General features: G+C 40.4%; 7 protein-coding genes and 2 long non-coding RNA genes across 53 annotated transcripts; 4 read left to right on the top strand and 5 right to left on the bottom strand.

The window, feature by feature from the left end:
- Positions 1-73,420: 73,420 nt before the first annotated feature.
- LOC130151845 (uncharacterized) lies at positions 73,421-77,358 on the bottom strand. Its single transcript, XR_008822743.1, has 2 exons — positions 75,408-77,358; positions 73,421-73,985 (listed from the first exon to the last, which is right to left on the bottom strand). It is a non-coding gene; the product is annotated as an uncharacterized LOC130151845 (long non-coding RNA).
- Positions 77,359-77,879: 521 nt separating this feature from the next.
- UBE3D (ubiquitin protein ligase E3D) lies at positions 77,880-162,430 on the bottom strand. Of its 5 annotated transcripts, XR_008822567.1 has the most exons (11): positions 162,296-162,430; positions 161,574-161,773; positions 159,561-159,651; positions 151,920-152,151; positions 145,999-146,068; positions 143,453-143,522; positions 142,495-142,603; positions 137,202-137,371; positions 112,759-112,897; positions 88,398-88,641; positions 77,880-79,564 (listed from the first exon to the last, which is right to left on the bottom strand). XR_008822567.1 is itself a non-coding variant. In XM_056343560.1 (10 exons), exons 1-10 carry the CDS (start codon positions 162,355-162,357, stop codon positions 79,544-79,546), a joined length of 1,164 nt encoding a protein of 387 aa, XP_056199535.1. In that variant the 5' UTR covers positions 162,358-162,430; the 3' UTR covers positions 77,880-79,543. The 5 variants fall into 5 exon arrangements, 4 of the variants coding, with proteins under 4 accessions (XP_056199535.1, XP_056199534.1, XP_056199537.1 ...); XM_056343560.1 differs by lacking the exon at positions 88,398-88,641; XM_056343559.1 differs by lacking the exons at positions 77,880-79,564; positions 88,398-88,641 and adding an exon at positions 106,756-108,582.
- Positions 162,431-166,348: 3,918 nt separating this feature from the next.
- DOP1A (DOP1 leucine zipper like protein A) lies at positions 166,349-234,494 on the top strand. Of its 11 annotated transcripts, XM_056343868.1 has the most exons (40): positions 174,069-174,085; positions 177,941-177,988; positions 178,341-178,531; positions 179,825-180,006; positions 182,190-182,360; positions 183,979-184,168; positions 184,743-184,841; positions 185,996-186,095; positions 188,821-188,930; positions 191,076-191,184; positions 192,802-192,922; positions 193,659-193,778; positions 196,443-196,557; positions 197,000-197,029; positions 197,416-197,649; positions 200,747-201,371; positions 204,430-204,704; positions 205,377-205,529; positions 209,465-209,565; positions 210,832-211,091; positions 211,740-213,747; positions 213,856-213,967; positions 214,922-215,101; positions 217,386-217,511; positions 217,853-217,987; positions 218,960-219,015; positions 219,511-219,615; positions 220,336-220,402; positions 220,725-220,869; positions 221,101-221,180; positions 221,725-221,834; positions 222,007-222,156; positions 223,457-223,518; positions 223,992-224,144; positions 225,385-225,521; positions 226,872-226,927; positions 227,804-227,968; positions 229,560-229,689; positions 231,710-231,769; positions 233,901-234,494. In XM_056343868.1, the coding sequence occupies exons 3-40, from the start codon at positions 178,394-178,396 to the stop codon at positions 234,204-234,206; spliced, it is 7,476 nt and encodes a 2,491-aa protein (XP_056199843.1). In that variant the 5' UTR covers positions 174,069-174,085; positions 177,941-177,988; positions 178,341-178,393; the 3' UTR covers positions 234,207-234,494. The 11 variants fall into 11 exon arrangements, 9 of the variants coding, with proteins under 9 accessions (XP_056199842.1, XP_056199849.1, XP_056199850.1 ...); XM_056343867.1 differs by lacking the exons at positions 174,069-174,085; positions 177,941-177,988 and adding an exon at positions 166,349-166,447; XM_056343869.1 differs by lacking the exons at positions 174,069-174,085; positions 177,941-177,988 and adding an exon at positions 166,484-166,505.
- PGM3 (phosphoglucomutase 3) lies at positions 234,486-247,308 on the bottom strand. 2 transcript variants are annotated; one of them, XM_056343877.1, is made up of 13 exons: positions 247,177-247,308; positions 244,906-245,111; positions 244,090-244,274; positions 243,499-243,566; positions 243,062-243,195; positions 242,709-242,904; positions 240,094-240,251; positions 239,035-239,118; positions 238,253-238,351; positions 237,799-237,915; positions 236,918-237,040; positions 235,929-236,102; positions 234,486-235,499 (listed from the first exon to the last, which is right to left on the bottom strand). In XM_056343877.1, exons 1-13 carry the CDS (start codon positions 247,274-247,276, stop codon positions 235,413-235,415), a joined length of 1,731 nt encoding a protein of 576 aa, XP_056199852.1. In that variant the 5' UTR covers positions 247,277-247,308; the 3' UTR covers positions 234,486-235,412. The 2 variants fall into 2 exon arrangements, with proteins under 2 accessions (XP_056199852.1, XP_056199854.1); XM_056343879.1 differs by lacking the exon at positions 247,177-247,308 and adding an exon at positions 245,372-245,394.
- Positions 247,241-250,664, top strand: RWDD2A (RWD domain containing 2A). The gene is made up of 2 exons (XM_056343880.1): positions 247,241-247,373; positions 249,138-250,664. Exons 1-2 carry the CDS (start codon positions 247,356-247,358, stop codon positions 249,813-249,815), a joined length of 696 nt encoding a protein of 231 aa, XP_056199855.1. The 5' UTR covers positions 247,241-247,355; the 3' UTR covers positions 249,816-250,664.
- A 2,283-nt stretch (positions 250,665-252,947) lies between these two features.
- ME1 (malic enzyme 1) lies at positions 252,948-438,230 on the bottom strand. The gene is made up of 14 exons (XM_056343876.1): positions 437,852-438,230; positions 390,433-390,566; positions 383,794-383,943; positions 358,511-358,586; positions 357,133-357,294; positions 332,939-333,042; positions 293,142-293,251; positions 283,344-283,441; positions 281,493-281,606; positions 268,127-268,232; positions 265,544-265,686; positions 262,876-263,049; positions 255,543-255,641; positions 252,948-253,307 (listed from the first exon to the last, which is right to left on the bottom strand). The coding sequence occupies exons 1-14, from the start codon at positions 437,951-437,953 to the stop codon at positions 253,149-253,151; spliced, it is 1,731 nt and encodes a 576-aa protein (XP_056199851.1). The 5' UTR covers positions 437,954-438,230; the 3' UTR covers positions 252,948-253,148.
- A 1,355-nt stretch (positions 438,231-439,585) lies between these two features.
- Positions 439,586-440,680, top strand: LOC130151517 (uncharacterized). The gene is made up of 2 exons (XR_008822603.1): positions 439,586-439,674; positions 440,076-440,680. It is a non-coding gene; the product is annotated as an uncharacterized LOC130151517 (long non-coding RNA).
- Positions 440,681-476,840: 36,160 nt separating this feature from the next.
- On the top strand, positions 476,841-488,956 carry PRSS35 (serine protease 35). The gene is made up of 2 exons (XM_056344238.1): positions 476,841-476,998; positions 482,937-488,956. Exon 2 carries the CDS (start codon positions 482,953-482,955, stop codon positions 484,192-484,194), a length of 1,242 nt encoding a protein of 413 aa, XP_056200213.1. The 5' UTR covers positions 476,841-476,998; positions 482,937-482,952; the 3' UTR covers positions 484,195-488,956.
- A 15,704-nt stretch (positions 488,957-504,660) lies between these two features.
- SNAP91 (synaptosome associated protein 91) lies at positions 504,661-575,877 on the bottom strand. Of its 30 annotated transcripts, none has more exons than XM_056342645.1 (30): positions 575,853-575,877; positions 574,514-574,678; positions 554,729-554,871; positions 553,568-553,643; positions 551,709-551,811; positions 550,072-550,165; positions 548,710-548,821; positions 547,194-547,300; positions 545,786-545,827; positions 542,064-542,134; positions 540,594-540,621; positions 539,094-539,203; positions 537,833-537,933; positions 532,831-532,845; positions 532,515-532,685; positions 526,274-526,381; positions 525,501-525,758; positions 525,216-525,293; positions 525,037-525,108; positions 524,473-524,556; positions 523,509-523,592; positions 517,148-517,285; positions 515,712-515,861; positions 514,346-514,376; positions 513,003-513,114; positions 512,086-512,109; positions 509,865-509,948; positions 509,690-509,794; positions 507,375-507,475; positions 505,954-506,082 (listed from the first exon to the last, which is right to left on the bottom strand). In XM_056342645.1, exons 2-29 carry the CDS (start codon positions 574,641-574,643, stop codon positions 507,383-507,385), a joined length of 2,724 nt encoding a protein of 907 aa, XP_056198620.1. In that variant the 5' UTR covers positions 574,644-574,678; positions 575,853-575,877; the 3' UTR covers positions 505,954-506,082; positions 507,375-507,382. The 30 variants fall into 30 exon arrangements, 28 of the variants coding, with proteins under 28 accessions (XP_056198617.1, XP_056198624.1, XP_056198631.1 ...); XM_056342644.1 differs by lacking the exon at positions 575,853-575,877 and adding an exon at positions 575,591-575,737; XM_056342647.1 differs by lacking the exon at positions 575,853-575,877 and adding an exon at positions 575,288-575,511 and having other exon boundaries at positions 515,712-515,846.
- Positions 575,878-576,716: the final 839 nt, after the last annotated feature.

The raw sequence follows: 576,716 nt of genomic DNA, 5'->3' as shown, positions 1-576,716 counted from the left end.
AACGAAAATACGAAACTACAGGCTGTCAAAACAGGAGACTGGGAATGCATAACCCTAAATCAGTTCTCTTTGGCTGATAAGTGGAACAGCAGGATTTCTGCCCTTTTTTTTTTTTTTTTTTTTTTTTTTTTTTTACACGACTCATAGCTGTGTGCAGTGATTTAAATGCAGAGCTAATGCTACCTCTGCCAGGATGTAAAGTGATGGAGATGGATAGCAGAATGATGGAGTGTTGATTCACTGAAGTTTTTTACAATCCTGAACATCCAGCAAACTGGTCCTATTGAGTAATGGTACCAAACATTCTTCAATCCATATTCATTTAATTGTAAAGTTGACAGTTCTGTTTGCATGCACTGTAGTGCAAAGCCAGAATATACACTACAAGCCAAAAACCCCTGCTGTCTTACGTGGAGCAGAATGGAGAAACAAAATTCCAGATTCCTACTGGCATTACATCTCTTGTTTTCAGTGGTGACTGAGTTTGAGCATTGGCTTAAAAACACTGAACTCACAGACATTACTTTAGCTTTCTATTCAATGTTATAAACTCAACAAAACTGATCTCATGCAACATCTGCACACTCTTAACATTAAAAAGCAACAATAGCTAAAGGGCTTTTTTTCTTCATCACCTCTCACTGAACTCACAGTGTCAAGTTAGAAACAGGACTGGTAGCAAATAACAGTCATTGTCACATACAGTAAAAAATATGTAACATACAGCACAGAAATGATGTTTCTGCTCCATAATTCTGTATGTATATACAGCAATGAGTGTTGCTTCAGCCCATCCCAAGGGTGATACACAAGCTTTGGCTGAATACATGGTGACAGTCCCTGCAATTTAATTTCTTTGGCTGCGAATCAGATTTCTGACAAGAATTAGGGATTCTCTCATAAACAGAGACTATAGGAACAGCTTTACTCAGCCAGAAAAAGTCCACCAGGTGCAGTGTCTTGTATCTAAGAAGTGGGCAAAGGCAAATGCCTGCAATATGAGAGTACAACAAAAAAGCAGCACATGCAGTATGTTCCCTCAGCCCCCACCTCCAACTGCTTGAAGCTCCGGAACTTTCAGACCAGTTGTATTTGGTGTATCTCTTTCTCGGTCTAGTTCCACTTTCAGTGGAATATCTTATACCTCTCCTACTGCTTGATTAACACAGAACCAACTCATTGGTATGTCTTGCTCCCAGCTCCCACTAGCTTCATCTGATGCCTCCTCATTCCTTACAGGGACAGAAAACAATCAATCTATCCTTATCCATGCATGCTGCACCAAGCCTCTTGCATTTTCATAGACCTCTGTCATATTGCCCTTCAGCTGTCTGTTTTCCATGTTGACAAGTCTTGCTCACTTAGCTGCTCTTGACACAGCAGCTGTGTTGATCACCCTCCTCTCAACCCCTTCCAGTTCTACCGCACCCCTCTGGAGCTGGCAGGGATCAGAACAGCACGTAGCACTGAAGACATACATGAGCTACGGAGATACGCTAGTGGCACGGTGCTGTTCCCCCTCCTTTGTCCCCTCTCTAACCTAGCTGTGATTTAGAACATGTTTTGAAGTCTTCCATCCTGTGGTTCTCCCCCTAGTTGTGTTCCCCTAATCACAGCATGCAGAACAGTGAGCATTTCCACTTGAAGCTTCAGCGCTTCTTCCTGAAGCACAAACACCGTCAGCCCTTTGGTAAGGTAGCTGGGGCAAGGGCTCTGTCTTACCCTTTCTCAGGGCAGCACACGTTCAGTCTCAGGTCATGCTACTGCCCTATAAATAATATTTCCACACTTCAGCATCTTAACAGTACACAGGACTAACAAATCATGAAGCATCCACTTCACCACTTCACAAAGCCATTCCTGCATTCACTGCTCAAAATGCACTATGATAAAAAAGATGTTACAGCTGCTTTCTGAAAACTTGTCATGGCATTGGTGTTCAAAGCTTCAGAGAGTAATTCAGGCCCGCTGCTCAGGGCTGCCTGAAGTGGATTTGGTATTTAGGGCCATATAGCAGTTAAGTGTCTCTGGCAGTGCAAAGCTACCTCCCTCCCCGGACTGCACCTGGGTCCAGCAGTCTGAGCTGCTCACTCTTCTCGGCTATGCACTGTGTGTCCAGGTCCACATCAGGCCCCCAGGAAGAGATGCAAACTCACCCTTAGCCACGCAAAGTGGCTTCCTCCACCAAGACCATTGCATTTCCTTGGCTGCAGTGGGGAGTTTGAGCAAGCCAAGCCCTGAGCTCTTATGAGCAGCGGTGCCCTGTTGTCATCCTGCCATAACCTGCCTGTAAAGCATTTTAAATAAAAAATGAATGATGGTGTTAGTGCTCTGCATGAGCAATTCTGTGGACTCAGCGCTCTAATAAATCACCTGTGTGCAGGGTGAGGGCGATGCTCAGGAAGTGGAGGGAGGTTTGTGGGTTGCAGAGAGGAGGAGGTTTTCTGAGGTATTAAAGAGCACAAAATCCCTCTCTGGGAATGAAACGGGGGGAGGGGGGCAAGGGGGAAAACAGGAAGAATAATTATAGGCTCTACATCTCTTTGATAAAGGAGGAGACTTTCAATATTTCAACCATACTTGCGTTAATTAGAAGCATAATGGTAGCAGAGAATTGAAGCAGGTTTGTAACTAACCAGTCAATGTAAGCATCATAGCATGAAATCACGCTACAAGGCCAAAAATGTGTTTTGCTAACCATCCATTAAATCTTAATCTCAAGTTTTGCAAGCCATTAAAATTGCAGAGAAACTTTCCACTACAGCCAAGTAAATCAGGAGCGATGCAGCTTCTGTGCTTGCAGAAAAAACCCTAGGAGAGGCAATCCGCTCAGACATGAGCATAAGCTTCTCTTCACTTTCCAAGTCTCACATTTGTATTTTTATTTTAATATGAATATAACCCTTATAAAAATATTGGACTGGAAGAGTCAGAAACAAAATTCAGAAGTAATTAAATGCCGGTTTCAGCTCTGCAGGATCTATTTATTAACTCCTCTCTACAGGTCTTTTGACCTGAGTTGAAGTAACAATGCCTCAGCCTGAAGCAACTCAATTTTCCAGCTTTTCTAAACCTTGCTTTCCTTTCTGAGATTACTGATGTTACCTTAGTGCCAGACAGCTGCCAAAAAATGTAATGTTGGTTCTCACCAGCTCTTGAGTCAAGGGGAAGTATTCTGGCCTTTGGCTAAAAATTCAGCCACTGAGATAATGATTAATCTCTGTCTTTGCTTTTGTGGAGAATCAGCAGAATTGGGCATCAGCAGCTTACAAGTGGTACTGGATGAATCATTCTCAGAGAACAAGATTATTTCTTTTAAAAGGTACCTAATGCCTACATTTGGATGTGCGTGCGTGGCTCAGTTTTTCCAAGCTCTGAACATCCAGCAGCTTCTGCAGAACTGGGGGGTCTAACTTTTTAGGCACCCATTTTTGAAAGCTTTTGCCAAGAATCTGTTTCACACCCACCTCCATCGCCTTCAGTTAGCAAAGTGTGAGAACCTGACATGTAAATGACAACGGAGCAGAGCTATGGCTGAAGTCGCTCCTGTAATTTACTGACATTTCTGGGACAGTGAAACTAAAAATGTCTGAACATTCAGAAGAAGAGCTTTTGTTTCATAAACTATTAGTTCCCCTTGTTCTGCTTATGCAATTGTCATCATTTATTCTGATTCCCAACGCAGCAGTTTGGGGTGTCATACGGATACCAGGAATGGTGAAGCTTACACAGGCTGCCCTTTTCCCTGCTCTTAAAATAAAAAGAAACACGTGTTGGCTGCAGCCCCTCCGGTGCTTGCCTCCCCAAACCAAGCAGTCATTTCTCTTGACGCCATGCTGACAAGGCCACCAGCTTTTTGCAGTGTGCCTGTCGCAGCAGAGAGAGAAGCTGAAGAGCAGGGGGCCTGAGCAGGTCCCCTCTGCCAGCAGCCTCTCCCCCTTGCTGCTTGCATTACTCACGGGTCTTGCTGCAGTGATTCATCCAAATCATCTGTCACTGCATCCACTGCTGCACACTGAAATAAGCTGATCTCTCTGTAGGGTTCAGGTCCCATGATCTTACAAAGTTAACTGAAGGAAAGAAAACCCAGACTCCAAACTACAGCTGTGAACTGCTCTCCCAAAATCCAATTGTACAGCCTTGCATGTAAATGCAAAAAAGTTCCATGACTTCCATGCAAAATGAGAATATTGTAGGAAATGCTTTTAGAAACATATGACTTGCAGAAGAAAAGGGGAAAAAGAACCCAAAGATGTAATTTATATTTTAAATCTTACTTATACTACAGGCACAGTGAAATAGGTGGGAAAATTGTCATGGGAGGTACCATTTTGTTTGGAGAAGGCAAGTGTTTTACCATTTACCTTCCCAAACATGAAAATCATGTAGTTACAGGTACTGTGCAGGAATACATTTTCCTGTCCTTTGAGTTTATCCTGGTGATGCTAAGCAGGGAAGCTATTTGTTCCTTTTTCTTAAGTGCCAGGGTCTGTTTCTGTTAACACTCTCTAGTTTAAAAGCCTGGACTGCTGACTTTGCAGAGCCTTTCAGCTCCTCATATTCTTTGCAATTTCTATTGACGATGCTATCTGCTTTACCCTGGACTAGTACATTTTATTCAAGGCCTGTCCTCCCCCTGCACATAAACTGTCTCCCTCCCTCGCTGAAACAGACATCCCACCACCCAGTTCCCAGCCTCTCACAGCACGTCCACCCCATGCCTGCGACATGACAGGGGTGAGGAGGGCTGTCCTGGGCATCCATAGCATCACAACAGCCCAGCCTCAGCCTAGGGTGCAATGCTCGCGCTGGACCCTGGGTGAGGAGTGGGACGGGATGCCCACAGTAAGCCCCACATCCATGGCCACCTGGCTGATAGCCCCCCTGGCCACAAGCCAGGCGCTCTAATGCTGTCTTACCTATCAGCTTCACCAGCCACAGTCACAGCCTTTTGCCCTTCAGCCCATGATCAGGGACTACACGCGAAGCCCAAACTCAAGAAACTAGAGCAAAACAGGATCTCCTACTGGAGATGCTTTACCGCAGCTTCAACTTGCAACGTGTAGTTTAAAATAAGAGAGAACTCAACATTTCTCTCTTTGTCCCAATCACTAGAACACGAGCATTGTGGAAACTAAAAATATTCCCAAATGTGCTTCAAGCCCAAAGTAAATCAGAGGCGGGTTGGCCTGTGGGCTAGAGCTGGCGCCGCACCAGCTCTGCCTGCGCCATGGATTCCCCCTGAGACCTCACGCCTTCCCACTCACGTCACACGGCTGCAGAAGCAGCTCTTGCCTTTCTTAAAAATAGCTTAGTCTTTTAACTGTCTGTGACCATGGAACTTAATTATCCTAAACGTGTTTGATTGTGGGTTGGGAAACGGCTATTCATTAAGCGTTGGATGCACCTTTTAGCCCATGCTCACAACTAAAGTTCGTAATTTAGCATGCATCCCTGCTCCCACTGACAAAAATCTCATAGATTTATTAGCAGGTTTGGATCCTTTTTGAAGGGGGTCAGAAATTGGAACTCTCTCAGTTTGTATGAGAGAGTTCCAATAAAGGTGCAGTATATGAAACTCTTAAGGCAGTCTGCCTGTCATGCCACAAGGACTGATAAATATAGTTGACTTCAAATTGAAGAATTTGGGCTATTTCATTTTGTGTACCATGCCACATTCACACGTGCATAACCAACACCCCAGAAAACCTGCAAAGGCTTTATAAAAGCATGTCCCCAGCTACATCTGGGAGGCTGGGGTGGGGAGTAATTGAGGCGTAGGATCACTGGAGAAGAGGAAGCAGGATATGGGATCTGGGTTAGGAGTCTACAGGGATAGAGTGATACACTTTTATTTATATTACAGAAACGCACGGCCGTTATTGTTGCTCTATCACGGAGTGAGGGGGTAGCTTGCAGACAGCCTCCGGGAATGCACGTGAGAATAACGGGGGAGTGTGTATATTTAGAAAGTGACCTGGAAATACATAATTCGTGGTTTCTGTTGTGCTGAAAGTGAATTGAACCAATATAAATGCTTGTCCTTTCTTCCTTACTGCAAACCAAGTAAATGTCTGGCTCATAGGGGCTGTTTTGCAGATCTGTGTATAGCAATTAAAAGCTCTGGACTTATTACTTGCTTGTGCAAACCACCTGAACAGCCTTGAGACAAGGAGTTTGTAGCTGAGTTGTGAAATTTCACACCCGTTGCCCTTTTTGCCAAAGTAGTACTAGTTAAAGCCCCCTAACTGGGTCCTAACACCCTGCCTTTGATGAAGGGTGTCAAAGATGTGCCCTGCTCCAGAGAATGGCTGCATCCTGGATGAAAGCCTGCTCCAGGAGTTCCTCAGTTGACACTGGCTGATCAGTCGACATCTGAGGAACGTGCTTATCAGATTACATACACAACACTTTATTTGCAAATTATGTTTAAAGATGCAAAATAATGAGTTTATTCTTGCCATGGAAAATTGTTGGATATGTAATTGGAACATTGGAAACATTACCTGAAGGAAAAACAGAACACAAATAAAAAAGCATGAGGAAATAAAAGAGTAAAAGAAAAAAGTAGGGTATGCTATTAAAAATCGGCCAATTGACGCTTCATCTTCTACCTTCCCCTTGTTAAAGGTGTCTGCTTTTTTTTTTGGCGCGTGAGGGGAGGCAGACAGCAGATGCAGATCCAGGGGCTTTCATGCCCTTTCCTCTCCCTTCCTAGTCTGGAATACCATGTACTAGTTATCCCTTCCTTTTGAATGCTTACCTTCTTGGTCCCTCTGAGCCAGTACAAGAGCACTACATAGTGAAAGGAGAGCAGGTTCCCACCCAGTAGATTTAACCTTGGCGCATCTTCACTGTTTGCTTGGGTTTTCCTGCTGCAGCTTTTGAAAAACATTGTGCAAGACCTTCAAAATCACAAAATGTGAGAAACAAGCAATTTATGACCATGTTAGCAGGCTCAAAATATTATTGCCAAAATAATAGTGTCTGTTGCATACATTTATATGAAGCGTAGATTTTTCCAATCTGAAAACTTTTTATTTATTCACTAGGTTAGCAATGATGGAAATTCAGAAGTTATGATCAAAATCTGCATTTCAAGTTTAATACACAGGTAGTTATATTGAAGATAAAGTGATCTGTGATAAAAAATTGAGTGAATTTATAAGGAATAAATCATGCCAGAAATCTGACTGTTGTGCTTGATGGAATTATGAAAATAAATGGAAAATAGGAATAAGGTAGATGGGTTATTTTGATTTTGCAAAACATATGAAAAAGTGGTATGAAATCTACAAAAAGATTACATCAGGATTGGCTAGAAGATGAACAAATGGTTTGTGAAGAGATTAAAGAACTACAACAAGGGATAACAGTTTTTCTGATAAAACGTCAGAGGCTGTGTGATGAGAAACAGAAAAAAATACTGTTGAGTATGACAATATTTCCAAGAAATCATGAGCCCTTTAAAATTCTAGATTTTTATGCTCTTTGGGGAGAAAAATCAAAGAAAATCTCAGGAGACACCTTTGAATCCATAAGCTTAATAATCACATTTCAAATCCAACAGGATCAGGGCTGGCTTTAACAAAAATGTAGGAGTTTAAAACTAATCAGAAAGTCAGTTTAATTTCCTGGTCACTCAGACACCTCTGTAAATAATACCAATTGCAAAGAACTTCTGCTGGTGATCCAGAAAATGCATTACATGTATAGGCAGCACTAAGATGAGAGGGTAGAAAAAGCATGCAATGCTGAGATGATAGTATAATGAGGATTGGAAAGATAAGAGCTTAAAAATTTACCAAATTCAATATACCTGGGGAAATAAAAATTGGTTGCTTAAAGCAAGCAAGATAAAAAATTATAAAGCATACACAGAGCTAAAGGAGCAGTGAAATAAAGCAGGAAGAAGGACTGGTGCAAGCTGGGGCCGTGCACACAGGTACACACAGCTTGGGGTGGGCTGGGGCTGGGAGCACAGGCTGTCCCGTTCTGAAACTCAGTATTTGAATGGTATCCACAAGCATTATGAAGCCCTGGAAAGAGCAACAGAAGGAAGAATTTCAAAAGATTAAATAAAAGCTACATGAAAGGAGCCAAAACCTAAGGTGGTGTCCACTGAATAGCAGAGGATCTCCACTTCCATCCGCCAACCACCTAACCCAGTTTACATCTTCAAGGAATAACCTCCCTTTTCCCATTTCTTTAGGACTTTTATGTCCAGATTAGAAATACTTCCCTTATATCACGTGAGAAGGGTTTTAATGCTTTTACTTGCCTTTCTTGCCCAAAACGAGTGCATGCAGAAAAACAAAACAGTAACATGGATGAGAAAAAATTGACTAAGTCTTCCCAAAATTCAATACAGCGTTCATCTGAGAAGAGGGCAAGGTTCTCACTCTATTTTTAATTCAGTTGGGAACACCTGCTCACCCTTAATTATGATACTGATAAAAACAGACAAGCATGACCCGTTGAACACAATTGGCCCTATAGTATTTTCTAGGTCCTGCAATTAGTAATATGTCAAACAATGGGATATTGGTGCATGAAGAGGAGATGCAAACAATATTTCCACACAGTAGGTGACTGCCTACAGGCTGATTTGATTTACTGAATTGAGAGGATGACACTTGTCAAAACTTGTTCACAATTAGAATAACTTCTACCCAGATCATCAGAAAAATGTCCTGTTCAAGATAAAGAATGCCCCTAAGGCATGAATATAAAAATAATGGATATTATCTGCTAGCATGCTGTCATGAAGTTTGGAGTTAAGTTAGGGACTTATCATCACTAGGAAGGAGCATTCAGTTGTCGGAAAGAGGCAACAGGGTATTTTACATTCATAACTGCATGGATGTGACCAGAGTGAAGACTTTTGGCAGGGGCAGGAGAGGAGGAGGCTGGGAAGACTGAAGCAGCACAAAACTGCCTGAAAGGTCAGATCATCTGGACAGGATACCTGGTGCACGTAGGACTCAGTGGGTTCTTACCAATTCAAAGCCATCTTGAAAGGATAAGGGTTTTTTGTTTGTTTGTTTGGGGTTTTTTGGTTTTTTGTTTGTTGTTTGTTTGTGGGGTTTTTTTGTCAGTTCTGCTCACCTTAATATCCATTTAGCCACCCCTTTCATACAGAAAGAGAGGCCATAATTAGTGTGTTAAGTATACTACAGCAGCTCTGTAAAGATGCTGATTGGTGTCTATGAACACCAAAATACTTGCTGGAAGAATAGTATGCCATGTTTTCATCTCCCACATATCAATACTTACAAAGGCTCAAACTGTTTTTCTCAAATCCCATTTCAGTTCCCAAATGCAAACACCTTCCGTAACGTGTAATAAGCCCAAGAGCAGGGGGACCTTTGGCTTACCCCAGTGACCACTGTCCCTCTGAATGTTGTATCTCAGCGTCACCAGCTGCTGCAGCCGACCACAGACACAATTTGCACTTCTGCATGTCACGAATCAGCTCCAGAGACAAGCTGATGTCTTTTCATGCCTTTTTGCCCTCCACTGGCAAAAGACATGACCTTAAGTAATCAGCCTCATACTGCCCTCACCAAACTAACCCAGCTACCAAATCACCTCCTCTGCTCCCTGTCACATGGTAAACTGCTGGTCATTCTCTGCAGAAATTAGGAAAGTTATAGATAGAGCAAGGAAGGTACCTTCACCTATGGTAAGTGTCATGAATCTCACTTGAGACCTACTTGAAGGTGTAAGCAGCACTTGGGTGGGACATGAGGGTGATTTTTTTCCATTCTGTGTAAGACATGAGAAGACAGCTTTCCAGAAGTGGCTGTTCACTTTCCCTTGGAAATATACATGTGTCTTCAGCTAAAGCAGAAAGTGGTGCTTGGATGAATAAAGGGGAGATTGAGCTGTCCTGAATCATATACCGCATGTGTAAGTTGCACAGATATTTCTCAGCCAGACATTTTAAATATCTCAGTGTTCAAATGAATAGTGTAGTTACTCATCAGCCTTTCTTGAAGAGAGTGAGATGAGCTGTGCAATAACTTCAAGGCCTCAAATGCCCATTAGCAAAGGACATGGGTATAGCAATGGGTTTGCCACTTCTTTTTCAAGTAAATAAAACCCCTCGATACAGTTTTGGAAAATTCTCAAAGTAAGCCTATTAATAAAAATAATCACTAGGGAATAGACTTGGAAAGTAAAGCTGTGTTTTTGCTACCAAATGCAGCATGCCGTTTTCCAACTCTTGATGCCCTCTGGCATGGTGTGGCTTATGTATATATTGTCACCTCCAAACCAGGTGGGAGCATCTGACCTTCCTATGGGAATGATCCATGGACCATGCTGACACCCCAAACATGCAACGTGACATTATATACTGTGTGTAAGAGGGAAATATAATGTAAGAATTACCTGTAACAGAATATTTTTCTGATTTTCTTTAGATTGTATAAATACAATTACCAGCAAAAAAGTTAAACTACATTAATTCCTCAGTGACGAATGGCATATTTCTATGCTAAAACACTGCCTGATCCCTTTATTTATTCTTCCTCAAGTCTTCATAAATTTCTTTTAGGTCAAACAGCTCCTAAGGTTCCAGTACTAATATATAGGAGTTCAATAATTAAATTATCTACAGGATGATTCATACAAATCAAACATTTATAAATCCTACCCTTAATGCCAATACATGTAACAAGACCTTACATGTTTTATGGCGATATAGAGTTGTAGATATGTGCGTAGATATGATGACAGCATTCACAACATGACAGAGAACCTAAGTCTAATATTTTATAGGTCCAAGGGATGCATTAAATAATCTTGGCTTATTTCTCAAGCAGCTGTTAATAAGAAGTATTTAACTTGTTAATTAAAAATTTGCTACTAATTACAGATGCAGCTTCCTACCCAGCATGACTGAAATGGCAACTGATAATTAATTATTTGAATGTGAAAACAACTGCCATGGCCATTCAGGAACACAGAAGGGTGCAATGCCATTACTGCTGATGCTTCTGCAGTTTGCCTTGGTGGCAAAGGTGAATGACTCTGTGCTTCTTGGCAAATTACCCATCCCCTGCACCTGCCTGGGTAACTCAAAAAACTATTTCAAATATGCAACACCACTCCCCCCTTTTTAAAGAAAACACAACACAAGACAATGTTTTCTTGTTCAATTTTAAAGAAATTGCATATGGGTGAATCTTCTACTAGTTTATTGCGTACTGGAGCAAAGGAGTGCTCTTCAGACTCCGTCTAAGTGATAGGAATAGGAGACGCCACTGGAAAAGAACAGACTAATGAATAAATACTTTGCAGTAATCAAAATATAAAGTGTATTTCACATGAGATCACATTGTCATCCATGAAGTCTGCTGTATGGTGAGCTGTTGGGTTTGTTGTTTTTTTTTATTTTTAAACAACAACAAAACCAGAGAAGACTTAAAGACCAAAACTGTCGGTCTTTTAGATGTTATCAAAGATGGGGGGAAGGTTCCTTTGGATATAAAGAGAAACAGCTAAGATGCATGGAAGCTTCTGTTATTCATGTCATTTGTGACAGGTTCTGTTTCTGAACAAGACAAAAACCCACAAAAAGAGAAGAACAGAAAAATCAACATCAGAGACAGAAAAACACATCTCAGTATTGGATGGTTTCTCTTACCAGAGGAAGTCTCACTGCTGGAGGAAGACAAGCATGGGACTCAGCCTGTCATCCCTTCTGATCCTACTCTGATCTGGCTCAGACACATCTCTTAAACAGGCTTCAGGAGGGAGGGGAGACCCCATGACATGGCTGACCAAGCAACCACGATGTCTCTTCTGACTCCTTTTGAGTTCAGCTCAGGCAGGATGAGTTTCCTCTTTGGTTTTGATTCACTGGTGAACACCAGTGGTGGGTTGACCCTGGCTGGAGTCCAGGTGCCCACCAAAGCTGCTTTATCACTCCCCCTCCTCAAGTGGACAGGAGAATAAAAATATGACAAAAGACGTGGGTCAAGATAAAGGCAGGGAGACATCACTCAGCAATTACCATCACAGGCAAACAGACTCAACTTGGAGAAATGAGTTTAATTAATAACCAATTAAATCAGAGCAGGGTAATGAGCAACAAAAACACCTTCCTCCAACCCCTCCCTTCTTCCCAGACTTAACTTCACTCCAGATTTTTCTACCTCCTTTCCCTCCAACAGCGCAGGGGGACAGGGAACGGGCAACGGGGGCTGGGGTCAGTCCATCACACATTGTCTCTGCTGCTCCTTCCCCCTCAGGGGCAGGGTCCTCACACTCTGCCCTGCTCCAGCCTGGGGTCCCTCCCATGGGGACAGTCCCCTATGAACCTCTCCATGGGAGTCCTTCCCACGGGCTGCAGCTCTTCAGGAACTGCTCCAGCGTGGGTCCCTCCCAGGGGGTGCCGTCCTTGATCACACTGCTCCAGCGAGGGTCCTTTCCACGGGCCCACAGGTCCTGCCAGCAAACCTGCTCCAGCAAACCTGCTCCTCTCTCTCCAGGGGCCACAGGTCCCGCAGGACCCTGCCCCGGTGTGGGCTTCCCACGGGGTCACAGCCTCGCTGGGGCATCCCCCTCCTCTGGCGTGGGGTCCTCCACGGGCTGCAGGTGGAAATCTGCTCCACCATGGATCTCCACGGGCTGCAGGTGGAAATCTGCTCCACCATGGATCTCCACGGGCTGCAGGGCACAGCCTGCCTCACCGTGGGCTGCACCACGGGCTGCAGGGGAATCTCTGCTCCAGCGCCTGGAGCAGCTGCTCCCCCTCCTTCTGCACTGGCCTGGGGGTCTGCAGAGCTGCTGCTCTCACATAGTCTCACTGCTCTCCCACGGCTGCTGTTGTGCAGCAGGTTTTTCCCCTTTGTAAATATGTTATCCCAGAGGCGCTACCACCATCACTGATGGGCTTGGCCTTGGTCAGTGGTGAGTCTGTCTTGGAGCCAGCTGGCATTGGCTTCATCGGACATGGGGGAAGCTTCTAGCATCTTCTCACAGAAGCCACCCCTGTAGCACCCTGCTACCAAAACCTGGCCATGCAAACCAAATACAGCACTGCATTTATTCATTTCTGGCTCCACACTCCCATTTATCAGGCACAACTTTAGCACAGTTCCCAAGTTCTGTGAAGGTGGTTTTCTTCTTTGGATTCATTAGTTCTTATTTATTTAACTTTTGCTGAAATGTAGAAAGCATTTTATGAAATGGGCAGAGCTACTTTCAACAACTCAAGCAAGTGCAGGTTTCCATCCAGCCAATGACCCAAACTGAATATTCACAAGAAAGCAAATTTTACCTAGAAACCTGCTCGTGGCTTGGAGGACTGCTGCTTACCAAAGAAACACAACTGTGGGCAGCCAAAAATCTCAGGCTTTTCTGGTTGTTCCAGGATCAATGGCTTTTGTTTGTTCCTTTGGGGTGGCCACCCTCTTTGCTTTTCTCTGGCATCTGACAGGGCACTCTTGAGAAGTTCCATTCTGAGGTACGGAGTTTGCTGGGTTAAAGGAACACTGTAAAACCTCAGAATCTTTAAGAATCTTGTTTTGCAGATAGGCTTACTAGATTTCAGTGAGGAGAGTAAATAATCATAGAAAATTATAAGAGACATCACATATTCTGAGATGGCACAGATGGAGTATATCATTAAGTTATACAGCATCATAACCAGCCAGATGGGTACCCCTACTAAAAGTGCAGCTCTCAAGAGGCAAGTAAAGGCACAGTCATAAGATGGACCCTCATACAAAGAGGACATTGTGTGGTCCCCAAAAAATTGTCTTTTGGCAAATGACTTTTCATCACTGAATGGCTATTTTGCTTGATACTGTTCACTTTAATTGGTTGAAGCTGTTACTGTAGTACTGTTAAGGGAATTTTTATCTTTAAAAGGTGGTGATGAGTCACCTGGTCGATTTAGCACAAATGGGAATTCACTGCAGGCTTTCTGAATGGGTAATGTCTTCCTAAACTCAGAGCTCAATTAAGCAACTAAAGAGTTATTTCCTTTAGGAGAGCTTAGGCACAGGTGGAAGTAAGAAACATGGCTTGGGTAGGAAATTCCAGCCCAGAAATGGTATTGCTGATCCGGAGTTTAACAGAGAATTCTGATCAGTTGGGAGTAATTTGTTTTTATATGCTGAATGAAAAGAAAGTTTCAACATAATCTTCAGAGGCAAGCTCCATCTAGCAGCGCATAGGCTTGGACACCCAGCCTAGCCACTGGTCTAGGCACAGAGGGAGCTGCCTGCAGGGTCTTCAGGACTGTCTAAAAGTCCCACCTGGAGAGCTCCTACCTGTTACTGGGTTACACTGCTGTGAAGGAGATTGGGAATTTGGACACTCATCCTGCCTCACATTGGTCCATTGTCCCAAACCAACCCATGGCCTCCTCTGCATGGACAAGTAGCTGGGAACACGCAGGGAATCAAGCCAGGCACTCTGCTGTGGTGGCACCTGTAGGACAGGGAAATTAATCCTTCTGCATGAGACAAGAAAACAGCTCTAACAGTGCTCCTTGATTCCTTTCCTTGTTTTCAACCTTCTGACATTTCACCAGCATTCAGCTTAAAAGCAAAGCCAGTGTCATACTGCATTAGCTCTTCTTGCACCAGCAGCCACAGCCTCCCAGCTCTGCAGCACGGGTGTGCAGGCTCTCCTGGGAGCAGCTCTCACCGAGTCCTCACCCCAGTCACTGCTGCCTTTGGACAACTCAGAGCAGGGGAGGTGACACAAGAAGTTTCATGTCTTCTGTGCTAACAAATGCAGAGGCATGGGAGTGCTTGTAATGCACTCTCTTTAATTAAGCTAAATCTTTTTAAAATATTTTTTGAAGCATAGGGCTTTTATCTTCTAAATGAGCTGTGTTAAGGCTGTGGATGCCTGCATGAAATGTTTTGAGGACCACTGGATTTTAATCACATTTCGAAAGAGATATTTATGCAACATTTTCTCACCAGTTTTTGGAAGTTTTGTCACATGTGCTAGCTTTAAGGATTCACATACAAAATTAAATTTCTTTTGCTTCTTATTTTCTTTGTTTATGTTGCTTAGATGGAAACATACTGTCTATAAAATGTATTGACTGCTGCTATTTACAAGCAGGGCACAGAGAACTTATGGAAGAATCTCTTCTGGAGGTGCAAGAAGGGAACTGGCAGTTGGTTTACCAGACTAGCGGAAAAGTACCTTGCAGCTGAGAGGCCAACCTTAAAAAGCTGTCCCTGTTCTGCCAAAAAGTAGGCTGGATGTCAAAAGAGGCAAAGACCAGGACTGGAAAAGCAATTAATCCTTGACAGTTACCTTTCAGGAATAGCATATTCCCTGATGTCACTACTTTTGCATTTGGGTTGGTTTCTAAAAAGATTCACTATTATTATCATACATTATCACTCTTGGAAAATGCTAACACACAGTCTCACAAGAGCTGCAGAACATGTGCCTGGTTCCATTTTGAAGAGACTCTGGGCGGCCACAAAGTGAATCTTAGACTGAGGGACAACTTTGATGCCACTAACCTTGGGAAGGGGGAATTGCGTTCCCACAGCATTCATTAGGTGTAATGGAAGTGGAAACATTGGTCAGAAAGAATGAAAAGACTAAAATAGCATGTGAGAATAGGGGGGTTATTTTTACACTCCAGTGCGCATGGAGTGCCCATTAATTTTAATAGGAGCTTTGCACTGCAATTATTAATGGAAGAACGTGCCCTGTTGTATTCTTTTATGGGACTCTGGCCATATTCAGTGACATTGCAAAGGCAGACTAAAAGTACTGTCGACATAGGGGGAATGGAGAAAGGAAGAGATGTGACTGTAGCAAAGAGATCTCTCTAATTTAAAACAGGAATACTTAAGAAATGGGACTAGGATTGAGGTCAGATGTGAGGAAGTCAATGACAAGACATTAACCATTAGGAGAGGTCAGGAAAGGGGACTCTACTGCTACAAGTCAGCGTGGAGAACCCCAGCAACTTTTCTAGATACACCAGAGTAATACAACGGAAGAGATCAACCAGCTATTGAAACACTGACAGATTTCAGGCTGCTGCCAACCTGAATAGCTGGTTGTGTTCATTTGACCTTAAGGCTGCTGGAAGTGTTCAGAAACCTCCAAGTGGAAGATTAATGGGTGCACTGAGATGCAGTGCACCGATATTGCGATGGATGCTGCGTGGCACAAACCAGGTCCCTACATAGGTCTGCTGAGAGGGTCAGCAGAGTTGCAGGCGGCCAAACTCTGCCCTCCTCTGAAGCCAGGAGATGCTCTCGGCCATCACATTAGGAACCTGTCTCACACTGCCTTTGCTACATGTCCTGTGTATTACTACACAGCTAATGTTTCTGGAGTACCATGATGGCACAATCAGGGACTCTGAGCTTATAGACCTACATACAAGAAACCAGTCCCAAAAATCCAAAGATGTTAAATGAGTATAGACAAGGCAGCGTGAAGCACAAGTGAGACAACACATCAGGCTGTAGTAAAACCCCACTGCTAACCTAACTGTTGTCAATTGCCTTTCCTACCTGTTATGAAATATCAACACTTACATAGTTAGAATCTTGTTTTTACTTTGTGGAGTTATTTTTCATTAAATTAAATGCTTACAAACATCAGTTTAGTTTTCCTTCATTACAGACATTTTCCTTGCTATAACAAAGACCTAAAGGAACATGAAAAGTAAATTATTTCTAAAATCCTGGCCCTTTTATGCCCATTAACATTGGCTTTTCTGAATCAGAGAGCAGAAGTTAAGATTTATTGAGGGACATCTGGTTAATTAAATGTCTGTTTCCTATGGCGTGCTAAAGGAATCATAATGCAGAAAGTCAACATTGATAGAGTAATTAAAGTGCACCTAAAGAGCAGAACTAACCTTGTAGTTCACTGTAATTAGAAACAAAATGGGAACAATATGTTTAGAGAATTACCTCCTTTATTAGGTTGCCATCGACAGAAACCTGTTTATGTATTTGAAATCTCATTTTGCAAGCTTCCATTTTACTTTTACCCATCTGTGCAACTCAATACCTCAGCATGGATGGCTATCTCAGGAGTAACCAGAGCTCGGTTCTGTTTTCAAGACATATGCTAGTTCAGGGGCACTGCAGTTACTTGGGAATGCGGCATCTCTTTCTAGGTTTTTGGTATGTTTTCTTTTCCAGCATTGGCTGCAGAAGATTTAGACAGTTAACAAGAGTATTGCAGTCATTGGTAAATGCCTGCTAGCAAGTGTAAAGCTAGCATATCCCCAAAATATACAGTGGCTTTCCCCCTGAGTTTCTATCAGGTTGTGCTTGCAAAGCCTCAGCTGCTTTTTCTGAACAGCAAATTTCCTAGTGCATCTGGGTGTGAGAGGGAAGGAGGAGACCTGGGGTGGTAGGGAAGAAATAAGGTCAAGCTGGTCAGGAAATTTTCTGTGGTGTGATAAAGCAATCGTACCCCTAAATTAAACAGAGACAGGAGATCTGTACAGACCATTGAGTCTTGGCCCTATTCAGTTTGCAGAGGTGGAGGTGGCTATCTAACTCTTTCATGTCAGGTCTCATCACCCAGCTGAGCCCTCCACTTAGCACAGAGTCCTCGCTCACCTTCTCCCTTGGCTGACACCTTCCCGCTAGCCCAGGGCACCAAATCCTCTTCCAGGGAGGCAATCTGAGCCCTTATTTTCAGTATAGCTGACCTGAAGGATACAATGAAAAGCATCAGCTGAGATCCACCAAAGCACAAGGATTGACTGAAGCAAAATTGGTCTAAGCCCTCTGATTCATAGAGGACTTGTAACGTGCAAGAAATGGCCAGTGGTTAAACCATGTTTCAAAGCTTTGGTTTAGGGAACTGCTGTTGAAAGTGGGGGGAGGGGAAATCACCTACATCTAAAATCCATGAAGCAGACTCAAGAAAAACTGTGAGCTACATTTATTTTCTTTTCATCAATGAAGATAAATTTATTAAAGATGTTTTCTTTGAGCCTTCTACTCAGGCTACCTAATGTCATAATTCTCTTTGGTTCATCAGGCTGCTTACAAAAGGAGCAATTGCAGTGTCTAATATTATGGCTTTAAGGAATGAAGAGCAGGATTGACTATATTTATATATACAAACTGCATTTATATTCCAATGAATGGGAAGAATTTTCTTTTATTTATGAAGAACATGATTATTACAAGCAAGGCAGAGCTTTGCATGGGCACATGGTGTACAGCAACCTGGAAGAGTGGGTGTGATCAGGACTGGCACGGGACTGCTGGCAAGGCCCCCATGGGGTGTGACGTACAGCCTGTGTACTGCAGGCGCAACGGTGACTGCAGGGGAGGAACACCCAGAGCATCAACTTCTGAGCTCTGACCTGCATCTGGAAGATGCTGAATGAGGCAAATACACAAACCTCTCAATAGGCCAGACTCACCTAACTCCAGTGCCTGCCTGAACAAAGAAAAACCCTCCAGCTGAAGGTAGGCAAAGTGGAGGCATTTTCCCTGCCCTAGCTACTGCCACCATGGCATGTTTTCTTACCAGAGCTCCAAGGATTCAGACACCATGTTTTGCTTCAGGAGAGCATCCACACCTTTAATTTTACCCTTTAAATTTACCTAAATTCTCCACCACTCTCCCACCGGGCCTCTTGTGTCAGCTTGTCAGGGCCCTGAACCCGTGTGAACCAAAAGTTTTGTTATGTGAACTAACACCATGTGATTAATTTTATATTACTAGTCTTAGCTCATTTTTCCAGGTTGACTCTTTCCTTGATACGTACCAGCTTCAGGTTTACCATGGTCTCTCTTTCCTGATAAAAGTTTCGCAACTTATGAGCTATTCCTTATTTTTAACAACTATTATGATGTAATTCAAAACAAACAAACAACAAACAGCACAGTATTTTGTCCTATAACAGAAGAAATCTGTAAGTTTGCTCACAACTGCCCTTAGGTTTGCAGGGTCCGTACGCACAAGCTATGTTATGGCCACATGCTCTTTAGCCATGCACGCGCCGTCTTTTCCTATTCCCCATTTTCACGTTGCAAAGCTCCTCTGTTACCTTTGGAGGCAATTGTCCTGGTTGCTCACCCTAAATCAAGCTCCAAGTCAGCCCACAATACCAGCTTAAAAGAGCTCTTTTAAATAAATTAGTTTCACGATAACTTTCTTTGTAAACCATTAGCATTCCCATTTCAGGTAGAAGATAATATATGCAACACATTAATGGTCTTTACAGAACCTTTGTGTTTCTTTTTAAACAGAACAGACCTGAGAATACATCTAGTTTCCCCCCAACTCTTGCATTCTAATAACTTACTTAGCACACTATTACCATATTGTACATTACTTTTATATTACCTTTTTTTGCAATTTTGTTTTCAAAATTGCCTTTCTGCCCTTTTCTCATTTCTCAGAGATGTTTTGCACTCTGCTAGGAATTTATTCAAGTAAACATTAAGACTGATCCAAGCACCTTTCCCCCCACCCTCTTTTCTCTTTAGCAAGTATAAGAAAAAGTATATGAAACCAATAAGGTTTACTCTTAATCTTTCAAATCTTTTCAAGCATAGCAGAATTTCTCACCACTTCACAAACCATCACAAAACCAGTAGTTTATAAGTTTCTCTGGCCCCGGACTCCACCCTGTCCTAATGCTGCTCCCCATTTACATCCCAAATTTTACATCTTCTGCAAAGCTGTTGTGATAATATACACACAATATGAAAGGAGACTCTTTAACAGCTCCCTCATATCTAATCTCTTTCAGAATATTGCCAGCAGCTCTATGCCTCTGCCCTTCTCCATGGCAGAGTGCTATGAACAAACCATAGGGGTGGGAGAAACCGTGAATCTATACAGCAGGTCTAAGAACGAGCTGCTGTCCTGAATAGCTTCTGGCTGGTCACACACGAGTATTAGGGAGAGAGCTCCAAGCCAAAGCGATAAAACAAAATCCTTATTCACTGCAATTCTGTTTGTTATTAACCAACTAAAACATCAATTCCAGTTCTCAGATCTGCTTAGGTTATTTTGTGCTTACGTGACAGGGCAGCTTGAAGCATCGGGATCTGGAGCTCTTGGATGATTTCTCCCATACAGAGCAGCTCTCCCCACAGGGTGCAGTCCTAATTTAAAGACTTGGAGTGGCACAAAATCCATCACGTACTTAAGGACATTTGACCACTCAGCTACATTCCTGCACCTCATTTCTCATCTGAGGTTATCTAGGTGATGTTTCTACCTATTCTATGCCTTGTCTTGCTAACTTAAAGAGACTTCTGTCATAAAAAGTCTTTCCAGGGAACGAGGAATCAAGTTGCACCATGCTGGGTGACCACCAGCTTACAGTCACCCCTGCCTCCTCCATTGTTGGCTCTTCTTGAATGGCCAGCAGTACTTTGGCATGCGAGTACTGCTCACTTCTCTGCCCTACAGCTATAGTCAACTGCAGATTTATTAGGCTTCAAAGCAAGTCCTTAACCAGGAGACTGGCTCTGTCCGATTATCAATCCACCCTGGGAAGGCAGACTCATTTCCACCTTTGTGATGATTTTTTTTTTTTTTTCTCCTTGAAAATCTGGGATAATACTCACCTTAAAGTCAGATGAGTTTGGTCTGAGGTTCCAGAACTATTTTCTGGCTTTTTAATGATGGTCTAATATAAATGCATATACATTTTACTTATAGCTGTTTGCTTACTCTAACCAACAGGCTAACTTATGATTGCTCACATCTGCTTCTCCAAATCTGTCCTTGTTCTTCCAGATGTGCGATGCTTCAAATACCCATAGAGTTTGAAAAGTTGTCTCACTCAGGATACACAGGAAGCATCTGGATGAAGGCATAGGTTCAGTCCTCCTTATAGGTCAAGTGCTTCAGCTGCTTAGGTGTTTTGCAAAAGGCAGACAAGGATCTTGCCGTAATCATGTCTACAAGTAACATATGTGAATCGTAAGCAAACTCCCAAATCAGGGGTGATCCAGGCGACTTCGGCTCCATTTTGATATTCATCAGGTGATTTCATCAATAGTTTTTTTAAAAAAACCCAAATGTTTCCAACTTGTTTAACTTCACAGTTCTATTTTCGTTGGGGGGGATGTTCTGTCTTCATTCTTTCCCTGTTTTCTTTTCCTATTAACAAATGCCCGTTTTCTAATTTGCTTTTTTTCCCAGTTTCCCTGAACTTCTGAAAACTTTCTCAAGGTTGAGGAGCAGTTGCAAGAGTGCCAAAATGGCAGTTAATTCCATCTTTAGTTTTTCTCTTTCTTTCTCTAAAATTTTCAAAAGTGAAAGAAATCTTGAAAAGTTAAGAAGTGAAAAAGTAAGAAAAAAAGAGGAAAATCCTTCTGAATCAAATTCATTTTATTGCACTCAATGAAAAAAATGTGCATGAAATTGGGAGTTGTGTAGGCTGAGATGGAGAGAAATTTAAAAATATGTTGATTTTAAAATATTTGGTGAAAATTATCACCTGGAAATAATTTAAACAACAAAAACTATTCCAAAACTTTTCACCAAGCTGTATTTTTCTCTTTGAATGAACTTCCAATGCTCTAGAAGGAACTGTTTCCCAGTAGAAGGCATAAACAGAAACAAATATTCTGAACTTATCCCTGAATTGCTCATTTTAATTTGAATTTTGTGAAAAGAAGATCCAAAGGGAACAAAAAAAAATCATAAAAACATCCATTTGGGAAAAAGGAAGGAAAAAAAAAAAAAAAGAAGGGAAATAAGTGTGTATGCATGGCTACCACACCTCTGTCTTGAAGCTTCTGTACTTCATACGTCTCAGAGTTTACTTGTCCTTCCATGCCACTCAAATTATTAGTTTTAAAGGCAAGTCTACTTCTAAATGAATAATCTTGTATTCCAACCACCTGCTAAAGTATATGTCAAAACAGGTCCAAGTATAAGTCTAGGGCACGAGAGTCAGTAGGTGAAGACTGGATTTTGTAGTAGATGGAAGATTCTCCTTGCACAGAGTGCTAGCTACAACATATCATCCAGTAACCCCTGTGCCGAGACAGTAAACAACATTATAGACCCTACTGCAAAATTAGAATATCGGTTCTGATACAACTGACAGATACTCAACAAAGAGATTGTGTTGATTTAAATCAACTTAGGGAGAAAAAAAGCACCACAACGTCATAAGTAAATATTATTCCATTTACAAATCCCAGTGTTTCAGCTTTCTAGGAAGGGATTACACGAATCAAGAGTATTATGAGAAAAATACAGTGGTGTGACTGTAACAATGAGTTGAACTGAAATCTCTTGAATGTGGAAGGTAAGCAGACTGCCTGATAAATTGTTGCTCCAGCGTAAGAGAGGAGTGAGAAGAAAAGCAAGTAAATCCAGGAGCTCAGTGTGTAGTTTTAAAGACTTGCAAGCTAAGAACACACTTTGTATGTTTTAAAAATCTTTTGTAACCTGTGAAATACATTCACCCATATAATTTATCTGAAAGAGATCTAGCCATATATGTGTTGCGTTTTGCAGTAATCACAGAGCAAGATGGAAGCCTTGCTGTCTGGTGACCTTTATATATATATATATGGCATATGGTGGCAGCATCTTGTGTTCTTTGTAATTCTGGGTACATCGTTTGCACTCTGAGCCTGAGGCGCTGTGTACAGACTGGCTGCTCTGCCTAATCTCATGCCAGCAAAATTCCCACTGAGTGCCATTGTGCCCATGAAAACCCCGTATGACTGCTCACCAGGCCAGGAGTGCCCTTCAGATCCAGTGAAAGTCTTTCAGTCAGCTTCATGAATCCAAATGAATCCCAATGAAAATGATCCCATATTCACACGACTACGCGCTAAGGGCAAAACCAATTGGCGTAGCACCAGCTGATAGATTACTGTTTCTCACTTGACCATAAACCTCTCTTTCCTTCCCTCCTACTCCCAGAATATAGAAATATCTTCATAATTTATCTAAATTGAATTAAGCAAACTAGTAAGTTAATTAATTGATATATTTTGACAGGGATATATTGATATATTTTGAAGGGACCTCTGTGATTATGTATTTTGGGCTTCATAATGAGGATGTGGAACGCAATCCAGTTATTCCTGGGTCACTATTATCAATGTCATGTGGCCAGGCCAGCACAAGTCTTCTGGAGGGGCACAGAGGCTTGTTTAAAGACTTCAGGCCACAGCAACCCACAGCAGCTAAGGACACTATGTACCTATAGTTGACTACACGTTAAAAACAAGCATCTTGTTTCTACTTGGAGTTTGTGCTGATTTTGCTCAAGACACTTGTGAAATCTTTGACTGCCAAACTGAAGGGATACCAAACCCATTTCTGCTGGCGTGCATCATTTTAGGCTATGATGAGGTGGCCTCCTAAACAAAAAGAACGAGCAAAGAGCTGTGTAGTTACTGAAGACAAAAATTAACATTTATCTACCCTAAATTAGAGGGACAAATTAGTACGACCATTGTAATAGCTTGCATGAAGCCAACCTCACATTCACTGCTATATTTTAAGAGGAAAAATCATTCCTCCTATTTTGTACATACCACTATTTGTTGAATATTAAAATATTTAGATGTTAAATTCCTATTCCCCCCCAAGGCATTATACTGTAATATATATGCAAAATATGAAAACAAAAATAGATTTGCCTACACATCAGCATTTTGAACACTCATTAAAGCCAGGACAAACAAAACATCATGTTCCAGTCCTCTCTATATCATCTGTCATTTGGATACGCTAGGTATAATGAGGCAGAACCTTAATGTTTGTGAGGAAAAAAAGTTAGTTTATACCTTTCATTTACAACAAACATGATACAAATCCCATAGACAGGTTAGAAAACAGCAGACCCCAGGCCTGGATGATAAGGACATAGATCCAGAACATAGATGCTCCCAAGAAGTTACTTTTTCCATATACTCACCAGCACTTTCTAGTGCTTCTGCCACTGCTCTTGGTCCATCTCTTTACTCTGTTATGTTTGCTCATCTTGGCTTCAGACCAAGAGACTGAGGGTCTATTGCTCCTTAAGGGCTAACCTGAACGTATTTGTGTGTATACTCCAGTGCCAGAAAAATGTAATTTATTGTACCAGTATTTTTCAGTGCTACGCAGTGAATCTATTAATCTACTGTAACCACAGGCACAATCACCAGTCAGTGACCAGATTTAGTAAGAGTGCGGCTTTGGGACATACAGTGTTATTAGGTGTATCTGGACAGCACACACCAGCAAAGACAAAGTGTGGTTCAAGGAGCAGAATGCTCCTCAAGAGCATGGACATTTTGTTTTCACATACATTCAAATAGCTTTTGCTATGCATGTTTCCTAGAAAATACAGGGGGTCGTTCCCTTCGTAATTAACAACTTTAGTAAATAATGATAGTAGTGCTGGGCTCCCCACTACAAGAGAGCCATGGAACTACTGGAGAGAATCCAACAAAGGGTCACAAAGGGGCTGGAGCACATCTCCTACGAGGAAAGGCAAAGAGAGCTGGGACTGTTTTGCCTGCAGAAGAGAAGTCTCAGGTGTGGGGTGAGGATCTCAGCAATATATATACATACTTGAGGGGCGGGTACAAAGAGCCAGGCTCTTTGCAGTGTCTTTCAGTAGCAGTAGTGTCCCATGACAGAACCAGAGGCAACGGGCACAAACTGAAACAAAAGAAGTTCCCTCTGAACATCAGAAAACACTTTTTCACTGTGAAGTTAACCAAGCACTGGCAGGTTGCCCCAGGAGGTTGTGGAGTCTCCAACCCTGGAGATATTCAAAAGCCACCTGAACATGGTCCTGGGCAGCTGTATTCAGGTGACCCTGGGTGTCACCCCTGTGGTGAGCAGAGGGGCTGGACCAGATGACTTCCAGAGGTCCCTTTCAATCTCAACCATTCTGCGATTCTGTGATTTTAATTTAAATAATGTAGCCTTTTAATGAGAACAATAGATTAAATATATTAATGAAAGTAGAATTCACCAGTCACTTTATTTCTCAAGTGTCTCAGGTATTTTGGTTAATGACAGGTGGAAAAAAACTTAAAAAGCAGTAACACAATGTATACTGACATCATTTCAGGTTGCTGAGTTTGAGGAAGTTTCTGATGGGACGAAATGGGATCAGATGATAAAATATTCTGGAAACCCTGTTTCTAACCTAAACTACATATTTTGTGAGACCAGGCATCATGACAAATAATCAATTCACTGCTGTCCTCATCTTTTCCAAAGTAATTCCCAGAAGAGTTCTGTTATGAAAAAGTACTCTGTTGGAAATATGTGACATCTTCCATTTATTTTGTGTTAGAATAAACTACATAAAGAAAGAAAAAAAAAAGGAGTATAAAACATTCACAAAAAAAATGAGGGTTTGTTGTTGGTTTTTTTTAAGAAAAAATGAGCAATGCTGGAACATAAGTTTCAACTGCAAAAGCAACCAACTAAAGAAAACTGTCTGCAGATTATTATGGTAATTCACAGCAAATCAGTTTTAAAATATGTAATTAAATCACCTTTTCTTGCTTTTCAGAGGTACCTGGCATTCTTTATGTGAGGTACTTTACTTTTTTGATTCCTTTATTGTGTTGTAAGAGTGAAATTTTTTAACACTGCCCCTTGATATCAGGAAAAATTAGAACAGGATAATTAGCCTTATAAAAAGTTCAGGTCAGTAATAAATGCATTGGAAATTTTTATATCTTTCTTTTCTTTCTTCACCAAGATCTTAAGCAGCTTTTAAGTCCTCCTGTAGTTTGGCTGTTTTTCCCCATCTCGTCTTTTTGAGAGATGGAATCTGCTCTGAAAGCTGAATGCCATCTGAAATGTTCAGCCACATATTACCAGTTTTCCAAATAGATGTGTGCCATTGAGGCATTCCCCACACAAGATGCCAGGCAGATGTGTATAAAGCTGGGAGTCAAGGGTATGTAACTACCACTCTGATTTGTAACCTTTTCTTCATGCTTCATTCCTGTAAAACTTGAAACAAGGTACAAGTCACCAGAAAAAATTACCTCTGTCTTCTCAGATATTTACCATTCTCCAAGTGCCATCAGCAGATGGTATTTAACTCAAGACAGAATAATTTTTAACATGCAGGCATTACAATATAATGATACAAGCATAAAACCAACCAGTTTCTCATAAGCACCATACAAAGTGACAGTCCTGCGTTGATGAGCATACAACTCCAGAGGTGGCCAAGGATGATATTCATATGTGTCAGAGATGCACCATGAGCATGAGGGGCAGCTGCGCTTGGCAGGTGCACTGCCATTTCCCTGGGGATATAGGCAGAGACGCAGTAAGATTTCTTCTTGACTTTTGAATTTTTTGAGAATCTATGCCCTAAACAAAATCAAGATGGACTGTAAAGAACAAATCCCCTGAAGCCACCATGCACCCATCTCATCCATAGTGAGACTCTGGGAAAGCTCCAGCCCCCAAGGGCGCTTTGCAGCTCAAGCCCAGCTAAGCAGCACTCACTGAAATGACTTTTTTCTGGTTTTCACCCAGAAAGTACCCCACCGAACTCCATGCTGCCATCATCAGCCTTCACAGGAGTTTATTCCCCATACCAGTGACACCAGTCTTTCTTTCACTCCTGTAAAAATTCAAGATGATCCTCAGAGCAGCAGGAGCTCCACTTTGCCAAGGGAGGCAGCTGGTGTCACCACCAGGACCACAGTTTTGGGGATGACAGCATGGGAGGTTGGTGTCACTTACTGTTACCAGCAATTAAAGAATACAGAATTACTACCTTTAAGCAACATGCCATGAAAAAGCAAATTAAATGCAAGTCCCTTCATATTCCAGATGTTTTCAAATGTTTATTGAAATAAGAACCCTACTTTTCCCAAGGCACCATCTTTCCCTTAGCATCATTTATTTTCTGTCACGTAAGGCTCAGTGAATTTGGTGTGTGGCTGATACTTCTACTGCCTGCCTCGACCATCCAGCAGTTTTATCAGCATATCTCCTGATGGCCAGAAAATGCTTAAACCTGATCATTGTTTTAAAAAACATGGAAACATATCAATTAGTATTAACTTTTGCCCAGGAAACCAATCAGCAAGGACAGTCGCCATATTCCAGTTGATTTCTACGCTGATGTCCTCGGGTTAGGAGTGATAAAGGGAGTCCTTGTCCTCGTGGAGTTCACCTACAGCCAGCGAACAAGTGGGGGGGTAGGAGGGTGGCTCATTGATATTGCCAGTAACAGAGGTGAGGCAAGAAAGTGAGGGTACGGGAGGTCTTCACAGTCAGTTGCACAGCTGACTCGGCTCACACACCAAATAATAATTATTACCTACACAGTTCCCGAACCATTTTTTGTGCAGGATAGGAGCCACGGGCAGAAGGCAGAGTAGGGCTGGCTGGCTGTGCAGTGCTGGCTGGCTGTGCACATGCCAAGTTCTGAAGATGTTCTCAGATGTGGAAGTCACCCCCGTGACGGCACTCCTCAGGCAGCTTTCATTAGAAAGGGCTCATTTGCACTGCGTGGCCCCTACTCACAGGAGTCACAACAACCAGAAATAGACTGTAGTTAGCGCAGAAAATAAAATGCCAACATCTGATTAGCGTAACAAGGCCACTGAAACACTCAGGCTAATTAGAACAAATTCTAGATGGCAATAAAGATATGCTGTCAAATAGTAAGGAAAAGCACTCGAGTTTAAAATAAACTTGTTTCTCCTTTTCTAAACTCTGAAAGAGGCAACAAGATTTGCAAAGGCTTTAACTTGTGATTATGCAAAAAAAGGGTCTACCATGATACATCTCGGGAAACTTCAGATATAATTTCCTTCTCGTGTTATCCACATGCTCCTCCACAGATTAATGGGGCCTAATACAAATAAGAATCAGGCCCTTGGTCACCTTTTTACTGTGCAGTGCCTCAGTATCCCCCTTGCAGAACCAGGTAAAATGCACCACTTAACAAAGTCCCGGGGCACAGCACCGAGTCATTCAGCGACTTTTATAATGATACAATTTTAGGTCAGAGACCTGATACAGCTTTAAATCTGAAAATTGAAAACCTCTGTTAATAGGATAGGGTTTCTTATTCCAGCCATTTAAGGCTACATCCACAAAGACTTTCATCCTATAATTAGAATTTGTTCTTTAGGAACTGCAAATATAACAGACTGGGTCACACAAAGGGCAAATCTGTAGTCTGCTTGGGATAAAGCTGAACATGAGCTTGTTTATGCCAGGCTGCAGAATGAATGGAACACAATATGACAAAACAACCATGCTGTTCCCACTTGGCAAGAACCAGACAACAAAGTTACTGCAGATCTTGTGATGGTGGAGTTGGCAATATAGTTCATTTTAATAAATTGTAATACATTAGACATTTAATCTGTATAGAACAAGTCAGAATTCCTTCCAGTGAGCTATGTCATATCATTCTAACTCCCAAGAACAGGCAGTAGCAAATATTATATACATATACACATATATATATGCATGTGTATATCTACATCCAGACTAGAGAAGCAGCAGTCAGCAGAAAGTTGGGATGTCACTTGTGTATATAGAAGCTTTCCTCCTGTAGAGGAATTGTGGAGGAATGAAGGCAGGTTAATTAACACTGATAACATACAGCTGTGGGCTGGCTTCAGGGGCGGTGGGCTGGCTGATGTGGATAATGTGCAGCTGTGGCTGGTTCCTGCTAAGTGGTTAAATAGCTCTAAGGGGTAGGGAAGGGGAGTGCTGGATGAAGAGAGGCCCAGAAGAAGCAGTGAGAGGAGAGACAAGGAGAAGGATGCAGCAGAGGCAAGGTGGACTGGCCTGAAGAGGATGAAGAAACAGCACAGACAGTAGGTGAACAGTTGAAACCTTGTGGGGGATTGGTGGCTGTGCTGGGGCAAGGCGTGGGAACTACTTGCTGAAGTTAACCTGGTGTGGGATGGTAAAAGCCTTGTTGCAGGTGGCTGGTTTTGAGAGTACTGTGACATCCTTCCATTCTTCCTCCTTGGTCATCATTCCAGCTTTCTGTCAAATCCTACTTCTATACCAGTTATTTAAGTATGTAAGCTGTGATTTGTACGTAAATACATATAGATGCTTTAATCCTTTGGATTGTAGCTGTTGCTTCCACTGCTAAATACACAGAAAATCATGTCATTCAAGGCTATTGTTTACTTATTATTAATATAAAATGTTCACAAAAGTTTCTGGCTCTTACTAGTACTTAATATATGACATAAAATTTTTGTATTCAGACTGATATCATGCAGTTCATGTATAAATTTAAACCCTGTACATGTATTGGATCAGTTATTTGTTGACAGAGACCACGTCACTTCTTAGACAAAGTATTGAGTTTGGAAGCAGCCATGAAGTGCATGTAACAGGGACTGCCTCTGCCATAGGACATCAACGAATACACTAGACAGTCTCGCTGAGGCTGGAGGAAGTCAGACCTTCCAACCCACCTAAATGAGGCAGGTGAAAAGCTCCAGCAAGACAGGAGCAAAGGAGAGAAAGGTGTTGGCCGTGGAAAAAAACCGTGCTTTTCATCTTTGATAGGAGCAAGGATGGGAAATGAAGACAGGGCAGCTTGAGTTTTATGATACTTCACATAAACCTTGTTTGAAAATCAACTGTCGCTGATACCATTTCTGCTGGTGTCTAGTTAAAGCATTAGGAGCGGAGACAAGCATTGATGGAAACATTGGAGCTACCTGTTTTGATTTCTTGGAGATAAATTTGTGACACTGAATTTTAGAAGCAATTTAAAAAAAAAGGGAGAAACATTAATACAATGCATTTTGAAAGCACTATGCCATGTTGCATTTAGTCTTAAAACATTACATGAATGCATACATACCATCTTCTGCTATCAGAAATTCAGCTGTATTTCCTATGGAAAATTACTACAAAAAATCCTCCTCCCTCAACGGGAGAAATGCCTGATCCAACACTTCAGTATCAAGAGAGGGAAATTTTCCACGAGGTAATTTTGTGATAAGCAAAAAAAAAAATATTAATGAGACAAAGTGATTTCTGTCAATCATGAAAAATAAAATCTGGGTTAGTAAAAAGCTGGGCATAAAGAGACAATCTTAGAGGTTTTGTTTCTTTATTAGGTATTAACTTTTAAATTGGCATTGAAGCTTCTAATCCTGTAATACTTCTTGAGATTGCCTCCCTTTGTTTATTGTAATCTGTGTGATAATAAAGGTTGAGGAATTTGGGACTTGAAACATTAAGCTTAGACTTGAGATGCAAGATCTCTGCTTAGACGTATCCTTCCAAAGCACATCCCACAGACCTCTCCAGCACCCACTGCCTTGGCCCAGCAGCTGGCTTTGTGTGAGACATATGTTGCTGACCAGCTACCAGACAAGGGCATGGTGAAGGTCTCACCTGGGCCACTCCGCAGCTGGGCTACAAAAAAGCCCTGGACATGCACCTGGCTAGTACAGTAGACAGCCTTTTGCATGGGAAGCAAGAAGAAGGAGACACGTGGGTGGACACTGTGCTCTTCATGAAAGATTTGACAGGTCAGGAGAGCCTGCAACTGTCAGGAGCTATCTGTAGGGTGTCACAGATGCTGGTGTGGGTCCTCACACCTTGTTGAAAAAGCTCTGTAATTCCCCAGAGCCCCAGCGGGATGACAAGGCACGAGCAGAACTGCTCAGGGAGGAACATGATAGAAATGACTACATAACATAGTGTTTAATTTTCTTTTTTTTTAATAGAAAGGCTATTATAAAACATGTTTTGTACCTCATTGAGAGTTCCAACTCTATATCTGAATTTCAGCTTGGTTTTCTGCTCAATTAGAGCTTTTAAAGTCATCTCGACATTTGAGAAGTTAAGATAATTTACAGAATACATAAGTTTGAGTTCAGTAGATAAAAGAAGCTGTTTTTTCTTTGTGAGCCTTGTGGATTTGATACTAAAAAAAGGCAGTGTGTCCTACTCAAATACTCCCTATTACAATGCCAGATGGGAATCTGGCACTAGAAACTTGATCTGGCAATAGGCAGGAGTCCTGATTTGTAATGTGAAAGGCTAAATAATACTCAGAAATAACTGTCAATCACTGATAGAGATGGAACCATTTTAATAAAATGAAGTCTAAGTAGCACATCTGAATAATTTATTGTGGTAGCATAATCTGCAGATTTCAGCTGTGATTACAATATAAGACTCTATTAAAGACTAAAAAGTACAGAGAATAAAGCTCAGAATAAATCAGAATCATAAAGCCCTGTCAGCAAGAGGAGAGAAAAAGTTCTTAATAGTAACCGACCCAAGCTGTGTGCTGCAGAAGTCATCTCAGGAGCTGCTGGGAATTTGGTCCATGAATTTGGATGACAAGTCAGACCTCTAACTAGCGTATCTTTTTTTTTTTTTCAGAAAGATGTTGAAATTCCTTGTGATGCTAATGCAAAGTGTGAGCATCAGTGTTTCTGATAATCCAAGCATTTAGGAATATAGCTTTCAATCTGGCTTCCACAAATATCAGCACTTGGATGTTGCCACAAAAAGCCTGGATATTTCTGAGGAAAGTCAGCATCTCTACAGATTGTTGGGGTTTTGGCAGACAAGACTAACACAGTAAGCCCTACTCCTAGAAAATCTCCGTATTAGATTAATTTGATACTAAATAAAATAATGAAACAGTAGCTTTGTAAATGCAGCATAGTCAGTGAATTGGACTCAACACCTTTTGCTGTAGCAAGAGAGTTATAACTCTCCTCCGAGCTTTGCATTTTCACCTCAGCAACTACTTTATGGGATGAGCCCTAACTTTCCCTGAAATGCTGTTTACAAATTGGAGACCTCTGTATAACACATAGGGGTTTTGAAGGCACAACTGCTTTCAAGTCCACCTCCAAAATATAACTCTGGAGACAGCAGTTGTCTGTCTCCTATCACACAATGGAGTCTCAGTCAATAATGGTGGCTTCTGGGCAGTTTATGATGGATATAAATAAAGAAACTGGAGCTTGCCACGCAGGCTCTGAGAAGCCCAGGCCTGAAGGAAAAGCGAAAAAGGCAGGGGGTCCAGATTAAAACCTGATGCATAGAAACGCAGGAGTGATGTTTGCACAGATGTTTCCCAGTGGAACCTGTCTTCTGTCTCTCCCTGTTAAGGTTGTGATGAATGACATGGAAGGAACGAGGACTGTGCTTGCGATTCAGCAAGGAGAGGATGTAAACTTACTTTAAAATTAAAGCTAAACCCAAAAATGTGCTTTCCTCAGCAAAAAGTGAAAACTAGATTAAACCTCCCACTGAGAACAGCTCTAAGTAGAGGGAAGGGAGCTGTAAACAAAAGGCTTCTTGCAATTATATTTGTGTCTTCTGGCCATTGTTGAATCTCCAAAGATTTCTGAGAAAATAGAAGGGAAAGAAACAGATCGTGAGATAGGTGAAGACAGCTGAAAAAAAAATGCAGGCAAATTTGGCTACCTAAGTTCAAATTGCCTTACTGGGTTTCTTAACCAGCCATATTCACTAAGCATATGAAGATATGGGCAAAAAAAAAACCCAACAACAAAAAACCCCTAAGAAAATAACCCTGCTGTAATTCACAGCAATAGAAAAGTACATGTAAAAATAACGCATGCAAGTAAAAAGCTGAACTTCAGAGTTGCTCCCTACACTTTAGGAAGCGTGCTTTCCTACCATGAGCTGTTAAAAATCTCAGCCTTAATGCTGGTTGTCCTGTTCCCACCACCCTCTGCTCCATGGTGAACATACCAAAGCTTTCTGTGCTGAAATCTGTGGCAGAAGCATCAGCTTTGTGTTTTCCATATTCTAAGGACATAATGTGCTGCGGGGGTAGATCAGTGGTCCGTCCCACCCAGTCCATAGCCTCAGCAGTGGCAATAGCAGAGGCCATTTATGGGAGCCTCACACGAGCCTCAACACTCTCTCATACTTTTTGTTTTATTAGATTCCTGCACATTCCTGCTAGCATCTGTTTATACGCTTGCTTACCATAAATGTGTTTAATCCCTTTTTCAACCCGCTGACATGTCCTCAAGCACGTCCGGTGGTGCCAAGGTCCAGAAGCTCACCACCTGCTTCCACAGCAGCCTTCCTTGCATCTGTTTTAAACCGTTCTGCTTGTTCCAGTCGGCACCCGTTTGGGATATTTGATGACTGCTGATACCACATGCAGCACACCTGGGGTCTCCATGCTTCTGAAAAAAACCCAGTCAAATCTCCCTTGTGCCTTCTCCTCCTCTAGCAACGGAGGTGACTCCCCAGGAGGTACGGCTGGTTTAGAAATACGGTTTTCATTAATCAAATGCTATTTGTCAAAACTGGGAATGATTACATAGTAACGAGAGTCCTTGGAAAGCACAGCATATGAAGTGGCATTTACCAACAATAATTATTATATTTCTATCACTGTGCTTAGGTAAAGAAAACAGCTGTGACAATAGTTGGCAAACCAAGTCCTCATGATATGTTCCATTCCAGCAGCAAGCTTGTTTTGTGCTTGTTTTGGTTAGTTCCCTCACCCTTGCCTGCACAGCACAAGAAAAACCTGCTCCAGCGTGTAGCAGTTTATAATTTATCTATCAAAGGTATTTATAGAGCACTAGTCACCGGAGTATTCAGGCTCTAGCCCCACTGGTGTGTCAGAAAAGAGGGAATGAGGCTTTTTACAAGGCACTTCTTAAGCATTTTTCTCTGGCAAAAGGCTTGGTGAAGCTGCTTGTATAGACCTTCCTTTGAAAAGTTGAAGGTTTTAGGAAAATATTACTAAAGGAAAAGTTGCAGCCTGAATGCAAAAACAGTGAAGAATAGGACATATCCTAAGCTGTACAAAAATATTCTGTTTGAAGTAAAAATGTAAATAAAGTTCCAGAAATGAAGAAATGTTTTCATATACTGAGAAGGTTATTTCATATGAAGTCAGTTATTACAGTTCCGTCCCTGACCAAAGCACCAAGGTCATACATGTTGAAAAGTCATCCTCATCAATCAAAATCATGTTTTCATCAGCAACACTGGTTGTGAGAGGGGGTTTCCTACAACCATGATGCAGGAGAAGGTTACGGGGAATAAAATCTAGTGAGGGACATGAAGAGCCTTTAGGATCTCCCCCTCTGACCAGTGCCTTTTGCCTGTCATCTCAGTATTCACCTCTTCTGAAAGAGCTGGAAAAGCAACAAGCACGCCATGCCATGCAGGCTGCAGAAATTCTGGGTTTAGACTTCTCATCTCCAGCCACAACAAAACAAATGAAGAAATGGGTGTCTCAGTATCTTATGGTTTTAATATATGCACAGCTCAAGGCTGCTCTGAGTTTGAACTGACACTAGCAAAAATGTCTCAGGAGTCAAAGTCTAACCCAGACACAAGGTCGATGCTGTACATCAGCTCCATTAACGCTCAGAAATATCACATGCAAGACAGCTGTTAGCTAGACTGCAAGGGCTCTGTCTACGCACAGCAGAGCTGAAGCACGGTCTTGGTACAGGGTGAAGAACTGCAGCCTGTCAGCCCCATGTTACTCATCCTAGCGCATCAAGCCCATCTAAACAGCTGGAGATGTTGCAAACAGCCTCCTCCTATCTCCCTTCTGTCACTGGAGGGAATTGTCAAGGAGTCTTCCTGGCGGCATTTTAAAAGCAGTTGAGATCAAGTATGCATTTAAGAATAAACATATTTGAAACAACAAGCTCTCAAAAATTAGAACCCATCTGTTTCTGTAGAACAGAAATTCAAATACTACTCATAGGCACTTTAACTCAGTGCTTGTGAGAAAAAAAAAAAAAAAAAAAAGATGAAGCTATTTGCTGATTTCCTTGACAATGTTCATGTGACATGTCCCTCTCTGGGACTAAAAAACTGGCTGCTTCTCATGGCTATGGAGCACCAAGTGGCTCATTGCAAGGCAGGCTCTACTACAACCACTAGGCAGGAAAGGGCAAAGGGTTTGAAGGCTGGAGGTAGAGGGATATTAGAGGGGAGAGACCCAAACACCCTACAAGTCACGGTGGGTAAAGACAGTACAAAAAGCTGTAATGGGATGGAATAAAACAAACTGCCTACAGGGAAAAACTGGAGCTCCTGTAGAGAAAAGGATATTCTCTAAATTAGGAGACCCTTTTCTAGTGACCAGGAGTGGGCACCACAGCATCCTTCCTCAGCCTTGCTGGATGAAGGAAGCAGAGTTTTACCTCCCACAGGTGAGAAGTGGGAGGTGGAAGTGCCCAGCGCGGGCACTACATAACAGAGGGCAGGGAAAGAGAGATGCTGTCTGTCCCACGGAGCCAGCTGGGAGGCGCACAGCAGGCAGCTCGGCAATCCCAGTGACTTCAGTTCATCAAAGGCTTTTTACCTATCATCACTACAGAAGTCCATGTTTTTTTCCGTTGTAGTGAATAGGTGATGAAAGTCGGTGTTATCTGCATTTGTAAACCCACCGTCTGCAGTCAGGAGCATCTGCCCCTTCATGGATGCCTGCTGCCCTGCGGACGGTAGCATGGCCATCAGGGTAACCTTACCGTTGGTCAGACAGGGTCTGGGAAGCTTCTCATACCAAATCAGACTGGCGTTTCTTTCCTTCATAGCCCGACAAGGAGGGACGTCCTTAGTGGGGGCCCCAGCTCAGGTCAGCAGAGACCGAAGCTCCTGGGTTTGCTCTCGCCTGCCCCTCTCTTGGCTGCCCAGCTCCCGGCGATGCTGGTGGCAGCAGCAGCACGCTGGTGCTCAAGGACCATCTGTTATTAATTTGATGTGATGCCAAGGCTTTCCAGAAGAGCACCAGTGAAAGAAAGGAACAGCAATTTAACAACCTGTATCTCAGCTAAGTATAAATGAATTTTCATGAGCAGAAGTGGAAAGAAAAAAGCATTATCTACCCCAAGCACTTGTCTTCAGCTGAAAATCTCAAAAGCCTGACACAAACAATAGAGGGTCTTAGACTTTCTTTTAAAAAGGCTCCAGGAATTTTATAATAGCACATAATACTCACGTTAAATATAGAGTTACTACTGGTTTTCTTATAAAAAGAGAAGCATACCACAAGTAGTACTCGATCTGAAAAAAAACCGGAATATTTAAACTGCATGTTCCAAAGAACTGTCTTTTGTAATTATCTTTCTGTTTAGTTACTAGAAAGCAAAATATGAACAAATGCTATGCTGGGCATTATTTTTGGTCAAACCACTTCCTATGGTTTCCTTTGCTTTCTTGCAAGCATTTTATGGGAAAAAAAAACAACCCACCAAAACCACCCAACCCTGAATTAGAAAAACTCCCACAAGAAACCATTGCATCAGCTCTTGAAAAAATCAGAAAGAACCAAGAAGGGCACTAGTTATCCCAAGATTAAAATAAATGAGTTATGAGAAAGAGTTAGAAAAACATGTTCATAAGTAGGGATTTAATAGAACTGACCAAAACCATAAATAATGGAGATAACAGAAGCTTCTTTTTCAGCTTCAGTGCATAACATTGGATAAGGAGAACACAAATGGAAGTTAAAGAAAAATAAATTTAAATTAAGCATTAGAAAAATCACTTTTCATCTCTCATAGCAGTAAGCAGGTTAAATGACCTTCTGCTCAAATCTGTGAGGTGGTGCCCTTGGGATTACTCAGGAAGGAGACTGGACTAGAAAGTGTTGCAAAACTAGCAAACTGCACCAAATGAAATAGCTGTTACTTGCTGGTTCCCACGTGTTCTGCTTTTACAAATATTTCTGCTTTAAATATCATCTACTTATGCTGGTAAATCTAAAATTCTGCACTGTGACTCTTCAAACTCGTAAAAATATTAAGTATTTATGAGATCAAGAAAGTGACAAGTTTCTGTAAGGACCTGAGATCTAAGTAACTTTATATTTAGGATGCAGCATCTAAGCATCGTTCTGATGTTTTAGATGCATGAGAAAACAAACACTGCTGATCTCTGAACACATAACAAGTGTAATCATGCTAATGAACAGGAATCATAACCGAACGTAAATGCTGAGAAACAGACCCGTCATGTATCCTGTATTACATTTGCACTAAAAGGGACACTTTCTTCAAGCTGAAAACACTACATGAAAAGCTCTTCTGTACTGTCAGTGTTACATGAGAGCCTGGAAAGATCTCTTTAGTGCACTAGGAATCAACCACAATCTGCATGGAGCAGGTCTGTCTTCACTTAGGTTTCCTGGAGAGAAGTTCTTCACAGCGGTTGTGAAGGACCAAAGGCAAAGCTAATTTTATTTAGTCCTTCCACTTTCTTCCTCTCATATTCATTTAAGCTTGGAATCAGAAAGCTGCTCTGGCTTGTGACTTCAACGAGGCACACGAGAAGGCGCATTTGCAGCCCTGCTGAAATGACGTCTGAGCTACTACCCCACAGCCCAGTAAAATCAATGCGTGCCTTGGGTTTTGGATCAGAGCAATTTCTCAAGCAAAAGCTGGTGTGGGGGGGGGTTTTCTACTTTTCCCTTATTATATTGCAGTAACCATGGCCTAGCATTTGAAGTGGAACAAAAGGACCTGAGCAACTGGGGAAGGAGTAAGTAGACCAGAACTGACTTAGAAATTGAGAAGGAAAATAAGTTTCACTCTTGTCTTTAGCGCTCAATCTGAGTTCATGCTGGTGTGGTCCACAGCCCACCAGCTCCAGACTGCAAGCCCAGAACAGTCCCTTGATGCTGCCCTGATGATGTAGTAGAAGTACACAGGCCTCTGGGGGAGAGGAACATCCCTGGCAGGAGGGCATGGGAGCAGCACACTGCCTATTGCAAAGTGTTTTTAAAAGAGGGAAAAGCTAATCTTCATGGAGTTTAGTGTGAAGGATGGGAAAGGTACCTCAAAAGTACATGGGAATAGGAAGTCTGCAGTTGAATCCCAATTATACAAATGTCTCTGGCATTGCAGCAGGGGTTTGGATCACAGTTTGCTGAAAGGGAACCACAGAAACACAAACACCTATTTCCCAAATACACACAATCCTCATTGTGCAGCTAAAGTAGTCTGAAAGCTGGAACGGTGATAAAGGTCCTTAGTGGATAACCTACATCATCAGGGATTACTAGAAATAGTGTTACTGTAGTACTGGCATGCCACAGCCATGACTTAGAAGTTCATCATGAAGTTTTGTTTACAAATGGTAACTGAAAAAGCGGTCCATAGGTCAGAATATTTGCTGTGCATAGGCCAAAGCACTCATGTGCACTCTAAATGAACGTAAGAATAGAAAGATATCCCACATTTGGGTTACAGAAAGACTTTCTTCATTAATTTGTAATTTCTATAGTAACACAGCTTTCCACTAGAGTAAGAGTGTTGAATTTTGACCGTGTAGCAAAAATGGATAGGAGCTGCTTATATAAAACTTTTGCTTATTAGCAGAATCTAAAGAATTAACCAACCCACTGGTGTAATACACCATCGCAAGAAAAAAATCCATAGCATACAGTAAACACACTTTTAATAACTTTGGTTTTTAGAACAGTTTTTTCTCAAAGCTACCTTATGTATTAGGTCTTAAAAATGAAACATGTTGAGACTGACTCATAAACCCCAAGAAATCTTAGTTAGAGATTGACGAGAAATGTGTCTTTCACAAAATGGGGGATGTTCCATTTTAATAACACTGAAAAGATTACTTATCTAACCTGCTTTGAATTAACTGCATCTTCTTTAGGCAGAGAATGAGAATTTTGTGATGAGGGAAAACAATTATAGAAGCTGCTCCACCAGGAGAGGCTCCCTTGTCCTTCTCTCCTCTTCTCCCCACCAGTTCCATCCAGGCATCTTGATGCTCTTCACAAAGATTACACAAGCCACTTTCCCTTATGAGTCATGTCTAGATGTTGCAGAAACTAAAATAAGTTGTCCTTTAGTCATGAAAGCTCACATGCACTAATGAGATTAAAGCACGGCAATGATTTGATAGCATGCATCAACATGAACCACTCCTCAAAACAGAAAGTGAATAAATACTGTCTGATAGATGAAATTTGGCTGTTATAATGCAATTCTCCAAGCAGAGTAATTTTAAATGTGGAAAATTTTTAAGACTTTCCAGGTGTTTCAACGGGGTGTCTTGTTTTTATCTTTTTTTTTTTTTTTTTTTCTGGGACTGTTTTATACATGCTATAAAAGAGATGGTTGTGTTCAAACTATTTTCCTCTCTCTCACATTATGGCAGTTGTAGACACAGGTAAGTAGGAGTATAGGTAAGAAACGGAGAGGTGACGGTGGCAAACAGAAAAGCTCATATTATGAACATCGGCAAACACAACCTAAACTTTAATCTTCCATTGTTTTCTTCACAATGACCTTAAAAAGTTTGCAATATATTCAGTCAAAGTCATCAGACTGACTTAGGAAAAAGCAAGATTTGTAGAGCAAGTTTTAATCAGCCGTCTCCCAAACAAGAGACAGAATTGTACTTGGGTTTTTGGTCATCTTACATTCCTTTCTAATTGCACATCACAAAAAGCTGCTTTTTCAACAAACTTCTATCCACAGCCTTGATTTAATTATGTAAATAATAAATGGTTGTGAAGCAGAGTTATTCTGTTCTTCCTTTGATCCCCTATTGGGAGTGTCTTTATTTAAAGTACTTTGATCACATATGTGAAAATACATTCAGGACACACAGCATTTAAAAGAGGATAGTCCCATTGTATTTTCCTGAAACAGTCAAGATATCATATATTATATTTTTTGTGCCATATGAAAAGTTCTTTAGATCCATTTATCGAAGGCAACTCAGTTTCTGCAGTTAGGAAAGGGTAAGGTATCCGGATCAAGGTGCTGGCTCAGCACTTATTCAGACTCTTTGAATGACACCCCAGAGATGCCTTCGTCCTTCCACACTGCAGAAACATTGATGAATTTGCACTGCTGATGATTTGCACCCCTTATCACTCTCTGGGATCAATGTGTAAAGGAGGAGAAGCACTGATCCGTGGGCATGGCCTTGCACAGCAAGGAAGTATGGCAGGGCAGGTCGTCCTCCCTGTCCTGCACTCCTCACAAACTTATTCCACTAATGCTGTGTTTAAAGGGAAATCGTGCACTGCTCTTCTATGTGCCTTGCGTGGTGCGTCATTCTGTTTCAGGCCTTTTGAAAGTCCTTCTTTAAGAACTGGCACTCTCCTATCTTACATAGGAAAATTTTTGTTTAAAGACTGACGTGAGCAGTCCACGAAATTTCTCATTGTTTCAAACTTTTTTGTGATTTTCTAAAGAAAGAATTACTGGCCCATAATTGCCAAAGCCATTACTATTGGGTGGGGTTTTTTTGTTTGGGCTTTCTTTTTAAATGAATAAGCATTCAGCATTTGCAGTCCCCTGGGGTGTAATATTAAAGTCTCTACCAACTTGCTAGGAAGACTCTTAAAGCCTGGATTAGCACAGCCTAGAAAATGGACAGAAAGCATATGTCAGGTTCAACGGTTTGACAAGCACATCTTCTCTTGTTATCTTCAGTCTCTAACAGTGAGTCAGTTCTTCTTTCCATAAGGAAAATGTCTGGGCGAGCTTCTTTCTGGCATGTTCCGGTGAAAACAGTGGTAGGGAAATTGCCTTGCTCCTGTGCTGTGTTCATAGCACCTTTGATGTCCCACTTGCTCTCAGACTCTCCAGCTGATCTCATCATTCTTCCGTTTCTGCTTCTAGTTTTCAGAAAAACACTGTCCACTGAGCTAAACAGGAGACACCATAGCAAACTGTCCACACAGCTCTTAAGACCCGCAGTTTTGCTATTACACCAAGGTGCTTAGGAAACAACCCCATGCTCTGCACAGACAGTATAGTTAGTACTCCATGCTACTGCATGTAAACTATTTGAGAGGAAGTTAAGGACATTTTATGCTTTCACTGTTAAAGCTTAAAAAAATGTTCATGTCCACGTTAAGGGACATAATGTCCCACTGAAAGGAACATCTGAATTGATTTTGCCTTGAATTTTGCAGTCATGGGAATGTTATTTTTAGCAGTTTAAGTCTTCGGAGATGAAATGGGGTAAAAGGTACTTCTCGTTAGCTCAGAGGCTGCTACCAGTCTTGCCTGCTGGTTTGACGCCAGTGTCAGTAGGGAAGGCTTGCTGCTTTCTGCCTTCTCAGTGATCACTCGCTGCAGCTCCACCAGCTGCGGTGCCTCTGATCAAATCCAACAAGAGTGGAAGGCACAGTCCTGCCCTCATGTTTGCCCTGCTCCCTCCCGTTTCACAGTTTCCAAGCTCATTTTCACTGTTAAACCACTTTGGACCAATTGCAATAAAGACTATTTCAGTGTTCCCTGGCCTGGCTCAGTGTCAGGCTCATCTGCTCTGGGTCAGATTCCAAAATTCCTCATTCAGACAGGAACACCCGTGACCTGAAACAGTTGCCCTGCCTTCTGCGGCGCAGGATGGGCACCTCCAAGGGTTCGCCTTGACCTGACCGGCTTGCCTGGCAGTCACGTGCTGCATTTCCCACCACACCATGTACCTGCCTGGGCACTGCTCTCCCTCCCTCTCCAGCAGGAGCAAAAGGCATCTCCCTCCCTGCTTTGCCACAGAGGCCACAGGTCTTGTTCCCCACAGCGGCTGCTGCTGCCCCTTCTGCTGCAGGAGGGCAGGAGCTGCAGAACTGGAACGGAACCCCCCGGACTTGCTCTTAGACCTGCTCCCGAAGAGCGAGAGTGCAGATTCGTTTCACAAACAATTCTTAGGAAAGGGAAGGAAAGCAATCTCTTCCTGCCCCCACTCCTCATCCATCACCACATTTATCCAGATTTTATTACAACTTGTCCCCAAACAGAGAGGGAGAAGGGCAGTGCGTCTTCAGAGTCAGCTGCGCCCTCAGCACAGTCATCATTTGCGCTGGAATGGTGGAAAGACTGAAAAGACCATTAGTTTGTACCTTTACCAATACACCTTCAGGAATTTTAGTATTTTAAAATTACAAGTTTAAATGAGAAACATCAAATATATATCTTGAAAGATGCTTACTATTGTTTTCTTTATTCATCTGTATGAAAATACTATAAACACTTTGCTGATGCCTTTTTTAATTTTTTCCTGAAAAATGAATAGATCTCTTCCTGTTTGTTCACAGCAATAAAGAAATTACATACATATACATAATGAGCAGTGATTTAAATATAGAAGCATATGGATACATGAAGGAAAATATTCCCATATGTGCCTATTTCTGTATTTCAGTGGGTGTTTAGGTTACTCTCATAGCATTACATTAGAACGAGAGAACATGTATAGAATTTTGTCAATTCTAATGCAGTTATTTGACTTGTATAATGGTACATAATTATGTAATTGGGGTAAATATACTTAGTACTTGCAATATGCAACTATCTGGCAAAATGCTATTCAGAAAGGCGCTGGCATTTGCAGACCAGTTGAAATGAAGCAATCACAGAAGTTCTTTGTCCCATTTCTCACATGAAATTCCCATTTGCTTACTGCACTGCACCTTCACCCTTGCCCTTGCTGGCTTGTTTATGCTCATGTTTACCTCTCTTTTGTATCCACTGGCATCTTCATATGTGTTTCATTACTAATTGTTTTCCTCTGTCAGTAAGTAAGACATTAGAAATTTGATGGCATTTCTGATCTCATCTAACCATGCACCACTTCTTATCTAACCGTGCACAGTGAGCCTTTCATTTTCCAAGGGTTTTCATTAATTTTCTGGGTGACCACCCAGCATGAGATGTGAGACCAAAGCCAGCACAGACTTGTTCCCTTGATCTCAGTTCAATAAAGAACAAAAATTGCCCTTTCACTACAAATATATTACATTGGGTGCAGATGTCAAGGCACTGGGGGGCTGCAGGGGTGGCCCCCGTGAGAAATGGCCGGGGGCTGCCCTGTGCTGGGCACAGACATTTCCAGCCAGAGGAAGGAGCAGCACAGGGCAGCGTTTATGTACAGACTGCAACCCCCTCATTCCCCACCCCTCTGCACTGCTTGAGGGTTAGAAGATCGGGAGCGAAGCAGTGAAGCTGAGCATGAAAAAGAGGGGTAGAAAGGTGCTAATTTAATGTTTTTCATTTTGTTTCTCACTAATCTATTTTAATTGGCAATAAATTAAAACTAATTTTCCCTCAGTCAAGTCGGTTTTGCCCAAAACAGTATTTGGTAGGCAATCTCCCATCTCTATCTCAACCCACGAGCTCTCTTGTTCATGTTTTTTTCCTGTTTTCTTCCTCCATCCCGCTGGAGGGGGTGAAGTGAGCAGCTGGGTGGGATTTTGGCTGTTAGCCATGGCTAAGCCTCTGCAACAAGGTTTTGTTCTGATGTTTGTGTTCTTAATCTCTCAGATCTAAGAAACTTTCCATCAAGCCCAGAATTTCAGAAACAAGACTCATGCCCTGCCTGCCCTCTGCTCTCCTCATATTCCAGTTCAGTCAAACATTTCAGCAATCCATTTAGATGCATTTTAAGCTTTAACACAGTTGTTATTAAGCAAAGCATTTCAGCGGGTTTGGGCATTAGTAATTAGAAACCTTCATTTTCACAGCTGAAATACTGACTGATTCAGTTCTCTTTCTGCCAGTTGCTGGAAGGTCTCCAGAAGCACGCCACATTATTCTTACTTAGCTTTTTCCTCAGAGCACTAAACTAGCCCGCATTTCTAACTAATGCTAGCACTTTTTATCCCAGCATGTTCCTTCTGATCCAAATATCGCAAAAAATTCAGACTTATATAAGACAGAGCCCTTTCTTTTCCCATCACACAGACATGTTGAACAATTAAAAGCTGCAAGTCCAAAAAGTATGCGCATTCCAAATTCACATCTGAAATACATCTTCTATTTTCAGGCAAAAAAAGGAGACAATTTAAAGCACATTACAAAAGAGAGAATAAGGGACGAGCTAGGCTCCTTAATAGCTGCTATCAGCTGTTATGACACATGAATTTGATGATATATTTTGAGATATTTGGGGTATGAGGGCTAGTTTGGCACTCGGGGTGTACACAGTGTAACTTCCCCACTTTTCCTCCATATCCTACCTAGGCAGATGCCGGGAGACACACACAGGGCAGACACAGGGCACTTGGAGGACATCATTATCGACCTTACTGTACTCCCAGACCTTCTCCAGGTGTCTCCAAAGCAAGGAGGAAGGTAGGCACTCAGACACACACACACACACAGAGGAGAAATCTACAGTGAGACATAATTAACCATTGAACAGCTGCTAATGGGAACCGTTTATTGGAAGATTTAATACTAGTTTTCATGAGCAAGAAATGCTACTGCTGCGCTTCCAGGAACTGCTGCTGTTCTTGGGGATCCAGGCTCTCACATCTCCAGCTTGGGGCCCTTAATTCTAAAAGTGTAGGTTTTAATTCAATACAGTACTCTGCAATTAATTAGGACTCTCATTAAGGGAAATAAGTCTTTGCTATGTAACAAAATTCTGAAAGGAGCTTGCCATGTGACAGGTGGTGACTTAAAGGGAATGTGATCACTCTTGCTCTGAAACTCAGAAAGTTGCTTTTTAACACTGCAAGCACACAAGGAGAGCTAAAATTCGTATTTCTTGATCTGTTTCTGCCATGGTCAATCCTGTACCTGCAGATTTTTGCAATGTGATAGATGAATTTGTTCAGTATTTTCCTAACTCAGAAGCCACAGTGTCCTTTTAAAGTCTGGAGATACTCTTGAAAAGGATGTCATTACCAAATCTGACAGGTTCCTGCAGCAAGCATGCAATGAGTACATTTTAATACATTGTTAATTCAACTTTGTCAAATACAAGTCATCATTAGGCAGAGGAACATGAAGCAAGAAAGTAACTGTCGTTTTAAATCAGCTTCATATTGTAGTTATAGATTTCTAATATACATTTAATTACACTGATTACAAGCCCTTATAAATTATCAGCTAAGTCTTTGGGAATATGACTCCCTTTATTTCACCCTGCTTTAATTTATTGTTCCTAAATAGAGGACAATTATCATTTGCAGCCAGCTGCTCCTCAAACACACTAGAGAAAAGGGATTTGTTTCTGAAGCTCTTTCTCAGTTGTTTCTCCTTTCATATTTTTTTACACAAACACATTTCATGTGCTTTCTTTTTAAGGCCAACACACAGTCCTGTTTTATGGCCTCCCAGGACCAGCCATCACAAGCTTCTGAGTTTAGAAGGACTTTCAGTGGACGCCAGGGATGTGCCCATGAGGATGCAGGTGGCCAGTCATGCCCCAGACTCCATTTGGACAACTGAGTTGAAGTCTGCCCAGGATGGTAGCAGGAGTAGGCAGCAGAATGGTAGCTGGAGTAGGCAGCAGGATGGTAGCTGGAGTAGGCAGCAGAATGGTAGCTGGAGTAGGCACCAGAATGGTAGCAGGAGTAGGCAGCAGAATGGTAGCAGGAGTAGGCAGCAGGATGGTAGCTGGAGTAGGCACCAGAATGGTAGCAGGAGTAGGCAGCAGAATGATAGCTGGAGTAGGCAGCAGGATGGTAGCTGGAGTAGGCAGCAGGATGGTAGCAGGAGTAGGCAGCAGAATGGTAGCTGGAGTAGGCAGCAGGATGGTAGCTGGAGTAGGCAGCAGAATGGTAGCTGGAGTAGGCAGCAGGATGGTAGCAGGAGTAGGCAGCAGGATGGTAGCTGGAGTAGGCAGCAGAATGGTAGCTGGAGTAGGCAGCAGGATGGTAGCAGGAGTAGGCAGCAGAATGGTAGCTGGAGTAGGCAGCAGAATGGTAGCTGGAGTAGGCAGCAGGATGGTAGCTGGAGTAGGCAGCAGAATGGTAGCTGGAGTAGGCAGCAGAATGGTAGCTGGAGTAGGCAGCAGGATGGTAGCTGGAGTAGGCAGCAGGATGGTAGCTGGAGTAGGCAGCAGGATGGTAGCTGGAGTAGGCAGCAGGATGGTAGCTGGAGTAGGCAGCAGGATGGTAGCTGGAGTAGGCAGCAGGATGGTAGCTGGCGTGTGGGTCCCTGTCCCAGAACCTGTGAGCCCCTTGCACCCACCCAGCCAAGCAGGAGCGGGGCCCGCAGCTGAGACAAGGGAAGTGTGAACAGGAATTAAATAAAGTGGCAATGCGTCAGAGGGAGTAAAAAGGGAGTTATTTATTTTTCTTTGTTATTAGTCAGTCTTCTGGTCTGTTCTGTTGTAACACAACACCCAATAATAGCATATACATATATATCGTAGTGGTTGACCTTGGCTGGATGCCAGGTGCCCACCAAGCCGCTCTATCACTCCCCTCCTCATCAGAACAGGGTGGGGAGAAAATAAGATCGAAAAACCCTTTGGGATCAATATAAAGGCAGTTATAGGAGAAATTTAGACCCAGAGTCCCAAAGATGCGAAGTGTAAATGCAGGAAGCTCCTCTCCACAGTTTCAGGTGACATGAGAATATCGTGGCCTTACCTGGGCCAAGAGCTGGGCATGGTGCAAACAGGCTGAGTGTGGTGAGCTGCAGATGACAGGGCAATGCAAACCATGCCATAAGCCTTTGGTGGGCCATGGACCGACACCTGACAGTAAAGCATGCCCAAAACCATCGCAGAGGTGTAGCAGGGTGTCATTGTGGCGAGCCAGTGCTGACGCGTGGCTGTAATGACCCTCAGGGCTGGTGACAAGGGCAGCACTGTCACACAGATGTCCAACACTGCATAACATCTGAGCTGTCACCATCACGCGCTGGAGCCAAGCCAAAGCCCAAAGCTCACCACTGGGACCAGCTGGAATGAGCATCACTAAATCACTGGAGAGATGGGAAGGGCAGGTCTCAGTTGGTGGGGGTGTCCAAGTGCATGAAAAGCCGTTTCTGGCAGAGCCTGACCCTTGCTTGGCCCGCTAAATTAGATCGAGCTTTGCAGCATCATGTTGTCTGGTGTTCCTATTCCTCCCCTTGGCATTAGGTAAAGCATGTCATAAAGATTTGCAAACTTGGAATATTCATTAGAAAAAGATGAATATTTTATCTTTGTCCTAGTAACAACCCTAACAGAAAAAGCTACTAAAAATTGCTTATTACAATTCTAAACTTAAATCAGCATAAAGGAGCAGAAAGCAAGCTGAAATAGCTGTAGGTAAAACCTGATTTAGGCAAAACAGGGCCGTGGTACAAAGAACACAGCTATCAGCCCCCTCAGGGTAACAGGAAATGCTTTTCGTGAAGTTCTGTTGACACAAACAGGACTACTGTGAGTGAACTAAGGAGAAGCCGTAAGGAATCAAGTTTAATGTAGCATTATAAATTTCAGTGCTCTGTAAGAATTAGAGGTAGGTAACAGACAGCTGGACTGTGACAAGAGTCTGTACAGCTCTTGTTAAAGACGTCTTTGGTAGAGGACAGATAAAAGAGCACTGTAAAATACCGCCCTTTCAGCAATGGATTAAAATCCGTGGTTGCTTTTGGGCAGAACATTGTTGCTTCCTTTTGCTTGCAATTGACCTTGGTCAGCTAACCAATGGACACTTGATTGAATTTATTCCGTTGTTAAATGCATAGGAAATTGTGCAGACAACCCAAATGGACTTTATTAGCAGCCTTAATGATTCAGCTCTGTATCAAGGAGAAGAGAGGAAGGTACAAGGCATAATTTTCTCACAAATATTCAAGATAATCATGCAGCAGAAAGCTGGGCTGTCTTTCCCTTTAATTTTTAATGACGCCCCCCTTCCCCACTTTTGCAATGGGATATCTGAAACAAGAGGTAGTACAGCTACTCCTACAGGAAAAAAACTAACCATTTCAAGATTTTTTTAATCTCAGGCTCATACCTCTGGGACCATGGTTCTGTGATCACTAGTGCTTATTAGTGTGCTCCACAGTACGAATATGATCCGAAGCAGGAACTTATTCCAGCTTGATGCAATCGGGAGCGCTGGCTGCAGAGGACGGCTGAAACCTGACCTTGTGTAGAGCTTCTCAGTACAAAGTTAGCCCACCTAACTCCTCTGGATCCAATCTGAAACCACAGGGTGCATTCATACCATGCCAACCTGCTGGATCATTTTGGGTCCAGTATCCAGAGTCCCGCAGCCAGACTTACCGTGCCGTGCAACCACCGCCTTGGACCCAAAGTCCAAGCAAGTGCCCTTGGCAGTCCCAGAAACGTTAATTCACTCATGCCTGAACTCTGTAAAGAGGGTGTTGTCCATTGACTCCAGGCTAATTATATCAACACTAACCAAGGCTTAGTTAAAAGTTTAAAAGGTTTCTGATTTATTAACACTAAAACAACCATGATTTCTGATGTACGTTATGCGGTATCAGTATTGCACGCAGCCCTCCTGTCTGTAAGCAACAACAGCAGGGACTTAACAGCTTGGACAGAGACACGAGTCGTGATGTCTCCTGCATCCTCACGCTGTGACCCCCAGGCTGGAGGCACCGACGCACTGAACTACACAGCTCAGGTTGAGGTCTTGCAAGTCTCCACTGTGGTTTCGTCGTACGCTTGCTTGTGCATGCTTTTACACGTGGCAGTGTGCTGATGCAGGGCCAGTGGCAACAACGGCATCCACTGCAGTTACCCAAGTCTAAACCAGAACTTTCAATGATTAGTTAAAATGTTTTAGACCATTCCTGCTTTCAGTGCCTTTCATTAACTTCTGCTTTTGGATTGGTAGTGTGTATCGGAACCGTCCTTGGCCTTTACATCACTGGATGATGCAAGTTTGCTTGAGGGATCTATTCCATTATACTTGTACACATCTGGGAAGAAATTCAGTTAGCACAATGCCTCAGAAATCACATGTATTTTCCTATAGCCCTAATTTGCTCATTTTGAGAGCAATATAGAGACATAACTGCTGCATAACACCCATGCCCGTGTGATTTTCATCACTCTCCTGCAGGTGATCTAAGCTGCGCAGCAAGCATTTTGCAGCTCTTTAACAACAAAGACAAGCCGGTTCTTTACATTTACCTTACTTTTCTCGTTGGCTTCCTTCAGTAGGCTTCTTCCTGGCTCCAGGGACAGCAGAGATCACTAACACAAATCTAATATTAGAAACGTCTTCAGAAGAGCAGCATTCATGGGAGTGTTCCTCACATGCCTGGTCCCCGCCAGCAGCAGGCAGCAGCATCAAGGGCATGGCGCTGGCCCACCTGCAGCCGTGTGCCAGGGACACAAATGCCCTGGCATTCACTCCCTGCTTGCAATAACTGTATCCCTTGCAAGTAATCTGGAAGAAGGAAAGGTGTGTAATAACCTTTACATGATTACTTTCAGTCACTGGTATCTTAAGGGTAGATTAAAATTATTCTCAGGGTTGAGAATAATATTTCTATATTGTTGCAAGGCCTAAGGAGCTACAGCAGCTTGAAAATAAGCTAGATATTACTTTTTCTTGAGTATTGGGCTCATCCGGAAGACGGTAAACAAGTCTGATGATGATAGGAAGCTGCAGTTTGCTACACAGCCATGGAATTGTATGGTTCTTACAGAGGGTATTTTGAGCAGTAACTTTACCAGCCCTCTCATCTCACAGTACAGGGCCAGGTACATTTAGAATTTTGCAGGTTTAATATCCAGCCCCACAAATAACTGAGAGGAAACTTATGCTCCTGTCTACAGGCATCTCACTACTGCCAAGATCTAGAGAACTGCATTTTCAAGTAAGACCATTTGTTAATGAAATGTAAAAATAGCTAAAAATCAGTTTCTCTCACCTCTTGTTTCACAGCAGAAAAACAGCTTACAGTTCTGTAATACCTACCTAATGCCATGACAAAACCAGTGTGCAGATGTAGCAAGGTTATTTTTTGGTCTATCCAGTCTTCTGCAAGCCATTATCTTCCGTCAACACCCTTCTTAACTTCTTAGCAGCATAACATTCTCTTTGCAGCTTGTTCAGCTTAACTTCCAATGCTTAAATATGACTTGATAAAAATAATTATTTCAGAAACCACACAATAACATTTCAAATAGGTAAACAGTTTGACTTAAGGTGGAATGGCTAATAAAATTATATATAGTACTGTCTGGTAACCAAAACCAAATAGAGAAAAGAGTAATTTCCTCAGGTGCTGGTCGGCACCAAATACTGCTGCTTCCAGAGGAGGCTGGCAAGGATGGAGAACAAAAGCCTTCCCTTCTAATGCACCAATTTAAACCCAGACTGCCAAGGATTTTCCATAGAGACCACCTCGATACCTCTGATTAAGACAGTGGAGGCTGGGGAAGGAGGGGGGGTGGGGGGTGGGTGGGAATCTGACCTCAAGTGCCACTTTCAAATTAAAATTGACATATAACTTACAAAAATAATGGGATCTGAGTTGCTGTTAGGAGTACTACCTCCAGTTAGTGAAAGGATACTGCCTGAAAAGTCATTTTCTAAAAAACATATGCTAGGACTGGCAGGGAGTCCGAAAGAAAGTGGTGTAATGACAGTGGCCAGTTCAGTGGAGAAGGAGAGGCTAATTCCTCCCTTCCCACCCCCTGTTTAATTTGAAGAAGGCAGGAATGATAGACAGATTCAAAGGACTAAGACAGAATTGGAGCATCCTCAAGGAAGACTCAATGGCCAATAAAGCTACTGTCCCATAAGCAACATCCAGCATAAGACTGGAGGAGTAAAGGTGAAAAAACCCCAGTAATATGTTTCAAGCTTACATAAGCTGAGAGGAGAAGCCTCCATGAGACTGAAACCTGCACCTTCCTTATATCCATCTACATGCACCAGGAACAGATATATTAATCTCAGTTCACTGTATTTTTCTGTCAGATACATAAAGCATGGGGCAAATAGTGCCTCCTTTTCATAAATCAGGTATCACCCAATAGCATAGGCAGAGCCTTGAAATACAGTGGAATGCCTTTGATTTCCAAAAATCTCTATTACAGTTGCAATAAAATTACAGAAAGGAGAGGCAGAACTGCCTGTATGCAAAAGAGTGCCCAGCAAAACTGGAAGTTTTAAACATGTATTTCTAAAATGCAGAGCAATAAACCCATGCTCACATTATCATCACCGCTCAGGCATTTAAAGATTTGCTAGACACATTCACCACGCCTGCAACCTTTTCTTTTTTTCCGTAGTGCAACATCATTAAATGAACAGCAGGACAACATTTCCAAAATGGACACATAACAACATGGGGAAATATGTTTCTCTAGATTCTCAGGCTGTTATTTCCAGCATAAATACTGTTCATCTTTGGTTTCTTATCTGTATTTTTAAGAGGATGGATAGGAAGACAACACACACAATGGGTGTAGAGGAATGAAGGCAGGTTAATTAACACTGATAACATACAGCTGTGGGCTGGCTTCAGGGGCGGTGGGCTGGCTGATGTGGATAACGTGCAGCTGTGGCTGGTTCCTGCTAAGTGGTTAAATAGCTCTAAGGGGTAGGGAAGGGGAGCACTGGATGAAGAGAGACCCAGAAGAAGCAGAGGGTGAGGGTGCCTGGGTGAAGAAGGGGACCTGGACGAGGAGCCTGGAGAAGGAAGAAGTGGATGCAGCAGAGGCAAGAGGCAGGGTGGACTGGCCTGAAGAGGATGAAGAAACAGCACAGACAGTAGGTGAACTTTTGAAGCTTTGTAGAGGATTGGTGGCTGTGCTGGGGCAAGGTGTGGGGACTACTTGCTGAAGTTAACCTGGTGTGTGATGGTAAAAGCCTTGTTGCATCTAGCCAGTTTTGCTAGTGTTGTGACAAATTGGTATCTTCTGGTTTGCATATGCTAAAACTGTGATATAAGAAGGACAATATAAAAATTATACCAGTACTGGAGCACAGTACTGATGGAGGCTGAGGGATTCTTTCAGTCCAAGCCACAGCTTTGGAAAAGGCTGCAGAGTAAACCAGGGGCATTGCCTGAAAGACTAGAAGACTTGCAAAGGAGGAGCAAGCTGGTGGAGGATATTGACATTGCTGATGGCTCTTATGAAGTTTGCTCCCCAGCCAGGGTGAGGAACCTGGTGGATGTTGGCCCAATGTTGAGTAGGGTCTTGGAGCTGGATCAGCCCCAAAGTGCTCTCCAACCTGTGCAACACTGTAGGTCTAGGATTATGTTCACTAACTGGTGTGTTGTTACCGTCTTGCCAGATTGTGGGGAGGAGAGGCAGGGTAAGCTTTGTGCCCTGGAACGGGCTGGTGGGTAGTTGTAGGCAGAGAGGCTCCTTTAATCCTGCCAGCATAACTGGGCAGTGCCCTCTTCACCTGAGGCCAGAATGCATTTTTCATGTGCTTGTTCTGCCCGTCAGGCCATATGTTTCTGGCCAGTGCACTGGACAGATGCCTCTGCCAGACATACTGACTTGCACGGATGTAAACATAATGTCAGCTGCAGAAGGGTGGCTGTTTTCATCCCCTTTGTGCTGCTATTACTGTCACGAAGAGCACTCCCTAGGAAAGGGACTCTCCCTCTGCCACCTTCTAGGCTGGGAGCCACGCCTGGCACCTCAGTGGTACCACAAACACCATGTTCCTGAAGCACAGCAGATTCTAACAGGATTTCGGAGAGCTTCACAGGGGACAAATCACACTTCTGTTTTACAAACAGCATGCAGAGATATGGGGAAATGGCAGTCACATACCAGATCCCAGTTTCTAATTCACAGTTTTATCCCATTGTCCTGGTTTCAGCTGGGATGGAGTTAATTACCTTCTCAGGAGCTGGTGCGGTGCTGTGTTTTGGCTTTGATGTGAGACTTGTCAGTTCCTCAGGCCCCACTAGCAAAAAGGCTGGAGGGGCACAAGGGATTGGGAGGGGACGCAGCCAGGACAGCTGACCCGAACTATCCAAAGGGATATTCCGTGCCATGGGTCGCCATGCCAGGTATATATACCCGGGGGGTTGGCCGGGGCAGGTGGGTCATTGCTGGGGACTGGCCGGGCATCAGTCAGCTGGCAGTGAGCAGTTGTACCGTGCGCCACGTGTTCTCTTCTGCCTTTCCCTCTGGATGTCATTCTTTCCATTCCCCTTTTCATTATAACTGTTATGGTCATCACTGTTACTATTGTTCTTTCATTTTTATTCTTTTTCAATTATTAAATTGTTCTCACCTCAACCCTTGAGTTTTACATCTCCTTCCAACTCTCATCCCCACCCCTCTGGGTGGCCGTGTGGTGCTTAGTTACCAGCCAGGGTTAAACCACAACACCTATTCACTTTCTCTAACCAGCTATTGCTTTCAGTCTGCACTAAGAGCAAAGCCACCAGCCCTTAAGGTCCCAGATCCCCAGCAAAATATAATCTGCAGCCCAGAGATGCCCTCAGGCTTTAAACTATACAAGCTGAGCTCCTGACTCACCTGCTGGGAAACCTGCCAGTAATTGATCTGCAACACTTCATCTTGTGGTGAGATTCATCATCAGCTTGGGATATTACTGAATTCCTAATGATATTAAAGACTTTATATTACTAGTACTGCATATTTAAAAAAAATATCTTTAACTTTCAGAAAGATCACTGCTGCTAGAAAGAACATGATCATAACTGCCACAGGAAGGGAAATGAAGATGAGGATTAGCCAGCAGATAGTGTCTGCAGGTAGTTTCTATGGATGAGGAGGGGAAATGGGGTCACTTTAATTCTAGAAGCAATTTGGTTGCTGAAGCTTGTCTTCATTTACATTTAAGTGGTTATTGTATCCTGCTTATGCACTGATGTCTGTTGTTTAACTTTAGGCTCTCAGTAGTCCATAGACAGCCTTTATGCTTTTTTAATCAAAGACTGGAACATCTTCCCTGTATTCCTTCTCCTATAACTTAAGCTTCACTGTTGCATATCAGTTCAGGAGACCTTTTTTCTGCTGACTGGATTTTTTCCAGTCTTTCTGCCACATCTTTTTTTAGCTTCTCAAGAAAATGGCCGGCTTTCTTTTTAAAGGGTCCTGAAGTCCTTCATGGGAGCCCAACAAACAGGGAGTTACTCTCTCCTTGGCAGTACAAAAACATTAAACAATTTCCTCGGTATTCTACAGGATGAAGGTCCTGAAACAAATATGAGGTTTTCCTTAACAGCCTTACAAGCCTAACATCAATGCTTTCTGTGGAACAGATCTATATAATCCCCAGGCCTCAAAAAGATTTTGTAATTACACCAAATCTTTTGTGAGAAACTCAGGAAAATTTTAGTGCATCACTGAGCAGTTAACATCTGTGATTTCCTACTGAGTTCTGAGGTTTAAATCAATTAGCAGTAATCGGGACTGTTTACAGTGGCCTTTCATGTGGAACAAGCATATGCTGGAATTCTAAACTAAATATTCAAGCTCCTGCACCAAGTGACCATACTGCAAATTTTAAAAAATATTTTGACCCTATGCTGTGCTGTTAGCTTAGTCAGTAACTTGTTGTTCTAAGCAGAAGCTATTTCTGGTCTCTTAAATAAAAGTGAAATCATAAGGTTTGGAGAAAGAAGAGATTTTATTTTATGTTCTCCATTTTTCAACATATAACTGTTTATGCTGCACTAAAATCACACGAACCTGAATTAATTAAATGTAACAAAACAGCTAATTTTGCATGGAGTGGTCTTGAAAATTACCTTAATAGGCAGGAGGAAATAAACCTACCACATCAAATTACACTCAGAAGTGCTATATGTAGTTTTCATAAGGGATCAAAGCCACTGATAACAGTAGTTAGTTGTGCAAAATTATACTGTGCTGTTTTAAATAAACCTGCTGATCTTTCAGTATGGAGAAGGCATCAAACCAAGAAGCTAGCTGAGCATTTGCTGTGGCATTTCACTGGCCACCTGGAGGCAAATTCCCAGTTAGTCCCTAGCTAGTGCACCATGAGGAGGGAAGGAGCAGTACACTCCCAAACTTTCCATGGTTTGGGAGCTTTCTAAACATTAAATAAGAAATTGGGTTGATTTATTAAGAGTCTGCAAGTTCTTCATGTCTTTCAGTGGATTTACCAGTACTAGCGCTTCTGAAAATTGTCCTCATGGATGAGACTGAAAGTAAGTGCCAACCCATTGCAGATGCCTCAGCACCTGCAGAGGAAGAGAGATGCTGTTTATCCCTGTTTAGTAAATGGGAACAAGGAACTACTGAGAAGTCTTGACACAGAAGCTGACACACATGATTTGTGCTAGTGATGTTGAGAAGCTCTTTCACCTTTTCACAGGAGGGAAAGCTAGAAGGTGGCTGTTGATGTAAAAATGACTATTGTATATTAGAACTGAAGCAGAAAGGATTAGTACAAATGCTTATTTCCATACTGTTATATTGCCAGGGAAATATATAAAAAGATAATAGTTATTGGAGAAAGCCAGTTCAACAAAGAAATGCTTTTAAAAAATTGAAAGTTGAATGGAGACACAATTATATTTTGTTTAGGTCAATAGGCACTTTCACTCAAGAGGGCAATTATTGAATAGCAAACAAGAAGATGCAAAGCCATCATTACTCTGTAATCAACAAAGCCTGGAGCTGGTTTAGCAACTATAACCTGAGAACACCACAATCAGCCATTTGCCAGTGATTTTTTTTTTAAGCTAGATAAATGTTTACATAAAGAAAAGCAGGGAAGGGTGGAAGTGCATGTAACTTCTTTGTGAATATACATCTGAATTTTTCAAAGAGTGCTTCCTGTTAACATTGTTCTCTTGGCAAGTCTCCTTCCCTGGGACCAGGAGTGTACGTGGGGGCCTGGAAAGCCACCAATCCCCACAATGCTTTTGCAAAAGGGGCAGGGCCACCACACCTTTCTCCTGCTGTTTTGCTACCCAAGACATTTTCACAGCTTTGTGACACAGTCATGTTGACTCCTGTTTAAAGACAGGAGCCTGCTAGCTGCCTTTCCCCCAGATCTTCAGCCGCATGGCCACTTGAACTCAGCCCTTCCTCAGCTGGATACTATTTGTCCTGTTTCTCCCCCTCCTCTTCAGCCCTCTGCACCCACTGGCCATCCCACCAGCGCCCTTGCCTCTGCACCCTGCTTTGGGCTTCTCTGCCCTTGGCATTTTACAGTCTGAGCACACACAGCTGCAAAGGGTTTGTCCTGTTGAGTATAATGTCTTCAAGGCAAAGAGTTATCCTGGAAGGTAAATGCCAAAAATACTGTTACTCCAACAGTAATGGACTGTCCTCACAGAATCACAGAGTAGTTGAGGTTGGAAGGGATCTCTGGAGGTCATCTCTTCCTAGGGCTAGTTGCCCAGACTGTGTCCAGACAGCTTCTGAATATCTCTACAAAGTCCCTGGGCAACCTGTGCCAGTGCTTGATTACCCTCACAGTAAAGTATTTCCTGATGTTCAGAGAGAAAATTCTGCATTTCAGTTTGCCCATCACCTCTTGTCTTGTCGCTGCTGAAAAGAGCCTGGCTCTGTCCTCTTTGCACTTTTCCTGGAGGTATTTGTATACACTGGTACAATTCCCCCGAGCCTTCTCTTCTTCAGGCTCACTATTCCCAGCTCCAGTGAGATGCTCTGGTCCCTTCATCATCTTCGTGGCTCTTTGGTGGATTCTCTCCAGGAGTTTTATGTCTCTCTTTTGCTGGGGAGCCCAGAACTGGACATGCACTGCAGGTATGGTCTCACCAGTGCTGAGTTCAACTTAGTCATCAATGACCTGGATGGAGGGAGAGAGCGCACCCTCAGCAGGTTTGCTGATGGTACAGAGCTGGGAGGAGTGGCTGACACACCAGGAGGCTGCGCTGCCATTCAGTGACACCTGGGCAGGCTGGAGAGCTGGGAGGAGAGGAACCTAATGAAGCTCAACAAAGGCAAGTGTAAGGTCCTGCACCTGGGGAGGGACAACCCCATGCACCAGCACAGGCCAGGGGTGACCTGCTGGAAGGCAGCTCTGCGGAGAAGGGCCTGGGGGTTCTGGGGGACAGCAAGCTGCCCATGAGCCAGCTGTGTGTCCCGGTGGCCAAGAAGGGCAATGGGATCATCCTGGGGGGCATTGGGAGGAGCATGGCCAGCAGGGAGTTGATCTTTCTCCTTTAATCACAGAATGGTCAGGGTTAGAAGAGACCTCTGGAGATCATCCATTCCAAGCCAGCGCCCCTCCTAATGCAGCCCAGAACATCGTTACCCTTCTTGGCCGCAGGGGCATACAGCTGGCTCATGGGCAACTCGCTGTCACCAGAACTCCCAGACTCTTCTCTGCCAGGCTGCTTTCCAGCTGGGCAGCCCCAGCCCATCCTGGTGCACGGGGTTGTTTCTCCCCAGGGGCAGGACCTGGCACTTCCCTGTGCTGAACTTCATGAGGTTCCTGTCATCTCATTTCTCTAGCCTGTCCAAGTCCCTCTAAATGGCAGCACAAACACCTGGCATATCAGCCACTCCCCCAAGTTTTGTGTCATCTTCATCCCCCTGACCCACCTCACCTGCAGGGGAAGCCCATGACCACAGCCAGAGTTGGGGGCCAGCCCGGAGCCCCGCTCCCAGGTCTGCCACGGGGAGCAGCCACGTGCCCATGAACCTGTCCCTCTGCTACTTGGGCTCTCTCCAAGGAGCACTCCTAGTGCAGAGGTGGCTGGAGGAGATTGTCCTCCAGAAGGCCGTACCCCCGGCCCACCGATGACCTGATACAGACTATTTATTTCACCCTGTGTAACTTGAACCATTTAAATCCTGCCTGCGCTGCGCAGCATGTGAATGAGGTCTGTTTGTGCAATTATCTTTCTGTAACCTAATTCTGCAGAACGTGGTTCTCATCTACATCGTGTCTCCTTTCCACTGCTCTGACATTGCAAAAAGGGACAGGCAGTTAAAGCCACTTCAGGAATCTTTGACCCAGCAAATACAGCAAAGCAAAGGAAAATAGGCTTACAGCCTTCCAGAAGTCCGACTGCATGTATTTTCTTTAACTGCAGCAGCCGTTCCTTGTTCTTTCTTCCTGTGCATTACCTGTGTGGGTTTGGCGCTTTTTTCATCCTAGCTGATCTTGTATCACCCTCCACGAGCTTTCTGAATGTAAGGCAGGTGATGCAAATTTAGAAATTCATCTGCCAAAATTTGTCACAGTCCAATTCTTTCACTATGGTTTCTATTTCAAACCCAAAACACCTCTAATTTGAGGAGGTGAGTAGTCTGTAATGATTAGGGTGATGACAGAGCAGGACAACTGATGTATTTTTTGTCCTGCCATCTCATCCCATTCTGATTCAAGAGAAGTGTTCAAATTGCCTTTAAATATATAATCTGATATTCAGGCTTCACTGTCTTTACATTAATATAGTGATATTGCGATGCTTTACTATAATTTCTAAGTCTTTCTTATCCATTGAACAACATGGGCCTCATATTAAACAGTTTCAAGTGTATTTGAGAGACAAAAGGTGACAGAACGGGCAATTACCTCATTTCTCATTAAAGATGACTTAGTACCCCAGGGACCCATATTAGAATAAATATTCTATCTCCTGTTTATTAACCTTTGTTCTTTAAAATAGTGAATGAGTGCTGATAAAGCTATCATTATTGTGACTGCCTCAGGAGCTGATGATGTTTTCCCAGCTCCTAATATGGTTTGGAGTCACCTTACCAAAAATAAACAGAACTTGACTCTATTATGCTCCACGCTGTCTGTATTTCTAACATACTTTAAACCTAAATATACGGGCAGTATCAGGTGATGTGTCACTATCTAATATGAATGAAACCTACTATGTAACTCTTGCAGAGTCTTATATATGCTAAGCTATAGTAAAGCAAGTGCAGAAATATGCAGAGTCCCTACATTTCCTTGGCCAATGTTTATTTTGGAGGGTGAGCTCTTTTTGGTAAGGAACATAAACACTCTTATGTTGTATAAGAACTGTCATCTGTCCTGCTTCCAACTGTAGCCAGAGCAAGCTGCTTCAAAAAGAAGTTTCCAAAATTCTAAATTTGGCTTTTTTAGAGCAACTTACTTGCTCAAACCAAAGACAAATGTCCTGAAGCAGAAGAGTTTATAAGGCTTCAATAACTGATAATTTTAGATCTGGTGATTTCCCCTTAATGCCAGAGTTAATGAAGTATTATTGTTTCAACTGCAGAACCTTGAAAGAAACAGAACAAACAATAAGGAAATAGAATAAGCACTGATTTAATAACAAAACAGGACCGTGCCTTGATGGAGAATAGGCAGCTGCAGCCAAGAAAAGTGGTGGAATATCTGGGTGCTACCATGTCATTTTGGACAAACATGGTAGGAATAAGTCCAGTAAGTATAAGAAACAAGATAACTGTAATCAAGAGGACTAAACTCTCAATGGGATCAGTCAACATCTTCAGAGCAAAGTAACTTGGTAGCATTTCTTATCCTTGTGCATATTAATATTTTTGGGCTCAGTGTCCAGACAACAAAAAGATGCTCTATCACATTGGCCTTTGCATAAAATTTCAAAATATTTCTTTTTCCAATCCAAAAATGCAACAAATTGGATGGCCTGTAAGGATTTCAAAGCTACCAAAGAGATTTAGGGCTGAGCTCAACCATGCTGCTATGGATGCCTGTCATGGGCACAGGAAGAAGTGCTTTAGTCATTGCCTGTCTAATAAGCTGTGACCATGGACAGCAGACATGGGCTGAAAGCTGGATGCTCTGAATCACTCATTAAGTTTCTAAACGGCGCATGGGGGGACGGACATAATATGATTATCAAACGCACAGCCTCTACCAGCACTAATGGATCTGGGCAACAGCAAATTTTCACTGGCGTTAAAAAACCTCTGGAGAAAAAACCCAGCATTTATATACCCTCTTTATTTTTTGCTATAAAGATCCCCAAGAATGATGACAACTATTTTTGATAAGAACTGGAAGACATACCTAAAAGTCAGCTACACTGATTGCTTTGTTACCTTTTAACTTCTCTGCCTGATGGTCACGCTGACAGGTTTGACACTTTATTAAGTGGGGATTGGTAGCAATATCTTCTTGGGTAGACTCTTGACACCTACCTCATCTTATTATTTTCCTGTGCATCTCCTCCAAGGGCTGATTCATTTCAGTAGCATTTCTCACAAGCAGAACCCATTGGAGCACAAATTGACAGATGAGAATATGAAGACTTCCAGTTATCCAGCTCAGTACTCATAAGTGGTACAGGGAGCCATGCCAGAGGCAGCTAACCAGGACACTTGCTGAAGTCCCTCAAAACCGTACGTGTTACTGAGTGAATTTCAAAGGGAACACTCAGCCTTCCTAGTTTACTTACTCACTGAAAATGATACAATGTGAATCGAAACACAATCCCCCATTTCTCTGCTTGAGAGACCTGGCCAATTCTCTTGGACTGCAGAATATCTGTCTTACTGTATATGACAGGTATACAACAGAAATGAGCTCAGTATGATTTCAAATGAAAAAAAAAAAAATACAGTAGGAAATACATAACAAGAGAAGAGAGTCCATATCCTATCTTTCTTAGATGAGCATCCCACCTATGGGCTAAATAGGTGAATGTCTTCTGCTTAGTGAATTGTAGCAATATTCTATGTAGTCAGCCACCAGAGCTGGCATGGAGAAAAGGGTAGGATTCCACGGCTGGTGCAGCAGAGCCCCACCTGTTACTGAACCATGAGATGATATTGCTGAGCCAGCCCTGCATGTGGAAAGACTCCTGTCTCAGGTACCCCATGTCCTGGTGATGAGTCTGTCACACAGCGAAGGTCAGGTCCTTTCAGGCAAAGGTGCAATCTGAATCTATGCCTTCTACAGCCCAGGTAAGAGCTCTGCCCACTTGGTCAGCATTTAAAACGGACTTGCACTGCTCTAGTCCTGTTGAAGAGGAAGTCTAATATTCACCACTCTTCCTTTTTTCTCCCCCCAAAGAGTGTTACACTTAACTCTGGGGTTCAGAGTCATTAAGAGGCAGGAGCCTGTCTCCCGTGCACCTCCTGGCTGCTTGCATTCTTCCCCTCCCGGGGGTGCAGCCCCGTGGGGCTGTGCACAGCATGGGCTCCATAATTCTGCTGGGCTGCTCTGCCAGTCCCACATGCCACAGCATCTCACCTTCATTTGTCAAGCTCGCTTTCAGCATGCCCTCAGCCTTACTTGTGGTTGCTAGGAAGTGCTGCTTTTTTGCTTGGGAAAACAAAAAAAGGAATGCAAAAAGAACTGGGTAAATACTTAGGGGCATGCGTTATTACATCTATGCCTTTGTTGCCTTGCTTAAGAGATGGCAGCAGTAATTCCCTTTGCTGCTTTATGACTTACAAGTGGGAGTATGGTGCTAACAAATGTTCTGACACGATTGCTGGTGAAGTACTTGCATCCCCAGCAAACCAGGAGCTGCTCATGAACAAAGAAAGAAATGGAGAAAGACAAGCTCGTCCTTAACATACAGGTCTGCTTTTTCAGAGAGGAACAAAACCACACCATGACTCAAGTGCACCAGTGGCAAATTCCCTCAAGGCTGCTGAGATTCTGGTGTGCTCACCAGCATCCTACCCTGCTAAGAGCCTCCGTAGGGATCCCTCAGTGAGGGAAGAGGTGACTTCCCCTCCTCGTCCCTAGGAGACCACTTTTAGGGCTGTGGCAGCCTTCAGCAAGAAACATCTTGTTTTTAACCAAGTACTTTAACTCCAGTAAGGTTAAAGCAAAATCCAAACTGGGGTGGTTATTTACAGCATCCAAAATAGACACCACAGTAACAAAGGTCGTTTAAGGCATATGAAAGAGGGCTATGCTTATCCTGCCTACAAGAGAAAGTATAAAAGGTCCTTTTTATTCAGTATCTCACCCATTTGCTGCAGGTGCTTTCCTGCCTGACATGTCAGGGATGTGGTCTCCCTCTGCATTATGTGTTGCAGGCTGCACTTGCCAAGAAAAAAACATTTCCTCTACACCATCATCTCTAACTAATCTCCTTTCCAGGGGCTCTCAGTAGATTTAGTTTTTCCTCTTGAAACTTTCTTTCTTTCCATCTTGAAACTTGCTTCCTTCTAACTTACTCAGCAGATGATCTTGACACTTCTCCAGTTAAATTAAGAAAGTCTCACTTCTCTGGAGATGCAAATGTCACTTTGTCAGACCAGCTGTCATCCCCTGTACTTTACTAGCCAACAAGCACCTTCATGACTGAGTGCCGCTTTACCTGCTGAACCTCTCCTTCCCTGCTATGGTGACTCAATTACTTTTAATGTGAAGGTGTTTCCAGGCACCGAAGTTTGTATTTAAAATGAGCTAGAATATGCATAAACACCCTTGGCACAAACATCTAATGTAACAAGTGAACACAGTCATTATCATCCCTTGAATGAGATGGTAAGACTGGGCTTAAGGCAGCTGAAGGAGACAGAGAGGAAAACCTTTCTTCCAAATAAGCCATGAAAATATCACAAAGCATTGACAACAGAACAGCCTTTGGCACCTACAACAGATATGTTCCTGGAAAATGTCATATTTTCAACCCACGGTAACTCTCTATGGAATGAAAGGCAAATCCAGTACAAGTAACAATTCAAGGGAAAAGTCCAAGCTATTTTGCACATACATTTGAATAAGGGTCAATTTTATTTTGAGCCTACTCTTGGGATGACCCGTTTCCGTTAAGGCTTTCTATATGTTTCTGGATGGGATGACAAGCAAATGACAATGGAGCTGACAGCTCTATTAGCTGCAGAAACAGGATGGGTGAAAGCTGCGTTGTATCACCTCTGGATAATGAGCTGGATTTCTGAATGCAGCCTAGATTCTTGCAGGACAAGCCCCAGTGTGACAGGGTTAGTGGTAGATGAAGCAACGCCAGCCTGAGGACTTCTTTTATATCCAGGGCCTTTACTAACGTAGCTACTATATATAGCGTAGAGAAGGCAGGGGAAGTCCTGAATAAGAGCTCTATGCTCAGCAGAAAGCACATTTCGGTTACCTGCAAAGGGCTTGCCGGACAAGCCTCTGAGCAACATGCTGCGGGTGTAATCAACCCAGTGTTTTCCCCGGCAGCACTCCACCCCAGCACAGCTACAGGTCAGGCTGGTGATTCCTCACCTTTCCCTTTCCACTTGCACCACAGCTCAGGGGACTGGAGTCAGTGGCTGTAGGGGTGCAGACAGAGGGGTTCTCTCTGTTTCTGCTCCAGGACCTTTCTGCTCTCTCAAGAAAGGCAAGGCAGGATTCCCCAGGAGGAGCCAGGCGGGGTTCCTACACCGTGGTATGCTGCAGGGATGGGGGCAGCTCTGTGTATAAAGGCGTTAGTGTGTCATGATCAAATGCATCGAAGTCAGAGGTGGTGTTTGCCTGCAGCCGGGAAGCTCCCCGTTTGGGAATTCCTGGTATTCCTGCATTCAAACCAATGCTGGTTTTCCTCTATTAAAACATACACTGGAATCCTAACAAGCTATCCAGACACGGGCTGTTGCTAGGCACGCCTAAAACATCGGCAGTTGCTCTTTTTTGTCTCATCTTGCTTGGTTAGCTGTTGTAGAAATCTGCTTCTTCCAAGATTTTCCAGAGAAATACTTAACTGTGGAGAAATTTCTTCCCTTCTCTTCCCTTTCTTTGCCTGTGAAAAAAACCCTTTAAACAAGAAGGATTTTATAAAAGAGAAAGAAAAAAAAAAATGTAAAAGCACACAAAACCCCTGAACGACAACATTTCTGTTTCTATTCTGAAGTGGTATTAAAAACATGATTTACTGGAAAAATACGTGAAAAATATCCAAGAGAACTAACATATTCCAAGAGTTCTTTAGACTATTATCTTTGTGGAAAAAAACCATTTTTGGTGGAAAGGCATTAAACCTCTTTTATATAGGTATTTAATAAATGGCAAAAGTCAAGAAGGGAACAGAAAAAAGGCTTGCTATTATGTGGAAGCATAGAGACAGACACACAATAGGCATGGGGACAATATTTTTTGCCATATTCCTAACTCAGATTCTTGTCAGTACTGCAAGAGAGAGAAAATCCTTCTAGAATTCTTTACATTCTTTCATATAAAATCTCTCAGCACCCATTTTCTCCCTGCATTAACACAACTCACAGCACATTCAAACAAAACAAAAAACCCCCAGTTGTTTCCATTTTTTAGTTTATAACTTGAGTCCAGAAGAGCAGAAGGGCCTCCATTTGTGACATGGCGAAAATAAATGTAATGGGAAAGTGGGAGGTGCAAATGGTTACCTTTCAACTATTCCTTCATTGGCTGTACTAAATATACTTCTCAAGCATACCTTCAGATGGAGAATACTGGAATTGCTGTAGCTCTGCAGCGAAACAAGAGGGGGGAAAAATGCATGTTGATTTGAGAAAAGCAGATATGGAAGGTGATCCATGGGACTAAAGAGTGACAAATTCAGAAACTGCCAGACATTAATGAGATGTATTGATCTAATTAGCCAATGTAACATCATTTATCATGCTAACCACAAGAGACATGCACATAAAAGCTAGTGTTTGAAGGTCACGCTCATCCATAACATACCTACCGTGCTACACAAATGTCCAGCTGTAGAGATCTGTTTTACCTGGGATCTGTTTTAGACTGGGAAAGAAGTTATTGAAAGACAGTTTTGAAAAGCCTCCGTATGAATAACACAGCGCTATACGTTGCAATCGGGTCCATTCATCCTCTTAATAATCCGGGGGTTCTGGATTCACAGTGTTTAGTGGATTTAAATATTGGAGGAAAACAATAAAGACTTACTTAAATGGTAGTATCTCTAACAAGGTTGGAACGTGTCAGGACATTTTATTGTTTTGTAAGGGCAGGTTCACACCTGCCAGTCTTTTCTCCCAACTGCCTCTGCCTGTTCGTTATTCAGGGAAGGACTTAAACAATGATAAGGCTCCGAAAGAATTCTCAGTAGGAAAAAGCTTCTTAAGGGCTCATTTACAGTCTCAGCTAAACAGGAGTAAGACTCAAGTACCCTGACGAGTGAAAAGAGTTCCTGGTGATACATGCCAGTGTAAATGAGAGCTTAATTTGGCCCTAAATGAGAAACTCTGTCAGCTGGGGGCTCAGATATCCTACAGAATTCAGTGCTGCCCCTCTGACACTGGGCATTTCTCTAATTGGAATTTCCTTACCTTAGTGTGAAATTATTATTTTTAATTAAGTATTTAATGCCATTTTCTTTTTCATCTTTTCACTTCTAAAGCTTGTGAAAAGTGTTTTACGAGTCGTATTTGTTTCAGGTTTTAAGCAGTGCATGGAGCTGTTATCTTTCCTAAGCATCTATTTCTTTAATTGAAACTCCTATTCTAAAAAAGGCATAATAGCACTCATATCTATTAATTCCCCCACCCACCTTCCAACCAGGAAGAATGAGAAAGGTGCATACACCTTCCATACCCACTGCGTGCTGTTCTGGAAGCACAACTTGCCCTTTGATCGCATGAACCCTCGATCAGGGGAATCTCAGATTGCAACAAAACAAAACTTTGCAAACAAAGCAAAAGCCCTCCTGCGTTTCAGGGAGTAGGAAAGACTTCGGCACTAACACCTACACAAGTGACAATCAGCACGAGGTCAAACTCGGCTGCAATGACTTCTGCTTGTGCTCATTTTGGATGCCTCAGAGTTCAACAAGCATGTTGGAAATTAGAGCCCAATCACAACTTTTTCAGTAAGTCTGGTTTTGCTATATTTAAACTTCCTTTACAGTGGCTGCACAGGAGAGCCAGGCTGAAGGATGCTTTCTGCTATAGAAAGAAGCAGGGCTGGTTTATACTGTTTTGGCTCTGTTTTGTGCAGAAGACAGAGAGCTGAAGTCTTAATATAGGTCTTCTGTTTCTTCTCTCTTTGTCTGCCTCACCCCTACTTGTTACCTTTCGACGCTTTCTTCAGGGTAATTTAAATTATTATTTATTTTTTTTTAAGTTAACACAGTACTAAAGGACCATTTCTAGCACAAAATGGCAAAAGTGATTGCCCAGGGAAGCTGGTGTTACTTTCAGAGGTTAGAGGGCTACATTCCTACTGACATAAGAGATACAGGTTGCACAGTCAGGAGTATTTGCATGGTGCATTAATAGCATCAAAGGAAAAAGCCTGGTTAATAGTTTTTTAGTGAGAATGCAGGCACTTAGCAGGGCCCATTGGAAGAGTTCAGCCTTTAGCTTTCTAGGTTGTTTAATGTAATATTTCCTTTAGGACCCTGCCTTACTCTTCAGATGATGTTTCTCTTGCAGGGTACTCAAGCAGCAAGGGAACATCAGCAAATATGTGAAATTTTATCTGCTATTATCTACACTAGGGACAGGGCATTTATTTGCCCACTAACTTTCCTGTATTACATATACTTCCTAAAGACCTGTGGGATGTTCAGCCCAGATAATACAATGAAACTCAGATTATACAAAAACAGCACATACTTGAGAAGTCACCTCTTGCTCTCCAGTCAGTGACAACAAGGATAGACAGCATCCCTCCTAGGTCTTAGCAGCTGCCTGTAAAAAAAGGGACACCCCTGACAATTTATCTGAGCATCTGGAGTGCAGCACTTTCGAAAAGGGGTCTCCTAGAATCCCTTAAAAAGACAGGATTATTCTGCCTTCTGCAAGGCAAGCATTAGATCTGGATGGCAGAGGTGGAATTACATCTTTCAGACTAATCCTTGCTCCTTTATCCAAGGCAGGAAATTCCAAACTTGTCATCATAGCAACACGCACACTGCATAACCCATTTAACTTTTTGCTTTTCAAACAGATGGATTAAAACAAAAGAAGCAGTGCACATTTTAAGAAGTCTGGACACTATATTTATATATATTTATATGTATACTCATATATATATTATATATATATAATATATATACTCAATGAGGGTATAAACAAGCTGTTGCAGTTTAATAGAAGCAGAATTTCCCAGACTAGCATGAACTAATGGATAATTTGCTAAAACAGATCTGCAGTCTCCTTTTGCCATAGGAGCCCAGCTATTGTGCTGATTTCAACAAAAGAATGATTGCAACTACAATAAACACCCTGGAATCTTGAAAAATATGGGAAGATATCAGTTGCTGTCAAACAGTGCAGAAACAACACAGTAGTGAAACTAATAAATAAATACAAACAGGTTTAAGGCGTCCTCTTTAGCAACACTATCCTATGGGTTAAAGATGTGAAGATTTAGCTTTTAACCGTTCTGGCATACAAGGAACCCATCCTCTCCCCTGTGTAAATGCTTCAGTTCTTGTTCCTGGCTACATAAATCACAGGCAGGGTAAATGTATTATGAGTGAAGAGAAGGAAATAATATGATCTCCTAGCAGTCACTGGGAGCAACAGCTTTTCACATATGTGCCAAAATGCCACACAACTATTAGTATGGAACAAGATACACCTTCTTTTACAGTGTATAGTAAATCCATATTTTATCTATTAAATCCTTGACTGCTTGTCCCCAAACTCACAGTCTTTAACATGTTTCTCCTCATAACCTCTTTCAAGACTAGACTCTGCTTTTCTCCCATTTTATAATCGCAGATGGTAGACATAGCTAGAGACAGGTACAGATGCACAAGAAAGAACTGGGTGGCCACATCCCAGAGCGCCAGCCACAAAGCCCCAGGTTATACTGGGCAAAAGCCATAGCACTGAGAGATGAAAGAAGTCGCTGCTCTGATATAACATGACAGTGAAGAAGGGCCGACAGAGTCCATAGATGCTTCTGACATGTTACAACTCCCTTGGGACAGTGGATACACCTGAAAGTGGGAGACAAACAGATAATACAACATTGATCACGTTGTCCACATTTTGTGATCACAAATCAGTTTTCTGTTGACAAGGCTCATTTTTCATGGCAGCATCTTTGTCTCCAAGCCTTTGCCAAACAGTTATAACTTCATCAGTGCATTTGGGAATACATTTAACAAAATTGCCTTTTGCAGAAGTGAGATAGCACCAAAGCAATGCAGTTCTGAAAAACAACACTGAGAGAAGGAGAAAAGCTATCTGGAAAAACTAGTGAAGATGGCCCTCAATTCCCTAATAAAACACCCCTGTGCATCGTTGCTTGCCTATTATTCTCTTTATGAATTACAGTAAAATGAAATTACCAGTTTTGCAATGTGTGCAACACCATTTCATTAGAAGGTAAGAAGTCAAAATTGCACTTTATTATCAACAAACTATGTCCGTATTACGACTACTCATATGAGACCTTTAATCTTGAATTCCTCAAGAAATCAGATGCACAAGACATTATTATTTGAAGTAGCGAGCCCAGTCCCTGAAGCTTTATAGGAGGCTGTGTCTAAACACACGACAAGCTGAGAACTCCTTAATGCTTTCCTCCAAATAATCAAAAGCCTTTCCATACACATCATCAAAAACTTAAACCCATGCTTAGATTATGTGGCAAAAAACTTCAAGGCAAAAAATACCAAATGTAGATTTCCTTTTGCGCATACTGTATCATCTTCGATTAGAGGATCATATTAAATTAATAACTAATAATAATCTGGGATCTCTTCTGCACCTGTACATATGGCATTCCTGTGCAACTGTTGTGCGTGCATTAGGGCAATAAAGACCATGGTATGTTTTAATATACAAAACACATTGCTCATCAGAGACTCCTGCAGACACTCCGTCCATCCATCCTTGCCCTCAAAGCCAGGCCACTTCTATTAGTGGCCTTCTGTTTGAGCAACACTAGCTTGACATGAATTGTTACGTGAAACAGACTTAAGCAAGACAAAGCCCTTCTAGTTGGTGGTGGTAGGCAGAGGAATGCAGAACGTCATGGTGAGAGACCAGCCAGCCTTTGGCTGATTGACATAGCTTGCATTTCAGAAACGTTACTAGTGACATGGTGAAGATCATGTCACGTATACTCAATAGATCACATTTTTAAACACAGCTTGATGGCAAAAAAGTTCCTTCCAAGTAAGTTTCAATAAAATACATCAATGACTTAGCACTTGCTGTCTGTGCTGCTGTCTCATGGAGCTTTGATTCAAGTCCATGATCCCAAAGTCCTCTCTTCCAGATATCTGAAAACTTGGGCTCGGGATACCTATCGCACTTTCACAAAAGAAAACCTTATCACAGGGGCATCTCCAATTACGGAGGGACCTCACACAGAAACTCGGGACCATGGCAAACCCAAACACCTTCCCCTCCAAGGCACGCTTCTCTCACTCGCCTCTGCTAACAGATACACTAAGCAGGGTGCATGTTTAAAACAAGAAAACAACCACCCCCTGCTCACCCCATGAGATCGACACAGCAGGCACACTGCACCCCTCTTCTGCAGAGAGGAAGGTAAGGCACACCTGAGAGGCGCTGCCTGTGTTACAGAACACGCAGAGCTGCTCCAACACTGCAGCGAGGACAGACTCACGCCACACAGAATGCTGGGTCTTGTGGGTAACTGGCTAGCTGAAAAGGGTCTCATAGACATAGTCCAGCTGGCCGGACAAAAATGCACATCACTCTCAGCTTATCTGAAGTAAAGCAAAATACACTGTCTTTGGCTGTCCTTGTTACACAATATCAGGAAGATTTTGGTGGGAAAAGAATGTTGCAGGTGGGAACAGATAACTACAGAAGAGAAACTAGGGGCGGGCTCGATATTTAGGCAACTAACCAATAATGAGCTTAACTTTTGTAATTGTATGAGCTAATTATAACAAGGCATAAAAGGTGACTGTAAGGCACAATAAACGAAGTCTGCTGATCACTCATATTGAGTGACTGTGTCTTCCCTCCGTCGCAACAGGGTCTGAAGAGTTCATAGTTCAAAAAAGCTTATATAGGATATAGTGCATTATTGTTACGAGCCTGGGATATAAATAAATCGCACATAGAAGAGCTAAAGCACAGGTCTGTCACAGGTCTGTCAAAAGGCTCTTTGAACGTTTATGCACTCAGGCAGGGAAAGTATGGGTCCACCAAGTCCCATCTGTAGCCACAAAGCTATCAAGGCTAAACCACCAAGCACTCAACCTCAGAGCAGCACCAATTTCCATCAACAACTACTGGAATTTGACCAGTCTTGCTCCCACCACCATACTTTGGTCTCAATTTATTATCAGGCTGCGTTTGGCATTCCCAGCAGAAGGGATGGAATATAACGCTGCGTTTCTTAAAGGAGCATTTGGTTACCGGAATGATAGTCTCTTTGTACCAAACATTAAAATTCCAGACTGCGGGGGGGGGGGGGGGGGGGGAACTAGAAAAAAAAAAAATTTGAATGGACCAGCAAGAGAGCGCTAAATAAGAACAAGACAATCTGCAATTTAACAGCTGAAACATATAATACAGCAACACCTGTCTACCACAGGCGGGGGACTCCATTCACTGGAGGTGAATGTATGGTCAGGAACATGTATGGTCTGGTGAGTGTCGATGACAGCTGAAGGGCTGATTCTGCTTGGTAGATCAGGACCGGCACAGGGCTTGGGATGACAGCATTGAGATCCTGACTTCTGCTGAGGTCTGATTTCAACCCTCAAGGTTCAGCCTCCCAGCGGAAACCAGGAAGAGAAGTAACTGCCCAGAGAGAATAGTAGTTCCGCCTATGAGCCAATCTTACTAAACATTTGCACTAGTGACCACAGCACAGTGACATGGTCCACTAGAAATGTTTTAAGAACATTTGCTGATGTGAAAGTCAGAAGCATCATAAATAAAGCAGGATCAGAAAACTAAGGAAAGAATCAAACATACAAAGCACAATGTGTGTATGTGTATATGTACACATAGCCACAAAGCATAAGTACATGTGAAATACTTACGAAATAATTAGATTTTTCTGCCAGAGAATAGTGGCGTTCTTTGGGTCTCCACGGTTGGAAATGGAAGGGAAGAAGAGCTGGGGTGTCTGCTATGAACCACCAGTGTGCCGCAGACATGAAAAAAAGAGAAGCACTCACTAATGTGTGAAGTGAGGTGTTCCAAAAAGAAATAAGGAACCATCAGTGTCACTTTGATAAGATGCACACCTTGTGCACAATGGGCTCGCTCCTGCACAAGGGAGATTAATTCAAAGTGGGACTGACACAGAGTTTGGTAGAACACAAAGTCTATCTTTGGGAAAGAAACCACTAATAAAATGAACACCGAGGAGATGGAACTGTTCCCTAAACATGGAATGAGGTTTAAGAATCCAGGAAGAAATCTAACTACCTACATGAAGGAATGCTGTTGGCACAAAAACAAATGGGTGTAAATTAGCCTGGGATACACTTAACCCAGAAATCAGAAGATTCCCATCAGAAGAGTAAGGCTTTGGGTCAGTTTTCCAGTAAGGACAGTAGGACAAAAAAATCCCCAACTGATTAAATTTAGGGTGGATCAGGATATGAAGAGAGTCACATGAGAGGGAACCACGTGGAAGTGTGCCAGCTGTACAGGAGATGATATCTAAGTGATGGGAAAAGTCTTGCAGGTTCTGAACTCCAGCTTTTTTGAAAATGCTTTAAAATTATGTTCTATGGCCAAAACAAAAATTATTAATACTAACAATGGAACATTTGTCTAGTAGAGTAAGAGACAAAAATCCACTTTACAATGTGAAATGATACACAACAAAACAAATAGCCCACGTGAAGTCTTTTTTACTTATTAGTCTTCTGGCAACTATAACAACAAATTGCCGCTCGTTTCCACTTCAAACGAAAGTTTTCTAAATTTGGTGAAAGCTAATCTACTCTTGTGCAGATGGTGACTCTTGCTGAGCAAGTGTCAAAATATAGAAGAGGAAGGTACAGATTGTAACGCAGACCCTAGTAAATCCACGGGTAATTAGAAATATTAGTTAAAAAAATCAGCATTGCTATATGACAAGATGTTCTTTTGAGTTCATGAGACCATCGAAAAAACCCAATGAGCTAGGAAATATGTTTTCATTTGCAAATTATGACACCAATTCCAAAATCCCCAACCCACCAAAATGTTTCTTCATATGCCTGCAGCAATCTAAAAAGCACTTCTAAAGACAGGAAAAAACGTCCATCAGGCACGCTGTTAATATCTTTTCCCTCTAAGCATCTTACAGAGCCCTTTGTCACGCTGTGCTCCCTGTCTTCGGCTGGGCTCGCTCATGTCTTGTTTACTTACCTACACAGAGAACTGCCAGAGCTGTGTTTGCTGTATCGGAACAGACACCGCTCTTTGTACTCTTGAGATAAGAGGTTGCAACAGTCAAGCCGTGTTTGTGCATCTCAGCCACAAAATATGATCTTAATAATTACTGTGAATCAACTAAAACGACAACTTGTATCTTCTTCTCAATAGCCATTAATTTAAAAGGCACTCTTAATTTAGTGCATTTTCATTTTGCTTCAAGTTTAAGGATATTTATTCCAATAAATTTGCAAACCCCTTTTCAGCAACAAAGCAGAAACTGTAAATTGTCCCACACCTCTGTTTTCTTTTAAAGCTCAAACAAAGGACTGTTCTTGCTCTTCTCTTATTAGGTCCACATAAATCAAAGCCTGGTAAAGGGCAAGTCTAATAATCTGAGCAAACAGCCCGCGTGAACTATACAACCGGATCGTTACATGTCATGCTTCCCATTACTCACAGACAGAAACTTTTGACAAAGTTTACAAAGAAGTTGAGAGCAGAGCCACTGCATCATGAATATACTCAATAAGCCTATTAATCTAGGACTGTATCAGGCAGAGCTGATAGAGCACTGACGGAATTTCTTTCTCCCCTCTTCTTGTTTTGCAGCCAATGTCCTTCTGCTGCATTTTCACTCTTGCGCTGCACTGAGCCCTCCTGATATGGTGATACAATGACAACTGACTCCGTGGCTGTCACAGAATCACAATGTGGTCAGGGTGGGAAGGGACCTCTGGGGATCATCTCCTCCAGCCCCCTGCTAAAGCAGCTTCACCTGGAGCAGGTGGCACAGAGTCGCATCCAGGCAGGTTTTGAACGTCTGCGGAGAAGGAGACCCCACAGCCTCTCTGGGCAGCCTGTCCCAGTGCTCTGCCACCATCAAGGTAAAGAAGTTCTTCCTTATATTCAGGTGGAGCTTCCTGTGTCACCGTTTGTGTCCGTTGCCCCTTGTCCTGTCACTGGGCACCACTGCAAGGAGCCTCGCCCCGTCCTCTGGACACACTTGCCCAGACGTGGTGTGAGGCCTTTCTGAGACATACCCAGCCCTATTTCTACACGCGTGCCAACTCAGTTCTATATTCTGAAGTGGGACTGAGAGGGGAAGACAAGAGACGTCACCTCCCTCCTGTCCACACTGCACGTTGTTGGCTGATGTAAACTGGCAATGGCTCCACTGAAGTCAGGACGGCTACAGCAGCTCTATCGTACTCGCGGTCCGTCCCTCATCCACGTGACTTGGTTTATGGCCACACAGGGACTTTTCTCCCAGCTGCACTGCTGAGCAAACAACCTTGTCGCCGACAGGAGACCCATGACCCTTATGATACAGTCATAGTTTTAAAAGTGAGGAAACACGTGTAGTAACAGACAAGATGGCCAGCCAGCTGGGGTTGTAATTAGCTGGTATCAATAATGAAGGTGTAAAGTCTGTTTCACAAGCCCCTAGCTGGTGGAGCTGCCAGTGACACAAACACATGGCAGAGCCCTCTGCAGGTCTGCCTTCCTGCCCGCACTACAGAAAACCCGGTTATGGCAAAAAACCCCCAACCAAACCAAACCAAACCAAACAAACAACAAAAAAACCCCACAAAAACTTTGCAATCTTAAGGAAATGATTAAAAGCATGTATGTTAAAATGACACTTTATATTTTGAAATAAAGTTTTCTGTTGTTTACATGGTAAATTAACACACATTTATGTCATCCCTGAACACAAGCGGGTGGAAGCAGCATCTATCACTAAGGACACAGCACACAGACCTGCACAATCCACGTGTTAAGACAATCGGATGGCAATGAAGCATGTACCACTGGACACGATACAGCAGTGACACAACAACATTACTGCCAGGTTCAAGAGAACAACATCTGAAAGTACTGAACCACAGAACCGCGGGATATGAACACAGCAATTGCTGTCCACAGTAAGAAAAATGCCATGTTTCAATCAGATACTGGAAGATACACATGTTGCTGCTGAGCTGTTAGCAGGTGAACCTGCAAAATTCCTGCTATTCTGTGAACATTGCCTAATGCTCCTCAGCATCTGCTAGAAGGCAATTCAGCCTGCTCCGAAAGAATAAACCAAAGTAGTCTAGTAAAGACAGAGTTGCTCGATGTTTCTATAATTTGTCCATCTGCAGATTTTTTGCAGTGCTTCTACAACAGTGATACTCTGGTAGCCAGAAAACCTGTGGAGGAAAACCGAAAGGAATGAGGCTGATGAGCTAATGCAGTACCTCAGACCAGTTACCTGTCATTTATAACGGAGCACAGTTGGCTAGGAGAGAAATGAAAGGACGCGAAGTCTAAAATTGAAACCACAAAGTGGTGTTCTGGGAGAATGAAAATGAAGGCAGCAAAACAGAAAGAAAATTACTGAAAAGCATTTGCATTTAAACCCAGAATGCTTGAGTGCAGAAAGATCTATTATAAATTTTAATTAAAGTTGCTCCTTATACAGACAAGTTTCTCTACACAGAAAAGTAAAATGGAGGTAAGCTAGAACTCGGCCTTTGACTCACAGGGCAATACCAGTACAGGTCCCTGATCAAGCCTTTTGTTATTATTGTTCAGTTTATTCTGCCATGCTCTAGTGGGGATTTAGACAAAGCTAGAGAGCCACCCTAATTTTGGAATTAAAATTAATCCCATTGGGACTCAATTTGGTACACCAATTTAACTAACCCAGTTAAATGGTCAAACCTGTTTAAAAGAAGTAACAAGTCCTACACTAGTATATTCCCCCTGTGACCCGTTAATGACAGAAACAATATTGTTGCTAATGGAGGGAACAGTACTGGTCTGACAGATAGGCATGTTTTCTGCACCACAGCGATAGCCATCTTTATAACCCAATAGCACATTAAAATTAAAGCTGACATTTTTAATATCTTCTTGTTGCCATACACTATTTGGAAACTGCATATTAGGAAAGGATGCACATCTATCTCAGTTAATGTGAGTGGGGGACTTCTTAACGTCATTGCTGATTTATTATTATTACTTTAAGACTAACAGCATGCTTGGCACTACAGAAAGCAAAAATTAAGACACTTTCTGCAGTGAAAAATGCAGACTTAACAGATAAAAAGTGCTGGGGAGAGAGGGCAAGCGATAAGAATGACAAAAAATTTCCTAAGAACACAGCTTCTAGGCTAAGTCCTGTCTTGCTGCGTGCTTTTCCATCTGCACGGAGATACTGCCTGCACACTTCAAAACCAACACGCTTTCTGTTATGGATGTATCCAAACACGGCATTTAGACTAGACTAAAATGTGCCACTAACTCTGGATGCTAAGAAAATAACACAGTAAATAATTGTACTAATTGTACTTAAACAACTTTTCAAAATGCTGATGTCAACAACCAAATGGCATCATGCTATTCAACAGACAGAGAAATGGAGGCAAGGTGTCACGGTCCACTCAGCGGACTCGTGATGGGTCGTTTACTATGATCTCAAAGTGCAAAAATCAAGGCGACCGCGCCAAGGGGTTACGCTTTAATCAAGCAGCACCACTTTATTGTTTGCCCATAAAGCGGCGTGCGATAGGTAGAAAGACAGAAAGTGAAGAAAAAATAAAGTAAAAAGGAAAGAGGATTATAGCTACCACCACGGGTCCAAGGCGTCCCTGTGGTCCCAGGTCCAGGCAGCGTCCCGCCGGTCCTTCCGATCGTCGTGATCCTTGGTGGCGATCTCCTAAAATTCAGTTGCTAAAGAGTCCTCTTTTATGCCGAGCAATACACGTTGCTCCTCCTCTGGCCCATGGATTGTTGTCAGTCTCTGCCTTCTTGAGCAAGATTATCACGCATGTTCTGGTTCGTCGTAACGACAACAGTTGTTGTGCGACCTTATCGTAGTTGTTCCTTCCAGGGCCGGGTATCAGGGAGCGGCACAGTACTCCTCGTACCGTGCAGTTCTCCTTCAGGGTCACTGGGTCTCGGTGTCCATGAGGAGCACATTCCATCTCCAGGTCTCTGTTAGCAATGTTGAGACAATATCGTTCTCTTTAGACCGACTCTTACACAAGGGCAGTGATAGGCAAAGGTCAAGGAAGGAGCCTTGATAGGAACTCAACACATTTTCTTAAGCCAAGTCCACTGTTCATGAGAGCCCATGGTTAACTGCTAAGATCGCCCTGAAAAAATGGCCCAGTTTTGCTTTTATAAAGCAGCTAGAATGCAAGAAAGTGTCGTGTGAAGCTGTCCCATTTCAAGTCCACTACTGGCTAAGTAGAAAAGATCACATAAGAAATAGGAGGGGAAAAAAAAGCCACAAGTGTTATCTGCAGAAACAGGAATTCTGAATAATGTATTGCCTGGTATCTGGGAAAGTATCAAAAATATATTTTTTTCCTGAACACGGCCTAAGAAATCTATTTTTAAATGGAAACGTGTCCGAGGCATTTATATATTATCATATGTGGTCTGATATTTTCCAGATAATGTCAATGGTTAAATGTTAATGGAGGTCTCAGAGCTGGAACCAAGAAAGGGGGAACATGACACTGTCCTGCCGAGATGCATCAGAAAGTTTTATTCTTTTTCTTTTGGGGACTTTGCAACTTCTGCTTCCAATCGTGGTGGGTTGACCCCAGCCAGCAGCTAAACACCCACTCAGCTGCTCACTCACACTCTCCCTCCCCATTCCTCCACCAGCATGACGGGGTAAAGAACAGGAAGATCAAAAGAAAATTTGCGGGTCAAGACAAAGACAGTTTAATAAGTGAAGCAAAGAGAAAGAAAAAAGGGAAACAAAACCAAGTGATGCAAACGCAGCAACTCACCACCTCCGACAAGCAGACCAATGCCTAGCTGTTCTGTGCGCAACCATGACCTCGACCCCATTACCCCTTTCTTCCTCCACAGTTTTTACTGCTGTGCATGATGTCCCTTCGGGGGGGGACACAGCTGTCCCCACTGCGTCCCCCCACCTCCTCTCTTCTTGCCCATGCTCAGTCTACTCACTGGGGGGAGGTGGGGGCAGAGCAGGAAATCAAAGAGAAGGTCCAGGTATAGTCAAAACATTGGTGTGCTACCAGCACTGCGGGAGCCACAAACCCAAACCACAGCACCATACGGGCTGCTATGAAGAATATGTTAACTCCACCCCAGCAAGACCCAGTTCACCAACATATAGGGTAAAAAAGAACAAGGAAAATCTTTAAACATACGTAGCCAGAGGGCAAGCTCCTAAAAAGTTTAATGTTTTAAGTGTACACGCTGGGCTTAGCCCTCTCTCAGGTTTTTTCCTCAACCATTAGCTCCCACAGATGAGCAGCAGACCAGGCAGTATGGGAGTGATCTGTCTTTCATCTTCAGAAGGGTTTTTTTCCCCAAAAAATACTCCCAGTGAAATGTCTGCATTCATCATCTGGATGATGATCTGTCTGCACTGGAGCATCTCCCTTCTGAGGGAAGCCTGAGAGAGCTGGGGCTGGAGAGGAGAAGACTGGGAGGGGATCTGGTCAATGTCTACAGATACCTTAAGGGCGAGTGTCCAGAGGACGGGGCCAGGCCCCTTGCAGTGGTGCCCAGAGACAGGACAAGGGACAACGGGCACAAACGGTGACACAGGAAGCTCCACCTGAATATAAGGAAGAACTTCATTTTGATGGTGGCAGAGCACTGGGACAGGCTGCCCAGAGAGGCTGTGGGTCTCCTTCTCTGCAGACATTCAAAACCTGCCTGGATGCATTTCTGTGCAACCTGCTCCAGGTGAAGCTGCTTTATCAGGGGGCTGGAGGAGATGATCCCCAGAGGTCCATTCCCACCCTGACCCTGCTGTGATACTGTGATCATTCTGGAACCAAGTATGTTACCAGAGATAGATCAACTCTTTCTGGCCACAATACCAAAGGCGGCATGACATGACAGAGACTGAACCTCAAAAGCATAAATATTCTCTGACATAAGATGGCTCCATACATGCAAAACCTTAACAGGGGTAATTTAAATAGGTCGGAATAGATTTTAAAGATGGAGTATTTCTATGTGACATGAATGTCTTCCATCTGCAAATTGCTCAGGCATATTCTGGGAAGCTGAAACTGTCACAGAAATTAAGCAGAACAAACAGTAAACTGATTTAAAAAATATATTTTGTTCATAAAATGAGTAAACATTGGTGCATAGACAAAATACCTTAAAGCTAGATAATTTCGTCCCTGAATACAAAACTCCGAATACTTTTGTTCTTCCTTCAATACTGAAAACTACAATAATAACAGAAAAATACGATGATAACCAGACTGGGAGCTAGGAGGCCTCAGCTCCTTGTCTTTGGATGTGTAAAACCCAGATAAGGTGCCCAACACTTCGCAGGGTCAAGTCCTACATTATGATCATTTCATGAGTAAAGGACATGTTAACTTTGCTTGAAATCCAGGAACTTTCAGAGAAATCATCTAACAGTAATATTCCCTCCAGAGTCCATCCTCCTAAAAATAGTTTTCCAACAAAGTAGGATCTTTTTTTTTTTTAAGAGGGGCTTTGAAAAAGCCAGCCTACATAAACAGGCTCTCTTGTCTTTTTTGTTTGTTTATTTGTTGGTTTGGGGTTTTTTTTCTGTTTGAATACCTTTTTATACCCATTTTGAGAACTCAAGAATTGTCACGCTAGGTCAGCCGAACCATTCCAGTACCTGACTGATTTGCCAAGAGCAAGTTTGAGGAAAACTGCAGATAATGGAGGCAGATACGGGATAAGAACCTGGAGGGATCAGGGGTCCAAAAGAGATGGTTGATACTAAAGGATCACTTCCTTCTAGCTCAAAAGCAGTCAATTCCAATGAGCAGGAACTGAAAAAAAAATGCCAGGAGACATCTTACCTGTTCCTTAGCCTATGCATGTATACCATCCTGTTCTCCTGGACAAGGGAAGGCAAAAATTGCTGATAACTAAGTGAGTAATCCACTCCAAAGCCAAAAATGTTAACAACTTTTGTATTCCATGGAAATGTGCTGTCATTCCTGTGGAAGGCAACTGAGCATCCATAACAGACAATGATGATTCAGAGTAGCTGTATTGACTTGCTACAAGTATCTTTCACCTCCGGCAGTTTCTGCAAGGCCAGCCTTCACACACATGTTCTTTTTTGAATTTGAAGGAATAATTATTCCAAGTAAGCATAAAACCTTGATTTTCTAAAACATTACCAATTTTTAAAAATTCAAATGAGGTATAGGAATACATGAACTGTCTTCCCTCTCTCCCAAGAAGGAAGATAAACCTTAATGTGGAAACAATATACATGATAAACATATATATTTGACAGAAACTAGAATTTACATTTTAAAGTTGGACCTCTAACTTTACCAGAGCAAAGAAAGTAAAGACCTTATGTTAGCATCCAGGACGTTAAATATTTTAAAACCTTTCTCTCCTACCAGCTGTGAATTTTCCTACTGACATATAGGCCACTATCAAACACTGTCTGATACAGGTAGTACTAAGATACATAGATAATTTCTTTTTAGCAATCAAGAGATCGTAACAGTCATTCCAGCTGGATGTGACAGGAGTGACAGGTAAGTCACTCTTAGAATGACATCTAAGAACGTACTGGATGCAAAAGTTAATTCTCTCTGTCTTTGGCTTTGAAACACGTCCAGATATGAAGAGTAACACATTTTGTTTCGTATTGACAGTGGATTTTTTTCCTAGAAGTCACGTCATTGGAAGTCATCTCAATGTTTCTGCTGAAGATGAATTTCAGAATAGTCTTCAACGCAGGTATCCACATTCTTCACATCTTCAAAAAGGCAACCTGTAAAAGGAAGCAAGAATAACACTGTGATTAGTCTCAACACTGTGGGTAAACCAAAGATGTTTCATTGTATTAACTGAAATTACATATTATAATCATCTTTTTATTTTATAAAAATAACACACTAACATAATGAAAGAGCAGAGGCTATATTTGAAAGCAGTGTTACTGTCCCATCACTTTTCTAATATGTGTCTCCTAAAATTCCCAAGCTTACTCTTTTTGCTCAAGCACTACACTGCACTTGTTGCTGAACTACATAGCAAACTCTTTTTTTTCCCCCAGAATAACCAAGCACGAGGTGTTCATCTTGTCTAACTTAAAAGGCTATTTGATAGAATTTTGAAACTAGACCAGATTAAATCTTGGATATATTCCCTGTTTTGTCCAAGTATTAGCTTGTTTGAACAGTGCTGTTGCTGTAAGTGAAATCCTGATTCCAAAGTCAGGACTAAAACTCCTGATGGAAAGTCCAAAGTCGTAAAGAAAAAATGCCTTACATTTTAAAGTGACCAGGAACCAAAATCCTACCCTAGGGGAGAAGACAAATACTTGTATAAGATCAGAACATTGCAAATGACACTCTTCTTCTTTTTAGTGCACTAAGTGGACTGTCATGTCGACAGCTATTCAGAGGGAAGGTGAGCCATCTAATACAAGAGACCTATAGGATTTCTGCTGTCCCAACTCAGTTGTTCTTGGTCACATGCATGCAGCAGTTTCTTGCGTATGGTTTTGGTTTTGTTTAGCCTTCTTCAGAACCTGCAGGATACTAACTCAGAAAGTTAAGTTAGCCGACTAGAAACATAATCACATGTCCAGATTTTCATCTGCCAAGAAGATTGCCTCAGATATTCGATGGAGAACTTTGCTGATCACAAGGACAGAAAGAAAGATGGACAGATGCCACCACAGAAGGACAAAAAAAACCCAACCCCTGAACAACCACAAAAAAACCCAAAAAACCCAGAACAGTGTTCCAAAAAATATAGCCTGTATCTCCTACCCCACAAAAAACACACAAGAAAAACCCCCACATTTGAGACATACATTTCCCCTTTTTTTTCTCTCCAAGACCTTTCAACGTTCACTTAAGTGAAGATTCAAATTACTATCAACTACCACTTTGGATTTTCAGAGCTGACCTTCAATCACCAATCTACTTGATACCATGACTAAAGAATGCATGAAGAATGATCAACCAGAAGGAATTGAATTAAAGCATAAAATACCACCAAGTGTTCAGAACAGAGGGCAAAATAGAGTAAAGACATTTATTTGGATCCTATGCCCAAGGAATTTATAAGAGAGAGTTACATGTCTGCTATAGAGGATGCAAAAAATTAAGCAAGTTTTAACATATCTAAGAGACTTCTCAGAAAAACATTCATGCAAAGGATTCATATCTAAAATAACATGACTACGAGGCATGAATGGTTAAGAATAGCAATTCTTGGTTAAAGATGAAAAGAAACCCACTAACAGCTATTAGAAAGTTGCCATGTTGCTACATGGAAGGGTTTGTACAGACAAGACAACTGAGATCCCCAAAAGCTTCCACATTTCTGAATCATTCCTTTCTTCTTCCAAACTGGAACTAAAATTCAGAAACAATAATTTTCATGTAGAACATAATTTTTCAGAATCGTCTATCAGCAAACCTGCCCAGCAAATAGCTGGCTGGCCAGGGTGGAAGTCTGCCTGCTTGCCCATGAAAATCTCATCACACTGACATATTCCCACTAAGTGTTTTCATTCAGCTCAGTCAGCATTTTCCAACAAATTGGAAAAAGCTGTTACATCAAAAACATTTCTGTCAGCTCAAGCAAGGGGTGTTGCAAAAGCTAGAGACTACTCATCATGTAGGGAAATTTATCCACTAGGCCAAAGACTCCTACCCTGAAAGACATAAAATGAAAGGAAAATCAATACAACTGTCACCTTTCTCATTATTTAGTTGCTCAGATGAATAGAGACGCATAATTAATAGCAAATGTAAAAGATTACCTGTGGGAAGAGTCACAAGTTACAAGTAACAGAGGCTAGGGGTGAAATCCTGGCACCAATTAAGTCAAAGACAAAAGTCACATTGACTTTAACAAGGTGAGAAATTTGTCCTTACATTGCAAGGATAAAAAAGAAAAAAATCAAGAAAAGCGATAACCATCTCAATAGACAAGATTCAAAATTTTAAGCATATTTTTCTACCCAAGATTGCAGGCTCCTTTGACACACAGTTTTGAGGTATCATTAGAGTGGATATATTTGTTTAATTTGACTACTTGCTGTATTTTATAAATTTTCACTCCTTTGAGAGGATTATTTGCAACATAATGTTTCCCTAGACTGCCAGGCTCCCCTACTGACCAATAAATTGAAAAACATCAAAAAGAATCATTTATTATTTTCTGTATTTATATTTACTAACAATGTGAAATGAAAAGAGCACGTTAGATCATCCCTGCAGTTGACATAGCTAACAAAAAAAGGGATAACACATGGAAATCATAAACTGCTTAAAAAATACCTGCAACACATGAAGATATTTGAGATCAAAACCAACTGAAACTAAACCACTTAAGTTCCACCTTATCTGAAGTTCAATATGAAGAATATAAAATATTTCTTTATTGTAACTGTAGATGCTCTTGAATCTCTAAACAGCAGCAAACTATATGTTCTACATAATAAATGAATTATCATAGGTTGGGAAAGTGTTTTCCATGTATTAGAATACTTTCTCTGCAAGATAGACAACTACTGGCCTATTCCAGGTCTACTAGCAATTTTTTCGGCAAAGTCTGCAAATGCAGTATTTCACTGTTACTAGCACATTTTGAAAGAAAAATAATGTGCTGAACAGCTATCTGATCTATGAACTAAGGTTTATCACTAAATTCAGAATAAAAGTCAGTTTTGTAATCAGTTTGTTCACAGATTTTTAATTGACCTTACCTCAGCACGCTGTCCCCTTCTTAAATCACTCAGCATAGCTATCCATCATTAAGAACTGATTTTTATATTCTATTATCCTTACTTCTATAATGGGAGACATTGTTTTGTCATTTTCTTTCAATTATTTCTGAAGACAATAATGATATCCTATCTCATAGTATCAAGTGCATCTCAGCACTCCACCCCATTATTTTCCATGGAGCCAGAAGCTGCTAAGACCTGTGGATAATGAATGAACATAAACTCCACATTTTCAAGCATTTTAAGAGATATCAAAACAGAGGGAGCAGCAGAGCCCCGCAGACGTACAAAGGATATAGCTTACAAAATAATTTTTCTTTAAAAAATAAAGCAGAAAAAAACTTTGTTAAATGCTTTTGCAGCCAGGGCAAGTTAAGAAACCCAGGTTGTGATGTTCAATTCTAGAAGCTGTGCTCTCTTAGCTTTCCCAGGAAAATGCAAAATGTCAAACTGTTACGCATACTCCAAACTACATGAGAATGGTACTAAGGAGTGAGTAAAGCATCCTGACAGTGAGTGTACTTAATGTGGTCAAACTTTGCAACAGGTTGGCCAGACAAGCGATGCAATCTCCTTCTGTCCTTTGCATATTCCAAACCTGACCAGAGACAGCCTGGGGCAGCTGGCTCTGGCTGACCCTGCTTGAGTGGTGAGGTTGGACTGGGCAGTCTTCAGAGGTGCCCTCCAGCCTCAGTCATTCTGTGACTCAGTGATAATTTTGTACATACACACACACAAGCAAGTTAAGCGGCAGCACTATGCTGGTGGAAACTCTTTTACTATAAGCTACAAAACCAGAGGCTGACAATATTCTTTCCTCAGCAGGGAGAAGGCAGTTATGGTTTCAGTCTTTCTGAAACTTTCCAATAACATTTTATTTTATAGAGTGTTGGTTTATATTGGACATAAGGAAGAATGTTTTTATGATGAGGGTGGTGAGACATTGGTACAGATTGCCCCGAGAAGCTGGGAATGCCCCATCGTTCGAAGTGCTCAAGGCCAGGCTGGATGGGGCTTCGAGCATCCTGGTCTAGTGGAAGGTGTCCCTGCCCATGGCAGGGGGTTGGACCAGATGATTTTAAAGGTTCCTTCCGACCCAAACCATTCTGTAACTTTGTGTGTGTGTGTGGTTTCATCAAACTGTGCATCAAAGCATTCTATTGACTTTATACAACAAAAATCTCAAGACAACAGTGGGTAAAGGGAATTTCCTACTGTATTAAGCATCCATTCACAGAGTCAAAGACTGACGATTAACAGGTGAAAGAAAAAAGTTGTAATTTCAGAAAGTATTTTGAAAGCTATGAAGACCTAATGAACTAGGGAGATAAAAGAAGGTGGTTCCAGATGGCAGAAGCTGCTGGAAAGAAATCTCTTCTACCCAAGCAGTAACACTTGGTGAGCGGGTGGAGTGGATGACTGCTCTAAGAGAAGCAGAAGCATGACTGTAGGCAGTTAAACAATATATTTTATAAAGAAATGCAATCTGCAAATCCAGTGCATACAATCTGTCTTGTGGAGCTGACAACAGACAGAGGAAACAGCACTAAGAGAAAATCATTTTCTTGCCTAAAAAAAAAAAGTGAAGGAAAAGCAGTTCAATCTTTCAATCATCTGCAAGAAACAGAAAAGAAGCCAGATCCTTAATCTCAACAAAAGCTGAAAACCACTGTATGCCAGAAGATGCATTCCCATGCTCTAACACAAACTTTTAAACTGTTCTTATGTTTGAATTCTCTTTAAAGGAGACAACGTGAATCACGCATAAATAAATATCTCTGTGTTATGTCTGAGGACACAGAATTTCTAATACCTATGTCTCTCCCAAGAGCTAAACAAAAGCAGGTAGAAGACACACTACAGAATTTCTCTTCAGTATTGGAGAGGGAATTGTACTTGCCTTTACTCCTGCATAATAGAAAGGAAAAGAGTGGGCTGAAAGTAGTTACTTATGCTTCGGTTTGAGCAGAAGAAAATGAACCTATTAAACCTACGAACATTTCCTGAAATATGACTGTTCTAGTTTTGCTTTTCCATTGCACAACAAAGAACAAAACTCCACCACCAGGCTCAAAACTGAGGCTTAAATGCATAAGAGACATTTTACTGTTGTCTTCTTTGAACATTAGACCAATTTTTAGACAGTATCACACACAGTTCATAATGCCACATTGTGTTCTAGAACACAACTTACATGGCTATCTTAAATTATATCTACTGCAAGCGGACAATCTGTACAGATACCCGCGCTTTAATCCCGCACGTGTGCTGGTATGAAATCGGGCATGATTGAATGACTGCAGAGGAGGTGCTGATTATACACCAATGAGGCTACAGCCTACAATCAGCGTCAAATGCTGTCTTCATTTCCACCAAGGCTGACAAGTAATCAAGCAATGCCACGCCATCCATGTGCGCAGGAAGATAGTAACCTCCCCAAAAAGACATGGTCAGCTGTGGGCAGACCTCTGCTCCTAGATCCAGCTGTAGTGGTGCATGACATTAACTTCACAGGCTCAATGGTTTCCCTCTGCAACAAGTTACTGTTCCTTTCTCCCCACAAAATGGCATTTCAAAATTTCTACCTAGCATCTGGTGAAATCAGACTGGTATGCTAAACTCTAGTCAGCGCTAACCAGATTGATTTATCCAAGAAACAAGACAGGGAGGGTTTGCACAAACAATTCTCCTGGCAGATCACAGGGAAGAGACTAAGCTCTGGTGGAAACAAGAGTGAAAAGCTGAGAATAGTCAGTCTTTTTCTCCACACATACAGCTGGGTTTGGAAGATAACATATACTCAAAGCATCAGACCAATGTCTAATTCACATACAGATTTGTATGGCACAAAAGCTATGGCTAGTGTTAAGTGTTGTGGTTTAATTCCTAATAATTACAGCTAGTACAAGCGCTTGGGTGGTTGCAATTAATAGTGCAGTCAAGATGCCCTGTACATAGAATACATCTCTACCTTGAAAAAAGAACCAGAGAAAGTAATATAAACATGTTTGTGTGAGTATAACTAAGCCTACACGTAACTCCTCCTCTGTATTTACCAATGCACTGGTACAACTACAGTGACAATGTGCATAAACACATAGAGAAGGCCATAAAAACGTGCCTGACATTTCTTACCTCTGTAAAATAAAGACAGATCAAGGAGTGGCAGCATTCAAGCATCTGCACCACACCTAGGTCCCAGCTCTATGAACAACTGAATTCTCTGCTCAGAGTTTGGTGTTCCCACAGCTGCTGACAAGGACCAGAGGAGCCAAAGGACTACTTCCTTCTCTGAGGTGCAACAGTGGTGCTCTTCCCATTCCTGCACCACCACCACCAGAAGCAGCGATGCCTTACAGTTGTTACCATTACCCTGTGGATTAGCATCTATTGGCAATGGCTGCTTACGAACAGCCACATTAAAACTTCAGAGTTCGCCTGCTTACCCATACCACACAGTTTACATATTCACACTCACCTAACAGTCAGGGACCAAGTCCGCTGGTGCACAAATAACCTGTGCCAGAATTACTTTTTGGCACCAGTGTGAATGAACGGACACAAAGCAGATGGCATTAGATGAGCAGAGACGTGAGAGAACATTAACTGCTATATTTATGCTCACTCCCACTGAATCCACAGACCCATAAAAAAGCATCTGTCTTTTCCAGACTTAATGCTACCAAGCTGTTGCATATCTCTGAGGCTGCTTCTGGTAAGTACAAAGGCATTTTTAGAAGAAATTGGAGAGGAAGGCAGCATATTCACTACTAGAAGAGTGAGAGGAGCCAGAGATGTCCCTACCGTGACAGTGCGGGATTTCCTTGTCTTAAGATGGCCTCCTGGTAGTCTGCAAACTGCCTGGCTGTACTCCAGCTGCAAAGTTGCCCTCTGTTACACTGATACTTAATTCTTTTTCCTACACTCCAGGTTCTTGGGAGGATAGCTGAACATGATGCCACTGTATGCCTGTTTCCCCTATGCCACAGAGGTCATCTAAGTAGACTTGGCTGCTCTAATATCCCCTCCACAGACAATCAATGGCTGCCACTTATCGCAACATGCCAAAAACAATTGTTTCAGGTTCTCTCAGAAAGGGAAAGCTTCCCAACATGCTTTAAAGGCCATGCAGTGAGAAGCCTGGCTTTGAGTACACATCAGAATATGAAAAGTGTTCTACATCATTACCCTTGCTTGGCATTTTTGGACTAAGTGAAATGAGAAACCACCAGCCTGTGCTCACAGCAGCAGAACTTCACACCACTAGGCTAGTAAGTCTTAAATACTTTACTATGGAAAACAATTTCAAACAAAAATGTCACTAGAGGAATACAAGTCCATTGAAAAGGTCACTAAAACAATATTACAGTACTACAGGTTGACTGAGCAGATACTGCTGGACAAGCCAAGTTTCAAATATTTAGTCAAATAAGGAGCTAAAATTTAGGGTCAGTATAAAAGCCTTCATGATTATCACTACCATGCTTGAATTGCAATGGAGACAGAAACTAAAATATATCCAGAATACTCTCCGAGCCAAACACGGCAGCACTGTGCTGCAGGGGACTATGTTGGTGACAGCAATAATGAAGTCAACAGAAGCACATGTTGTGGAACTGTGCTACCCTGACAAGCTGAAACCCTGCAAATTGGGTTGAAGAATAAGTGTTTGTGGAACGGCAGCTTTGCAATCTGACCCACTAACCCCTACAAGGCTCAGATTTGGGTGTGGAAGAGAGGACATTTTGTGAAGGACTCCACAGGAGGTCAAGGCCATTCTTTAGCATATGTCACTGCAAGGAATTTCCCATCTCAAAGAGAAGCTGTTTCAAGCAGCTTGAAAGTCTTAACGAAAACCTATTTTTGGTCAGTGCTATACTACCACAGAAGCAGAGGAATGCTGCTGGCAACAAAAGCTGGGGAGAACTTGGCTTCAGTAGCCCTATCACCTAAACAACCAAATTCCCCAAGCACTTCTAGGAGAAGGCTGGGGGAAGGCAAGTCCTCTCCTGTACAACGTGAAAGGCACGGCGGATCTGTGGGCTTTCCAGTCTTCATTGCAGGAAGAAACTCATTAGAATGTCACTCTGACAAATCACTTTCTTCTTCTGTCCAAGCTAGGGAAGATATAAAATATAACCAAAACAACCAAGAAGAAAGTTAAGTAGATTCCTTTCATTTAATTGCTAGTGGAATTAATTGTAACCAAAGCAAGGATTTATTTTTTTTAAATATGATTTTTCATTCTGGTAATGTCCCTTCAGGATTGACGAAATAAACCCATCTATGAATCAGCATGCATTCTTTCAACTAATCCTTCCTAAAAGTATTAATTTCTTATAAGAACGAAGCTGGATTTGAAATGTGACAGAGATAAATGAGAAAAAGCAAAAGATTTCCTCTGAAGTCCCAGGCTGTGCACGTGCACTGCAAGCTATCTCTTTGCTAACACAACAGTTGCATGCCGAAGCTTTTTCAAGCTTTAGAGGGAAAACTATAAGCAGCTGCAAAAACAGTAGAAAATAAACTTCTTCATGTTGTCATTTTATATGAAGACAATAGTTGTTTGGTTTTTTTTTAAATTTTAGATCAAGTAGTTCTTTGCGTGAAAAAAGGAAAACTTTTTGGGTTGGTTTTTTTCAGGTTAAGTTGAGAATGCTATTATTCTTTTGATTCTTTACATCTAGATATGAGAAATCCCAAACTTCATGGCTTTATTTTGTCTTTTGCCAAGCCTTCCTCATTATACTACTTTTATTTCCATTGCAGACATTACTTCTTGTAAAGTAAAAAAAAAAAAAAAAAAAAAAAAGGTACTCATCATTAAGACAGGCACAGAAACAGGAGTATTATTTACCTTTGTTAGTCTTAATACAGTTTCTCTCTTGAATGCAGACCACAGTGGGGGATGAAACTTGGTACTCATGTTGCATTGCAATTACTGATCCAAAGCAAACGAGGCTGCAAAACCCATGGAATTTAGGATTTTCTTAACACCAGATGATGTTTGGGTTTTACTGTAGTAATTACCATGATGAACTTCACACTAATCAGGCAATCCGAGCAGCACATATTTTTCTGCATCAAGTGGTTTTAAAGTGCTGTAGAAAAGACATTTGTTTAAGCACATACTTGTAAGGGCAGTTGGGAGACACGTGTTAACCTAAAACAAACAAGGCACTGCAAGCTGCTGTGTCAATTTACAGCACACTAGCTACATCCTAAAGCTAGAGATGTGAAGAAATTAATCCCTGGCACACCAAACCTGAACATACGATGCAGCTCCTAAAAACTTTTTAGCCTCCCCGAAAGGTGTTGCACAAGGCTGAATTGGAGAAGGTTACGTTTGCTACCCTTTCGAAGACCTGCACTTCAACGCACAGCTCGCCATTTCACACCTTCACACACAGAGCCTGCTGTCACAGCAGGATTTGCTCTGGGCCAATTTCCTGAAAGTCATGTCAGTCTAAGGCTCTGTTGTATTTTTGTAGTTCTCCTTCCATGAGATTTCTTTGCATTCTTGGAAATCTGTTTCAACTTGACCAGCGTCTACAATACCCAAGCATTTCCCCAGAAAGGGAAAGGAGCGAACACTGTTGCTGCTTAGCATCCCACAACTGCACCTCTTGTAGTATTTCAGCAATGAGGAAAAGAATAAAAAAAACAACACCCCTGAACAAGGCACTCTGCATAGTCTGATGCCTTTTAGAAGAAAGGTCTAGATAGAGAGATACATGGATTTACTTTTTGACCACAAAGCAAATAAATTGTAGCTAATTCCATAGGGAATAAATAGGCTCAACTAAGCAGCAACATAATTTCTCTTCATCAGTATCATCAAATCACCACTCTCAAAAGCAAGCTGATAAGGTATGGTGTATGTCAGGTGTGAGATCGGAGATCAGTCAGCACACTATACAGTTACTTCTTTGATGAGATGCTGGCTTTCCCAGGTCTGTGAAGTTCTGGTCATGTGCATGGCTGTGGCTCTCAATTAGATTTTCTTTGACAGTATTCTCTGCAATGTATTTTATGAAGCATCCTATCTCAGCAAAATACCCTCTTACTGTATTCCAATTCTACTATGACTTGAAGACAGGGAAGTGCTAATAAATGTGAAAGAGAAGCACTGGTTTTAGGTCTTTACTACACAGTAACATGCTCAGCTGGATTCTAAGCTGGCAAATGTTTCCTTCCTTCCTCTCCTCCTGTCCCTTTTGCCATGAAGTACTGTAGCAAACTCTAAAATAGGAAGGCAACTTCCAAGTGCTCCATCATCCAAATCAAGAAAATGAACAATATAGTCTTCTATTACCAGCTTGTTTTTCCAGCTCAAATGTTCCCTTCATCATAAACTATTATTTTCTCTATTATTCCCTAATATTGAACCATTCACCATGTTAACTCAGATCTTCCTTCTCCTATTTTTAACAACTTCCCCTGACATTTTTCTCCTCATACCAACCAATCCTTCTCCCCTAAACCCACACAATACACCTTCAGTCAGGATTTACTTCCAGCCCGTGCTATGGCTCATACTACTACAGTAGGAGACATGTCCCCATGCAGTCTTGCTCACACTGTTTCCCTAGGAAAAGCAACATTACTACAAAAATAATTATTTATTGTTGCCCAGCTGCAGCACCAGGCAAAATCTGCAAGCCAGAATCCCCTTCGGTGCCTGGCTGGAGAATGCCTGTTTCTTGCTTGTGTTTCTTGTCTTCTTTCTCCCTCCCATTAATAGGAGAAAAAATAGCAGGCTAAGATTATTTTAATTTTAGAAGCAATACGGTGGAAAGCTAAAGAGAACAAGGAACTGGAAGCATAAGGAGGACAAAGTAGTATCTCTTGCTAAAAACTGAAGTTTAGACAAGCATCCACACTAAATAAAAGAGCTATGTAATTGGTGTGGTGCGTTATCAAGGCTATCATACAAGCAACTACAAAACTTGGGTTTCCCTCATGCTCTCCACAACTCTCAGTGTAATAGCAATACTGCAAAAATTATCTGCAGGAATCATCACTGGCAAGACACCAGAGCCATTAGATATTAGTGTTGTAGGTCAATGCATTTTTTAATTGTAACTTAATGAAAATAATTTTTTCTTCGTCCAAATTTAGCTACCTGTTTAAAAAGTCTGTTTGAGACCACTCGTAAGGCAACTTTCTCATCTCTTACACCAAGATGCTATAGCAAACCCAACAGATAGGTAAAACTGACAGGAGAAACTATGGAGCAGCACCAGAGGGCACCTGCTCTGTCTTCCATCTGACTGTCAGGAAAAGCTGTATTAAAAACTGATGTGGTAAAGTGCTTTAAACAAAGAAAGAAGCCAAGCACTTCTGGTTAATACTCTATCTGCTCATGGTCTGGTGGGTGAAGTTCCACTTTATTTTTGCTTTCATCTTCAAACTGTGTTTCAGTTATATCCAAAACCAAAATCAGCAAAAAACTGGAAGTTAAGAAATGGTCTATAATCTTAATTTCCTGCAATGTTTAGAGCTAGCAATGCACAGAAACCAGTACACAGACGTAAACTGGGTTTAGAGAGTCTCCCTCAGCAAATGGCACATGAGCAGAGCACACTGTGATGTCATGCTGGAACTGCTGCAATATCTTGCCAGATATTCAATGTTGCCACAGTGTAAGACATGGCCATCTCCTGTGTGCACATCCATTTCTGAATACACCAAACACAAACACCACCTGAAGTGCCACTTGAAATACCAAGAAGATGCGGGGAGGGGGCAGAGGGAGCATGACACAGAATGGATGCATCAGAGAACAACAGAAATAAATGATATCTTTTAATGAGAGGTATTTGGTTATGTGCTTACATTTACATGCAATTAAAACGGTCCAAACAGTCGATCTACCGTAACTCAAAAGAACAAGGTAGAGTACATTAACGGAGAATGTGGCACTTTTAAGTAACACTTTGAAACTAGTTTGAACAGGTGTCTTCATTGGGTTATCTTTTGAAAACTTTATGGAAAAAAGCAAGTTTGAAAAATTAGCTGCTTAAATTCTCTCTTCGCTTCCTGGCAGTTAAAACTGGAATGAGAATAAATACCTCCCTGCGTGAGGTATGAGGATTAATTTGTTTGTGTATATAAATGGGTATTTAAGTATCAACTACTATTTTATTTTTAACACCTTATTGGGACTACTGCATTCCTACCCGAGTTCAGCTTTTGGCAAGAGATTAGGATGGGGTTAAAATGGGAACAGGTGTTTGGAAGATGATATGGCTGTAATAAAAGCACTAACCAAGAAGATGAAGGGAAAAATAATTTAAATACGGCATTCCTTTGTATCCTGTGAAATAGAGAGACACCCCAAAAAGAAAAAAACAAAATCACAACAACTAAGGGATATTTAGGAAGATGTCTTTGCCGGCTGTGATTCATTCCCAGGGGGACACAATCTGAGAAGGGCTGTCCTTTGGGCCGGGTCATCCTGCTCTTGTACAATCTCATGATGCCTGTTAAAAGGCCAGGCATTCAATACACAACAGTTTCACTGCATAATGCTGGCTGGGTAATAGAACATTTTCAAAGCCTCAAAAGGATGTAGGAGTTTAAGGTCACTATCAGTGAGATCTGAATCATTACTAGGTCAAACTGATTTTTATTTCTAGGAACCGTGCACATTCTTTTTTGCCAGCTGCGGCAAGAAGAAAAGCTGAAACCATCCATTTCAAGGTTCAAACACATGAAAACAGATGTTTTCTTGGTAAAAAGAAGAGTTGCTGACCTTGAAGCTTCATAATATTCATACATACATACAATATTCACCATTTTTAGAATATCTTTCCCCCAACAACAGGTTAATTGAAGATAAAAGCTTTCAAGTGCTTTTTGAAAGCAGACTGTGCTCAAAACCCAGTCCTGCAAGCTAAACCTGTTCACATCAAGACGTACTATTATCTTCATACAACAGTAAAAGCAAATAAAGCAATGATTTTTAAAAGCAAAATTTTATGGCGAGGCGGGGAGGGGCAGGGAAGGTGTTTCAAGATGTGTGGTGTTTATTACTACTTTGTTTATTGCCATACTCCATGATAGTTTCTTGTAAGAGTAGCACATAATGTACAAAACAAATGTAATTTAACTACGGAGATACTAGGAAAATTCTCCACGTGCAGCATGCATTTTCAGCTGTGGGAACTCCCAGTATGGTTGACCCTCAAAACTCAAAAGTTAGACTGAGGATATTGTCAGAAACTGAAGTAGTTTTCTAGACTATATCAAAGTCCCATATCACTTTCACCATGAAAAAGCTTTCCTGTTGCCCGTGGAACAACTGACTGAAGAATGCAGTAATGTAATTTCGGCATGCTAGATGTTTATTTTGCTGGTATTAAATGATTTTTGCATTTTAAGAAGGTTTAATACAATTATCTTTGACTTCAGTATGTTTAAGGTGCATCCCTTCCAAGTATTTCTTGTCAGTAGTCACCCATGAGAGAATTAGTCTATTAAATTAGTAAGTCAGTAAGGAAGGCTTTAAAATGACTGACGACAGAGGATTATCTCTTCGAAAACAATACTGAAGAAAACAATCTTGACCTGAGACAAATTCACATGTCCTTTTGATTCTAATGACTTCATCAACAAGAACATGATTATTCAGAAGCTGAACTTGGTCCCATATCATTGATTCTGCACACACATTTGAACAGCTCAGAGTGGCTCAATTTAACTCCATTGTCCAAAGGAGGCAATTATTCATGTGGTGAAGTGCTTATGGGAATCAAATCTAGATTCATAAATGTCTTATGGAATCCTGCCCCTGACAGGCATCGGACTACTCTAAATACTTATTCTCTGTCAGGACAGAATTGGAAAATTTTGATGAATGCATCAGTTAATGATCATTCTTGAAGTCACTGGAAGACAACAAATTGGTTTTCCAAAAGGAAGGGTTGTACAAGGAACCAATGTGATTTTAAGATGGAATTTGACTAATTGATGATACGTGACATGTTATCTGCAATAGCAGGGGACTAAATTTAATGAAACACGAGTTCCATGTGGTCCTAGCTACAGACCATTCCAGTTACTGCAAGTCTATGGGATAAAAACTGATCACAAAAGCTGACTACATCTGACTACATAAAATCCACAGCTAAACTCTTTCTTAAAGAGTCTTTTCATCAAAGTCCCATCTCAGCCTGTCAACAGAGCAGCAACAGTGGGAAATGCAAGTTAACACTTTGCAAGCAGAGGTCAGACGGACCCTACACTGTCTGGCACCAGGACACTAACCTCCACTGCAGGGGCAGGACTGACCTTTTGAGACGATGACCTTTTACATACCCTAGAATCACCAAAAGGTTCTGAGTTTCAGAACTCTGATGTCCTTCCCCTCAATAAACCACCACTGTCAAAAACGGGAAAAAAATGCATAAGTGTTCAATAAATCAAAACCAAATCCGTCACTCCGGCCTTTTTTACTCGTCAAATGAAAAGCCAGAGATTCTACAAAGACCCTAGTAGCCTTCACTAACGTATTTCCCCTGAGGAGTATGCATTTCTTTGGTGGCCGTTTAAGCAATAAGCAAATGCCCTTGCAAACTTCTCCCCCTGCTGTGTCGGCACAGCTGCATAGTCACTGGATAAGGCAAAAGGAGCAGAGGGAAGAGACAAGGTGACATGAACAAGAGGCCCAGGAGAGATGAAAGGGCCACCTTAAACCAGATCAAATAGTTTGCTGCTGAATATAAAAATACCACCCTCCATACCACAGCAATGTACAGGCCATAAAAATAGTAAAAATAAAGCTATAGTCAATGTCATGTGAAGGAACACTGAACGGACATGGTATTAAAATGTCTGGAAATACACTCTGAAAGCAGCAAGTCCTGTAGTCAGCTGGTCATGTCATTCGGCCTTACCCAAGGAAGTCACACAAGCAATACAGAAGGCACTTTTCTCTATTATATTATACTCTGTTACTTTTGGAAGTTATTTTCATGTCTGATTTATCATGGAAAATATAGGTAAATGATCCCGTTTGTCTTCCCCGACCTCCAAGTGACACTGCCTAGAAAGACCTTTGCTTTCTCCAGAGATGTCCGTTATTTCTTCTAAACTGTGAGGAAGAGTTCACAACCTTCAACATGTGAAAGGTAAAAAAAAAAAAAAAGCAAACAAACAGCAAAACCTCAGGCATTTACATACATTTAATAATCAAAGCCACCAAGCCCATCTCTCAAGAAAACCCTCAGAGGGTTGGGTTATTAAAGCTGAGTACGGGTTCACCTATGCAACGGTGCAGCCTCTCTTTTTCCATCACCCTTATTTATCGACTTCATTTCAAGTAAGAACATAAGAGCTCTGAAACTGAGGACTGTGTGTCCATCATCTACCACAACACACACTTGCACTGTGACGGAACCAAAGGCCTCAACAAGACAGAAATTCCTGCAAGCTGTCTCCTTGCACTGACAATTTATGCAGCTCACAAACTGCTCCTTCAGTATTCATCTCCTGCAGCCTCTCTTTCCTGTCCACTTTTGCTGTGCTTTGATTTAAATTTGAAAATAATCTCCATGGATCGTGCACCCTGCTTTTAATTTTTCAGCCAAGTGCTGTGCACAGCTTTTGTCTGTAATAGTAACAGATTGCCCAAGGACACACACAATGAGTCATGGAAAGAGTCAGGATTTCCTGGCTCTTTATCTGATGCTGAGACAAGGCCTCTCATGTTTCCAATTTTCAGGGGCTAGCAGGTGGGAGGGGAAGAGAAGAGATAGGAAGGGAAAAAAGATGGAGAGAGACTTTTTTAGATAAGCAAAACAGACAACTAGAAAAAAACGTGCACAAGCTCTTTCCCTGCTCAGTTTCAGATGACTGATGCAACAGTAATTGCAAAGTCTGCTGAACAGCTTAAATCTGGTTTTAAAAAATGGAATGAATAAAACAGAGGAAAAATTAACGGGCAGCAAAAAGACACAAAATTTGATGTTTCTTAAAGCAGAAACAAAATAACCAGTTCACTCAACAAGCTTTGAAACAAGAGAAAGGAATTTACATGCTTTCAGGGCAAGGGGATTTGGGAAGCTTGCTCCCAAATGGGACAGCAGGTAGCAGCATTAGCATATGCCCACCCCAGAACTGTGAAAAAATCTGTGGGCTGTGAACATGCAAGTAGGTGACATGAATCAACCCTCAGTGGAACACACTTCAAAAACAGTCTGTGTGTTACACTAGCCTATTTCACTTAGGAAGCTGGTTCCCTCAAGACCACCTATAATTAGCAAGAGGTGAGGAACATTCAAGAGACAAATATAGATCATGCAGAGGTGATGAATCAGCAGCCTGAAAATAATTAATATCCATCCTAATAATGCTACCTACTCCAAAAGACTGTGCAACAGTTTACGAGACCCATAATGTCACAAAGGAATAGGAAAATAATTTTTCACCCCCACAAAAGTAGGCCACCCATCATATTCTGAAGAGGGATCCAAGCGAAAAAAGACAAATGGATTTTGAGACAAGTTGTACTCATTTGTCACTGCAAAACACCGTTCACACGTGGGCTTTGGCAGCACTCTGGCTAACTGTCTGAAATGAGACCCATTTCAAAATAAAATAGATATTAAAACACTGGTGCCATAAAAGACTTTAACTACAATTACACATCTATGCCCACATGTATGGGATATTTAGGGACTGCTTGTCTCAGGGGTCTGGGATAATGAGATTATTTAGAGATGACTGCCTCAGGATACAACTAACTCAGAGTTCATGCATTTCATTACTATCTGTATTACAGCAACAGCAAAGAGTCTTGCTGTATTCATGACAAATAACTGTACTCCCAACCATACCCTACTTGAAGAGATCTAAAGCAACATCTCGCAGGTACAGTCAGCCCGATATTGTGGGAATGGAGATGGCTTCTTTGGGTCCCTCTAATTAAATGATTAACTGCAACGACAACTGTCACCATGAACAGCAAACTGTTTTAGCAGAGGATGAGAACAATGTGAGCCAGGAGGTGGTTCTTTTCAGATTCTCAATGGAAGGCAAGCAGTAAGTAACACAGCATTAGCCTGTACGCTGCCAGGGGCCCTGCTGACAAAAGACACTGAAAGCCCGAGGTACTCAATGCACATTTTGCCTCAGTCTTTACTGGTACGACCAGCCTGCAGGAATCCCAGGCCCCTGAGACCTATGGGAAGAAGAAAACTTACCCTTGATGAAGGACGACCAGGTTACAAAACACTTAAAAGTGGACATACATCTGCATCAGGAAAGCTGTTTTGCTAGAAAGTTGAGGGAGGTGATTCTCCACCTCAACTCAGCACCAGTAAGGTCACATCTGGAGTGTTGGGTCCAGGTCTGGGCTCCCTAGTATGAGAATGATGTAGATTTCCTGGAGCAAGGGCTAACAAAGGGCCATGAAGATGACTAAGGGACTGGAACATCCTTCATATGAGGAGAGGCTGAGAGCTGGGACTATTCAGCCTGGAGAAGGAAAGGTCCAGGGGAAACATATCAATGCGTATAAATACCTGAGGGGAGGGAGCGAAGATGAAAGAGCCAGTCTCTTCCCAGCAGTGCCCACTAACAGGACAAGAGCCAATGAGCACAAATTAAAGAGCGTGAAATTCCTTCTGAACACAAGAAAATACTTTTTCACTGTGAGGATGGTAGAACACTGGCACAGGTTGCCCGAGGAGGCTGTGGAGTCTCCATCCTCAGAGATATTTAAAAGCCAAATGGACACGGTCCAGGCAACTTGCTCTAGCTGACTGCTTTACTCAGCAGCGGGTTGGACCAGATGATATCAAGAGGTCACTTCCAACCTCAGTGACTCTGTAAATATATTTGTTACACACAGTTTTTGAAGTGAACAAGCTCATTTACAAAGACTGGTCATTAAGGCATTCTTCAAGACAAACTGGTTTTGTAAAACCTCCAGACAAGACTTTTTCCACTCTGCCCTTTTTTTGGTGGATTTAGATGCGGTGCAAATTTCACTTTCCCTCTTCAGTTTGCTCCCTAAGCTTCCTTTTCTATGCCAACTTCTTTCATTCACTTGAAAGATATTTGAGTCAAATACTGGACAGAAAAGACATCTGAATTAAATATTATCTTGCAGTTTTGGTTGACTCACCTTCTTCCCTTCTCCTCCCCTTCTCCTTTACACCCTTTTTATATTACAATAAAGTATGAATCTGTCCTTCAGCTAGTAGTTCCATGCAATCCATATTATCCTCTTCAAAATCCTTTTTTTCCGCTTTTTTTTCTTTGGCTATTTTTTAGCCATTGAATACTTTCCAGTTGCAGATGAAAATAACAGTTAAGTTTTATTATTATGAGACCTTTTCTTGTACTGATAAAAATCTTATTATTCAAAACAAAGCTAGCACGGTTTCTTTAACAATGAGATTTTCATGTACATTTTTTATCTTCTTTTTAGAAACATTAATGACCTTCAAGGAGAATCAATTTTCCGGTTTCTTTCTTTCTATTCTTTTTCTTATTTTTTTAAATCCAATTTTACCATCAAGGACAAGCACACATGAAAAAATTATACACTGGATTCATAGCTCCCTTGAGGTATCATTCTGGACTACTGAAGTATAATTATTACAGTGCATTGGTCTGCTCTAAGACTTCCAAAATCTTCTTTAAAACTCCTTCCTTAGAGCAAGACCACTAAAAAATACATTGTTAAAACCTAATTACCTGCATCGTAAAAAAAAATAAATAGCACTTCACAAAATTCAATGAATGAAAAATAGCGTAAGTTAGTAGAAATGTAGACAGACGATAATCAAGAGCATAGAAATATGTAAGACCCAAAGTTGAGGATCATAGCGTGACCTGAAGGTTTGAATGAAATAACCTGAAGTTGCTCAAAATGTAATCAGCTTTATAAGACAAACATCAAGAAGTAGCAAAGACTGAAACCAGATACACAACATTTCTGCATGAAAACTTTTAAGTCTACTGTACTGAGTTAGTGAAAAAAAGAAAACTGAAAAAATGTTTGCCTCAGACTCCAAAAAAACAATCATTGTCCTGGACTTCTCACACTAAACCCCTTACTGCTTGACAGACAATTTGAACATATATATTTTTGTTTACTTTGAATACTGGCCACATTTCACTCATTTTGTATCCTGAATTTAAACATTTTTATACAAAATCCTATTGTACTGCATAGACAAATAAACTCAAAAAAGACTAATTACAAAAGGGATTTTGATCCCCAAAACTGTTATATCCCTTAGTAAGCCATATTAGATGAGTATGTTGTTTGCATGTGCAAGGATTACTTTTATAATGTTACTGATCCTACCTACGTTTCATTATTTTAAATCATTACTTTTCCTTTAGCTAACTTCTAAAAATAGGTTTTCTAGTCGTTAAATCTCAGACATCATTCCAAATACCCCATCTTTCACATTACTTATATTTTATGCACAGTCATAGATACACATCTGCTACGTATTACGCAAAGTCCAAGTAAAGAAAAAAAATGCTTTGCACTTTCCCTTTCTTTCATTTCTCTGGCTGATCTCTTTCTGACTGTGAAACATAAGGAAAGCCTGTTTAAAAGACAGACAGGCTGAAAGACAGAAGGAAAGAAAATCACAGACCTTGAACACCCGGAGTAAAAATTAAATTAGTTAACTGCTAGAAGCATGAAGCGTGAATGAAACAGAGAACCTTCCCATTATGAGGAACATTTATTCAGTGTTAATTAAATTCTTTTATTCAAAATCTATACTTACCCAAGCATAAAAATATTACATCATATCAACAACTGCAGAGTGTAAGCAAGTACTACACTATAAGCATCTTTTTCCCCATCTAGTGGAGGGAAGTCTTGAAATCATTTATACTGTCTGAAATCTTCAGAGACATGACAAAAAATAACATAAAACCCTCTGCATGAACCAGCAGCCAGTTATTAATTCACTTTCTTAGAAACAGCTATCAGAGACTAGCTCTAAGCATTTGCTTGCAAAGTTCACATGCAATAGCGTTAATAAGGAACTTTCCAAGAGTCTGCAATAATTAATTCTCTACAATATATCCAGCTGGCTGGTTTGTTCATTTGCAGTCCAGTTCTGTACCGCTGAAGCCAAAGAGAGTTTTGACATTAACTTCAATAGGTCCAGGTCCTCGCCTACAATGTTGAGTTTTCAATACAAACGCTCCAGGTGCATTTCTGCAATATGACACAAACTAACTAAAGCAAAGCTGCAACTACTAAGGGACCATCTCTAATATTTTTAAGCTTACAAGATGAGAAACAGGCTCCTAAATCTTCTGGTGGACACGCTAAATAGATTGCCTGACTTTCAAAACTGCTCAGTATTTGTTCACCCAAATGAGAACTGCAGGTAATAATGGCAATTTTGATTGGGTTAGCCAAAAATGGAATGGCAAGTCACTTCTGCATGAACAGAGAAGATTGTGAGACTACGACAATGTCTTCACATGAAATTCTTTCTTCTGTGACTTGCATCTTCTTTGAGAGGATTACTTATAAAAAAAATGTTATGGATTGTTTCGAGAATTATTTTGGAAGATTTTATCAGGCACTCAGCTGTTTTGTAAATTACCTGAAATAGGTTGGGAAAAGAGTATAATCCAGCAACAACATTTTGAGGTGTTGCACCTTAATAAGTAACAGTACTTTAACCAGTATCATCAGTACTGTTGAAGAAGAGCCACACTTGACTTCTGCATTGCTTTGTATTAGGAATGCATGCTTTGCCTTGGCAGGAAAGGCTGACATAAAATGATTAGCTAGTAAGCGTCACCAGAGTTTTCTTCAGCTTCTGAGCTACGCTTAAAAATATGTAAACAGCATCTCACTTCTGACAGTTCATTTTAACTGAACCCCAGGAGCACAGTAATTTCCAGATGGCATTGGAGCTCTGCTTCATCTAAATCTGGTGTTGCAGATACAACCTTGTTGAATGCTAGAGTCCTCAGAAGATGGTCCGAAACCCAGGCAAATGGGGGTCCTCCTAGGAAAGGTCAGAGCAGCAGTATGCTGCTGGAGCAGTGAGGTATTCTCAAGTTCCAATTGTCCAATATCATCAGCACTTGAGCAGAGAAAACTTTATCTGAAATTCATCTTTACTTACATGGTTAAACTTCAGTCCCTGAGGATTTATTAGCTACATGGGATGTCACATGGATTTAATTTTATTTGCTTTTGAATTTCTTCTCAAAGAATTCCAGGTCGAATTTTTTAAACTGAAAAAAAAATCGTAACCTTGTTCACTGGTACCAAGTTTAAGTCCAGATTTTAGAAAGAACACTACAAGAGAGGGCAAACCCAGGTCAAAAATAAAGAGTAGAAGAGGTGAGTAAAAGCATACAGAAGAGAATACAGTAAGTTTTACAGACAGTATTTAGTCACATTCTAAATATCACCTTAAACTAGAAATAACAGTCACTTAATGGAACATATCCCCAGGATAACCATGCAGAATAGACAGGTCTGATTAACTAGTCACTAGCTACTGCTCTATAAAAATACAGCTGAAAATGCATTTCCTTTCTGTGGAAGCAGAGCAAGCAACCTCAAATATGAAGGTTTCTGTGTGTTCAGAAGAATTTTTCATTTAATAAGAATTAAAGTTGATTCTACTTTGTTACAAAGAAGGATATAAAGCCCTGTTGTACCCCTCCTAGCCTCAGTTTTTCTACCTTACCTGAAAAGAGGCAAATACAATTAGATACCTGTAAGTACTAAAAGTTAGTTTTTTAGTTTTTAACCAGTGAAAAGAAGTAAGAGAATTACAGGGCTGTCTGCTCATAAATGGTATGGAAACAAAGTAAATTGGTATCTAATAGAAATGAGAAAGTAACATGGAAACTCATCAGTGCAGAAAAGCCAAAGTGGTCAACAAAGAGGAAAACAAGGCAGTCCTAGAATTTAATTTCTGAAAAGCTGGCAGATGATGAATGGAATAGCCTTTGTTTGAAAATTGAAATAGAGAGTAAGCAACAGGCTCTCTGATGAGTTAAAAAATAAATGCATTAGCTAGTCACCCCCCATTACACAATGATAGACTTTTTTTTTGAGTGGGTTTATGAAAACAAAAAAAATGCCATTAAGAAAAACTTGTATCTAAAACTGAATTATGCAGGCAGATAGTTATTGATAAGAACCAGAACTAGGGTCGGTGGTACTAGTCACGGAAAGTGAGAACATCTGAACAGTACGTTTAGTCATTTTCAGGGCCATATTTAGGAATGCCAGGCATTCTGGAAGAACTCAGAAGTGGACTGATTAGCCAGTATCTTCACTTGTACAAGTTTTCAGGTGAGATCCTTTTTCATGTAGCCAAGGTGCTTAATACTAATTTTTTTCCTCTATTTTCCTTATAAAATTCAAGCTCACTAAAAGCAACAGAAGGAATATGGCTCCCTGATCTGTTCCATCAATTCACAATGTCACAGCTCACAAAAGTAATGAAGACTGGGAACTGGCATTTTAAAATAGTCTCTTTCTCTATACACTATGCTTTTATAGTTTACGTTAGTGATATGGGAATATCTTTTTTTTTCCATAAAGCAGAATCACTTCCTATTTTACTCGTCAAACTGCTGGGAGACAAATAAAGAAACGTTAACCAGAACGCCTGGCAAAAGTCCAAACAGCAATTACATTCTGCCCACCCAACACTCCCTGTGATCTCACTCAGCTACGGCATCTTCAGATTGCTGCAAGTTTTTCTACATGTTGTCAAATGGTTGTCACGTTTCACCTCAAGGCACAACAGCTTTAGGTTGTGTTAATGCTTACATGCTGTTCTGCCCTTCTCTTTCTTCTTCCTGTACGACTATTCCAAACCTTATTTTAGGAGCACTATGAAATGCATATGCTGAGATACCTCCTCACACACCCCTAGTACAAATGAGCATTTGCCCAACGGATCTTTTTTACTGGTCAAAGCAGCAAGCAGCTTAAGAGATGATGGAAATAATTTCTTTATGGTCAGTCAGAACTGTGCTGGTGTATGTCAGTGGGAACAGTAACAGCCTACTGGAAGAGCAGCTGGTCCATCTTCTTTCTTATACTTCCCTTCAGGTCCTTCCCTGCCCCTGGACAGACAGTGATCTGACCTGTTTCCCCACGTGATGTTTCTGCCCATTCTAGCTTTCCTAAAATCCAAACCTAAAGTTCTCTTACTTAACAAGCAAGACCTTTCAAGCACTACAATTTGTCATCAGCTACCACCCCCAGATCAAAGACCTATGATTGAAGCACAGAGATTTAGAGCACACTGCTCTCTTTACTGACATCACAACTGAATGATGGACTTCTGCTTCCGAGGCAAGGCAAACTGTATGTTTCTCATACAGGCACTACAGACTTCTTCACCAAAAGATTCATTCCAGACTAATTTTCAACTGACAATAAAAGGAGAACTTAACAACCCTCTTTCTTTTCTTCCACCATGTACTTTATCATAGTCAAGTCATCGATTCAATTATTAAGCTCCAGCTTTGCAGACTTCTGTACATTTGACCATCTGTCTCCTTGAAGACATCATTACCGTTTCCAACCCTAACACACAACACTATTGAGCTGCTCTGAGCATCTTGGCAAGCTGCCTGTCTGCTAATACAATGCTAGAATTCAGTGACATACTCATTCAGGATCCCTCAAAATTTTGTTATCTGTGATAAGAACATACCTAATCCAGGCTACAGCGGAAATCCAACAGGGTTGAACCCATGTATTTTTAAAACACCTGTAGACCTGCTAAGAAGGACCCTTATAAATACATCTTTTTTTCTGCAGAGCTTTCTGGACTTCCTAAGTAGCTTCAGAGCTTCCACCCAGACTCTTAATGCAAATGAATAGCACCATAGCTTTCCATAACAACACCCATTCACAAAGCACGCAGCATAAAAACATGAAACTTTAAGGAAAAATTTCCATTATAGAATCTCGCTATCTAATGACTCCGTGTTATTTTCAAAGCAACAGTTGTCTATCTAGCTCTATGCAGCTGATAACCAGGTTTCTGTACCTTGTTGGCTAGGAACATGAAACTTGCTCCTCACATAAATCAATCCATTAATTATAACCTGGACAGAGTTTAGACTAAATTACAGAAACCAAAGTTTAGGAGGGAAGCAGCCCTAAAGAGATATATTACCTATAAACCATGTTGAACATGTACAGCATTATTTGGTTGTGCACAGGGCTAAGTATTTCTTTTGAGCAAAGTCTGTTTCTCAGTCACAAAGGCAGCAGCCTCAGTTAATAAACAGAAATGGATGTTCTACAAGTGTATTAGGCCTCCCGTAAGACTCTTCTTTATGTATATATTTGAGTACATAAAGTATGGGTATTTGCCTGGTCTCCTTCCATAACACACTCACAGTATGGTGCCTGTTGATAAAAAACTCTCAGTTTCTCTTTAACAGTGCATTATGGACACAAGCAGCGGATAATCAAAATGTAACAGATACACTTTTAGATTCTGGAACTATTTGGGAAAAGAAGAATGTTCACAATCGAAGCAAACAGAAATTAAAATGAGTGATATCAATCAGGCATTTTCACTGCTAATTAGCTCTGTCTTCACCCCTTTCAAGCAGCTGGTAACATGAGGTATATCACACTATCTAAAATGGATTTCTGCAATCAAAAGTATATTCACACCTAAACAGAAAATTACTTTATTAGTTTGCATGGCAAGCTCTTGGTAGCAAGGGGAGCTACAGGGGTGGCTTCTGTGAGAAGCTGCTAGAAGCTTCCCCCATGTCCGATGAAGCCAATGCCAGCTGGCTCCAAGACAGACTCACCACTGACCAAGACCAAGCCCATCAGTGATGGTGGTAGTGCTTCTGGGATAACATATTTACAAAGGGGAAAAACCTGCTGCACAACAGCAGCCGTGGGAGAGCAGTGAGACTATGTGAGAGCAGCAGCTCTGCAGACCCCCAGGCCAGTGCAGAAGGAGGGGGAGCAGCTGCTCCAGGCACCAGAGCAGAGATTCCCCTGCAGCCCGTGGTGCAGCCCACGGTGAGGCAGGCTGTGCCCTGCAGCCCGTGGAGATCCATGGTGGAGCAGATTTCCACCTGCAGCCCGTGGAGATCCATGGTGGAGCAGATTTCCACCTGCAGCCCGTGGAGATCCATGGTGGAGCAGATTTCCACCTGCAGCCTGTGCAGGACCCCACGCCAGAGCAGGGGGATGCCCCAGCGAGGCTGTGACCCCGTGGGAAGCCCACACCGGGGCAGGGTCCTGCGGGACCTGTGGCCCCTGGAGAGAGAGGAGCAGGTTTGCTGGAGCAGGTTTGCTGGCAGGACCTGTGGGCCCGTGGAAAGGACCCTCGCTGGAGCAGTGTGATCAAGGACGGCACCCCCTGGGAGGGACCCACGCTGGAGCAGTTCCTGAAGAGCTGCAGCCCGTGGGAAGGACTCCCATGGAGAGGTTCATGGGGGACTGTCCCCATGGGAGGGACCCCAGGCTGGAGCAGGGCAGAGTGTGAGGACCCTGCCCCTGAGGGGGAAGGAGCAGCAGAGACAATGTGTGATGGACTGACCCCAGCCCCCGTTGCCCGTTCCCTGTCCCCCTGCACTGTTGGAGGGAAAGGAGGTAGAAAAATCTGGAGTGAAGTTAAGTCTGGGAAGAAGGGAGGGGTTGGAGGAAGGTGTTTTTGTTGCTCATTACCCTGCTCTGATTTAATTGGTTATTAATTAAACTCATTTCTCCAAGTCGAGTCTGTTTTGCCCATGACAGTAATCGCTGAGGGATCTCCCTGTCCTTATCTTGATCCACAAAGTTTTCATTATATTTCCACTCCCCTGTCCAGCTGAGGAGGGGAGTGATAAAGTGGCTTTGGTGTGCACCTGGCATCCTGTCAGTGTCAGCCCACCACAATGACATGTTTGAGTACATTTTCGAAGAAAACTGCTTTGAAATCTATTACCAGATGCTGATGTTATAGGTGGCTGTTGCCAGATTCCAGGCAGAGGAAATTGCATGTAAATGACATGGTTCCTCTGGCAGATCTTCCCTCTCAAGCAGGAGGGGACTGTTTTTCCAGGGGTGGCATTTGCCTGTGTGCTACATGTATGCTGCTTCTCACGGGAAGCTCATGGGGTTTTTTTTTGTAATTATATCTACTTCTGTTTAGGGTATGCCCACCCTAAACATTCATTCTCTCTGATTTCTTCTCTATTGGAGAACTGTCTTGGAAGAAAAGAAGCATTTAGCTCTTCTGAGAAACTGAAGACAAATTGTGAATCTCAGTTTAGAGCCACTGCTGTCAATGTCCTGACTGGCCATCACTGAGCACTGAAGTGATCACAGAATTTTGTGCTTTTACAAGTAAGCTCAGCCTGCATTTTTCCATTCATAGCTTCATTTTAGGTTTACATGTGATTGACCTTGTTCTGTTTCAGGCCAATATAAGTAGGCAGCTCCTTTCTGTTAGAGGAAGTGTTGCCATGCCACATATCAGATAAGTGAGGTACCACCTTCCCATCAGCATCTCCAAAACAGCACCTGATATTGCAAAACCATCGACTACAAATGAGAGCCTGTGTTGCAGATATGGATGAGTCCTATATGGTTCACATAAGGAGGTACAGGACACTGCTCAATATACTCCTGCATTTGCAGAGCCAAACAGTTCTCAGCTAGGAAACATTATATTTTAATAGAGTTTATGCAGGATCAGTAGTATGAAATATTTTTGGTATGGTTCAACAAAGACTTAACAATACTAATCACAGTTCAATTAAAAAAAATGTTCCGTTACAGCTTGAGGCTCCAAGAGGGCTCAATGATCTTAAAGGTCTTTTCCAACCTAATAAATTCTATGATTCTATGATTCTGTAAGTGGATAGGCTCAGTGTTTAAGAAATACAACTGAACACTCTAGAGATACTTTTAAAAGACAGCTTATAGTGAACACCAAGTCAGATAGCCTGAGTGGCATAATAAAGAACAACTTAATATAGGACAATTAAGTAGCAAACAAGAAAAATAAACCCATTATCTCTTAATTGAACTTAGAAAACTCTTATCATTCTGCAAAGAAGTATTTAGATTTGTCTTTGAAACACTCCCTTAATATCACTTGCTCTTGTCAGCATTTGTTCAATTTCACCCCACCCCCAATTATTTTGCAGTGTTTCAACAGAATTATTATGGCTTTTAGTAAAATGCAGACAAACACAACAAAAATCCCAAAATATACATGCATTATAACTTCTTTTATTTTAAACTCAATGAAATATTTGTATCCATATTTTACAAAACTTCACCTGCTTTCCTATATAGGGTTTAAGTACTTATTTCCTATATAAAGTAGTTTGAAATCAAACTTAAAAGCTTCCACGTAATCATCACAATAAACCAGAAAATTAAGCTATCCTATGTCATCCTGGAAGCCTATCCAAGTTAGTCAAAACTAGAAAAAGCATACAGAAGCACTTTTATACTAATCTGCAAAACTCAAAACACCTTTAGTTTGGGGGAAATAGGAGCAGCCAAAAGAGGCTGACACTAACTACACTTAGTTTCTCCTCACTGTAGTTCACTGTAGTTTACGTTTTGTAAAACCGGTTAGTTAAGGGAAGCAAAAATTGTACTTCAACAAGAGACTGCAATGGAGTTGCAGTGGTTTCTCCATATTACTGTCGATGTTCATTCAGAGGTTTCAGAGATATAAGCAGTCAGCAAGCTTCAGAGAAATATTAAAAAACACCCTGACTGTCAAAAATAAGCCTACGGTATTTAGGTACTCATCCACTGTCTGCAAAATGTTACAGAATATACATATTCAAATCTATAATTCATTTTGTGGGAGATCCTCAGTAAGCAAGTAGTAAAATTGTAATTTTAAAAAAAAATGTTTTAAAATATAGTAAGCTATTTTACTGCATAAATGGACTTATTTATTTTTCCTTTCTGGGACAGTTTAACAAAAGACACAGTAGCTTTTAAAGCCATTCCTTCCCTTTTAATATTTTCATTTCTTAAATCACTATTTCCAAAATAGTTTTGAACCAGAGTAGCTCCTTGTCTTGTCTTTGCTGCTGTTTAACAGTGCTCCAAAGGAGTGCAGTCCAATTTAAAAGAATCTGTGCAACTTCTCCAGCTCCAAATGCCCAGAATGGAACAAAAGAAGGAGCTGAGCAGATTTTTCTAAATTTTACTCAGCTGTTTGCTTCAAAAAGGATTGTCAGAAAACACAGATGCATCTGCAAGCATCCTATATCTTCAGCTAACCTCTTTGTGCAATAAGCAAGTTTGGAAGTGCTTTACATGTATATACACACCCATAAAAAATAGAAGTATCAATACTAAAACCCATGAATATCAAAGCACACTTTAGTTCAGACCATGTGTAGACCTGAGATAACAGTAATTTTGTGTTTTGCCTTCCATGAGTCCTTTGAGTACTTCTGCTACTCATATACTAGAGTCATTAAACTAAAATTAATACTATAGTTATTCATTCTTACGTTTTCTGAGCAACTTGCCACTTTATATCTCTAAACCTGTTGCTTTTAGGAAGTTTTCTGCACTCTATTAAAACAGAACTCGTCAGGCTGTTCTATGAGAAAATTTTTTTCCCCTCCTTTTTCTGGAAGCAAAGTAACTGGAAATGAGTTTTTCCTTTAGAGACATCTCTAGGAATGCTTACTGCAACAACAGAATGAACACTTCCTGTTTTTTCTTAACAAAAGCAGACAGTGTGATTATAAGTTATATACCAGTGGCATTGGGTGCAGCACCGAAGAATATCAAGGGCTATTTCAAACAAAATTTTGAAACTGTTCAGCAGTTCTTAATCACAATCTTCTTTCAATTTCATGCAACTCTAAAGTACGAATAAAATCATGATCTATTTCACCCTGAGAACTCTTGTTACAGTCTGTGGCATTATGAGTAGTGCCTTCAAATGGCAAGTAAAATGCCTGGTTTCTCACAATAACAGCGGTGAGAGAGGGTGTGCTGAACAGCCCCATATATCATCATAAGAACTCAATATCCAGGATATTTTCCGTTCACTGTGCTTGAATTCAGAGAAAGATGAGATAAGGTTAGCAAAACACAGCAGAGATTACTTGTCACTTTAAAGCATCTCCCTGTTGTTAACTGTTTTGTGTTGTAGGCTCTAAAATACCAACACATCTTCCCAGACTGTGACGAGGAGTAGTAGCTGAATAGTTCAGTGATAAAGTACATGATAACTAAAGTGGGTGCTAGCTCCAAGTGCTTGCAAGTATTAAGAATAATACACAAAGTCAAGCCCAACTGTTCCTAAAGCAAAGGGCTGACAGCTCAGGTGGGTGGAGCCAGAAAAATCAAGAGTGTAGTAAGATAACACAGCTTTCTGTGAAGTGTAAGGGACCTGGAGAGAGAGCAGGACAGAGCTCAGAGCACAAGCAAGCTAAAAAGTATTTTAATCTTTTCCAGTAGTGAACTCCCTTCTCCCTTCTTACTGCTTTCTGCGCTGCTCCAGGATAAATATCAAGTGCCTATTCCCTTGCTCTGAGACATCCTTAGTATTGGTGAGGGATTACAAGCCTGGGAAGGTGCAAGTCAGGGCTGCAAACCCATGTTCTCCAGTAAACCCAGGAACAGCCATCAACCAGCAATAGTTAGTTTATTCACTTTGGTCCCTCAGTTTCCAGGCTCAAGCTTCCCAAGATTTAACTCTCTACAGCCCACCAGAACAATGCCAATGTAACTGCACAGGTAAAATGAGAGATGAGCCAAAGCCAATCTAGTACCTAGGATCAACAGCCTGAGGAGCTCAAAAGCTGGCTGCAGTGAGCACCTTAAACTCAGCAGAGAGCTATGTAACATAGTCTGCTGCTGCTCCTCTCTACCAGGCTCCTCCAGTGACATAAATCACATTGAAAGATCTTCACAGGGTCAAAATGGAACTGAGAAGTGATTTCAAATATTGTGTTACTAAGCAGTAGCACACCATTGGAAAATGAAATGTAATTTATGTCTCAGCACAGATATGGAGTCTGCTAAGCTAGTCCCAGACAGCACTTCTAGAGCACAAAGCAGAACAGAGCTTATTACAGAGGTGATTAGCAACTAAGCACATTTCCTTCGTGTGCTTTTTACAACCTAAACATCATCCAATACATAGGTATACCAACTAAAAATCTGGCTTGTCAACACCGCCATAGTGTAATATAATAGGGAAAGAGGGTAAATACAGCCTCAGCACAGGGGTGTGGGTGAGAGAATTTTTGGTTGTCTAATTACAAACAATTGGATTTTTTAAAGCTATACTGACATAGTATCGGGAGTTAAACTGTAACTTCTAGATCACTACATATACAGATGCCCGTTAAAAGCATTTTCAAATACTGTATCAAAACATAAAGAAAAGCACCAGTGGAAACTATGGGTCCATTTCTCTCTACACCACGTGTCCTACAGTGGGAACACCTACAAAAGTTGAAAACTCTGCCACTTTCTGGGGTTGTTTCCTTCTAACTCCCCCAGCATCCAGATGCCTGTGAGAGCCTGGCCTCTTGTTGAACCAGACTGCCACACGTGGACAACAGGAAACTGTGACTATTTTTAGTTCAAATACAAGGATTATTGTAATATAGAATTAAAATGTTGGGGTTTTTTCTAGACTACTGCCAGGTCTAGGACTACTGCAAAGTAAAACAAAACTAGGTTTTTTTCATTTTGCCATTAGTCCTTTAAGACACATGAAATATCAGTTTTCAGTTAGTGCCCTTTTATTATTCCCTGTTTGATTCACAACTTTCACCATTTTGGATGCAGAGGGATCTTTATGCCCAGTGAACAGCACAATTTAATATCATTATTCAAACTCTTCACAGATCTTGACTTTTTCCAAGAAAAATATAGAAAACCTAGGACATGTAACTCTAGTATTTACTGTACAGAAAGTGAACATGAGTACAAAGAAGCAAGCCAGAAAAAAAACCTGATAAGGCTGACAGCCCATTGTAATGCCTCAGTGAAAAGCTTGGGCAAACTTCATTTCTGCTTCATGGATTCACAAACTGAAATCCAAACAAGATTCACAAGGATAAAAAGAAGTAAAACAGTATTTTCCTGGACAGTGTTTGCCCTCCAGGACAAACACTTGGTGATGCTGACTGTCTGTCAAAAAGAGTGAAAGCTGGAGACAAAGCTTATCAAAACAGCCATTTTCCTCTCCTCCCATTTGGCAAAATAGAACATTATCTTAGCAGAGTGGGTTTCAGAACTTCGGCTTTTCAAAATAATTTTTGCCTTTTGTGCTGCTGTGAAAGCACAGACACTGGCCATCAGCTTAAAACACAGCACCTTCAGCCTGAATTCATATTTGCAACCAAGACTGGACATCGTCCCATCACCTACTTTGGCACACAGGTGGGCAAACTAAGATCTGAGCAGGCCAGTGCTGGAAGACGCTGTCCCCTACAGTACTTCAGCAAAGCACTGTGAATTTGCTTTCAGCTGTTCCACTGAAATTTGAGTTCGAAAAGCCATGGTCAGAAGGTCTCCAGGGGATGCATGGGGCCCTCCAACCCCACAGTGACATAACCCTACCCTGACTTGCTTCCATGGTGGGCCTCTAGGGCATCAGTTCAACTCCAGACAGCCTCACGAAGCTAAAATGACCCAGGAGCAATCAAGCACAATCATGGAGTCTGGCAAGCAAAAAAGCAAAGTCTGGTGTTTTGTGTACTCTGAGGTAAAAACCCTTCCTGAATTTACTGATTCATTTCTGCACCACTGGACAGTCACTTATCACTTCCTATCTCTACCCAGCTACACAAATCAAAGGAAATCCTAAAGGCACAACCTGGGACCGACTACGCACAGAAACAAGACGGGACACAGCCTCAGCATACAAGAAGGGACTCCCTGTTTAATCTATCGTGGGTAAAGCAGAGAAGACTTTACCACAGATTACCGGCAATGTAACAGACAAATAATATATCCCCCTGGATTACACAACCAAAATGTTCACTTCTTAACAGGAAATGTGGAATATTCAACTGCATGGATAACTAGTACTGGCCAATCTTTGAAATGTGCAATTTTCTCAATCTCACTCTGCTGGCATCCAGGAGATTCTTCAATTTTATGGCCTGTGAATGTACAAGCCAATAACAATTCTGACCTTGGATACTAAATACAATGTTGAAATGACTAATGGCTGCTGACACAGCCAGTATTTCGCTGTACACAGATCCCCTAGTTCACCATACACAGATCCCCTGTCACCAAGCTCACAAGACGCAAAGTGAGCAGACAATGCCGGTACATACTTATTTCCTAACATCTAGACAAGTTTTAGCTGTACATCAGTGTAACTCTATTAAAATCGATTAATTGATTTGGTTCATGACCATGTTCTTTCTGGCTCCACAATTCTACAATAAGATTATTTTTCAGTAAACATAACTCTGGAATACTAACTAAATGTGCCTTAACTACAAACTGGGAGTATGGACAAATAGAAGCTACCAGATTTCATGCTATAAACTGTTTAGGACACTCACTCCCACTAAGATGATGATTCTTCTATAGCTGCCAAGACAAACACAAATTCAGGGATGTTTACTGCTCAACAGCTGGTTACTTTAGTTTTGCATCAATACATAACTGATGGACTATGTAACTACAAGAGAAGACAAAAGCATCATAAAAAGGTTGAATTGATATGCCGTATCATCATGGATTGAGATGTCTGTGTGTTTCATTTGCTAAAATCGTATGTTTTCAGACACATGATAAATACAAAACACAATTTAACATGCCTGCAACAACATTTTCTTACGAAAATTTCTATGGCTGTGAAGAACTTCAAAAGTAACATACAGAGAACACTGGACAAAACTGTGAATGCTTCACTCAATTTCTGAGATATTTTTTTTTTAAAGTCAGCAAGATTCTATATAATGATCCTAGCTACTCCAGCCTAAATTTGATGAAATTTCTTTAACCATCTAACTTAATTTGAACGGTGATTCACTGTTTAAAAATCCAGTAACATTTCCTGCCTTGGTCTTCATTTAATACAAATGAAAGAAACAGCACTACCAGAAGTTCCCCATTGCTATATTTAATATAATGGAGAGTCATACGACTATAGAAGACAAACCTTTACTCTGAAAGGGTTTATGGGCCCCAGGGATCTCTCTTTTTTTTCTAGAAGTAATACTTTTATATTGAAATAGCAGACGTTACTCACCTGAAAAGAGTTCATGCATCGAAGCGAAGGTGGCAGAGAGCTGGTGCTCAAACTCAGTATCAACAGTAATTCCAAACATGTTTCTGATGGAAACTTTAAAGGATGAACTCCAATATCACCTTCCCATGCATCAGCAAGGCTATAAAGGGAAAAAAATATTTCATTTTCTAAAAATGTATTGAAAACTGAAGTTCCAAATAAGTATTAAGAACATCTCCTAGTATTGCGATAAAAGATTTTCCCTGTAGAAGTCTGTTAAGTGTTTTACCAGAAATACAAAGTGAGTTTACAGTACCTTAGTCGTACCACCAACCTTACAAAAGGATACATAATGTGAAAGGAAAACCTAGCATACATTAAAGCAATCCACTCATGTTTCTAATTTAAAGTTTAATTGTTTCTGAAACAAATTTCATCTGCCACTGACAATTTCCCATCATATAGTGGTCTATATAGAGAGTATTCTACATAGAACACAATGTCTCCAGTTTCAATGCTGTTTCTAGAAAGAAAAATATCTTTTCACTTCAGAAAAGACAGGAGGTCAGGCGTGATTTTCAAAATTGATGTTTATGATGCACTCACTGGAACCTTATTACAGTTTATACCAAGCGAAAACGCAATCCCAGATCATTTTATACAGCTTTCTTCTTTAGATGTATTAAAATAAATAGTATTTCCAGAGCTAGTCATAAAAAAAAACATTTTGAAAGCACACTTGGATAAACTGTTCCTGCTACCACATGCTGAAGAACACAATTAGTTCAACAAGATTAGCTCAAAACACAAGAACGTTCCACTTTCTATTGTTCAGGCTTGTTTCTTTCTTAATGCACATACTGTCAGACTGATCAGTGATCCAGTTAGTTTAATAATTTTACCTGAGCAGCTAGTATCAGATACTCCAGAGCAAGACAGACACCAATTATTCTCAGCTGATCTGAGAGCATCACTTTAGAAGACGATGCTTGCTACACTTCCATGTCCAAAGCTTCATGATTTCATAATTTTGTGGCCAGTTTATTTGAGGAAAAGACTGCATAAAGACATCTAGACTAATTATATTGCATTTCTTGTTTATTAATGGTTCAGTTATTAGTATTTCCTGAAACAATCCCAGTGTATTCCCTTATTACAAACAAACCATGTGTGTCCTAGCACTTACTGCTCCAGGAACACTCAAGTCAGGAATTAGTCTTTATGGCATTTAACACAAGTGGTTGTGGGAAGTTACTGCTTTATTGGATCATTTCTTTTGTTCTTCTTTACCCCTGTTACTCTTGGGAGTATTTTTCCATTGTGGAGGAAGGAGAAAAACATCTATGCATAAAAGAAAAGCAAACCAAAACAAAACAGCCACCCACCCACCCCTGTTTTTTCACCTTAGTTTCACAGAACCTTTCTGTATAAGGAGAGTTGTCTCACTTCCAGCTGCTATCGAAAGAGGTAGACTGGCTGCCAGTGCTCCCCATAAACTGAGCCCCCACAGAGGACAACTCAGCCCATCAGCTCAGTGCTTCCTCCCAGACCAATCCCAAATGCCTACAGTCTGAGCTGGCTGAGACTTCTGTGGCCAGGCAAACAAAAACTGTGGTTTGCTCTGCTGATCTTAAAAAACAGAACAACTCAATTTGACATTAAGATAGGGCAAATTGTCAGAAGGAGTTTTTGGGAGGGCTGAGGAAGAAGACAGGAAGGAAACCAGTAGGACTCAGATGTGTACATGGTAACTTTAGATGTAGACAGAATTTAGCATGCATGTGCTCTGTTCCCCTGCTCTTCAATACCTTTACTCAGCAATGAATTCTTGCTTCTAAACTTCCCTTGAGAGAAAGCAGGCTGGGCCAAGCCTGGCCCTTTTGTGAGTAAAGGCAAGAGCCAGCATAATTCCCAGACAGCATAGCTTGCTATGCTGGCTGAAAGGAATAAGGGGGAGGTAAAACAGATTAGCTGAAGAAAGGTGAGGTTAACAAGAGAAATAATGCTATTTCAAGTTCCTCCTTCTGCAAACATTCAACTTTTCCACATTGCAAAGAAGTTTTGAGATTCTGGACTTCCTAGTTTGACAAAAAAACCAATAATTATGACCCTCAGTATCAATAAAATTCATAAATTCTACACAGATTCTCTAAGTCATCACAGGGCGCAAGACTGCATCTGCTTTATGACAGGTAAAATCTCACCACTACATATTGACCTTGACAGTGTTTGAGGGAGATATGACTCAGCTTTAGAAACCAGGGTTTAAAACAATGAGATGTAGTAAAACATACTCAGTAAAATGGTCCAAACTAGGAGCATGCTCTAAGTTAAGAAAAGGGCATGTCAGAGTGAATTTGTTCACAGGACATTAAATCCACCTCTGTAAATCATTATCATCCAGTTTTGCCTGCCAGTGTTCTCACCAACAGGAAAACCCAAATAGTTCTAAGCATCCTGTCTGTCACTCCATCCTTTCCTCTTTTCGTTATGCTCTCCTTCCCTAGAACTCTTCAACTTCTTAGCCTATTTCAACCAAATTTTCTTAAGATCTCAAATACATCAGGTTTGGGGAAGTTTCGTGTTTTCCTGAAAATCAAGTGTCTGAGCAGTGAGGAGAAATCCACATTAGTCACTCCACAGTGAAAAGCTGCTGATGGAGCTCAGCCACATATATACTGGTTAATCAAGTGATACTTACCTGGGAAAATATTAGCATAAGCTCAACTATATGACATTTCTTTCTAGCAAAACCAACTACTATAAGCTAAGTAAACATGTTCTTCACAGCCTACCATACTCCCTAATGAGTGAGCCAAACTGAGACTCAGTGCTTTTACTTAAGTGCACTCGATTTTGTGTGTTCAGGACAACTGGAAAATAAAACCTCTTAAGTTTTGGGGCAGGAACAAAGGTTGGTGATAATGGAACGGATCCCCAGTAATACCAAGAGTCAGAGCTCTTCCCAGTGTTTACCAAACTTGAGATGCAGCTTCTGCAGATCAAAGCAACACCTCAAACTCGCCCCTTCTGCTCCATCTACAAGTTCCTTTCATCCACGAAAACACAACAAACAGACATGAAATTAAATGATATAATCAAAACCTTGACATAACTTTCATTTTGAGAAAGACAGAACTGCATATGATGAATGTTAATCAAACTGTTCAATATATTTCTGGCATACATTTCAGAACTGAAGTAGGATAGAAAGTGAACACAGAATTCTACTCAAGGGACAAGACACTTGGCTACTGTGTTAGATGCTGATATGAAATAACTATGTGCTATGTGCTGAACTGTCAGAATGTAGCATTCAGAACCAGTAAGAAACAAAGATGAAAGGCTGAAGCTATTTTCCCCCTTGTATTTTTTAATGCTTTCTCTAAGGAAGGGGTTATTTGAAGGAGAAATTTAGGGCATGGTATGATTGTCACATTCCGATAACCAGTCAAAGAAATACAGCTAGGAAAGTAAAATTCGTACAGTGATACGTGAAAGACGTTTTAGAAACTGAAGTGGTATTTTCAAAGCTGTTTAGCCGATAAGAGTGGGAAATCCAGGGAAATTTGGATTTCTTTAAAAAAAAAAAAAAATCAGCAGCTGTTATCTGAAATTCAACCAATTAATTCTGAAAGCAGAGATGAGCAAAACTTGAAAACAACTACTCAGGTAAGACTAAAGATAGAACAATTACTTCTCCAGTAGAAGTAATTGATCATGATGTTTTCAGATAAGCACATTTGATTCATCATGCATCAGAGAACGGTATTTCTCCACTGCTCGTTATGGAATTGATCCCAATGAATTGCTAAATGCCTACATAGTTCAGAGTAACATTTGAAAACTGTGTCTTTAAAATACAAGGTTTAAGGCACCAAAATCATGAAATACATTTATTTCCTAATTCCTTGATATAAGTACTAGCAAACAGACAGAGTCATCCATCAGGTTATGGAACCCACCCATAATGTCCTAAGTCTTCATGAAAAACACAATACTCACAGCATGTCAGTGAAGCAAGAGAAACCTTTGTATTTCAAAACCAGGAAAAAATGATAAGGATTCTCACAAGATTTTCAAAAACTGGACCAGACTTCTCACTAGACTGCATTTCTTTCAAAAGAAGGCCTCTTCCATCAGTGCCATTTATGGCTAGTAATCACCCTCCATTATACAAGAGATTCACTTCAAAATGCAACTGTCACAGCAACAGGCAAAATAAGTCTGCTTTTCAAGCGGAACAGGTAAGCCCTTTTTTCCTTTCCAAAGCATCCCCACCACCACCTCTGATTTACCAGACTACTTCTATAAATACATGAACTTAGGGTAGTCTACACAGCTGAAAACTGTAAAATGAAAAAGCTCTTACTCAGAGGACTACTGACTGTTCCTACCAAGGCACTGAATTAACTTGACTTGATTAGTTATGATCTACGTAAATGCGCTCTGCATTTAGGGCTGCAAATGCTGTGAAATCCTTGAAGGAGATTACTACGTTATTAGCTATGGCTTCAGTGTTTCGCTGAATCAAGGCCGTGCTGAAGAATCCAATATAAAAGCTGACAGAAACTCAGCCCTGAGTCTCAGAGTTCACTGAGTGTTGTTAAGGCTGCCTTTCCACGAGCTACAGCTCTGATATAAATGACAGATGACTTTACTTAACCAAAGGACAAACCTGCTAAATTAAACAACTATTTGTAAAAATTATTTAATCTAAAAACATTTCTAAATTATGGTTGATGATGTGTCTATATACTTAATATACCGGGAGGCTAAGTTATTTATACTTTTAATTATCCTTGCAGTGATCTAAAAATGACATAAAAATCAATGCATGCTCATTAGCTACCTAACTCTTGCCAAAATTTAAATAATATGGAACACTAAGAAGTACAGTGCTTACACAGCCTACAGCAAATTCCTTTGGAAAAAACAATACAAAACAAAACCCAACTTTCTTTACAGAATCACTGCTTCCCTTCTAAAACAAACATCTGCAGTCTTGTTCTAATGTTGCTTATTATACATCCTCAGTAGCTGGGAATGTTGTGTGGGTTTTGAGCAAATCTTCCCTGGGATCTATACTACTTGCGTGGTTTCCTAAACGAATGTGTATTTAATGTCTCATAAGAGACAACAAAGGGAAGAACAGAAATTTAAGCCACTGGTGTCCTTGCAATGAAGTGAGTAAGAGAAGAGCAACGTATCAAGGGAAGTAAGAAGACAGACGCTAATGATCTAGGGATTCACATGAGGAGGGGCTTTTTCAGATTTATTGCAATGGACTGCAGTGGCCCACAACAGAAGCTCCATTTCTAAGTTTTAAACCTTAATTTTTTTCAGTTCATCACTATAGAAACAGGATGAAGTTTTATTTAACTGAACTTCTATACTTTAAGTAGTCTTAAGTACTCTCTCCTATAAAGCATTCTTATAAGAAATTTACAGATATATCATCCTTATAATAAAGTTACATCATATATCTATTATATAGTACGTAGACTTCAATAGAGTATACAGAATTATATATTAATCATATATATTCATATTATTACACAATTATGTGTATTTCTATAAATTAATATAAACAGATATAATAGCTGTATACAGAAGCATGTGACCATTATTAACAGTCTTCTGTCTTTTTTTTTAATGCATATTTTGAATGGAAAAAACTATGCAATTCTGGAGTCAGGTCAAAAAGAAGTTTTCTAGAAATCCGCTACAAAAACAATTCAGCAGGCTTAAAAATACCTTATTCTACAAAATGTAAGTCCTTCTTGAATTTCAGTGTGACACCATTTGAAAAGGACAAGTTATTTAATACTAACAGGAAAGGCTTATAATGAAAATTCAAATTTAACCTCAACAGAGTACTGTCTGCCCATTGCCATAATATTTTTCAGAAGGGCTGACATAAGAAGTATCAAATGTTCTTGTAATGTTTCAAAGGGCCTTTGAAGTAAAATTATGCTATTTGTTCCAATGAATGCTTCTGTGATTTAAAATAGATACTCCACACACCGTTTTCTCATTTCTAACTCCAATATGTAGCATAGATTGGACAACTCCTGCTAAAAAGTACATTAAAAGACAGTGGATTCAATTATTCTGTGTGCATTAGAAAACTGCATATGAATCGCAACTACACTGTTTTTATTTCTGAATTTTAAATTATTTTACTACTTCTTGACATGTTTTGATTATTTTGAACTATTTAAGGGAAGTCAGAGAAGAAGTAAAAGCTGCCTATCTCAACCTGTAAAGTACAGGCCAAATTCTCTTTCTTTTGTTTCACACTAACCAACATTTTTATTAGACTCAACTGTCCTATATTAACTTAAATGTAACTACACTGGTTTTGGTACAGTTATTAAAAAATGCTACTAGCACGAATAAAAGCCTGTGAATAGCCCACAGAATTCAAATATTTTTTTTTGAAAGTGGTAAAGGGCAAAACAGAAAACCAAACAACAGTGTCAGTATATTGTGCCAAGGCAGACAAGGTTGTTTACAAGTAGATTATTCCTCTGAAGCACAGAAAGCTATCCTGACATAATGCATCATTTTGCATGGAAATAAATCTCGAGATTTTAATCCTGTCCAGGAGTATCTTTGCCTTGGAGCATATGATTTCAAAAGTAATACTCAACATACTTCTCCGGACTATAGATTTTTGGGTGTTCACCAACTGCTTTTCCACATTGCCTTCCCTCCTCCAGCTGGCTGCTATGCAATTTCAAAAGTATTAATTTTAAATTGCAAACCCTATCACCCATAAAGTATTTTCATTCCACTGCAAAACAGCACAAACTGTACAGTCTCTGCAGAAGACAAAACAGAATTTCAGCTGCAAGAATCACTGAAATAAAGCTTAAACATCCCATGGAAGGATTAGCAGGTGCTCATCTATTCTGCAACCTTTTATTTGAAGAGTCATAATATCTAAAAGGAACGTATGAAAAGCTAAATCAAGTGACAATGTCTAAAGCGGATTTACGTTCGATGGGACACCTAGATGTGTGGGACCACAAACACTTGCAAATGTACTAAACTTAAAATTCATAACAGTACTCAAACCATGCACAGATGGTCAGTGGGTATAACTATCATCTTTATTTAGTTTCAGCACCAGGTAAGCAAAAATAGGCTGACTGTAGAATGAAGAGAAAAAGGAATTTTAATTTTGCAGGAACTGACCTTGGACATAAAATCCCAAGCCTGCCAGGTACTTCCCAGGAAATGTTCTACCAGTAAAAGCACAGCGCGTAGAGTGGCAGCGACAGCTCCATCCACAGAGCCAACCCGTAACAGCAACTGCCTATGGGGAGAGAAATCCTTTCTTCATTCATCTGCCAGATTAAGAGTTTGTGGCAAAAGCTGAAGCTGTAAAAGCAGAAAACTGCAGCAAATCTTCATCAGTTACAATGAAGTTCTGCTTTAGAGCATCTGACCGAGGAATACAAGCTCATGGAGAAAACAGCTCCTGCTGGGCTTCTGATGCTCAAATATATAGACATAATACAAAGAAAACATGGCAGACAGAATTCAACAGGTTCACGATGTGTTTCCTTGAAACTACTTTTTACAATTCCCTATGTTATTTTAGCCGAGCTGGGTGCAAGAGCAGAACTCACATATTAATTTATAAGTTCTACAAAACCAAGAAAAGCATAGGAGCTTGGCTCTTGCTGGGCATTGCCTAAAGTCTGCTGTGACCGTTCTTGAACATCCAAACTGTGCAGAATTGCTGGTGCAGCTCCAAAGTACAATGTAATTGCAGACTTCTCAGCAGCAAAGCAACATGGTCCCACTAAAAGAAGTGAATTACTCTCATAAAAACTGCATGGCCAATGCTTTAGAATGTGCTTCTTCACTTTAACCGCTGTGTTAAGGCTTTAAGCTGCAGTTTTTGAATGTCTTACTGCATCCCAGGTGGAAAGAATTCAAGTAATTTTTTGAAAACAATAAAGATTGGATTGTTGTAGCCAGATCACTGCTGATAATTCACCATATTGGAGGACGGCACTGCTGATGGTCATCACCATCTAGACTGGCAACAGTTCTTCACTCTAGACTGCAGTTTTCTTGGATTTGCCTACAACTCAGAATGAATGGATAGCTTTGCCTGCTCCTCAAAATACTTTTCTTCACCTTTAGCACCTCTTGATTCCTTCCTGGATACATCTTACTCTACATTAGAGCAGATGGCTCATAATTTCCGTAATGTATGGCAATAACTGTAGACTACTGTGCTTGGGATGGATGCAGAGGACAGAGAGCACTGTGCTATTGACCTATGGCTAAAAGCCTGACTGGTGCAATCTCACTTACAAGGAGTATCAAATGTGAGCAGCAGCACCACTGACCTAAAAAGCCTCCCTTCCCAGCATGTATCAACCCAGTACTCAAATTCTGAGGTTACATCTCTCTTTTTTTTTTTTTTTAATTTCTATTATTTATTTAACCTTCCAACACTTCAAGTATGTAGAAAAAAGAAGGGCCACTGCCCTGGCAAATGGGAGTAAGCAGCCTCTAATAACACTCATTTCCTAAAGGGCAGAAGTGCACAGTAGGGCTGTAGAAGAAAAAACTACTATGTAGAAGCTCCTTCACAGCAACCGCTGACGTCAATATGGCTACTCTACAGTAAACGCACAGTAATTCTAAACAGTGCACCCTTGAAAGATTTGTGTAGGTTCAAGGATACATTTCCAACTGTTCATGGGACTAGCGATGTCTGGTGGACCAGCTGCCTTCCTCAGCAGATTGTTCTTGTAACCATTGTTTTCAACCTACAGTTTTTTGTCATTGGGGGATTAACAAGGATGCCCTCCTCTATACAGCCACCTGTTTTACAGAAATTGTGTGAACAGTATCATTCCGACTGTTTATCTCCAAAATTGTCCAATGTATTTAAAAGTCAGGGGCAAGAGAAGGAGGGTGGGGGTAACCGGTGAGGCAGACAGAAAGTAGTTACACACATTTCATTTCCCCAGAGAAAGAGAACATTATTTGCCTCAGTGTACTTTTTCCGTAAACCAACCTCAAGAACTTACAGAACCTTATCAAAGGACAACTCTGCTTGTTACCTCTATTCACCTTCCTACTTGTATGCACAGTAGCCAGCATCTCCTGTACTTAGCCTACCTTCCCACCTGGAGACTGAGACAACAGGCTGCCTCCAGGCATCATGACACCAAGCAGAAGCCCCAAAGAAAACGCAAAATGACTCTGCTCTCACCTGGGCTACACTTCCACAAAACTTTCCTACAGGAATGATTTTACAGACACTTTCCTCACTCCTTTCCCTCCCACAGGTTGGAAACTCCAATCAAAATATGTGAGGAAGACTCAGGAGGAAGACATTTATCAATACGGGCATGTCCTGAGTTTTGAGTGCCCAGTTGCTATCAATAGCACTACTCTCCTGAGGTTTCTTTACAATTCATCCTGAAACTATAACCTTAATTTAAAAATGATCCAAAAGAGATGTTATATTGCAGAACATAAAACATATGGTGTCAAGTAACCTATCACAAATACAAGGATGCTTTACCTCAACAGAAAACTTGCCCATGTACAAATGCTACATTCAGCATCTGAGAATTACTTCACACCATGTAAAATGTGAAAAATTGATAAACAGGCAATCAAAAAGCCCAAATACATCATTCAAAACAGTGGCATGGCAGATCAAATACAAAAAAAAAAATCTGAACTAGTTCAGAATGAAAGATTGCAAAAACCTCACCAGTGGTCTGCCTGGAGTCGTTAAGGGTCAGATGATTGCCACGGTGCTTAAGAAATAAAAGACTTGTCTCATTTGAAACGGCATTCAATTCGCTTCCATTCACCCCTTCAGTTCTCAGATGAGCAAATTATTCAAAGAGCAAATGCATAAGAGAAGTTTAAAGCTGCAGACAGTAGAGAACTTAGCTTTCAAATAGAAGCAAAACTTCTCATAATGAAAATAGGGGCAGTGAACCAAGCTGCACCACCTTAGCAAGGAATTTTATTAGTTATCTATTTCAAAAGGAACAAGTATCAGTGTCCAAGATTTAAAGACCACAAGTACCATTCTCGAACTCTTATAATAATTCTAAGCAGCACAAACACAAATTCAAGAATTATTTTATTTCAGCTTCTAATTTCAGCTGCGATTGACTTGTTTCCAGTTTCATCTGTTTGAAGTTCTCCTCTTCTCACCAAGACATTACTGAAGTCAGTCCAAAAATACGTGGGTCACTTGTCCAAAACAGCTACCAGATGATTTCTAAATTGGTAAATCTGATTAAAATATCTACAGAGTAGCAGCAACTGTGTCGTGTGCCCAGTTTCAATACCCATTATTGACAAATTCTAGAATCTCACAGATGCTGCAGAAAAAAAAATATTCAAGAGAAAAAAGGTAATGGTTTGGGGCTTCATCAGTGTCCTGGTTTCAGCTGGGATAGAGTGAATTTTTTTCTTAGTAGCTGGTACAATGCTGTGCTTTGGATTTAGTATGAAAATAATGTTGATAACACACTAATGTTTTAATTGTTGCTAAGTAATGCTTACTCTAAGTCAAGGACTTTTCAAGTTTCCCATGCTCTGCCAGTGAGCAGGTACACAAGAAGCCAGGAGGGAGCACAGCCAGGACAGCTGACCCAAACTGGCCAAAGGGATATTCCATGCACTAGAATGTCATGCTCAGTATATAGATGGCTAATTTCTTGAGAGAAACAAAGAACATTTTAAAGTTTCTGGATATACAGATTGCTCAGATTTACAGAAGTGGAAATGTCTAAAGCAACTCTGTTACTTTGAAAATCTGTAACTTAAAACTTCCTACCAACCACACTATAGCCTCTTGTAAAATATTTTTCCTAAAAATATTAGTTTCAATTTTTATAATTTAATTAAATGGTCTAATTTTATATGAGATTTTTAATTTCCAAGCCCTTAGAAACACTTTAATTTCCTAGTTACTGAAAGAAAACAAGAGGGAGTTAAACACAAAGTACCTCATGAAATACATTCCATTTAATTCTCCTCCTATAGCTTCCTAGGAGAAGGCAGTAGGGGGACACTAAACTGAGGTCCCAACAGAGGTATACATGAGTAAAAATTACCTCACAGAGAAAGAACAGAGATTTGGGTGCTGAAGAATGAGGTAAAGAAATCAGCTTAATTGTACAGGAGAATTAATCCTCCTGTAAAGAATGAGACAGATCTTTTTCATCTTCTGTTTTTTTCTTCAGTGTCACAAGTAGTTTCCTTCTAACAATGATAAAAGTCTTCCCCTGCTGGTTCCTAGTACAGTGAAATGGCCTTAAAATTCAAGAGGTGCTGTCACTCCATTTTTCTTTTTATATTAGCGGTTAATAGTAACTTTGGCTTTGCAGTAAAGGGATACAGAGGAAAGATCCTTCATCCTTCTCTTCATGATTTCAGTTCTACGTTTATCAAATTCTCTTCATTTTAAAGTGCTCTGGACTGTCTGAAGAGCAGCTTTGCTCTGCATGGCTAAACATAGAGAAGTTTTTGTCTTTAACAAGGGCTTAGATAAATAATCCCAAGTCCCAGTGGGTCTTGTTAAAGCAACATCATAAATTTTTTATACTTCCTTATGAGTTTGGAAAAAAATATGTCTACGTATCAGTCTGAGCTCATGCTGACTAATGTGGCCTTAGGGAAGGGACTGCTGAAATTCAAGCGTCTAGCCATTAGAAATGAATTTATAGATCCAATTATGATAAATCAGCACAGGTTTATTAAGTAATGATTAATTTAAAAAATAATTAGTAGTTACAGCTGTAAATAGAAGACATGCAGAACCAATGCTTAAATGCTGTAAAGCCGGTGTAACCTGTTGTTTCCATGCACTGTGAGCACGCAAGGAGGTATTAGCATCACTCAGTTTTAGGTATTCAGTGACCTGATTGATGAGCAGGGATGAGATAGCTGATGAAGATACTGGTCCCAGCTGTTGACCCCGCCTGGAGATCTGAACTGCTCATCACTCATTTCCTAAACTGCCACCGTTCACAGTGCAGTGTCTTTAAACAATCCAAAACTGGCAACAATTTACCTTCAACCATATGCTCTAAACTGCAGCAGTTGAGGACTTGACTGTCAAGTGGCTCAGATGTCTGTGCTGCAAAAGGAGAGCAAACAGTTGGTACAGCTAAGACCATAACCAAAAAGCAGGGTTGGCTTAAACAAGACAGCTTAAGTTCCTCATCTAGGCAGCACAGGGAGAGCAGCAGTGAGGTGGTATCCTCCATGGGCGGGCAGCAAACGCAGTAAGCAGTGTCACATCCCCTTGTCTTGTTACCAGTGGTCATACTGCAGTCCCCAGTAAAGGCCCTAACCACAAACCAAGGGAGCATGGCATTAGGCACTATGTCGAAAATACGGCCCATAACCACAGAGCTCACAGCTCATCTATCACTTACTAGGACAGAGCTGCAGGTTGAACCTTCTAGGCAAATGATGTGAACTGTACTCACATTAGATGCCAGTATCTTCCCACCAGCTCTCTCCAACAGCCTACCTCTCATTGCTCCTCACCACTGCTGTCGGATCAACCAGCAGCCTCAATGCCAGCACCTAGTACCAGAGGGATGGTGTCTTTGATACACTGTGCTGTCCTAACAGTACCGAAATAGGTGTGCGTTCAGGGTCCTAGACTGGCAACAAATAGTAACACTTACTTCCTCATCATAATCAAGTAGACAAGCAGAAAAGAAAAATTATTTTAAAAAAAGATCAAATTAAATCAAAGTTGAATGAACCAATCGTTTGTATGACCAGCGATGGCACAGTGCTGCTCTTGCCCTGTACTTACAGCCCTGGGTTCCCCGGCCACAGCATAAAGCACTTCCCTGGATGTTCTCATGCAGGTTATTCCTACCAGCTGTGCCACATGAAGATTTGCATATGCTTCATAAACCTTAATTCCCTTTTTAAGACCTATTATACCTAGCAGGAGGCCATTTCTGAAGTTGAAATGGATTTTCAGAACAATATAAAGATGAAAATGTTTTCTGGCCTCTGATTTTTAAACCTCTGGGTAAAACTAAATCACTTCCACAGTGCTGTTGATATTCCATATAGAAGTATTCACAAATACCAGGCACTCCAGAACATTATGCTTGAATCCAAAGGGAGAAGTTATCCTGCTGTACAAATAAAAGCTGTAATCACTGTTCACAAAAAGCTCTCTGCTTGCCGCTTTAAAGTTTTCTTTTTTCTGGTGTACTGACTTCAGAAGAGAAGGAAATTCAGTATTTCAAGATGTAAATACATGAACCTGCAGCAAAGTAAGGAATACCATGAATTACAGAACTGGTTGATCCTGAGAATTCACTGACAGCAAAATTTATTATTTCCACCCAATCAATCCAAACTATCATCAAACAAAAGCCTAATTACTAAAGTTAGAACTTCACATATGCCATATCTTCCCTTTCCCACTGAAGCTGTAATTTTCCTGGAACAGTTTATTTTTATCATCGTTGTCTGTCTTCACTGATATGATTGTCCCAAAATTTGTACAAATGCTTACTCTCTGCAGTTATAACACAACACTGACATTAAAATATCAGGTGTGGCTACAAGTCAAATCCAACAAGCAATTAAATCCTAAAAAAACCCCAACAAACAAAAAACTCCAAAAAACAGCAGTCAAGAACACAGCCTCCTTTCCTAAAAATAACATTAAAGTTAATTCAAAAGCATAAACTGGCACAGCAATGTTTTTGACGTAGGTCACACGTGTCCAAACTACCTTATTTTACTACATCCCACAGCCCACTTTGAAACCTCACAGTAGACTCATTGCCAATCTGGAAAGATCAACTTTCCACTAGCCCCTTTTCCCTGTCCTCAGCCAGTATGTGTCCTCACATGTCTGTCAGGTTTCCTCTGTGCATGGAAATATTCCTCCACAAATCACCACTCCATCCTTCACAAAACTGTCCCTAGTTTTAACACCTCCTCTCCTCAGAACTAATTCCCAAGTTTTCCCTTTCAAGTGCTCTGAAGCTTCCCCCTTCTGTCACGGCAGAGATTTAACGGTGTCTGTACAACCCACGCTTACATCGATGGAGCCCTCCACAGCACTTGTGCAGCTCCTGCAGTCCTGCTGCTGACACAAAGCAGAGCTGGAGGAATCACACACGCCATCAGCCACCCTTCCGAGACAGCACTGTGGGGGCTGCACTGCGCACACACGTGTACCTTGATACAGTCAGATCAGTGAATCCAGGTTATTTTCGCTCTTTAATTTAGTTTTATGAGCTTTCATAAAATTTATGGATCAAGAAGCACGGAAACCTAGTCTCAGCTTAGCAGCACGAGGAACAGGAAGTGGAGACATACAGCCTGGGAGCTCAGTCCTGGACATGAGCAAGAGCAACAGAAGAAAACAGGAAGAGAGAGGGGATCTAGACTGAAGATTAAATCTAGATTTAGCCAAGTTAAGTCAATGCTGATGCAGGAGCTGATGTTACAGACAGACTAAAACCCAGCTTTGATGAAAGGAAGTAAAGTAAGCATGGAAAGACTGAGACACAGACACGAGCTCAATGAGAAGAGAAGCCTTTGAGTAGATGACCTTGTTCAAAGCCAAGGTACAGCAGCTGAAAGTAAGACAGCTGCAGATAAAGTACTATAAATCCTCTGCAAATAAAGTTAATTAGAACGGACTTTAGATGTAGGAGAACGACCACAAGTAAAGAAATAATGCCATAATCGGTAATTACTAAACTCTTGAATAGCAGCTCAATCAAGACCGTGGTACCAGTGCAGCTCTCCATGTACATGCAATCTGGTCACTGAAGAGCTTCCAGACAGCAAAAGGAATATGTTGAAGGTGAACTTCAAAGTCTTTTGGCAGGTCCATGACAGAGTTGGAAAACTGAACTACAAGGCATCTCCCATCCAGAAAGCTCATCTCCCTGAAAAAACAGCAACTGTGTCGAAGCATTCCTTTTTGCAATTCTGTTACACTTGATCTTAAAAGCAATTCTGTTTCTTGACAACATTATTCCTACTAGAAGGCTCTGCAGGAACCTCACTGCTCTGATATTAGAAAGCTTCAAATCTCCAGTCTAAACTTTTTCATAATCAACTATATCTGTACGTTCTCTCCAATTTCTACTGAAGGCAATCAGTGAACATTACCGTTATCTGGTATGCACTACTACCCTATGTTCTTGAAGCAATCTGCTGACTTATACTTTCATCAGACCTAACTGGTGACACAAGAAACTCATCTGGACAACTGTGTTAAATTCACCGGTCCTATGTGTAAAGGAGAGCAGCAGAGATGCCAAAAATGTCTGCAGAATTGCTATGTTGGGGGGCAAAAAACAGCTTCTCAGTAATCAATTTCTTCATGCACTAGCCAGTGAGTTTCATCAGTTTCAGAAAAACAAAATATAGTTTTCAATAACATCTCTCAGCTCAGCTCAGAGTTTGTATTTCTTAATCATCATGACATGCTTGAAAAATTAGAGACCTTTATAATATTAATGACAAGCAGCCACTTCTGTTTGAAATATGACAGCTGAAGAGCAGTTTGCAACACTAATATGCAAACAGCTGAAAACAGAAAGTAGAGACTATCAACGGATAGATTTTTTAGGTACAACTACAACCAGTAACCCTTACATTTGTTAAGAATATTGGATTCAAAATGCATGAAATCATTAAATATCTGATGGCTCTTCTTAGAGTCCCTTTAAGTCCCTCTTTCAGAAGATGATTCTTTACATTACCAGCATTAATTCCAGCTAGTCAAAACTATGCTGGATTCTCTCCCCAACCCCCCTGCCCCACTTAAAAGCTACTCCCCAGCTTCTAGAGGAGGAAGTTTAAAATCTGGGGGGAAAAAAGTGTAAAAAACACTTAGAATGCTTCAGCAGTGTTTTCCGTAGGCCACACAATTATTTCCATCACAAGACACCAACTTCAGACAAAAATGAATGAACACATGACATCGCTCAGCTACATTGCTTTGTGAAAGACACACAATAGTCGGGAAGCCAGTCAACAAGGAAAAAGAAATACACATGAAAGTGCAAATACCTCAACAATATTCAATAGTTCCATATTAAAATAAAACAGTTTTGGAGGGTTCAGAAAAATCATTGTCTACAGGGGAACAAAAACTGTGATTAGTTTAAAACACAACTTCTAACCAGTTCTGCTACTGATACTATGCAGCTGCTCGGTACCAGCTGAAAAGCCCCAGCTGCAGCACTGGAGACACGGACATCCTGACACACACGCCTGCAGTCATTTCCTTGAAGAGCCATCTTCAATGAGACATGGTAAAATTTTGCTTTCTCCAGGAAAGCCAGCGAAATCAGGGCCCACAGAAGCACTCGAGTTACTCCTGCACTCCTGCCTCCAGGCCTATGGAGAGCTCTGTAATATCAGAATCCAGTCAGTGTCACTGTGAAGTAAGGAAAAATTTGAAGGCTTAACAGGTATTATGGTAATGCATACACTCTGGGAAGAACACAAACCAAATTTAATAACTCTTTTAACCACACACAGAAGGAAAATGGGCATGGTCAATCAAATAGCTCACTTCTGAGTAGATCTAATAGTCCTGCCTTCAGTAACTATTTGACTGAAATTCTAAAATTCTGCAAAAATTTATATTCCTGGAACACCACCTTCCACCTTTGCCGTCAGATCTCCTCTTCTTCCTCAAACACTCATATTCACACAGGTACCACTTGTTACACCTATTAGTTGTACAAGTTACTTCATCTATAGCTTAAGGCTAGTACGCAGAGGAGCCAGCATGAGGACTGCCTGTTCTGTTTTGATGCTTAACAGCATTCAAAATAAGCAACCAACAACAATATCCTATTGTTGTCACACACAAATGGAAATATCCTGAACAACTTCACAAATTAGCCTTCCTTGGTCTCAAGTCATACACTCCCAATCTTCTTTAGCCTTACTGATTTAAAAAGTATTGCAAGTTAAATTAGCAGCCTAAATAATTTTGTTAATCTAAGTACTGTTAGTTTACACAGCCTGTCATGGAGAAACACAATAGAAACAACAAATGCTAAGTAATTTAAAACAGACCAAGATCCTAGAATTTAGTACATCAAGTTTTGAGGTTTAAATAGTTCTTGTCAGCATTCTGTCCAGCAGGCTTTTATAAGTTTTATTTTTTCACTCTTGGCTCGTTATCGGATTCCTGCCCACTCAAATGGATCCCGCATTTAAAAGACATTACAGGAGTTGAGTACTTACAGTCCCCGAGTGAACCTAACAGTCTCTCTAAGTCTGTGAGAAATGAAGTGTAAGCCTTTAAGTGAAAAGCTGCTATAGCTTGACATACTATTATGAATTTATCCCCAGCGGATCACTATTGCATTTAGGCTATCTGGCTTTCAAAACAGCAGTTTTACAAGGAAAGCAAAATGGGTATTTTAAATAGATATATATGTGTTATAGTAAGACCTGAACAGATGTGACATTGCTGACCCTCCAGCAAACCAGCCAGTAACTAACACCTAAATGTAATCAACAAGAATGCTGCATGCTGTAATCCCAATGCGAAGTTTAGGATCCCCATGTTCATCTTCCAGTAGGAAATCAGAATTGTTTACTAAAGCCCCAATCCCAAATCTGGAGGCAACTCACTGAAACTAGCAGGAGATCAGTTTAGAAGAGGTCAAAAGAGTACTACGCAGCAGTAGTGAACTTCTGGAACTTGCTGTTACAAGAGATTGTGGAGGCAGACACCACCAGTAAGATCAAAAAAAAAAAAATATTACTCAAATTGCTGGTCAGAAGACACACGAACAGATAGTAAACAGGCACAGCTGTACCCTCCAATATCGTTAATACACCTAATTGAGCTGAGCAGTACAAAGAAGTGCTGGAGCTCACATACATGCTCTGTTCTAAAGAACACATCTGGATGTCAGAGGGAGGATACTGGGCTAGACTGTACACTGCTATGGCCCAGAACGGCGTTTCTTACATTATTATCATCCTATAAAAGGTGAATTAACTACCTGGCAATGCAGCTCTTTTACACTACACTTTTAAAATTAGTTTCAGATAGTCTACCTGCTTTTACTTCACAATTTTTTCCCATTCAGCTTGACATTGCTTTCATTTCCAATCCTGAGATTCCCAAAAGAGCTTAGCTAGAGCAATATGCACCACAGAGACACGAGAACTATCAAAATGGTGCTTACCTGAATTAAAGTGTTCTATAAATAAATACAAAGAATAATATGGAAAAAAATATACAAGCCTGAATTATTTTTTTCATTCTACCATATTACAGAATTGCAAATCCTAATTCAAAAGCGTATTAAATGTGACAGAACTTAATAGCATACTTATCTATTTTTTCTAAAAAATTAGAACATAAGAAGTAGCTAAGCAATACCACTTACAGTCATTTTCTTATTTTTACATTGCCAATTAGTATGTACAAAGCATTTAACACTTCTAATGCAGAGTACAACAGCAGTACCCTGCAAGAGGAGTAGTGACACACATCAGCATCTTTCACGCAATGTAAGAAGAAAGGCAGGCTATTCATCAGATTATTATCAAATGGCTAAGCGATTTGGGATTGCAAAATCCCTTTTTAAAAAAAACAGTCAGAATCCTACCTCTTCCAACTTCAACGTGGTGTCAACTCTTTTAACTTGCTTCCATGAAAGAATTCAAGAAAGGAAGAGAAAAAAAAAATCTGGAACAAAACGATCTTTCACGATCAATTTATAATCATACCCACTCATTTAATCATTCCAGAAGTTTATTATACTACAGAAATCACCTTAAAGAAAGCACAGAACAGTGAAACATTGGTCACTCCTCAGTCAGTCAACTCTTGGTCTGTGCACTCCCATGTGTTTTCTACAGGCAAGAGTTACTGAAACACTATGAAAAGGCATTCTATTTCAGACGTACAAAAAATCAGTGAAACAGGACACAGTTTGGTGCTTTGATGAGATGTGAATTACTCTAGAGTTACATACAGAATAAAAGCCATTCTTGGGACAAATAAACAACATTCTGGAAAATATCAGTAACAGCTTCATAAACAGCTCGCTATACACTGACTGTAATAAATTCACTGGGACTCAAAACCTCCCGGTTTTCAGCCACAAACTGAATTTGCTAGCTTATTCTGTCCCTCTAAAGCTAATAAAACAAACAATTTCTGCATCATTTTTCAACTCTCAAATGATAAGCAGCAGATTCTTACATAGGAGAAGGCTCCTGCAAAACCTGTAAACCATTCAGAGAGACTCTAGATGCATATGAGAAATAAAAAGCTACCAATGACTTTTTGACAAAGCTTTGCCTAGCACACACATAAAGGGAAAAGTGTAATCTCCTTTAACTGTACCTTCACATATATTTTCTGAGATCAAGTTATGGTTGAATTGCCATGTAACTGTATTTTCAATTTTCTTCATACATTTTTATGACAATCTCACTTCAGCAGTATTTACCATTATCAGTCCCAGCAGTCAGGGTTGTTTGCGTAAGGTGTTATTTGCCAAGAACCTGATAACTTGAAAGGAAGACCTCTTCTGTCTGCACAGCAGATTCAGAGGTGGAGAAAAGTGGAGGGAATCAACTTAATCACATACACATCTTCCATAAATATCTAAGTAAGAACGGAGCAGAAAATGCATGGGCCATCCTTCTGTAATGGGACTCAACGACACCCATAACATACTTTTTTCATAGGTGACAAAAAGAAATGACAGCATATATTTTCAACTAATTTGTTGTAGAACGATTGCTCACAAACCTCCCGCAAGGGTTGGAAGCCTAACTGCAGACAACCCCATCCAGAACTCGTGCTATCACACACCTAAGTGTTTCCAGCCCTCTTTAACAGCTGAAGGAGTAAGATACAAATCAACACAAAACTTAAAGGCTACCTTCAGGAAGATCAGAGGAATAGGGCTCTGCAAGGAGAAATGCCAAAAGCTACACTATAAATAGCATGTCTGGATATACCTAGCCATGTCTTAACTTCACAATAACTTAAAAGCTACTGAATGTTCTTAAGCAATGCAGTCTAACATACAGAGAATACCCAGCACGCAACTGTTACTAATTCATTGCCAAAACAAAGGTATATGGAGAGAGGCTCCTCATGACATGTTCTTAGTTAGGTCCTACTCCACATCTCAGTTGCTCTCCCAGATACTGGAACAAAAGAGATGCTTCTTTCATTTACAGACAACACGAAGCTGGGAAGGGCCATCAGAACACCACATGTTGGAAATCACAATGGCCACAGCCAACAGAGAAGGTTCTGAACAAAATTAGGATGTAATTTGACAAAGGCCAACTGCACAAAACCAGAGGAAGGCTGCTTATTAGACTGCAATCTACCGGAAAGGATCTGCTGGTCAACACGGATCAGCAAATGGAACATGAATCGGCGTGTTGTCAATAAAACAGTAGATGCCATGCAAGGGGTAATCACCTTCTCAGAAACGTTCAGCCTAACTCAGAACACATTTTTGTTACAGCAGGATCGGCCACCTCCAAACAGCTATAGCTCCAAACAGGTTAATTATCACTGCAGCTGGTAACACTCAGCAGCCAGTAACGAACCGTGAACATTTATCCTACTCAAATGTTTGTTTCCTTTGCATTGTTAACATTTAGAGTAATCCTGAATGTAAGGTATGGTGAAGGACAGGCCAGTGATTTACTGGAGGAGAGTTTCGCTGCTCGCTGAAGCATGGTGGTGTTCACAGAACATAATTCCTAGTTTAAGGGGAAAAAACACTTCCGTATCTGAGCAACAGAAATAAGCATTATTTTAATTATGAAGAATTGCAAAACTGTGCCCTGAATAAAGATGGAATAAAATGAGTTTTGGAGTGAGACTGTACATTTCTCCTGACATCCTAGAAGTCTGGAAAAGAAAGATCACATATAAAAGCTACTACGGGCCCTCCAAGAGAAATACTCAACTGCATCCAAAGGAATCTAGACCGAAGGGTTACTTCAAACAGCGGGTGCCTGAATGTGAATTTAGGCAATCCCAGCTAGGCTCTCTCTAGCAGAGGCAGCTTGCCAGGGGAGAGTTTCACAAAGCCCAAGACCTTAACTGGTACGATGGAACCATGTATTTATCTGACAGTAAGTAGACTTATGCTTGTGTAAGTAAACTAAGTACAGATTTTCTTTCATTTCTTCACCCCCGTTTTACAAATGTGTGATTATGTTATTATGTTTAGATATTACAAATAAACACTTTTATTTCTAGATTACCTTAATCTGTCTTAACCTATGGCCCAGCTACTAAGCACAGACTCCAGTGTCCAAAGGTAAGAAAGGCGCTTCCCTCCCATCACACAGATCAGATTCTGCCACTTCAGGAATCAGACAGGACCTGAGTGTACCCAGTGACTCGCAACAATTGAAAAGGCTCTCTGACATGTAACAGGGTATTAGAGTGCACGCTTATCCCTTGCAACCGTTGGGGTCTAGGTCACAAGCAGACCTGTTGACTGCTTCCTGCACACGAGGTATCCTTGCTTACTCCCCACTTGCAGGGAGAAGACCATGGGCTCTCAAACCTTTGCATTATTTCAAAGGCAGGTGTGTGTGCAGAAACAAGCAAGGTAAGTATTATAATTATTGTTGAAATGTGGGCATCTAAAGCATTTGGAACTTGTGCTACTCAAGAAGTCAGACACGTCGTTCAGAATCCTTGAAATAATATTTGAGATCTAAACTCAAACACATTGCATTAAACAAGCTACGCTGGTTTTGATATTTTTGGTTCTGCTGTGTTTACATTCCTGTAATACAGAAAGACTTCAGACTTACTGCACAGATCCAAGCAGTACTTCAACCCAGCTAAGAGATGAGTTAGTGAAAACATACTGAAGTGCTAATGTCCTTTTTACTGTTCTTTACTAGAAATATATAAATGGGAAAACAATTCTAAACCAATAGTTACTTCAGTTTCTGAACCTTAAAAAGAACCCTCTGTTCTTTCTCTTCCATTGTTGCATTTGTCCAGGGACTGCACAGGGAAGATGTCAATTACTGTCAGAGGAGAATTAAAACCTTCTGCTCACTGCAAAATCCTAAAGATAAATAGAAAGTAATCTTCACAAACAAGTGATTCGTAACAAGTCTGTCTGGGGAACTGGAAAGAACTGACTATAATCTCAGTAAAATTCCGCCGCTGAGAACTCTATTCAAGAAAAGCATTTATGAATGCTAGGTAAGTGACTAAGTAGATATGACTTCTAGCTAAATAACACGTCAAATATATAACTCATAACTCAATGTGTGTTAATGTAATTACATGTTCTCAGTGATAAAGAACTGAAACTTGAAAGACAAAACTGTAAGTTACACTTCTGTAAGAGTTCCCTTACCACTTCTGTAAGTGCTAAGGGAAGTATTCATTTTAGAACAGGTAGTGATTCTTGCAATATCTCCCACTCTAAGAATAAGTTTAAATGATAGTGTTTTAAGATGTGTTTTGGATCACTAAATAACATTTAGATCACAAAGGTTTCCCAATGCCAGCTTCTGAAGCTACTATATTAGTAAAGGTAATTGTCCTCTTCCATGAATAATGTTAATTATGCATTATGACCTTTTCTCTGACTACTAGAATTTTGCATTCTCTCATGTCAAGAGTTAATTTCAGTTATTCAGTATTGGATCTGTTTGAAAAATGAAAGGATACACTTGGCAACATTCAGGATAAACGCTATGATGAATCACATGTTCTTGTAAGGTGTGTTTTTCTCCTACAAAAATATTTAAATTCATACGTACATGGTTGCTTGTCTGAGACAACATTTTTGCTGTACTTTTATGAGGTCTTGGGCTATAAATTAGCTGCATACGAACTGAATCTGGAGGGAATGTCTTCTAAATTTTAAATACATCCGTACATAGTTAGATCTGTCATCTAGTTTCCAAGTGTTTAAAGGAAAAACAACAAAACCAAACAACTGTTTAAGTGTGACCTGTACAAAACCAATGCTTTCTTTTCTATCACTGCAGAAACAAAAGCAGAAAATTATGCTAAAATCAGATTCCATCACCTGCAAACATTGGACCCACTGCTTAATCAATATTCTCTTATCTTTGTTCTCCAGCAGATGAAGGCTTTAACATGTTAGGCAGTGTATGCTTTTCATAATGTAGACTGCAAAGCTTGCTGAAATCAAATGCTTCCTTTATGAGAGCTCCAGTTGACTTGGGCACATCCAAGAAAAACATTTATATGGCATTATATTCAACCACCTTCCTTGCCTCTTCTCTCTTCCCTTCTCTCAAGGCCCTGTTTCTTTTTGAACTAATGCCACCACTGGGCTGAAAGCAAGTTAAAGCTAAACACAGAAAGGCTAGATAACTCAATGAACTTGCTGAATCATATCAAAAAAGGACTTTCCTTTTGAGGATATGCTACATGCTGAGAGTAAGCTATACTGATACAACATTACTTATGTTATTCTGCTAGGCTACATGCACAAGTATATTTTAACAGAGACATTGTTAGATGCATTGTCCATGTATACAAAGATGATTATTATGCTAATTTACTGAGACCCACCAGACAACACCTGTAGTGCTGAAGATAACTTGGCTTAAACAGACAAATTCCAGTCCTGTGAACAGCTCTTTCTCTTGCAAAACAAAGCATAATTTTAAGGCAAAAAAGGTCAAGACTGAAGCTGGAACAGGGAGGTAGGATTTGCTGAACTATTAACTAGCCACCTCTACCCTCTTGGCTTCAGCTGTACCAGAGGTCCAAATTCTTTACTGTGCGAGTGCAGAGAGGGTTATTCCCATAAATAACTTGACAGATGAGATCAGATTTTCACACAAAACCCAGAAATTGAAGGCGAAGAGGAAGATCTAGTTAAACTTGCACAACATTCAGGAATCAGCCCATGCTCCTTACCTCCCCTCAATTTTTCCTCCTCCCTGAATTATATCACCTGGAGCTACAGCTGCAGGGTGGCATGGTCTGAGACTATATGGGCAGAACTCACCCATTGTCCATGGGATTCCTAGCACCACCATCCTTCCAGCTTCTGCCAAGAGCTGGAAAAATGGCCAAGCTCTGAAAGTTAACACAGGGGCGGGGGGGGAATGCACAAACGCAAAAGCAATTACTCTCCTGTGTAATGGAGACAACTTCCATTTGTATTACATACCTAAGTTATCTACAAGTGCCCCTAGAAACAACGTAACTCTTTAGTGCAAAAACTTAACAACTAGATTTTCTCCAAATACCAAATATGATTCCACTATTCCTCTGGTGCAGAGAGAGGGAGGGAGGGAGAGAGAGAGAAATTGTATGCCATTTGAACAGACTGTCCAAAGAACCTCAAAAAAATATTGCTGGTCTGAAATGCAATACAAATCAAAGATCAGAACCTGAGGTCAGAAAAGGCTGTACTTACTCCTTATTCCTGCTTTTAATGCATGGCTGGTAAAGGACTTTGACAGCATTCCAGGTCCCCACTGGTCCAGAGCTAGGCATGAAAATATCTCCAAACAGTGTAAAAACACTGTGGGAAGAGGAACTTCCTGAAGACTCCACTAGCAATGTGTCAGAATTTAAAAGCCACATCTAGAAATGAAGAAATAATTTATTTTACTGTAGTTTACATCAATTTCAATTTGTTCCTTTACTCTGATCCTAAATCAACTGATACTAAAGCCGTATTCTCACAAAGTTTCTAATAAAGTGTTAAAAAACATAAGTTCATGGTTGATTATTCACACAGTCTGCAGTTTCTAGTAGAGAAAACAGGTTAATACAATAAACTGATGTCTGATTTATCACAGTCACTCACTCTTAAGAACATTATTTCTGTGAAGCTGCCTCTTTTTGTGGCTGCAGCACATACCCTTTGCTAGTAACAAAAGAAACAGTCCCATGTTGTCTGTTTCACTACCAAATGGATTATTTCTCTAATTTCATAGGTTTTTAAGAATCAGTCGAGCATATAATGTTGAAAAACTGAGGGGTAAAGACAGGGAACTGAAAGATTGCCCACTGGAAGTGCCAGAAATTAAAGTTTTTTAGAAAAAGCATGACAGTTATGACTGGATAGAGCTAAGACATGCAAGGAAAAAGACAGCAATTAATGTGGTCTAAAAGGAAGACTGGGATTTAGAAACAGTTGTAACAGACCTTTACTTGGAAAATAAATCTTTATCAAACTTGCTAATGGGACTGGCGCTCTTCAGCACTACATGTTCACAGGAATTCACAGGATATTTACTGGAGAGAGTTTTGAGAAAACTGAACTTTTTGCATCACATTATGGATCTAATTAAATCTTTGTGATTGTGCATCAGTATTCCAACTTGGATTCGGGGCTTTCATGCTAAGCACTGCACGAAAAAGTCAGGCTTTTCTTCTAATCACAGCCTGCAGAATGAAGTGATCCAAGTTACCAATGGAAATCAATTTTTACAAGTCCTGAGCCCATATGAAATGTTTATATATGAAAAATTTAACAGAGAAAACAGGATTTATGCAGTGCTGCTCACTAGAGTAATCTTCTGCTTCTCATGACCTAATCAGCTTCAAGTAAAACGTGATGTTAGGTAGCAGACATACGATGATATCCCCTGTAGGGGGAGAAAACCATTGTTAACAGGACACACAGTATATGTCATAATTGAATGTGACAGTCACAATTTATCAGAGCCCAAGGCTCAGAACATTACAATGGAAGCTTCATAAAAGAGGAATGAGATATATTGATAAAGATGTCTTGGGAGGAGATGGGAGGAGGAGAATCACTTTAGCATATGCACATAAATGATGACAAGCAACTGCACTTGGCTTAGGAAGTGGCTGTTCATCAGTTTCGCTCTGGTAACTCACTGTACACACCCATAGCCGAAACTGCAAAATATATCTCATTAGTCAGGACCACTGCACACGATGCTTTAAGCCAAGTGTTGAAGAGATGTTGAAGAAAATGGGGAAAAAAGAGAAGTGTCTTGTACATACAGGCCACTGCCAACACGCTTAGCTTTAACTAAACAGAGTTCCATCCTTTTGAAATTATTAACACTTCCCTGTGAAGAAGCCCCCTGGGATGCTTTTCAGAAAGGGGAATATCCTTCAAACTACTCTAGGAAACAATGCAGCAACAGCTGTCTGCTCCTTTCAGAATCCTTCTGCAGCTTGCTTTAGAGAAAGCGATCAAACCATTTCATTTGCATGGTCCATCTGAAATGTACTTCCTTCTACCACAAGCGTTGATATGTGGCGTCTCACAATAACATTCTACCGCTTGTTCAGAGTATGTCTTTGTCTCAACAGCAATACAACAGATCTGTATTAATAATTTAGTACACAATACAGAAAAAGCAAATGAATCTTTGTGGGTGGAAAGACACTTGGCCATGAAAAAATCAACTTCTGAAACTACATTTGCTTCTTCAGGCAATCATTTTCTTCTTCTCCTCTTGCATGAATTATTTTTTGATCTTGCTTTTGGTCTGAATGAACAATCACCCACCAAGATTTGGTGAGTTGACTCAAAGCAGTTTAGACATGAGACTTCTGGCTAATGTAGTTTCAAATTTTGATCTGTGCTTTCAACTAAGTTACTCAAAATGTAATCTTTCCTTCCTCCCTACCACTCTGTACAGCAGAGCCTGCACAACCAAATCCCTTTCATGTTAACTCCAGTAATAAAAGAATCTCTACAGAAAGATAGAAATATAAAGTTTAGAATCCATTCATAGTGTGGATTGATGACATTTTCTGAAATGACAGCAGCAGGAGAAAGCGTTTGGGTTTTTTGTTGGTGGTTTTCTAGTTGTGTTGGTTTGGGTTTTAGATCATCTTGTCAATAGGTTTCAAAGACGTTCTTATGAGAAAAGCTGAAATCTCAGTTACACTTCGTGATATTTGATTCAAACAGGTGAAATACTATGATTTACATTATGTGATCAGTTTCCTAAAACCTCAACCTGTGTCTGCAGCATCAATTTGTAGACAATCAGACATCAATTCAAATTTAACATGGCTAAAGAAAGCTGTTCTTCCTTGTTAGTTCTTTCTTAGCTATTGCAAACATTACCATTACTTAAATCATCACACAGGTCAATAATGCAAACATCTTTCATTACAGCTTCCTTGTCCTCACATTCAGGCTGTTAGATAAAGATGAGGTTTCCTCATATTACACAAAGAATAAAGCTAAGAGACCTGGGTAGTTAAGTCTCAACAGGTACTCATTATCTCACATCTTGATGACTGCAACATCCCCCTCTCCAACTGTGACAAACGCAAACTTGTTCTGCTCATGCCCTCCAAGACATGATTCAAGAACCAGTATCTGATTGACAGGTGTCTCTCATTTTGTTACGTATTTATTTTCCTGGGATATATTCCCACTCCCTCTCCATTCATTCCTGAAATACAAGCTGCCTTACTTTCAAAGCACTTTACAGCTTAATCTCACTCCAAAAAACCACCTTTTATTCAGTACTGCAAAACTGGAATGAGTATTCAAACACTCCAAACTATCGCACACCTTTTTTTGCCATATTTTCAGATACGTTTCTTTTGGGGTTTTATCAGGTTCATCACGTTCATAGGATAAATTCCCTATATTAATCCAGAAATCTACTTATTTACCTCTTTCAAACCTATCCTTTTTCATAAGTACAGAAAAAAAATTACTTCTATTAAGATGTTGCTATGCTGACCAATAATGTACCATTTTGCTTGTGTTCTCCTATATCACTATTCGCTTGCTGTCCTCACCTTATTCTCAGCTTGTAAGTCATGCAACTTCAAGGTAGGGAACCCTTCAACAGTGGAGCACAGCAAGGAGGCAAGTTATTCATCTTTTAGAGAATGTGAAAAGGGCAATGACACAGTTAGGACAAATACAAAAATCTGTATATGCCATCTTTTTTTTTCCTGGGAGACTTATTTATTGTCATCCTTTAAATAATAATTATAAAAAACCCCACAACATAAGCAGTATACAGCTTTCAGGAACTTGGTTATCACCAACTTAAACAACAGAAACTCAGTTATGATATCTGCAAATAACATAACTGGTAATGTCAAGTGATATACACAGAGGAAATAAGTATATGTAATATTTGTATGTTAAAAAGAAATCTAAAAAGACTTGTGAGAGACCTTAACCTTAATTACCTTACACACAGCCTAAGCTGTGTGTATTCATGTATGTAGGCACAACTGTGAAATAGGATCTTGGGCTTATTGTCAAAACAAGTGGGATAGCTGGTCCATGATGCATCAGTGTGTACTCACAGCCTCAAGCACCTACATTTTTTACTGTTTAGCTGTTTGCAACATTAATATAAACAATGCTCACATTACACTTGTGTCCACAAGGCCTCTGAGTCCTAAGATTTAACCCATGACTCCAGAACAACTGTTGGTGTGTATACAGTACCTAGAACCTCACCCTGGGCGTGAGTAAGGGCTTTCAGAGGTTAAACACACAAAAAAATACTAAAACCTCACTTATAAAAAGGAAGGATGCCAATCAGAAGCCAAACCCTATGCTAATTCAGCCTGCTCCTCTAATCAATACATTGGCAAAAATGCAACTCAGATTTAGGAGTAATGGCAATCTGCTAAATAAGGTGATTTTTCTGTTAGAAAATAACCTGTTCATTCTATATAAGCTACTAGACTTAAGCATCAGAATTTTAGGTGACTTGGAAAAACATATGCTACAAGGGAAAAATCACAATTTTTAATGACTCCTCAATTAGATTACAAATACTGACAATTATGAGTCTGCTCATGAGACCTTACTTTATCATCACAGAAGTATTTCTCAGTGGTTGCATAGATGTTATCTTGGCACTAAGATTTATTTAAAAGCAACATACATACACTTACCTCAGAATCTGGATGTTTGGAAATCACAGAACTTGGACAATGTGTATGTAGGTTTTATTTATTAATATATTTATTTAATTAGATTGCCTCCCTCAACAAAGTGCATCTATAAGTTTATCCAGGGCAGGAATCCACAATCATGTATTCCTTTATCTTTGTGTCTATGAATTACTCACACAAACTGCAAAATTACAAACTCCTTGCCTGTATCTAGTTTGTGAATAAAAGGTTATACCAAGTGCATAGTATTAAGATAATTCCAGACCCAAATTCCTATCCATCTTAACAGTTTGAGGAATTTAGCTGTCACTATTTAAATATCAAGTTTAACAGCATTAGAACATTAAGTATAATAGGCAATTTTATTTTTGTTTACACTTCACTTTGCAATGCAATGTACTGACTACATTAGAAGTCTCTGCTGACTTAAGACAATATTTGTGAAAGATGCTATACAATTTGATGAACTTCTGGTGATTAATGACAAGAAGCAGTGGACCAAGAAGATGAGATACATATTATAAAGTAAAAACTTGAGTTTTCCATAATTTCTGAATACAAAACACAGTGTTATTTCTGTGCTACTTGTGATGCACCTGTAGTACTTTCACTTCTATATTAATAGAGACAATTTCCATATGTACATCTACTTAAAATTAAAAACAGCGATAAATTTCTTACTTGAACAGAATTCTTCAGAACTACTTCAAGAATTCGAATTTCTTAATTTTCTTTAAATGTACAATCATGAGCAGCATAAACAATACATTTTAGGAACTGGGATTCATAGGTTGAACTTCTTCAGCAGGATAAAGATAAAAAAAACATCTTACCAGAATATAGCTTTTTCCGTTGTCCCCTTTTACAGCGAATCTAAACGTGCTTTTAGCAGAGGACAATTCCACAAGACACTGAGCAACCATGCTCTGTATGAATTGAGACCTGTTTAAGAAATAGCCGCGTATTATATGTTTTCATAACGACTGCATGCACCAACTCACTCATATCGATGCAGTACAAGTATATGAGTATCACCATACTGTTAATTCCACTACAGTCCTACAATCACTTTCTACTGAGAGATGGGACTTCTTTATCTTTCTCTTTCTCAAAACTAGAGGACTTTATATTTCCTGCCATATGAATTTTTTAATAGATCAGCAGTCTAAATTGTGCCACATCACTTACTTTGACCAACGCCAATTGTCAAATGCTGAATAAAAGCTTTTGTCTGTATACTTTACACATCTGAACACAAAGTTCAGAATGATGCACGTTTCAAATACAAATCACAAAAGAAAAGAACTGTGACTAACAGATAGTACAGGACACAAGATAGCTATATCAAGTTCTGTTTCATCTTAGTCTTAACATCAAATTGAATTTCTTGAAAATTCAAAAATGTCATTTCCAGTTAAATATTTCAAGCTTTACTTGATTTAACTTTATATAATATAACCTTCCATTTTCTTCATCAGTCACTAGACATAATGCAAACTTAAATAGTTCAAAATCAATAAATTTTGGCTTATCACCTGAATAGTGAGACATTGCAACAACTTATATAAACTCTCTCTCCTGCATCACACACAAACACACACAGAGAGAAGCAAACAAAATCATACATGACTGAATTCAGACTACAATACCTTTACAAAGCTTAATTCTGTGACAGCACTTTGTTACTTTATGTAATTTTTCAAGAAATTAAAATGTTAACTGCATTTCTAGCATCCTTCCTAAAACATAAATGTGAACAAATCATCTGATTTTTTTATTTTTATTTTTTACCTTGGTGTTGGGGTGAAACTTCCCTCAGATGGTCGAATAATCACCTCAGTGACATAATATTTAACGGTATCTAAAACGACAAAAACTTTTTTTGAGTACAACAGAACAACCGACTTGTTAAGAATAGAGTGTAAGTCACCGTATCACTAAATAAACTTCTGTTCAGTGTTCGATCAAGAGGTGGTCAAATTCTGCTTTGGTTTGTCGGAGGAAAAGCCTCCAGTAACAGAAAACATACATTGCCAGAAGAAAACTGCTCTGAGCTAATTACATGATCAGCAGTTTGTCTTCTATATTGATCTTTGTTTAATGCTAGAAACAATCACCTTGAAACAAAGCAAGTAAGAGCTGAAGCCAAACCTGAAAGATGAATTGAAAGAACTTTCCTAAAGCACTGAGATCAGCATAGCTTACATAAGTGTTTTAGTACCCTCTGCTGCTCAGTACTGCTGCGGTGAATCACAAGAGACAGTTTTAATAACAGCACACACAGGAGAATAATTTTGGTCTTTGTTCAAAGAGCAGAATAGAACTCCTTTCCAAAAGTCACATTACCTCAACACTAATACTGCGTATCTTCTGAGTCTCAGTGTAGCTGTTCCCCAAAAGCTCCACTAAGACAGCCTTTAACACTAAATGGACGTGTTTGAGTACAGAATTTAACCCCCATCAATAAAGTCAGGTCAAAGATGATAATATTGAAATTCTGGATCTACGCTACAGACACTGCCTAGCCAGGGGCCCAGAAGAACAGGTTAAGCATAGAGAGCAATAAATTCATCCTACTAAGCCTTAGAATGTGAACAACAGTAGATTGATCAGTTCCATAAATTTCAAGGGTGCAAGGGATTGTCTCCTCTGATCTCTGTCCACACACACCATTAAAACTGGATGAAAGCAAGCATTTCCGGAAGATACTTAATATGTTTTAAAGATTCCAAAATCCTGGTAATCCCACCCGTTCTCCAGATAAGTACTACATGGTTTTAATTATCCTCACTGCTAGGAAATTATATTTTTACTTCTAAGTTAAATTTTAGTCTGCTACGTGTTGTGCCTAGTCCTGGAAGACAGGAAGAAAAGAAGCCAGCTCAGTCACTCCAGCTCCCCAGCTGCTACCCTGAGTAAGGAAGTGGTGCTACTGCTGCAAGAGCATTGGGAATTAAGATGTTTGCTTGCAGAGAAATAGAAAGTGGGATTTCCCAAGAAAAAAAATCACCCAAGTATACGGGGATAGAGTTGGGGGAAAGAATAGTCGACCTGGGAATTTAAAAGCCAAATCTGGCCTCCACAGCTACACCACTCTAATCTAGCTTTATCTTCAGGGCACTGATACCTGCTCCTGAGGAAGCACCAAAGCATGACAGTCAAGTCTGCTCTCTAGTGTTTTTTCACAGAGATGGTTGTGTCTAGACTTACACCATACATCCCTGATTAGGTTTTTTGTCTGTTCTTTGAACTCTATGTAAATTTCCTACAGTACTGTAAACAATGGATATGCTATATAACTTCAGCCATGTACAGAGTCCAAACCAAATCCCTGCACATCCACACAGCATTTGTTTTTTCCCATACCCCCACTGAGCACATCAATTACTGGTTGCTACAACCGTCTGAAGGTTTAGCTATTAAGGCACCCATTATTCATGACGATCTCTGAAGTCCTTTTACAACCACTGCTTTCCCAAAGTCACGACTTGCTTTGTGGGCTTTCAAACACCTTACCTTAAATGCGATTTTATTAAAGCCTGTACTGTTCAGATCCCTGTACAGGACAATCAGAACCTTCTGTAACAGAAGATCTTCTGTCTTGCATCTCCTCATGACTTATTTCTTATGCAGGCTTTGCTTTTTATGAAAAGTTGTTATATTCTCCAGATCTCTGAACTAAGGCAGGCTCACACTGACTGATGCAGAGGGAGAATGAAAGAATGAACACCACTAGTAACAGTCTTATCATTGATTCTCTCCTGTTAATAACTGCATTTTAAAAACCACCAGAGACTCATCTTTACACTACTTCAGGTAAACCCTGCTGATTCAATATAATGACAGTTTTTACATCAATAATCTCATTATCGGATGATGATGAAAGAGAACCTATTTCTTGGACAAGGCTTCCTTCACATGAAACCAGACTGGCTGCTATCAATCATATCTTTAGCTTCTAGTTCTGTGTTGCTGAAGCTCTGAATTAACCTTTCCATTATTCTGTAGGACTGACAGCAAAATAAACAACCTATAGTTTATCAGGCCTCATTTTTTACTGGGATTCCTAGTAAACTGGAATCATGCACTGAGTCTTCCAAAGCTTTGGAATAAACCAAATACACTACAGAAACATGGAAGAAGAAAATCCCTGTCATAAGCCACTTTCAAGGTCTAACAGTGGAAGTAACAATCTCAGCTGTTCCAGAAAGGAATGAGACAAACACACAGGAATCAGCCCTGCACCTTACTGATAAACTACTTTCCTCCAGAGTTTTTAAACTCCAGTGCTCAATGGCTGATGCAGTGGAGTCTAGTTTGGTTTGTACATCCCATACCTGATGATACTGTTTCTCCCACCATTGTCTTGCAGCGCTTACAAATTACTCTGGTATTTTCCTTTGATTTCTGTAGGACAAAGAAATGTCATTTAAATGTCACTTAGTTATTCTGAAAAAAAGAATATATAATTTTAGCACATTCTCCAGAGCAGATAGTGAACTTTGTATACTTGTTTCTGTTCTCTTTATGTTTACAAACACACATATTTGCATTCACTGCTTGAGCTTTCTACACTTTGACTTGCTTGTAAGTTTCATACTAGTTGTAATGTCTGGCAATATCTGCTGACCACACAGCACAAACTGAATAGCTAACAGGAGAATCTTGTAATATTGAGTGACTAGATAATAAAATGACAAGGTAAATTCGATTTTGATAAGGGCAAAATAATGCACATGAAAAGAAGTGTTCCAAAATACATGCATAAAATATGCTGCAACGTAACTACCATCACTCGGTACAAAGTTCTAGCCACTGTGGACAGTTTTATAAGGAACACCAGTCCAACATTCAACAGAGAACAGAAAATGTCCACAGAGTATTCTGAATTACTAGAGAACAGCTGAAGAACACAACATAGCACGATATTCCAGAAAGGTACAGTGGATTCTGTTATTGAACAACCCCACTCTCTCAACTCAAGCAGAAACAGAAAAAGTATTGACAAAGAATAAATATCAGAGGTGCAAAACAATTTCCATACATAGCAAGAAAACACATGTAATGGGAGAAAGCATGAAAGACAAAAACCTGAGGAGTATCATTGAGGTATATAAAAGCATGGATGTTTAGGAAAAGCTGAAGAAGAAAAAAACATTTACTCTCATAGCTCACGCTACGAAATTATAACCTAGTTTGTATCAAATAAAAGGAAGGTGTTTGTCACATAGTGCATAATATAGTTTGGTACTCACTAGAGGCAAGTACTTTTCAGATTAAAAGTATACATAAGTTCAAAAAGTCTTCAGAAACTCAGGGGATGCAATGTTCATCAAAGGCTTATTAAAACCAAAAATGTGGACAACATCTAGTTCAAGAAGTCTCTACGCTGGCCAAAACATCACTCAATACCTGCCTTACTCTTATGTATCCATTACTGCCCATTGAAAAAGATCTCATTTCTGGATGAATCTGTGACATGCCCTAGTCACACTCCTACTAATTCCAGTGTTAATATGTAAATTCAGTATTCGTATCAAGATGTAAGTAAGCACAACTCCTACTTTAATCCAACGTCTAAATTCCAGAACTGGTTCTGTGTGGGCTGATTAACCTGGGCGTAGCACGGTACAACTCTGTTCCGGAAGCAGTATGTATATACAACCACTACGATGCTCCTGAGTTAATAAACCCTTATGGAGCTAGAAATCCTGAGAATGCAATGAGAAGACATCTAAACTGGATTTTTACATGTAGTCTGTGTATAATCACCTTTAAAATTGTTTATATAACATACAGTACATAAAAATACCCATGTGTAATTAAACAACTACTGGTTTATTGGCTTGGTTTATAAGTCCAAACTAGTCACTATCAACTTGCATATTGTAGCACATGCCTAAAAAATTAGTATTTCAATTTAACATAAATTAAACTGGTTGAGGGGGGAAATCTCCAAATTTATCTTTTTCTGCAACCTTTGTAAAAGATGGCAACAGTTCCCATGGATTCCAACTGGAGTGAACACACACGCACTCTCTAGAGGGCATAGTTTTCTTCATATTGCTTAGTATTCATATTTTAAAGTGTGTACGGTGATGACTTGTCGGACTGATGTCCAGAACAAAAAGTGGTGATCTGTGGCCTATCACATCACAAAATTCTTAAAACAAAATAAAAACAAACAAACAAACAAAAAGAGCAGCATGAAGTAAATCCAGTGGCCCTAGCTATCTCAGGTACACTTTTTGTCTTACAAATAAGTTTTGAGGTATGTCCATTACAGTCTGTCTTCAGAACCTGGAGTGTGGACTCTCAAGACTACGCAGATTTCCAAGCACAATTATTCTAATAAAAAATTGAATAATGAATTGTTAATTGAGTTATTTTAATTCAGGTGCCTTAAAGGACATGTAGTCTGTCATTAGATTGGTGATGAAAGAGATTATAGATAAGTCAAACAGACACTGGGCCAATTTTTCCAGTTACTCTATGGAAGAGTGTAAGTACTTCCTGCTGCAATGACAGGAAAGGAGTAAACAAGGGAGGTAAAGGAGTTATACACACCAGCCTGGATAATTAGGCAAGTTGTGCTTAGTCTAACAATCTGCACTAAAATATAACCAAATGCCAGATGATATATCCAGAAACAGCAGGAACAACAAAGGCAGTGATGATAAAATAAAGGAATACATAGTAGAAGACAGCAAAAATCGAACTAATTTAGATGATGGTAGCTAATCAAACCAGAATTACTAGTGAGATGCTACAAAAGAAAGGGCAAACATGATCTCTGAATGCATGAGCAACTGAATAGTTGATACGGATAAACAAAAAACCAGAATATCTTCAGAATTAGTGAGATGATTACTGAAAAAATGGATCTATAAAGTATGCTGAAATTTTGGAAAATGCTTTGGAAAACTACTACAAAAATAATTTCCAGAAAATAAATACACCTTAGAGATAAAAAGAGATACAGAGTTGCAATTCTTAGTGTGCATAATTTAATAGAAGGCAGCAAAGAGGATGATTAACCACTGAAAGAGATTACCAAGGAATGTGATAAAGCTTCCATCACTTGAAGTATTAAATCAATATTGGACATCTTTCTCAAAGCTATAGCTCAGACAGAACTGATGGATTTGATGCTGGAAATACCTAACAGACTTCTCTGATCTGTACAATGCAAATAATACAGTGAACAGAAAGGACCACTCTGGCTCCACAAAAACCATAAAAGCATCCCACATCAAATCTGAACTTATGATCACAAAGTCCTGCTTGCTCCTCACAAACCAGGAATCAAACTAAAAGCCCCAGGGAGCGCCCAACAGCCTTTGCTAAAGCTTCAGAGAGCTATGTTGGAAGTACAGTCCCCTCATTATGGAGATCAGAAAAACATCTGGCTCATATATATGCAATCATCCCCTTTCCCATTTCCTACCTTTCTAGTCCTCTCAAACATACACAGTAAAATCACTTGCTTAACGTGAAAAGCAAGAGTAAGTAGAGAGGGTTTTGTGAAAACCGGTATTTGAGGTCGGTACAAATATTGCACAGCACAAGTATGTAATGTACAGTACTTCCTTGAAAGGTAAAACTTGAATGTTTTTTTCTGACTACAGTTACAGGTGCTAACTGAGAATTGTGCAGTACAGTACCTAAAAAACACGGCTAAATCGTATTATGCTTCAACAGAAAAAGCAAGTTTTAGCTAGACTAATTAAAACAATATATCTATTTGACAACTTGCAGCTGCTGGCAATTTGTGGATGGAGGTGGATCACCAGCCTAATATTTTCTGTTTCTACTCCTAAGGATCCCTGATACGGTGTCAGGGAAAATATTTTCCCCCAAGAGATACTATTAGGATGCTGCAAGACCATGTGACATTTAAAAACTATGTTACACTGGAAGACTAATAGATGTGAAAAATGTATTTGCAATGGATGGATGCTGTCTTGGTCCCACTGGAGGCTGGAAAAGATTAAGCATCTCTGGTACGTTTCTGCTACTATTTTGGTCATGGGCAAACACTTCCGAAAGAACTGCAATGCAATTAAAAAAGAACTTTCATACTGGGGCAGACTGCAACAATATTCTCTGAAATGAGAACACTTATTCCAATAGCAATCTATCTTGCCTCTAACTTTCTATTACTCGTATTATGGAAGAATTTTCTGTTTCATTATGAGGGTTTTTTTCCTTATTAGTCCAGTTTCTGCTGGATCTTACAGTTTTGCTCATTTGCTTGGCAACCAAGTGATGCTGGAAATAATCAAATGCAGAAATAAGAATTCATTGCAAGCGTGAACGATGTAGAAAGAAGGATTTGACACAAACAAGGAAACAATTCTAAACTTCAATGCAAGTTTAAGGAAGAAAACATGAAAATTCATCCACTAAACTACTATTGTATGCCTCTGACAGCAAATAGCCTCCCTCCTCATTCAAAAAATCTGCTGTTATCCTGATTTGACCCACATCTCAGTAACGTCTTTGCCCCACATCCTTTTACCATGTTTCTGCCTCAACACCATCTCTCTTCTCACGAACGTTCTCTTTGATTGATTGAAGAAGGGTGCTGGGTGGACTGCTCCCCTGTCTTTGGGCTGCAAAGCGAACTCCATGCACCCTGCCTCTTCCCGTCTTTGTTCCCACTGTTCTAAGATCTCTTTTGAGGCTATTGAAATATAAGATAATTCATTTTGGGAAGCTCTGGCAGAAGCACTGCCCTCTTGGAAATTTGGAATCTTTTGCTCAGCCTCCTTCTTAAGGATACTTAGAAGAAATAACTCCAATTGCCACAGAGTTAATCCAAATTAATCTGCTTCTCTCACGCTGATATCCTTTCAGGGTATCAGTTCTTATTTTCCCCTCCCCATATTCTGCTTCTCAAAGAACAATGGAACAAGAAACCAGTGGGACCACAGATGCAAGACTTGCAAATAAGAACTGTAGGACAGAACTATTCCCCAAGCAGATGGCTCACTTGGATGCATTGCACCAGCAACCGTTGAACTGTGAGAATCCCAGTGATTTAACTGTGGATAATACAAATCCCTAATGACGATAAGCAGCAGCAGCAGACAGGAATCAGGGTCTCTGGTGTTACTTCTCAGCAGATTAGAAGTTTCATGTTGGGAATCTGTACACAGCAAGTCATCAGCTGTTACAGATACAAGTTGCCAAGGCAGCAATCGTTGCCATAATTGCAGGATTTCAGTAATTAGGTTTAATATATGGTATTGGAAGCAAAGATGGTATCTGTAGGCCCAACCTTTGTCAGCACAAATACAGACAAGCAGCAGATTAACAGAAAAGGCTTTATGGAAATGGCTCTGATGACCTAAATTCCTGGATCTTCCTCTGGTAGAAGAAAATATTATTGCTTGAACTTTTATACAAGTGCTAGACTTCTAAGATAAGTAAAGCACTGAATTTTCTTTCTTCATGGGTTCTATCCCACCATTGAGACAGTATCCCTAAAAATTTTTCTTTTTTCCTGGCAACAACAATTTTTGATGTTTCTAAGCCAAATGATAGCCTTCTTCCTAGAGACTCAGCTGGTGGATATATCCTCTCCTGGAACAACTCAGAAACATCAATATGAACAGTTGTAACTTGAGGTGGCAGGTCCCTTTCACTAGACAAAGCAGTCAAACAAACTCAATTTCCTTAACTGTATTCTAAGAGTATAAAACACTTAAATCCAGCCACAAAACACATTCTGATTTTTCCAAGTCTTTCTGAAGCTACAAAAAAAGAGGAAAGAAAAAAAAAATCACACCTTCCTTTGATCATATTTAAGGCTATGCATCCAGTCATAGTTTGAGAAGAAAAAGCATTGTTAGTCCAGTTTCCTCCTCATTCTTCACTCTACTACCCTTTGACAAACACCTAACCCATTACAGTTATTACCTTACTAAATGCTGATGTTCTTCACTCAGGACATTTTTGGTGGAAATATTTGAGTTTAAAACTACACAATTAAACAGTTTCTAATTCAATTTATAGAAAGACGTTCTTGCGTAACTAGGTCAATATCAAGACTATGGTGCATGCTTTAGAAAATGTAAATCATAGTTTAGAGTATTTTCTGGCTTCTGTACAACTGAAGGTCAACAACTTTCTATGACCTTCAAAACAGCTCTGTAATACACACAAGTTAAATAAACTGGTGACAAAAAAGTGTTTTACAACTAAAAAAGTGCAAATACATTCACTTAAGAATTATTCAAACAAAATACTTTACCAAGTTGGAACCACTCTGAGAAGCATGGTGTCCACCCACTGAGCAGCACATGGGAGATTCAGACACATGTGATTCCTTTCCTGAATTCAACAGAAAAAAAGTGTCTCCAAGAAAACAGTCATCATGCTGAGGGTGCAAAGTGCTTCTGGCAAAGGGGTTAGGGTGACAACACCACTCTTCAATTAAAGCACTCCAATTTTCACTTGGTAGAGGAAGAACTCTGAGAAATTTCCTAAGAGGGAAGAAGAAAAATATATTTCAATATGTTACATTCTTTTCAAAGACACTAGAAGAGAGCTTAGATGCCTTACAAACAGCAGGGGCAAGTATGGCATTTTCTCAAAAGGAAGTGCTTGACTCTCCTTTCAGTCAAAGGCACTTTCTTTGGGTGAATTCTGAGAAAGCAATAGCTGAGTGTTTCCTGCCAAGTTTGTGATGAAGCATTTCCCAAGGGTGAATCTCCAATGATTGTAAGGCAGAACTTGGCATAATCCTCTCTTGAAATGAATCGCACAGCAAAAATAAAACAGTTCTACCCAGTCATGAAAAATGTAACAATGGGCATTTTGCAGTTATACTTATTATTACTTTTTGTAAAGTTCCCTTGTACCAAGTGTTGATATAAAAACAGAAACAGACTGATGCCACAGCAAGTGAAAACATGTCCTTTGAAGCCCTTCAAAGTCAGATACCAGACTGACAAATCTAAATCCTGAGAAAAATACCACAGTATATCTTACTTTTTTTTAAAAAAAGGGATAATGCAAATTTAATTTAGATTCAGATTAAACTTTCAGAAGTCACATACAAAAAATTCCAAATCTTTCTCCTGGGCAGTTCTATCAACCAAGGAGGCTGCTCCAGCCAATTCCAGACTTTGCTTCCATTATCAGTTGTATTAGGTTCATGTGGACAGGCTTTGGTAGAGCAGGGACTACAGAGATGGCTCCTGTGAGAAGCTGCTAGAAGCTTCCCCCGTGTCTGATGGAGCCAATGCCAGCTGGCTCCAAGACAGACCTGCCGCTGGCCAAGGCCGAGCCCATCACTGATGGTGACAGCGCCTCTGGGATAACATATTTAAGGAGGAGGGAAAAAACCTGCCTACAGCAGGAGCTAGGAGTGAGAACACGTGAGAGCAGCAGCTCTGCAGACCCCCAGGCCAGTGCAGAAGGAGGGGGAGCAGCTGCTCCAGGCACCAGAGCAGAGATTCCCCTGCAGCCCGTGGTGCAGCCCACGGTGAGGCAGGCTGTGCCCTGCAGCCCGTGGAGATCCATGGTGGAGCAGATTTCCACCTGCAGCCCGTGGAGGACCCCACGCCAGAGCAGGGGGATGCCCCAGAGAGGCTGTGACCCCGTGGGAAGCCCACACTGGAGCAGGATCCTGGCAGGACCTGTGGAGCCATGGAGAGAGGAGGCCACAATGAAGCAGTTTTGCTGGCAGGACTTGTGACCCTGTGGAAGGGACCCACACTGGAGCAGTTTGTGAAAAGCTGCAGTGCATGGGAAGGACTTATGCTGGAAAAGTTCGTGGAGAACTGTCTCCCATGGGAGAGACCCCAGGCTGGAGCAGGGCAGAGTGTGAGGACCCTCCCCCTGAGGGGGAAGGAGCATCAGAGACAGCATGTGATGGACTGACCCCAGCCCCATTCCCCATGGCCCTGTGCTGCTGCAGTGGGAGGAAGCAAAGAAAACCAGGAGTGAAATTAAACCCAGGAAGAAGAGAGGGGTAGGGGAAAATTGTTTTTAAGTGTTGCGTTTATTTCCCATTATCCTACTCTGATTTGAATTATAATAAACTAAACTAATTTCTCCAAGTTAAGTCTGTTTTGCCTGTGACAGTAATTGGTGAGCGATCTCCCTGTCCTCATCTCAACCCATGAGCCTTTCGTTATATTTTCTCCCCCCTCTCCAGCTGAGAAGGGGACTGACAGAGCAGCTTTGGTGGGCACCTGGCATCCAGCCAGGGTCAACCCACCACATCAGTGTTGCTCTTAATTTATTTTCTTTGGCTACATACAGTGCCAGAGGATTTTATTAGCCATTATTTGGAATCACTGCTTTAAGTCATAAAATATACTCTTAAAGCTATAATATATATGTGTGGCTATATAAATACCAGCTTGGTCATTATGAGTGAGCGGTCAATGCTTTCCCGCCTACAGTTCCTATAGCTAGTCTGTGGTGCCATCACATGTGGTTTTCTTAAGAATGTAAAAGTATTGATGGATACTGTCACTTTCTTTAATCCGTGTTTTCTAGAAAACTATTGCACTGGGCAGAAATTCAGCCCCTTTATCAAAACAACAGGCAATGGCTTTAACGGTATGCACCCCTCCAACAATTTTTCCTAGATGCACTGCTTGTTGCAGAGCTGCACTTTCTGCTGTGTTTGTTTAATTTTTTGCCTAGTTTCCTTGAATGCTCTCCTTTTATTCCCTTATTTTCTCTGCTGTTGCCTGAAACCATTACATAGAGCTCCCTGATTCTACTACTTACTTAAAATTTGCCAATACAACTTTGCTTATGGTGCTACTTTGTAAATAAACACACAGCTGCCAAGTCAAGTTACACATTCTCCCTTTCTTGCAGTTTACAGAGTATACTTTTCTGAAGATGCCAGTTCTTCCTATTATAGTTTCTGGTGCCTTTTGTGTTGTTGGGTAGGTGAAAGTACAATCTTCCATAAAAACTCCTTTCTTTTTGGATCGACAATACATTTTAAACTGTGCTTGCCCCACCTGCAGGTGAAACTTGGAATAACTCTTCCTCCGACCCAGCTTTATCATAACGCAGATCAACTCTTGGCCTAACCCATCACTGTCCTCACATCCTGTGGTCTTACAAATTGCCTGAGATATAACCACAATTCTGCCGTGGTGGGACATTAATACCGGTGTTGGCCTAATGATTAGTTTTAGCCTTGTCCAGTTAGTTCTAATGCCTGGACTCAGGCTGAAAAAAAGAAGTCTTTATTCCTGTGCATTGTTCTTCACACTACAGCAACAAAAAATTGTATTGCTCAGCAATGTTTTTTCAAGTGGTACATACAGGGGGAAAAAAAAAAGACAGAGGTTATCTTAAGCTTCAGACTAGTGCTGTACAGTCTAATTAAATTACCCTTTCTTTACCCTTACAGTCTAGAGCATCAAGATCTTGAATTCTTGTCCAACAAAACCAGTTGTTCCAGCCAGTAGGAATTTCCTAAACAGACTCCTCCTAACTTTGAGCTATACAGAAAATATAGGATTTCCACTATATTTTAGGCTCTTGCCATTCATAGGTGGAAAGCCATATTCTGGATTACTGGAAGTGAGAAAGTGTAATACTCATTAAAACGTAGTTTTCTAGAAAGAAAAAAAAAAAAAAGGAAAGGAAAAGATACTTGAAGTTTCCTGGGTGCTGACAAACTTGAGGCTGCTAAATGCAGTGATAAAACCCAGCTAACAGGAGGACTTATCTCCCCAAACTTGCTAATAACAACTGACTTTCCACTTTAGGCTGCCTTCACAGTCAGAGAGCAACACACACTTCTTAGGTTGGGACCTTTAAGAGAAACTTCCTCCTTCTGAAAGTGTCTAATATAGTCAGGGTGAATATCCTTCTGGAGGCAGTTCTCTGTCTCCAAACAGGAAGCCAAGGTAATTAACTTAGTTTTAAAAAGCTAGAAGTTAAGCAACAATCTAAGAATTCTCCCATAAGGATGCAATTCTTAGGTGGGCTTCCATGCTACAGTAAGTATTTGACCATAAAGATCCTTCTAAGGCTGGACTAAAAAAAATAATCTCTAACACAATTATTAACCAATACCCAAGGTCCCAGTAATATCATCATATCTACAGAAAATTCCAAAAACTGGAAGTAAAATGAACTTTAGACTTTTAAATACAAAGGCTTAAGTATAACACTTCTGTTCCGTTAGAGAAAAAGAGAAAGAAAAAGGATCCAACTGAATTTCTTTAACAGCAGTCTTCCTTATTTACTTACTAAAAAATCTTGGACAGCCAAGCTTGACGGTTAGTTGTCATGCTTAAGGCTATGTATGTAGGAAAAGTGTAATCAGAAGATCTCCCTTGCCATCACCTTTTCCATAGAATACTTACATAATACAAATTCTTAACATTTGGACTAAGGAAAACATTTATTCCTTAACAGTCAGCTTATGCAGTTTATTTTTCAAAACATTCAGTCTTGTATTGGGTTTGCATGGCAAGGTTTTGGTAGCAGGGGGGCTTACTGAGGTGGCTCCTGTGAGAAGCTGCTAGATGCTTCCCCTATGACTGATGAAGCCAAAGCCAGTCGGCTCCAAGACAAACCTGCTGCTGGCCAAGGCCATGCCCATCAGCAAAGTTGGTAGCACCTCTGAGATAACATATTTAAGAAGAGGGAAAAAACCCAACTGCATGACAAATTGCAGCGGTGGGAGAGCAGTGAGAATATGTGAGAGCAACAACTGTGCAGACACCAAGGTAAATGAAGAAAGAGGGGGAAGAGGTACCTCAGGCACCAGAGCAGAGATTCCCCTGCAGCCCGTGGTGCAGCCCACGGTGAGGCAGGCTGTGCCCTGCAGCCCGTGGAGATCCATGGTGGAGCAGATTTCCACCTGCAGCCTCTGGAGATCCATGGTGGAGCAGATTTCCACCTGCAGCCCATGGAGATCCATGGTGGAGCAGATTTCCACCTGCAGCCCGTGGAGGACCCCACGCCAGAGCAGGGGGATGCCCCAGCGAGGCTGTGACCCCGTGGGAAGCCCACACCGGGGCAGGGTCCTGCGGGACCTGTGGCCCCTGGAGAGAGAGGAGCAGGTTTGCTGGAGCAGGTTTGCTGGCAGGACCTGTGGACCCGTGGAAAGGACCCTCGCTGGAGCAGTGTGATCAAGGACGGCACCCCCTGGGAGGGACCCACGCTGGAGCAGTTCCTGAAGAGCTGCAGCCCGTGGGAAGGACTCCCATGGAGAGGTTCATAGGGGACTGTCCCCATGGGAGGGACCCCAGGCTGGAGCAGGGCAGAGTGTGAGGACCCTGCCCCTGAGGGGGAAGGAGCAGCAGAGACAATGATGAACTGACCACAGCCCCCATTCCCCATGTCCCCCTGCACTGCTGGAGGGGAAGGAAGTAGAGAAAATCAAGAGTGAAGTTAAACAGAGGAAGAAGGGAGGGCTGGGGGGGAAACTGTTTTTAAGATTTAGGTTTTATTTCCCATTATCCTACTCTTATTTGATTGGTTATAAATTAAATTATTTTTTCTCCAAGTTGTGTCTGTTTTGCCTGTGACAGTAATTGGCGAGTGATCTCTTCCTGTCCTTATTGTGACCCACGAGCCTTTCATTATATTCTCTCCCCTATCCAGCTGAGAAGGAGAGTGATAGATGGCCTTTGGTAGGCACCTGGTGTCCAACCAGAGTCAACCCACCACAAGCCTTCAAGAATTTCTTCATGACAGAAATAAAGCCTTAAAGAATTATTTTATATATGAGCTATACTCAGCCTAACTGGAAGGAGAGCAAGAAAAAAGAAAGTATCCCAAATTCTTTGCAGATCTTAAATCAAGGAAGAAAAAAATATCTAATCGCTTCTTCTGATGTCGGTAATGTGGGGGTAATGGAGAAGCAACAAAGAGGATAACCCTAACCTTTGAAGTGCTATCAGATTCATGAAAATAAACAGACTAAGTCAGGGGATTTCAGAAAATGTATGGAGTCCATTTTGTTGCAATAAGGAAGGATCACTTACAATTAAACCATTCCCAACATATTTCTCTAATCTAGTCTTTAAAAGGACGGCTTCCTATGCAGTCCCTAACAGTAAAAAATAAGCTTTAGAATAGTTCTGTTTGGGGGGTTTTTGGGGTTTTTATGGTTTGTTTGGTTGTTTTTTTTTTAAATTGTAACCTAAATTCTTCTTGCTTCAACTGAAGACTACTGCCACCTTCTTTGCAGCAACTTCTTACATATTGGAAGAGCCTTAAATCTTCACAGCCTTATCTAAATTAAATCCCTTTTACTTCAATTTCTTCCCAAAGGTATCATTCTCTAGATCTCAGATTTTTCTTATTACAGACCTTTCCTAGTAATTCACACTTTACTAAGTTCGCCCTCACACAGTTCTGTAATTTCCCTTTGACCCCAACACCTGTGCTGCCATTGTCACAGTCACTCTCCCTGCAGAGACCAACTCACTAATTCCGTAGCTACACGTACTGACTACACTACTGTCTTCCATTTGGAAGTGCTGGACCAGAATGTGTTGAATACACTGGCAGCCCAAATCTTCTACCCTTGTCTTAATATTTTTTTTAGTGATACCATTTGAGGGGCTCAGAGGTTCCCTGCAAGGAGAAATGCAAAATGAAGAGCCATGAACATGGCCTTCTTTTTTCTTTCTCAAAAATTCTGACTGCGTCATATTATAGGATGCAGAACCAAAAGATGTAAACTCTGTGCATATGAATTTGATGTGCTGAAATTCAGAGAACGCCCACTCAGAGATAAAAATATAAAAGTGCAGTATGTTTTGAAAGCAAGTGTTACTAACCGGGAATTAGAAGTTTCATTACAAAATAAGAGGTATTACTAGACTTTCTGGTGAGACATTTCAGAAGAGAGCCAGGAAATCCTCATTCAGTTAGATTCAAGCCAGACATAAATCCCTATGTATGACAAGAAAGTAACGAGAGTTCATAGAATACACCACACTTGTATTACAATTTTAAGTATTAGGAGTGACATAGATTACAAAAAGTTGCAAGTGCATCTCTAACAATTCTTACAGATACAGCCACAGCTATCAAAATCATTCATCAGCCAGAAAATGTGAAAACAAAGCAGCTTTTTATTAAAATTCTCATTCACTCTGCAGACTTTGTAAGGAACAGAGATAAGGCCAAGTACACAGCTAAGAAACACCTCCTGTGTTTCCCAAATTGAGCATCCCTGAACTATGTGGAGGCTGGCTTTGTTTAGCAGATAGAAGGGAGCTGTGGTAAACACTCTCTTTCCAAGGAGCCACAGCAACATGACTGAAGGCAATTTACAAGAGACTGAGCAGAACTGAAGTGGACCCCCGATGTGCAGAGGGAGAAAGAAGTCTCAAATTTTCAGTTTTATTCCCTTCAACATAGCAAAGATGCCAGCCACTAACAGAATATAAGTATTTTTTAAATCAATGAAAACTATGAACACTTGCAATATTTCCAGGCCAAAATGTTTTATCTTTTTATTTGTATGGCAAAACCAGAAGCTATTATGATGAGTGCAAAGAGATTCCGTATGAGCAAAATGCACAGATCTCAAAGCAGAAATTTTGCACATAGGGAAGTCCAGCTACAAAAGGAAATGTCTTGCTCAAAACATAGCAGACCAGCAGGAAAGGAATCCAGATTTCCCAGCTACCAGGGCAATGCACCAAATTCCCTTTGTAAGGTACTTTTACTTTCTAGCCAGAAGGAAATCAAGAAGTAAATGAATGAAGAGTGAAAAACTGTTTCAGGTAATTTTGGTTTTAGTCATTCGTAGTGCTTCAAAATTGTTCTCATCTATAATTTTTTTAAAAATACCTTTTAGCTGTCTCTCTAAGTACACAAAACAACACGAATACCCATCACTATGGCGTTTATTGCTTTAAATACAAGACGCTGCAGCACTCACCGGTCTTTTACTATGATGTCACCACAGGACTGACAGTAAAAGACATAATTCTTCTGGGGTTTCAAGCTTTCCCTCAAAGTAAAAACGACATCTGTAAATAGAAGAAAACAGAGTAATCTTCAAAATTGTATAACGTTTTCAGTCACTTGTACAGAAAAATCCTGCCAAATGCCTCAAACCAAAAAAAAAAATCTAACAAAGTGAAATGCTGACATTTTAAACACAACTTTAATTTATTTACCTGTAGAAGCAAGTACCTAGATTTAGGAAAAACTTGCCATCTCCACCTCATGCCCCATATTGCTCAGTAGGGACTGTACATGTGAGTAATTATTTTAAAGGTGCAAACCCTCTCCACAGGGGAAGCCAAGATATTGATATCATTATGGAGATTGTATCAATTACAATCCAATGCCATTTTTCTGTATTGATATTTCTGCTAATCAGCATCTCTGCGATATGAGGGTACATCCCAACATGCAACACGAAACAGTCAAGGGGCGCGGGTGGGGCAGGCACGGACAGGACTAGTTTTAAATTTTCATGCAGGTAAGACAGCAGCCTCTGCGGTACCACCCAAGGAACAGATAGTGAGTAACACCCTCTGCAGGCCAGCAAAGCAAAAATGGTCTCACAAAAGCCAGCTCAGACAACTTTTCCAAATTAAAAAAAAAGCTATAAAAGTCTCTACAAATTATCAAATAACACTAGGTGGAAGAAAAGTAAAACTGTAAGCCTAGCTGTATGCAGCCTATGTTTTGCATTGTCCACTTTCTCAAACTTAAACAATCAAAGTATATTCTCAGCACTGGCATTCAGTATTTAAGATTTAGGTTGCAACCACAAACAAAAAGTACTTCAAAAGGTTCCAGAATTTCATAGGAGAGACTTCCAGTTTTGCACGCCAATATACAACATTAAAGGCTAACGAAGGTTACCCAATATATACATCAATGGCCATCTGGTTCACATAGATGTTCTTCATTGGTATGACTTCAAAGGTAAATTTTTTAAAACTTCATCCCTGATCTTTTGAAGTATGTCTCATTAATAAACACACACTAAATAATTTTTGTATAACTGAATTGTCAAAGCACATGTATAAATACAGATTCATATACAGAAGCAACCTCAGAATACCATACAATCACCAGAGTACTCCAGTGTGTTTCTGGTGCTGAAGCCATTCTTGTACATCACGTACTTTATTGGTCATTTCTACTTTAAAACCACAAAATGACAATTTTGTGTTATTTAATACATCTTTCTGTGTTACATCCTATTAAATGAATCTAAACATACTGACCTTGCATACTAGAATGAAAAGCAAGCACCAGCTATACTACCAGGCTTCCTACTTATGCGATCACACCCTAGACCTGCATTAGCATCATGGAAACGAAGAAGGTAACTTCGCGGATGTTACCTGCAACACTAACCTCTGCAAACCGAGGCTGTGAGAACAGTAAGCCCCAACACAAAAATCACAATCCTTTAGGATTAAGTGGTCGGTGACAACCTTAGCACCCTAGCCTGGATGAATCGCATTACTTCATCTTCAGCTACCAAACATGAAATAGGAAGGAAAGAAAAGTATTTTGAAGCCATGTGGGAAAACACAGGGGAAGAACTGAGAGCGGTTCTCAAACTCCTACACAAAACACTTATTTAGCAACAGTGTTTCCCCTCTAGTATGTCACGTTTTGAACTTCTGATTTTTAAAGCCGACAAATCTATTAAATGTTATTAGCTCCTGTTTAAATCTTTAACTCAGAGCTAAAGAGAGCCTTTTAGGAAAAGCAACAGCATATGCACAATGCAAACCACGAACTCCAATTGGCCTGGGCCTGGTTTCGGGTTTTTTTTGCGCTGCAGAACCTACACTTCTGAGCCTGTTCGCACGTCCACTGAAAGCAGTAAGGTTTCCCGTAACCTGAAGCAGAGCAGCCTATTTTTTAAGCGACGTGCCGCGCCGCCCCCCCACCCACCGCCTAGGGCCCGCCCGGGCCTTACCGGCGCGGGGCGGCGGGCGGCGCAGGCCCGTGCGCAGGTGCAGGCCGCCGCCGGGGAGCCGCTGCAGGCCGCGGCAGGAGGACGGGGCCAGCCTGACCCCTGCCGGCAGCGCCGCCGCCTCGCAGCTCCCGCCACTTCTCACTTCCAGCCGTTCCGCGGCCACCGAAACGTCCACCGGCGAGCTGGGCCGTTCCGCCTCGCTGCGGACGCAAAGTACCGGGTTTACCTCAGGCTGGAGGCGTCAGGACGGGCCGGCCGAAGCGGGCGCCGGAGCTGGGCTACGCCTCGCCCGACGCAACGCGAACTCGGCGGCAGGCGGGGGGGACGCGACGGGAAGGCGGCGTGAGGGGGGCGCGGCGCCCGGCCGGCAGCGCGCAGCCAGGGGGACCGAGCCCGGGGGCGGCCCGCAGCTCCCCCGCGGCCCGAGCCGCGCCGGGGAACCCACCCACTACACAGGGGTCGCCCGCGGAGCAATCGAGAGAAATAAACGACCGCTCTCAGGAAGCATTTATTTGCACCGTAACTCTGGCTCTTCCGAGTCGCGTAAGAAGGGAAGGGAAGGGCAAGGGGAGGCGCGGTGACATACCCCGAGCTCTCCCCTCCGCCCGCTCCCAGGCTAAAGACGCTAAAAGCCCGACCCGCCGCCCCAGCGCTTCCCCCCGCCGGCCCCGGCCGCTCCGCACGGGTCGAGCGGCGGAAGGCAGGCAGCACCCCCGCACTACCGGATAACCAGCAACGCGCTCTGCGTCCCCCGCCTGATCTCCAGCAGAAACCCCCCCGCCATGCCGGCAGGGGAACGGCGCCGCCCGCCCGCGCAGGGAGCGGCCGCTCTTCCGCCGCCCGCCCGCCACAGCGCCCCCTACCGCTGGCGCCGGCGCCGTCCGGGTGGCCGCGGCGGGAAACCGCGCCGGGTCGGCCGCCAGCCGCCCGCCACCTGCTCCGCGGGGTCGGGCCTCGGTCCCCTCCGGTCCCGGAGCCCTGAGGTCGAGGCCTGCACCGTCCGCCCGGGCAGCCGCCCCAGGACCCGGCTGGTCACACGGGGTTTTCTTAATGCCCAGTGTGAACCCCTTCGTGTGTCAACATCTGCCCGTCGTCTCCTGCCCTCCTAACCACGCCACCGCTGTGAGGAGAGCCTGGGTCCATCTTCTAGGGCACCTCCCCGCAGGCACTGGGGGCTGTGGCAGGTTCCCCCTGCGGAGCCATCTCACCTCACAGTGCTCCAGCACCAACCGTCCTGGTGGCATCCAGCATCTTGGCGCTGTTTATGGACACCTTCCCTGCAAGGGACGTGGGGGGAAGACAGGCACTGTCTCCTAGATGTGGTCTATCAAGCCCCAAGTAACGAGAGATAATCTGTCTCCTGGATCTGCACCAGGATGCTGTTGGCCCTTGTTGCTGCCAGGGCCAGGTCAGCTTGCAGCCCACCAGGGCCCCAGGCCCTTCCTCGCAGAGCTGCTCCCCAGCCGGGCACTCCTGCTCTCTACTGGTCCCCAGGGCTCATCCTTCCCAGGGGCACCAGTCCCCCACGATAACTAGGCAGTGTGAGATACAGGCTTCATTGGGTTCTATCAAAAGACTTTATCCACTGCCTTATCCTGAGCGGGTGGTCTGTAACATGTCTAAACCGAGGTGCCGCCCTCACTGGCTTCTCTTTTGACGATGACATGCATGCTCTGATCCAGCCCAATCAAGAGCTCCACATACCCAAGATGCTCTTTCACAGAGAGGGCAGGATCAGTGGCGCTCATGCAGATAAGCAGTTGGGGGTAGCAGGCTGAAGGACGGGCAAGCCTTGGCAATGTGCTTGCAACAAGTTCGATCCAAGCCTCTAGCAAGCATAAAACCCAGAGAGCAAGTCAGGCTGGCAGATGGGGTTCTCCATCCCTCCCAGCAGGGAGTCACCCACTACTCTTTTTATCTACCACTTTCTCATGGTGGTGCTGCTGCAGTTCTGGCTTGGTCAGCTGTGTGACTGTCCCCTAGCTCACGGGCACTGTCACCACTGCGTGCTTCATCCAGCACGCCACCCTCACAGTATGGAAGAGGCTGTCAATGGTCTGTATTTGACCACACCAAGGAAAGAAGCTTTTGCTTTGGAAAAACCTAGTCTTTTGCAATGTTAAGTGTTTACATTTGATGACAGTGACAAGACCTTCTGCAATTGCAGAGAGTTATTTGAAAACATGATCTGCAAAGCTACAGAGGCAGATCTGCACATGTTAATTTTATAGCAATTTACTGTCTAAGACATGATTACTTTGAAGTAATCTTAGTCCTGGGAGATGGCAAAACCAAGTAGATGCCTTAGGAGAGTCCCAAAGAAGTAGATGGCGTAGAGTTAGATTCTGCGAGAAAAATACGGCAGACAATAGTTGGCTGAACTGCCTCAGACAAGTATTTTTCCTTACAAAGCTTGAATTTGCTCAAGTATTCTAAGATGCAGACTATATTATCTACATGCCATCCTGAGGGTGGTGTTTGGGGATTTTTTTGTTGTTTGCTTTTTTAAGAAGGAAAAATATTTAGTCCACATGGTGGCTTTCATTTCCAATTACTTCACAAACCAATGTACGTAAGGCAGGTTAAATTGTTCTGAGCAAGTAGGTCACACATCAAAGAGAATCCATGTAATTATAGGAGAATTGACTCCTAGTATTATTAGTAAAAGGACCTTGCGCCCTGATTTTACAAAGGCTTACACAAGGCTACAAAGTTATGAATAATCTTAAGTATTTGCAGGGTGTGAGCTTCATTTATTCAAAATTGTCTATTATAGGTTTCTCACCATTTCTGCAATGAAATAACTACACAAAAATTAAGGTTATTACCCTACAGAGCAAGTACACCGATCATAAGTGATGCATCTAGCTCGTGTTTTGACACCAACGTCATTAAAAGGAGACACTATTTAGGAATTGCTCCTTAGCGTGGTCACTTCCCGGTACTTCCCCTGCACCTCTGTTGCATTAGGGATGCTGAAGGGTACATGCCTGCCTATTTCCTTCAGTGTTCACTTACAAATGTGTTTGCCATCAATATTAATAATGTGTCCTTGAACCTATGGAAAGTGACCGAGTCCCCAGCCTCTGGCAGCAGTATGTTCTAGAAGTTCACAATTGGCTTTGCAGAAAGGCATTTTCTTTACATGTCGCAAAAATGATCTTCCAGTGTTTTCATGAGGTGCCTCCTCATTCTCATACGGCAGGATTTGGTTAACAACTTTGTATCTCTCGTGATTTTGTACATCTCCGCCAATCCTTTCCCCCGCCTCCTCTCTCTCCATGCTGAGCAGTCCCAGCTGTTACTGCTCTGGCTGTGAGGCAGCACCATCCCTGCTCTGTGCCCTCCCCAACTCCTCTACATCCTTCTCGAGTTGTGCAGACAAGAACTGATGCACTAATCAACCTGAGGCTGCACCAGCCTTTTATACAGAAGCCAAACAACTACCTTTATCTTGTTCGCAATACTCTTCCCAATAACGCACGATGTTTGGCGGGGGGTGGTGTGTGGTTTTGATTGCCACTGCACATAAGGTTGATGAGACAATTTCAGAGCACTCTTTCAGAGCTCCGAGTTGTAACTGCCGCTACTAAATTCAGCAAAGGGGAAGCTTAGAAATCTAACCCCTTCACAGTGCAGGAGCATGTGAAAGCATGTAGTTACTGAAAGCACCATTACCTCTGTGAAGATCACTTTTAAACAGCTCCAAAAGCACCACCAACTCCAGTCGTGAATTAAATCTCCAATGCATTTCTAAGTATCTTCAAAGAAAAATAAGTGTAAATGCACCATCTTAATTGGAAATACACAGCCTGTAGAGTCATATTGAATGCCTCAGAAAGCCAGTGGGAATTGTCAGCTTTCCAAAAAGTAACTGTTTCTCATCTACTGAATCCTGGAGTATTTAATGAGCAAAGGAATTGCATTTCCTTTATTGTAATGCTGGCTGTTAACATAAGTCACTGAGCAGAAGATTAAAAAATATTATGAGATTTTCCCCCAGCAGTATTTTAGAAACATTTACTCGTCTTTCAAAGTCTGCAAGATGTATTATATAAACCGAATGCACTTTTTTTTTTTGCAGTTACTTAAGTCATCTATAACCGTAATAACTGTTTGTTATTATGAAGCCTGCTTAAATTTGAGAACTGTAACGATGACTTTGAAACTAAGAGTGCAGTTCAAGAACTGCACCCTTCATACCGTGGAACCGGCCGCTTGAAAATCCCTCTTGCAGTAAAAAATTCCTTTCACCGTTGTCCACATGCGCACTTCACACACCTTTCTGTGTAACAAGGCCTCCAGCATACTAACCGCAAGGTTTAGAAAAAATCTGAATACAACCACTACAAACACAATAGTATTTTCTAAAGTTCCACTTGCATCCTGCTTTTACCTGCGCTGTATTCGGTGAACTATGTATGAGGCAAACCAAACACAAACACATACACATAAGCCCCTTATTTGCACCAGCGCGTGTGTGCCCACCGACACGGTTTCCCGCGTGTGCCGCGACGCAACCAGCAGCAGCGAGGCCCAGGTGACGGCCGCCCGCGGCCCGCACGCAGCGCCGCCTCTCGCTCCGCACAACGCGCAGGTGAGGCCGCGCAGCCGCCTCCCGCGCCGGGCCCCCGCTGCCTCCCGCTACCGGCGGAGGGCGGCCCCGCCGGGCGCTGCGCGCTCCCGCAGCCGCACACCCCCGCCCGGCGCAGGAGCGCGCCTCCCGCCCGCTGCGCCTTTCCGGCCGCGGCCCGCCAGGGGGCGCGGAGCGGCGGCGCGGGGCGGGCGAGGCGCGCCGCAGTGCATGCCGGGAGCTGTCAGGGCGGTGCGGGGGTGACGGTGGCGGTCGGGCGCTTCCGGCTCGGGTCGCTCAGGTAACGCCGATCGCCCCGACGACCCCTCCTCTCCCTCCTCCGCCTCCCCCCGCCGCGGGTAGGCTGCGGGGCCTGGCGGCCGCCGCTCCCCTCCTCCCTCCCCGGCGCCGCGCCTGTGTTGGGGAGGGCGCCGCAGCCGAGCGGGGTCCGTGCCGGGAGCCGAGCCGGCCCTGTCCCCTCCCCTCCCCTCCCCTGCCCGTGCCGGGCCGCGGGCACCGCCGAGGAGGGCGAGGGCCGAACCGGGCCCGGGCTGGCTGTGGGGGCGGGGGACAGGTACCGAGGACCTGGGGAGAGCGGTTAGCCTGTTAATTGCCCTGCGTCAATTAGCCTGTGGCACCTGGCTCGGCGACTGCCGCTCCGTGGCCACCCTGCGCTCGCCGGTGCTGTCCCTCGCAGCGCACGGCGGCCCGGGTGGGTGCCCAGGTTGCCTTCCCCCCCCTCCCCGCCCCGGCACCTACCGCGGGCGCTGCTGGCCGGGCCTGGTTTCGCCCTTCTGGAGGGGCTTCCTCGGGGACCTCGTCCCGGCTGGGAGCAGGCTCGGCGTTCGGCTGCCACGGCAGTCCTGCTTTGACCTTGAGCGCAGGAGGGCTGTGGGCCTCTTTTGGGTCAGGTTCCTGGTGGCTGCCTTGCCTGCTTGGGTTGTTGCATGTGATGTTTGGAAGGATACGTGGGGCATATGGCTGTAGTTTGTGTAGTGCAGCGTTAAATTTCATCTGTTGATTCAGGGGTGGCCTTAAATCTTGTGACGCCCACTTGTAAAGCATAAATACGTGAGAATTTCTGGTGTTAAATGTTTTTTAGAAATAGCATTTGCATACCTGTAATAATAACCAGAAAAGCCTAAACAGTTTATCTCTTTAAGTATCCTAAAATATGCTGGCTGTGGGGTACAGGTTTTGATGAGCTTGTTCTGGGTGACTCAGTCCTTGTTTTTTCATTGCTGATTAGCAAGGACCCTTTCACTACGGGATCTTCTTTCTATATGCAGTAATGGTGAATTGTTACGGCTCTCAGGTTAACAGCGTAATGTGATACCTGAATTCCAATTATAGGAATGGGAAGGCTCTATCTAAACGGTAGTGGGCTAGATGCTTGCAGGTAAGAAGAGGGCATAATATAAGGTTGAAGATCATGGTCTTTCGTTTTTGTTGCCAAGCCTTGGTCTATCTGTGTTACATACTTAGGCTGGTCTGGCTGTCAGATTTGCTTCTTTGTTGGTTTTTTTTTTTTGTTGTTGTTTTGTTTTGGTTTGTTTTTTTTTTTTCTTTTTTTTTAAATATTGGTAACTTCAAAACCAGGCTGAAATACAGTAGACCATTTGCAGGTCTAATAGTAGTGTGATGTCTAAATATTGTGGTTATCCAAAATGTATAGTCATTTTTAATATGACATGGAGGAATGTCATGTGGAGGAATGTCAGTCTGAAAGCAGTCAGAACGTTAGCAGTATAATTCCCAGGTTTGTTTTAACTGAAATGAGAATAGGCACTTCTGGAATCTAAGCAACCTGTATATGACAGATGGGGAAGCAGAGACTGAATTTCGAACTTACTGAATGTCTCACTTTCCGGGCTTGTTGGTAGCACCTGTGACAGTGGATGTCTAAACAACATCTTGCTAAGACAAGTTATCCTATGTCTTCAGTTACTGGAATGGCTGTGCATTCGAGTGGATAGTTATGTTCACAAGTTAGGCCATTTTTATACCAGTAGTGCAAAAATACTGGTACACTGACCACTGGAAATACTCATCACGGGCACAGCAAGCTACAGGGGTAAGAATGCAGACGGTCTGGTGGGCTCAGCCTATATTCTTCTGCCATTGTTCTCCATTTGAATAAGGGGAGGATGCTTCCACCTGCTCTCTGCTGGCTTAGTTTGCTTGACTGGAGTTACTGCAGTCCACCTTTAGTGTATTCTTGCCTAGCTGGGAATGATTGCTTAGCTGGGCTGACTGAAAATGCTTGTCACTGTTCTACTTTTTTTCTTTTTTATTTTGGTGTTTACATTGTATTCAATATGTAGTGTGTAGAAGAGAACCAAGAAGAGGTATGAAGCATGTTGTAAAAAAAAAAAAAAAACTATTTTGGAAGTTGTTGAGAAAAATAGGAGATAGAAAAGAGATTAAACTAAATGATACCTCCTAAAGCGTGAAATGGAAAAATGGAAGTAATTTATTGGTATGCACATAAGTTGTCTTTCAGATTAATAATCATGTTGCCCTGACTTGTAGCTGAAAAGAAGTTGAATGATAAATAGAAACAGTAAGTGTTGCATTTCCCTCTGAGAGCTTGGGGAGAAGAAACACTGCAGGATGAACAATTTCATCCCAGTAACTGAAACAAGAAATGCGAAGAAAGCACCAAAGAGACTCAGTAAATGATTTCACTAGTCATCACATCCCTATTTTTATCAGAAACTTGTACTTCAATATAAGCATAAAAAATTATATAAAGCTGAGCAATGGTGCTTTGCTGAATTTGGTTTCTAGGATCACTTGCAAAAATGAAAGGGGATTTAACTTTATGTTTATGTTTTTTTCTGGCTTACTTCTGAGGATAAGGAGTGTGAACAAGTTTTGGTCCAGCCACCGTTTTCTAAACAGTCAGAAAATGATTCTGCTTTATAAATTCCTTTGAAATCTCTGCAGAATATGTGAAATTGGATGCATTGCAGAATATGACCACAATTTAGATAATGCATATACATTAAAATCAGAATAAAATGATATTAATTAATTAATTAATTTTAAATTTCAACCAGCAATATCTTAGGACCCTAGGGTATAATAACAAAGGAAGTTGGACAAAGTGTTGCCCAAATGCATTGTATTAAATGCTTACCTGAGTAAGGTGATGATAAGGATATGAAAACTTCTGACATGTTTTTGTGAAAAGAAGTATCAGGGTTGTTTGGAGAGAGAACATTAAACTCTTTTGAAGCTACATATTATCACAGCAATGGGTATGGATGAATAAAAGGTTAATCTAAATTTTCAGTGTTAAAGTTATTGTAGAAAAATAATAAAAGTATAAATGATCAAGTCACCATTTATTTTTATTTTTTGCGTTAAGTTGGTAGATTCTGTGTTAAACTGTGTACTGGAATATTTAAAGAGATGTCACAATGTGAAGGCACAGTGTTACCCTGCAAGCAAGGCTCCTCTCTCAGTAGAGTGCTGCAGGCATTTGTGTAAGACAGTGAAACTGATATAGGTCCTGTTTTTGTCTACCAAGCCGAAAAGAATCCGGAAGTTGGCAAACTCTCCTTTAAACTTTGATTTGTACTATAGGTTGTTTTAAACGTAGTACTACTGGTTAGAGATTTTCTTAATTGTTAAGTTTGCTATAGCTTGCATGTTTGTTTGTTTAACAAACATGTTGACAGTAAAAAATAAGCAAGAAGAAAAAGAATACCTCAAGATAAGTTTTCCATCAGTAAATGCTTGTTAAAGATCAGAAGAGCTGGCTAGTTAAAAAGGAATTCTTTTCAGGGAGGGTATAGTAACCGTTTGAAGGTATGAGGTTGAAATGTAAAAGTGAAAATAACCTGTAGTTTATTTCAGGAAACTTGTCTTGTTATTGTGCTCAGACAGGTGGAGAGAATGTAACTATTTGAAATTATGTACTTACTTATCTGTCATTCCTCAACAGAGAGGACAGTAGCCCCAAAGCCTAGTCAAGCCTGTGAGACTTGGACAGTTCCACTGTGGACAGGAAAAGCACAAAGCTCACCGTGCTGACAGGTGGCACCAGAGCCATGGGGAAGGTGCAGTTGCACTGACATGGAACATACTCATTTTCTCTTTGGTAATGATTTTTCCAACCCACCAAACTTGTGTGCTTACTGTGGATTTAGCTATGTCAGATAAATACCTTCCATATTCTGTTTGGAGTTATTCAAGCAGCCTTATTTCTAGTATGCAGTCTTAGGATCTTTTTATGGAGGTGGGGCAACTGGTAACTGTGCTATGTTGCCTGTTTCATTGTGCATAACTGAAAAAGGCCCTACCAACCCAGGTGCAAGCTTACCTTATTCAGCAGGGCAACAGTCTGTTTTGCTCCAGGGAACAGTATGTGATACAATATATACAATGTTATAGTTAATTTCTGAGTAAGGATTTTGTGTTTCTGTTAGGCTCTGCATTGTCAAGGTGACTTATTGACTCCAGGAGGTTACATTTTTCACGTATTTAAAAAAATATAAAAATCTTAAATGTCATATTCTGCATTTGGGATTGTTGGGATGTCAGCCTGGAGACTGAAATGAAGATTATTGAAAAAAATGCCTTTACCCCAGTTGTTTACATTTCTTTGATGGATGCATTGCTGCTGTAATTTAAATTGGCTATAAAGATGGTAGCTCTGAACTGAGATGAAATGAAGTTTAAGGAGGAAACCTTCTGCAAACATGTCAAAAAAGTGCAGGTTAAATTCTAGGTATTCTTTTTGTTTTTCTCTCTCCTTCAAACGTGTAATTGAATAAGAGGTAAACGGCGATCAGTTCTAGATCTAGGTTGAAATATTAGTTGTTGAAATACAGTGGTCAACAAGGGGGAGAAGGGGACGAAGTAAGTGAGCATTGAAGGATAACTACAAATTCAAGGAAGAATTTCCCCATTTCTCTCTATGTTGTGTTATTCTGACTTAATCATCATTTTTTCTAAGTCATCTCTTTTTCTAAAAGACATTAGATATTTTGCATATTTAAAATAAGCATGGATGTCTGTAGTTTTGTTCATTTTAGATGTAAAATGCATGCTGATTAAGTTATAGTAGATAGATAATTCAGGAATCCTTTTTTTGCTAGAAAGGAAAAAACCATGGGAAAATAATATTTTAGGAAGAAGAAAATATTTTCAGTTCATGGTTGACCTGAATTATAATCAAGAAGATGCAAATCATCGCCTTTCATTTACTGAGTGATGGAAGTTCAGATCTGTGAAATCTGAATGTTTGATTTGATCTCAAGAAGGATGTGGTATTTTAAAAGTAGAACATTTAAGATTCCAGTGTTTATGTAGTGCAAGAGGACTTAACTGTGGAAGACAGTCGATGTTATGCTGTCATGCATATATATACAGACAACATATCACATTGTCACTGGAGCATCTGTTGTATGCCACTACAATGCTTTCATTGGCTAATATCTATTTATTTTGCTTTATTCATATTTTCTGGAATTAATTTTTAACTATTAGATGTGGTTAAAATACTTATTTGGCATTAAGTCAAAGTTTATTTTAACAGAGGAAACCTTTTATTGCTTTATTACAGCAGCACTTGGAGATCCCTGTAGTGAACAGGGCAGCTTTTCTCTTCATACTTTGCCACAAATGGTAAGAAGATCCAGAGTAGCATGTAGGCAAGAGTGCACAAGGGCTGGAAGAGAAGGGATCAGTAGTGTTCTGTTGGTGGGTCTGGAATCAAAATTTCAGTCTGGTATATCAAACTGTTTTGCAGTTCACCTGCAATATATTGAATAGCTGCAATAAAATAGAAGTGAGTAGAGAGGTTAAAATGCCACTCTAACTTTGTTTTTAAGAGGCAATTGAAAGAGACTTGTATTTACCAACAAAAGTAAGATGTCTTTGGTCACTTTCTTCTCCCTCTGATAAACAGATAGACATGATTTGATACTTACTTCTGAAAAAATATGTTCTATAGCAAATACATTCACTTGGAGATTGTTCATAATTACAAATTTGTTTTCTTAAACAGTGAACAGAGAAGTTGATTACTAAGAAGGCTTCTTGTAGATTGCTTATGAATTTTTAAGCTTGTTACTTGTTCTTTCTGAACTCATGTCTGGTATGTCAGGCTTCGAAATACCATAAAAAAGCAATAGAAGAAAGAACATTTCACATACCTTATGTATTTCCATTAGTCTATGTTCAGTGGTAGATTTAGAGTTTTATTCCAGTCATCTTTCTTTTGTGACTTCCTGTACCTGCAGAGGAAGTGTACTTAGTTTCTTTTTACTGACAATTTGGTTTTTGTGTAATAATAAACACAAATAATTAACATGTTTTGCAGATTCTAAAACCAGAAGGAGGGAGCTCATCCAGTTGGGTGCCTACTCTGACCTCTGTAGTTCAAGCCATAGGTTTTCTCTATTTAATTCTTGTTCGATGAGAATCACTCTCAGGAAAACATCTTGTGTTGATTTAGCAGTGATTGCCAGTGTGGGTAACACACAGATTGTTGTGCTAATTTAATTTAATTTTGTCATGGAAAGGAATTTGAACACCTAAAGCAGTGTTGGTTTTCTGTGGAAAAATGTAATAACCTGTTTCCATTTGTGAATTTTGCCTGGCTGGAAAAGTGTACTGGGAAATTTTAAATCACAATATTAGATCTTATTAAGTGCTTGATACTGTTGCAGGATACTAACGACATCTTGGCTAATTACAGTTAATTATATAGTCAGGGTTTTTTTTTTTTGCTTTGTTTATTTGGGTAATATGTGGGGATTTTGCATCTTTCATTACTGTATGGAACAGCAATTGGCCAAAATGAGAAGCTCAAACACTTCTTATTTTTCAGAAGACATTAGAGATGCCTCTTTAAAACAGTCTGAGATGAGGACTCTGTAGAAAGTCAATTTAGAAATAATTAGCTGCAATTGGAAAATCTTCATCTTTGGTGATAGAAGAATATGTTTCCAACATTTGGTTTTTATCTTCAGAGCCTAGCCTGGGATTTGCAGTATTTATTTTGCCATTCATGCTTTTAAATGCTTCTGAGAGAAAGCAAAGCATAACAAATTACCAAATGACAAGGGTTCTGTTTGTATTAAGTCTATTTAAATAAAAATGTGTTTCTGCAGTTACCAGCTTGGTATATGGGCAGTGTACACAGCTTAAAAAGCAATAGCTCAGTATTGTGAAATTTTAGATTTTTCTCATCTGCTTTTTTATTATCTATTAGTTCTTTTACTTTATGTCCCGTAGCCACACTTGAAACAGTAAACAATTTTAGAAAAAGCCTTGAAATATTGCAAAGCTGAAACTCAGGAATTCAAAGGGAGCAAGTTTATGAGCTCAGGTTCTTCTAGTACTTGGGACAAATCTTGAGAATGTTTTAAGTGACATGACATACACAGATTTGTGCTCCACAGTGATCAGCCCCTTGACCTCTACCAAAGTGACCATTGCAGTGTTGCAGATTGGTGTGAAGCAGACAAATAGAGCAGTTCTGTGAGGCTTGAAAAATGTAAGAGCAGAACAGTAGCAAATCAAACCTGAAGAGGAGCTTTAGGGTACAACAGATACTGGAGAGCTTTATGAATTAGTGGGAAGTCTTAGAACATTGTGATTAAATTGAGACAGAATCTAAATGAAAGCAGCTTTTATTGAGTAAATGTTGATAAAGCTGCTGTTCTTCTCAATCAAGTTTCTTTAGGTGAAAACCACTTAGAGCCTATTAAACAGGTTAGTAGTTTGTTGATGTGAGGCAGAAGGCTGTTAGGCATGCGAGCTGTGAAGGATGAGCACTTGCTGTGGAAAACACAGCTGTAGCAGTATCATCTTAATACGACTCAGAGGAAAACCAGGACTCCCTCACTGATGAAAGGAACCGAAGGCTGGTCTGTAAACACACTATGCACAACTCCCAGCAAAAGGAGATCCACAGCCCCAGGTAACTGCTTTCCTTGTCAAAGTCATGCTCAAAGACTACAGACATCTAGGAATATACAGAATTGTGCAGTGTCTGGTTTTTAATCCCCACAAGAAGGTGAAGTAGAAGGTATTAAGTGTCAAGACCTACTTCTGCAATCACTTATGATTTAAAGGTGGTTTTATGAAATAGTTTGAAAGTGTATAGCACTGCTTAGGTAGTTTTCTTCTCATGGATAATAAGTCTTCTGCTCAGACACCCCCTTTTACTTTTTGTCATCCATTAGGAGGAGGTATGGCCATCTAACAGGTCAGTGATTACCTATGTCCAAACTCATGAGAGTGACTGAATCTTCAGTCTGAGAAGCTTGTCAGATCTCATTAGGAATGCCAAAAGGGGGGAACCAGCAAAAGCAAAAGAATGGTGCTCTTAATACCTTGTTCAAAACGATAAATAAAGACCATTAAAAGGGAAGTCGGCCCTAATGCTAAATGGTGATTGTAGAATGGCAAGATAAAAGTTTTATGCTTTGGGATGTTTGATGGTGTGGCAGAAACTGCTATTTTTCAATGATTTTAGTCTATTGAATTTTATTATTTATCTCATTTTTAAAAGTAGTAAATTCTGAAAGGTTAAGGGTGTGATACTTACAAGGAGGTAGACATTACTAAGCTTTAACATTGTATTGAAATACCAGTGCTGTAAAATTAAGTATTCTTAGATCTGCGGTTTTATTTTCGATGAAGAGAACAGAAAAGTATCAGTAAGAATGCATGACAGAAATAAGAAAATATTACTTTGGAGTATCTTCAGGCTAAGCAAAAAGTAAATCTTGTAGGACAAGTATAGTTTTACACGAGAGCTAATAAAAATGGATATTCCTGTAGTTTCAGTGGTCTTGGACTACAAATAGTGCCAAGTTTATAAAAATAATACATAAGATTTACATAGTATCTTCTCTGCATCCAGGACTTATTATGGCTACTGATATGGCTTGGAAGATATATTGTTTAAAATAGAGGCTCTTTATTGTGGGAAAAATTCTTTCTCTCCCTGTAACCTTGAACTATATAAACCCTTTTCTTTTTAAGAAAGAAAAATGAGACCATAACCATAGAGTAGTAAGAAAACAGTGTTTTTTTCTTCTCTATACAAAACTTCAAAATTACAAAATTAGCTAATAACATATGGATAAATGTAAACGTCAATTACATGACTAAAGTAAATGCATTAGTATAAGCTGTGTGCAATAGACTTGTCTAAAAGTATAGGTTATTCAGTCAAAGTTGTTTTATGTTTCTAAAATGAATATTATGATCAGTTAGCAAGTCTGAAAAAAAGCTGCCTGTTTAACCCCATGTTCCTGCTGATTTTGTCTAACCTTTGATAATCCTGAATCAGTCCACTCTCAACTTTCAGGTTTTTCAAGCACTTGAGGAAGACAGAGCCCTGTTTTCCACTCAGCCAGAAGCGGTTACATTTATGCTTTATTACAAACCTTTTGCACTCTTGTGTGGATAAAAAAAGAATGTTGATGCTTTCTTCACTCAGAAAGCATTATTTGCTGTGTCAAGTTCTTTCTCCATCCTTTGTGCCTGAAAAATGAGAGTTGTGCTGGTTTTGTATGTTGGTCCTTTCTTCTTTTTTAGTGTTAATACTTTATTTTACTTTTGGAGTTCAGACGTTGGCAGTTGTGCATCTGTCTCTTTGAGAAATCTCTTGGCATTCTACAGCTTTTTCAAAGCAAACCTGATCTTTTTCTGGACTTAATCCAAAGAAAGATAGTTATTATAAAATAAACCAACATGAAATAGTTTTTTTAGATAAAAAGTAAGATGTAAGTGCTTTACACCAGTGGGGTATTGTGAAATCTGTCAGTTTGGCACTCAGGATATGTTTTTGAAGTAATGGTTTGCATTTCTGTCCTGCCTTGGAGACAATCTGTCATTATTAGTCTGCAGTTAGAATCAGGAGTGCAAAAGGTTTGTAATTCTTGGCCTTTTTATTCACTTCTGCTGTCCCAGTTCTTTTTCTTCCTTTTGCCTGTCCCTTCTTTTTCTTTTCTTGCAACTTCCCTTACAGTGCTGAGAAACCAGGAGGCGAGCAATATAAGGAGAAAGATAGTAACAAGGATAAAGAAATTGTTAATGTGGAATTTTTGTTGTTCTGTAGAAGAAAAGATAAATGTGATGACAACAGAAGAGGGGCTTGTCTGGCACTGTATATGTGCTTCTGCGTGAAAGGTTAGGGTGAGAGGGTTCTCAAAGGTCCCTCTCTGCAACCCAGAGTGGCAGTGTACTGTTTCTGACTGAAGTAACACTTTTTTTTAAGGTTCTTCTAGCACTTAAAACAAAAGCAAGTTTGGGAGAATTAAAGCTTATCTTCAGAAGCACCTGTTAATTAAAGGAACACAAGGAAGGGAGCAAATATCTGCCAGGGTACTTTGCGATAAATGACGAGATCACAGTCATGAAATTTTGAGCCTGGTTTACTACTGTCTTAATGTGGAGATGCTGGAGTATAGCTTTTTTCATTTTACCTTGTGGAGTACTGAAAAGGTGACAGTACTAGTAGTGACATAGTTGGTAGGTTTGAGGGTTGTTTCAAGAACATGGCAAGGAGTTGGCTTTCAGGTAGCTAACCAGTCCTACCTAGGCTTTTATGTTGTTCATTCAGTGGTAACTCCTTATGAGAACTGTCGACAAAGTTATTAAATAGCAGCTTCATAACCATTTTGAGGGGAACACTAAAGGGAGGGATAGTTGTAGTACAAATCAAATGAAAATTTTTATGTCTCCATATAAAACATTTTAAATTGATCATATAAACACTTTGCTGCCTTTTATCATATGTTTTTGATGCATCTTGCACAACTGGAGTGTGTTTATTACATGAAGTATTACAAATTGAATTGAGTTTTCTGATTGGTCTAAAAACACTTAAACTTCTTCCGAAGTAGAATTTAAAGATGAGTGTTTTTATTGTCTCCATCAACTTTAGAACCACCAGAAATCAGAATGTCACTTCTTATTTCTGTTAATTCTTCTGCTCTATTATTTCACAGGGATTTTTCATTTCAGAGTCCTGCTATTTTGTCATATTGCTGCTTACTGGGAATAGGGGCCAATGAGGCATTTTCTCCAGTCCTTTCTGAAAGGGCTCACTGAAGCTGCTGTTTTCAGCATGACTCTGTTTATCATACCTAGTAGACAGTCTGATGAATACAGCTTCTTTATACCTGTTCTGTGGTTTGTTTGTGGGTTTTGGTCTACCATGCTTCAGCCTGTGCTTCTGCATGCAATTTTCTTCCCATTTCCCTTTAATTAAGACAGAAGAGATCAGCATCTGCTGGGTATGAGGTTTCTTCTGAAGCTGAGTATCAGAGACAGCTCCCAAAAGACCCCAATTAAAAGGGGCACAAAACCTGCCCTTTTCACAAACATGCTACAATAGAATTTCCCGTTATGAGTTGTAATTGTTTGGGGTTAAAGTAGCTTTAAAGTCATATTTCTTTTTAATAGTGATTGAATTTCATGAAATAAATAGTGTGTGGCCTATAAACGTATGAGGTGGTGTTTCTGGAACTAGAATACCTTAATTGCTCTGTGTAAACTACCATGTGATGAAAATGTAGAGAGTAAATTGCAAAAGCCTCTGATTACAGAACAATAGTAAACATATACTTTTGTTGTGCATTGATGATGAGAATATAAAAACAAAGTAGAGTTGCATCACTGAATTAGAATTCTAGGTCTTGTAAAAGCAAGTGTTGATGCATGACAGTACTACTGAATAATGTGTGACTATTGTATGTGTCCTTCATTCTTGTCTTTTGCCTGGAAGTGATTCAGTAAGATCAATATTCTCTGTTTTCAGAAGGGCTGATTTGTGGAAGGGTGGGTTTTTCTGGTGATGGACCCAGAGGTGAGGAAAAAAAAATGAATCCCTTTGTTGCATTGTTTAGAATAAAAAGCTTTTTGGGAGGGGCAGAACATTAATTTCCTAGGGGTTTTTGTTTGTTTTGTGTGGTGTTGGGTTGTGGTTTGTTTTTGTTTTTTCTTAAACAGAACTAGATTGCAAATATACTCTTTTAGACATGTGTTAAATATTTGTGTGCAATATGTTAGCTTTTGTTTAGAAATTGCTGTAAACTAATTTCAGTTTGATATTTTGTAATGCCTTTGAGGAAAATGTAGTGCTCTTTATAGAAAAGTATTTTAAGAATCTGTATCTGGAAACAATGGTTTCAGGGGGTTTTATTTTTTATTTTGAACAGGTAATGCCTGTACATGAATTGCAAGCTACTCTCTAGTGGGACACCGTGGGAGGATGAACACGGAGGAGCTGGAGCTACTGACTGATTCCAAGTACAGAAACTATGTAGCAGCTGTTGACAAAGCACTGAAGAACTTTGAATATTCCAGTGAATGGGCAGATTTAATATCGGCACTTGGAAAGCTGAACAAGGTATGCCTGACAGGTCTCTTAAGATTCAGGACCTGGCAAAGGGTATTGGTGTAAAAATGCAGAAGTGCAAGGTTCTAGCGGTCTAATATTCTTGCAAATATTCTAGCAGTCTGAGCCAAATATTGCCTGTATGCAAGGAGCAAACAAATCAAACAAATGCTTTTCTAAGACTTACAGTTGAACCCTTTATAATTGTAAGTAAAAGGAAAAGTTATTTACATTTCTAGGGGAAATAAATGCAACATCTTTTTCATTACAAACATTTAATTCTAAAGTCATTCAGTGTTTCTGAAGTAGTGTGAAAAATAGCTGGTATAAATATCATATTTATATTCATAATATCACAATATATATCACGTTTATATTCATAAATATTTTTACAAAGCACAAGTTACAAGATGGGCTGAAATCATTCACTGACCAGAGAATGTTATTGTTCTGATTTGTTTTAACAGTTAATAAGCTGAATGTGTAATATCATCATGATCTTTAATAGCAGTTTACAAATGAATACCGATCCTGATATCCATAAAAAAAATCATGTTCTAATCAGTCCTGTATATTTCTAGGGATCTCCATCGAGTTCCCTTTACACACACACTCCCCAATATGAAGTTTTGCAGAATTTAGCATAGAAAGTCACGGATCTGATGCATTTAAATTCTACCCTTTAAACGAGGAAAATCAAGAATGACGGTAAAGTGGGCAATGCCAGTGGCATAATTTCTTTGTGTAAACTCCCATTTGTTTCAGTTTCACTGATTGTGGTAATACTTGCTGCATGTGTATACATAGTGAAGGCTATGGTACTGGGAAAGAAAAATCTGAAGATGTAAATGCAATTCTGTGTCCAGTTCTGAAGTGATTATATAGTTTCAGGCAGTGGTAAAGTTTTGTATGTTGTCTGCTCCATAACAGTTTCTTAAAGTTATCCCAGACTCGCCACCCACAGTTTAATAGTCCTCTTTGGGATGCTGGCAGTTGATTTTAACAGAGATAGTAATTTTTATCCTTAACAGGATGAGTAAAATGAAATGGACAAGCTGTAAGTAAGGAGATGATTGCAAGTGAAGTTTTGAATGCCTTCGCAATTCCATCTATAGCGAGTGTACAAGTGAAAGGCATTGCAAAGAAAAAGCTCCACAGTACCTCTTAAAAACTGAGGGTTTTTCTTGTGTTGTAACCTAGGTCTGTGTTGTGACTTACTGACCATGTTAAAGATCTCATGTATAAAACGTGCATTTGATGTTTAACTTGTGTTGTGCTGTTTTTCTTAACACGTTGATTTATCAGGTACTACAGAACAATGCAAAATACCAGGTGGTACCGAAAAAACTTACTATAGGCAAGCGCTTAGCACAATGTCTTCATCCAGCTTTGCCAGGAGGAGTTCATCGAAAGGCACTTGAAACATACGAGATCATTTTCAAAATCATTGGACCCAAGCGTTTGGCCAAAGATCTTTTCCTCTACAGGTACAGTGGTTTAAACAACACCATTCCAAATGCATAGTTGAGATGCTTTTGGTTTCCTACATTTTATATTAATAATATTGCTTTATTATATAGTAAGAAACAGTCTGTTTCTTCCCTCTTGTTACTGACGATTGTGTAGTACTCTTCTCCCAGATATTGTATATCAGAAGATAAACAGATCACCTGAACTTTTGTTAGAAACCAACTTTAGTGCTAGAAAACCTGGAATTTATTCTTTATTCATTGAAATTAACAAAACTTTGTGTATGTATGTTCAGTAATTGAAGTGTTAATGGTTATTTCAATGTATTCGCATTATATTTTTCTACTTTTTAAGTAGATTGGAAAAGAATTTGAGTGTATTTTATTGCAAGAAGCTTTCTTTTCCAAGCTATCAAATCAACAGAACAGAAAGATTGTCTTTTTTATTAGAATGGGGGGCAAGTACAAAATTTTTCTCGCTGTCAGTCTCTAGAACTAGTGACAATGAAAAGGAAGGATAGCCTTGAAAAGTGTAGTGAAAATAAAATGATTCCTAAACTTCCAATAGGTTTTTGGTTGGGTGGGCAAGACATTAAGCTATTTATTATATAATGCATAGAGGGATGTGTGCATATCTGTATACATGCAGTCACACATGGTTCTTTATCCTTGGAGATTAAAATTTTGTCAGTTTGAGAAATAGTGGAATAGAATTCTGTTTAGGAAGCAAAGGTGTGTATTAATGATTGGAAATAAATTGTATGCCTTAACATCAGGTATTCTATCTTGCATTGTCAAGATGTTTATTTATAGTTGCATTTGGTGAGAGAGGGAAGTGTTTCAGTTCTGTTTTCACATGTTTTTAAAGATACTGTGAACTCATAGCTTCTGTTCTGGACTTGTTCAGTGATTCAGTAGTTGCAATATCTTGTTAACACTAAGTTCTAGGGTAGTGGAAAATGCTACCTTGTGTAATGTAACTATAAACCATTGTTGTGGATGCTTGGAAAAGACTGACATTCACAGTAAGGCATTATCAAAGTTTCCAGTATTTTACATGAAAGCAGAATGACAGTGTCTGAACATCAAATCTTAAAGGATGAGTAACAGCCTTACAAAGACAGACTGTGGAGTAGTGTGCTGGTTACTGAACAAAAAGACATTTTCTGCAGAAAAAAAGAAACCAATTGACAATGGCAAAACAGTAGTTGTTCTAGATAGATAAAGGCAAATACAGTTTTTGCAAACACTTTGGTACTTTGGGAGGATTTTTTCCCCCCTCTCTAACATGGACAACATTGTATCCACAAAGATTTCTTTTTTGTTGTTGTTGTTGTAATTTGTAGCTGTATATTTTAAGGCCTTTGTCTCAAACTTACCTTTTTTACTGTTCTTTCATTTTCTTCTTCATGTGTTGAGGCTCTTCTGACCTGAGTCATCAGTGATTTTGAAACTTGCAGTTGTGTCCACATACCTTTGATTTTTGGTGCTATTTGTAATGATTTATGATATATATTAGCAATAGCAAAAATGTTTTTAGTGTGTAGGCAACTTAACTGGTCACATTTCTAACTTTCATGAGCTTAAGTTCATAGTAAACTTGAAAGATTCTTCCAATATTTTTAATCCTGTAAATGCTAAATCATGAACAGTGAATTTATTTTTAGTTTGAGAATCTGTTTTCAGACTGAATTTCTGAAGTAAATATATACTTTATTGCTACCTAACAGTGTAAATGCCTTAAAAGTTATCTTTAGGTTACTTGCTAAACTAAAACATTATTTTTCTTTTTTACTGGAAAGTATTTCTTTAACTGTCCTCAAATGTTCTCATCCATTCTTATTTTTTCTCAGTAAGTGCAAAGAGAATGTATTGTTAAACACATTTTCCATTTTTATGTAGTTCAGCATGGGCAACATTAACATTTTGTCTTGCAGAGGTGCTTCTGGTTTATCATATTTGTTTTATTGGTGAAAGTCATCTCTGGGCCTTCAGTGCTTGCTGTCACAATACTAATAAAGCTCGTAATATTAACCTTGGCATGCCAACCTGCCAGTCTGAGAGGCAGTCATATTGTGTAGTGGTCTATGACTCTGCAAAATTCTAAGATAAAAACCTGATACTTATAACTACATTGGACATGCCTGTAGTTATCTCACATGAGAAGCTTCCTAAAAAACCATAAATTTTATTTTTCACAGTTCTGGATTATTTCCACTCCTTGCCAATGCTGCTATGTCTGTCAAGCCAACATTGTTGAGTCTGTATGAGATTTATTATCTCCCTTTGGGGAAAACTTTGAAACCAGGACTGCAAGGACTGTTAACTGGGATTCTGCCTGGGTTAGAAGAGGGGTCAGAGTATTATGAAAGGTAAGGATAGATATGTTAATGAGGTGATATGCTTGATTTGTGTTTTTTTTCCTGTGACTTTTCGTTAAATGCTTATAAGTAGATATTTTATTTGTTTTGATAGGTGGTATTCAATTTCATCCAGTCGTATTAATTGAAATGGAAAAGTATGGTAGAAGATTAATTTAACCGTTAGTTGTTCCTGTTATTGAAACGTAATTGACTTGAAGTAGCCTTAGTGTTATATGTTGGTCTCTGCTCCAAGTAACAAGTGATATGACAGGAGGAAATGGCCTCAAGTTGTGCCAGGGGAGGCTTATATTGGATATTAGGAAAAATGTTTTCACCAAAAGTTGTCAAGCATTGGAACAGGCTGCCCTTGGAAGTGGTGGAGTCACCATCCCTGGAGGTATTTAAAAGATGAGTAGGTGGGGCACTTAGGGACGTGGTTGAGTGGTGGACTTGGCATTGCTAGGTTAACGGTTGGACCCAGGAATTAAAGATCTTTTCCAACCTAAATGATTCTATGATTCTTGTTATGGATTGAGATATGTAACATCTTAGGAACATGCTGCTTGTTTCTTTTCTGTGGGTTTCCTCTAAGGCAGTACTGCTATATTACCCTTCTAATAATACATACTGTCTAAAATACATACTGCAACGGAGTTTAATATAACAAACAAAGCTTCCATCATTAAGATTTATTCGTTGTGATATCTAAATTGTCATTAAACCACCTATGTAAGAGACACCAATAATCCACCTATCTTTATAGGTTGTTGTTACTCTGTTTCTAGGAGGGGGTCCTGGGAGGTTGTAGCTTTTTTTTTTTATCCAGCAAGACTAAACCCCACTTGAGTTATATTGCCTGTGGTGTATGGGGTGCTGAGGTAGAATCTTAACATATTAAAGGATGAAGTTACACTTCAAGGCTTTGAGTTCTTGGAATTATTTATGTACTTACATATTCTTGATATTTCCAGCTTCAGAAGCTAGAATTTTCGTGACTTGTAGGTGAAGAACAATGTAATGCTGTCTTTTTCTATTTCTGCATAGGTAGATACCCACAGTGTAGTTGGCATCACTACAACAGGGAACAAGGGGTACTCGGCTTGCCTTCGGGGGCCTACCATAGGGTGTAGAGGTGCTGCCGCGTGAGTGGGAAGAAATGAGGACAGGGAAGGGATTGCTTGTGCTCAAAGAATTGTGATATTTTTATGCCTTGTTATTGCCAGAAGTGCAGTGCTCAGTGCAAGGAATGAGAGGACAAAAGCCATTTGCTTGATTCTTTTGTTCAGTAGCTATGCTTTCCTGCTGTCTTTCTGAAACCTCTGCCTGTAGCAAGCATGGCTTTAAGTAGCAGATAAGGAAGTTATTTGGCTCTTTGTACAGAAGGAGCATATAAGGAGAAGCTGTGGGCAGGCAAGAGCATTTTGCAAGCCAGGTTGGCCCACAGGCCCACTGGTTGGATCACTTTGTTCAGGCTGCATTTTAAGGTTCAGTGTATAACGGGGGGCTTCTCTTGGTCTCTCAAAAAAAAATTTTGACCTTCCTGTAACAATGTGTATTTATTAAAATTGTAGGCCGGGGCAAGGGCTGTGATACATGTCTTAATTCAGCTGACTTGATTTTACTGCAGAACAAACACGCTGTTGGAGAAGGTTGCCTCGGCTGTGGATCAGTCGGCGTTCTACAGCGCTCTCTGGGGCAGCCTCCTCACAAGCCCTGCAGTTCGCTTGCCTGGGATCACCTATGTCCTCTCCCATTTGAATAGGAAGCTTTCAATGGAGGATCAACTCTACATAATTGGCAGTGACATTGAATTAATGGTAATGTTTCAGTTGTAATTGCAACAATGAAGACATTGCTGTTACTTATTTATATAATAATATACTTCCAGGGGATTAAAATGTATTCTCTATCTTTGAACGTAGACTTTGAAGAGATAAAAATGCCCGTTTATTTATTATAGCCTCAGTTCAGCTGATGGTTTTGTGCATAAGTATTGCAAAGCTCAGTTAGTTTCAGAACTTCTCTAGGTTTTGTATAAAACTCCATTCATGACACTTTTCAGTTAAAAGTGATTGAATTTTGTTGTATTTTTTTTTTTTAAATGAGTTATTTTTGTCTCTTAAACTTAAGATATTAATTGGTAATATAAAAAAACCAAAAGCTTAATGTTTGTATAGGTCAGGGAATCTTTATTGATTATATGTTTCATCAGTGGTAAAACTTTATTTTCAAATTTTTTCTTGTTGCATTATTCAGAATTCTAAAATAATTTCATTTTTGTACATATCACTATTTATAAGCTGTTCTTATTTTGTGAGTTTTCTTTTATATCTATCTTCTTAAAATAATACAGTAAGTAACTATTTTGGTGGTGGTCTGCTGTTACTTTAGGTGGAAGCAGTAAGCACATCGGTGCAAGACACCAGTGTTTTAGTACAGAGGAGCACGCTGGACCTTATCCTTTTTTGTTTTCCTTTCCACATGAGCCAGGTAGGTTATTAACATAAGAGAGATTCATTGTCAAACTCCTAAATCTACTCCACTTCTTAAGTCAGTAGCAGTATTCAGTCTGTCTTTGTTAATGATTTTCTCCAAGCTTGAAGCAGAGTCATATGTAATAATTTGATAGCTTTGGCTGTTCTCATGTTTTGTGATCTCTGCCCTTCTGCTTTTTAACTTGATGTGTTAAAACTTTGAAGTTAACGTTAACTTCTGGATATGCAAACTCAATATAAATTATGATGTTTAGCTGACACAGAAGCTTTTAATTTGCTCTAATTTCATGAGAAAACAAATAATCTGTTCATGTGCAAGTTTCCAATTCTCAGTGTTCAAAAGCAGCAAAAGTTAATCCCCTTAGCATAACTGATTCAGAACACTAGAGAATTGAAAATGATTATTGGTTTTGGGTGAGTAGTTAGCCCTAGCAGTATGGGGAGACAGACCTTACAACTTCTAGGTATTTTTTTCTGGACTGCATTTATTCTTAGTTTTTAAATGATCTATGATTTTAAATTATCTAAAATATGTTTTTAAATGATCTATGATTAATTTTATCCTGGAGGAAAGTGCAGGTTTTCCGTAATTTCTAACAAATTGAGAATCAGTCCTGTAAGAATTTATGGAAAACCTGCACTTTCCTGTAAAGAATTGTGTTCTTGCTTGTGGAAGTGGTTTGTTCACATATATCGGTTACTATAGGAAAATTTGGAGTGTCTCTTATGTGCTAGAATAGTGAAAATATCAATACAGCATTTATTTTTTTTTAATAATAAGACTTATGGAAACATTAAAGTAGTAGAAGATTGAAAGGTATTTAAAATTCTTAAGTTATTTTTTAAAATTTATTTTTATATACTGGATTTTAGTTGAATTTGCTTCCAAGGCTTTTGCCTAATAAAGTGAAATGTAACAAAACTGAGCTGTTAATGGAGACAAGTATTTTTGCTGTTCGTGAAGGGTGCATACTATTACAAAGTGTCTATTCCAAATAGTCATGTTTTTGTTTCCTAAGAACAAAATTATGGTTTTTTGTAGTATTCCAAATTCAGAACATTAATATAACTATGTTTTAGTGCACATTAAGCTTCTAGCATAGCAAAATTACTTTTTATAGATAAATATAATCATGTTTCCAACTTCAGGCAACACGTCCAGACATGATCAGGATTTTGTCAGCAGCCCTTCATGTAGTACTGCGCAGGGATATGTCACTCAACCGAAGGCTTTACGCATGGCTTCTAGGTGGGTTTGTATCTCATTTCATTGTTCACTAGAAGTGGAGGAAGGATCATATGTTCATGAGCAGTATTTTGCTATATGACAGAGAAAGTTTCTTGGAAAAATGAAATCTTTAATTTGTATCATAAGGAAGAAAGACACTATCTCCATGAACAGAAAAGATGAAGAATGTGGTGCCAGAACTCTTTCCTGTTATATAAATTATTGGTACATTTTCATATAGCAGCAATTATGGGCCACATTAAGGGCAAGCATGGTGCACTGAGCCCATGTAAATAGATACTGAAAGGCAACTTCTGTCTACCTAAAAACATAAAATGGAAAAAATGGAGAACAGGCACTATAGAGTGTAAATGACAGTTGGAACGCAACCGTGTAGAAGGGATGAAAATAAAAGAATGCTGAAAAAACATTTATATTGCATTGATGGAGCAGACTTTAAGCTTCATTAGATAGTTGCATGGTTGAATTAACAAATCGCCAATCACTTACGTTCTCCGTGCAAGTAGAACATTATTTCAAAACATTGACAAAACCAATCATTGACAGGATGCACACTTTTACTTCTGCCAAATGGCAGAATATCAATACAATACCCATTTAACTTTTTATATGAAACCAGTGTGTAAACAGAAGAGGGTAGCAGAAAATAATAGCTATTTGGAAGACCTAACTATTTAGGGAATCTTTAAAAACCCAGAAATTAACAAATTTTAGAAAACATTTATTCTTATCCAGCATGTTAATTTAAGATAATGAAGCCTGTTGTCATATGAAAATGGTGTGTTACTCTTTAAAACCACTTTCAGCCCACTTTGAGAGAAGTCAGGATTTCTGACATGGGAGTTCCTAAAATTGTCACAGAAACTGGAGACAATGAAGTGTTTTCTGTACTTGAGGGGAAGTCTGTTTTATGGTCTGCTGTTACCTTTTTTGTTTGACTTCCCAGCTCACCAGCAAGCACATATGTGCTTCTCAGTCTACCCAGAAACCTCGGCAGCAGCTCTTGCATTTTTCCCACCTGATAGTTAAGACATCAGAGGGAGGTAGCCTGTGGGTGATTGGGGAGCGAGGAAATAGTCAAGGGGCATGAGAGAGAAATGAAGTTACAAAGGGAGGGAGGAAGTCAGAAACAGTGTTTTGCATGATGGGATTAGTTTTGTTCCTGTTGAAGTTGCAGGGGTTTAGAAAATAAATATGAAAAAATCCCAGCTTCTTTAGTTAATCATTTCTCAAGACACTGACTTGTGAATTACTTGTCTCTTGAAGAAAGTGAAATGCACTGTCATGTTCCATACCTACATTTTCCAGTTTAAGGAAAAAATAATTTCCAAATCAAACACTGCACTGATGTTTCATCAAAATTTGGTTAATTAGATATATGGGTTTGCTGTCATTGAAAAAGATATTTTATATGTTTAAAATATGTTGCTGTTTTAGTTGTTGAACTTTCTTCTACAGCTATTTCATGAGCATAGTCTCCACTGAAAGATAATATAACTTCAGAAGATAGTTTAACAGTGACTGTTCCTGGTCCGGTTTTGTGAACATCTAGTACCTCCATCTGCTCTATATTTGGACAGATCTTATGGCAATATAGCTTTTTTGCTTGTTTTTCTTTAGACACTGTGCTGGTTTTATACTGTTTTATACTGATACTCTACTCCTAATAGAAAACATTAGGGGAAGGTGGGATCAGTTACGTTGAAAAACTCTGAAGTCTCATGTTCTGTACAATGTTAGTTAATTAGTGTTAACTATTCGTTCCTATTCTTTTATAACTGTGAGTGGTCTATTAACATTCTCAAGGAATAAATATCACATTACATATCTTTAAATCTAGTTTAGCTTAACCATTCTTAACAGTGGTTATTTTAAGTTGCTGCTAAAGGCTATGTATCTTCTCAGGCTTTCCTTCTATTTTTGTCACTTTGGGACAAAAACTGTGGAAACTACTGCTGTGGAACAGGGTGATACCCTGACCGACTTCTTGATTGATTTTATTTTTATTTTTTTATTTATTTATTTTCTTAAGCCTATTTTTTTGTAGAATAAAATATTTACTTGGTAAAACAAAAGATACAAACTTAGGAAACAAAGATCTGTCTCTGTGTAATTTTGAGTAATAAAACTGATTTTTTGTAATATGACTGATAGTCTAAGTGCCTTAGCATGTCTGTGTTTTGTGATAAATATATACAATACATAATTTTATTAAATTTTAATATAATTGTTCTTAATTACTCTTAAATAAAATTCAATATTTATATTATTATTTAAACAATAGTTATAGTATTAATGTAATATTGTGTGTCTGTATAAAATAAATTTTTATACTAGTAAATATTAATATTAAATATGTTTATATTTAAAATACTGAAGTTTGTGTTCTCATAATAATAATAATATTGAAATGTTTTTTGTGGGACAGACTATGTGGCTTGTGCAGTGTCTGTGAACGTTTGTTTCTTTTGTACAAGTAGTAATTTTGTTAATAATGTTGCATAAAAGTACAGTTTGTAATTTGCATGCAAACTGCTTGCATGGAATTATCATTTAGTTTCCTGTATTAAACTCTATAAAATCATCTTTCTCTTGCCAACATTACTTGGACTTCATCTTGGTAAGTTGTCAGTGCTAGTGTGTTGATTTCAAGTTTAAAGAAATTGGAAAAATATTCTATTAAGGGACAAATACTTAATTCATCTTGTTGTTTATCTGCTTGAAGGTTTTGATAACAATGGTGCCCCTATAGGGCCCAGAAGTACAAGGCACAGCAATCCTGAGGAGCATGCCACTTACTATTTCAACACCTTCTCTAAGGAGATGTTAGTCCAGGTAGCTGTATGATGTTTTATTGCTGCATGTATCTTCATAAATGGATGCTGATCAACGTTGTATCTTTCTTTTGACTTGCCATTTTGACATGACTGTGTAATTTCTCTGGTTTTGTGGTATTGTGTCCTGCTCATTTAAAACCTTCTCAGTGGAAAAATGAAGAACTGGGATAATGTGTTTCTTTAGGATAACAGTGTGATCAGGACAAATATTAGATTTCTCTCTCTCCTCTTCCACAATGAATGTAGCATACATGGAAGATATTTGATTATAAGCCCAGCACACTGGAGCCTGTTCTTTCACAAAGTGGCACTGGAGAATTTTCTTCTACTTCTGTAGATACGGAAACTTCTCTGTGTTTTGGGAGTTGCAGAAATTTGATCAGATAGTACTCAGAAGGTCTGAGTAAGAAGGGTCTTCCTCCTTTCTAGGCAAGGGGAATGTTTTTTCTGCTGTCCATTGGCAGTCAGGAATAGTTGAGCATAGTGGCAGTCATGCTGTTTGACCCTTAAAAGCCTTGCAAAGTGAGTTGTGAGATCCCCTGGCCTCAAGAACTGTGCTCCTTCTGTCACAGTAATTAAAGTATACAGATGTCTTTCAGGATGCTGTGAGTCTGATCTTGAGGTCAGGAAGACATTTTGTCATTAAGGCAAATTGATAAGGTCATGATTTTTCTGATACTCAGTGAGAATTGTGGGGCTCTATATGAGAATGAGCATGGGGACACCAATGTTAGTAGCTAACACAAGAATATTTAGCTCGTTACAACTTAAAGCTGATATCCAGCACAGAGCTCGCACTTTCAGTTTTATCTGAAGATAATGAGATCTACTGTTCTACTGATGAGGAAGAGACCCCAGAATTCCAGTGCAGCAAGGACCTTGTTGGAACTCTCACCCTTCTCTTGTCACCCTTCTGCCTCCCACAGCAGATTATTCAGAAATTATCCAAGTGTAGCGGTGAGGCCTGAATGAGATAGTTTCGCATGTACCTTCTATACAAAATGCGCTGAGCTTTTATTAATAAATGCCTATAATGTTGCTAGGTTGTGGTGGCCTTCATAAATCTATCCATCTTTCTAGCTTAATCAGTGTCATTAAAGCTTTTCTGTCTGAAAAAATTAACAGTGTAGAGTTGATAGTTAATTTGATTTTTTTGTTTGTTTTTGATTGTTTTGGTAGCAGGCACTACAGCTACAGTAGAATGGAGAATGGCCATTTTTTATAATGGGAATAATTCACATGTGTGTTTATTTTAAAGGTTTTTATGGACATTAAAATCCGTGGCTTGCTTTACATAATACAAATTGAACACGCCTTCAAAAACCATTTGCTGCTTTTGAAAGACTTTAAAAGCATTGCTCCTTTTTGCCTTCTTCCCTAGCAGTCTTTGTGTGTTCCTTTATCCAGTCCACCCTCATCTTATTCACTGATACAGTGTACTGAAAATTCTGACCTTCTAAAGGCACATTCAAGTACAGAAGATTTTCCTTTTAGGATACTGGCTGATAATACTTGGTTTATAGAGGACAGCAAGGTTGAACCTGTTTTCCTGCCTTTTTTAATTTCCCATCTCTCCTTTCTTTGTCCTCCTTCTTTAGAAGCTGTAAAAGAAACAAACTAGTTTTGATTCAGTGAAGCCAGTCACAGAGAGAAAACTAAGCAAAATCTGTGGTGGTTTTGTTGGCTTTTTAAAATTCTGCAGCTCATTCCCTGAACTGCTTCAGTATAGAAACTCAAGTTTCCCCATTTGTTTTGAAGTTGTCATTGCTATCTAGTCAACTTTGACTAAGTTTTCCACCACAATAGGTGAGTATATCCTAGATGGACAGTTTATTATTTATTAAGCCCTTAATAGATGCATGCCTTACCTTCTCAAACAGTTTCTACATCACTTCTCTTTTATTCTTACGGCATTTTGAATTGGTGTCTGTTTATAATATTTTATTTTGACTTTAAGTATATACAAGTTCTTTTCCACAGAAATCTTCTCATAGGTAAAGTTGAGAGAATACTTAAGCATGGAGCTGCAGTGAGATGAAATAGTGGTGTCCACTGCTGAGAATTTCCCCTTTATACACAGCTTTTATTGCATCTTTCTTTCAAAACCTGTTTCTGGTTTCTGATAAGCTTTTGCTCTTTGTAGGCCATGGTTGGAATATTACAAGTTAACGGGCATGGAGAAGAAAGCACATTGATGCAAGACTTAAAGCCTTTTCGAATTCTTATCAGTTTGCTGGATAAGCCTGAATTAGGTAAATTTTGTATCACTTCGTATTACTTCTAGTCTTTTAACTTGTTTTACATGGCTTCGCTTGGCTTTCTCTCTTGCTGGTCAAATTGAAAAAGCTGTATTCATAGTACTGGCAAGTTAGCTAGATTTCTTAGATCTTCCCAGTTGTATGTATGCTTTGTATTTGATTTGATGTATTCATTAGACTTTCAATACAGGAAATAGTATGTTGAAGTCGGAGAGAACTGACTGCATGTTGGAAGAAATGCAGATTGGATCTTTTCTATTTCTTTAATCAAATAGTGACTCTCACTGTTTTAAATCTCAGCTGTTGCTTTTGCTCTTTCTTCTAATATACACACAGAAATAAAAGATATTAACAAGACAACATTCCCCCACCCAACCACCACACCCCCAAAGAATTTATGCAGAGGAAGCAAGTATTTTTTTGAGTTTCTGGGCGGTTTGCCTGTTTGGGTTTTTTTTTTTGTTTGTTTCAGGGTTTGGGTTTTTTTTGGAGGTGGGTTTTTTTGGTGTTTTAATTTTCCTTTCCCCTGTTTAAAGTGTTTAAATGCACTTTTTAGTAGGTGAGTGCAGAGGACTGTGGGACAAAAATAGATGAGACAAAAGTATTTACAACAATTAAGTGTTGGATATTTTGCCTTTTTTCTTTTGGAATGACAGTTTTGGAGGTGACTGAAAAAATCAAAATAATTTTTGAAGTCTATCCTGAGGTTTGGGGACAGGATAATAAGAGCATAAAAATTCAATAATTAAACAGCACAACTTGGAAGGAAGCGGTTAAGACAACCACAAAGAAAAAATATCTGACGAACTTGTCATCTTCCTGGTATTTTGTGATTTCTGGGAGTCAGTTTAAATTTTCAGAGGCAATGTGTACATTAAGATTTCATGAAGTAAGCAGAGTTATGAGGATTCTTTGAGCAAACTGAAGGCAGCTCAATAAGGCTAGGAGAAAGCATGAGAAAGTAAAGGATATTTCAAGCAGGATTACTTAGTGAACAACTTTCAAAATAAGTTGTTGATTTTTTTCCTCAAACTTGAGATTTAGCTCAAATCTGAAGAAGCACTATTTCAAAAAGTATCCTGCAGACTGTATCTGGAACTAAAGAAAAGCTGCCTCAAATTAAAAGGAATGAAGATGCTCAAAATATTTTACCTTATATTTGCATTTAAATATTTGAGCTTATTTTTTGTGTGGTAACAGCATGAGCTAGCTTGATCAGGAATCCATGTAAGGACATTTACATGTTGCTAAACTAATAATCTGTCAGAAAGGATGTGTTGGATTGAGCGTGGGCTACACTGATGTGACTGTAGTTTTTGCACTGGGTGTTTTTGTATCCACAATTGTGTCATTGTACACACACTGTATGGGAAAAGAACTCCACTTGTGCTTTGTATACTCCTAGGCATTACAAATGCCCATGTATTTCTGGAATACAAAAGAACCTTCTGAAATTGAGGTAGTTTATGAAATTAAATAGAAAGAATGTCATGGTTTCAGTGACCAAAGCTCTTTTTCAGTTGACCACGTAATGATTTGGATAGTTTTCAGATGTGGACTGTTAGCAGTGCTGTAATACATAAAACTGTGATTGCTGGTATTTCTCCCTAGGCCCTGCCATCTTAGAGGATGTACTGATTGAAGTGTTTCGAACATTATATACACAGTGCAAAGCAGAACTGGAGCTTCAGGCAGAACCTTCTTTCAACAAAGATCACACACAGCTAAGCAGGTGAATAAAGAATATACAGTATTTTGTATTACATAATACATCTTTTTGTTGCTGAAACCATGACTGAAGCCTCTGGGACTGTGACCTGGTTTCTTCCATGGTACAGAATCCATTGACATTAATTGCAATTTCTGTGTTCAGTGCAAAGGTCTGAAAGGCTACAGCTTTTTTTTTTTTTTAGTAAATACTTAGCATACATTTTATTATTCATCCATGACAAAAATACTTGCTTAATACAGCTGGAAATCAGTATGTCAGTGGTTTAGATTAGTTGTGGCTTTCTTTACATCTGTATTACAATAAAAAAAAAAAAAAGTGGACGGAGCTTTCTTTTAGGGTAAAAATGAAGAGTGCTATAAGGCAGCCAGAGAGGGGGATAGAAAGAGTTTCAAGATTTGAATTGAGTATCTTAAAAGGTGGAGGAAGTTCAAAGCTTGGGGTGGGTGGCAGGGGGGAAGGGAACAGTTGTAGGAATGGTCATGGGGAAAACAAATCTATAAAAAATGTGGTTAGAAGATAAATACTAAAGAAAGGTTAGAGAAGAAACCTAGCAACTGTGAAAAGACACTATGAGGAGCCTACCAATATACTGATCCCTAGAGCAACAACCACTGTGGGGGTGAGGGGAGGAGAATTTGTCAGTGTTAACTGGCAGTGGATAAACTCAGTGATGTGTAGTTACATAACTCAGAAATTAAGTGTAAAAATGTAAAACGTTCTTTTTATTTTCCTTCAGCAAACTGAGAGAAAACAAGAAAACAGCAGAATTGATTAAAACTGCCAATCTTCTCTTTAATTCCTTTGAGCCTTACTATATGTGGGATTACATCGCTCGTTGGTTTGAAGAATGTTGTAGGTAGGTTATAATACTTAATGTCTGTATGTGTGAAATTGAAGTTGGCTTTTGTTTTATAAGCTCTTTTACTTCAAAGAAGTTAGTCTGATGTGGTCGTTTTATCTCTAAGTCTTTTTCTTCCCTATCCCTTTTAACTTTGATGTTTTGGCCAATTTCAGTCAGGTGTGATTGGTGGCTTCAGCAATGTGAGTTCTCACAAACTCAGTGTCTGGCTAAAATCAAGAATCAGAATTAGCACCTCCGCTGAAGGGAAGAGTCCAGAGTGATTTCAAAGCTAGTTTGTTTTGTTCTGTCTGGTACAGGATTACTCACTGGGTATCTAGAAAACCCATCAGCTTTACCAAGAGTGTCTTGTAGAATGTGTTATCTTTTGCCATGCTGTTTTAGGGAAGAAAACGTATGGAGACCTGTACATGGCAAGGAGAAAATCTTGTAAAACTTCTGTAGAATTTTTTTTTTCCATTCCTTATGGAATCATTGTCTGTGAGCCAACAGTGTGCTGTCATAAGTAAAGAAAACTGTCTTGAGCGATATTAGGGAGAGCATGGTCAGCAGGTGAGAGGAAGTTATTTTTCCCTTCACTTAGAGTTTCTAAGGTCATGTGTGGAATGTTGTGTCCCGGTTGGGGCATCCTGCCTGAGGAGGAGTTTTGGGAAAAAGGCTCTGGTAGAGGACTATTAATATGGTTGGGGTCATAGGTCATTGAATGGAGGTTGGGGTAGGTGAGTTTGGTTTAGCCTGAAAAAGAGGAGACCTGAATAGCAGCCTATGGCTTCCTGAAGGGCATTTACAAAGTTGGTACAGCCATACTTGTAGTAATGACTGCTGGTAAAACAAGGGACAGCAACACGTCTTGGCTCATGGGTTCAGGTTGGACTTCCAGAAAAGCTTTGCTAGGAACATGGTGTAGCAGTGGAATAAGTTACCCCAGGAAGGCTGTGGAGCTTCCTTGGGAGATTGCCAGGACTCTGCTAGACAAAACTGTGGATGAATATATCTAGTGTTGTTAGCAGTCCTGCTCAACATGGAGGTTGGACTAGATGAAATCCCTTCCAATATGCCTGTGACTTAATTTTTGTGTATTGGACTGAATTGCTAAAGGGAAAAAAAGAGCAACAACCAACAAGCTGCTTTACATATAAGTAGATTCTACTGTAAGTATATGTAAGGATACCAGATTACCTTATTAATATCTGGGGAATGTTTTTTCATTTGGTTTTGGGTTTTTCTTCACATGGCCTGCTGTGTTATCTCAGTTATTGCTTTCTGCTAAAAAAGATACAACATTAAATGAAAGCATAACCACTTGATTTTAAGCCATGAATGTGTAAGGTATCTTTATATCATCTACTCTGATTGGTAAATCACAGTTATTACTTTTTAACCTATTTAGATATTCCTCTGAATTTGACTTAGGCTTTTTCTTATGATTTTCCCCCACTAAAAATTAAAAATGGAATTTCTTGTATCTAGTGTTTTCTCCTGTCTTAAGTATTGCTCCCTGCTGTTGAGCCTTCTTTCAAAGCTATTTTTGTTAAGGGGCTCTGAGTTGAAGTCAAGTCATCCTTTGTGAGGTATTACAATTAAACAAATATGTGAGTAATCGATGAAATGGTAGATCTCTCTGGGTAGGGGCACAGAATGTGAAAAGAATTTGTATTATGACTTACGCAAAGGGACCATTTTGCTTAGTAAAACAGGCTGCCAGTTTTATGAAGAGAGCTATCTGTTGTTGGAGAGATACAGTAACCCAATGGAGGTGTGGGTTAAGTAGAGAGCTACTTTTCAAACGTAGCTTACTAACACAGTGCAATTTAAATGTAATTTTTTAAATCTTTTTGTAATCTTTTGGTAAATACTGTCACTGTTTCAGACTTGGTTTCTGTAATGCTTCTATTTCAAATAAATCCTTTTTTCAGTCCTGCCATGTATGTTCACAACCCCTTCCAAAACAGAGGGAAAGGAGTAGCATAGCTATTGCTGAAAATGTGACACTGCTCTCACCACTACCCCCAGCAGAATAAATGAATTGGAGAAACAAAATACTATTCCTTTTTTCATATCATTTGCTTATAATGTTGTTGGATTGCTACATAATTTCACGAGGGATTTACATTCCATTTTACTTCACTTAGCAATAAAACCCATCAGATTATAAATTCTTGTCAATAGTAAAACAATGCAGTCAACTGAAGTTGAAGTGGACATTTAGAAGAGCTTGTTTTGTTTTCCTCTTGCACAGCTTTAAAGCTTCATGGGCCTTTTATTTCACTTTTGGTTGTCTTTATCGCAAGTGCTATATTTTAGGTTTAGATTTCTTCAAAATTATTGTGCTTCCAGTAACACTATTCCTTAATTCTGTTATTGGTGCCAATGCTCATACCAGCAAATATTGCTGTATGTGGTAGAGTCACAAATGCAATTTTCTGTAGCCTGAATTTCCCTATTTTATGAATGAAGACTGGTTTACAGTGAAAGGCTGGTAGCTGCTTTGTCTGAAAGTCTGCAATGGGGCTAAATGAGCTACTCAAGCAATCTCTCGTTTTACTGTTACTTGTTTATAGGGATTATCGCTGATGTGTACATCTTTGCATTAAGTTACAGAAATATGGTCAATGTAAAGGTGAGGGAAAAGTATCGTGAAACCCTATTTGAATTTTGCAGGAGGACATTGCATGCCAGACTTCAAACTGGGCCTGGAGGTGGTAGTGAGCAATCTGAGTTACCCCTGACAAATTTCTGCTTGTTAGTGGATTTTTTGTTGGATATAGTTTCTTTGGTAAGAATTGCTTTATTTGTTGCTAATACTGGGATTCTGTATGTTCATAGTCCACAGAAATACTATATCTGCTTTGTTAATTGTTTTTTCCTGAAAGTATATTGCATTAATTGGAGGACACCTTTAGAAGTTTTGGTTTCATTGTATGATTCTTGATAGACTGATTGGATGTAAACAAAGTGGGTTTTATGATGCTTACACCTGAAAATTTTTGTCCATCCTCTATTTCTTTTCTCTAAAACTACACAGTATTCATTACTAATACAGTCTTTTCTAGTTTGGTATGCTGGCTTAGATATGTAGCTTTCTTTGAAGGCTCTTTTAAATGTCATGATAAGATGTATCATCTTTTACTGTTGGCATTGCTTAATGTAGCAAAGACTGTTCGAACTGTTTTTTCTATACCTGTCTTTCCTCAATTCTTTGCTTTCTCATTTCAAAGCCTACTAGAAGTATGAGAGTGCTGTGTCAGGTATGGCAATCAGCCTGTTTTCTCTTTAGTTCTTAATAACTTGTTTATCTTTCATTCTTAAAATTTTATGTGAAGGTTATTAAAATAATAGTAGTAGTATTCTTTAGCCTTGTTATGTTGTGTAATGTGTGTGTTTGTATAATGAACAATTCTGAAAATACATAAATATATTCGTTGTTTACCCAACTGTAAAGTTAATTTTGTAAATTTTTTTTAAGTAAAGCATGCATTTCTTTTTCTTGGATATTAAGATATTAATTTTTCTTTTTCTGTGTTCCATATGATTAGAACACAGTTAAGCAAATTATAGGACCCACTGTTTTAGAAGATAACTTTCAGCGTGGAATTTGGTGCTACAATAATGAGTTTTACTATTACTTTGTTAGGAGACTTACATTGAAATACAGACAGAACACTTGCCTCAGCTGTTGCTCAGGATGATTTCTGCATTGACGAGCCATCTTCATACTTTGCACTTGTCTGAGCTTACTGATTCTCTCAGGCTCTGCTCAAAGATCCTTAGTAAGGTTCAACCTCCATTGCTGTCTGCTGGTACAGATGGTATCTTGCAGCTTCCTAGTGGACACAGCAGCTCCATCAAAGAATGGGAAAATAAAAAGGTAACTGATTATGTTTTGCAGCATCATAGAAAAATACTTTTTGTGTGGAAAGCAAAAGTGGGATTTCTCAGTCTGTGCTGAACACCTACAAGTCTCTGATTAGATTCAGTTTAATGTATAATACATAGAAATTTGGATCATCTTAAGAAATTGTAATTGTACATTTCATTGTGGTAAACAGTCTTGATTCTTAATGTTTTTTATCTTGATTTAATATTATACATTTATAAATCACTTCAGAATCGGGGCGTAAGAATGAATTAATCAGCTAAGGTTTGAAGTTGTAATGCACTTCAGGAGTCTGATCATTTGGAAAAACTGGTCTCAGAAGAATTCTGAGTTTTAGTTGTGTCAGGCATATGTAGTTTCTCCTCTCACCCAATTTATATGCATCAGATTATTACTCATCATTTACTTTACCGTTCCTATAATCATTTAATAAAGAAACTGACCAGCCAGCAGTTCTTTTTTTTCTCTTTTAACACTGTATAGTTTGGCCTATGCAACTATGGCTCTGTAAGGTATGTTAAATTACAAACCCCAAAATCCTTGTTCTCCACCTGAAGAAACTAGAGGAACATCATAGAATAATTTAGATTGGAAGTGACAGTTGCAGGTCACTGCTCAAAGCAGGATTCATTTCAAAGTTAGATTCTACTTTAGAGCTAGGTCAGGTCACTCAAGATCATATGCAGCTTAGTTTTGAAGGATGAGGATTCCACAACTTCTCTGTACAGCTTGTTTGTTTGCATTGTGTTATTTAATGAGAATTTTCATTGTTGCAGCTTGTGTTTGTTGCCTCTTGTTCTTTCACTGTAAATTTCTGAGCATGCCTACATCTGTTCAGGTAAATAATGGGAAGTCACAGACAGCAATTAAAGACGCCTTTTCCACCTCTTAGCATTCTTTTTCTTAAGATTGAGCCAGTCCAACTCTGAGTTGTTCCTTCTCTGTGAGGTGCTCCTGTGGTGGCCCTCCACTGGACTTACTCAGTACATCAATATTTTTTTTTTTTTGTACTAATGAGTGCAAACTTGGATGCCATATTCCGGATGTGGTCTTAAAACTGCTGAGCAGAGGGGACCAATCACTTCCTTTGACTTGCTGGCTATACTTTTGCTAATACTGTCCTGTATGTGGATGGCCTTCTTTACTGGAAGGGTCCACTGCTAGCTCATGTTCACCTTGTCCATTAGGACTCCAGCATCCTTTATGCAGCATCCCATCCTTATTCTTTCCAGAAACCTGCCTGTTTGTTGTTTTGCCTTTTTTTTTTTTTTATAAAACCTGTTTTGATTGAATGATATTACCCTTTGAACCATCAGTGGCCTTTTTCTTTCAATTGCAACTAATTGGTATGTAGCCATGGCTTCTGTTAAGAGATAGAGTGAAATTAATTAGCATGTTTCTGATCTCTCTTATGTTGTATTTTGTAAGGCTGGGTCACCCTTTGTGTCTTTGCAAGCTTTTTAGCTTTCACTGTCTCCTGTGTAGTATTTACTATCTCAAATTTTCATTTTTATTCTTACTCAGTCTCTGATAAAACAAGTTGTAATTCACCATATATAATGGTGTGTTACGTTATATTTATTCATTAAAAAGTTATTCAGATTTTTTAATGCTCAAATTCTGTATTTATGACAGTGATAGGATGTCAAACAGCAAGACAGCTTCTTGGGCAATGTCTGCCATCGCCAGTAAGATAGCCAGATGAGAAGCATGAGGGCATATTCTTTAACTGCATTTACTCCCAACTGATTCATGCATTTCGGTTTGTTTCCCTGTTCTCCTCAGGAGACTGTGCCACCAGTTGCCAACAGGACTATAGGGGGTTAGAGCAGCCCAGAAAGCTGCTATGGGTTCTTTTTGAGTAGAAATCATCAATCAGATTTGTGCATATTCTGAACTGATGAGGAATTAAGGCTCAGGATGAGTCATGAAGAGCTGTTGTTGCCGGAGCAACCCTTCTTTATTGTTTCTAGGAGATGATTTTTTTTTTTCTTTCTGGTTACAAATCGTTAGTAGCTTTTAAATGCAAGTCTGTTTCTTTTTCTATAATTATAATTTCATATTAGAAAGAAATCCCCAACTTCCAAATCTCAGGATTGGTATATAAAAAGAAACATGCTAGTTAAAGTTTTATCATATATGCATCTGTGAATTGAGATTCCATCCACATTTAATAGACAGTTTAAGTCGAAGAGCATGTCTTTTATTGAGAAATTGAGCTGGCTTTAGTAGTATAAATGTGGAAGTGAGAAAAATGTTTTAGGTTATGAAAGATTTTATTCTTCATTTACAGCTCCACAGATCATTTTTTTTAAGGTGTTTTGACAACTTGTAGTTGTGATGACACTGATCCTGCCTTCCTAATGTGACAAAACTTTCATAGTTGTGGTGGCTCTATCAGTAGTATATCTGAACAGTTACTATGTTAAAATAGTTTAATATCTGATGTGATTATTTACTTGTACAGTGAGAACTTAAAAAGTGTGATTGGAGAAGTGTATACTTTTTCCTACTCTCTCAAGTCTTCCCATTCTTCTCGGCTTGATGCTTCTGTTTTGTCTCCTTTGCCTGCAGGCATTTACTCCTGTATGACTACAGCAGTTTCTGATTAACAGATAAATATCTTGTCTTTTTGCAGAACATGCTAAAATCTACAGTATTAAAAGAAGCTAAAGTGACCGCAAGCAACATAGTTCAATGTCCTGCTTCCTGCTGGAAGTGGAGAGTTTTCTTTGATGAGTGAATATTTTGATTTATGATGCTGTATAAATTAATAATACCAGTGTCTATGCATTTCAACATTCTTTCATAAAAAATAGACATTATTATGATATGAAGAAAATTTTAAAAGCAATCATATTTAAAGTATTTTACTTGATAAACAATGCTTCCTTTTTTTGTTATAGTTAGCTTTTGTCTGGCAAGGTTTCTGAAACACCAAGCATCGTCTTGCATAAAATGTATTTACATTAATAGATTTAAAACTGGAATAAAATTGTTCCTTTCAAATGGAGAAGCAAATATTTTTTTTTTCATCAGGACCTAAATAACCCATTTTAAACAACAATTAAATTTTTATCTCAATCAGGTGCCGCCAATTTCACTTGAAAATCCTAATGATGTGTTTGAAGATGGTGAAAATCCTCCAAGCAGTCGATCATCAGAAAGTGGATTCACTGAGTTTGTACAGTACCAGGCAGATACAACTGATGACATTGACAGAGCACTGAATGAAGGTCACGGTGCGCCTGGCATTCCTATTATCGGTAGCACATCCTCAGAGACTGAAACAGGATCAACTGTGGGATCTGAGGAAACCGTTGTACAGCCTCCTTCCATAATGACACAGGGGACGGCAACTCGAAGTGGGAAAACGATCCAAAAGACTGCAATGCAGTGTTGTTTGGAGTATGTCCAACAGTTTTTAACCAGATTTATCAACCTGTATATCATTCAGAGTAATTCCTTGTCCCAGCCCTTAGGGGCAGAGCTTCCAGTAGACACCACTAGAGAGCAAGGACAGACCACAAAATGGGACAGAGAATCACGAGTTGATGCTAAGGTGAAGAAAACAAACAAGAAAAAAACACCGAAAGAATACCTTTCTGCCTTTATTGCTGCTTGTCAGCTGTACCTTGAATGTTCGAGCTTTCCTGTTTACATAGCTGAAGGAAACCGTACTTCGGAATTACATCCTGGGAAGCCTGAAGTTGGTAAGCTGCATTCTTCTTTGTTCTTTGCTGTTAAATATTTTTTTTCTTAATTATATAATATTCATGCTTTTTGTGTGTGTTGCCGTTTGCTATTCCTCTCAGAAATGTTAAGTTCCTTTCTGTATCAACTGGTTTGCTTTTTGGAAACTAAACTATTTTCTCGTAGATTTTAAGAACATTGCTGGCATGGGATTTGACAGTAATTCATATTGGGGTGGCAAATATAAATTATGCAAACTGAAGCCTGAGAGTATAATCTAGATTTTAAGATGTTCCTCTTTACTGTATGGATCCACAATTTTATTCTTTGTCATAATAGCCACAGCTGAACATCAAGTATGTTTTCATCTTCATTTTGGCAATTTTAGATTGATGTACTCATTTACCACTTTGTGCAATACATGGAAATTATAAGCTTCTGTCCAATAAAGATCATACCAAATAAGAAATTAATTTTACTTCGCTCCTGTTAAAGGAACAATTCTGGCAAACGATTCTAGGTACAGTTACATTAGAAAACAAAATAAAAATGGCGGGTTTTGTTAAGCGTGAACACATTCAGATACGGAAATGTGAATAAAATGAGGACAGTTCTGGATTACTGCAAAATGTGACATTTTAGACAGACAATCCTTTTTACAGTTTGTAAAGTCTTCAATTTACAGTTCAAATTTTGGTTCCACTTCTGATCTGTAGCTTGAGAATTGCTGCCTTAAAATGGTATTATGGTAGATAGCTTGGAGCATGCAAGAAATAGTTACAATAATTTTGGCTACTGTCATGATTATCTTCTGTGATTTTATTTTTTCTAGAAAACTTCATGGGTCCAGCTTTTTGTTCTTATCCACAACTTTCAAAATCTATTAAAGGCTAAGTGGTGGCCACTGCTTGGAGATGAATAGATTTTTGGCTTTTGGAAACAAGCATGTCAGTTTAACATGACGGCTTCTTCTATTCCTGTAGTCTTTAAGATGTGTTGTGTATGTCTTCATCATACAGCCAAGAGCAGAGCATATCTTTGACTTTGTGAGATCCAGACATATCAAATATTTATGTCAAATTGAAGGCACCTTGGTTACAGCTGTTTATTAATTAAGGTTATTGCAGTGCTAAAGGGGTGCTACCTTTTGTAAAAGATCTAGCACAAGATATTTGTGTTTCTACAGCATGACCCTGAAAAATGTGGTTTTGTTTTTGGTTTTTTTTCTTCCAAACACTAGCAGCCTACAAATAAGTGTTGTGGCAGAAGACTAAAAATATTTAAAACATCAGCTGTTTGTTTATTAGTTTTCTGTGGATATAGCACTTCTGATTATTGCTGCCTTGTAAACTCTAAAGGAGAAAACCTACAGAGCTTGAGTAGTGTGTGCCTTATATGAAGGCAGTGATTCTAGTGAATCCTTCTCACTTTGTTAAATGTCATGGATTTGCATTGCTCGTTCATCATCTGAACCTTCCCATTTGTGATGTTGCGTTTGCAGTCTATTAAACAGTGTGACTTTGAGGAATAAGCATAAAGTGTAGGCAGTTGAGATCAACAGGAAGGATTTTGTTGCAGATGAAACATCTATTGTACAGAATGGCAGGGTGGATGGAAATAGTGATGGGAATAGTGCTGCGTAGCTGTCCTGGGAGTCCTGCTTCCCGTAACAGAGAATGCTGATGAAACAGAGAATGGAGAATGGAAGAATGATAGTTACCGTAATTCACACACGAGACTTTTTTTCATGTATTGATACATTTTTCTACTGCAGAAAAGGCTGGTTTTATTGAAGGGTTCTTAAATACAGAATATGTTTGTGGTGGGTTGCATTAGTGATGTGATCCAATTGCCTTTAATCACTGGTGAGAGTCATCATTCTGTTTATTTGAAGGACCCAAATTATTCTGATATTGATAGAACATAATTGTGCTTAAATTTTGCTGTATGCTTGAACTGTCAGATAAATGCATGCTATTTTTAATTGAAGAAATTAAAAAGGGGACTGAGTCAAGCTCAGAATAATGTTTGTATCTGTAAACTGTAGAACATGTGCAATTGTTAGGTATACTTAGGCTCCAATTTACATTGCAAAATTAACTATTTTGGCTATAAATTAGAACTTGCATCATCCTCTTAATTCTAAGTAGATGCTGTATTTGTGCCTATTAAATAATACCACTTCACTGGTGTCTGATTCTAGAAGCATTTGCCTATTTTAGGAACACCATCAATAGGGAGGATATTTTTGAAGATTTAAGAAAAACTACTTCGGTACCTCTAAAATAAGAGAGTACATTATTTACTTGGAGAGTTGACTGTGAATTTCAGGGAACAAGACTTGCATTATCAGGCCAGTGTATGGTATTGAGGGGATGGTAAGAAGAGGAAAACAACGACCTACAATGAAAGCAGAGTATGATCTAACAGGATCGAGTTTCTGTCACCCAAAACATCAATTTTCACGGATACTTTTACTTTTAAAGTGTTGCCAGGAAAAATCTCTATATCATTTAGTCAGTTTAAATTTAGTTTATATATGTACATAATTCTGTAAGTATGTATATTGTAATGTATTTTATATGATAATATTACATGCTATGTATATTATATATTTTAAAAAACACTACAGATTTATTCCAGACTACAAACTACAGTGTTAAGGTATGATTGCTGGTCAAGAATTTCATGAAGGAGGACAGTGAATGAAAGGATGTGCAAACTACCAGAAGTCCAGTTTTGTCTAAAACATGAAATCATTTGGATGCATTTCCATAAAATTTATTTTACTTTTCCGTGTTCAAATTTTCCTGCTTATTTTTGGTTAGTAAACATTTGTAGCGATACAGTATTGCATTTTTAATTAGATTATTTTAATGATAGATACATATCAATTTGTATCTTTGTCCTGCATACATTATCCTAAAGCCATATAATGGGCAGGTTGAAATATGAAAGATAAAGGACAATTATGAATATGGTCATGGGATATAAGAGGAAAAGCACATAATACTTCAAGTCACTAAATTAATGTATCATCTGTGATTTTTTTTTTTTTTTTTTTTTTTTTTATTTCAGACTGTGAACAAGTACAGCCTCCACTGTGGCTACAGACTTTAATGAGTGCTTGCAAGCAAGCAAGCGATTTCAGTGTTCAGGGTGTTACAATTTCCCTTGTGATGGACCTGGTTGGATTGACTCAATCTGTTGCTCTCGTCACTGGAGAAAATCTGAACAGTGTGGAAACGGCTCAGCCTCTTAGCCCTAACCAGGGAAGAGTGGCTGTGGTCATCAGACCTCCTCTTACGCAAGGCAATCTGAGATATATGGCTGAAAAGACAGATTTCTTCAAGGTACAAAGCAGTATCTCATTGCTGTTTTCTTTAGACTTCTTTTCCTGGCTGGTGAAGATTGCCAGTCTGGGCCACTTTACCATCCTTGGTATGGTAAACCAAATTTTCTTGCTGAGTATTTTGATAAGTTGTAACCTGTGCTAGACTCTAAATGAAAACGGATAGTAAGTTTTTCCGCTGTGATTGCTTTACTGACTGCTTGGGTGAAAATCTTTGTTTGAATGAATATTTTAAAAATATAAATAAAACCTGATTGAATAGCATCATTAATTAGCAAAGGTGTGAAACAGAGGTGTGCGTATTGTAGGACTGTGGTAAACCATAACCTCTGCCTTTGTGTGATTTATATAAGAAATCATTTACAAAAGAGAATCAGCAGCAGGGTATATTACGTAGTTAATTATATTTCAATGAAAACTTGTTTCTGGAGATGCCTGAGAGTTCTGAATCGTAACAGGAATTTTTATGTAGTAAGTTATTGCAATATTTCAAACAGTTGCTTATGTTCATACAAACAAAACAGAACAGTTTTATAGATTGCCTGTTGGTCATTTGGTGACATGAGATGTAATGTCTCCCATCATTGCAGAGAGCTCAACATAGTCTAGAACAAAACAAGGCATGATACTTATTCACCTGTGTCTCTTGCAACTTTTATTTTCATCTACAAAGCATATAGCTTTAACTCTTTGGGACCAGTTGGGTGATGGAACTCCTCAGCATCACCAGAAGAGTGTGGAGCTGTTCTACCAGCTGCACAACCTCGTTCCATCTTCTAGCATTTGTGAAGATGTTATTAGTCAGCAGCTGACTCACAGAGACAAGGCAAGTTGTTTATAGATATTTACTAAAAGATGAGTTAAGTATATAACTATAGAAATATATTTAGGAAAAGGACTTGGTGCCATAGGGAAGGGCATAAATAACTTCAGTATTGAAAAAAATGTTGCCTTGCATTGTTTCAAACATTAAAAATACTCTTATCTTTTACTTGCATGAAAAACATTAGATTTGCCTTTCCTCTGACACTGCCACCCTCTTTCCTATATTCCCACTCATAAGAAACCATAACCTTATGTCTGTAGGCGCTGAGCCCTGTTTTCGTGAATGTCCAGGTGTTTCACAAACCTTTGAAAAGTGTTTGTAATGTTAATAATTGAATATAGATTTTCTAGATTCCGTTCCAGTTGTCCTAACCACTCTTTTTTTTAGCTCTACAGCTCCATCAAATTTAAGCACACTTTTGCTGTGTCCAGCTGTAATTCAGTCCTCTGGTGTGCTCCCTCCTATTTCATCTAACGCTCACATCTTGTCTAATCATTTGTTCTAATACAGCATCTAGACTTTCTGCTTCCTGTCCTCCACAGAACTTGGAGAAGCAACAACAGCCAGATTATTGTCATTACCACGTCTCTGTTGCTTTTCTTGATAGTGGGGTTGGATTGCTTCTTTGAGAGTTGTGTGTGGTCCCTTTTATCTTTCTGACCTTTTGCTTTCTCTTTTGTCTCTCTCTTAGCTGAGGTATTTACTGCCTTTCTCTTTATGTCACCATTTTTACATTTTTTTTACATTTTACATTTTTACAGTTTGAGATGTGTTTTCAATTCCTTTCCGTCTTTGTGAGACACATCCTTATAAGTCTGCTGCGTTTGATTTCATTAATTTGCTGCTTCAGCCTTAATTCCCTTTCTCTTTTAAGTGGCAGTGAATTGGGTTGGGTTTGGGTTTTTTTTCTTTCTGAGCATTTTTGTATATTATCTGATTCTGGCTTTTTGTAAGAATGAATGTAAATACAGCGGCTTTAATTAATAAGATTTTATTTTATTTCCAGGTCCCAAGGGCTGGGCTATATATTTCTGAGCTCCATCTTCTGACACTTGTCTCAGTTAATTATTTCCAGCTAAAGTGTTTCTGTGAGGTTGGGAAGTGGAGGAATTTCAGTAACTAAATACTTTTGATGGGGAAGAGTCATACAGAAGCCTCTTCAATCTCATGCAGCTCCTCTCTTCTCTAGTTATTTCTCCTAAAAAGATTTGAATTCTGACTATTTCTGCCATGTTTGCCAGTTCTAGAGGGCAATTAATAAACTGGTTTAACAGTAATTGCCAGTTTTCTGTGCATTTGTGCCTTTGTGGGAAATGTGCTTGCCTCCTCTGTGCTGACTGACATGGCAGCTGGGTTGTGAGTCGTCTGTGCATTTCTTTGCAATATGCCACTGAGGCTACTCTTTTCTTAAAGGTCTTTACTTTTCATCTCTGTCTCATGTTAAAAGCTACAGACTATAATTTGAGCAGAACCTCTTGAGTGATCTGAGAGCTGCTTCTTTGCCTCTGATAACACTGTTTCGTTTCTTGTTATTACTTTGTCCCTTGTCCTGCCTCATGTTCTGCTACCACAGGTTAGAATGTTTGCTCATGGCCCCACTTGGTGGAGTTCTCCCATTCTTTATTGCTGTTCAAATGCCGCCTCTCTCTGGCTGTTTTTTATAAGTTATATAGGCTGCCCTAATGATTACTTCTGTTTTGCTATCAGTTTAGCTAATGAAAGCAGAATAGTATTTTCAGAATCTTTTGCAGCTGGCAGATATTCAGATTATTGACAAATGGTGGGGTTTTAAGTCTGTCATGAGCCTCTGCAGTTTCATGCTAGACAAAGGGAGCTTTTCAGCAACAGACTTATGTAGGAGACTGTATCTCTTATCAAAAGTTATGCTCAGATTCCTGATATATAAAGCACATGCTTAGGTTTTACTGTTGTTAGTAGGAGTTCTTGTTATGACAGGTACGCTTTTTTTTTTTTTTTTTTTTTTCCCTCCCCTCCCCTGGGAATTTGTTTGAGAGGCTGTTAGTGTTGACATTTCGCTTAAGACCTTTGTAGTGGTTCAAATTACAGATATATGAACTGTTCTCGCAGCCTGAACAGAATGAGTGATAGCTTAGGTGCTCTGGCAACTCATGGTTGTGTGACTTGAGAGGCAGTTACCTTTTTTCCTTTCTACCAGAGAGTAACCGGGTCAAAAAAAGCAAATGTGAGCCAGGCTGTCAATCACTGCAGTTCACAGCTTGGCATACTGAGAAAACTGCCAATGATTTACAGTTTTCAGTTATTAGGCTGGTCTGTGAACTACAGTGACTGTGGATGTGGCACTCACTCATTTCTGCCAAGCTTACTGTGAAAACAGGATTTCTTGCATCTTCTCAGCATGGATTGCACGGACTTTCACAAAGTCATCTGTATGTGTTTGAGAGTTGGTATTTTCACTCAGTATTCGGCAGATATTAGTGAATTGTTTTGTCTAATTGTAGATATTTTGCAGCAGTGTTGTGGTTTTTTTTTTTCCTGTGAGAAGCATATTTTTTCCTAAATACATGTGATGCTTGCTTTACTTTCCAAAATGCCATTTCTCTTGGGGTTTTTGGCCGGGGGGGTGTGGGGGGGTGGGTTTGGCTTCTGGCTTTTTTTTTTGTTTGTTTACATCTAGTGTGATCAGTCTTGTCCTTTCTGTAATTTTCAAATTCTGCAGCTTTTACTTAAAGTTTTCATTGTTGTGGCAGGTATTGGTCATATTAGGTGTTGCAAAGTTTATTAAGCTGTATGTTGTTAATTAAATCTGGAAGTATACCAGATTGTCACAGTGGTCTTAAGTTCTTAGTTCAGTCTCATTTTGATTAGAGGTAAATATACCTACTATTCATTCCCTATAATTTTATTTTAAGAAAAAAAACAAGTGAAAGTCTTTGTCTCGTCTCAGCTTATCATCTAGTAGTTTAGTATAAGCCCTGATTGTATTTGACAGTAATTTTGATGTTTTACTCAATATAACTGTCCTGATTGCTGTGCTTTGTTTGTTCACCCCTACAACTGCTTAGTAGCTTCCTTTTTTCTTAGGTAAAGCTGGGTTTAGTACATGTGCCCATGTATGTGTGTCATAGCATGGCATTTACTGTTGTTTACAGCCTTGCTGAAATAACTTTGCCTTGATCAGCCACAGTAAAAAGATTAAGGCATAAAAATTGTTACTTTAATACCATTTTCACCATTGAATAGTCTGCATGTTATTACTAGTCATTAGAAGTCCCTTGGGCAGTAAGCATGTCCTATTTGTCCAAATAAAACAAATAAATCTCTTAAATTCCAGAGGTAAATTTGGCATTAGTGATGAACTCTTTAACTACATTGTATCTAGTTAGAAAATTCTTAGGTCTGTTTCTAGCCACCTTATTTTCCTTCCCTTGTTTCCATGGGTACCGTGTTTAATCCCATGGTTCCAGACACTATCTTTAAAAACTTTTTCTTCTTTCTCTGCCTCTGTATGCTCGAGCTTTCATATTGAAAAGCTTGCATGTTTCTTTCTGCAATCTTTTCATGATCTCTTCTAGTGCCTTGATAAATGTAGATAAACTCCCTGAAAACAGAGCTGTGCAACTTGTGGGAGTAAAATAAGTATTGTTCAAGCTATTGCATTAAGTATTTGGAACTTTTTCAAGCTAACTTTTGAAACTTAAGATGGCCAAGATCAAGAAGGGGGGCAATCCTTTCATGCTACTAAATTGTTCACAGAGACCTATTTTTGCCTGTTACTGGTTGTAATGTTGGAATATAGGAATGCATAGTCAAAAAAGTTAACAGTTTTGTTATATCTTTTAAGCTGCTGTATGCCTCTTTTTTTTTTTTTTTTTTTTCTTTCCTTCCTCCCTCCTTCCCCTTCTTATCAGAGGTTGTCATATTCTGATAGATCTAATTTATAATTTGGTCCACAGAAAGTAAGAATGGAAGCTCATGCAAAGTTTGCAGTGCTATGGCATCTCACCCGTGACCTTCATATTAATAAGTCTTCTTCTTTTGGCCGTACTTTTGACAGGTTGGTGATTGCAAGTATGATTCAGTTGAAATAATTTTGCTTCAGAACCTTTACCTACATTGTAGTGGAAGCATAGAGTGTTTAGAAATTGGAGAACTACAGTGTAACTGTGAGAGCAAGGAAGGAGAACAAGAAATGACAAAATTATTTTCATGATTATGTAAGCTGTAAATTTTTATGGTAGCTGTAAAGAGTAGGGCAGGAATAGTCACGTGATTCATTGACTGTCACTGTGGTTAAAATATTTGAGTATACTGAACATAGTATCTGAGCTCTTACTTTGATTTGGTAAAAACAAATATAGGAGAGAGAACATAACCCAGAATTGAATTATATGAAAATGGAAAGTAACAGTAAAGCTAAGAAAACTTAAGAACAAAATTGCAAGTAAGCACTATAATATGAAAGTTCTTTTGTTTAGTCTGTGTGTTGTGTGTCATTTATGGCAAGCAGCAGAGGCTTTCTGTTTTGTGTTCTGGTATCAAACTGCCACCTTAGAAAAAACTGAATGATCCAGACTCTGAACTAGTCTAGTCTTCCTCAGCTAGTACAAATGTGGAAAAGTGCTTATTTAAATTTTCTAATACATACTTTGCTGTAGAAATCAGAGTAAAATGCTTGTTATTTCTTTGGCTTGATACTGTCACTCATTGCAGAAGTGGCGATAAATTCTGTACATACAGCTAAGATCTTACAAATGTGTACTACTGGAGGATGTTAAACAGTCAGTAAAATTCAGAGTCCAATATATATAATGCTTTTCCCCAAGTCTGGAAAGGATTCTAAAGGCTAAGACTATTAAAAGAAGAAAACTACAGGAGGAAGTGCTGAATTGTCAAGTATATTTCTCCTCTCCATCCATGATGAAAAGATTTTTGAATAAATTATCTTCTCTTTCCCATACATCTGTGTGAATTGGCTTTTAAAGTTTTTTATGTTTTTGTACTGCACTAGCACTTAGGCAACAAAAGTTTGTTATGCTAGTAGCTGTACAAATACCTGAACTGACTATACAACTGCTACTATTAGTGTAGCTATCTTAACTAACTTTATTACTAGCTCTTCCTGGCCATTTCTTCTTCAAGCTAGACTGAAATATAAAACTTCAGGTTGCAAAGTTTGGATTCCAAAGAAAATACTGTTTATATGGAGAAGACACTGGAGTATGTACTGACATGTTGAAATTCATCATATATCAGATTAAAATGAGATTATTCTGTTCTTAGTGTAGAATTTGTGCTAGGTTTATTCTTCTTTTTGTTCTAGATCTTTGTTTATCATGCTGGACAGCCTTAATAGCTTGGATGGTTCTACATGGTCAGTGGGGCAAGCCTGGTTAAATCAAGTGCTTCAGAGACATGATATTGCAAGGGTTCTTGAGCCTTTGCTCCTACTGCTTCTCCATCCAAAAACTCAGCGAGTTTCTGTTCAGCGGGTACAGGCTGAATGTTACTGGACTAAGTCTCCCTATCACCCTGAAGAAGAAAATGAAAAGCACTTTATGCAGAAGTTTAGTTGTGCTGATGGTATGTACTCAAGAAGACTTGTAGGAAGTTCCTTACTCTATTTGTTATTTGCAGGCAGTATTAAAAGCAGAGTACAAATTTTTGTGGGTGACTCTCAAAACAAAGTGCTGGAATAGCAACTGCTTTGTGCACGCTTTTTCTAATTCAAGTTTTGGCATCCCAAGTATAATTGAGGTTTTGTTGTTCTTAGTAAATTTTCTTGTGTCTTACTGAAATTCAGTAGAAATTAAGAATATGGCTTGAAGCTTAACCAAGAAATGAAATGCTTTTATGAATTAGGACCTCTGATGTGGGGCTGGCTGCAAACATACTGATAAGGTTTGAAGGTGTTTGCATGTATTGTGTAATTTTAGTAATATACTAATAATTCTTTTTTTTATGAAAACACAAGCAGATGAGACCACTTAAATTTTCATGGGAGAATTTTGCAGTTTCACTAAGGTCTGCTGCTAAAGGAATTTTGCTTTGGTCATGTGAATGTGTGTCATTTGCATATTAACATTATTTTTTTTTTCTCCTGTGAAGTGGAAAGACACTACTTACCATGCCTTTATAATCTGAAGTCTTGATAAATGTTTATATTCTAAATTCTTACTCTGAAGAACAAAATACTATGTGTTTAAATTTTTTTGTGTGTTTTTCTTTAAGCGTTTTCCCATGAGCCTGTAAGCCAAGGACAACTTATTATACCTAAAGAAGGCAATGAAAAACAACTTGCTATGGATGAAATGGAGAATTTCAGCCTGACTGTCAACCCTCTGAGTGACAGACTTTCGTTGTTAAGTACCAGCAGTGAGACCATACCAATGGTTGTGTCTGATTTTGACCTTCCTGACCACCAAGTTGAAATACTGCAGAGTTCTGACTCTGGCTGTTCTCAGTCATCTACTGGAGACAACATCAGTTATGAAGTGGAAACAGAAAGCCTGAGTGCTCAAGATAGCTCTCAGACTCTGAGAGAAGACTCGCCTGATGAAATTGTGCAACAGGTGGTTACAGATCTTATATGCAAAGTTGTAAGTGGGCTTGGCGAAGAGGCTGAACCTGTTAAACATAGTCTACGCTCTGAAGATACTTCATGTAAATTCAGTCCTCTGGATAACTCTGTGGAGGTGACAAAAAATGAAGATCAAAATATTCAAAGTAGTCAGAGTAGTTTGCTTAGTAATGACAGCTCCCAATTGCTATCAGCCTCAACTGAGACTGGACTTGAGAGCTTAGAAGATGAAATTTCAAGAAATAACTCTTCACCGTGTATTGCAGAAAGCCAGCAATCCCTCTCTGATCTCACTCTTGCTTCCACTGAATCAAAGTCCAGAAAGCAAAGCCACAGTAGTATTCAGTTCAGCTTTAAAGGAAAGCTACCAGAAAAAATGTCAGAAAAAGAAACAATTGTTAAAGAGGCTGGTAAGCAACCAGGTGCAAAACCTAAGGTGAAAATAGCTAAACGGAAAGATGAAGAGAAGAAGAAAGCACAAACAGAAAAGCTTAAACAAACAAATGTCTTCTTTAGTGATGGTCTTGATTTAGAAAACTGGTACAGTTGTGGGGAAGGAGAAATTTCAGAAATAGAAAGTGATGTGGGGTCCCCAGGCATGAGAAAATCTCCCAGCTTTAATATCCACCCATTGTATCAACATGTGCTGCTTTATCTCCAGCTGTATGACTCTTCAAGGACATTGTATGCTTTTTCTGCAATTAAAGCAATTCTCAAAACAAACCCTTCAGCTTTTGTAAGTGCTATCTCCACTACCAGTGTCAACAATGCATACACTCCTCAGCTTTCGTTGCTCCAGAACCTTCTAGCCAGGCATCGAATATCAGTTATGGGCAAGGATTTCTATAGTCACATCCCAGTTGATTCCAACCATAACTTTCGGAGCTCTATGTACATAGAAATTCTTATCTCCTTGTGTTTGTACTATATGCGGAGCCACTATCCGACTCATGTTAAAGTAACTTCGCAAGATCTAATAGGAAACCGTAATATGCAAATGATGAGTATAGAAATTCTGACCCTTCTCTTTGCTGAGTTGGCAAAAGTGATAGAAAGCTCTGCAAAGGGCTTTCCTAGTTTTATTTCGGACATGTTGTCCAAATGCAAGGTTCAGAAAGTGATCCTACATTGTCTGCTATCTTCTATCTTCAGTGCACAGAAATGGCACAGTGAAAAGATCGCTGGGAAAAACGTAGTGGCTGTAGAAGAAGGCTTCTCTGAAGACAGCCTTATAAATTTTTCTGAAGATGAATTTGACAGTGGTAGTACTCTGCAATCGCAGCTTTTAAAAGTACTTCAACGGCTAATTGTGTTGGAACACAGAGTAATGACTGTGCCTGAGGAAAATGAAACAGGCTTTGACTTTGTCATAACGGACTTGGAGCACATTGGCCCCCAGCAGCCAATGACTTCTCTTCAGTATTTACATTCCCAGCCCATAACCTGCCAAGGCATGTTTCTCTGCGCAGTGATACGAGCTTTACACCAGCACTGTGCCTGTAAAATGCATCCTCAGTGGATCGGCCTTATCACTTCTACGTTGCCTTACATGGGAAAAGTTCTTCAAAGGGTGGTTGTTTCAGTGACTCTTCAGCTCTGCAGGAACTTGGATAATTTAATTCAGCAGTATAAGTATGAAACAGGATTATCTGATAATAGGTATGTGTATGTAGAGGTGTATAATCTTTTTAAGCAGATTTGATTGTGTTGAATTGCTTTACAAACAGATTAAGCCATTAAAAACCAAAATATAAATTCTTATTTTAGGCCTCTCTGGATGGCATCAGTGACTCCCCCAGATATGGTTCTCACTTTATTAGAAGGGATTACAACAATAATTCATTACTGTCTCCTGGATCCATCTACACAGTATCATCAGGTAAAATTATCTTGGTGTCTGAGAGGTTCCTATGCAATATGTGTCTAATTAAGGACAGTGGTTATATTAGCAAATACGAAGATCCGAGTGGGAAAAATACCAAATATATTCTTTTAACTATGTTTTTTATTGATTATATACACATCTCAAACAGAAACCCAATTTTCTACTAATTATACTTTTGAGAGAATAGTCTTAGACTTTTTTGTTTCTCTTGTTTTGTTTTTTGGGGTTTAGGGGTGGTTTTTGTTATCCTGAAATAAGTAGGATTTCCTTAACATTCAGACCTCTAAAATGCCACTTCTTAGAGCTGACTTTGTTTTGTGGAACTTCCCATACTGATGCCTATCCTATTACTTTCTGGCTGGACTGTGTTCATCTTGCAATATATCAGAACTTTCTACTCCTTCTGTATATTCATAATTTATCTTTTTATTCAAGCAGTATTTTTAGATCTGATATTCTAAGCACAGTCTCTGTTAAGAATTTGCCCCAGATTCTGCAAGAAAATCTTTGTGCTGTTCTCTCTCTCTGCAATCTTGGTTTTGCTTTTTTTTTTTTTCTTCTTATGCCCCCTAGCCTTCCATTAATTTCAAAGTAACTGTTTATTGTCTGTGCAAGTAAATAATTTTACCTAGAGTTTTAGTTATATTTAAACTTTTGAAATAATTGTTTTGTGAAGATATAGGCAGATAATACAAAATCGATTGCTGTGGACGTGAGGCCTCATGTGTTCAGAATATGTTTGATATTGTGCAACTGAGAAGATTCTGTAACTATTATTTTTATTAGACTCAAAACCTGTATGTACTATAAGAATTACTGAAAAACTATTTTGAAGAGTTAAGGTTGAAAGCTTCCATGTCTGTTAAGTCTTAATTTACACTGTTTTATTTATGCTATTTATGTAGATATTTAATGTTCTTCATCCTCTCTCCCCTTCAAATCCACTAGCTTTTGGTTAATGTAGATCAGAAGCACTTGATTGAAGCACGCAATGGGATCCTCTCAATCTTGCATATGATCATGTCTTCTGTGACTTTGCTGTGGAGCATCCTTCACCTTGCAGATTCCTCAGAGAAAACTACTGCTGCTGCTGCATCCATTACCACTATTAATCTTGGGTCAACAAAGGTCAGAATATCAGGGATAATATCGAAGTTGTTCATTAATACTTTTATCAAACTAAATCCAATTCCATTCCCTTAAATGTAAATCAAGTTTTAATGCCTCTGGTCTCATCTACTCACCTACCTCACAGGTAGGGCTTTTATAAATGGATATTTATAAATAAATTTTATAAATGGATATTGAATCTGCTTTTAAATTTGAGTATATCAATTCAAGACAAAAATGTCTCAACTCTTTACTTTCTACAAAGAAAATTAAATCTATCCTGAAAAAATTTAACCCACCTTTTTATGCCTCAAAAGATATAAAATATATATATTGATGGAAAATCTTAACAAAAGAGAACTTTTCTTTTAAAGCATCTAGTACTTATGAACTAGGTCCTTTATTCATGCAATTCCCATGCAATGATGTTGCTGTGTGCGGGGAAATGTCATAGCAAATGGTGAGCTAGTGGTCATAAAGAGAACCTGGGAAGGGCTCAAACAGGACTATACTGAGAATGCTGCCTAGCCCAATTATTGGAAGCAGTTCAAACTTCTTATACTTCATATTATTTAATAGGAAATTATCATTTAAATTAGAAATATTTTAAAATAGGTTTTCCTTAAATAAATTGAATACTATCAAATCCGGTTTGTGGTGATGCTGTGTTACAGCCTTTTCAACCTTTGCCATTCAGATTGACTAATTAATCTAAGACTCCATGTCTTTGCACAGATAGCATCCATGGTCATATTTGTGTTGCCCATAGGGTTTCCTACTCACTGAAAGGAAGTGGGTATGTACTTGCTGATGGCCTATGATGTTATGCTGCTGCTGTGAAAAAAGGATAAGCTTTTGTACTCTGGTTAAACATTAACCCTTCTGTATGCTCCAGCTTTTGTTTAATTTGCCCATATCCATAGTATTCAAAAGAGCATTCAACATGTCCTGTATATGAAAAAGTCCAGTTTGAATTCAGTTTGTTCAGTGTAGCATCAGGATGGGTTATTTTAGTTGTTCACCTCATTGCTTTAGGGTGATGCTTTTGTAGCAGCCTTGGAGTTGGTGGATGTAGTTAAAAACACACAAAACTGGAACTCCACAGAATTGTGTGTCTAAAGTATAAAAAAGATATTTAAGGTTCAATACAACTAGGTTGCTTTGGAAGCCACACTCTTGGCAAGTGCATGAAATGTATACTCATACTCTGGGATCATATATAGCAGTTTCCTGCAAGCTTAGACAATTCCTACTGAAATATCTCTGACCGAGGTAAAAACGACTTACAGAAAACAGGTAGAAAGTGCGTTTTTGTCTAAAAGCTTCCTGTCATAGAAAAGAGGTCAATAAAACAGCTCAGGAAATAAATTTCCTGACCCAAGTGTGTCTCAATAACCTCTGACATGCTTAAAACCCCACATTTTTAAGAGTATCAGCAGTGAATGTTGTAGTCTTCCAGAGTAGCATTTTCTTCCTTTTAGGATTTCCCCATCAACTCCTGTTTTTTAATCTTTATCTCACTTGCTACAAAGCAAGTCCATCACTATTTGTGGCAGACGTGAACATCATCTTCATTTCTTCTTCCTAATTACCTTGTACCCATTTGATAATTGTTGCATCTCCACTTACATGTTTTTTTCCTGAATATATGCAAACCCATTTCTGCCCTTCTCGTAGGTCATATTCCATAGCACTAATCATTATAGTTTGAGTTCTGTGGGTTTGTGGTATGTTTCTTGAAGGTGTCCAAAACTGGACATGGTTGTAGTATGTTCTTTCAGGAGAAAAATTTAATGTCTTTCATTATGTGTGGCTCTTTATGAATGTTCTTCCCTCTTCTTGCAAAGTAGTCATGAAGAGTTTGTGATCCACTGTAGTCCCAAGACTTTTTTTTCCCTGCAGCACTGCTATCTAAAGAGTTTCTCATCCTCCGTCACTGAATTTGTATAGCCTTACCTTTGCATGCAAATATCAAGCCTTTATTGCAGCTTGTCTTTTTTCAGGATGCTTTTTGAGTTTGTCAGATCATTTTTAGTTTGTACCTTCCTATCAGTTGCTTCCCACTTCATTACTATTTGCGTATTTAACAAGTGTATTTTGTCTTCCCTTGTCTTAGTCATGAATAAAATGATTTAAGAGCACCAGATGTAGAATAAAGCTTTATGAACCCTCTGAGTGCATCCTTCCATTTTTATTAAAGGTAGTGATAGTTACCATCCAAGTATGGCTTTATAACTAGGTGTTTTGAACATAATGCTGAGAGTTTATCTAAAGGTGTATGTGTTCTGATTCCATATTTCAGAATTTGAGGCAGCAGATTCTTGAACTTTTGGGTCCGATTTCAATGAATCATGGTGTTCACTTCATGGCTGCTATTGCATTTGTGTGGAATGAAAGGAGGCAAAATAAAAATACTTCTAGGACAAAGGTATGTTTATACTACAATGATCACTTCAAATAGTGTTAATAGCTTTAAGTGATTTAGAAGCAAGGAGAAAATCAAGCATTCCAGTGAAAAAATACATAGTATGAAATATGGAGAATATTTATATTACATTTCTAATTAGCAACTGTACTGTTGGGGAGCTACCAAAATTTATTTTAGAATAGGATAATCTTCCCAAATTCTTCAGGAAAAGAATAAGTGATTCCAAGTCTGTAGATGAACTGTTATTTACTAACATTTCAATCCCATGAGGTCAGCTGCCTTAATTTTGGCATAGGCATTATCTGTGCTGATAATCTGTGGCATATATTTGATTTTTTTAGGTTATTCCTACAGCAGGTGAAGAACAACTTCTACTGGTTGAACTAGTTCGCTCTATCAGTGTTATGAGAACAGAGACTGTTATACAAACAGTGAAAGAAGTTTTGAAGCAGCCTCCAGCCATAGCAAAGGACAAGGTATGAAAACTGCAGGGATGCTATTGACTTATTTAATGTCCTCTTACTGAAGCTTAGGGTACTGCTGGTTGGGATACTTCATTCACAAAGCTGAGCAGTACAGTGTGAAAATTTTCATAGAATCAAAAAATCATTTAGGTTGGAAAAGACCTTTCAGATCATCAAGTCCAACCGTTAACCCAGGACTGCCAAGTCCACCACTAAACCATGGCCCTAAGCACCACATCTACGTGTTTTTTTTAAACCTCCAGGGATGGTGATTCCACTATGGGCAACCTGCCTCAATGTCTGACCACCCTTTCCGTGAAGAAATTTTTACTAATACCTGGTATAAACCTCCCCTGACATAGCTTGAGGCTGTTTCCTCTTGTCTTATTGCTTGTTATCTGGGAGAAGAGACCAACACCCACTTGCCTACAGCCTCCTTTCAGGCAGCTGTAGAGAGCGATAAGGTCTCCCCTCAGCCTCCTTCCCTCCAGGCTAAACACCCCCAGTTCCCTCAGCTGCTCCTTGTAAGACTTGTTCTCTAGACCCTTCACCAGCTTCATTGCTCTATATATTTTCACAATATCAAACAGGTGGATGAATTTCTGGAGAGAAGTCATACCTGCTTAATCATTTACCATTTACTGAACAACTCCAGAATCATGTTTACTGCTTCTGTACAAGACAGTGTTTCATGGGGATAGGCTGCTTACATTAGGAAAACAGGTGCATATCCTAGATTCAGGTTGATTTTTTTTTTTTTTTTCCAGGTGGGAAAGGGAAGGGGAGAAAAGAGGGAATAAAAAAAAGGGGAGAATAACTTCATAGAAGGATGCCTAAATGGACATTCATAATATCCTGTTAATGAAATAAGCTATATCTTCAGACACTACAGTAACATTATAGCATTGTCAGTTTTGCCCTGGCAAGTGAGGAGAAAAGTCACTTTATTCTTCCTGATGACACAGGTTTTGTATCTTTTTCTAGAAACATCTTTCACTGGAAGTATGCATGTTGCAGTTTTTCTATGCTTATACTCAGAGGTAAGGCAAGAAGTTTAATTTCTTCTGTCATTAAGAAGCAGATGGACAATTTTAATATTTTACATCTTTTTATAATCCCTTGGATAAGAAATAGCCTGTGTAATATAAATCATGAGGGAAGAATGGGTTTGAACTGTAGGTGTCATAAAAAAGGGATTCATTTTGGGAGTTTCCTAGTTCTGCATCATCTTTCTTCCCCCACCTTAAAATCCTGCTGGAAATCTGCCCCCTGCCCAAAGAGAGCTGATCTTAATTGTGCTGTAACTCGTTACCATCCTGACTTTGGACTGAAAAGTACATCTTTTGAGTACACTGTTCTTCTCCCATCTTTTCTTAGTGACTTGATATAGCCACCTAATATTAAATGAAAACACAAAGAATCTGTATGAATGTTGATTCACAATATCTGACAGTAGAATTGTGAGGTAGAAAAAAAAATGGGGAATACCTGAGGGAGAAGCTGTGGTTTTCATTGCCATCACTGCTCTTTCTTAGGATTCCAGTGACCAGCTTAGTAGATAGCTGGGCAGCACTGCTACTTCTGTTAAAAGATTCCATCCAGGTTGGTCTTCCAGCTCCAGGACAATTCCTCATACTTGGGTAAGTGCTCTTGATATCCACAAATTATTTCCAAATAAGCTCAAAATCTAAGTGTGTAAAATCAAACAGAAGTGTTAGTATTTTCAAATCTTTAACACTTTTTTTTTTTTTGAGCGATAGAGCTACTGCCCAAATTTTGAGGGTTTTATTAAGTAAGTTTCTTCTCTGAGGAATGGGGGTTACATATATTAAATTTTACATTACAATGTGATATAAACCACAATCTTACCTTACTGATTATTTGAGCGATTTAGGCTCTTCAAACAGTACATTAAAGTTTCTGATTTTTCTTAGAAAATAACTACAATGACTATTTCTTAGGTACGTGTAGATTTGCAACCCATTAGAAAGGATTCATTCTCAGTATGAAAGCTGTTTGTGGTGTGTTAGAAATAAAATATTGATTATGATTTTCTGTATAAAGCTTCAAGGACCATTTTCTTGAATTTCTGGAATTTATCTTCCCTAGTAAACAGTGCTGAAGATAACTTTGTGTGTAATCTAGTAAAATGTGTTCATGATAATGTTGATCATACCATAGTAGTTTAACTTAAGAAAATTGAAAGGATGTTTTCTAGAATATTGATAGATAGCAATGACTGAAGGCTTACTAAATAAATATTGTGCACATAAATTTCTTCAGATTTGTCCTAACTCTTAAAATTGCTGAATAATGTATTGTGAGAAGAAAATCCATATCTACTTGTGTATTTTTTTCAGTGTTCTTAATGAGTTCATTATGAAAAACCCAACTCTAGAAAATAAGAAAGATCAAAGAGATCTCCAGGTAAGAAATTTCTTATGTGTGTGTCTCCTTTTGAAAATATTGAACAATAAATGCTTGAATGTTCTAGAATTACCTGGTATATCAGTTCTGTAATCTGAATCGGCTCTTTACTATATTCTGCTTAGTACTATTTATAATCTCTTGAAAAAATCTCTTTTGCTGTGGCCTTATTAATTGATAATATAGAACAGAAGTGATTTGAAGGCAGTTCTAAACTTAATTAGTTATATAGATTTTTCTACAAAAGCACGTCAGGACAAAAAATACAGCCTTTCTGCACAAAGTTCTTAAAATGCTTGAGGTGTTTTTTTTTACCTACCAGGATGTAACGCACAAGATAGTGGATGCCATTGGGGCAATTGCTGGTTCTTCCTTGGAACAGACTACTTGGCTAAGACGAAACTTAGAGGTTAAGCCTTCCCCCAAGATTATGGTTGATGGAAACAACTTAGAATCGGATGTTGAAGGTAGTTTCATTTTAATCTGTATTTTAAACAAAACCTAAAGCCAAAGTTAACAAAGAGGACAGCTTTACTATATTTGAATACATTAAAAATGCCTCAGTATTGTTCAGGCAGTAGTATCTTAATGTATCTAGCAAAGTCTTCAGAATATCTGCTTTTAAAATATGCTTGTAAGGTAAATAATAGCTTAAGAAAACTAACTCTGGACTTTTTTTTTTTTTTTTCCTTATTCAGATATACTGTCTCCAGCAATGGAAACTTCAAACATAACTCCATCTGTTTATAGTGTCCATGCACTGACCTTACTTTCTGAGGTAAATATCTTCTCAAATGTAGTAACTACTGTCTTATAGTATACTTGTATGTTGTGAAAAGCTTTGGACTAGAAGCCTGGGGAAAGGGAGTTGATGGGACACATTGATGTGAATGTATTCTGGGTCCTGTCATATAACAATATATAAAACTTTGTTACTAACACAGTTATAAGGATTCAGTGAGATGGATGAGGCATAAAGCAGTATAGAAAACTTTTTTGGTGGCAAATTTTGTGTGTTATTAGTGGTATGCGTTATTTACTGCTGATAATTACAGTCAGTCTTTGATTATTTTTTTTTCTTGCTTGTAGCTTATTCTGTAGAATGCTTTGCCCAATAGCTTGTGCTTCTGTATTTTTACATTAGTTTGTCTTAAAAATGATGGGACATTTATGCTCTGGATTTTGTATAGTACCTGAAATTTGATCACTTCCATTATAAAATAGAACATTCAGTAAGGGACATCATACCAAAAAAAAAGGCTGAACAGTAGATGAAAAGCAATTTGAGAATGCATGATAACTATCTTCCTCTCCTTATACAGGTTTTGGCTCATCTCTTGGATATGGTCTTCTACAGTGATGAAAAAGAGAGGGTTATTCCTTTGCTTGTAAATATTATGCACTATGTTGTTCCCTACCTCCGTAATCACAGGTATCTTTACAATATATTGAATTGATGTAGATCACTACAGCCAGTTGAAATTTGGTGGGTGACAATTAAGTTGAAACAAGCGTAATAAGGAAGAGATGTCTGTCAGACTTTATAGAAAACAACAATTCAGAATTGTTTCATGCTGGCTTTTTTTTTTTTTTTTTTTTTTTAGTGCTCATAATGCATCCAGCTATCGAGCCTGTGTCCAATTATTAAGCAGTCTTAGTGGGTATCAGTATACAAGGAGAGCATGGAAAAAGGAAGCATTTGACCTCTTTATGGATTCCAGTTTCTTCCAGATGGATGCCTCGTGTGTTAACCAGTAAGACTTTCTTTTTCCTGCTTATGTCAACGGCAGTTACAAATCTTATGTATACCATTACACAAGAGTATGTATAATGTGGACCAAAATTTCCCAACAGATCTCTGTTGAGAGAAATAGAGAGGGATATTCTGTGTTTCAGATTACCACGTGAAATGTGAAACTCGCTTACCTAAGGTATATTTCTATGCAGAAGTAAATTTTTTTTTCAATTTCAAGATACTATTTTTTAATCTGTTTTTTCCATGAGGAAAAAGTGGTTAACTTTTTATAGAATCATAGAATGGTTTGGGTTGGAAGGGACCTTAAAGATCATCCAGCTCCAACCCCCTGCCATGGGCAGGGACACCTTCCACCAGACCAGGTTGCCCCAAGCCCCATCCAGCCTGGCCCTGAGCACTCCCAGGGATGGGGCAGCCACAGCTTCTCTGGGCAGCCTGGGCCAGCGTCTCACCACCCTCGCAGTAAAGAATTTCTTCCCAATATCTAATCTAGATTTACCCTCTTTTTGTTTAAAACTCTGATCTCTCCTCCTATCACTACTTCCTGATAAAGAATCCCTCCCCATCCTTCCAGTAGGCCCCCTTTAAAAGTATTGGAAGGCAGCTAACCATAAGGTCTCCCCAGAGCCTTCTCCTCTCCAGGCTAAACAGCTCTCTCAGTCTGTATTCATAGGGCAGGTGCTGCAGCCATCTCATCACCTTGTGGCCCTCCTCTGGACCCATTCCAACAGGTCTATGTCCTTCTTATGCTGGGGACCCCAGAGCTGAGGGCAGCACTCCAGGTGGGATCTCAAAGAGTGGAGTAGAGGGGGAGAACTACCTCCCCTGACCTGCTAGTCATGCTTCTCTTGATACAGCCCAGGATACAGCTGGCTTTCTGGGCTGTGAGTGTGCATAGCCAGCTCGTAGTCAGTTTTTCATCTACTTATACTCCCAAGTCCTTCTCCACAGGGCTGCTCTCAGTCCATTCGCTGCCCAGCCTATATCCATGTTTAGGATTACTCCAACCTACATGCAGGACCTTGCACTTGGCCTTGTTGAACTTCATGAGGTTCACACAGGCCTACCTCTCTAGCCTGTCAAGGTCCCTCTGGATGGCATCCCTTATTTTCTTTGAGAAGGGGGGGCAGGAAATACAGTTTCAGATCAAATTGCGCCAAGTAAATGGTACCTGTATAGCAGAGAGCTTGCACTAGAAGCCTTAGCCTGAATTCAAAGAGCAGAAAAAGCTCTGTAAATATTCCTGTAAGTTCCTGCTTTTTTCTTGCTCTTCTGATTTGTGTGCAATCTTCTTTTAGTTGGAGAGCTATTATGGATAATTTGATGACACATGACAAAACCACATTCAGAGACTTGATGAGTAAGTATTTATTGATGTAGCAGTGACTTTTCTCCAAGGGAAACCTTAAAGGGAGAACAAATATCTTAAAAAAAATAAAATAAAATTTGTTCACCATTTATTCCGATCTGTTTGATTTATTCAGTGTTTTTCATGTTTTCTTCAACTATTTGTTTCTAGAGATTCCATAAGATAACTTGAAGTGAAAGAATTTGAGACCGTCCTGGCACACTAGATTTTGCCTATATGGCAAAGCTGATTAAGCAGAGCAGATGAGGGTGGTCGTGTTTGTTTGTTTGGGGTTTTTTGTTGCTTTTTTGTTGTTGTTTTTGTTTGCCTTTTTGTTAAAAAATACAAATTGCAGAACATGCATCTTCACCTACTTTTGAACTACATTTGTGCAATGAAAGTAAGAGTTATTTGTGCCTTAAAGTGAAACAGAAAGGAAATTTTGAAGTTCATCTCTGCGCTATGCATTTTTTTTTTTCTTTCAGCACGAGTGGCTGTGGCTCAGAGCAGCTCACTCAATCTGTTTGCTAATCGAGATGCAGAGCTGGAACAGCGTGCTATGCTCCTGAAGAGACTGGCTTTTGCAATTTTTAGCAGTGAGATAGACCAGTACCAGAAATACCTTCCAGACATACAAGGTCAGTAAAATTGTATCATATAGTGGACTTCTGGACTTTGATGTTAACTGAGGAGTATTTGTACGACAGGGTAACATCAGGTAAATTTGTCCCCTGGAATATCAGTATGCGGTACCATTTCCATGGCTAGATGCAAAGTTTCTGCACATTTTGGTTAAAATGTTTTCAGTCTTAAATGATTACAAACTACACATACTTTGTGATTACCAGTTGACTTTTATCCAGGTTACTTCACTGATCTGTCATTTTATACCTTGATCAATGTCCTTGGGTACCTGCAATGTGCACTTTTATATGAATATCTGAAGTATAAACAGCTCTCAACTTGGGATAAATAGAAGGGCTGACCTTGAAGTTTTGAATTCTTGACTTCTCTGTTTTTTCTGCTGTTCTGTTTATCTGCCCTATTTATCACTGAAGAATACCTCTTCTAGTGACGTTTTTAAGTGATTGGGAACGGGAGCTGCTTAGTTTTATTCTAATATGATCCAAGTAGTTACAACAGCAGCTTCTAAATACATTGTCTTTTAGTACTACCAAGGTGGACACTTCAGTCTCTTCCTCCATATGGAAAGTCAATTGCATAATCTTTCTTGTTTCATTTGTTCCAGGATTTAGTCTTTGAAGGTTTTTTTGTGTTTTGTTTTGTTTGTTTTTGGGGTTTTTTTAAAGGTTTTTTTCCCCCAGTCACTGGCTGGGTTTACTGTGTTCAAGATACCAGGTGGTTTTACTGGTCTGAACTGCAAAGTGCATGTGGTGATTAGACTGAAAATTTTCTTTATGGATTTGCTTCTGATATGTTGAATGTTTAGAGGTGCTTATGTTTAAATAAGAGCATGTAATCCCTGTGTAATATCCCATATACTATGATGATTCAGCCTTTTAATAATAATATATCCTAGCTGTTCAGGCTGTTGTATTGTTTGGAATCTGTTGACTCCTCTTTTTGTAATCGGTGAAACACTGCATAAGGTGAACAAAGCTCCCAGATGCACTGCTGCATTCATTTATCTGGAGGACTTTAATCAAAATATGTAACTGTACTATATTGAGGTTTCTTGCTTTTGTTTGTTGCTTGGTGAAAGTGGTTCTTTTATACGCTGACAGACTAGAACTGTAGCAAAGTACTGAAACAGTAATATGGCAGATACTGAAAGTAAAAGTTGAGAGTAAATGAAGGAAGGAGAAAACATTAGTTGAAATTATTCTGAACTGAGGAAACCTTGGCTTTTTGTTTCAGAAAGGCTGGTAGAAAGTCTCCGTTTGCCCCAGGTGCCCACCCTTCATTCCCAAGTGTTCCTGTTTTTCAGAGTATTGCTTTTAAGAATGTCTCCACAGCACCTTACCTCTCTCTGGCCAACCATGATCACTGAACTGGTGAGTTGCATTTAGAATTCATGACTCGGAAAACTGGTGCAAATCTGAGATGGAGCCTTGTTCCACCTCAATGTTTTTAAGAAAATCTTTTCTAGATTTTGTGCATGTAAATGTACAATGGACATAAATTGAAAGCTGACTTACTTTCATAGTCCTGATGTCTGTTTTTTGCAACCAAATAGAATATCTGTTGGCTGAGGCTATTTAAGCTGTTCAGATGTCTCCTGAATTATTAAATTTGCATGTGCCCTCATTGTTCCATAGTGACTCCTACTTGAATTTCTGCCTGTGTATGTGTACACTCTCTACAATTCCCATTGCTGCTGTGCTCAGTGTCCCCTGTTTCTACTTTCCTAGTCATTCAGCCTTCTTCCTCCAGCAGTTAGGATGAGAACCCACATAAAGAAGGAGTCAGAATCTAGATTGTATTGGCAATTGGTGGTCATTCAGATCACACCAAGGCTGAAATTTTGTAACTAGATTTATACAAGACCTGACTCAGCTTTCTTCTTTCTCTTCTTTTACTCTACATAGCAAGACAGGAAAAGCATCTGTTTTCAGAGCTGCTACCTGTGGAGTCTCCAATGTTGGCTCCACTCTTTTGCTTTGGCAATGGGAATGGAGGAGAGTGGTTGGTGCATCCTGTGATCCGTTTAGTCTGTTTGGCAAGGAGTTCCTAAGACACTGGTTAACACAGATAGCAAATCAAAATTACTGCTGTGATTATTTTTTTTCCAGTTTTTTGTTTCTGTAGGCACCTAACCTAGCCCTTCATTAATAACAGATATAAACAATAGAAAGCGAAAAGTTATATAAAGTGTTTTAAAGATCAAGCGAATTGTTCTAGCAATAGATGCATTTGTTTTGAGCCTATCAATAGTATAAATAATAGAAAACCCAGTCTGCCCATTGTGACATTCTAATTCCTGTGCTGTCCCCTGGCCTTTACACAAGTTACCACAGTCCTGGAACTACTTTCAGTGGACACGTCTGTATTACTTCTGGGAATTCACATCTGAGCTTGACTGTTCTGTTATGTGATTCTTTATTCTCATTTCCTTTAGGTCTTGCTCTCTTTCTAAGTAGTGGAGGTGATTAGCCTCTGAAAACTTTCCTGGCCATAAAAGTGCCAGTTTGTGGTTTGTGCTTCTCAGGTTATATGTAAAGGATGAAAGAGCTTTAGGGTTCCAGTGTCCACTCAGAGCTCAGGGGGCTGTTTCATCATCCAGGAATGGAAATAAAGCTCTGAATAGTTCCTCTAATGCTTATTACTCAGGCCTCCCTACAGCGCTTTCCTGAGTCACAATCCATTAAAAAAATGGTATTTAAAATGTAGTATTTGATCTTCAGGTACAAGTGTTTTTACTGATGGAACAGGAGCTCACCGCTGATGAAGACATTTCCAGGTAAACTTACAAATGTCTCGTTTATTTAACTTGGTAACAGTCTTCTGGCATGCTGATGGGCAGCTGACTCATTCTTTAGAATTATTTGTCTTAGAATTGTCGAGCTTAAATGAGAAGGACAAGTAAAGGATAGTTCAGGACATACTGTTCGGGACAAAACAAAAAAAGAAGTCCCACTGTCAGATTGCTCATAAACCACTAAGGTAAATCATGCAATACAAGTATGTTAGTTCTTACAGTGTCTTCCTGGCTGAAATGACACTGCTTCTGCCATTAAAATATGCATGGCATGACTTTATAGCTTTTCTGTATCATACACTTATTTAGAACAAGACTGATGCACTGGGTCTAAATAAAAATGTGATTTTTTTTTTTCTGGTGTTAAAAGACATAAAGATAAGGTAGATAATTTTTCTTGTGTCATCGTCCTTTTCTGTCCTATCTACCTTCTGCATGGAATGATCCAGTTTTGGTCAATGCCAGAAGTAGAGGCAGATTTCTCAAAAGAACAGAGTAGTTATTTGCCCAAGTTGTGTTCTTTGCTTTTTTCCTAGATTCATTTTGTTCTTTTGAAAAATTTTCCCCTAAAATAAAGTGATCTCAACATGACTGGCAATTTTAAACTTTCTTTTAAATTGGATGTCGGATGGGAATGAGATACAGTGTAACATATTTATTATATATTAACATCTTGCTTTTTATATATACACACAAAACTCCACCCATAACACAGACTTGCAATGTTCCAGTTTGTTGTATGGATACAGGATTAAGCTGGTAAATAGTTTTGTGTTTGTAAAGGCAAGTCAGAAAGATGATGTTCCCATAGTGGCAGAAGGCTGTTATGACTCACCTGCATTCTGTAATTTATTTTAGAACTTCTGGCCCATCTGTTGCTGGTCTGGAGACAACATACACAGGCGGCAATGGTTTCTCCACGTCCTACAATAGCCAGAGATGGTTGAACCTGTACTTGTCTGCTTGCAAATTTCTGGACTTGGCCCTAGCTTTGCCATCTGAAAACCTGCCTCAGTTTCAGATGTGAGTAGAAGACATTGTCATTTAAGATCTTAGCTGTTTGCCCATGCCTCTTGGTAAAATTCTAGTGTATATATAAAAAAATATAATCATTTTTTTTCACATTTCCTTTTCTTTTCTGGCCTTTGCCCATGGCAGCCCAGGGTTCATTCCCTCCCAGTGTCAGAGTGGCCCCCCGAGCAAATGGTGCTACATACTAAATGAATTCAAGCTGGTTTGATTTAGCCTGTAGCAAGAGATTGTCCACACTTGTGAGCTAATCAGTAATAGTGAATTATTAAAGCATTTTATTTTTTAAAGGATTTAGTTGCAGTAATGTCTAAGAACTCAAAATATACCCACACATCTTAGTGACTAATGCATGAGATCAGAGAACTGCATGTTGTCTCAGCATGACTCACTGAAATTACTCGTGTGTGATCTGTCTGGAAGATGTTGCAACAAACCTGCATGTGAAGGGGACCCCATAGGTTTTTCTTGGTCACTGGTGTTTATGTGTGCAAACTGTTTCCTCAGTGCCTCTGCAATCCCATTCTGGGAGAAAAAAAAAAAAAAAAAAGAATGCAAAACTGACATTTGCTAAAGACCCTACGAATGAGAGGCCACCAAGGACAAAAGAAAGTAACACGTCTCTTCCTCTACACCCACAGTGGTGACTCTGTCAGGACTGCCATGCTGGCACAGCTCTGTAGACGTTTGGTCACCGCTAACTGTCCTGTTATTTAAAAGACACTTGTGTGGGCTAGAGTGCAGAAGGACTCGCACACACTGTGTCAGTTTGTGCCCTGTAGTATTTCTAAATCTAAAGCTAATGTTGAAAGTTCCTTCATTTATTTTACTTTCTGGGTATTTGGCTCATAATTCTTGTTCAGGTCTCTAAGCTGTCCTCATCCCCATTATCAGCCAACCTAGTTTTATTTAGGTCATTACCGTGCACGTCTGGAAAGGCAACAGTAATGCTGAATCACACTGTATTTTACAGTGTTTTCACAGAGGCTTGCACTGAACTTTTAAGGACAGAAACTTTTTTTACCTTTACAGTTTGTAATGCAAGTAGCCAGCCCTTGCAGTGCAGCAAGGGGGCAGGGGTTGGGGGGTGGGGCATGGTATAGTATCAGTTAGTCCCGTTGGCCTATGAATAGGTAAAATAAGTTTGTTATCAACATAGTATATTAGGAACATTTTGTGTGTTATAGTAAGCATTGCAAATGTGTAGCAAAATGTTTTGAGTAACTTACGTATTTTATAATTCAGAATTGCTTTTAGTTCTCTTGCACACAATGAAGATGTGAATAGTACTGTTTTTAGCTTCTCTGTCTTATTTTGCTCTGGGCATCCACAAATACTTTAAGAAACTGTAGAGGAAAAGGACAATGCTACATTCTCGGCTATATTACCTCCTGCTTTTCAGAATGTGCCTTTTCTATTCTTGCTTGTCAAACACTGATGCTTTTTGTGTAGGTCAGCTCTGGGGTTTTTCCCCCTCTTTCTCTGGTACTTCACTAATTTCGTCATCCGCTCATATTTTTAGATCTAGCAGAAAAGCCTTGCATGTTCAGTAAGAATAATGTCTACTTGTGTTTTCTCATGACAGGTATCGTTGGGCTTTTATTCCAGAAGCATCAGACGATTCAGGCTTGGAAGTACGAAGACAGGGTACACACCAGAGGGAATTCAAACCGTATGTGGTGCGTCTAGCAAAACTGCTGCGAAAAAAAGCAAAGGTATGTTGTTTTCTTCCAGTTTTGCTTTTCATTGAAAACTTTTGTGCACAGTAACAAAACAGCATTGTTTTGTTTTGGATATTTATTTTTATAACAATGAAGATTGGAAAGGAGGTTATTTGGTGAGGGAGATTCACACTGGAGTAGCCCTGAGTCAGCATCAGGCAAAGGCCAGGTGTAGTTATATAAAACAAAAACAACAAAACCCCAAACAAACAAACAAAAAAATCCCTGGAAAAAAAAATCCCAAAACCCAAACCAAACAAACCACAAAACAACCCCAAACCTGCTATGGTCAAAAAAAGAGTATGTTCAGTGACTTTGGAGTTTCCAACTAAAAGTATTATTTGTAGTATTTGAATAAAAGTAAAATATGCTTGTATCTGATACATTTTAACATAAAAGCACTTTAAGATAGCCAGTCATATTTGTAGATACTAGTGTAACGCACCTACCTTTTGAAACAGAAAAGCATTTTTGTTAATAATAATCACTTTGAAATAATTAGAAAACTGTTGCATTGCTAAAAATGACAGAACCAAGAGTTCTGATACTGTGCCAAGCCAGGGAGGACTGGATTTCTTCCCTGAAGCGGTTATGATGAATGGAAGAAGGCAGAGAACAGCTGAAACAGTTCTGGGGAAATCTTGGCTGCACAGTTTGTAGAGTGGGAGTCAAATTAGGGTTGTCATTATGTTGGTGCATGAGGTATATTAAAACCCTCGTTTGGGTGGGGTGGAGGCCTGATCAGTTAAAGAAGCTGATGGAAGCTGGCCAAGCCCTGTCCCAGGGAGTTCCCTCTGTTGCCTCGAAGTAAGAAAATTGCTGTCGGATACCTTGGTGCTCCTGCTGTGAGGACAGAGCCCCCTCTGGGCAGGCGCTTCACTGGGAAAGGTTGCTGGTGGGCCAGGGAAACAGAGAGAAGCTTGAAGCTATATGGGAGAAAACTTTGGAGTTGTGTTCTTGGGTTTCCCTCCAAATAGATGGCATTGTCAGGGCTGTAACGCTGGCAGCTTGCTGTAGCTACTGCATTAACAATCTGTAATTAATGTTTTCACTGAGTAAAGAAACTACAGCTGACATAAAAGTGTCTACATAAAATTTAGGGATAACTTAGTTGCAGGCAGGTCTGAACTACTCAAGCAGGGCTCGCAACTATAAGGGATAAAACAAGTACCTGAAGAATATCTGCATTCTTCGTTTTATTGGTTTTGAACCACGAAGATGAGACTAAATTTCTCTTCTCACACGCATAACGGAACAGTCAGCTTTAACTGACTGCTAATCAGGCACAGCCTTTAACCCTGATATTCAGGGTGGTGTGCTATACTTGTTAAAAGTTGTCACGCTCCAAATTAATCTCTCTGCATATGTATAATTATAAATTACATATGATGTATAAAATATGCCTGCTGGTAAGTAGTGTATGTTGAGATAGGTGCCTAATTCAGGACTTCCCCAGTATGCTTCAGGAATATAGAAAATCCTGGGATTTCTGGAACCCCCTAGTCACGACAGCAGTTGCACACTGTGAGCCACAGATAGGGGGTAGATGAAGAGATAAACATGAGGTAATGAATATTGACTTCCAGGCCACTTCCTCTTCGTGCAGAGGAGAATATTGTTGTGTATAGCTGTGGGGTTTTTCTTAGAAAATAACTGTTTCTGAGCAAAATGTTCTAGTGGATCTTAATTTTCCTCCAGAGCACTTGGACTAATGCTCAGATTCCTGTAGTATGGTGTTGATGAGGCTCCATTGTCTGAAGGAAACATGCTTAAAAAGCTCCTTCGGCACTACTGGCAATAAACAGAAGAACAAACTGGCAGTGCTGTTATTGTCTAATTGTGTCTTGGCCACACTAGCTCCAGAGTCTGCTGCTTCTGGACCATGGACTCCATGGGGCAGGTGACTTTTCTAGCTGAAGCACAGCACCCAACCAGCAACTGCACGGCCTTCACGGCAAAGTATTATTTTGATATATGAAATGCAGTCTGAAAGTTCTCCTCTTTCCTTCCACAGGACAAACAGGAGGACTTTAAGACGGTGGTTTTGGAGGGAATGGAGATGGCCAAGCATCAGGTGAGGGTGGCCTTTGATGCTTGAGTTGTGAAGCAAGCTTGCCATAATAATACTATGACCTCAAGGCCCTGGGCAGTATTTAGCTTTCAGTAAGAACTGAGAGAGATCAGTCTTGTTCAGAGGACAAAGCTGAGAGATTTTTGAAGTGAAAGAATCACAAGGGCTCTTATTTTCAAAAATAACTTAAAAAAATACTTCTAAGTTGGTTTTCTACATGAAATATATTACAAAAAGTTAGTTTAGTTCTAAGAAGAATTATAATCACTAATCTTTATAAATCAAATAATAATTTTTGCCAAATAGCAGATATAAAACACACAATCCCTAATCAATCTCTGTCAATTTAATTGATTGATTTAATTACCTGAGGAACTAGTGGTGTTTGCTTAGCAGATACTGATGTGAGGAAATGGCTTCGATGAGTTATATTTTGTTGCTCAGAAGGAGAACTGGTATTTGCACGTGCACCCCATTTGGTTGGCTGCTGTGTAACACTGACGCTGCATGCTGGAGGTAGTCCATGCTCACTGGGTAATACTGAGCACGGTAGAGAACCAGTACTGGAAAGCCACTCTTCTGTGAATCCAATGTGAAGTTTTTAAAGGAGAAATTTTAAACCAGTAGTTTTGTTAAAAGTAGGAGCCATCACCAACTCTGCGTTGGAATTCAGTCTTCCCTTTGTGGATGCTCATAATGAGCTTTTCTTTTCTTGAGATCTGTAGAGCTAGAATAGCAATCCCCTGTGACAGGGAGCCAACTCACCAGATTAAAATACTAAATACGTTCATACTGAATTTTAACATAGTTGTGTTTTTGTGAAACGTATGTCATGTAGGCTCCTGAACTGCAGGACAGCTGCTTCATTTAAAGGGCAAAACCTGTATTTGCTAAAAGTATCATCTCCTGAAGAAAATCTGCTTGCACAAAGGCTATGCAATCTGTAATCCTCACCTTACTCTGCTCCCCACTGCTGTTCTTTCCCCTTCATTCTCCTTTTGTTACAAAGCCTGCTCTTCAGGAGCTTTGCAGCCTGCGGGGGGCTTGGACCTCTGCCTCAGCAGAGCAGGAGGGAGGCGCTGATCAGAGGTGGATCAGGAGGTGGCTCTCCTTGATGTGGCCTTTGTGCTGCTTTTCTCCTTCCTCAGAATAAAAATCAGTATTGCTGGAACTGTACTTCACAGTAGAAGCTCTGCCATACTGGTTTATTACTAACAGTCCAAACAAGGTGTTTCTGGTGGCAATAGTACCTTATTGTCTATTTTTAAATCTGTTTTCTGACTCAAAGGAAAAAAAAAAAAGAGTGAAGAGTACCATATAAGCAGCTGGATGTTGGCTGGTGCTCAGGTATTTTTGTATGCAGATATTTAAGGCAATGCTAAACAGGGTTACAGCAGCGTACTAACACTGCCTGTGAGCATCTGGTGTGTGACTGCTGCCTTTGCTGGTGGGGTTCCTGAAATTCCCTTGTAATTCCCCCCGTGAAATGGAAGGTGTGTAACCAAAGTCTTCTGAGAGCATGCGATGAGTAACTGAACCATTTGTTCAGAGCCTCCATGTGTGTTATTTCTGATACTGAGAACAGCACTGATTTTGCTTTTCCTGAAAACTCTGAACTCTAGCTCCAAGGTGAAAATGCTTTGTGTCTATTGTCACTTCCTCTGGGGTTTACTGTCACTAGCGCTGGCAGTAGGGGGATGTGCAAGTATTATTGGGGACCAGCCTGCTTTGGAAAGCAGCTGAAGTAGCACACAACTTACCCAAGCACAGCTTGGGCTGTTGATGTTAGCCAGGGGGATGCTGCACCAGGGCAGCGCGGTGGGTGCCAGGACAGGGGGGGCTGCCTGCCTTAGGCGCAGCCCCGTGCTGAGGCAGTGGACTCGGGTGCCCGCTGCAGCTTTCCCGTTAGCGTCAGCCGACTGGCTGCAGCCTGTACTCTCCGCCGCTGCGAAGCGTGGCGAGGGGAGGAGCAGAGTCTGCTTCAAAAGCTGCCCTCCAGCATTACGTGTATTTTGTTGGTAGGACAAAGATTTTTGTAATCTAGAGAAATACTTTACGGGGCATTAGTCTTTTATTGTTACCTGTGCTGCTTCTGTTTTGTCCTGTATTAACTCCCATTTCTCTATATTTACAGAAAAACCCAGAGGAGGATAGCTCAGGGAAAACACTAAGTTGGGAACCAGGTCACTTGCTTTTAACCATCTACACTGTTCGCAGCATTGAGCAGCTTTTGCCTTTCTTCAATGTACTCAGCCAAGTTTTTAACAGCAAAGTCACAAGCAGATGTGTTGGACACTCAGGGAGCCCCGTCCTTTACCCCAACTGTTTTCCGAATAAGGACATAAAAATGGAGAACCTCAAGACCTTCTCCAGCAAAGCAAGACAAAAGATAGAAGAAATGGTCGAGAAGGATTTTCTTGAAGGTGTCATAAAAACATGAACCAAACTGGTACTACTCAGCTTATATGTAGTGTAACTATTTAAATGAAATACTGTATCTTTCCCAGTTGTATAGTATTCTTTTCTTACTTTGTATGTAACGAAATACTTAATGTTGTATTTAAGTTAAATATTTGTAAATAAGAGAAAAGTTCTGGAGGTGGCCTGAATCAAGTTTAAATATTGGTGGCTCATTGATTATGGTGCCTACTATTTAAAGTACATGTTTTGTTGTCCTGAGTTCTGTCTTTAAAAAATCCTAAAAAATACAAGGTGCACATTTTTTCAATTTGTTTCCAGTTTATTTTTGTCTTTTTTTTTTTTTTTTTTTAAATCCACTGAAACTTGTGCTTGTTTAGCAATCTGGAAAATGCCATTATGCCAGAAGTTAATACAGGACTACGATGACAAACATGTCTGTCAGAGGTAGGTACCCTGAACTGAAACATGCAGAAGAGGATACTTGAGTATTGAAAATGTTACATCCTGTTGGCCCAGCCCCTTCACACTTAAGGGGAGCAGTAAGGGCCACAGAAGACAAACTTGTCTTTGTCCCTTCCCTCTTAAAAGTGATTCTAAATACTATTGCTGTAAACTGCTTTCTAAGTGATACTTTGTTATTTGCAAATGCTGTTTTTCATTACATTGTTTCCCCCTTGAACGGAGGTGAACTGAGTCTGAGGACCAGTGACAGCCTCTGCCATATGCTGTTTGCCCACAGATGATGCGCGGCTGTGGGGAGGCAGGGATGATGTTTCTGTAGCAGTGCTGTGGCTGCTGTGAGCACAGTCACAACAGAGCTCGAGTCAAACACAGCTACAGCAAGTGTGCCGAGGGTGTGGGAGCGGGACTTCAGACACAACGTGACAATAACTTCTGAAATAAGTTGGGTGGAGGCAGAATTCCTTCCAGGCATGACCAGGTCAATGACTGTCAAGAAATTAGTCACCTCTAGGTCACTTCAGCTTCAGAAGTTAGACAAACTCGACAGAGGGAAGGAGCGTGGAAACATTTGGCACAAGAGCATCTCATTAAGAGGTAAGTGGCTAACAGAGGTAAAGAATAAACAGAGTAATATTCCACTCAGTTCTGATCAATCCTTGCTACTGTTGGGAAGCGTTGGGTATGTTCACATTAGCAAACAGTAAAGAAAGTAATATTAAAAAAGAAGTCAAGTTCTGAACTTTAACTGCAGTTGTATCATTTGTTATATAGGCTGGGGTGGTGCTCCTTTTCCACAAGCTAGGTGGTAAACAGCCAGGCTTACTTCATGGGCGAGGGCATCTGCGTTCTCCTGTGAAATATTAATAAAAGTTACACTGGTGTCAGCGTGAGAAGGTTCAAGCAAATATGTGATGTTAAGGCAAGTGTTCTGCAGATGCTGTGCTCCCTATATTGCTCTGTCATCCCGAGGTGTTTTGCCCAGGGAGGTGGTGGAATCACTGTTCCTGGAAGTTTAAAAAACACGCAGATGTGGTGCTTAGGGACATGGTTTAGTGGTAGATGTGGCAGTGTTAGGTTAATGGTTGGACTTGGTGCTCTCAAAGGTCTTTTTCAACCTAAATGATTCCATGATTCTATAACATCACTTAGTTTCCCAAATCTAGCCGCCTGTTAAGTGTGGTTAAATGTAAGCACACTTTCCCTCCATCACCCAGTGCTAAGCAGAAGATTGTTTAACATAAACAGATCTACTTAATAGGCATGTTGTTTAAGCGCTGACCTGTGTGTCCGCTTCAGCGTATATTCTAACTACATCTTCTGTTCCTGATGGACGGACAAATGCTCGTGATAGTTTGTACTTCTTTACAAGCGCATCAATTTTATCCTGTAGTCCTGGAGGTGTAACCGCACGCCTTTCTGCATCTGTTGTGTCAATAACTCGCCTGTCTGCAACCTGTAGCATCAGAAACAGCCAATTTATTTGCAACTGAGCTGTATCATGAGAGGAGAATGAAAAAGGTCACGGGTAAGACAGAACTTCAGGTTTTGATGTGTTGCACTGCCTAAATAAGAGCTCAGTTTGGGAGTTCCCTGCTCAACTTAAACACTTTGGGATCCCTGCTCAGCTACTGCTCTGTGTGTATTAACCAATCCCGGACAGGACGTGGCTGCTTGGTTTGGAAAAAGGGTCGGTTCTGAACATGCCACCTTGGTCAGCCTCTGAACTGAAGCCACAGCTGCTCCTAGGAGATCAGAAAGCTTAAACTCCTCTGGTTAATTTACTGCCCAGAGCTCCCTTACTCTGTCTAACAGAATGCTACCATGTGGGAGCCTGTTCTGCTCAAGCTCTTTGCCTAAATATTGGAGAAAATAAAGTAGTAAGAGCTTGAATATTCAAGTTACACAAAGTGGCACAGCAAGAAAAATCCAGTGGCCCAGCAGGCAGGGAAAAAATAGGATTTTTCTAATTTAAAAGTAAAGCAAGAGATAAGTTAAAATTTGAACAGTTCTGGTCAGGTTTTTCCATTTAACAAAGACAGCTGTTATTTCATCATTTGTATAAGTTGTATTTTGATTTTGGTCCAAGTGAGATTCTGGTCCCTTCTCAGGGTGGTTTTGGGGGTTGTTTGGCCTACTTCTGCCTTTTAATGGGGTGTTTCAGCTTTAAAATAAAGCTTTATCTTAGCTTTATCTTAGAAAGGCAAGAGATGGTCACAGCAGCACCCCAAGAGACTGCTGCAACCTGAGCCAGTGTGGTGTGTAACTCACCTCAATTTTGAGCAGCCGGTTTGGAAGGTCCGTGTAAAGAGCGTCCCACTGTTGCACAGTCAAACCTTTCAAAGCCAGGATTGCTTCGATAACCAGCATGTCTGAGATAGCATCACCAACTGTCTGTTAACGGGAAGGGAAAAGACAATGGAGCAGTCAACCGTGAAGAAACGAAGGCACGATTTGATCAGCAAGCTTCCAGATGAAGAAGGTGAAAATGCAGCCAGGCTGACTTCCCTCAGTCTGGGTAGCTGAGGGTGGCTGGCTTGTTTTGAGGGGTGGTGGTCGTTTGCTTTTACTTCCTTACCCCGCTGACCCTGTGGTACAGGGGAGAGCAGCGTAGGTGTACAGCTCTGCCAAGGGCAAGGGCTAGCTCTCACCTCTCTCAAGGAGGACTGGCACCTCACCTTTGTTCTGGGCTCAGGATGCTTAAAGCTAGCCCGTGAAGTATGATTTGGCACTGCCCCAGATGAATAACATCTGTGCAAAGACAGGGCGTCCCAGGGCTGCGTGGACACAGGCACTGGACCACCCCCATCCTCCCATACTGGGTAAGTCAGTGAAAAACATCAGGTGAAAGACTACTTGCTGTTGGATCGTGAACAAGTCACGTCCTGTAACTAGGTGCCCATACTATCTCAGTCCCTTCTCGGGTCCTGAAGCCAAAAGACTGCACCAGATAAAAGCATTCTGCATCTACTCATGAGAAAATATTATCTTTTTCTAAAGACGACTCTTTCTGCCCTTTTTTATCTTGACCCCCTCTATCGTGGCACCCTCCTTCCTGCTCCAGCAGTCCCTGGCAGTAGCCTGACAGGTACTCACAAACAGGGTTAGCCCCATGACTGCCAACTTAGTGATTTGTTTCTCTCAGTTTTTACCTGGTTAATCAGGTCAATCATGTTTTCAAGCACCTTTGCTGCTTCTCTTTTCTCATCATCTTTCTCTTCTTTTGCCAGTTCTCTTATATTAGTTTCAGCAGCTTTACTAAATAATATCTAGATTAAAAAAAAGGAGAGCTCGTCAAGATCAGCCCGCATCACAAACTGGGATACATGCAGCCATGAGAAAAAAAAAAAAATATTACTAATTAAGCCCAAATAACCATCATTAATGTCTCCTACCATGAATTCCCATCCCCACGTAAAACACAGAGAACAGGGTGGCGACACTATGATAAAGACAGAAAGGGGAAAAAAGTCTGTTCTCAAATAAGGAGAGAAAAGTCTTGCTTATAAATGTAAGCAGGGAGTGAAAAGACCTTCTTTCTCTAGGTAACCCAACAATTTTTTTGTACGTATTGGCTGCTGTTATGCATTACATGCTCATACTTACTGTACCGTGTCCGTTTGCCTCAAAATAAACCCCAACATCAAACTCCTGGGCCTTGTGATGCAAGTGTTTCACTCCTGTTTTGACACAGTGCACAGGTACCTGCAGCCCAAGGAGATGCAGAGAATGTACAGTGTTACAGGCTCTCCTCGCTGCACCCAGGCAGGCTGTTACAATCTAACCTGTGTTTCACAGCTACTGCCTCCCCAGAGCTAAAATTATCCACTGTTTCTGCAAACCCGATTACAAAAAGATGATTTAATTTATTCAAGTGGAAGTAAAGGTTGGTTTTTTAAAATAAAAAAACAAAACCTCAAACAAAGAAAAACCTAATTCATTTTACGGCTTCAAAGAGCATACTAGATTTTCTATCCAAACTGAAATAATACTTTAGCTCTATTTCCGTAGCAAACAACATTTAGCCTTGTTGCAGAAAATAAAACAACCAGTCTCGAGGTATCAAGGGACCTTTACCAACTCGCTTCGTTGCAAAGCCATAAAGTCCTCAACTTGTTCCAGAAGTTACAAGGGATTTTGTTTAGCTTTTGTCACACTTAAAAAAAAAAAAACAAAACTAGTAAAAGCAGATCAGAACTTCTTCAGCTTTGCTCTCTTGCATCTGCTCTACCACCAAGAATTTAGTCACTACTGCAGGTTTGAAAGAGTAATTTATTTTTGCCAAGTTTTAAGTTTTCCTAGCAACCGTATATTACAGTACCATTTATTTTTAAAGTAAACAACATTTGCAGAAAACTAACAGGAAAAAAAAAAAAAGTGGAGAATACCTTCAGTGTTTCCTCAAGGTAGCGTGTTGAACTACCATTGGCGTACGCTGTCTGTACCACTGCCATCCTTAAGGTCTGTCCCACCTGAGCAAACCAAGGTGCAAAGTGCTTTACTGTCCGCGAGGCACAGAGCCAGACAAGTAGGACAAATGGAAGGACAATCAAAATTATTAAACATATGTTCTCCAAACACTTAAAACTCCTGGGCATCAAAGGACGGCACCAGCTCACAAAGAACTTCTATATGTTTTATACAATACAAATTCTGTTCAAGTCTTTGTATAACATGTTTTTTGTGGCTGGTTTGAAGCAGCTCCCCAGGCTTAGGCTTTTTCAGACTTGGTAAGCTCAGTGCACTGGCCAGGCACGTGGCATTACGTGAGCAGCAAAATCAAAGCTTCCAGTGCAAAGCAAGCAAAGGCTGGTGGCAAGCACAAGTTTTCCTCACTGGCCAGCTTCTCTGCCACAGTGCAAGAAATGAGCTGGTCTCTAAGAAAACAAAACCAGGACACCTTGTCTTGGTTTAGTATCATAGACACCAAGCCTAAGAGGACTTCTGAAAAACAAAAGCTTTTTCTCTCTATCCCCTGTGGGGAAAGGATGCTATGCAGCCATTAGCGGTTTTGGAATGATGACACATAACCCCCTTGACTGTCACAACCAAGTTCTCATGCAAAAGAAATTCCCAACCTTTATAAATCTTTAGAGAAAGGGAGAGGAAAGGACTGCACCCAAAATTAATGGAAGATACAGAAACAAAGAGAATGGAATATCAATACTTTGTACACTGCAACGGGAGAAGTTCTCTCCCACCAAGAAAAAGTTCCAGGTTAAAATGTCAGTGCTCAGATTTTTATTTGGAGTGTGGAAGTCACACCCTTGTAAAAACAACATTTTTGGCCATACCAATGAGGTACAGGACTGATCTCTTTTTAAACTGGGTTCACTTCAGGTCGATGTAGAGAGACCGCATACGTACAAACTAACACAGCTTCCTTAAGGCTATTTTACACTTTACAGATTAAAGTGTCAGCATCCATTTCATACGTTAAGAGTTACCTTGACAAGAAGTTCTTTAAGGAAGATACTAATTAAAGTTGCTATTTTATCTCCATCCAATAGGTGAAAATGGCCAGCTGCATCCTTATAGTAATAAACAATTCTATCTGCATCGCCATCAAATGAGCAGCATCTCTCATTGGGCTTCATGTCTAGCCCTAGTGCACACAGTTACAAACACAAGTTATAGATAGCAAAAAACACAGAACGTTTAAATTAGTCCCAGTGTGGATCTCACGCAGAAATCGGCTCTGTGCAGTCACACACACAAAACTAATGCTCTGAAACAGACATTGCTTTTACTAAGACACTTGCAACAGGGAAACTGTATCGAATGGCAACTGAAAAGTACATATTCAGATCAAAAATATATGTACTAATATAAAAAATGCAGGTTCTCTAATCATGTATTATGCTACGCTTTCTCCCCAGCTGTCCCAGAACTACTGTGTCTAGTCACATCTCTAAATTTCGGAAATAAGCACTGAATGTCAGTTATGGCACAACAGTTAAACAAGTTAAACAACAGTTAAAAAGCCTGCAGCAGAATACCCTCCCCTTTTCTCACGCACCAAGCATACCAAGCCGCATACATCACCCACAGACCAAGCTGAATGGCTTTGCCCCTGCAGCGCAGCAGGGAAAGCCAGTCGCAGAGTGGTACCCAGGGGCCTGCCTGACGTGAGTGGCAGCTGGCTGACCTCGGTTGGACACCCTTACTGCTCCTCTGAGCGGGGCCATGGCACGCTGCACACCCCTGGGTCTGGAAGCAAACCATGCTGGGGCAGAGGAGGGCTCCAGAGCCATGGCACCTGCATTTCCTGGCACACAGCAGGTCCACTGCACACTCTCGGTGTAACACTACTACATACTTCACCCTCCAAGACACATGGGAATTAACTATTTTTCCCTTGCATCAAAAATGCTTTTCTTCAGGAAATATTTCAGGCATGTTTAATTTTATTCCATTCCCACTTGACAGACCTGCACCTCCTTTTCGCTTCCTTTCACACAGGAGACACATTTGCCTAATGCAAGACAAGCACGCACCCTCATGCCTGCAAAGCCACCACTGAAGTGCAATTACAACAGGAGGTGGCACATAAATCCCACCATCGAAAAAAACCAACTCCACTCCAAAGCAACCATCACCAGGATTTCTCAGAGCGGTACAAAAACCATAAAAGTGGATCTGTTGGCTATAAAATACTTCATATTTACTTAGCTTAATAATCGATTTATATAACAATGTAGGTAGCGCATAAGGAGTACCTGCCTCAAAAACATTCCAGGCTGAATGCCAATAAAGCGATAACTAGGAAGAAGTCACAATCTGACACAGCAATGCCACACAAAAATGAACTGCTCTTTTATTAAGGTACATCTGGCTTTTCTTTAAGATGTCAGACACGTTAACCTCAGAACCTGTTTCTCAGAGACTGCAGCTGACCATTCCCTAGGCTAATTTCAGATGCCACCAGGAACACAGCAGGGAGATCCAAAGGACACGCTGCACCCTGCAATCCCTTCTTGGAAAAAAAACATTTTATCACACAAGCAGACAAGGAAAACTGGCCCACCTTGCTGACACCTTGTCCTTCAGAGAACAGGAAACTACAACACAAAACTGGCCTGTGTCTTCTCCTGCGTGCCTACAGCGATAGAGGACAATACATCCCACTGCCATAGAGCTCCCCGAGCTAAAGCATGAGGTAATGGCAACTGCAACATTTAACAGGTCGAGACTCCCTATGACTTTAAACAGGAAGCTGTTGCCACTTAACACTTCAGAGAAATCAAATAATTTACTTCAGTGAATGATTAGGAAATCACGTTTTCTTTTCAGAGCATATCCCCGCACAGAAACGACCAAGGAGTCTCCCCTCAGTCCCAGTCTAAAACCAGGATCCAGATGTGACACAAGCACCCATCCCTGGCAGGGACTGCTGCTGTGCTGCTCCTCCCCTTTCTGCATTTCTCCAGCACGCAAAGCAGCGTGGCAAGAGGGAAACACCACCATAACTTGGTGTTCAGATTTGGCTAGCAGCTGCAACAGGCTGTCAAACAGAGAACCCTTTCAGCCTCAAATAACCTAATACCCAAACTAGCCTGCTCCCTCAGTTCAAGGATTTCCTTTTATGCACTTTGCAGGAAATTGGTTGAAATTATTTCCTTACTGGTTTATGTCAATCAGTCTGCTGGCACCAAGCTTAATTACACCAGCTCTTCCTCAGGAACCCAGGAAAGTGTCTGCAGCCCCAGCCCACAATGTAAATCCTTCTTGATAACACAAAGGGAAGTAAAATAAATAACAGTAAGCCAGTCTGGACTGATCTTTGGACACCACCAACTTAACATTCAGACTGGATTGTCGCACATACTTCAGCCAGTCAGAGCTACACCGTACTCCTCCAAACAATCTAGACTAACATAAACTAGCGATGCACCAAACCCAGCCGTATAATTCTCTCTTTCCGTTGCACAAGCAGAACCATTCATGCGGTCACTGAGTAATAAACAGAGAGCTCACCTTATCTGAAGGTGATATGCCATTGCTAGACCCTGCGCTTTCAGATCTGGAGAAGAGATAAAAGGATATAAAACTGGCTACGTACCTCTAGGCGGTTTCTGGTGAACTTTCACAAAATCTGCACCACACAAGTGATTGAGTTTCTCCTTGGTTCCATCGTTATATAAGTGAATTAGCACCTCCTTTGGAAAGTAGGGCTTCATTTCTGATAGTTTCAGGGCTCCTATTCCATTCGCACAGTCAATCTTCAGGTACCTCTGACTCTCTCCAGAGCTGGGAGACTTAGCACAAGGGAAGAAGGGAGCAAGTGAACTCATACCCTAGTGAAACCACACCTAGAGACATGCCGACTTTGAAACTTCAGACCCAAACAGGCTAACAAACAGAGGATACTCATTTTGTACATTTGCATGAAGATGACAACACCTTAGTATTCACCTGTTTTATCAGTTCCGTAAAAGCTTTGGATAGTTTTTCATAATAACCTTCCAGCGTTGCTCTCCCATACTGCCCTTGGGTATTCTGACAGCGGACCATGTAATGCAGCTGTGGTGTTGTGATCAGACCATAATCTAGCATAAAATGAAAGCCACAATATTCAGAAACAGAATACTGAATTAATTCCTCCTTAAAAGTTGTACAGTATTTGCTATTCTACAATAAACAGACAAATGCATGAAATTCTTCAACTTCTCTTATGAAAAGATGAACCCCCTCCCGTCCCCCACCTTGCATTAAAGCCATACAACTACCCTGAAAGATCATAACAAGCAAAAATGGAAATAGTGTCTGGGCTACTGCCATAAGTCTACATAACAGAATTACATTTACATAAAAACTTGAAATCGGACTAGAACTGAAGAACTTTAACATACCATGGTACTGACCGCCTAGAACGAAGATACCATCTATTACTGACTGTGCAAGTTTCTCACTGCTTGGCCTGGAAAACAACAAATACAACTGATAACCTTTGCATAAGACACTTCTGCATGGATTTGGGATGGAAGCACAATGTGGAAGACGACTCCACAAGCTTCCTGCCAGTAGACTTAGATTCAATATGAAGAAAACCATACCTTTTTTCTATTGTAGGTGCCTCCCAATAAAGAAGCTTGAAAGCCAACAGCCCAGAGAATTGCAAAGACAAGTAAACTGCTGAATATATGTGGATGTCACACACTATCCACAAAAAAACCCCAATCACCAACCCCACAATAAAGCATCCTGTTCAGAAACAGTGCTAGGAAGTTCTCATAACTATCAGGGAAGCTAATATAGGAACAGCACTGGAAGAAATTTATTTATTTCTATGATCATAAATTAACAGGTAGCAGACTAGGCATAAAAAAAAAAAAAAAAAGTGCATAATCTGCCTGCAGAAGGCTAAACATCCAAAAGTATGCATGAACAAAATGTTGGCACTTCCATACAAGCAGCATACCTCTACAGCATTTTGTAATTACCTGGTGTCTCTACCAATAAAAAGTGAAGCATCTTCGTGCTGGTTCACTGCTGCTTTTTGGCAGATCTCAGTCATTATTTTCTGTAATTCTCCCTCCTCTGCATTTGCTAGTTGTGTGGCATACTCTTCCCAGGAAGGGTGCAGCATTTCTCCAAGAGGATCAACCAGCTTTACACCATTATCTTCCTTAGAAGAAAAAAGAACACAAGGTAGTAAGCCTAAAAGTAGGAAACAGATGTTTCTAAGAGAGAAAGACAGCCAACACGTGGTTCAATCACATTTCTTCTTCAAACATGGAGCACTTCTGGGAAGCAATCACTTAGCTGTTTATTTAACCTCCAACAAGCCCAAAAAACTAACGTAAAGAGCACATTAAGTAACCAACACTTCCCCCCTTACAGTTTTGGTATGAAAATTCATTTGACATTAAAACAACATAAGGGGAATTTCTAATAACCTGGAACACTCCACAGTGATTTGTAATTTGTAATTTTGATTTGTAATTGCCGTGTCTCCTTACTTTTAAAACACACAGATTTTGCACAAAGATTCACCTCTTCTCAAGGGCACTCCTAGCTTGCCAACATGACAAATTGTCTACATTGCAGCATTTCCACAGGAGAGAAAAATATGCTTGTGTATACAGGGAAAAGTAACTTCAGACTTGCTGGAGATGGTATTTACGGGGAGCAGGCTAAACATATCCTTTAAGCAGGTCCAAGTGCCTTCAAGGTCTGGTCTCTCAGTACCGTGAAGAGCTTCGATTCCACCGGACTGATCGCATCTACTTTCTTTTTAAAGAAAAGGTTGTTCTTACCTCAGGATTGTGAGATGCTGTAACCATGATGCCAATAGTAGATACCACAGCCTTAGACCGGAGGACGGCCAGCAAGCCCATGCGGAACATGACGTGATCAAGCTGTTCGGCCCTGGCACGAAATCCAGCGGTGCCATAATGAAGAGTAAGTCCGGCGGGTTTAGGATGTAATGCTGAGTATTTTTTAAGGGCTTCAGCATCCATTTCTAGAGAAGGAAGTAACACAGATGCGAGTGAGAAGACCTCAGGTCATTATAATTAGTTTCATATTTCGCACTTTAATTTTTAAGTCCACAGAGATCTTAAAACCATTCCTATCAAACCCCCGGTGGGAATGCAAGGGGGGGGCGATCCATGAAGGAGCCCCTACATGCCCAGCACAGCACTCGATAAACAAAGCCCCACCAGATTTCACCAGATCACGAAGGGATGACGTGATCCAGGTGAGGAGAGCCACGGTTCTCACCCGGCCGGACCCAGGGATCCTAACAAAGTTATCGCACGGGGCTAGCCACTCGCACCGCACGTTAGCCACCCAACGACCCAGCCACGACGCCGGATATTAACTGTTGAGCTCAAAAGCAGCTTGCCCTGCTTCTCGGAGCCCTTGCAGCCGCAGGAAAACCCCAGCGGCGTCACCCGGATGCTTCACTCGGGCGGCGGCTCTGCTAAGGCGCTGCACGGACCCAGGGCGCTGCCAGCGCCACGGCTCCACCCCGCGCCGGGCACCCGAGGGGCCGGCAGCCGCCGGGCCGGGCCGGGCCGGGGAGGGACACCCCTAGCGCACGAGCGGCTCCAGCAGCCGCCTCCCTGCGCGGCTGAGGACCGCGGCGCCCGCGCAGCACCGCCCCCCGGGCCCACCGTGCGGGACCGGAGCCCCGACGGACCCCGACGGACCCCGACGGACCCCGACGGACCCCGACGGACCCCGACGGACCCCGACGGACCCCGACGGACCCCGACCCCGGGCGGGGCCGCCCGCGCTCACCCGCCGCCGCGCGCGCCCCTTCCGCCACGGCCGCGGCCACGCCCTCAGGCCGCGCCCGCCCAATGGCAGCGCGCTGGGCGGGGACGCGCCGCGCCCACTCGTGCGCTGGAGCCGGAGCCGGGGCGGCGGCCGCGGGCCCGGCCGTACGGCAGCGTAGCCCCCAGGCGGAGTCCGGAGCTAAGGCGAGGACCGGGCGTGTTCGAGAGCCTGTCGGTGACGGGCTCAGCTCCCGGTGACACCGAGTCTTGCACAATGTCACACACGGGACAGCCCGCCGGGGCTGCCCGCGCACACCAGCGTGGCGCCTCCTGCTGACCGGCTCGGCACGGCGCTGCCGTGTCCGTGGGGCACCGGGCGGTGCCACCCGCCGCGGGGTGCCAGCAGGGCCCGACGTTGTTTTATTCCTCGCCTCAGTGGCGCTTCCGAGCTCCCCGAGGCCGCCCGCCCGCCCGCGCCAGGCCCCGCAGCGGGCGCCGTGCTTCCCGCCAGGCGCTCGGGAGGGGCTGCGCCGAGGGAGCTGAGCTCGGGCGGGAGCCTCAGGCCGGGCCTCGGCCCGCCGGGGTTTACAACGGAGCGGGCGATCGGCGGAGAGCTGCCCGTACCCGCGCCGGCCGCCGCCCTCCGCCTCGGGCGAGTGGCCGCCTGGCCCCGCCGCACCGAGCGCGCGTGCGCGTCCCGTCCCCCCCCCCCGCGGCTCGCGCAGCGGCCGTTCGGCGGCGGTCGATGGTGACGCGCCGCTCCCTCGCCTCAGCGGGCCCCGCCGGGCGGGGTGGGGGTGCGCGGCGCGAACAGCCGTACCGGTTCCGCTCCGCTCCGCCCCGGCAGCCCGCGCGGCCCCGGCCGGGCTGCTGACGCGCATGCGCGGGCGGCGCTGGCGGGCGGCGCCGCGTCCCCCGCCCCGGGAGAGCCGTGTGCTCGTTCCGGCTCCCAACGGCCTCGGGGCTCGCCCCCGGCGCCCGGCCGTCCCTCCCGCAGCCTGGCCGTGGAGCGCGGCCGTGAGGGGCTGACGCGTGAGCGCTCCGTACTCGGCCGAGCCTGGTCAGATTCCGCCCTCAGAACTCGGGGCCGCTCCCGGCGGAGGGACCGGCTGCCGGCGAGCCGCGACACCCCGCGTGGGACCAGGCCGCGGGCGGCAGGTGTGTATGGAGGGCGCGGCGGCGGAGGTCACGGTGAAAGAATGCCTGGAGCTCCAGCTGCTGGAGGTGGAAATGCTCCTTTCGATGTTTCCCCAAAAAGGTGAAATAGATCTGGACGAGGGTGCGGTGTCTGGCGTGCGGCGCTACCTGAGACACGCTGAAGGAGCTCTGCCCCCGCAGCTCCGGTATTCGGTCGCGGTTGATGTAGGGGAGGCAAAGGTGAGACCTTCCGCGTACATGTGCTCATGTATGTTTTCGTTACGGCTTGTGCGCACACTTAAAAACTCTGCCCCAAAAAAAGGAAGAAACCACCAAATTTCTGTTGGATGTTTCAAAAGCTGACAGTAACAAAAAAGTCTTAGTTTTTGTTATTTATTTATTATTTACATATCTGGCCTGTCTTGGGACAAGAAGGGCTCATAGAGTTGCAGATAGCAATAGACAACTGGCATCAGTGGCACACAACATCCACAAGCACTTGGCTAGGGTTCTGCTTACGTGAGGGTTGTTAGTTTACTAGCTTACAAAGATGTGTTACAAAGGCAGTGCTCCCTGCATGAGAATACGTACGCTGGACTTAACGTTAATCTAGCAAAACTGTCTTATTAATTCTCCCTTCCAGCCCATGCCACGTGTACTAACATTCATTGATCTGTATCTGAAATACAGTACTGTAAAAATAGCTTCAAATGGCAGAATACTATTAAGAAGAGTCACACAAACACTGAAACAAAATCAGCCTATGAATGGGGAAACAAAACATACAGTATAAGGACTTGCAGTAGTTTATCTGATTGAAGAAAAGGTTATATGTGACCGCTACGTGATGTTAAGTACCTTGTGCAGAGAACATGGGTCTGCGTGTATAGTAATGCAGTGACTGAAAACTGAGAACAAACTCAACCTAGAAGCCATTTTCTTCAGAATAAGGATAATTAAGCATTACAGCAATTTACTGGGTAACAAGGTGGCCTCATGATTATTTGGAAACTGAGGTATAAGCTTAGGTATCTTCCTAAAATGCAATCTTTCACCAGCCTTCAGAGAAGTTTTATGAACTGTGCAGGATAGGCTTATGCAGGAAGAACTTTTTTTTTTTTTTTTTTTCCCATGTCGCTTTGTCAAGGAAGTTGGAAACATCATTAGTCATTTCACAATTAACTTCTTTCTGCAGGACTAATCATATGACTGTATATTGTAGTGAACGTCCCCTAATGGTATACAGGAGCCTCAAGCACTGAGGACACATGAATCCTCTCCTGCTGTTGGACCAGAGGCAGGGTTCCATTTCCAAAGAACTGTTTGGTGTTCTTTGGAAAAGGTGCTCCATTTGAAAACACTGTAGGAATAATCAAGAGAAATTCAACAGCCCAGGATTTATAGGAGATTACGATAGATAATCTAGAGGTTTCCCTCACCTAAAATGCACATAAATCCTTTTTTCCCCTCTAATCCTGAGAATGCTTCCTCTGTTAGGGTGAATGCTTGCTTAAAATAATAATAATACTGCATAGAATCATAGAATGGTTTGAGTTGGAAGGGACCTTAAAGATCATCTAGTTCCAACCCCCTGCCATGTGCCTCTGTATACAGTATATAATCATATACGCAATCATAAACACTGTTTCATATAACTCCTGGCCTTGTTTTCCTGGGGTGGATCCAGCAACTGTGCCAAATTCATTGATCAGATGTGCATTTGGCAAGAGACAAGGCTCTCTAAAGCCACTTGCCCCTTGACTCCGGCAAACTCTTAGTTTATCGCTGTAGCAACACGGAGCACTTACTGATAACACACACTAGAAATATCCCTGGAAGGTAACTGCATACCTTCTTTGAAGCCACAGAGCTATTTCTAACAGCAGAAGAGAACAACCTTGATAACATTAGCCATGCTGGGAAAAGTTAGAGCACAGTGCAGCAAAAGAAAAGGAGCAGACAAAAGAATGAGTTATGGGGACAGAAGGAAAGTGGAAGTAGTTCTAGTCTTCAGGATGTTGCAGTCTTAATTACATCTCATTATTTGCCTTTGACATCCAAGAAAAATCTACCATGTCTTTCAGTAGTTGCAGAATTCATTTTCTTTCTGTGTGTCTCCTGTTCTTAAGGTAAAAGTGGATTTGCAAGTACAGCTGCCTCATATGTATCCACATGTAGCTCCTCAGCTTTTTGCAAGATCAGACGCACTGCACAGACAGCAACAGTCGCAGCTCAACACTCGTCTCGCTTCTCACATCAGCTCTTTGGATTCAGGTGAGCTGCATATATATGAAGCTGTGCAATGGGTTAAAGACAACAGCCTGCCTTACCTGGAAAACAGTAAGATCTCTTCTGAAAGCGCTTCAAAAGAAGTCGTAGTTAAAGGAACATTGCATCGCATGTGGATCTACAGCCATCATATATATAGGCAGGAACTGAGGAAAAAGATTTTTGACTGTGCAAAGACGTTAAATCTGACAGGCTTCTGCCTAACAGGGAAACCTGGCGTCATCTGTGTGGAGGGGCTCCAGGAAAACTGTGAAGAGTTCTGGCGTGTTATTAGGTATCCCAACTGGAAGCATATTTCGTGCAAGCATGTGGAGAATATAGAAACAGAGGGAAGCATTGATAATCTTCGTCTCTTTCATGCTTTTGAAGACCTACAGTTTCAGGCACATGGTGATTATGGCCTGAGGAATGACTATCACATGGATCTTGGCCAGTTCTTAGAATTCCTGAAACAACATCAGAGCGGACACATTTTTCAGATTTTATTCGGTGTCGAAGGCAAACTTTCAGACAAGTAAGAAACTGTGTAAGGAGTTTTGGACAGCAGGAGGTGATGCTAACATTGAAATATTGCGCCTTATAGCTACTGTGAAAAGGGAAACTGTTTAACATGTGAGAAGAAAAGTTCAAGTAGTTAATCTTAGCTTCTGTTCTGAATTGCCACATTTTTGAGAGATATTTACTTTCTGAGACCCTAAAATTGGCATTTGTCACTATGAGCCACAGCTCCAAGTGCTTGCAAGGTGATAAACATCCCACACATATGCTGAATTACACACTTCTGTCTCCTTACCTGTTCCGTGCTGTGCAGTAAGTTAACTTCTGCGTACAGCTGTGGGATACCAAAGTGGCTGCAGTCACAGATTAACATGGTTTCCAATACAGAAGCACACCCAGCTCGGGGAAATCTCACTGCTACATTCATGCAGTGTCTTTTACTGCTTCACAAAGCATCTGCTCTCACTTCATTCAAGTAATCCATGAAATGCAAAGGCTTGTGTCCAACCACAGGGCCAAGCTTTGCTTTTAAATAAAGGGTGGGGGGAAACAGAAAGAAGTCCACGTCACCGCATCCCTTGCATGCTTTGGGTAAATTCTATCACCAATACCACCATTTTCACAGTCCTCTTTCCTGTGATCTGATTATGGTTTGGTTATGTTAATAGTAGTTTTTCAGCTGCTCAGCTCATGGAATTTTATATTTACATTGTTAGGCCAAACACCTTGGAAATGAAAACGTGTAGGATGAGACAAAGTTTAGTGTTTCCTCTGTTTTCCCCCTACATTACAAAAGGAAATATATGTACAATATAGGAAAATGAAAATATAGATACATTATGCATTAAATAAAAATACACATAACTTTACCAATCTTTCCTGTGTCAAATTAATACCAAGAGACAATTTTCTAGCAACCTGTAACAGGAAATTATGTTAATGGCTCACTAGGCAGTGCTTTTCTACAGGGCAGTACGCTGGGTGTGTATTTAGATAGTGAATTGCAATTCAGTCTTCCAATCTAGAATGGATTATCATATTTAAATGTCACCAGTGTAATACGTAGATGAAGAATGCTACTGAGAAGTCCCCAGTAGCTTACTGCCTTCCACTTCGTCACTGAGCACCATAATGTGAAAACTGCTAGTGAGCAATAAAAGCAGACTTACTGTTGAGCTGTTCACATCTAAAACCCAGGCTATTTTGACAGCAGCTATTTCAAGACCGTATTTCAGTACACTCAGGTAACAACTACAAAAATAACAGGTATTACTCTATTTCAAGTAACACACAAGGAAATGTTTGAATACTTTTCCCATAATAGCGATATATTGAAATACAGAGGATGGCAGTTTGTCTGGTTGCTCAGTGATGAGGAATATATGCTCCTTCGCTGTGGTAGGTGTCTTGTTTGTATGATCACAATTTTGGCCAAAAGCACAGTAAAGCACAGGTTCCCGTTACACAGTGAGGGAGCAAGTGCCTCTCCTCTTTGTGAATTCAGGACCTGTGGTCTGCAGCTCTGGCAGAGCTGAGGGGCTGGACAAACAGTTAATTTTTTGGTTTTGCAGAGGTAATCACTATAGCATGATAAATGAAAATGTTCAAGTACACTTTGTTTCCAGAACTGTCCAGAAAGTATATTCACATTTTTCTGGGAGTGATAATTCTGTGACAACTGATAATCCTTTTTGTTTTGGTTTGGTTTTTTTGAACGTTGATGTATGAGCACAGATTCTACACAATCATGACTCAAACACAGTAAAATAATTTGCGTTCAGTCCTGTGGAGAAGTTGCCAAATAATAAACTTCTTCCTTTCAAGTGGCAAAACAAACTGGCTTAGAAGTAGGCCTTATCCGTAAGATTTCAACCAGAAGGAAACTGGAAGGGCAACAGTAGCATAGGTCAGAAGTTCTGTGCAGGAGAACAGTCAAACACTTGGGAGTTAGAGCTGTCTAAAGCTTTATTCTGAGCACAAGGTTTGTTCATTTTTTCTAAAGGAGGAAAACGCTGATAGTACCATCCAATCATGTATCCTCCTAAGGAAAACCACAGACTCATGACTTGTGTTTCTGGAAATGTTAATTATGAATCCAGAATAGTGCAGGTCATGAGTAGTATCCCTGGATGCTTCCGGTGAGGTTTGCAGAGGTAATCACTTTTTTTGTAGAAGAATAAGGGTCACTGTCGGGCATCACTGTTGATAACTGGTTGACAGATGAGAAAGGGTAAAAGAAGTTAGAATGTATCTTGAGTTGAAATTAGTGTGTAAATGAGCATAGTCAGCATGCTGAATTATTAATGAAGTTGTAAAAACTGAAGAATTGCTGAAGAAATTGAGGTAACCAGATCATTCAAATAGTAGTAAGGGAGATAGATAATAAATATTGAAGAATTAATAAAATGTGTTTTCTCCCCCCATAATGATGGACACTCTTCCTCATAACAATTAGTCATTTAGGAGACCTTAGCTGGGTGATTCAGGAGTTCTTTTTCAAAACTTTATCACATATGATGTGTTTCTAAAAATACATTGGTCTCGATACTACCGGAATTAATTTGGTTTAATACGTAAAAAACCTACCACTAGCCAGATAACTGATGTTTGTAAAAAAATACTTGGTCAAAAAGAAGCCTATTCCTAGCATTTTGGTGCGCCCTTGTGAAGAACACAGAGTCCAAGCACTTCCACGAACTTCGGGCCAAACAATTGCAGCATATCGGAACAGCAGTTATCTTGGTGGGGGAATGAAATCTCTGATCGTCACAGGACTTTAGCTTAGATAAGTAGTGTAAAAATATTCTAATTAGACGTAAACAAAAGGTTCTGCAGGTTCAGTTCTTGTTAGAAAATTTTCATTACTCCACACAGGAGTGACCAATAAGGCTTTTCTTTGGAGGAAAATGTTCTAACTTTACTGTTGTTTACAATTTTGTCGTTTTTTTTAAAAATCATTGCTTGACGATTTATGCAAATTACATTGTGACCTGTAATGGATTAAACAGTCATCACATGCATTTCTTAATTTTCCATGGTACCATTTGTCTACTTAAATTCTCATTGACAAAACTCAAGATAATGACCACTTACTTCAGTAACAAAGGGTAGGATAATCTCACTTAAAATATCCATCAACCAAACAACACAAATCTATTTCTCAGATTAGTTTTTATTTTCTGGTGTATAATTATTATGATTTCTTGATCTGAGTTACTAACCAAATATTACAATTTAGAAAAAGTTTTCTGCATCTTAAAAAATTAGCTATTCTTAGGCTTCCTAGGCAGAAGTGTTCTGAACATTTTAATGCTTTTTAACTACTGATGGTTTGTTTCTTCTTCATTAAATATTTACAGTTTCACTTTCATGGCTTCTTCAGGCCAGGTGTAGGAGTCAGCTACAAAGCTGCTGTAATCGGTACTGTAAACCTGAGAGCGAATGAAGGCTTCTAGGTCCTTGGGCTGAGGGTAGGTGGAGGCCGTGTTATTCCTGTAGGCTTCTTCTGCGATCTAGAAGAATTAGATTAAAATCCTAATTACTACTGATAACTTTTTGAGTGCATTTAACAGGATTTTAAATGCCGTTTTAAGTTTTTAATGCTGTAAAAAAGGAATTAGTTACAAAGCAAGGTAAGACTTCAACTTCTCTGGTGCTGACACCTATATTCCCACTGGATCCGGGCTAGTATACAGTGAGTAAGACTAGGAACAGGATGATGTTTGCGTTTAAAGTGAGTCTGACTCATGCTAGTTTTGAACAGAATTAATGTCCTTGCTGTTACAAATACAGTGCTCCTCCTTGTCCAGTAATATCTGGGCTTTTGTTGTGCAGCAGTAGATAAAATATTCCACAAAACCCAAGCACTGAGATACAATTTCTGCTTTTCCATTATCAGGTTTCCCTGCTTTACCATCTCCATCCAAAGCCCTGTAAGAGAAGTGTGATTTGTTCAAAGGCTCCATGCTCCCTGCATATTAGTTTATTATTTGCTGTAGTTTGATAATATATTTCTTAAAGGTAAACTCATGAGAAAAAAATTAGTCCTACACTGTGCACAGGTTTCATTCTAGAAATGGTTGAGGGAGGAAATAAGAATATTTGCTTGCTTTCTCCTCACCCAGACCATGCCACACTGCATCAATTATGCGTTGTATAATTGCACATACACAATGTATAATAAGCACAAGTATAGCTGCAACAAAAATGAAGTTTAGAAGGGGTTGGAGCGCACTCAACGCATCAAAGTAGCCTCTCACATCTGAAGAACACCTGCTTGAGAAATGAGTATCTTTAGACTGGACAGTCATCTGTGAAACAAAAGAAGTTTGACAGGCTTGTTTTATGCAGCAGCACTCTTTGGAAAGATCTGCTTCAAACTGTATTTGTCAAACAGACAAATGCTCCTACTTTTGAATAAAAGGAAGACAATCTCCTTACTGATGTCTTCAGTTCTCTTTAAAATGTCAATGGTTTAGCTTGGTGAGAAGCTGAGACCTCAGATTAATGTATTTAGACTTCCTTTCTAGGATTAATCTGAAGCCCAACCTGATTTGACTGAGAAGCGCTTCAGGTGTTTATGGAAGAGTTTATCTTCAGGTCTGTATGCATAATCATCACGGTTGAATAAGGTGTGAATTTATACCCCGCATTTGGTTTTCAAAAAAATTTTGACCATATTCCTCCCCTGGAAAAGGCAGAGGCCATCTCTGAACCTCTTGTGCTATATGAGCCAGAATAGGTATTTGCAGGAATAGAATTTCAACAGAGATCGGGCAGAAAGAATCGTTTGGTAACATTTTTCCTTTTTTTGTATTTGCCAGATTTGTATTATGTCAAACACGCGGGCAGTTTGATTTTGCCTAAGGAATCTAGGTAACACTTTGGCATCTACAGAATGGAATTATTACTTGACTTGGAAGACAGGAATTCTGAAAAGGATTTACTTTTTTTCCTAATATACGGAATAATTAAACCAGGGAAACTGTTTCATGCATGAGGGCTCCTCGTTCTTCTTTCAAAAGAATATGCAGTAAGTGGAATTATTCACAGTAAGGTGACCAAAAGAGAAAACAATAATTGGAGCAAGAAAGGTCATAGAAGACCAGCAAAATAACCCCCTAAAATGCTGGGGAAAAAAAACCCCTAAAAATCAGAACAAGGGGAGAACTGGGATAAATTTATTATTTGAAAGCTTCCTTTTCTCTGCAGGGCAGCAAAATTTCTTGGGAAATTGCAGGTTTAGGTCAGTTACTGAAAAATCCATCTGCATCAGCTCTGTATTTGCCAGTAAAGACCAACCAACCGACCAACCTCTGACCCAAACTTGAGCCATAAACAAACAGCATCCCCCGCAGTTAGTTATTTTGATAGGGCAGAGTAAGGATGGGACAAAAGGGAATAGTGCCTGGACACAGGGTAACGTTTACTCTCTTGACAGGCAACTGATAATTATGAAGAGCCAAAAGCCTTCAGCTGTGCAGCTCGCGGGACCGTAAGCCTGGGGACTTGGTCCTACCTGGTGGACAGGACAGTTGGGGCTCTACAGACACAAACACTCCCTATAGTTCAGTATCTTTCCTTCTTGTTTTTGGATTACATTTACATTTTATGAATTTAAATTTCATTTTGAAAGCGCTACTTCTCCAAGACTGATTGACGTAAACCAACTTCAACTTCTGTAAAGGTTTTAGTTGATCAAATCAAACGCTCAATTACGTAGAGAGCATGGGAAGAAAATTACTCACCCTCACAGCAATTTTCAGTGACACGTGCTGAATAGTGACTAACGGAGGGTACAGACGACCTTCCTGTAAATTCTCCTCTGAAACTTGCTGAGCTATTACCTAGAAATAAAGAAGACATGCTTAACTTGAAATGCAGGTGCAGCTGTAACTTTATTAGACAGTGAACTCGCCTTAAGCAAAGAAATTGCTCTGCTTTGGCAATTCACACAGATACTGCTTAATCCACATAGGCAGCGTTTTTTACAACCACTCTTATCATTAGGAGTAGCTAAACAAGAGCTAGAAATTTAGGGAGTTATGCCCTTTTCTCAGACAGTTAAGACTTACTCAAGTCTTGAATAAATCCATGACACACATAAACTAGCAAATAGTTCACTGTGAGAAATAAAATCCAGCCATCAATTGTAGTTGGGTCAAAGACTTCTAAAATTAAAGAATCACTGGTTATGCTGAGAGTTGTCAAGTCATCCTGTGCAGAGAACAGAGCTGAAACCCTTCAGCGTAAAATGCTTCGAATAAAATTACTGGTGGCTGAGTAGGTTTGTGGCGTGTCCAGCTCACACATCTAGCCTGTATGAGATTGTAAAAGTAAGTATGGTCAACCGCAGAACAAAGTAAAATAAAATAAAGATTATCCAGGGTCTTTCAAAGCCCTGCTGATCACTGCAGTCAAGATTTAGAAACAGGAGGTCTAATGTTAAATTCTGGCTTGCTGGGACAGAAAAAAACATGTTGGTAGAAAATGCCTGTCCGCTGTACTTGAAGGCCACAGTGGGTCTGTCATCTCAACCATATCAAGTAACTGAAGAAGAAACTATTTTGCTCTCTGCTTGAGTTTTCACCATGCTGACCAGGGGAAACAAGGAACGATACAGAAGTTCTGATGCACGTCTGAGAGGAGCATCTCCTCTGTGGCTTGAATATTTTTGCTTGCTCTTCCTAGCAAGATTGGAAATGTTTTGTTGTCATTTCCAGCAATGAACAGACCAGGAAGGCATAGCAAGCTGGAGAAGTTGGTTTTTACTGTTTACTCATTGGCCATATGAAAAGCCTTCTATTACCATGAGGTGTGAGGAGATTCTCCGCAGAGTGAGGATAGACACTGCTTGCACTGTCTGTTACGGGCTTATTTCATGAGCTTCCTCTATTCCTGCAACAGGCACCTTTTAAGAAGCAAAGGGTCCCGGGGACGCCTTTGGGTCTAATGATATTTCTGCTGTCATTAGCTAAAATCTGTTTGTCATTTGGGGATCTGAAATAGAAAACAGCCTTTCACGGTCATCCAGGTTGGAATTCACTGAGCCTGAGAATCAGCTGATGCCAGTTCGCTAACTTGTGTTCTACTTTGTAATCTCTTCGGTGGACTCAAAAGTTTTTGTTTCTTTAACTGCCCACCTTTGTACCTTCTAGGGAGCTGCTAGTTAGAACCAAATCTAAATATCTTCTAAGCAAACTAAGCACAAAATTAATTTATTAAAAGTGGTCTGACCTTATGCAGTTTCTAATAGCTACCATCACTAACATTCTTTACTACATTTATCAAAACAAATTATTAAAAAACGTTAAGAGAGATTTGCCTCAGCAGAATCCAAATTTCTATTTTCTCTATCTTGCTTTAGGACAGAAAGGAAATTACTCTGGGGAGGGGAGGTCAGCTGCCCTTTGAATAGCTGGGAACATGCAATGGTCACAAGGAAAGGAGGTTCTTTGTACAGTGCAAGCTCGTACTTGTTAAGTCTGTTACAGTTTATAAGCAGTTTCCATGGATATTTAGTACATTAGGCTTGCTCCTGGGGTGTATCCTTCCATCTAGTTTTATCTGAAAGGAAACCAGTCCCCCTCTCCCCACAAGACCATGCCACACTGTGGACCAAGGTGGACTATGTAGGGACACCAGGGAGATGTGCTCCGGAAGACCATTCTGACGCAAAATAGAAGAGTGATGTAGAGGCACCCTTAATGTTCCAGTCAGGAGAAATGATACATCTTTGTGCAATTACAGCTTAGATAACAGAAGGTTAGAACCAAATCATGGACTGATCCAGGAGTGGACACTACCGCGTGATGTGACCTGTAGGGGTGCTCCGTGGATGGAAGGAAAACTCGGGTCTGGTTAGCATCTGGTGGAGGCAGGTATGAGCCATTAAGAGGTTCTGAAAACACCAGGAAGTCCAGCAAACACTGTGAAATGAAATTGTTAACAAGGCTCGAAGAGAAAGCAAGAAGTGCTCTTTTGAGGGAACATACTAGGAAGATACGTGAAATGGAGCACAAACTGCTTCCTGTTGCATGTGTGAAATAGGACTTGCATACGTTACGTGCAGACGACTAGGACTGCATCAGAAGAGATGCCTGGCTATCATCAACTCGCCCCCTTTCTAGCAGAACTAGGTAAATAGGGTGAATTAAAGAGAAAACACCGTAGTAACTCCAGGTTCAAAGAGAACCAGCGTTCTCTTCTGCAATCTACCCAGCACACTGGTAGGTGTAGCAAGTTTTCCCATGCAGAGTGGGAATGCTAACAAGAGCAACAAGAGATTACACTCCTGTTGAGCATAAGAAGTAAAGGAAAAATACTTGTTTACATTTTAATCTGCTGTTGAGAAATACAACAGAGGCAAAAACACACTAGGGGGAGCTACGGCAATGTAAAATCTGTTTTTTCTTTCCATAATAGCAACTAGGTTATTTAAAAACGATATGCAGCCCTTTGATAAAACATTATGTACATCTGAACGTGTAAAAGAGGAGCTTACAACATGAGATTTCTGCTGTTAACAGTTTAATGGGGCTCTGAAGGAAAGATAAAATCTTAAGAAATCAACAGCAAGCAAGTTGCTGTTAGCGTAATGCATCACTGAAACAAAAAGGTTTAGGAGTAGAGTATTTTACATTTTGTGGTGGGGTTGATAGAAAGCAAGCCACCAAACGTTTTGGTAGTGCTCGAAGTCGGAAAGGGAGCAATCTTAACTATATAGATGCCATGATATTCCTTCTGACATATCCTATGACAGCTTTAAAAACTATGCAAAAACACAGAAACAAGCATTTTCAAAGAGAACGACACCTTCTTCACGTGATCTCTGAAAAATATTCCTTGAGAACATCAGTTCAGTGGCAGGGGAAAAACAATTAATCAAGATTTGTAATTATTAAGAAAATAAGAGGCAATACAGAAAATAAAATTATATTAATGTATAAATCTACAAAGTAACACTGCTTTGAACAGTGTGCATTTTTGCTCCACCTGCTTCAAACAAGAATGGGATAGAATCATGAGGGGTATAAAGAATAACAAGGATGATCAAAAGGTTATTTTTTCTACAAGGAGATAAAATATAATAAAATGGACTTGGGAGGAAAAAAAAAAAAAAGACGACAAATAAAATACAAAAGGCAACTGAAGGTGAACGTTTGAACATTTCTTATGGCACTATAGGGAACCCAAATCATCAGAGAGTAGAAAATCATAAGAGAAAGTTTCTTTTTGCACAGAACTCATAATTAAATTGTGACGCTAATTGCCAATAGATGTTCAAATGTATAAACATGTTTAAAAAGCCACTAGGCTCGTTTATGAAAGAGAAATCCATACAGGGATAAAACTTCCAGTGCAGAAAGGCCATATAGTACAGGCTGCCAGCAGCTGAGAAGCCATTTCAGCAGAAGGATCACTCTGTATTTTCCCCCTTATTTATCCTCTTTTCCTCACTTCTGCTACTGATTGCTTTCACGGGAAGATACTGAGCTGTTTGGATCTTAGGTCCAACCCGGTATGGCTATTTTTATGTTTTAAATTTTAATTAAGCTTTTAATAGAAAAATTATCTAAGTCTTATTGCAGAACCTAAACGAAAGGCAGCCAAGACAGGAGAAATGCCATAAAGCAAATCGGGGCATCTTGGCTTTTGGAGGATGTATTCTCTGTAATGAAAAGATTTAACAGGATTATTTCTGGATTAATTTAACTGTAGGTCACACATGCCAAAAATATTTCATTATTTCATAATTCTCTGTCCCTTTTGTTGTGTTTGTTAGGACTTAGAAGAATAGGTAATGTCCCTTGTCATCACAGAGCAATCGCCTACAATTAAGAGGTATTACAGCCCACGGTACCTTAGATTTATCGTCCAAAATCGAAGTTACATTCTATTTTACTTGGCAGGAAGAAAAGAACACTGAAATTAGAATTTATTGTAGTTACAGTATGTTATTTGTGACTTTTATCAGATTTAACAGGAGAGGTGAAGTGGCAAAGCAAGAAGACAGGAGGTGCAGGCATGCAGCCTGGGCTGCTTAATTTTTATACTTTCTTTTTTCAGGTAAGATACCACTACAGTCTGAGAAGGTCCCTCTGTCTAAAATGCATGTTTTGGGGCTTTAAATTTTGCAGCATCTTGAGTGCTTCCATCTCAAATGGAGAATACTAACCACTATTCTAAAACCCACATGAAACTATTTTGATTTTATCCTTCCATTAAAATAGCCAGGGAAACAAAACAAACGGCACTTTTGCTTTTGCTTTGTACTGTAATTTCAGCTAAGGGCTTACACAGCCCTTCCAGCCTTCACACCCCTGACACCTCTTCTGGCAAAGACTTCTCTGAAATCCATCAGTTGTCATCTTGCTTGGTAAGTGGCTGTAGCTCACCCAAGCCCCAGTCACACACTGCCTCCTCTCACACAAGCAAGGAGACCAGATGTGAATGCTCTTAGCTCCAGCCGTAAGGCAAGTAGCTATCCACTGAACTTGCTGCCAATAGAGAGCTTCTATGCAAGAAAAAAAAAATAATACATTTTTACGTGTCAAACATTTCTAGGGATTTTACTAGAGGGAGGCAATTGTGTAGCAAAGCCTTTACCAAAAAACAGAAGAGTCAGGAGAGAACCTCTACCTCAAGAGAGAATTTAAAAGCTTCCCTGCAAATTCTGATACCATTTTACTTCCCTGACTGTTAAGTTTCTCTGTTCAGTTAAATTTCTTTGTTCAGAACAGATTTTGTTCTTAATAGACTGCCACTTGAAACACAGCTCAATCCACATATATGCCACCTTTCATCCATCAGCACTCTCTATATAGGAACCATTTCACCCAAACCAAAATGAAGCAACTTCTAGAATGAAATAAGACAACTGTTTAACACAGCAGTTTAGACCAGCAAGTGAGGATCACTGTATCCAACTGAAATTACAGGGGAGGATTTAAAAGGAGGATATAATTACCCAAAGACTTATGAGATGGATCATTGCCCTCCTAAGATGGTTAAAGCCAGTGGAGACAGTCTGGACTTTTTACTAATTTTAAAGATGGAAACTGTGAATGTCTGTCTTATAGAGGGCAAGCTGCTGGCAAACTTTTTTAAAGATGCCACAGTATGCACGTTAAAAAAACCTTCCAAAATCCAGCAAGAGCAGCATGCAAGTGCCCACCCTTTAAGAAAGCTTCATATGACAGGCTGCCAGTCATAGGATCATGTTGCCTATCAGTTGCCTCTGAGTGATTGTAAAGGACCATTTTTTTCCCTTTAATCCACGAAGAGGACACAAGAAGCAAGAATCTGGAATGCGATATCCCTTGGAGAAACTGCAAGAGTTGAGTCAGGCATTCTCACTTCTGCTAACTGGCATAGCTTTTATTTTTCCTTTTTTTTTTTGTTTGTTTGTTTGTTTGTTTGTTTTTGGTAATTGTTCCACAATAGTTGCTAATTTCATTGCTTTAAGGCTTCCCCTGTGGGTTACCTACATTACCCATGTATTCCCAAGTGTACTTACACAGCTTCTTTGAAGATCAAGATGCTGCACTTTCATGAAGTTCTGTGGATGGTAATTGGTACGAACTGGACCGGGTAGAAATTACTACTGAAATGAACCTAGGTCAGTTAGAGTTAACTTAGTACACTGAGGGTAGCCTTCTTCCTTATTTCTGTACCCTTTAAAAAACCCAGAAAGCATCAGGCTTTTAACGACTGTGGATGGACATGGTCAGACCATCATGCACTGCTTAGGGCTTTCTAATCACTGAACCTGGGCTCCCTCTGAGCAGGATGAGCTTGGGAACACATTCTTGGGAGATAAGTAGCCAGCAGCTTCAGCAGGGATAACCTCCGTCACTCTGGATAGAAGGAAGCTGAGTCTATGAGGCTCATTATGTTGATCTTGGAGCCAGCCAAGAGCAGAACCAATGGAGGCAACGGAGGAGACAGGAACCCCAGGAAAGAGCAGGAAGAGGAGGAGAAGGAAAGGGTCAGAGCCAGGAGTGGTAAGGGTGCAATGGCACTATAGCAGATGGGGAGCAGAGATGATGGACCCAGAAAAGCACAGAAAATTACAATTTTATTAAGTGAGAAACAGCTACAGAAAGATGGACTTACCGTTTGGAGAGATTTTTTGTAAAACAAAACAAAACACGCTAAGCATTTGATTTTACTCACTGCTCGTAATTTATTTTGTTTGAATAAGGGATTCTAAAATAATAAGGGCCAGATTCTTCTTCCACATATGCTGAAGATGCAATCCTATGCATTTATGATATCGTAATATATGACAGTGGATGTCGGATTTTGAACAATCACTGGAAGTGGGTGGTGAACAGCTTCCAGAACCAAAAGTTTGCTCTGTTCATCTCTGGCCCACAGAGCGGAAATAAAGGAGGAGAGCTCACGTGTTGGATAGTGTCAGAACAAATCATAAAAAATTGCCTGAAGAAAGAAAAGAACCAGTGCAGAAAAGGACAGGAAAGAAAATGGGAAGAATAACATGGCAATTGTGGAGAACCATGGTGCAGGAAACCACAAGGCAACAAAGCCCTTTCCACTTGCTGTTGAAAGGGAGGTCCACAAAAAAACATGCCAAGAGCTTTACTCAAAACTAGCAAAAAGCTAAAAGGAACTAAAACAATTTTTGCAAGCAAAACACACACAAAAGTCACCCCAAAGCTACCACCTTCGAAATAGAATTCCTTTCAATCTAAAATCAAACCTATGTGCACATGTATGCAAACTGTACATACACGTATTCACCTGTGGTAACAAAGTACCGAAGTCCGTCTCGCTTGACAAGTGAAGTTTGTCAGATGACCCTTGGACCAAGTATTAACTATCTAAAAATAACTTGTTAATTTATAATTTTTATAATTATAAATTAGAGCTACATTATAAATTAGAATATAAATTAGAATTTATAAAAAACAACATACAACATACCTAGCAAATAAAGACCTTACACTGAAAGCACTATTTTTCCAATTTTAAAGATAAAGTTTAGCTATTTCAGTTTAATTGTTCATTATTACTAAGTTACTAAATTAAGGAATTAAATGATTTTTAATACAGTACCTCAGCGGTCGTGAGGAACACATCCTCGCCAATATGTTTCAGTCCACATGAAATAACGCCTAGGGCAACTCCTGGGAACACATAGGAATTGTTACCCTGTCCAGGATAGAGAGTTTGTCCGCTTGGAAGAGTGACAGGATCAAAAGGACTTCCACTGGCAAAAATGCCACGTCCCTAAATTGTAACGAGAAAGCCAAAGAAAGCACGTTAGTTGAGAGGATGCTGTTGAACTATTTCACACGTCCTTTTGAATATCTACCACGGTGGAAGCTGGGTTGCAGCTCTTTAGATGTCTTACGAGAGGGTGTTAGGGCTATTTGACTATGTTTCAAGAACATCAGGATGCTGATCCTAGAGGGCGATTCTCCGTGGCTATCTGATGTCAGACCATAATGGCTGCCTTGTTCAGGTAGGAGCCATCCATACAATCTAGAAGAGGAGAAACTGAAAGCCAGCTCTTATTATTCACTTTGTGTGTCCATGCCAGAAGAAGGGTACATGGGAAAAAGGTATACAGCTGGAGCTGTAAAACCCCAAGTGGACAACACTGGCATGGTAAAAATGGGTGATGCTACTGTATTATTTCCCCATCAACAGATCACCCACAAAAATAACACTAAGGCCACTAAATGTTGCATTTTTGGATGGGGCAGTTTCTGAGGAGCTGTGGGCAGGCAGAGCTCTCTGCTCCTCCCAATCTCTTCAACTCAGGCCCTTGCGCCCACCCCACAGCTCAACAGAATGGGGCAGAGCTTGCATCTCCCAGAAATGTCATCCCATGGTGCAACCTACAGCACAAGTTGGTGATGGGACCTCCTCTGCCAGGACCTTGTGGTTCCCCTCTTTGTGATATCCTGAGCAGGGTGAGGGCACATTGGCATGTGACCATCCGGTACTGATAAACCATAAGACTGTTTCCCAGCAGATTTTTGGGGAGTGCCGTGTAGCACTGTGGCTGACAGGGCCCAGGCACCCTGCCCCGACCAGTGCCAGGAGGCGGGATGGAAGAGCCAGCCTGTTTTGGGGACTTTGAGAATTTAGCTGTATTGGATACAAGTTACACCGTAACACTTGTCCTGAGGATGAGAGAACTGGCTCTTACTCAGTTGGTACTGTAGTTCGTGGGGGACCTCTATACCTCTTCCCAGGACCCAAACAGAGGTGCAGCTCCACGCTGGCACACAGCACACATCAGGCAGCTGCAGGGAGGGACGGAGGCCTGAGGGGTGGCCCAGAAGTGCCAACAGGGCTCATGTTGGTAGAGGCTAAGAGGAATATTAGGCCTGGTATCATTCAGTAGCATGCGTGTTCAGAGTTGTCATATCATCGGAGTACCAAAAGATGGGCTGTCAGGGAGCTGCAAGTCCGACGGAGTCTCAGTGTTCCCCTGATGGGAGCAGATGCCAGCACCATCGAGTGCCGTTCCAGGGTGGCAGAAGAGACACCTCAGAGGTGACTCACTCTCAGCGCTACTTGTTCTCCCCTGGTTATTCCCGATACATGGGGAGAGAGAAGTAATTTCTACAGCAGGCAATGAGGTTTTGGACTCGGGAGGCGAGTGACACTGCGCAGGCTCCATGTCCGCAGCCCAGAGTCCCCTGGCTCTTGCCTTGCTGGGGAGGGAGCACCCTCAGATTTAAGCAGTGAATGTAGATGAGGAAGAAAAGCAGCTTTTATTTATGCTAGCATGCTGAAGTGATAAATGTCACTCTGAAATACTTCAGAGACATTTTGTATCAGAAGTATCTATGCCTATTTTAGAGAACTGGAAACGTGCATTTTAAAATATGCCACTGTTGCTATTCGGCTCTTCAGAAGAATACTGTGTTTGGTTTGGTGTCATGCAGTATTATCATGGAGGGATTATTATATGTTTTGGTGACAGATCAAATAACTTCAGTGCGTCTTTTGCTCTGCCTACCAGATGTCATTACTCGCTATAACCAACCCTTTACGTAGGCGGCTTCCCTGGCTCTTGCATTGCGCTGTAATTGTGCACCGGGGAATGGGCATGCTAAATTTGTCTTTTAAACGCTGTGAAACTGTCACTCAAACTGCCCTCGATTTGACAAGAAATCCAAACACAATCCGCTATGAAACACACACAGTCAAGTACTCATCCATTTCAAATTCTAGACTGAATTACAGAGCAATGTGTTCATTAGAACTTCTATAATACAGTAATAAATAAGCAAGCGCAGTTGTCTTAATTTTCCCTATGTTTCCATAATAGACATCTTTGTAAGGTGAGTTACCCCAGTTCTTAATAGAGAATTATTTTTAAAGTTTCTATCCTAAAGAGTATTTTAAAAATATCAAATGAAAGCATGCCACTGTGTGTCTATATTACACAAAGTGGTACTGTTCAAAAACAGGCATAAGGCTTTAATGATTGACAGTTACTGATGCTTCGGTTATAATAAACATTTTAAGTCTTGCCTGACACCAATAAAAGCTGTGCAATGTTTTTATGAGGGTGCAAGCATGTATTGACTTCAGTGAAATTGTCTTGATAAAATCTGAAAAACCTGTTACTTAACTCATTTTATCTACGCACAGAGACATGATTAGTACTTGCTACTCCACCCTCTGTCCTTCTCTCATTTTAAATTTTATTTCAGATTTACTTTTCACTACATATACTGAAGGGATGTTAAGCTTTGTTTACCTCTGTATATTTGTAACACTGCTCAGCAGTGCATTCTGCTTTGCTGGTGGGATTGCTGAGAGCAAAAATAATAGGATGTTTGTTTAAAGCAGCCATATCCTGAAGAATTTGTTTCGTAAAAGCACCACCAATTGCAGCAACTCCTAAAGAAAAACACACACATAACAAGCAGACAAATGAAATCAGTTCAAGGTAAGACATGCATGTCACCTTTAAAAGAACAGAGCTCTTTTTACTGCATACCTCCCTCTTTAAAATGGAGTTCAATCTTTTTCCTAACATAGTTAAAATGAAGTTTTGTACAAAAGATTTTGCAACAGTGAAACTTCAGTATTATCCCTAACATAAGACAGAACCCATTCACCACTGTATAGTTTGGTGAATTTCTCAATTACTTTTCTCAAGACCCTTTAAATAAAATAGAAATGTATCACCCAACCTGTAGGTAAGCCCAACAAGGAATAGATAGGTAGGTGCAACTCTGGCTCCTGATGGCTCATGCAACAGACTTGACAGTTTCTCCCAAATCCAGTGCATCAGATTTGTTGGGGTTTTTTTCTGGCGTAATGAGTAAAGTTTCTGCCTTCCATAGGTCATCATTTTTTTTCATCTCCAGCCTCAGCTGATGAATAATCCCAATTTTGAGTCTAAGGCTTCCCTGACAGCAACATTTTTTTTTTTTAATACATCCCTTTCCATCCCACCAGGGATGCTTTTCTGTTCTCCATACTGTCCACACTTACAAATGCTTTTCACAGGGACTAAATGCCCGTCTTGCCATATGAAAGTGTCTAACTTAGGTTGGATTCTGCTGCATGGCAGACACGTAGCCAGTATCACATCTTGGACCTCAGATGTTTCACAACCAAAAAGGGGTGTGTGTGATGTTTTTGAGATGCCAAGTACACCTGTCTTTCTGCCCAACCTACAAGAGCTGGCAAGCCAAGGATCAGTTTCTTGCTCTCCATATCTTCCGTGGAAAACAGGTAAACAGACCTTGCAGTAAAACTAAGGATCTTTATTTTCAGGGAGGCCCCTCTCACCTGGCTTGCAGAGAAGGCAGCCTCCTCCGCAGTGCCTGGCACCCCACTCCCGCTTTCCACACTGCATCCCAGTTTCAAAAGCAGGGTTATAGACCTTAGTTTCTGGTTAATTCTGCAGTTGCCAAATGTTTAACGTCTTCTAAAACTGCTTCTGGACAGCCAATAGTAAGAACGACAGCTATCTTCAGATATAAAGTTAAAATAAAACACTCCGAACAATCTCACTGACTATCTCTTTTTTGTTATTCTTTTTAAAATTACAATTTCTTATATTGGGTCAATCTAAAATAACTTTCCTTTGAGCCATCACAGGCAACGAAGTATACAAGAGGATTTGTTAAGACAGTCAAGTAAAACACTGGGAGGACTATCAACATATTTTCCTATGACTCCTGCTGTGCAGAGGAAGATACTGAATGACTAGACACCCAACCAAAAAAAACCCAGTATTAATTTTCATTGCTGTTTCTGTTGGAAAAGCCTTCATTATGCAGTACGGAAAGGAGAAAGTGACCTTGAGGGAAAGTGCCACATAAGTTTATATATAAAAATGACACACAATAAACATACATATTTAATGACAGCAAATTATCCGTAAGCATCCACACACCTTTATGTAGACACATATCTCAGCTCAGTCAATCCATTCTTCTGTCCCACTAGCTTTTTCAGCCTTGTATTCTACTAAGTAAATACTCTAGACTACATGGTCTCTGTCTTGCAATCATATCTTTATGTAGCATAGAAAAAGAGAAGCTTCGTTTACCTCATTCATGATCATTGTCAAAAGCAGATTTTATTGAAGAAGGACCAAGATGAAAAGGTAGCTCTTAAAATAATTTTTTACTTAAAAAAAAAAAAAGAGGATAATTTTCACTGTGGCATTTCAGATTTTCCAGCATTTGAAGAATGATTTTACTAGCTAGATAGATTAATTTTCAAGTCTTAAATATTAGAAAAAAATGATTCAAGAGTACTTGCAGTTCACTCCTGAAACTGTCACTGAAATATAATAACCAAACTGCAGAGACTTGAGCAATCGTTTACTGAGATCATAATCCCACAGCTTTTGCAAAAGAAAAAGTGTTTGTAAAATCTGTGTTTTGGTCTGCACAAAGGACTGTTGGCTAAGGACCTAAATATGAGGGAAAAGAAGATTCAGATACAGCATGCTCATATTTGCATGCCTTATATACGCTCAGCTCCATTTTCTCAGTTTGTCTGAGGTTATTTGTATTACACCATCCACGTTAAATCAGAAGTAATTTAGGAAGGCGATCAGGTTCTCCATCAGATGTTTAACTAACTCAGATTATTCCCCCTGTAAAAAGGATGGCTTGGAGTGAAAGCAGTCTTACATGCTTGCATAGTTACTATTTGTTCAGTTGCTTAATAGGGTCCATTATGCACCTAGTGTTTTCTAAAAACACACAAAGGTAAACTCTCTTCAGAGGAACCTGATCTTGTCTTCAGACAGAGCCACATCCCCGTTTTTTTCCAACAAAGAATAAGGTCATTGCTTTAAAGTAAAAGAAATTACCTATTAGCACAGATGGTTTTATATCTTTAACAATATCTTCTAGATTTTTCATTTCACCATGTTCATGGGCAAAACGTTGTTTCTCAGATGTTAATGAGGCACGCCCCTGAGTAAGGAAAAAAAGGAAAAAATACTTATTACTAATGGAACCTAATATCCCGGGATAATCAGTTTACAAAGTATCTGGTTTAACATGTCCTATTTTCATTTCTACTTCTGTGTCTTAGCACCAAATAACACATTAGACAAAGTTACACTGCATACAGCTAACATGCTTAATAAAATTTAGGATTAATTCATTTCTCTAAGCAGTAGGTAAATTAAATTCAGTATTTTTACTTTAAATTTGTAACCGCTGTAGAAAACACTATATTAACAATTCTATGAAAGCATCATTAATTTCTTCTTTGAAGCATTCTTAAAGCTGTTTTACCTGTTAATATTTGGTCAAACGCTTGAAGTTAATAATGACAAAGTATAAGTGTATCTATATAGCAAACAGTACAGATGTGCCAGGGCGGGGAGTAGATTTGTAACTTAGCAAAATAAAAATAGTTTCTCCTAGCTTTTCCAGCTTTGCTCTTGTCTAAAAGTATAGAGACTATACGGGGGGGGGGAGGGGGGGAATATAGACTATAGGGAAGCCTATGTTTTGTTCCATATTTCTCATATTGAAGTCATTCATTCTTAAGGGCGGAATAAAAATAATTCTAACCAGATGTCTGGTGCACCGTTTTTGCATTAATAAAATTGACTCAGCTGTAAAACAACTTTCGTCTTGATCTACACCAGCAATTTCCACCCATCAATGCCCAACAAGGTTTCCAAATGGAATACGATAGATGCAGGAAAACCAGCTACAGAGTATCATTGACATCGACTGGGCTGCAAACAGGATTTGAGCTCAGTGTAAGTAACACGGAGTGCAGGGCAAGGAGTGGCCAGAAGCTGTGAAAATTCTATTAGTTGTCTAAATATGTGGACCTCCGCCTGTACACAGGCATCTGAGAATTTCAGCAAAAGAGTTTAAAATGCATGCACCTCCACCCCTCATTTTATTCTCTTGCCTGCCAAAAACATCACTACAAAGGCACTTTTCAAACACAGATCTAGAAGGTGGTGCCAGCCCCTCAAACATTTACAATTTCAGACAGCAAGAAGCAGATTATACAGATATATATAGGCAACTACATGAGGAAAATAGACTGCTAAATGTAATTTTGACCAAATAGCCAGAGCGAATACTTACCATCTCCCCAGCCACATCTTTTCCAGCTGATAAGATGAAAGTTTCCTTAATTTTAGCAAGTTAATTGAGACTATACTGAAGTACTGGAACAGAACTCATTCCACAATTCCACCAAAGTCTACGAACTTGACAATTTTGGCTCAAGTCTGTGCATACTATTGCATTCAAGCTAGAATTTGCATTTTTCCTTAATTTTAACAAAAATGAGAAACCTGATGCTACATTTCAGACCACAATTCTGTGATACGGCAGTATGTGGCTATCACAGAATCACAGCATGGTCAGGGTGGGAAGGGACCTCCAGAGATCATCTCATCCAGCCCCCTGCTAAAGCAGCTTCACCTACAGCAGGTCGCACAGTCACGTCCAGGCAGGTTTTGAATGTCTGCAGAGAAGGAGACCCCACAGCCTCTCTGGGCAGCCTGTCCCAGTGCTCTGCCACCATCAAAATGAAGTTCTTCCTCATATTCAGGTGGAACCTCTTGTGTTGCCGTTTGTGCCTGTTGCCCCTTGTCCTGTCCTGGGCACCACTGAAAGGAGCCTGGCCCCGTCCTCTGGACACTCGCCCTTAAGGTATCTGTAGACATTGACCAGATCCCCTCCCAGTCTTCTCCTCTCCAGGCTACACAGCCCCGGCTCTCTCAGCCTTCCCTCGTACAGGAGATGCTCCAGTCCCCTCACCATCTTCATATCCCCCCGCTGGGCCCTCTCCAGCAGTTCCCTGTCTCCCGTGAACTGGGGAGCCCAGGACTGGACACAGCACTCCAGGTGTGGCCTCACCAGGGCAGAGCAGAGGGGGACGATAACCTCCCTCAAAACCTCCCTCGACCTGCTGGCCACGCTGCTCCTAATCCCCCCCAGCGTCCCATGGGCCTTCTTGGCCACCAGGACACACAGCTGGCTCGTGGGCAGCTTGCTGGCTATGCCAGTCCCACCACCGAAGCTCCTCTACTGGTCCTCGGAGAACCACCACAAGAGCTGGCAGGCAGACGGGCCATTTTTCCTTTCCAGCTGCAAGAGGAGCGCTTCCACCCGAGGGTCCCGGAGGAAGCCGCAAAAGGCTGTTTTGTGGTCGGGGCTGACTGAGCTGCTCTGCCTCACTGGGCACCAGCTCCTCTTGGCTCACCCATGATTACAAGGGATTTCCAGAGATTTATCCTCTTCTACAGATTTTCTTACATGACCAAAATACAGAGTTTTTAAATTAAGAGTGTTATGTCTGGATGTGCTTATACGGGCCTTAAGTGTTCTCCTAGAGCGATTAGCACGGAAATGCTGTGATATGGGTACCTGGTTGCCTCTGCGGGTAAAACGTGAAATCCTCAGCCTCAAGAGAATGTCGCAATAGTAACAATTTTTGGCATATTCATGCTCGAATCATTCCACTGTCGATACAGATTTTGAAGTCGGCCATCTCCCAGCACCCCAGCAGATGTCCCCACAGCCTACACGCACGGTTTCGATACATCTCATTTTAAAGAAGGAATTTTCCTTAGTATTTTCAGGGGGAAAATATGAAGTTTTCTTTTTAGTCATCAAAGAAAAAAAAAAGCATTTATGGCTTCCAGGCCAAAAGCTTCTTGCTAGGAGCAACTCTAAATATTATAATAACAGTAACTTTTCATTCTAAATGACTAAATGAAATCGAGATGCTCGATGGAGCCCGACTGGAGGCAGGTTCCCTGGGGAGCCGGGAATGGGTGCCACGGGCCACCATCCGATCCCATGTTGCTGCTGCAGCTGGTTCCTTAAAAGCTTATCAGGCTGCTATTGAGGAAGCCAGTTTTTGATCTAGCCTTAACATCCAGCCTCCAGGAGACTGCCCTGGGCTACCAAGAAAAAAAAATCACCTCTAAGAGCTATGACCAGGTCATTCTTCAGGTTGCAGCACGCTGGTAGCTCTAAGTGCCTCCAGGATCTGCAGATCTGGGCAGATTTCTCCAGACAGGTGACCTCCGATTTTTTTCCACAGTGCATAACAGCTAAGAGCCCAGGCTGATATCTTAGTGAAGAAAAATGTTGATATTCTTTCGTTTCCATTTTTAATCAAAACACATAACCAAAGTCCTGCATGAACCAGTTATTTCTTTATACAGTTCTACACTTCATTGGCTTTTGAGGAGGTATTTTAATATTTTAAAAAGTAAGATCATGGCGGAGCTGTTAAAACACTTATTGATGCAACACCAAGGATTCAAAGCCCCCTTTCCTACTGACATTGACGATCATCTCTCATTTAATTAGCTGCAAAGGTGTACTCAAACCGTAAGCTGCAACCCTTTCCAGGCAACTGGCTAGTGCTAGCCAGATGGGTCAGCTTAGGCCAGATTCCCTTCTGTCCCATCTTAATTTCTATCTGCCCTTAATTTTACACAGGGCATTCTACCATTCCAAAACCCAAAACCAACAACAAAAAAAACCACACCAAAAAACCAACCCAAACGCAAATCCCAAACAATTTTACATTTATTTCTTTTTTCAGCTTTGGTCTGAATTAGCTTGATCCCATTAGTCAGAATGAATCACATCTCCAAGTAAATATTTTTCTAGTATATTAACTAAGAAAGAAATACTAAATTCTGTGGTTTAGCAAAAATAACAACAGCTATCTACACAGGGATTATTGCTTATAAAATAAATTATATGGTTAGGGTTTTTTTAATATATATTTTTAAATATACTGTCAGAAATGTATTTTAATTGTTAATTCAGTGATATTAAAGGAGATAACACAAGACCTCCCTAAGAACTGTGTCAGAGATTTCAAGGCCAGCCAGTTGATTTGATTACAAAACTCCAATAATTTACAGTACAGTGCTTTAGATAGTATTTTTTGTCCCCAAATTGGCAAATTCTTAAGTTCTGCTCTCCACAAAGTAGAGGAGCAGCAGCAAGAGCATGGCTAGCTTTCCTCCATGCCCTGCCAACAGGACAAGCAATGACTTGGAAGAAGGAAGAAACAATTCAGTTTCGTGCATGCTTAACCTCAGAGTAAGGGGTTGCCAGTCCGTTTAGTACAAGCTTCCAGACATCCGCCCCTGAATGCCTATAGGCGGAACAAGAAATCATGGAGGCTTTGTCAGTCAGCAGAGAGAAGAGGATGAGTCAAAGTGTAAAATCTCAATTCTGCGTTTGTGTGGTTTTCTGTCTTATCTCCCTCCTGACACTGGAAAGATGCAAAGCGGATGGACCTGTCAGTGCAGAGCTGCTCTGACTAAAAGATCTTCCAAAAGTGCAGAGCCTATCTTCTGATGTTTCATTTCCATCCCTGCCTTTTGTACTCTATCTGCTGCTAGGAAATGAGCTGTAGAGGATCAACACAAAGCAGCATAAATCAGACTCTGGTCTGGTCTGCTTGCACCTCCATAATCCTAAAATACTAACAGCATACAGCTCACTGATGTTTCCCTTCTTCTACTAGGAAAAGGAAAAATTTTAAATACTACATACTAAGAAAGAATTTGAATAAGCTCTGGGGTTCTGTGTATGAAGCTCTGAGTCTTTTAAGCAGAAACATCATCTTCAATAATATTCATATTTGTCTTCTAAGTCCACTGTCTCGCTCTTTCAACATTATTAAAAATTCATTTGTTCATGAAAAGGGCTCAGAAAAATCGGCAATCTAAAGACATGCCCCTTTCAGTACCCCAAGCCTCAATACAGACTCACTGTTTCAGTGAAGGATGTCAACGCTTGCCATGCAGGGGAGGAATTTTTCCAGGGTTTCCTACTAAAGGAGGTTATTGCACCATTGTGCAAACAGCAGTATGAAGACTCAACTAGGCCAGACAGCAGCTGTCTTAAGTTGTAATATGTTTTCTATGATATATAACAAGCACCTCTCCTACATAAAACGACACTCCCCAAATCCAAAAAGAAAGTCTTTCATACTGAAATCCACCGATTAACTAGGAGTTGACGTGGTACCTATGCAGCTGTTCAGAGGGGAATATACAAACTCGATTAGAAGGAGAAAGGTAAAGTTAGAAAAAGAGGCCGTATATCCTTCTTGGTTTAACTTCCCAAATGTTTCAGCACCACAAGAAACAAATAAAAAAAAGCACCAACATTTCGTTATATGTTTTTGCAATCCTATCTATTCGTATAGTATTTCCTTATCTTTTATAGAATAAGTAATTTCCTAGGGGTATTACAGTAAGTACGCTGAATTAAAAAACAAACAAACAAACAAACAAAAACCCCAAAAAACCACACCGCCACCACCACCTCTCCCTCCCCCCCGCATACTAAACTTCCAGGAAGACAACCATGGCATCTTTAATAGATACTCAGGCTGCCTGAATAAACTATATAATACCCCTTCACTAGAAAGCTGAAGAATATTAAAAACATTCAAAAAAAGTATTAAACCTTAAGTCCAAAGACTCAGTGAAAATGTCAGAAATCACTTTGGAGGGGAGAAGTATTGCCTCTGTCACAGTATCATTTTGTACCAAGAAACCTATGGGATATTTTGGATTTGAACAAAAGAGAACAAAGCAACCTGAAAACAGATACATTGCTATATTAGAAGTCACCATGGTATCTCAGATGGAAAGTAATATGAGCTAAATTCTTTATTAGCAAATGAGTAACAATGCAGACTGTGTTAAGTCAGCAGATGAAGTACAGAGATAAAGTAACAATAGTAGCATTCTCTGATGGTGACATTATGTATGAAAGATCAGGCTATCCTAAAATGTCTATACACCCTAATGGATGGGAGTCATTTGTATTATATATTATTACTAGAAACAGAAAAACAGAGTCACTTGGACACCAGGACCTTTTAATTCAAGGAGAAAAAGGAAGTAAACAGGGCTCAGTAGTTTATAGTTTTATGAAAAACTGCTTGTATTTTGGATTTGAACTGAAAGCAGTTCTTAGTTTTAGGGAGGGTTCTTAAGCTTTTAGTTTCAGAGGCTGATCAGCAGCAGAAGAAGCAAAGACGACACTGGGATCAGGCTTTAAGCAAATGTACATCAGACTTTCCACAGAAAGTTACTCATATCATCACGTTATAGAACCAAATGGAGGCTCAGATAACAAACAAAATTGACCCATCAATAAAACCCTGAGAAAATTCATATAAAACAGCTGTAAAAACAGGAGACCAGGCTGCACAGCATATATGTATGTGGGATATTACAAAACAGGCAAATCTTACAAATACCACCAACATGAAGTCTAAACGCCATGGCCTGTTTGAGCTGGTCCTGCCGGGGCTGCCCACGAACCAGGGCTGAGGAGCAGAGCAGTCTTATGTCAGTGAGGAGAGAGAGACAGGGCTGAGAGCTCTCCAAGATTTGCCCTTCCCATCAGCTGGGAGGCAGCTGAGAATAAGCCAGAGCACCCTGATGACTGCACTGTCCCACATTAGAGGCAGTGCTGGCACTCATCCCGTCTCACAACCAGGGAGGCACAATTCTATTTATATAAACACTTGCCTCCATTCAACTGTGTCAACTGCAGCTTATTTAAACAAGAGAACAGAGATCAGTAGAGAGATAAATTAATACATTCATCTCAGGTTCTTAAATACTGAAGACATGAGAACCACAAATGACATGAGAACTGTAGACCAAACAGCAAAGCAGTCCATTAGCAAGCAGAGCATTTCCAACTGCGAATGATTTGGTTCTGCTTGCGTTTTGCCTGTGAGCTCCCTATTGCAGTGTTAGGAGCAAACCAGACAAAAAAGTAGTTGTTAAAGCATCAGGGAAGAAGGGTGGAGAAAAGAATGTGGTTAAGAGTCATGGGAGAAGGTGGTGAAACCTCTCCTGACAAGGAGATGACCTCTACACGGCTTCTTACCTCTTGCATCACAAGTAAATACATGGTCTAAAGGCTGTTGAGGAGCCATCCGGAGGGCTCTAGGCAGGCACTAGGCAGACAGCGCTGGGAGCTGAGGGACCTGCCCGGGGAGTCCCACACAAGCGTGAAAGGGAAGGGACAGGAGAGGCACAGAGAGCGTGCTAGGAGGGGACAGGCCAGGCCTCCCACCCTAGCCAGAACTCCAGGAGAGTTTTGGTTATGAAGATCTGCAAAACGTGGGGGGAAAAAAAAATAAAATAAAAAGGTGGAGATATGGGCATGGATTTACTGGTCAGGGTGTTACTTAAGCCCAAGGGCTTGCAGGTGACAGGCACTCCTGTGCTGCTACCTCCTGTGTACATTTTGGTTTAGGAACTGAAAAGCAGAGACATGCAAGCCCTTCCAAATCCCCACACCAAGGCCTTAATTGTAACGTGACTGTGCCTCGGGATCAGTCCCATCACCTAACACCTAAAGGTGAAGAGAGCAGATTAAAACCAGATAAGGCAACTTGGGCACAGAAGTAATAAATAGTTTGTTGCCAACTGTATGAAAAAGACATACTTTTGAGGAGATAATATCCTAATGGTTGGCAGTAAAACAGATGATTTAGGTAAGAAATGTAATTCTGGTGTTGACTTTAAAACACAGGTAGAAGATTAGGGCTGTTTAAGTCATGTAAAATTTATAAGATACCCTTTCCATGTAAATAAGCTCACATGGTTAACAGGTAGGACAAAATTTACAAATACAATTAGTTCAAGAAGGTAAGATCTGAAAAATAGAGCAAGTCAGGAACCTACAGACCATGAGAAACAAAACGAAGCAAAACAGTCAAATAATTTCAGTAACAGAGCATGAGCAAGAGAAATCATAAACCATCCAAATTAGGTCACCATATCATCAGTACATCTAATGCACATGGTGTCAAAGAGGAAACAGTTACATGCTAACAAATTTAACACCCCAATTTTTGGTGGTTTCTCTTTCAGAGAAAATAGTGTGAGCATTCCTTGAGCACACCCCACCTTTTGCCTTGTCTTCATTTGTTTACATGCATTACTGATGGAGTATAAGTAATGCCACAAGTGTTCAAAGACAAATTAATGTGTTTCCTTTCTGCAAAACTTATACTTCATATAGAACACGATAAATGCAAGATGAAACCAGCGCGGATTACTTCCCCAGACATCAGAATAACTGAGAAAATAAACAAGGATTGCTTCATTGGGATATTACATGAGTAAAATAAGGCAGAAACTGCTTTAAGTGATTGTGGCGCCTTGGAGATACCCAAAACACTGCATCTTTTCTAAGATGTAAATCAGTTTTTTGGCTTAAAAAGTCCTAGCCAGTTGTAGTCAGCCAGAAATGAACTGATCAAGTAAAGAGTCAGAATAATTGACTGTTGATAAAAAGAAAGCCAGAAATAAGTAACAGTTAGCAGAAGAGTCAGACAAAAGGTTAAGTGGTATATAAAAGTCAACACTAAAACCATTATAAAATTAGTATCTAGAATGATATCCAAACTTTTTTTTAAAGTGTTATTGCTAAAATATATTAAAAAATTCAGTTACAATCAGACACTCTGGATGAGGTTTAGTTCAATATTAAGGTACTTGATTGTGAGCTCTAAAGGCTCTTTCACATGTTAGATGACTCTGGTGACCATAATGGGAGTGACCACATCTTTATGGCACTGAAATTCTGGTATCAGTCCCAAATGTCCCCCTTTCTCTTTCACCATTCTCTAAACAAAGATTGAACTACGTATGTATCCAGCTTTAACCAAACCATGAACTTTAATCAGGGTCATATCCACACCTAGTTAATTGGTTGTGAGTATCTTTTCCAAACAAGATTGCCAAGGGTATTCAAATGGGGCAAAGAAGAGGGAAAGTGAAAAATAAAATAAAATAAAATAAAATAAATTAAAGTATTATCTACAGGATTACCTGAGTATCTCTATTCTAAATAGTTAGGACCACAGAAATTTTTAACTTTGGGGTCTATTTCAGTCCTCCTCTTAGAAAGATCAATATTCTGAGGCCTTCAACTCAACAGATAATCTCACGCTTGCCATTCAGTCTGGGCTTCATTCAGATGATCTGAACAGGGGACAAGATCACACATCTAATGGACATTTAAAATACAAATCACTTGATTAGACACAAGTATTAGTGTGCTGATCTAGAAAGCACAGATTACTAAACTGTAAAAAGCAACATTGCTCCATGTTGACATATTTAAAATTAAAGATGACGTTCATCCCTATGTGAGGCAATTTCACTTGTCACTGGAGGTTATGTGGGACACAAGAGTCTAATGCTGTCTTGCAAATCACTACAAGAGAAGCTTGTTTGGCAGCCCAGGAACACTCCCATCAGCCTGTCCCTCCTCAGCAGAGAAGCATCCATCCTTAGCAGAGGGCAGGGGATTTCTACCGAGTCCCTTTAAATATTAAAAAAGTCTTATTATTTGCATCATATTCCTAGGCAGCTCCAAGAAGCATCTCGCCTATCACCCTACCCTGTTCTTGGTATTGCCAACAAAGAAGCAGCAGCAGCTGCAGCACATTACTGTAACGCGCAGACAACGGTGAACCTCATGAATATCCCAATATTGTTTATTATTTCCTACCTCTTCCCACACAATATAACTTACTGTCTTTGAAGTTCATGGGTGAAGATTTTGCCACTAATATAGCTAAGCATGACACTATGGCAGCTTCAAAGCAGACAAAAAATGTGTTCACCACACATCACACATTTATGTATATTTGTGTGATTAATAGAAAAAAAATGGGAACATTGAGAACATGGGAAAGAAAAGGAATGTGGGAGACATTACCCATCACCTGTGTTCATATAGATAAATATCTATTCAGCAGTCGGAGAGAATGTGACAGAATTCAGAAATTCAGAATTAAAGATGAGTTCCAACTGCTTATGCATATTCTTCAAGTACACAAGAGTGCAAAAGCAACTTTAAAAGTGTCTTTTAATTAAACATTAAACTTCCATGTGATTGCACTGGGAGACTTAAGACAGGCATTTCAAGAGGAGTGATATCTGTTTCAAAAAGTCATACAGCTGAAGTGGCAAAATTCCAATGATATTATGATCTGCAAACCTTCCTCAGACACTTTTGGAGAAAAAATAGTTTCAAAAGGTGAAAGCATACTGAACAAATGAAAAAAAACAACCCAAGAACAATAACCCCAAACCAATATGAACATTATAAGGTCTCTAAAAGGAAGTAGAGAACACAACTACAGACAGCATAACAAACAGCCTTCATCACCAGCTCTTTCACCACAACATAGCAGAAAAGTTGGTCATCAGACTTGGTTTAATGAAAAAGATGGTTCCCGGGGGGCAGCAGCGGAGAGAATTAACAGGAAAATGAAAACACAGCTGCACTTGAACTAAAACTAAATAGCCACAAAGGAAAAATCTGCTACAAAAGCCTGATAAGTGACTTCGTGGCAGCTTTGGGGGGGCAGGGGAAGAAGGAAAAGGTGGAAACTGTTTGCAGTTAGATCAACAGAAGTTCCAGGGCTATTTTTCTTTGGTTTGCACTGGTTGAAATACTACAGAAAGTAGATGAAAGAAGAAACAATGTTTAAATATATAATCATGTATTGCAAAATTAACGATCAAAGGACAGCATTGAATAAAAATGATGTAAAAATTGGTTTAGTTGGACAAAGTAATCGCTGAGTCTTCAGAGAGTCTGTTATTTCTCATACTGCTAAAGCAACAGATCAGAATATTTCTAGGACTATATAGGTCTTCCTGCTTCAAGTAAAACTTTTGATCAAGCAGGTTTTGGTGAGGCAAATTTTAAGGGACTCTGAACAGATTTCCATTGATACACCTCCTTAGTCACAAGAGAGAGAAGTCAGTTTTGTTTAAGCAAAAGTCAGTTACCTGGCGATCTATGCTGTAGCTCAGCAAATCTTATCCTTGCAATAACGAAAAGGTTTCCCTCCCTTTCTACAGTTTTCTTACAAGTCTTCCTCATTTTACTTCGCTTACCTAACTTCTAAGGGTTTGGAAGGTCCTTCAAGTCTTGCAGCACTTTCCTGCAAGCAACTAAAGCCAAAATAATTTAAGTGGACCTAAAGAACAGCATTCTCTCTTAGGCCAGAAAAAGGAACCAGGACTAGCCTAGTTACTTACTTTATATATATGACTTCCCAGCAATTAAATCACAAGCTTCAAGAGGCTTATGTTGTATTTTCTTTCTTTAGCAAAGGGGCATTTTTTTATTTTTTCTTTTTTTTAGGGGAAAACAGCTGCAGAGAAAGCCAAGAGAGGGCTTGCAGAACCCTAGACCAAGGACGGGTTTCCTTATGCCCAGCTCAGGCCTTGCACTGAAGTATCTCCAGCTTCTAGGTCCTGCAGGTTTTCTACTCAAACACAGCACAGCAGTAAGCACCCACCCATTCTCAAGACCCCCAGGAAAGCCGGGCGGGAAGAGTGGTGCTCCCAGTTCTTCCAGGAACACCAGCAACGGCGTGAAATGTGCACTATTGGCTCCCATTGCTTGCGTCAACATTTGGCCGCAGATTCAGCCCTAGTCTATCTCAGACAGCTGTTATGTCTGGCTATCACAAACAGTTCACAAATATACTCTAGGTAGGACATGAAATTCAGTGAACTACTTTTTGGACAAAACCCAAATCAAAGCCCCACCAAGAAGAATAAGCAGAGGAAAGGAACTTAGAGGCTGCGTGAGACGCTGGTTGGTTTTGGCACTGCTTGAGAGCGCTGCAGCTAGAAGGTGGTGAGGAAAGTATACAGTCACCAAGTCACTAAAAATTTAGAAACTGTGAAAGGAACGACTCGCTGCGTACCAAAAGCAACAACCCGGCTTCTCAGCTGACTAGCAAATTAGCAGTAAGAGGTGTAAAAGAAGCAGGAAGAAGAAACGAGCAGAAGAGAAGCAAGGCTGGATAACCACTCTGGCTGGACAGACATGCAGCTGAAACCTGTTTTACTGCTTCATGGCTGAGAAGTTCCCGCGCTTCTGCCCCTTTGCTTCCTTAACACCATCAGGAGGTGATTTTAGTTCAATTGTATTATTTGATAATCCCAACCTCTATGGTGGAGGAAACTGCAACACACCATTCTTCTTAGGCAACCTCTAGGTTTCAACACCCACAGAAGATACAGAGGCCTTCAGTCACGTGTCTTTGGATGCAAAAGCACATTAAATTAGATGAAACCCAAAAGGATTAAAAACACTAATTAAAACAACAACAAAAAAAAATCAGAAAAAAACCCCTGTGTCTTTTATAGTAGCAAATACCAGCATTCTTCTGTACCTGATCAGGCTACTTTTGTGCTTTCTGGCATGGGATGTCCAAGATGACCTCAGTAATACTCTCCCATTTCAATATCTATGATCTTAGCATTTTCCCTTTAACAGTACAAGTGAAAGCTGTTGTGGTGCTGTTCAATAAACCAACACTGATTCTGACTGCAGAATGCATGCTCCTGATGCAAATGTGTGTGAAATACAAAAGAACTTAAACATTAGACAGCTAAAGAACACTGTGCATAAGTGCAGTACCAACAAAGACCATAAACACCGCTAATCAACAGGAAAAGTGAAAAAGCAAGGCCAGCTGTCCTCTCCACCATTTCTTTAAAGTAGCTCACAAACTATTAAATACATAACCACCTTTTAAAACATACCAGTTTCTTTATTCTGGCGCATAGAAATCATATGTTTCTTTATTTTGGCACATGGAAGGAATGAGGTAAGGGTGACTGCTGAAGCCTCTCAGCAGATTCAAATTCTGACCAGTGTCGATAGCACTGCAGACCACAACATCTGCAACATGAGCTATATCACTGTGCATAGAAGATATTTCATGCCACATATCTCAGTGCTTGCAGAAGGATGACATGCTTGCGATCCTAATAATGTATCTATACATCTTTGTGCAAGACTGTACTAACAAATAATCGTCACGTTAACACAGGAAATACTAAACCCACAAGCTGAGCATTTATTTCCTTACATGTTTTTTCATGAACTGCAGAAAGATACCCTTCATTATGTCTTCATCCCTAACAGAAATAGAGAAGGAACTCCAAGCGTAATAACGCGCCCCCCGCCCCCAGCAGCATGGGAGTCTGTCATTCATTTAATACACATTAGAAAAGAAAAACAGCTTGCTATGTCAGGAGAGATAAATGTAGTTGCTTTCACAGAAAATACCTTCTTGCCTTTATCTGCACACTGCAAATAACTATCATGACATTTAAAAGACTGAGAAAATTGCATTACCTTTACTATTAATCCCTTGGAGTCAACCATCCATATCCTTTTGATAGCTGCATCTTTAGATATCCCTTCCTTTTCCATAGCCATAACGATAAGGTTTGCTATCCCCAGCGCAGCCTGAAGGAAAGAGAAGAAAAGTAGCATATAAAACCAAAAATGAAAGAAAACCCCTGCTTATTTCTTTCCTTTACCCACTATTTTAGGAAAATTTCTTGATTTTATTTAAAAGTGGATTTTTTTTTCATAAACTCTAACGAACTGTTGCTACCATTTGGTAATTAGAAACAATAATGTAGCTAAATAATATAATCTTAAATCATATAGATTAAGTCATAGTATAGATAAAACTTAAGATAGCATTTACAGTGTGGAGAGCATTATAAATGTTTAAACTCTAACGAAAAATGCTAACACTGACATTTATTCCATGTAATAATCTCGGAATATATTAAACATTTTTTCTTCTGTGAAATATTTTGTTCATTAGGGTTTTTTGGTAATTTAAACTAAAGGAAATCACACTCTGCATACCAGAAAGTAAGATGCAATCCTAAAAGATTTTTTGCTCTTATCTTTTTCTAAAATGTCCATCAAGAAGGTAAGCCTCCTTTTACCTACTGTTCATGTGTCTTGTAAGTCTAAACTTGGCTGTGCTCCCAGTGAAAGCAGAGGCAAGAAAAATTCACTTATCAATATTTTGCTGAAACATGTATCATTCTTACTGGATTTTGTAATATTTCATCCAACAGATCAAATGTCATACAGATACAGGTTTAAAAACAGGCAACAAAATGAGCCAACAGACCACTCAGTATTTCTGAGTACCAACTCACATGCATATTTATGGGGTTGATTCTGTTTCATGTTCTTTTTCAGTTTCAACAAGAATCAAATGAGATTCCACTTTAGTTAGCAAATAAAGTTTTATTAAGAATGAGTTCCCATGGCAGGGATGATATCTACCATTACACGCCTTTGCAGCAACAGGCACACTGACAATACTAATGAAAAAAAACAAACGTTGGACTCCGTGGATTCATCTGCCTGTTGAACATGGAGCAAAACCAGGGGAAGGAACTTCAGAGAGACAGACAGTCTTTATGTACAAAGCCATTGACGTGCCAGACACAGATGCAAGTTGTTCTGAAAACTACAGACCTGATCTCAGTACCAAATACTGAATCAAATTAAAGATATTTGGACAAAGCTGGATTAGTATTTTGCGCCTACTGGGGTGTTTGGTGAACATGAATATTTTTCAGAAGCCCGCATGGGGCTGTAGACTTCATAAAAGAGATGACAGCTAGCCACACTGTAGGTAATTACAACCTTCACTTGTGTGTCAGTGGCTTAGAAAATTACACTGAAAAATTGGTATAAAAAAATAATGTGCATAAAAATCTTCAGAAATTGATAATCTCAACATGCAGAATACTGAAAAACTATATTTAATGACAGGAAAAATGAAAGGAGCACTACTTCTTACTAAATAACACTGACCTTGGTAAATACATTTTATTTCATTTCTCTTTGGTGGCTTGATACATTTCCTCATCTTTCCAAAAAATTTGGTTTGTTTATATTGACAGCAATTAAGTAATTTATAGCTGAAGAGCTAAAACCTGAAGTTTTGATAAGAGAACAGAGCTCCGCAAAATGTCTTATGAAAAAGGCTTGACCAGATGATCAGAGGTTTTTTTGTAAGTTTACATTTTAATTAAGAACCAACTTTCAGCAGGTGTTAGTGATCATTCTACTTATTTAATCTTCTTGTTAACTGGGTATATGTAACTTGATTAAATATTAAGAAAAATCTTCATAGTACAGTTTTTCCTGATGTATAAGAACACATACCTCTCCAGCTCCCTGGAACAACACTGTGTGATCTGATAACCTGTTCTTGGTGATACGCAGAGCTGCAAGAAGACCTGCGACAGCCACAGATGCAGTTCCTGAAATAAAAAAACCACGAATATATTTGGTTATTCTGGAAATAATTACAAAACATTGTATTTTAAATAATTCCACAGCATCTTTCACCTAAAAGATACAAGTATTTATGGCAGTAACAAAGAGTTCAGTGCAGTTGTTCTATTTTATTCTTATGTAAGTTAAATGCAACTGGGGATATCTTCAGAGTAACATTAAGTAAAATATGATTGATCGATTCTACTGGATGGCCATAATGGGTGGGACATTTGAACTATTAAAAAAAATTTTGGTTATGACCCTTTTCAGAAGGAAAAGGTGTGAGAGCCCAGACAGAAGTATTTTGAAGGACTCCAGATACTGAAAATTAAAATCCTGGTCTAATTTCTTGAATAGATATACTTCAAATACATTAAAATACAAGAGTAAAATAAAACTTTATTTCTCATGGGGATGTTGTCAGAGTAGAAGAGCAAACTGTGAACATTTACAGAGAGGCTAAGCTAGCTGAAAGAGTAAGTCCAGCTTATTTAAGACACCAACTACCCTACTGCCTCTGAAAGCCCTCAGGACTCAAGTTCACTGTGAAATGGGTTCCAGCATACTAGCACCTAAAACACTGGAAGTACCTTTTAACTCTGTCTTTCAGTTATGCCACAGTGGGGGAAAAGGCAGGGGGGTTGGAACCAGATGATCTTTAAGGTCCTTTGCAACCCAAACCACTCTATGGTCCTATGATTTAGTTTTATGATTTAGCCTGTGGAGGCCTTTCTTCTCCAAATCAGAACCACAAAGGTTAAGATACTTGTCTGCCTTTGAATGGAAAGATTTTGGTCCTCATCAGGAGAAACACCTATTAATAAAAAGTAGGGCAAAAAAGTAGAGCAAAAGAGGGATCTCAAGCAGGCGTCTAACTCAAACCTGTTCCCAATGGCAGGATCAACCATACATCTGTGATTTCTGGCAGACCTTTGCCTAACTTGTTCCTACCATCTTCTTTTGAACACTCCTATGATCTCCTCAGCAAGCTATTCCAGCACTTCAATATATTTTTTGTAGAAAACTTCAAATCTAAATGTTTTTTGGGTTTTTTCCTTCTTCTGTTTTGGCCTCTTGTTTCCTACCACTGGAAAACCTGTTCTTTTCCCTTTGCAACAAGATGTATATTATCTACATCTTGTTATAATGTCATACCGATACAGATTAAAAAACAAGCAACAAAATGAGCCAACAGACCACTCAGTATTTCTGAGTACCAACTCATGCATATTTATGGGGTTGATTCTGTTTCATGTTCTTTTTCAGTTTCAACGAGAATCAAATGAGATTCCACTTCTTTAGTTAGCAAATAAAGTTTTATTAAGAATGAGTTCCCATGGCAGGGATGATATCTACCATTACACGCCTTTGCAGCAACAGGCACACTGACAATACTAATGAAAAAAAAAAAAACATGTTAGACTGTGGATTCATCTGCCTGTTGAACATGGAGCAAAACCAGGGGAAGGCACTTCAGAGAGTTAATGGTGGCTAATGATGTCCAACCTGCTTTCCTTATGTGAAACAATCCCATATCTTCCACTTTTTTTCAGAAAGTCATGTTTTCTAAAACACTTAGCACTTATTTCTCTCTTCTGGACTTTATCCATTTGTTTCTTAACTTTCTTGAATTGCAGCACCCAAATCTATACACAACACTGCAGCTTAATCATTAGCACTGCTGAGTCTAGCTGTCAGCTTCTGTCAGGCTGAAGTATTTAGCAACCAGGACCTGATATCTGGCTCTTCTGATCCAAAGACCAGTTAACTCCCCCCCAGAAAAGCCTACTGGAGGGGGGAAGGCCTTCTTCCATGGATTACTGACTTCAGGTAACAAGCTTGTATTTTTCACGAATGATCATTGTCACTAAAGCCCAGGCACAAGGTGGACTGAAAAAAGACAGTCAAGAGTCCTTATTCCTGCAAGGAACTTGGATCCACTAAATACCAGGGGAAAAAAAACTAAGAAAGTGCATCAGTTTTCAACAAGTTCACAGAACCCATAAAGACATCCTGTGGATGGGGAATATGGCAGTGTGGCAGATCATGCCAGCAGAAAATTTGTGCTCCATGTGTCTTACTAGAGGAGATTCCCAAGAACCAATAGCAGGCAGCACTGGTTTCATCAGGACTGAAAAAACTGTTTCAGCCACTAACAACTAGGTACTGAAAGTGGAAAAATGGGTTTCGACAGTCTCTGAAGATTAATGATGACTATTTGATTTGGAGAGAGTTGAACAACAGGGAGAAAAACACAGGCCCTAAGATGTCCCCCTTGTTCAGTTCTGGAAGTAAGAACCAAATTCTTCCTTCTCCAGGCAGCAGCTGCCATTGACTAACCCAAGGAAACCAAAGATGAAGCCATAAATGATTTTGAGAAACCCACAAGAACTTGCAGGAAGGACATCTGCTGCTCCCGTTCCTGATCACCGCAGCCCTAACTGCAACTGTCTACAAGCCACCCAGTGGCTCTTGAGAGGAGATTCCACATTGCTACGAATTTTTCCTTCAGAAAAAGTGTGAAATAGGTACGGCCGGCCCCCCAGAAGACTTGACCCAGACTATGCACATCGGACATTTGCCCTCAACATGCAGCTCCCCTGAAGGATGTACTTTCGCTATTCACAAAGTCTACTTTCATAAGCCAGGCAAAGTTTAAAGCTGAGGTAACAGTAATCATTACATTAACCTCAAGGACATGCTCAAAATAGGTATTTAGATTGCAGGTACACAGACCATTAAGTTTCACACACATGTAGCTAAGGAACTAAAAGAATGGAAATAGTAAGCAGCCTGGTACTGGGTAAACCTCTCCTTAAAAGACATCGTTTCGGTCTTGAAGGCTGGGCTTGAAACTGTGGTTTATAGGTAGGATCATCTGAATTTCATGAATAGTCACTTTTAAAAAAATAAATAGTAAACCTTAGTAAAATTTAAAAACACATATTAGAGTTAGAAGGCCCCTTAGAAAGTAACTTTTTGAGGTAAGTCTACCCAAACAGTTCAAACACATGTCTTTAGAAGTAAAAAGTTTGTTACGTGCTTTTGATTATGACTTTTCCTTTCAATCACCAGAAATACAGGCCACCTTGTTCTCAGCTCACTTAATGTTGGGACCATACAAATTTGTCATTTTTAGTTATTTAGTCATTTTTATGACTTGTTCTGAGAGGTGAGATCATCTGCTCTCTTCTCCCTCATTACTAAATAAAAAAATTCTAAAAAATGGTTCCTCTCCAACACAGCTTTGGGAACAACAACTGCTGGGCTGAGACACTTCCACCCCACAGTATCCAAGAGCTAGCTTGTTTCTTTCCCAGATGCAATTAAGTCTTCCTCTGGCAAGTGCCAAACTGGCAAAGGCCAAAAATGGCAAAAGAGAGAAGTCAGACTGCGCTCTCAGTTTCCCTTGGTACTCTACCAAACGCTCCTCATAACCAGCAATAAAAAAATCCCATCCTCTCGTTGGATGCCAAATTCTTTCTTCTATTTTATATTACGCAGCTGTGCTTGCAGGGGAGGAGGAAGCCTACATGGCTCATTCCTAAGACCATCCAGCTGGTCTGAAAAAGAAAGCTGAGCTGGAGCACTGTAAGGTCCTGCTTCTAGTCGTTGAAGACAGAAGTTGTGGCCACCGCAGCACCCTGTCCTCATCAAAGGACTTCTCAAAGAGCCAGGAAAGCTGCTCTTCAAGCTGCTTTCTGGCAAGAGAGATAAAATGAAACACCGTAAACTTATAACGGGTGGGAACGGTGGGATCCTGCTTATCTTCGTGGCTGATGTACTGTTGCTAAGCTTGTTAGCCAGAAAAATGGACTACAATTAAGTATTACCAGTTGGGATATCTTTACTAATTCTATTACAATACTGTCTTCTGTTTTAAGGAAAAAGAAAAGAGATACATTGAATGTCAGTAACATTTTGCATTGATTATTTACACAGGATGTGAGTTATCACTACCTGTATGCTCATTATAAGGGTAATTCATAACAAAGGTTATAATAGCAATATATAAAGGCTTAAATAACACATTCCTCACGAATCATGATTTGCACAGAAGAACTGCTCTAAAAATGGTATTTTAAAAAACCTCCACATCAGTTTTATTCAGCCATTTGACTCTAAAAAGCATAATAACTCAGTTTATTAGATTACTGAACCCACTATCACTGCTGCTGGCAGTGGCTGTCATCACTCCTCGTCAGCAGCTTCCCTTATTCCTTCCTATTGAAAGGGGGGCACCGGCAGTGTGAATAGCAGATCTGTTTAACCGGAACTGCTCTGACTAACAGCATGACCTTAAATTTCACCCTGAATACTGACTTGCGTTTTTGAAAAGAATCAAAATGCAATTCACATCCGTCTGCCAAAGCCTAACCACTTCTTACGGTCATTACGAAGCAGAAACAGAAGTTCGCTGCTTTTCCGACTGTCATCACTATAGGAAGGAGAGAAATGGCTTCGCTTCCCTCTCCCACAGAGCACAGGTTAAATCCCTTGTGTGCAGAATAAGATAAGACATTGTTCGCAGATACGATTTTGAAAACCGATTCCATTTCCCCCAAATTTCTACAAGAATAACCATGGCAAGTTTAACAAAGGATATTTTCTAAAGTGGTGTCAACTGCTATGGCAGCAAACACTTCGTTATAGTTTTCCAGGAAGGTGAGTCATATCTTGTAAAAATATGGTAGATGTAAAATTTCAAAGGACACTATTCTTTATCAAGTCTTTGCTTTCTGTCCAAGATTCTTTAGCCTTACTTGTTACTGTAAACTGCACAAGTGAGCATGAATATGTCAAAGGAAATCCTAGAGAACACGGCCTTTTGGGGTTGGCACATTATAAATGCTTTGGAGCACAGAGTCTTCTTTCAGCAGATGCCACAATTAATGAAAAAAGGGAGAAAAAAGCCTCAAAACACGAGGAATAAGAACTTCATTTTTATTGGATGTAGCTTAATTTAAATTAGCAAGAAATGGCTTAGGGCACCGAAGCATTTGTCCATTATTTAAAGTTTTAAAAACTAAAAATTTGTAATCAAGTATGAATAGTTCCTTTATGTCATTTTCCCTACCTCATCTTAACATGCTAGAAAACAAGAAAGGGAGAGGAATTTCTGCAGCACATCCTAAAGTCTGAAGTATTCATTCTGGACTAAAAGTTTAGGAAGTGTTAAAAATAAAATCCATATTTCTCAATACACAGCATAATAGAAATCACATGTTGACACAGCCAGCCTGCCAAATAACACCGCATAGAGTGCCAGGATAAACATAAATCCATTCCCCTCTCCTATACTTAGTGGCGATAAAAGGTGAGCGTAAAGATCATATCTAAAAGGTGTAATCCTGGTTGCCAGTGAGGCCAGTACTGTGGCTGTGGGCAGTTCAATAGCACTGGCTTTTTTTCTCCTGGCCGTGAACTGGCTTTTCAAAGCTCTGCACGTGCACTGCCCTGCTCTGCAGCTGCAGCAGGCAGGCAGTGCAGAAGGGGAAAGGCTCCGGTGAAGGAGAACTGGAGCCCTGCTAAAAGAGCAACCCTTCGGTGTATTTGGAAAGGGATACGGAGCCCCTGAAGCGCAAGGTGGCTGAGGCTCAGAGGTCATCTGATGCAACCAACCCCCCTGCTCAAGCTGGGCCACCTGGAGCTGGTTGCCCAGGAACGTGGAGAGAATGGATTTCTTTTTTTAACCCATAAATACACATACTTGTATAGATACCTGGAAAATATGCAAAAGCTCCAGGGGGGAATTTACTTGAAAGCATACTGACTTCAATGTAAATTTACCCCTGAGTAAGAGAGGTGATATCCTCAATGTACTGCAAAAAACATGTACTTCACATAACCCTACAGTATATGTCACAATAGAATTTTTCTTATTACTTTATTTTTAAAATCCCAGTGTCTGTTCACCTGGAAGCAAATGTCACTCCGTATTATGAAAGAAGTTTTCTACAGTTTGCACATAGTATCAGAATTTGAGATATATGATATCAACATATGAGCCATTACATGTCATTCAACTTTGCATTTTCCAAATTCTTGGCCAGAGAAAGAACTGGAAGCCCCGTGCCCATCACAACCACAACAACAAACCGCAAACCTTCTTTACGACTTGACTTTCAAGAACTGGAATTTCCAGGTACCAAATGTATCATTTCCAATGTCAATGTTAAAAATAATTAAATCTTGAAAAGGAGAATGCTTTTGACAGAGAAATTCTGATTTCTGGGAACTGTGCTGACTTAACGTTAAATTGGTTATAACATAACTTCCAGGTATAATTTTCCTAATTATTCAAATGGCAGCCTGCTGAACATTTAGCATATATTTTAAATCAAACCACGCAAGTAAGATGGAATAATAATCATCTTAAATTATGTGTGCTCTGTATTTTTATTTTAGGTCTGTTTCTTTTGATAAAATTTTGATGCAATTAAACAGTACAGCTGTTAAAATCTAATGACATCTAAGGTCATGATGGATACCAAGGTTAATTCCAATCCAATGCAATCTCTCCATGTAAATATTTTTGTTGGCATAAAATACAGGCTTTGTCTCCATAATGGGTGAAAGCATTGCAACTGCGGGCACAGTGAAATAAGAACTATTACACTAGAACAGGGGTCCTCAAACTATGGCCCGCGGGCCGGGTACGGCCCCCCAGGGTCCTCAATCCGGCCCCCGGTATTTACAGACCCCCCCGCCGGGGGTTGGGGGGGGAACCAAGCAGCCGCAGATGGCCTCCTGCCACTTCATCCGCGCCGGCCCCCTGGTTAAAAAGTTCGAGGACCCCTGCACCAGAATAAAAACAGTATTATACTGCATAGAGAAACACTTATTTTGTGTAGATTGGCTTATGCTGCAGAAGTTTGTCATTGTCAGTTGAGACAATTTTGAAGTACAGGTGTGGGGAAAAAAATCAAAAGGCAAAAATCAAAAATTGAAATAATTGACCTGCATAGAGGCAGCAAGGCTAGAGAAATCTATGCCGCTATTTCAGATTTATCCACGTCAGCAATGACTACAACCAGCTACCACATGATAAGCACTGAGAGACCCACATAAAACAAATGCACGGCTCCCAAGATGCGCAAGCATGCCTTAAGCCCCTGACTGTACTCAAGCAGTGAAAACATTTTCAGCAGGCACACCAAAACCAAGGTGGGGTGGAAAGGGAGCGGTACAGCACCCTGCTCTGCCCCAGCTGGCTCTGATGAGGGGCAGGCAGGTACCACCAGAGCTGACTCCACCAGAGGACAGAATTTCGGACACTACAATCCTGGACTTGTACCTAGGACTTCTTTAACCGATCATAAGAGATTTGTTCAATATCCCCGCAGCAGGGAAGGGAACAGGATAGTTTTTCCAAGGGAATTTGCAGCCTCTCAAACTGTGAATTGCAACCCTGCCTCCTTCCAGGGGTCATCAAGAAGAAAACATCTTCCACCCTGATAAACAGCTTGCTTTGGCAACACAAGCCCCTGTTCTTCTTCTGGCATTGGTCCATTCCCAGGCAGAGGTTGGAGAGAAAAAAACACCCACATCTCATATCTCGAAGAAAATTCCACCCTGTTCTTAGGACTCCTTCTTCCTAAATATATTGGAGATGAGCAAAGCTATCAACCTGATCTAATTCAGGTATTTCTAAATGTTGTGAAGCTTGACATTATGATATTAATTAATATTTCTCCCATAGAGGAAATTATGATTAAAAAACCCCAATTTTGGAAAATGCTCCTTAATAATTAGGGAGAACCAGACAAAAGCATTTGTTTTGAACCCAAGGCTTTCACTGATATTTATTTCCAAGAATCACATTCTATATGTTTCACAGAGGGAAAAAAAAAAAAACAACAAAGCAGCAAGGTGATTTGTCATCAGAATAAAACTAAAGAAGAATCCAAGGAAAGAAGTGAATAATTTTTCCCTAAAGTGACACTATTGTTATTGTGTTTGTAAAAACATATTTGAAAATATAAATATGAAGAAATTCTCATAATTGCAGAGAGAAAAAATTCACCACCCATCCAAAACCCAAGACACTTTCTAGAATGATAAAATAAGAGCAATTTTATTATTCCAATACAGATTTATAGCAGTTGGTAATAACCCTGTTTGCCCTTGTTCCTAATTCCTTGAGTACAGAGCGGGGACATAGAAAACGTTACAAAGTAAAGGATGTGACCATGCTGTAGCAGGGATGGAGACAAAACTGTTTCCAGAAATTCTTAAATACATCTATAGGTGACCCTTAACGGCCAACCTTTAGTGGTTTTATAAGATCAGTGTTTTGGCAGACACTTTTTTCCAAATGTTCTGCAATGGTGTTAGGGACGTGCCGACGCCCTGCAAATAGGTGCGAGCTAACAGAAGGCAACTGCATTTTCCAAGTTACTACCTGCAAACGGGTATTCAGCTTGCCATATTTTCTTTATCTTTTATAGTGTCTGGCAGGAGTCAGGATTATACATTACAGGTTTTTTAGATCTGAGGTACTTAAAGGTCCTCCTCATTGCATCACTAAGATATATAGGAAGCCTTTTTCTGAATAACTGAAGGCAGTGAAAAAAGACACAAACCCTTCCATGAAACTTATTAAACATTTCTTTCAATTTCATATGGCTAGCCAAATCCCTAAACAGCAGAAAGATGAGGGCTATTTGAATCCACCACTATGTGCTGAGTCCCTGAAATAAGACCTAGGTTCCAAGAATGACTCAAGAATGACTTTCTGGAAAACTCAAGCTCCTAACACTTGGCTTAAAGTGTCACGGCAAACTCCCATTTTTGATCCTGTCACTGCTGAGGACCTCCATCTACCCAAGGACACATGAGGCGGTAAGAGGCAGATGGGTGCCCAGGGCCCTCCTTGAGTACCTCTCTCCAGCAGGTTGTCTGACTTCAGTCTCCTCTCACGGATTGGAGCCTACTGCCCTAGAGAAAGTTATTTTCCAGTGCTGTTTTCCTGACATGAAATAAGGCAACCCAAGCAGCAGCATCTGCCACTTCAGCCTTGCCTGTCTTTACTTTCAGGAGGGAAGGGACACGATGCCCATCTAGACTGATCACTGGGGGAATCCCCCTTGCTGACGTTTCCCATCCTAGATCTTTTCCTTTTGCCAGCTGCTACAAATTATTCCGATGGGAAAGTAGAGTCAGGGGGATAATTTCCCTCTAAAATTGAAAGCAGCCCTGAGACTGCAAGGAAAATTAGAAGGATATTTAACCGAGTTGTCAGTTTAAGAACTGAAATACAGACTGACATTTATCAAGCAAGCTCTGCTGCATGGAGGAACAGTGAAGCAGTTGTCACTGAAGTGACATAAAAACTGAGGGAAGTACAGTCCAGGCTTGAGCTTTGACATTTGCCCAACGATCTGAAGTTAATAATTTATATGAGAAAGCCATTCACACACTAAACTATTAAAAAACCCCTGAAGAGTGAACATCTAAACAAAGCATGAAGCATAATGAGAGGGGAGACACCAGGAGCAAACACAGCTCACCAGAAACCCAAGCTGAGGAAACCCAAAGCAAAATGTGACCAGTACTGAACACCTCCAAGCATCACAGGAAAGCTGATACATTTTTCTCCCTCTGGTACATGAATTCAGGCTAATTTTTCTGGCTTGTCAGCATCACAAAAATGAAGAGAAGAGAAGAGAAAGAGTCTGTTACCTTGAATGTCGTCATTGAAAGTGCAATACTTGTTACGGTACTTGTGCAGGAGGCGGAATGCATTAGCATTAGCAAAATCCTCAAACTGAATGAGGCAGTTCATGCCATACCTGGAAAGACAAAAAATTGTGCATCACATTATAAATAATAAATAATTGTATGTTCAAAAGCTATTCACGTTTGCAGTCAGATTCTGAATACAAGTATAATATGATTTATACATCTACTAATATGTTTCTGTCATATTCTGTATCTTTACATTCATATAAATTGTCTAGAAGGCATAATTAGACTACTAATACACTTTACTCAGTTCTAAGTTAAGAATAAAAGATCAGGGAAAAAGGCTTTCATCTCTCTGCAGACATCTCAGCAGAAGTCTTCACTGAGCAATCAGCTAGTGAGCAAAAAAATGGGCCCCACAAGGAAGGTAGTGAAAAGGTAACACGCTCAGAACACGGATTTTATTTTATTGTCATTATGCAGGTCAGCAGCATGCTATCACTCCCAACACTATGCTCGACCATTCTTATTATAAAAGAGGTTTTGATCAGAAACAGGGTTAATCTAGACAAATGTTAAACATGTGAGAGCACTTTAAGGAAGGGAAGTGATAGCTGCAAACGTGAAACACGTTACGCTTGGCTAACATACAGTGAAACCTGGGGTATACGCAGAAACACATACACCTACTGTTTAAATGGATTGTCAAAACTGATTTTTTGATATTAATACTGGATGTTTCTTAAACAGCACTCTACAAATCAATGTTACCACCATCCATTCTGCTGTTTTCTCATCCTTGTAGCTCGTGAAGCAATTCAAACTGACATTTCCTGTAGTACTTTGAAATCTCTATACGCTGTCTTTTGAAAATATAGTACACAGTTGCATCAGATGAGCAATTTCTATCATTTAGCTGATATGACTATTTAGATAGAGGCCAGCTCAACAGCAGGGGAAAGTAACTTCTGATGAACCTTGTGGTAACAGTCTTAAAGTTAATGCCAATTGCTACATTTTCTGGACACAATTTACTGTGTTACCTTGCTGCCTTGGGCCCACTGTGCACCGAGGCTGCACTACCAACACCGAGCCAAACCCAGCATTTTTCTAGCATAGGTAGGTGCCTATGTTGACTTCAATAGGCATAAGGGATCTCAATAATATCTAAAAATTATCAGAGAGGGGAACAAGAGTATTTTTTAAAAAAATAAGGAAACTCCAGACTCCTGGCACTAGACTCATATGCCAGTACCTAACAAGTAAAGAACTGCTCTGGTGTGCCAATAAGGTAACTCCTAAAACGAAAGTTAATAATAAGCTAAATTAATTTAATATTACTACTATGCATCCTCCAGTCCTTAGATGTATTCCAACAGTACTGCCTCTGGATTCCTTGCTTAACATTCCCATATGGCATTTTCAAATAGTTTCTTAAAACAACAACAACAAAAACCCCCACAAAAATCCTAAAAAACATTGAAGACATTTTTAGACAAAAACTCTGTAAAGACTGAATTCAAGCTCACGGCACACTGGCAACTTTAAAAAACCCAACCCATAGCTTGATAACTGTCAGTCTCATAAGGGGGGTGGGGTGGGTGGAAGTAAAGCAGGAAAAGTTTAAAATATAAGGTTAGTTCTAAAACCGTCTCTACAAGTTTGGAACTGGAAATACCACACAAACATTATCCCACCCTGGAATAATATTCCAAGAAAAGTTCTTTAAAACCCCAGTATCTTAAACTGAAATAAACCTAACGACATTTTGCACAGACTAAGGAACCATTTGATTAAGAATTTAAATTAGTATTGCATTAAGATGTTGCTATGAAATTATTAACGCTAGGGTCTAACAAGGCAAGATGTCAACAGCACATGTCCTGTTTGAGGAGGTTTTTCCTTATCTGCTAACAGCACAAATCCAAGAGAGACAATCAAGCAGTTCCTGCTTCATCCAGAAAACCCACACATACACCTACCGAGCAGTTCAGTATAAATAATCTACTCCAATTTTAATCGAGTTTTACTCTAAACCATACATGTGTTTGGCAACCACATTAAGCAAAGCCATCAATATAAGGAAAAGGACAAAAATTCCTTTAACTAAATTAGTTTCCATGGAAATCACATACTTACAGCCATATTACAATTAACCAAAACTACTGGGATTCCACTGGCAGGAATGGTAATCCCTGCTGAAAATAAATACATCTTCAGGTTTTATGGAAAAACCTGGACTACTTCAGCAGCATAATGACAGGCAACTGTTTATAAGAGAATTTGGTGGGTCAGTAATTCAGTACAGAAAATTACAATGAAGTTCAAACAAGAAAGTGGAGCTACATTTCAATAATTAATTTAAATTTCTAACCTGATTCAGTATCTGACATGAATTTCTGTGATTCCGTAAGGGTCCAGGAGCTGGCAGCTGGATAATAATATCAGACTGATGAGATTAACACTCTGGAATCCTGGAGCTTGGTTAGAAATGTTTCTTGGATGTAATTAACCCAATGTCTGTCTCTTTATTTTACCATATATAACATTCCATTTTCTCATCTGTATTTGATTTTTCTCCATTTACTTACCATTACCTTTGTAGGCATGGATCAAAACTCCCTGTGAAGTATATTAAATCAGTGTCCCTGTAGAAAACACTCATCCTATACTGGGCTCACTATCCATACTAGTACTCTGAGCAAGATACCATGGCTGTTTAATGAAAATGGAAAAAATGCAGGCAATATAATTCTGGGCCTTCGTGATTTTGGGATCATAGCAGGAAAATTTCTAAGCAGCAGCCTTATTCATTGCAAGTGTTACACATGACACCCAGGTAGAAACCTGAGACTTCAGTGCTGGCCGTGACCAGTCGAACCTCATAAGATTTGTGAAGTTTGAGGCCTATGACCTCAAAAGAAATCTAATGAAGTCCAGTCACTGGGTACCCATGACAGACAAGAAAACGACAGTGTTTCTCTGCTTGGGGTATTCCCATTCCCAAACCCACTAACAGATGAAGCAATACAAAATAGTTAATCTCTGGCATTCCAGAAAATCCCCTTGCAATAATGAATTGGCTATGAAGGTGCCACACAGTTCTGGAAGCAGTGACCACACCAAAACAGCCATCAGTCCTTCTATGACTTCCACATCTTATTATGACAATCACTTACAGCATGAAGTTGAGCCAAAACCTAAAATGAGGTTCACAGCCAACAACCCAGTTCCACTTTCCTCCCTGCATCACTCCACAGTAACCTTCCACCCCTGCTGCGCTCTGATGGGATGGTCTTAGGTTGTGGTTTCTCCACTACACAGGAAAACGGTTTGAATCAACCCTCTTAAAAGCAGAGCACGTCCTCTCCGTTTGTAGCTCATACCCTACTCTCAGAAATGTTTGGTTTGGAACTGCACCTCTTCATAGGTGGGTATTGCAGACAAAGGACTTCCAGGTGAGAAGGGAACCAAGCACCTTACTGCTTTTCCATCAGCAGTCACCAAACCATGTTGTGCCATCCAAACAACTCTGATTCCAGCAGCTGTGGGCTGCTACACTGCTTTATTCATATTACCTTTCAAACATTATGGAAAAACAAAAGAAAGCATACACCTATCCTACAATGTTACAATCTTATCATCCACCATCAATACCTTATACAGATTGACTTCACTAAGCTTCCTCAGATGACACAATGACTAATCAGGCACATCCAGAAGCAAGTAACTGAGGTTTGCTACAAACAAAATCATCAGATGTAAAAATACCATGAAATAGTTGTGGTGGTTGACTGTTAGAGGGGGCACGTTAAAAGGAAAAGGCCTGCAGCTGAGTGCCAGCAGCTCCAGGTAGGACAAGATTAGGAGGCAAAGTTACAAGGAACTGTCATGATAGGAAACACTGTAAGAGATGTTCCTCTGTATTTCAAAAGCAGCGCGCTACATATCGTAATAGTGTGAAATAAGGGCGTTACCCTGTATGCTGCTTACCTAAGTAATTAGACTCGATCACCACATACCTCTAGGAGAATTTCACCTTCCTATTTGAAATGTTAAAGCATACACATTGAAAATGTAATTTAAAATCCTTTTAATTTGAACATGTCACCAACAAAAGAGTCAGGAGCAAGCAGACCTTGCACGCAGTTACAATGCTTACAAATATGGTCACATACAACACATCACATCTTATCACTTACTCTAAACAGAGACAACATTGCTCCAGCTATCACTGCTCTTGACTGAGGGATGCATAGGGGATAACTGGGGAAATGGAGAAACAACTAACAGGCATGTTCATATTGAAAGCTGGTACAAAGAAACGTAAGAGAGAACCTGTTCAGTGGGGACCAACTGTCTTAACCAGAACACTCGAGGAAACGATGGGGATAATCCTAGACTACCAAAAATATGAAAATGAATGAAAATCAGGGAGACATTCATCTTCAGTGCACAACCATAACAAATGCCCTAGTGAATTCTTAACTATTTTCTCTTTCTGGAAAACACTTTTCTGATAGCAATAGCTTGGCTTGAGTAGCCTGGCTAGGACTGCCGGATCCTTGCAGGCAAGTGTTTTGTAGCTGTAAATTCCTCTCTTCTGCCTGTTGGGGATCTGTCACTGTGGTTGCTTATTAAACATATATAAATCATCCCTAGAAAGTGATAATCCAGGTCACTGTTCCTCCCCATAAATCCTGTTTTGTCACCCACATCTTTTTGTGTACTTGGACCTTAGTCTCCTGCTCTGAGTCATACAAGCAGTCTGAATCAGGATCCAACCGGACAGAAGTTCAAAGCCATGTCTCCTTTTTATGTTATGGACAGAAAATACGGACAAGAGTGGTGGCAAATATGCAACATCAGACTTGTCACCAAGTATGGGAGGCAAACATTGGATAATGGATTAAAAAGAACCATCCCAATGAATAATATGTGGCTGCCAGAAAACACTGGTTCCAATCTCCTCCCAAATTACAACATATATTGTGTGACAGTCTTAGCTTAGTTTTCCCCATTTATAAATAAATTTATAGTCAATTGTCTGTGACAACAATGTTAAATTTTTCAAATAATTCTACAGATTATATATTTATGTAACAGGCTGGAGAAAAATGCTCACAGCTCTTTAACCAGCCCAAATATACAGTACTAGCATTTTGGCAACCTGATGCTCTTAAGAATCTCAAACAGGGAAAACCCTCAAGAATCCAGTGGGAGCTATAAAAGTTTGGGCATCATTTTGAATTCATACCATATGATCAGTAAAATCCAGGCTTACTTCTACAGTTAAGAATTTTTTCTGGAAATATATTTGGATCATTTGTTCTTATTGCCAGCCATTGTTTTGGAAACCTTCCTAAAGGAACAAGTGGTTGCTTTTTAGGTTTTTAGAGCTTCCAAAATCCTATTTGCCTATTTTCTTTGTTCATATGGGCCTGGAACTGAAAAGGCCTTAGAAACCATCAGAAGTGGTTGCTGCCACCCATTCCTGAGAAGGAGCAAAACCAAAATGATAGCAACCCTGGCATCCTCTCCCTTGCCTCGTGCGTCATGCAGCCGCTCCACCAGCCAGAGCCATTTATAGTGCACCAGGACGATGTGGAAACCATCTCCTTCCTCCCCACTCTAAATGCTGTAAGCTTGTTCATCTCCATACATCCCGCTGCTCAAAACAGATTTAAAGTGTAACAGCCACTGCTATAAACTCCTCTTTGTGCCAGAGCTTTCAGAAGGATGCCTTCCCACCTTCCCTCCAGACAGTTCTTATGACAGGACGCCTTCTTTTCCTGCTCTCCCCCTAGCTATCTTTACCTTCATTTCAAAAAGCCACTAAACTGATGCAGTGAGGTCATACATCCATCCTAGCACTTCTTCCACTACAATTTTAACCTGCTGGTTAAATTCAACCAAATTTGACTGAGGGCGATACAGTTTTCCACAGCAATTGCTACGCATATGTTCTGCGGAAAGAGGTGGCCAAGATGAGAAACCCTCCAGCAAGCACCACAGCCACTCTGCAGCAGATGTTACTGCTCATGCTGCCTGACAGCCTGATGTGCTACAGCTGCACAGGACAGAAATCTGCTCACAGTGTACTCGGCTCTAACCAGTGCTACAATGCAAATACCTTCCCAGAAGAGGTATCATTAAATGACAGGTAACTTTTTCTCCCTCTCCTAAACTGGACCAGCAAGTCGGAGGCAGGACATCCTTTACAGGAAGAGATTTTCTGAAGAACTTAAGAGAAACTGTCAGCATCTCTGCTTTCCGCATGAATGACCCTATTTAATTTCCACCACTCCCCTCCCCACAGGCAGTCCTTGTGTTTATCTTATCCACAGAAAACATTTACTTTCTTAGGAGCATTTTCCATAGCCATTTTCTGTTTCCGAACCAATCCTTGCCCTGATGAGCTCGGTACATATCAGACCAGGCATGGGGGTGAGACAGCAGCATTTAGCACCCAACCTAGTACGGGCAGCAGACCCTTACTTCATTCACGTTCTCCTTAAGGAAACACAACCCTACAAAAATTTCCAAGTTACTATTCCCTGGCAAGGCCATAGTGCTACAGTGTCTGCGGTGCAGCCCTGCTTCTAACACTCCTCTGCTTGTTCCTTCCCTATCCGGAACGGGTTTGGTATTATTTCCATGGTCTTTCTGTCCTGGGAGCGGTGAGGAGAATGGGCTGGAGAAGGCTCATAATTTCTGCTTTTTTGCCCCCCTCAGCCAACACTGCTACATGTGTAGAATTTGCCAGCTTTGGGAACAGCAAGGCTTCGGAGCAGAGCGGTGCTGAGTTCGGAAGGTCTTGTGGTCGGTGGCCCTTCAAGTTGTTGCTCATGAGCAGAGAATTAAAACCAGATTCTCTGTCTGCAATCAGACACTATTTACGTAAAGGGCTTCTCTTATGCGAAAAGGTAATTAAATTGAAAGTTTTTTGTGGTATACTAACATAATTACTAGAAGAAAAAGATGATCTGCTTTTTAAACTTAATTTTCATCAGCTTGATTCATCACACCGTGTTAGCAAGGACTACTTGCTCTTTAAATTGAATCCTTAGAAGTCCATCCTACTGAAACATTAAGTTGAAAACACTTCTAAACACATCCTGTCTAATTTTTGTGCACTTTCAAAGTGCTGTTAAAGAATTCTATTGAGGTCGTTAGAGAATCTGAACTAGATTTCTTCTACTTCAAGAGCTGATTGAATTAACTATGGGATGTCTCAGGGCTGTAAAAGAAAGAGACTGAAATAATTAAGCGTACGTTACCACTGTTGTAAAGACTAATTTCTTGTTGTAAAAATACCCATATTTTATTTTGAGATTAGATATTTGTTCTACAGTACTTCATACAGCAGCAATGTCAGGAACTGGGCTCGATCATAACTTTGAATTTTCCAGTGCATGTGTATAGAGTCTTGCAACAGAAATATGAAGGCTGATATGAATGAAGTAAGAATGGAAATGTACGCACTACTGGAAGCAGCAGCAAAACCAAGGTGAAAACGGTGGCACACACAGATAACAAAGGACAAAGCTGACTGCAGGAAAATTAAAAATGCCTTGTTTACATCAAGACAAGCAGGCTTGAGCTCTGGTAAGGCCACATCACAGCCAACTCTTGGACCAGGACCTTGCACCTGGACAACAGCAGAAGAGCAACAATAGCAATTTCCTGTCACAGCACATCACATATGCCACTCCTTATCCTGTGTACACAGCAAGAAGTCATATTACAGTGCAAACAAATTCAGCATGAGAACACACAGACAAATGGACAGCAGACTTGCCTAAAATTTATGGAGGCTGAATTAAGCAAAACTCCGAGGCAAAATAACCATGCCAGCATAGTTGCGGGATACTAAAGGCAAAAAGCCCTGTATAAAATCGTTTGTCACCACTCACTCCCAGGAGCCCAGAAAAAGCAATGAGGACTCAACAGCCAGAGCCCTTTTGTCTTCAGTGTTGCATATGAGCAATCCTCACCAGACCACGTGAACACATACATCCTGATGCTTTGAGTATGCAGGTGTGAGACTGACTGATTAAAATCAGTTTAGAGATTTTGTAACATAAAACCAAATTCTCTCTTCTGTAACATTTGCACTGAGCGCTGTCAAGTTAATTTCCTTTGGTGGACTGCATCAAGTTGCCTCCTCCTTGACTGTGTAACTGTCCCCTCAGCAGGAAGGTGGTTGGATGACACAGTACTGAGATACAGTATAACACATGTTATACAAATAAATAATATTTTTGAAATTACACAAAGTCAGACACGAGCAAAACTCTTACACTCAGTTCCTGACATGCACAAACATCAGCCCCAGCAGACTAGATCAGACTAGACCATGAAGAAACATACCATGCAAACTTCCACAAACGCAGAGGTGTGCAAGCTTGGCTAATGGTCAAGTTAAATCTGAGGAGGAAGAAAACTGTATTGTACATTTTGGTAGTTTTCCTCCTTAAAGAAAAAAGTTCCATGTGGATTCGAAGTAAACAGCAAATGGAGTTACTGTGAAGTTTTCTCATGAATTTGTATTGGTTCACTTGTTACCTGATCCTGCCCCCACAGAAGCCAGAAGTAAAACTCCAGGAGCCTGAAAATGTAATTCTACCTCTCCTAGCTATTCCACTGCTTTTTCCAGTATAACCACTCAGCTGCTTTAACTGTGACTTAGACTAAAGAACAATCTCAAATTACTCTCAGTTTTATATTCACTTAAAAGAGATGAGTGCAGATTTGAGACAGATGATCTGAGACTTTTTTTTTTTTTCAGCTTCTTCAGTTCTTCTGTAGAGACTTGGCACTGTGACACCTCTGGCTGAGGGAGGGAAGGGTACCGAACAGATGGATTGGTCAAGTGTCTGAGCAGGCTAAATCAAAAAAACAGAGAATCAAGAAAGAAATCCATCTCAGCTGGAAACAGTGAGTAGCTTTATTCCTCATGAATCTTCAGCTGTAGCTAAAGGTGTGTGTCACATCTTGCCTTCCCAAAATATAGAGTGGTCCTCAGCAAGCCCTTCAAGCTTACTTTTTTAATTTCAATTAAATAGCTTTATACTAAACCAAAAAAAGAACTGTTGTGACCAAATAAAGAGCATCTAAAATAGTTAAGCTGTAGGATAAGTCAACCTACACAGCTTAAATCATTTGAATCTGGTTTCAAATGGGTGTTTCCTGGTCACATCATAACTGCAATCTTTAAACATTCGTTAAAAAGTCAGTGATTATTACTGTCTGGTTTAGACTGTCAGGAATTTTACTTTGCCAAGAAAAGCACCAGAAAGCCACAGTTCTAAGGTTTCCCCTGTGTTAGCATGCCAGGTGCACACTTTACAAATAAGATTCTTAATGCTCTAAATTTTGACAAAAGTTATCAAAAAGAAGTGCGTGCAGCAGCAGTTGAACAGTGGTCAACAACAACATAGGGCTGTCAGGGAAGTCCTCTATAGATCTTCTAGGATGAAAGCCTGGATTCCTAAAACTGGATGTGAAATGTTCTGGACAAGTTCTCAGAGTTCTGTATTAAAATGAGAGTTGCACTTGCAAAAGGTAACGCTGTCTGTTTGGCTGCAAAAATTAGTTTTGCATTGACTGTGTGTACTTTAAGGTGGCATTTTGTTTATACAAGCTGTATCTGATTTTCTTGAGAATGAACTTTCATGTATTCACCGCCCAGACACTAATTTTCCCCACTTTCCAAAAGGGGGGAGGGTTTGCATTACAGCAACAAAAATAAAAAGAGATCCTTGGCTGATAATTCTACACCAGAAAGTTTCATAATAATTTTTCAGTTCTATTTATTTAACTGCAATGCATAACACTGAAAAATACTATCTCAACAAAGGTTAAGTTATTAAGGTATTGACTTAAACATATGAGAATTTCAGCTTGGGTCAACAGAATTATTCCTTTGCTTTAACTTAAGTGCATGCTTTGATGCCTTACTGAATCGGGTCCCAGTAATTTATAGCAAATGAATGCCTTTTTAGAAAAGATATTGTATTTTTTGCCAGAATCTTTTAAAGATTTCTAAGTGACTTTAGGAGGTTAAAACAAGATGCCTGCATTTGCTTTACATATTTGATTATATTTGCAAGAGTTTATAGATATTTTCCCTAAAATAGAAGATGCAGTTGCATAGCCAAATCCATACAAAGCCTGGGGCAGCACATCTGCTCTTTTCCCCTGCTATTTAAGGCATAATGAACAGATGGAAATCTCGCTTCCACACTGACAGCCTTCACCTTGACTGTTAAAAGGCAAAGAAGTAATGACCTTTCAGAAATGTCAAAGGAAGGCTGGTAACAGGAATACTTAAAAGTATTTCCAGCAGATGAAATACACTCCTTAATCTTTGTACCGTTTGATGGTTCGTGAAACACACCTCTCCCTCCCTATATTCTTGATGGTGTTTTTAACGCATTAAAATATCTTATGCACCTGCAACAGAAACTGCACTTGAGAAAAGAAGAATATCAGAAGCTAGACCAACGAAACTGAGAATTTAGAATTTAAGGAAGAAGGAGCTTACTATTTTCAAAGCATTCTTTAGTTAGCGCATGCTGTTTGACTTGAGGAACTGTGAATATCGCAATGGAGTACCACAGAACAGCTAAGGCTGCACACACCGCTGGAGATACCTTGCCTACGCCCCTGCTCAAGTATGGTCAGCTAAAGCAGGCTGTGCAGGACCACATCCAGATGGCTTTTGGATATCTTCAGGGATGGAGACTCCACAACCTCTGGCCAACCTGCACCAATGCTTGGTCACCCTCACAGTAAAACAAATAATTTCTTAAACTTCTCTTACATTTAAGCACAATGTGTCTATTTGCTCTTGTCCTGTCACCGGGCACCACTTATCAACAGCCTGGCTCTGTCTTCCCTTCACCCTCCCTTCCAATATCTGCACACACCAGTGAGATCTCTCTGAGCTGCTGCTTCTCCGGGGTAAACAACCCCAGCTCTCAGTCTCTCTTCACAGGAGAGATGCTCCAATCCATCATCTCAGTGGCCGTTCACTAGTCACTCTCCAGTATGTCACTCCTGTACTGGGGAAGCCAGAACTGGATACGGCGCTCCAGGTGAATATGGATGATAAAATCTAACTAACCATATAATGTGTGTTATTTGTATATATGTATTTGACATAATAAAAAGACTTACTTTTTTCCATTTAGGCAAGACAAACTTCACCGTGTGTCAAAATGATTTATATGCAAATAATGAGAGTTAATAAAAATGAGGATAGGATAGGATAGGATAGGATTTGGCTAGCTTTTCAGTGCCAAACCCACTTCCATTTACATTAACGCCTTTAGAACCAGATCTAACTGATCCATACTATAGTTATGAAGAAAGCTCTTTATTGTACACAAAATCAGTAACTCCATTATGCCTCGAGTTGATGCTGGTCTTTACTCAGCATCAATAATTGAAGGTGGGGCAGGAACGGGTTTCTTCTGTGTACATATAAGTCAGAAAAATTACGTTTTTTAAAGCATTCTTCAGCTTTCTCCCCTTCTGGTTTACAGCTTCACTGGCTCTCTAACTGCTGTGAGGGGCTAAGTGCTTTTAAATCTCACAGATGCGTCAAGTTGGAGGTACCTGACATGTCATGAGGCTGGATCTGAGGAACAGACTTCCTTCTTCCACAACGGTTCCATGGCAAACACTGTACTGCCTTTGCACCGTAATCTCAGTTACGTATGAAACTTGGAACTGGAAACCCCTGCACTTCACCAGGGAGCTATTATACCACTGTGCAGAAAAGATTCACCTTTATTACATTTCTTCCAGGATCAACTTCAATGGAGAACTGACAGCATCAGACAAAATCCTGGGACTTCAGGAACGGTATTTGAGAAGCCCTTTGGCACTGCATACTCTCATGGTACTTGATGGTAAAGACACTGGTTCTTCAAGTGTCTCCTCATATTTCCCCAAGACTGAGAGGAAGTAGGTTGCAGGAGAATGTTTTTGTAGGTTGTTCCATTACTGATTTTAGGTTTCTACAGTTAATAACGTGAAAACTTGCGCTCTACCTTGGACACATCAGAGATTGTTTTCCAAAATAGCTCACAGTTTATGTATAAGAAAGTTATTCCACACCCCTAACTGGACAGCATGGTATATTCCTTCAATCGTTATTTTCCTTAAGCACCGTTTTGGAGGGAAGGGAAGCATTTAACAGAAATTCATCTCAAACATCCAGGAAGGCGAGCTGGGACTTTTGAGTACCACAGCAACCGCTGAATTCTGTAATATGTCTCACTCCAGCCACTGGTATCCAGTATATTCTAGCAATGATAGTTCATGCTAGAAACTGGTTTTAACATACAGTCATACCAAAACTGGGAAAGTAAAAAAAAAGCTCAAAATTAATTTGGAATCCCTTCAGTCAAACTCAATACTGCTGACTCATGAAAAGCTCAAGCATATGAAATAATTTTCCTAGATGGGTAAATGCATCCGTTGAGATATTTCAGTAGGAGAAGACAGACGAGGGTTGAAAGGAAGTGTCACATTGTCACATCTCATCTGAAGTACCTTGGGACAGAATTTCATCTTAGGCCTGGGGTGGTCTTAGGCACTGTGGAATGAATGCCTTTGCAATCATACACAGGGAGAGAAAATCAACCTTCAGATGCTAGCTGTGGTTGTATGGACTTCTGTATTTTGGACAGAAATATGGCAGCCTGGTCTCTTGCAACACACTTTCCTTGCAAAGTCAGTCTGTAGGATGCCTGCTTAACAGACCGCCCTCTCAGAGACTTCCAAAGAAGAGGAACCTCAGCTTCTAGTCATCGTGCTTAGGGGAGATGCTGAAGGACCAACTCTGAGGAAACTGGCAACGTCTCCATGTCTGTGGTTTACCAGCTTCCCCAGTATGCAGGTCAGCAGTGTCAAAGACTAGAGCCCAGAAACACGGGATTCAAGGCTTCCTAAGAAAATCAGTAAGTTGTATGTCCTTGAGCACAGTGAACGTTAGAGGTTTTCTAATCCTAAAGAGCAAGAGAAGATGACCTACCTATTCCTGGCCACTCTTCAGTTCCACTCTGACTCAAAGGAGAAAGAAAGAAGCATGGAACATTTGCTACATTGATATCAATTCAGTTTATGTAATTTATGCCCAGCACTGCTTTAGAAAAAGATACGTGCCCGGACAAAGTCTGACTTTCTCCTATGTGATTTTAAAATTCTTCATAATCATGCTGTGATGATGCAGTTTCTGCCACCATCCTGTTCAGAGGGTTTTTTTACATTCGAAGAAATAACCTTGACATTTATAATTGCCTGAAGTCAATCTCACTGTGTTTAGGGATGGCATTACTCTGGAAAACACCAGATCAGTGTGCCACAGCTCTTATTTTGTCTAAATCTTCTGTCAGACACTGGCTCAAAGGACATCCAACTTCCAATTTTGGTTTTGACTCTATTCCAAGAACACCATCTACCTGGGTTCTAAGATGTTTTCCTGAGGTATACCTTAAGCATTTGATCTTTTTTCCATTCCGCTCTATTTGCATACTTAAGATAATTCACACAATTAAACTATAAGACTAAATCTCTGCTGTCCATTACATACAATCTAAATATCATTGGGAGACAGGTCCAGGGGCAACTCAGTAAAAGGAGATGGAGAGGAAGAAAAACAGCCTTTATCACTCCAGTGAGCCTTACAGGAATTAATGCTTAGACACAATGTTATTAAATTTTTATAATGACAAAAACATAGAAAAAATTAAAATAATTACTAATGACATTTACACATGACACAAAGATTGAGGTGGTTGTAAATTATGAAACAGGGTGCTATTTTTAAGATGACAAAGACAGAAATATATTTATTTCAATGTGGCCAAATGTAGATTTATCAAGCAAGGGCCAAAACTGAAGAACACTATTCTGGAAAGATACACTTCAAAGAAAACTATAGGTAACGGGCACATAACATTGCTCAACAAATGTCACAGCCAAAAAGGTTAACATAAATAAGGGCTGTACAGATAAGGGATTATCAAATACAGATGGAGTAATATCACCTTTATATCTGGCATAGTATAAACAATGCTCTGACCATTTCTGATGTCTATAATTAAAGGATTAAATATCAAAAACAATTGACACTAACCAAAAGTCCCATTTTACACAGAAGGTCAAACAAGTTTAAAAAAACGTTTTCTGGCTTTATAAACTTGCAGTGCACTGAACATGGCTAGAAAAATGCTTAAATAACAGACAATTTCCAACATTAAATTCTGTTGACACACTCAGCACTCTACAGGATGGTTGAAAGGATTTACAAAAGGTAGAGTTTGAACAGTAATCTGAAGGAAGCGAGAAAAAGTTGTGTTGCAGATGTAACAAGATGTATTGCACCTTAAAGATGAAAAAAAAAAATCCTCTTAAGGGAAAAATGAAAAAAAAACCCCAAAATCCAACGATGTGGTAGGTAGCAGAGCTGAGATGGAGGTAGCAATAAAGCTGTTTAGAACCATGAAAGGATAAAAACTGTTTTGGTGTAGTAAAGCAATGTGCAGCCAATAAGGACATTATCTAAAAAGAAAGTGTGAACAAAGCCCAGGAGAGGAGGAAGAGTTTGGCAGCAGCATTTGGACCATCTGGAATGAAACCAAGTGTGTATCGCAAAGGCCGGAATCACTGTAATCCATGAGGGAGGCTACCCAAGACTATAAATGTTTTAACATCTCTTCTAATAAAAAGATAAGCATAGAGAAGAACATAGAGAAGACATCAGATTTATCTTACACATCCTAGTGAGATGGAGAGTACCGTTACTTCCCTTGCAGATGGGTGAGTTCTGTTTGAGTAGCACTACTAGTGCAATTCATTCTTCCAGCTCAATGCTATTCAGCAGCAATCAAACAGCAAGACAAACAGGTAACACTACCAGTGCGCATCACACAGAAGATATCCCAAACCAGAAAACACAATAAAAACAAATATGTGTTCAGCCAAATGCTTTAGTTCCTGGGAATGGTGTCCTGCCCTTCCTCAGACAGCATCCTTCCTTCTTTCTGCCCTTCCCTCCGCAGTTGTATAAACCAGTAAGAATCTGGACTATAGCTTCTATACTGTGCATTATCGTACAAGGATCACAGATTCTTTAAAGAAAAATGCACCAGGCACTTTCTGATCACGCCAGGAGATTACCGTTCTGCTTTCCGATCACCTCTGCAAATGAAATAGCAAACCAAGTTGACAAACACACATTTAATCTGCTGCAGTTGGCACCAGCAAGCTAAAGTAAATCACTGCCTTTCAGAAGAAGACAGAAATCATGTAAGTTCAGAAGGGCTCCACAGGTTGTACACAGCTGCCTTTAAGAAAAATTCTCCTGTATTTGTGATGGTTGGCCTAAACTTGGAGCACTTCCCAGTCAAATACAGCGCATTTTGCAACTGCCTTAGCACATGTGGCATCCTGACCAACCACACTGACATTACAAAAGCGGGTTGCAGCTGCTTGGTTGCTCTCTAGCTTCACATGTGATGGACAACTCTGGTTATTCTGGACCAAGAAAGGAGGAGTTCACAGGGGGAAAAAGACCCCAACATGCTTAGACCAATGACCAGGAAAAATCAGGTCAGAAGTATATAAATTTTTTTTAACAAAACTTTGTACTGATGAAGTGCAGTATCACCTGTTTAAAGGTAAGAAAGAAAAAAACCTGAGAGAATACTTTTCCAAAGCACTCAAGTAATTGCCTGTTTTGAAAATGTTAGCCAGAATTTAAGGGAAATTCCCATTTTATTAACACCAACTCATTTTTCTACAGCTTTACTAATATGTTTTATACAATGTTCAAAACTCCACACAAAGAGTAAACCTTCAAAGACTAAAAAAAACCCTTTTCATGGCTCTTTGATACTACAAAAGTTGTCACCACTATTAATATTTAAATGAAGACAAGACTTCATATATTAGCTTCAAAAATCACCCCTAATTGGATTTATAGTTGGGAAAAATTGGAGGAATGTTTATAAACTTTGCCATAGAAGTGGAATACTCAAGCTCAATAAAACGGTATATTTACAAAAGTAATGTTTTTTCCAGAAGTCATCATAAAGAAATAATAGCCACTCTTGCTTTCATTGCAGAAACAGAGCTTTCTGAAATCCCTAGAGAGAAAGGGAAAGTATGAGCACCATATTTTACATTGAAAAACTGGCAATGCTTTCAGCTGACCTACACTGGACATTTTTGCAGGCTGTGCTAGCGGCTATGGTCACGTTTCATCATCATGAATTCAGCTTTCTTAAAAAATGCCTTTGAAGCAAGTTCAAACTTTTCAGTCCAAATTGTCTCACTGGTAAACTTATATTCAAATCTTTATTAACAATGACTGGAAAAAGGGTTAATTGGAGACTAAACTAAGGTCCCAGAAGTGTTCTGATTCTATTTTAACATTTTAAACAGGTGGTTGGAAGTTCTAGATGGCTCCTCCTCAAATATTCAAGATCCTGGGGATTATATCAGTGATCTCAAAAGAGTAATGGATAAAATTATAGCTCTTATAATTGGGGACCAGGTGAGAAAAGGAAGTGGCTGCACACTCCTCAGAACTGTTTATAACCCTCTGCTGAGCTCAGTGCTATCTATCCTTCTCACAGTGTCATTCAGACCTTCCTCAGGAAACCTCAGACGTGTACCAAATGGTCTCCCAATTTCTGGCACGGGCTGAAGAGAGAAACTGATGTTTAACATGTTATTTCAGATTATAGAGGGAGCACACTAACGAGATGCATTTTTTCTCTGATTTTATTTCAGGCTGTTTAGAAACTAATGATACATCTAGACTAGAATCCATGGATACCACTGTAGCATATAGACTTTGCAGAAGTCTGTATGTGCACTTCAAATTTCCTGGCTCAGATACCAAGCTTGGTGAGAGAGTAGGATGTACCAAATAGTTACAAAGAATATTTTTTATATTCTTTCTAAACTCTATCTGTATTATTTGCCTTTTTGCATATAACTCACTTATTCCTTGCTTTTCTGAATATTAATCTAACAAAATAGCTTTCTATATATTTTAATGGACTTGGTAAATTGGTTTTTCAGAGATGAGCTGCTGGAATTTTTACTGGATTCAATCACTGTTGAAGATGCACAGTATTTCTGAAACTAGACCCAGGCCACACCATTCTGGAAGGACTGAGGGGAATCATGAAGGATTCTTCTACTTACACTAATTCCAGATTCTCTAATTTTGGTGTTTGAAACAAAATTCTATGACTAATCATTCAAAGTTATTAACTTATATGTATTCCAATGACTTCAGAGAATTTGATTCTTTTAAGAGGTATGTTCAGGATATTTTGCCTAAACTTACTGAAGTAATCAAGATGTGGATATTTTTAAGTCCCCTGTTCATGATTTATTGATCAGATGTCCATCTGCCTTTTAAGATGAGTTAATATTACTTTTCACTAGCTAACAATATGACTTCTGTTCTTTGTTGTCCTGGTCAGTATTAAATGTTCACATCTATAGTTAGAATTACTTGGTCCACTTGAGTTCTCATTATTTAAGTCTGTTACGTGCAGAACAGCATAGCGCCAACTGAGGTTGGTCATACTGAAGCAGTTTAAGAATGTCAGTTAACACAACTTATTTTTTACAGTTACTCATTCACAATATAGAGTTGGATTCTCCAGACTCCTAAGGTCACCTTGCATCTCAAAAAGTAGCATCTCAAATCACAGAAGAGATCACAGAATTTTGCTTGCATAGATGAATCATTCTGTCACCTCAAGCCAGCCAGGAACTTAACTTCTGGAGTAAGGAAAAGGTATTTAATAGGTTTTGCAGAAAAAAATATGTGGATGTGGAAAAAATATGGCAAAGTATTCTACTTCTGTGCAATGTCTACACGATGTAATCAAGCCCATAATAAAGAAAATCAAAGTAAATGTATTTTTTCCTTCTGTAGTGGGTTCTTGAGAATAAACAACTTCAGCTTGCCATGCTAAGGAAGCTCAACAATTATTATTACACAGTATAAAGCAAAACATCTGAATTGTCTGTGTACTTCCTAGGACTGTGGGTTTTCTGAAGGAGAGCTAATACATTCACGGTATTATATTACATAGTCTAAAAAAGCAACCAAAGGTTAATTATGCTTATCCTATAATAATAATTTTATCTATTTCTTTCAACTACTTGTCTGAAAGCTATTTTTCCTTTCAGTCACCTAATACATATGATTTTTTTTAGAGGCTATCAACCCATTACATGTTGGAATTACAGCAAGCACAGAACACCCATAAAAGCACTGTGTGACACAACACCATAATGGGTGCCTGCAAGTGCGCAAACCTGCTCACCCTACTCCATCTTCAGCAGTAATGCTGCACAACTCTCAAAATACTTATTTTTGCAGAAAGGCAGGGAGAAAGGAGATGGAGATGCTACAATCATTTTTCTTCCGGTCATGCAGAAGTGAAAGCAAATACACGTATGTACAAATTACCATTCCAGGAAGAGATGTCTACATGGGAAGAAGTCTATCGAAGAAATGCAATTAATAGATAAAATAATGCTTCCAACTTGTACAATATCAGACAGATATCTAAACGTGCATGTTAAACACTGACTGTGGCATCTGAGGTGGCCCCCAAAATCCATCCCTCACTTGACGGTTGCAATTCAGTGGATGCATATGACCCATAACATACTGTATATAATCAGAATTATGCTATCAAACACTGTTCCTTTTACATAAATTGTCATGTACTAACAAAGAAGCTCATCTGGACCCCCTTAATAAAAAATTACTTGCTGATCATGTTTTTCTTACAACAGAGAGCTTAGAGATTGGCATCTATATTTCTCCTTGATCTCCAAGTCTCCAGCTTCTACATCTTTGTGAGCTACAGACAGAGCTAAAACTTGGTTTGATTAATATTTCATGAGATACTAATAGGATCATCTGTACATCAAAATAAAATTAAAAAAAAGAAAGTAAACAGCAAATGTCTCCATTCACTGCCAAACAGAACTGTTTTAGAACCACATATCGTATTCAATCATGTGCTCAAGAACGCAAAAGATAATGAAGAGATCATTGCTTCTGCATCAAGAAGCTATGAAAGAAGAGGCTGACTGAAAAATAAGAATGGCACAAGAAAGAATAACTGTTACACTTCGAAACTGTCCATTTTCTTACAATTGCAATGTTCTATTTAATAGATTAAAAGGGAAGCTCATATAGCAGGAAATGGTCAGGAACATCAGGCTGTCCGTCTATCCCACTGTTAAAGCACCTTCTATTTTCCTAGTTTATTTTTGTAAGCTGTATTAACCAGCAAAAAAAAAAAAAAAGATTTATGTGATTAATGAAAATACATTTTGAAATTTATCATTTTTCACAAGCTGTGGGAAAGCTGCCGTCTGACCCTAAACATTTAGTGAAAGGACAACCACCAAACACGGAGACTGCTGTCAGTAGGGGATTGCACCACTACTGAACATCTTCCTTCATGATTCTGGAGGAAACTCCTCCAGAGTTCAGGGAAAATTTCCTCTTACACAGAAACCCAGCCAATTTCTTTTTGTTTTTGTTTGTCTCAGGGCTCTGACAGGCAATGATAAACTGAACTCCGCTGAAAATTAGGATCAGATGGTGAACGGAGAGTAGTTCTGTAAACCTCTCACAATTTGACAACGCCAACAGAAGAGTCTCCCTTCATTCTATATCTCTCCCCTATATGATTCAGGAAGCTAGATCATCTGGATCAAGCCATTAGCTACTGTAATCAGGGTGGGGGTTTTTTGTTGAATTTATTCAGTTTATCATCCAGTGCTCAAAAGACATTGACACTGGGATGGATTTTTGGTCAGGAAACATATCCATTACACTGCTTCCCATCCCCCACTTCCCCCAAGAAGGCCAGGAAAGATGTACAATAACTGTAGTTGTCTGCAAAGCCTCTTCCCTAGAGATGGGAATAATGAGCTTTTGGAAATGTTTAAAGTCTACTAAGTAAGAAAAGCATCTAGCTATGATCTGGTAAAACAGTTTTAATGCCATGAGATTCCACTCAATATCTTCAGTACTATTATTTTTAACTAAAAAACCCCTAGGACTACAGCCAATTTTATACTTCTGGAATTATTATTGTTTTATAAATTTTTATATATATACACACATGTATGTTTTAAAACATCTGCATTTCCTGGCATTCAATATATACAGCTAGTGCTTCAAATCTTGATAAAATTCAGCTAAATAATCAAGTCTCCACCCATCTCCAAATATTTAAAGTACAAATGTATCCAAAATATTTTCAGTTTCTTTCCCTTTGTTTGAACTAATAATTAAAAAAAAAAAGCACAAAAAAAGCAGGACATTAAGATTTTGCAAATTCATAAATATTATATCATTTCTGGGATAACAACTCAGAAGAGTGAGAATATACTTTCTTCAGGGATTCCTCCATGCATTTCTGGTTGGGAGCATGGATAGTGTTGTGAAAATAATTACAACCTTTAAATACAGGGAAAAGAACTCGGCCTACACACTCAAAGTCAGTGTATCAACGGCTAGCAAGTACAAGCTACTGTGTAGTATAAAGACTGACAACTGCCACACAGAGAAACCCTATAAGTATCAGCTCTGGATGTCCATTTGTCAACTTCCAGATGTAGTTTCTTATCCTTCAAACGTCAGCAGAAGCTAGAAGCATCATGAAAGCTAGCACGCACTAGCCAAACATGCTCAAAGTTGGCCTCTTAAGTGTAGCGTTCGGCAGCTAAACTTTTTCAAAGCTTGGCTCGAGTCTCCAGCACAAATTCTAGAAGACTTCTGAAGTCGTGACCAGTAATGCCATGACCTGAGCTCCAAAGGAATCTCCTCTCTGAGGAAGAATGACACTGTGGCTTTCACTCTGTCCTACAAAAATCCCCTCATTAGCTCTCAGCTTTCATCTCTAGTCCAAAAAAATCTCTATTGCCTTGTTTGTAGTTTCAAAGTACTTTAAAGAACTTCTTAATAGATCAAAGTGGATTTTAGATGCCGGAATATCTTATTTTTCCTGATATTCTTGCAGTGTTTTCTTTATACAAATTTGAACACCAATCCAGTAAGCGTTGCTGTAAAGGACAGCCTTATCTTTATGCCAAGAGACAGACAATTTGTTCTTGTAGAAGTACAGGCTATACCCTAACCAGGACTATCTGGACCACACCTGATGTCTGAAAATCCCACAGTTCTTCAAACTGCAAGACTACAAACAAACTATAGAATCCCTTTTTACATTAACATTGAGAACAACTCCTCACCATATTGCATCATCCAAAGTGAAAAATATGTACTTCTCTCAACGAAGCTGAAGCTCACAGAGAATAGAATAATTCCAGATGGAAGGGACCTACGATGATCATCTGGATTAACTGACTACCTCAGGGCTGACCAAAAGGCAAGGCGTATTATGCATTGCCCAAAAGCTCTTAATCACTGACCTAATGTATTTTGCTTTGGTCCAAGGTACAGCTAGCAAACAGAAAGAAGCTTGTTAGTGCAGAAGTAAGGCTGCACAAAATTTAGCTGGATCCCTTTAAACACATTAGATCTGCATGTCAGTACCAGAGCAGACCTAACTGGGAGAGACCTAGCAAGCTGTGAAGAAGGGGGCTGCAACCCAAGCATTAAGACCAGATGGTTGTTACATGGAAAACAGGTGAGATCTGTCACTGGAAAGGAGCAGCTACACATACAAAAAGAGGAAAAAATGCACGTGGAGCAAACCTGACTTTTCTCCAATACATTCACACCTATTTACAGCACTGATAATCACCATATGGTTTTGACCATAATTTTATGTTGCAACATCAATGTTCAAGTAATATATATCAACTATAGAACTCCCCAGGCTTTCATTTTTTATTTTTGTTTATTAGTAGGGTATGTGACTACAAATATTTTAAAAATATGTATGACAGATTTGGAATTGTACCAGCAAAATTAATAGTACTGTAGGAGCAGTCCTTGGGACAGTAGGATACGTGGCAAAAGTCCTAAGTCAGTATTCACTACACAATCTTTTTTGGATATTTTGCAGAGTTTAAATTATAAACAGATGTTTGTGGGAAGAAACTCTGTCTACTCTTTCTTACATACAATGTATTAATCACTCTAAAATAAGACTATAAAGATAGTATCTTGCTGCGTCGTTAGTACTTAGCAAGGTTACTAAATACTTCATTTATTTCCCATTTGGGACAAAGCTCAAGAAGCAAAATTTGAGATGCTTCAATGATCTACAAAATATTATAAAAACTATTTAAATATTTATACTCTTGAGATTGACAAAAGGAACTGATGCCCCACCATGCTGGACAGTGGCAGAAGACAGAATCTCTGCCTTCAAGGGCCACGCATCCAAAGAAAAACAATCATCCTATGCCCTTTCTGAGACTGAATATAAAAGCAAACTAGTTTAAGAAAGAATGAACACAATTTAGTTATGTTATAACATTGGCTTCTTATTTTCATGGGGACAGTGATAGCAAGGAAGTAGTCAAGAAGCTGAAAAGCAGCAGTTGTTGCTTATCATGTGTATATCCCTTATTAAGAGACTGGGAAGGCCGGGACCTGTGCTGTGCTATGACAGAGCCAGCCAAAGAACCAATGCTGTGGGACATATCACAGCCACCAGCAAGGGCACAACAGAGACCTCAGAAGTCAGGAGATCATGAAATGAAGTGATCAAACACCACAACCAATACTTTTAGAAAACCTCAGACTCAGAATCACAAATCAACAACAGCTAGGACACAGAAGGATTAGAGAGAACTATAGGTAAGAACATAAATGGGTATGAAAACAGGTAGGACGGGATAGAATAAATCTCTTCAGAGAGAAGGGGGCAATAAAGGAGGAAGCAGAATTGGAACTTGGGGAAGTCAATCAGGCAGAAAAGGCGACAGGATGGGATACCACTGGTAAAAGGCAGCTATAGGAAGCAAGCAAAAACTGAAACATAAAAAAATTTGGAATGAGCGAGTCAACGAGATGTTGCAGACTTATTACATGCAAGCAAGCATTTCAGAACTTTAGGTCTGACTTCCACACTGACTTAGAGCTTATGTACTGTAGCTACTGCTCAGACTGCAAAGCTGAACAATATTTTGTGCTACCCAGCTGCAGCAGATGGTTTGTTGCAGGCAGCATAACGGTTCCTTTTCTCATTTAATTTACTGGTGAGGTAGGGCACTGTCCTGTTAAGCAAGGAACATTCAAGCCACATCACACCAGACATGATTAGTCTTTAACAGTTTCCGCTCTCCCAAGGAAGGAATTCAAGCAGACCACAAATAATCATGCCACGACATTCAAAACCTAAGGTCTATACCATATTAGAGGAAAAATTACACAATTGGTCATTCTGCCATCAGTTACTTGATCAGGAATGCCTAAATCTGCAAAATCTTGCAATTTACTTTTTTGTTTGTTTTTGGATGCTTCACTATTCTTAATCTGTAGCATTGTTGTGATAGAAGCTGCTATCATTTAGTGGCGGTGTAGTTCACTCACAGTGGTCCCTACGGTAAGGAATCTCAGCTAGTGTTTAATAGCACAAAAAGTATAACCCACCAGTGGTCCTCTCACACAGCACACAGAAGAGCAAAGCACACAAAAAGAAAATATCATATATTTCCCAGCAGAGGACCACCTCCCATTAAATCCTCCTTCCAAGCATATGACAGTCACGCCTGTGTTACAAGTCTCAAAGTGGCACTTCTGAGCAGCAGAACACCGGACTTAAATACTTAATAGCTGAATAAGAAAACCCAAACATTAAGGTTATTATAAATGAAGGAACACAGGTGACATTTAAACGAAGTCTTCAACCACAGGCACAATCTGAATCTAAGCGTCAGGCATTATAAATGAAGAGTGTCCACAGCACAGATGGTAGTTAAGGTTATGACTACTGTAAACTGTATAGCATTTCACAGTGGCAAAAGCAATCTAGGACAGGTCTATTTTGTACCATCAGCACTGCTCAGAACTTCAAAATTAATTCGTAGCACTGCCTTGCCTTGTAACTGAGAAGTGGGTAGCATGCTAGCACTTGTTTTCTGCCTTCTACTTCTCCCAAAAGTCAGTTCCTTTTAATTTCATAACTTTGTACTACAAAAAATTGCCTAAAATTAAAATATTCTTTTTAAGAATTAAATAATTAAAATAAAAATGGAATTGCTTTCTATTCCAACCATTCTTATCCAAAGGAGATATTTACTACTGTTTGTACACACAACTCTGCTTCTTTGGCCTGTATGTCCATATTTGACTTCTAAAATTGGACACAGTAGTGGAGCTTGGTGCCTTCTATAAAAACCACTTTTCTCTGTGAAGAAGCAAAATTTAGCCTTGTCCATTTCTCTTAGAATAATTGAAAATAGCTCTAAAGTCACTTCTGTAACCTGGAAGAATAAATGCAGTGGAAAACACCTAAAAAGCCTAGGCAGTTTAATTAACATTAATTTTAAAGTTTTGTCTTACAGAACCGGGCATTTCTTTAAAAATTTCTTCCAGCTTTGATTACATATTTATCACCTTGCTTAGTCTGTATCGGTGCAGTTAAATTATATACCTGAAACCCCGCCGACACCTATATGCAAAACAATCTTTCCAATGACTCAAATACTAAGGCACAGAAGATGACTTAAAACTGCCAGCCCCATGAGCGGCATCACTATGCTTATCAGCCAAAAAAAGTACCTTAGGTGGATATTCCCCCCACCTTTTTTTTTTCCCCCAATCAGAGTAGGATTTCTAACAAAGAAAGAAGGCAGGGTGACAAAAATGAGATAACATTAAAAAACTGTTCTATAGTACAGTGTGGCAGTACTCACTGAAGCTGAAACTACTTTAGTGGCTTTCTTTCAAGCACAGACTATGTTCTTTGTCAAAAATCTGGTTTTGTCCCGTGTTCTGTGAAACGGTTATTCAACATTGCCTCTGCTCCTTAAGCTAAACCTGCTGCCAACAAGCCTCAACTGAGAAAACCCTATAGCTCCAGTAACCTTTTCAACTGCTTAAGTGCTTATTAACTCATTGCTCTCAACCATCTGACCTCCTGCTCCCAAACACAGAGTAGAAGAACCTGTTTCAGCACCTAATTCTAAAACAAAAGTACGTTGTGCAGATACTTGAGTCCTAGAAAACACAGATGTTGCCTTGTCTTCTACCCTCAAGTTTTCACTATAACGTGCTTTTATACCAATAGCTGCAATTCCAAATTCTGCTGTTCTGCAATACAACAAACACCTGGATGGCTACAGCAAGTCCTGTGGAAGAAGACGTTTTCCACCAATGCTGAATATTTGCAGAAGGCATCTTGAATTCAGTGAGGGTGTATTGGGATTGACTCCAACGCAAGTATGACAAGATTTATTTTACAAAGTCACTGTAACAGGAATATTGTTGAATATAATTTCAGGACAAAGTATGGAAATTTCTTTCCTGGGGGGGGCAAAAAAAAGAAGTCTCTTGGAAGTCTACATAAAAAACAAAATAGGGTTTTCTGGAGGCCTGGGTAAACTCAAAATAATGCCAAAATGATGCTAAGCAAATGTCTTTTACATATGCTGTAATGTTGCTTTTGTTCATGTGCAAAATTTAGTGTGTCTCCATAATATTTAATATATGTTTTTAAAATAAAACAAGTAAAAAAAATGCTACAGCATATTTTGGCATTGATCAAATCTGCCTTTTAAAATTCCTCAGTTTACTCAAGTTTGTGTTTAATATTAAGGAAAAAAATATTAAATAAGATATAGCCCTATGTAACCCCTTTGATACTTATTTAACATGAAAATTGCATCCAGACCAAATGAACTTGGCCCCAAATCTAAATCAAAGGCCTTAAGAATGCATCGTTCATTGCAGTCCTGTGATTGACTTCTATTGACCCTCCAATCTAGATTTCTTAATTTGTTTGTCAGTGCCACTGCTGAAAAGGCAGGTCTTATTTAAAAACCATGTATCCTACACTCCCAGTGAATTAACAACAAAGCCACACAGCCCCCCCTCTTCCTGCATCCACCTCGGTTTTCCTTGCTGTGCCAAAGACGAGCACCAAAGCCTGCCTGCCTATAGAGCTCGAAGGAGGCGGCGCTGGGGACAAAGGCAAAGTGGTGCCAGTTCTTACTTGCAGAGAGCAACGCACAGGCGCTGTCTGCTAACACAACCGAACAGCACAGCCGCCGGTACCTGATCCGTTCAGGTAGAAGCTTGTGGAAAATGCACAAGTGGATGCTAATACATCACAATTCCCTCGTGAGTTTTATTTCGGATTTTTTTGCAAATAAGCCACCCAAATGTCTTTAGGGGCCTTGCAGCATTTGTAGATGGTGCTGTGACGAGGTGAGGATGCTTCGCAACTGAATCTGACATCAAGATCCTATCTCCAGTGCTTCCCATGTGTATTATTTCAAAAATGGCCATCATGCAACAACCAGCATATGCTGGCATTTTAGCTAAGAGCAACAGATGAGCAGCTGGTTCCCACTTTGAAATCTGATTTGGAAAATATACAAAACCAGCTGCACTCAGTTCTCTTATTCTGAAAATACTGTTCTTTAAAAATATTTTCCATATATAATTTACAGCTTCTATCCTTTTCTGGCAAAGAAAAGAAAACAAACCCCTAGCACTGTGTAGCCTGGCTTAAACTGAAAAATCACTTTTTTAATACAAATTTAGAATCATTAGCAATTTTAATAGAGCACTACTTTGTAATTGTTATGATATTCTTAAATCAGCTGGTATAAATGTGAAGGAACAATGATTTAACTAGCTTTTTTTCCTGTATAAATTCAGTAGAACCACTGCAGTCCCACAGCTGAAGAAATGTAGTATTACAGAAGTCAAACACATGCTCAGATCATAATCAATTTTTCAGAAGAAAAGATTAATCGAAGCCTTTTTAATAAAAACTCGATACCGTAAAAAGATCTTTAAATGTCTGGACCAATATGCCTGGCCACAGACTCCATAAGTTTTACAGATTACTCCAGGGCTGACAAATGCAAAACCTCTAACAAGGCAGGCTTTTTATTCGGCATCTACTGAAAGAAGCTAAAAAATAATGTATTTTTTTAAAATTCATTAATTTTAATGGTGCAGGACCAAAGTATAAGTAAGTGGACATTTTTGCTAAATTTTAATTCTCATAGTCCGTTGAAGCATGTGAGATACGACATTACTGTGAGAATTGCAGTATTTCAGAGACTTGCACCACAAGTATTTTCTATCAAGTATGCAACCACAAACCCAGATAACATCTAGGCAAAAAAATATGCTGTTTAAACATTTTCAAAGCTTGTAAAGAACCTAAAATTAATACAATAGAAGTTTAATTACATGTGGCAGCTAATAGCTTATTAAAAGAGCACTATTTTTTCCTGCATTTTTTCTTAATATGCTTTCAGGTTTGCAGACTCTTCTGATATTAATAACTATCATTACAACATTTCAGTGTATCTAACAGACACAAATAAATTTGCTCCTATTCGTATGTTTTGTAAAAGGAAAAATAACTCCTGTGCATGTTTTCTAGATCAGAGCTCTATCCTGAGCAAGAGCAATGATTCCAAATACCTATTCCACTGAGGCCCTTAAGAAAGGGAAACAAAAAAAAAAAAAAAAAAGAAAAAAGAAAAAAAAAAAAGGAATTTACTTTTAGCAGTTGGAATTAATCACAAAGCAATGATAATAAAAATAATTTTATAGTATCATTTTAACTACATATTTGCAGAAGTAATACCTTCTATGATTCTATGCTTCTAGAAAGGTTTAACTTTTTCTAGCAGTACTTAACTCCATTTTTCTGAAAATGAGCTATGCAGATTTTAAGAAAACCCTGCCAGCAATCCCTTTCCAGTAGCCATTTACACTTGATACAGACCAGCAAGCAGATGAATGATTAACTTTGATGGTAAAATCCACCAAAATCTGAAATAAAGTTAGCCAATTAAGTGATACTTCTCTCGCTGTTTCCAAAGTATAATGTTTGAAACAGGCAACTTTCTGGTTCTGTACTAAGCGAAATTCCACTTTTAGAAGGAGAACTATCAAAGTAACATTGTGCCAGAGATAAAACAGTAAAGAATTTACTTCTGCAAGAGCCAGCGCAGGGAAAGCAGTAGAAATTCTTCCCCCTAATTATTAGCAAGGTTCTAAAAAGGTAAGGGGTTAGAAGAAAAAGAACTTTGAATCACTGAAACCCCAATCTATTTTTCAAAATGTACTGTGTTCTCTCATATACGCCCCCAGTTACATAAAGATGACCTACCAGATAACTATTATCTGTTTCTGCAGGTATAATCAGCATCCCTTGGAACACCAGAAATCTAGTTATTTGAATAAACTCACTTATCAAATTGCAAAGAACTTTTGTAATTAAACAAGCGCATTAGCTAAACTTGATCCATTCAGATGCTGTTAGCACTGGCACCACTGTGGGCGTCAATGAAGTGTCAGCTAATTGCACTTACATATGGCAGTGGGTCTGAAGCGTCGTGTTGCATTTTTCAGTCATTTCCAGGCTAATATATTTTACAGTGGTGCATAAACACTAGTGATTGCTAATGCAGAAATATAATGTGTATCTGGAATTTCCAAAAAGCGTCAAAAATTCTGCGGTTACCAAATACTGTCGCCTTACTTCTACATTAAACAAAGAAACAACGAATCAGTAAAGTAAATAGGCTGCACAATCTTGCAGTTGAAAGCTGTAGACTTTAGCTCCCTTCAATTAAACAACATCTCAGTATGCCTTATTGGCATGAAACTGGTACAGAGATGACTGCAGGATTAGGAGGAGAGAGGCAGTTCTATGCATTCAAAACAAGTCAAGTGCAAAATCTGCAAGCAACTTCTAATTTTACCAAAATGGTAGCGATATGAGAAGTTGGTCAGGGATAGCTCTATAGGTGGAAGGCTACCCCATAGGATATTTAGGGGTTTCCTCTATTTGTTACAGTCTTGCTGTGCAACACTAAAAAGGTCACTCAAAGCCAGTGTTTGAAAGCCTCCGAGCACCTAGAGATACAGACAGACATTGGGGCTTGGCACAGATGCTCAAACACAGGAATCTCGTGCCATCCGAAACACTCAAGGGTATCCACGGCACCAGCACAGAGCTGACAGATGTGATTGAGGATGTGTGAGACAACTACGGTACCTGGACCAGCAGCTGGAGGCCAGACAGGGTGTGACACTGGACCCCTATGTTTAGGCAACTGGATTGTGCCCAGGAGGACACTTAGATCCAGTTTTGTCATCCATTGCTTTAGTTCTCACATATAAAAGGGGAAATATTTTACTCTGCAACAGCTTTAAGGACTATAAAGAGGCCAGACTGATGGAGAATGCAGTAAAAGACACTGTCTATGTTTATTATACTGAAATGACATGGAAAAAGTCTTTAAGCAGGATGTTCCTGACACAGAAGATACTTCATTTAAGGTACTCTGTATTATTTTTAAATGGATCATACTTACTGATACTGATAATGTATACAACTCCAGAATTCAGTTCTAACATGCTTTTGGATCCCAGTCCCAAATCCCTGGCTGACAGTTCATATCACAAGGTTTGCACAGGATACGGTTAAATACTTGCATTTTCTAAGTCAGCGTTTAAATTCACAGTTAAGCACCAAAAAAAGATGTATCCTGATTTTCAGAAGTGTCATATGTCTACACTTCGGTAGGCTATATTGCTATGTAAGGACATATGGATTACTACTGCAGATTCTAGGACAGACAGGGAAACCACTGAAGTTTCCATCGCAATTTCCTGGGAAGACTGTACAAAAACTTGTTTGTGAGCCCTTGATTCCAGCAAGTGCTCTGTCTCGCAACAATCTCAAGGAGCATGGATAATAAAATTCTGGGAATACTGTAATTTGTCAAATCTGAGAGTACAGTTGTTTGCCTAATGCCCGATTGCTTACAAGAAAAAAACTTTGATACTCGGGTATGAAAAGATCTGAAATAATTTACTTCAGTTCTAGGATATACACTGAAGATCCATGGCAACGTATCTATTCTCTCACGCTAGATTTGGTTTGAAAAGGGTACAACTACAGTGTAAAACAGTATAAAAATACAGTTATACAACCATTTGCAAGTACCTGACATATCAAACAGTGAGCCATGATAGGAAAGGTAACAAATGCCGCTTAGAATGAAATAAATATTTGATATAAGCATATATGCACTGTACATTAGGATATGTAATCAGAGACAAATGATACACAAACACCACAGTAGCATCTGTAATCTAAAAGCATACTACATGAAAAATATGAGGTGTTGATACTATCCTCTGTTTTTGTGAGGCTCAGGACAGAAATGGATGAGGGAAAGGTCTGTGCTGAGTTGGGGCTACCCATGTGCTGGTGACAGAATAAATTCCCCTCCATGTCACCTCCTGCTGCAGACACTACCATGGAATAAAGTTCCTTGGGGACATTTCCTCAACACCCAAGGACACTGCCCCCTGCCCCAGCCAAGTACAGCTGGGATGCAAGATGTTAGTAAAAGAGGTCCTTGCCTCCAGCTACAGATCCTTAACCCATGTCAAAAGGTTTAAAAAATAGTAGATAACATATTGGTATCAGAACATTTACAGTGTTACTATACTCCTTTTCCGCTTATTGTATTACCTGAACATTTTAGTGTCACTGATGTTGTCCACCATTAATGTCAACAGCACGGATGCAGGTTTACTCAGTCAAACCGCAAAGGAACTGGGCAGGTATCACAGATTCTCTACTGGGAACAAACCGAGTGAGACAGTCTTTTGGTAGAGCAGGTGTTGGCCTGTTACTGTTCCAGGTGCAAGTCATAAGGGATCATTTAAAAATAACTAAGAACAACATATATTTCTACGCTCTATGTAAGTTCTAAACAAAAAACCCCCAGAAAGTAGGTAATAGACCATGTTATATAAAAATTCCATTTTCAAAACCGCCTGCTGATTTACAGTTTTCTAGCACTTCTATTCAGAATCAGGGCCAAACAAACAGAGCCTCTGAAGACGCAATTCCTTAAGGAAGACTGAGGCCAGTCACCTCTAATAACTTCCCTCTACCACACTCATACACTTGTTCTAAATTCTTTGTCAGGTGTATGGATTTTTACATTTTTAGCTTAGTCCAGTCAAATAATTCAAGACAGTGATGTCTTAATAAATGAAAATAAAAAATCTGTTTTATTGCCAGTGGCAAAACAAGTTAGTGATACTCAAATGATGAACAGGTTATATCAGTGATATTTATTAACGACTTATTATTTGTAGGCAACTGGGCACCAACAACGTTTATAATCCACAGCAGAAATAAAACAAGGGAACAGCCCTCATTGATACATGTCACAACTGCATCACCCCAGACAACAACCAACACTTGGGTGGTGGTGTGTACTGGGTTTGCATGGCCAGGTTTTGGTAGCAGGGTGCTACAGGGTTGGCTTCTGTGGGAAACTCCTCGAAGCTCCCCTCACGTCTGATGGAACCAAAGCCAGCCAGCTCTAAGATGGACCCACTGTTTGCCAAGGCCGAGCCCATCAGCAACAGTGGTAGTGCCTCTGGGATAGCGTATTTGAGAAAAGGGGGAAAAACACCTCTGCAACAAATTGCAACGGGAGAGAGGAGTGAGACTATGTGAGAGCAACAACCCTGCAGACCCCCCGGCCAGTGCAGAAGGAGGGGGAGCAGCTGCTCCAGGCGCTGGAGCAGAGATTCCCCTGCAGCCCGTGGTGCAGCCCACGGTGAGGCAGGCTGTGCCCTGCAGCCCGTGGAGATCCATGGTGGAGCAGATTTCCACCTGCAGCCCGTGGAGATCCATGGTGGAGCAGATTTCCACCTGCAGCCCGTGGAGGACCCCACTCTGGGGCAGGGCAGAGTGTGAGGACCCTCCCCCTGAGGAGGAAGGAGCAGCAGAGACAGCGTGTGAGGGACTGACCCCAGCCCCCATTGCTGCTCGGTAGAGAAATCAGCAGTGAAGCTGAGCCCGGGAAGAAGGGAGGGGTGGGGGAAAGGTGCTTTCAAGTTTTGGTTTTATTTCCCATTATCCTGCTCTGATCTGAATTACAGTACAATAATTTCTCCACATCAAGCGTGTTTTGCCTGTGACGGTAATAGCTGAGCGATCTCCCTGTCCTCATCTCGACCCACGAGCCTTTCATTATATTTTCTCTCCCCTCTCCAGCTGAGAAGGGGACTGACAGAGCAGCTTTGGTGGGCACCTGGCATCCAGCCAGGGTCAACCCACCACATGGTGTTTTTTACATCCCACTAAACCCAAGGTGAAGCTCTTAGATGTTCTGGATCTGGTCAAGTAATGTGCCATCCTAAGCAGTGGACCTGTTGTGCTTAACTAAAACCCAGCAGCCCCACCAGTCCCTGGGTCTGCAGCAAGGACTCCACTATATCCTCTTAAACATTTCATATTCTTTATTTTACATTTTATCTGATAAATGCTGTTTCCTTTAAAAAGAGAACTGACCTAGACCCTGACATCAATGTTATGCATTACAGAAAGTGCACTGCCTGGAACGTTTCTCTATCATGAAGCAGAACGGACGAAAACATCTGTAGTCTCAGAAGCCTGGGCAGGATTGTAATAGTCAAGTTTCCTTCTTACCCCTGTGACACTTACTCTGAGACAGTAACAAGCAGTTTTAACTCTAAAAGTCCTACTCAAGCAATAGACCAGGAAATTCAGAGTATCAGCTCTTTGATCTATGTCATCTACCCAGGGCAGTCAACAAGCCATATGTTAAAACTTCTTGTAACTGGCACATATGCCTCAGAGGCTGCAAAGAAACAGGAGATCTAAGTCCTTCCTAGATGGGAGATGACCACGGCAGTTGGTCAGGCCCTCTCATGCAGGGCAGGGTTGGTTTGGGCAGGGTAAGGACATCTAGGTCAGTCCAGGAGGACACCACTGACTCTGGCTTCGGCAGGATCTGCTGCCTTCTGCCCTCCCACAGCAGGGCTTTATTTCACCAGCAAACCTGAGGCTACCAAAGTCCAGCTGCTGTTGGCATCCTGCAGCCCCAGCCTGGGCTGAGCTGCTGCAGAGGCACCCGTGGGCTTGGCCTGAGCCGCTGCCACGATCGGCAATCTCAGGTGGTAGCAGGTGCAGTCTGGGTGAGCCACTGAGTAACGCACGGCAGTGTCACTGTCTGGCATCGGGGTACCCAATCCCATTAGCCAAACTGAGAGCTGAAACGTAGGTAGAAATAATTCTTGACTTGTAATGGGAGAGACACAGAGCTGGGATTAGAGGGACAGATATCTTATTACATTCTAATGTGAACTGCAGCCAAAAATTTGATATTTTACTTTACTAGAGTTTCCAAAGGAAAAAAATAAATGAAGAAACTGCTGCTTCTGATGGCCTGGAAAACTACTATACTTCAGTGACAACAATATAAACCTTGTTAAAATGTTACACTCACACAAATTATTCAAATAAAGCAACATTCGCTCCGTTTACAACACCATTACACCAGCTAGCTTCTGTTGAGAATCCTGTCCACCATTTGCTGGAGCTATAAAAGAGGAAGGAAAGTAACTGAGATCACCCAGGCCTTTTCCATTTGAAAAATCCCTTCTTAAAATAGTTTGGAGAAGAAAAGCCTGAGAACTGTGTGTTCTTCACTTGTTGGGTTTTGAATGACTGCAGCAAGTCTGGGACATAGCTGAGCAATTCTGGAACATGGACACATCCAATTCTGAGCTCCGGAATCAGTTTTGGTACAAGAGGCACATTAAAAGTACTAAAAATATTCCCACACTCTATCTTGTCTCACAAAAACAAAACAATAGCCTTCCCCCTCAATACTGTGTTTGATGGTCTCATTACTCTTTGTTTTCTTTAAGGGATGAATGACATTTTATTTCTTCAAGGCTTCTCTGCTGATCTTTGCTAAGAATTTCTCTAACGTCTCGCATTACAAACAATAATAGGGCTCTTTCTACAAATAATCTTGATGTGATTAGGGTCTGTCTATCCTGCTGTGATTTTGCTTCACTGACAGATTCACTTTTCCTTATGCCACTTACTGTATCCGAAAGGTTTGTAAAAGATACACTGGTGACATTTCCAGCAATCAAATATAATTTAACCACCAAATCAGCCAGCAGGAAAGGGAAGAAGAGGGGTACCAGGCACCAAATAACAAAAAAAAAAAAAGATTGCTTGCCTATATTCTTCTTTCTGTGACGTATTGTTTATAAGGATATTAGTATCGCGGGTGAGTTTACTAACCTGCTCCCCCTTACCTAATGGAATATACAGAAGTAGATACCTTCTACGCAGTCCTCCTTCCTCCAGCTCTGAGTCCCCTGGATCTGGCAACCGAAGCAGCACCAAGTGCGTACACAAGCCTCCCATCTCAGAAAACATCCCACAGCTAAGTTACTTCTCTTTTTCTCCTGCCTAGACAGGCTATGACAATTCCAGGCAGGGTACCCCACTAAGCACCACCGCCTGGGGAAAGGTTCAGGGTTCCTTAACAAACTTCCTAGAGGTGGCATCATCTGCTGCCACTTTAAATGTTGCAAGTGACAGTAGCTGCAAGTCATCATGGCTAATCACAAAATTTGAAGATTCAAGAATTTGAAGATTTTCCTCATCGCAGCTGCTTGAACTAGGATAAAAAAAATAAACCCTGCTTATCAAACTGCTTGAGTTTTTCTCTTCCACAACAGTCTCCACTGTCCAATGCAATCATCCCTGTTTTAAAACCACAATGTTTTTGAGTCTGAGGGCCTTTTTAATAAGTCTCAGCAAGAAGCAAAAAAAGACAAAATGAGTCTGATAGGCAAACAATCTACAGATCCTCCTGAATGGTTTTACCCTGTCAGTATAAAAAGCAAAGTCCACCTGGGAGCCTAGGTGGGCATGAACTCTGAGCTCAGGCAGTTTCAGGAAGAACACAAACCCATCAATGACTGGAAATGAACTTCAGGTGTAACCACAGGAAGGAACGGAGGGAAGGTTCAAAGAGCAATTGTAACTGCGGCCAAGGCAGCGTATGGGCTTCTGCCTAAGGACCCACCTTTCTCTCATCCTGCTGTCTACAGTGAATTTATAATATATTACATTCTATACATATACATAGAATATTACAGGGACAATAGAATTACCTACTATGAAGGTAATTCACTGAACGGTGGAAGCAGCAGGTAGTCATAGACTTGAAACATTTGCCACAAAGTGTCCCGGTCCCACCGAGGGACAAAATCTGCAAACAGATAAATCTTTACCACATTGGCCATAGGAGGGAGTTGTTGCAGCAGTATTTCTTCCTGCGCACTTTAACTTGAACAATATGGGAATGTATAGGCACGATATAAGTCTTGGTCTTGCACCACTACAGTGCAGAAGAGGGCAGGGGCACCAGTGTTCTTGTATTCGCAACCTGTGCCTGTCAGAACCATTGTGTTGTCCAGCCAGCTCCTTAATGACGCACAGCTATAAGCACCTTTTATGTTGACTTCTTGCCCAGTATATTCTCTTGCCAAAACTAAGGGGTGTTTGAATTAAGAGTTGATCGCAAATGTAATTATATTCTAATGTAATCTACTAAATGAAAACATTAATAAAATGCTTACATATTTTTGTGGATGTATTACATTTACAGTTGTCCTCAAAGTTAGATAAACTGTACTTACCACAAAACACTGTTTTAAAGCAACACATGATGTGAAATGAAATTCTGCTACCATCTGTGAATAATGTAATCAGGCAAATGAGGAATAATGACTACATCATGGTAATTTAGGACAGAACATACTGAATTACAATTGTCAGCAGCTTGGTTTATAGCTCACAAACTTGAGAAAAGCACAGCATATAAAAAGTGGGGAAGGATTTCATTAAAATATGATTACAAAAGAGAATATAAATGACACATGATATTACTTTTCAAGGGTCCACCACCATTATTTCCATTTTGAAATTAAACTGAAAACACCATTGCACATGCACAGAAAAATAATTTCAATGACATAGGGTTGCTTTTATGCATCACAAATCCATGGGGTTTAGCCTATAACAGAATAATTCTGCTAAATCCTTCAGGGTTGCGATAAGTGGGCAAGAAATATGGGAATTACAACAGATTCTTTCATTTTTCTACAAGTTTCCTATCTGTTCACAGATCATAGGTGCAAGTCAGTATTGTCCCTCCCCAGTGTACAGTGCCTTCCATTGGGGATGGTCGACAGCAGAAAGCAAACTGGTAGGATGCTGTTCTTGCCTACTCTGGCATTTTTTTGAGGCCTTCAAGGTAGTTATCTTTACCAGATTTGTGAAAATGAAGTGTCTTTCAAAATAAGGAAAAAATTTCCAGAGCCTTTAAAGCTACTTCTTGCATCAGACAAGGAAATTCAAGTCCCTCTTATTAAAAAGGTGCTTTTTTTCCTTTCCCTTCATTTCTTGTTCCATCTCCATTCTGCATACTTTCCCCTCCAGCATTTCCATAATCCCTTCACTGTTGTACATGAATACCTTTTGGCCACTGATATATTTCTCTTTGCATCACCACAGGCAAGTAGGGAAGAAATAGGAACTGGAATAAAAAAAATAGAGTTATTTCCTCTGGTTACACAGGAAGCCTTGGTGGATCCTGGCTACCAAAGTCTTGTTTAGCCGCTCCTCCTCTCAGAGTGTCCTCTGTAAACATAGATATTTAAGAACAACTTTTCATTTGGAAAAATTTACTAGTCTGTATAAAATGTTTTATGACTCATTTCTCCATAGGGCAGAAATTTAACAAACGTTTCCGAATTCCAGTTTGATCTATGTTCCTCAGTGATGAAGATAACTGTCCATTTTTTCTCATGTTATAAAACATTCCTTCTATTTAGAATATTCCTGTTATCCCAAATGACTGCACTGACACAAAAGCAAGAAACACCTGGTAATATCCAGAGAAATTAAAGCACCTTGCCCTCAAAGGGCAGCTGCTGGCACTGGTAATAAATAAATAAACAGATGAATGTATACATACGTAAATAAATAAAAGCTGTTCACTGGATTTATGTCAACAGAAATCCAGATACTTTCCATATGCTTCTGCCTTCTCACATCTGGGAAAAATCACATTGTACTAGTTCCATTCTGCCATAATAGCACACTGGGTACTGTACCAAAATCTTTTTGTAATGTACGGTTTAAGTTGTGGGGGTTTTTAAGATCCTGACTCTTTCATAAATAATTGTTTCATAAGAAGAACTTTTGGGAGATAAACAGGAGAAGAAGCTGAGAAGAAGAAAGTATTGTAGCTGATGAAACTATACCTTCATATGACACACCTTTTTATAAAGTATTTTCTTTATTACACATCATGACATTTATTGTATTAAGGTGATGTTTCAACATGAAACACTATGAATCATGTTGCATCAGCTCATAAAAATACAGATTTTCAAAATTTAACAATAAATCAAGCTGATATACGTGTCTAGGAAGATTCCTTGGAAGCCAATGAAAAACCTGTACAAATTGCAGTGCCCTGTACAGCCGCCTATTGCTGCTTATTCCCAGGCAGGGCTGCTAAAACCTGGCTCCCACTTTTATTAGCATTTGGCTTCACTGAAGAATCATGAGGGTGAAAAAGGTCTGAAAAGTAGGTAGTAACACGGTTTTCCAACTTGAAAACATTTCTCATCACCTTAAAAGCCCACCTTTAAATTTGGCTTATTAAAAATACAGGACAGCTTTGTGGTTTATGATGTTCATGGTTATGCATGGCTTGGAAACACTACCCCATGGTACTAAAAACACGACAACAGATTTCCCTAGAACTCCGCCCATTCTCAGAATTGATTAGGCAGTGCTACATAAAAAAGCCTCTTCTGGAGTACCCTGGCAATAACCAACAATAAATATGACTAGCCTAAAATGTCATAGTGCAAACGTGCATCTAAGATTAGCGAAGCAAACACCTCCTCTGCGAAACAGGCAGCAAGGAGGCTAAGAAAAGTGAAAAGAAAAACGTAAGAGAAACTTTCACAAGGAAAAGAACTAGCATTTAACCAAAGTGTACAATTACTTCGATCACCACAGTGGCTGGCAAGGGAAAGTAATACACAATAAAGCAAATAATGACCTGCATCTTTAAGTCAGACCCACCACACCAGAATCAGCTACAAGCACTGAATCTGCCAGTAGCAGACTAAACAGAAATTTTAAATTAGGACCATATGAAAATATTGAGCAAATAAACTTGATTTTGACTGAAGTACATCACTTTTCCCTTCCTTAGCAAATGAGTATCATAATCAGTATGGATGTCACACTGCGGCCGAAACAATTCACAAGTAAACCATGCAAAGTTTGAGTTACGATTTGTAAGTGCTCCACTTTAAACATGAAATAAATGACCCTACTGCAGACCACGAGAGATTTAGCTGAGAACGAACTGATCTTTCACAAGGTCAAGAAAACACAAATTGCTCAAAAATTGCTCAAAATTATAGAGTTTGAAAGACATTTAAGTAAAAGGAGCATGTCAACCAGACCTTCAAACATTATTGAGATAATCTTCTACTCGACTTTGACAATTTCCTTCAGTATGAAGAATTGTGGTTCATTTTAAATAAAGGGTATGTTAGAGATTCTCAAGATGTGGTCCACCCAGCAATTTCTAATGCTCTGAACATTCTATCAGGAAGATGAAAATGCACCATTTTTATCTGAAAGGGAATACTGAGAAGAGGAGCAAACACATTACAGGGTGGAGCCAAACCAGCAACTTCCATAGCAAGATTATGAACAAGGGAGTGTCAGTCAGCTGGGGGTGATGGGGAAGAGTAGAGTAATGCATGAAGGCGTATATGCTTCAGGGGTGGAAATTAATACTACCTGCCAAGTTTCTTTTGCACAGGAACCAGGGCAGGAAGAGCAGAGGTTGCACACATCCAGGTAATGCTCCAACACAGAGTCAAAACACAGGTGTGTCACAAGCCAAGACCGAGGAGCTGGAAAGTATTTCCAGGTCCCTCAGCTCAGCCCCAGTGCGGGGTACAGATGCAGCAAACACATTCTGCTAAGAATCCTGGCACTTGGGCTATTTTAGGTATACACATTGAATACAGGGCTAGAATTCCAAATATTTTTTAAAAAACAAGGAAAATACGAGTAAACGTGTTATTTGACATGTGAGAAGAACTACTTTATGCATCATGGTCTAATAATAAACTTAACTACTTTCTGTATAGGAAAAAAGAAGCAAGAGAGAGAGCTGACTTGGTATAGATACCACATCTGAAAACAACACATTGCAAGCTTAGTCCTGTCGTGGTGCTGGTGGGGGCAGAGGCAGGCATTGCCACGTGTGATGCTTCTTTCAGGCTGCTGACGTCTCTCATATGAAATCACAGAGACAGATAAAATTAGGCAGACACAGCACAAGGCATAGAAAATTACTAGGCAAATACTTAACAATGCAAATCTCAAAAAAAAAAAAAGTTTGAAAAAGTAGTTCACTCATACCAAGATGAGTTTGACCACTCATGCAGTGAATTCGTAAAACCGCAATATTGAAGGCAAGTAGTTCAGGCAGCTATAAACTCCTAAAATACTATGCTCAAAATAAAAATCATCAGGAATCTAACAACCTTGTCTTCCTTTCGTAAGCTACTGATCCTTATTTCTCCCAAAATGAAGGTCATGGTGGAATTCACCAACGAATAGCACAGATAGATCACATACCTTGAAGTCACAGCTTCCATGAATTCATCAAGAAGATCATCGTAGGCTTGACCTCTGATTCTCTTGTGTCTCAACCCAATATACAAAGGATCTTTCAGCAATGCCTGTTAAAAAAAAAAATGTTTGAACTCTTATATAGGCAAGTTACACTAGTACACTCTAAGTTAATAAGAAAGGGACAATACAGTGTTTGAGGATTAACCCAGGCATATGAAGTACATATCCATTTATCTAACTCTATATAAAGAGTGAAGAAACACGCCAAAGAGATTAAAGAAACAGCCTTTTGTATGAAGGAAAAGGGATACCCTAGTCTCAAAGGAAGTGTATTGTTTCCAAGTGAAAAAGTAAAAGTTTATTCTGGGAAGTCAGGTTTCAAAAGTATCTTTTAAAGCTTTAGTTGGTACATTTCTCTTTTTCCTTTACATTCTGAGAGTGCTCTGGTGCTCTGACATTTTTTAAAAGCTAATTTCTTTACTTTTATCATCATGTTTCACAAATCTCTCCTAGAGTCCATCAACTGTGTTGATGAGCTGATATTCAGAAAATGTGCTGCTTTCTAAAATTCAGTATGCCAAAACATAAATAAGCCTTTAACCTTTGTCTTCCAAGCTTTTTAAATTATCAGTTTAGATTCCAGCAGTCTCCATTTCAGTTATGCATGTCCATCAGTTGGGTATGATTTCTGAATTTTTATATGCTTAAATCCTGTACTTTTCTTCCTTTAGATTCACGAGCCAGACTTTCCCCTGGGTCCACAAAAACACCAAGCCTGTAATATTCCATGTCTTCATTACTAGAAGGTCTTGTTTTGGTCTGATGTATTTCCACATTATAACATGAATTACAAAACGTATTCAAAGTGTTTTGCAATTACTTTTGACAATTCTCTCCAGCTACAGCACTTCCCCAGCCTCAACACTTTCACTGGCTCTCCCAGGAACTCTCATATAAAGACACTCTTTGCTATTATTTTTCACAGGCCTCTGAAAATGAATAAGCTAATTTCTCCATTGTACCTAGCGTGCAATCCTCCCACACATGTCCAAACGACTTGCAGCATCACTCAGGAGCTTGACTAAATTTTTTTCTTCCAAAACCAATTTGCAAAACCAACAGGGCTGCAGAAATTTGTGCACCAGCTTCAACTAGGAAAACATAATAAAGAAAAATACAGACCATCTCTCCTTCCAAGACAGAGCCTTCAACTACAACATGAAGCAAAAAGCCTGGAGAGCTTGCTCGGCCTGCTTCAGGCTGGGAAGCAGAAATCTGATTTCTATATTTTAGAAAAGTGTCTAAATTCCCTCCACAGCTTTTCTATGTTGTAGAACCGAAAAATCCTCTGGGTCAAAAGCCCCTGCTAAAGACTAATTTTGTATCAATATGAAACTTAAAAACTTTGGTGTATTCTCTGCCTCCCCTGGGAGTATCCTGAGGCAGACCTACAGATAGAGACGTTTGTCTCTCCCTCAATTTTCTCTCCACTTCCGTAAAATGTAAAGACATCAGATTAGAAGTTTTTTTAAGAACCAAGCAGGACTAAAAGCTGATTTTTCTAAAACTGTTGCTAAATTCACCACCATTTCAAAACAGACTTTCAGAAGTTGTTAGTTCAACTCTTTGGAGAATGAATAAAGCTCAAAATTAAAATTTCTTTCTAAATGAAGATGAAGTCATTACATTATATTTTATTCATTCCCTTCACCAATTCTATGTAGCATTCACATTTAAGTAGCATATTCGTTGGCTGAAATAATTTTACCTGTGTATTTACATTACTCTAGGTGTTCTAGCAGCAAAATCAAAATCATAATTATGCACCTATTCTAGATGCTGCAGGAAAAGCTGGCAAGAGCTTGATATCAGTTATCTTCCAAAGTAATTTCCCCTTTTGTATGGTGGTCTTCTTTTATACAATAATTTCCAAATTTGTAGTCAAGAACTATTTCTGGAATTAATTTTTTCATTTCCCTTTTGAGTTTGCGTAGTTATTTAAAATTACCTCAGGAAAATCTGACAAAACAAAGATGATTTTATTTCTCTGGGAGATAAGTTCACAGGAATCACAAACGAACTCTTTAGCAATCTGAAATCTTAAGACAAGTTTGAAAACCCTGTGGGAGTTGCCTTGTGCTTCCCACCAGACTGAGCACACACAAGGTTGGAAAGCAGAACTGCTGAGCAGCCGGAGCTTCTGTCAGGAGCATCGCAGTAGGATTCAGCAATCTCATTTCTAAAATTGAATTGCCGCAGCATTCCATGCCACTAAACTGCGACTGCTCCGTGTCCTGTGCAAGGATACCACATACTCCAAGGTCCAACTCAGCGTAAGTAGCTTAACCCCTTTCCAACTACCATAACTCTTCTTCCTAAATTGATCTGTTCTTTTAACATACTCCCACAAGCTTTTTATTAAACAACGTCTGTTTTCCCATTTGTAAAACAAAGCTCAAAATGGAGGGGAAAAGAAAAAAAAAAAATCTTTGGTCCATTTATTTTTTAAATTCTGAGGACATGTTTCCAAAACACGTTGCAGCCACTCTGAGTCATGCTGTCTGTTTCCTTCAAGAAGCCAGCTTAAGTTGAGCAGTAATTCTGTGAAAGTTCAAGAAAAACAGGCATTTGCACTTACGAGGTTTACAAAGTGCTAAAGAAGCCATGGGTCTGCCTTGAAACACAGGCTCTTACGCTCCTTTTGCCACTTGCGCATCTTTCATTTCTGTGAGCATTTAAATCTATAGGCAACACTCAAACTCAGAACCCTGAAACAGCTCCATTCATAAGATCTCTACATGAATTTATTCACATATCTTCAAGGCTGAAATTTGATGTGGAATATTTAAAACAATTAATACAGTGTTTCTAGGGTATGTTTAAACTTCCAGCCTGGGAAGTCTCACAAGCAGAGACAATTAATTCAGCGACACATCTCTGATGAAAAGCTTGGCCAGCTATACACTGAGAGTTCAAAATTCCTTTACAGCTCAGTGCATTCTGCTTCACAAACGTTACAGTTCGACAAGAAATAGCCCCAAAAAGTTCCTTTATAGTCCTGTTTGGAACAACGTATGAAGAAACCCGGGGCGGAGACAAAAGAATGAAACATTCAGCAAGTGAAAAGAACAGTGGTCATGTCTGAGCCCTGAGTGGCAAACCATTGTGGAGCCGCTCCCTTTCCAAAGGGCACTGAAGAATGAATAAGCTGCTTAAGCACATTATCCCCTTATTCAGGTCAACACCATGCAAACCGGGTCTGTAGTGGTTGTTTTTAGAGGGTTCACACATCTTGAGAGATTAACATTTGCTATCGACTATTTCATGGCTTTCAAAACAGATTACCAAAAAGAATGTTCCATCCTACAATCGAGTATGTCAAGCTGACATGATGATTAGGTACTTTTCCTCAATGACTTGGGTTTCTTTTGTTCCCCAGCTTGTTGTCAAAGCTGAAACTTTGTTTTGTTCTTTTGGAAATCGAACCTCCTTCAAAATATAACTCCGCTTTTTTTCAGGTTAGTGGGTTTGTTATGCGTATTAAATGGTTCTGAAAAAGTTGATGCGAGTTTATTTTTAGACACACTTACCCTAATGCTAAAAAAAAAAAAAAAAAAAAAAAAAAGTTCTACAACATCGAGGTTTAGCAATGCGGTACATTCAAGCTTTAACAGAAATAAGGTTTTACAAGAATGAAGGGTTTAATTGAGGTTCTGGTACTGGAAATACCATGTAGATCTACTTAGAATTAGCTGTGTAAAATAACAAAGAGTTCTTTGAAGCACCACCTGAGTGTATTAAAACTGTAATGACCTTTGGGGTTTTAGCAAAAAGGCAAGCCGTTTATACCATCTTACTTGTGCACACTTATAGTAAAGAGATCAGCAAACCATCAAAGCTCAAGCAAGGCTTGAGCTGTGCACCTGGCTCTAATTTAGCTACAAAAGCCAAACCAGCAAGAAACAGAAAATTGCACACTTAAATATTTCATCAGTTGAGAACAAACATGCTGAAATGTCATCTATTCCCAAACTTGGCACTGAGACATTTCTTTGGAACAGATACATATTGTAGTGAACAGCTTCATGGAAAATGGGAGGTGAAGAATTGCAAGACACCGAACCTTTCCACTCACAAAGACGGCAGCAGAAAGCGTGCAGAACCTCCCAGTGGCACCTAGAAACTGGTGTACAGTAATGCTTCAGAGCAGCAAGCCCCCCCATGCCATTAAAATGTCAAAACTCTCCAGCAGTTCTACAATGGGAAATGATTTGCATTAGATCCACAGTTATAAAATTAAAGGAGAACTACATTTGTATGGGACATCAGAAACTTTGGGACAAAGACATGCCACATGCCAGAAGTGAAGCACGTTTCAGAGTATGATTGGTCTAACAGGGGAATGCTGCTTCTTTTTCAAGTGTTAATATTTTCTTGTATTAATACACCGTAAATGCTTTCTCTACACTTCTTGTCTCTATTTTCATAGGCTGGTGAGAACAGGGGAATTTCTGTTCTCCAGGAAGGCTGGGCATTTCAACCTTTCTTTTTTTGGTTCCACACTGACATTTCACTCAATGTGAAACTTTTTCCAATTAAAGTTAGCCAGTCAGAAACAACGTCAACATTTTGGACTTAACTTCAGCTTCTATCAATAATAATTACCCAGTAATCAATCTGTGTTGATTTAAATTTTTGGTTTGTAAGCACTAACATGCTGAATCACAATTTTCTGTCGTGCAAGAACAGCTTACAGCTACAAAATACTTTTTATGGCATTAGGAAGACTACATAAGATTTCAATTTATATTAGACTAGGAAGACATTTTTCTTTGAATAAACTTATTTTGAAGTCTGAAATTCAGGATGATGCCCCTAAAATGTGTAACTGATTCTATGTTTCCAAATGCTAACTGAGTTTTGTATGTGCTGAATGCTGCAAATAACACTGACATTAATTAGTTTTGAGGCTGTAGCAATAATACTTCGCAAAAAGAAGTTTCATAATCAGACAGCTAACACTTTTTTAAAAAATTTTGTTTTCTTTGAACTACATTGGCCCCATGACATACATACTAAGAAGAGATCACAGCCCCTCCTATTGAAAAGACTAGACCTTTGTCAACACATTTGCAAACGCAAGGGGCCTCTTGCACAAGAAAAAAGGGGACTCATCCTCTGTTTCTCCCCAAAAGAAGGAGACCTCATCTTTGGAAGTCTCAGCTAACACTATAACTGGACATCCCAAACAGACAGGTACTGGCATATAGAGCATAACCTCTCTTCGTACCTCGGTTTCCTCCAGGCGATCCCCCATAGGACAAGATGTCACAGAAGATCCCAAAATAGGAGGCCGAAAAATGGGTATCACAATGGGTCATTCTAGGTATAAATAAAGGAGGAAGAAACCCACACGTTGGACATGAGTTTAAAAATCAAGCCCAACTGTGCTAGAATTTTCAAACCCAAGTGGATGCCAGTACTTGAGAGACAAAGATAACATGTATGTGGACAATAGTTGTACTGCGGACCATAGTTGTACTATAACTAACATTTTCCCCAACTGCAACCCTAAAAGCACCACTGAAAACTGTCTACCGTCTGTCCAGACAAAATTCTAGCGTAGCAGCATGAAGAATTTAAATGATAACACATTCATAATGTTCAGTTGACATCAGTCTTAAATACAGTGCTTGAAGGGAACAATTTCTGTGAAAAAAAAACAACTAATAGCAAAGAATATGATGCATTTTTGAGACAGTTCAAAATAAAAAAAAATATTAATACTCCGATGATGCTATATCCTAATGCAACAGAAAAGAAGTTACAATATTTCAAATTATGTTTAAAATAACTTAAGATTGTGCTAAAAAATACAGAGAATATTCTCTTCCATACATGCGTAGTAATCCTGTAGTTTTGCCCAGCTACATTCGACATTTTCAGTTATTTCTCCTTAAAGACAGGCTTGACTTATCCAATCCAACTTGTTTCTTTTCGTAAGTTTGTTTATCTGTCAGTTTCACCTTTTTGCTTGCCTTCTGCTCAGGAAGCTGACTCATTTCTTAACCTGAAGAGGAATTATCAGTTGTAGCTTTGATCGCACCCTGAACCCTGTTGCTTATACTGTAGTTATTTCCATGCATGCAGACTGCTTTACCCAGCTGAAAAATTGTCGGCTCCAGTGAACTTCAGTTTAACAACAAAATAAAGATCACTCTAATGGCTGGAAAGAATGCTTCACGGAGGAATCTCGTAACATTACTATGAAATTACTGCAGCCTGTCCCCAAGCAAGAGACTGCACAAAGCCAGGCTGTGCCAAGGACATTCTGTGGGCTGCATCCAGCACACGTATGTGGCACCACATAAAGGCCCCAGTGTGCGAGGGCTGCGCGCCGAGTGGGCGCCATCCCTCCCGCTCTCTGCACAGCAGCATCCCTCCTGCCCTCTTCATGGGTACCAGAAGGAAGTCAAACTCACTCCCCTGCACGAGTGTGCAAAGCTGAAGACCATTTAGTCCCCTCAGGGTAACATTTACAAACATGCGTAAAACATATGAAATAGAGAGAGCTATGTGGGCTGTCATTAGCAAGGGAGCACCAAGTGCAACACCCGAAGAGAAGGTGCTGCAGCAAGAGGCAAGATGAACTTAATCCTTCAAAGGCTGTTGTGCCATCTGCTCTTCGAGGGCAATGCATCGGTGTTTGTGTCCACGAGTCGGTTTGTGGAACCAAGTGATGGGTGAAAATCTCAAGGGCTGCTGATGCTGCAGGGGCAGGCAGCAGTGTTGCTTTCTGGTTTGAGTCTGTTAGGTACAGAGACTCATAGAATCACATTATCACAAAGCGGTTTGGGTAAGAAGGGACCTTAAAGATCACCCAGTTCCAACCCCCCTGCCATGGGCAGGGACACCTTCCACTGGACCAGGTTGTTCAAAGCCCCATCAATCCTCTTAGTTTACCTGCAAATACTGGCAATTATAAAATAGTTGTTAGAAATCAAAAGCTTATCTCATGATTTTTAGTTATAATTCAAGATTTCCAAGCTTGAAACTCACAATACCAGCTACAGACAGGTGCCCATCAATGACATTTGACTAAGGAAGTTATTTTCTAGGCTGACTTTTCCATTCTCAACAAGCTGGAATTCACAGGGATATCTGAAGTTCTCTTCTGGATTGGCTCTGAAAATTATAAGCAATACACAGTATAGCTAGGCTAACTGTTTATTTGCACACTTTATATTGAATACTAAAACCCAGGTTTTTTAAAGGCAGTAATACAGCAGATGAATTGCACCTTTTTCAGAGCAATTAGGCTTCTGTTCCACCTGCTTACCTTTCCAGTACACAGTCTGGGACATTCATACAAAAATGATAAAGCTTTTCCAGCAAGTCTCTATTGCTATTATAATTTTTCTTGCAGTAAAATTAATTGCAGAATTTAGCAAAAATTGCTCTGCACACCTTGGTTCTTTATATCAGTTTCCAATAAGGAAAGACCTGGGAATACAGCTGAGCAGGGAAGCATACCCCAGACTACATCTTTGCTAGCCAACAGATAAAGCAAAAAATTATGGTCTTTCCCTGAAATTTAAATGCCACTAGAACTTTTTTTCAGGTAAACCAGCTTATGTTAATGCTTTTCAACCAGGTTAACTTCTAAAAACTATTAGAAGCAAGTATCACAGAACTACCATCACTGAATGTGCAGCACAAGCCATGTACTGTTCATAAGGAGAAAAACAGGTCTTTTCCTCAGGACTGGATTCGATATTGTTTATGTAAGTACTGTTAACTGGAAAAACAAACAAATCTGCCTTCAAAGTTAGCAAGTTAGTCAGTTTTTCATACTAGAAAACTAAAAACTGATTTTTTCAGTCGTAAACATACAATTGTGCCAACATCTTCTGTCGACTGACAGTTAGCTTCAAAATTAAAATCATAAAGTCTTTGCTAAGCTGATCTTCATAGCACGACTGACAGTTAGCTTCAAAATTAAAATCATAAAGTCTTTGCTAAGCTGATCTTCATAGCACGACTGACAGTTAGCTTCAAAATTAAAATCATAAAGTCTTTGCTAAGCTGATCTTCATAGCATTAGAGTTCTTTTCCCAGTACCATGCTTGCGTATCACCACCACGTGAATGCATCGGGTCCTTTTTTTAAGTCTACATTTAACTTCTACACCAAGTAGCAGCTATGCCAAGCAGGTCATTACTAAGGCACTTGATTACCAGGAGGAAGGGGAAAAGATTTCTAATCTTGGCATTTCCTTAATTTACACAAAAGAAAAAGTACAGAAATATCGATTTTCTTTGTAACTCGTGCCAACTTGAAAACAATGGCATGCTTTGTGTGAACACAGCACTGTCACCATGGGTGGAATACAGAGGCAGCTGTATTCCGGGTACAAGCACTAAGTGCAGACAAGCAACATATCTACAGTAACACACTTGAACGATCATTTCATTTGCTCTTTACTGCAAAACTCTTAAAAAATGCTGAATTTACATCTTCCAGCAGATGGCTGAAAGTTTTGTAGGGACAGCTAGCGCAGAACCTCCCTGAAATTTTTATTTTATGCTTATTTATTGTTTGAAGGACCCTAGATAAATTTAAGTAAACTTCACCAGAGGTTTTCTAACTTTTCTTCAACATCATCATCTGACTATAACCTGTCTTTCTCCATAGATGGAAAATATGTGATCGCACATAAATAGTCACAGGTATTATTTCAGTGCATATTTTCTAGTTGTGCTACTAAGCTAGGAAACTCTCCCAGTTCCTCAGCTTGACAATTACCTTTCAAAAGAGCTTTATAAACAGAGTAAGAGCAAAAACCTCTCATGTCTCATGTAACAGGATAAAGTCACAAGTGGCTGCAGGACACCCTGGGCTGAAGAAGCCCTTCGGCAAAATCGCTAGTGCCAACCAGCCATGAGAAAACTCCATTCTGGGCTTCTCTCACAAGCCCTGAAATGTGCAGTTTCCCACTAACAGAGCTCAGGCAACAGCCTACTGCTCTCCCTACAAATGCTTCTCTCTTCCTTAGACATAACACATTAGTCCCATTGAATGCTGCTTTCTGCCTCTTCCTCAGGAGGTCACAAATGATTTTGAAACAAAAGAGCATCACCACAATGTCTCAGGCGGTACTGCTGCACTAGTTCAGGCTAGCGTGCATCATATCTGCTGCCAGAATTGCATCTAGCAGAGTTAGTAAGGAGATCTGAGAGGCCAAATTCATTGTGTATTTTAAGAAAAATAAAATAAACAGCAAGATAAATACTCTGCATTATGTTTAACAGTCTCAGAGAATTCTGATGTTAACATCTGCTTGCAGGAATAGGGACGATGCCAATTCCACAAATGCCTGTAATTTGAGTTGGAACTTGGAAGACACACAGAACCATGGTTTTGGAGCAACATTTCATCAGACACAATTTTAGGATGCATAAGTCTTTTATACAGCAAAACTGAAAACAAATGGTTGTCTGCATGCCAGTGGCATTCCTTGAAAAACTTAATCATTTGCCTATTGAGAAAACAATAGTCCTGAAGAATCCGACATAGTTTAGGACTTCAGCAGATTGTGCTGCATATGATCATTAATATTTTAACATACAAATAATCAGAATGCAAAGAAATCTGAGAAGTCTCTTGTATTTTATTCGTATAATCATCAGACCACCTAATAAGAACCCCCCTGGAAACCCGACATCTACTTCCTATAAAATCTTTTACTGTATCCCAGAAAATGCTCAGACTAACCATTAAGCTCCCTATATAACTGACCTTCAACAGCCCCCATACAGTAAATGATGACTTCTTCATGAACCCCACCAGCTACATGGCTAAAACCTCAATCTGCACGTCCTGTTACACATCAAGAAACATTTAACGATGTTACATGTGCATCGATGTACATGTACAATGTAGATCGATGCTACATTGCTACATTTTGAAATACAGCTGATGGATAACAGGAACTGGAAGCTACAGAAATAATTGCCATGACCAAACTTGTGAAGTTTATTGCTCTCAAAAAACATGAGGGGGGGCGTGATGGACCCTACACGAGGATGTAGCAGTAAGTGCTTATAGTAAATCACAGGAGGTGGCCAAACAGGAATATTTAAGAAGGGCCTGCACAGTTCCCACAGTAGCCTGCATAGTACCCTAAAAACAAATCCAGCCTCAGTGAAACTTTCTATAGAAGTTGGAGATATTTTTCTTTTATTTTTTTTCCTGCAAAGTTACCAGCATTGTAGCTATCTTAATATATTATCTTATTCAGCTTAATAAGAGAGTATGACAAGATAGAGCTGCTTGAGGTGGTTCAAACACTTTTAACACATCAAACATTCCTACACCATTTTTGCAAAGCAACAAACACACATTACTCCCTTTATTTTCATCCACTTACATTTCCAAATTTTGTTTAGGACTGGCAGCTGAAATTTCTGAATGCAAGGAGTCATCCAGCTTTCAACACCATACAAAAAATGAAAAAATAAAATAAAACAATCAAATGACAAACCACCAGCTACAAAGTGAATCAGAGAAAAGCAAAGACATTCTTTTGAGGACAGTACCAGTAAACTTTTTCTTTTAAGTAATATTAAGAATAGCATCTAAATAATTTTCCTTCACCTAGTAAATGACAAAGTAACAAACTTTTTAAAAAAAGTCTTAAAGATCTCATTTTCATTGATCTTTAATATTCTACTAATAAAAAGGATTTTGCTAGTATTGTATCGGCTCACACATTCTGACAGCACAAAAAGTGTGTCTTGAGTCTGTCCCAAAATTAATGGAACAGAAGTATAAGATCAACAGCTACACCATTTACAAAACCGAAAATATTTTCCCATGTTATCAGTAAATCACATTTCTATATCAACAGTTCTGATATTTTGTTTTGATTTTTTTTTTTTAATTCATTCATATGTAACTGTAATTCTCCATCGCTTGTTGCGGCCTCTTCTTAGTTCTATTAAAATTAAGTCTCTTTACGTCATTTACTTCCATAAGCTACTCCCACATGGTCCTTCATCAAGATGTCTTTGACCCTGACATCCCTATCTCCTGTGCTGACACTCAGCCACTTTCTTTACTAAAGCCAAATGGGTTGGGCCTCTTCTTACATAAAGAAGTCACATCAACAATGTCCCTTTGACTGGCAATTATTAAACAAGTCTGGTGTTACTATTTTGGCACTGGCATCTCAGCTTGCCTATATGTGTGTTCTAGCACCAGAAGAAAAGGGAAAAGTAGTTCTGTGCACAAAGTAGATGTGCTAGTACAAGGCCAGCATTTGTAAGAGCATCTTACGGTCACCAGGTGACGTGTTTTGTCCCAGACACCAGGCCAGCTTCTGTGGAGGCACAACAGATGCATCTTATCCCACCTTCTGTGATTTATGAGCTGTATTTATGGCTCATTCCCTCTCATCTTCTCCATTGCCTGTCAAAGTGCTGAGGACACAGATAGCTAGCAGTTGCTATTTCAGAAAGTATGGAAGACAACCAAAACAAACATTATGTGTTGCCATCTTTGAGTATGAAGAGTTGGAAATGTCTAACGTATCTTGAAATAAAGTCTGCCATCAGTTTGGTCTATGGATATTCATGCATGCTATCCAACATAAACATTTCCAGATATTCATTTCTGCCCTTTTTTATAGATCCCCTTGTGCTGAAAGGTGAAATAAGAAGAAATGAAATGGACTGACAGAACTGCCAGTAACATTGGTGGCCAGCTCATTCTTTCTAATGTCAGCTGAAACTGAGACTTAAATCCCATGTCACCATGTATATTCTTTCTGCTAAAAACTTCCCCTCTTCAACTTCTCTGCTCTTGAAAATTGTTGCAGATATGCTGTTTGGTAAATGTGAAAATCTGAAGCACCACCTGGCTTCGTCACATTTTCCATGGTCTAATGAAACAGAGTATTTCACAAAACAAATATTCATAAATAGCATGTTTCATAAAAATAGATGAACAGTCTCAGACAAAGAATACCATGTATTCCTAGCCAAAATGGCAAACTCTAAAGGACAACAATGGATCAAAAGTAACAATTGCTGAGGTTTTCTCATGCACTAAGCAGTAGGATGGCATTTCTCAAAGGTAGAAAGAGTTTGCTTAAATTAGCTTGACATAAGTTCTGAAACAAGAATTAGTCTCTGTAGAAGCCTCCTGAGCTACAGCAACAGTATATCAGCTGCAGAGAGAAAGTGGAGTGCAAACTGAGTATGAATTCGTGTATCTAACTCAAGCACCTATACGGGGTATTTCAGTACCTAAACTAGTCCAAGCTCTTTTTGCAGTACACAGACAAAAAAGAGACAGCTTTAAAATACAGTTCATCGGATCAATTTGAGACAGCTACTCTACAAGAAAAAGCATCTGCTCCTTTTCGTAAAACTCATTTAGGATGATTAGCTCAGGTTCAGATGACTCCAGCTCCGCATCCCTTTCTCAGCCATTCTGAGCTTACCTAGTCTGATGATGGGGCGCCAGATTCTCAAGACTAATAATTCAAGACTATAATGGTCCATTCCACTGAACCTGAAGTATGGGAAAGGCAAAAAGAGAACAGGCAGAAATATCACTGCCTGAGTGGGTATACTATAGAAGTCCAGATTTAGGTTTAGTGCACAGGCAATACAGAAAGGCTGGATGGTTACAAGAAGATTGCAAACACTAATCTCTAGTATTTTATAAAAGTGTAAGAGTATTTTAAGCAGAGGCAACATAGGATGATGGTGGATGTAAGTCTGGCACTGAAATACATGATAGCATTTTATACTACATGCATGTTAAAAAGATAGTATGATCTTGAAAGTCTACTTAATTTAATTGTACTAGAACAATTAGATGAGTTTTAAAAATTGCAGTAACCTTCTGTTGTACAATGACAACAGTAAGCCCCTGGTGAAAAAAAAATAAGACTTACTCTCTCTTGTTTTTTTTAATTTATTTAAAAAGAAGTGTAAGTATCTTTGCTAATGAAAGGAAATGTAAATCAAGGCATTTTTGATCCCTGTATTAAGGCAAAAGGAGATGAGCATTATAACATTAGTTATGTAAACGCAGAATGCCTTTCTACTATTAAAGAAAAGAGCACATTACAAGTGAATGCAGCATTAAACAAAATGCTGTTAGTGTACATCTTATAAAACTGAGAAAAATATTCAAAAAGGATATATGTTTAGAAGTCAAGCCCGTTTAAATTTGAGTTTTATTGGTAAAACTGCTGTTGTTCACAGTTGCTGAGCTATGCCTAAGAAACTATGAGAAAAGCATCTAAATGAAAACAAGGGATGTGATATAATACATTCCCACGGGAAAACCACTGTAAAGAATAGCAAATGATCTACATTTGCAAATAAGTCAAAACAGTTAACAGCTCTAAATATGGTGGGAAATGCTGTTCCCATTTGTGCACAATTATTTCATAAACAGGGTAGGCAGTGTTTTGTATTTCAGCTCTCTTAATACACGATTAGTAGAATGCGTTCCCTAGGAAGCACAACGGGACACTGCCTTCTAATGAAAGTTTCATATAACCAAGGAACTGCACAGTAAGGCAGAAGATACAGTAGAAATAGTAATTTAAAAAAATAAATTGCAGAAGACTATGGACAAAATAGAAGACAAACTTAGAGTTTCTTCAAAAGGCAGTCTTTAAAAGACTGAAAGAGATTGGAAACCTCAGTATCTTGGGTGAATTTTGTCTCTCGGGATTCCCTTCCTGGAACCCCATCTCAACAACACGCTGCAGCCACTTCAGGCAAGGGTTCTACACCACAGAGGGTAAAAAAACCTTCCTGACTAAAGCCATATGCAGTTTTGAGGATACACTTGAAAGTATAAATTAGGAAATTTATTACTAGAGTATTCAGCAAAACACCTGATTGTTAAGATTTTTAATTGCAGAAGTGAATTCTGAAATATAGCAACATTCACTATTAAAACCAATGAAAATAATTGTGTAAAACACACCATCAGCAAATTATTTTCCGATTTCTCGCAAGAAAATCATGATGCAAGAGGTCTCCTTGACTGTTACTGAACTGCATTTTTAGGCTACCCTAACAGATAACATTAACTGCTAACAACAGTTTCCTTGGCATTCGCTCGGAGCTCAGGTCCACTCCGCAGGACTCTACCGACTCAGGGAGAAAAGCCAACAGTAAAGAATGAGCCATTTTCCTTTCCTGAGACTTAAGACAGTAACTGCTTGGCTAGTAAGCTTTTATGGCCTTTTCTTTCTTTCTTTCTTTTTATTTCTTGTAGTTATCTGTTACTCAAGATGCCTGATGCATCTTGTCAGTGAGCATGCACACCTGCACACATCACATTGGATATGTTGGGGGGGGGGGGGGGGGGGGGAAGAGTCTGTGAAAATTGATTATAGCTCTCATATGGGAACATATGGAGGAAAAAAAAGCACAGACAAGTCAGATGCAAGCTAACATGCAGACTGACACATTTAACAAGATTAAAACAGGAAATGTGGTTTCCAAATAAAACACAGTATTCAAAAAACCAGAATATTCTGTACAATAAAGGTCTTTCTATCCAGTAACAATTTACCATTTCTGTTGCTGACAGAGCTCTGTGAAAATACAGAATATATTAACTCTATGTATGATGTAATGGACATATCTGTGTGTGCACAAACACTTCCACATAAATTAATGCAAAGTCTGAATGCGCACCTATGGTTAGATTGAAATGGGGATTCTCTATTACTTCCTTCCTCCTCTCATCACATTATCAACCACAAGTTACTCAACAAATACTACCTAACTTTGTGCAGCTCAGTACAATGGGATCAAATATAAAAAGTTTTGACTAAAGCCCTGAGTAGAGTGACCTTTGGAAAGTCTTATTGCTCTGATTCATTATTTGTGATGATATTAATGTCTGTACTAGAATAAAATAATCTGATATGTCAAAACTTAAGTTTAACCTTTTTTCCACAAGATTCAGAAAAGCACATAAAAAATGGCAGTTTCTTCCACATCTGTATTGTCAAAGTAAAGTGAAGAAAACTCAGTGCATGCAAAAAAAAACACAGAAGAAGAATTCTAATATGCTACGGAAGATGATCTTGGATAAGTAGTCATTTAACCACACCTTTCACTACCATCTTGGCAGGAATTTCAGTATTAAATAATACCAGTCACACAGCCCTATTTATTCACTGGAAATGTGGGAATATTCTGAAATTCTGATGGATATTTTCATGTCTGCATTTTTTTTTTTTCTTACTTCCGTTGTCAGCAATTCATGTATTTCGAAATATTAAATTTCCAAATCAAATCTGTGGGAAAACTGTAGTTGTTAAATATCCCCATGCCTCCTCTTGCTCACTATAGTAATCTGTATGTAAGGCTCTGTGCCAGTCCACACATCCCAGGGTGTACCTCACCAGCTCAGCAACATGGGGGCAATGAAGCTTCATAGGAAACACAATCAAGCAGAAACTCCTGATACACAGAGAAAAAATACTGAGGCATGAAAAATCCAAAAAAAGTGATGGAATCGACTTTAGGATTTAAAATATAACGCCACCTCCACCAAATACATAAAGTAAAACCTCAAACCAGCTTATCACACTATTTATCAGTGGGTTTAGAACATCCCATAGATCTCAATCCTTAAAGTACAAGAGGTTTGGGCTTAAGTTTGTAGTGGATTGTAACAGAGGGAACAGATTTGACATATTACTCTGGGGAAAAAATAAAATAAAGTTTATCATATCCTGTGAAGTACTCACTTCACATCTACAACAAACAGAAAATACTAAGGAGACAAAACCAGCAATAATAACATGTTGCTTACAAAGGACATGAAATTTTAATATACGTGAAGACAATAAAAAGATGCTGCTATGTATAAAAGTCCAAAGAAGACTCAAGGGACGTTAGCATCTGCCAATGGTATGTTTCTAATATACAGCAGATAAAGCACTAATATCTAGCTAAAACTCCTCTGTAATAATAAAAATGCCACTCCATTTGAATATTGAAATATCATACAGGTGTTTTCCTTCAGGTTTTCATGAATTACCTTAGCAGTATGTATACTGCATGGCCGCATGATTAACTATGTCCTTCACCGAATATACCACGTAGAAACTATTACCTGGAATCTGGAGCAACTTTGGCAGTAACTGAACTTTTAAATTAAAAAGCAGATGCTTAATGAGAAATAAATAAATAAATTTGTCACCATATTACACTCATTTTACAATAGCTGTACTTTCAATAGCATGTATAAAAACTGGTGCAAACTACCCTCTCATTCTGATAAAATTCAATGATTTTGATCAATACTTCCTCCTAAGAGTAGACTGGACTTGTCAAGATATTGCTTTGGATATACAATATTCCACAAGATCACATACCTGAATCTTTAGTTTTCAATTTATTTCAAGTTTCCCTTGAGGCAAGTTTATTACATCTAATTTCTTGTCTGTTGCCTAAAGCTTGTGATTTCATTTACTCTTCCTCACCTGTTTCATTACTTTCTACGTGCTCTATTGAATATGCAACCTGGCAAGCTCACAAGACTCAATACCTGAGAAATAGAAAGCTAGGAATTTGCAGAACAGAATAATGTAAAATAACGTTTGACAGAAAAAGCGATCTACAACTTAGTCAAAAGACTGAGTTCAAAATGTGTTACTAACAAATCAGCAGCATACGGCAGAAACGTATTCAGATGGTAAATCCAGATTATTATTACACCTACAAACTCTCGACACATCTGAGTTAAAATACAAAGTCAAAATAACTTTTGAAACTTTTCTAGTTGTGAACATATTACCAGACATACTGTAACTATTCACTAAGAGCATTCAAGAGTAAGAAAAGGAAAGCTCTCCAAAAAATGCTGAAAAACATCAGCTGTCTGATACTTGTGATCCACTCAAGCATGTCACCCAACAGCCCCTGCACTGAGGACAAACGGTGGCTCTTGTAAGAAACATCCCTTCCCCAGATCATTCTTTAGGTCTGCAAGTATAATATGGAGACTGGCACAGTTTCAGGTGTTCCTGTTGTTTAAATAAAGCATGTTTAGTTGGGATGGGCAATGCCATATTCATTTCAGAGGTGGAATTTTCTGAAACACACTGAAAGATGATTCTAAACCCCCCAGTTTTAGAAGACAGATCTATAAAAACAGATTGTACTTGCCCATTTCCTCCTCTAACACATATTCAGTCCACTCCAAATAACTGAACTTAAAAGGAGTCTACCAATTCCCAAAAATTAAATTATATTTTTTCCTTCTGCGCAATGGCCTAGACAGAACTGTAATTCAGAAAGTACTTTAATTTTCAGTACTTCTAAACACTGAAAAAAAAAAAAAAAAGAAAGAAAAGAAAAAATGGCTTATGACATTGACTCTAGGAAAAGTAATATCCTACCACAATATTTTCTTGCCAACTGGAAGCCAGGAAGGAGGAGGGAAAAGGAATATTAATGTATTTTCTCCTTCGTTCAAGTGTTGGCAGTCTACTACCAGGGAAGGATCTAGCAGCAAGATGTAAGGGGGGGGAAAAATTCCACAAGTAATACAGAACTTAACTGGTGAAAGAGATTGCAATTACCTCCTACCAGCATGACACAGACAGATGGTAGCCAAATGATAAAAAACCCACAGAAGATTTACTCCATCAATAGTTTTACAAATGTTCATGCCTGGAATTGAGCACCATTGAGCCACAGCATTACCTTTGAGAACCTTCCCTGGTCTGACTGTTTTGTGGAACGTGGGAAAAAGCCTCTCAGTCAACCACATTAATTTGGTCTGTAACATTTTAACATAGCTAAATGAGAAGCTGTGTATCTAGAAACTTCCTGTTTTGATCACACACAGAGTCATTTTATTTCAGAAATACTCAGAACTACTAGGGAGCACACTAGAGAATATAACCTAGAAGTGAGATTCCCATATATGCACCAGATAAAAAAAGAGATCCTTTTTTTATAGACAGGAGCAACCTCTACTCATAGAATTCAGGAAATACTACTACTATTTTACAGCAAAACTATCACTGAAATGGTGCCTCTAGTTCTAAAAACCATTGTTCAAGGGGAAGGCAAAAGGACATTTTTAAAATCAGAGAGCATAATCATTCCATAACACATTTATTACATAAAAACCTGTGTAAAAGTGCCACTCATCTATATACAAATGCCAACTGTGACTGTCTTGTATTTACAGATCCCTCCAGCTGTACACAATTTACATGATTTGTTTGATACATTTATATCTTTAGAATGATAAGATATGAAATTGCAGGTTTCCTCTCTACTCAGCTTTCTTCTGTCCAGGTTTATATTTTGGTTGCAATATGAATAATAACAGCAGGTTTGTTTCTGTTTTCTCAAGAGTTTCCATTTGCACGTTCATAGGTAGGTATTTTTCAAGAATACGAATTTTGGAAGGCTGGTACCAGTTCTTATGTATGACAAAGTAATTTGGGGAAATGCAGTAAGCTAACTAGCACAAGTTAAAGAACTGAGCTTGAATTTGCACCTCAGCTGTTCTGGATTCAGTCTTCCACCATGGATGCCTGTCATTCCTCCAGAGGAGTCAGAACTGCCAGCCCAGTCATGCTCATTGACCTATTTAGGGCAAGTGTGAGAACTGTTACATTCCTGCATTTAGATACTTGTAGGAAGTTAAGGGAAAAAATATTCCGAAGAAAAGCATGCAGGAAATAACTTGAAATAGCAGCCCACAAGTCCCTGAAGTGTGGCAGACGAAGGAGTAGCTGCCCCGCGTTTCTCTCTTGTGCATTGTTCAATATTTAAATGTCTGTATTTGACAGTTATAGGAATAAAGAATGGCTTCAGAGACACACTTGCAAAAAAGTGAACTGACCGTCACGATTCATCCATACCTTAATGGCATAGATGTATATATATACACACATCTGAGACCAGACAGCTATTTAACCATGTCTACCCAGGGCAACAGGATTGTGTGTCCAGCTGCTTTGAAGCCATCATCACAGCTGTAGCCAGAGTAACTCCTGGCACCTGGGCGATCCTGATGGCTGGTTTGTGGCCGCTGTCCTGGTGCTCAGAGCACCAAGATGCCTTCTGCTAGAAGCTGCCTATCTAAAAAGTCCTTTCACTACCAGCTGTCTGGGCTTTTCCGTGTTGTGTGGAAGTACTGTTTGGAAAAGTTGGATGCTTTCTACCTAAGCTGACATATATGGTCAATGGTTTATGTTTAAATGGTAATACACAATTAATCATTCCAAAATCAACACAACTGGCCTTTGCCAGTATTGAATTTGCACATGCAGTCAGTCCAGGATTGTTCTGGCAGCCCTGAACTTGTCAAAGCCTCTCTTGTAAGGTACCAAATAAACACAGTTCTCATTCCTCTGTTAAGCATCCGTTATTAGATTAAGATTTTTATGGTCAGAAGAAATCCTTTCACCACTGGTTTGACTTCTATATAACATGAGCCATCACTCTTCCTAGATTCCATTCCTGCTCTGGCTGAATAATAGCATTTTAACCAAACCACGTCTCGTCTATGACCCTCGGACACTAAAAGTATTGCCTCGAAATCATCGATAGAGATACTAAACATTGCAGAGCTGAAAAAAACCCCCTGAAATACCATAAAACCACAACTATTTTATTATTCCTCACAGAAATATATGTTTTAAATCACATTCTTTTAGTAACACAGGAGGCCTGCTTTGTTTTTTCATTGGTCCAGTTTCTTAAAAGGAACATTATCAATTCAAATGTGTTACTGAAGGTAAAAAATAAGTCAGCCAAAAATCTGCAAACTCGCTTTAACATTAGATTACATTTGGTTTTAATAAGCCCATTCCAAGCAATAGCTATTTTACCCTCAATTCTTGATGAGTCAAACTTTCTGATTTTACTTAACTCTTTATCTAAGGTTACAGCACCAGGACCACTGTATTTTAAATAACAGTCTTAACTTTAATCCATTCTTCCTGAACCTCTCAGTTCATCCCAGATATAATAAAAACCCCAGTATTTACTCCCCAGCCAGCTCAGCATGGTCCAGAAAGCTTTTACCAGAGTTTTTTTTTTAAAAAGAACTGGCCAAAGCTTTATTTTGACATTCTGATTTAAGGATCTTGACAAATTTTTAAAGCTTTGGTTTAACATATTAATTTGCTGTTAACAAAATGGAAAAAAAAGACTTCTTGCCATGATAGATAAAACTGACATTTTAAAAATATCTACCACGTTTATACTGACAATCTATTACTTCCACAGTATTATAAGTACTACCATTAAGGTAAAGCATCAGGAACAACAGAAAATCTCATTCTTACTGTTCACAATTAATACGGATTAAGTTTCTTTTCTTTAGTGTCTTTTGCTTTTTTATTGCCTGTAAACCCAGTTTTTTAACTTGGTTTCTATTATTGGGTTTTGCTGTTCGGTTGGGGTTTTTAAACTGACAGTTTTCACATCCCTGTAAGCTAGGGTGATTTTTAACCAACAGGCTTGCCTCAATGTTGTTTATTTTGTGAGAGTTTAATAGCATGTTTTAAGTAGCAAACAATCATTATTCATATTGTAACATTTAAACATTTTCCCTTGACTTGGCTTAAGTATTTCCATTCCTTAAACCATCCTGCTTACAGTGCTGAGTACATGTGTTTCGGGTAGGTCTCCATTAAGTTGTAGCTGCCTGTACCTTGACAACCATTTCTTTTTCTTCTGCAGTTTGTATCTTTAACCATTTCAAGGTGATTAACCTTTACCTCTATAACGCTAGATGAATGCCCAGAATACAGAGATTGCATCACCTCAGGATTTCCTACAACACTTTCATACTGAGTCTAGTGCCTGAGGATGTTTTACTTGGGTTGAAATGCCACCTAAGAAGCACCATCCTCACACTTGAAACATGCACGGCTACTGGGTAAGGCATTTTTAGTGAGACTGTGACTGTCTGTACTAAATAACTAATGGTACTCCAAATAACATTTTAAATGCTTTGGATAAAAACGTCCTATCAGCAATTACTTGCCTCCAATGTGCCAATGCCTTACAAAACAGGTATGTTATTTTTGGCAGTAGTCAACAGCACTTCTCTGGACTCTCAGTCTCACACTGATTACATGGAGTAATTTACTAGTTTAGTCACGCAAGTCTTTCTACTAAGTCCATTCTTACCCATAAACAATTAGTTTCCATTTCTCTTGCTTATTATCTAGGCAACTGTACAAAAATGCTTTGCTTCTCTTCTCTTTCCTTTGTTTTATAAGTAGCAGGATAATACGCCAGCTAATAATCCCTCTGCTAACACTAATGGTAATAAGGCTTTTAATAATCATCAGAAATCAAGCGAGTTGCTCCTCAGAGTTTCTGTTTTGAGTCCTGTATACAGCAAAACAACACAGGATGAGAATTTGTGAAGGTTTTTTTGCAATCTGCTTTAGAGTAAGACTTAATTTTCTAGAGAATTTGCAGGTTGTGCACAACTGTATTATAGTTGCCAAAAATACGTTTTAAAACTTATTTTAAAGAGGCCCCCACAGAATGGGAGAAGGAACTAATCTAAATGGAAAACATCTGCACATTTAAAAAAACACGTTCAGCATAATTACTATTTATATGTGCTCAAGATATGAGTGATTTCTATTGTATCTTATTATGGAAAACCCTGGTCAGAGTAAGAAAATCTAGCATAAAAATACAGTTATTTGTCCAAGAGGTTTAGATTTTAAGATAAGGAATTGCAGTGCAATTCCACAGCAGCTTGACCTAATACATCAGCTTAGCCAGAAAAATGTGATTGCTTTTCAGTCGTTTCAGTTTTCTGCAGTGGCTCACCACCTGGTTACATGAACACCAGCATTAGGGAGGGGACACGGGTATGCTGCTGGGTGACCGGGAGGGTGTTAGAAGGCAGAAATTAAGAGAGCTGGTGCCCTAGGATCCCTGACTTTGAAGTAGCCAGGGAACTACACCCACAGTCCCATTAATTAACACTATCAGGCCCATGTAATCTCTTCAGTCAAGGGGTACAGCAATAAAGTCCCACCTGTTCATAACCCAGCAGCAGAATTCAGAGGTCTCATTCCCAGTTACAGCTGTTGAATAAATGCTTAAGCATCTGAGCAACCAGTTCCTACTGGAAAAAAAGCCACCAAACATCTACGTTTCGAAATGTAGTCTAGCACAACCCTGCAAGAGCAATTGTGCTGCCTCTGGACTCGACCATAACCTAACCATGATGCACAGCCTTGATTTCTCTCATGCTGCCGACTCCTCCTCACCCCTGCAAAAACCCAGATGAGCATAAACGGCACTGATACGTAAGCTAATATAATTCCTTGCATCTGCTACAGCACTGGAAAAAAACAACAAAAATAACTCTTTACTCAACCCCCCATTCATTCAAACTTAGTTTAAGGTCTCTGGTACCAGTAAATTTAGCTGGGTATTTTAGGCTGTTGGCCAGCACACGTATGTCTGAGCTCGATACGCGCCAGGGCAGACACAAAAAGCAGCCCGGCAGAAGCAGTCCTGTGCTGCCCTGCTAACTGCCGTGCTGCCTGGGGACTCAAACAGGCTCAGCCTCTAACTGCACTGTACAACTGAACTGAAGCAGTTCGTAATACGGTTGTAAAATCAGAAGTCATATTCTAAAGAGAAACAACAAAAAGGCATTCTCCTGATCCGAAGGCAGGTGTTTCAGAGCATCAACAAACCCCAGCTCACATGATTTTTATGCATCTTGTAATACTTTAGGTTTGCCACTCTTTCATACGCATTGAACTCATTGCTTAGTCACAAGAAGAGTGACATGAGAGTTGAGCTACTGGTATGGGTAAGCTTGTTTAGCTATTTGTGTGTGTAAGATATCTTTCCAGAAAATAACGTGCTATGAAAAACTGAAAATTACAATTAAATTCAAGCAAAAAAGCAAAATTTAAAGCCTACTGCAGTATCAGAATACAATTACCTGCCTAGAAACATTCAGTAACAGATTAAAGAACCAGCCCAGCTGCTCAAACCAGAAATAAAAACACTTTATAGCTAATGAGACTTGTATGTGATTTGGTATGGCTACGCGCTACAGTGGTCAGATACATCTCACAAAGAAGTTTGCTTTCGGAAGCGGGGTCTTGGGGGATAAAGAGAGGGTAGCAGGCTATTCCGCCGTTCATTAATGCTTTCATGATGTATTGTCTAAGCTATCCCGGCTGGGCAGGGGTGGAGGTGTGTGTATAAAGCTGAAGATGCACACACCCAACCCAACAATCCAGAAGTCCCAGCTAAATTTACTGGTACAGGAATGCTTTATTTACTTATAATACACATAAACCTCTGATACATTTGTCATGCACAAAGTTTAATACTTGCATCATTTATAATATAACATTTGTTTACTTCTGCTAAAGCACAATGATATTGCTGGTGATAGTTAATTTGACATCATTCAGAGTCACTAATTCAAGTATTCTTTCAGAAAAAAAAGAAGGAAGAACAGGGGCCAAGTAATTAACTAGTAATCCCGGGAGCCCTGGAAACAACAGAGCCAATGTTCAACAACTTTAAATCTCTGCACTTCACACAAATGGGAAGCCAAGTTAAAGAGGGCAAGGTCCACTTACTTGAAGCACTAGGACCTCATTTGGGGAAAACTCATAACATTGCAGTGCTTTCTATAGCTAAAGTCAACGTACAACTGAAGTACATAGACTCACATTCCCAGCACAGATCAGGCTATAGCTTCAAGCTGTTCACCAAAATGAGGGGCACAGTCAGAATTCCCATCTGAAGTCACTGCAGAGGAATTCTGCAGCAGAAGTGGAGAAAGAATGCTGCCTTAAATTGAACTTTTAACTCTATTGTCCCCATCTTCTTGAAATCTAATTTCCCTTACCGCTTTTTAATGTGTACAATTATGCAGCACGTTTTTACAGACAACTGCGTCCTTAAATTACTTGAGCCTTACCAATCTACACTGTGCATTAGGATGAGTGTATTTGTACTGTCCATTAGGTTGATACCTTTTGCATAGGAGTTTTCAGTTTGCACATAACCAAAGGCGGTACCATAACACAGAAAAACAACCTTTTACTATTCAACTTTTATGTACTTCCCTTCAAAAAGCTAACGCTCACTACACCCCAGAAAAGTATTTACCTCGTTATCTGTTCCCACATCCAACATCACTGGTAGACACTCATTAGGTTTTACTCCTCCACATGCCGTATAAAGTGCCAGTTTACCAACAGGAATGCCCATTCCATAACAGCCAAGGTCTCCCAGACCAAGAATACGCTCTCCATCTGTCACCACAATAGCCTGGAGAAAGAAACAAAAGCACTGTAAAAATCACTTCTTTCTTTCTATGTACTAAGTATTCCTTTCTATGTACTAAGTATTCCATTATCTTCTTACCATCATTTTTTTGATTTTTTAATATGAGTTTTAACAGGTACCAAAAAAAATCAATAGGACAACAAAGGCCCAGAACAGTTTTATTGTATTTTGTGGCAGTTGTTACACTCTTTTAGACTCTTGCTTCATTGGAAAAGGGACTTTCATATAAGTTTTTTAAGAATACACAGGAGAAATATTTAGTATTACATTACAAGGGAACTGGCATTGTTCCCTCTTACATTTTTCTGTCAACAGTATGAGAACAGAATAGGAAGGGAAAGGAAGTTATCCACAAAAAAAGAAGAACCCCAGACTCCTGGGTTTTGTCATGGCTGTTTTCAGCAGAACCTGAGCCAGCCACTCCTGCTGGCCTTTGACAGGGCCGTCTACAGCCACCTCGTTCTTACCCTTCAAAGATGTATTTCTTCTTCCCTTGAGCAAATAACACACTCCATCATACTTATACATACGAGGAAGTATGTGTTTTCATTGACAGAAATACAATAACTCAGCAAACCCCACAAAACTGTCTGTGCTATAAAGGAAGGGTTTTCGTAGTACAGGATAGAAGTGGTCAGTATGGCAAGCAGCTGACAACACACTAATCTCCTTGTCAAACTCTGTGAAAAACCATTTTAGTTGGAAATTTAGTATTTTTTGTGAGAAAGCCCATCAGGTATCATGCGTGGAGAACTATTAACCCAAACGCTAGAAGGGGTCGCCAAGAGATCTCGTGGAGTGTCCGCCCTTGGAAATCAAAACCCACAGGCTGGACAGAGCCCTGAGCAACCTGCCCTGGCTGACCTTGCTTGAGCAGGAAGGATGGACTAGATGATCTCCAGAGGTGCCTTCCTACCTCAACCACTCTGTGATTCCCCGAAACGCAGAAAAACAATCAGGGTTTTTTTTCAAAGGATAATATTCAATGTAATTGACGGATTAATCAGTATAGGATGCCTATACCTAAACAAACAAGGTTTTAAAGCCCTCAAAGTTTGGCTGCAATGGCGTTTCTTTAAAAAAAGAGCTAAGAAATCACCAAAATCTAATTGATAAAAAGCTTATAAAAACATCTTAACCAAGTTGCCTTGGGTGCAGAAAGATGTCAGCTTTGTCATGCAACTAAAACTGAACTTACCTTGATAATATTTTCTGGCCAGGACTTAAGCAATGTAGCAATGTGTCCTCGGTCATGGATAGTAATAAAAAGACCTCTGCAAATAAAAAAATACTTTTCATATAAGCAGGCAATTAAATATTTCAGTATAAATCTATTAAATAATAAATTAACTCTACGCAAATGTTTGCAAAGTACATAGATTCAGTTCAATAGTAAGTGCTCGATTTTGTGTGAATGAGTAAATTAAACGTCTGCATTTAGTATTAGTCAGAGAACATGTCACTCAGTAAAGCTCCACTGACCAGCAAGAGCCTGTAAGAGTCATTTCTGAAAATTGCCAAGTTTGATTTTAAAGCTTACTGAGCACTTGATGTGTTCAAATGTGTTTGTTAATTGTCCCAGACCACAAAACATGTTCATCGTATGACAGTGATCACTAGTGCCCCAGCCATCCTAACTTTCACAGACAAGAACAGGCCTAAGTTTTAATCTATGAGCAAAACCGTCCTTTGTCATTCGATAAAATAATTTAAGAGCATTCAGTGTCAGAAAACAGTCCATTACTTCTCTCTTTGATTTGAAAGCATGCAGCACATGCTACAGTGATGAGCCTACCAAATTTTTACTTTGAAGAGCGTTTGTAAGTTGGCCTTTAGTTCCATCAGTACAGAAGAGTATAAAACAAAATGACAGAAAAGTGTAATTCTCATTTCATTTTTTATTTATTATAGAAGAAAAATCAATACAGTATCTTATCCTACTCTTCAGCATTTCATTCTTCATTTATTTTACTTGACATGCAGACATACATCCAGGTCCACTCAGACTGAATTCCATTTCTTATCTACGTTGCTCATGCGAGATAGTGGGAAAATATTCTCCCGCTACATTCACTCTCAAAAACCATGAAGAAAACATCAATGAAGAAGTGCATGCCAAAGATGCTTTCCTGTCATTAAACTATGCATTAGTAAGTATAAGGAGTTGTCATCTGGAATTATTCTAAAGGATTTCATCCATGTATTATAAAAATTATAACGTAAAAATCAGAGAAGAATACTGAAAATTAAATTAAATCTAAGTCTATTATAATATATCCCATCTCACAGAAGTGGGTACATGACCATGTGCACCTAAATAAAACTAGTAACTCAGGGAAATGCTTATCAGATATGACCACAAGTATTCCAAGTCAAGCAAAAAATATCCTGCAGCCTTAAAAAGTATATTAGTCAAGACACCAAAATTACTCCAAACATTATATTTCATTTCATATGTTTATATATTTCATACATATTAGATTATATATGTATTTGTACATATAAATTATCACATATTCTATATTGTTAATGTTGAATTTTATAGTGAATGCCACATTTAAGTGTCTTCCTCCCCTCTTTCATGTCAAAAATAGACAACATAAATTATTATTTTGGACAAAAGGCAGTGTAAGAGACACTGCAATTAACCAAAGTATTTCTTAATCTTAAAGCTAATGATTCAGAAAGAGAAACCACAACCTCAGGTAGCTAATTAAATAAAAACTGGCATGCTCTAAAAGGGAACATACATATGCACTGTATAAAGGAAAAAAAAAAAATAATCAGCCATTTCTGGTCAGATATTTTTAACTGTTCAAATTTCATTTTATGCATTTCCCCCTAGAACTGGGAATTCTCTGATCCTGCCATTCCCAATTAATTCCTCTTCTGTGCCTATTCCCTTTGCTCAGAACAAACATACCAGATGATTACATCAGTTGTTTCTTAATAAGTAATGCCTGTCAGCAGACTAATTCTTACACCCCAGCGGAAATGACCATCCTCAGGGGCAGGAGGGTTAATATTTACAGCACTTTTCAGAAGTTGTGGTATTTACAACATAGAAGCATTTCTATTTGTGAGCCAGCTACCTGAAAAAAGATGGCCCTAACAGTGAAACGCCATAAAGCAGCAAAGCAAAATAAATGTGGATGCTTCCTTTCTCATGTGTTGTACAGTGAGACACTTTATAAAACATTGTGTAAACTGTCAAATCATTAAATACAGCTTAGCAAAATTGCTAGCCTCGGAGACAGTCAGTTGTGAGAGACGAGCATGTGAAAGGAAAGGAAGAAACGAAGAGCGCAGGAGGAAAGCCACCTAGAGCCATCACCCCTCTCCTTGCCCCCACCCTCCAATTCACACTGGCCTAATAGATTTGTGTTAAATGAAGCAAGATTTTGTATTGATTTTCTGAAGAGCTGGAGCTCAGCCCAGCGTGGTTAAATGACCTCTTCCTTGCAAGCTAAGGAGAGAGGTCTCCATGAATAAAATCCCCGGCAGAGAAAAATAAAGGCAGGGTGGCTACTCCAGAAGGAATTTTTGTTAAAACATTTGTAAGGACCTTTGAATAAGCTTTGAGAGCGTATTTCAGAAATCTGTCCAAGCAGGATCACATTCAAACTACAATGAAAAATAGGGGCTGAAGTGTAAACACTCATGTCAAAAGCATTTCACTCCCCTCCTTCGCCCCTTCCCTCCATTCTTTCTGTAGATTAATGACACGTTTCTGGACAAATGGCCCTGAGTGAGAAGATAACCCTAGATTTAAGGGCACAGAATAAGAGGTAAGAATCTTTTATTCTTTTATCTGGATCTATTTTCATCATCTCTCATTCCCTTAGTTAAAGCACTTTTCTCCTTTAAGGTGTCCTCCGCGAGAAGCTGCACCAAGTTGCAAGAGGAACCCCAGCTTGCAACGGCGTCAGCCACAAGAATATTCAACCTACGTTACTAAGACTGAACTTGCTGGCAATTCTACCTGCAGACAACCACCAAAAGGCAGCATTATGTATTTTTAATTTTTCATGAGGTCATGCTATGTTCAGGAAAGGCACCAACCCATGAGGTTATTACAAGTGGGACAGGGTGACACAAGCTGACAAGGTAGCCAACCATTAGCTACCTAGCAGACATTATAGTTCTTTTTGGCTGGCATAGCACAGCCGTGAGAAGCGTCAAGAAAGAGGCAAGCTACACAATTTCATTTGGATTATGTATTTCAGTCCAGAAATAAGACAAAATTATACACTTGAGTATAATCTTAGTAATAATTGCTGTCATGGCAGTGACGCAGACCCTGCTCTGCTGGATGCAGAGCAAGAGACAGCCCATGTGATGTGCATCTTGTCTGACACAGTGCTTCAGGATGGGGCTGCTACTGCACATGGGCAAGTAACATTTCAGCACATGGAGAAAGAAGCAAGATACAGAAAATATTGCTTAAATATAGGGTTTTGTTTAAAAATAATAATAAAAAAAAAGATGAGGAAAAATATGCTGCTTGTTTTTCAGCATGCACATATTCAAATATCTGACAAAGCCATCTCATGGGAAAGTGGGCTTAAGTTGTCCTGTACACACTTGCAGAGCAGCCCAGCTTGGCAAGCTCACTGTAAAAGCAAGCATAGGTTTTTACGACATGGTACCGTCCTTTCTATTTAAACTGACAACTCTGTTACACATATCTTTTCTTAAAAGCCAACAAAATGAGACCTGCTGAGGCTTAAAAGGCCAATAAGCAAAATGTGACTTGAAAATTACTTGAAGCTTGCAGCAGCAGATTAGTCTTCAAATTAATGTGTTCATTTTGAACCTAGCACAATGCAGATCAACGTGGAACCTGCCTGAGCACATAATGCAGAAGGGCTCATCTTCAGTCACTTTGGCCCTTCAGCCTCCAGTTCAGCACTGGTTTATACCCGTCTAGCCAAAGGGATCACTTCTACCTATGCCCACTTGAAACAGTCAGACAATATATGAAACTTCAGCAGAGGAATAATTATGTAAAGAATTAACTATGCCACCTTTCTTGTCCCACCACCAGTAAGACCAGAGCCCTGAAGAGTGAGGGGGAACCCAACACTAGGGCACCGAGACCCACCCAACAAAGGGTGGATCTATTTTGTGTCACTGAGCTCACTACATTCTAGCAGATTTTACCAGCTATGTGGAGGTCATTTTGCATCACATAATTTGGCTCTGGTTTATTAGATCACTGATCTATGAAAACAAAGTAAACAGAATTAAATGGCATGCTTGTTTATTATCCTTCAAGGAACTAATGTCCCACCAACAATGTATTTGTCTATTTTCTATTAAAGAACAGTTTAGAAAAATGTGTCATAGTAACAGAAAAATCCTTTCTTTCCTCTTCTTTTAATAACAGGAGGCAATCTAACATGCCTCAGAAAATGCCAAATATTTTTTAATGAAAAAAGTTCAAACTTTTCTCACAACCTTACATGTTCAAAACTGTTATTTGAATTATGAACTGTACATCGAATTACATTAGAAGTGACTTCACTTCCCCAGGCGGCCTACATCAACAAGCTTAACAATAATAATAACAATAAAAAAATCTCAGGGACCAGCCTCAGTCTATTTCTGAGCCTAGACTTCCCCAAACTCCTGCACTTTGTAAGAAAGAGGTAAACTATTTCCCTAGTCCCTGCTGAAATTCCCTCCTATTTTTGTCGAGACTATAAGTGGTACAATACAGACATTGTACTAGAAACTAAGAGTACTTATATCCCCCCCCGCCCCAATGTTCTGCTATTTTTTCACCAAGAAATAACAACATTTCCTATTGTAGCTGTTTAATACGGTATCCCATCATCATATAAAATACACTCAAACTTTTAATTACATCTTACCTTACCAAGTTCCTTTGCATAGTAACATCCATTCCAAGACCTCTGAGGTCTAATAAATACAGCTGGTGGACTGATTTAAGAAATGCAGCTGTTCACGGATTTATTTATTTTTTTACCTTTCCCCCTGTACAGGGGTGAATTTCATTACCTTATAGTGCACAGGCATTTCTTTCAGTAAATAATATAGTTGATGCCGAAATTGCAACTGCTGCTGACCTTCATCCTGAATTCATCAGTATTACAGAAACCTGGGCTTTACATTCTCTAGACATCGCATATTCAACCCATATGCAAACAGAAAAGTTTGTAAGAAGAAAAAAAAAAAAAAAAAAAGATTAATTCAAAACCCAATATCAAAAATAGGACAGGAGCATTAAGAAAAGAGTACGTACCGGTAACACCTCTGAAAGCCTGGACATGTACATGAAGCAAGATATAGTCCATAAAACAGGTAAGTACTAGCAGTACATGAAGGACATTGGAGAAGAAAATATTAACTCAGAAAAGACATAAAAGTTTATTTATAAACTGTTGTTTCATGCTTGGCGTATGGTCTCCTAAATGACTGATTATAAATAGTTACCTTTTAGAAGAAAGTGACTTCAAGTATTCTGGAAGAGAGATGCTAACATCTGCCAACTCCAGTTAGCTATACTTAAAAGAATAATGGAAGCCTTATCATAAATTTTAATAGTGACTCAGAAGCCCCATTTGGCACAGGGATGTAAGGAAATAATTAAAATACAGCAAAATACAGTGTTCATAATCACTGTAAACGGGAAATATCGAGGGGTCTCAACAGTCAATCTTCAGCTATAGGAGCAAACCAGGATTAAGTCTTATTTTAAGTCTCCCTTCTGAAAATGCTGTTTTGTGGCACTCCTTACCCAGCCTCGGCCGCCTGGGTAGCACTTTCACATGCCCAAGTCCATCAAAGCTGCTTATCAATCCCTGTTGGTAAGGGCAGTGCTTTAACAGTTACTACAGTTTAAAATAGCATCTACGTAGCAGAGACAAGTAAGTTCAGGGCACTTAAATAACAGTACAGTCTACAAGGTGAATTAGCCTTAAGAGCAGGAAAGTGATGAAACTAACCTGAAAGACAGCAGCTGTAAGCCTGGCATTTGAAAATATGACCGCAGGGGAATAAGGTTTCAGAATAGAAAGGATGGGGTTTGGAAGAGTAAAAGGCACATAACTCCAGTGAGACAAAGATTCAGATGCTCTGGAATCTTTACTATAGGTGTTATTATTTAAAAATAAGTAATAATGATAACGATAGTAATAAAATATTTTTTTAAAAAAAAAGACAGCTAGGGTAGGTAGATTATTTTGGTGCAAGCCTCAGCAAGCTGCAGTGCTCCAGATGCTGCACATCCAAGAATAAAAGTAAATATGGTATCCGCACTATGCTCAGCCCTGCCTAAGAGCTTCGACTGAAGTCCATGCCTCTGCATTGCCCCTTTGACGATGGACACTGCGCACTTCAACGAGCCTCATCCAGGTAGCACTATAGTCAGAAGAGCTGGTCCAAACAACCCCATGGGTTGCAGGAACTCCCAGATGGACTTCCTCTGCCCACACCTTGTGTTTTACTTCCAGCAATCTCCGTTGGCAAAACAATGCAATGCAGCTGGATTGGTGCATTTTCAAATACAGCCAGAGCCGCCCACAGAACCGACTTCAGGTATCAGCACGTTCCTTCCACCACATGTAGGACTGGGGAAGTGGGGAACCCCGGGCTGCTGCTCAATAACTTGCAACACAGAAAGCCATAACGCTCTTGATCCACCTCCGGGCAGGGGACAGATCACACAGACGTTGCCCCACCTGCCCTTCTGCATCTGAAACAGGTTCCAGAGCTTGCATACAGCATATATTTTATAAATTGCAACACAACACAGTGGTGAGAGTAAAAATGGACAAGTTGTCCATAGCAGTACAGACTGAAGGCAAATGAAAAAGGAAAAGAGAAAAAACCTGCACAGAGATGCCATCCTATTAACTTTTCTCCAACAAATCTGGACTCTCCCAGCCCTCCGAGAGCCTGATTTTTGCTGCCAAAGTGTGTAATCTCTACGTTGCTACTTTGAGCATATAAAGACTTTTGCACAAGGAACATTTTTTGCTTGAAACATTCTGCTTTCACTTTGTCAGAATGCCAATCAGGTAAACTCAGATTCTAGACCTGGGCAATGAAGTCAGACCTTTGTACAACAAAAAGCAACCCAATGAAGCAGTTCCCCAACTGCTCTCATTCAACACAAAATACATTCCATTGTTAAAATAACCTGAGCAAAACATTATAAGCCTTACATAGCAAAACTTTAAAACCAATTTTACATGGCACAAGAAGCAATTATAGCTTGTTGCTTTGCTAATAATTCAAAAGTCTCTACTTCATTTTGGAAACCATAACATGGACCTCAAACTAATTCAAATGAAAATTAAGAGTACTTCACAGTAAAAGCAACACTTCATGGACTTTGTCATTGCAGACTTTTTGCATGACTTCTATAAAATACTCATTATTGTATATCTAGATAACATTGTTTTTTAATTAGTCCTTCACCTTCTTCACCTGCAAGAGCACAGCACAGCATTTTGTGATCTTAAATATTCAGACTGTAAAGATGTATTCTTTTCATCCAGCAACAGAGTAGAACTTCTTTATATTCACTTCTTAAAAACATGAATTTGATGATTTAACTATATTCCTAAGGTATCATTCACCTACACAACCAGCTTTTATGTATTGTTCTTAACCACATAACAGCAATTCAATGGGATGCGTTTGTTTGAAAAAGCAGACTTTGAGAAATTGTATAGAGCCAGAGCTGTTTTGCTCCAGAAGCTACTTAAATTCTTCTGACAGTTGCTCAATAAATAACTGCATTAATTACACTCTAATAGACACAAATAGAACTATTTGAAGACTGTGAATGAGAGAACGATTTGCCAGAGCCAGACCCATTCATTTTCAAGACAAAAAATAACCCACTGTTCTGCTTCAATAGCTATCATGTTTGTATTATTTTATCCTAATATTAACTGTGCAAAGAACCATCAACTAACAACACCAACCATGTATCTACTAGGAATCTTGCAATGCTAATGATGTTCTTTTAAAAAACCTTTTAAACGTTATTTAAACTGTGAAGTACTCAGACAAGTGAGATCACTGTCCATCTATTTACTTCAACAACTTGTGCTGCCCTGGCTCATTGGAACATGGAAAATTTCCAGTATTTAGACAATAGCATCCTTTAAGCCAGTTTTCACTGACGTTTAAAGCACCATCATTTGCTCTCAATAACTACTAACAAGGACAAAAGTGAAGACGTTAAAAATGCTTCTTCTTAGGGCGTATCCTACTCAAATTTCACTTTAATGAAGAAGTCAATTCTGAAAAGAGAGAGACACTATCTTCCATTTGTAGAGCTCACCTTGCCTGCTGAAAAGGAACCAAGGAAACCACTCAGTTTGTCTCAGTGACAGAGCAGTTCCTAATGCAAGAGCTGCAGGGCTAGGAGGTAACAAGCCAGGAGGCTGGCAGGCTGATGTCAAAACGTCTGAGTTAAACCTGTCATACAAGATTGCCAGCGAGCATCCACGTACAGAGCAGAGGTGTTTCACCCAGGCTTCAGCTGCCTGTGTACAGCGTTTGGTGACATCTCCGACACCCATGTCCTGAGGGCACAGAGATGACAGCACCATCAAGGTTACCTGGGACCACTGGAGACGACCCAGTCCAAGCCGCCTTCCCAAGCAGGGTCAGGTAGAGCAGCTATTTTGCCTTGGCTTCCCCGATGTAAAAATTTGGTATGGAATGTGAATTTTCCCTAGTTTTTAGTAAAGAATGTTAGCAGTAAAAAGAAAAAAGCTGTTCTAGCAGAGTTTGCTGTTCACAAGACCAAATGTTTTGCAGATGGTGCTCCACTCCAAACACACACAGAAACCTACTACTGCTTTCAGTGGAAATTGTATCAGCAGACAGCAACTGAAATTACATCTCCTGTATTTTGGCACATAAAGGTAGGTATAACACTCTGAAACAGTACAGATCTATCTTAAAACATGCAGGTGGTAAACAGAAAGTATTTAATCTTAGAAAAAAATAGCAAGAAGGCTTTCACATCACAAGCATTACTCTGAGTGAGAGAATTGACAAAAAGACAGTAAATAAGTTATTGAAGCCATTTTTAATTCCTTACAAACCAGACATTTTCTTCCAACTTCCCAGAGCAGCTGTGGGTGCCCCATCCCTGGGAGTGCTCAGGGCCAGGCTGGATGGGGCTTGGAGCAACCTGGTCTGGTGGAAGGTGTCCCTGCCCATGGCAGGGGCTTGGAACTGGGTGATCTTTAAGGTCCCTTCCAACCCAACCCATTCTATGATTCTATGATACGATTACTTAGAAACCTTTACTTTTAAGAGAATTAAATAGAGGCACAGCATGAGTAATGTGCCCTACAATTACTAAAATAGCAGAAGAAATTAAAAATAATGTGATTTGGGTTGAAAGGCAAGTGATTTATTCAGCCTCAATTTTTTCCACAGACTACTCTCCTACCATTCACAGAAGTTATATTTAAATCATTTTTGCTTAAATTTTGATTTTAATATTTGACTGTTAAAAACAACAAAAAAAAATTACAAATGGGCTTGAGTTTATTGCCTGCTAGAGTATACGGTGTCTTCCTCAGGATCTCACAGTGAATCAGTAATCTCTCAGAGCATCACCTGAGGGAGAAGCATGAAGACTCATTAATGCAAAATAATCCATGTGATTGGATTCTCATACACCCACATTGTCTGTAATATTCCTGCCAGTTGTTTGTTCAGTGATTAATACGGCTGGCTTATGTATGCCTCGGCTCACCATCATATAGAGCAAGGGCAAGTGCAGTGCTGAGAGACCTGCAGGAAAGATCATGCCTAGGGAGAGCTGCAGCTGGAGGCACAAAGGGTACCTGCACTGGTGTTCAAAAACCTCTTGGGTCTGAAATCAGGTGCTTATTTTAAACAGATGAGTCCATCGATGCCAACCAAACTGCTTAAGTGCAGCACTGATGGCAGCATCAGGTGCCAGGACAACAGTGGGAAGGTCCCAGCAATCCACAAGCATCCACTCCTGTCCTGCCCTTGTCCCGTTTGGGGTCTGCAGCTCCCACATGCAAGACTCTGGGCTCAGCCTTACTGGGACTGAGCCACCGCTGAATGGCCTAAAGTACTGCAAAGTGGGATTTTCGGGAGAGAGAAGAGAGTTTGCATCAGACATCATTTTGTTCAGCTTCCCACACCCCGAGGCGCAGCGGGGCACGCGCATCTGCACACACCCTTCTTCCCCACGCTTTCATCCAGCTGCTCACCTGCTTCCATGCTACTCGTATCTCAGCCACATGAAAACAGGAGTTTTCAGCTTGTTGTGATAAACAATGGGAAATTTGAGCAAGGCATACAGCACAAAGCTTTCAGATAGCTATTTGCACATTTGCACCAAGTATGAGCATTTAGAAGCAAAATATTTGTTAATAAAAGGTGACAAAATTATCTTCCAAATAAATACCATGTCAACTACAATGATTTTCTTTCTACTGTAATCAGCAATGTGAATAGGCGTAGTTTACTTCTGATTGTACGCAAAATGTGTCCACCTCCTAAAATGGCATTTAAATGACAACTGTTCAGTGTTCGCTAATGACAAAAACTATCCCACTTGTGCGTGACAATTTATCCTGTTGTTCTGCCCTCACAACCAACAAGCTGGACTTCGATGGCCACTGGGAAACATCTGAAGCTGCAACAGCAGATGGAGAATTTCAGGTCTGATTTGGTGCTTCAAAGTAACAGTTTCGCTGCTAAACAAGTAAACCTGTCACAGAACTGACTTCCCTGGTCAGATATTACTTTTCACCACTTCAAAATCTTATGATCATTGTTTATAAATTCACATGCAAAATATATCAATCGTTGTCTAGTGAAAATGTGTCTAGTTTTGTATTAAACAAATTCCAGTTCTTTGGAATAACACATTATTCTCATAATAAGAGGCTGGTAATGATTTTTTTTAACTGGTATTTTGCTCATTTCCCTTGTGTACTTATTTTAGTGGTTGGGATCATTGAATACCTTGATAACATTATTTGACAGATTTCTTAGGAAACTTAAAAACTGAAGTAGTTTCAGCAGTAACGTTTTGATTAGGCTACACATATCCATAAAAACTTTCTAAAACCCAGAACTAAGCCTGACTACATTTCAAACCAACCCAAACCGTTTGACCGTTTGGGACACTCATCTTTAAAAAGCATGTAACGACTGAAATCTTACAGGTTAGAGTCTTAGTTAAAATTGCAGCAAATTTTAACACCGACCTTAAGCTAAAATATTTTAGAAAGTTCAACGGAATATTACAAGAACCGGCCCAAATATATATCAGTTTAGTCTGAACTCCAAAAAAGTACTGTGGTAGCAGTCCCTTGGGTTCAGCTGTACTTCCATCTCACACCCAGTTTTTGTTGATTTCTTTTGGCCTCTCGATTTTAACTAATTTGTTACAATTACTGCACCTATAGCAAAACTACAATAATTACCAATATTTTATGCCCTTATTTTCCATTTTCAAAAATACAAGCCTTAAAAATAGAACAATGCAAACAACCTGACCAGAGCATTATTTCTGCTCTTATTTCCTGTTAAATTTACAACACGCATGAATGTTTGAGACAGACAAAATTTTTAGGACTGTGTCCAACAACAGCTTTTAACATGGGAAAAAGCTGCAGGACCAGACTGAAAAACCAAGAGGCACACATGATTATTTTTAAGACTTATTTTATCTGATGTTAACAAAGTTCCAACATACCAGTTCTTTTTTGAATTCAGTCATGGAAAAAGTGAGTGTTAAAATTTTACCAGCAAAACCTACGAAATGAATGTTTATATTTTCTATATAATATGTAATTAATTATAGGGAATTTACTATATTTAAGTTTAAACTAGTGATTTTCTGAGTCAATTAAAAATCACTAGTAGCCTTTACCATAAAATTTGAGAAAAAAAATTTACTAGATAGAATCCCAAGGTCACATTTTAAGCATTAAATGTCTGGAAAGTATCTGTCCCACTGTCATAAAAATTAACCTCATCCATTAGAGGAAAATGATCTTATACTTTCCCTCCTTTTTATATAAATTCAGCCATGACCCCATGCAAAATTTTTCATTTCATAAAGTCAGTAGCAACATTTTGGGAAAAAATGCAGCATGCAATGATATCATCTAAGGCAAACGGCTAATACTATTGCCAGCATTTACCATGTACCTAAGAAACAAAGCAGCACGGGATATGGAACGGACGTAGCAAGGACTCTTGGAGACAGTCTCATGGGGTCATGGAGGTATTCAAAAAGCATCATCTAGTAGCCAGAGCAGAACTGTTTCTGAGCCATTATTTGTGAGCTCCCTACCTGTTCAAGGGACTTGAACGCTCAAGCCCGATTTCACAAAAAGGGACCGGCTTTTCTGAGGACAATGCCATTGAAAGTCTAGAAGCCATACTTTAAGTCATCTTTCAAAGGTGACGTTTGTTTCATTGTAAAACTTGAATGCAATGTACCAACCACCCATCAAACGAGGCTACAACCATCCTCAAGAAGAATCTCATTTCAGTGCGTGCACTGGAGTATTTTTACATTCTATGTGAAGTGGCAAATTGAAAATAGAAGTAGATACATCGCTTGCAGCAAATGGAAATAGGGCAGAATTTAAGACTTTTTAGATATGCTATTTAATTGAGAATCACAAATCCCCCATGCTTGTATTCTAGATATTTGCAGAAGAAACATCGATTAATTGAACAGAAAGCAAACCGTGTTCTGTGTTTCCACTTTCCGAAGTAAACATCTACGTGTCATGTTTAAGGAGTTCATTCTGGATGGCTAGGTAAGACTCCCAAAGACATACTGTTGCCTAAAACAGGCCGCATGAACTGCCTGCCACCCAACATACAGTGCAGCAGACCTGTACATTTGTATGTGCTTAGCACAAATCTAAAGAACTACTCCAGGATAAAAATTGAAACAAACAAAAAAATGCCCTCTACTGTATGACAGCTGCCATAATATGGTGAATATCTGTAAATGGAAATGTGCTGCTGTGTCTCTGAACATTAGAGCTTCACGTCAGCAACAGTAAACTGTTCCCTTAGATGGAACACTCCACCAAAAAGTCCCAAACAGTACTTAATTTCCTTATTCTAGAGTACACTAAAATAAAATTGTGATGTCTCCTAAATTCCCTTTTTCCTTAAGACTAAAGAGAAATTCAAGTTAAATGTGGTTTGCTTTGGGAATAATGGGGCAAAAATGAGAACTGGCTTTTGACCATCTTTCTGCCAAAGGCATAGGTTCTCATTCAGCGCAAACTGAAGCTTGCTTTTGTTTTTTCACGCTTGTCCGTAAATGGTTCTCTGGAGTCATCCCTTATTTCTGCTGATTGATTTATGGCCCATCAATCAATGTCTGCCTCTGGCTAGAAGTCCTTGCTTTTGTTTGGTTTATATGCCTTCTTACTGTTTTGTCTGTCATTTGATCTATGCTCCCAGCAGTCTCTTGTACACTTACAGCTGTTTCTAAAAAAATACTGGGTTTACTGCATGTGATTTAATCACTCAATTAATACTTATTACGTAAAGCAGAACTGACTTGCAATGAGACCACTTAACTCAGAGAGCAGTGGTCAAGATGACAGACACCTTACTAAACCTCCCCCACCCAACTGCACACTACACTACATTAATACTACTCTACAATAGATTTGGTAAAGTTGTTATGGCCTGGTCTTTTTATATTTAAATTTATTATAATTCACACTGCTGACACACTTTATTGAACAGCGTACTTAAGAAAACAGTTGTAAAAAGCTATAAAACTTTGCTAAAAATGATGAAAATGCCATACAAGAATAAAAGGGCTCATTTCTACCCCAAAACTTTTGTCTTGCCTTATTCAGAAGCCTCATAGCAGCAGCAGCAGCATACAGCTGTTTCAAAAGCAGTGTGTAAAAATCTCCCCAACTAAAAGCATCTAGTCATAAATACAGAGAATCACAAGATACGTGAAAACACACAATCATCCCAAAATCTTTACACCCTCTCTTCCCTTTAAATTTTCCATTTTAAGACCTAACTACTTACCCTACCTATTTAGAAAGCTTCTAGACAGAGACACAAAACTATGATGTTACAATATCCAAACTACTGCAAAGTTAGAGTGATTTCATTGGGGTTTTTCCTTCCTTTATGGGACTTCAACAAATACAGTTGCAGGAATAACTTAGAATTTTTTTTTAAAGCTACTATATCTTGGATTGGGAATGCAACAATGAGGCAATGTTGGACTGCTGAGTAATGACAGCATTTTGAACAGAGAAGCTGCTGAATGTCAGCAGGGGATCTGGGTGGTGCCTAAGGACGTGCCACAAATGTACAGAAAACAAGAGAAATTCCAGTGTAAGCACACCCCTAAAGGAAAACATCCTCTGGGCATGGGCTGGGATATATACAGAATGAGCTAACAAAGCACTGTACAGTTTCTAAGTCATTTGTGTCTCATCCAAAATACTACTGGTACCTCATTTTGCAGTATCAGGAGACAGCAATGGGAATTACTGGGGACTTGGAAAAAACTCTGCATAGAAGAAGAGAGTAGGATTCCTCGATCTCTAGGAAGATCTTAATATTTTTGAAAAACCCAATACTAAATGCTTACTAGTCACCTGTAACAGTTCTTTGCTACATGCTCATGTTGTCAACACATACATCGCTACTGCTGGTGATACCTATTTGTAAGCATATGCATAAAATCATTTCTTATCTCACTGGTATCTGGAAGTAAGTCCTTTCCCCTCCACAGCATAGCCCTAGGAAGGGAGAGAGAAGCACACACTTTTTTTCTTAGTACTTCCCAAGCAATGAATTGCAAGTTTAAATAGCACACGGAAGGGCAAGGGGATACCCTGTGAATGCACACACTTCGTATCTCCAAGAGCAGCCAACAGCTACAGAGAAGTAGCCAGTCTTCTTCCTTTAAGTGCTCCTCCATATGTAAATGCAGCCTACCAAGCAACCCCGGCAATGCTTGCCTTGGGAAGCGTTACCTCCTCCAGGAGGGTTTCACAATAGACACTTCCATGAAAACCGAAGGACTGCCATCCAAAATTGCAAACAACGAACTCCTCAGCAACAGCAAGTTTAACATCGATGTTAAATAGCAATTAGCACTAGTATCTGGCATAGGAGCACTCAGCAAAGAAGTCACAGCTACTGCTTAAGTTGGTAACCATCAGCTGACTCCGCTGCGCAGTGAACAGCACGGGCAATTTCATTTTAACGACACAGCATCCATGCAATTGTCCCCCTCTTTGAGAGTCCTTTGGATGTCCCAGCACACCGCAAGATAAGATATAAGGTTTTTGAAAGGACCTTTTATTGTCAGTCTAAAAGCATGCCTGACGCTGAAGGTGTGCACAACAGCTTCAATAAATAAGCTGTGGCTTTTCCTCCATTCCTAACCTCTTTTCACCAAAACCCCAGACCATTTATTCTTCACAGATAGTTTCTAACTTTACAGTTTCTGGCTGTATTTGGCTGCACTCAAAGATTTACCTCACCTCCTGCAGCAAAACAGATGCATTTCTCTAGAGAGAAGCCTAGGAGTAAACCAGCATATATGTCATAGGCGGGGATGTGGTGGCCAAAGGCCCGGAGCAAAATATGCAGTAATTGAGACCGACAGCAGAAACATATTTATTATTGCTAAGTATGTTCCTAAAGATTAAAAATAATCTGTTCTTTCTCTGAAAGCCACTCCAAACGACAAGAGATTGAGACCCTTCGGTGCAAGGCTGACATTAATACACTGAAGATCACCAGCTGCAAAAAAATTTGAGTCTCCAAGACAAGGATCTTAAAACCAAAATTATCACCTGCTTTATGCTGGAGCCACCAGCATCAGTGCTGTGTCTTGCTTTACTGGGAGCACTGTCTTGGAGAATCTGACATTACTAGGATCATCCACAAAGGGCTTCACACCATCTGGATAAGTGAATCTGAAAATTCAAGTTCCTGTTCCAAAGGCTGATCAGACACCTGAAAAAATCTCGGACCTTCCTATTTGTTCATGTGGCAGAAGTTGTCACATTGTCTGTGTTGTCCTAAATGAGTGCTAGAATGGTGCAGAATTCCAGTCCACAGGAATGGATGCAATACACAAACTATTGTCAGCTGTAGCCCACTGCTTCAGGGATGTCCAAGGCCCTGGGAGGCAACTATGCCTATCATTTTGCACAAGAGGTAAAGATGAAGTAACACCCGTTTGCAGACATTGTGTGGGATCTGGTAGTCTGCCCTTGTAAAGGTGCTGAACTAGGGGAAGTTACGGCGTTCTCATTGAAGCAAGTGACTCTTAAAGCTTTGCCTTGGGGGCCAAAGGATGCTGACAATTAGGGAGCTGTATAAATCTGGCAGGTTGACAGAGGCTGTTTCACAAGGGGAAAATTTTGGTAGATAGATACTGCTTGAATACAGTAGGACAGAGACAATGAGTAGACCTCTCCTATAGCGTATTAGCTGGCACTTCAGTGATGCTCACAAGTCTTTGGCCAAATCGAGGTGTGAAAACTAAATAAAATCTCTGCCCTTAAAGTACATTTCATTAAGGAATGTACTACTTCAGGAAATCTGGAAGCTTGTAACCAGAAAGCAGTATTTGTGGGCTAGCATAGAATCAATATCTCTCTAAAAAGTCAGGAAAAAAAAGGAAGACATTGAAGAGTAGCGTGGTTATGTGTTGGTATAAGTCCTAATTATTGATATGAAAATACAACTTACCAAAAGACTGTTTCTACTTTGAAAATGCAGTGATACAATTTATTTGCTGAAAAGGGTATGGCTTACCTTTTATGTGGTATTGGCACTAGAGAGAAAAAATTAGTCAAAGCCATTTAACTTGGGATCATGTACTTTCTGTCCAGTCTTCTGCACGTAGATCCACAAGATGACTGTTTTAACAAATGAAACAAGAAGGGTCTAATAAACACTGCATTAATAACTGGCACACAAACTGTCCTCCCCATGTGATGAAAAGCATCAGTAAGAAACATCTTTGTTTCAGAGGACTCTCTCAGCAGGATGCATAGTGAGGAAGATAATCCTCCTATGCCAAAACCCATCGAAATTTCAGTTCCCATTGGTTCAGAGCGCAGATGCCCTTGAAAAGATAAATTTGAGTCCTCCAGATTTATGGAGGGGGAACTTTCTGTTCTAAGCTTACACAAGAGATAGTGGAAATGTGTAAAAATAGCAGTACCAACCCAAATGAGGACAGGGATCCTCCGGAAATATCCAGGACTGCGTGAGGGAAACGGACAAAGAAACAAAGAGACAGGCACGCTCAGTACTTTAGTTTTGGCACTCTTGCACAGAAATCACTCAGGATGTCTGCAGAAGAGCCCCGAGGCTCACTAGCTGTCTTCCTCAGAAGACTGTGCTAAGAGGGGAAAGAAAATCACCAAACATCATCTGCTGCCAAACATTTTCAAAGTCATGTTTTGAGTAGGGATGGCCTCATTTCCTCCTGTTCACAGCCCAGATGTACTCCCTCCAGAAAAAACACAGCAATGTACCATCAAGAGGTATGAACTTCAGTCTGAAAGCCAGAAATTCCATGCTTGTGATGTGTTTTAGGACAAAGCTTTTATGACCATGATGAAATGCCCCTAGAAGATTACCTGCATAAGAAATCATGTATGCAGCTCATGAGGGTAAGAGGCAGCTAATAATAGGTAAAGCTCCAACTCTGACAAGACTAAATGAAAGAACAGGTCAGAGCCTGACTCCTGCAAATACCACCCCCTTCCACCAATGCCGCAGGTAATACCTACATGCAAGCACTAAGCACACACAAAAAATAACACCGCATGGAGGAATCATATTTCATAATTCTAGGTCAGGACTATGCCTTCTTAGTTCAGCACAGACTAATCATACACAATTTTATTCTAAGGTGCAATGTTAATAAAAAGAGGAAAAAAAAAAATCACACTAAATGGTAAACCCTATTGCCAAAATATTACCAAAAGCCATTAATTTAACACGGTTCATGAGAGACCAGATGACTACATACAAATATAACCTAAAGAATACCCTAATGATTTAAAAAATCAGGACCTAACTTTTTTCATTCAAATATTTATTAGAACAAGGAATTGGCTTAACATTTACAGAGTACTCTAAGTCCAAAATGAGCCCAGCTGACATCTTCTATGCAAGATTCTCACACGTTCCCCTGCAGCAGCATTACTGGCTGCTGACAGACCAAGTTGAATACACCTTGGGCACAATCCAGCCTAGTGTATTTCTAGAAAACACTCTAGGAGAAGAGAGGAATTCAAAACTCCTGTGCTGTGCCAATTCTCCTTTTCCAAATTTTCAGAGCAGGGCAAATGTTATGCTAGGAGAATCTATTAGCCGAGCTGAGGAAGCAACAGCATGCTTAGCTAAGTTTTAGCTTGATGAAGGTAACAGAGCAGATCAGAATCATGCCAAAGAGGAGAATTACTGGGTGTCATGAGATGTCATGGTGCTTGAATTCAGTGGAAAGGCTACACAAAAAATAACAAGACAAAAAGCTGCCTGGAAAGTGTCAACCACTGTACGTTCACAAGACACAAAAGTGAAAATCACAAACCAACACATATTTCAAAAGTGCTGGGTGAGGGGCTGCAACTGCCATTATTGCCAGGTTTTTTAATTCAGTAAAAGACAGATTATATAAATGAGAAGAAATGCTACAACTATGTTAATTCTCTGTCGTGATGTTCAGACTACCTTGCCACTTGAGCCGTGTTGTTAATAAACAGAGCCCACACCAGTGCCTGCTGGAGAATGGAACTCCAACAGGTTATTCTCAAAGAAGCATTTTCCTGTATTTTATGTCTTTATTGCAACACGTTTTGATTTCAGACTGCCCTAATGATCAAACTCTTACAAGAGATCACTTAAAAAAAACCCCACACTGTCTTTTTTTCACTTCCAGATGAAAATTCTATATATTTCTCAGAGAAAAGTTACTAGGAAAAACAACTCTGAAACTATTGTTTTATCTTTTAGTATAATTTCATGTTACACAATAATCAGTTCTCACTAAATGAAGATACAAGGACAATTATCCATAGTAACAATGAGATTAATAAAGTCTCTAAATATATAGGTAACTGTTTTGCTTGGGAAAAACATCTAGATGTGCTGAAAAAATTCTAAGGGGGCAGTTATACTGGTGAATAAATTAGGTCAAATGAATCCAGACCTTCTGGTCTCAATCAAGAAAATGCCACTGATCTGAGGGCGAGACAGACAATCACAAAGACGCACCAGGAACTGAACTTTCTTGGCTCATGTGATCCAGGAGTACTTGACAAGTTTTTGGCCTCCTGTAAGCCAAACTTGTTTCTGAAGATATTTGGGTGTCAAAGGCATTCAATGGAATTAAGAAAAAGAAAAATCCAGACTCCAGTGAAAGCCTCATTTAAAAACCACCAAAAAATCCCCTATGAAATGTACCACAGGATCAGCCTTGTGCTGGCAAACAGACTGCAACTTCTGTTGTCAAGGTCTAATATTTCATATGTTCTCTCAGAGGAAATAAGTATTTCCTTATTCTCTAATTCATTCTCTTTATAAAAAAGCTGTGGTATCTTGCAGCTGACAATCTCAATATGTAAACATTACTATGTCAACAAAAAAAAAAACGTCACACTTGTAGCACTTGCACTCGTTGCCGTGCATATGAACTAGTGTAAATGTAAATGCATACACAATAAATGTAAATAAATACATTCCTTTTGAGGAACAGGAGGGAAGGAACCGATCTCAAATTTGTACGTGCTGAGTCAGTCACACATTTCAGTGCAGGAGGCAATCTGGTACAGTATCAGCACTGGCAAACTGAGTATTTAGCATGATAAATTGCCTCAGTTGGTACTAAAGACTGTTAATAACATTCCAAGTGCTCTCTAGAAGTATCAAAAGAGCTAAACCAAACACATTTTAAAAATGCTTATTAAAAGTAAATTCAAAATGTAATCTGTCTTAGACTGGGGTGAATAAGAGGCCTCTAGATAGGCTATGTCTACTTATCTGTGAGGAAGGAAAACAAGAAAAAAAACCACGGAGTTGAAAGAATTATTGCAGAAGAAAACTTCTGTGAGAACAGTTTGCTGAAAAAGATCTGCCTTATATGTTAAAAAAAAAAAAATAGACATAACTTCAAAGCTAAGGCTGACATACTTTGCCTTTTAAGAGACTGCATCTGTATCTTCAATCCGCAGCATCAGATTCAATATAGCTGTTTTAAATATGGTTCCTAGTCAGCTTGACAGCATGTGACTGCATCGGGAAGTTATTTCAGAGGAACTTTGCCATGCCTTTGTGGCTGCAACAGTTAGCAGGGCTTGCTCTGTTCACATTCTGTTTGAAATGGCTTTTCCTTCTAGGAATGGAAATACACAAACAGTCACCTAACATTCTGACAACTCCAAAGTCATCAGCATAGCAATACTTGGCAATTTTAACTCCCCTGTCTAAACGCTAAGTTTACACAAGAACCTTAAACTCCTGGGTGTTCTCTATACAATGTAAAAAGTTGATTTTGGATTCTTAGAGGAAATTTCCATTGAGCTTTCCCATATTTATTCTTTTTGGATTAAAGAACTGTTATATTTTAGAAATCCATTTATAGAAACAGATTGTTTCTTGGTAGGTCAGAAAAAGCTGTCATATATGTGCACACACTTTGTGCAACAAGAGTGTTTTACTTTAGGAATCTGTTTTTAAATGGTGGACAGAAACTCTGCACCAAAAAAAGGGACTTAGAGATTCTGCGATAACACTCTTAATGATGGAATGATCACTGCAATAAAAATCACAACTCCATTACATTCCCAGCATAAGCCTTTAAAGCTTTTACCTGTACAGGTCCAAATTCCTTCTCTGACCTACCCCCTGGAGGAGCCTCTTTCTTCCCTCGTCCTCCTTAACGGTTGTGAGGAAGACTGTAGTGGTCTTCTAAGTTATGTTTCTGTAACTATGTGGTGTAGGTAGGTGCATGTTACAGATCTGCTAGCAGATCTGTACTGTTTATTTCTAGAATAATGCTCTTATTCATTAAACTGGTGGATTTTAAGCTGAATATTCAGAGTGAGTAATGCAATCTTGAGTTCAGCTTGAATTTTACAAACAAATGTCAATTATTCAGACAAGCTTCAAACCAGTGAGTCAAGTTACTTTGCAGCTGGTTCTCTTGAGAAACATTGCTTAATCAGTCAGCTGGTCAGCCATGAATGTTTATTCTGTAATTGCAAAATACTGCTTCAGGACGAAAAACATCTCGCCTGAGCCACAGTGTCCTGCTGTAACTGTAAGCACATCATGTGAGCCCCTAAAGTCTTCTAAAGACACGTAAGGGAGTCACAGAAGATGATCTCATTTAATGATCCCATGAGACACCTATTTTTTTTACTCTAATTTCCATTATTCCTTGCCTGAAGACATAACTTGTGAGCCAAGGGCTTCAAAATTACTTCACAATGTAAAGAAATCTAACTGAATATAAAAAGAACTTTACAGATTTAAACTGAATAATAAGACATTGCCTTGCAACTTCCAGTGTGAGAAACAGGAACTGCAGCAATTGTATAATTTTTAACTTATTTACCTATTTAAATAAGTCTGTTTCTAACAGGATTTTTGTTGAACTACATAGTATCAAACATTTTCTGAGCTGTGGGAAGAGACAGTAATAAAAATATTTTGAAATAAAAAATATTCTGAAAGAAAAACCTTCATTGATCAGTAAAGACAGAATTTAGATATGCATCAGCACAAAAGAGATACACACAGTTCCTACAGATAAGACCCTTTTTTTAAGTTATGATGAGACTGAATCTTTTTCCTAAATTGTAACAACAGAAAAAAAAAAATCAGCTAATAAAACCCACAAGAGCATACAGACCTGGACTACATTTCCTATTTTTTACTTCTTTTTTCCTTCCGTATCGTAAATTAAATGCTTATTTTTTCTTCCTTGAAAGAAAGTCACGAAGGGTGCCATTTATGAGGGACAGAATCATAGAATGGTTTGGGTTGGAAGGGACCTTAAAGATCACCCAGTTCCAACCCCCTGCCATGGGCAGGGACACCTTCCACCTTCCACCAGACCAGGTTGCTCCAAGCCCCATCCAGCCTGGCCCTGAGCACTCCCAGGGATGGGGCAGCCACAGCTGCTCTGGGCAGCCTGTGCCAGTGTTTTACCACACTCCCAGTAAAGAATTTCTTCCTCATACCTTATCCAAATCTATCCTCTCCCAGTTTAAAGCCATTCCTCCTTGTCCTATCACTACATGCCCTTGGTCCGTCTCCAGCTTCCTTGTAGCCTCCTTTAGGTACCGGAAGGATGCTGGTATATAATGCTTAATGCTAATGAGTCACAGTCTAGAATACAATTTCAAACCAAATGAAACTGATTGCTTTGCACAACTGTTTTTGTAATAATTTAGAAAAGTGTTTTCTTAGAAAAAAAACAGATCTCTGTAACAGAGTGCAGTGCAAGATCACAAAGTATGGGTATTTCTTAAGCAGCAAAGAATCTGTCAAAAGGGAAACTCTTTACAGTCCTCCTCCAACACCTCTAATGAACACTGGCATCAGCTGGGTGGCGTGGGAAGATGAGAGCAGGTAGTGAGATAACATGAACATAACAGTTGGGAATTTTAGACGGAAGAGTAAACATCCACTTGGCAGATGATATTTTCTTCTTAAGAAAAAAAAAAATAGTTATGAGATCCTCATTAGGCAAAAGATGATTGTACACATTTTTCAGCCATCTTTACTTAAATGAGCCATTAAAACATTTATTTGAAAGTAGTGAGGCAATTCAGCAGGACTAGAAATAAAACAGACTTCTATAAATATCTTACGCATCTCCCCAGACAGTCAATCACGTATACAAAGCATACATGTAGTTGGGGAAGCAGCAGACAGATGAATATAGCCCAGGCTGACTTCAGTAGCTCAAGAACACAACTGAATACCAGAAAACACATCAGTTAAAACAAGACTCAGTATTGTTTAAAACATCGTTACTTCATTAGCAGCTCAACTGCAGTAAAAACATAGTGTGAAATACCAAATTATGGAATGTCCTGTAAAGCTATATACTTTTTAAATTAAATGATAAGGGAAAGAAATTACTGAAGTAGTATAATCTGCCTTGAATTTGCGCTTTTTCAATAAGGAAATGAACACTTTTTTTGAAGAAAAATCAGACTTCACTCCAGTATTGGTAAATAAAATCATACTTTTAAGAACATACAAACATGAGGGTGCTTAAGGAGCAACTGAATCATCACTCTGTTCAGAATAGCTAAATACATCATCAGAATGGAAGTTCACTATCCATGTGCCAGAATAACAAGCTTTTTAAAGTAGGACAGAGGAAACTCCACGGGGAACACAGAAAGTTAGCACAATATTATTTATATGCACTGGTAGTTTTATACTGCAGTCGTTTGCTGAGTTGAGAAAGTTCAGCTTGCTATTCCAAAGCCTGCACAATTTATGTATTACTGCTATTATGCCTTGCTTTTGAAAGATTTTTATATCATATTTGAAACTAAAAGGAAAATAAAATGTAAACTTGTTATGTCACACATTAATGATTCAAATAAATCTATAAAATTTTAAACTCTACTAAATTCTCTTTAGAGGAGAGGCTAAAGAGTGGCTTAGTTGCACAGTGCAGAACTCAGAAGTTCTTGTTTCCCAGTATATCTGTACTAACTGCATGTTTATAGTGTAATTTGTTTCAAGTTAACTATACGGATCCATAAATTTATTGGTGACAGCAATGTCAGCTAGGATTTTAGTCTTAATAACTAGAGGAGAAATATTTAGGGCATCTTTTCAAGTCATCTGCAGACAAAAATTCCACCAAATAAATAAAACCCAAACAAACCCAAAACAAAACACAAACGGTTGAAATATTTCCTCTCCCTGTCCCTACCTCCCAAATTGTTTTTTTTTGCCCATGTCCTGAGTATGCTTAGGATCAGACCAAAGAATGGAGTTCAGGAGTCTGAAAATCTCTAAAGGGGACTGGTGGGTTGTTCCGATTGCTGTGCAAGCTGTGCCTCACCAGTTGCAGACTGACACTCAGCTCAACTGCTGTCTAATTTAACAGTTGTTTTTTTTCTCCACAGATCCTCCGCTGGTCTGGGGAGAAAGTGAAAGGTCCATACGTTGGCAGAGGTGCTCCTTGTGCAGTATCTTGTACAGCAATGGATATCAAAACAAGGGGCAATGAGACCAGCCTAGGCAAAGCCTTCATTTCCAGACAGACTCAGCACTTCCTGGAAGGCCAATAAAATCACCATGGTGGTAAATACTGAGGGGAAAAAAGGAGATGCCTTCTCTTGCTAGGGGAGGCACCTAAAAGCCACAGATCATTAAACAGGTTTAAGTAAGCATTCTTGAGGTCTTTTTGAACTTTTCAATGTGTATAGATGTGGGAATTCTGCAGTTGGCCAGATGGTCCTGACTCATTCTGTCAGTCACAAGGCCAAAATGATTTTTATGTTAACAACAACAAAACCTTGAAACTGTAAGTCTTCTCCCTCAAATACCTCCTGCTGAAGAATTTGTGAGCAGTCATTTGTTCCCTTTAAACTTGCAAGCTTCTTATTTTCAGTCAATGCCTTGACTGTAAAAAACTTATTTGTGTTAAAACAGCTATGCACATACAGCCCATTTATCTTTTCCTTTGCCAGAAAATCGTACAGAAGGCTCCAAAGTCTTGTTCCAGAGTTTGCACTTGAAGGCACTGCTATACACAAGGTTCTCAGACAGCAACCGCCATAAATCTGAAATTCTGTGGGGTGATGTTCAAGGGCAGAGTGAAACAGAAGCATCTATCCTTCTTTCACACCACTTCCTCATGACTCTATAAATACAGATATTGTATACGGAATAAAAGCACTCCAGTGCTTTCCTGATTATTGATTGTTTTTAAGAAGCCTGTAGGTACAATATAACACATCCTTAGTTTGTATACATATTATTTTTATATATATATATGTATATAATACCTATAACATAGATATTTAATAGATAGAAGTATTTATATATACATACACACACTACACACACACACAGAGGTAAAAGTCTATGCTCTTTAGGCTGATAATACAAACCCAAGACCTAAGGATCCATTCTTCTGTGGTCTTGCAACATGCAGACCTTGCAATGTTTAGTATTCTAAAAAGTCAGTTCACGAGATTAATAACGTACTCATGTATTGATACAATGAAAACAACAGTTTTCCCTCTTAATGCAATACAAAATATGGTTTAACGCAGACCAAAAGAGTAGTTTGAATTATCTCAGTTATTGTAGTTTTGGCTTACATTCAGCTGTGTTAGAAAACCCCTGCAGAAACCTGCCAAGAGGAAAATAAGATACAATTACTTTTATTTGAAGTATAAACTTACATACCTTGGCCTCCGAAACGCTAAACCATATTGTTGGCAAGCCAGTCCAACAGTGGGAGTATAAACAATAGGCATGAACCTTTCAATGTCAGAAGTCAGCACTTTATAGAAAAGCTTCTCATTTCGATCCTGAAGACTCATTAGTAGAATATATCTGTGGAGAATTACATATAATTAGACAGACATCAAGTAAACATATAAAGTAAATTCAGGAACACAAAGGTGTTTAGGTAAGTAATTAAAGCTACATGTACTCTATAGCAGCCTCTTTCTTGCTAGGAGTATTTAAACTCCTCCTTGTCTTAATAGCACAAAGGGTTCGGATACAAAGGACAACAAACTGGTTAAGGCAGAGAGAAGCTGAAACCATCACAAAGTTGACAGATTCCATGTACTCAGGAAGCTAATCTCTCACAGGTATAAAACACTATGCTGCAATTGAGTATTTGGTCTGTCAGAATCTAATCCATACATATCAGTTGTTCCACTTGAAATGAGACCATCATTAAATAAAACTTAATTACGTTTACTCTCTTGCCCCCAAAAATTGAAGCAAAAATGTTAGCTTTTTCTGCTCTTGCCTTGATAGAAATTTCGCTTAAATCCAGACTAATACTTCAAATAAATATTTCACCTGAATACTGTAGGAAAAAGCTTTCAAAAACAAACCTTTAGTCCCCGAAGTCTATGTAATGAAATCTGCAATGTTTTATCTCTAAATGGAAGTCAATTTTTGATTGCATTTGAATAAGTGTTATATTTATTTACAAAGAAAACCAATGAGAAGAAAAAAATATCAGAAAAATGACAGTAAAAAATAGTTCATGTTAAACTTGATCTACTTTTGACTACCATCACTCTCATACTGAATAAATCCACTACTGCTCCAAGGTTCCATCCGGGAGGCCAAATTTCAGTGCTGGGTATGACACATGAGGTGAGTCTATGAGTGACTTCAGGTTATACTAGCTCACACTGGTATGACTCTGGTCACTTTGTGAACACTTAATATTTAGAAATTTGATGATCCTAAACCTCACCTCTTTATTCACTAGCTTTAGTAAGGTGAAGTATTACTTCTAAAATTAAGTAGTCTTCTATACCAATAGGCTTACATAAAAACTAACAATTTATGCATACAATTTACATAGGTTGTTGGGTTTTTTATTTACAAAGGATTACTAATTACTTATATTTAAAAAGTTTAATATGCCCATCATTTTATTACATATGTTGAGGGAATGTACACAACACAGTCATTCCAAAAACCTGGAGGTCTGTGTATTTTATTATTCACATGAACTTTCCTTCAGCATACTCATCACATGTGCCGATAAAATCTGATCCATACTTTAGGAAGATACAAATATAGTCAGGTGATTATGTAACGAAGAACAGTTTAGCAAATCCACATTCGTTACTTGATATCCCTGTATATCAGGGAAGCATTTATTTCACAATTCGCTATATAAACCTTTAACAAGCACTATAAGCAAGGCTACTGCAGCCGGCTTGGCAGCTGGCGACTGTAATGAGGTGACAGAAGTAAGGCAAAAGAGTGTCCCTTCCCTTGTGTCACTAAGGGTACTTTAGACCCTAAGGAGATCTAGAAAAGATCTAGATGGGGGTTTATTTTCTTATTTGCATTTATCATGCCACTTTTATATTCAGGATATTGCAAAGATAATAACTGTGTACTACTTATACTTTCAAATATGACATACTTGGCCAGCCATATCCAAATCAACCTAAGTAATATTATAAAGTGAAAAATACTTATAGAGAAGTATTTTTGACCAGAAGGCTACTTTTCAGAAGTAGATATAAAAGAGCTCTTCTTTCTCGGCACAGTAACTTGCTTAGGGGTATCAACTTTCTCAAAAATTCTTTAAGAGGAAAACCAAAAACGCTTGATCCTCAATGTGGTGTTGGTTGTCATGCATTAGACAAGTATGCATCTTTAGCAACATCCAAGTAATCTACACAACCAAAAGCACTGTGTTTTTAAAATAAATATATTTAAAATGCAGTATTTAATGGAGTCGTTTACTGAAGCCCACATTTAATTGAAAACAAGCAATAAAACACCAAGAACAATCATTTGTGCTATAAAAGGGAAAAAAATATTATCTATCCTCAGAGAAGGAGTCTTGAACAAAGATTTCAGGAAAGAGTTTCAGAGGATGAAAACCAAGGTCTGGAATTAAGACAGAGGGGATGGCCAAGCATTCACACTTCAGTATGTCAGTTTTCCCCTTGCCTTCACTTCACCTATGCTAGTCTGCTGTTATGAAGGGAATGAAATACAGTGGCAACAGAAGGATATAAACCAAATATTATCCAAAACCCAAAAGAAAACTGACATAACTACCAGAAAATTACTAATGATTTCTTGAGATAACTGGCCCTACTATCACTGGCATGCATTTTACAAGGAAAATGGAAGGGTAAAAAAACCCACAACCAAACCTCGAGTTTGTTTGCTCTTATCTTGCAAAACATGAGAGCAAACAATGAAAGTGGGAGAAAACACTATTATTTTTAACCTGCGTAAGATACTTAGCTCCATTACTTTGCATCATCAGTATCTATATAGAAATGCTACTAAAGACATTTGTAATATAATGTATAAAGAACTGAAAAAAAGCCAACAAAGTAACACTGTATTCTCTGGAAAAGTGATATGATGGAACCTCTCCTAATGTTCACACATCCAGTATAACACTTCACCAGTGTGACTCTGAAGAAAGAAAAGCCCAGACAGAAGATGTGTCAGGGGCAACGATTTCAATGTCAATACAAAGCAAGAAGAAAGACAATTAAGAACATACAGGGGAGAAAAAAAAAAAAAAAAAAAAAAGATTACTTGCAGAAGCCATTACATCTTTTCCAAATTAAGTTAGAGGAATAGATCTCCTGTTACTGGCTTCCTTTTTGCCAGGCATACTGGGCAATATATTTGCTGCTGTTTCACATTCATTTTGTGTACAAACTCTTGGTATTTCAGAATGCAGCAATTCCATGCTGAAAGTCAGCAAGGGAGTTTCAGCGGTGCCAAAACATAGCATGCCATGGTACTGTCAGCTTGGCTTGATGGATTTACACACATCCTCTTTCCAATCAAAACCAGAGCAAGCTACAATCCTGCCAGTGCAAGATGCTCTCATACACAGCATTAATGTTTCATCAGACTATACCCTTCTGTCTAAGGTACTTAACAGCTTCCACCTCTGCAATATTCAAATGCTTGTACTCAATCTTCTGTATTTGGACATAAACCATGCAGGTATACACACGATAGCAAATTTGAGCTCTACAAGGAAAACAACAGCTTCCCTTCATCTCTTTTCAATCACTGCACCTATGGGAGTGAAGACTATGCCAGATGCATACTGGAAAAAAAAAAATTCTAGAATTAGTATATTTACATTCAGTAGAAGGCAACACCTGCACGCTTTTAGGCAAGGTTGTCCTTCAGCACCTGCCTGTACAGGGAGCGCTTGAGATTTCCTTTCAAGTTCCAGTTAAAATAGTCAATGTCTTCTGGCATTCTCCATCAGTGAAGGCATTCAAGGAGTAACTGCGGTAGGATCGCAGTCACTCTTCCCTTTAAAATGCTTCGATACAAATGTAAATACAGGGACCAGAGTTGACATATTTCCTTGAAGGACTGAGCTCACACATGTAATGCACATGTTCTCAGAGCAGGGTCTCTACTGACATACCACAATAAAATTGTCAGACACCTGACTTACCAACACAGCTGCAAATAACATTTCAATGTGCACGTTTTTCCATGCTCAATTCACACAAGCATTTTATCTCTGCAAAGGAGCCCAAGATGCAACCATTGATAGGCTTAAAAGGAAGCATCTTCTGCGTGCTGATGTTACCAAGTCTTTCAATCAGTGGTCTTAAATATAAACTTACCCATGTAATGAACAAATGATTTTATTTTGCTAAAAACTGGAGAAAACACCACAGCAATATCATGCCCCACTAATATGAGAGGCAAATGCTTTTTTATCACAACGTGGCATGACATGAATAGTCAATCTTGGCCTGCTAGGTGTTCACACAGAATACAAATATGACTTCTTAAAGAAACAGTTTCATTTGAGGGGGACTTGTGGATTTATACAAATTTAATTGTTTAAGGACCAGCCTGATTTCATTTACACAAATCTGCATTGATCAAAGATTACCTCTTATTTTTTAACTGCTGTGGACCTGCATCACACAATCATAGACTGGCTAAGGCTGAAAGTGACCTTTGGAGTTCCCACACCCAATCCCCTGCTCAAAGCAGTCAACGAGAGCAGGTTGTCCAGGAGCATGTTCACTCAGGATTTTAATATCTCCAAGGTTGGAGACTCCATCCCAGCTCACCCTGCATTATAAATGCAGCCACACAGTTTATTCAGACTAAAATTATGGCTGGACCAAAAATTATGGTTGAGAAAACCCCACTGCTACACGCCACAGAATAAGACTGGTAAATAAACATAGCTTTTAATTTTTTTTTTCTTTTGTTAATTAATAAATTCTTAATTGAAGTATTTTGACTAGTGATCACACAGTAAGAACGACTAACTTTTCATAGTTTCAAGTTATTCCTATGAACCAAAGACTTACTAGTTTTCTCAGCCAAAGTACATCACTAAACCCTATTAACAACAACACATTTGCACTGCAAAGCTGCACAGTAAAATATAACCTTTATACCAAAAAAAGACGTTATACTAAAAACTGGCTTTATGGTATAAAATGGCAAGCTAAAGCCTAATGCTCAAGACACACGGATGTAATATGTTTATGTTTGTACTTCTGTTTTAAGAATGTCTGGTCACAGAAGAAGGAGATAAATTTCTTCCATACCCAACTATTTATCTGGAAAAGAGAAAGTGCAAAAGAACACTCATAGGTAGGAAATAATGATATTGAGGTTTTGTTTAATTAATTACATACAGTCATTACGCTTAAAAGGGACAGATTTGGGGGGAAAAAAAGCACCTGAAGCAAATGGCTTCTGGAAAGCCTTTTTATTTACATTTCTTTCTAAACATAGTTATATTTATTTATACTTGTGTATTATTTGTGTCTATCACACATGCATTAAGTGTACTCAAAAAAAAAAGGTTTTTTTTCCTTCCCCACCCTCAAGACAGACAGATTTTTCTTTCCTTTCTTTTAACATGATAAAGCAAGTTTTCTGCAAAGTATTCCCACAATACTCAGAGACAGTTATTTTTATTTGATGAGTCCCAGTGCAATCAAAACTTCAGTATACGGTGTTTTATTGTGGTTCAAATCAAGCTTTTCATACTCTGTCATTTAAAACTGACAGATTACTTCTTTTTTTCCTTTCCTGCAGGAATTCCTAATTTTAGTGAAAAGCCATTTAAATATCCACTTTTTTTTTTTCCTAAAACAATATTTAATTAATATTTTGGAAATACTGCTGCTCTCCTCTTGAATTTCACATAGCTAGACTAGTAACTTTCAATCTTGAAGTACTGAGAAATACAAGTCATTTTCTCCTATGACCTGAAGTAAGAGCAAAACTTCTTTGCTAGTTAAGAAAAACAAAATAATGGGGTAAAAGGCCTTTTTTTTTTTTTTTTCCCCCTTGCTTTTAAGTTACAGGTAGAAAGAAATTCCAGCAATTCAAGTAGAATCAAACAACTGAAACAGCCTTAAAGTTTTAAATGCCCTGAAACACATGAAATGACAAACTGTATCATGAAGGGAATACTTCAAGGCAGAAGTAAGGAGGAGATGAGGACAGAAGGACAGAGACGGTTTTCTCCTATGGTAATGTCAATGCTTGGTGGGGTCTCCATGAGATTTTACGCTTTGCTACATGCAAGGACTCAGACTAAAACATTCCAGCCTGGGAAGCTACTACTCTTGTGCTAACTGATAATGCCCTCCCTGAGAGCATTTAGAACAGATAACACAGTCATGAGCTCTTCACTTACAAGGAAGGCTGTGCTCATCCTATCCTGCCTCCCTAAAAAACAAAGATTGTGGCAACTTTAAATTATAGAAAAGCCTTGCTACCAACAGACAGGTATCTGAAAGCCATGTTATTACATACAAATAACAAGACAACCCACAACAGAGAAAAAAGCAAGGCATGGGAGTAAAAATAAAGTAGTAGCATCCTAGGGCCTATAAAACACTGAGGGGGGAAAAACCCAACTATCAGAGTATTCATAAATGTTTAAAGCCCTCCACAGCTTTTTTCTTTAAAAAAAATCAAACACAACAACACTATAGTACATACAGATTTTATATATTTGTTTTAATGCATATGTATCTATATGCATGTAAAAACGTTAGTGACTGTTAGTTTCACTAAAACTTTAGAGTTCATTTGCTTCTGATGACCTTTGTATCATTTAGTTATTGAAATAATAAGTTCATGTGAACGGCACTGGAATATTGCAATTTAAAATTGGGAGTTGATTTTCTGAAGAAAGCATTCTAGCAAAAAAGTATGTATTTAGCTTAATGATTCCCAACCATCAACCACCACAGCTTGAAAAAAAACCCACAACATTTCGTCTGTACTACCATAAAAAAGAAAAAAGGGATTATGGTTTGATAACTGGGGTAAAGTTTCATAGCCATACTTTACCGGTCTAGGTCAGATGTCAGTCTTTCAAAATTCTTCAGAATACCATAAACCTGGGCATCTTGACCAAGAAAGCAAGGTGGCAATAATCCATGAATATTCAACTGTTGTCTCTCCTCCAAGGTAAAAGCCATGCCCTGAAAAATAGAAAAATAAAAAACATTTTTTATACATATGAGACACGTCCCTTTTAAGAAAATTCTGCAGCAAAATAAAGGACAGGTAAGGTCAGCATTCGAAAACGTAATTATTAAACAGAATTAGTAATTATGCAATGATTTTGGAAAAAGTTTTTATTGAGTCATAAGAGAACAGGCCCGTACAGTACAATAACTCCAGCCCAGCACAGAATATGTTAAGGACCTCTGACACTGCAGGACTATTACCAGTAAAAATATTAAGTTACAGCTGAAGAAGACAGCAGCAGTATATTCTCACTTACTCATTTGTTTGGCCACTTTCTAAACACAAAGCATGGATAATATTCATTTTCAGTGTAAACATTATGCTTTTGGTATCTGGAAAATTTTCAAGACCATTAGTATATCTCAGACGTTCATGTGAATTTTCAACAGAACTCTGTGATACAATATAGTCATGTCTATCATTTTATAATCAAAAAGCCTGATTGAGCACCTACTGAAGTCAGTCAACAGAAACATGGCCATAGCAATGCAAACTTGTTTTTCAAATTCAAATTCCATTACAGTAAGAAAAACCTATACAGACTGACTGGATTTCCTTTACTGCATTCAGAAAAGACATGTAAAAGTATTTAGTATGTTACATGGGCAGTCACAGAATGCTCAACACTTACATCCAGCTTGTGGATTGACAGAGACTGCCAAACAGCTGCTTTTTAATAAGGTCTGTCTAAAATATCTTCGGAAATTACCCAAGCTATTGTAAGAAGCAGATGCCTTTACAGCAGAAACATGACCATGGGTTTAGCACACCAGTATCGAACAGCCTGACTGCTGATTTTTTGTTTTGCTGTGGCAACTACAGCCAGGCAGGACTGACGGATAGCATCAGACCTTTGATAGTTTTAGGGGATATAAAGAATGTCAGAGGAGTTTCTTCCATATGCGACTTATGAAATCTAAACATTGGCTTCACACTAGAGCCACTGGTTGGTGGCTTGACACACGTTACAGCTCTCCTTTAGCATCGCCCTGCACTGCTTCTATGGTAGAATCCGTACTGGCAGATCTGTCTTCGAGGTCTCTCTTAGGTTAACACCAAAAATGTCTATAATCTTTGCAACATGGTTATCACGTAGCTTAAACATATTCAAAAGTTAATGTACTAGAGATTAGATAGCATTCATTACTCTGTCAAGAAGATATACATATGTGTGTGTGTATACACATACGTAGACAAGCCATTACACACTTACCTGATATTCAACACCTACTGTACCACTATATACAAAGTACATTGTTTTTTATGAAAAAATATCTGAGAAAACACCTTGGGCAATATGAAAGAGGAAAAAATGGCAATGGGAATGTTCCTGCATTTACTCTCCTGTGGAAAATGAATACTACTAAGATACTTTCACAACTACCTCTATAAATATACTTCTAAAATTTCTTTGTTTGTGCTACCATCAGAATTAGCTAGGTCAACAAGTGATAGGAAAACCTAGGTAAAGAAAAAATATAAAACAAATATAAAACGCATCCTTCAGTGTACATTTGCACTACTCTTGCCTTTTCCAGAGAACAAATTCACGATCCCTTACACAATGCCATTACTGCCCTTCACACACCACCTAGTGAGTGATACAACATGATAAATACATACCAGCTAGTTTGATTACCTGGACAGGCGTCTTTTCTATTTTCAGAAATAGTCACCTCACAGGGCTCATTCTTAAGAACAAAAGAATACTACAAAACCTTCCTGTCTTTTATTACTCTACACTTCATATACCATTCTTAATCTAAATAAATTTCAAGTGGTTATGTCATTGTTGCTTGGAAAAAAGTAGGAAAAAACAAACGCTTAAGGCAACCCCACCACACTGTCTGCACTAAAATGTCATTAATCAAGTTATTACCCTAAAGTGAAATGATGACCCAAAAAAAGGAAAAGAAAAATTTCATAATGAACATTTCACAGAACATCAAACATTTCCAGAACATGCTTCCCCCACACATAGACATGGAGGGAAACCAAGTTTAATAAAGGTCAGTAACTGTTTTGCTATAGTTTTCCATGCACTCAAGATTTCAAAGGTTTCCAACAGCATACACAAACCCTGTCTTTTCTTGACCCTCCATGAATTTTCTGTGGCCAGATACGTAACGAGTGTCTTCAGCTGCTATCACATCTTGAAAAGACCATGGAGGAAGAGACAGTCAACACTCCTCGGGAGTTTATTCAAAGTTGATCCCTCTTATCTCCGGTAGACTTTTCTTGGCTTTAAAAAAAACACACATAAAAGCTGTGCACGCGTGCTTACATGCACATACACTTCAGCATGAGTTCCAAATGGCTGGACTTTTGGGAGCTGCATAGTTTTAGTGGATTTCTCAGTGCTGGCAATGAAGTGGCAATCCAATTATTCTCTGCATCTCTCCCCTGTTACTACTAGTTAAATTTTCTGAAAGAATAACATTCACAAAAGTCTGTGTTTTCCTTCACTTTAGGAATAAGATATGTACTTTAATTACCACGATAAAGTTGCCCCTCTTACTGGAAAATAAATTTTATTTAGACACTGGAAAAGTTGACGCATCTTGCCAAGTGCCTTTCTAAAAAAGCACTTTGTCTTGGAATAGCATGTTTTCCACATATTGCTACAGCTTCTACAGTAAATGTTAATTTCTTTTGGACATTACTACAAAAATGCAGCACCCATCTATACCTCCTGCTATACCTGGTTTGAAAATTCTCCACTTGCACAGTCTTATTTGGCACATGTATTATGAATTTTTCAAATTTCTCAGATGGAATGTTAGTTCCTTTCCCCCCCTCACATACCATACACATTCTCAAAAGAATTATCATGAAAACATACCACCTGATGATATAATAAAAGACGGCCATTTTATGAAATATGCGTATGCTATTTCATCTGCTTACAATAGAAAGAGCTCAGCTACATAAAATTTGATGGTTTATGTCTAGATTTCTTCCACTAACTTCTCAGATTCTCGCTTCTACGTCAGAATTCTTGGTTTTCTCCTGTTTCAAGTGCCGTTTCCCAGGCATCCAGCAGAGAGGGCTCTAGGTCCAGCTTGGTTTACACACTCCTTTCTCTTCCCGAGAGCCGCACTTTGTGCTCACCTGGACGGGACACACTTCCACCATCTAAAGTGCTCCCCAGTTGTAGCAAGAGCCGTGGGCATTCTTATTTTTCACTCTGAATTACAAATAAGTTGTCCAAGAAGAACAACGGTGTGACAATCTAAAAGCAGCCCAAGGGCATGAGACCACAACCATAAATATTAACCTCTGCCTAAATCGTTTTGATATATTCACTGCTCTATGCCATCAAAAGATAACATATCCAACATAGAAATTAAAAGTATAGTTATTATTAAGCCTCCCATGTAGGGGGTTGCAGTTCTTCAATGGTTGTGTTTATATGCTCCTTTATATGCTCTGGTTTTGGTAAAATCAAGTTGTTCTTCAAACCCTCATCATCCTCTTTTCTCACAAACTTTTTGGTCAAGCTGTTGGGTTGGGGTTTTTTATTGTTCCTTAGACACAAATTCCCTCTTGCATTCTCAATTGTGCAGAAAGCTCTTTGAGTCTGTTTTTTCCATTTTCATTTTCAAGAAGTTTGACTCACTGCAAACGCATTTAATTCTGAATCCGTCTCTCCATTTGTAATGTTGTGAAGTTTTGTAATTGCAGCAGTGATTGCTATTACTGCAGATTACTCAGTAGTCTTTCATTATTTAATCTCTACAGGTTTATCAGCTCAGCTCTTAACTATATATTGTCTGCCCAGCCTCTCTTTTTTCCCCCCAAACCCCTCAACTACAAGATTGTTTTATTGTGACATGTATACGTGTTCAGTTGCAGTACTGAAAAGCCATAAAACAGAATAAACAGCACAACATCATCTTGTATCAGATAGCTTTTTGCACTGGCTTTCAATTGAATTCTCTGGCAGTGTTTGAGAAAACAGAGAGCATGTTCAAAATATTTCAAGAGCTGTTTCAGCCTATGTTCAGACAAGTCTTACCCCTTAACGCAAATCAGATTGCATTGACATAGTTTTTGTTTAGATAGCATATCTGAAGCTCATCTAATTGCTAAGTTTATAAAGACTTCTTAAGAAAAAAAGACAGTGCACTAAAGTAATGTGTGTATCCTGTTTGCACACTAACAAGATTCAGCTTCACTAAAGGAGCCAGAACCATCTCCAAACAGTATTCATTGCAGGGATCCTCCCCCAGTTTCTTTCAGGACTTAGCCCTCTTTTGTTTCAGTAGGCCAAAATTTCTGGTTTTAGAAACTCCTACTCATTTAGGAAAAAAAACTTATTTCCTTCTCTTGGCCTCACTGCAGGTATGCCGCAAAGCCATTAGGTTGACAGCATGCAGAAGGAGCCACATCCAAGGTTCTCTGACTCAGTGACTCTCTCCTCAGCCTCTGGTAGGAGAAGATCAAGACCCGTAAAACTCCAGGTCATCCCTGGAACTAAGGAAACAATCATCAACACCAACATCCAAACTCAAGCGCCCACGTATATATTTGAGCTGACTGTGTCTGTGGAGGGGGGAGGGAAGAAATGAAGAGCAAGGTAAAAAAGTATAGCAAGGAGGTATATCTAGAAGTACCATCTATTCTACAAGAAAGAGATCTTTTGGATTGCTGTTCTAAGGTATTACTAAAGAAAAATCACACTCTCTGAAGTATTTTGGGAACAACAGGCAAGCAGGTTCATCATTGTCTCAGAGTCCATCAAAGAGTAAAAAAACCTCTCCATTAAAAAACTCATTCTATGTATCTAAATCATAAAAGTAACCCTGAGCAGAGTAAAAGAGGTCAGGGAGCACTCTGCCAGGCAAAGCTCAGAGAAAATCCCACAGCTTCCTGAAATACAAGTCTGCTCAAGAGCTGAACCAATTCTTTGAACCAATGGACTTGTAGAACCCTACATTTCCATATTCTTAAAAAAAAAAAAAAAAAAAAAAAAAGGAAATGCAAACAAGATGAATGCTCTTGGCTAAAAGACCAAAAACATTTTCTGGTTACTGGAGAAGAGGTTTTTTCCCCCAAGATGTGTCAAATGACAAATCAGTAGTTGCCAGTCGCATATCACCTCTTACCGCTCACACCATTTTACGCACAAGGCTTCAGGAGAAATTCAACTGCAGAACTAGACACAGTCCTTAGGAAAGCATGATCTTTGATATGCATAACTAGTACTGTTAAGGAAGAATCCAAGTCAAAATTAAGAAAACAATTTTCTTTTGCTTTATTTTAAGGAAAATCTCTTAGGCTGAGGAAGCAACAAAATGTATGTATAGTCCTGCTAGGTATGAGCTACTTAAAGAGTTTCAGGCACCCAAAATATCATAAGCCCCCTTAAGAACAGAATATTAAAAAAAAGCCAAACCCCAAAAAAACCCCTGAATACAACCGTGCAAAATTTTACATGTTCAAAGAATTTTTTATAAAATCTCTATAAAAATATAGCGCACATGATTTATCAAGTGCTATAAGCTACATTTAAGAGTTTAATGATCTGCACATCCAATTGAGATATTTTATATAATTAGTATTTTTAACAAACCACCTTAAAAACAGGCAAAAATCACATTTTACAATCATTTGCCTTCCATTTCGCGTTTTTATTATCTGAACATGACTTCAGAGAAACCATACAAATACTTTAAATACTACATGCCCAACGCTCATTTCAAGGCACAATACCCCAGGAAATAGTTAGAATAACTAATCTGAGCGCACTCTGTGTAATAAACTCATTCTGCTGAAAACAAATGTGGTTCATGGCAAGGCACTGGGCTTGGAGCATTACATGTGGCTAAAGATGTTAGTGTTAGTTCTCTACCCATTCTTGTCATGACTGACAAAAAATATTATAAGCACAGGCGAGACTAATGCAGCTATCTGCGTGAACATCTCTTCTGCAGCCAGCACTTTAGGCCAGACCAGTCACACAAAGCATCCCTGCAGGTAAGGAGAGGGGAGTAATTTTTTTAACAGTGCAAATTCACACATAATTTTCTGTCACCAAGGGTCTTCTTTCAGACCTGAGGAAAAATTTAGCTCTGCAAACCAACAATTTACATTAACTCAGAGCTTCACATGCCTTCTTAGGAATGATTTGTTGTAAAAACTATATGCAAAATACGGCCTTGAATAGCAGAATCCAATTTTGATGATAAAAAAATCAGGATTATTAAAATTTTAGAGACAAAAAGTCTCTTTTAAATGGTACTCTTGAAGACAAGGGAGAAAGATGACAAGTACAATTACAAGTTGGTAAGAAGAAAGGGTATGATCAGCAACAGAAAGTTACCACAGTTTGAAGATGTGTAGCCTTGAGTTAAGAAATGAAAACTGAATATGAAAATGCAAACCTTCTGTTGTAACCCTCTGGTAACCCACACAGAAAAAAGCTCAATGAATTTTCAGAAGCAAAGATTAGCAACCATTTGCAATGAAATCTTGTTTAAGATACTCTCAGACTGCAAGTAGAAAAGTCACTGATGAGACAGAACTGCCATTTAAAAAAAAAAAAAAAAACAAACTACAGTAGTTTTTTCCCCAAAACGATGCTCAGATCCCCACATGGGCATTTAGTGGGGCACATCGATCAGTTATGGATTCTGCATTTTGGATTAAGGTTTAAAAATGGTGATTAGCAATCCACTCACTTCTTTGGCAGAGGAACTGTGGGTTTGTTGTCTTTACACAGTACCTAGCACACAGGTACCTTGGCCCAGAGCCGAGATCCCTAAAACAGCAGCGAATCCTGCTACCAAGTGCCTGCACTGGAGCTTGGAAAGGCCAGGCACATACAGGTAACCACCCTGGCTGGCAGGGGGAAGGAGAAAGTCAGAAAAGGAGGACTGGTGAAGTGCAAACTGCAGAACCCAGTTTAGATAAAGGACTTGTGAACAGGCATGCATCAGGACTTGTGAGACTGCAAGACACACTGAAGGTAAATAAAAATAATAATAAAAAAAAAAAGTTGTATAGTTGATGGGCACAGCACTGACTGTATAAGCAAAGAAGGAACTGTCCTAGTTTCAACTATAAAATACCAAAAGGCAGAGGTTCTGGTTTATGCATATTTTTTAAACACAGCTTTTTAACAAGTATTTAAGTTGAAGAACTACATTCTGCCATTTGGCATTTATAATTTCAAGGCTGTTTTTCCAGAGTTGTGATTTATCTGCTGCAGCCTGTTGAATGCACAATTTTTTTGCAGTTTTCAGGAAAGCTGAGAGATCTGAAGTATATTCACAGCTCAATTCTAGGTCCATACGATTTTCAAAAGCCAACTTAAAAAGTCAACAGGGGAAACTGAAACAAAAGTCAAAACCAGCTTCCAACAAATAAAGGACAAATAAATACAGTAGCTAATAAACACATCCAGGGACTTATGACTCAAAACTGATGCAGATGGCCAGAAGGAAATCAGACTTCTCTTGGCAAATTCATCATGGGAATGTGTGGGCAGCTTGGCAGCCTTGCAGTGAGCTGATACAGTGATTGCATACAAGCATGATTCAGACCAGCACATCAGAAATGACTCATCATAGCATTTCTAATTTAGCAGCCTTCCTTTAACCTACTGTAAGCAATTATCTGAGTAAGTAAGCAAACCTATTTTAAGTAACTTTTTGTATATATGTTTTATTATACATATACGCAGTAAAATCTTTTTGCATTGCACAATCCCTCCTCACGTTAAGTCTGTGAAGGCTGTATTACACAAACAGCACACAATAACAAGCTGAACAGTAAAACAAGTCACCCAGATAATGATATATAAAAATATATCACATGCTGTAGTATAATGTAGGATGGGACTGAATCTAGTTAGACACTAAATTAGGTGTTCATATGCAGTGTAGGTAGCTATCCCTTCCGTGATAAATATAGAGTATTTAGTACTGATTAAAATAAAAAGCCTAAAGATCCAGCTCACCCTAGAATAGTTACCTTGTAGTCAGTAATTCCAACTGCTCCAATGACTATACCGACTATAGATCAAATCCAGATTTGTACACATAGGCACCTGCTGTCAGCTGAGAGGCTGGAAGGTGCTGGAGAAATCAACACTGAATAGCTCGTTATGGCAATGATATCAGCTATAAATCAGCTGCATGGGAGACTTGCACAGCAACAGATGAAAGCCAGGCACAACACTCCTCTGCATCTCAAAGGGCACTAGATGCTTACATGTGGACTGCTGCATCAAGCCCCGATTGTCCTTTTGACGCCTCAATCCACACGTCCCATTAAAAATCATCTTACCCTGAATCCTTCATATTATTACAGGAATTTTTAATCTAAAAGCAACCAAAAAAATGCAAAAAACTAGAGCTGCATTTGTACGCTGGTTGTCTTAAAAGCATATTTCACATAGTTTTAAAGACATAAAATTATCTACAAAGTACATGTAAGGGGACAGAAACGCCCAGCACCAACCTCCCAAACCTGTACGTCTTACAGCACCTGCAGCTGAAATGGTTAAGATGCTCAGGGAGAGCTGTGTTAGAGCAAGATCTGCAGAGGTGCCTAGCCTCCCGCTTCTCAGGTGAGAGTAACAATCCCACAGTTTAGCAAGCATGAGCTGGTGTGAACGTGCTGCTCCATAGGCCCCCTTGTCCGTGGATAGAAAGTACCTTCCAGAACACAGGAGGCAACACTGTGCCCGCCGAGAGGCAGCATGTGAAGCCTCCCAAGATCTGCTGAGCTCCAGAGACAGGTCATGCTGCTCACTCCACAAGAGCTGAAAAACTCCTCACACCCAGAGTCGTCAGCTGTGCACGAGGACCCCAGCACACGCTCCCCTCAAACCGCGCAACTCAGACCACATCCAGGGGGTGGCTGCTGCATCCAGACAAGGACTGTGGAGAGATACCTGATGAAACCAGGGGCCCCGAGGGACTTTCTGAACACCCAGCTCAAAGGCGCATCAGTACAAGCCCCTGGGGCTGCCCTCCCCACGGCTGCTGCTCCCACCCGGGGGCTACAATGAACATGTGCATGAGCGAACTGCAAGCTGGCTCAACTGGCAGTTATCTGTAGTAGCTTGATTCTGTCAGTAATAACAGCTAAATTCATAACAGACTTACTAAACCACGCTGGTTGTGATCTGTACCTCCCCTCAGTCCCCTAGCAGGGACATCGCGCCTGGGCAGAGAGACCCGTCTCAGCTCTCTTGGTTGCTGCTTGCAGACAAGACCAAACAGCAGTGTGAAACACAGCTTAAACTGTAGAGCCAAAGCTGAACAAATATTCAGAGGGTTTTTTTCGTCCATGGCTATTTCTGAGCCATTTTTATTAGTTTAAAACTCCCTTGGGATGTGCTGACCCTGCAAGAGGCCTACTTAGGAAAGCTCTGGCTATGGGAACTATTTGGAAGGAGACAACAGCAGTTTACAACATCGCTTTCCAATTTGTTGAACATATTTTTATGACAGATGACAATTTTCAACACAGTTTACCTATGCTATAGATTAAAAACACTTCAGAGCTCTAATCCCTTGGATGACTCATAGTAGCAAAATTAATCTTGTTAATTACTGCCTTCAATCTTGTCTGTCTTCTACAGATGTATCAATGTGCAGCTGCATTTTTCAAATTAGAAATTATGGCCACAGGAATTAAAAATTCCATGCATGACAGTGATCTTGTTTTTAAATAAAAAAATCACTAAGTTTTACTCAACTGTATCTGAAATTCTACTTAACAAGTTAATTCACATGTATAGTAGATGCTGTGAGTCAGTAGTGGTATAACTCTAATCAAGGATGCCTGCGATGCTGCCAGTGGAATAACTAACATGGAATCTCTATTTCTGAGTGAATTTTAGACAAGCATAGTATCAGCTGATGTGAATATGTTGCTAACCAGAATGATTCCAAATAAAATGCCAAATAAAAGCTAACTGCAATAATTTTATAAAGTACAGTCTCCAAGTATGCAGTCTCCAATGCACAATATTTACATTTGAAAAATCAGATATTGAGATATGATTTTCATGTAGGTAGAAGAGGAATTTCAATGGCTGCCAAAAATTCCATCTGTCTAAAATAAGTACTTAACCAAATACAGGTTAGTAAGCTGTGAAATCCTGAGGGGACTTCATAACCTGATATGCTTAACAGATTTTATTGTTGCCTTTCAGAGACTAAACAGATTACCAACTACCGTATTCTGGGCTTGTGATAAAACTGAGCAACAAATTTCTCTTCCCTAGCATGATAAATAACACAAATATTTTAAATAAATAAAAACTATAACACAGAATTGCTTAGAGGATGGCAGAGGCCAATCTCAATGCTAAGGTCCTCGCTTCTAGCACTGCAATGGTATAAATGAAACCTAAAGAAACAGTCCAAGATAATGCAACACAAATGGACATGAGCAGAAAGAAATGGCAGAAGGCACCTTTCTGCAGAACAACTGCAAAGAAGGTGCAAACTTGAGGCTTGTTTGTGGGCAATTAAAAAAAAAAAAAGAAAAAGCATCTTCTACATTATGACAACTCAAAAAAGTAAATCTTTCCTCTGATGAGCTGGCTACTAAGTGCCTACTTGGCTTGCAGTTGCTGATACACAGATGCCTGACATCTATGTTTTCCTTCTCTCCCAGTTTCATCCTGGGTAGGTGCTTTTCTTGACCCATAGCTGCTCCTACCCATGTGGTCCTCAAGCTGAAAGATGACTACATGGCAACAGCTCCTTCCACACCTTTAACAGTACCAGCATCATCAGCTTGGGAGGATTCTCCCTACTGCACCGATGTGGTGACAGGGAGACTGGCCAACCTGATGAAACTTGAAGATTTGACCCAAGAGCCAAGGGTACTGAATTGTGCTGACATCAGTCACACAGATGATCACATTACCCATGGGTAACATACTGTTTCACTGTGTCTAAAAGTTATGTGTCTATTTGAAATTAGTCCTCTGGGGACCCTCCACAAACTATGGAGAAAGACTGAGCGGGACTCTGGAAGGTACCCTTTTCTCTTTTTTGTACTATAATGTAAACAAGTATTTCAGACTAAATGCATGAGGTGAATTCTTTCCATTGCCATAGGCAATCCAGGATTTCTACTACCACACTCTATGACCTGTAAGTTTTTTGGTCATATGCAGTCATAGCATATATTGCATGCCTATCAATCATTTCCCATGCTACAGATTGCAACTTACTTTTCCTTTTGTTATCTCAGTCTAAGAGCTGGTAATACATGTATACATGAAAATGGCAAAGCCTATCCAAACCCTTTGTTTGGGGAGCCTGCTTCAACCAACCTTGGCATTTGTTCTCAGAATTCAGCAGTACATTAACACCAAACTGTACAATAAAATCAGTACATTAAACCCAAACTTTTGCAACGTGCAAAATCAACACTCTGAATGTACCTAATCTATAAGCACATCCTTAATTGCTACCCAGCAGGTAGATATTTGTTCCATTCTTGCCATAACAGTAAATATCCTACTTGCAATATTCTCTTATAAGTAGAAATCTATTCCTTCTCACTGAAAAATCACTGAAAATTCATGTTATCACAAAAAGTGTTATCACAAAATGACAAAGAACAATTGCCAAATTACAACTTTGAGTCAGCTGACCAGCAAATAGCAACAGATTCTCTTCTTTAATCACAAAGTAAACATTTAAAGGTGTACATAGGAATATATGTACATTTGTATCTATATATGTAATCTGTATTATTACCCTGTTTACATCCCTTTTTTAAAAAAAAAAAAAAAAAAAGTTCATGTGCTTTAGGACAGAGGCCCATCAACGATCAGGTGACCATACAGCATCTGCTTCAGATGACATTAACTAGCTGTTTCAGCTGTAGTTCTGTTCTGTACAAGTGTCACAGTTAGAACTAACAGAAATATTTAATTTTCTTTGGTGGAATACGCAAAAAGCTTTCATGTTTTAAAATTCTGGTTTTGGTAGGATTTGTTTTCATTATGTCAGCCTTTAACCCAAGTTAGTATCTTCATTTAATGTACCATGAAGTTTTGCAAGAGCATGGTGGCATATGGTACATCACAATATCCCACCAGCACCCACTATATGTTTCTTGGTCAAACCCGAATTTATATTTGCACATTGAAATAGAAGAACTAATGGGAAGTAGCTGCTACATGCCTTTGACAGAAAGGTATCTTTAAAGAGACAATCCTGCCCATAGGTCTATTTTCCTTACTTGATTTATAATCTACAGCGTGACCAAGTTCCTATTCACATACCAAAATTTAGATGTCTTGATCTGTAAACTGAATCCCAGCTGATATCATTTCTAGTCAGCAATAGATCCAAGACTCAAATACAAACCTTCCCAACACCTCCAATCTCAAATTCCTACTTACAGTAAAGTAGTTGTCAGCTTTTCTTTAAACTGATTTATTCTTGCAATAAAAATATTGTGCAGTGCCCATGCACATTTTACTTTTATCATCCAAATGTTTTGTAACCAAGTTTTCCAGAAAAGTCTCATCAAACCGATACTCAGCCTCTTAACGCAAGACCTGTTTTCTAAGTAACACAGTTGACTTATTTTAATAATACCAGTACTGACTTGGACTGAACTGGGTGCAACAGCGTTTTCTTGCTGGAACTTCCCTCAAGTCAAGCAGGTCTCCTGGATACATCCAGGCTATGCAACTCACTAGCAGAAATGGCTGGCTCCAGTGACATGCATGTGGAAAGCTAACATCAAATACCTAAACCTAAAAAAACGTATGTACCCCCGATTTCTGGTCTAAGCATCAGCACAGCATCACTTACCCTCAATAAGCAAACAAATTGTAAGCCATCAGTGAAGCCTTGCAGACTAGGAACAAGAGGGAATAGCTCTTAAGTAACCCAAGTATCCCAGTCTCTAAAAGAAGCACCCACAGACAGATGTACTTCCCTTACTGACAATGGGCATTTAATGGGTATTGGGAAACGTGCAGGGCTATCAAGAACACTGCAGTTTCTCCCTGAAAAAAATATACAAGTGCATATGCAGAATTGCAGACCTTTCCCTGAAACCGTAATCACCAATCTCTTCCTTCCACAGTATCGCCAGAATTTATTGATGCTGCCACTCTGAAAAGTAACTTTTCCCTCCCTCCTTCTCCCCAGGCATCCCCAGCTGAAAAGAGCTTTGCGCTGCGCCTGTGAGGAGAGAAACAAAACTTCTAATTAAGACACACAGAACTGAGAGACAAGCATATGATGATTCCTTGAATAATATTGGATAGATTGTAAGATATCTAGTATGCAGCTGTAGTACTGAACCACTCTACGATCACAGTTGACTTGCACTACCCTGACATCCTAAGTCCAAGCAACCAGCCAGGTCTTACAACCTGGAAAACAAACTCTGGGCTTGCGATCTAACCACCTATCTTCGGATCAGCATTGTGCAACCATTAATTTCTCTCTTCTTAAAGGCAGTATCACATAACCAGTAACTGCAAACAATAAATCACACTGCCTTCTTCATTAAGCAAGTAGAAATGTTAGCTAACTTAATTGGCTTCAAAAAGAATTAATAAAAAAAATATGGCGAAAGATGATATTACTAGGTCATTATACTTCACTTTCTGATAAACTATGCCAGACAGAGTTATATTACCTAAAATGTAATTTAATTTCCATGGCCTCAACCCTTATTTTCCAGACTATATCAGATGGCTATTCAAGAATGTAAAAAAAAAAATATATATCTGTGTGGATAATAATGGTGAATGTTTTTATCATGTTTAATGCAAAAAACAAAAAAACACTCCCAAAAAACAACCACTTTGAACTTCACTATAAATCTGTGCCAAATACTTAATCCTTGACAGCTTTATGAAATGTTGGGGGCTATCCTACCACTCTTTTCCCTTTACAAAGTACAATACAGTGCAAGTGTAAAAGCAGATGGCTTTTATAGTCAGAAACGAAAACACTAAGAAAAAGAAAATTCTTCAGATAACAGACCCATCTCTAACACCTCTGAAAAAGTGCATCATCAAGGGCCTCACAGGATTCTGACCATGCATAAATCAAAGCATTCACTGAGGAAATAATCCAATCCTGTTTTGAAGCAAGAAATTCTTCTACTCATATACATATAGCCAACATAAATATAACAAAAAACCCTCTCCATTTTTTTTTTTGGCAGTTCGTAGCACATTTGCATGCTTCATTGTCAGTAATATCAAAACTTGGTGTGTGGCGGGATGACCCTGGCTAAATGCCTGGTGCCTACCAGAGCCACTCTATTGCGCTCCCCTCCTCAGCCGGACAGGGGAGAGGAAATATAATGAAAACTTTGTGGATCAAGATAAGGACAGGGAGATCCCTCAGCGATTACTGTCACGGGCAAAACAAACTTGACTTGGGGAAATTAGTTTAATATATTTCCAATCAAATCAGAATAGGATAATGAGAAAATAAAACCCAAATGTTAAAACATGTTCCCCCACCCCTCTCCTCTTCCCAGGCTCAAGTTTACTCCTGATTTCTCTACCTCCTCCTCCCAGTAGCGCAGGGGGACAGGGAGCAAGGGCTGGGGTCAGTCCATCACACATTGTCTCTGTTGCTCCTTCCCCCTCAGGGGGAGGGTCCTCACACTCTGCCCTGCTCCAGCCTGGGGTCCCTCCCATGGGGACAGTCCCCCATGAACCTCTCCATGGGAGTCCTTCCCACGGGCTGCAGCTCTTCAGGAACTGCTCCAGCGAGGGTCCTTTCCACGGGTCCACAGGTCCTGCCAGCAAACCTGCTCCTCTCTCTCCAGGGGCCACAGGTCCCGCAGGACCCTGCCCCGGTGTGGGCTTCCCACGGGGTCACAGCCTCGCTGGGGCATCCCCCTGCTCCGGCGTGGGGTCCTCCACGGGCTGCAGGTGGAAATCTGCTCCGGCGTGGGGTCCTCCACGGGCTGCAGGTGGAAATCTGCTCCGGCGTGGGGTCCTCCACGGGCTGCAGGTGGAAATCTGCTCCGGCGTGGGGTCCTCCACGGGCTGCAGGTGGAAATCTGCTCCACCATGGATCTCCACGGGCTGCAGGTGGAAATCTGCTCCACCATGGATCTCCACGGGCTGCAGGGCACAGCCTGCCTCACCGTGGGCTGCACCACGGGCTGCAGGGGAATCTCTGCTCCAGCGCCTGGAGCAGCTGCTCCCCCTCCTTCTGCACTGGCCTGGGGGTCTGCAGGGTTGTTGCTCTCACATAGTCTCACTGCTCTCTCCCATTACAATTTGTTGTGCAGATTTTTTTTCCTCCTTTTTGAATATGTTATCCCAGAGGCGCTACCACTGCTCAGCCTTGGCCAGCGGTGGGTCCGCCTTGGAGCTGGCTGGCATTGGCTCCATTGGACACAGGGGAAGCTTCTAGCAGAAGCCACCCTAGTAGCCCCCTGCTACCAAAACCTTGTCATGCAAACACAATACATAGTGAAAGAATGTATAAATAATCAATAGTTTTCTTTTCTTTACATACATTGTTAGTTTTGCTTAGTATGTAGCAATGAAGCACCTGTTCCATGACTGGGTCTTTTTTCTATTTTGAATTCTTAAACACTCAGAGTAGCCATCAGCAACCACACTCATTACTAGAGCCACAGGCAAAAATTATCACAGCATCTGAAATAGAAGCTAAGGCATAGAAGAGTGCAGATAACTTTGTCATACAGTTATACATTTTCCTGAAAATGATAAGCTTATCTGAACTTTGCTACTATTTTGTTTCATTCGATCTCCTTAGTTTAAGGCTGGAGGGAAAGAAAATCAAGGACCAGATTAACTAAGAAGGCAAGCTCTTAAAACATAAACTAAGCGGGAAAAAGAAGATACAATGAGCTCAGAATTTTAGCACGAGCTCCGATAGTGTTACCTAAAACTGTCATTTAACCAGTTACGGATTGAAAGCAAAGCCATGCAACAGCCCTCCACAGCACGCAAAAAGTTAGCTGATCGAAGAAAGATTTCTACTAATGGCAGAACAATTTCACTTAAAACTGCTGTACCAGATGGATTCTTACAGCTCTGCTTTTGCCAAGATACAACCTGTATATCAATTGTATCTGCTTAGAATCTGCACAGGAAAGAACAGGCTGAAATAAACCATGGAAAAAGCTTTGATAAAATGCAGTATATCACTTTTCATTTGACTGGTCTCCAAAAGAGCTAAACTTGTCAAAGCAAATACTTGATTAAAGAAAAGTGAGTATTATGGAAATAAAGCCTGAATGGTATTTAAGGAAACCAGCCAATATAAAAACATCTGAATTTTCTATCAGGCACACAAGGGTTCTACCTGAAAGGAAATTCACGAAGGTGAAAAAATGCCAAGAATCCCCTCCCAGCAGACCCGATTCACTTCAAGTTGCTACTGTTTTCAAAGAAAATGAAGGATTTACTCGCCCTTTTATCCACCTGTGCCACTCACAGAGAAACTCAAGTCTAAACCAACACGAAAACAAAAACAAAACAGAAAAAAACCAACCCACCGAACAAAACAAAATTATTTTAACACTTTCCTATGCCAACACCGAAGAACATATCCTGGCATTAAACACAAGCACATTTGATTGAACCTGAAGGAAATGTTGCCCCTCCATTCCCACTTTTCACATTTTCTAGCATCCAATTATGCAGCCTCATTAGAAGCTTCTTCTAGCTACCTAACTGCTGCTTTTCATACAGGAAACTATGGTGCCAGATCTACCATTTGCACAAAATGAGAACCAATATCTTGTTTAAACCTGATTAATGTGGAGTAGGCATTAACCACTCCCCTGATATAAGCCTGTTCTGGACACACTGATCCAGCAGATCTATAAACACAGTGTTTACACAATATAGTAGAGGAATTGGTAACAAGGAAGAGGAAGTAGTTTTGAGGTAAACTGGCAAAACACAGCCTTTTCAGGATAATAGCTAAGACATTAAAAAAAAAAACCCCAACATTTATGCAATGAAGGCAAAGTATAAGACTGTGACAGATCTAAGGGTCTTTTAAGACTAAGATTTTTAAACCTAAAAGGGTTTAAGTTTTACATGGGGTCCTTAAGCTTAAAATACCTATTTGCAACATATTTTAGGCGACAGTGAGAGATGTACTCAAGCTAAGATAGCCATTAATTTTCATCAGTTTCATAACCACTTAACTACAGAAAATGCCCACTTCCTGAAACATTGCAACAATCCACAGTAATGCGAACCAGACCTAGAAAGACCAAAATTACGACCCTTTCAAGCAAAACTGAACAAAAAAATACAGTAATGAAACCAACTCAGAAAGACACTTGTGTTCTATTTGTTTGTTTGTTAGCCTCCACATTACAAATTAGCACACTCACTAAACTTTATTAGTTCCTAAAGTCCAAATGGCATATTCTTATTATTCATTACAGGTGATGGAAACAGGCAAAAAGGCCCTCAAATAACGAGGACTATATTAAAAAAGCAATCCTCTCCACCAAAGTCCTAGCTGAAATCCATGATGCAGTGGATCCACATGACTTGAGCCAGCATCACTTCCAGCATTATCCTCCCTGAAAACCCAAGGAAAAGCTTCCTTTGGGGTGCATTACCTTTCTGGACACTTATGCAAAACTTTTTATGATTTGGTTGTTTGAAAGGAAAATGCAGCCCTTTCTTTGCCATTCTTAATAAACAAAGTTTAAGATTCACAAAGTACCTGACAATTAGAAGACCAGCCGACGAAGAAGAGGAAAGCGTAACACAGAAGTACACTGTGCTTCTCATTCATCTAGTGCATGCAATGTAGCTGAAGCCATCACTGGGAATTTTGATTTATTAATTTTACTGTTTCTACACATATTTGACAGTATACTTTATTTCCAGTTTGGCAGTAGATAACCTTCAAATGTATCTGTTGCAAGCTATTATGGGAACTCCCACATGAGTATGTTAAGGATCTGCACTGTCTTCAAGGGCAAGAAAGGGAGATAAGAAAAGAAACAGATACAAAAAAATCCAACATTGACACATTTTGACATCAAGGCAAAATTTTCCTTTCATGTGTGTCAGGATTTTACTCTAAAAGATGAAAGGATCACAAAAAAAAGGCTCCAAAAAAATGAAACAAAATGCACATAGTTACTTTCTCAACTCAAACAGCAAAACAAATTGAACCAAAAGTGTTTCAAAGAGCACAAAAACTTGCTCTTTATCTTCAGTCACCAAAACTGCCTTGTTGGGGTTTCAGACAGCTTACGGTAGAAACTACAGACGGAAAAGTAGACCATATTCACAGTGGTTGTCTGTACCTCGACTACCTATACTATAGTAATACTGCCAGACACTATTCAAACTGTTTCACATGAAGGTATAGGAGCCTTCAGACGTTTACAATCACTCCCGATGACCAGGTACCTGAAGCTTGATGCCCAGCTAAAAATCTTTAGTTATTTTACCATTGGTCCTGACTGTTTTGCCAAATGTACCACTGTTTGTTGTGTGAAGGGGAAGCAGCTATCCTCCAAACCAGAGTGGCTGGCTTCAAGGCTGGCTCTCCTGCTCCAAAAGGGCTGGTCTCAAAAGTGGTTTCTGGTGTTGTACAGAAGCACCAGTTTTAAATCCCTCAGCATAGCAAAGCAATCCCTGAAAGGAACAGATTTCTGTTCTGAGTACTGGCACCCAAAATAAGAGCATATGTCTAAGCGATAATATGCAAAATTTTCCAATGACAGCTTGTTTTTCTAGTAGGAAAAGTGATTTACATAGACTGAACTTTAGGATCCATTTACAGGATTCATGAGAAAAAATGGTTTCCTTATAGTAAAAAACCCACTTCTCACTATACACAGGAAGCAAACTCTAGTACTGCAAAGTCACTAGCCTTCCTGAGGACACAGACCCCATTTAGTTGTGTCTATCTGCCTCTCACAGCGGCCAAAAGACGTAGCTGACTTTTTTCCTAGAAAACAAGGAAAACCAGGAAAGGCACAATAAGGAGCTGCTGGGAGCTGCCGAAAGAGCACAACAGAAAGCAGAGAAACAGTGCAGAACTGAAGTGATGAGACCGAAAGCAATGGAAATGGAAAAGTGAGCAGAAGGCCCAAGCAGCTGGGGAACAAAAAGCTAGCTAACCAAGTGTAACAGTAACAGATTTTTTTTTCTATGGGTAACTGAAATAGAGCTCAAAGGTAGGAGTCATGAACAATATAGAGCAAGTCCAACCTGTCATGGAAACAGTAGGTCAGGGAACAGACATGAATGCAAATGTGAAGGCTGAAGAAATCAAGCTCATAAGAGCACAAGAATGAGAAGAGCTTTGGGCAGCTGCAACCTGCTTCACACACAATAAACAAACACACAAAGCACCTTACCTTGCTCTTTGCTCCTAATTACACCTGGATGGAAAGCTTAAATCACACTGCAAAAGGTAACATTTCCCTTCCCAGGCAGGGGTGGGCAGCCTCAACAGCACAGGGGATGGGCACTGCATTGGAGAGAGAAGCAGGGGTCTCCAGCAGCACTGAAAAAACTATAACCTGGTGAATGCACACTTACAGTGATGATGGGCATTCACTAGTACTGGAATTAATGCCTTGGCCAAGTTACTTGTTTCCACCTACTATCATTATCTAAGTTCACCATATCACCATCTCCAAACTTTTTTCATGTATCCTGACAGAACAAGTATTTATGTACAACTTTCATTTCAGACCTACACGTACCCTTCCAGGCTGACTCTCCATCACAAGCAACTGAAACAACACTTTAATGACACCCCACCGCCACCACCTTCCACTGGGCAGCATGAAGCACTTCCACTGACTCCAAGCCCAAGAGCAACATTCCTGATTTATCAATGTGGGAAAAGCAACTACGTTCTGAAAGGGCACCACAGAAACACTTCTCATGTGTTGCACTATCCCACTGGAAGTTCACAAGGATAAATCCTGAATCCCAGTTGGCTTTTAGAGGGAATGAAAAATCACACACTTAGAGGGGAATACAAGTGTCCCTCAAACGAAGCAGGTACCCAAAACGTGTCATCCACTGGGAAAGCATCTCCCAGCTTGGCAAGTTTTTAAAGCTGGAATCTTTAAATTACTGTGTTGAACCAGAACTTTTACTAGTCCTCTGCAAAATGAATGCTTTTGTTCAAGGGCTTAAAGAAGTCTAGTACTAGTAAAAAAAGTCTAGTACTATATAAAACAATTTAACCCACACACACACACACACACACTAGATACTCTAATTTCTCCCACATGTGGGAGAATGAGCTGAGCAGCATTTAGAGACTTCTCACGTTTTGTATTCTGAAGTAGGGACACACATTGCAATAGGTACATATGCAACTCAAAAAAACCCAGATAACTAGAAAATTCTGGATTTGTGTGCATGGAATCCACATCATTTATCCTGTTACACATACACACATATTCCTGATGAACTAGGTAACTTCCTCCACAGACTACACTATCTGCCAAAGAAGAACCATCATCTAATACAAACAACGAAAGGAAAATGCCATTTTTAAGTAAAAGTAACTAAGTCCCAAAGCTTTTGTTTGGGTTACTTCCTATGATACTATGCTATCTAATGTCTGTCATTTCTGAAGCATCAGTGATAGCCAAGTTTAAGATCTGTTACCTAAAAGTAGATCAGGAGAACTTCTTGGCTGGGCTCATGTAGCTCTGTCCTTCCTCCCATTGTCCTTCCCAGTCGATCTCATACGCAAAACTGTGTCAAGTTTGAATGCCTTTTCACTCTTCGCTATCAGTTACACCGTTAAGGAAATCTGCCTCTTTAAAACCAAAACCCAGCCAACTCACCTCCTTCTGAGAGGAATTCTACATTGCAGGAAATTCACAGTCTTTCAGAAATTAAACATTTTTGTTTGGTTAGTTGTTTCAGATGGATGTTGCATGAAAATACACAGCAGTGACAGAAGTCCACCAACAATACGCCGAAGATTTTAGCATACTTTCTAATGCATGAAAGCAAACCTTTTACCGAGACAATTAGTTATCTTCTCACACACTTCTTTTCAAATACACAACAGTATTAAAAAGTCACCATTGTTTATTCAGTTTAAGAAATAACACTTATTTCTTTCTGCTCTTTGCCTTCCATTAGCTTCCCAAGCATTTGTGCTGATTTTAGATGTATGGACTGACTTTAGGGTTTTTTTTAAATAAAAAAAAATAGATTGGCAAATCACATAAACAATACTGTAGGCAGCTTGGATAAAACAGAATCCAAGTAACAGAAATCACATGATTATAAAAGCCCCCTTCTCTCCCTGAACTGCTCTGCAAACCCAGCCACATGCTGGGCTCTGGAATGGCAGACCAGAAATTGATAATACCACTTAGGTTAGCACTATTTGATAGATAATTATCGCTGAAGAGGGAGCAGGTCTAGACTTCTGGGGGTTTTTATTTCCCCTTCTGAACAGAGGAAACCACTAAAATACGAGGTTCCTTCAAAATTGGATGCTGAAAAGCCCACCTTAGACAATGGTGAACCTAAGGTTCACATGCCCTACGTACACTTGTTCTTATAGGCACATATGTTAACTGGAAAAAAAACAAACTTGTTTCCCCCTTTGACAAGAACACTCAAAAAATATTTTAGTTACATCTTTGTAGTTGTAATGAACTCTCACATCACTCAACATTTTCCTGGCAGCTTGAGTCCCACAGGACAGTAATTATAAGCTTAACTTCTAAAGCGTTTGATTTAGAAAAACTTTTTGTCCTCAAGTTGATAAAATGTCCATGAGAGACATAAAACCATGGATGACAGAAACCTTTAAACTAGCCCCTTGGCAACACTTGTGAAAAGAGACAGAAACACACTGTTGGGTCAGAAGATGAAAGGCAGGACAACTGATAGGAAAAAATGGGATTTCTGGGGTTAATTTCCTCTTGTAGCATCTAACCCTGCACATATATGGCATTTTGGCTGTATCAAAGTGAAAAGAGAGAGGTTGTTTTTAATCAAAGAATTTACAGTCCTATGTTCTCACTCATAAAATCAGCAGGTGCATACCTAACTGTCTGAACCACCCGTATCCATTTAAATAATGAGCAAAGTTTTTTGAAAAATACAGAAAAATGATTAGCTGGACATTATTTTAAGAGAACAAAATTTTACAATCTAGTTAGCCATGAAATCCAAACCATTATTATACGCATGCAGTTTCCGTTAACAACAAATAAAAGAGAATCATGCAGATGGGAAAGAACTTCAGGAGGTCCCCTGGCCCAGCCCCTACTCAGAGCAGCATGCCATGACTTGATAAGCCACATCCAATTTACTCCACTGTGATACCCAGGACAGAGTCTCACCCAGCATCGTCAGCAAGTAAAACATTTTTTTTCAGCCAGGAACACTGCTTTCATCTGCTGCAGCCTACATTTTCTTCCACTAGGAAATAAGTGTTACCAGTTCTCTATCCAACAGCAAAGTAATTTTGTACCATTTGTAATTTAATCTTTAGACAACCAAATTACTATAAAGCCCATCTTAAAATGCTGCCTCTAAACTCCGTCCTCTTTCTCATTTTTGATTTTGAGTGTTTTTAGTTTCTCAACATCTATGTGGTCTTCCAAAATAATTGTTTATTTTTTTATTTTATCTAATAATAAATGAGAAAAGGGATAATTTTCACTTCCTTTTTGTAAGCTTTTCTCATTTTGTTGACACTTGTTTTCTCTCCTTATCTTCCCTGGGCTTTGTCCATCTTTCCTTCAACCTCTACTCCCCTGTGGTCCCTGACAGGATTTTCTAGATCACAGTGGGTTTTTTGGTTTGGGTTTGCATTTTTCCTACATATGAGTTTTTAGAAATTGAAAGGACCAGTTTGCAATACTTCTTCAAAAAGGCAAACAACAAAAATGTTGCAGAAATATTTTCTGAAGACAACTGTTAAGTATTTGTTTTCACATTTTCATTTTAGAAAATGAGTAAGAAATTTAAGAAATGCTTCCTCTTCTAACTTCATCTTTTTCTGGACAGAATCTAGCAGCTAATTGGCTTCCCTGTTTGAGGGCACATACACTTCTTGCAACAGAAGAAAGCATAATAAATATCTCCTAACGTACTATCAGCTTTTCTGTGTTTACTTGAACGAAACTTTCTCATTTTAGGATCAATTTTTGTAGTAGAATCTACTGGGTTTCCATGGGAAATTTGGTTGAGATTATGAGCCATGAGAAGATTAATCTAGCCTCATTTTCTCTAATTAACAACCTCCTGTTATCCATGATTTAATGTGAATGACTAATGCCTGAAAGACAGTCATCTCTTTTCCTTTGGATTGTCCTAAACACAGTTAATACTGCTTCCGAGTTAGATCATAGAAATATTTATAACACCAATGTGAAATTTTTGCTTCAGCACAGATAATTAGAGACAGATAAATATTTTTTCCTTATTATGTCTACTGTGTTTACTCATCCTGCACTCTTTGGCAATTTAGAAACAAAATCTAAAGTCCAACCCTGTCAAGGAAGACATTGCTGGAGAGACTTTTTTAGGTCAATTCTCACCCTTGAACAGTTTTTACTAAACAAAGAATCACCAAAAAAAGTCAGTAGACATTGCAGCAATATTGAAGTAGAGTGATTTTAAGACAAACCACAAATATTCTGTCGTTAAACATCTGGATTTTTCACAGTTCAACAACAATGCCCTACTGTACCTGCTAACTGATTAATATATTTCTAAGGTACACAAAAAATATGAATTCCAGAAGGGACCATTCTCATCTGCTTACAGAAAAGTAATTCAGAATTAAAGTAGTATTATTATAAACACTACAGAAGGTAAGAGGTTTCAGCAGTGCAGGGAAGAGAGCGATCCTTCTCTCTCACATTGTTTCGGCTTGAGCTCCGCAGATACCAAGATGTGGAGTCCCTCTGTGCAGGCTCTTGTCCAACATAGGACCAGTCCACATTAAGCCCACAGAGATGGTTGTGTCAGACTAGATCACGTGGAAGAAGTCACAAACTCCAGCGAAGCAGTTATGCAAGCAACAGCCCTGACCTATGTGCCAGCAGAAAAATGCTTTTGGAAGATCAGTTCTTGTTGCCTAGGACAAGAAACTTGCTCCTGCAGACATACATGCCATCCCCATGAGAGGGCTCTACCGACACGGCAGAATCAGCCGAGGCTCTGTCACAGCCCTCCACAAAATCACCGCTGTCCCTCCCCGCGACAGCCTTCAAGAGCAGCTCTTCACATCATTGCCATTAAAAAAAAAAAAAAAAAAAAAGTATGTCTGGTTAAATAATTTAAATAATTTCGGTCTGTGTAGCTTGTTTCTGCTGAACAGCTTGTGCAAGCAGCCCTTTAAACACACATGCACACCAAAACCTGCTTCAGCCTGGTCACTCGTTACTAACAGGATTTGTACCAAATGAAATGGCAACTAATATATAACCCTAGTTAATGCAGTACCATGAGCGAAATTAAAAGCATTGTTATTCTCCTTGCTGAGGGAAAGCAGATCGCAAGGTCACGCAGGTCATTTCTGAAGCAGGGAAGGTGAAACGGATCATCAGTCAGGACAACATATTTACAAAACCTGAAGCGTATCCAGCTCCTTGAATGAGGTGATTCTTGCAGGCACATCATCAACTTCCTCATGCAGAAATACAAAGGAAAACATAACTACTCTTGCAGGAAGAAAACTTTCTGGCACCCTTTCAGACTGTGACACAACATGAACGCTGAAGTACACGATTTGTATTCTGCCTTGGTTTTGAAATCTGCATCAAAAGGCCTATCCAGACTGCTCTATATCCTACAAATGAAACTTTTTAATTTTGTCAAGGATTAGTGTTTAGCCATCAGAAAGATTTACATAACCATCCAAAACCAGTTTTCCAGGTGATATTCCTGTATAGGACTTTTTAACTCCAGAAGGAGTTTTCTCTTAGGTATACACACAACAGAGAAGCATAAAAATCAGGGGATACATCACTGATATTAATGAATACAAATACTATTGCATGTTCTTTCCAGTACTTTTTAGGAGGAATCATGGAAAAGCTGGCCTGTGGGTGATCTCACGGGCTATCAGAAGATGCTTTACCCCAAAAGCTGGTTCTTTGTTCTTCATCTCCACATTGTGCTAGAACAAGCTCTAATGATTCCTTTATTTATTTGTTTTATGGGTTTCGTGCCTTGAATGTATATGAAGAAATTGTATAAATGGGAGGGGTTGCAACCTTGAAACCCCAATGGAGTTTGGGAATTTAAATTACATATGTACCTGCCAGCATGAGGAACCGCAAACATATTAGCATCCTGGCAGCAGGTCAGCAACAGGTGAGTGAGGCCAGGAGAATCTCCATTTGAACTCCAGTCCAGATGCAAGTGTTTTGGTCTTAGTCAGGGCTAAGCAATAGTGAGAGGGACCTCCCATAAAAAAAAAAGATACTACTAGCTTAACAGCATAAAGGCAGTTAGCTGTATTATTATTTTTAATATCTCATATAAAATAGCACTTCCTTAAGACATTACACAAGAAGATAACAGTAGCCATCTAACCGTAGTAAGAGTTGCAGGAATTTCAGCATGACACTTCATTACTGTATGGTTTTTTCCTTCCAAATACAGTTGGAGTAAACATGCAGGAACACACTGACCCAAAGACTACCCACCCAAAGTGATGAGATAAGAGCCAAGGAAAGGAAGCTGAAAATATGCTGGCTAAGGGTTTAATACCCATAGCGTACAAGACCTTTTGTCAGGAAGGAAAGGGAAGAGAACAGCCAGCTCTGCTTATCTTGAAGCTGAGAAGAAATACAGGAGGGATTGCTGGCACCACCGATGTCGAAACAAGTTCTGGATCCTCAGGATTCAATGCAGTTATGCATTGGACCCCACCTAATTTTTAGAAGACCAGGTAAAGCAAGTGCAGCAGAAATATTTTCATCAGTCTCACTCTGAGTGCAAAACTTTCTGGTGGTTCTTAAAGAATTAGTCCCGATCTCCAGATCCACAGACACAGAGTAAGCACTGCTCCCAGCCAAGGTTTTCCCTAAGCTGTTTCTATGTGTAAGTGGAAAGACACAAAAGCATGTTGTGCATAGCCAGGTCTACATGTCTGTTTATTCACTCTTCTGCTATGGCATTCTACAAATAACGAATTTCTCTCAAGTACAGCAAACTATCTGCAGGAAGCTAGCCAGTAGTGTTTTAAGTTGCCTTTGCTAGCTTTAACAATTCACTCAACTGGAGCAGATGACAGCTTGGAAGTGAAATGACAGGACACTCCCATGGAAGTGCTGCCTGCATTGTGGTACATGTCTAATCTCACTGATCTTATTTATTTATAGGTGAAATTATGTCACTTCTTTATTATGAGAAGGATGGTTGCTCAAGCAGAAAAACACCCCAATAAATCAGCACTAACTTTGACCCACAACTATTTCATCCATTGGGTCTGATAAACAAGTGAAATTCTCAGAAAGGGTATTGTCTTCTCGTGCATGGATTTATTCCATAGCATACATCTAAATATATTTAAAACACCCTATGAAACACTTTCACTGCACTAAAAGCTGTTGGGACCTATAGAAATCCTTAAGACCAGACAAAGTTTTTGAATCCCTTATCTTTTAGTTTTATATATATATATATTAGGTGCACACACATGAGTTTTTTTTCTTTGAATGGGATGCAGGCTAGAGAATCAAGTTTCCCGATTGTCACTACTCGCTGCATTTGGCTTATATTGTAGAACAGTCTCAGAGCACTTGAAGTGAATTATTTTTGGGTAAAAAATAATTAGAAGATATGCTCCGGGAGATCACCTAATAAATCCGAGCTGTAAGCAGGCATTCAGTCCATAGGATCGGGCTATGGTTAGCCCAAAAGCTACCACAACAAAAAGCAAGCTAAAAAAACCCAAAAACCAACAAAACCCAACCCACATCTCCTGTTCCCTACCAAAGATAAAAAACCCAATAAAATAAAATAAATTCCAGATCAAAAAAATCTAAGAAATGTAAAAAACCTCCCGCTCCCCCCAAAATTTTAAAATCTATTTTTAAATAGCTCCAAGCCTCAGACTTTCCTGAAGAAATCCTTGACACTGTATATTGTAGGCATCTGGTCTACAGATCAACGCTATTTGCTATTGAAAACACAGGCCACGAAGGGCAGAATGTTTACTACTTGCATACAGTTTGCAAATCTATATATGTAAGAGCATTACTTTAAGATGTAAGAGCTTGCTGTGGAAACTATTCTAGTAAGCATGGGGTACTGCAAGTGCTCTGCTTTTCTCTTCAATGGAATACAGAACAAAAAATCCTCACATTATCCTTTATGGTGTACTTGTCATATTTCCACCGACATGTTAACATAAGCAAGAATAATATGATTAAATTATTCTGAATTGGGTAGTCATAAAGAATTACACATGACTCAGAACAACTGAAAATTTAAAAAACAGCCTATAATTCCAAGAGGAGCAAGAGCAGCAGATTTTGGCTTTCACCCTAAAAAGAGGTTCCTGGTCAGTGGAGAGTCTGAGTCACCAAGATGTTTTGTGCTATTTCTACTCCACCGTCATTGATTAGGCCAAGTGCAGTCCCAATATTTCCTCTTTATCATTAGCCAAACTTCATGGTTTTTTCTTCTCTCTTGTAAGCTCCATAGCTAGCATAGCTCTAGAAGATGAGTTTCTTCTTCAGTTGCCAAGATTACTGAGCCCGTAGAGCCCCAGCCTGTCTGAGCAGGCTAAGGCTACAAGGCAGGTGGTCAGTTAGCTAGCCAATGCCATGGAGGTTTCTTTAAACCTTCTCTGAAGCAGACAGCACATTCAGCAAGGTTTCAGAGCAATGGCGTAAGATTTTCTCAGGAATCCAAAGGTAAAAGCATATACGCATCCCCATTTCCTATAAGCTATAGGTCCACCAGACTATTTGATCTGGTTTCATTCCATTCACACACATTGCAGTACTTTGAAGTTGTCCCTGCTTTGAGCAAAAAGCCGGACCACAAACTCCAGCGGTCCTTTCCAACCTAAATTATTCTGTGATGCTGGGTCTTAGTTTCTAGGCTACTATTAGGGCATCCAGAAACCACTGAGAATCCAAACAAACCTCAAAGCTGTAAAACAACTTTAAGAAACTTAACTGGCATGGTAACAGCTGACAGCTGAAAATGGACAGGGAAAAAAAAAGAGAACAAAAAGATTCCAAAGATTGAGACAGAAATCTAGCCAGATGAATATGAATTGCCCCCTTTCCCAGGTGAGCAAAATCAGTTATGATCTGATGCCAAACCATCCTTTCTACCTGGCTTGAACTCTCAACTACACCAACCTATCTGTAGGTAGCTAGCCAGAAGAGTTTCAAGTTGCCTTCTCTAGCTTTCATACTAGTTTATTTAGTAACAGAGGTAGGACCTACTTTAACAATTCACTCAACCGGAGCAGATGACAGCTCAAAACAGCTGGTGTGGAGGCTTTTCAAACCTTTCACGTATACATCTCCTTTGCAGCACACTTGGACTGTAGTTTAATTTCCATGCACCAAAACCTCTGAGAGATCTAAATGAGCAGAGGAAAGTGAAAACAACCGGAGGGCGGGAAATCATCACAGCTGATTTGCTCTGTAGACCCAGCCAGAAGGTTTTCAACCTGGGAATTAAATTTCTTTAGTGATGAGGGGATTGTCCATTTAGTAGTTATTAGGATAATTCCTTGAAGTTAATACTAACAATTTAGCTTTAGAAACAGCCCCAGATGGCTCCCTCTTAGGCCAGATGGGGCAGGATGGGATGAGAACTACAGGGTTCTGCTAGACCCTTCCCCTGCAACAGCTACTTACGCAAAGAGAATGAAGCTCTAAAGAGAAAGCACTGCCTTGGGTTTGGCTGAATAAGTATTTCCCAGCCTCCCAAGGTGCTGCTCTACTTGCACTGTATTTCCTTTATAGAAGTGTTGATAGCACTTTGAAAATTCCACAGATAGCAGCAGAGGAACCAGAGACACAATAGCTTCTCTTTTTTACAGTATTCCAAAACTTGCACAGCATTGCCAAGAGACTTGTATTCAACAGAATTTATGAGTTTGACAGAGAGGTCATGCACAAGTGCTATGTGTATGCAGATATTTCTTCCTCCTTCTGCTATTTATATACAGAGAATATAAATGCTTAGCTGAATGACTGAAAACTCTGGCTGCAGTAGATACCAGCAATAGTAACCAGCTACCAGGCTGACAAACTTTCCTTGTTCCTTCAGTACCTACAAGGTGAGTCCCTGGACCACAGGTCGCTGTTCTTATGGTAGACTTTAATCTCCTTCACTTGTGCTGCAAAAGCAACATGACAGGACACAAAAAATCCAGGAGATTACTGGAGAGTGTTAAGAGATGATATAGGAGATACTGGGTGAGCCAGCCAAGGGCGATGCAGAGCTGGATCAGCTCTTCTACAAATTAAGAAAGACCTGACTGGGGATACAATAATCAATGCCAGCCTTGGGTGAAGTGACCATAGTCTAGCACCATATCATAGTTCAATATCCCAAGGGGACTGAGGAGGACAAGTAGGACGTTACAGACTGGACTTAAGCCAAGGGTAAATCATCCTTACTCATCCTGATTGTCTTCTATGGTAAAATGACCGGAATTATGGACAAAGGGAGAGAGATGTCATTTATCTCACCTTAAGGAAGGCTGTCAAAACTGGGGCCCAAAAAATCCTTGCACCCAAGTGGGAATATTACAGTCTAGATGGGTGAATGACCAGCTGGGTATAAACCTCTTGTTGGATGATGGAACTAAGAAGGAAATTGTTAATGGGTTATATTCCACCTGCAGGCCAGTAAGAAGTGGAGTGCTGCAGCAGTCTGTAATGGGACTTGTTCTGTTTAGCATCTTTATCAACAACCTAGAGAACGCAATGGAACATTCTCATCAGGTTTGCAGATGACACCAAATAGGGGCAACCATGGATACACCCAAGAGCAGGGCTGCCATCTGAAGGAACTTAGCCTGGAGGAGCGGGCTGACAGAAACATTATGAAATTCAACAAGGACAAATGCAAAATGCTGCAACCTGGAAAGGAAACAATACAGGCTGCAGTGGTTCAGGCTGGTGACAGATTGGCTGAGGAGAAGCAAGTCTGTAAAAAAGGACCTGGTGGACGACAAATTGAGCAGAAGCCACCAGTGCACACAGGCAACAAAGGCAGTCGACACTATCCTGGGCTATATTAGCCACAGCATAGCATACTAACAGGAGCACAGACTGAGGGAAACGATTGTACTGCTTTACTTGGCACCCGTTAGACTACATTTATGGTAAGAGTACAACAAAGACATCAATTATCTGGAGCGAGTTCAGTAAAGGGCCACCAAGATGATCAGGGGCTAAAGCACATCCCCTATTATGGAACTGGAGAAGAGGTTTTAGGGGGCCCTAGTAGCAGCCTACCAGCACCTGTGCTGAGGCTACATAGAAGACAGAGCCAGGCTCTTCACAGCAGTACACGGCAGAAGGACAAGAGACAACAGGCATAAAACAAGACAGGCTCAGACTGTGTAGAAGGAAAAAAAAAAACAACCATCCTTCCATGAGCACGAACACATACATAGGTTGCCCAGAGAAGCTGTATAGTCTCCATCCTTAAAGGTTTTCATGACCCGACAGGATACAGCCCTGAGCAAGCTGTATTCTTTCATATATGACCCCACTTTGCGTGGGAGGTTAGGCTTAGACACCTCGCAAGATCCCTTCCAACAGGAATTACTCTATGGTTTTATAATATTCCACTCACATTCCCCATTATGATAGTACCAGCTCCTTTCACTAAGTAGCATTCAGACAGTGATCTTCATAGTTTTAGGAAAAAAAAAGGATCATCTCAAGAAGCATCACAGTTTTTAGCACCAGACACTGGAAATAACTAACTTCATGTTGAGGAATGCCAGGTACTTTCATTTCAATGGGTTTATATTATTATTGTTGCTGACGTTACTCTTTAAGTCGGGCAGGGTAAAAAAATGAACACACACTCGCGCTGGTTTCACACATCTAAGCAAGCCAGCTGAACCTGGGCCAAAACATTGGAAATACTTACTGAGATAGGCCAGTTGCAGTGCAACAAACATATACCAAAAAGAAGTTCCCCAAAATTAAACCAACATGCTTCGACAAAACCCAGTAGTCAGATAAAATGTCAGCGCGCAGACTAAATTGGGTAGGTTAAGTCATGGAAAAGGCTTATAAAAATACTCTCTTTGCAAGTTCCTTAGCATGGATAACTACAGGAGAGCGAGTAATTTTGTTTAGAAGGTATTCTTTTAAAACCCAGGACATGCTGTTGTGATTATTTTGAATGCTTCAGTCCCACATGCCACATCTGACAAAACCACTCAATCGTTAACTTGCATTTTCCTTTAACTACTCATTTCAAGGCAGAGTGAATACCGGCATACATGATCTAGACAGGCTGAGGCTCTCTTCACGCTGTGACCCAAAAGAAGTTTCCAGCCAGCACAGATTCTGCTCCTGCAAACATGTATTTGCTGTTGCAAACAGAAGCACGTTTGCCTTGACCACATATATTGTCAACTGAAGAAAGGACAGGACAGGTAGGGAAAATTCAAGTCTAACCCATGTTGGACTGCTCACAAGGCTACTACTGGAATTCCAACACCCAGAGCACCAAAATAAGATCAATGAGGGTATTATTAATGAGATTTGCTGAGGATAACAGATTCACAGAACCCAGAGCAGATTCACCATAACGGGTCCAGTTTCAGTTTTCTACAGCTGTATGACCAACTACTGCCACAGCAGCTTTGCCTACGTAATGAAGCGTGTAAGAGGCCAGCACAAGATAAATGGGGCTTTTATGCACGTGCCATGTTTCCTCATAGTATCTGAAAGATTATTTCCGTGCATTTAAGTAAATAGATGCCCGCAAGTATTTTCAGGGCCAAAAAACGCTTATCATTGTATACTTTGAGAGTTGCATTGCTGGCAGTCTGGAGCACAGCCAGACAAGCATTACCTTTCTGTAGCTACTTATATAATTAAGTGTTTTCAGGGTTAGGTTCACGGATATTAATTCATCATGTAGGCTTTCTGGTTGCTGCTGAATTCCTATAATAGAAAGCAGAAATATTTTCTGAAATAACAAATTATTACAAAATATAGGAAGATTAAGATAAAATTCAGTATTTTGACATGAAAATAGATTCATTTTGCTAATTGTTAAACCACCAAGATATCTTTCAAAGAAAACGTTCTTTTGCTTGTTGTTTACACTACAGAAGTATAATTTCTAAGAATGCCATAACAATTCATACATTAAAAAAAAAAATGCAGCTCCTTCTGTTTAAAGGACATATATATGCATTTGTTTTAGCATATTTTAGAAAATAAAATTTTTAAAAAGATATCTTTGAGGGCAACAGTCAGCTCCGCTACACAAGGTATGGCAGGAGTTTTATTCAGCCTTTAGACATCTTCTGTGTGGGACATTTTCTCTAGGGAATCGACATCAGAATCCTAAGTGTGCGAAAAGAGTGTATTTCAGATTTGTATCACCTCTGCCTATCCAATAGCTAGCAAAGTCTTCAGATTGCTAAATATACCATTAGAAAGTCATCCTTCATTCACGTCATCACATGAATTTCAGTCCTGGAGTCATGAATTCTAGCTTCTTGAAGAAATGAAGTTTCACCGAGTTAAAAACTACCAAGTAGTGGTTAGTGGAAGGTTGAAATACCTTTTCTTGTATTGACAGGAAGCGTTGACCTGAGTTTCCTCAGGCGTTCAGCTGATAAATAGCGAACACTTTCTCACCTCTTCTCCCCACTCCGCTGGAATGGATGTAACTCTTAGCAATGCTGCCCAGGACCAGGAGGCTTAGAGGAGGCAGCCAAGGGTCAGCTACCACTTCATCTAATTGGAACTAATCTTCATGTGGCACAGCATGGCCTGAAGCCAGAAGCAGGTTTAGCTACACAAATGGATGATTTCTTCCTGCCTATTCAGAGCTTCCATTCCCCCCCAGCATTCAGCCCTGGCCACGATTTGCAGCCCTGTCTAATGGATTGTCCTGGGAACTGTAATGCAGGAGGCTGTACATGCACTAACACCTTCTGTACTTGTCATTGCATTAAGGCAGAAGGTAGAAGGACACGGACAAAATATGCAGGACCATAGAGATAGACACGGGTCTACTTAGCTGTGCCTTTAAAAGCAATAGCAGCCTGCTGACTGATTACTGTAAAAACTGGAGGATGATTCCCCCCAAAGAAAGAAAATTGTAATAGATACTAGATTATAGCAGTACAAAAACAACATAGCAAAACAGTCTCTAAAACGACTGATTATGCAAAGCCAAGTACTTTATACTAGCTTTGATCCTCAAAATTTCCCAAATGCTGCTTGCCTTTTCAGATGAGAAAACTAAATGACTAAGATTTAATAATCACAATTGCATGACCTAGTTTCCAGTCCAGTGCCCAACCTACTACAATATTTTGTCTCTCTTGCTGAAGCAGAGCTCACTAATTAAAGGAGAAAAAAAAATGTGTGTACTCATAGTCATTACATAGTTCTGAAGTAAGACAAAGAAAGCTTTTAAAGGTTTGTGAAGTGTACCTCAAAGCAAAGCAGGATGAGTGTCTGTTAGTCACACACCCTGTTTAAATTTCTAGTGGAACATTATGACATATAAACTGTACTTTCCTACATTCATCTATTATTCTTACCTGTTTTACCCACAACATCTTTATTGAAGAATAAAGTTAGAGGACTCAGTAACTATAGAACCAGAACAAAGTTATTTCTTGCCATAAACTACACAAAAGTGAGAAGTTTAGGAAACAAAATTGGTTTGAATGCTGTGTTTCTTTATCCTACAGAATTTTTACTTTTTTTTTTTTGGTAAGAATTACACCTCAGAAGGAAGCACTTTTTATTTTCTACTTTGAGTTTATCCATGTACTCCAAGAAGCACAAGAGCTCAATACCTCACACAGCCTGGCAGGAGAGCAGAGGCTCCAGTTTCACGCAGACCCCTGACCTGAACACTTCTGCTCTTCTGGCAAATGCGAGGCCAGTGGCTACAAGGCAGAGCCGGACCGGTCATGTTTCCCCAGGTAAGATGGAAAGTGAGATGTTCTACTTTCCCCGAGCTTAGATAAAGTGTTCCTTTCAAGCAGTAGCTGAGGGCATGTGGTGAAAGCCACCTTCAATACAGAAAAAAAAAAAAAAAAAAAAAAAAAAGCAGTACAGTAAGACACCTTTGCTGGTACCTGTTTACACAGGCTCACCTACGTTTAATTCTCACCTATAATCGATGTATTTAGTTCAATCACTGCAGTGTTCTAAATGTAAGAATTTGTATACTCTATACAAAGTAAAAAACAAATACATTTAGAATTATCAAGCTATTTTAAGGGCCATTCCTTATTTCTTCACCTGACCCTTGACTGACCTAGTAAATAGACAGCCATGCCAAATCCGCTACCACATGAGCGAGAGGAAGGCTTTATCCAGCCTTCACTTAGAGAAAGCAATGCAATTGGTAAGCCTCATCCTTAAAGACAATTTGGCATGAAATCTTGTCTTAAAAAAAAAAGCAACACAAAAAAAATTATAAACTACACTGCTTTTATGCCCTCCTAAGACTATAAAAGTGTATGCCTTAAAGACATAAATTTGTATGCTTTAGAAGACAAACAGATGTCTCAAACTCTGTTGAAAATTGTATTACCTCAAGCTTGTCGTTACACATAAGCTATGCACAGAAATAATACACCAAATTTCATAAACGTCATGAAAAGATGTTTGTTACACAAACTAGTAATTTTTTTCCAAGAGCTTCAGTGAATAAATAACCAGTGCAGAGGAAAAGCTTTGAAACGTATGAAGGAACCAGCTCTCCTTCACCAGGCCTGAAAGCTTTAGACAAAATCTGTAAAATGACATCTAAACTCAGCAGCAGCCCGAAAAAACAAGGAGCTCGGCGAGAAGAGAGTAGAAAGGGGCTTCACTGAGCTTCAACACTTCAACGTGCTCCTGGGATAGAGGCAATCCAAAACATCCTAGGACAGAGTTATGCTGGAATCAGGACAACTGTCCTACTTGGGCTCCAGATAAGAGCAAGGTAAGAATTTCAGAGAAAACTTGGGAATGAAGATGTCAAGCAGTCACCTAAAACATCTGATCTGATGAAGACCAAAAAGCCTGGGCAGAGCACGGAACAAACTGCTCCCAGATCTCACTCCTGCACAAGGTCTATCACAGCACTCTCCAAACCAGCCAGCTGCAACAAGGTCTTTTACCATCTCATACCAACACACTCTTCATGCCAGTCCCACTGCTGCCTTCTCCTCGTCTCTCCTCACCCAAGGCATGCAGGCTCTCCTCTTGCTTCTTCCTTGGCTGCCCAGCCACTTAACTTCACCAGCCACAGCTGCACCTTGTCTGCATCGGCCAACCCACAGCTGTATATTATCAGTGTTAATATCAGTGCCTTCATTCCTCTACAAAGGTTCAAGAGGTTGAATCCCCAGTCTCCTGGTACAAGCTCTTCATTCCTCACTCTGCACTTGCTCCTGGAACGTGACTTTTAACAATGGCTTATGCCTGGGAAAAACCAAAGCTACATAAACTTCAGGACCTTAAGATAATACTCTAACTACTGCTACAGCACAAAATCAAGAGTTTGAAATGTATTTTCATAATAACTTCCATTTGCCTATAAATACTAGCAGATAAATTTACCTTCCAATAGTCAGTATCTTAATATCCAGCAAGGATTTTATTGCATATATTTATCATGGACTAAAATGGCTCAACATGTCAGCATTAGGATTCAATATTCTGTACTTGAAAGAATCTTAAAATGTTTTTTCAGCTATTACCCTTCTACTTTACATAAAGAAACTCCATTGTAATTATAACATGTTTAACAATGGCAAAAAGGTCCTACAAAATCTTGAAAAGTCCTTTTTAAGAGTTTTAGAACCATATACTTAATCAGCCACCAGCTGGTGAAGTACTGCATTTTAACACCTCACAGTTTTAATCTAAGTTTGTTAACTGGATAGTAGTCTCTCCAGATCTTAAGCTAAAACAGAATGGAGACATGTGTGCGTAAGAAGCAAAGATGCAGGAGCATCATCAATACCTTCAAAAAGGCATCTAGCTACCAACTAACACAAACAGGCTTCCTCTGCTTCAGGCACATTGCTCCTGTCTAATCCCTCCAAAAAAACATCATACAAGACTTGAGATTCAAGCCAAGTCAAACCAACATTAAGCGCTTCACAGACTCAGGAACTCACTTTAGCAATACAGTGTTCTGTTCTGACTTCTATCTGTTAACTATAGAGCTCTTTTGTACTATTTAGGTAAAGAGGCTTTACTGCCTCTTCCATAAATACACCTCCACACATAAATCTGCTTTCTAAAGTCAGGTATTTGGAGGAAGAAATCCAGTAAGTCAGCTAAGACACCAGTACTGAAAATGTTATAGCGTGCTTCATGATCACCACTATGCATTCATCTCCAGGACACATTTAAGGCAAAGATATTTTTTAAAAGTCATTAGTAAAAGCCAAAATTATTTTTGCCTTTGTGGAAAAGGGAATGACGTATTTCATAACAATTCTTTTCTTCTCTTGCAAAGCAGTGATTCTGTACTATCCAACCTCCATGCCAAAAGCCAACTTAAAAGTGTATCACTCATGGGGGACAAGAGGAAGCAAGCTGAACTGTGATATCCCATCTGAAATGGATGCTAAAATCATTTAATACCTCCTAAAACCTACTCTGTCTCAAAAATACAGACAATTCATTAATAAGACAGATGAATCTAAAATACTAACTCAAGACTAAAGACTGAGTTTATTTAAGCAAAGCTACATTGAACCAAAAGTGTTTGCAATTTTTTAAACCACTCATAGGGATACTTCTTTCAGAAATACACCAAAAAAAAGCCAGAACAGTGACTTTAGCTTAATATTAAACTTTGTTATTAAAGAAAAAAATCAGTTTTTCTAAGCCACAGATAACAGTCTCTACTTGAACAATAAAGTAAAAACCTAAGCATAAACACGCAATGATAAAATGCATTGCTGCTCTATGCTTCATTTACATTTTAAGAGTAAAACGGTGATGAATTTCCTTTCTGAACTCTTATACCAGACAAGTACATCCTGATGTATTTCTACATCTTTGGCTGAAAGCCACAAGTATTCAAAGCATAAGTGCTTTTTTTTCAGTTCTATGTTATGTATTTTTTATGTATATGAAAAGTGTTTACTCCACACTTCCTCTGCTTCCTCTACACCGTAAACAACCTCAAGTCCTGCAGAGTATTGTGTTTCACACAGGAATAGGCACCAACAGTGTCCAAGTAAACTACAGACACTGATTTCAACAGAAAGCACACAGTGCCCGCAAGAAACTGCCTCCAGGGTGCCCTGTGACCTCCTTCTTCTAAGTCAGGATTTTTGCTTCCTGAATCATGCAACAAATTATATTAGCAAAGCTTGAGCTTTGATAAGAACTAAACTTGTTTTCTTATGCATGCAATTCAGGTTTTTTTTAAAATTAACTCCTAAAAAAGATACTTCCTGAGGAATATGCATGAAATAATTCTCATACAACATTAATTTAGAGATCTGTTTTACCAGACACATATTTGGCTTTCTCCATGGCATTTTTTTCCCTCTGAAATCACCCACAGATTTGCAGTAGTTAAAGTCACTAATTAATAAAAAAAATGAGATCGTGTAACATTCATCATTTTACATTAAAATTAGACTAGTTTCAGAAAGGTTGGACCAGCTAAAAATGTTTATGTTGAACACTGAATTAATATTTCAACATTTCCTTCTAAATGGGCTGCTAGGAATCAAGTTTTAGAAGTCTGTAGAGGTTAAGAGTGCTCAAGCTCTCCAAGTGACAAAGGGGTTTGGTTTTTTAAAAGGATTAATGCACCAGTGCTAATTTCATGCCAGTTTTGCAGCAGCTTCCCCTCCTGAATCCCTCTGCCATTAATTTACTTTCCACTTACACAACTAAAACTAGTGTCAGGTCCTTAGTTCTTTCTCTAGTATCACTCTACAAAAAATTATCTTCCTTATAAAAGCCATGAGCTTATTTGTGATTTTGGTCAAATCTAGATTCCCTATGGCTGTGTACCGTGGCAGTCCTGGCTCCTAGAGGTCTGTTACATGCATCCTACTGACAATCCTTTGAGGCAGTCTTAAAATTCCTACTATCTTGCTATATGTCATGAAATCATGAAAATTAGTCAAAATTATAACCCAACATGTTATAACTACACAGCAATTTTCTTACTTGTCTGAAAGCATATCATTATTATTGGCCCTAGAAAAAAATTCTGCAATATTTCTAAAACAAATTCATAGAGTTTCAATATGCTTGACAGCAATCATTTACTCCTCAATTATAGGTATAAGGCTACTTATAAAAGTGCTGTTGAGGGGAGAAAGGGGAAGGTGAAGAAAAGAGTGACTGACATAAAAATTCAATCTATGTGGGCATTATAGGGTGAATATTAACATAAACGATTCAACTATATTTTGACACTTTCTCAAAGTAATTATTAGATGGCTCCCTCTACCTTGTTTGACTTTGATATTTTTTGAAGATGAACAGACATTGAGCATGTTCCCCAGAGAGCTTGCACAGTTGCAATTTCAGAACCACAGGTCAACTCATAGTTATTGAGAACAGGACACCCACAATAAATACCACATCTTAATATATAAATTGGTAAGACAGACTTCTCATGTCTGCAAGCCCTGCTGGAAGGCAGCACCGCTGACTGTGCACGATACCCTTCTCCCTGGATGATACAGCAGAATATTCTAGTGTCAAGCCAAATGCATCCTCCACCTCTGACTAGAAACCGTCAGCATCTTTATTTAAACATTTTTATTCCTGTGTCAGGTAAAACATTGCAAGCACCAAAGCTTTTGCCTGGTCTCTGACAAGTTAACACGTAGTCTTGCTACTTCTACCCATCCATTAGGAAGTTTATTCCAAGTTCCACCTATCCCAGTGTTGCAGACACACGGCTACTGTTTCAAGTTTGCCTGCAGCTTTGGTGTACAAAACTCTGGCTACCATATATTACAAATTGGTAATTCTACAGCATTTTATTGCCTTTCTCCTATAACAGATTTAGCTTTTTGATGTGTTAAACCAGACAATGGGGATAATTACTGTAAAATTATTCCCAGTCACGGGCCTGGCCAGCACTGCCCTGGCACAAAATAAAGAGAAAGCCCCTCCATGAAAGAGAAGGACATTCAAACAAAGCTTAACTAATGGCCTACTACTGTCAAACTGTTTTTAATCATGGCCAAGGAGAGAGTCAGAAAAAATCAGAGAAGATAAAGAGGTCTAGAAGCATCAGCCAGAGCCCTGGCAACACAGCAACTCACCAGCCAGCGCACGCACACAGCGCCAGATGTTACAACACCTGGCTTGTGCCAGTAGAGACACGGCCTCTGCGCCCACTTCTACAGAAGCCAGCTCTGTGGCTCGTCACAGGGTATGTTCCCCAAACTGGCACCTTTCCTAGTTATATGATAGCTTTGGATCTCCTAAACCTCCCACTGAAGACAGACAATCCCTTACACTCAGAAGCTGTGAGGCTGTACCTTCCTCCAATGATGGCCTCGGTAACTTCACTGGAAAAGTCTTTTCAAAGCAAGTTCACAAATCACCAGCTTTTTAACAGAAGGTTGTGTGTGTATACCAGCATGATCAAATATAGCACTATTCATTAAATCTAAAGGTCCTTAATTGATACCCATTTACAATCTAATTATTGTTACATAGATGCTTGAAACATCTCAGTGCTACTGTGGTATCACAGCAACCACGCCAACAAAAATACACATAATTCTTCAAATTCAGTTCCATGCACTAAAGCTTTGATGATAGGCATGTATGTGTACCTCTGGGTCAGAAGTCCACAGGTACTTGTCTCAGTAGGACAGGCTTAACTCAGTGCTGAATGAAGATGATGAATGCATAAAGATGAATGTACAACCATCACACGCCGGCTGGCACTAAACACGTAAGCAGGTCCTTCCTAACACTGCACCTGTACACAGCAAATGGAATTGTCTGTTCTGTCTGTTCTTTTTTATTTTAAAGCATCCCACTCTGTTCAACACTATCACTAAGCAGAAAAAAAAAAAAAAAAAAAAAAAAAAACACAACAAAACAAACGAAAAAACCCCATATCCAAAACCCACTAGAGGTTTAAGCACATGTTAAATGTCCTACTCCTATTAACACTCGCAGAAGAGAATTTCTTCTTTTTTTTGTTTCGGGTACATGAAATTGAACAGACTACCCTGTGCATCTCATTACACAGGCACACAAACCCACCGGTGTTCTTATTTCTGTTCTTTTCCCCCTTTCCATGCTACTCTTCCAGCCACAAGGGGCCACAGAGCTCTCAAGCAACCACCATATATTCGCTTCAGCCTGGGGAGAGTGAAGGACAGCTTACAAGAGCTCTCCAGATTTGCAGGGAGCACAAAACCACTTGCTACTGTGGCTGAACTCTGAGAATTATGTCCTCCAGCAAATGACGCTTTTGACACTTCTTCGAAACAGCTGCTCCACTGTAAAATTCTCTAATATAAACTGGGAAAACCTAATTGAAGGGTATTAATACGCTGTTTCAGGCCTCCAAAAGTAACATATTTAGCCCAATGGCAGTGGGCCACTTAGCCATCGGAGCTTGGAGCAACGAGACCTTCGGTGTGAAACCTCGCATCAAGCCCCACAGGCCTGGGCTACAGCAGCCACCAGCGAGTCAGGCACTGAACACACAGCTCACGGGAGCAGGCAAGGAAGGAGAGGAAAGGGCATGACAAAGCAAAGGTGGCACATTTTAACTTGGGGTCACTGCTTAATGCGAAACACTGCTGTCACGTGCATTTCATTTCCTCCTTTCCTCAGAGGGAAGCAAGGCCGGGGGAGAGAAGCTTGTGCCTGCTGCAGCCGCAACTTCTTTCTTTTTCAGAGACGGCGCCATACAAAAGACTGATTCAGCAGAACTGGATATATAAAGTGAAGAATGCAAAATAAGAACTTCTGTACTCTGCAATACGCTTCTGCAGAAAGCACAAATACTCTCTGCAGTTTATTTTACCTAGACAGAAGTACAATTTCTCAGTGAGCTCTTATCCTACTTGTTGTCAACATGCATCAATAAGATTAAAAAACCAACACCCAATTTCTGTGGCCAGCATGTCTATAAAACCTAGCACAGAAAAGCACATTTAACCTGTTCTAAATACACAAATCGTGTCTGCAAGGTGCTCTGTGCCAGGATTAATGTTTCTATTCAAGTAGCGTTTATAACCAGTGGGCGTAGGATTCCTCAGCCTAAAGAAAAAAGGTCAGCCTTGTTTGATTTAAATTACTGAAGTTCACAAGAAAATTACACAACTGAAAGTGTTTTTAATGCCTGAAATAGCTTCACAGCAAAACAATTCTAGGTTTCAGCTTCTTGTGGTAACTCATACACTATTCAATTGCTATTACTGCTATATAGCTTATTACATAACTTCTCCTTCATTTTATTTGCTTTTAATTCAAGTCACAGACTTTTGTTCCCAGCTCACTGTCTCAGCACTCTTATTTTGTAACTGCAAGTAAAGGACTGGAGGCCAACAGGACGAAAAGAACACCAACTGCAGCAACTTACCTCCTACGTCATGGACGAAGTAGAAGGAGGCAATGAATGCTGCAAGCTGTATATGTAAAATGGAAGACAGTGGTTAAATGGTCTGATTTAAATACTTTGTGCTTTTCCCAAGGCTCCTCTCTTATTAATAGTATGAAGGAAAAACCTGCCTTAAAGTAAGAAAGGTGGAAAAAAGCATGGGATTAATTTTTAAAGCCCATTCACACATACTGTAAATAAAAGCACTCGTGCAGAAAACATCCTGCATCACAACTCCTCCCTCGCACCTTCAAGAAAGTGATTTCAAGAAAGGAGAATACGCTGGCAATGCGAGAATGTCCTCACCCAGCCCTATGGTATCCACCAGTGAGCCACTGCTGAGCTCATGCCCCAGACAGCTCTGGCAGGAGCCAGCCTCACTTGGAGAACCTCCTATTTTACACTGCCGTTCCACAGAACAGCCACTCCAGTGTCAGAGAACCCAGCAATAGATCAAAAATGAGATGCTCACCAAGCACACAGGCAAAATCAATACAAGTTCACTCTAAAAGGTTTCAAAGACCAGATTGATTTGCTTTCTCTGCTAGCACAACCACTGTACCATTTACTCTTGTCAAAGACCAAAAAAATAGAATGTGCTTATTCTTATCAAGATCAGAATTGCTCTGCTAGGTGATCTGATGGGGCTAAGAACCAGGAAATATTGCTGTTAAAAATTACAAAGTTGCAAAGGGTAAAAAGTTTATAGGAAAAAGGGAGGTAGACGATAGTGACAGTGATCAGCAGCTGTAGCCCCCTCCAAAATTCCTCAAATTACACCTTTAATTTCACATGGAGCTGACCACCTTCCAGTCTAAAAGACACTACCATACTTACTACCGCTTAATATGGAATCATCCCTTGCAATGCCAAGTAACCTCCAAAAAAACTATTTTATGAATGAATATAGATACTTCTAATATGCCATTTTAAGGACTTTTTTCCTCCTCCATGCCCAGCTTCGTCAGTTTTCTTCTCAAAATATCTATCTACAGCTAAGGCAAAAGCAACACGCAATGAGCACTGGCCAGTCCAGAGGAACCCAGCCAAAGTACACGCAGGTTTTAAGATATGAAAATACGAACATTACCAATGGAAGGAAAAAAGACTTCTACTGCTTGGTATTTGACAAAACAGATTTATTTAGAGAAGCTTCTTAAATGTTTCATCTCTTTTACCCACCAGATAGAGAAAATCTCACCGGAATGCTTCTGATTTCTTTGCTGAGGTCTGGGTTTTCTGAGGCCCATTACAGGGTCACCAACAAATGTCAGAGTTTTAAGGCCCTTTTTATAAGTCACCGACATCAATCACAGGATTATACTTTCTCAAAATCAAATTTGATTTTAGTGAAGCAACTAGCTGTATACAGAACAAAATGTATCTGCGTTTTACAAGCATTCTCCTCCCACTGTCTGAAACACAGGGGCAAAATGGGAAGACCATGCTTCTCTCTAGCTCAGATAACAATTTCGCTTGAATTAAAAAAAAAAAAAACTAAAACAACACAAACTTTAAAATTGTTTTGCAGTAAATTAATACACATAACTTATGTAACCTGATAGGAAAGAACAAGCATTCATATCTTAATAACCCCCTAATAAACTGCTCATCCTGGAACTGATTAGTCTGAGAAAGTATCACCAAAGGCGTCCTTCACTCTTTTACTCCTTCTGAGGGATCCAGTTTGGCCACTGTCAGAAATAAGACGTTGCAATAAATGGACCTTTGGTCTGTTCCAGTACAGTTCTTACATAGTAAATCCCATAGAGAGTTATTGGACTGACAGCCAACAACTAATGTCACAGCTTAGTTGAGAGGGGTTAGTATTAAGCATCTGGGGAGGGGGGGGGGAGCCCTCCAGCACTTATATTTAATAGAATCGCTAATTTCCTGCTTGCTGAACCGCTCTGCATGAATACGAAAGCAGCCTGTAAGCAAAGCACTTCTCCAATGGCAGTTTCTCAATCAGGGACGTGTTTAGACTTGGCAACTAATGCAGGCTATTGGAACAGTTTGGTATTGAAATATGTGTTTGCATATTTTCACACTGAGATTCTGAAAATAAGCAGCTTATGGGAACTTATGATTCATTTAAACAATATTAAAAGGCAAAAAAATTAAAGATGAGGTGAAAGTTCAGCGCTAAATGATTTGGGTGCTTTAAAACTGCAAACTTGTACATTGAATAAAGCATAAATGAGATTTATAGGAGGAGGAGAGCAAATTAGTTTCGGCCTTCTGTAATTCATCAGCTTAAAGAGCATATAACTCCCAGCCAAAGGTTGCTAATGCAGTCTATTTCAATGAAAAGTGAAACTGTTTGTTTTCCTTGTATATTTCCTTGCTCTTTACAATGTGTTTAAGTTGCCTGAGGGGAAAAAAAACCCAAACAAACAAAAACCAATTACCAAAAAAGTTCTAAATACACTTTTAAACACTACGGACCTAAAATCTCAGATGATAAACTGAATCATTATTATTGCCCAAAGAGCTGGCTATGTAGCCTCAAGTAATTAAACTCAGTATGTTACAATCTGCTGTTCCTCATGATTTTTGACGCGTCCCTGCTGCTGAGATGGGGCAAGCCACTCAGTGGCCTTGTAAAGGCAGCAATGGTTTCATATGTAGGCAAAAAATGCCCTGATGTTGGGGGGGCGGGGGCGGGGGGCGACAAAAAAACCAACAAAACACAAACCCACTAAGCATTTTTATGAAGTTTTCCTTCAGTGAAGTTTGTACACGTTTGTGAATTACTGACATTACCTAGGGCTTCAACATACTTCAGCGCTTAGTATGTTCTGGAAATTTTGTCATCCAGGTAGAAGTAAAGAGGAAGCGGAAAAGAAGACATTTGGGTGTTTACCCTGGCACCCCTAGAGCCCTTTCTCGCACCTCTTCCCAGCCATCGTGGTCAAGTATAAAAAGTGATGTACACACCCAACGTGCAGAAATCCAGCTTTATTGTTGGATGAGTGGGGCACTAAGTGGAGGTAGCTATTTATAAAAAAAATAAAAATAATCTAGCTCCTTATTTCTTCTTACATCTATTTTTAAAGAAGTCCAAGTGTAAATAGTTCCCCGTCAAAATTTCAACTTGTCTGAGACAAGGAATGCATTACTTGAGGATGCAAGCCCTCAAGCTTTCACATGTTCTAGCACACTTCAGCTGTAGCTGCTTGACAGACCAGCTGTCTTTGGCTTAAGAGACCCCGAAAACATCATTTGTCTTATTTTTCTACTAGTGACTGCTAGATACCATTCTCAGTACTTACAGTTTACTTTTGCCAAGTATATGCAAATAGTACTATTCAAACTGGTACTGGATCCAAAAGAAAGTGCTGATACCAAGGAACTGCAGCTCTTAGGCAGGGCCCAAGAGATAGAAAGTTCTGGCACTTCTGCAGAATTGCAAACAATCCCTGTACTTTAGAATCATTACAGGAGATATTTTATCTACTTCAAATTGAGTTCTCTGCAATATGATGCTTGTTTAACAGCCTTGGCAATAGAAAGTGAACTGGGAGTACCAGCTCCCCTGCATGCAGGCAGGCCACAAGCTATCAAACTGGCAACTATGTTGGCAGCCCTCAACATATTTAATTGCACTTCCCATGAATATTTAAATATTTGGCAATCAGATATATATATATATTATGGGGTGCATGCGTGTCTGTATATATATATAAGGGTATAATACATCCACATCCACCAAAAATCACTTGTCAGTCAGAAAACTGGATCACCCATTGTTCACTAGACCAGGACCAGACTCTCCTCACATGCAAAAAGACTGAATTTTTCAGCTGACCTTTTCTAACACCAAACTCTGCATTAGCTGGGTAGAGGGTAGATGTAGCTGATAATGAACAACTATTTTTTCCTGCTTCTCTGCTGCACCATACATATGTGCTATGCTGCAGCTGAGGGGGAGGGGAGAATAAAGCTTAAGCCAGGAAATCAAGCAAGACCCTTCCTCATTAGCACCTCATCTCCAGGTATGCTGTTCAGGGGCAAGATGTATGATGGTTGAGGGGAAAAAGGTAGCAATGACCCTGCTTTGCTACCAACTGCCCTTTATCAATGCACTTTAGAATAAGCCCCATTTTACTTCTTAAAAGAAAGTGGCGTTTTTTCTCAGGTTGGCTTTCCTGGTTGTTCTGAATCAGACTTTTTCCGTGAATACTGCAGCTGCTTAAAAGCAATCCCAAGCAAAATAGTCTCTCCTTGGTTTCTTCTTGGGAGTTTTCTATTTTGGTTAATTTTCCTTTCACCTGACCTCAGGAGGCCTTCTCAGGCCTACACGTAGACAGACATAAGACAGCCTCTGAGAAAATTTTGTAGTCAAGCACCAAGACTAATAAAAGCGCTATTCATCTAACTAATACGTGGAGCTTTCAGCGATGAGTCAACCTATCCAGTAAAACTAGAGACATATTTTTTGTCAATTGACTCAACCCAGCAGTAAGTAAAATGACTGCCTATACATTCTAGTGCAGAGGCACAAGACAGAGCACCGTTAAAAGTAACATGCAAGAACAAATTTGGGGCTAATGACTTGACCAAGGCTTCATGTGCTAGGTGTGGCATATTTACCCATTTTTCATTTTAGCAGCGAATCCAGGGCCTGTCATGCCAACAAAGTAGATTTTGCTGTGTGAACTTTGCATCTTTATCAGAGCCGTGCAAACAGTTACTTACTCAGCGTTATTTTCTCCAGATTAGCTTAACATGTTTAGATGCTTGTATCAAGCTGAATTACTATTCTTAAACAAATGGGAGATGCGTCAAAAAGGTTTTGCTGTGTAACGGCAGCTCTTGCAAGCTGGGTGCCTTTGCCGATGCGGAGCAGAGGGGAACCGGAGCTGAATTTCACTGCAGGCGGAACGGCGCTGATAAAATGCCCCTTCCACCTGCCAGGGGATAAAACGTAGGACGGCACGAAAAGCCAGGCCCTCCCGCAGGGAGACAAGGTGGGGCACCCATGGGAAAGAGCGCTGGCAGAGAAGGAGGGCACCGGGCAAACACAGGCACGGCAGCGGGACCTCGCACCCGAGCGGCACAACTCCGCGCAGCATCCTCCGCCTCCCGCCGCGGCAGCGGGGATGGCGCCGCCGCCCGCCGCGGGCTCCGCGCCCCGGGGCTGGTGGGACGGGGGCGGACACGGCGCTCGCCGCCGCCCGCGGGCTCCCGGCGCCCCGAAGGAAGAGGAAGCGCCGCCCGGCCCGCAGGAAGTACCGCCGCCCCACCGGGGCCCGGCACGGCGGCCGCTGCGCGGGGGCGGGCCGGGCGCTGCGCCGCGACAGGTGGCGGCGGCGGGAGGCGGCCCGGCCCGGCGCCCCCCCGCCTCGGGCCCGGCTCCGGCTGCGGCGGCAGCGCCTGGCCGCGGCAGGTTTCTCCGTCCCCCGCGGGCGGACGGCGGGCCGGGCGAGGGAGAGGGCTCCCGCCCTCGGCGCCCGGCGGCCCTGCCCCGCCCGCCCCTACCTTGTTGAGGTGCGGGTCGCGGAGCACCTCGTAGCCCCTCTTCATGGTGACCTGCAGGGGCCGGCCGCCGCGCCGGCTCTCGGCCGCCTTCCCTGCTTGCATGGCGCGGCGAGGCTCGCTGCCGTCAGGTCGCTGCGGGAGCGGAGGCGAAGCGGCGGCTCCTCCTGCTGAGGTGACCGCCCGGCGGGGTGGGATGATCCTGCCGGCGGGGAGGGAGGGAGGGGGCAGAGCCGCGGCGAGACGCCGCCGCCGGGGGGGTCACCGGGGCGCCGCTGAGTCACCGGCAGCTCCGCGCAGCGCGGACGGGCGGGCGCCCAGGTGCGACGCGGGGCAGCGCGGGGTGCGGGCCCGAGCCCCCCGGCGGGCCCGGCGGTTGCGAAGGCTATGCAGCCCGCCCTGCCTCGGACCGCCGCGGGGAGCCTCTCCAGGTCGCCCTGGGCCCGTTAGAGGCGGGCTGGTCTCCGTCACCTGCCGAGGGGGAGATGGCAGCACCCGCTCTCCCGCATCCCGCCGAGTGTCGCGGGGGGCCCGGCGCCGGGAGCACCCGCCGGGCGCTGACAAGCGCCGCAGCGCGGATCCCCCGCACCCGGCCACACGCTAGAGCTGCGCCCGGGCGCTTCAGCAGCAGTCGGGTTTCACTTTCCTTCTACTGTTAAATGCCGCTGAAACCCAACCTTCCCCGAGGGGGCTGGGCTGCAGCGCTGTGCGCGGCCAGGAGCGTGTGTTTGCGGTGATTAGCTGCGGGCTGCGGGGGCGCGGCGTGCCGGCTTCGGCTGTGCTGTTTGGGGTCACCCTGCTCGGCGGGGAGGGTGTTAGGGCAGAGCAGGTGTTCAGCTGGTGCGTGCTGCTACCCCTAACATTTGTCTGCAGTATGTGCGGGAATTGTTTGCGTGCGGTCCATCATGCACTGTACGACTGTGGCTTTATTCCTCTAAACTCGCATCTGTAAGCAGAAATAATTTCCTTACAGATATTACGGTCCTGCTAGAGAAATCACACAGTGTAAAACGAGTGGCTAGAAAAATACTGAAGGATGGAGGGCTTTGTCCTTTGTTGTCAGGCCACAAACAGACCGAAACTTTGTAGCTCTTTTAAACTTACCTCTTCACATCTAATCTGTAGGCCTTGTGTCCATTCTAGTACTGCATAGTTTATTAAAAAATAAACAAGAAAAAAAGGCTCCCACAGAATCCATCCTTTTCTGAACTTCCTATTAAGTAGCTCCAAAAAGTTCATTTGGGGTTAATTAACAAAGGAAAATTCAAAGGGTTCCAAGTCTGTATTTCTGGAAACTAGATTAGGAAGTCAGCAGAAAATTCGGTAAATAAACTTCTCCCTCAGTCCATCGTCTCAGAAGTATTATGGAAAGCAGTATTAATAAAAAGCTTTCAACAACTTTTAAACCTGGAGCCTTTGTGACTAATTTTCCAGCTGTCCTTGGATTTGCGTGGGTAGCTGAATATCTGCCTACCCAAGTACTGAATATTACCTTCAGTAGGTATCATGGATATCAAGGTTGCGTTTTAGGTCTTTCTTAGTCATGATAAAAAGAAAAAGCAACATAGAAACAGCCCTTTTCCTTTCTTTATGAGTACACTGAAACCATTCTGATAGAATACTAATGTAAATGCAACATTTTCGTCCAAGAGAGAGCAATGTACATTGGTGTAATTTTTATCTTCATGTTGCAACAGTGTCTATAAAAAACACCTCTTTGATTTATGCCAAAAGTCACTGCAATCGCTGCGAGTACCTGTGTTCTGAGGTCTGACCCCTGCAAAGGACTTGTCCTCACCTCACTCACCTCACCCCAGTTATAAAAGGTATGTAATGAAACAGCCAATTGAGGTGAAGTTCATTTGGATATTTTTTTTTTTTCACGTGATCAGACTTCAGAAAACATTTACTATTGTAAGTACAAATTTATTCCTCCCTGTCTTCCTAAAAACAGAATTTATCCTGTTTGTTATGTTCAAACACTAATAAAAACAAAATGTAACTCTCCATTAGGATGAATGTGTCCCTGAGTTACAAGAATGGCAACAGACCTTTTCAGCGGATGACCAAAGAAACAAGAAAAAGGCCACTTGAGGCCTGGAACATTTTAGCATTTAACAGGATTAGGAGGGATTTATTTGTCCAAGTCTGCTTCTATTGATTGCTTTCCTTGCTAGTGTTCATAACCTCCTGTGTATTTTGTCACGTAATTGTATTGCCTTTGCAGAGTATCTTTGAGCAAGACAAATTTTAGAGTGGCTCTTCAAGGACCTCACATTTGAATTGCAAAACCAGTTCAAAATGGGCCAAAGGAATAACGTTCAGCAGTTACATCTGCAGTGAGAGGTGGTTATTCCAAAAAAAAAATGGCATTGCACAATAAAGCTGTATTACAAGAATATAAATAAAGCCTTTTTAAGTGGCCAAATTATTTTTTATGGCTGTGTATGTGATATAGGTATTTTTGCAAATGTTAGCCCACATTAAGATAAATGATTTGTGAGCATCCTATGTTATCAGGCTGTTTGTGACAGAAAATACAGTGGCTTTTCCCTTCTGGAAGGTACCTGATTCTGTTTCTCAAATGGTTTCTATATGGAACACTTTTAAAACTCCTACTTATAATTTTTCATAAGTACCTATATTGATGATTTTCTCCTCCTACCCCCTACACTTACCGTCTCTCTCAAATGTCTCCCGATGTACTATGGACATATGGAAAGCTCTACTTGAAACAGAAAAAAGAGACTAGAAGGAACATTGGTCATCTAGCGTGCCTTAGTATCTCAACCTAGTGTTAAAAAGCTCCAATAAATAAGGCTTCACAGTCTGCTTTGGAAAGTCAACTGTAAGGAGAAAGAAGTACAGGAAAGAAAACTTGTTGCCAAAGTAGTTAATTAAGATGACTGACTCAGTTTAAATATTTAAGAAGGGAGCCTGGGAAACGTCCCTCTGTCAGACTATGACTGATCAGAGGATTTGGACCCCCTCGAACCATTGTTTGAAGCACTGCTGAGCCTGGGATCTCCGTATCCTGCTGTGGCACTGGGGAGGAGTTAGCTTCCAGAGCTACCAGTTCGGAAGAAGAAAAAGGGAATTCCTACATCCTGATGAAAACACTCAATTAACTAGTATTTAGGGCAGTACTTGTATTTCATGTCTAACATACCCCATCAAGATCTGTAGTTGATCTATTACCAACTGATAAGTGTTGCGTGCTCACTATGGGTAGTGGTACTCCAGCCAAGACCTCACTCACCAGCCCTGAATCAGCTGAGGACTTCACATGTTTTACCAATGGCAATTCCCTTTACACTTCTCAGCACAGTGTTTGCTTTTTTTGCAATAGTGCAACACCATTAACTCATGCTAGGTTTGCAATCCAGCATAACCCCATGTCCTTTCCTGCGGGGATATGACCTGAATGAGTTCATAGAATCATAGAATTGTTTAAGTTGGAAAAGACAATTTTAAGATCAAGTCCAACTGTTAATTTAGCACTGCTGAGTCTACCGGCAAACCATGGGCCTAAGCGCCACATCCACGTGTCTTTTAAATACCTTCAGGGATGGTGACTCAACCATGTCCCTTGGCAGACTGTTCCAAATGCTTGACCACCCTTTTGGGGAAGAAATTTTTCCTAATATCCAATCTAAACGTCCCCTGGGCAACTTGAGGCTGTTTTTTCTTGTCCTGCCCCTTGTTATCTGGGAGAAGAGACCAACCCCCACCTCGCTACAGTCTCCTTTCAGGTAGTTGCAGAGAGCAGTAAGATGTCCCCCAGTCTCCTTTTCTCCAGGGTAAACACCCCCAGTTCCCTCAGCTGCTCCTCATAAGACTTGTGCTCCAGATCCTTCACTGGCTTTGTTGCCCTTCTCTGGACACGCTTCAGCACCTCAAATGTCATTTTTGTAGCGAGAGGTCTAAAACTGAACCCAGGATTTGAGTTACGGCATCACCAGTACACAGACCCCACAAGTACAGGGGGACAGTCCCTTCCCTAGTCCTGCTGGCCCCACTGTTTCCAATACAAGCCTGCACGCTGTTGCCCTCCTGGCCACAGTGATGGCTCATGTTCAGCCGGCTGCCAGCCAGCACCCCTAGACCCTTTCCCACCAGGCAGCTTTCCAGCCCCTCTTCTCCAAGCCTGCAGTGCTGCGTGGGGTTGTGGTGACCCAAGTGCAGGACCTGGCACTTCTCTGTGTTGAACTTCATAGAATTAGCCTTGGCGCATTGGTCCAGACACCCCCGTAGAAAACATCCACAGCCTTTCCCTCCTCCGCTAGGCAGGTCACCTTGTCATAGGAGATCAGGTCAGTCAGGCAGGACCTGCCTTTCATAACCCCTGCTGGCGGGGCCCGATCCCCAGTTGTCCTGCACATGCTGTGTGATGGCCTCAGGGTGACCTGCTCCACAACCTTCCCCGGCGCTGAGGTCAGGCTGACAGGCCTGTCGTTCCCTGGATCCTCCTTCCAGCCCTTCTTGTAGATGGGTGTCACATTTGCTGACTTCCAGTGAACTGGGACACCCCACCCACCCCTGGTTTGCCAAGTCTGCTGATAGATGATCGAAGGTGGCTCGGTGAGCACTTCTGCCAGCTCCCTCAGTGCCCCTGGGTGGATCCCACCTGGCCCCATAGACTTGTGTGTGTCCGAGTGGAGCAGCAGGTCACTGACCATGTCCCCTTGGATTACGGGGGCTTCGTTCTGCTCCCCATCCCTGTCTTCCAGCGCAGGGAGCTGGGTACCCTGAGAACAACTGGTCTTAATATTAGAGACTGAGAGGGAAAAAAGGCATTAGAGTACCTCAGCCTTTCCTCGTCCTTTGGCACTATGCTTTCCCCCACATCCGATAAAGGATGGAGATTCTCCTTAGCCGCCTTTTTATTGCCAATGCATTTATAGAAACATGTGTTTCTATAAATTTGTGTATTGAGTTATAAATTTTTATTGAGTTCTAAATTTGTTTATTGAGTTGGCAATATCAGGTAAATTTGGCAGACAAAAGATTGGCTTTAAAAAAGGTGAATTGTTTAATGATTTAAAACCAGGACTGAAGCATTTTTAAAGTCTCTATTACATAAACATTTTACAGTAGCATTAGCAATCTTGACGCTTGGTAATTTGAAAATTGTGTTCATTTTTTGACCACGGGGAAGCATGGTTTTAGTTAGTTAAGTTGAAGGAGAAGCAAAAATCAAACAGCATAAGCAGTACATGGTTATTGTTTAATTTTAATGTTGATATTTTTTTATTATCTAGAAGTGTGGCTTGTAACTCAAAGGTGGAATTTTTTTTTAAAATTACTTTGAAATAGAGAACGTACTCCTGAAGTTAAGAGAGGAATCCAATAGTAGGTTTGAAGTGCCAGCATTCCCAGGTGACCACCAGCCCTGCCTGTCCCAGGGGTCCTCCCACCCTGCCCACTGCCCATGACCCATTTCAGCCCCCCAGGGCCATCGGCCACTGCTCCAGCTCCACCACAACCCTGCTTGTACCTGGCCACAGGTCCTGCCAGTGTGGACCCTGACCACCCGCCGGCTGGCTTCGCAGCGCGGCCTCAGCCAGCCTCATCACTATGGACTTGCTCAGAGATCACAGGGCTGTGTCTGACCACAGTTACCCCCGCCAGGCCTGACCCTGCTTCACGTTCCCTGCTCAACCTCCCACCAGCCTCAGCAGCACAGCAGACCTGGATGGGGGCTGCCCACAGCCTGCCCTGCTCCTTCACGGGGGCTGGTGGGATGAGCCCTGGGGGGGAGCCCTGCCACGCTGACCCACGGCATGCCCTGGCATGGCAGTTACTGAGAAGGCAGAGCCAGGTTCTTGTCACAGATGACTGCAATGCCAAGAGGCAGCAGTAGCAAGGTGCACCTGGAGAACATCCAGCTGGGCTTAAGCACAACATTTTCCACCCAGAAGGGTGGTGAGCACCAGAGCAGGCTGCTAGAGAGATCGAGGAGTTTCATGCCTGGAGATTTTCAAAATTTGACAAGACAAGGTCCCGAGCAACCCAGTCTGGCTTTGAAGTTCAGCTTGTTTTGAACAGGAGGTTGTGCCAGATGAACTTCAGGTGTCCTTTCCAGCCTGGACTGTTAGATGATTCTGTCGGTAGTATGCTGCTGAGAATGACTTCTCTGAACCTGCAGGCATTTCTATAGGAATTCCATCACAGCCACAAAAGGCTGTTCCTTTTCAGGAGCTCACCAACTTTCTGTGATCTTGCTCCCTCATTTCTGTTTTTTCTCTTTTTCTTTTTCATCTCTTTTTCCACTTAGGCATGCATCTGTTTAGCCAGTGGGATTTTTACCCAGAACTGTCTTTGTACCCCTCATACTTTACCCCTTTCTTGCAAAAGTTTTATCCTGCATGACTTAAATCTAATTAAACAGTTTAACTTCAACAACTGGCGGTAAGTATCTTAAGACTCCACAAATTTGGAGACCAATGCCAGAGTCACAGAAATACTAAAATTATTTCATTGTAGCATACATAAAATATATATTAAAATAATAAACCAGTAAAAATGTCTGTTGCAATTTTTATTAGTTGACATTGCATAGTCCAGGCATTGCAGGAAAAAAGTCCTACCTGGCCAACACATGTTGCTGGATGTGTTGAAGCACTATGAGGGAATATCCACGCACACGGTACCACTAGCCACCTGCATCAGTTTTCAAGACAGCTGTAAATTGGAGGCAGGTAGAAGTAGTCATATGCCTATACAGCCATTCATTTGTGCTGCACAGTGTGCCTGGGGTAGAATGAGAATTTAATTCTCCCACATCCCAGTGTTATTGTTTTGACTTGTAGATCGTGCCCTTCTTATAACAGTAAATCTAGCACAAGGCAAATAAAATATATATGCTACAGTGCAGCATGTTCTCAGAAGATATTCTGGCCCAATTTATGATTCAAGGAGAATAAATAATGCTTGAAGTATGCTTCCAAACTTTTTTAAGTATTTGCCCAAATAGTGCAGAGTTTTCTATGAATTTTCCCATTTCTACAAAAAAAAAATATATATATTCAGAAGAGGCCTAACTATTCACTGCTTTGTTGTCACTTAATCACACAAGAACAGATCTAACATGAGCAGTAATAGATTTGCAAAGGTGGTCTAAAATGCTTCTATTCTGAATATACTTACACTCTGGAGTGACTTAAATGACCTACATAAAGGTATGGTAAATCACATTCCTTCTCTTCAAACCACACAAAATACTTGAAAAAAATCTTCCTTGAAATATCCTTTTTAAATTAATTTCCTGAATTGGCTGGTGATGAGGAATGAAAAGTATTTCTAGATTTCCAAGCCTGCTTATCTGAAATATATGAAATCTTTACAGTGCTATCTTTTCATCACTAATGAAAATGCCTTCATTTAACACTACACATAGTTATATAAACTTAGATGTGCACACATATTTCCATCTCAAATGTTTTAGAGATAATATGTGGAAGAATGTTTCGGATTATTAGAATTAAAATTTTTTAGACTGTTATGATAAGTGTCCTGGAAAAATTTTTCTTGGCTTTATTTTAGTTGCACTAACAATGAATCTGGAGCTGAAGATTATTCAATGCCAAAATTAAATTACTATGACTTTATGGTATGATTTCTATCATAATACTGGGAGTTCACTGTCTTGCTAGAAATAATAGGATTTATAAAAAGGCCCCAAATAGCATTTTTACTTAAATTGGTGTATCAGATGTATGTTCCAGCAATAAGAGTGGTAATTCCGCAAGACTTCTTCCATTGTTTATAAAAATGGGGTGAATACTTTCAGCTCTGCCAATTTCAGACATAATTCCAAACAACTTCAGCACCTTTAGGATAAATTTGGAATGGAATTAGCAAGTGCACTTCCATTGTTTGCTTCCATGGTTATGTCTGGCACAGTAATTTTAACGGTTTAGCAACTGACAAAGCATGCTCAGAAATTCTCTTCTTAACTACTTCCTCTCCTGTAGCAGGGCAGATGTTTTGGGTAGCCTGTGAAGGGCTTTTTCTTTTCCCTGTGCTAATTACCATAAATATTTTGGAGATTGTCCCACAAATTCCATTTTGTTTTCCAAATCATTAGCAATGTTAAAAACAAACCTTCTGACAAAAGGATTGGCAGAAGCTCAAGCATGATTCCTGGTTGATCAGAAACCCTTCCTTACGCAAAGGAAGTCGTGTGGGGTCCATTACATGCAGTTCCCTTGCCAAAGCAGAGGAGGTTTAGGGCATGAGATTCCAGCCATACTTCAGGGTTTTATGTACAAATAATTTAGACAAGACCAATTAAAAGTTAAAATTAAAAGTTGAGATCAGCTAAATCAACAGGGAAGAAGAATAAGGCAAAAATTTATAAGGTAATGAATTGCTGCCACTCTGCTTTAACAGGAGGCTGTAGATTAGGTACAAGGAATCATGGTCCTCGAAAGCTCTGATGCCTGGTTTGTAAATACCTCTAAAAGGCCCAGACAGCCTCAGCACGAGTACAAAACAGAAGGGAAAAAATAACATTGTTTATCATTTTACCAAGCTTAGCACCTAAAAGGGAACACTTGAGTAAGGGCTCATGAGTAGTCCCCAGAGATGATTCTTTTCAGGTCACACTTCACTAGAGGACAAATAAAAGCATTTCTCTCCAACCGTTCTTGAGGTCATTCTCAACCTCGTGATTACTCCGGTAGTAGCAGTCAACGTCCCATGAATTTATTCACTGATAGATCTATTCACCTTGCTGTCCAAAGAGCTATTCTAAACAGCTCTATAACGGCCGTCAGAGGTGTGGATACTATAGCTTTTATGCAGTGGTTATGTGTACCCTAAAATCTTAATAAGGAGTTAACAAGCGTCTAACAAAGATAAACAAAGCTGCATTCCTACACAGATAACAATAACTTGCCATACCCAAAATTGAAAAGGATGCCGTATTTCTAAGACAATACTTTGAACATTAATTAACCTGGTCATTTTGAGTGTTGACACTATTTTCTAAATAGCATTATGTTCTTTTACAACGTTAAGATTATTTATTCTGAAACTTAATTTGCAAAAATACATAATATTATTCTCTGTTATGCCCAAGAAATTAAATAACAGAGACTTTGTTTAAGCAGCAAATTTTATGATTTAAAGTGGTCGTACACAAGATAATTCACCATTGCTGTGGATTTTCAGTTACAGGACAATGATGACAGGGTTTCAGAAATAATGTGGCGTTGTTGCCTGTGCATAGCAATTAGTTAGTGGCCTAGTTCAGATGAGAGTTTCAGTGTTTTATAAAATGTCCAAAGAATAGCTGTCCCAGTTAACATAATTAACTGCAAGGGACAGTTGAAGGGCACAGTTTATTTATTTCAGGAAACATTAATAAAAAATTAAATAAATTTGGGCTATAAACAAGCTCTTGGGAGAAATATGAGTAAATGGGAAATTCTAGGAGGGCACGTAGAGTGGACTGATAAAAACATCATTACACAGCACTAGATATCTTACCTGGCAAATAATCAGATGTCTTCCTGCTTAAGTTTGTGAGCTGTTTTATTGATTCATACTTGCAAGAAGCAAGAAGAGATTTCCTGAAGTATTACTTAAAAAGTGTTTAAGAGTGTTCATGTAAAATAAAAAAACCCCAAAAAACCCGAAACTAAAAATCCTTAAAATGGTTTAATCCTATCAGGAGAGAACAGTATGTCTAAATCAATATCACTACTTGTTACTCTATCCTACCATTACTGATTGTGGAGTCCTCATAACTTTTTAAGGAATGTTCACGCCGTGGCTTTCCCCTGTCATTACCCAAAACCTCTAAATATCCATTAAAAACAGAATGTTATTTGTTTTGAGCAAATCCCATCTCTATATAGCCCATGCAGTTTGTGCTGCAACATCTCAAAAGGAAGCACTACTAAGGGAAAGAGAACAGCAGAGGTACTGCTGAGACATAGTCCCTTTAAAAAGTACCCTATAAGCTCCCACACCATTGTATGCCAGTATTGAAGACTCTTCTTATCCTCCATCACTCTGTGCCACAACGTGAGCACAGAAAGCACCTTTTCATGATTAACTGCCTGGGCTCAGCCTAGCTAGGGCCATAGTATCAGGTCTACAGCCACAGAACTACAGCCTGCAAACCCACTCGTAATTAGGCTTGCATAGGTGTAGGGCTCAGTGTGCCACAGTCATGTGGACGATATTAACCACAGTGATCAGGATCCCTATCCAAAGTATTCTGTGGGCAGTAAAGTCTTCCATACAGTTGGGCAAATGTACAAGCATGAATTATGAGAACTGTCATACTTGGTCTGACTAAAGGGCCACCTATCACAACACCCTGTTTTTAAGAGCAACAGGTAGTGGTTTCTTTGGGAAAGATCATAAGAAACACAGCATTCCTTGGCACCCCCCTCTCTGTACATGGCGACAACTCGCAGGGACTAGGGACTTCCCGAGGCAGAGTTTACAAGCAGACCACCACATTTAACAGGCATGGATTTTGTCTGATCCTTCTCAGAACCCCTATACTTTGGTTTATACAATGTCCTAGTGGATTGTGTTTCATTTCGAAACAATGTATTGTTGTTATGTTAATATATGATGAGGTGTGTTCTCAGATCTCATCTGACAATTTTGCTGGATGACCCCTACTTTTGTAGTATGAGAAATAATAAATAATCATTATGTATTTATACTCTTCACAACCATTAAAATATAAAGAACTGTGTTTTCTCCCACTGCAGTAGTTTCTTTTCCAAGCTGAAGTGTTACATTTTTCTGAGCTCACCCTCTATGTTTTTTTCTAGTTTTTGCTAAAACTTTTTGGAGTTGAGATGACCACTAAAGCAGACAGTGTCCAAGATGTAAGTGTACTACGTATGACTTTTTACAACATCACAGTCAGAGTTTGTCTTTTGTTTTCAGTTTCTGTGTACAAATAGTTTCTGAAACAGTATTCAAATTTTTTTTTACTGCCTCTAAAATTCCGTGCCAGTATTCAGAGAATTATCTATGACGACTCAGTGGCCTCTTTCCTAAGTGGTCTTAAGTACGTTAGAGTAATCCATTGTGTGTGTGTGTAATATTTGGATTAAATATAATATGCTGTTTCATTACCCACTCACTTGGTATTGCAAGGACTTTTGAAACTGTATCTCACTCCACCTCTCTCCTGCAGCTGTAAGTGTACGGTCAGGCTTTTTTCAGCCAAGCTCTCTGACATAAGAACATAGTTTCATGAGTCGGAAGACAAGACTTTCTCAAAATCCTGATATCATGTATCTTTTATGTGGTTCTTGGAATGGTTCTCATGAACTTGCCCCAGTGGTGAACAAATGCTGCAGGAGACATTATCTGTGGTAACTGAACTATGGGTACAAGTATTATCCTTGTTCCCCACAAAGTGTAAGCTCTCCATTCTCTGAAAGCCAGTATTTTTCCTATTTCTAATGCCCATAATCTTTGGTCAAACCACAAAACCTCCATTGCTGCAACTTTTTGAATGGTTGATTGGCCAACACTAATCAGGATTGCAGGAGACACGCACAGTTTGCACATAGCTGTACTTTGGAGCACAGTGGCAACTTACCTCCACACTAACCAGCTGCTCGGACACTTACGAATCAACTAGACATTTAAAGTCAGCATAACAGTGATCTACTACAGATCAGTTATGCTGATTCTGTTGTATTAAAAGCACTGGTCTACAGAGGGGCAGTTATGAATTTGTTGCAACCACCCAGCACACCAAGAAGAAATAATTTCCAAGCCCCGTATGTTGTGGTCTCACTAGGTACTTATTCCACAACAAATTTATATGCAGGAGTAGATCACAGCCATTTACTAGTTTATACCCTCGTAGAAACTGAAATAAGCAAATAGAAAACTGAACGTGAAGGGGTTTGACAAATACCTTCGAATACATCTGCATGAAGGACAAGGAAAGGCAACAGATGTCTTGCAATGCAGACTGGTCCCAAAGCAAGTCCAGTTAGTGTGGCACAGTAAATGTGTGCTGTGTTCCCAGAAATCATAGTGGCTGAGATGCCATCACTATAAAGTTTAGCATGTATTTATTCTTGGTAGTGCCGACTCCAGGTGGTGGGCTCGGACATGAGGAAACAAAAAAGGGATATAGGTGGTACTATTAACATATTTTAAAGATAAATGTCAGCATTCTTTATCACATTAAGGCTTCTCCATCATAAAGTGACAGATCTTGCCTCCTAAAACAGCCACCTAAAGGTGGTGGGCTTTTTCTTTCTTTTGTTACCAGAATAACTATTAATAAAAAAATAATTAACGCTTCTAGTGCAGGAGTCCCCAAATTTATTTTTTTCACTGTGTGATGTAGCTATCACATTAACTAGTGAAATTTAGGTGGACTGCAAAGCAGATCTGCAAGAAGGCGGGAGGTCATGGTCCATGCAGTGCATCCATAAAATAGACAACTGAGTTTCAGCATCTTTCTCTGTAATTCTTATTCCTGTAACTGATTATAGACTTTTCTGTGATGAAGTTATACTACATACTTGGGTTGACTTGGTCATGTGTGCCTCAAAACTGAGCTAATTTGATTTCTTTCCTGGTAAAAATATATTTATTCCAACTGAGTCAGAATCCAGTGTGCAGTTTAGACCTCAATCTCCAAAGGAATTGTTTGTTCTAAGAATCAGCTACGTGGGATGTGCAGTGAGTCCAGACTTGAGGCTTTGAACAAATTGTTCAGCTGAAACAGGGAAGGTAACTTCCCTGTATTACGAGGTGTGATTTTAACTTCTCTTTAAATTATATCTCTGTTCAAATGGTATGAAGTGGTTGCTCTCAGGCCAAATGTTGGTATGTTCAGGTTTAGGACATTTTATGGTTGGGCCAGGAACAGAAGCTGTCAGAAACATAATTTCCATCTCAGGGGAGCGCCACTGTAATTACTGTGTCCTAATGAGCATGACAGTGCAAAGATGCAATGAGAGCACATGTTTTAGTAACATAGCCTTTGCACAACATTTAATCTCCAAACTATTTTGTAAAGACCAAGCGAATAATCTCCATGTCACCTATCTGGAAACATGTAGCTGCACTTTTTTACTTACATTTTGTGAAACATTATACCGAGTAAATAAGTGCCCATGATACAAAGTGCTGAGCACCCTGAAATTCTTTTATTTCCAGAATGTACCTATTGCTTTTCTAGAACTGTGCCTTTCATAATTTAGCAGCTTTCATAGGGAATATTTTCATGACTGTTCAGTTATTAATTAATTTTCTGTCATGTAGGACCTTGATCTAGAGTCAGGATGTGCTAGTGTATACTAAAAGATATAGTCCCTGCCTCCTGAGTTTGCAAACTGAGGTCCTGATCCAGCAAACATCTGTGTGAGTATTATATTTTAATATGTGTGAGAGGTTCCCATTAAACTTCCACTGGGAAAAATTTACAGAAAGACCACACCTGCTGAGCTTCAGCCTTCTGGCAAGTGCACTACAGAGGCCTAATGGGATCTCACGGAGAAGAAAGGCTGCCTGCATTTAAAAAGGGTGTGAACCTTCCAAGCTCTCAGGGTACATGCAAGTTGATATTTGGATAACCCAACAGCTATGCATATAAATTGTCAGGGAAAATTAATGAGTGGTGCATGTGCAGTATATCAAACGTCTCAGTGTCTCAACCAATATTTTCATATGCACCAAAGTGCACATTCCTTGCTGAGGTTTATATACAATGAGACATGTTTAAAGTTTAAGAAGCCACATCATTTGAATGTATCTGAATGTAGAAACTAGTGACCCACTTTCTTCAATAACCAGGAAGCACTTTTTGTGTTTAGTCATGAATTTCTAAAGAAAGTAAAGGGGTTTGTGCTCAAGCAATCCTGAGACAGTTCATAATAAGATTTAATTTTGAAGTTTAAAAGAAATGAAAGTGCTATCTCAGTCATGGCTTCAGTTTCTAATTTGTTTCCCTCAGCCACATTTTTTTTTTTCATGGAACCTACTCTAATGCATTTTTAAGAAGCTATGTTACATTTGATATATGCAAAATCTGTAAATCAAGTATATATCCTTTATGTTGTACATGGATTCCATGCTACAACTGTAAATCTCACATTTCTTTATTTCTGATGACTGATCTTAATCTCTTCGTACTGGCTTTGGCATGGTAGGGATTATTTACGTCCTAAAGTTGTTAGCCGTTGTCTTAATCAGACCTGAACGTTCTACAGCTCTTGCCAGCCTTGCTGTGGCTCTCAGTCCTCCCTTTCCCTTCCCACCCCAAGCTCCTCAATAGGTCTGCTATGTCATTTGGGGTTAAGGTACAGCACGTTTTATCGGTTTAGCTTGTGAATCTTCTCCTCTATACCTATAGGTGGCATTTGTACCAACGTATAGAATGATGAGCCTTCCCTGTAGTTTCTAAAAATTTCTTTGATATCTCAAAATGATTTCTCTCAAATAGCAATCCAGGTTCCTGGGCACCGTAGATTTAATTCAAGGTATATTAGAAAGATTGTGCATGAAGTGGAGACTTAAATTTAGCTTTTATCCTCAACATTTTTCCCCCTGTTAACCGAACCAGCTATTGCAGCAGCCTGTTCATTTCTAAGAGCAGTGATCCCACCTCCTGCAGAGGCTGCCACACTACTAACTCCCTCCTGCGAGGTGCTGAGAGCTCTGGCCCTCATTCATCAAAGTCTTTAGATATCTAGCTACTGGACTAAGATCGGTGTCTAACGCTTTTCAGGGTAAAGCTTTGCTCCAAGAAGGATTGTTCATTCTTTGCTCCTGTCAGAGGATGGGTCCTAAAAAAAGGAGTTAATCTATTCTTCCTGATTTGATTGTCTGGCAGGAGACAGACTATTACGCCAGACTGGAGAACCCTAAAATTAGCTCTATTTACAATATCCCATTCAAACAGATGGTTTGCTCTGTAATGATGCTAAGATTATGGCAAGCTGTATATATCTGTGTAAAAGTTGAATTATTAATAAAAAGAAATTAATAGCTAATCTAACACATTTTAACTTTATTATTATTTCATCAAGCAATAATGAAGTGGGAATTTGGCCTGCTATACTAAAAACATAGCTAATTATTTTTTAATTAAGAACGTAGAAGTACGTGGACTGCACAGAAAAACAGTGAATAAATTAATTCATATATATCTTGGGAGACAACACAACTTTGAGTTAGGACTTACACAGCAATTTAATCTGTGAACTGTGAACTTAGAGAAGGGCAAACTATTTCAAATGCACAGGAGGTATGTTCCTCAGGAAAGGAAAATGTTTGGATCATCTAACTGGCACTCATTTACAATGCATTTTACTGTGAAAAAGGAAAATAAATTTTAAATGTGGCCTTCTTTTTTTAAACATTAATATATAAGGACCCCCCACACATAAGGCTTGCCTCAATTTGGCCAACTGAAGTACAAGTTTAAAGCCTGAGCCATTACAGGCAAGCTGCAGAGAGGGAGACAAACCTCTTACCTGTGCTCCATTCTCCTCTGGAGTCAGGATCTCTTAAGTGCTTTCTTCAGGAGGACCAGAAAACCTTGGCTTTCACTCCAGCACCCATTACGTTACTGTTGCTGCTCTCAAGCGAATGAATTTATTCTCCACAACCATGACATCTTGTGAATTGTTACTACAAGACAAACCATTGATGTCCTTTCTCAAGCCCCAAGAGAGGGCGTAAAGGTTATATCCTGTTGATAACATCTGGAAGTGATCTATTTCTGCAAGTACACACTTACATAATAAGTATATACGGATGGACACAAAGCAACATGCAGTAGATGCACTGAATGTAGTCACTAAAGCCATGGCTTGATGTGCAGCGGTGCCACCCCGAGTCACTCGCTTCCACAGCATCTCTGTGCTGCTGGAACCGTTTCTGGAGGTGACACAGTAAAGTGGATCAGCAGCTCAATTTGATTATAAGTAACTAACTATTTTCTGCTGGCTTTTTGCTAACTGAATAATTATCTACACTTTGTATGACCCACATAGAGCTATACACCAGCACATCGAAGTGACACAAGAAGGCTGGGAGGGGGAATGCCAGAAATAATTTGGTGGTGGCACCGAAAATCTGCATGATACCCCTGTCCCCGAGTTACCAGTGGAAACCTGCAAATTTGTTTTCAATGTAAATCAAAAATAAGTATTAAAAGGACCCTTTCTACATAGGAGAGCTTTGTAGTTCAGGCTCTGAAAAGGACTTGGCCTTCTGCCAGAGAACCTGCCTGTGAACAGGAATGATCATGCAGTTACTGGCTGTCCAACCTTGTCCGGAAAGACCTGTTGCAAAGGTACGTTTCTTAAATCTGTGAAGTACTCGCATAGTGAAAGCTAGACAGGCAAGAGGAGTTAGAATGAAAAGCAAAAAATCCAAAAAGCACTGAATTTATTGAGGCATAACATGCTGTATATGGTTCTGTTTCTTTGGAAGTGACTTGCAGGTGGTTGCAAATACTATTTACTAACTATTCTGCAGTGATGGCACTTGTCTCCGACTAACCAATTTCACTTTTCATTTCAGATTTCCTGTGGTCTCACACATTTCCCAGTACAATAATAATAAGTCTTACATTATTTGCATCCAAGAACAAATGACGCCTAGTAATACTGCACTTGCTATTTGTTTTTTGGATCTGCTGAGGTATCCTGAAGCCCAGCTGAGTATCTGGGGAGGCAGCTCTAAAGAGCCTTGAAAAATTATTTTGGTAGGTTTTTGAGATAACTTTTTCCTTTCTGAAACTTCCAACCTTGTAATCATACAGGTGCACATTGACCCCTTTAACCTTTCAAGCTTAAATGAAGTGGGACAGCTCAGAGACATGTAGTTTAGTTTTGGTTATCAATTCGAAAACAAGGCACAGAGCCAGGGTATCTATCAGGTTTGTGGGGTAGGGTGTTGGGTTTTAGTTGTGTTTTGGGTTTTTTTTCTTTTTCCTCTTCTGGGGCGGCAGTAGGGCTCAGGGGTGGCTTCTGTGAGAAACTGCTAGAAGCTTCCCCTGTGTCCAATGGAGCCAAAGCCAACCAGCTCCAAGATGGACCCACTGCTGGCCAAGGCCAAGCACATCAGCAAGGGTGGTAGCACCTCTGTAATAGCATATTTGAGAAAGGGAAAAAAACCTGCTGCACAACAGCATCCAGGGGAGAGGAGTGAGAATATGTGAGAACAACAACCCTGCAGACACCAAGGTCAGTGCAGAAGGGGGGGCAGGGGGTGCTTCAGGCACCGCAGCAGAGTCCCCTGCTGTCACACCACTCTCACAACTATCGAGCTACAACAAGGTCTTTTACCATCACATTCCACGATACTCTTCGTGCCAGTCTCTCTGCTGCCTTCTCCTTGTCTCTCCTCATCCAGGGTACATGTGCTCTCTCTGCTTTTCTCTCTTCCTCGGCTGCTCTCTCTTCTTGGCTGCCCAACCACTTCACAGAACCAGCCACAGCTGCACGTTATCCACATCAGCCAGCCCACCGCCCCTGAAGCCAGCCCACAGCTGTATGTTATCAGTGTTAATTAACCTGCCTTCATTCCTCTACATCCTGCAGCCTGTGGTGAAGCCCGTGGTGAGGCAGGCTGTGTCCTGCAGCCCATGGAGATCCATGGTGGAGCCAATATCCACCTGCAGCCTGTGGAGAACCCCATGCTGGAGCAGGGGGATGCCCTAAGGAGGCTGTGACCCCATAGAAAGGACCCTCGCTGGAGCAGTCTGATCCTGAAGGACTGCATTCTGTCTGAGGGATGCACACTGGAGCAGTTCCTGAAGAGCTGCAGCCCGTGGGAAGGACCTACTTTGGAGAAGTTCATGGAGAACTGTCTCCCATGGGAGAGACCCCAGGGTGGAGCAGGGCAGTGTGAGGACCCTGCCCCTGAGGGGGAAGGAGCAGCACAGACAGTGTGTGATGGACTGACCCCAGCCCCATTCCCCATGGCCCTGTGCTGCTGGGGGGAGACAACAGAGAAATCAGGAGTGAGGTTGAGCCCAGGAAGAAGGGAAGCATAGGGGGAAGGTGTTTTATAGGTTTGTTCTTATTGCTTATTATGCTAATACTATACTAATAATCAGAATTGATAAATTAAACTAAGTCAAGTCTGGTTTGCCTATGACAGTAATTGCTGAGTGATCTCCCTGTCCTCTTTTCAATCCATGAGCTTTTAATTATATTTTCTCTCCCCTGTCCAGCTGAGGAGGGGAGCAATAGAGTGGGTTTGGTGGGTGCCTGGCATTCAGCCAGGGTCAGCCCCCCAGAGCCGGTAAGAAGACATTTTGTAAGTGCAGTCTTTGGGCACATGACAAGAAAGCATTTGTAATGCTATCCTGATAATCTGTAGTGATTTGAAATCCTAGTGTAGTTTCTGTATCACTAGCTTTGTTATTTGATTAAAGCCCAACAGAGCATTAAGGATTACATTTGGTTGAGGATGAATGATTTACAATTACTTAGAAAAAATAAAGGTATTAAGGAATGTGCCATGTTCATTTATTTGACAAATGAGCGTAAAGCTACCTACAAAAACAGTTCAGAATGTAGCAGCACCTGGATCGTAATGTATTTTGTAGAAGCGATGAAGAAAGTAATTAGAGAACTGTAAAAACAACGCCAGGAGGTATAGCTAAGATCTAGCTCACTGGGAATGCAGGGGCTGACTTCACTGCACTCCACAGCCGTGCTGGGCCCTTCCCGTGATCGACCTGGTGGTGACAGTCAGTAGCCTGAGGAATCCGCAAGCAGGGAAGATACAAGGGCATGCTATACTTGGGAGTTAGGGCATGGTTTGATGGAATCCAGCCTGGGATTTGTACAAGGGGATCATTGTAATTAATCTGTGTTACAACAGCCGCTAAAATCCTCAGCCATATGTGGTGCTTTTGGATTGAGAGGGCAAAACACATAAGTTACAGTACCATGAAGAAAAGATCCGTTGTGTGAAAGCCCTTCTTCAAGTTCCAATGCCTTATTGAAATTTCTCCTTAAACTTGGAACAAAATTAATTTCTCAAATAGCTGAAATGGTATTTTTTAATTCTCATAGCTTTTTGACTAAGAGTATTCTCAAAAGAAAAAAAGAGTCTACAGTTAATCAGGAAGTGAGAAGCTAACTTTCTGAAGTGCAAGTAAAAATTCATGCCATGAGCATTCATCTCATGTTGACTACTGCACTGCTATATTATATAGGGATTGAATTAAAGAATTAATTGATGGTTTGAAACTGATGGGTTGCAAATGCCAAGCTTTTAGTATTTTCCAGTTTAATGACAATATTACTACAGTAATGTTGACATCTAGCTTTTTAAAACACTGCGCTTTCTTAATTTGTTTATATTGGCAATCTTTGATATTTCACAGTAGTGTAGGAAACACCTAGTGATGACTGATTTAAGCCACTTGCTGCCTGTTTTAATTTGATAATGATATTGCTACGTCAACATCAAGGATCAACAGCATAACGTGCAGCATTGCAAGTGTAAAGAAACAAACTGTTCCAAAAAAGTCTAATTATGCAGATTTATCTATGTAAATATTTGTTAGTTTAGGCTGTTGAGTTCCAGTGTTATGAAGGGTTCATATATTCCATGTCTATTACATGCATCACATAGGTACTAATTGTTTGTGCTCTGTATGTTTCGGCAGTCCTAACTAGGCTGCTGGCCACACTGAAGTGTGAAGACAAAGAGATAATAACCCTTACAACTGATAATATTGCACCATTTCTAGCTTCCATTAAGGACAATATAGCTTTTTCATTGACTTCTTCAGCATGGAGGCTGTTACCCCTGTATCTGGGATTTTTTCAAGTATCTTCTTAGTGGATGGGAAAGACATGCAGATTACAGAAAAGGCAGTATAAATGGAAAGTACATCAACTCTTCAGCTTGTCTGACAAATAAACCATTATTTTTCCATAGAAACTGTGCAGGCAATCTCTGCACTGCTGCTAGTCTCATTCAATGAGGTCTGAATCCCTGCTTCTCTTTGCAGGCCTCAGGGCTACATAATGAAGGTATTTGTTATGGCTCCCTAAAGAAGGTAGCACTTCCCTTTCCAATCCTTGACTCTACTGGAAGCTGCACTTCCCACAAGGAGCAGAAACACCTCTTTTATTAAAAGAGCAGTGGTCACCTACGGACATATCTAGAGACTGGCTAGGTAACTTCCCCTGAGAGATGTTGGTTGGTTTTTGTTTGTTTTTTTTATTTATTTCCTTAATTGTTGCTTTATAATTCTCCTTATTAAAAAAGATAACATGATAGAGGACTTCAACTAATCAAAGACTCCTCATCAAAAGCAGACATGAACTGAGGGAGGCCAAGGTCATAATCGGCAGTCTGATCCATCCTCCCAACCGGCAGAAGCTCCCCATCACATTGGAGAAGGACACAGGGTGGTTTCTGGCCTCTCCCAGAACTACACCTCTGTCCCTAGGGGTGATCAGGGGAAGTCTGGGAGGATGAACTAAACCATTATTCTGCTTTAGCCTTCTGAGTTCACTCAGACCTACAGGTCTGGGTGCTCCTAAAATGCAATTGTAGGTACTATTTTGAATGGTGCTAATATTCCCCATCCACATATTATCCTAGTAGTTACAGCAACTCCCAAGTAACCGGGAGCTTTGGGCTCAGTCTCTTCTCAGCCTGGTGTGGTTTGATGGCTTCATGGTGCTTTTCACATCTTCCATGTCTTGACTAGCTGGGCTGGAGCTACTGAAATTGCTGCAAATAGGGCCAGGGAAGGCAGAGGGTACTTCTGTGTTCCTTCTGCTCCTTCAAGTCCAGGTTCTTCAGAAGAGGGCTCAAGTGGAGCTCAAGTGGGTAGGATTCTTCCATCTACAGCTTGATCTAAACTCACTCCAAAAATTAGGTGAGCTCACTAGGATTTTCTAAGTTGGGGTGGAATTGCATGAGAAGCAAATTCTTTAATTCAAGACTCTGGACCCTATCACACAGGAGACCACTTAAAAAAATAAGGCTATAAGAAAAACTGTACTGGGACAAACCAACAACCTGCTAGCTCTAAGCACAGCCTCCAAACGTGCATACTGAGCACACTAAATACTTGTTGAGCAGTTTCCTGCAGCTCATGAAGGTGAAAAAAAATGAAGCACAAGAAATAAGCACCAACATGCTAGCCTGCACCCCTCTGAGAAGCATACTTTGTGAGGACCAATGGCAAAGAGCCAGGACTGCTGGAGACAATTCCCCACGATTTCATGGCATAATATATGTTAAAAAAAATAAAGGCTTCTTTTCACATTTAAAAAACCCGTATGACTAGTGGTATCTTCTGTTGGAGCTGCACCTTCAAGATTTGCAAGATCTCATCAATTAATGTGCCTTCTGTAGAAAAAAGATATGCTTTCTCCTTCTGGAGCACCCAGAGATGGTCTTTTTACATGGCTTATTCAATTTTTGAGAAAATCCACTGAGATTTTCTGCCTCAGTTCTCATGTCTCCATTGAGGCAGATGTTTTTATGCCTAAAATATGTCAACAGACATCTTTCACTATAAGAAAACTGCTTTCTGTCTCTCTCCTGCTGCCAGCAAAAGTCAGACCAGGTTAAAAAAATTGAAGCAGTGGCTACTAGCAAACATTGGAGTGACACTTCCCAGAGTACTTTCCTGAGTGAGGTCTGGCTCTGGAGCTGACTGGGCTAGAGGAGGTGCATTTGAACTGAAGGAGGTTCATTTACATAAAAAGCCTGGAACAGATTTTGCTTCCATGAATTTCTCCAAACCATTTTTGATTTATGTGAACTTTTAGTATCCACAACATTATGAGGCACAGAGGTGCACAGGTTAATTATGTATGCATGTAAAGGTACTTCCTTTTGTCTATTTTGAATGTGACCTGCATATTTCATTTGATGTTGATCCTACTGGAGAAAACCAGTGAAAAATCATTCCTTATTTCCTATCTCCATGCTACACAGGATTTATAAACTTCTTTTTCCTAGATGAACTTTTTCCAGAATGTTTTCCATTTTCTCATATTGAACCTGTTTGATACTTTGTATCCTTTATTGTCATTCCCTTTTTTTATTATGTCGTTTCTGAGATGGATGAAGAGAACTGCACATGGTATTCAAGGTGTGGAGACATCTTCAATTTATTTTATTGTGGCATAGTACTATTTTCCATGGTTTTGCTCTGTTCTTTCCCAATAATTCCTAACTTTCTGTCTGCTTTTACAGCTGCTCAACACTGAGGTGATATTTTCATAGAAAAAACTGTTTATATGGCAGGATTTCAGACCATAAAAGCAATCATCTACCCTGGTTCCACCACTGTATATGTTAAGCTGAAATTGCTTCTTCCCATAATTAATCATAATTTTCCCACAGTAATCTCTACTGGATTTCATCTGCCATTTTATTACCTGTACACTTGTTGAGTAGCAACCACATCACACTCATATCCTTTTGCAGCTCTTCATAACGGCCATAATTTTTAACTTACTTCAGTGAGTGACAGTACACTGGCAAATATTGTCTGTGTTCTTGAAGGCCTTTCTTGGGTTTATCTTATGTTCTAAGAGTTTGAAAGAAAAGGGTGTACTGTATCTTCAAGAAACTCCTGCTCATGGGAGGAAAATGTCCTTCCATGCTGGGCTCTGGCTACTTTAAGAAATGGAAGATCTGATGAAGCTCAGAGGAGGATGCTTAGGTACCAGTGGTAAGCTTTCCAATTTCTTCCCTAGGTAATCGGATCTCTTCTTCAGCCAGAGAGACCTAATATATCAGTCCTAATATATCATCTCTGTGAGCTAAATTGCCGGAAAAGCTTATGATCTAACTTCAGAAAAATTCCCTGAGAAAACAAATAATTTATTTTCCCAGATACCTGGACTTGAGAATGCAGAATGCAATATTTAGGGTAGATAAGCAAAAAGCTAAAGGCAAAAGAAATATATTAGAACTTAACTCTCAGTAAATTAAATGGAAATGCGGCTGTTTTCTTTAATGAATGACAAAATGCAGTGGTTAGCCTTGGGAATGACACTCTCTCACAAGCAGGCAGGAGAGCGCTGGAGTGCTTTCTTTGTCCAGCATTCAGGTTCCCTGACTCCCTACTTACCCTCTGCCCCAGCCTTTTCAGACCTTTCCCCTTCTGGCATGGAATTAATGCTGACCCTGTACAGAGAAGCTAATTCCTCACACATCTTCCTCACCTATCCATCAAGCCCTGCAGCCTCTAACCCTAAACAGCAGGACAAAGATTTCCAATACTAAAGTCCTCTTTCTTCTGTGGACAGGAGCCAAGGGGAAATTTCCTATCTCTTCCTTTCAAGCAGCCACGGGTTCTCCTCATGGGCTTTAGCCTTTAATAACCCTGACCATGTTCTCAGGCATGGATTTTCACACTCACAAGTTTTCTCTGGCTCCCTTCTGCCAAGCTGTGTTGCACTCAGTGCTTGATCCAGTATCTAATTTCACTAGCCACAGTTTTTCTTGGCAAAACTGTAAAGGGTCTTAATTCGCTGATGTCATTTGTCTATTTAATTATTGCATTTTTATTTTTTCCTGTAATTGATGTCTCTGCCAGAAGTGCTATAACTATTAAATTGTGGTTAGTTCATTAAAATAAAAAATGTTGAAAAATGTTAACAGTATTCTGCTTTTGCCCTTAATTATTAAAGTATTTTGTATAATTTCAAATGATTTATTATTATGTGAGAAGGAGTTTGGTAGCCAGATACAGTAAGAATATGAAGTTGTTCCAAATTCAGATCAAAACCAGGGCTGTTTTCATTTGAAACCTGAAATTACAAGACTAATTTTCACATGAAATACTTACCCACACAGACAGCTAAAGGAACAGTTACTGTGTAAAATACTTAATGTGATTAAAGCAGCTCATGAAATTCCCTATATGTACTCATTTTGTGTCTTTGTTTTCAACTATGATATATGTGTTACAGCACCAAGATCTGACAGTTATGAGTCGAGTCCTACTATTGGTGAAATGGCAAAACAGAAGAGTCCTTTCCCCTGCGTAGAATGTAAGGTAGGATATCTTGCAGATTTCTTTATTTAGTCCTTACACCACTCATTTCTGTAAGAATAGGTCAAACATTAATGACATTTAGGTGGGTTTTTTGCATTCTCCAAAATCATGAGGTGAGGGGATAGGGCTATAAACTAAAGATTGTAATTTAATTTTCTGTTTGTCAGCAGCTGGACATTTCTGAAGTTTATACAGACCTTTCACAGTTCACAGTGTAATATCTGCAAAAGTCACAAGATCATGTGCAATCTTACTTTTGTTTTCCTTTTGTGCATAGGATTATCTTGTACTGGAATTCCAGAACAGTGGGAAACAGAAGGAAGTGAAAGAAATATGAAACTAGCTTGAGAAATATTGGATAAAAAGATGGAAAGAAACAAAACCTGCCATTTCTACTAAACTAGCAAATATGAAAGCTCAAAATTCAGTGTTCTTGCAAAGATTTTGAATATATGGCTTCATAAGAAGTATAACAGCACAGAACACCGATATCTCACTTTTCTCTGTAATTGATAGAGTGGAGAAAGGAAACTGTGTGAACAACCACCTCTCAAGTACTGGAATTTTTCTTCTTACGGTCTGCTCTTTCTTACAGAGAAATGTAAAACAGTCGTATGGGAAAACAGGATGATGAAGTTTTAAGTATATTTGTTGTGAGAGATTCAGTCTCAAGATATGACCTCTGCTACTTATTTTGAAAAAGATAGAACAATGTGGATATAATCTTCCCATAAAAGACAAAACTCTGGAAATCATGGAGAGACAGAATCCACTACACATAAAGAACTGGATTACAGTTCCCATTTACAGAAATGTTTCATGATTAAAGTATCCTAAGAAAATAACAAAGGAGACATTAGGAGCACAAAACCTGAGCTTTCAGACTATTTAAAAAAACTTTTGGACTTCAATCCTTTAATCAGGGATTCACAGTCATGTCCACATCAGACCACAAGAATCTCAAAGGATCAATAATCTAAAAAATTACTATTACCTTGTGGCTTGGGGTTTTTTCTTTTCTTTAAATCTATCAAAAATATTTATTCTTTAATTAATCTTCTAATTCTAAGATTGAGATTATTTTTTTAAGAAAGTAAATTTCCAAATCATCCTCCATTATACTTATTCATAACTTGATCCAGAAAAAATCGTATTCTTCTCTAATTTTCATCAGTGGGAGACAGTTGCTATAAAATAGCTCATGATTAAGCACCACTGAACTGACATCATATTGAGAATGGGATTTACCTCATCTAAATTTAGCCACCTGAGAGTTTAGCGTCTGTGAGTTATTCCAAAAAGGTAACTTAAGCCATTCAAGCTAATCTTTCTAGGCTCCCTCTATAGTTTTCTACAGATTCAAAGCCAAAACCCCTAATTGCTCTGCATTGACCCTTGAAACCCTTATTAAATGCCTCTCCTTTGTCCCGCATGCCTTACTAGCCCTCCTTGTCTTTAATCGAGTCATAAAGTTTCCTTTGATAGATCCTAGAGACAAAAAACATCTCACCCTAAAACAGATGGAGTAGATAAAGCTACAGAATATTGTGAGCTTGTAGCTTGAGTTGATTTTTTTTCCTCCATTGCTAAACACAAAATCTGGAAAAATCCAGAGGAAGCTGATTAGCTTAATGAAAGACACAGAGAGTTTATGCCAGAGGTATTGACAGTCTTGAAGTAGCTTATGTCTAAGTCTCCCAGAAAGAAATCCAAATTGAATACCTGGAATATACTGAAGGAAATGGTATGTAATTACTTGCACTGTGGTCCTGTTTTAGCTGAAATAAATAAACAACTGGAAACATACCAGGTTTAAGCTGAAGGTTTAGTTTGGACCGAACAATGGCTGGAATGAACAATCATACTGGTGAGGCATCTCATTCTGGTAGTGCTTATTCCCATACACTGATATTGATACAGTGAATGCATTAAAGTGGCATGAAAACAGTCAACAAAATGGGAAGAGATATCTGTCATTAATTTTTAAATGAAGACCACTGTACACAATTTATTTTATTATATTATTTTTTTAAGAAACTCATTATGATAGCATTGGCTCAGTTACTGTAACATTTTTATGGAAACTGATTTATGACACACTGTAGCTATATAAATTCTATAGGCTCTTATTCTTTGATGTAAAACTACTATGATGTTATGATGTCAATCCTTGCGCAATTTAATTTCTAAAGAATGCACTGGAATACTGACAGCTATGATAACAATGTGATGTGAGAGAAATAGCTCAAATAAGAATTTTTCCTTGACATATACTTGAATAATTTTATATTATATGGAGCTTACATTGATAAAATGTGGAAGCAGAACTTTGCTCTTAGTTCTTTCTTATTAATTGGGTATAAACCATACAGTGTAAAAATTAGCAAGACTCCATGTACTCTCCCATAGCTTTTACGCCTGGTGTTGAGATGCAGCTATTGATTGTGGGTTCGTTCAGCTGATTTCCAGTATGCCCAGGGAACATAAGATGCTTTTGAGGTGAATGAAAGACTTAACAATTAGGCCTGCAGCTATTTCTGTGAGCTTGTGAAGGTCCAAACCATGCATAAATGCCCAGAGCAGACCATCTGGCTATGACCTATTTATTGAAAATAAGAGGCCTTTTTCTGTGAAGGCAGCCACAGACTCCCTCCTTCGTCTTTTCCACCATATGATTGCAGCAGTGACAGTCCCACAGAAGTCACTCTCAACACGACTTTCCGTAACTACTTTTCTGTCTTCAGGAGAAATGACAATCTCTAACTGGCCTTTATGAAATTATTCTGCTTATCAATAAGAACCTAAATACCCTCCTTATCAATCAGCAATTCCTGAAACATGCAGACTTTTCATCTAATACAATACAAGACTCATCAAGTAAAACACCTGAGAAAGACAGAGGTGGCTGTGGTAAGGGAGGCTGAAAGCCCAGTGTGCTCTGTTGTGGGTTCTCCATCCTGCGAGACATATCGGATCACCTGCACAACTACAAAGCCCAAAGCTTAATTTTGCAGTTCTGTAGTAGCACTGAATCTGAAATCTAAGAAACTATTTAAGACTAGCTAAATTGCTAAATTGATTTTAATGCTTTAGTTAATATCTGTAACTAGGGCCCAAAATCAACATGGTTAGAAAGATCCTTTACCAACTATTTCAATTTCACTGTTGTGTGCTGGGAATGAAAGAGGAATAGAAGAATAAGGAGGTTTCAATTAAACCAATTTCATTTTCTTTGATCATGTAATACAGGGTTAATAAGAAATAATTCTTTGTTCCTATAACTTCTGTGATTTGATTGCCTCCTTTCTAAATTGGGTGATTTGGCCCAATGATGACTTAACCATGTAGTATTTTTAACTCAATGAACTTCTGATTCAATATCAGTTTAAACCTTGATTTAAAGAATTATCTTAATTCCTACGTAGAATATTGACATTTTTGGTACTTTAAGTCTTAGCAATATTGTCAGTGTTGTAATGTTTACTCATTACAAAGCAATGGAATTTGTTTTTTGCAAACATTAGCAGAACTGGTTTATTCTTTGGACAGCAGAATAGGCTTGAAAAATAAACAACCAGTAAATTAGCTGAGGTACATTAGTTTGGCCCACTCTACAAATTAAAACCTTTATCCAATAGCATTTCACACTTTTAGTAATTCATGGCAGTAATTAATTAATCTTATCTCTTTTTAAAATTATATGTTAGAAGTCAAAACAAAACTTTTCTTGAAGGAAAATAGGAACATTTTATAAAAGGAGAATTTTTCCTAGAGTCATCTCAAAAAAGACCCATTCTAGAATTAATAAATGAGACTAACCAGCTGCAATACTGTATGTTTTACTAGAAAGAGCTGAGTCAGTGGAACTGAACCCAGTGTTTCCAATACTTTCTGGCAAGTGAAAGAATAAAGAATCAAAAAATGAAGTCAGGATCATACTCTGGGAATACCATCATATTTTTCTAATGAACCCCATTCAATAAAATCTTAATTGAACATTTTAGAGTTAAGATAATAATGCTACTAAGCAGCAATATAGATTGCTGAAGTCAACAAAGCATGACTGCTAATGTAAATAAGAAAAATTCAGATACATGAATTTGCCCATTAGTCTTACCTTATGCCCTTTGGATTTTATTTTCTGTGCTTCAGTTTTTAACCTCGGTGTCATATTCATGTATTATTAAATCACTAACAACTGTTTAAAAAGCTTGGCTTTCTGTAGCCCGGTGAATAATCTGGATGAGCTGTTTACCTCCCTAGAGGAATTTTCCTATGCAGAAGCCAGTGTGACATCCACTCAGACAATTCGTAGGCATAGCTTTGTTTGTGATGGGCTCTGCTTGTACACATAATTTGAAAATAATCAGAGGGTTGTAGTGATTTTTTTTCTGGAAATTTGACCCATTACACTTGCTGCTTAAGTTTTACATCACTCATGTTGGTAAGTACACAATGCATTTTTGTGCCACAGGATACTCAAATTAATCAAATAATTCAATTATGCACTTGACATTCTTACAAACAGCATATGCTTGTGATACTTGGCCTTGTTTGCAAATGTACACGTAAGTGTTGTGTGCAATGCTCCGTATCTATGTAAAGTTACGCCAACATGAAGACAGCGGTTATCCTGTTCTAGGCCTGTGTAAGCACACAGCTTTGAAAGTTTGAATAAATTGCTGAATGTACCTCGATGGGGATTAAATTCATGAAGTTCCAAGAGGGCAGATGCTCCCTTTCTAAATACTGCTAGCTGCCACATCCCCATTCAGACTTTCAGCAGGTTCCAGGTAGCAATGCAAACACATTAGTCCTAAGCCAAATGTATCCAACTGTGGAAAATTTTGGCATCTAGCAACATCTGGTCATGTGCTAAATCCAAGCCAAGCCAGCCAGCCTGGGTCTTTCCTTTTTAATTCCTCCCCTGTGATTTGACAGATCTTGCAGGAAAAGTGCAGAAGAGTTGACGGAGACACTAATAGCTCTGTAGCTTTGCTCAGCCACTCTGAGGTTCATACAGCCCATCGCAGGCTGCAGTAAATGGCTATACATTGTAAGACCTTCCCATGGTTGAGAAAGAGAGTAATAAACTTGAAAACAGAATTAAAAATTAACTGGGAGAGAATCTCATTGACTTGGGACCCTCATTCTCTGGAAGAGTTTTACATTGTCCTAGAGGACTCCCTTTTATCATGCTGTTAGTAACTGGGAAGCTTTCTCCTGGCTAGGTGCTTGTTTAACTTGGAAGGCCTATGCCATTTTGTTCTGTAGTAAGCCTGTTATTTAGGCATCAGTCTTTGGCATATATTTGCCAAAGTAAACCAAAGGACTGGGCATTTCCATATGCTTTTTGGCATTCTATAGTTCTTTCTCTAATCTATGTGACTTCAGCCAGTGTCTTCCTACTGCTACTCAGCACTGACCACCAAAGGGCAAGAAAGTACAAAGCTAATACATGGTAAATGAATTATTTTTTTAAAAAAAGCTCATATTAGAGAAAATTGAAATTCAGAACAATCTCATCAAAGTCAGTTCTGAACATGGACAAATGGAAAAATGCTTTCTGGAACAGCAAAGGTATCTTTTGTGTTCTTAGATAAAACTGCTGAACTAACTAAATAGGTTTAAACAGGAACTGCTTCTAGACTGTAGCTTGAATGCCAATTTTCAAATGAGGATATATTTTTAGATGCAGTTCATGAATTGCTAAACCCGAGATTTTTAAGTGGAAATGCAGAGCTGTTTCTGCAACAGTGTGCTGTCAGTAATTATGATTAAAACAGAATGGGCACTGGCACAAGCAGAGCAACTGCATCTATTTAAATCTCTTCTAAAACCAGTGTTATGGCAACTGAAGTAATGTACATATTTTATCCCATGCTGCAAAAATTCATTTATTATTTGTGTTATTATTATTTATAAAATCTTTATCCAAAACCAGGACTCTACAGTCATCTGCTGATTGTAGATGACTAAGGAGAGAGTAAAGTGATAATGGTCTGTGTGCTTGGTTTCTGCCCATCGATAGCCTAAGTGTGATGAGTGTTCTCCAGGTGTCACACAAAGGGAGAGCTTTAAGGAAGGATTTGAAATGGCATCATGAAGTAAGAGAGAAGCTGCTTTTGAAGTGAGAGGGAGAGCAGGGAGGCAACACCAGAAGCAGGCAAAGTGTGATGGTGTTTGTTCAAACACGTAATGCGTGGAAAATACTGGATTATGTTACAGACAGTGAGAGGAGTTGTCACTGTAACAATAAACAGGACCTTAATGAAAATGAAATGAAGAAGCACAAGCCACAGATGAAGACAAATAGCTTATGCTTGCTGTGATAGAGAAGGGTTATCCATCCAGTAGTCCCACAACTTCTGGTAATAAACTGAACGTGTATAAATGTTTGCCTCTGCTGAAAACAAGGTGAAGTTCATACAAATACAAGAGGCAGGCAAATTCCACCTCAGGGAGTTTTGACAAAATATACTTTTAATGAGGATTTGGTAACTGAATCATGTGCAGTTGTTGGTTTAAAAATCTTGGCTGAGCAGAGGTATGTGGATGGGTGATAATTCTTTAGAAGAGTATCAGTTTTCCATTACAATTTGGGGTTATAATTTTTCATTTATTTTAACTTACATGAAATTAGTTCTAAAGTTGATCTTCTTTCATCTGTTTTGCTTTAATACAGTTAAACTATGCAAGGAGACTATGGGCTACAGAGTTAATCAGAAGCAAAAAGTGTAATGGGTAGAGAAAGAGAATCTATCTGGTTATTGAACCTCCACCATCATTCTTCTCTCAAGACCTGATACAAAGGCCTGGGAATTTTTTCTGTTTTGCTTGGGCTTTGGGTTTGTCTCCCATACCTTACCAGTTGTACCAATAAGCAGGCCAAATAAATCAGTGGGGATGAATATTATGTTGGTATCAAATAATCCATAGAGTTGTGGAAGATGCCACCAAAGATGGATTCTGCAATACATTTAATTCAAAAAGTCATTCAAAATTAAAAGTGCGGATATGCTAGGATAATAAATAAACCAATACGCTACTGTTGATCTGATGATACCTCTGAAAGTATTGGTCTGACATGAACTGCTTTCAAGTGTTGTTAGTGTCCCGCTCTGCACTGCTTGCATTGCATGTTTCATTGCAAATGTTATAGCTTGACAACCTGCTAGAGAGTTTTGAGGCAGGAATGAACAGAAGCAGAACTTCCTCTCAAACAAATTCAGCTCACATCATGGTTAAGTTAGCTCTTGTTTTGCCAACTGCTCTCCAGACTTACACCCAGATTTACAGTTTTCCCAAGCAACACCTGAAAAAGATAACAATAACGTGTTTTCTAATTTTTATCTTATTTTTTGTCAGGGCAATCAAACTATTTTGTTAATTTGCCTGCCACAGGGGGAAAATGCATGCTGTAGCTCGTTCCTTCTGTCTTTCCTTGTCACCATACAGATCCTGTGAGAAAAGCCTCAGTGGGTCTCTGCGTGACTGCATGAGGATGCACCTTGCCTGAACCTGGCATTGTAATGAGTGATAGTGAAAGAGAATGAGTTGCCAGACAGTCTTAGGACATGTCTTCACTAACATCAAGGTCAAATTTAGGTCAGGCTTTAAAAAAAAAAAAAAAGCTTAATTGTGTCTCAGTATCTATTTATGTTTATCTGTGGTTTCTTTCTGAGGATACTTTCGCCTGTAACCTCTTGAGAGCAATGCTAGACCTTCAGAAATCCTTAGGGCACTAGTACAGTCAGAACGGCAGACAGAAGACATGATTCTATGCAAACACTACTGCAGAAATCAACACTGAGAAAGTGCAAAGGGGTGTCTGATTACAGTGAAGAGTTTCTGCCTTCCCTTTCCTTGTTGAACTATTCACTGTGTTGTTAGCATGTGGAAATGATTCCAGCAGCAAGCTGAAAACCTACAGACAGCTTTAAAACTATTAGAAATATGCAGAGACTTTGAGAGCCAAGAATAGTTACGCGTATTTACTTCAATCTCCTGCACAGTATCACCCACAAAAAAGATCCCCCTTTACTTTAGCTGCAGCTGTAATTCCTCCCTTCAGTTACCGGCATGACGGAGTCCTGCCTAATGCAGTGGAGAATACATGAACAGAAAACATAGGAGAGAGATATGTGGGGTGCAAAACAGAAAATTGAAGATTGCATTAAAAATGTGTCCCGCATGTTGTTTGGTCCTGGTTTTCCCTGCCAGTTTCAGAGATCCCAAAATAATGTATGCTTAACGTCCTCTGGACAGCAACAAGGCCCACCTCGCGACCCCAATGCTGTTATCTACCATGGGTTTTGGCAACAAATTTAGTGTTGTTTTCCTAATAGTAATCATGGTGCTGAGAGGTATAAAATGCCTGTGTTAGTTTCAGTGGAATATAAAGTTTGAAGTCTGAAGTGAAATCTTAAAAATTCCAACATTAGGAGCTATTACACTGTTAATAATTTTAGCAGAAACATCCAGCTATTTTGGGGTTGTGAATGGAATTTTAAAACAGTATCACCAGGTTTTCTTCAGATCTAACTTTATACCTACAGTTTACTAAGAATAAAAAAAAAAAAAGAAAAAGATTTGCCTTTTGATGGAACACTATTCTGGAATGTGGTTAAGTAAATGGTTCTTTTAAGGTGTGGTTTTTCCCTCAGGTTTATATTCAATTTATAAGTCATGCAGCTATAGCTGAAAAATTAATCTTGTACTCTCCTGGGCATGTTTGTGATGGCAGTAAATGGTTTATGGTCACCTTCAGTTACCACTGATAATAAAGACAATATTCCTTACTACCCTTGGATTAAGGCCAACATCCTCCCCCCCACTTTTTTTTTTCTGAGCTCTTGAAAATGCAGTTTCTGTTACTGCACCTTTTCCTACTTTGTCCATACTTCTAGAGGAAGATTGCTTCAATATTCTGTTTGGAAGTACCACAGGCACTCAGTTTTATTCAGAATGTCACATTTTCTCTGGTAATGTATTGCTGTCAATTCCTTATTAACAAAGGAATGTCAAAAAAAAATTAAGATGCACATTTAACAGCCACTGACTCTCTGCTGGTTTCAATACCGAGATTAGGCACCATGTTCATCTTTCCCTGGAATCTCTTCTCCCCTTTTGGGTCAATCATGCTGATGGTAGCTAAAATCTTACTTTATCTAACATGTCAACATTACTCTATTAACTCTCCTCTGTGGTATGCTGTTTCCATTATAGGAATTTAGAGGCTTGGAGAGGGAATGAATATTCAGCTTTAGCCAGACAAAGTCAGGGTTTTTTCCAAAATTTCTCAGTCTCTGGACATGCACTTCTTTTCTCCTCACATCGAAATGTCATTTATCCATATCATAGTATGCTGTATTACCACCTACAGTTCACTGATTTTCCAGTAAAGGTGCCGGTGAGCACAATGGGAATGCCAGTTGGAGGAAACTGTTTCCTTCAAAGTAATATGCTCACAAAAATGGTGTGGGTTCTTTTTTTCCTCAACAGTACCTGCCTGCAACCTGCCAACACATCATGTGTATAAAAATATTTGCCATCTGACACATCTCCAGAAATAAATACCTCTCTTTATGGAAATTTTCCTCAAAGAAAATGTTCACTATATATATATATATATATATATATATAATCTCCATGAGGAGACACATCAGGTAAGAATTACAGGTTTTGCTCTTTTAGCAATGATGAGTGAACAATCAACTCTTTTTCTACTAAACACATGAATGTCAGAACAATGAGCCTGCCCAGCTTGATTTTCAACTGCTGTTCTAGGGGGAGACAAAAAAGATGAAAGGCAGGAGCTGGGTGGTGGTGGGGCTATTAACTTCCTTGATTCTGCAGAATTAGGAAAGCCTCTCTCCTATGGGTGATATGCTTACATATATCCAAATTTTTTTTTATTTTTTTTTTGGAAGAAAGCATCCTCTTGATTTGACCACAGCTTGACATGGTTTTAACTCCGAAATTGGACGTTTATCTGTCTGTACTACTACAAAGCAGTGGGGGTTTTTCCAAGTCTATTATTTACCCATATATCTAGTTCATACACTCCTATTGTGAAAATCAGGTCACAACTAGATGCCTTGAGTTTCACACCGCTCCTTCATCATCTGTAAGTTCTTGTGTTGATGACACTGCACTTATGGCTAATATCCTTATTTCTGGCACTATACTCCCCTCGTACACCTACATCCAATTTAAAATAACTACCTCACCAGCCTGTACTGCAATAGTCCATTGGTCTATGCAGAATCCTCCTGAGCTAGCGATGCTGTTGTCATCCTCTTTGTCCCCACTGTGCACACTTAAAAATGATGCAATTTATTGCAGTTCTTGTGTCTTTTCCAAGTCCTCAAAGCCAGGGTCTCTAACAGAGGTCTGTTTCATTCAGTGTTTTAGTCTAACCAGTCAGCATTGTGTCATAGGAACATCTGAACAGCACAATGAGCAACCCCAACTGGTCCACAAAACAAAAGGGCTTCTGTGGCAACAAGCTGCCACAGAAGAGACACTACCATGGAGACCATTCTTGATCCTGTAAGAAAGATCCATTGTGTTTCACATCCCTTTATTCTGAGAGCAGTAGGAATTATCTCACTTCCATTGATCATGAGTCAATGAGTTATCCGAAGTTTACTGTTTGAGGACTGTAGAAGTGTTAAAGCTCATAAAAAAATAGTCTTCCTGAGACAAGAAAAGTAGAAAGGAAATGAAACATATGATATCAGCTGAGCTGGAAGAGCACCCAGAGGTAGCTTGAGAATTAAAGTGTGAAGAAAAGAGAGTTACCTGCACCATCAAGTAATCGCTAGTTTTGCAATAAAGTACATGTATACATGAGCAGAAGAAAGACTGAAGGGAAGAAGGGAAGAGATTAAAGCTGACTACCTCGGGGTATGGCAAGGGACTATGCACTGAACTTTTAATTTGGTGATAGGTACTTGCATTCTTTTTGAAATCTATGAAACTTGTTTCGGTTTTCCTGAGTTGTACCTGCCTGTTTTCTCTTCCTATAAATCACATGTGAAAGAATATTCTGTGGCTAGGTATATCTGCCTGCTAAGGCATAATGCACTATATGGAATACAATTCGGAGACTGCAGACAAGGCACGTTGTTGCTACTATCAAATATTTTTTGCATGTGTGCAAGACCCACATGAGAGCATTGTAAGGCCAGATGACATTCCAGGGGCAGCTGCCCAGCCGGTACATCCATGGTCAGCATATGTTGCCCACAGGCAAAGGTGCAGCTCCTATCTCAAATTTCTACCTGAAAAAAGATCTAGGAGAATCTTACTAGGAAACATTTTGTACCTTTTCTACCCTAACATAACAATACTACAGTTCTGTGAATTCACTCAAATCCAGGGTACAAATCTGATGGTAAAAACTTGGGGGTTTTCTCTCTATTGTCTTTATAGATGCAGGAAGAATTTTGATAGAAGTCAGTACATTCTTGATGTTAATGCAGATTTGGTTTTATTTTTTTCTCTGACACTTTTTATTACTATTTATTTATTTTGGGTGTCAGTCTTTCAAAGCTCAGTTCCAAGTGAACATCTCTCAGTTGGTATACAATGTCAAACTTATTTTTGGAACATGTAGAAATTCCGAAAGGGCTCACTAATCTTCTAATGAGATAAAATTACTTCTGAAGGATAAAATTAGCATGCTGGAAGTCTTCCAACAATTATATTTTTACAGCCCCACCATGTATATTATACAGTGTGTTTCTAAAGAAACAGTACTCTGAAATATGTATTCCTCATGTTTTTTGCAAACTATATTTTGAGGAAATTTTTAATGTGATACTTATTTTTTTTAAAAAAAAAAGCCCTCTAAATTTTTATAAAGAATTATTGAAAATGCATCATCTTTTATTGCAAGAAATAAAATATTAGTAATGAAACAGGATTAAAGAAAAATGGTTTAAAATAATTAAAAAACATGAATATAAGTTGTGCTCGTAAATTTATTCTAATTTTTCTACAAAATTTTTTACAATGTTTTACAAAGTTTGAGAACTTGCAGTGAGTGTCACTGAGAAGAAAGAGGAATGTGAAAGCAGGAGTCAAATCTATTAGTATTAGACAGGTAATCTTTCAGGTAAAAAAAGAAAGCATGAAATAAATGGTGCAGCCCAGATTCTGAAAGCAGGAGTGAGCAGAGCGATGCAGCAGAAACACATTGATCCCATCATCCGGAGTGCAGTAAACAGAAATGAACCTCTGCTAGCCAAATTTTCTGAAAGATAGGAAACAAACTATAGGACTAAGGGATCAGTTTTTGTAGGACTGATAGATTACCAATAGCAATCTGCTGACCCTGCACTGTTCAGCGTATTCATAAATGACCTGGAAAGGGGATCAGTAGTCAAGTCACAAAGTTTAATGAGGCTATCAAGTTATTTAGGTTAATAAAGATGACACAACCTTGAAGATCTGCAGACAAGTTTATGGAAGGGAGAGACTGATCAATAAAATGGCAGATGGATTTCAATGTAGATAAATGTGAATTGATGTAGAAGGGGGGAAATGGTCCTTACTTCAAGTATGAAAAGGCAGGTTCTGATCTGGTCATTACTTCTCAGGAGAGAGAGTCCTGGAGTTATGAAAAGGGCTCCATGGGAACATCAGCCTGGTGCTCAACAGCTGCCAAAAAAAATAAAAAGTACCAGGAAGTGTTAAGAAATCAGTAGAAAACTAAACAAAGACTATCTTCCTCGTGCCACAGAAATCCATATTTTGCTCGCATCTTCTGTATAGGTAAAGCATCACAGAAATATTGGTTGAGAGGGACCTCTGCAGGTCACCGAGTCCCACCAAGCTCCTACTTGAAGCAGAACTACTGCCAACACTTGACCAGGTCAGCAGTGGCTCTGCATAGCTAAATGTTGGAAATGACCAAGGATGGCAATTCCACAACATGTCTGGGCAATTTTTTCCAGTGTTGCATGTTCCTTTTGGCGAAGAAATTTTTCCCAGTCTGAACCTCCCAAGCTGCAGTTGCTGTTGCTCAACACAGCTGCCCAATGCTAGTAGCTGTTGCTTCTTGTTTTCTACTTGCCACTGCCAGGAAGGGTTTGCCTGCATCATCTTTTGGATGCTGTTCTGGTCCCTGCATGTCAGCAGTAGGATGGGAAACAGGAATGTCTTTCATGTAAAGCACAGCTAACTTAGCTAGAATCCTTCAAGGCCGGAGAAGGGCTACGAAGTGTAGGATAAAGAATTAGTGAGCATCAAATGAAGCTAGCAGTAGCTGGTTGAAAATGCACAAAAGGAGGCAGGTTTTTGCACAACACATGGCTGACCTGTGGAACTTGTCACCACAGCAGGTCATAGGTTCTACAGATCTATGTAGGTTTAAGGGAAGATGGGCAAGTAATGGAAGAAATCCAGTGAAGATTACTAAGGTCATAGAAACTACATCTACCTCAGAAAATCTCCGAGTTTGAAATAATGGTGGCAGAAAAAGTGCTGGAGGGGACTATTGCATGAGCTTGCTCTTTACTAATGCGACATGACATAGGTCCAGCAAAGCCCTTGGCCTCACCCAGTATGGAAACTCTTATGTTCAAGAAATTGCTTGTCACGTATTTCTGTCTTGCCTTGTTAATTAAATGGGGAATTCTTCAGCTCATTTTCTCAGGCACATGAATAATTATTATTACACATTGGTTTTAAATCGTATGCACAACAGCAACAAAACCAGAACTGCAAACAAAATTTACATTTTGAAGAAATCAACCCCAGTCTTTGAAAGAAAACTGCAGGGTGCAGTTCCTGGCCAAAGGCTTATTTGGAATCTATTTATATAATTGGTACCACTAAATTTCAGAAGTTAAGTCTTTAAAAAGAAGGATATCCCTACAATTAATACAATGAAACAGTACTCTGGAGATCTCAGTCTGATCTCTAGCAATGCCACAAATTTCCAGCTGGTTTTGGCAAAAAAAGCGGGCCCTCACCTAGTGTGAGGGGAGTTTTCAGCAGATGAACTCACTTAGGCTAAGTAAGATGAACTTACTTAGGCTAAGCACTTCCAAAAGTGCTTAGTGAACGAGCTTTTCACCTTGCGGTGGAGAGCTTTGGGGAGGACCTGATTGTAGTACAAGGGGCTGATCCATGGAGGACCACCACCCAAAGCTTTCTGCCTTGAGAGGGGAGATGAAAGGGACACCAAGGGAAGGGGGAAGCAGAAAAAGAGGGGTCAAAAGTGATGAGAAAAGGAGGGAGGCCTTTTGCACCTGGCTTCTGAGGCCCTGGGGAGTGGGGCCAGGAGGGTCCCTGAGGAGCGGAGGGTCCCTGAGGAGCGAGGCCAGGAGGGTCCCTGAGGAGCGAGGCCGGGAGGGTCCCTGAGGAGCCGAGGGTCCCTGAGGAGCGCGGCCGGGAGGGTCCCTGAGGGGCGAGGGCCGGGGGGCGCGGGCAGGCCACGGGTCCGGGTCACGCTTCTCCCCGCAGCCGCAAGCCCCGTGCCAGCCCGGGGACCTTCCTGTGGAGCCGGCAGCCGCCCCCCGCCTTCCCCAACAGCCCCGCGGCGGGTCAGGGCGGAGCGGCCCGTCCCACTGCCGCTGCCACCGCCACCGCCCGGCCCCGTCGTGCCCGACAGCCCCGGCCCAGCGCAGGTGGCGCAGAGCGGGCGGTGCGGCGCCCCCCCGCCATTTCCCCCCGGGACGGGGTCCCTCCGCCTCCCCTCTTGTCTCCGCCTCCCCCCCCCGGCCCGGGCAGCCTCTCCCGCCCCGTCCCTGAGCGGGTCACCCCGGCTCCCCGCCCGGCGCCGAGAGGAAGCCTCTCCCGGGGCGATGCGCCTCCCCGCCCGGCAGGCTGAGCCCCTTCTTCCCTTCCCATCCGAGGAGATACCGGGATCTGCCTCCGCTCCGCTCCCCTCGGCCCTCCCCCTCTCGCCCTCCCGGCCTCCTCCCTCTCGCCTCCTTTTTCCTTTTTTTTTTTTTTTTTTCCTTTTTCCATCCCCTCCCCCGCCTGGGAAGACCTGGCCGCTCCCCCCGCCCCGTCCTCAGTAGCCGCGGGCGCTGGGCGGCGGGCGGGCGGCGCGGAGCGGGGAGCCTGCGCCCCGGGGCTGTGGCCTCCTTCCCCTCCGTCGTCCTGCGGGGTGCCAGGTATGAACGCGACCCTTCCCGGCGCCCGCGGGGGACAGCCTGTGCCGAGCGACCTGGCCGGGGCAGCGCTGGCCGGGCCGGCTGGGAGCTGGGGATGGGGGCTGAGGGTGGCTGCCCGGGGCCGGGGCAGCCCTGGGGCCGGGGACCGGGCAGTCCTAGGGAACGTCCGTAAGGTGATTTTTTTTTTTTTTCCCCGATGTCATTCTTCCTACACGGGTCGTTTTAAAACACGATGAGGCTGAGCGATGTCAGTACGTCGGGCTTGGCAGCTGAAGGGTTTTGTGTAAAGCTCCTGCCTCTTTAGCCTGATGGATATACTTTTCAGAGGACCAAAACGTGACACGTTTCTTCGGTCCTTTTTTCGTATTATTATTTGAAGCTAGTTTCACAAGACGGCTAACGGGACAGAAGCAAGCGGCATTATTTATCGGGCTTCCAGGGGTTTGTCTCTGTGCTGTGTCTTCTGCGGGGAGCGGGCAATGAGCCTCCTCACCCTTCAAAACAACCTCTCCTTTAACTCTGATTCACCCTCTCAGTACTCGCGCTACCATCCCCGCGCTGTTCTGGAGCTGACACTAATTTCATCCAGATTCGTCACTGCTGGAAGCAGATTTATCTTGGAATGGCAAAAACCGCCGTGCCAAGGTATTTAAACTTGCAGGCTTTGGAGAAAGGGAAGTCCTTTGGACCAGGCGCGGAAAAGCAGAGCCTCCCGCGGAAAGCAGGACCAGGGGATGGCTAAAGAGCTGTAGAGTTAAAGCCTTCCTCTCCAAACCCTCGGCTTCTCCAAGGAAAACCCTGGGCTTTACCAAGCCAAGGCATAGGAGCGGCCGGCAGAAGCAGAGCGGGCGGTGGAAAGGCGGCCATCCCAGAAAAGCCCCCCGTCCCCCACCGTTCCTCCGGCTGGTTCCCGGCCGGTGCCCGTCCGCTCCCGCCCCGGCGGCCGCCCCGGCTGGCAGGGCTCGACGCCCGGAGCCGCTCAGCGGCGGAGCGGCGACAGGGACACCCCTCACTCCTCGCCTCCTCCCAGCCCGGAGGAGAGGGGAGAAGAGCTCGGCGGCGGGGAGGGTTGGGGGGCGCGGGGGCTGCCGCAGGGCCAGCCCGGGACCCGGACCCGGGGGCCGCCGGCAGAGGGTTAAGGCTGGGCCGCTGCCGGCTGTCCGGGGGCGCCACCCCGCGGCCACGGCGGGGGCAGCCGGCGCAGGGGAAGGGAAGACCCGTCGGAGGTGAAGCCCCCGTTCCCGTCGCCGTTCGCATCCCCCTTTCTTTATTTCTCCCTGCGTGCGTGATTTCCGAAATGAGCTGTCACACCTGCAGTGTAAATTAGTTCTTCTTATGCCTACTGAAGCGGCTTAAATTCTGTAAGAGCCAGGAGTCGCAGAGGGGTTTTCTGTGTAAGAGCAGAGCGCCTAACACAGAGTGAGCACGCCCGGAGGGGTGAAGGGGGCAGCGGCGGATAAGGCTGAGGTAATGCTTTCTTCCAGGGAGTGTGAGATTTCCAAAATTTGTCCTTTGTTTTGCTTTCTCAGAGTAGATCCATTAATTCCAACTTTCAGGCCATTTCAAGGCCAAAAACAGTTAAAAGAGCTGGTGACTGTAGCAGCCTCTAATATTTTATGGTCTGAAAATTGCATTTAAAAGTATGTGAGCTTTAAAATTTAAAAGTATGTAAGTTTGAAATGGGCTGACTTTCCTGCAAAAAGAAGGAAACCCCAGAGCAGAGGCTGCACTGAACAGACCAAGATAAAATGCTGCCAGGTAGCTGGACACAACTTATCTTCTGTCTGAGCTACACTGATAGGGAAATTCCCTCTGGGGTAGCCTGACATATTCTAGGTCTGCTTGACTACAAGCCTTTCCCTGACCATTTGAGATGCATTGTGTCGGAGTATGATAGGTTATAATGATCGAATATTTGAAGGGTATCCTGAAAAGTTAGGACATGGGTAGATTTTGTCTTGGGAATTCAGAAAAAATTGATGTTGGAAGCAAGAAGTGAGAAGAACTGAAAATATTTTTAATTGAATACATCTGGCAGCTGGAATGCCACCACACAGGGAGTCCTTACCATTATCAGCTGAATTTGGAAACTGGAGGAAGAATTTCAACATTTTCATGGAGCTGGGGCTCTCACTTTCTAGTCTTCTCTGTCTTCTCTGAAGCAATTCATCCTACCATAAATACAGAGCTGACTCAAGGCTTCTAATTACTCTAAGCCAACCCAGACTTGTATGGGAAAAGGCAAGGAGAGGGCAGAGCAGCCTGGGTTTTGGAAGAAGAGTGGAGAACCACGTGGCAGAAAGTGTGAGTAACTGTTGAGGGTGTTTCCTTGCATTTAGCCTGTAGCCTTCTCGGGGCCTTTCCTCCTTCCTCTGGAGGCTGTATTCTCTCTTCCCTTCTGTCACCCTGCAAAGGGTGCCTTTGCAGCTGTCTACACATTTCTATCCCCAACATCTGGCAAGAGGAACCCCTGTGTTTCCCCCTGGCTGGCAACCTGTACTGGGCCATGGAAACTGCTGATGTTGCCCGTGCTTGAAGCTGGCCTTGCGTAAATTGAAAAGATTGTGTTAGTAAACAGAGCTTGAGTGCATGGCTGTAAATGACAATGCTGCCTAGTAGGACAACTGCTCTGGTCTGTAATGAGAATTACCATTTTTATCAAGTTCCTCAGCTTGGACTTCTTCCAGTTCTACTGAAGTGTAGTTAGTTCATTAGGAGCAACAAGTAGTTCATTATAAATGATGAAAATCTTGGCTTCCAAGACAGCTTTTGTAAGTAGTGAGCATTTGATTACAGTATTTCAAATGGGAGGCTCCAATGCATCTATTGAGGGTTCTGTGTTTCAGGTTTTTTTCTTTTTAAAGAGTGGTGGAGGAGAGCCATAGTACTCCACTCATTTGCTTGCAGAAAGTCTCTCTATAAAGCACAGTGAGTTATGGGTCCAGCTAGGAGGACTTCAGCCATCACAGTGGAATAACATCAATGCAGGCACCCCTAAGACTTTCGGTATGAACTAGCAGTTAGTGAATGAACTTTCCTTAGGGCTCACAAAATTGAGCTACAGAGAAATATCAAATACCCAGACCCTGAGGAAGATCTGAGAAAGGGAGGAGTATTCCAGGAAAGAACATAGAAAAGGCATTCTCGAGCCTGACAGAAGAGCTGTGTTTCTTAATACCTTGTATCTGTTCAACAGTGATATTAGGGCAAAGCAATTTAAAACCAGCTTTCCCCATTTAATATTCCATTATTTGTCATCAAACCGTGCTAGCTGGAGACAGGCTGAATGTAAAAAAGAGGAGATACTTCCCCATGCAACATGTACAGCTGTGGAACTCCTTGATGCTGAACATTGTGGATGCAAAATTTTATATGGGTTCAAGGGAAGACTGGGCAGCTATGGGAGAGAAATCCACTGAGGTTTCCTCACGCTACAGAAACTGCCTCTGGTTTAAAGTCCATGAGGTGCAACTGGTTATAAGATAAGAGGCTATGAGGGAGGAGAGACATACATGGTTGCCCTATTCTTGTGCTCTACCCAATGCATCCAGATTTGGCCAGGGTCAGAAACAGGATTTTAGGCGAGATGGACCTTTGGTCAGGCCAAGGAAAGCTGTTCTTATATTCTCAACATAGTATTTCTGTATTTTGACACCTTATAATTGATCCATAGATACATAAAATTATCATTCCTTTTCAAATTTAGTACTAATTGATCAATAACCAGAGCAACAGTTTGAAGGTAACTAAAAGTTAATGTTTAAATACGTGCATTTCTGCTATACCAGTAACAGGCTGGTATGGTCAACTGGAATCTGCAGAATCTTGTGCCTGGGACCACTCTGCTCTGCTTTCAAAACCTTCAGATATCTTTTAGTATGACTACATACACTCCAGAGCTTAGGCCTGTGAGTCACTGTAATCTCCAGATGTCTTAACAAAGTCCATGCATCTCCAAAACTTGAGTTAGCTACTTTAAATCCAGGTTGGGTATCTTTATACTGTATTGTAAAATGTGTTTTATGTATATCCGACTAAGTAAACTCTGGGTCAAAGTTGGTGTCCCATGCTGGTGAAGGTGAAAAGCATCAAAAATTATGCAAAAACAAAACCACCCTCTGAATTGGGCATCAGAAGCAACAAGCTGTATTTGAACTGTAGCGCTTAGCTAAAAAGGGGTAATTATTACCTCTTATAGACAAGAACTGTGCCTATATGGTGAAGGTGCCTCAAAATTATAGGAGTCATTTGTCCATTTTACAGCTTTTAAACTGATGTTACCACTTCTTTTTCCGTGTTGCATACATACTCCTCATTTTTCATGCTAGATCTTTCTCTAGCTCGTAACCAGGCTGTTTCACTGGATAACAGTAGTTATTCTAAGCTCAGCCCGAGAAGAGGAAAGCAGTTATCTTTGCACTGGTTTACATTGCCATTACTACGTAAACCAGAGAGCTGAACTACATATATATCCTTGAATTGCTTGGCTTTGAAAGTTTAATCATAGGCCGTTTTTTTTCTGCACAGCTGAGGTTTCCATGTAATTGGAATGAAGGATATGAGAACAGAATACAGCTTTCCCCATGGCAGCAGCCAGTAGTTGGTTAATGCCATGGATACCACTGCTGCCAGAGGAGAAATATGGTCTTTTCAGTAATGCTTTGAGCTCAGAATCAAGACTTCTGGGTTCAGTTTCTGGCTCTGCCACAGGCTTCTAACAATTTTGCATTCTTTCTGCGTGTTTCCCAACTACAGATGGGAGTAATACTGCTTTTTGTCTTTCTCACTTAAAGTATTAGCTTTTTTTTGTGGTGCATCACCCCATCTAGGTGGGGCTTTCCACATGTGATCATAAGACACAGACAGCACGGTTCCTGCAGCCTTTGCGGGATCCTGCAGGAAAAAGGCGTGTGATGAGTCAGCAGATTTGTCCCTCCTACTTGGCTGGGCTTTCCTGCGTGTATATGACTAGGAGACTCTTCTAGACCAGCAACCTTCTACTTTCCCCACTCACGTCTCCCCTCCAACCATAGATTTTACAATTTTTTGACATTCTGAGAGAGATTGAGACACCCACACGTAGAAAATGAATGAGGTTTCGGTGGCCACAGCACACAGGGAGATACAACACAGGATCTGCAGGAGATTCATGCCTTTCAGAGCAGCAGAAGCTGAAAGCATTTAAAATGGAACTTTCCAGCTTGTTTAGGTGCCCAAATTGCTCCATCTGTCACATCCAGACAACATAAACTTTAAAAGGGCAAAAGAGATGTTTCTAAGTTAGTTCCTTGGGAGAGCTATTAACAAAGCGCCATTTTCCATGGCAGGCAGGTTCACAGGTCTTAGCTGGGTGTGTAATGCAGAACCATTGGTGACTTTTAGGTCACTTAAAGCTGCTGCTTTTTTGGCCATTACACGAAAGAGCACAATTGGTCTGGTTTCCTAAGGGTTCCTAAGTCTCATGAGCATAGTCTGTCTGTCCATCCCTGCCTGATTACCAACTTTTGAATGCAATTTTTGAATACATTGGTGGTTTTCAACCATGTTCTACCTACAGCCAGTAGCTATAGAGAAAAGCAGCATGAGCGTAAAGCATAATTGCATTCCTATGGAATAAATAAAAACAGGGTGCTGTACAGCGTGGGATGACTCAGACTGCTGCCCCACTGAGGGAAAACTAGGTAAAATTCAGCCGTTTCCACCTTCCAGTAGGTAGCTCAGCATGGATGCTGGCTGACGCGTTTGCATCCATCTTGCTAGAGACTGTTGGAAGCATCAGAGGCAATACAGGGAATGTCTGAGGCATTTCTATTTTGAGCAGAGTGTTAAATTCTGTTCCCGTGATGTCAGCGCTAATATTGCATGATTATACTTTGAAGATAGTAAGATAACTGTGTATTTCCAAAGCGTATTTTCAAATCTCTCTTTCTTGTTTTAGAAAAAAAATAGATAAAATGGAGCACATGTTACTGGTATTCATGTTTTTCATACCTGTATTGAGTCTCACTGATGGAACAGAAACCGAACAAGATTTTACTTGGCACTTAAAGAAGATTCCCCAGATTGTGAGTGAAAGAACTTTCTCCCTTGACAGCCCCAAATTTGAAGCAAAAACCAAATTAGAGCTGAACAGCGTATGTGGAATTGAATGTCAAAGAAAATTGCCGGTGCCGAGCTTGTCGGAGTTGAAGGACCTCTTCTCCTATGAAACCATTTTTGAAAATGGCACACGGACCCTGACTGAAGTGAATGTCCTCGGTCTAGTGCTTGACCCAGCTGGAAACACAACCACACAAAGGTCTTCGAGAAAGAAGAGGCAGATATACGGAACGGACAGTAGGTTCAGCATCTATGACAAGCGGTTTATGACCAACTTTCCGTTCAACACAGCTGTGAAGATCTCCACTGGCTGTAGTGGCATTCTCATTTCCCCCAAGCATGTGCTAACAGCTGCCCACTGTCTGCACAACGGCAAGGACTATGTTAAGGGCAGCAAAAGACTGAGGGTGGGCCTGATGAAGACGAAATCCAGAGGCGAGGGCAGGAAACGCAAAGGTGCTAAAAGAAACAGGAGAGAAGTTTCTGCGGCCCAAGAGGATCCTGAAGTTGCCCCAGAACTAAGGCGACAATCCAAAGGTGGTGGGAGAAAGCAGAGGAGATCTGGGAGGAAGCAGGGGACCTCAGATGGCATGCCCTCCTTCCAGTGGACGAGGGTGAAGAGTACCCACATCCCAAAAGGCTGGTTTAAGGGTGTGTCTGGGGATATTGCCCTAGATTATGATTATGCTGTTCTTGAGCTCAAGCGTCCCCACAAAAGGAAATACATGGAGCTGGGAATAAGCCCAACAATCAAAATGATGCCTGGGAGCATGATCCACTTCTCAGGTTTTGACAATGATCGATCTGGGCAGCTGGTCTATAGATTTTGTAGCATTTCTGATGAGTCCAATGATCTCTTTTATCAGTACTGTGATGCTGAACCTGGCTCCACTGGATCTGGTGTCTATCTCCGTCTTAAGGAGCCAAACAAAAAGAAGTGGAAACGCAAGATCATCGCTGTTTACTCTGGCCATCAGTGGGTGGATGTCAATGGTGAACAGCAGGATTACAATGTAGCAGTAAGAATTACTCCTCTCAAATATGCCCAGATTTGCTTCTGGATACACGGGAATGATGAGAATTGCACACAGGGCTGAAGAGAGCTGAACCTGACTCGCTCGGCACCCGTACTACCATAGAGCGCAAGTCTGCAGCAGCACTTACTGGAAGAACATCACTCCATGTCAGGATGTTTTCGAACTCAAAGCTCACAAGTAATCTTATGGTGACTTGAGGAGCGCTGAATTGCTGGGGGGTGGGTAGAATTGTCAAACAAAATATTTCCAATTGTAATCAACCCTAGATATGCCCTTAAAATCCCAAACTATATTTATGTTTGCAATTGTGATAAATTCAAATAATTCACATCAGAAAAAAAATGACTACACCTGTTTGTCATTTTTTTTCCAAGGGAAGAATTGAAGTCTCAAACTGGTATTATTAAACAATATCTATTTTTCCAATGGATTTGCTTTTCTCAGGGTTCTGTTTCAATTCTTCAAATACAATTCTGCATTATGTGCAGAATGATCCAAAGAACTGCATGAGACCAAGACATTCTTTGGGCATTCTGTAAAGACCACAGCTCCACATTGAGAAGCAGCAGTCTAGTTCATGCATGTTAGTTTGGAAAACTTCCTCCTCTGGTTGCTGCAGGAAGAATTCCACGGAATTCCCAAATTTCTGTAGCTGAAGATTAGACCTTAAAGACAAGTTTCTCTTCATTGCTCAGTAAAACCAGAAAAAATAAGCCAATGAACGTGGAAGTGTCCGTGTTTGGAAGAAGAAACATCAGTACATAATTTAATGCCTTTAAATCTTCTTTGAAAGCTATAGAAGTCTTAAACACATGCATTTGCATTCCAATTAGTATTTGGAGAGCTGTAGGTTTAGTTTCTAGTCAAATGTTTAGCTTTACCATTGGAAGAAGTCACTGACTTCTGAAGTGGCTATCTGACAATCATTTAGAGCTTCACAGATGATAGATTTTTTGGGTGCTAACCATTTTTGCAGTTTTTATAAATTACTTTTATACAAGTTCAGCTTTATAGATAGGATTGTATGTATTAGACTGGGAGATGGAAAGCAATATTTTAGTTTGGCTTTATATGGTTTTGCAAAATGGGTAGTTTTAATGATGTCATATTCAGACTCCACCTCAACATGAGTTACAAGGTTAAACTAAAAATTTCTCCCAACTACATTATACCACCTTCTGAATGGTAGAATTACCCCGTACCTTGTAACAGATATCTTGTTAGATAGCAGAAGTAGTTAGCAGATACTTTGGTTCAATATGTTTGCTGAACCATGTATTTAATGAAACACGAAGTGAGCTTGACTTTTACACAACTTTAAACACAAATCACCTTTTTAAAAATCATTGTTGATTGCTACACAGTCTATATCTTTTATTTTACATGAAGAATTTGAAGTGCACAGGATTGTTACGGTGCTACGTTAATCTAATAACATAAAATGGTACTGTGTGTTTCCGATCATATCCTTGGGTTTCCATATTTTTAAGATTATTCACCACCACAATATTTCATTTTTTTGATCATAAGTTCATGCTGACCAAAATGTATTTTCTTCCTGTGCAGAAGATAAAAAATATAACAAGGTTTTAAAATACTATATGTTTGTTGGTATCTTTAAAATATACTTGTAATATCTTTTAACGAAATAAGATCATTTTTAATAACCCACTTTTTTGTAGAAGATTGAAAGTATAAAACCTGACATTTGGAATGTGCAGGCAACTTTCTTTGTCATATTATTGCCAAAGCATAAAAATTTTAGACTTGCTTCCATACCATAATTCTTACAATATTTAATTAATTGGAAGAGATCCCATTTTAAAAGAAACTATTTCTTTTAATGTTAGCCTTTCCAGGGAACACTTCAGTTTTCTTTTTTTATTTTTTTTTTTATTTGGTGTGATTGTTTGCAGAAAACTAATAATAATTTTCAAAGTTTAGAAATTAATGTCCAAGATTTTAAGGTTAATTATTTTTGTTAACATCTCTAGTAAGACATATGGCTTTGCTGATAGTACTTTTAAATCACCTCAGTCCAGTAATTAATACTCTAGCTCCATGCAATGGGCCTACAATATTCTTTAGTCAGCTGTGTAATGTTTTTCTTAAGTGCCTTTTTCCGTAGTTACTGTGACAAATAAGGTACCACACCATTAATCCAATACAAGTTAACCTAGGTCCATGGATTTTGTTACAATTATTCTCATTATTGATGTGGGTCCAAGACCAATCAAGATAAGGTGGCTTAGTAATTCTTGGTTTGGTGAGTCTTATTTAGGTGTACTCCTTAGGAACGGAAATATAATCTATTTCTTTATTAGTCTGGGAATCAGGGAGAAGGTAAGAATGAAACATCTTGATGTCAGTTTTCAAAAGGTCTTGTTATAGTAATCATCTGCTGTAAATACCTCAGCCACAACCTGAAGTTCTCATACCAGGCTGATAAAAAATGTTTATCCTCAGAGGATAAATGTTAGATGCTCGGTGCCTCATTTTATGGTACTAAGAGATGAAAGAAGCTGGCCAGAGCAACACAAAAATGAATCAAAACTATATCTATATTTAAGCCTCTGTGCCTGAGTGCCCATGGAAATATATGGGCTTGAAGAGCATGTGCCATTGTGACTGGGTCAGCACCTTCAGGCAAGGGAATGCAGGCACAAGAAGACACAGACAAAATGTTATTCCTGTTTTATCTGCATTCTGGGCAACATTTCAGTCTGCCACTTGGCCTAACAGAGAAGAAAACACTTTATGTAGGCATCGTGACTGCTTACTACAGGGACTTCCAAAATAGTTAATAAATCAGGTACTTACACAAGACCCCAGGAGGTCAGCGTCCCACTTAGAGCTCTTAGTACCAGCCATTGCAAATGGGACAAGAATTTCTGAGGCATTATCATCTCAGATTTTCTTAAAACCCCCTGCAGTTAGTATCTAGTTATCAATGAGAAAACACAAGGAGGGGGGTTGTTCTTGGTAGATCAGATCTGCTGTTGTCTAGGACGCCAGCATCAAGGCTGGGTTCCCAGCCCCGAAGGACACGAGCCCTTGTGATGTTTTCCCAAAGGATTTTTCCTTCTTTCAAGTTCTGGGCTGTACATCATTTGTTTTCATCCGTACTAATGCCTTTCCATAAGAGTTGTTGTAGTAGATCTTTTTCTGTAACTATTCTTGGCTTTACGAAAAAACAAACTCAAGTCAAATCCCTTTTCTGCTAGGGTACTACTGGCAATTTGTAAAGTTAACAATTAGTTTTTCCCAGGCCAAAGCTATACATGCTCATATACAAACTGTTAAGGCACCCAGATCAGCTTCTGCAAGGCACTTGTTCATGCATTTCATTTGGGGCTCTGAGACATATGATGGAAGTCAAACAGATTATCTGCAATGTGAAAAATAAAGTCTAAGTTTGCATTATTTTAACAAAAGAAAAATACAATGTTCAGTAGCAAAATTATTTCTGTTATACAAGATATAGAGTACCCAATGCTTTAAAAATTGCTTAAAGAAACTCTTTGACTCAGTTTAGAATTTACCATCCATCCAAATTTTTTAGATTTATGAGTCTGTGTGGAGTGTGAATCAGCACAGAATATGGCTTAAGTAAAAAAAAAAAAATATATCTACATGTAGAGGAGAGAAGCAGCTGGGGAGTTCCTCCTATTCTGCTGATAAGGGATGGCTCAGTAGCAAACAGCAATTAATACAGAAAGAGAGAGCAAGAGAAGTAGGTGGTACGGAAGACCAGGAAGACAGAGGTGGTATACAAGGGATAACGAAGGTGTGAAAAGTAATAGATGAAATGGCTGCGAGATAGCAGAGGGACCTATTGTAAGAAAGAGTAGGCAGCTGGTAAAGGTATGACAGTATAAATTAAGATGTAAAAATCACAAGTTACAGGAACGGTCTCCTTTTGCTGTTAAAGATGATGCAGTCCTTCCCAGCCAACAGTACCAAGGAAAGGGCTGTGAGAAGGCTCAGGTTCTGGCAGGGACCACTAGCACGCAGGGGTTCTGACCCTGATCTACAGTCCATGCACAAAGTTGCAGGGATTACACTTGTGCTCATTTAGGGTCCCTGGAGCCCTGGTGAAAAGGCTTGGCCGCATGAACCTCCCAGCAACCAGGTCAGCAAGAGTGTAGTGAGTAAAGGGAATTTCTTTCACTTGAAATTTTCTCAGATGTGACATTTTGTTGGGATTCCTGTAAAGGCTATTCCCCACTGGGAAAAAAAACCCCAACAAACCCCAAACAAAAAACCCACCAAAAAACTCCAAACAAAAAAAACCTCAGACTTGAAGAATTTAAATGTTGGGTCCATTTTTTGCATTTACCTAACAAATTCTAGCCAATTTTTTTTTTCAAATACCTTCTGTTTCTGTTTGATCTCTTTGTAAAAATTTAATCAACTGCTTCTGATTTTAAAGCACAGAACATTGCAGATACTTCCATCTACAAATTCCTGGATTAAAGGATGAATGGGGGGCAGCGGGGAGAATATTGTTAAATTGAAAGCTTAAAATTGCACACTAATCTCAAAGGATTTGGATGTATATTTTAGTCCCTGTTGCACCAGCCCTTTGCTCCAAGTGTGAGATAGCATTTAGGTTAAAAACCTCCAGAGGTAGCTTTGATGATTGTTTAATGTTCTTAACTTCTTAAAGACTGACAGCAAATTCAAAAAGTGTGTTTTTATAGTATTTTTAACTGCACAGAATGACAACTAATTTGGGAGAATAAATGCAAAGCTTTGCTATATTAAGGTATTATACAATGCACATACTATGTCAATAAATATTTTCCATTGGTTTTCTTTTCCTCTGTCATGATGTAGTTTGTTAGCTGTGGTGGTGTTACACAAACTCCATTCTGTAAACGCTTGTAACAGGTTATCAGTGACTCATCCGTGACATGGTCTTACAAGATATTAATGTCTCTTCGAATTTGTTCTGGGAAAAAAACTCCTTGTCTATGCCTGTCTTCAAGATAATTACTCCATGAATAGATTTGATGAGTTAAAAAAAAAACTGGTTCAGCAAGGAAATGACTCACAGATTATGCCACAATTTATTAATTCTGAAATAAGTAATTAGTTCTGTTTCTGCTGTTGGCCATTGTTGTGTTTTCTACCCCAGAGAGCTGTTGAACCAGGCCAAATTAAAAGTGTGTAGAATATTATAATCTTGGTTCTCAGCATTATCTTAACTCTGTGCCCTTGAAAGTGGTGCTGATTTGATCACTGACAGTAAAAGGAGAGGTTTTCGGCAAGGACAAGAGCTGCTGGAAGTATGTAATGGAAAGTTTAGAAATGGTTACAGCAGTGATTAACAGTGTGTCTAATACGAGCAGTATTTAACAGGGGTCTGGATAGGGCTTCCCCACCAGGTCTGGTGGTCCTTACACAGGGAGGGAGTAAGTGCCAGTGGGGAATAAATAGGTCTGACAGCTTCGTCACCTGGACCAAAGTCCATTGGGGGCTGGTAAAAGGGTCTAAGGACTTTCATTGCTGGAGTCTACTTTTTTCCAGCTTCTGGGAGAACGTCTTGGTGCCCAAGAATTTTTTCTCAGCCCCTATCCGGGGAACGCAAGCAAAGACCCGGGGTGACAGCTGTGTCCTCTGCAGGCCACTCCCAAGCTGCTGGCAGGGATGTGGCCACTCTGATGGAAGATACATTCCAAGACATGCTCATATTCTCATGGGCCCTGGGGGACTTGATCTGGCCTCCTACCCAAACATCTATTCAGCCCTAAAATGTTCCGATACAGCCCAGTTCCTTGTGCAGGCATTTTCCTGTCATACTTCCAGTTCCCATCATCTTTAAAAAATGCTCAGAAGGCATTCACCAAATAACAGCAACTCAAATCCACCAAAGAAGTGGCATCTTATGCCAGTTATTATGCAGGTATTCCTGATGAACCTTTCATTCCTCTTCCTTGGAATATGTCTTTAAGCCTTGATAATGGCTTACCCTTCAGCTGTTATTGCTAAGAGAAAGGATCAGATATACTGGAAAAGCTACACAAATAATTTAGAAAGATTGTGCCTCTTGGCAATTATGTACGCACCATAGTTATTGCAGTTGCTATGGCTCTACCTCTTTTCCATGTGAGAGAGTTTGAAAACATTGGATGAAACCAAGTTGGGCTGGTATTCAGACAAATTACTCAGCTGCCCTTTGGCTGCAGTTGCAGCATTCTCCCACTCCTCCCCTCCCGTTTAATTTCCAACTTTATGGATTAAATGCTGGCTTCAGCTTTGCTTAATCAAAGACGAAAGCAGCCTGGAGACGGCACACGTCAAAAGGACCCTTTCTGGCTGTACCTCTGCGGGCATCTTGAAGCAGGGCAGGACCCAGAAGGAGAAGATGACATGAGAAGGCAAAGGTAAACAAAGATGAAGACCCTGATGAACAGCAAAAAACCACAGTGCCTTACTGAATGGAAGAAAACATGATTTCTATTTTTTCTACAGTGAAAGGCAACCCTAGTTTTTACATTCCTTTGCCTTCTCTTGAATGATTAACTCATGAGCTAAATATTGTTGGCTTTTGTAGAGGAGAGAACCCAACCAGCTGAGTGGTGGGGATACAACATGCCCTCAAATGCCAGGAGGGGCTTCCCCTCCCCAGCACACACCCCAAAAATAATAATAATAATAATAAATATATATAATTCTAAATTACCTCAAAGGGGATTTACTAGTAATATGAAGGGGAAAAAATTGTTTTAAAGTAATCTCTAAGACAAGCACCGTATTTTTATTTACGTAAAACACAGATATTTTGAAAAGTATGTATGCATAAAGTCAACGGAGACTTTATGTGGGGCATATGGGTTTTTCTGCCACGCTCATCTGTGGAGGACATGGATGTTCCAGAGCTGCAGTGAGTTACATGGTGAAAGAACTAGTTGCTGGTTGTCTATCCCACCACCTCCCCACAGGAGCAGGGATTTATTGTGCTACCAAACTCTTGCTGCTTGTTGTGAGTTTGGGCTCAGACCTGGTCTTCTTAAATGGTGGACATGAACAGAGGCTTCCAGGCATGTGGCCACTGACGTTTCAGGTTTTCTGTATTTTGCTGTATGTATCCGCAGAGAATGTATGAAGTCATTTTAAATAAAGGTGGGTTGAAACAGTAAGCTCCTGTAACTAAACAAACACTGCATCACATTCTGCTCTCATTTACAGTAATAAAAATTAGAGGGAAATTAGATCCACCACATATTATATGAACTTACTTGTTATAGAATGTTATACCCTCGGCATTTATGATCTGTAAACATGTTCATTTCTTTTAGAAAGAAATAAAAAGGAAGCCAATACTCAAAATGGAAATTAGCTTTGACAGCGTTCAATTTAGATATGATACTTTATTGCTTGTAAATTAACCTGTTACAACAGTCATCTGTGAACAACTAATGCTGCTTATACGACTCATATGCTCGAGTCCTTCACTTCTTACTGACTGATTTTTTTTCCTTACCGGTTGGGACTAAATAAATGAGGCATCTGTGCAATGACCAATGTGAGGTTAGTTTTCTTGTCCATACTGTTATACTGTGAAAACAGTGTCCACAAGCTTAAAAAAAAAAATACAGCTGCCACCACTAATTGTATTTTATTACCTTTAAACTGCTAGAGAATTGTCTTTACGGGATTGTGACTTCGGAAGCAGCTTTTGCTCAGCTATTTTGATGTACAGATCCATGGTACACCCTATACACACACACAAGGAGGGGCAGTTTTAAATTTGTCTTCAGCTTGAAGGCTCTGCAGAGATTGCATTCACTATCTCCAGCTACAAACATAAAAGAAACGGCATACAGTGTTTGTGTATTTCCCCTCAGTTCAGCAGTCACCTTTACTTCCTTCACATTAACATCAACTTTGCCCCCACCCTACGCTCTACCCATTTATTATCAGGCTACTAAAGCACCTTTTCTTGATTTTCTTTTGCGTATCAGAATGTTTACACACAGGCCACTTCTGATCTTGCAGATGCACTTTTTTCACCTCAATCTTATCCCTAGGAATTCTTTTTCATGTCTTTGACTCTTACCTTATGGCAACCATTTTTGTAGTGGGGAAAACTGCTGGCTCTCCCTGCTCCAGTAAATGTATGGACTTGATGCTGCTGCTCCCCAGCCAGACAGCTGTGAAACCTGTGCCTCAGTCCTACAAGCAACAGACTCCATTGATTCCCTGTTCACTTCTGGGTGCTGCTTCAGGCTGCTTTCCTTCATCTTCAAACAGCTTTACATCAGGCATGCACACAGCTGAGGGATGAAGGAGACTACAGAACCCATTCCTTGCTCTGCTGCAGAGACTTTGGAGAAAATGCAGCCGGGGTGGGCACAGACCCCGTCCTCCCAATATTCCCATCACTGATGTGCAGGCTCAGATGTCTCTTGTCCTGTGAATCTTGTGCTGAGCCTCTCCCACTGCACAAAGAGCACCATCCCATCCCATCCCATCCCATCCCATCCCATCCCATCCCATCCCATCCCATCCCATCCCATCCCGTTCCGTCCCGTCCCACCCATCCCATCCCAAACTCCCTCTAGGAAAGGAAGCTCTTTGAGTGGGACAGCTCCTGCCAGGGCCCCAGGCAAGGGCTGCACTAGGGAAGGGGGGGGGGGGGCTTCCTGTAGGGCTCACCTTGGCTCCTCTTGCTCCAGCCTCTCCTTCAGCACCTCAGTTGACCAGAGCATCTTCACAGTCCCACTGTGCCCACGCTTCCTCAGGGTCCCGCCCTTTGGTGTGGAGCTAGTTTTTCTCTCTGTACTTCAGCTTTTTTTACACACTGCTTGCAACTTCATCTCACACTTCCCTGCCCATCTTGGGTGTTCTCTGTTCCTAATTACACCTTTGTAATCTTTTTAATTGTGCCCACTTTGGGGGTTCACCTCATTTTCTACTTAACCACCAAACATCTAAAATTAAATTAGTTAAATAATGGCTGCCCACTGGTGCTGTACAGCGAGGAACTTGGCTTTCTGTCCAAGAGAAACCACTTCAAGGTGCTATTAAGGTAACAGCTGCAAACAGAAAACTATGGGCAAAACCACTGCGAGCAAACCAGTGTTCACAGCTTCAAAACAGTGCAGCGAATCTGGAGCCAGCCTTGGGAAATGCCTTCATAAACACTGAGTCAATGTAAACACAAGCTGCCAGCTGAAGGAGCTATCTTGTGACATCCCTAACAAAACAGTTCCAATAGGTCACAGTCTCTGGACCCCAGCAGCAAGCACAGGGTTAATCTCCTAGACACACCCTACCCTCCCAGGGAAGATTTATTTAATTTCACTGCTTTGACTGACTTAAAAAACAACAATAATTTGATGCTATTAATCAGATTATACTAACTGGGCTGTAAATGGCTCCTGTAGCCTCGTAAGATCCACTGGAATAACAGTTTCAAGCAAAAAGCAAACCATCCCCAGCAGGGAGATGTGCCTGTGTGGGAGCCACATCTGCTCAGCACCTGGAGCAATTCGGCAGGGTCCTTTTCGGTAGCTGGCTGCGGGTAAGGTTTATTACATGTTATTTAAGCCTGCTGCCAAGGGAATGTCTTGTTGCAGCAGCCTTCTAGGGCTTATCCAAAGACTAAGCCTGGAAAAGAAAACTATGGATGTTGTAGATACGTCTTATCTGTAGCATTTCCTTGTGTACCATTTGCAAAAGAGAAAATCACAACTCCACAGAGGCGGTAAAGCCTCCATATTCCAGCATGTCCAGTGAAGAGCACCTGCTTTTTTCCCCCCTCAATACCATTAAACAGCATAAAATTAAAACAGTGTAAATACTGGAAATAACTTAAGAAACTATATTCTTCCTCATAGCCCTATACTCAGCCCCTTTTTCAACGTGAAAGGTGGAGCCAGGGCTGTGAGCACAGGCTGTTTGCCGAGCCCGTGCTGGCCCTCATGCACTTGTCCCTTGCCCCACCAGTCACAGCCCACATACAGAGCCAAAATTACATGGTTCTGGGACACGGGGGTGCAGCCACATACTTCTCCAGGCCACAATGCAGCTTTTTTGTTTGTTTGTTTGTTTGTTTTAATTTGGCAAAGGCTAAGCTCAAGGCAAATATTTTCAGACATATAAAAAGTCACATTTCTAGATCTAGAAGCCAGCTCCCTCCTCCTAATTTGAAAGCAATTTTTTTGTAAATTTTTGGGCTTGCCTGGCAACGTCGCTGTGAAACCAAGCATGCCCTGGTAGAAACATGATAAAGATACTGTTCAGAGATACAAGACCAGTGGGAAGCAAGGTTACCTATGAAACAGATAACTGCCAAAAATCACTGCAAGATTCACAACCATTCTTAAAAAGAAGACCTGACATGATTTTTTTCTACTACCTATTGACTAAGTGCATAGAAAAAAAAATTTCAAGAAATTAGTTTAATTTTTTTTGGGGGGGGGGCTTTGATTTGGTTTTGGTTTTGTTTATTTTAGTGGGATGCCGATGTCATTACCCTCTCCGCAGAGGGTTTTTTAGGCAGTTCCACCAATTATAGAATGAGGGGTTCAGCAGGTCACGCTATAAGCCCTGGCGCAATCCAAAGGCAGTAGCTCCCGTCGGTGATGATGATCAACCTTCTACTGACAACAGAGTCAGTATCTTTGGGCAGATACCTAAACAACATCCAGATATTACAGCCATTAAAACCCACACAAATTTTCCATGAGAGCAGAGCAGTTCAGACCTATGTCATGGCCAGATGACAGCTGGTAGCTGTATTTTGCCTTGCCCTATTGCTCCTTACACATTTCATGGCATGTGAATGCAGCACAGCTAGCAAGGAAAAGAAACTTCAGCTCTGGATCTGGTAAATGCTACCACCACACCTATTCGAGAGGCACCTGAAATTCTTCCTTCTGCTATTTCCAGCTACTTGCATTATGTTCATTGTAAGATTCCCCTAGATGGGTACATTCATTACCTTGCAAGCCAGGACCCTGCTGCTGACCCCTGCCTGCACAGTGGGGCACCTCACACCAAATGCGCTGCTCCATATGCTTTTGTGTCAGGGGCAGCCTCTAGTCTGCAGCCCAGAGAAACTGCCGATACACCAGCACTAGCTAGGGTTACCCAACAAGGTATTTTACATTTTCCAAACTGTGCATAGTGTCTTCATTACAAAAAAACATAGTTTCAGACTTCAGAGACCCTGCTGAAAATCCAGTACGAAGTGTATCATGCATACAGGTATGTATACATATATATGGTACGTCAGTGACTACTGTATGTATACATAACTGTACAATACATTCATAGTAGTGTGATTGCAAATGTGATACCCAATCGGTATCTGAAGAGGAGCTAATGACGTTGTCACAGCATCTGAGACCCTGATTTTGTGCCCACACATTGCTCTGTCTCCTCCATTACCTCCTCCATCTCGCTCCAGAGACTACAGCTACTTCTTGTTTCTGTCTCTCCTGCCAGACTGTCATGGTTCAACCCCAGCTGGCAACCGAGCACCACCCAGCTGCTCCCTCACTGCCTCCACGGCGGGATGGGGGAGAGAATCAGAAGGGTAAAAGTGAGAAAACTCATGGGTTGAGATAAAGATGGTTTAATACGTGAAGCAAAAGCCATGCACGCAAGCAAAGCAGAACAAGGAATTCATTCACCACTTCCCCTGGCACCAGGTGTTCAGCCATCCCCAGGAAAGCCGGGCTCCGTCGTGTGTGACAGGTACTTGGGAAGACAAACGCCATCCCTCCGCACGTTCCCCCTTCCTCCTTCTCCCCCAGCTTTATATGCTGAGCGTGGCGCCATGTGGTATGGGACATCCCTTTGGTCAGCTGGGGTCAGCTGCCCCAGCGGTGCCCCCTCCCAGCTCCTTGTGCCCCCCCAGCCCTCCAGCTGGCAGGGCCTGAGAAGCTGAAAAGTCCTTGACTCAGCATGAACATTATTTAGCAACAACTAAAAACATCAGTGTGTTATCAACATTATTCTCATACTAAAGCCAAAACACAGCACTGCACCAACTACTGAGAAGAAAATTAATTCTATCCCAGCCAAAATCAGCTGAGCAAGCTGTATGTGCAAGAAATACAGTCTGAGGATCCTGCAGTCAAAGGGCTGAGGGAAGATGGACAGTCCCTTCTTCTACAGAGCCACTCTGTCCTGTCGTCTTTGCTGTATGCTGGATTCTTCCAGGACAACTCCCCATGCCCACAGAGATCCAACCACTTGAAAAGCAGGGTGCAGAGATGCAGCCCATGGTCTCTCTCCTCCTCCACAAATTTCTTCCTTTGCTGAAAAGATTTAGCAATGTGCTGAGTCTTACTAATGTCACAAAGGGCCAACCAGTTACGCTCAGTACCAAAACTATTTAAACCAAAACTAATAAAACCGAATTTATTCCTTTTAGAAGTTATGTCCTTTTTAAAAATTTCTATTCCTGTTTTTTGTTGGTTTTTTTTTTTTTCCCAAAAACGGCTACACACTAAGCACAAATGTAGGCTGAAGGCAATTGCTTAAACCACAGCTCTTCAGGAAGAGCTTTAAGAGCAGCACAGGCTGACCACGGCCCAACAATCCAATGGGGAAAATGCAGATGCCACACTTGGATCTATAACTGGGAGCCTGGCTCGCAAGCCCTGGCACACGGTATTCCTGTTACACACAGCACAGGCGTGCCTTCGCTCTGCTGCCGGGTCCTGTTTTGGATGCTGCACTTCACGGGAGGCACAGACTAGCTGGAGAGCGCAGGGAATATCGAGATCAACCAGGTATCTAGAAAACTTGACTGGCAAGGAAAGATTGAAGACAGGCAGCGTAAGACAGAAGGATGACTGTGGTAACTGCCCAAATATCATCTTTGCTGCTGCAAAGAACAAAGGGAGTATCGCCACAGACAGAAGAAATCACAGCTCAATGCGCAGCGAGGAGGAATCACATAATACAGTAACAGCAGCTTCCTCAGGGTGAAGGTGGTGATGTCCTGCAGTGTGTTTGGAAAAGCTGTGGTGTGATGGAGGTCTTTTAGAAAAATCTGTTGGGAATTATACAATTTTGGCTTCAGAGTAGGTGGCTCTCTGTTTTCTGTGATTTCTATCTTACGATCCTGACCAGCAGTCTGAAAGTGGGAACTTCACATGCTCTGAATGCATTGCCTTTGCAGCGGAGTGCAGCAAGCTGTTGGTCTCATTTATCTGTAGCAGAGAGCCAACTTTTAAGTGAAACAGCATGCACAGTTACACAGAACTTTTATACTGGCAATAAAATGCTTTGGCCAAGGGAAAAACATTATAATTCACACAAGAGTCTGTTCCAGTAAAGCGTAGATTGCATCAGCTTAGCTCTTCAGTTTGGCTAGGGGAAAACGATTTCATTTTTAGTTGCATCTCTCCTCTATCTCTGACAGATTTATCAAAATACTGGACTTACCAGTTAAAGTTTCCAGCCACTGTAAATTGAGTCTCAAATGGCAAAGCCTGGCTGGCAAGCTGAACTGTGCAACTAGAAAAATAATATTCTGTAAGCCTTCCAGCTATTTTGAAGGTCATTAAATGAGAGAAGCACATCCACAACAGGTTCTTCAAGCAAAATGTGCTGAACTGGACTGTAAAGTGTTCATACACAAGACCAGCTACTTAATTTAAAGATGGCCAGGCCAACGACTTGCAATACTACGTTGCTGTGTTTTACTTAAAATATAAGTGAGGTTTTTTCTTATGTTAGCCCCAAAGGGGTGAAGGTACAACCAAGACAACACTGCAGGTTTGAGATGGGGGACTTCCCTTGCTGATGACAGAAAGTATCTGGGGGATACAGCCTGGCATAGATACCACTGCAGCTCCCAGGTCTTGCAATTTTTTGTAGTCTTCTGTTCCTCTAAAATCTGCATTTGAATGAAGTATAAGTGATTTGCCCATTTCTCCATATACACTCCTCATATAAAGAGGGATGGAGGTTTTAAGGGATAACATTTGCAATTTTTTTGAGGTATTTCTAAAAGCTGTTAAAAACACAAACAACCCAAATCTAGCCTTCAACATCTGTCGTGGAAGAAAAAAAAAGGGGAAAAAAAAAAGGGAAAAAAAAAAAGAGTTGTCTGGAAAATTCACAAGCCAGGCTAAATGACAGAGTAGGATTAGAGTCTATCTTGATGATCAGTCATGAAATCAAATGTCTAAAGCAGCAAAATATTTTAAAAGATACATAAGCTACTTCATTACAATAAATGTTTGCCAGGATCCCGAAATCCTGGGGAAATCAATCCTGGATACAAAATACTGTATTTTGGGTGGACAGAACAGTGAAACGCTTTTCTGATTTGTACTGATTACATATGTGCAAGATGTGTATACCAAAACCTACTGTTACATCTTATTAATCATCAAGAACAGAATCTGTCAGGCTATGTCTTAAATGCTTCAGAAGACAAATGCTTCACTCAGGAACCACCAGGTGCACTTTTTCTAAATAACCGAAGACATCAGTTTCTGGAGAAATCAGGAAGGCTTAAGCAAACATGGAAACAAGTGTTAGCTGTCCTCCAGTAACATGGTTATAGAGCTGCTCGGGAGAAATAGGTTTACTTAGTAGTATCTCAAGAGTAAAAAGTGTGTGGAACATTACAGACTTACACACACATACACATGTTAGTTTTATAATTAATACAATCCTAAACAACAGCTGGTTATTTAAATAGAAAATAGGCTTACTGTCACTATGGAATTTATTTATGCTACTTTGAAAAAGAACAGTATCTTTGGTACGGTTTCTTTGTTAATAAATGGAAATCAGCTCTCTCCCTAGTCTGTACGAGGACTATGGTAATAAGAAGGTGCATATCTTGGATTATCTTGGATTTTAAACCATAAAGGGAATTTGTAGAGAGAAAAAAAAAATGAATGAATTATTAGCCAAATAACTAGCCTAATTTAATTTCACAGAAGTTTATGAGGATTCTTAAAAACAGCCCATGCACAAAACCAGATAGAAGCACTACTGGGTGATGTGTACGAGATTGGAGTTCATGGAGCTTTTGTGTCAATTAAAAATGGGCTACAGTGTATTGAATGCTGCCTTGCTTCTCTCCCTGTCTGGGCCTGGACCATGCCTTAGAGAGTAAAACATTTTAGCCATCCTACAGGCATCACAGGTGGTAAAATATTTTGAGAGAGAAGCAAATTTCCAGCATGCCTTACCTTGGAGCCAAGGGCTCTATAAGCAAATTCTGCACAACCAGATCTTCAAGAAAGTATAATGAGGTGAGCAGCTGGGTTTCCATCAGTACTGTTTCTGAAATGGGATGTATCAACCTACAGGGAAGGTTTAGGTTGCGCTGCTGCAAAGGTTCACAGGAAGAAACACAAAGCAAACTGCAATGCTGGTGGCACAGGACCCAGGCAGCAAGGTGACGTTGCTAGCTGCCTGCAAATTCATACATATATTTCATTATATTTATTTATTTGTATATTTAAATATATATTTAACATCAGGAGAAGTCATGTCCTGCAAAGTGCAGGGCTGAGCAAGGCTCAGTGTGTTTGCTCATCCCGGAGCAGCAGGGATGCTAGACAGGTGTGAGATACTGTCATGGTGGGCGGGAGGGGAGCTGAGAACTGGTGATTTCAATACATTGCTGGAAACCTCTTCTTACAAGCACAAAGGGAATTATGTGCTTCATCCCAAAGGTGTGCCCACAGCAACAGATCCTCAAATTTGGTTCTCCCGTGAAAGTGGAAAGACCAAAATCTCAAAGGGGCTGAAGCCCTGTGAACAACAGAAGATAGCTTGTGCAAAGGTTCAGGAATCAGTAGATTCAAAGATGCTAATACCTTAGCCAGGATTTGTATCGCAAAACATTCTTATTTATACAGTATGTTGGTCTCAGTTTTACTGATTTCCCCCCATTTCTTCCTTTGCTAATCTACTAAAATTGTTTTTTCCATATTTCAAAAGAGAAGTGGTCTATTATACTCCTTGGTTTTTCAAAACAAAGCCAAACTTCAAGGTTTTGAAACTACTCTTTCAGTTGGCTGGAGCCAGTGTGGGATTATTCCAGTAAGGAATCACATATCATATGAATCATAGAATGGTTTGGGTTGGAAGGGACCTTAAAGATCACCCAGTTCCAAGCCCCTGCCATGGGCAGCGACACCTTCCACCAGACCAGGTTGCTCCAAGCCCCATCCAGCCTGGCCCTGAGCACTCCCAGGGATGGGGCACCCACAGCTTCTCTGGGCAGCCTGGGCCAGCATCTCACCACCCTCGTAGTGAAGAATTCCCTCCTTCTATCTAATCTAAACCTACCCTCTTCCAGTTTAAAGCCATTCCCCCTTGTCCTATGGCTATAGGCCCTACTAAAAAGTCTGTCCCCATCTTCCCTATAAAGCCCCTTTAGGCACTGGAAGGTGCTATAAGGTTTCCCTGGAGCCTTTTCTTCTCCAGGCTGAGCAACCCCAACTCTCTCAGCCTGTCTTCATTCATTCAAGAAATGCTCCAGCCCTCTGAAGAACCACTAAAAAACCTCTTGATTGATCAACCCAGGTTGACAGGGTATCATTACAGATACATCATAGATGTGTAGTCTTACAACTAACTTTAGACTTTAATTTGTCCTACTCTTGCATTTGAGTAGCATTTCAAAAAATCCCCTTTATACATAGGCACACTTAGGGTATGAAATACTGCTGCTTTTAAAGCCTGGTGTCTGCTTGCACCTGTACCTTGCTCTTGTGCACAAAACCTGTTGGCTGACATTTAATGCCCAAGCCGCAGGCCTGCAGCAGTTCACAAGGCTGAGGGCACAGAGCTACCAGCACCCTGGGGTCACTCTGTACCCCCATGGCTCCATCGCCCATCCCCTCCCTCAATTACAGACAACCTGCAGCCCAAAGAACACACATCTACCCCCGCCCCCCCATTCCCTAGCACATCCATCCTAACCCCCTTCTCTTTCCCCTCCTTAGCGCAATACTCTCCTCGCTCCCGCACAGGCAGCCTCTTTCCAGGCCTGGGCGGGCAAGAGTGCAGACAAGGACTATGGGGAGGAGCAACCTGATGTTCTTTAGAGGGCAGGGGGGGATCCCTCCGACTCTGTGTGACAGAGATCCCACCAGCCTCTGCGTAGCCACCATTGAGAACAACTAACCTGTCTCCAACTACCAGTTTCACCCTGAAAGATTGACTCAGCTTTCCCTCTTGTCTGAGATCACAGTTCCTTGGATCTTTGCATCGTTCCAGCAGCTTCACGTATCATGTGCCTTCAACGTACCTGCTGCTGCGCTTAGTGGTATCAAATCTCTGCTTCCAACAGAGTGGGTTAGTGCTTTGGCAAGGCCTTCAAAATAGATGGCTACTTCAGGTATTTACAATATTGGGGTAAACTGACAAGTCTCTTCTATCACACTGAACTGTATTTCCAAAATACGGGTCAACCTTCACCATGCTGACCCACGAGCATTTGGATGTCGGTGCTTTACAGTGCTGCTGCAGGGTAGACATTCATCAGACCCTCCACAGCCAGAGAAGAGGTTTTCTCTCCTTAGTCCTTGCAGTGCATGTCACACCCACACGTTTCTTCACTTGCTTCAGTTTCTGCTTTTGCTTTGGTAACTCCCAAAGGCAACAAATCTTACACTGATAATTGCATTCAGAGATGTCCTGGGCAACAGAACAAGCATCAGGCTTTTGCTACCCACATCATCTGCAGAGCTTAATTAAGGGAAAGGGAAGAGGTGGTGAAGCTTTAGGAGCAAAGATCTGGAACAGAAAAAATGGCAGTGCTGTCTGCTTTAATGTATGCATAGCCTCTCTCCTTCTGTAATCCCGCCTCTGAAATTCTTATTTCACCCCCTCGTTACCACTCAGTGTCTGCCACTTCCCACACTGATCACAGCACTAGAGATATACAATATATAGAAAAAAATATTTTCCCCTTTTAACAAAATTCCTGATGTATTTCATGTTCTAGAAGAGGTGGATCGCTTAATGCAGTGTATCATCTTTGTGTCAGTGCCACTGCTTCTATCACAGCAAGTTTCAGCTGCCTTTTCTAGGTGTTAAGAGCTATTGGGAACTTTTTTCCCCACGCAGAGTAAGTTGCCTGAGCAGGCAGCTCTTATTCTGGGGTGAGAGAAGGGGAAGGCAGAGCAGGAGCAAAGATTGATGCCAAAAAGACAAAAACAATGTCAGCTGTGGCTCCTGGACATTTCATGAACTGGATGCTGTCACATGCCAGTAAGTAGCACCTCATATTCCCAAAGTCTCAATCACATTTACAAAGCAAATCTTCCCCCCTTCCTCCCCTTCCCCCAGTTTTGCTCTAGACTTTCCTGCTTTGTTTTTAAGGCAAGTCTCTAGCCTTTGCAGTTGCCTTACTAAATCTTAAGAACGTAAGTTCAGGTAGCAGCCTGATTTTGCAACCTGCCTGAAATGCTACGGGGCTCCCCAGGATCTTAGAAGGCAACAACAATTTCGTTCTCACCATCCAGGCTTTCACCTGGGGAAAAACCAGCACCAACCCAGAAGCCCTCAGCTCAAGCTACAGTACACTTTGAAAGGCATACATTATAAAACACAGGTAAAAATCTCAAATAAAGCCAATTAAAATTAACGACAAATGACTGGGGAAAAGGAGTAAGAGACGCTGCTAGCCCCAAACATTAAAATAATGAGCTAGTTCTGAAGAGTAAGTTGGGGTTTTTTTGTTCAGCCCTCTACAGCCAGCTGAGTTCATGTTCTCCAGGTATTTATCACTACTTAAGGGCCCAAGGCTTATGGGGGGAAGCTACAAAAGTCTCATGTGACCAGAGGTGCCAGTTTCTGAAGAAGCCAGCACACAGAACAGCAAGAGCTTGGGTAAGGGACGTATCAGCTGTCTGAAACCTTTCCTCCCCTCATGAAAAATGCAGGGGAAGAACAGCTTCTTCCTCCCACAGATGGGAGCCCTCCTCCCCACCCACTCTTCTCTGTAGCTTGTATTGAGAAGTGGTTAGTCATAGCAGGACACAGATGCATTCGTGCCTGGATGATGAAACTGAGATGATAACGTGTTCTTGTCTACAGGCCAGGAGACAAGCACTTGTTTTCCTTGCAAGCCAGATTTTATAACTCCTTAGCGATGGGGAAAGCAAGAGTCATTTTCAGTTTAGTCTTACTCGGCATACTGGGGAAAAACACTGGTTTTACTTCCCACCACACACAGGCTTCATGCTCTTCCACCAAGTTTGCTTCCTGTCCAGGTTTCCATTTCCTCACAGGACATCAAATGCCACACAACCCACAGGCTTGCACAGAGCCGCTGGCCATGAGATCTATAGAAGACTAATAAGAACGAGGACCAAGGGTTGTGGACATGGCTGAAGCTGATGCAGAAAGGCAATTACTGGCAGAGAAAAAAAGCCCTCATGTGAGGTTGGGCCCCTCGAAATATTACAAAATATTTCAATATTACAATATTAATTACGGTTATTAATTACAAATATTAATTTGCAATTTAGTTAATTTGAATAAGGGAGACTAATGAACTGGTCTGAAAATATTTCCATGTTTGGTTATGACTGTCCTCTGAAAAATGCTGTCCTTACTCTGAGAAGACATGCACAACTTGGGGTAAGAAGTCAAGTGCTCCCTGTGTTTGGCATCACAGCACATAGGAAGGATGGGCAAAACAACGGGGAGCCCTTCTGGGGCTGCAGGTACTGACCTTGCGAGAAAACAGCGATTTGCTGAGCCTTAGAGATGTCCAGTTCAGAACAACCTGACTCGACAGGGAGCTCATCCTAAGGCTGAAGTATTAAAATCAACTTTTCCAAGGCCAGACTTCATTGATTCAGAATACCAACGTAGTAGCAAGTAAAAAACCCAAATGAACAATCAAAAAACCTCTTAAGCAATGGCACTCTCCTACTGGTTACACAGCTTGGAAATGCCTTTGAAATCCAAGATTCAAACCTTACCAGAGTGCGATCAAGTCATTTCAGTGCTTTGCTGTTTATAAAGTACTTTGAAGTGGCCCTTGGCATTCAGTACTGCTTCATCACTTCATTTTGTTACCAAATTAAGGTCTCCTTGTTAGTCACCTCATACTAGAAAGACTTTAATGTACTAAACTGTACATTTTCTCCTCCTTTCATCCTGCCATAAGATGAACCATAGCACAAGCAATTCCTGGAGCACTGTAGCTGCGCTAGCTCCCAATAAACTGTTGAATGATACCTCGTAGGAAAGAAATCAGGGCCAGTATTACAAACTAGCACAGTTCTAACGTTGCTCTACTTTAAGGAGAATGAGAAGCTTTAATGAAGCCTCACGAGGTGCTACAGGTCAAACTGGAGACTTCTGCTCGCCCTCTCCCCACTTCACCTGTGGCTTTGCGCTCGGTCTGGCTTTGTATGGCTCTCTCCTGCACTGCTTAAAGGTGACCAGAGGCCAATACCGCGTGCAGCAGACTCAGCAGTCAGTGTCAGGACCTGTGCACATTTTTCCCCTCTCGGAGTGTATTATTGTGCTCAAGATCTCAATGATCATGAAACTGGCAACAAGATATTTACTTTGATCAAGGTGTTTATTGCATCTCAGAGGGCACACATGCACTGGGGGTTTTTGTTTTGTTTTGTTTTTTTTCATTGTTTTTAAACTGAAATACAAAGAAAAGCCATTTTGAAATTAGCTTTTTCTAGAACTTTCCCATTACGGTGTATGTTATCCCCACAGCAAATTCAGATACAACCACTTTTAATGGTACCATACATTGATTAAATAGTTCATTTGAAAGACTTTAGGTGAATATCTTTCCAACCCAATATGCTTTTACAGAGAACTGCCAAGCCACTTGTAACACTGATCAACAGTGACCTCATCGAAGAGTCAAGATCTTACGCCAAGCCATCAGCAGAAACAGTATGAGAACAAATAAAAATTAAAGAAACACAGTATGTACAGTAAAGGGCATGGATCTCTGGATCAGAATTAAATCTAATCACCAATAGTACAAAAGCTACTCACAGCGCATTCGGGGCAATGGAGAAAACACTAGCCTAAGGCATACACAGGTAAGCACTAAATTAAGAGATGTACGGAAGAACTGAACAGAAACGGGTAACATCACTTGTAATGTTTTGACTACAGATACACCAAAGAGTGCTCTTGTATTTGAAATCCCTTAATGCCAGCACAACTATGGTTGCTTTTTCCAACTACACGGAGAGAAACTGACCCTTTACATTTTCAGTGCATTTAGCAAGAACTGATAAATAAGCCAATTTTAAATGCAAAAACTTAAATAATTAAAATAGATTAAAAAATAAAACCAGCAATAAATATGGTATTCTTTCAGATATGATTTTTCATTCTTGGTAAGTCATCGAAAAAGTAGTTGTTATGGAAGTTTATATTACTTTAAATTATCTTAACATATACAGTGCCACAAAAATAAAACATTTTTTTCCACGACAATTGAGATTCCTGTGACTGGGAGAAAAAAAAATGTATTCCGCACAATTTTATAAGTATTTTTCTTACTATCTGGTATTATCACACTATATTTCGTAACAGATAAAGGAGAAATTAAGTCCTAGGGAAATTTTAGGTGTCCTCAAAAAGTTATATACATTGAAACCTTCAAAAAACCACAGACATCGCTCCAAATGGCTCACCAAACAACAGCTGCATAATCTGCCCCCATGGGATAGGTTCAGAAAAGCACTAGAAGGCATCAGAAACATACATCCATTGTTTAAATTGTAAAACACAAATAACCCAAGTACACAAATTTCGAGAAAGTAGGGATAACAGCTAAGGTAGTACACATTCCTAATGTTCACTTTCACAGCTGTGCTACACGTTTCAGGAGGAAGAGAAAGTCTGAGTAAGCGCTGGGTTTGGTACTGGTGGCTCACTTTGAAACTCTGAGCATCTGTTTGTAGACTCCAAACTCATGTTTTTATCATCCAGTCAGAAAAACTGCAGCTGTGAATACAGAAAAGTATTAGATGAAAACCAGAATAATGAGTTAGATAAAGCACGTTCTAAAAAGCGAACCAAATCTCCTCGTGACTTCACACCTCAAAGGAGATGTTAGCAGCTTTTAATGAAGCAGCCGTCTTCCTCTTCCCACAGACAGGTATGAATCTGTCTACTATAAACTCAAGTTGAAAGCAGCGAGTCCCAGCAATGAAGGTGCATCTCCACTCCTGGCCATCTCCACCAAGTGCCAGGTACAACTCCCCAGGGCTGGAATTTGGAGAAGGGGGAAGTGGGACTGGGTGGTGCCTGCTAAAAGGAGCCTGCTCCCATCCACTGCTGCCAATTCCAGTGCAGAGGGGGCTTAGAACAAGTCTTAGAATTAAGCTATAGGAAGAAAGAAAAGGGACTTATGAAGAAGACTTTTAAGATAGGTAATGATCGTCCTCTCCCCACCTGGCAAATTATCCTAGTCTTAGTTACAAAATGCCTTCTTTATTTCTGCATTATTATTATTTTTAATTGGCTTCAATGTTCGATTTGATCTGACTTTTCTACTTTGCCCCTCTTCAACATCTTTCTCTAAAACCCCCACGGTAATGGTTTTGCCTTTTTTTCCTTCCCTTCTGTAGAACTTTTTTTGCTTCTCCTCCATTGTTTCTTTTCATTTACTCCTCTGTTCTTGCCCACTGCTGTTCTACACAGCGCTGCTCAGGACCTCATGCCTGAGCGTTCAGAAAAGCAAAGCCTTGAAAATTTGTATGGTTGGGGAGAACATTAGCTGGCAGCAGTTAAGAGATGCAAACAACTTTCCCTTGAAGATCAGGACATGCAAGTTTCTCCTCTTTTGATCCCTTTGCGCCTATGTTACCAATCCATTTCCACATCCACAAGCCTCCTCACCACTGTTTTGCCCCCAGTATTTGTACCCTGTTATGATTCTATTTGTTTCAGTATTCATTTCAGGGCGAAAAAACCCAAACCATTAACCCTTGGATTGAATTTTCACAATTCACAATTTCACAAGGTGAAAATGGAAGTTATAGACCGAAGATAACTTCTCCTGGCAGTCACTTTTGGCAAAAAAAGTAGCCAAAAGACAAGCTTTCAGGCTAAAATTAAGAGCCTGGGCAGACCATTCTGTTTTCTGTGTAAACCACCACAATATCAGTGCACGTTTCTACCTATCTCTGCAGCTACGATGTTATCAGTCATATTCAATCTACCAAGCTAACCAACACCTGTGTGCCAGACACGTACCACAGCGTAACATGCTTAGGCAGGCAGTCACAGAATACCTTATCGTTTACAAGAAATCCTTGATGTTAAGATCCGCTAATGGGTCCTTTGTTGGAGGTTTCTTGGGACTCTGAGTAGCAGGAGTTGGGCTTGGAGAAAGCTAACAGACGCCAGCCAGGAAGGCAGAAAAAAACAAAGCAGACAAGGATACACAAGCATTAGGTAGATACAGCCGGTTCTCAGACAAGCACACTGCAAGCATACAAAGTTCTCATTTTTCTGCAAGTTCAGCGTGCTGCCATTTGGCTCAAGCATTGTTCAGACTCCACCCTTACTACAGGGTCAACAATGTTTGGCTGGTTTAATGGATAAAGTTATAGACACTGTATATTCTAATCAGCATAGCTTCAAGTCTCTCTCTCCCTGCAAGACAGAATGCTGTCAGGATCATCAACCCAGACAGAAGTTAAGCAATTGTTAGTCGTTAAACACTGAGGTGCAGAATAAGCAGAGTGCATGCTGCAGAGTATAGCTGAAAACCCTTGCGACTGGCATTTAACTACAAGTTGTTCTACACCAGTAAGGCAAATAAGAGTCCAAAGCGTACTGGAGACGTGACTATATTATACCCTGTCCCTCCTCTGGTAGTTATAAAAATCATCAGTTATTCCACAGAAAATGTTAAGGTTTTGAAGTTCCGTGCAACCGCTCTCATTAGGAAGCCAAATGATTCTCTACCATGTCCTTACTCCTCCCCGTCCCCTACCTTACTCAGGGTACTAGAGGTGTTTTATGTGTAGCCCTGGCACCTTGATGACTAACCTTTGAGAAAAAAAATAAATACATTTGTGTCTTCCATAGTATTATTCTTGATAATAGATGCGCAGAGACAGTTTTAAGGCGGGGGGAAAAGAAGACCAAATACCTTCTCACTTAGAGCAGTTTCAAGTTCTTCCATTCCTTCACAGAAAACCCAGACAAACTTCAACGGGAACGTGGTTCCCTACTTGAAAAGTGTGGTTTGATACAGGTTGATTGCTTAATATTTGCAAAAAAAGGGAGGTGGCTTTTCTTTCAAGTTTCAAGTGTTTCAAGTGTTACAAGACAGATTTGAGAGCTGCAGCACCGAATTCCATCTCCCAGCCTACCTGAAGGACAAGGTGGACTTCCAACTTACAAAGAAGCATAATGCTATAGCTAAGTCATTCCCTGCTTTTCCTCTGCAAAGACCCTTTCCTTTTCAAAGTTATTACAAACCAAATTCTACTTTGAAAAAAAAGCCTGGAACAGGTATTATGACTTAAGTTGCATCACCTACTGGCTATGAGCTAGAAGCTTTGTATCAGAGTGCTGCACTTCCAAACTTACCAGCTTCAAGTTAAAAAGAACCCTTAGGAAAGTATGAGAAGCAGCTGATACCACCTGCTTCAACGTGAAGGATGGTTATGTCTCCATTCACCCAACCTACTTCCGCATTAATTACTCCATTAGATTTTTTTCATCATATTAATCAAAGGACTTATCACTGGCAACCAGTGACCTCTGACATAATCTTTCTTGGTTGTTTTTAATTAGTATAGAATTAAGAATAGGCTTGCTTTGGTTTTAGGTGGCCAACCTTGTGTCTGTCTAAATATGTGACTGTCACAAAGCCAGACTAAGTAAATGGAGTTTAAAACCATGAAAAACAAAGCAGTGTCATGTATCTCCCACTTACAAAAGAATATAGACTGACTGAAGACTGAAATTACTCATTTGCACTCCCCCTTAATGTAAGTTAGAAGAAAAACCTCATAGTACTTAAATTTGCACGCTGCTGTGAAAAGCGTGCATCCTGAGCACTCCGACATCCCATACGTTACGGTCATTCACACTTGAATGCAGTTGTTTTGCACCACAAGAAACCCAGCAGGCTACCAGTCTGAAACAAAGTTGTATCTATCGAGAAACAGCTGTCATCCAAGAACTGGAGACTTTAGCTTGTTCACAAGCAGAAGGTTGGTTTTCTGAAGAAACTCTTGGTGGGCTGGGAGGGAAGTTGTTGAGCGCAGCTCTAGTAAATTTTGACAAGCTCTAAGCAGAATAGGAATGCCCACCAGCTCCACTTTGAGCTTTACTGAAATATCCCCCAAAACCACATCCTGGATGCCAATAGCTGTAGGAGACTTTTCAAACCTGTCCCGTTGGTCTCATACAAGGGAATCGAAAAAAATCAAAGTGGTTCATGCGATCTGCCACCAGTCAGGCAGCTGATACTGTAAGAAATCTCATTTACATATCTACAGGTAGAATTGAACTGAAATAATCTGTACACACAAGCTACTTTTTAGAGAAATGGAGAGCAATTAAACATTCATCTAGCAGTAAGACTTACCTGTACACCAGGGCCAGTGGCAGCTCCAAATGGTGGCCTCATCATAGGCTGCCCATACATAACTGGCTGCTGGGGCATCATTGGTACACCTGTGCCTGCTGGGGGCTGTAAATTAACACAGTGTGAGCAGGGCTCCGGGTGAAGAAAGGAAAGCAGCGTAACAAGAGAGACTCACCATCCCAAATGCTGCTCCTGGCTGTGGGACAGGTGGAGTACCTCCTGTGGTAGGAACAGCACTTGCCGGAGGCACGGCTCCCGTCTAAAACATTTTTTAAAAAAATGTCTAAAAATGCAGGAATCTCTGTAACACCAGCCATCTGGAAACCACATGGAGTCTCCAGCGTTCCCAAAGTTGTTCTGGAAAGTAGGACTGTTATGTAGCAGGTAATACCTAACCTCCAAACTACAATGCTTCAAAGAATGAGTTGAACGAGTCCTTACACTGATGCTCAGCTTGCTGCTTCATAAGCAAGCAAGGGTGACAGACTCCATTCTCTCATGAATGGAGTCAATCTACTGAATACAACCCAAAATAGGCTCACGAAAGTATGTACTTTCCTCCTCCTCTACATAGTGTAAGAAAGTATCCCAACTTCATAATTGCTAGCCAACACACTATAGCACTTGCTGTAGCACTGTGTTTTAGTAAAAGCTTAAGCAGGTTGTAAAGCTAAGGAAAATAACTGCTATAATTAGCTTCCAATTATTAAAAAAAAAAAAAAAAAAGTATTTTTCTGCAGTGAGATTCATTTAAGTTGAAGAGTAAGTCCACACTTAAGCCGCAATCACAACCATTACGTACTTTACTGGGGAGAATTTAGTTTACCTTGCTATGCTTTTCATGCATATGCTTAACTTGTTATGGTTTTAAGGTGACCTTCAACTAGGATTCAGGAAGACAGAACTGTTAGTTTAGTAGTCTGATCGGATATACAGCGCAACAGCATCTTTGAACAAGGCCACCCCCTTATCTAGCACAACCTACACATCATCCCTCTTGGTTCCTTTATCTGTAACTTTCCATGCACAGTCTCCTTATGGCCTCAAAAGCATCCAGGTCTCTCTTTTTCACAGGAGTATATACAGCTCAAATTATTAACAACTCTAAAGAGAGGCAGGAAACATTCAAGGAAGGCATTTAAAATTGGTAGTAGGCTTTTTAGGAATCTCATTACTGCTATCGTATGTCCTAAGTATACTGGCCCAATTTCTTAAGCTATTACAGAAGCTGTAGGGTCATGTCCAAGCCTCCACACCCCTTACGACCTACCCTGAATCAGTTATATCCCACCACATTTGGAGAACAGCTAGCACACTTTCAGTTCAAAGGACACTGTGTCTCTGGAGATACGTTGGAATTACTCACTGCACAGTCCACTTCTGTGAATGCTGCATTCACTGCCCTTGGTTGATCCTTGCTTCCAGACTAAAATATGCCAGTTTCTTAGGAAACCAGAAACAAGCCAAGATTAACCTGTTCCAGATTCATTAATAATTACTTATTATTCTATATACTATACTCTTTATACTCTATTCCAGCCTGAAAGTTTTCTAGGGAGCATTTAAATTAAAAGCCGTACTGTGCTAGCAGCACAGCTGTCCCCAGGCTAAAACCAACATCTGGACACTCAGGTATGCAAAGCAAGGTGACATCAGATGCAGTAACTGGACCGCAGCCACAGGAACACAACGTAGCTTGAAATCCAGTTAGGCAGATGCCAAGAAAATGGCCACACAAACTGAATCTGCCTTTGCCCCAAAGCACTAAGATCACTTGAGGAAACAGACTTGTGAAATTCTGCTGATTTTAATCCAGAAGGTGAAAGGTCACAAGGAAGGGAAGAAGTGACCAAAGTGACCAAACCATAAATGGTTCAACAGTGACATGAAGCAAAGCTTCATTTCAGTGTCCACATTTATTTTTCCTGCAGATCTAGTTTTCTTTACTTTCAAAAAATACCTGAATGCGTGACTTCGAAGATATATATACAGCACCCAAGTTTCATGAAATGCTATCAAACCCACCCAGCTTTCCAGAAAGGCTCGTTACTTATCAAATGGTAAAGCCACTACAAGATTAGGCTGATGTTACAGACGTTAGAAATTTCAAGTAGTACAAGACATCAAATAGTTCACATCCCAGTAAAGACAGTTTGAAGCCATCATTTTCAAGCTTACAGGACAGAAATGGTTAATCACTGCTACCATATTCAAGTACACATTGCCCGAGAATTGCCTGCTGGACAGGCTGTCCAAGAAGAGCCATGTTAGGTAGCTTCTAGCTAGTTTTAAGCCAGTGGTAATAACTGTAATGCAGGTGGAGTGCTGTTAGTGTCTTCATGTTTAGTAAGTAAGTACAATAAGAGATTAAAAAAAAAATAAATAAAATCACTTACGCTGTACAGTATTGCCCAGCCTTTCTATTAAGAAAAAAAGTTGACATTACAACTAATACATTCAATGAAGTACCAAGGTCAGGGAATACTTGTGTCTTCCATAAGGTTAAGGAACAAGCTGGAACGTGCTTAAGAGTCACGTTAACACCTGGCTGCGGCAGCAGGGATCTGAACTGGTCATGCTCCCCCTTGACAGTCGTTTTCTTCCCTTTCCAGCCCAACTTTTTCAAATGGAGGACATTTTATGCCCTGTGCGACTTTGATGAGATGAAGTATGACCCCTCTTCAGATTACTCTTGTAGCTTACTCGTGATCAAGTTGCTCTTGAGCCAAATTTAGATTTTTAGCTCAATGCAACCCCCTTCTCTCAAAGCTAGTGCCTTCTGATACGTTTTAAAGGGCAGTTTTAGCTTTTCCAACAGACTGCTTTACTCTGCCAAACAAGCTAATCAGTTCTGATCTGACATCAATCACTTGATCAGTATGAATATCGCGTAGTTAGTCTTTTGATCTGCTTCATTCAGGGAAGCTTGAGAAAAACTTATTTTCCTCTCCTTCCAGTACTTCAGCTTTGGATCAATACTATTGTCTTTGGGCAACTGACCTGGGGCTGGTGTTGGCAAGACCTACACGGCTAACCACACACCTGGAAACGTCCACAGGTATTAAGTGTACATGTAGAGTAATATCTTGATACATATGCTAGTATATTTTTCGTTGCCCTGGTCTCAATGATTGATTTATGCCAGCTGTAAATCTGGTCTTAAAAATGTGACTTGAAACAATCATACCATTTATACAGAAGCAAGCTCTTTACCTGAAGTAGACTTCAGGAGCCGTGCCTACACGTACGCTTGCATAGTCTCGTAAAATATTGAGGTTTCAATACCAGTGGTATCGATGGATTAACTACCTACCAATGGACCGCTGGGGACACCACCAGTTGACCATGTTGCAGGTGCTACTTTTGGCTGCCAGTTGGCTCCTCCTGTGAGCTTCTTTTCTCCAGCGTTCCACTGAAGGTCTCCCCTAACAGACGGGGAGACAGACAGGGCCATTATTTACATACCCTCACAGTGAAAATGAAAACCAATTGCGGCATACATGAACGTTAGGCTTGCAGCTACGTTAGTTTACGGTGTATGCAGTTTAAGTTATTAACGGACAGGTACACTTTCGGAGTCACTCAGTTTCAAGGGTTGTTAGCAGCAGAAACCAGTACGCTCTATATTGAAGTCAGCTATATAGTTATGGCCTTTGGAGTGAGAATTAAAAAGAGGTTTTATTTAGTATTGAATGAAGGTAAAGTATTATTACTATTTCTTATTATTATCGTTACGCCCTTGAAAAGTAGGAAGAGGGACTGCTACTGCCTGTTCTAAGGGGCCAGGCAAGTAGCACTGCCTGCTAGAAGTCTTTGAAAGGTCATTTCATTGCTGGAAATCTTGCTCAAACAGCTGAAGGAGGAAAGCATTCGGTTCTGAAAAAAGTTGATAGAAGATAAACACATCAATCATAGAATAAAAGGGCCGTTGCAAACCCAGGTTTTGTTAGAGGCCATTCTATCCAGAATAAGAAACACCATTTGAATGAAGTAGATTGAAGGAAGGTAAGTTCTGGGGATAAACCTCATGATGTGTTTATACATATCCCCCCTATCATCTCCACAGAGGCACAAAACATTTTGAAGTACACGCATCATAAACTGGTCTTGCATACAGAGGAAGACTAAGCACAGAAGGAAGCAATCAGATTAAGATACATTCAAAAATCAATGCAATGATGTAAATACTTCTTCTTGCAAAAATAAGCTTTTCACTTCTTTTCTCTTTTACAAGTATTCCAATGCCTATACGATAAGCACATCCCGTGTCTGTAAAAAGATAACAAAACTATTACATATTAGCCTAGATTACTGAGGGGAGCTATAGAATTTATTATCTGGACTATTTTTCCATTTTAAGTTGTTTGGAAATCAGCTGTCCGATATGAAAACAGTGATTTACATAAAGAATTCTAGGACTCAGATTAAAGCAAGCAAGTTTAAAAGCTACGTCAGGAGCATTTAACCTTAATTATTCAGTGAATCTGTACAGAATAGAATACTTCTTCCAGAATTTTTCTGAACTGATTTTTTGGGTGCGAGGGGGCGCATAAATTCATTGATTCTTAAAAAACACTGAAATAGATGCAACATTATAAAGCAGAGTTGAGAACTTTTTTTTTTTTTTCTTTTTTTTAAAAACAAAGTTGAACTTACTTTTTCGAAGTGGTACCAGAAATGCCAAGATCTGAAAAATCATAAGAAAAAAGGAAGTCGTGTTCAGTAAAGTAAAGCACGTAAAAGTAACAGCTCATGTTTCATTGCACATGGGCTTATACAGAGTAATAAAGTTTCAGCTGTCCTCATTTAGGCAGCATCAGAGGACTGGCCACATCTACCCCTTCTTCTTTAGGACAAACATTTGAGGAACCCTGCAGATGTCTTGTGCTTGAAGAAGCCGGTTTTGCTCCATAAGCAAACTCAAGTAACAATATATTTAGGTCTACAAAATGCTGAGTTATTTAAGGGCACCAAGCTATTTGCCATGAATGACAACACTAGTTTCTGTTCCTCATTATACATACGGGAATAAAAAGCTATTTTTCACAGGCACATAGATCTGAATGTTACCTGGAAGATTTGCAATGCTTTATCTGCTCTATCATACATGGAAGCTGCAAGTAGTTTCCTTAATAACTCTTTGGAAAAAGTTTTAAGCTAAGTTGTAACATGACCAGTACACGTCCTGTAAGTGACAAATGGCTAAGTTTGTTTTTCTCCCCCAAACCTGGACGTAGCAAATGACTGGCAGAAGTGGTTTCAAGTGATTAACAGCCCTTCTGACTTCTAAGCATGGTCATTTCCCCCCACACCTACCAGGATAGTATGCATCCTAAGTTCAGTTATATCTTGGCTGTGGTGTGTATACATATACTAACACAGTATTCCATTTACGCAATCCTCCAAAATACAACTTCAGGTATCACACCTTGGCCTAGGTGTGCCTCTTCGGTTTTTTAGGGGGCTGTGGATATTTATCTCTATTTATAAAGGCTCTAGCCCTTCTACTACTACAGGAAAGAGAACACTTTTTAGTTCAGCATTTCAAGAACATGCTTTGGAAATTTCACTGTTGGCTGCTGTGCACTCCTGACCCCACTGCTGCTCCTCCTCCCGTTAAGCAAGAAGTCAGCCATTTGGTCCACCAGCTTTTCTGCCTAAATTCCACACTGCTGTCAGATGCTTTGGACAATGTTTACCTCCCCATCCACTATTACACAGGGGCAGACCCATTAAGGGTCTGATGTGTCTGTGAATGTACCTGGGATGTTCGCGCATTACAAATCCCACCTACCATACACAGATCCCATTACTTGACTCAGATCCTGGGCACAAACAGGGACAAGTTGTGAAGCCAGACTACAAGTTATCTGGATCAGGCCTTATTCCTGCCTATAGCTTCCTGATCTGCCCAGGGAAACCGAAGGACATTGAAGCAAGCTAAAACACGGGGGTATTTGGCACTGTGGGAAAGTAACGTAGTTGTACGCCACACCATTTAGACCCAAAATTTGTCACTTACTGCCTACTAAGTTTGCAAGAGATGAATCAAGATCGCTCCCGAGGCCCTTGCTTGCTGCTGAAGCAGTGACTGTTGCTGTGGCTGAAGGTACTATAGACTGGCCCGAAGGAACCATAGTTGGCATAAGAAGATCACCTAAGCCATCAAACACTGGAAGTGAAAGGAAAAAGGGTTAGAACAGCAGCTGTGGTAAGACAAACACTACCTGCCACTTTGCTGTTGCTCCAACAAATATAGCACAGACAATCACATCACAAGTCTTACCAAAACACTGTTTGACGTTAGAAGTAATGCCAACAAGGGCATGCATGTCATTTTACTAGACACTGAATGTACAGTAATCCTGAAAGAGCTATACTGATGCGAACTAGTATGAGAAGACATGCCTAGAAGGACTTTAAATGGAAAGTTAAATCTCCATAGACACAACACCACTTCCACATGACACTATTTTTTCTTACAGCCATCCCTAGAGAGATGTCAGATGCACACACACTTGTTAGGAGATATTCATTTAAAGGTTTTTAAAATGAACATCTTGCAGCAAACACCAGTCAGAATTACTGTGACGAAGGCAGTCTTATACCTTGACATCTTACAGCAACAGGATTGGAAGTCTCAAGATGTTACTATTGACTTGCAAGCAGCAGGGAATTGGGAAAGCCTACTAACATCTTATAAGATCAGAAGGAACCAGAACCATCCACACTGACAGAGCCAACCCTTATTAGTCCAGTCATCTAACTCGGAAGTTAATTTTTAGATCCCTTGAAGTCAAACCACCTGGTATATCTTATGTCAGCGTTCTATCTTCTGATCTGTGTTTGAGGTACATGCTAATGTTAAGTCTATAGGAAGGGGTAGCATGTGCACTGGCAAGCAACCAATTAACCAAGCAGCAGTACTACTTCAACTTTTTTTTTTTTTTTCTTGTTCAGTTGCAGAACTCACCAATTTTAAGTTTGTAGCAAGGACCCAGCATGGAAAACATAGAATGGAAGAGATGCAAACAGAACGATAGCAGTGATGAAAGTTTAAGCTTATAGTCAGGCAAAGAACGTGAACTCTGTCTCCATTTTGTGTACACTCAGGTGCCATGCAAGCTCAAAAATAGCTTCAGCAGGAGCAGCAATACGACTTGCCTATATACTCGATTTACAGAAGTGTTTTCCTTGCATAATCCCTGATTCTGGATCTCAAGCACATGCAAGGATGTTTACACTAGTTTGTTTTTTACTGACATAGTAGAATAAAAAATGGGTACAGAGAGCTGTAGGGCACACAACAACCTTAACATCATCCTGAGTTCTTCCAGTAGAGAAGGAAGAGGGAAATAACTGATATTGCCTGTACTCAGAGCCTAAATATGGCGTCATTCACTCATCTAACACATAAAACACATTAGAAAATTCACAGGAAGAAACCCTGTGGCTCACCTGATGCATCAAATGAACTGCCAGTCGTTGGAGCTGTTGTCCCAAAAGCTGCATCAAAGTTAGGCTGTAGTAAGCTGGTTTGAGCTGGAGTGACTGGGGATGGTGATGGAGAGGGAGCAATAAAAGAACCTCCAAAGCCTTGAAAAAGCCACATAAAAAGAGATGTGGACATTAGAGTCAGTCGTCCTGGGCTGTGTTTAACAAAAGCTCAATCTATACAAGGTGGAATGAGACACAATTCTTAGCAGACCATTATAAATAACTCCACACTACACAAGCACCCTTGGTATGCCAGGTCTGACCCAGTGAATTTTGGGAGAGTCACCAATAACAACTTCAATGTTTGTTATTTAGATTTCTGCAGAGACAGACCAACAGAGTAGAGAACACACTTCTTCCAGTACTACGTGCTATTGCTCTAGGTAAATAATCTCACAGGCAGAATGCATCAAACAAGGATTAGTTCAGAAAAAAGAGAAACAGAGAACTAACTTGAGAAAAGCTTATGATGACCCATCAACTACTTTGGAACCTCAATTCAGAAGGCAGTGTTTTACTAATCTAATTTAGCTTCTCTCACCATCTTAAAACATCCTGGTCTCCTTCATCAAGATGTCTTCAAGCTGCTGAACCCCCACACTCCCATGCCAAAGCAGGATCAAGAGCATCCACAAGTGAACTGCTTGTAGGCTGGAGAATATATCATATATTATAAACCCTATATTTATATAAATAAATCCTACTCATGGAGATTCTCTAGCCTGCAAGCAATGCACTTCCAAGCTTGGTTATTCTCAAAATCCCTCCCTTGCCCTCCATATAATTTGACCTCCCTTGCAATTAAATCTTATTTGTATTATCTACAGACTCTGGAAACTGATTAAATATGCAAAGACTCTGGCAAAACGAGACCAGACATATGACACTTTCTCAGTTCTCTTTAGCCTACAAGCCGTTCCTCTTATCCAATCTTCTTGACAGTGATGTCTGAGTCCTCTGTACTACATCTTCAGTCTCAGCCTTGTTTTTTCCCAGCTGCCCTCGCATAGAAAGGATCAGATCCCAGCTTAGTGCTCCAACCACGACTACACAAATACGGTGGGAAGAGCATATTCTTTTGCCGCAGCTGAGCACAAGACAGCGACGAGCCCACGCTCTACCACTGCCTTTAGTTTCTTTTCAGGGAACATCCTGCCTTACAGTCTACTGTCCCTATCTGTCCGGCTAACCACTGCTGCCTGTGGATAGAAGCTCGAACATTTACTCATTTGAAATTTCTCCTTTAGATAGTTTTCTCAACTTTGTAGAGACCATTTTAAATCCTATTCTTGTATAAAGTAAATACAGACATTTTCATGTGGGTGAAATCTGAAAAATTTGGCATGCTACTCCAACAGTCACATTGTTGAAATTCAGTACCAAATACAACTTATCAATTTAGAAGAGATCATCTTTTACATGAAACCCTTATCGCTGCTTTCTGCCTTTGTACTTAGTTCGTTCGTACCACTCTTGTTTAAGCAGTCAACTAATTCCTTTCTTCTTCTGTCTTCAGCTTTCTTTAGTTACCAGTTCAGTGGGGAAGCCTGCTTTTTAATAATGGGAAAATAAAGAAAATTCTGAAGATCCTCGAACCACCTTTTTTATCCAGACTGCTTTCCACGGTCACAGGGTATATTCGATTACAGCACATTATGCAGACATCTTATTGTACTGGTTTTGGCTGGGATTGAGTTAATTTTTTCCGTATTAGTTTGTATGGGACTATGTTTTGGATTTGTGCTGGAAACAGTGTTGACAGTACAGGGATGTTTTAGTTGTTGCTGAGCAGGGCTTGCAGAGTCCTTTCTGTGTCTCACCCCACCCCAGCAGCGAGCAGGCTGGGGGTGCACAAGAAGCTGGGAGGGGGCACAGCTGGGACAGCTGGCCCCAACTGGCCAAAGGGGTATTCCATACCACACCACATCATGCTCAGCAAGAAAAAGCTGGGGGAAGAAGAAGGAAGGGTGTCGGAATGATAATGTTTTGTCTTCCCAAGTACCTGTCACACGTGACGGAGCCCTGCTTTCCTGGAGACAGCTGAACACCTGCCCACCAATGGGAAGTGGTGAATGAATTCCTTGTTCTGCTTTGCTTGCACGCACAGCTTTTTCTTTGCCTATTAAAGTGTCTTTATCTCAACCCACAAGTCTTCTCACTTTTACTCTTCAGATTCTCTCCCCCATCCCACCGTGGGGGGAGTGAGGGAGCAGCTGGGTGGTGCTCAGTTGCTGGTTGGGTTTAAACCATGACACTTGCAGTGACAAGAGCACATTTCCCAGCTATGAAATCGAGCATCTGCCAGGCATTTAACTATGAGACAGGCTAGAGCTCAACATACAGAACCTGTGCTCAAATTGCAAGCATCCACTATATCAAGTGTTACTGTGAGATCTCAGACGCTGTCTCTGAAAACGTTTCTTTCTCAAAGAACACAGTAAGACTAAACACCAAACACTTACATATTGAAAGAGTTAGAGAAATGTATACACACACACTTGATGCAAGCATCAGACTTATTTACACATCAGATGCATGTTTCAGAAGAGAAGTGAGTTAGCAGCAGCTAACTGTATTCAAACCCAAACGCTCAGCAGGGAAATGAGAGTGGTGTGCCATCACCTGGGCACCAGGCCAGAAACTTGCTCCACCACCAGCAAACAGGTTTAGTTGTGGAACACCTGGTCTATAGGAACAACTACATTGGCCCCAGAGACAGCTGGGAGAGGACAGCAAACCTGACTATGCACTACAGGTCGAGGAGAAAACAACCTGATTAGAAATACCTCATAAATTATGTCCTTCAGCTGAAGCTTGCCAGATTGCAGGCAATGACCAAACCCACTCTGATTGTAAGTTAAACCGGTCCCTTCAGATGCTACCGACCAGGCGCCCTGGCTGGAGCCAGGGAAGCAGCAGCGGGAAGCAGAGCAGCCTGCTTTCTGCAGTCCCAAGTAAAGAACTTTTCAAAAGCCTGTGTGAGCTTCCCTACTTCAGGGTTCCGGCACCACAAAGCCCTTATCACCCAAATCTTAGTCCACAGTAAGCCACACGTTCACACATGCTAACTCTGAATCTGGACAAACGTACTGGGATCAGAGATCTGTCCTCAGCTCTCCAAGGTCTGTTCTCGAAGCGGGTTTGTCACGGCATAATTTAGGTTGGAAGGGAACTCTGGAGGTCAGCCAGCCCAACACCCTGCTCAAAGCTGCTGGCCTGGTGCAATCAGGTTGCCCAGAGATCTGCCTTGACACCTCCAAGAGGACCGACTCCACTGCCTCTCTGGGCAGCCTACTGTCATATCTGACCATCCTCATGGTAAAAATAAAAGAATCCCAGTATTCAACTGGAGTTTCCCACCCACATTGCCTTGTTTCCTATCGCTGTGCACCTCCAATAAGAACCTGGCTAGTGTTCCCTGTGTCCTCCAGTGAGGAAATTTAGACACGAACGAGGCCTCCCTTTTGCCTTCTCTTCTCAAGGCTGAATGGACCCAGTTCCCAGCCTCTGCTCATACGTCATGTGCACCAGGTCACCGTCTTGGTGGCCCTCCACTGAACTCACTCTGGTATGTCTTGATCACCCACATCAAGGGATTCTCTAACACATTCCAGAAGTCCCCTGCATTACCTGTGCCCAGCCATATTCCCTGTTGCCCTTCCAGCCCATACTGTGGTGGCTGAAGTTGCTGCCAAAGCCTGTGACAGTGAGGCTTTCTGCAGGCTCCCTCTACTGCCTCTTCTTGACCAGGTGGTCTGTAGCAGACACATGCTAACACATCACTGATGCTGGCTTATCCTCTGATCCTTACGTACAAGCTCTGTCCTAGTCCATCACCTGTCCCAAGGCAAAGCTCCATCCATTCAACTATCTGCAAAAAAGGTACCTATCTGCAAAGAATCAGTCCAGAAGCAGGCTGACGAGATACACGGATGACAAAAGGCAGTTGACTGGAGCAATTCCTAAAGCTCTGGAGCCATCTAAAGATCCTGTGCTCAGTTAGATCCTTTCCATATCCCGAATGAGAACAAGGAGCTGGGCAGCACGGCATAACTTAATTCCTGTAAGATTCTGCTTAAAAAGTTATCTAAGGTTTTGCAAAGCCCCATAAAGTGTCTGTTCTCCAGCTACAGAAGAGAGTTCTCCCCAGCTTCAGGTAAAGTTTGCATGATGATTGGTCTTAATTCCACAGCTTTTAGCCTTGCACAATTTAACAGCAACATCTGGCACAAAAGCCATAGAAACGCTTTAATAAATTAAGTTCTAGCTGTCTAGGACTTGCACAAGACCCAGAGACAGTCTGCAGAAACAGCAGCAACTGAGTCAGAAGTATTGTCTGGACATCCCTAACTGCCCAGTTTTGAGGTTGCTTTTACTTACGCATTCACGTAAGGTTTTTTTACAGGAACATGCTATTAGGGTATGTACTGGGATAGACCTAGAAGGGTGAAAGGTTAGATTATTGTATTTATCAGCGTAGGTCTAGTCTTGCCTGGTGAGAGGCTTAAAAAAGTATGAAAAACATTCTACCACAATTTCTAAGTGAGCCAGGAAGAGACTAGAAACTTTTTTGACAGCAGAACACTTAAGACAGTGACGCATAGTAAGTATACTCATAATATTATGCATATGAACACTGAGTACAATGAAACACTCATAAACCATGAAGGACAAGCCGTCAGCCACCATATGAATTCTGGACACTCTTGAATTTAAAACTGGATTACACTGCAGGCTATACATCTGCCATTATTTAGGGTGAACAAATGTTTAGCAATATGCTGTGATGTTTGCAGAATATCTGTATCTGCCAAAAAAAAAAAAATTAAGTCTACTTGGAGAAAAAAATAAAATTTTAAAAGAAATCACTTATTCACCCCAACCACTTCAGGTCTGCTTGAGTATTTATAACTCACAACCTATAACATTTCTTTTATAATTTAGGTTTTGATTCAATGTGACTCATCAGATTCAGAGAGCACACTGCTGAAGTTTAAGCCATCTGGAGCGTAATTCCTACTGGAATTTAAGCTTAGTTACAGATAAGGAGATAAAATATTTTGTATTGTAATGTTTGCATAAGCAGGATTAGCTTCTGCCTGACAACATCTTTGCACCCAGTCCCCCGATAACACACACGACTGAAAAACCACTGGTATCTTTCAGCATCTACTACTTTAAGCCTATACTCCTCATGCAACGGAGAGCCTCTCATGAGCATAAAAAGGAAAAACATACACAGGGTTGGACCTCTGACACAGTGTAAGCTGGCGTGAGAGACCTTCAGACGTACAGACAGCAGCTGATGTCAGGGCCCACCACACCTGGAGCGGTCAGCAGTTGCATAAAGGGCAGACTATCACTCCAGCTCAGAATTAATGCACAGAGGTACAACACAAAGCTAACAATCATCTTCGAAGTTCATGAAAGATAACCTACCAACGAATTCTACTCACAAATTCACGTTTTGGAAACATGGGGACAAACTGAGTCAAGTCTTCCTGAAACCAGAAGTGCATTAGTTTCCTTTAAACTTGAGGAAGGCAGGCTGGGATCTTGTTCTCTACAAACTTCAAACCGGGATGGGGAGGAGTCACAACTGTTTAGCACACTCACTATAGCCACCAAAATACATGGTGGTTTAGCATGAATTTTGGAGAATGGTACAAACAGAACTCAGCTGAAGCTGCTTACTTGTAGTATGCTGACTACAATGATACAGTTACTCAGCTTTTGAAATAGGGTGTGACAGTGATGCCACACTCAGCATAGCAGAGACCTCATTTCACCCAGTGTGACGAGAGGGTCACCATCACTTCTATGCCCTTGTCCTCAGAAAAGCTCTTTCTCGTCAGCCTGCTCTCCTTGGCTAAATGCAAGACTGCTGCCAAGTCATTCATCCAAGCTCCTAACACTTAAGTGTGTAACCTGCCTCAATTAAATCAACGGAGAAATCGAGATGTATTAGAAATAAGGAACAAGTAGCATAGCCTGCAATACTGCTTAAGTACTGCTACAGTCAGCCAAAGAAACTTTACGTACACACTCCTATACAGTGAACAGTATAGAAAAACAGCAGGAGGTAGGAAAATGAGGAGCATAGGAAGAAGGTAATCTAGGACATTAACTCGTACTTCAGTATAGCCCCTCCCCTGTAATTCACTGTACTTTTAATTTAAGACATCTAAAGTACTAAGAAATCTTGTAAACAAGTATTTTATTCCACTGCAGAAGTCCACTTACACCCAAGGAACATAAAAGATTTCAAAGACCATTTCTTAGTTTGCCTTAAAATAACAATTTGCTAGAAGTTCTTTATTACCAGCAAGTAGGTCTGCAGAAGCTGAGGAACTAGAAGCAGCCTGGGTTGCGGGCTGGGGTTCAGAAGCACTACTTCCAAAAGCATCTAAAGGGAATTCCAGAAAGCATCAAAAAAAGGTGAACAGTTCAATATTAAATGCATCAATTCATCACTTAAGGTAAACAAAAGATGACAAAAGGATAACCACTTCATTCATCAGAAGAAGTAAATGAAAGCGTTTGGCCATCTCTATTGCAAAGCAGTACCACGGATGTAAAGTGCAGGTGGAAAAAAGGAGGGGCAACAAACCAACACTTGAGAGGAATCTCTTCTCTTTTTAGTTGAGCCTCTTCTCAGAAAATCCATGCAAACCACAGCATTTTAGACAAGAGGGCTAAGCCCTTTGGAGGTGAACGCATCAGACGAGAGTTTAGAGTTAATTCCAGACAGAACCTACTGACTCATATTAAGTCTTTTTAGAGGAGTATGCCACTAATGTTTGAAAATTCACTACTTCTGAGCAACACTTCTGTTCTACAACACTCCTAGAGTTGGCTGGCCCATCCTAATTTCCACCTTGTCAAATCCCACAAAGATCCTGTAATTCAGATAACCCAGTCCGAGACAAGTCACCCTCAAAACTTCAGCTGCTTTGAGAAACGGAACTGAGAGAAAACAACATGACCACGGAGAGTTGCAAAGAAGAAAAAAAGAACACAACAGACTTTTACTGGATCGCTGAGGAAGAGCCACACATGCGTTGACTGAAAACAGAATGGCAAGTGTCATGACAATGAAATGAGCATGCTGACAGCTTATTTGCAGTTCGTTATTGTGCAGTACTAAGAACTGGGCATGCTAGTCTTAGCTGTCATGCTACACAGAAAAGCTGTGAGAAGGGGGAAACCTCAGCTTTAGCAAAGCGCAAAGGTAATTGAGATGAAGTGATTCAACTCTGAAGTGGTGAGGAAAGAAAAATACCCACCACCAAATAGGTCAATCACACCTGAAGAATCCACCTTTGCTGGAGAGGCAGTGGGTAGAGGAGAGGGGGCTGCAAATGCATCCACTGCAGTAAGCATAGGATAAATAATATTTAGTATCAGCAAGGCAACAATGATAGCTAAATATTTCAAAGCCACATGGGCTCCACCAGTTACAACGACAGGGTTGGTAAATTCAGGTAGCAGTCTTCAGAACTGCAAACAGAAAGTGTTACATTTCTCACACTGCAACTGAAAACCACAGTACTTTAACGAAAACATTGCGTATTAAGAAAATTCTTATGCCTGGAGGATTTACTCTCTCAACAACTACATTACTTACTCAGCTTCAGTGTCAGCCACTTCACAGCTTGCATCTTCAGCAACTGCACATCTTGTGACCAAAGCATCAAACCCACAACTTAGTATTTCAGCTTAAAGATGTAAATTGGTAATAAGTGTTTTTTGGTTGTTTTTTTTTTGTTGTTTTTTATTTTACTCTTGGGGAAACAAAAACAAGCAAACCCAGGAAGTCTGTAAGATGGCCTGTGAAAACAAGCACTCACCAGATAAGAGATCAGCAGTGAGAGAACTCTCAGGCACAGGAGAAGCTCCATGCGGCGGAGATGAAAAAGCATCTTCCAGAAATGAAAGAAAAACCGAGGAGAAGTAAGTATCACTCAAGTCAGTTTACACCATTACACGGCATCAAAGCAGCAGAGTATTGGAAGAATTCTCTCTTTACCTGTACCAAAGAGATCTATGCTAGGAGTAGCATCTGGTTTAGGTGCTGCGGGTACATCAGGAACAGACTCAAATAAATCTAAGGCCAAGAACATAACACATCTTTAACTCATTTTTGAAAAGCAGGACTGAAAGCAGAACTTCCATGTTTTATACATCATATTTTGAATTAATAGGCTCTCTGGTTTGAAAGCCCAGCACACAGCATGCATGCAACAATGATTTGTTTGTTCTGTACTCCTGACAGATCAATCCAACAGAATCAAAGAGTTAAAAACAAAATTACCACCAAAGATATCTAGAGCAGGAGGAGCGGAGGTGGTGGTGGTAGCAGTAGTGGTGGCGGTAGTGGTAGTGGCAGTAGCTGTAGTAGCAGTAGCAGCAGCAGCAACAGCAGCAGCTGGAGAAGGAGTTGTTGCAGGAACTGGAGTGGCTGCACTAGTTGTAGGGGTAACTACAGGAACAGCAGTCTCTGTTGGCTTCATAGCAAAGAGGTCCAGCTCAGGAGCAGCCTCTGCACTACCTTCGGATGGGGCAAAGGGGTCTTGTAAAAAGGAGAGGGGAAATATTTGTGTATACGTACTTAGGATCAGCGAGGGAGGAAGTCAAGAACAAAGCAACTACAGGCAATGCACATACTGCAAATACACGCACGCACACAGAGGAGGTCGTTAACATTTAGCTTACTTATTCAGACATGTTACTTATGTTTTTCCAAAATAAAGACCACCTGAAGGGCTGAGCAGGCTAGTTAAAGGGGAGAACTTTCAAAGGCTCTTTGACAAGGCCAAAAAAAGACAGAAATATGACAAAAGAATATCCACTTTAGCAGGTTACTGCTTACAAAACTCAGCACTGATAGAATTGTCCATTAGCACTACCAAATAAGTACAAAGTTACTGGGACTCAGTAACAGGCAGTTTTGTTAGGCATGCTCTTCAGTCTAACATTTGTTTTGACCAATTGCAAACACTACGAAAATTTCAGAAAAACACACTGCCATGTAGTTTAAACAAAAAGCCAGCAAAACAAGAGACTATCTAATGACATAAAACCCACCATTTCCTGAACATGCATCAAGAGCTGCTGCTACAGGGGTTGGGGTAGCTGGTGCTGCTGCCCCTTCAGCCGCTGCAGGGGCTTCCCCAGGAGAAGCTGCAAAGGCATCTTGGGTGCAGTTTAAGAACAGAAATTAAAAGGAAAAAGGATAAAGAGAAGAAAAATATAGTAAAAGAACCAAGTTAAATTGCACAGGTAGATCCCCTTATACAACATGAATGTTCTTACTCTGACAGCAAGACAAGTCATGCAGCACAAAACGCTCTGCCTCTCCCCCAACCCCACATGAGCAGGTTCTAGACAGGGTTTGAAGATAGAGCTTCTCTGGTTGCCTGCAGGAAGTACAGTGAGTGTAAAATAAGGCATTATTCTCATTGTATAAGGGTTCAGAGCAGCATGCTCATGTACTACCCAAAATTAACTAAAGAGCGAGCAGAGGTATGGCAGTAAGTTGGTGTTTATAAAAAAACTAAAAACTTGCATGCTCAAAGCCTGTAATATGTGTTATTGATCTGTAACTGTGAATTTACTCGCACAGTGCTTTGTGAACTTAAGCACCATTACAAATAACAGTTCAATTACATCAGCACGAGATCTGCATCTACCATTTCTCAGTTTTGAGCCAAGTCAGTCATGCAACATCTGAGAAATTGAACTTACTTGTTTCTTGACAGTATTCCAATTGGATCTTTCTGAAGCCATAACCTGATGCATAGGTTATATTTACTCAGCTTGCTTCTGACAGATCAAGGATCTTAACTACTGGCCAGCCATAGTGTGTCTCTCCTCCTTTTAGGATCACCTCTAGGCCAACCAACCGAGTCAGGGAAAACAACTGTTTGGAGGTTTTGGAATGACTTGCTCATGAGTTTTCTTTGACCATTTTTTTCCTTGCCACTTGCTAAGTGGCTCTGAACTTTCACAGCATTATTCCTAGGCTTAAACCACCATCTGTAGCTCTTAATTCCATGAAGTAGTCCTAATGGACAACGCCATTTGGACTATCCTCATAGGCAAGCTTTTTCTTCACAAAAAGACTGCACAATTAAGATCAAATGCTTCAAGATGCTCATAAAGGCCATTTTTCTACTGCTACAAAGTTAGCAAGTTAAAAAAATAAAATCTGTTGGGGAATACTGCAATTGCACTGTTAAACTACTACAGGAAAAAGCTTACCATGCTTTAACTTGAGTGTCAATTTTAAAATGAAAACAACCATTTTAAAAACAAGTTTGTGCCACTTAATCTAAAAAGCTCAAAAGAACATGCACTGAAACTTCAACAGAAGAGATGAAAGCCTTGTACAATAGAATTAAAATGAGTTAGTAGCAAAAAAAGGCCTGCTAATAAGCCATTTCAAATACAATTCTATTTTTCACGTAACAGGGTTCAACAACAAAACTGGATGGCAGTTGTCCAAGTAAAAAAATCGTAATTTGTCAAACATCACAGTGTTGTATGTATACCAGACACTGGCATACATCCTATAGAAGAAATTCAACACAGCACTGGACTGAAGAGTTTTGAATGGTACTGCTTAAGAACATGCTATGCATATGGTCATGTGGGTTGGGGTCTGCTCTACAGGGCCAGCTTTCAGATAGAGGGTCACCCTGGGCTCTTCCAAAAAAGCTTATTTCTATCCACACAAGCTTGTAGGTCATCAACAGCACAGAAGTTGGTCAATGCTATTTATAATTACCTCCCAGAATGAAAGGATAGCCTCCAGGTTTCATACGAAGTGGTGTTTCAGAATGCATACAGTTAGTCACTAGTTCTATGCTGGGACCACTTCAGCCTCAGAGCAACACCCGTTCCTGTCCAGATGTGAACTACTGAGGTTCCACATACAGCAGCCATAGAAATTCAGGTGGGCACAAATTCCTTCCAGTCCATAGATGGAAGGGAACGGCTAGCGTGGCATCAGCTTTATTATTTATTGCCACTTCCAAATACGAATAGGTTGTTGCCAAGCGTATCATATTCTTTAGCATCATAGTTGGGTTAAATAGCAGGTGGGATAAACACCTAAGTTCATAATGGAATCTAAAGAAAAAACTTTAAATATTAGTTACTCTGAGAAGTTCAAGAAAACTTATGTAAGCACAGAGACAAACCAACATAACCAGGTGACCCTACAGCTCACAGTTCAAACCAATGGTTTGCTGGGTTGTTGTTTTTTTTAAGTTAATACTTATCAAGTTCACTGAAGCCTTTCAAAAGGCTGTGCTGCACCTGCACAGATGCCCTCTGCTAAAAGCCAGTATGACATGCAGAAATTGATACAATTAAGTATTGCATGTTTTATTACTAAAAAACAGATTGGAATGTTTCTTTTTTTGTTTCTCCATATTGGCACAGTAACCCCACATTTGCATTTCCAGCACTGTAAGAAGATCTCCCTTTACAGCAGTTACTGTATATACTCAGTTTATGCCTCTTTACATTTGTGCATCTTCTGCTTCAGAAGTGAATCTAGTTTTTGACTTTTAGAATCAAGTAGCACATGATCCTCGCTTGGGTTTAAGATGTTGCTGAAACCTTTGCAAGTTCACACTACACGGAACAGCCGTTAGGAGTGATAGCTATGTATTCTGTACTGCAAACACTTAAATTGTTAAATAAAATCAGTTCTTATTGAAGTGATGTGCAAACAATGGCATTTTTAAGTTCTGAAACACTGAAGCAGTGCTTCAACACATCTTGTCTGCAGCAAAGTAAGTGTTCTTGAAGAGCGATCTGTTTAATTTCATAAATTCAGGCTTCATCTGACATCATGGCATCAATATACAACAAAAGTTACTCACGAATGACGATACTTATGTATGACTTATAATCATTTAATGTATTATGCAACATCTGAAACAACCCTATGGCAAGTCACAAGTATTTGAAAGATCATAGAACTAAAGTGTACAGGTGAGCAGAATTCTTTTCTTGTTTCCACATTTTTTTTCCTCTTCAGTCACCCTTCATTACTTTGGCATGGAAAACCTGGCTTAACAAGAAACACCCCACTAGGATCACTGCTAGGAAATAATAGTAAGAATTATGGGATTTTTGTTGTTGTTTTTTAAAACTTTAAAAAAAAAGTTTTCATTTTAAAATAATTTTAAAACACTTTAAAATAAGTGCTGGTTTGCTACAAGCATGTTCCAGCATGAGGGACATTCATTTGCCAAGTGCCAAAAAGTCTCAATCACTTTGCCTTTAGTTTCTTTAAAGGGAAAACCACAGTTCCCTGCCTGCTTGTGATTAATACTGAATACTTAATAACTGACATTTGCACAGTGTCTGCCATGAATTTTTACTTGCACCACTTACACTATAATCGCACAACAAAATATAACTCAAGAACACGTTATTAGCATCCAAAAATACTGTGTCCAAATTCTATTATTGAGGTACAGGGCATTTCAAGATCTTTCGCCTTTCCTATACATTTCCCCCTCTCAGGAATGATTCCAGCTGCACTTTGAAAACAGCCTCCTCTTCTTTATCTTGGAAACAAGATAAGGAATTCTTCAAGTTGGCCCAGGTAACTGACAGCTTGCCCATTAATCAGACTGAATTCTTCAAAAAAGCTATGCTGGATCAATCCTGCATTTCTCATCTGCTTTCCAAAAGCATGTTAAGACATGAAGACATAAAGCAGAGCTGCTTCTCCTCTTAAAGACAAAGCCCAGTCCCAGGCAACATGCAGGCTCCTATCAGCTGAAGTACCAGCGATGCAGTGCAAGAGAATTCAACAGTCATTCCTGCCAAGTCTCCTCTTCTGCTTCTTCCATCACCTTGGCTGTCTCTCTCCTGCAGCTTTCAGCTTCCTTTCCCTACCCAGCCACTCCCTGAAGACTCTACATTCTTTCTCCCGAGATCACTGGTCCTGTATCTTCCCCTACCACACCTCCCCACAAGGGATTGCATAAGGCAACTAAGAACTGGCAAGCTGCAAAAAGTTAACATGACCTTGAAGACTGTATCTCTAGCAGACCTCAAAGATCAAACACCTACTTTAAGATTAACTGTAAGCTTTCCTGGCACCAAAAAAGCTAGAGTGACAGTGTCTGCCCTCAGACTACCACTTCTTGCACCGTACGTAGTCTTGAAGTAAAAAGGAATGTTGGTATGGGATACCAGTTACAGCACAGGAGTCAGACCGAAAAAAAGAAACCAAACCAAAAACCAAACAAAAAAACCCAAAGAAAGAAACAAACAAAAAAACCACAAGCAGAGAGACGGAAGTTCAATATGGACTCCAGGATCCTAAAAGGGTCTGGCCTGCGGGTGTCTTGAAGGCACTGCAAAAGTACGTTCACTGCTGAGTGTGTTAAGAATTTTTTCCTTCTTGAAAACCAGAAGTTTTCTGCTATTGTAAATAACAAAACCTTGCTTTGTCCTGAAGTGTTCCAGGAAAAAGTCAGCATTTATCTACTACACAATCCACTGGAGATTTATAGTATTCGAGCAAGAAAATACATTCTCTTTTAAAAAAACTATCAAGTCACAGAAGTCTGGATGCTGCAAAAGTATAATTCTTTCCACACTGGAGAATGAAGGCAACTCCACTTGCTAACATGTGCCACTAAGTAATCTAATGATCAGTTAAATCTCTAGAAACTAAATGCATCCAGCTCTTTGCCACTGATTTGGTAGCAGCCATTTTTCCAGGCACAGAATAGTGCAAAAGGTAGAAAAAAGGAAGGGTACATCTTGCTGCTGGAAGCAGTAGCACTGGAAGAATATGCAACAGTAGGTGTTTTTCTAATCCTGTTGCAAGTTTACAGTGATTTCTAGCCATTTAACTATCATTTAATTTTTTTAAAAGGTCATATATCTATGCTAAATTACTAATGTAATTTGAAAGTGCTGTATCCAAGACTGGCTCGACCCCAGCATCTACACACCAGAAGTTTCATGCGCTGTACATCTGCAGCAGTGTTAACAAGCACAGGCCTTGGCTTCTGCAACAGTCTTCTGAGAGTAACGAACATCAGAATCTCTCTTGCGCCTAGTGGTGTCCAGAACCATTGCCCACAACTATTTTAAAATTGCTTCTGAACTGCCTGACCCTGTGGCACTTGACCTATTATCCATCTTTGTAAAAGGAGGAGTTAAGTAGCAGGTAGCAGCTGTACTCCTTTCTTACAGCTTCTCAGCAGTTCCACTGGGGATATCTTGGAGCTGTCTGTCTAAGTCAAAAAAGTCCTAAAAAACTTCTAACCGGGAACCTTGAGTCTTTAGGAAACACCTGTTTATGTGTGAGACCTCTCCAGAACTCCTGTCAGTAGAAGCGATAAAAACACCACACTCCACTCAGAACATACTGGAATTCAGTTTTGCTAGCAAGGATGTTATTACTAATTCCTGACATACATGGTCATACTAGAAGAGAAACCTACAAAAATACTGTGGTCAGGTGATCTTAAACATGTTAGTAGTTTGTAAATCAGAAATTTTTTCTATTAACCTGGGCTGGTATAGTGCTGAAAAGAAACGGTAATTTCTGACATGCTGCTGACAAGCCTCCTGCTCCATGGGAGTGACAAGAAAACTGACAACATACAGGGGGAAATTTATTCTTATTCATGAGGTTAGCAGCTACCATGAGAGACTGAAAGAGCATAGCTAAACTCAAAGAATATGTTTCTTACACATCAGTTGTATAGTTGGCATTTAGTCCGAGTTCACTGCCACTTTAATTTACTATTAATGCTACATGAAATAAAACCCAGATTCAAGAACACTGAAATATAGTAGTTTCTGCTGGCTCCATACTACATTTACTGAAAGGACTCAGAAGAAACACAACAGAGCTCAAGCGCCACATGTAATGAAGGGGCAGGAAGCTGCCACATCCATCCTCAGCAACTACGAAAGCACAACTGCGTTTCCCACAGATTGTAGTACAGTGCATAGTTACTGAATAATGTGGAAAGAATACCTGCTTATCCGGGTGTGCACCTGAAACCTAATTTTTTTTTGCTGTTCAACCATAAAGTAATTCAGTCTTAAGTGTGCACAGTTTTCCATTTCCATATACATGCAGAGGAGTCTATCAACTAAAAGCACAGCAAACAACGAGGCAGTTGGACAGTTTACATTTCCTGTTCCATCTAGCATCCAACACACAGGCACCTCTGGCAGAATTGATTAAATCAGAGGCCTTGAATCAGTAGCTGAACTCAGTATTGCTTCATCTACCTTATGAGCTGGCATAGAGCACTAGAGCAACCAAACTAACCTCCAAAGAGATCCACTTCAGCAGTGGCAGCAGTAATAGTTGTGGTTGTAGCAGCGGCAGCTGAAGTAGTTGCAGTATCAGTAGTTGCAGCAGTAGTTGCACTAGGCTCTGGGGCAAATGGATCTGAAATCTGTGGCTCAGAGGTAACACCGGAAAGTGCAGCCAGATTATCTATATGCAACCACATAATGAAGATCAAACAGGAAAAGTAAGGGGAAGAGGGAGAGAGACCACAATTACTCAGCTCCAGAAAGCTGGAGCTTTTAATAAGGAGTCTTAACATTCAAAAGTCTTAAAAATCAAAAATGTTACTCACCCTCTCCCAAGAGGTCTAGTGATTGTCCGTTACAATGACAGCAGAATAAAGAAACAGACTAATTAGTAGAACTGCCAGACTGAAGATGTTCGTTAGCCATATGTTCATTCTTTTAAGTGACATATCTAGGTTAAACAATTTCTGCACTTGATCTTCCAGCATTCAAGAAGTTACTGTTACATGAAAAAGTTCATTCTGTTCAATAACTCTATTCAAAACAGAACCAGTATGTAAGTTTCACAGAGGTGTTAAGTTCTTTAATATCTAATCAGCAAGATGTTCAGACACTGGTAGTATTTATCACTTCTGTTTTATACAGCTGGTTTTCTTTGCTTAAACTGTAACAAAGAGAACCAGGTAGTTGCCTGTAAGGGTAGTACCTTTCACCACCCCAGGGTACACCCAAGAACCACTTCTTTAGAAGCTCGATTCATCACTAGACTACTTCTCTCTTGCATTTGGCCTAGCAGTGTAGAGAGTAAGACCAGAAGTAAGGTAGACTTCTTTGAAGTTCATGAGCAGCTCTCATCCCCCAAGAACACTGCGAATTTTAAATTCAAGTTCCTGGGCCTAACAGCACACAGCTTCAAGACTTTCATCAAGTAAGAGTGTACACAGGGAGAGTGAGCCCCAGCGAATCCCAGTGCTCCCATACAAGTACAGTAAACAGGCACTGTCGAAGCTTATTTAAATCAATAAGCTAATAGCAGAACATGCTCGGGTACCAAAGAGAATCTCAAGATAATTCTGCTTAGTTGCACGTATTTTCTAGGCCAAAGTAGTTAGAAAGCAGTCAAAATCAACATGACAGTCATTAAAAGTAGGCAGAATTCAGCTTATTGTTCTGCCGAAGTGAGCTGTTGCGATCCACCCACCAGCCCTGCAGCCCTTCACAAAACTGGCACCAAAGCCAGGGTACTCTAGCAGAGAGCAGCCTGAAATACAGTGTTCAGTGACTTCAGGATACAATGCATGGCATCCCTACTGCCCCAAGTATATTCCGAGAGGCAAACAGGCTGTGGTTCTTGTACTCAAGACAACTATTTAGCAAAGAAAAAACAGGAGACCGGCTCCTCTTTGAAAGCTTCTCCTGCATTTGTAATAGAGCAAGCAGAAACAGCCACCTCTGCTAACACTTGCTATGAGGACCATGACTGATTGACAATATAAGCAGGTTGGCTCTGTTCCAACTTTGGTTCCTTAGTTAACTGTTTCTGGAAGTCAGTGAAACATCTTTAATGACAGACTTCCCCACAAACTGATGTCCTCTAAGATTAGTCAGATTGAGCTCAAAGTGAGCTTTGCCTAGATAAACCCCAACTACATGCTATAAAAAAAAAATCTGTGAAAACTAACCCGTCTGGCCTATTACATTTTTATACTGCAGTTAGAATAGTCTGAGCTCAACAACTGCCTATTTACTAGCCAGTAGCTCGGCCTGGCTCCTAGATTCCTTGTACATGTAACAGAGTCATGGCTTCATCTGATGCACACCGAACAGTGAGCGGAGTCCAGATGCTTTTCTGTGGGTCAGTATGGAGGAAGCAAAATGACTTGAGCAAGCACAGCTCAATCTTCACAAGTTTGTCTTTATTTTACAGTACTTGTTAAAAAGCTACCAAGGAACCACATGCAGGTATTTTCGTAATTGGCTCCTTGGGAGAACTCTACTTGAGACTGACTGAACAAGCCGAGGTAAGTCAAAACACCATTCTGAAAGAACATTAACAGTGTATTAGAGATGTAGCACTCTGGTATTTCATTACTGCACACCAGGTGGATGTCTCACAGCTAGACGTGAAACAAGCAACTGCTGGCAAACTCTTACCTTCTATTAGCTTCTTCTTCAACGCATTTTTGTTATCCAATTATGTTATAGATCACAATACAGTGAAATTACAATTATCCAGCATGGCAATCTACCTTTACTCTTAATACTGGAAGGATTAAAACCAATGCTCTATTGTACAGTAATATTTAACTATACTAATAGAAAATCCATGTTCTAATGCACACTGCAAGGTAGTTAGTTCAGTAGTTAGAAATTCAAGTCAGTCTGCTTTTACACCTGAGAGTCAAACCTCATGAGGCTGCAGAATTTGACCTACTGTATTTTTTGTAATATTAAAGTCAAATTTGCTTGCCAAATGCCTATCTATTCACCTTGCGGTATGTTGCAGGCAACTTGTTACCCTACCTTGATCATCTCCTGTTAGCACAAAAGTGTAGATTTTCACGTTATAGTTCATTTGCTAGATAACTTACACTGTATTCAGAAATATACTAGTTATACAACAAAGTATACAGTGCACTGTCTATACCACTAAATACACAGTGTACTATACCAAATATACAGTGTATGCCAGAATACATGGAATCTACACTGCCAGTGAGATTGAGAAAGCAGGATCATTTGTTGGTGATGTATTCCTGAGGTTTATGTGACATGTAAAGTGGCATTTTGATGTTGCATCTTTAAGTACTTGCTATTTACATTTTCCCAACTATTCTGAACTGCAGCAATTCTTCCAGCTTCCTCTCCCTACTACTTTCTGACAAGTTGCTGTGTTAACTTGCTGTGGGCCAGAAGAGTTCTGCAGATGAGGAAGAAGCTCAAGTAGCAGGGAGGCACTGTTATACATTCTCCCAAAAGGCCTGGGTGGAAGAAAGCTCATCTTTTCCAGCCTCCTGCTCAGAACAGCATTACACCCAACACCAGATCAGGGCAGTAATGGCTTTGCCTAGTCAGGCCTTGAAGAATCTCCAGGAACGGAGAGTCCACTGGCTCACATCGGGGTCCTGCTCCACTACTGCCTTACCCTCCAAGTGAAATAATTTTGCCTCACGTCCAGTCTAGCTCTGAAGCTGCAGTATGTTGTTACCCTTCATTATAATCAACTATCACTTCCAACCAGATTTTGGCTCTGCTCTGTAACTCCCCTTCAAGTAGCTGTAGGCCACTAGTAAGAGTTCCCTTTAGCCTCCTCTTTGCCAGATGACAGCAGCCCAGCTCCCTCAGTCTCTCACTGCAGAGATGTGGTCTAGATCCCTGGAGTCCTGCCAGTCTTCTGCCAACCCCCTCTCCCTTAAACAGGAGAGCCCAGAACTGGATGCAGAATTCCTGATGTGGCCTCACCTGCACTAATTAGAAGGCTCTGTAGTACCTGTGAGGTTGTGCAATTTGTAGTGACTAGTGGCTTCATCCTCCAGATTTAGTTTAAAAAAACCCAACACCTTAACACAGGCTGAAAGGATTTCTCATTACCAGATGAAACATTAATGGAAATTTCAGTATTTTCACCACAAAGGCATTCCAGTTCTCCATTTATGCATGTCTGATATGGTGTTTGGCAATTATTTAAAACAGTTGAAAAAAAGAAAAAAGAAAATAAAAAGGGCAAGATTCTGGTGTAGTAACAGGTCATCATACCTGGACTCCTGCCAGCAGTAAAGCAGGCAAACCTGAAGCTTACTAAGATACCAAAATGCTATTCTGAAAGACAAGACTGAAGTATACTTGAGGTCAGTGATAATCTTGACCAAAGGAAGAAAAGTTAGCTGTCCTTTTCTGTTGTGGAGTAAGAGGACTAGGTGCATTACAACTCAATTTTAGTTTTCAGTAATTCAGAAGACCAAAAACACCTAAGTTCCAAACTACAGGTGCTTTGTTCAAAAGAGCAAAGAAAAAACCCAAATAAATCTGCTTTCAATTGCAATGTGAATCAGTATTTTACAATATTAATGGCTATTTACTCTGCATAACTGTGCAACTGCCTAAAAAATTAACTGAGAGGCCTGAGCTCTTTTGAACATCTCAAAAGCTTGTGTTCCAGTACTTGGCAATGACAAAGCAAGACAAATAGGATGCAATCAAAAACTGCAGAATAATTAGTCCCAGGCATCCTAGAATAGATGACTTTTTGGTCTTGTTTTCTGGGTAAGATTATACTTCAGTTAATAAAACTGACACTTCTGGAAAAAATAAAGTAAATCCATTCAACAGATTAAACTGGAATATGCAAAACATGGTCTGTGTGACAGCCGTAGCTAGCCTCTCATTATGAAATGGCTGAGATACAATGTCACCTTTAATGAACTAAAGCTAAAAAGAGAAATGTGGCATGCAGAAGCCACTAGTACCCAGTATCAGCATTCACGGCAGTCAGCGTGACTCAGTGTACCACTCTTACCGTGAGAGCGCTGATGAGTTCATTAAGCAGCCACACCAGCTTTCTTAACATTACACCGCAGTGGGTTTACAACTGTGTAAGTTAAATCACATTTACTGGCCTAATTCATTGTCTTCACAGGACAGGAGAGAACACTGCCTGCATGTGTTGCGGTCCTCTCCAGTTCGGCAGCTGCCAGTGCTGCTGGGAACAACAGGCTCAGCTCACCACAGAGCTCACCTTTCAGACTGGTTAGGTATTCCTCTCTGAAAGCATTCAGCCCTCTGCTTCTGTTTTCATACTATTATTCTAAGCGGACAAGGAAGATTTTAATAAAACGTGTTAGGGGTTGTCAGAGGTAATCACACTTGCAGCAGAACTAATTTGTCACCGTTGGCTTTAGATGCATCGCTGCTTTAAAAGGTGTTTTTGACTCTCCCCCTACTGATCTGTGGGCTTTGCTTTATGAACAGCAGAGCCGACTTCTGCCCTCACCTTGCCCATGAACACGAGCAGTTCTAGTTCTTCTGTTTTAAAGTGCCTACCCTACCTGTTCACCTTCAGCCATCCCCCTCCTGCTCACTTTTAGTCACATAATCCTGGCTCCTCCCAGCTTTGCAGTCAGGCCCTTATAAGCAGCTTATACCACTATGCATATCCCTGGAAAAAGAAGTAGCCTTGTGCTGCGAAGGGATGCCTGACTGTCAGGTCAGCAGAAGCCTGGCATTGAGCTGGGCACATCCTGTGCTAGCAGAGAAAGAGCCAAGGTTCAGTTCAGCCAGGCAAGAAGATGGAGACTGCAAGAACAGATGCTGACAGCGAGGTTTTTCTACCTCCCCATGAAGTGGCTCCAGCAGGGGCTGCTGGAGCTGCCTGCCCAGTAGCGGCGAAATCTGGCTGAAGATCCAGAAGATCGCTGGATGGTTTGGAAGAGCTGCCAAGGAAAGGAAGAGAGTTACTATTAAATACTGGAGGAATTCCCCCACTTTAATCAAGTATAGAAACACAATCATGACAGGATTGTAGGAATTACCCTTTGTTTGTACGACTGATGAAATCACTGAGAGACACTTGGGGTTTTTTAGGCCTTGGGATCAGAGCAGTGGCCATAAACACCTCTACTGCAGTAAATGCTGAGAACACATTACACCCTAGGATGGAACCTTAACTTTCTTTCATTACTTGACAATGGCATTCTAACAGATCTATGAGACTTTAACAATCCTAAAAAAAACCAAAAAACAAACAAAAAAAACCCCACCCAAAACCAAGGTCTCAGGTGGCCCCTAAGAACAGGGCACATAACTGCTGTGACTGAAAACAGCTCCATTCTACTTCAATATTTCATTGTGCCATATCAGAAAGCAAGAAATCTGCATTTCCAGGCAATAAATAGGCATTAGGCAGAAGAGAGCTGGCAAAACTACAACCTAAGCCAGTCAGATATATGCTTAGGAAACAAGGTCTTGTTCCTTTAGAACACTGAAATAATAAACAGTAGAAGCTCTTTCTTCAGTTATTTAACTGAAATTTAACTGAAGTTAGTCACGTCTTCAGACTTTTGGTTCAAGCTTAGAGCTTTTACATTTCTAGAGTTCTTTCACTTCTGCTCATCACAATGCGCAACAGCAGTTTGTTCTGGTCTTAACTTGAAAGTACTGTTCAGATTTTCTCATTGGTCAAATGTTTATTTTTTATTTTAACCTCCAAAAGTTCACTATTTTTGTGCTTCGTTAAGTGATTTGAACAGCAAGAAAAAGGAATCTTAATCCAGCAGTTTTAGAAACAGAAAACTGAAAGTCAGTAAAAACTAATTTGGATTTGCACTTTACTTCACTCTATTAAATTAAAAGTTTGTTTGGAATGGTAGTACACACTAGTACACTGAAAGCAAATCAGTGGCTACAATTATTATATATTTTTTTGTGTGTTACAGCTCATTTGTGATCTACACTGGTAGAAGAATGTAGCCCACTCAATACTGATGTATATTACCTGTAAAGTACACAAAATCTTGCAGGCAAGCCTCCTGTTACAGGTGTGACTTCAGCACCTACACCAAGCTCAGTAACTCAAATATGCTTTTTAACTTACCTGACTGGAGCAGCTGTAGATGAAGTTGCAAAAAGATCAACTGGAGGAGATGTATCAATAGTTTTTGCTGGAGTAGAACTAGGAGATGTAACAGTTGTGGCTGGCGAAGACTGGAGAAATATTTTAAATACACATTCAATATACCAACATTTCTCCACAGGTAACTCGTGCATAGATTCACTTGCTTTAAAAATCTAATTTTGACATCAGGTCTTCTTATTGTGAGCTGTTCCCCCCTTTGAAAGAATGTAAGGATGATTGGGCTAAGTTTTCAGAGGGTGGTGGAGCTGAGAAACTCCAAGGTGACTCCACCTAGCAATGCCTGGCTCCAGACAAAATGCCTATCGCATGCATTCAGAGAACCTGCAGACACCAGTGGACAGTCTCATATGAGCTTTGGTCCCTCACGTTGAAGACTCACCCAACACCTAAGTAACTGACTCAGGCTTGTGATCTGGAGTTGCCTTACCTGCCTTTTAAATCCCAGTTAGGGTAACTAACAGTTCCTATGTGTCAAAGGATTCTCAGCAAGTTCCAAGAAAATAGTTTGCTCCCCAGCAAACTCCCTCCTCTCAGTTTTAAGACCATCCTGAAGATGGGAGAAACAAAACATTTCTGTGGGTTTGTTTCTACGTTTTGTCCTCAGAATGAAATATCTGTTCATCCCCAACATCACCTTAGTATTGTAACCACAGAAATGGTGGGAGAAGAGATATGGTTAGAAGCCGAGTTAAAAGTGTGTACGTAAACCCTCAAACTGAAGAGAATTTAAAGAGCCATCAACAGCTAACAGTTAAGTCCTTGTGAAGATGTAAAAGACACCTCAGCCTATGATTTTGCTTCATTAGCTCCTCCAATTCTGGATGAAGATACCTTAAGTATGGCAAGGACAGACACCCAGGAGAGTATTTTGCAACTCTTCCGTGCACTTGAAGACTCAAGTTACCTTGAAGAGTATCAATTTAATTCTAAAAGATACTATGAGCTTTGTCACAGCATCTCACACGCTAGAGAGATCCTTTTCTTAACGGACGAAAACAAGTCCTATGTTTGCCATTCTGACTACTTTCAAGAAAGAAAAAGTCAGAACTTCCTCCTAAAAAGCTGCAAATAAAGTGAAGAATTTGGAGGAGAAACAGTACGGAGTAAGTTTTTCACTGACATGAGGAATAAGGGGAAATAAAATAAATAAAAAAAAAAAAGTTGAGATAGATATGCCTCTTTTATGCTTTCACAAAGCATGACCATCAAATCCTGGCAAAGCTGCTTAGCATCCTGCACTGGTATAAGCACTATAGTCCTTCAGATCAGTGAAGTACTTTTATGGGGCTACTATTTACAAGGCCATTAAAAGATGCAGTTTTGTCAATTAAGTAGGGCCTAGATGGCAAAGTCTAAAAAGCTGATTAGGAGATAGAAACTGAATTTTTTATGCTATTAAGATGTTCTAAAGCATTATCACCCAAACAAGAATTAACTACAGCAACTGGCAGTATTTACCTTGCTCAGAGGAGAAGGAGCCCCAGATCTAGAAAAAAAAAAAGGGGATTTTCAGATAAGTACACTTTTTGAAACTATGTTTCTGGTCATTAAAAATCCTGTAAAAAGACCAAAACCTAAGTGTGACAGCTTTCTGGACTTCTCTATAATTGCATGCCCTCGCCATTTCTCAAAATTCCATGTGCTACTTTAGACAAGGACTGCAAATTTTACTGCAAATTTTCATTTCAAATCTTAATGTTTTAAGCTAATTGGTATCACTGGATTATTCTGCCTTTTAAGTAAGTTCTACTAAATGGAGGAAAGGCAGAGATGCATGCAAATGTCTTTCTGTTGGGCCTACAGGAGCAAGTAGGAAAGAGTTACTAGGGCAAGATGTCACCATTATGACCATAATGTCACATTATAAAACCATGCAACAGCAGCAGAACACCAGTAGTATGGAAGCAGTTCTCCAACACAAGTGTCAGCAAATTTTCAGTCTGCTGTTCTTTTAAAGAAAGTCAGAGTTACTTTAAAATAATGATATTTATAAGTATGGAAACAGCTGGAAATCTAAGCTGAAAGTTCTCCCACATGCAAGAAAAATCACACCAACACCCACCAACAGGGCCTTAATCACAAGTCAAAATGTACGTTGGTGCATTTGTTTACTTTCGTCATTATAAGGTACGAAAATACTGCCACATATTTTTAGAGTTGTTTTGATGTAAAAGAAAGGAGGATCTGACGTTAAAACTGCACCAATATTGAACTAGCATCCATCCTATAGGTGGCTTGAATTGGGCAAGTCCTAGGAGCTGTAGAATTGATTAGAAGATCTGGAGCTATGACAGAAATGACCAAAAGTAACTCAATAACTATATACAAATATAGTTATACTTAATAACTATATAAAAAACTATATAAAAAAGCAAGCAACAGTTTAGGTACAGTTTAAAGAAGATATCTATTTCTAAGTGTTCAAGCTATCTTAAAAAAACCCCAAACATCATCACATCTGCATGCAAGCGATATGCAAATATATGTACTTACCCTTCGCTAAATTGCAAGGAACGCAACAGTAAAAGAGAAAACACAGGTTTAGCTTAATCCTTCCTAGACTTAGCCATGACAAGTATCTAGTAAGAAGATGCAGAGCCATTAGAAAACAAATTTTGATAATAAAAGCCTTTGCAGCAGGGAAAAACAGTTCCTTCTAGGAGTTTTCCACAGTTAATTTTATTTAATTTGGGGAAATGTGTAGTTGTTCAGTGTGTTGTTGCCCTCCCCGCCCCCCTCCAACCCGTGTAAGGAAAAAAAAAGGTTGCCATTAAGATGACTTTGTAAGAGAAAGGAAAAGCTTAGTCCTAGCAGGGCTTATTTTCCAACTAAGTGACAAAAAGAGGTTGGGGGAGGCAAACCTAAACATCAGCTGGTCTCACACTGTTACTACTATGCCTTGATACATGGTATAACATATATACCTACTTGTTGCCAGGTTTTTTTCCTTCCAGTGAGTTTAGATGTTGCTCAAGGGTCTCCATGAGACTGCTAGGAGCCTTGAAAGCAAAGAGAAAGATACGCTTCTAAACACACTGCATTGACCTAATGATACTTTGAAATCTCACACCCACTTCCCTGAAGCCCACCATGTGCATGCTCATGCTGTTATTTTATTTACGCTACTGAAAACAGTGGATTTCCATGCTAGAAGTATTCAGGCAAAGACAGCTTTTGAAAGATAATACTGTGTCCAAATTTGCAGAGAGAAGACATTTACCTCTGCTAAATAGCACCTGAAGCCTTAAATCCAGGGTGTGCTGCTCATCATGCTTTCAGTCAGTATTAAACACTGACAACAGCACAGGTATCCACAGGGTTAATTTTAAGAGTTATAGGTTCAAGGTCATCCTTTCAGTTTCGATTTTAGTCAGACCTCCCAACACCTCTTTCATGACTAGAGGGTTAGGTAATATTTGCAGTCTAAACAAAACAAACTACAAGTCCTTTCCCATACCCAAAGCAAAAACCCCTTTGGTTCAAGACTCCCAACGTCACAAAACTGTTTCTTCTCAAAATGGCAGCCAACCACAGGTTACTAAGCCCAGCAGCAAACTCACAATTCAGAAAGATTATTATTTTAGACATCGACAAAACCCAGGCTTTTCCAGGCCTCCCTGATCTTAAGATCCATTTTAAGCAACTTTTTTGTGGTCAGGCAATACCCCCAGGCATGCACTTGCTGTTACAATGGTAGATAGGAGAAGTAGTTGTAAATGCAAACAGTGTGCATAGCTACTCCAGTGTAGAGTCCAGATAAGTAGACTCCTACAAGATCAACAAGCAAGGAGGAAACCCTTGAGAGATAAAGTAGCATATAACAGTCAAGTATTTCACCAGGGTTACCGGTTCATCAATGGTACAGTCTTTAAATGGGAAATTCTCTTTATCAGTCTCTTTCAGATCAACCACAATTCCTGACAGCAATACCTACGGTGTTTTTAATAAATAGTGTTTTTAATAAATAATGTTTTTAATTTCAGGGTACACATATGCATGAAAAAAGTCAGTCTGAGATGCTTGAAAACAGACTATCCACTGCTCCTGTGTACAGTGTGCTGAAAACCAGCTGGCCTGCTAAGCCAGACATTTTAGGATGCTTAGTACCTGCTGGTACCAATGGACAGCTAATTGTACTTACAGCATCTGCATATTAATTTTGACATTAAAGCTAAGCAGTAAGGTAACTTAACACATGCAGAAATTTAAAATGTTCAAAAAAATCCTTAAATGATGGCTTGAGTTTAAATATGTCCTACATACATATGCAATGCAGGAACATCTTAACCATTGCTGCTTTTTTAGGCATATTTATTCATGTTCAACTAATTTGAGCACAATTAAAAATCCGGTTAAACACAAGTAACTTAGTTACAAGAATTCTCCAGCAGCAAGAAAAACAGGAACAAAGGCTCCCATTTGCTTAAAAAAAAATAACAAAAAACCCCAGACTTCTACATATTAAAAAAGGCTACAGCATAAGATACAAGTTGTACCTCCTTAAGCAGAAAGCTATATTTAAAAAAAAAAATTAAAAATCCATTATTTCCTGTTACCAGTTACCTCTACACATTTTAAATAGCTTTCCAATATACTATTCACAGGTTTCTTAAAAGCCAACAAGGTAACTGGAAACTCTCATCTATCAAACAATTCACAGAGGAAGCTTCAGAAAATTTCTACCTAGATGCAACAATTTGGGAGTTAAATATTGTCTGGTATCTATTTTGCAACACTGAACATTGCTTAATTTCTTCTAGATACTGCTTCAACATTAGACTAATTTAGCAGTCAGCACTGTGGTAGAACCTTAGAGATGGGTTCCCCACTAGCTATTTGGAGCAAGACTGCCATAGTTTAAGAATTGCTAATAACTACAAATGAGCCAAGCTCTTCAGCTGCCAAGACGCCTCCACAGCCTCCAAAACTTTGCAGCCACACTAGGAAGTCCAAAGATGACAGCTATTGACCTGTATTTCAGTACTGCGGCCACTTGTTTGGATTTACAGAGTACGTACACACACCCAGCGTCAACACAACCAACTTCTTGTGCAATATTACTGATATCGGCATGACTTGCTTTAGGAATGTAGGTATACCACTGGTATTATATACAATTATATATTATTTATTAGCTGAGATTCAGTTTTTATGATTCACTTTGCATTTATTTCTCACGGAGATACACTGCCTAGGTCTTGTACACAATCTACAGCATGTTGCAGATTAGCCTTACCAAGTGAGTCCCAAGCAGCCTTTGGGGGAATATAGCTATGAGCGGCTACCTGAGAAGACCACTGAAGTGGTCAGGCAGTTGGACTAGACAACCGTCGTAGATCCCTTCCCTCCAAAGGAACTATTCTATTAGATATCAAAGTGCTGGTTCATAAGGTGAAAGGGACCCTCTGGCAAAAGTAACTAAGGCACTGCCGAGCCAGTGTGGTACTGACTGATGATGCAGAACAGGGCTTGTGCAGTCCCAGCAGGCAGCCTTTCCAGCAGACTGATGCAACACAAACAGATGCAGACAGAAGTGCTACAGGAATTTATAAAGCATATTTCATTAACTGAGTTTGAGGCGAGTACTTCTGGTTCAAGGATTTAGTTGATGACTGACTGGACCCTGTTGAAAAAGAGCCCCTGAGGTACAGTTAGGTGAACAAACTACTGCAGCTGTTTCAGAATTGGATTTGATATTCTACGTGCTACAAGAAGTCTAAGCTTTCCTCTGCTAAAGACAGGCTGGACTTCATATCCCCGTAGCATCTGAAACTCATAAAGATTAAAATTCTCCACCTTCACATCATGTCTCACTTTCAGAATTTAACCGCCTTTTTAACCAAGACAACCACTATTCCAACGCTGACTGAAACCAGGCTTTCAAGAGGCTTTCAGAAATGCACATACATAAGTTACGAACACATTCAAAAGTTAGGATTTACAACTGTTAAGCAGTTTGGGCTGCTCTTCTGTTCCGATTTTACTGGCATCAACACTGCCACGAGTCTTCAGCATGGATCTCTTCTTCCAAGTAAATATTCTTTCCACATTAAACACAAAGCCAGGCACTCAGGCCAATTTGCAAGCAATACTGAAAATGGGCCAGCACAAAAGAATTTAAGCAGCTACAGCATAAGAGAATTTTGATGTTAAAAAGTTGTGATGCATACTGACAGATGTTAGAAGTTTTGGTGCATACTGACAGAGAAGTTCAGCAATCAAATCACAACTTCTGCATTTAAACTTCAAGTTCACTGTACCTAGAGCAAGACAGTAGTGCTAGTGCTGCTCTGACTTTCATCTCTGGACCAAGACTGTGTCAAGGAGAGATTATTAAGCAAGTCACTCCACAATCTCTACACAGTCGATTGTCAAAAATGAACTTGAGCTACAAGCTGTGAAAATCTGTCCTTTAGCAAGGAAAGAGCAAAACAGTCCACCCTTCAACTACAGGTCGGAAGTCATAATGAAAGACATTAATTATGTCAGTCTTAAAAAATAGCTTTGGGCAGTTCTTATTTGCAAGCTGGGAGGGCTTTAAAATGTTAGGTGGTATGACTTCCTACCAACATTTACATTCCTGGTATGCTTCCTAATTACAGAACTTTCAGTTATTACACAGACCCAAGAAGACTACAAGAGAAGCTTACCTGCGTAAGATCAGGGATATCACCTTTGTCAATTCCAACTTGCTGTGGATGTAAAAAGTAAAATGTTAAGTGCATTATTCAACTGCAGCAGGCACTAATTTTGACTAGAACTGTGGTACTCTTGCTCTTCAACCTTTAATGCACTTTTTATCTTTAGAAAAAAAGACTACAAAGTTAGCAAGTGCAGATGCCCATCTTTCCAGTAGCTACTACCTTCAAAAACCTGCAGCAGTCTTATTTTTTTTAACAAATTAAACATCCATTAAAAAAAAAGGGGAGGTGGGGGGGTGGAAGCGAGTTTGATTCCACCCAAGTAAAGTGCATATTCCATACTGCAAGTCAGGTAGGGCTTTCTGGTCATACAGTCTTGTCTCAGAAGACAGCATTACTGAACTGCCAAACACACGCTGTCCAGATACCTGACTATCCTAATGAAGTTCCCTAAAATTCAGCCAGTACACAAATCCTAGAAGGCATCACCAAAAAATGCTAATGCTCAAGTCACTTTGTTGTTCCACCCTTCTCTCCTAGCATTTCAAATACAGCAAGATGAGGTTTAAATCTTCTATTAGTTGTCCTGTTGCTTCACCATAGCTCTTTGAAGTGCCTCTTGGTTTAGCTTTTGCAGAAGAACAAGTTCCACTGCACCTAGTCATCCCAAAGTACAGTCACTACAATCCCTGTCCTGCAAAGCTGACCTATAGATGTCTAAAGTACTTCAGTCCGCAAAGTTCAACATTCATAGCTGACATGACATGCCATTTGGGAGTCTAGCAGGCTTCTTCATAAATAGTTAAGCAAATTTGCAAAGAAAGAATCTTTTTATTCAGCTCATTACTGCTGTCCATTACAATGAAGCATGAAACATGGAAAATGTGCATTTTGTGCCAAGGAGCCAACTACCACAAATGAGAGCCTAGTAAAAGAGTTAAGTAACCATGTAACATTTATATTATCCACATAAGAGGATGATAACAAGATCAGAATCAGGAAAATCTCACATTCCAGTTAACTTGTAGCTGGCTGCAAAGATTTAAAAAGCAGAGTTATAAAATCATTGCACTTTTATTCCTAATTGCTCTATCTTCCTCTAATGTTCAACCCTGTCCTAGAAGCATGCATTTATTGCAATGCTACCAAGAAATATTGATATGGTTGAAGTCATGTCATCTGTTAACATTACCAGGAAAGTTGAGGCTGGCTGCACAGTAGAAAGATGTGGAAGTCCTAAGCAGGTCTTAACTACCTCAAGAAGAGCTGAACAATCAGATCCAGGAACTTATATACTGCCTCACATCTGTACACAGTGAGTCAGATGCTTAACAAGTGCAATTAATATTTTATATCAGTGCTAAAATAATCACAAAATACTTAAGTGTCAGACTCCAGAAGACTGGAAGTCACTTACCTCTGCAACTTTAAGAAACTCTGATACTCTGGTCATTCGAGTAAGAAATCGTTTGTAGATTTCAAGAGCATCTTTACATTGTCCCTTTTTCATTTCAAAAAATTTCTCTAGAGAAACAATTTGGCAAATTTCAGTTAAGTTATCTTACATTAGGTCTGCATTCATCAGCAACTCTAGTTTTCAGGAAAATCACACTTCAAGAATATTGCACTCCATTAACATTTTTCTACTCCGACACTAATCTAGTGGTGTTCCTAGTCCTTAGCAGAATTTAGAAATCGGGCTTGCTGAGCTGCTAAAGAATTATATAGACTGGAAAACTGCACCCCAACCAGCTGTAGCATTGTGTGTGATGTAAACCAGGTTTTTAAAAATAAAACGTAAGGAGGTGAAGTAGCTACCAAACTTTAAATTCAAAGTAATTAAGGATACTTAAACATATATTAATACATCCTCTCCCAAATTGTATTTATGCCAAAGAACAGTACTTTCTCTACTTGAGTAGCTCTCTAAAGTTGGTTTGTGCCCATTATCAAGCACAACTGCCACATACTTCAACCTGAACTTACGCTTTAAGTAGCAGTAAACAGCAAAATCTCAGTCCAGTTTTTATGCCCAACACATTTCTATCTGCTCCATAAGCTTCCCATGCCTATAGTTTCAGTCAAGACACTTTTCTGAAACCACCAGAAAGTGTTGCAACATGGGTACAAAAAAACCTGTCTGAGCTTTACAGCTCAGGAAAATCTTCTTGACTGTTTAGTCCCTGTAACCTCTCTGTTTCTTCCTTTTCTAGTTGCAGCCAGAGTTTTAGGTCAGTCATGCTGGCCAAGCAATCTCAGTTTTCAGTTGTCTTTATATACCCGCTGAGGTGCTCAAAAGTTTTAATAGTTGAAGCTTATTTTCTACAGGGTCAGTTATGTTTCCAGCAGTTTACAGCAACTCCTGGTGTTAGACTTCATCACAAAGCCTTTTGCAGGCACAGCTTAAGGTATGTTATGCTGGTGATCATGCCAAGCTGTCTGATCACCAACATGCTCACAGCCTTCTATAGACCTCGTAGGCTGGCAGTAGGTAGGGTTCTGGAGGAGATCCAGCTTTGGCAGCCACGCTTTCAGACAGATCAGGAATGTTATTCAGGAGTATATTTCTTCATCTAAGGCTACCACATAGCATATAAAAGAGAAGAATCTGTGCATCTTAGAAATGCAATCAAAGAGTAAAAGTTGCTTTGCTAACCTTGCAGGATGTATTATGCAAGCTCACACAGCACTGTACATTTCTTAAGCACAGAGTCTTTAAGTAGACATCTGTACAATTTTAAGAGCATATGAAAATCCAGCCTCAGACAAACACTAACGTAAGAGGTTATGGCTTAAAGTTTTCTCTCACTTCAGAATAGAACCCATCAAGAAAAATGTAGTTTTAATGAAAGTTAAGTCAAAAATCTGAAGCAGATTTGAAACTCGTTTTTCACTCGCACATGGTTGTGAGACATAGACACCAGGTTACTTACCTAGTAAGTTAATAACCCCATCATTGTAGCAAGCAAAAAGTTTGATAAGATCTTTAAACAGAAGCATGAACGCAGCATTTATGACACCATTTGTCAGTTCATTTGGATGAACCTACAAATAAAATACCAGTTATTTACAACAGATGTATTGATTGCAGGCAGAATTTTTTAGCTTGCACCAGGTATCCGATGCTGTTATAGACAGAATCAAGCGCTGAATACAAGCTTTCACACAAAGAAACCAAATGAAGGTTTCAGTTAGCAGATCACGGATTGCTTTCTTCACCACTCCAAAACAATCCACCACGCCACAGGAGTATCCCCATCAACAGTAAACACCTTAGTCTTGACTCCTTCACCTATCACAAAGAGGAGGAAGGCAGAAATGCTATTAACAAAGTTTTAATGAAACTGGACAAAAGATGTCAGTTCACAGCAGAGCTTGCCAAAACCTCAGCAGTCTACAAGATAATACAGTCGGGTTAATGATGTCGAGACACTTCCAACTCCTACGTTAACTTAGGCAGAACATAAGTGCTCATTTAAAAAAAGATCTTTCTTTGATTAAAAACATCTCCTCTTCTGAGACCGCTATCACTATTGCTATCCTATTTAAAGAACAAAAAAACCCACTAGGCTTTCCTCCGAAAGCTGTAATAGGCCCTGTCTTCCACCTGGAAGCGTGTCCTTCTGCCCACCAAAAACAGAAGAACCTCAAGACCGATTCTTTCAAAGACCTCTCTGCAATGTTACACTGTACCTCCTACAACAACTGACCCCTGTTTTTATCCTTAAGGCAGATAAACAATCTGACCAACATTCATAACATTATAAATACATTGTAGACACTTATTTCTATGAAGAGTCTAGATTAAAAGTTTAGTCAAGTTAGTTTACAGCTGAAAACCAGATGAAGATTTTGAGGAAGCCAATGCACATGTATTTTAATTGCTCTTTCCCTTCTCCCAAAAATAAATTGGCTGCCAAGAGACAGAAAAAAAGATTCTTCAGTCTCCTTTGTTTTGTCCATTTCTTCCCCTCACTGCTGATGCAGAAGATGAAACTCCCAACTCCAAGTCAGCATTCCTCAATGCCCCTCACTTCTCAGGCTGCTCCTCTACCCTCTCTACAAAAAAATATTGTAATAAAAAAAAAAATGTAGTGCAATCTGCACAAATCACATGTATAGGAAAGGGCCATCCTTCACCGCACTACCTCAGTGGGACACTGCAAAGAGGGGTTTCTGGCCCACACGAAAGGATGATCAGTAAAGCATTACCTACAAGGTGAAATGTATTCATTACAACACAGCACTGGTAAGTCACTGCCCCATGTGAATGCTGGGTCAGCTTCAATACATACATCAAATTCAAGTAGTGCATCAATTTGTTCCTGCAATATTGGCATACTCTTCAGCAGCTTTTCAGGTGCCATTGTTCTCATTACACCATCAGCTCTGCAAGAGGGAATACAGATTAGAAGCCATGGCATTTCCCCTTTCCTTTCCCCTAAACTGATTTCTTGTATAAATTTAACTTCAAAGCAGCTATAATCCATTTCAAACATCTGGAGCACTGTCTGATTCTCCTGCTTCTCACATTATCATGAGAGCTGGCATGAAAAATACTTCATCCAGCCACCCTCCCTGACAGCAGGTGAGGCAAGGTTTTGTGCTAGAGTGATGAATGAAGAGATTGATCTCTTTATGGAATGAAGACACTGAGAGTTTGAATAACTTGACAGGAAATACTGTCACAGAAGTACTTAGAGACCTGATAGTCTTTGTGCATTAAGTTTGCTAAGAATAACTAACGACAACTCATTGCTGACATGTCTGTGGGCGCTGGAGACAAAACCACTCCATAAGCTGGTTTCTTCTCCCATCAAGTGCCACAATATATGCATGCCAATTCAGCGACAATTTAAATCAGGGCAATCTTTGCTTACAGTTTCCTTCCTCGGTATTCCTGGTACTAATTAATTCCATTACTCCTTCAGAGCTCTTCCACTGACTTTGACCTGCCTTATCAGTCCTGAACCATTACTCCGATGGGATCACGCAGCAGTCATGGATGTGTGGCATTCCTTAATTGCCACCCATAGTCTTATGGCTGTCTTCACGCATGCCCATTTTTATTCTGAATATCGCAAACCTGCACAACCACCACGATGTATTGCCCCGTTCTGGCTGCTGACAGGTACAGCATCTCCTCTCTGGAAACGCACACCGTTATTGTTACTTTATGCTATATTCTGAGGCATCACCTTGTCTCGAGCACCACAGATAACACACGTAGAAAACCTTTCCAAGAACATACAGCAAGGCAGGAATATAAGGATCACCAGAAACCCAAATTTAAGTTTATTTAACATGAAGTGTTCAAAGGCACTAGGTGACAAAGGGAACTTAGATGCTAGCACTACAGCAGCCTGCTGGATCAAAGCTTGCCAGAAATATCAACCCAACTAGCTACCAGTCTGCCTATCAAAAGCATCTTAGTGTTTCCTATTCCAGATAGGTTCAAGAGATAACTACTCTGGTCCCCACTATGAGAATGGCATCCAACTACACAGCAAAGCTGTAGGCCCTATACCTTCTGGCAGTTTGAGAAGCAGAAGAGGAAAGCCTGGCAGCAACGCCTACATTAACAGCTCAGAATCCCAAGCTGCAGAATACACTGGAACTGCCAGAAGGATCCTGTACACAGCTCATGATTAGCAGGAGCATCATTAGCATGCAGTCAATTAAGCTGCACCTTCAGTGGGTGTTAAACCACTTGCTGTGTTGTCTGTGCTTCAAGAGAGAATCTTGAGCCACTAACGTTCCAGCTAGAAGAGTCAGAGACCAAAAAAATGTTCTGATAAATACCAACATACTACGCTGGCCTGGGTTAACAAGAGCAAAGTCACTGAAACACTAAAATTAAGCGCAGTGCCACAAACGAGACTTTAATGGGTCAGACAACCCTATCAGTTTACAGACTTAAAATTTTGCTTACCCTTTCTTCACTCTTGCAAAGTCAAATGCCATTTGTCTGTAGGAAAATGCTTTTTCATTCAAGTATCTACTATAACGCCTTATAAAGGTGGACATGTCATAACCTGCAAAAAACAGTCATGCATTTTACATTTCATTTTCATGCTTGTTTGGAGGTTCTTTACTAATTGATAATATACAGTCAAGAGACCCTAAGGTGATCTCTGTTGCACTACACATCTCCACACAGAGAACAGGCATCACAAGACATCTTCCAGCTTCTGAAGGAAAAGCTGCACAAAACAGTCTACTGGCGTCCTCTGCTTCCAACAGATTCAACCAAGGCACCAGTGGCATGGTTCCTGGAGAAACCTGCTAGTGGCTTTTACACAGTTATGTGGTAACATAACTTGACAGCGAAATTTTTACCACTCTGTTAATGGGGAAAAAATGTCAATTTTACAAAAAGTTTTTACTGAACTGGTGCCTGACTTCCAGGATAAAGATAGATTTCAACTTAAAACACTCCTGCTATTTTATATATGTCAGTGCCTCCAACTCTTATAGGGACATTCAAAATTCCCCTGACTAGGTTTACCATAACAAAGAAATTATGATGGCATTCACAGAGATTAGCATCTTCTTTGAACTATGACACCAGAGATCTTCAAGGCACATAATACTGTACAAGAAGCCTCAAACTTCAAGTATTACAGTCTATCCTTCAGGTATTAATTTCAAAGTTTCTTCCTTTAAGCTACAGAAATGTGTGCAGAAGCCAACTCATCCTCCTCTTCAGTACAATTCCCTTTTTGCTACCTTCGCTAAAATCCACACCCCTTGACTTAGTCATTGACTGTATATTTTTTTTAATACCTCTCAACATGAAGTATCTCTGCCAACTTAGGCTTAGCACTACCAACTCTGATACCTCATTATCTGTGACACACTGTGTATTAGCTATGAAATGGCAATTTAAGTTTAAAGAAAGTGGCAAAGAACAAAAATGTGCATTTAACAGAATTCATTGCTGCCAAATGACAGTATCTTTGAGCAGGCGTAGCATGTTTTCCTTAGACATACACAGCTTTAATATTTGTTTGGCTTTGCTCCTGCCCCATGTTACCACTTCTGAAAGACGCTCAAGTCTTTTTGGTGTCACATGTCTCCATCGAGAGATGGAGTAACGCGGCATCGCTTCGATCCTGCCCATTATTGTAGCATTCCCACATTCTGCATGCAGTCTGCAAATACTCTCTGAAAGCTGCAGAATTTTGAGTTTTCTCTCTTCTCTAGTAAAAGTACCATGAAACAGCTTTTCCTCTGTTAAGTTAGGGAACAGGGAAAGTCACTAATAATTCCAGAGTCAAAAGTAGAAAAGCAAAATTTGTAAGCTTTAGAGGGAACAACTCCTTAATTTCTGCCTAGACCTTTCTAAATTCACTACTAAAACCAAAACCAGCTAGTGTCCACCCGGCCCCAGTTAAACACTTGTAGATAATTCCTAAGAAAAGCAGTGTCCCCAGGCAACCAAATTACCATTTAAGACTGAGTAAAAACCAAAAACCTAAATGGAAAGTTATCCATTTCATCCTTAACTCCTGTAACAGCTAAGGAGATAGCTGACTTGGCCCAGATTTCAACCAGCACTTTCTAAGGGAGTTTCACAGTTTCACCTTTTGGCTAAAACTTTTCCATGAACTGAGAAACACTGTTCTGAAGTTGTTCAGCAGTTCACTTGAGCTACTGTATTCCTTAAGTACTTATAAATGGCTTCAGTAGCACATTTTTATATTATTTGCATTTTATGAATGAAGGAGCAAACTAACAATAGTATCTCATGTAAAATCTTGTTGCGATTATAGACATGAGTAGGCTTACCATGAGATCCACTTTTGTCCAGAAAATTGCTGAGATTGAACAATGTGTTTCTAGATGCCAGGTACTGAATAAATCTCTGCAACACAAAGTTATTTTCTTATCACAGGCTGTATCTGAAGGCTTTGTACCTTCTAGTGGGAAGATTACCAGTCTAGTTCCAGCAGACACACTCGAAAACCCAGATTTTTGTCTCTAGTCTGCAGCACCTTCCTCAAAACCTTTTTCACCCATTCATATTAATTGCATTTAGCCTGAATCTCTACAAAACACCCTACTATATACATAAAAATAGATCCTGTGCAGAATACAAACCAGATTGTGGAAGGAGCAATAAAAGTGGTTAATTCTCAGAGATTTGAGGAAGCACAAGATATATCTGCTTACAAAGCAGCACATCCAGGCTAGTCCAAGACTTCTCAATCCAGCAGCCCCCAGTTTCAGCCAAGCCAAGGGCCTGTTTTAGTAACAAGGAGGCCCCACACCAAGTACAAGGACTAACAGCCTGAAACAGTTACAGCATGCAAATCAGAACATTGGCCAAAACTTGGAACAGAAAAATAGGACAGGAATAAAAATTTACGCTGTGACACTGGAGAAGTTCATTGCATGAAAACACTTCATATACAGCCAGGGAGGAATTGTTCCACAGGCATACAAAAGCTCTTTAAGTAAGTTTTTTGGTTTTATGCAGACATACGAGTCTGTAGAGCTCAATGAAAAGCAAGCACAAGGAAAACACAATCCAAAAGACTATCAAGCTGAATTTACAGATCTAGGAAGATTTTAACATTCATGCAGAGAGGGCAGCTGTTTGGATGGCAGTACACATGTGCCAGAACATCAACTTCGATGCCAGTCAAAAAGTCACAGGTAGTCTTTAATCCTGCATAGCTCTGTTTTCAGACAGCGCATCAACTGCCAGCATTGCTGAACAGCCTGCTGCTTGCTCTTACGCTATGGTTTTGTAAATAAAGAGACAGATAATCAGCATGCCTTCAACTACGTTGTTAAAGGTAAATTTGCTCCTCATCAAGAATCATTCTTGCCCTTTGTTGCCAGGTTATTACTGGTTCAGAAGAGATGCCTTTGAACTACTAACGTTTTTGGCTTGGAGTCTGCCCAGTGCCAATGTGGTCTCAAGAGAAAGCTGATTACACTTACCTCATTGCCATGAACCATTAGATGATGTGTGGTGACTAAGGCTTTAAATACGACCACCCAGCTACTATTTGTTGCTCGCTCAAAAAGCGTATCAGCCATCTGAGGAATATTCACGTTTGTTTCGTTAGTTGCTTGGATCAAATCTGTAAAAGAGAGAAAAGGAAGGTGTTAGATGCTACAAGAAAGACAAAAAAGTTTGCAGCATGACTAAGCTCTCAGCCCGCCAGGCTGCAGGCCATAGCTGTGACTAACAGCAAGTCAGTGCTTGCGTTCCACGTTTAAAAAAGAAACAAAACCCCCTAAAAAAATAAGACTGTATTAGTACATGCTGACAGCAACACTGGTCTGACTCTTCTGTCCAACAGTACTAGCTTTCCAAGAATTCTGTCCTGAGCTATGCCCCAGCCTTACTCCATCTTCATCCCAGCTAACTGTGGCAGTTCACTACCTCTGGGTTAGATGAACGAGTATTACCGAACCCTTCACTTGCAAGCAATATGTCAAGCACAAACTGAACCCAGTCACATCAGCAAAAAGAGTTACCAACTGAAACAGATGCTCCAGTTATCTCAGAGGTTAGTTTCATCTACTGCTACAGCACACCTCATAGTCTCTACAGACCTAGACAGCAGAAAGGTGGATTCAGGCATGCATTAAGACCTCTTCAACAGCAGGAAAGAGCAAGGATAGACATTAGTTTATACTGAAGAGTAATAGCCTTCTGCAAGCAACTGCACCTTACACAGAAGAAATAAAACATTAGACTGTCTTAGGGTACAAGAATAAAATATAGTTTTATGTCCTGTGCATTAGGAAGGTGTAGACTTGCACAGAAGAATATGCAAAATTAAGATAAATACTTCAATCATAAGCAGTAGGGCTGCAACCTTTCTACTAGCATCTATGTCCCACATCTACTGACAGGATTTTTGACATACGACAGGTGATGTCTGTAGGTGATTACCTACAGACCCTTGCTAAGCAGCCAGCAATGACCTTCTACAAGCTATCGCCTGTTTTTGAGGCACAGCTGGAAACTGCATACTGCAACTACATGAACAAAACCTGCGTGATGCCAGACACAACCCCAGCAAGATTTCAGGAGACAACTTCATGCAACACAAAGAGCACAGAATACAGACCTAGTTGTAGGGCTGAGGCTTAAAGTTTGAAGACCTAAGTAGGAAAAGTTAAAAACTTTTAATTACTAGACTAAGCATTATGTGTGTTATTAACGAATATACTCATCTTTACTTTCCCTGAGAAGACAGTATCATTGTTAATGATCTTCCATGTATTTCTTTCCACCCTGCCCCAAGGCTAGAGATGTCCATCCAACTATTCAAGTCATTCTGTGACGACAGATATCCTTCCCTAGAAGCAGACAGGCTATTCTGTTGACTGATCCTTGCACACCTAAACTATGAGAGTCTGCTGCAAACACTCTACAGGGCTTCAGATCACCTGGGCAGCAGGGACACCACAGACTTGCTTTCCCTCCCCAGCACAACCCCATACAACGGGGGGTATTAACACTGCTAAGAGCAGAAAGTCAAGTACAGACTGTTGTTAAACCACTGATTATGCCTCTGCCGGGCAGGAAAAGTCCAGAGGATGGGACTGTCTAAACAGACTGGTAAGTGACATCAGCTGCTGAGAACCACCAGGTATGTTTCAGAAACCCACACTGTTGTACCAGAAGCATTCAGAAGTTTAGTAATTTATTTTCTTTTTTTAATCCATGCAAGTGATTTTTAGGGTGTTGTGGGTTTTTTTGTTTGTTTTACTTCTGTTAAAGAGACCAGTTTAAGATAGAAGAAGTCTACAGCTCAGAGTCAGAAGCCTGTGAAAAATACAGTGCTTGTGTTTATAACAGTCTTTCGTAAGTGCATAAGGGCTACAAGTTGTCTTCAGTTTCAGGTCAGTGGAATGATTTTCTGTAATGAGACAGAAGACAAATTACATATGTTTGCTAAGTTCAATTTTAAAATGTTTGTTGTGGTGTGGTTTTGTTTTGGTTGTGGGTGTGTCTTTTTTTTTTTCAGAAGATCTTCTGTAGCCTAAGTTAATTTCTATAACCTCAGTAGTACTGCTCTTCAAGGAGGCAGTTCTGCAGACAAAGCATTACCATAGTAAAGCCCTGCTATCAAATGACAACTGTTCAAGCTCACAAAATTCCAACAATTCCCCTCGATATCGTTGTACAAACAGGCCAATAAACTTTTATTCTGTACTGCTGATTAATGCACTATAGAAGACAGCGGTTTGTAAAAGCCTAGAAGCAAGTCACAAGTGGCTTGCTCACCATTTACCCTGTATTCAGAGCTTTTACTGCAGATGACAGCATTTGTCCTCAATATAAAGAAACATGCAAGTCCTAAGTTAGAGTATGTAGCTCATCATGAAGAGGGGTGCTGTAAGTTGTGCATTCCATCGGTGGATGTTAAGATAATGAAACTTCAGAGTCGTACACCCACAGCAATGCCAGCAATGGAGGCTACAAAGCACTACTCATATATGCTACTACAGCACTGCTTCGAAAAATCACCCAGGCATTTCTGCCTCCTCTCCAAACTGCTGGATGGTACAGCATATCAGCCTGCAGCTCTGAATGTTTTAGGACACAAGTAATTACAGTGTGCCAAGCAGAGGGGTATGATTAAATTTAAACCTACTACTTTCAGAGCACAGAAGAGAATTACACCACACATGAAGATTTCACTTGTCATCTGAGAGGGGAAAAGAAAAGATGAGGGGTTAATTTTTGCAGAGCTGTTCCCCATTAAGTCACACCACAACGTTAAGGTATTCAAGCTTCCTGGGTTTCTTTCCCCAATACCATAAAGTCTCAGCTTAAGCAGCAATCATCAGCATCTGGAGCAACTCACAAGCATAGATAACGTCAACAAACTCTTGAGCAGCAGAGTTTGGTGGCTGAGCTAAATTTTAAAATAAGACTTGGCAAAATTAATTTGACGTCAGTGCGGTAAGGAAGGGTAGGTACAAGGAAAAAGAAAACTACATTTTCAAAAGATACAGATTCAAACATTTACTGGTGGGACAGAAACTTTGTTTTCGAAAGAGACAATGACATTCAGTCTTCCACACAAGTCACAGGTGGACTTGTTAACACAAAGCAGATAACCTTAATAAGTACCAGATGAAGAACAGCCCAGAAGCCACATAAAGCAATCTTACAAAGTTGATTCCATCTGGGGTACACACAAGAAGGACAAACAAGGATTAAAGGTACCTCCTGATGAAGTTTCTGCTACTGCAGGCATCCGTGTCAAGTATACTGACAGCTAATCCCCAAACCCAGAAACCGAGCTCAAATACAGATTCCAAGCCGAGTAAGAGATCGGGAATTGTACAGCAGTAGCAGCAAGTGCTTTCATCAGGACTTTCACAGAAATCAGGTAGTTGAAGTATGATGACCTATATACCCTTCATTTGAATCTATTTGTTTACTGTGGGACTAAATTATAATTGCCAAGTCACAGTACATGATTTCTCCTATTCCCTCTCTTCGCATTTTGATAGCTGCTATTTTGAAGCCTTATTCAGTCTAGAGATCCTTGTTTAAATTATAATTTGGACTTCAATATAATTTTTCTAGTTAAGTTTTGCAATACAAAACCAATGCATAAAGATTAAATAAATGGTTGCCAACTGTTTAACACCAAAACTTAAACATCAGTCTTAGATCAGCCAACTTTTTGACCCAGTGTCCTGGTTTCAGCTGGAATAGAGTTAATTTTCTTCCTAGTAGCTGGTGCAGTGCTGGGTTTTGGGTGTGAGACCATGTTGACAGCACACTGATGGGTTTGGTTGTTGCTGGGTCATGTTCACACTAAATCAAGGACTTTTCCGTTTCTTGGGCCCTGCCAGCCAGAGGGCTGGAGGGGCACGGGAATCTGGGAGGGGACACAGCCAGGACAGGTGACCCGAACTAGGTATTCCATACCATATGATATCACGCTGATCATATATAAGCTGGGGGAAGAAGGAATGGGGACATTTGGCATTATGGCATTTGTCTTCCCAAGTAACCATTATGTGTGATGGAGCCCTGCTGTCCTGGGGATGGCTGAACTCCTGCCTGCCGATGGAAAGTGGTGAACAAATTCCTTGCTTTGCTTTGCTTGCGTGCGCGGGTTTTGCTTTACCTGTTAAACTGTTCTTATCTCAACCCTTGAGTTTCACATCCCTTTCCAATTCTCCTCCCCATCCCTCTGGATGAGGGGGGAGTGAGCGAGCGGCTGCGTGGTACTTGGTTGCCAGCTAGGGTTAAACCGTAACACCCAGCTGACATCTGCAACTTAATTAGGGAAGCAGAACTGGAGTATGATTAACACCTTCATTAATAAAAGGATACAAAAACTGAAGATCAGTACAGGGTTCAGTGAGGAAGACACTTTGGTGCTTCATGACCTTTTAAAGGGACCACTAAAAGATGTGACTAGTTTTGGTGTTTGTTAAGATCATAAGGAAGGGAAAAAGCAAAAAAAAAAAGAAAGGGAAAAAAAAAAAAAGAGTGAAAGATTTCAAGAAAGTTTCAGGATTTCAGACATCAGTCTCATTAAAAACCACTTCCTGGTTTTGAGAGGGGTTTTTTTTTAATGAAAGATTATACAACACTTTAAAGAATCTCTCTTATTCCTTTACCTTTTCAGATTGTATTCTGGATCTGGGCAGGGGTTTTTTCCCCATTTTGTTTTAAGGTTTTTTAACTTAATTCTTTAATAAACAGATCTGGGATTCCTCAGTTCAAGGTTAATTATTCACAATCTATATTTCAGTATGCAGGGGAACAGCAGCAGAGCACAAGACCTCTCTGTTCAGAGGGATATTGTTGCCAGCAGCCAAGAGCAGCTGTTATTCCAGGTTGAATTAACAGGTGAGCTACCTTAGCATCTGAGCTGTGTCATACATTCAGTTCCTACACTTTGCCAAATCTCTTTGGCAGTAGTAAACAGACCTTCCTCACTATTATGTTGAACACAATAGTCTTCACAAGTTTTTCTTTCTTCTAAGTATTTAAATAATGCCTTGAACCTATAGAAAACGAAATGCAGGATTGTTCCAAATCCAGACTAGTCAAGAACAGAAAGAAGTGGCTTAAAGTAAAAGTTTACAAGCCTCACTCAACCAAAAAAGTTAAATAGGCAAGTAACAGTACAAGTCCTCCTTGCAAGATGCAGAACTGTATGAGGAAGCTACTACATCATTGTGCTAACCAATGCAAGACTGAACTTCCAGGTCTACAGAAGACTGACCACAAAACAGTACTGAAAAGCAGAACAAAGTCACCAGTTTCTGCTTCTACAATAATTGCTCATGAGAATGTTAGATGATTTTAATGATGTTGGCTTTGACTATCAAGCAATTCCACAAACAAGAGTTGGGGATTTATTTGTGGGGTTAAAGTTTACCATCTACTCTTTTCACCACTAGCTTGCCCTGTTCTCCACCAACATGCATCATAATCCGGCTTGTAATAATCTCCCCAAGCAGAGGAGCAATTCATGCCGTCTCCTCCTTCCTCCCCAAAAGCCCACCTCAAGAGCTACTACATCTCACCTTGACTCCAGCGAGTCTACCCTTTAAAGTCCGGCATGTTGCAGATATTGCCTATGCACTTTCATGCCTACGCCAGCTCAACAAACCTAACACAATCTTCCACAGAGTGCATGCTCTCCAGGTACTTCAACGACTTTCCCAGTAATGCAGCTACAGTCCTTATGACTACAAATAACTAGGGAGACTGTTACCTCCTCTCTCCAAAGACCACCCCGTCCTCAAATGTATCTCAGGCTCTTGCGAGGACAAATATTTACTGCAGATCCTGAAGTCTGAGAGGTCATGGCAGTCAGTCCTTGAACTACACAACTGCACCCCACACCAAGACAACATTGTATATACAATTTCTTCCTCTCTGCCTGTTCACAGGCATACTTTTACTACGCGCAGTAGTGTTTATGCACTTAATATACACTCAAGAAAAAAAAAAGCTTCTTCCCTATCAAGCATGTGAGAAGTCTGCAGCAAGACAGGGCAGATGACTTCAAATACCAGCAAATTTCTGTTCGAGCTTCCTCCATTTCTCAAACTGCAAGTTTACTTAGCCTTAAAATCATCTTATTATCGCACTACTTCTTTTTACTTTTTAAATACAACAGTGCACCACTTCCTATTATCACCAAATACCTGTTTTGGAAACAAAGCTGAAAAATCTGCTACATTGCTGGATTTTATTCCAATGCACTTTCATATGGTTTGCACCCCTCCTTCCCCACCACAATCAAGGCAAAATATTTTGCTCTAAGTCACCTGCAAAAATCACCTCAGCTCATTAGCGCAGTATTAAACTAGTTGTTGGATTTATCCCTTTTGGTCCTTAATGATTTATCATACGTTTCTTCCTCCTGAGAGGTTCATGTGCAGCTCTCTTGGAAAGGTGAAAATAAAAGCCAACTCTCAGGTAGTCTTCTACTAGATCTGAAAGGGTGCAACCAAGGCAACTGTCTCCCTAAGTACTAATAATGGGGGAAAGTGTGATCATACTCTGTTAAAAAAAATAAATTATTGCCATAAGCAACTCCAAGCTCCATGAACTATGAATACTTTTTGCTTAAAAGTTCCCCGAACGTACTGCTCCACTGCCTCTGGAGGACAATAATGTGCATTAACTGTACTGTTTACATTGGAGTTCTCTCCTTAAGCATTGTACAACTGAAAGATGACATTCAGGCCAGCTCAAGTTTAAGCAGCATTCATACGGGGTTTTTTTTAAGAATTGTCTTTAAGACTGTTAATTAATTGGTGATGAATATATTTTATGGACAGTCTGAGACCTTACTGACACGTGTGATCCAACTATTCAGAAGAATAAAAGCTTCAGTTTTACTCAGGAATTAAATATCTGGAACAATAGAGCTGTCACGCAGAAGATGAGCTACACGAACTCCCTAGTACAAACATAGTAAGGAAAGCAGCTTTTTAGCCTCACGCACGAAGCCAGAACACTAAGCAAAGGGGAAAAGGCCCCATGGTCAAAGAATCCTGCCTGATTTCTTCCCAACCACAGCCACCATAGCTTTTCCAAGCAGCTTCACTCCATGAAGAGCCTTAGTTACTAAGCATAGAACCTTTCCCTTGTCCAAAGTAGTAAGAAGCTCAGTCCTGAACCTCATTTGTACCAACATCACTCACTTTGAATACCAAAGAACTTGCCTCAGGCAAGAATACAAGTTCAGCAAAACAGGGGAAAGAGAAGAAATCACAACTCTACATGATCCCTTCCTCTCACTCAGAGACCCCATTTCAGACCTCTTTTCCACCCAAATCCTGCTCCACAACTAGCTCAACAGAAACATGTATTTTTCTGCTCAAAGACAAGAATTGGGTAGTTCTGCTTATGTTGATATGAAACATCAAGTAGTTCTGGAGCGAGATGTGCCGCTTCTCTATTTTACTGATTTACTGCAAATAGCAGCTGAGCCACAAATCATCACTGTACTACCATTTTTGCACAGCTCAATAGTTTAAGATATACAAAATGCCATTTGCATTTGGTGGACACCAACTGAAGGTTATAAGGTTAAAATATAAAAGCAATTGTCTTGGAGAAATGCTATTCCCCATCCTATTGTAATATGGCATCTCAGATGCCAAACCCTTGAGGAGGAAGGGACGTGGAAAAAACCCTACTAGCACTACAGGTAGCATTTGTGTTAACCATTTGACCAATAACTTTTATCTGATATCCTGTAATAAGGAACTTTTATCCCATATGGTGAATCTCTGACTTCATTCTACAAGCCATTTCCTCAGCAGTTCAAACCTGGATGCCTTAACCAAAATAGACATTAATTTAGAGAAGAAATACGTAACTGCGGCCACCAGCCAATCTTCTGCCAAACCTTCAAAGCATTCACTCAGTTCCCTCTAAGGGGTACTATTGTTCTCTCCATCCATGCAAGCATTAAAGCGACAGCCTCATTGCATCCGAGGTCTTGCTGCAAACAGAACAAGTTTAAAGGGGATATATTGTTGCAAGATTATTGCTTAGAAGGATAAAAGTCAGTAAGATCTAGTTAATCGACTACTGCAACTAGATACCAGGATTCCAGCTGTGGCTTATGATTACGCTTCCATGAGCGTGAACAACCCCTAACACTACCTGTTGGTTATATCAATTCATAACTCTCATCACTTGGCCGTTTACTGGAATATCACTAACAGGATCAACTGCGTCTTTTGTCCGGAACAGCACAGATACACTAGAAAAGTAAGGATTTCGTGTTTGCCACAGCAGCATGGGGTCATTTACGGTAACCTCTCTACTAGCGCATTTTCTAATCAGCCTTTACATGTTGGGCTGATCTTACGCTCCAGCCATACCTGGCAGAAAGTGGTAATCAACCGAGGTGGGGCACATGAGCTATCTGAGTTGCTGTGCTGTTGGTTCTTATTCTGAGAAGAATGAACCCTGGTTAGTGCTTTCCACCCCGAAATGATCTACTTCCTTCAGAAATCTGTTTGTTTTTAATAAACTTGTTGAAAGGAAACTAGCCTACCAACTCTGCCCAGAACAGCAATTTGTAATCTTCTTCAAATGGGAATCAGACTGAAAACATACTGGAAGCAGCCTGATGTTTCAGCTGCACTACTTAACTGTTACGTGTTGGGAATACATAAAAAAATAGGGTGTGGATGAGACAACAGGCAAGCAACTTCAGTGACACGTTAGCTAGCTACAGCCTGTATGCTAGGAACAGGTCAGCTGAGTAGGCAGGCTCAGCAGCTGACGTACCCAGCTTTCAACATCCAGACTGTGGTCCATGGTTTGCCTGGTCTCTCAGCAGAATTCCTCTGACAGCCCAGCGATTTTGTCAGTGGATGCCACATGACAATGCAACTTTGAGTAGGGTCAGCCTCAAAAATAACCAAACAAGGCCAGAGAGCCCATGCACTCGGCCAAGCTGACAAGCCACTACAAGCTCGGCATGGGTTGAAATTCTTATACTGGGAATGAAATGCCCACAACTATGCAGTCAGTCCTGTTGAAAACAAGGACATATCTGTAGGAAAGAAGAAAACAAATGCAATGCAAACCTGTCTACGCAGCTGGTGCAAGAGTATGGCCTCCTAGAAGTATACCGAAGCAGCTGCAACTAAACAGCAAGTACTTTATAATACGGGTGCAATCATTTTAATCCATTTTGTCTTGTATCTGTATATCTATAAAGCAACAGAAAGACCACAAGAGTCCCTAAATTAAACCTGGTGGATTTTGTTGTGGGTTTTTTGTTTGGTTGTTTGGGTGTATTTTTTTTTCTTTTTTATTGTTGTTGTTTTGTTGTTGCTGTTCAGGTTTTTTTTTGTTTTGGGTAGTTGTGTTTGTTTGTGGGGTTTTTGTGGTTTTGTTGTGTTTGTTTGTTGGGTTGTTTTTTTTTACAAACTAACTGATGTCCTTCACAATTAGACAGAGCTTTACTCTCTCCTTGCTAAAAATAAAAAAACGAATGTGCAATTCCTTTATGTTCATTCCCCCGTACTACACCAGTTAAACAAGAATCCTTTGCATCTGCCACACGACAGGTGAGTTTAAGTCTCACTTGAAAAACCACCAACTACCAGTAGACTTTACTCTTCAACATGAGCCTGCAGCCTTTCATATACTGCAGATTTCTTGATGTTGCAAAAGAATTCTGTTAAATTCAATGGAACACCCACCTGAGAAATGGAAGATAGTTAGGACTACTAACATTTTTAAAAAAACTGACAGTATTTAAGTTGCTACCTAACAGTTCAAAGTCACCAATGCCGCTGGAAGATGTGTTTGCCACTGGCAGCGAAGTCTCCTATCAAGCTATTGATGACTGGGGAAGTTGGAATTAATCACAGAGGCTCACATCCACACAGCAAAGCTTCATGCAACGTCAGATCTCTGGAAGAGCCAGAAGTGTCAAGTAAAGTCCAAAGCACAATACGGAGGTAAGTTTTGAAAGGTAGCTTCTCATAATACAGCCTAAGCAATTTCCAGCTTCCTGATAAGAGGAAGTTCTTTAAACTCACCTATTCCAAACACAGCAAACTTTGCCTGTTAATACTCTTGCCATTCACAAATAACAGAGCAATCGAAATTTAAATCAAGCTTAGCAAAACTAGGAAGAGTCTACCTGGCTTAGAAAGAAAGATCAGATCAGGAAGTCACAGGCATGGCTCACATATGAAAATAGCATTCTGCTTCAGATGCCAGTAATGAAACATCACTGATGATAAAACGTACATGTTTTCAAAACACTGGCACACTAGATATGCTGACTTCCTCTGGCTTGCTGCCCCTTTGCAGAATGTACGTTCTCCTATAAATAGGTTTCGATATAGCTGTAAAACTTCAATTAAGAGCTACAGGCACAATAACCATACAGAGTCAGGCAGCAAGATCCAAACCCAAGTCTCAATTTGAAAACATTAGATTTTAAAACTCCAGGGCTGCTAAAGAACTGATGCAATGACGTGTTAAAGCTTTCATCTATATTTGACCTCTACATAATGAGAAACAGTGGCCTTCAGAGCCAGCAAACAGGCCAGCTGGCTTCCCCCTTTCATATAAGTCTGAAACAAGTGAAAGGAAGAGTTATTTTAAAAACCGTTTGAACTCCCACTTAAGTGCACGTATGTGGGCTCTTCAATTATGTGTAAAGATGTATGTGCTAGCTCGTGCAGTCCTGCACTGTGGCAAGATAACAATCACTTGCCCACTTTGCAGACCTTCCTCTAAACTTGTAACCTCACATACGTTCTAAGAATGTGGGTGACAAGTCAGCATGTTTTAGTCATGCTTTCAGCAGTCATGTCTTCCCCTCACTTCTATGAAGGACCATTTGAGAACATTCTGTAAACTATCAGAGATACTTAAGAGATGTAACAAAGCTATGCCCGAGGCACTAGGAGCCTGCCAGGCTCTGCAGGCTCACTGCTGACCATCTGTTATGGAAGCACCTGCTGCCGTTGTGTCATCCGCGCTCGTGCCAAGCCATGAGCCAGTTTGCAGCGACCGACTGCACGGTCAGTAGTCAAGTCACAGTCTCGTCCCACCTCTTTAAGACAGCAAAGTTTAAGACACTTTCTTGAAAAGACTTTTCTTTGTTCCTTTATAGATACGGTAGAACAATCTTGGCTCAATTGAACACCAAACTCTCCAATCTACCCTTACCGGTGTCTCACATCTCAGCCATAGCCTAGTCTCCTAAATACCTAGAAACGGCCACCAAAGAACATGGCCTTCTTTTTCATTCCTTTGCAAAAGTAAAGCCACCTTGGCAAAGCACAAGGCTCAACTGTTTTGTTAGAGCTCTGTGGCCCAACTATGACACAGGAGTTCCTGCCAACTAGCTTTCTACCTGTGGTAATTTCACATATTGGCTTACAACCAAGACAAAGAGTTGATTGCCACGAGTCATACCCAACCTGCAGACACGTCCTGTCAGCAACTTGCAGTTCTCAGTACATACAAGAGGCAGGGTGTGCTTTCTTGGTGGTCTTCAAGTATGGTCATGCCTATGTACTCACAAAATCTCCTCTACAAGAAATATCATAACACATTTGGGTTTTATTAATAGCTAGAAAAAACAGACTCTAGGAAAGGCAACTGACTGACACACTGCCTCAGCTCAAATGGCCAGAGTACAGATTACGCAAACACACAACGTCAGCGTGACACCAGGACTTTTCAGCATCCAATTCCTTTCATTAAACTAAGTTAAGATAGAGATATAATCTAAAACGAAGCATGAGATAGCATTATCCTGGGCAGGGAGGAGGAACAGAAAGGTACTTAGACGTGGTTGATCCAGAAGTCAGTGGTAACACAGTGCACTGCCATTTCCTATACTGTGCCTACAACTACACTGCAAGCCTCAGACCGCCTAGTGGATGCACCATTTGCCAGTAGCCTAGAAAAAAACCTGTTCTAGGATTCCACCTACATTCACAGTGACATTTCAAGACTGATGTCCAATTTGTGGTGCTAGTCCAGATTGCTGGTATACTCCCTTTCCTAGTGGATTACAACTTCCAGCTGCTTCAGCAAATGTGTTTCACAACCTAAAGAGAAGAATTTTTTATGAACACGAGCATCTTACTGACTACCAGCTATGACTGTTGAATATACCTCTGAGCTCACTCTTGTAAAGCTTGTTTTGCATTGACTTTCAGTGTTTTCAAACAGCTCTGCAGAAGTAACCATGATCAAAATAGCAAGATTAAAAATATTAGAAACAGTTTTAAGGGACTAGCAAGCAGTTTGCAAGACTCCAGAAAAAGCAGACTTAACCATGCTCTACAAAGTGACAAGCTAGTCTCTGCTTAGTATTCCAACTGCCTTCCATCAATTGCCAACATCTGGTTTATTCAGTTTTTATTTAAGACACCAAGCTCTCATCCAAGAAAAATTTTGGCCAGTAGGAAAATCAAGCAACCATGCTGAGTCTGACAGTCTGGGATACTCTAATATCCACTTACCAGCAAAGCTTCATACTGCAATCTTGCTGGTGCTGCTGACTCAGGAGAACAAAGTACTGCTGCAAACCCTGTGCTACAGATCACTGCCCGCAAAATTACTAGGAAGGCTTCTTCTATCATATCACTTGGTTTGAGTTCAGGGTTCAGCCCCATGCTAGATGACCCATTCTTTCAGCACACTAGATGTCCTGTGCCGAGATTTAGACCCTGATTTCCTGGGTTGCTTTATTCCTTGCTTTTTAATTTTCATGGTATTTGAAACTCCTCTCTCCAAGCCAGGCAGAATATTGCTCCTAATCCACATGCCATGTGTTGAAGTTTGGAGATTCAAGTTTCATCAGACACTCACTGGTGAGACTACTACATCTCCCCTAGGCACACATCAGAACTTGTGCTCTTCCACACCTGCCTGCATCCTGATACAAGCCTTGAAAAGAAGCTCCAAAAAGGAACAGGGGATGTTAACTTAATGATACTGTTTGGTACCACTGACTCATCTTTAGACTATAGTAAGACTAAGGGAGGGAATATAATGTTACTCCCCCTGACCCCCCCCCCCCCAAAAAAAAAATTCCCCACCCCTAGAAACACTGGAGCCAGCTCCTTCAGCAATACCACATGTCCACAGCTGACAGAAGAAGGTCTCTCCTTTTCTCTTCTGTGGGAGCAGGGCGTATATTGGGAGCACATGGCAAGGCTTTGTTAGCAAAGGGGAATGCTGCAGCTGTGATCTTTGAGAATAGGGGTTCTTTCACAGGCTGCAGGGGGTATCTGCTCCAGCACCATGGAAATCCTGCTCTACCTCTGACCTTGGTGTTCCCTCCGCCATTTCTCGCTTTCTCCCTCCTCCTGCTCCTCTGCCTGCCCAGTGTTTTCTGCCCTTTAAGTATGTTTTCCTGGAAGTGCATAAGCTTGGTGGATGGGCTCAGCTGTGTCCTGTGGAGAGTCCATTGTGGCACTGGCTGCATCTGGCACAGTGCATGCCCTGGTCTCTCCTCGGAGAGGCCACTCCTGCAGCCAACACCTTGCCATGGACACCCAGGACTGGGGAAAAGGCAAGTACGGTAGGAAGAGCAAAGCAGTCTTGAGTATCTTTAAGAGGCAGAAAAAATACTAGAAGCAGGTGCACTTCTGCTCTATTAGCATTTCTTTGGAAGTGGAGACTAAGAGGGCAGCAAATTCTCCTCCTTGGCTACCAATTTCTCCATTCAGCAAGAAGCAGGGAAGACTAATAGCATACAAAATGCTCTATGCCCTTCCGAGTCATGCTGTCATCTACTTTTAAGCACTTCAGAGGATCCTTCAGCGGGCAGAGACACAGAAACACGGACCAACCACACCAACAGAGCACTTTCTTGGAGACTTCACAGAACTCCTCACTAGGACAGGCCCAGGTAAGGCACACACAGAAGATGAAGGGTTTAAGAACCAGGCTGGGAAATCACGAGGCACAGATCAAATCAAACCACAGGAAATCAAACCGCAGATTTTTATTTTGTTTGTTTGAAAGATGTTCAATTGCTGCCATCCAGGACCTAAGGGAGTAACACTATGAGATTACTATGAAACATATTGAACTACTAAATAGAAATTCTTAAAACCGTGGACTGATCACTGCCATACTGACCATCTCATGAACAGGGGGTCTCAGAGAAAGACACAGCTACTCCATTATCAAGGTCTACTCATGGTAGTCAGTACAGCAGAAAGACCTGACTTGTCCCAGAATGTGTCACCCATGACCTTGACAAAGAATATCTAACAGAAGGATCTTGATGACTATTGAAAACGGAGTAAGAATACATGCCTTCAGCTGAGGAAAAAACAAGGGGAGGGAGGGTAGGACAAGTCAATCTAGCTTTATCAAGTTACACTGTTTGGTTGAAAGAAAGTTTAATATTACACTGCCTACCCACCCTTCTGTTTCCTCATCCTCCCTTTCCTTTCCTTAGGCATTGTACCATAACACAACTTAAAACACAGAAAGTTCAGATGTTTCAACTTTCGTATCTTAACACGAATTCAAACCTCTACTCAACTTGAAGCATATTTTGAAAAAGTTTTAGTTAGCCAAGTCTTAGCTTACTCAAAAAGGCAGCCTTCCCTTGGTACAACACATGCCGTAAAAACAGTATGGGGCTGAGAGGGGGAACTGAAAGTTAATGCCATTGAAATACTCAAGATCAACTAATCTAAAAAGCCTTCTTACTAGCTCCCCTTGCCCATGACAGACATTTCTACTCCTATTCAGAGATCAACACACTTCCAAATGAAGTGAGTCTTCAATACTGTTTTGGGAAAGGACACAGGAGAAGCCCACAGAAACAGAGATCTGTTCATAAAGGCCAATGAGAAGTCCCTAGATACATACACACCCACACAAATAAATGTGCTAATCCAATATCCATTAATGAATTAAAGAAAAGAATTGCTTGTTTAGATTTTTTTTCTTTTCAGGTCTGAAAGAGATCCATTGGGGTCACAAGGAGTTCACAATTTAGAATACACCCCAGCTGTGATAACAAACACCAAAACAGTGTATTACTGCTGATCTTCAATGCTAACTTAAAGTCGGTTCTCTCATACCTGGAAACTGTGACAATTGCTGCAATACAAAATACAGTGAAACATACAAAAGTAGTTTCACTAGTAAAGTGCAAAGGATTAAGCCCTGTTTGTACAGAGACTCCATTCTTGGCAATTTTCTTGAAGGTACTTCCACAGCCATAAAGACAAAGTGTCACTTGGACTGCAGAGCAATGCAGTACTCGTACGTCTGCGCTACTCCCGCTAGGAAAGTAGCCCAAGTGCCAACAGACTTGGAACACACCCCAGATCACTTCAATAGCAAACAACTTCTGAAATATGCATCCAAGTTAACCTTAACAGTCGCTGAAATCTAGTGACTCAAGATAGCTCCACTGACACACCCCCCACACACCCCTCTTCCAAAAAACAGAGACAGACTTATTCCTCAGGAATGAAATAGAGGTTTCTAAGACTAACCTGTGGGGACTAGCAACTTTATCTTTACTGAGACTAGGAAAAAAGTTTAACCCATTGATTTTGCCTAACAGCCACTTCTGTTTCAACACAAGATACTACAGTGATTCAAACTTCAGGTCATGCCCACAGCTTGTAGAAGAAAGGCAAATCACTGCAGAAACTAAAGTGTCTGTATAAGTAAAATACTGATACCAGCCCTGCAGTTCAGTTACCAGCATGAATTAAACTATAAATTTCTTTTTAGAGCCTTTGTTTGCCAGCCACATACAAATATGCAAAATTAGACTTGGGATGGAAAGATGTTACTACAGATACACAGGTCATCTCCACAGCCACAGAAAATCAAGTTCTGATCTTCATCTGCTTTTTTTCCACATTTCATGAAAATCTCTCAGCTCTTGTTCAGGCCTCCAGAAGGGCCTTCTACCTTACGAGAATTAGTCTGAAGAAGTAAGCAGGCATCACATGGTCTTTTCAGAACACACACTCCAGAACTTCCTCCTGCTGCAAAACAGTTCACTCGACAAAGTAAGTCAAGGAAAATCCCAGCCACTTTGAACATTTTCAGCAGACACGTACTTGTTACAACCAACTGCAGATGCAACAACCTCACTAGTTTCCAACTCGCTTCCCTAAATGAGAGCTTGACAGTCTGTTTCTGAGTGAGATCCTTTATAAAAGGAGCTGAATTCAAGTCTACCTATTTTCTTCTCATCTATCGTGTGTTTTAACATTTGAAAGTCAAGTTGGTTCCCTCCTCCAAAAGCTTCTCCCTGTTGATACCATCAGTCACCCCCATTCAAGGCTGGAAGCTGCCTTTTACTTGCCCCCCACAATTAAACCCTCAGTGAAGCCTTAACACATCTTTCACAACAATTCTGAGAATGAAAATTCTATGCTGTGCACTAGGATTGCCTGCCCAGTTGAACTACTTACCACACCTTGAAGTAGCCCATATATCTCATTCACCCACTCTGCAATGGCTTTTCTCGCTGCATCAAAATCAAGTTGCTAACCCCCACTTCTTCATGGGAATACTCGCCTCATTTGCTGTATCTAATTGTTATTTATTTAATACTATGTGGTTAGCTGAGGGAGATGAATCCATACCACTGTGGTGAATTCAAGACAACTTTAAGATAATACCAGTTTGGTAAGTCCAAAAGGATCAGAGCTCTAACATGCCAACTGCAACAGCTTGCCCCAAACTATCAGAGCATCCTAGATTTACATTCCTTTTCTCCCCACAGGGACTTGCAAAATGCATTTAATGCCATCTGACACTACTCCCAGCAGTTGCTGGAAATTCACTAGTATGAGAGTTGGCATTCAAGAACATGGTAAATCTCACTAATGAGTATATGATAGCAACCTAATCGTACCTCAGTACGTGACAAGCCTGTGCAGTACCCGGAGCCCATGCCAAAGGACAGACGCTACAGAACATCCATACCAAAGCCCGTATTTGAAAGCTATGCAAGTATGAAAACCTACACAAAGGTAAACACTTAGCAGCTCAGCTTTTGTTCACAGAAGACATTCATTCTGTTCTTCCTTCCTCACACACATGCACTCATACCCAGATCATGCTTTTTATTCCTCAGAGCAAATTCCCTTTAGGTAGTACTCACTTAAAACAAAAACAAAAACAACCAACAACCAAAAAACAACTAAACCAAATCAAAAAATGACCCCACAACTTGTCACCTATCATCTTTTTATAACCCTCCGAAACTAATACCTCCGGCAAAAAACATTAAGGACAGGCACGATTGTCCCATCCTCACAGGACTACTTAACTCATGCTAAATAGTTGATCTCTCCATTTAATTTACAAAGCCCAGTTGCTACACAGGGCAGTGGAAGATAGGTTGTGTGACATCACACCTGGCCACTAAGAAACTAAATAAAATTATGAAGCTCCCTAAGGGTGCAGAACTCCCACACCAATACTAGAATTACAGCTCTTCATAAAGCACCGCTCCAACCATCGCTTTCTGGTACCTGAAGCTTTAATTAGCTAAATCCTTCACACCTTGACTCAAAGCTTATCTTAAGGCATTGGCAAGTGTTATCCTTCATTCCGTTCTCCCTGTCTTCAAATGCTACTTACCCACCCTGAAATGCAGTCAGCCATGTGCCTCAGATCTACCTCCACACAGCAGTACCTCCTGCGTGCGTGGGGGCATTGCTCTTTCAGTGGATGAACTTGTGATTTACTCTCGTTGCAATTATATAAAGCCCATTTCAACACTTGTTCACAAGACATACATCAAAGTTCAAGGAACTGTATATCAATTCATAGTTATGAGGAGATGCCTCAGGTTTAAGAGCCTGAGAATATTTTTCTTTTAAAACATGAGCTTGATTTTCATTTATAGTTCACAATTTTAAATGTGTGTATCTCCCACCAACAAGATTCTGTCTCTAACGATACCAGATACTTAAACTCTCAGCTATTACATATAAGCTTGGAAAATAGAAGGAAAAATTAATAGTTATTGATGTCCCCAGGAAATGATCACTTCTCTTCCTCTTGTGTGTCTTACATGCAGGCGGGTATTAAATCACATGGAATACTACCAGCTTCAGTCTCCCCCAAGCTCATTTTCTGAAGGAGTAATACTAGCACCGATATCCAAACACAGTCCCTTTCCAGACCTTAATATAGCACCAGTAAATAATTTCTACCTCACTTTAATCTTGCCTATTCTAGATAGTACTTTTATTTATATATATAAACATATACACATATATGTGTATATATATAAGAATACACACAGAGACACAGCATGCTACTACATACAAGAGCTACGCTTTTTTTTTTTTAAGCTGAGTAACAGATACAGTAGGACAGTCCAGACACAACCTACAGATTAAGAAGTGTTGACAGCTACAAAGCAGCAACATAGGAGACATCAATAACCAAGATGTTTGTTTTTTTTTAAAAATCTACAAGAAAACAGGAGAGGATATCTATCAAGACCACTGATCTATTTAAACAACGGTTTAGACTCAAGTCAGTCTTCAATCAATGCTGCTTATGTCAGCATCTCTTAGACATATATACAAGAGTATTTAGATATACTGGAAGATTGGCATGCTGTTTGCCACTTCAAGGGTTAGGTAAGAAGTCATTAGAATGGAAATCTGGAATATCTTCCAGAAGTAATAGTACCTCCTTTTAATAAATACATCATCATCAGAACTGTACTTACATGCACCTGCACCAGCATTACTTAGTAACAGCCAGCAGCCAAAAGACCGCTTGGTATAAAACCTGCTGATCTTTACTTGAAAGCATTTCTTGTCATGCCCAAAAAAGAATGGGAAAACCATTTAATTTTAGACATTAAAACCTGCTGTTGATCTACTGAGTTAAATGCTGGACAGAGTTACTACTGGTAAACATGGCCAATTAACCTCATGCAATCAAATTCTTTCACCATTCTACTCCTTGGTGTCTCCAAGCAGGGACTGACAGTTGAGTGGGTTGAAAAGAAACAAAATTGTCAAGACAAAACATCACTAGCTCATTGGTTTTTTAAGAAACATTTTGACTTCAGCCTTGTTTCATGCATTAACTAGCCAATGCCAGTACAGAATAGATCATAAGTCTATGAGACAAAGTCACCAGCCATCTTCAACAAAATATGTTGTAAACTATCGGACAGCTCATGAAGTCGCTGTCAGATATTTGGGACCCCAGCAACAGCCCTTACGTTCTCCAAAGGCTGTCCCAATCTACAGCATAGCGTTATCCAAGTGCCTTGCCATTTAAGCACACCATCATCTAAACCCCTTCAGAGGTCTGCTGTGGAGATGGCCACACTCCCACCAGCGCCTGGCCAGCTCCCGGCGTAGCATTTATGTCTCTGCCTAGTGTAATCCTCACCAAAGTAGACAGTGACAAGCGCATGTCCGTTTTGCCCTGTGTCCAATTCCCTCCTCTCTTTCCGAGCCCCTGCTCCACATGGCACCCTTCGCACTGCCTTCCTCGATAAAAGGCAAGAGGTCATCAGGGAAAAAAAAAAAAAAAATGGCCGAAAGAGCAGTATTATGCAATAAGAGACGAAATGCAACAATAACTCATCCTCTCCTGGAGACATCTCATAAACCTTCCAGTTTGCAAGCTGGATGGCAGCAAGCGCGACGGCCAGACGGCTCAGAGGCACAGCACGGAGCCCCGCGGGCTGCCCCCGCCGCCCCGGGCCTTCGCTGGGGAAAGAAAAAAGGGATGCTCACAGTCCAGGTGCTTTTTCTTGGGCCCCATCACTTCATGCGTGGTGGCTTTGCAGACGGCTCTGGCTACGGCTGATCCCGTAACGCTGTACTGAGCAGCTGCGATGCGATCTGTCAGCGTCTGACCCGACATCTTCGCCTGGCGTGCCTGCTGCTGCCTGCTCGGCTCTGCGGAAAACACGGGAGGGGAAGGGGAGATCCCGGGTTTATCGCCGAGGGGAGGGGGGGCCGGGGGTGGCACGGCAGGGACACGCACGGACACACACGGCCACGCCACACGCACAATGGTCCGCCAGGCAGCCCGGCCCCTCCCGAGGCGCAGCCCCCCCGCCCCCTTGTGTAAACCCTTGCCTCCCTAGCAGCCGCCCGGGGCAAAAAAAAATAATAAAAAAAAAATTTAAAAAAAAAAAAAAAAGAAGAAGGGTATTTCAGACGCTGCAGGGAAAGGACGAGGAGGAAACAACGATGGCAGCAGGCACACAAACAACGTACGAGCCCCCGGAAAGGGGGGAAAGGACCCGGACCCCCCCCACCTGCCCGGCAGCGCCCGCCCCCCGAGCCGGCCCGCAGAGAAGCCGCCGCCGCGCCCCGGCCCCGCCGCAGCGCCCGCCCCGCCGCCTCCCCGGTGGGGGATTATGGCACCGTTGCGCCATGTTATGCCCTCCCGGTGCCCCCCCCCCGCGATGGGGAACGGGGCACCGCTGGATGCGGCGGCGCCCAGCGCCATGCAGCAGCCCGGGGCGGGGGAAGAGGACGAAGCGAGCGCCGGCGGCCGACCTGTCAGTGCGTCCTTCCCTGCCGGCCTCCTGCCGCCGCCGCTCCGGGGAGAGCGCCCCGCCTCCCGCCGCGACCGCTCCCCAGCCCGGCCCGCCGCGCTGCCCGCCGGTGAGGAGCCCCGCGGCGCAGCAGCCCCCCCTCCCTCCCCCCGGCCCCGGTAGCCCCAGGTGCGGGGCGGGCTGCCCCCTCCCGCCGCCGGGGATGCGCTGGGCGTCGGCAGCCGCCGCTGCTATTTCCAGCCGGCGGCTTAATCCTCCCGCAGCCTAATCCCCGCGCTACTGCCGCAGCAGCGCCGCCCCCTACCCCGGTGCAGAGGGCGGGACGGAGCGGAGCGCCGCCGCCGCCGCAGATCGGTGGCCCGGCGCAGTCAGGTGACCCCGCGCGGTGCGAGCGGGCCGGGCCGTGCCGGGCCACCCGGTACCGCGGGGCAGAGCCCCCCGCCCCGCCGCGCCCTCGCTCGGTGTGCGGCGAGGCGCCGCCACCCCCACCCACATCCCCATCCCCATCCCCATCCCCGCCGCGACTCCCGCCTCCCGCCCGGAGCTGCTCCCACGGGGGTGCTGACCGGGGGAGCCCGGTGGGTGTCCGCGGGGCCCGGAGGTTGGGGACGGGGGAGCCACTGGTGCTTCCCCTGTCTGCAGCGCGGTCCCGCCGTTAACGCCTAAAACAACGCGCCGAGGGATCCCGGAACGGCACACACACACTAGATTTCTCCAGAATCTTTTTATGATGTTGTTATTGTTATCGAAGATACCCAAAATATGGCTCCGGAGGGGGTTTCTTTCTGTTATCTAAGGTACCCCAAAGGTCCAGGTTGCAACACAGCGCTGTGCCAGGGAGGGTATATTTTGTTTTATTTTACACAATTTTCTTGTGTAGTTGAAGCCTAACGGGGTGATCTGTGGAGTACTGAGAAATGTGGCATACATATATTACCATAAATTGGCTGAACTTAGTTTGGGAGTAAAGTGATTTAAGGGGGTGGGGTCTAAAGGAAATGGTACTGGTAGCAATTACTGCGAGCTGCCGTTAGAACAAATTTCAGAAGATGGTGTAAGTGCATGTTATTAATTAGCTGAAGAAAACAGGATGTACAGGCAGCATTGAAGATTTGTGCATATGAAGTGGTAATTGGGTTGTGTTGCCTACAAAGTCATACAGCACCATTTCCATTGTGCCAGGAGCAGAATACTGACAACGGACCGTGGTCTGTGACGGTATGAAACAGCAGCTTTTTTTACTATTTCTTTACTTTTTTTCTCTTTTTTACCTAACAACAAAGAGATTTTCAAGTCCTAGGTAGCCTGAAAGCTTGGGAATCCTGTTAAAACAATGCTCTAAAGTTCAAATTCCAATTTTATGGAAAATCTCTTCCAAAATAACTGTTCAAAGGGTGCTTGTTTACATTGAAGAAAGGTGTTTGAAATTT

The sequence above is a fragment of the Falco biarmicus genome, chromosome 6 (assembly GCF_023638135.1).
Source record: "Falco biarmicus isolate bFalBia1 chromosome 6, bFalBia1.pri, whole genome shotgun sequence".
NCBI lineage: Eukaryota > Metazoa > Chordata > Aves > Falconiformes > Falconidae > Falco > Falco biarmicus.
The sequence above is the reverse complement of the archived record's forward strand: the minus strand, read 5'-3'. Positions and strand labels throughout refer to the sequence as shown.

Coding starts and splice junctions, on each gene's coding strand:
- SNAP91 (XM_056342639.1), bottom strand. CDS start 574,377: ATGTCTCCAGGAGAGGATGAGTTATTGTTGCATTTCGTCTCTTATTGC. Junction 537,934..539,093: donor TCTACAGCTGCTCCAGTCAG/GTAAGTTAAAAA, acceptor TTTCCTTGGCAG/CTCTTCCAAACCATCCAGCG. Junction 515,862..517,147: donor CAGTTCATTTGATGCATCAG/GTGAGCCACAGG, acceptor TTTCACTTCCAG/TGTTTGATGGCTTAGGTGAT.
- ME1 (XM_056343876.1), bottom strand. CDS start 437,953: ATGCAAGCAGGGAAGGCGGCCGAGAGCCGGCGCGGCGGCCGGCCCCTG. Junction 358,587..383,793: donor TTAGCGTTTCGGAGGCCAAG/GTATGTAAGTTT, acceptor TTTTATTTGCAG/AGGTCTTTTTATTACTATCC. Junction 255,642..262,875: donor TGTTCCTCACGACCGCTGAG/GTACTGTATTAA, acceptor CTTTATTTCTAG/GTAATAGCTCAGCAAGTTTC.
- UBE3D (XM_056343559.1), bottom strand. CDS start 162,357: ATGGCGGGGGGGTTTCTGCTGGAGATCAGGCGGGGGACGCAGAGCGCG. Junction 146,069..151,919: donor CTCAGAGTGGTTCCAACTTG/GTAAAGTATTTT, acceptor TTTGTCCTACAG/AAATCAAAGGAAAATACCAG. Junction 112,898..137,201: donor ATTAAAAGCAGGAATAAGGA/GTAAGTACAGCC, acceptor TTCCCTTTATAG/CCTTGCTGATGCATGGGAAG.
- PGM3 (XM_056343877.1), bottom strand. CDS start 247,276: ATGAGCACATGTACGCGGAAGGTCTCACCTTTGCCTCCCCTACATCAA. Junction 245,112..247,176: donor GCTCCTTCAGCGTGTCTCAG/GTAGCGCCGCAC, acceptor TTCCTTCTCTAG/AAATGGATGCTGAAGCCCTT. Junction 237,916..238,252: donor AGGCAAACGGACACGGTACA/GTAAGTATGAGC, acceptor TTTTTAATCTAG/ATATTATTTAGTAAAGCTGC.
- DOP1A (XM_056343867.1), top strand. CDS start 178,394: ATGAACACGGAGGAGCTGGAGCTACTGACTGATTCCAAGTACAGAAAC. Junction 217,988..218,959: donor CAGCCATAGCAAAGGACAAG/GTATGAAAACTG, acceptor ATCTTTTTCTAG/AAACATCTTTCACTGGAAGT. Junction 226,928..227,803: donor GCTGATGAAGACATTTCCAG/GTAAACTTACAA, acceptor AATTTATTTTAG/AACTTCTGGCCCATCTGTTG.
- PRSS35 (XM_056344238.1), top strand. CDS start 482,953: ATGGAGCACATGTTACTGGTATTCATGTTTTTCATACCTGTATTGAGT.